Source organism: Loxodonta africana, chromosome 18 (genome assembly GCF_030014295.1).
Source record: "Loxodonta africana isolate mLoxAfr1 chromosome 18, mLoxAfr1.hap2, whole genome shotgun sequence".
In the NCBI taxonomy this organism is placed as follows: domain Eukaryota; kingdom Metazoa; phylum Chordata; class Mammalia; order Proboscidea; family Elephantidae; genus Loxodonta; species Loxodonta africana.
The window spans coordinates 35638756-36204850 of NC_087359.1; the positions used below are offsets into that span (position 1 = coordinate 35638756).

Consider the following 566095-nt stretch of genomic DNA (forward strand, 5'->3'; position numbering starts at 1 on the left):
AACTCATGGTGACCCCGTGTGTGTCAGAGTGGAGCTGTGCTCCTGAGGGTTTTCAATGGGTGATTTTTTGTAAGTAGATTGCCAGGCCTTTCTTCCAGATTCCCTCTCATATACCCTTAATACTCACTCATCCTCCTCTACAAAGACTTCCACTATGCTGGGCCGGGTTTCAGGGTAAGGTTGCCTGTCCAGGCATAGTTGGTGACCCACTGTGTATTTTTTTGGGAGAGGGAGGGCTTGGGCTAGAAAGCTGCAGGCAGCCAGGCCTAAGTAAGGATCTTAGGCCCCGTTCCTGCTTCCTCTCCCAGGGTAGGAGTCTTTCAGCCTCACAGTGGTGGGCTACCCCTTACCCCTTTCTGCATGTGCAGATTGATCAAGTGATAGGAGGGGAACCAGGGCTAGAAGCTGGACCTCTAGGGACAGGATCAAAAAGTTGCAAACTGACGGCACCTACTGGCAGCCATCGAGACTACAGAGGGGCAGAGACACAAGATTCTGGGATTCTCTCCATCCCATCTCATTAGGCACTGGGGTTCGTTTGCCCCATCTGCGTTGTGAAGGGCAAACAGAGCCAGGTTCCTCAAGTCCCTGGGCGAAGCCCAGCCTGTCCCTGATTCAGAAACCTGCCCCTAGCCCTCCGTACATCCTCCCCTGCATCATTACTGAACCCAGTTCTGCCACCAATTCATCGTGTGAACTTGGACACTACCCACTCAGAGCTTGAATATCCCTAATTATAAACTGGAGATAGATCATCCCCACCCAGCCTACCTCTTGAAGCTCTTGTGAGAATAAAATGGGACAAGGAAAGATGGCTCTGATTCTAAAGCCAGACTTGTCCCCTAGACAGTACACCTGGGAGGGGCAAAGGTGCTGGGACACCAAGGAAGGAGTGTAGGAGAAGCAGGAGGCTGGGCTGAAGCCAAGAGATATGACTGGGGCGAGTGCAGGTGAGTGTGGGAAGTCTGGAAGGATTTCTAGGTGAAGCAGGGGCCCACACCTCCACCCCAGCACCTCCCCCCATCCTCTGGTGTCCCTCACACCCTCCTCTCTTTGTCTGGGATAATTCCAGGGACGGAGGGTAACAACAGGAGGCCTTCAAGTCACCTCCCCACCATCCATGCAACACACATTGAACACCTACCACAGTAAAACCTGTGAAAGCCAGAACCTGTGTAAGGGGGAAACCTGTCAGAGAAGGAAAACTCAAATATTTTCCACTAATAGGGAGTGATAGAAAAGTGGTAAGACTGCACCCTGTCAAAGGCGGAAAACTTGTGAAACCCAGAAAAACAAGGCAGTCCTGTCAAGTTCCAGCTTTCACAGGTTTCACTGTATAACCCAGGCTTTGTGGTCTTTACCAGGGACATAAAGATGCCCTCAAGGAGCACACTGCCTAATGAGGGGAGACAGTATGTAACTAAAATAAGCCCAAGAAGTGTACAGGCTCCCTAAGACACGTTTCTTGGGGGCACTGTGGGGACCCAGAAGCACAGTAGTCAGTTCTACATCCAGGTCATGGAAAGCCTTCATTGAAGTGACCTTCAAGTTAACAGTCTTCTGTGCATCAACCTGACCTGGATTCTAATCCCAGCTCTGCCACTGGACTTACTGGAAAGCCTCAAACAAGTTACTTAAGCTCTCTGAGCTTCAGTTTCACCATCTGTAAAATGAGGGAGAGAGGAAAAGGGAATACATTGAATTGTAGAGCCCTTTCCAGCTCTGGCAGTCTGGAAATCTAGGACCTCTGGTGACCATCTGCATGGTCCAAAGCTCCATGCTGGCATGACTCCCTACCTTCCAGAGTCTGCCCTATTTCCAGGTTGATTGTCACCGACAGGTCTTCTCTCCCTCATTAACTGAAGCCTACACAGGAGACGAGCCAACTGAATGATATTGGTCTTTGTGAGAGCCCTGTCGCCATGCAGAGAGGTAACAAGGCTCACCCCAGGGCACACAGCTAGTAAGTAAGAATTGAGCCAAGACTTGTGCCAAATATATTTTCTGCCTGCTATGAACTTGGCCCCCTGTGCCATGCTGACTCTCCTGTCAGAGCCATCGCCAACTAGTCATGGGCTCAGGACTCAAGGAGGATGGGGGTGGGAGGAGAAGAAGGTGCCATCTCGGAGAATCTATCCAGAGGACTAGCAAAATAGAGCCACAGAGAGGACTTGGACTCTGAGCAAAGAGAGCCAGATATTGGGGTGGGGAGATTCTTTACCTCTTCTTACACCTGACACCTGTTGGGTCAAAGAGCAGGATGCCCCTTGGCCCGACAGATTAGGAACCCAGAATCAGAACAGAACTTTTGCTTTTCCCACCCTCCCTGGAGGGCCTCCAGGCCCTGCCTCCTGCTTCCCCAGCCCTGGGGAACAGAGTGCTCTCTACCCCTTAGGAAACCCAAAGAGACTACGCCAAGGGACCTCTGAACCGGAAGGACACCTAAAAGGGCTCTAGGCTTAGAGAAACTCCACAGAGGGGTCCTCAGACCCAATAAAATCCCAGAAAGAGAGGCTGGGATCCAGTGAAATCCCCAACAGCTACACCCACAGGGGCCTTTACTCCCCAGCTGCATGCCTTCCCTTTTCCCCATTAGCACTACCTGTTAAAACCAAACCCATTGCTGTCCAGTCAATTCCAACCAGTCATGCTTTCTACTTATCCCTAGGCCTCTCTTTCTAGCCTCATCATTCCCTTCCCAGAGCCAGGATCTCTGGTCTCTCACACCAGCCTTTATGCCCCATCCCCTCTCTCCTCCCCATCCCAGTCCACTTCACCCCAGCCTTCCTCTCCCCCCTCCCCAGGAGTACATCCTGGTCTTAGGGGTCTCCCAAGCTTGGTGGTGACCAACCCCTCCTCACCCAAGGAAAAGTAGGTAAATTACAGGAGAGGAAGGGGAAAGAGAGTGACTGTGTGTGCCTCCCTTTCCTCATCTATGAAATGGGGACTATAACCATACCTACCTCATAAGATTGTTGGGAGAAGCAGTATAGTGTGAGGGTTAAGAGATATACCTCATTTAAGAAATACATGCAAAAAACATAACAGGATATCACTACACACCACCAGATTGGTAAAAATTTTAAATACAATACCAAGGGTTGGGAAGCATGTGGAATAAGGAGGCTCTCATAGAATACTCGTAAGAAAACAAATTTGCACAACCACTTGGATGCAACCAACAATTCCACTCCTGGATATATACCCAACAGAAATATGTGTGTGCATGTATATATTCCAAAAGACATATACATAGCAGCATTATTTAAAATAGCCAAAAAAATTAGAATCCATAGCAGAATAGACAAATCTATATTTCTACCATGAAATATTACACAATGAAAAGGAGTGAATGATAGCTACACCCAGCAACATGGATGAATCACACAAACATAATGTTGAGCAAAATTTACTTACTGTATGTCCATTTACATAAAATTCAAAAGCGGGCAAAACTAATCTATAAATTTAGAAACAGGATAGAGCTTATCTTTGGGGAGAGGGTGGGGTTAGTGACTGGGAGGGGTCTTATTAGGTGTAAATTAGGTGTAGGTAGTGTTTATTATTTGATTGTTGTTGTTAGGTGCCATCAAGTCAGTTCCAAATCATAGTGACCCTATGTACAACAGAATGAAATACTGCCCAGTCCTGCACCGTCCTCGCAATCATTGTTATGCTTGAGCCCATGGTTGCAGCCACTGTGTTGATCCATCAGTTTGGCTACACAGATGTATTTACTATGTGAACATCCACTGAGCTAAACGTTTCTTATTTCTGCAGTTTTCTGCATGTGCATTGTATTTCGATTTAATTTTTTTTAAAGAGTGCTGGCTCTTGGGTCATCCTGCCTGGACTGGATTCCTGACTCTAGACTTAGGATTAGTTACCACGCCTCTCTGTGCCTCAGTGTCCTCGTCTTTCATATTAGGTGAATATTATATAGGGTGGTCATGATGATTACATAAATGAATCCCTGTAAAATGCTTAAAATGGTGCCTGCCACCCATTAAATGCCCAGTGAATATTAGTTACTAGCCACTACCAGCCAAATGAGCAAGAGTTAGAGTCCTGGAGCCAAAATGCCTGTACACAGGTCTGGCTTTGCCATTTACTAGTTCTGTGACTTTGGCTAGGTGGCATCTCCCTCTTATTCTCAAATGCCCTCAGTTGTAAAAGAGGGATAATACCAGCCTGGCCTGATAGAGCTATGCGAGAACCTGTTGAGGCAATGCATGTAATGCATTTAGCACAGTACCTGGCACAGATTAAAACTCAATATAGGTTAGCCATTATGACTACTGATTCCCAAGGTAATCCTATAAACCCATTTTATAGATGGGGCCCCAGGCAGTAAAAAGACTGGCTTAAGGTCACATGCAACTAAGTGTGATTCAAGCTCATTTATGGGACGTCAGAGCCTGTGTTCCCTCCATGCCCAGGCTTGGCTCTTCTACAGCCTTCAGCCAGCACCCCTACCCCACTTCCAGAGGTGCCACTGCCTTGGAAACTTTTCCCCAAACATAAACAGCATCTCTTCCTCCTGCCAGGCTGCCCTGCTATGGCTAAAGCCCTTGTCCTGCCAGCTCCAATCATCAGGGCTCTGTGTGCCCAGAGACTGTTGTGTGTTCCTTGCCTGCCCAGCTCTGATGCCAAACTGATAGTTCTGCTGGTCTCAGTCAGGGAACTGGGCATGGAATACCCAGTCCTACCCGGGCTCTCCCCACCAGCACACAAGTAAGCAGGGAAGGAGGTAAGGATCTAGAGCCCAAGGAGGTGCTACGGCCAAGGAAGCAGATGGATGCTGGGTAGACAATCAGCTCCCCCCATCCTACCCCTCTCTTTCTGGGTCCCACCTTAACTCCTCCCAAGGACCTTATCTGGGATTTCTTCCCATTCCAGAGCTGGGGGGGAAATGACAGGTCCACCACATTTGGAGGCATAACTGGATTTGTTATCTTATTCCCCAGTTTGTCTTGCTGCCACATTGCAGTCATCTGCAGAGACATCTTTCTGTGGGCCTCAGTTTTCCCATCTGTATAATGAGGTTGGATTTAGTAATCTAAGAACCACCCTATTCCCTTCTCTCTTCCATGTCCATCCCACTTTGCTTCCCAACCCACCTACTGCGTGTGCCTGCCTGAATGTCAGGTAAGTGCCAGTCTGGGTGAGAAATTCCCAGGGACTTTGGAATTCTCTGAGATGGCAGTGGGGGTGGGGTGGGGAAACAAAAGGAGACTGAAGAGCTGGAGTGAGAAGAAACCCTCTCATCCCCACTTCCATCTCTTCTATATGGCCTGTCTGCTCCAACAGAGAGCAATAAAGGAGAGGTCCCCTAAGCCAGAAGGTGAAAGGAGCTTGTGGGAAGCTCAGGGTACTGAAGCCTGATCTTCAGGGATCCCTGGCCTCCAAGCGCCACCCTGTGGACCAGATCAGTACCATCTTTGGAGGGAGCGGCAGTTGGTGTGTGGTAAGTAGGAATGGGTGACAGTGGTGAATGGTGAATAGGTGGGAGGAGGTGGGTAAATGGTGAGTGGAGCTGGATGGATTGGGTAGGTAGAGTGGGTAATGGATGGGTAGTGGGCAGATAACAGGTGGAAGCATTCTTTGAGTAAAAGGTAGATTGAGGGCTCTCTATGCCAGAGGTCTGGAGTGAAGATGGTGACAGGAATCTCAAACCATGAAACCACTTTCCTTCCGAGGCAGTTTGTATATTCATATCCAAGTACTGGGTATGATAGGACCTGTAACCCAATAGACAATAAATGATTCTATGGGTGGTTCAGTCTCTGCCCCACCCCCAGGTCCGTCTTAAATGTCCCTAAGTGATCTCAGGGCCATGGGCAGTTTTATGCACACGCACACACGCACACACACACTCTCTTTCTCTCTCTACCCCATTGGGATTCTTGAGCTTGGCCCCATTGCCTTCTCCTACAAGTGTCCCCCAACCCTAAATGTACACTCTAACCTCTGTGGTTCACCTCCACCCCTCTTCTCTCTCCTTCCAGGAAGATGGAATTGGACCTCCTGGTCACTCAGCTGCCCCGGGGTCTCCAGGACCCGGAGGACTTTGGCACTACCTGGCCATGAAGGGCTCTCAAGACAACCCTGGATACCCCGGGATTGAAAGGTTCCCAGGAACCCCAGAAACATCAGGCCTTCCTGGACTCCAGGGCTACCCTGTCCCTCCAAGGCTGCCAGGCCCAGGTGAGCTCTCAGGGATCCCTGGAATTCAGGAACCAGTGGGGCCTCCTGGGTCAGAGTCTCCTCCAGGACAATGAGGCCAGCCAAATCCACAGGGAAGAAGAGGCCTCCCACCCTGCCAGCCCTCTCCTCTGCCCTCCACTTCCCTATTTCGAGCCCTCCTGAGACCTCCCTCTACACTCTTTTTTAACTCTTTTTGGGGACCTCTCACTTATCATTGAGCTTTGTAGCCATCCTTTCTCTAGGTCACCCGTCGCCACAACTAGAAGGTGAGTTACTAAAAACCAAACCTGTTACCATCAAGTTGATTCCAACTCATAGTCATAGCCACCCAATAGGACAGAGTAGAACTGCCCCATAGGGTTTCCAAGGATTTGAACGGCCGACCTTTTGGTTAGCAGCTGTAGCACTTAACCACTATGCCACCAAGGTTACTAGACATTGACAGATGCACCTTTCCTTCCCTTTACTCCTTCAGTCTCTCCCTTCCTCCTTTTCTTTAGCCATGCCCCCTCATCCTTCCCTATGCCCTTCCCACAACAAACGCTGCTCACATGTAAGACACTATGTCCTACAACTCCCTGTGTGGTCTCAGACTGGTGCATAATAGATGCACAGTAATACTTGTTGGTTCACTGAGCCTCTATTCTACCCCACCTCACACCCCACCCTACCCCTGCTTGTGTCTCAGGCTTGCCTGGTGAGAGAGGCTTGGAGGGGCTTCCTGGAGCCCCCAGCCAAAATAAAAAGGTGATCTACACTGAGGTAGGTCTCTGTGAGGGCAGAAGAGGCCAGTGTCCGCAGGCCATTGCTCGCCTACTTTATGGCCATTCCTCCCTCTTTCTCTTCCACCTCCTTTTCCCCCCCCAAAACAACATCCCCAAATATGCCTTGCTAATCTCACCTCCCACTCTTGGCTTTGAGGAGGCAGTGTGAGTAGTACAACACCTAATATACCCAGAATTATGTGATCTTGAATGTGTCTCTTCTTATATGTCAGTGAATCCTATGAAAATGTCTTTCTTCTCTCTGGATAAATAATTCCAGATGCCTCCCCATACTCTCTTCTCTCTTCTGTTTGCTCAAGACTTAAGCCAGTGGCATACCCTGCCATTCTCCTCATTCCTTCACATGCTCCATCTCTTTCAAAGTGCTCTGACAGAAGGGGATACTCCGTTCTCTGCTTTCTGCTACCCCTAGTACCTCCAGTACCACCAAACCCACACGTTCTAGCTCCAGGTAGCTCCCAGGTGGCAGAAGTAGGAGGGTGTCTACAGAGGTACCCCATGACTGCCCTGTCTCTGCTTCCAGAGGATGGACTTAGCCTGGCTCCCATCTCTCTGCGGAGCTCAGATGAGACATGTCAATGTAAGAGTGCCTCACCCACCCTACCCCCACCTCACTCTCAGCTCCCATCCTGGACCCGGTTAGTCTTGGCCTCCCAGCCCACTAATGGCAGAAGATCTGAGATTGGGGAACTGAAAGAAAGAAAAGGTGTCGGGGAAGGTGCCCTCTTAGTATGTTCAGAGAAGGCCTGGTCTCCCTTGGGCTGTCTCTGACTTTGGGGCAATGAGGAAAAATGGGATGGAGAGCTCACCCCTCAGTCCCATTCCCACCCTCTTCCTTTGCAGGCTAGCTCCCTCCTCTGGCCCCCAGGAGTCTTAAGTAAAGGCTCTTCTGCCCCCTACCCCCACCATGGCCTCCTGGAACTGACTCCCCCTCCTTTTTTGCCTCTCAGGGCCAGCAGCTGACAGGTACCTGGAATTGCCTCTTTGTGGGCAATGCTTCCCAAGCCCACTCTTCCCAGACTTCTATCTCCTTCTTCAAATGCTGCTGCCAAATCCTGCAAGACCCTCTGCAGTAAGTTCTGGGAAGGAGACAGGGCTGGCAGAGAAACAGCTTGGGCCCAGAAAGAAGAAGAGGGACTGGGGGAGAAAGTGTCCAGAGCAAGACCATCCTGGGCTAGCAGGAGGGAGGAGGGTTATCCTAAGTGTTTCTCTATCTCATTTAGCCATCTGTACCTTTGATAATGACATGGGGAAACTGAGATTCAGGGAAAATTCTGACACAGGACTTTACTCCAAAGTCATTTTGGCTCCACAGTTCTGTTTCTGGGTTTCTGGAACTGAAACTCACACAGTCAGTATCAGATTAGGCTTCAGGGGAGACTTTAAACTGTACCCCAGAAAAAAGGGTAGAACTGTTGCCTCAGCCACAGATGGCATGAGCTACAATGTAGAGGCCAGGAGTGGCAGAGGCTAGACTGCCATCCTTGGGGAAGCACGGTAACTTCTCCCTCCTTATTCTCCTACATGACCGTCCACCCCCACCCTCTTGGGGCCTCTGTGTTCCAGGAGTCAGAAGGCAGCATGGCTGGTCTCTGACCGGCAGGGCCATCTTGAGTCCTAGAGAAACTGCAAAGAGTGGCACTCTGCCCCTGAGCCAGGGTCTGGCCAGCTTTCTGGGCAGAAGCTACTGGATGGGCTTCTCTACAACTGCTCTGAAATTCTGGTGGTCCCTGTGCAGCAAGGTTGTCTTCCCAGATCAACACAGAGCTGAAAGTAGAAACTCCTAGAAGTCAGGCAAAAACAACAACAAACCCATTGCCACCAAGTTGATTCCAATTCATAGGGACCCCAGAGGATAGAGTAGATCTGCCCCCCCATAGGGTTTCCAAGACTAAATCTTAGTGGAAGCAGAGTGCCACATCTTTCTCCTGTGGAGTGGCTGGTAGGCTTGAACCACCAACCTCTCAGTTAACAGCTGAGCACTCTAACCACTGTGCCTCCAGGGACCCATTAGAGGTCAGGAAAAAAAAATAGGATTAGAGGAACTCCACAGCTCCATTCCTCGGCTTTCTCAATCATCCTAGCCCTGTGGGCTACTTCTGGCTTTCTCAATCATCCTAGCCCTGTGGGCTACTTCTATCCTTCGCTTCCTAACACATTGCTCCCCACCCCCACCCCCACCCCCCGAAGTGCCCCTCCTCCTTGGGCTTTGCCAGCAGAGTAAACATTGGATGCTGGCTTTGTTTAACAATGGTCGGCCTCTGGTTTCTTTTACAATGAAAAAAAAAAGAATTAAATCCACAAATCGTCATGCCAGCCTAAGGATAATTCCTGCTTCTCATTTTGATGTTGTTAGTCTACTATTCTAAACGCCTCACATTTATCTCATGTAATCTTCACACAACTCTGAGGTAATATTATTCCCCTTTTTAGCAAAGGAAACTGAAGGACCGGCAAGCTTCCTCCATCATCACACGACTGGCAAATTGCAGATTATTACTAAGGGAGAAATAATCGGAAGGAGTTGGCTCAGATGTAATTAGTAATCATCCTAATTGTGCGGTATTTTTTTCTAACAACTTGTAAGGGCAAAAACAATGGGGGGGGTTCTTTTTTAACTCTGGATTGACGAAGAAAGTATAAATCCAAACATTTAATTTATAAGTCAGAATTCGTTATCAATTTGGCATTTCCTAGTCAAATTTGAACGCCAGCTCTGCACTGCAGAATTGAATTCTGAGGACAGCAAAAGTAACAAGTACTAGGGCATCCTACTGGCAGTCTAAGGAAAAGATTTCAGTTCCAGAACGACCCCTAAATTTAAAACATATCTCTGCGAGACTGGCGGTGATTTATTCCAATCTTCTTATTTATCGGTTGCAGTCCGGCGCTGCACTAGTGGGGGGCTTGAAGGCTGTCCTCTATTTTGCATGGCCTCTTTACAATCTTCTGTTAGGGAAACTAAAAGCCACAAGGATAGCACACTCGTTTCTTTGCAATTAAATTCCTAGGGGGAGGGGAGGTTGAGGCAGGCTCCAGAACTTGTTCGCTTAACCAAACCACTGGACTGCCTGTCCTGAAACCCCGCGCTTAGTTTCCTCAGGAAAATGGTGCTAAAATCCCTATTTCTCTCGCTAACAATCTCTGGACGGTTTTTAGATTTAGGGGCTCTGAATAGGTTAGTGATTCCCGGAAAATAAACAGCCTTCACGTTCTCCTTTCTTTTCGCTCTGAGCCGGAACCTCAAAAAACGCCTTCCACCTTCCACAGCTCGTCTCTACGGAGTTTCCCGCGCCGAGAGGAAAAAATGACTTCTCCTCATTGACCAGATTCCCTGTCTGTCTCTCCGATAACGACTTGGAGTGGTGCCTTTTTGAAACCCTCTAGTCCCGCCTCCCTTGTCTAATTGGTTCATTCGAACAGGCCCTCAAACAACTCCGCCGTTCATAGGTGAATATGAAAGACCAGTGACGATTGGTTGTTCTCGACAGAGCCGGAGAGAGAGAGTCAGGGACTGGCTTATCAGATTTGGGCGGGCTAAAGGAAGGTTCAAATGGGGCAAGGTGCGCTCTCCTAACCGACGCGGATCTGTGGAGAAGTGATTTGGTGGTTCCCGGTCGTCTCGTGGCTTCCGCCGGTTTAGTCGCTTCCAGGGTTCTCGAGCCCCTTCACGATCGTCACCATGGAGGTGTCACCACTGCAGGTACAGCTCGCGGAGGGGCCCGGTCGTGGAGCCTCAGCGCGGTTCGGGCATCTCTGGCGACCCGTGAGGGGTGAGGGCTTCTGGGCCGCGGTGCGGCCCCGCGGCGGGCGGAGAGCCCCGGCTCTCCATTAGAGCTCCCTGAAGGGTAGGGAGCCCATATTCCCTGTGGAGCCCCACTCCCTGGGCTCTGGGTGATGGTGAGTAGGGCGAGCCCCCTTTGTAGTGCTAGTATTGAAGTACTACCGGCTAAACGGGCTTCCGGGGGGAGTGTTGTGTTTTAGACTGCTTCTAGGGACCGCATTCGTTTCGGTCTGTGGTAGATCTGTACTCTAGTGGTCTGCGTGTGGCGTCAAGTAGCGCATCCATGCTTTCCTCTCTCCCCTCTGTGGAAAATGGGGTTGAATGTCGCTGATCTGGGAAGATGCTGAGGATGGCACGGGGTTCCCCATCCGAGGAGCCGGCAGACCCGACACGGTGGGAGGGGAACTCAGTAAATATTTGTGTAGCTGAACGAAGTGGGTGGATTTTAGTGATGACCTAAGGCAGTGTTCAAGGAAAATGTTTCCCTTCAGATGCACCTGGTGAGATAATACGTATGTTTATTGAAATTGACGCTGGCTGCAGTTAACTGTAATGGCCGTTTTGGTACAAAACTGAACTCCACCAATGCCTGCTAGAAGTTTGCAATTTGTTATAGTGGGTTTAAGTGTATCGTTATGATGGAGATTTTTTGTTCATAGTTTCTGATAAATCAATGATTAAAAATTCCTTTTCTCCCATTGTTTGAAATTGCTAGCCTGTGAATGAAAATATGCAAATCAACAAAATAAAGAAAAATGAAGATGCTAAGAAAAGACTGTCTATCGAAAGAATCTATCAAAAGAAAACGCAATTGGAACATATTTTGCTCCGCCCGGACACCTACATTGGTTCTGTGGAATTAGTGACCCAGGTAAAATCAAGCTAATGAAAAGCAGTTATTTAGTCGTTAAAATGTGTTCTTTCGCAGATTAACTTTCTATATCTCACGTAGTTTGTCACTGGAACTGGCCTTAGCGGTCATACATCTATTGTAGTGTTAATCCAGAAGGCTATGGTAATCATGATGGTAAAGCAGAATAAAGAATAAAAATAACTATATATTTTTTTGCCTTATTTCTAGCAAATGTGGGTTTACGATGAAGATATTGGCATTAACTACAGGGAAGTCACTTTTGTTCCTGGTTTATACAAAATCTTTGATGAGATTCTAGGTGAGTAAATTTTTTCACCTAAAGATTTATAAGTCAGATCTTTCACAGGTATCATTCCTATCAAACCCTTTGTTCCAGAGCTCCTGTGATTTTGAATAGTTGGCAAAAATGGGGCCGTCTCCTGGAGCCCAGGAAATTGAATTCTTTTCTAGAAACAGTACTGTGGACAAAAATTGCTAAATTAACACCTTGTTAATGCTACTCCTGTGCTATTTGGGAAATTTTTTCTACATGTTAAAGAATGTTTTCAAAAAATACTTTTCTTACAAATGTGTATTTTATTGTCTTTCAGTCAATGCTGCGGACAACAAGCAAAGGGACCCAAAAATGTCTTGTATCAGAGTCACAATTGACCCGTATGTCTTTTTGCTTAGTCTTTTGTTATATCAAATTGTTAGTGTTATTCCTAGTTGCATTTACTTTGGCTGCTAGTGAAGTTGGCTTTTTTTTTTTTTAATCAAAACTTTGCAAAAAAAATCAGAACATTAAAATGAACACCTACAGTACCCACCACCTAGATCCAACAGTTATTGACATTTTGTCATATTTACTCCATCTATATATATATATTTTTAATCATTTCAAAATAAATTGCAGATATCATGATACTTCAGCCCTAAATACTTTAGCAAGCATCTCCAGTAAATAATTTCTCTAAGTATTCTGAAGCCTAGAGTTTTAACTTTTCTTCATGATGCTATTCAAATAATGAACCAGCAGATGGTGGTAGAGAATAGGTATAAATGCTGGGTGTCCCTTAGTGGGTGGTCAGGGTACTTGTTTTACCTTTTTATTAGCCTGGTCACTTGTGAAGTAAACTACACCTTAGGCTCTTTTTGTAAGTGTTAATGATGAAGTACTTGGATACTCCCAGGAACCTGATGATTGTCTTTCAGAAAATGTTAATTGAGCTAGTTTTGGTCTCTTATAGGTAATATTATGTCTTATTTAAAATAAGAATCATAGTGTGTGCCAGTTATAACGAAAATATATCCTGTCTTCTGAGAGTTAACCTAAAATAATAGTAAGTCCAACTTTTCAGCATTTTATTGGTAAGAAGTCTCATTTATGATTGATAATGTTTTTCCCTTTTATATTTGTTTTGCACTGTGACTTTTTGGGTGTATGTCTTAGATATGTAGTGCTGCTATAATAGGAATACCACAAATGGATGGCTTTAACAAACAAATTTATTTTCTCACAGTTTAGGAGGTTAGAAGTCCCAATTCAGAGCACAGGCTCTAGGCATAGGCTTTCTCTCTGTCAGCTCTTGGGGAAGGTTCTTGTCCATTTAGCTTGTTTCCTGGTTCTTTGGAGCATCAATCTTCCACCATCTCTGCTTCTCTAGCTTGCTTGTTTGATCTCTTAATATCTCAAAAGAGATTGAGTCAAGTTACGTTATACTAATCCTGTCTCATTAACATACAAAGACAACCCATTCCCAGGTGGGATTATAACCACAGGCATAGAGGTTAGGATTTGAGGGGGACACAACACAGTTCAATCCATAACAGTGAGAACGCTAAAGGAACTAGAGTACAGGTGATCCTCTTAAAATAAGTAAAATAATATTGTTTCCAACTTTTGTCTTTTTTTTTTCCATTTGGAATAAATCATTTCCCTTTGTTTATGCTAACATTTAAAAATTTCATATTTTAAAACATTATCAGTGTCTGCCCAGATGTTAAAAATGTTAAGTTTTGTTTATCTTTCCTTTGGCATTGTAGCTACTCCTGAAGTGGCATGGTGGGAAAAGTAGTTTGTGCTGAGTTTCAGAAGGTGTATATGAAGAAGTCATAGGAAATTGACATTTGTGAATTGCCATATTTTAGAAATAATATCAATATTTAGATATAAAAATGCTGAGTATTAATTTAATGTTTATTTTACAATAAAAACTTTAATCTGTTTTCTTAGGGAAAACAATTTAATTAGTATATGGAATAATGGAAAAGGTATTCCTGTTGTTGAGCACAAGGTTGAGAAGATGTATGTCCCAGCTCTCATTTTTGGACAGCTCCTAACTTCTAGTAACTATGATGATGATGAAAAGAAAGTAACAGGTAGAGTATTGAGGAACATAAAGAACATATTAGTTGCTGGAAAAATAGATCTTTTAAATGATTATCTGTTTTATTTGCCCAGGTGGTCGAAATGGCTATGGAGCCAAATTGTGTAATATATTCAGTACCAAATTCACTGTAGAAACAGCCAGTAGAGAATACAAGAAAAAGTTCAAACAGGCAAGTAAATAAGTATCTTGTGCCTTGATTATGAATTTTACCACAGCAATTTATAATGGCATTAATGGTTTGACTTAATATAATTTATAAACTATTAAATAGTGGGAAAGTATTTGTGAAAATAACTATTGTTACTTTCTATGACTTGTAAATTTACATTTTTCTAGTTTGTGAGATGACTTAAGCTTTTCACCTTTCCTATTCTTAACTTCCTTAGACATGGATGGATAACATGGGGAAAGCTGGCGAGATGGAACTCAAGCCCTTTAGTGGAGAAGATTATACATGTATCACCTTCCAGCCTGATTTGTCTAAGTTTAAAATGCAAAGCTTGGACAAAGATATTGTTGCACTGATGGTTAGAAGAGCTTATGATATTGCTGGATCCACTAAAGATGTCAAAGTCTTTCTTAATGGAAATACACTGCCAGTGAGTATTCCCCTGAGTGTTAAGGGTAATGAGGGATTTTGCGATCATGGTCATCAAGTACAAAATTAATTTTGTCCTCTTATATGTTCTTCTTACCACTCAGTTTGTGTAACTGTTTAACTACCAAATATGTTCAGACATGTTCCTGAAAAGAGAATGGTATATACCATTTCCCTAATCATCTCATTTAAAACTTAATAAAGGAATGTCTTCTTCAAAGGAACACCTAAATAAACCCTTTTATGTCCTCCTTTGATAACTAATCAGTGAACACTATTTTACTAGTTTTGAAAAATCTTCATAATCTATTTTTGAGTCTTCTTTTTATAATTCTTTTTTTTTTTTTTTTTTTTAATATCATCACATTGAATTCCTGTACAGGTAAAAGGATTCCGTAGCTATGTGGACATGTATTTGAAGGATAAGGTAGATGAAACTGGCAACCCACTGAAAGTTATCTATGAACAAGTAAACCACAGGTGGGAAGTGTGTTTAACAATGAGTGAAAAAGGTTTTCAGCAAATTAGCTTCGTCAACAGCATTGCTACTTCCAAGGTAATTTTATTCTTGAGTTATTAATTATGATTTATCTTTTCAAATTTTTATTGATGTTAATATATGAAATGAACTCAGATATTTGGTTGTGTTGGTACAAGGGAAGCTAAGTTTGTTGTTTTGTTTTTTACTGTTCAAATATTATAATTTTGAGGATACTGAGCTTTACAATTTGGTATTTTTCTTCATCAGGGAGGCAGACATGTTGATTATGTAGCTGACCAGATAGTGACTAAACTTGTTGATGTTGTGAAGAAGAAGAACAAGGGTGGTGTTGCTGTAAAAGCGCATCAGGTATGATATTTTAGCACCGTTTTCTTTTTCTAAAGCCAAGAGAGAAGAGAAAAGCTATAAATAAAGCATGAATAAGTTTTTAGTAATTTAATATCAACTTTTACTGCAGGTGAAAAATCACATGTGGATTTTTGTGAATGCCTTAATTGAAAACCCAACCTTTGACTCTCAAACAAAGGAAAACATGACTTTACAGGTCAAGAGCTTTGGATCAACATGCCAATTAAGTGAAAAATTCATCAAAGCTGTGAGTACTTACAGGGAAATAAAAATAGAAGCACCTTACTTTATTTTCCATTGTCTTTCTCAGCTCTGCAGAAACAGATCCTACCACATTGCACTTCTCCAGTTCATCCTAATCTGAAACAGGAAGTAAAAAATACCTTTTACTCCACTAGTCTTACCAGAAGCTTAGTCACCGTTTATATATGTTTCCCAGTTATATTATATTCAGCTCAGAACACTCTGAACTCAGTTTGTGTAACTGTTTAACTACCAAATACCTTCACTTGAGTGGCCTGTGGTTGCTCTCAGTCAACACATCCAAAACTGAATTACCTCTGTACTTACTGAACCCTGTACAACAAACTCCCCAACAAACAGAACTATTTCCTGTCAGAGTAGGAGGAATCCCTGGGTGGTACAAACAGTTAACTTGTTCTGCTGCTAACCAAAAGTTGGCAGTTCAAGTCTAACCAGAGGCAACTCAGAAAAAAGGCCTGATGATCTACCTTGAAAAATCAGCCATTAAAAACCGTGTAAAACACAGTCCTCTGACATACATGTGGTTGCCATGAGTCTGAATCCACTCAATGGCATTTGGTTTTATCATTGTAAAAGCCACTAACCAACCAAATCTGGGAGCTTTCTGTTTATCCCCCTCTCCTCTCTAATACAACCAATAAGAGTCATTTCTTTTTTTTCCTCTCTAATACAACCAATAAGAGTCATTTCTTGGATACTTCAGTAACTTCCCACCATCGTCTTTTTTTTTTTTTTTTTTAATAACGTCCGACCATCGTCTTTTCTAGATTACTATTTGATGATAGGTTCTTAACCCTCATACATCTTCAGTCCTTTCTCTGCAATCCTCCTGTGCGATCTTTTTATGTTAAAACACATTTTTCTCTTCATTCTCTTACTTTTGAAACTTTTCAGTGACTTCCACCCTTAGAAAAAGTCAAAATTCCTTAATTTAGCCAACAAAATCCTGCCATAATCTAACTCCACCTGTATCTCCAACTTCATCTCATGACACATTTTTCTGTATTGTCTAAGCTTCGTTTCTACTGGCTTTCAGTTACTCAAATGCATAGTCTCTTCACTTCCTTAGAGCTTTTTCATATGCCAATCATTTTGCCTGAAATGCTTTTCACCTGGCTAACTACTTTAGCGCTTAAACCTTATTTCCTTAGGAAAACTTTTACTTTCCACCCCTCCCCCAACTGACTTGGTTCCAACATAACATTGGACTTTTTTTATATGTAACACACTTCTCACTTATTCATAACATTCATTATTTTGGGGAGGGGAACTCACTTATATTCTAGATTTCTGATCACACCCTTCTTCACTAACGTGAAATGTCTCATTTTCAGGCAACTGGCTGCGGTATTGTAGAAAGCATACTAAACTGGGTGAAGTTTAAGGCCCAAATCCAGTTAAACAAGAAGTGTTCAGCTGTAAAACATAACAGAATTAAGGGAATTCCCAAACTTGATGATGCCAATGATGCAGGTACACATTTAATAATGTTTCCAAAATTTAAATCTTGTAGTTCAGTTATTTGTTTTATTCATTTTGCTTGTTTTTTACTGTATAAATGTTTTTCTAGATTTCAAAAGTAGTATATTCATTGTAGAAAATTTGGAAATACAGAAAAGAATTAATATTGCCCACATTGTTGGTTTGCTATCCTTCAGTCTTTTCACCAGGTGTGTTTGAACATAAAACACCTGAAAAATTTTTTTTCAACCATCTCTGATATATTATTTTGAACTTTAGCCACATATCATGACTATTTTCCCTTGACATTTAATATTCAGCAAAATAATTTTGTTAATCAAATAATTCCCTGCTATTAACCAATTAACATTTCTAATTTTTGGCTTGGTGATTAGCTGTGTGTGTAAAACAAAGATGTCTGAATAGTGACCTATTACCTAACAAATACGTTAATAGTATATGATCAGACGAATGTTTAACAGCAATAAAAATATCAGAAATTAGTCTTAGAAATTAAGGTATTTTTTATTTATTATGAACTTTAGCTAAAACAGAAACCCTGGTGGCGTAGTGGTTAAGTGCTATGGCTGCTAACCAAAGGGTCAGCAGTTTGAATCCGCCAGGCGCTCCTTGGAAACTATGGGGGCAGTTCTACTCTGTCCTACAGGGTCGCCATGAGTCGGAATCGACTTGATGGCACTGGGTGTGGTTTTCTGGTTTAGCTAAAATATATATTTAATTATTAGCTCCATTTTCCTCCAAAGTAAACTTGTTATGAATTGTAAATTATTTGTGCCTTGTCACAAAGCTATTAACATGTCTCAGTTAGTATATTTGAAATTGAACCAAATGTGCTAATATTAATTTGTGGACTTTTATTTTAGGGGGCCGAAACTCCACTGATTGTACTCTTATCCTGACTGAGGGAGACTCAGCTAAAACTTTGGCTGTTTCAGGCCTTGGTGTGGTTGGGAGAGACAAGTATGGGGTTTTTCCTCTTAGAGGAAAAATACTCAATGTTCGAGAAGCTTCTCATAAACAGGTAGCATATAAAACTATCTTTAGGATCTATGTTTAGTTTATAATGTAGGACTTCATGCTTATATTTCATTCCCTCAAAAAGGGCATTTTGAAATATATACAGTTTTTTGTTGTTAATTTTAAGAAATCGGGTGCATTGTATCACATCTTAACAGACGTTCGTGGCTTACTAAAAAAAAAATAAAGCCTAGGCTAATGACAGAAAATACTGGAACGCAAGAAAATCCAAGCATTGTATACTCTTGTATTTCTTTGTTCTTTTGAAAATTATAATGAAAACATTATTTTTCTGGTATATTGCATCTCAGATAATGGAAAATGCCGAAATTAACAATATCATTAAGATTGTGGGTCTTCAGTACAAGAAAAGCTATGACGATGAAGATTCATTGAAGACTCTTCGTTATGGGAAGATAATGATTATGACAGATCAGGTCAGTTTTATTATTAGATATTTTAGATTTGATACTGAATTTAGATTTGATACTAAATTTGCATATCATCTATGTACAGGTTAAGTGAGTCTGAATATGAACAGCCTTTTTTTATCCTTGTAGAAATTTTTTGAGAAATACCAGTAGGTCAATCATAATCCCTTTAGTTTCTAAACAATTCTCTTGTGCTTTGGCTTTCCAAATATTTCTAGGACCAAGACGGTTCCCATATCAAAGGCTTGCTGATTAATTTTATCCATCACAACTGGCCTTCTCTTCTAAGACATCGTTTTCTGGAGGAATTTATCACCCCCATTGTAAAGGTATATTAATTTCTAAGATATCATAAGGGATATTTTAAGACTGTGCTCCTCAGACCTGGATATACATATGACCCCAGAAATGTGGGATGGTAGGAAGGGGATCCAGCAGTCTGGAAAGCTACAACGATGTATTCTTTACCACAGGTATCTAAAAATAAGCAAGAAATAGCATTCTATAGCCTTCCTGAATTTGAAGAATGGAAAAGTTCTACTCCAAATCATAAAAAATGGAAAGTCAAGTATTACAAAGGTTTGTAATGAAACTGATAAAGAACTTCTCATTGTTTTATACCTTTGTACAAGATTATATGGGGTAACTTGGTCTGTTGGTTTTGTAGGTTTGGGCACCAGCACATCAAAAGAAGCTAAAGAATACTTTGCAGATATGAAAAGACATCGGATTCAATTCAAATATTCTGGTCCTGAAGATGATGCTGCAATCAGCCTGGTGAGTTTTGAGTTGTATTTTGTATATACATTCTAATATTAGAAATCAGTGCTTTAGCTAGTCAATCGAAGCATTTAAATTTTTTCATAAGAGTGTTTTATATGATAGAATATGTCCAGTCAAGCATATCTCTGAAAAAGGGACCAGACATTTTAGAAAACTGAGGTTTTCTTGTAATTTGTTTATTTGTTTTCTTATAGAAGATATTTTGGAACTATCAGTACCTTTGTCATCTTTTTCATCTTATTTGTAGGCCTTTAGCAAAAAACAGATTGATGATCGAAAGGAGTGGTTAACTCATTTCATGGAGGATAGAAGACAACGGAAGTTGCTTGGCCTTCCAGAGGTAAAAGTTTTAAATATATCACACAAAATTTACTATTCTGTTATTTGACTGACCTTATAGGATCACCATTATAGCAAATTAATAGTTTACTATAGAAATGTTCTTATTTTATTCAGGCTGCCACAATAATGTATTGGGCCTGAAAAGATTACACAGGCAATGCACATTTTTTACTAGTTGTGCAACAATTAAATTTGCTGTATCTTTAAAATATATAAAATAGCTTCTACATAATTCTGTTTTTGAAGTACTTAAAATTATCACAGAAATTACAGTTCTTGAGAGGCTTGTTTGATTGTGTTAAGCATTTGTAAGACCAGTATCTTTTTTCTTTTAATACTTTATTTTTGTGGTTGTTGAGAATATACACGGCAAAAACATACAGCAATTCAAGTTTCTACATGTACAATTCAGTGACATTGATTACATTCTTCGAGTTGTGCAACCATTCTCACCCTCTTTTTCTGAGTTGTTCCTCCAGGACCAGTATCTTTTATTTTAAACTAGAGCCTGTGATATTCTTTGGTTCCTCAGGATTACTTGTATGGGCAGGCTACCACATATCTAACCTACAATGACTTCATAAACAAGGAACTTATCCTGTTCTCAAATTCTGACAATGAGAGATCTATCCCATCTATGGTGGATGGTGAGTTCCAATTTGTTAGTCTGTTTTTATCATAAGATAGAAACCAATGCTCAGAAATGGTTAAATTGAGAACTAATGTTTGCCATTCTTTGATCTTGAAGGTTTGAAACCAGGTCAGAGAAAGGTTTTGTTTACTTGTTTCAAACGGAATGACAAGCGAGAGGTGAAGGTTGCCCAGTTAGCTGGGTCAGTGGCTGAGATGTCCTCTTATCATCATGGTGAGGTAAACATATTATCCGTAACATTTCAAGAAAGCATTGTAGCAGAAACACCTGCAAAATTATTCTCCAAACACTTTTTGGAGAGTATGAGCCACTAGAGAACAATTTGGTAAAATCTATCAAACTGAAAAATGTGTATACCCTTTAACCTAGTTAATTTTATTTCTAGAAGTAATCTTAGAAGGACAGTTATGAGTATGTGAGGATCTGTGTTCAAAGATATTTAACAGTGTTTATTATAATTTTATGATATCAAAATTTAGATATCCAAAATGTCCATCAATTGGAAAATTGTTGTAATAAATTGTGACGTATCAGTGATGTACCTTAAGTAAATCTGTATATACTGACAGTAAAGAACGTCCATGGTCTATTGTCAAAAAGAAAAGAGGCACAATAAAACTTAAAACATCTAGGAGGATATCCTCCAAATTAACTTTGGTTATCCCTGAGGATTAAAGAGGGCAACTTTTACTTTATATATATTTGAATTATTTGACTTTACATGTTGTTGTTAGGGGCCGTAGAGTCGGTTCCAACTCATAGCGACCCTATGTACAACAGAACCAAAAACTGCCCAGCCCTGTGCCATCTGCACAATCTTTGCTATGTTTGAGCCCATTGTTGCAGCCACTGTGTCAGTCCGTCTCATTGAGGGCCTTCCTCTTTTTTGCTGACCCTCTACCAAGCATGATGTCCTTTTCCAGGAACTGATCCCTCCTGATAAGATGTCCAAAGTATGTGAGGCATAGTCTCTCCATCCTTGCTTCTAAGGAGCATTCTGGCTGTATTTCTTTCAAGACAGATTTGTTCGTTCCTTTGGCAGTCCATAGTGTAGTCAATATTGTATGTCATATATATTCAAAATATGATTTTACATAAAAATTTTTTTTGTAATTGAATTGCTTTTGTGCCGTCATTGTATAAGACAGTTTTAAACTAGATTGCTTAGTTTTTTAGAATTTTATAAGTTCTAGATTGGTTACTAACTTTAAATACAAGGATTGTCTTACTTGTTGCTGTAAATCAGACTATAGTGGGGATTCAATAAATATTCACCGAGCAAGTATCTGTTGAATGCCTAGCATGTACCAGATATATGCAGATAAATAAAATATGTTCCCTACCCTCAAAGTAATCAACATTTAGCGAGGGGACCAACACAAATATAGAATAAAGCGATACTTTCTGTAATATAAATGAGCAGTGCTGTAACACAAAAGTCATCAGTGTTGTAACACAAAGGAGGAAATTATTTCATTCTGCTGAGGGTGAGGAGAGGAAGGGAGACATTTGAGCTATTCCTTCAGGGATGAATAGGACTTGGAAGGCAAGAGCCTTCTGAACTTGGAGCTAGAGGTTTTAGGTTTAGGACTACTTCTGCTTGTTATGTATTAATCTGGGACAAGTCACTAAACATCTGAAACTCATAAAACCTTACAGAATTATAGTGAGGCTCATATGGATATGTATTATTAAAACTTACTTATTAAGGAATTTTTTTTTTTTTTTCCTCCAGATGTCACTAATGATGACCATTATTAATTTGGCTCAGAATTTTGTGGGCAGCAATAATCTGAACCTCTTGCAACCCATTGGTCAGTTTGGTACCAGGCTGCATGGTGGCAAGGATTCAGCTAGTCCTCGATACATCTTCACAATGCTCAGGTCAGTTTTGAAACAATATGAGAGTTAGTTGACCAAAAATATATAAATTCACTTACTCAGAAAATGTAACTTTGATGCAGATGCTTGAATCATTAATTTTGAAAAATTCATTCAAGTTTCATTGTGCTGGTCTTTGCAGTAGGTAGAAGCCCTGGTGGTGTAGTGGTTAAGAGCTACGGCTATTAACCAAAAGGTCAGCAGCTCAAATCCACCAGGCAATCCTTGGAAACCATATGGGCAGTTCTACCCTGTCCTTCAGGATCGCTATGAGTCGGAATCAACTCGACGGCGATGAGTTTGGGTTTTGTTTTGTTTTGTTTTTGCAGTAAGCAGAAAGTCAAAATCCTGTTTCAACCTGATAGCCATACCCTTTGTATCTCTTGATTCCTTGCCAGATAATAAAAGTTTTTACTTCCATTTCTTATATTTTTCTCCTCTTTCTTCATGTAGAACAGTGGTTCTCCAACAGGGTAGATTTTGCCCCCCAGGGGACATTTGGACATGTCTGGAGACATTATCATGACTAGGGAGGTCGGTGCTAAATAGCATCTAGTGGGCACAGGCCAGGGATGTTGCTAATCATTCTATAGTACATAGAAAAGCCCCTTACCACAAAGAATTATACAGCCCAAGATGTCTATAGTGCCAAGGTTGAGAAATCCTGAGGCTGAGTCTGAGTAAAAAAGAGCTTGATTCTCCTTAAATACCACAGTTGAAATCTGACTTCCTTTAAAAAGTCCATGGAAAGAAAGTACATTATTAATGGTCAATTTCCAGCTCTTAACCTTTTTCAACTTTGACCTCTAAGACACCAGACTTTATTGGTTCCCTTCCTTATTAGTCTTCTTTCCTGGGTTCTTCTCATCTTCCTAACCTCTAAGTGCTGTACTGCTCCAGGGCTCCTTCATCAGACCTCTTTTCACTATCCACACTTAACTTCCCAAATGATCTCCCATCCTTCTAATCCCATAGCTTTAAATCTCCAGTCGTGACCTTTCTCCTGAACTCCAAACTTGTAGGTCCAGCTCCCCTCCCAATATTTCCATCTTGGATGTCTAATAAGTATCTCAAGTCTTTCTGTTTCAGTAAATAGAACTCCATCCTTTTAATTGCTCATTATAAAAACTGGAGTTACCTTTGACTCCTTTTCTCCAAATTTGTATCTAATCCATCAGAAAGTTCTATAGGCTTTACATTGGAAAAATGTTCAGGATCTGACCATTCTCATATTTCTACCACCCTGTTCTAAGATTCATCTAGACTTTCGTAACAGTCTTTCATCCTTTCTTTATAACAGTAATTTTTTAAAATGTGTCACACTAGCTCAGAGCCTTCCAACTGCTTCCTTCAGAGTAAAATCTAAAACTTATTTTAGCTAGCCAGACCCTTTGTGATCTGCACCCCCACTTGCCGTATCTTTGGATTTCATCTCATAGCATCTCTGCTCCAGCCACACTGGCCTGTTATGGATACTTCTTTGTCAGAGGACTTAACTGGTTCTCTGCCTGTAACACTGTTTCTCCCGATACCCACATAGCTCATTCCCTCCGTTTCTTCTCTCAGCTCAAATGTTATTCTATCAGAAACTGCTTAGTTTTCCTTAGCATTCCTTCAATCTCTCTTACTTAGTTTCTTTTTCTTCTTAGCACTTTACCCTACCACTGACAAAATGTATATTCATTGTCTGTCTCCCTGTACTAGAATATGAGTTCCTTGAAGACTGAGACTTTGTTTTATTCATTGCTGTGTTCCCAGTGCCTGGCACATAGAAAGTTTCCAATAAATATTACTAAAAGCATATTAGTCACAAGTAAAGCTAAAGGTAATTTTCACGTACAGGTATGAGATAACACATGTCCTTTCCACTAAAGTTAAATGTTAAAGCCTGCCTTTTTATAAAATAACATATCTTTTATTGTTTTATTTAGCCCTTTGGCTCGGTTGTTATTTCCACCGAAAGATGATCACACATTAAAGTTCTTATATGATGACAACCAACGCGTTGAACCTGAATGGTACATTCCTATTATACCCATGGTCCTGATAAATGGTGCTGAAGGAATCGGTACCGGGTGGTCCTGCAAAATCCCCAACTTTGATGTTCGTGAAGTTGTGAATAACATCAGGCGACTAATGGATGGAGAAGAACCTTTGCCAATGGTAACTATTCTGAGTGCCTTAGGAGCCGTAGTTTCCCTTTGGTTTTCAAAGACGACACAAATAAGTTTATTTCATACTTAATAATGTTAGTTTTATTAATTAATGCTGTTGTGATTTCTGTCTTCAATATCATATTTTTTTAAATGTGAATTTAGCTTCCGAGTTACAAGAACTTCAAGGGTACTATTGAAGAACTGGCTTCTAATCAATATGTGATTAGTGGTGAAGTAGCTATTCTCAATTCCACAACCATTGAAATCTCAGAGCTTCCCATCAGAACTTGGACCCAGGTAAGTAATTTTGGGTTTCTTTTTTTGACTTTATGATGGTGGGAGGGGGACACTTTGTATACTACTACCCAGAAATTTGTATACTACTACTTATTCAATATTCAGGAGCCTATGTTTTAGAAACTTACAAAAGCGTTCTTTCTTTAGACATATAAAGAACAGGTTCTAGAGCCCATGTTGAATGGCACTGAGAAGACACCGCCTCTCATAACAGACTACAGGGAATACCATACAGATACCACTGTGAAGTTTGTCGTGAAGATGACTGAAGAAAAACTAGCAGAGGCAGAGAGAGCTGGATTACACAAAGTATTCAAGCTCCATACTAGTCTCACATGCAACTCTATGGTATGTCTCATAACGAGAGGGATATATGTGTTTCAATTTATATGAAAAATTAATATCAATTTAAAAAATTATATCTTAGGCTACTTTTATATCTTTAATGAATAAAGTCATTTCTCTAAAGCTCTTTTAATAGTGTTTAACCAATTTATCTATTCCTGGCTCTAACCATGTGTTCCTTTTCTAGGTGCTTTTTGACCATGTTGGCTGTTTAAAGAAATATGACACAGTGTTGGATATTCTAAGAGACTTCTTTGAACTCAGGCTTAAATATTACGGATTACGAAAAGAATGGCTTCTAGGAATGCTTGGTGCTGAATCTGCTAAACTGAACAATCAAGCTCGCTTTATTTTAGAGAAAATCGATGGCAAAATAATCATTGGTATGTTTTGGATTAATAACTGCCTCTGCTGAAACTGTGATCATGCCAAACTTCCTTTGACCATTTTTGGTGAGAGTCATGGTGGAAGGGCACAAAATCCATTTAGTTCAGCTAAGTACTTATACAAACATTCCTTTCATATACCTGATGAGGTATTTGTAGTTTGAGAGAGTGATAGCTTTTACTGGATTGATCATCTTGGGAAATCATGATTTAGTTGACATTTAGATAGAAAAGAACTGAAAGCTAGAAGAGGATCCTGTGTGAACTCAAGAGAAGTAGAAATAAGAAGTCTGATAGAAGTGGGGGAACAGGAAGGAAGATTATAAATGGCTATAAGTAAATTGTGTGCCCATGACTAAAAGAATCTAATGCCTTAACGGGGCTTTGGTTTTTTTGTTTTTGAGAAATTCTAGAGGCAACCAAGTCATGGTTTAAGTGATCAGGAAGAAAAGGGTTTTGACTGAAGCTGAGGTATAAGAAAACTTAAATGGCTCAACTCTGGATAGGACTAACTAGGAAATAGGAAAGCCAAACCAAAAACCCACAGCCCTCAAGTCGATTCTGACTCATAATGACCCTATAGGACAGAGTAGAACTACCCCATAGGATTTCCAAGGCTGTAAATCTTTACAGCAGCAGACTGCCACATCCTCCTCCCACGGAGTAGCTGGTGGGTTCAAATCACCAACCTTTAGGTTAGCAGCCAAGGGCTTTAACCACTGCGCCACCAGAGCTCCTTATAGGAAAGCCAGTTAACTTTAATGGGTTATGTCAATGGGTCCCAAAACAGGATAACACAAGCTACTGGTGATCACAGAAGAGTTTCGTGACAATACACAAAAATTTTCAAATATTATTAGTTACCGTTCATTTTCATGAATATTTTTTAAAAATTTTAAACTAGCACATCAAACCCTAATTTCATAGATACTGCTTAAGGCAAGGCTAAAATAAATAATGTTGGACATGATTCAAAAAAAGATAAATGTACTCAGTTGACTGGAATTTGGAAACACTAGGGACTATCTAGTCTTGAAGAATATGAAGGGACTAAAAGTGGGATCTGCATCAAGCTACTTGATAACGGTGGTACCCTGAAACACATTCCGTACGTAACTAGGACTATCAATGTCCCCCAGAAGTATAATGAACTGACTGCCATAGTAGACACTGAGAAGAGTTGCTGCAGAAAAAAAGGGAGTGTATCATGGAGGACCATGGTCAGGAGAAATCAGTTTTTGGGTGAGTGGCAATAAAGTTGTGCCTAACCAAGTGGTGAAACCAAAAAACTAGGGAGTATAATTGAGACAGATAGAGGTTTCTCTTAGAAATAAAGATTTTAATTATCGCCCTTGCAGTCTTGAGCTCACCACCTCACTTAAATGATTTGACTGCCCCCTTGTGGTGATTTACATTTGTCAGTGTTTTAGGAGGAAGACTTCTATGTACCAGGATATATAAAATTATTCAAGACAGAAAAATTTAATTTTCATTTTTAACAGTATGGTAAAACTATCCCTTTACTAAAATACGGCACAAAACCATTACCTCTGTTTACATTTTTTTAAATAGAAAATAAACCTAAGAAAGAATTAATTAAAGTTCTGATTCAGAGGGGATATGATTCGGATCCTGTGAAAGCCTGGAAAGAAGCACAGCAAAAGGTAATTTCTTGGTTAGCATTCTTCTCTATTGTTAAACACTGCATAACCTAGTGTCTATGTTTCACATTTTCTATTAAAGCGACAATTTAATTCCTCCTTTAGGTTCCAGAGGAAGAAGAAAATGAAGACAGTGACAATGAAAAGGAAACTGAAAAGAGTGACTCTGTGACAGATTCTGGACCAACTTTCAATTACCTTCTTGATATGCCCCTTTGGTATCTAACCAAGGAGAAGAAAGATGAACTGTGCAAACTAAGAAATGAAAAAGTGAGTTGTTGTGTAGCACATGGATTTTCATATTCTAATGAAAATGTAATCATTGTCTGCATGAGAAGGCTGTTTGTACATATAACTTAACTTTTAAATTTCTGATTATCTCATGAAGGAACAAGAGCTGGAAACATTAAAGAAAAAGAGTCCATCAGATTTGTGGAAAGAAGATTTGGCTGCTTTTATTGAAGAACTGGAGGTACACAGAGTTTTTCTTAATGAAATATTTATTCTAGCAATGTATCTCTCTTTGTCAGGAATCTCATAATTAGAAACATAGGAGGCATAAGGATGTGTGTTCCCAGATAACACATAAAAGAACAGATGATTAAATACTAGTTAGAATAAAGTAAATGATGCCAGGAAGCATATTACCCAGAAGTTTTTCGACAAGGAAAGGACAGGAATTGTTTTTGATTTTTGACAAAGGAAAGGACCCGTTGGAACTGAGAAGATAGTTTAAACATGGAGGAAAACCACCCCAGTTCCCCAGGTCAACTTAATAGGACAAAGGCGACTTCAGGACCAACCAGTCATACTTTCAGAAGATCCTTTGTTCCCTGCATTTCCCTAGCGGTGTTTGGTGCCCAACATTATTTTTACATAAGAAAAGGCATTTCACTTCACAAATTAAGCTAAAAGGCTTAAGATTCAAATTTATTTTATTACATTGAAGTGTGGATGTCCAACACATTGTAATCACTTGGTTGGATAACTATAGATTACTAATATCACATCCTTTCTTATAGGGTCGCTATGAGTCAGAATTGACTCAATGGCAATGGGTTTTTTGTTTTCTTGTATGAGTTTACAAAAAAAAAAAAGTATGTATTTTATCCTTAACCTGACTTCCCTTTTTTATTCTCACAAAAAGTAAGTGGTAGAATCAGGAGTAGAACCCAGTCTTCTTTCTCCACATTCCCCTTTTCAAAGTGTACCTTAATTATAGCTCCACAATTGGGATACTTAGTAATGGAACAGTTTATCACATATATATCTTAAAATATAACAAAATGGGTTTAACCGTTGCCTTCTAGGCTATCCCTTTAAAGCAATAATAGATGTTTTAATGCCTTTGTTACCTTATAAACTTGCTTTCTTATATCCCTTTTATAGACTGTTGAAGCCAAGGAAAAACAAGATGAACAAGTAGGATTTCCTGGGAAAGGGGGGAAAGGAAAAGGGAAAAAAGCACAAATGGCCGAAGTTTTGCCTTCTCCATCTGGCAAAAGAGTCATTCCCCGAGTAACTGTAGAGATGAAAGCAGAGGCAGAAAAGAAAATTAAAAGGAAAATTAAGGTAATATTCATGAGAACTTTATACATAAAATAATTCAAACATTATATTTCCACTTAAAATTGAACACTTTTTGGGCAGTTGACTTCTAAATGTTGTTGTTAGATGCTGTCAGTCAGTTCTGACTTGACAGCAGCTCTACGTACTACAGAACGAAACACTCCCTGGTCCTGCGTGATGCTCACTATTGTTGTTATGCTTGAGCCCATTGTTGCAGCCACGGTGTCAGTCCATCTCCTTAAGGGTCTTCCTTTTTTTCACTGACCCTGTACTTTACCAAGCATGATGTCCTTCTCCAGGGACTGATTCCTCCTGACAACATGTCCAAAGTATGTAAGACGTAGTCTCGCCATCCTTGCTTCCACGGAGCATTCTGGTTATACTTCTTCCAAGACAGATTTGTTTGTTCTTCTGGCAGTCCATGGTATACTCAATATTCTTCACCAACACCACAATTCAAAGGCATCAGTTCTAATTTGGTCTACCTTATTCATTATCCAGCTTTCACGTGCATATGATGCAATTGAAAATACCATGGGTTGGGTCAGGCACACCTTAGTCTTCAAGGTGACATCTTTGCTTTTCAACACTTTGAAGAGGTCTTTTGCAGCAGATTTGCCCAATGCAATGTGTCTTGATTTCATGACTGCTGTTCCATGGGTATTGATTGTGGATCCAAGTAAAATGAAATCCTTGACAAGTTCAATCTTTATCATGATGTTGCTTATTGGTCCAGTTACAAGGATTTTTGTTTTCTTTATGTTGAGATGTAATCCATACTGAAGGCTGTGGTCTTTGATCTTCATCAGTAAGTGCTCCAAGTCCTCTTCACCTTCACCAAGCAAGGTTGTGTCATCTGCATAATGCAGGTTGTTAATGAGTCTTCCTCCAGTCCTGATGCCCCATTCTTCTTCATATTAGTCCAGCTTCTCAGATTATTTGCTTAGCATACAGATTGAATAGGTATGGTGAAAGGATACGACCCTGACACATACCTTTCCTGACTTTAAACCATGCAGTACCCCCTTATTCTGTCCGAACAACTGCCTCTTCATCTATGTACTGGTTCCTCATGAGCACAATTAAGTGTTCTGGAATTCCCATTCTTTGCAATGTTATCTATAATTCGTTATGATCCACACAGTCGAATACCTTTGCATAGTAAATAAAACACAGGTAAACATCTTTCTGATATTCTCTGCATCTAAATAGCTAAGCACTAATCTGTATTCCTGCATTTTTTTTTTCTGATCAAAGACCTAAAATTTGTTTGTTTTTCACACAAACCAAGCATTTAAGTTGTAAATTGGTTTATAAATTTGTGTAAAAGATTTTTTTAGAGAGAATTAAGAGTCCTGGCGGCACAGTGGTTAAGCGCTATGGCTGCTAGCTAGCCAAAAGATCAGCAGTTTGAATCCACCAGCGGCTCCTTGGAAACTCTATGGGGCAGTTCCACTCTGTCCTATAGGGTTGCTATGAGTAGAAATTGACTTGAAGGCAACAGGTTTTTGTTTGTTTGTTTTGGGGGGGTGGGGGAAATCTATATATCCATAAATTATGTAAGGATATTCTTGACAAAATTAAGAGCTAAAATCTAAGTAAACTTATTATACTAAATAAATATACACGCACACACGTATACATACGTATGTATGTACACATTTGACTATATATATTAATGTCATTCCAAATAACATTTTGACAGAATTCGACCATTGTTTTCCTATCTTTTAGAGTGAAAATACTGAAGGAAGTCCTCAAGAGGACAGTGTGGAACCAGAGAGCCTAAAACAAAGATTAGAGAAGAAACAGAAAAGAGAACCAGGTAATTTAAAACACTGTAAGGAAAATGGTATAAAACTGAGACTAGATTGTTTGTTGCCTAGTACATTCCACACAGATAGATGTTCAGTAAGTTTTTATCGAGTCGAATTGAGTAGCATAAGGGAAGGCTATGTCTGAAGTATACTTGAGCCTCCCCAATGTCCTTGGGATTTGATTCATTTTAGGAGAAATCATCTTGTAATGAAATATTTTGTTAATTTGGTACACTGAATTCCTTAGGTGGAGTCTAGTAAAACACCAGTTTATTAGATTTCACTTTGTAGCCCATCCTGAGGTTCTAGTATATACAGCTTCTTGAGGGCAATGACCACAACTTAGCTGTGATTGTATTATCTGTAGAATTCAACACCATTCCTGGTATATAGTTAGCACTCAGTAAATAAAACAGAATTAACAATCGATTATGCCTTTATTGAGTACCTACTTAATTTTACTCGAGAGAAAGACCTGGTGATCACTTCCGAAAAATCATCCACTGAAAACCTCATGGAGTACAGTTCTACTCTGACACACATGGGGTTACCATGAGTTAGGAAAGACTTGATGATAACTGGCCATTTGTGTTATCTTTGGAGAAATGCCTATAGAACTGCCCCAAAGGGTTTCCAAGGCGCACCTGGTGGACTTGAACTTCCGACCTTTTGGTTAGCGGCCGTAGCTGTTAACCACTACGCCACAGGGTTTCCTTAGATTTAGTTAAACACCAAAACCAAATCCAGTGCCGTCAAGTCGATTCCGACTCATAGCGACACTATAGGACAGAGTAGAACTGCCCCATAGAGTTTCCAAGGAGCGCCCGGGAGATTCGAACTGGCAACCCTTTGGTTCGCAGCTGTAGCACTTAACTACTACACCACCAGGGTTTCCATAGATTTAGTTAGGAAATAAGAAATAGATGTACCAAACCAAACCCACTGCCATCCAGTTGATTCTGACTCATAGCGACCCTATAGGACAGAGTAGAACTACCCTATAGAATTTTCAAGGCTGTAAATCTAAGACTGCATCAGACCAATAAAGAGACCACCCTTGTGAGAGGGCCAAGATGAAAGAAATAAAAGAGCAAAAGATGGGTGTGAGAGACATTTGAGGAAAATAATTAATAAGACTTTGTGACTTTAAACTTCCTTACCCAGACACTGGAAAACCTGGTGGCATAGTGGTTAAGTGCTACGCTGCTAACCAAAAAGTCGGCAGTTCAAATCCCCCAGGCGCTCCTTGAAAACTCTATGGGGCAGTTCTACTCTGTCCTATAGGGTCACTTTGAGTCGGAATCAACTCTATGGCAGTGGGTTTGGTTTGGTTTGGTGACCCAGACACTAAATCTCCATCAAGGTTTAATCCTAGCCATTCGTTTTCTTTTGAACCGTCTCCTTTGCCTTGACTTAAGCAATAACTTTCAGTTGATATCCCTGCATCTATTCTTGCCCCTTTCTAATCTCTACACTGCAACCAGAGAACTTTTTAAAATCCAAATCTGATTTATACTGGATCCCTGCCAAAAAAAAAAAAAGTGCTTAACAAGGCCAGCCTTATTTATTTCATGCTCCTCTCCCCCTGACTTCTGCTTTCTAGCCATGATGGCCGTTCAGTTTTCTAAATGCGCTGTGTTCCCTCACAGGGCCTTTGTACATATTATTTCCTGCATCAGAGTGTTTCATCACTCACCTTCCTTCAACTAGTTAACTAACTCCTATTGAACCTTCAGATCTCAGTTCAAGCATCTCTTTCTTGAAGAAGTCTAATATACATAAGCACACACACACATTTATATATATACTACATAAATACCCATATTCAATAAATATTTGAATGGTGGATAGATGCTAGATGGAGAAAAGTGAATCTAAGGATATATATATATAAATGTCATTAATGCCTGTCTCCCCTCAAGGTACCAAGACAAAGAAACAAACTACCTTGCCATTTAAACCAGTCAAAAAAGGAAAGAAGAAAAATCCCTGGTCTGATTCAGATTCAGATATTAGTGATAATGAAAGTAACTTTGATCTCCCTCCACGAGAAACAGAGCCCCGGAGAGCAGGTAAGGAAGACTAATGAATATGCTAGTTATGCTGCAAGATTTGAACGGCCAGTATACTTAGGACCCTTAATCCCACAGCAGTAATCGTAATCTTAGAGTAGTAATTGTAGTAAAATTTTGGAAAATTAAAATATCTTCTAGGAGATTGAACAGAAGCTTAAATCTTCATGGAATGTTATATCAATCTGTGGATTAAATATTTCTCTTATTACCCTCTTTAATTCTTTGTATATGTGTGTTTTAACAGCAAAATCCAAATTCATAATTGATTTGGATTCAGAGGAAGATTTCTCAGATTTTGATGAAAAAACTCAAGATGAAGATTTTGTCCCATCAGATCCTAGTCCACCTAAAGCCAAAACTTCCCCAAAGTGAGTATCTTATCTAATATGGATTTTATTGTGATTATTTGGACACACTTAAAATGAACTATAAATAACAATAGAAATTTTTTTTTTTTTCTAGGCACACTAACAAAGAACTGAGGCCACAGAAAAGTGCCAAATCAGGTATGTATTTAAGTAAAAACAGTGAGATGTCTGCTTTACCAAGGCACTCAGAGAACCAACTGGGTTCTAATCCTGGCTGCATTATTTAACTTGTGACCTTGGTCAAGTCACAGCCTTTCTGGGGTTCATTTTAAAGTGGGAGGAAGGTAATATTAACTGCCCCTCATTGATACGAAGATCCTATAGATGTGAGTCTTATAAACTATATAAAACACTGCCAAAACAGGCAGGAACATTTTCAAATTCAAAATCTTTTCTAGATTTTTAACAATCTGGATGAAATTTTCTAGTATTTTTCCAAATACTCCCTTTAAAAGAAAATTCAGGTTCAAGTTGTAAGAGCATGTTTTAAATATTCCAGGAAAGTCAGAGTGGGTCTTTAAATAAGAATTCATAGGACAGACAAAGCAACAAGTAGATGTTCATGTTCTGTTTACATGTATTATTATTTTTCTTACCATTTGAAGCAGTGGACCTTGATGCTGATGATGCTAAGGACAATGTGCCACTTCCTTCAAGCTCTCCTACTGCTGATTTACCAGCCGAAACTGAAATTACGAACCCAATTTCTAAAAAAGGCGCGACAGTGAAGAAGACAGCAGCAAAAAGTAAGCCTAAATCCTTGAGATGGACTAATACTGGGATTAACTAGCTGCCCCTAATCAGTTTCAATTTTTCAGTCCCTCAAATTTATTAATGGTATTGAAATTAAACCTTTACAAATGGAAGCAATTCTTTTTAGATAATTATAATCAAAACTGGTGTTTAAAAGGTTTAAAAATGCCAGACATTGTCTAACTAGTTTATATGAAAGATAGGATTTATAAGCAGTTGTAAATGTTTAATCTAAAACATGTATCTGAGAAAAAATGACTGCTTAGGAATACTTTGATTCTCTGCTGTATTTTCAGCTGTACTGGATCATCTTTTCACGTCAGTATAAACAGTAGGTTGCTAAGAAACTTCACAGTGAGAAAAATTCATCTAAGGGTAGCCATGATGAATGCCTGTGTTGACTTGCAGGTCAGTCTTCCAACTCCACTGCAGGCACCAAAAAAAGGGCTGCACCAAAAGGAACCAAAAAGGACTCAGGCTTGAATTCTGACCTCTCTCCAAAAAAGCCTGGTCCTGCCAAATCCAAGAATCCCCGCAAAAGGAAGCCATCCACTTCTGATGATTCCGACTCTAATTTTGAGAAAATGATTTCTAAAGCGGTGACAAGCAAGGTGAGTATTTATCCTAGTCAGTCCTTTTGCTGTAGGTATTTTTAAACACATAACCAACATTTGCTCTTAATAATTTGTCACTTTTTAAAGAAAATTTAAATCTTATAACCCATTAGCTTTTAGTGTATGTAGTTTAGTTGTAACAGAGTTAAATATGCCATTTAATTATTTAGCAAATGGGGAAAAGTTGCTGTAGATTTATTTCTTACTTTTACTAGTACAAGGTAGAAAGCTCCTTGAATTGTACTCTGTTGATATATATATATTTTACATTATACATTTTACAAATTCCTTGGGCTTTTCTCTTTTAGAAATCCAAGGGAGAGAGTAATGACTTCCAGATGGATTTAGACTCAGCTGTGGCTCCTCGGGCAAAGTCTGTACGGGCTAAGAAACCTATAAGATACCTGGAAGAATCCGATGAAGATGATCTGTTTTAAAATGTGAGGTGACTAATCTTAAGTAATGATTTTATTGAGCCTAGGATTGGCTTAAAACTTATCCGAAGCTCTTATTTTCATCCCTTCTGAATTAGTTTGGAAGGTATTTTAATCCAGAACCATCAAAGTGAAGTGAGTAGAGCCCAAGTACCTTCTTAACATTTTATAATACTGTCATCTAAAGAATGACCATTCACTGGCATTGTTTTTTCTCTACTTTGTCTATGTTTTTAGATTTTTTTTTTTTTTTTTTTTTGTCTTTAAAATCTGAGTGATACTTGTGTGGTCACTTCAGCACAATGTAGTTTGGTTATTGACCATTAATTAAGCTAAGATTGAGCACAATCAATCCTATTTTATCTTAGTGTTATAATTTTTCAGCAGATAGAACTTTATAATTCCAGTACAACTACTCCCTGCTCAGCCTCTTCTGTGCTGAATTTTCATTCTGAGCAATGAGAAATTGCTCATATTCTTCATATCTTTTGAGTGTCATCGGAGAATGAAGAACACCCTAGCTCTGTCTATGTAACCTCTCAACACAGTCAACAGGATGAAGACAATTAGACCAGTTGTATAACTATCTCCAACTCTTGGCTTGTCCCCTCTGGCTGCCTCTGAGTCTAACTCTCCCAAGAAACAAATTCCTAGGGAGCGCAGATTACAGAAGAGTGGGGAGCAGCGTTCTCTCACAGATCTCACGTATTACATCCTTGCCATGCTCAGTGGTGGGCTGTTATATCCATGTTGTGAAATCTCTTTAATTTCAACTTGTGAACTTTATAAGATCTTTCCGTGTTGTTATGTGTGTTACTTCAGCAGTGTTACCAATGTTTTTGTAAATATTTACTATGTTTTTCTATTTAGCTTAATTCCAACAATTTTTTACTTAAATAAAATGTAAATGTTGCAGCCCTTTGATTGCCCTTTTTTTTTTTTCTGTACTACACACTTTCCCTACTCTAAAATATAGCTGTCTTCTCTTCCTTTTGAGAACTGTTCCAGTGGTATTCTGGTGGGCCTGACAGACCCTGGCCATGGTGATAGGTCTAAGAGAAGGGCACCGTGACCTTATTGAAGCCAATCAGGTTTTTCCTGGGATTTTGTGCACGGGTACTGGGAGAAATTCTTCATCCCAAAATGTTTACATACCAGTATTCTAAAACTTCATATAAGGGAATTTTACAATTGTTGTTGTTAGGTGCCATCGAGCTGGTCCAACTCAAAGCAACCCTATGTACGACAGAATGAAACACTGCATGGTCCTGTGCCATCTTCATGGGGGGGCTATATCTGAGCCCACTGTTGCAGCCACTGTGTCAAATCCATGTCATTGAAGGTGGTCCTCCTTTCTACTGACCCTCTACTTTACCAAGCATGATGTCCTTCTCCAAGGACTGGCCCCTCCTAATAATGCCCAAAGTACATAAGACAAGTCTCGCCATCCTCCCTTCTAAGGAGTATTCTGGCTGTACTTCTTCCAAAACAGATTTATTTGTTCATTCTTCTGGCGGTCCATAGTATATTCAATATTCTTCGCCAACACCATAATTCAAAGGCATCAATTCTTCTTCGGTCTTCCTTATTCATTGTCTAGCTTTCACATGGAAATGAAGGAATTGAAAATACCAGGCTTGGGTCAGGAGCACCTTAGTCCTCAAAGTGACATCTTTGCTTTTTAACACTTGAAAGGAAGGGGACTTTTGCAGCAGATTTGCCCAATGCAATACGTCATTTGGTTTCTTGACTGCTGTTTCCATGGAAATCCAAGTAAAATGAAATCCTTGACAACTTCAATCTTTTCTCCATTTATCACAATGTTGCCCACTGGTCCATCTGTGAGGATTTTTTGTTTTCTTTGTGTTGAGATGTAAACCATACTGAAGGTATGTCAAGTAGGTATCCTTTTGTGTCTGGCTTCTTTCATTCAGCAGAATATTTCTGAAATTCATCCATGTTGTTCTATGCATCAATAGTTCCTTATTTTTTTATTGCTGAATGTTATTCCATTGTATGGATTTGTTTATCCGTTCACCTGTTGATGGACATTTGGGTTGTTTCCAGTTTGGGCCTGTTATGAAAAAAGCTGCTATGAACATGAGAGTACAAGTCCTTACGGGCTTCTTCTCCCCCCATTTCTCTCCAGTAAATACCTAGGGGCAGAATTTTTGTGTCATACATTAAGTGTATGTTTAACTGTATAAGAAACTGCCAAACAGTTTTCCAAAGTGATTATATCATTTCAGTCTTACATTTTTTCCTCAGTATTTTCAGGAGTCAGATTTGTGTTTCTTTTGAATGAGACCAGAGCTTCACTGGCCTCAAGGTGGCCCCAGTACAGCCTGGTGAGCACAAATAGATATTCTAGTAGATGTTATTTTAGCAGGAGTAAAGGAAGCCTAATCCATAGGTGACCTTGTCTTCTGTCCCCAGTAACTTTCCAGGACCTGTCCCCAAGGCAGTCCTTTGGACCCAGGACTTACTGTTTTCAGGGAGGAAGTTACTGTGGTCTGCAGGTCAACTGATCTTGATCTAACCTGATCCCACTCCCTGAAAGATGCTGGAAGGGGAATAGGAAGTGGGGCATCAAATTTCAATTAGGGTAGCTAAGAAAATATCAAAGGAGATATTACTGTAAAGACTAAAAAACTTAGAGGGGCATGGGAAACAGAAAATACAAATGTCTTATTTATGTCACTAGTGTTAACATACTGGGTACAAACATGTAAGTTCCTGCATATGCACATCTGTGTGCAAGTGACAGAGCGGCCCTGCAGCCCAGCAGGCGGGTGGAAGGACCACGGTGAGGTGTCTGGGACACCTGGATGTGAACCGGGCCTCTCAGCCTAGCACCAGGCTTCAAGCATGGCCAAGAAAGGGACCGTGTGCCCACCAGCTCTGCACAGTGTCAGTGACACCCTCCTCACGGTGCTATCTAGGAAGGAGGATGGGCCTCAGAGATTGTACAGTCTCCTCCGCCGGGCCCTGTGGCAGCAGGGGCGGGGGACAGTGAAGAGTGACCGTGAGCTCTCCACCCCTCACCCCCCCCTACCCCACCACCTCCCTCTTTCCAGTCCCACAGCCAGACAGGAGGCTGATGGGGTTTTTCCAGGCTGGGCTGATGGCCTGACCCAGCGGGGGCCACAGGGACAGGGAGGGGACCGTTTCTGGGCAGTCAGGTGAGATGTGTGTCCCTGAGCCCCATGCTGGGGGCAGGGAGCAGCTCTGCCAGAAGCAGAACATCAGGGATGGGGAGGCAGCAGCGCCCCCACCCCACATCCTGTTTTCAGAATGTGGGACACCCGGCACATGCTCTTTTGTTTGGACTTTGTCCAGGGTAGCATCCCGCCACCCAGGCTCACTCCCAAGGGAACCCTGCATGAGACTGGGGAGGTGTCCTGGCACACCCAAGCGTGGTTAACCTAGAGTTTTCCAGGGTGGGCTGGGCTGCTGAGCCAGTGGAAATGAGGGGGTACATTTCCCATGCCTTCCGGAAAGCAGGTAGGGGGTCCTCAGCAGATGAAGAACCATGCAGCCCCCCCCCCCACTCCCACCCTTTCCACCCCACCTTCCATATCCCCTGTGGCTGAGAGGAAGTGTCACTGAGCAGACAAGGCTTGGTGTCCTTCCCCTCAGGGAGGGCAGGAATGGTCAACCTCCAGCATGGGCTCTGGAATTAGGCTGGGTGTGAGGCCGGGACTCGCTATTTACTGGGTATGTGACAGCGGACAAGTGATTTAGACCCTGAGCCTCAGTTTCCCCAACTGTGGGTCGTTGAGAGGATTAAATGAGCTAAAATTATGTGACGGATCCCCACACAGGGCCTGGCCCTGAGCAGGTGTACAGGTGAGGAAGGGAAACTGTGCAGGTTGGGCAGCCTCCTAGATAGGTGGAGGGGACAAACAACACTTCCCCACTTCAGAGTGTCCCCTCCCTGGCTGCTCAGATTGCCATCAGTCACCCTAAACCCCCCTCCATGGGACACCTGCCACCACCCAGGGCAGTGGGGGGTGACTCAACTCAGGGCCATGGAGCGTGGGGGAGCCTTTCTCTCTACATTTCACATTATAAAACAACATATTCATTATGGAACGAATGGAAATTAACAGAAAAGCAGAAAGAAAACAAAGCTTTCACTTAACTACCAAGGCTAGCCACTCTTGATAATGTTTTTCCATACAGAATTTTTTCTGGGAATGGGTGTTTTGGTTCTCCGAACCATGGTTGGGTGGGAAGGTCCCTGGGTGGCACAAACGGTTTGCGCTTGACTACTAATCTAAAGGTTGGTGGTTCAAACCCACCCAGTGCCACCTCAAAGCCCTGGCAATTTGCCTCCATAAAGATTACAGCAAAAAAAAAAAAAAAAAAAAAACACCTGTGGAGTAGTTCTACTCTGTGCAACACATGGGTTTGCCAGGAGTCAGAACTGACTCAATGGCAGTGGGTTTGATCTTTAGGTTCTAACATGGCTGGGACCTTACCATTAAGCCTTTGAGCTGGAATGAAACCTGAGGACCAGCTGGTCCAAACTCCTCAGTTGGCAAAGGAGGAGACAGAAGAGCTCAATGACTTGCTCACAGTCAAGCTAGTGGCAGAGCTGGAGCCAGAACCCATTAGATGTTGCTGCCTCTTAAAACAACAATGCCCCCAACACCAGCACCAAATCTCCCTCCAGCCCCGAGGACCATATTTAGAGAGAACAGTCAGTTAACAGGGGATCTAGGCTTCCCAGTTTGGGGGGAGTATGTTGGAGAAAGGCTTCCATGAACCCCCTAGTTCTCTCAGTAAAGAGTGTTGCTCTGGTTAACTCCATCTCCCCACTTCCAGATGGAGACAGCCATAGGATGGGGATGGGGGTGGGGTAGGTGAGCAATGGATGGGGGCTGGCAAAGGCCAGCAAGGGGTGTGGCCCTATATCTGTTCCCTAGGGTGGAGCTAGCCAGCAGGGTCACCCTGTCCCTTTAAGAGAAGGAGGAGAACTAGCCCCCTCTGTATCCTGTCCTGTCATCCATCCCAGCCAAATCCGAAAGGGAAAATGAAAGAGGGACCAGGAGAATCAGGTCCCAACCATCTCCCGAGTTCCAGCGCTCGACTCTGACATCCCAGCCACAATCACAGGGTGAGTGCAGCTCGAGGAGGGCCTGGGGACAGTAGGGGCCTGTGGGGACCTGTACATGGGAGGCACTTTAAGAGGATGTGAGAGACTGGAGGGACTCCAGAGAGGAGAGCCGGCTGAGCCCACATTCCCACCATGCTGCGCTGGGGTGGCTGGGACACCTAGGACAAAGAATTCTAACAGACTTACGGAATTCGGGGCTACACTTGTATCGGCTCGCCAATCCTGAGAGGAGTTCACTCACTGCAAGAAAAAGGGCAAGAGAAATGAGGGGTGGAGAAAAAAGGAGGTGGGGTACCATTGGGTCTGCTGGCCCGCATCTCTCCCAAGAGTAGGAAATGTGGGTGGAAGGCAGCACTCTTGTGCGTGGAACGTATCCTTGAGCACATGATGGTACCCTCTGTGTGTCTGCTTCCACAAATATGTCAGAGGCTCTGATTTTGGGGGTTCCTTTCAAAGACTCTGGAATCTAGGGGATCCTGGAGTCTAACCAAGCAGGCCCATGGGTGTCTGGCTAAAAAGCCAGGGTGGGGCTCCACGCCAGCACCCACCGACCCCAAGGAGACAGGAACTCATATTTTAAAGTCTACCATACTCAGTGCCTCCCCTCCCCGTGCTTTCCAAGGCATTAATTCATTTGCGCCCACAAAAACCCTGCTGAACCCAGGCCTACCTGACTTTCCGACTCACTCTGAAGTTACATATGCCTAACGGACCCCACCCCAATGGGCGTAGGAGGGGGTAGTCCCTGCTCTGTCACTGCCCCTAACTTCCTGGCCCTGCGTCCCCAGCGCCATGGGGGAGTGGGCGTTCCTGGGCTCGCTGCTGGACGCCGTGCAGCTGCAGTCGCCGCTCGTGGGCCGCCTGTGGCTGGTGGTCATGCTGATCTTCCGCATCCTGGTGCTGGCCACTGTGGGCGGCGCGGTGTTCGAGGACGAGCAGGAGGAGTTCGTGTGCAACACGCTTCAACCGGGCTGTCGCCAGACCTGCTACGACCGCGCCTTCCCAGTCTCCCACTACCGCTTCTGGCTCTTTCATATCCTGCTGCTTTCGGCGCCTCCCATCCTTTTCGTCATCTACTCTATGCACCAGGCCAGCAAGGAGTCAGGCCGGGCGGACGCGGGCGGCGGGGGCGCGGAGACCCGGCCGCCGTGCTCCCGCGGCAGCTCTGAGGGCCCATGCGCGCCCTGCGCCCTGCGCGCCCGCCGCGCGCGCCGCTGCTACCTGCTCAGCGTGGCGCTGCGCCTGCTGGCCGAGCTGGGCTTCCTGGCCGGCCAGACGCTGCTCTACGGCTTCCGCGTAGCCCCGCATTTCGCATGCGCCGGCCCCCCGTGCCCGCACATCGTGGACTGCTTCGTGAGCCGGCCCACCGAGAAGACCGTCTTCGTGGTCTTCTACTTCGCCGTGGGGCTGCTCTCGGCGCTGCTCAGCGTGGCCGAACTAGGCCACCTACTCTGGAAGGGCCGCCCGCACCGCCAGGACCCCGGGCGCGCGCGCCAAGCGGCCGAGCGCGACAACCGCTGCAACCGCGCGCACGAGGAGGCACATAAGCTGCTCCCGCCGCCGCCCCTGCCGCCGCCTCTAGCCCTGCCCTCCCGGCGGCCTACCCCGGACCCCTACGCCCCGCCCGCCTACGCGCACCGGGCGCCGATAGGCGACAGCCAGGGTGGCAGCGGCCGCAGCAAGGCGTCTCTGGCCACGGTCCGCCAGGACCTGGCCATCTAGCGGCAGGCACTGCGTCGGGAGGAAGGTGAGACCAGAAGCAGGGCGCCACCACCCCGGACCTCAGAGCAGAAACAAGATGTGACTTCCCAAGAACTGTTCGCAGGACCCTACCGGAGCAGGAGACACGTAGCGGGGATGGCCCATAAGGCAGCAACTGCACTTCCGTGGTGCTCCCAGCTGCACAACCCGTTCTCCGCTCCCCGTGTGAGCTAGGGGCAGAGAATGAACCAAGGCTGCTCCTTGGCGCGGTGATCCAAGTGGAAAAGGAGGCAGGAGGACCTGAGAGAGAATGGACAAGAGGAGGGTAGAGCGGAGTGGAAGGTGGAGGGCCCTGATTGTTTTACTGGGGACAAAAATAACTGTGAGACTAGCATTCTGGAGCCTCTCCGTGTTCAGGCTGAGGCGTGGCCTGTGTGCACGCATATTTACACACGTATACACTGTGCTGTGTGTGCATGTATACATATACACCGTGTGAGTTATGTGCCCACATGTACATCCTGTGTGAGTTCTGTGTGTGCACATGTACACATATATACCCTATGTGAGCTGTGTATGTGCGTGCATACGTATACTCCATGTGAGCTGTGTATGTGCACACATACATCCTGTGTGAGCTATGTGTGCACACACGCACCCTATGTGAGCTGAGTATGTGCGTGCATATGTATACCCCGTGTGGGCTGTGTGTGTATCTGCATGCCTACACCCTGTGTGAGCTGTGTGTATATGCATGCATTTGTATACCCATGTGAGGTGTGTGTGTGCACGCATACACCCTGTGTGAGCTGTGTGTTGTACATGTGCACTTGGACATCCCTGTGAGCTCTGTATGTGTGATCTGTGATATGCACTGTGTGGGTGGCCAGGATCCCATGCTAACAGCAGCGGAAATGACTCCCTCCTTACTGCCCAAACCCATTCCATCTGTGAGGGCATCTCAGGAAGGGCTCCCCTCCCATAGGAGCCCACACAGGAAGGGAGGGGGCGCCATCACCCCCCACCCCCAGGGGCAGGCCTCAGTCTGGCAGGGCTTGTAAGCACCATCCACACTCTCCACTTTGAGGCCTGGGAAGGGTAGCTGGGCCCCTCCCTTTCTATGGAGACGACTGGGGGTGGGCAGTGGGGTCAGAAGGCAGGATAGCCCAGTGTTAAACTCCTTTCTCTCTGCCATCTTTACCCTCCCTATCTGCTGCTATCTCCCTAGTCTATAAATGTGATTAAATTCCCTCCATCCTCAGAAGAAATCATCCCACAAAACAGAACATGCTCTTGGCCCTGCCTCAGCCTCCAGATGCCACCCCCTTTCCTCCCAGGCATCCAAAGCTGTCTACATGGCTCCCTCATGTCCCCTTTCTGTCTCTCCTCTGCCCCCTCATCTGTCTTCCTCCTTCACTGCCCCAGGGGAGGTCGCCCTTGAAAAACATCACCCTCCACCTAAATGGCAAATCCAGGGCAATTTCTCAGCCACCATCTGCCTGCACCTCTGGAGTTTCACCAGACCCCATTGACCACACGCTCTTTCTCTGCCGTGCCCCCACTCCATCCAATTTTCTCCTGCCTGCCTGGCCATTCCCCCTCTCACCTCCTTCCCCGGACTCCTCTTCCTCAGCTTCCCTACCTGTGCTCCCTCCACACAGCAGCCTGGGGGGGGGTCTTTCTAAATATGCCCCCTTCTTAAGCCCTCTGGGGCTCCCCTTCCCTCAGGGCAAGCCCATGAGTCACTTTACTCACGATGACCTTACCTTGTGTAGAAACAGAACAAAACATTACCTGGTCATGCACCATCTTCATGACCGTTAGTATGTTCGAGTCCATTGTTGTGGCTTTTGTGCCAGTCCATCTCATTGAGGGGTTCTCTCACTTTCACTAATCCTCTACCAAACACGATGTCCTTTTCTATCGATTGGTCTTTCCCGATGAAGAGCCCAAAGTAAAGAAGTCTTGCCATCCTTGCTTCTATGGAACATTCTGGTTGTAGAAGAAATACAAAGAATTAGCTGACCCAAAATGTCAGTGCTGAAAGTGAGAAGCTCTGCTTGACAGTGATGAATTGCTCAAGAGTGAGGGCAACCTCAAGCCCAGAGGTTCCCAACGGCGATGGCACCATTCCTAGGTGGCACTTGTAAATATGCCCCCTACTTAAGTCCTCTGGGGCTCCCCTGCCTTCAGGGTAACCCCATGAGCCTGCTCTGACTCATGTCCATCTTATGTGGAAATAGAACAAAACAATGGGGTCCTCATTGGCATTTAGTGGGCAGGGGCTAGGAATGCCAAGGTGTCCTCTCGAAATGAGGACTTGTCAGGAACAACTTTAGGATCTCCCACTGGACAGTCACATAGTGGAAAACCTCTTTATAGTCACCGAGCCCCAAACCTGACTCAGTGCTACACGTAAAACATTAAGGTTTAGGGTTTTTATTATACATTGTGTGTCCATTTTTATTTCAGCACCCACCTATACTTCTGCTCTTTCATTTTCTTGAACTTCTTGTACAGAATGGTTTCTGAACTTACCTCTTTTAAACCCAAATGTATTCATTAATAAAAATAGAGATAGGCCTATGACTACTCCATCATATCTGCCATGTGGTTGTGCCCAGGCATTTACATGTCAAAGTACTTCCCTTAATCTCTCCTTCATAATACAGTTATGATTGATAGCATACTGATTGTTGAGAACATGTGTGTAGGTAAAGGAGCCCTGGTGGCGTAGCAGTTAAACGCTCAGCTGCTAATCCACCAGCCACTCTGCTTCCTTAAAGATTACAGCCCTGTAATCACTACCTGTGGGGAGTTCTACTGTGCCCTATAGGATCGCTATGGGTTGGAATCGACTCCTCAGCAACGTTTTTGTTGTTGTTTTGGTACTAGAATTTCATTTCAGATTGGTAAAGAAGTTGTGAAAACCCTATGGAGCAGTTCTACTCTGTAACACACGGGGTTGCCAGGAGTCAGAATCAACTCACCCGCAACCAACAAAGGAAAATGTTAGAAAACAAAAATCTCTGTCCCTTATGGCTGGCTCCAACCTGGGCTAGATGAAGACATAAGCAAGGAGCTGTGGCCACCTGGTGGCTAAAATAGGAATGGCTGGCGACTGCTAACCTTGCCCGAACACAGCCTTCATGGCCTTCTCCCCAGATCCCACAGGTCTCAGTGCTTGACTCTTCACTGGCTTCAGGGATCCAGGAAAGAGGCCTGGACTGAGGTGGGAGCCCAGAGCACTGATCTGCCACTGACCTGCTGTGTGACCCTGGGCAAGGACACTGCCCTTTCTGGGCCTTCAGGTGTAGTGTGAGGAGCTAGGAAAAACTGGCCTCTGAGGGCCCTCTGGGCCTCCCAGACTCACTCCTCTTGACCAGCAGCCTTCGGATCCTTCTGCACCCTGCCCTCTGCTCTGCGCTGCCTGCCCACAGGATGGCTGTGTGTCAGGACAGTCCTTCTGGAGACAGAATAGATGGGTCACCTTCCGCTTCCATCCCAATCCCACGATATTGTTAGATTGCCACAAGCCCCTGGCCCCAGCCCCCGTGTCCCTGCCACTCCTGATGTGAAGGTCAAGTCTGGGGTCACTCCCAGAACTCCTCTGCCACAGAGTGACCCCAGACCCAACGTCAGGCTTCCCAAGGGTCAGGGGTTCTGAGGGTAGGGCCTGGCTCCCCGAGCCCAGACTGAGCTAGGCTCTCCTCTCCTGCCTCCAGACTGGGCTGTTTAGAACCCCAGACCAAGGATTTCCCAAAGGCAGACCTGCCTCCTCCCCCAGGATCTCCAAACTCCCCAGCCCAGGAAGGGCGGCCCAGAGGGCGCTTGAGGGTACATTTGCCAAATCCTCCATCCCAGTGCTCACAGCTGACTACAGTGGCCCAGAGCCCATTGGAAAGCCCCCGTCCCTAACCCCTGCCCAGACGCCGAGAGAAGGAGTGGAGGCAGCGAGGCTCTGAGGCGCGTGTAGAATAAATATAACTTTATCTAGATCTCAGTGGAAAGTCCAACAGTAACAGGTGCACCAGCGGGTTCCGGGGCGATGAGACTCCAACCCCAGGGTGAAGAGAGCAGGGCAGAGCCAGCTTCCCCAGCCCAGGGATACAGGGATAAGGGGAGGGGACCCCCTGTAGGCCCGTCCTGCGGGGCAAGGAGGGGGTACCGGTGTGGGGCAGGCAGTAGGGCTGGCCGGGGAGATGGAGGAACTCAGGCCAAATGTCTGTCAGCCCATCTGTGTGTGTGTGTGTGTGGTGTGTTTGTGTGTGTGTGTGTGGTGTGTTTGTGTGTATGTGTGTGTGTGGTGTGTGTGTGTGTGTGGTGTGTCTGTGTATGTGCTGTGTGTGCCGTGTGTGTGTGGTGTGTGTCTGGGGGCCTGTGTGGAGTGCTGGTGGCTGTGAGGCTGGGGCAGGGCAGCTCAGACCCCTGGACTGGCCGCTTCACAGTGGGGCTGGGAGCTTAGATGGTGTGGGCATCAATGGGGAGACAGCTCTGCCCAAGGAGACAGGGCTGAGAAACACTGTGTACTCCGAGGGGCCCCATGCTCTCTGACCCTGCCTGTCTCTCACTGAGGGCAGTGGCAGGTGTCAATGGCCAGGAGCCTCCTCCTTCTAAGGGCTTCCTGAAACTGTCCATAGCAGTGGTTAGGCAGAGGGAGGAGTGGGGGCTGGCCAAAGAAGGGGAGGGCAGGCCTCAGAAAGTTAGTACTTCACAGTTTGAAAGTGAAAACTGAGGAGAAAAAAAGCTGAGGAGGGTGAGGTGGCACAGGGATGTGGGGGGAGAGGGGGAGCCCCTTCTGAGCCACTCCCCTCCCCTAGGACCCACCCCCCCAGCTCGGGATCCAGCTCCCCCCAATACACAGCACAAATTCCTTCAGTATAAATGTGCTTAAAATGAAAATTCTTATTAAAAAAACCAAAACAAAAAAATTAAAAACAAAACCAGCGAGAATTAATACTTGGGGGTTGGTACGACAGGGTATGAACAGGGGGAAGCTCCCCACCTCTGGCCCACCCCCTCTGTCACCAACCAAGGCAGGGGGGAGAGGGTCCCCCAACTGGGGAGCAATGGCTTATGAGTTCTGAGGATGGGGGAGCCAGTTCCTGGCATTTGCTGGTGATGAAGATGTGGCGAGATGGGTAGAGGGGTGTCTTGAACACGAGGCCCCCAGGCGCCCCATCCCGAGGCCCAGGACAGGGGGTGCTCACTCAGTTCACTGCCTTGCCCCCTGAAGTCAGCCTAGGCAGCAGGAGCGGTCAGTCCATCGTGGCCCAGGCCTCTGTCTGAAGAGTTGCAGCCTCCCTCTCTCCAGCCCCCCAGGGGAAGGTCCCTGGTTCTGTCTGGGAGGACAGCGGGGGCAGGGCTGGCAGGGGGTGACATGGTTGGTAGAAAGGCAGAGAAAAGCCAGGGCAGGGGCACGAACTGTGTCCATGGGGCATAGGTGGTCATGGGGAGTGGGTGGCCGGGCTGCTTCTGTTTGAGCTAGGGCTGAGACTGGGGCTACAGCTGCCTGGCGGGGGGGCCAGGCCACCCCCGTCTCGGTCCCGCCCCCTGCCCCCCGGCTGTCCACTCAGAGTGTCCAGGCCCTCTGAGTTCTCCAGCATCTCCTGGATGAGAGGTGGCATGGAGCCTGGGATCTCCATCTTCAGCGTGATCACCCGCTCAGCCCCTGCAGGACAGGAGGGAACAGAGGTCAGTGCGCCCAGGCCCAGGGAGCTTGGTGCCAGCTGGGTTGCTGGAGGTGAGGGGATCAATAACAGCATCCACCATGCACAAACTCGGGGCTCGGTTCTCTGACATAGCCAGCTTCCTGAAGCCCCCAGGTCCCAGAAGCAGTGGGGCAAGGTGGTTACGAACATGGGCTTTGGGGTCAGACTGCCTGGGTTTGACACAGGGCCCTTCCTCTGTATCGTGTGCTACTAGCACCTCAAAACAACTCTGTAAACCCTATTGTTATCCTCACTCCTCAGGTGGGAAACTGAGGCTCAGAGCTGCCAAGTGACCTGCTCAAGGACATACACACACGTGATCCAGTTCCAGAGCCATGCCCTTAACCACTATGCTGGGGTGAGGCTGCCGCCTTGGAGCAGACAGGCAGGAAGTCCCCAGGGCAAGGCGGGGCACTGTCCTGTGCACAAAGGTGGAGTGTTGGCTCAGATGTTGGGGGGCATGGCCCTGGGCAAAAAAACTGGTTATTGGTCCAGGTTTGGGGTGCCTTGCCTTGGGCATGGACAGTGAGTACTAGGCCAAGTGTTAAGGGCACTTTTCCTTGGGCATAGACAATGGGCACTGGGCCAGGATTGGGGGCCTTGCCCTTGCCATGGACAGTGATGTATGGGCCAGGGTTGGGGGCCTTGCCCCAGGCACAGACGGTGGTGACTGGGCCAGGATTGGGGGCCTTGCCCCGGGCAGACGTATGGAGCATCATTCCAGGCACAGGACCCTCACCCTTAGCACTGATGCTTCGCAGGTCTGTGATCTTCATCAGCATCTTGGGGAACATGTGCGGGCGGCTGGGCCTCCGTTTCCGCACATAGACCTTCAGCGCCTCCAGCAGTGGCTCCTGCAGCATGTCCACTCTTTCTGGCTGCTCCAGGTCCTGCCGGTCTGAGGAAGCAGAGGCCCTCCTGAGCAGCTGCCCAGGCCAGCTGAGCCAGAACACAGCTGCGTTCCCAGCCTTGGCCACTAGGGGGGGTGCATGCCCAGGCCACAGACTGAGGACCACCAGCCAGCTTCTCTGCTGAGGCCTCCCTAAGCAGCTTCTCTGGGTCCCCACCACCCCCACCTACAGCAGTGAGGAGGACTGTGTGCTGCAAGTGGGAGTAGAGACCTAAAGGCACTAAACCATTGCCATCAAGTCAGGTCCTTAAACGTGAGTTGGGGATGAGAGGTGCCCACAGGTCTAACAGCCCAGTTGAAGTGGAGGAGACCCCTGCACACAAGTGGTTCCATCCTCAAGCTACGAGGAAGGACTCTCAGAGAGGTATCCCACTCCACATGTCCATACCCTGGAAACCAGTGCGATATGCAGAAATCCTGCCAACAATATGAATAACAGCTAACATTTACTGGGCCTTATCACCACCTTCAACTGCCCATCAACTTTACCAGGTAAGGCCCATCATTGCCCCCATTTTACAGAAACTGTGGTTCAGGGAAGTTCAGCAAGCTGCTCAAAGTCACACAGCGGGCCAGGATTTGAATCTAGGTGGTCTGACCTTCAAGCCCTCACTCTTAACCCATAGAGGGCGCACTCCCTAGGAATAAGGAGCCTGAGTTCAGGTTCCTATCACCACTCCCTTGCTGTGTGCCTGCCCCTGCCCCTCTGGGCCTCAGTTTTCCCTTCTAAGAGGGTCCTGACAGAGACCAAGGTGTGTTCCTTCCTGATCTTGTCCCTGGGAGAGGCTCCGGAGGGCCGCACCACCACCCCGGACCTGGCCTCCAGACCCAGGCCCCCTGCCCACCTCCACAGATGAGGCAAATGGCACTGAGCAGCCCAGTCTCGGCGTCATCCATCTCCAGGGGCAGCAGCTGGTTGGCAAAGGCGAAGACCAGGTCGGTGAGGGGGCCGAAACCAGCATTGTGCATCTGGGTCCGATTCAGGGTCAGCCCGTCTGAGAAGGTCATTGTGTCCTGCTCAGGTGTGTACCGCGTGCAGATCCGCAGGATCTGGGTGCAGAGGATGCAGAAGCTCAGGGACTCGAGCCCCACACACCCCGGCAGTGCCAGCACCTGCACTCCCCAGAAGACTACCTGGCAATGCTGTCGACAGGACTGTCTGCAATGATAGGAACGTTCTATGTCTGCACAGTCCAGTATGGTAGCCACTAGCCACATGCGGCTACCAGGCATTTGAAAGGTCACTAGCACACCTGAATAACTGAAATTTAGCTCGGTTTAATTGTGACTTAAATAGTTACACGTCGCTGGTGGCTACCATACTGAACAGCTCAGATCTAGATTATTCCACCTCCACACAGAGAATTTATTTTTTTTTAATATTTCCAAGAGGCAAGGACTACGGTAGACTTATATCCATAGTTCGCAAGACTGTGTACACAACAGGTACTCGATAAATGTGTATCGGCTTGAATTGAGTCGAGCCCTGATCCTGCCTCCCTGCACCTGGGGCATGGCAATGTTAGGCTGCCCTGCAGACAGCACACTGCACTTCCCACCCCACCACCCTCCCGACAGCCTCGCATTCAATGAGAGATGTCCCACAAGTAATGGCAGCCTCAGCAAACCCCAGGTTCCCCACCCCGGAGGTGGCCAAGACAAACCAGATGATAGCAGGGAAGAAACTTCTCCTTCCAGCCTTGGCTTTGACGGCCCCTCCCAACCCCCCATCCTGCTTCCACCCCAGTCTGCACTCCAGCATCCCCCCGCCCCCCCACCCCCGTTAAGTGCCCAGCAGTCCCTAAATCCAGCAGGGTCTCACGGCACCAGGCCCTCAGTTAGGGCGCCCTCTCACCTGCCCCCTCTAACAGCTCCTCCATGCCACTTCCTTCAGGACGTCCTCCCTGGGGCCCAGGTAGTTGGGGCTCCCTCCTCTATGGGGAGGGGACTGCCCTACTCCCCATCTCTAACCAGCATTTAGCACAGCTTTGCAAATCAAAGGTTTTCAAAAGAAGGGACCCCTGTCGTGTTCACCAGGGCCTCGCCAGAGAGGACCCTAGGTGAGTCTTTATTATTGACTAAACGGGTGGGTAAGGGAGTGGTTGGATGGAAGGGTCAATGGAAAGATGGGGTATGGATGGGCTGGGTGAATTTGGGTGCTAAGTGGTGAGTGGACAGGTAGATGGGTGAACATTTGGGTGAGAGGTAGGGTAGATGTTTGGGTAAATAGGCATTTGGGCAGGTCAATTCCGGATGGACATTTATAAGGGTGATTATCCAAGTAGGAGGTCATCCTCCAAGGGCATGGGGGCAATGCCCAGGCAGGCAGGGTGCAGACCCTCACCAGGATGTCCAGGCAGGCACCCTTGAGGAGGGTGATCTGGTCGGCAATGGTGAGGGTGGTGAAGCCGGGCAGTTGCTTGGCGAACTCCACAGTCTTAATGATGCACTTGGTGGAGAGTTCACTGAACTTGTCCCAGAGGTCAATGTCCAGAGAGACACGCTGTTCTGAGCTGTTGTTCTGGGGGAAGGGGGGAGGATGAGGGCCTTTTTCCTCCACGGCACTCCTTCTCAGCCTGGCTCCACCAGCCCCCCAGGCCTGCCCTCTGCCCGGCCTTCACTTCCTGAGAGCTCTTTGGGAGGAGACAGCAGGAGGAGGGAGGAGAGCAGCAAGGACACGGAGGACCAGGCAAAGGCAGGGAGAGGGGAAGCCTGGCAGGGGGGTTCTCCGTGAGGGGCCATCCTGGGCCCTGTGGCCCCTGGGTGTCCCCGCCCCACTGGGCCAGGGGGAGCCATACCGTAGTGTATTTGCCCAGCTGGCAGAGGGCGGGGAAGGTTTCCTGGTGCGCTTTGCGCACCTTCTCAATGAGCTCCCCCACCTCCGGCGTCAGCGTGTAGCTCTCAGAGCACTCGGGCTTGGGCACCTCCTTCTTCTTCTTGTTTCGGTCATTCCTCACAGCTGTGGAGGGCAGAAGCCAGGCTGGTTGAAGGGAGGTGCATGGTCCATCCCTGGGCCCGGGATCCATCCCCAGCCCGGAGCTCCTCCCACCAGACAAAGAGCTGTGGGCTGTTGGGGAGGTCCCACGGTGAGTGTACACACACACATACGCGCGCGCGCACACACACGTGCACAGGCAGCAAGGCGTCGTTTCCACTTCTGCCGCCCTAAACGCCTTCCCCTGGGGCCTCGTGCCCACAGCTGTGTCCACGTACACACGCCCCATGACCAGCCCACCGTCCTCCATGCAGCTACTCAAGCTCACACTGCAGGCGTACGTGTGTAAGGGGTTGAAAGCATGTGTGCGGAGCGCGTGTCTCCCACCTCCGTGCTTGGCCTCCCCTGCCCCCCCACTACACTCCCTTCTGCTTCCAGGAAAGACCTGCTCTGCCTCCGCTCCCTCAGTTCTCCAGGCAGCAGTCTCCCTGAGAGTTCCCGGGACCAGCTCTGAGAAGCTCCCCCAGGCAGGCCGGTGGGAAGTTGGGCTCCCCAGCCCGATGTGGGGGGCAAGCTAGAGAATCTCTTGGCCCATTAGCTGGGGAGCTGACAAATCACCCGGGGCGCTGAGCCGCACACACCACTCGGCTTTAAAGAAGCGATGGGGTCGTTACCAGCCGATTATCCCAGACACACTATCACTCACAGGGCCAGTGGTGGTGGTGGCTGCTGACGCGAGAGGAAGGCAGGGTGGGGGTGGGGGTGGGGGACCCAGGGAGGGGGCAGCGGGTTGAGGGGGGAGCTGGCATAATTTGGAGATCACTCATGTCGATTCTGCAAATTCAATAAAGTGCAGGGGAGAGAAGAGAGAGGGGAGAGGGAGAGTGGGGGGATAATTTGGGAAGAGAAAATTGCAGCTGTGACAAGACGTTTATCATTCGGAAGCTTTAATTCTATTGAAATGGCAGCTGCTCAGCTCCGGGGCACAGAGCAGCCAGGAGAGGGGAAAGAGGGCGGGAAACAGGGGCTTGTGGTGGGAGGGAGGGGGTCCCCCACCCTGGTCCTTCTGTGCTGAAAAGCTCAGAGAGCGGAAGGCAGCGGATGCAGGGGGAGGGTCCCAGGCCTCTGGGTCCCAGGTTATCGCCCACTCAGCAGTGGGCAGCCATACCCCCTGGGTTCAGGATGAAGGACTCCTCCAGCCTCCTGGAGGCGGACAGGATGCTACGGGTCCCCTCCATTCCTCCCCTCCATTCCTGTCCGGGGCTGCCTACACCTGACTTAGAACCATCTCCCCCCAAGTCCCCTCCCCACTTCACTCTCCCACTGCCCTCCCCACAAAGGGCTAGGGGGTCCAGCAGCCCCCTCCCCCATCCTCCATCCCCCAAGGCTCAGGCTCCATGGCAACGGCCACGCAGACAAGGAGGCGTCTGTCAGCGTCATTTATCTCTGACATCATCAATCACCGGTCACCACGGCAACACCCATGATTCAACACAAGAGGGTCTCACTGTCCAGCCCTTCCTCCCTCCCTCCATCGGGCCTCAGCTGAGCCCAAATTGGAAACCCCCATTCCTCAGGGATTAGGGAGGTACCAATGCTGTCTTCCAACTCCAGGTCCCAGGCTTAACCAGACAATGGTTTTTGGATTCCTGTGCCAGCTTCCACACACAAATACCAACCCAGCCCCCCATCAGAGTTCAGGCCCCCTCCTCCATAAGATTCAAGATCAGAAGGGACTCAGGTATGCCTGTGAGCCTGGCTCCAAAGCCAAGAAAGCTAGACACATAAATACATGTGAACGCACACAAACAGAAGTTAAATGGACCCTGTACGTAAGCACTGACCCACACACAGACCCACAGCCAGCCAGACACACATATAGGTCCTCACAGCTATTCACACACCTATGTGATTGCAGCCTTGCACACCAATGAGCATGCATATTCACATCCATACACATCCCACACCCCAGTGCCCTTGGCCTTGAGGAGCCCCTCAGGCCCCGCCCCGGGCATGGCTGGGCCCCTGCCCCGTGGCACTCACACTCCTTCGACATGCCCACTTCGAAGCATTTCTGCAGCCGGCAGTACTGGCAGCGGTTCCGGGTCACCTTGTTGATGATGCAGTTCTTGTCCCGGTGACATGTGTACACCATGTTCTTCTGGATGCTGCGGCGGAAGAAGCCCTGGGGACGGAGCAGAGGGAGTCAGGTCAGCCACACCCACACTGGGAGCAGTGCCCAGCCTCGGCCTGGGGGTAGAGGGCCAGGCCAGCTGCTGCCCTCAAGCCTTTGCCTGTCACCTAGCCAGGCACGCCAGACAAAGTGCAGAGTGTGGTTCACCTACAGGGAAAATCCCAGGACCTGCCTCAATACTGCAGGGTGGACAGGGGACTTCCCCCCACTCACACACACATTCCTGGCCTCCCCTCCTCTGGGGAAAAGAACCCCAGGGCTGCTCCTGAGTCAAGAAAAGGAAGAGAAGGAGCTAGATGGGACAGAGGCAGAGATCTGGAATCCACAACCCTGAGCTCAGAATGCAGGAAAAAAAATGCAGCAGGAAGAGGCCAAGGAGGGAGACATATGGGCTGGCCAGAGAGATGGAGACACACACACGTGCACATACATGCACCCAGACTCAGCAACCAAGCTACAAGACACACAGCTAACCAGACAGACCAATCGCAGAGATAGATCAGGCTCCACAGGGGCCCCACACAGAATAACCAGAGATAGGCTAAGGACAAACCTGAAACAACCAGACAGGACAGGCAGACACACACAGCCTGAGGCCTTGTGCTTTGCCCTTGAACACTGCCCCACACCTGAGGATAGCCACTCCAGGCTGGGTGGTGGCCCAGTACCTCCAGTTCCAAAGCTGTGTAGCTCCTGAGCCTCAGTCTCTGGGGGGAACAAGTACAGAGGCTCAGGCCCTGGGGAGAGAGGGACAAGCCAGGCCCAGAGCTGCTAGGAGGATGGTAGCCACATCTGTACCCTGGAGCCTAACATGGGAGCAGGGAAACCCAACCAGACACTGGGGAGCCCACAGCCTGGAGACCTGAAGGGGAAGCCAGGGTAGGGTGCCTGCTGCTAACTGTCTCCTGCCAGGCTGCCATGGCAAGGTTCGGGCAGGGCCGCCGGGGGCAAGCCTCCTGGGTCCCCAGCCAAGAGCCAAGTGGCAGCCAGCTCACCATGGCAACATGGGCAGCGGTGGCAGCAGTGGGTGTACGCCCTGCCAGCTGGAGGATGGAGGCAGAAAGAGGAGCTCAGACAGGGTCGGGGGGACCTCTGGTTTGGGGGACCCCCGCTCATCTATGAGGAGGGTCCTACTGTAGGCAGCCCTCCTTCGGAAAGCGTAGCAGCTTCAGGGACCACCCACCCACAACTTCATACTCCCAGAACATGACAGTGGGTACATCTCATTTATCTGAGGATTGTCCTTCCCAATGACCCCTGCACTTACCTTGCAGCCCTCACAGGCGCTGACCCCATAGTGGTAGCCGGAGGACTTGTCTTGACAGACAAAGCAAGGCTTGTAGATACGGGGAAGAGGGGGTGGTGAGGGAGGGCTGGGCACTATGTCTTCTGAACTGCTGCTCTGGGTCTCAACGGCTAGAGAGAGAAGAGAGGAGGAGGCAGTCAGAGACCCAGGTGGCCTTCCTGAACACCCTACCTGGCCTCAGGATCTTTCCCAGGCAGAGCTCCTATTATCCACTAGGCAAGGTAAGCATAGTGCTTACCTTGCTTACCAAATCATCTGTAGCAAACAATTTCACATTTTTTCATCACATTAAAGATTCTCCTTCTAGGCATGGCTGGCATCTGTCTCTCTCCCAACCCCACGCACCTTCCTACAGAATCAAGGCCTCTTTCTAAATTTACAGTCCCTCACAGGGGCAGACGACCCAGTCAACAAGGTAGCCACAGGCTTACTTGTGCTTACTTAGTAATTGTAGTGAACAATTTCACATGGGTTTCACCACATTCTTGATGTGAAATGAATTGTTCACTACAGATGATCTGTCTGGTACGTGAGGTAAGCATTGTGCTTACCTTGCTTACTGGATTATCTGCCCCTGCGGGCAGGGACACAGACTGAGGGAGAGCCAGGACTTCAAAGGAAGCAGGCTGCCCATGATGCCTCCAGCACCCTATCACTCCCATTCTACACTCCCAGGCCTTCAAAATCAGAAAGGTAAGATCCTAAATCTGATTTTAGCTGCGTGCACACCTTTGCACTTGGGCATGTGGGGCGGGAGTCAGCTGGGTATAAAGCCCAGTCCCCTAGGCGGCCAGGCCGGCTCTCCCCCAAGTTAGGAAGGAGTTAAGACTTGAAGAGGAGGGAGGGAAGAGGACACAAGCTGGGGGCAGAGGAAACTGGGGTCAACAGGATATTCAAAGCCGGCCACTCCCCCACCCCTCTGCTTCCGCTCCCCCCTCCACCCGCCCTGCCAGCAGCCACAGCCCCTCCTCCGCCCAAACAATCCCCCGGCCAGGGACCCAAGGCTAGGGTGTGCCAAGAAGAAAGGCATTATGTGCTGCCTCCCTGCCAGAGCTGGGGCAGGACAGGCGGGACTCCCGGAGATGGGCAGAGGGACCCCCTGGAGACAGGGAGAAGAGTCCCCATGGGTCCCTGCAGTCCATCATGCTGGGTGCTTCCAGTGTGGGGGAGGCAGTGTGACAAAGGGGATCTGTTCTCATCAATGGTCTGTCTGTCCAGCCTCAATACTACGTCCGGGTTACTATCCCCCTTCCCTCCTGTTATTCAGCACCAAGAGGGCAGCAATGAGGGGTGACCCAGCCAGCAGGGGCAGCTCCCACTTGCCAAACCCTCCCCAGTGCCTGGCTCCATGCCCATCGCCCCAGGCAGAACGAACAGTGGAACAGGGTTGGGCTGGGTGGTGGGGCTGTCTGTGCCCAAACCCTGGGCAGCAAGGATGGGGGCTGGGAGGGCTAGACTACACAGGATTTGAACTATGATCGACGCAATTAGACTCCCAAGGGGCCACCTGACAAAGTCCACCTGTCCGGGGCCAAGGATGGGAGAGAATGCCTCACTGAGTGGTATATTCCCATGCCTTCTCCCACATCCCCGATCCTACCCGGCCCCACCCCATCCACTAGCATACAAGGTTCTGGCATTCAAAGGTGCCCACAGTTCCTGGTCCAAGCACCTTACAGTGGTGGGTCATGTGGCCCCAAAGACCAGACACAGGGGAAGTGCCTGGACACTGGAAGTCTGCTGCATACTACCACCCTCGCTCCTTGCCTGCAGACACACCATGGTTGCCAGGCAGTGGACAACAGGGACCAGGCCAACAACCTTGGCAGGGTTTCCCAGGCTTAGTAGGACTGGGCACCACTTCCCTGGTGTCCAGCACTGCTGTGGCCCTATATCCTTTCCCCACCCAAAGACCAACCCGTAACCAAGGGACAGCCAATGCCCACATCCCTACCAGTCCAGCAGACTGACCGCCCAGCCCTTTTGCTCCTCACCCCGACACCAAACTGCCTGGCCTGGTCACCCCTTTGCTGTTCTCCATGAGGCCAGACAAGCAAATCAGACAGGCGGAGAGGCCAGAGAACAGCTGGTGTGAAGGGAGACTGGGGGGCCTGGGTGAGGCCAGGAGGCAGAGGGGTGAGTGACAAAGAAGCCCTTTGTTGTGCTAACTTTTTCCAAGACGTAAAAGTGGTAACAATAGACAATCCAGGCTGGTGCGGGGGGTATCAAGGACAAGGGGGTATGGGGGGGGGGGCCGTGGCCTAGAATCCTGGTCAGCATTCCAACAAGCAGAGGAGGAAGGCACTGACCTCGGCAGCCTGGGCCGCCCTTTGCCCTGGCCCCGGCCCCGCCCCCGAGGCCCGCCTCCAAAGTGGACCAGACTGGAGGGGGAGCAAGGACAGCAGGGGGCTTTGGGGTACAACGTGGGGTGGAGAGAGGGAAGGTGGGGCATGGGAAGACACAGAGGATCCTGGGATGAGGTGGAGAGGGCTCTAAGGCCAGGGAAGACCAGGCGGGAATTTGGAGCGAAGGCAAAGTCCACAGGGTGTTTATGAAGCTGAAAAAATGTGCTTTTTAAAATTGTTTTTTGGCAGGACAAGAGAAATGACCTGAGTGGGACGGGGGGGGGGGGGGCCTACAGTTTGGGCTGGGTGAGGCCTCATTTCAGCTCACCCCGCAGTAGATGGCCGCCTTGGAGGCTGTGACGTGCTGCACCCCCATTGCCAGCACATCGCCACCTGTCGCCCAGGTAACCCAGCTCTGAGGTTTGGCGCTCTGTCCTTTGAACCCAGGGCCTTGGCCCAGTCCCCACCTCCCCAGTAGGAGGGCCCAGGTGGAGGTCCGGACGCCTCACAGCCTCTCCAAGAGTCAGGACACAACCGTAATTCCCTGCACCTACAGGCCCGCCAGGGGGATGACGAATGGGGGAGGGACCGCCACGGCCTGGCCCCTCCCTCCCCCGCTAACCTCCCTCCCAGAGGCCCCAGCCCACAAATCTCTCCTCTTCCTGCGGGACGAAGGCTGGAGGAGCACCACACCTTCTCAGCTCAAAGTTCCAGCGCCCAGCGGAGGGGAGGGCAGGCAGCGGCCCAGGAAGCCAGACATCCCTCCCGCCAAAGTTGCCAGGGCGCCCCTCCCCCGCTCCCTCCCCCCGCAGCGGGCGGCGGCAGAGAGCGCTCGGCTTCCCCACGCCCCAGAACCGTTCGCAGGCTCGCACAGGGGCCGGTTTCCTGGAGGAGATCAGCAGGAAATCAGCCGGGCCCCCGGCCAGCGGCTCCCCTCCCAATCCAGCTGGCGCCCGCTCCCCTCGCAGCCCCTGGGGAAGGGTGGGGAGGGGGGCACAGCGAGAGGGTGGGGGTTGCTCTGGGCGTTGCGAAGACGGGCCCCTGGCCCAGCGGCCAGCGATAAGCATCTCTCCCCTCCCCCTACTACGGGCATCCACGTGCTTCACATTCTTGGACGTCTGGGAGTGGGGCGGAGGCGTGAGCGGCGGGATTGGTGGGGGGACGGAGGGGAAGCTACATCCTGTGCGCCCCCTGCCCTCCACTGCACCGAAATGGGGGCTCTGGGGAGGGAAACAAGGTCCCAGTGCCCTGCAGGACCCACGAAGTCTCCTCCCATGGCCAGCCTGCCCTCTCTTCCCACCTTTGGTGGTGGTGGCAGGAGGGAATGGAGAATTCTCCCTGAGGGGGCTGAGGGTGGCTACACTCGCTAGGACCCTCCCACACATTTACAAGACAGCGACATTAATCCCATGTACTGTAGACAGGGTCTGGTTGTCACCCCCCTGCACCCCCACCCCAGCCCAGTTTCTGCCTCCAGGCCATTCCTGGGCCTCAGAACAACCCCTACACCCCACCATTCCCAACCCACAGCCTAGGGGCTTGAAGTACACTGGCATCCCAACCAACACAGACACACATACACATGGGGCTGGGAACACCAGCCTCCAGTTCTAGCCCACCCCAGACCAGGTGTGGGGAACAGGTCTCCACTTCCCAGTGCCCACGGGTTAGGGGAAGCAGGGCTCACCAAACCCATTGCCTGCCCAACTCTCCAAGCTCCTTCTCCACACCAGTTCTGGACCCGGAGTAGCAGAGCTATCTTTTCCTGGGCTAAGGAAAGGCTAGGCACTGGAGCCCAAGGTCTCAGATCCCAGCTTCTCCCCAGTCTTCTAGAAAAAGCCACCAAAGTGGTAGAAGGAGTGACTCTAGCAGCCTGTCTCAATTATTAGCCCTGACGTGGAGGGGACCTTCCTCCAAAGCTGGGAGAATGGAAGAAGGAGCCTGGTCTCACACCTGTCATCTCTCCCTTTTCCCAAAGTCAACAGAAGCTCACACCTTCTCCTGAAGTTCACACCTTCTCCTACCTCCTCCTGCAGCTTCCCAGCCCCATTCTGACCCAGAGGCAAAGGTCAGGGGGCAGAACAATAGCAAAGGCCCGGCAGAGGTGGCTCCTAGGAAGGGCAGAGGTGGGGTGCCTCTCCACCTCAGTTCTCTCTTCCTGGAGGTACGCACTTTGCCCTTCAACCATTCTCCAATCTGCCAGGCCCCCCAGAGACTCACTTCACCCCTCCTCCCTGGCAGGCAGGTGGGAGGCAGCAGGGCCCAGAGGGTGGGAGAACCTCCCGGGAGAACAGAGCCCTGAGCAGGGTAGGGGGAAGAAACCTGAGCTATCCAACAATAACCCCCAAGCACCTGCTCACTCCCACCCAGGGTACACTGGCTCACAGCTGGGTATGAACAATCCAGGTGTGTAACCCCAGCCCTGAGAGCACCTGTGATGATGCTCAGAGTCCTTCCCTTCCAGAGGAGCATGAACCCAGATAAGGCAGCAGGCGAGCAAGGTGACCAGGCCACCAGGAGTCCTTAGCAGCATCCCTCTTAGGAAGTAACAGTCCAGTGACTGGCCCTATCCCTGACTGTAGAGAGGGTAACAAATGGAAACAGCAGGGTTGAGAATAGATGCATTCCTCAATTCCAGAGTAGCCCCAGACCCATAAAACGGAACTTCTCCCCAGAGAACAAACCAGACTAGGGGGAGGGGGGTTCTCCCCACCAGAGCAGCTTCTCACCACTCCTGGGACAGGAGTCTCAAAGATGACAACCAAGTGTCTAGGGCCAGGACAATCCCTAGATGGACCAGGTGCCCCTTCCCAAGGTGTAAGGACTGGTTAGGATGGCAGCCGGGTGTCTGATCAGGTTCCCCTTTCTGTCACACCCCACTGCCAGCAGCACTCCCCTGACACTCTACTGTCCAAAGAGCAGGGGCTGGGGGCAGCAGCTGCTGCACAGGAGGGGGCTCTCCCTCAGACCTTGGTAGGAGCAGAATCTGGGAAGGAGGCCCCTCCTCCTCAGAGCAGGCAAGCCCACAGACAGGACCTTCACCCCTCCCTCTAGGGTGGGAGAAAGGACCACTCAGCTTCAAAGCACTGGATTCTAAGCAAGAAAATATAAACTGGGGGAAAGGGGCTTCATTTTCCCTGAAAGAAGTGGGAGGAGAGAGGAACGAATGTCTCCTGAAAGAAAGAACCCCCAAAGTTCTTCAGACCTAACAAAACAGAAACAGCACCCAATGGTTGGTGGCTGGCGCGCCAATTGTCCAGCAAGGACATCTGAGTTTGAGCAAACGGGACTAAGGAGAAAGTCAAGGGTCGGAACAAGCCACCAACGTGCCCCAGGCTCGCATCCCTGGGTAGGAGTGAAGGCCCCGCCACCCATCCCATCAGCAGCTCCTACAATGAGAGAGGGGAGGCCGGTACGTACAGTGGTTTGAGCCATTCCAAAGCGGAGTCCGGAGCGGGGTGGAGTAGGGGCCCGGGGCGGGAAGCCCTTTCTCCGGGAGCAAACAGGCCCGGTTCTGGTTATAAAAATCCACCACTAGGAAGGGGTTAGCGGAAGGGGTGAGCTCCCCCACTTCCACACTCTCGTACATCTTCCCCCGCGAAGACAAGAGGTCCGGGCGGGGAAGTCCTGCACCGCCCTCTCACTCAGCCGTGGGCGCCATCCGTGGAAAGCCGCTGGGGGCGAGGGACACGTCCCCCCACCTCTACTGGTGGCCCAGGCAGGGAGCCGCCCCCTGCCCTTAAGTCCCCGAGTCTAAGTCCGCTGGCAGTTCCACTAGTCCCAGGTGAAAAGCGTGGAAGTTGTGCGTGCTGGGGGGAGGGTGTCCCTCGGCTCTCCCAGGGAATGCCTGGCGGAGGCCCGGGAACTCAGCGGCTTCACCTCGAGGGGCTCCCGTCTCAGTCTCCTGGTGTCCGAGGCAGAGTCCACCCGCTCCCCAAGTCCGCAGGCAGGGGGTGGGATTGGCGCAGGGCGGCGGGAGGGGGTCACCGAGCACTTCCTCCTCCCAGCCGGGGCTCCCGGGCTTCTCCGGGTGAGGATTCCGGGTGGGGGTGGGGACCCACGCGGCTCCGCCTCCACCGAGGCCCGGGGTAGCAGCAGGCACCTCGCTGGGTCCCCAGCAGTGCCCGCCGTGCCCCCTACCCCCAGCACAGCGAACCCCCTCCTCTTCAGGCCCCACCCCCTCCCCTCCACCCCGCCCGGTTCAGGCACCGCCCCTGGCTTAACCCTTCCCTAGCGGGTCTGGCTGCAGAGGGCAACACGCTGGGAACCAGGGAACGACAGGGAGAGGCGGGATGTGGACAGGAGAGGATTGGGAGCCTGGGAAGGGGAGGAGAAAAGAGGGGGAGGAAGGGGAGAAAGGCACAAGAGGAGGAGTAAGCAGAGTACAGACGAAGGCAGGGTACCAGAAGAGGAGTGGGCTGCGGGGCCGAGGCAAGGACAGACGTGGGAGGGGGTCTTCACCCACCCCCGTTCTGCCTCCCGGTCTCCCAGATGGTTTGGTCAATACCCTGCCAAACCAGGGGGGAGCAGGAGGAGGCGGTGGTGTCTCGGTGTCCGCCTCCTAACACACACCCCCACCTAGCCTGGGTCTCATTTGCCTAATATAATACGGCTGAACTCGCCTGGCGGTGCCTCACCTCCGGATGACCCACCCACCGCCGCCTGTGACAACACCCGCTCACCACCGGCTCACCAGCCTTGCCCCGGGGCTGGCCGGCCGGTCTCCTGCCCAGCCGGGCCTGGCCGGCTCCTCCATACACTGGGAGAGAGGACACGGGAGGGTAAGGGCTGCGGTGTGAGCGACCGAGTGTTAGCGCCAGGAACGAGGCATGTCGGGTGTCCGGGGTGTGACACTGCGTAGCCGGGGCGCTGTGTCGGAATGAGACACCCGGCTTGTGTCATTGTCTGTGACATCATGTGTGACTCCGGCTTCCCGCCCGCCAGAACCCTACAAGGCAGCGCGGGCGGGTGCTGTTGGCACACACACACATAGAGGGGGCTCTCCTCCCTAAGCTCTGCTCTGCATGCTTCCTCTGCCTAGAGTGTCTCCCAGCCCAGGAACCAGGATGGGGGCCCCCACCTCACAGTCCAGCCTTGGAGAGAGAAAAGGAGGGGGTTGGTGCCTTCCAGCTGACCACTTTCTCCCAGAAGCCCAAGGTTGCCTATTTCATTTGAATAAAAACCAAGGTTAGGTAGCTCCCTAGAAGGAGGGAATGACCCTAGAGGAGGGGGCATCCCATTACCCGCCTCTTACCCTGTTGCGAAGCTCCCTCCCTCTGAAAAAGAAAGGAATGGGAAATTACATGCTTCCCAAGGATGTTCTTCTAGTAGCCAGGTTCTTCATGTATGTTGTCATTTAATCCTTACAGGAACTCCAAGACATAAATGGGCATTACTCCTATTTGACAAATAAACTGAGATCTCCGCAAAGCTACGGGTGGGTGTTCCCAGGTCACACTACCAATGAAGAGCACAATGAATATCTGAACTTTCTGCTGCCAAAGCCCATGTTCCCACCATGCCAGGCCAACTGGATTGTATCTCAAGAAAAACTATTTTCTGAGCACCTCCTATGCGGATACCCTGGTGAGCAAAACAGTCCCTGACCTTGTATACCTTACAGAGCAACAGACATTAAGCAAATAATCACAAATTATATATACATACATGTATACATATATATATATATATATCTAAAACACACCAAACCCATTGCCATTGAGTCGATTCCAACTCATACTGTCCCTAAAGGACAGAGTAGAAGTGCCCCATAGGGTTTCCAAGGAGCGCCTGGTGGATGTGAACTGCCGACCTTTTGGTTAGCAGCCACAGCTCTTAACCACTACACCACCAGGACATATATACATATATGCACACACATATATATAAATGCAAACTGAGACAAGTGCTATTATGACATAAGCATAGTGTGCTTTAAAGGAAAATTAATGGAGGTACCTAATTTAGGTTGAAGGATCAGGGAAGACCTCAAAATAAAGCAGAAACCTAAAGAAGGAGTAGAAGTGAACCAGGCAGAGTAGGACAGAGTACCGTCTCAATAACAGTGTGTGCAAAGGTGCTGGGGTTACAGAAGTTGGTGAGTTAATTCAAGGGACTGACAAATGACCAGGGTGGCTGGAGCAGAGAATTCAAGAGAAAAAGGGATACAAGAACAGGTGGGCTTGTAAGGCCCCAATAAGGCTTTTGGATTTTATCTTAAATGCAATGGGAAGCCACAGAAAGGTTCCAAGGAGGGGAGAGGCAAGATCAGATTAATAGCCCCAAAAGATATTCCTAGCAGCTGTGGAAAGAATGGATTGTAGGAGGGCAACAGACAAGTTAGAAGCTACTGCAACAGGTCAGGCAACAGAAAATGGTGGCCTGGGCTAGGAAATTAGCAGTGGTGATGAACAGAGGAAGGTGGGGTCACGAGATCCTTTGAAGGTAGAATCAATGTGGGGATGGGAAAGGAGGTAGCAGAGAGGACGTTCTGGTGTATGGCTTATGCAACAGCAAAGTTCCTCCTGAGACCGCAAAAGAGAGAAGTCCACTGGGCTATTGGGACAGGTGGGTGTGGGACTCAGATATGAGGTCTGGAAGGCTGGGGCCTGGAGCAAGTATGCAAGCATTGGGAGTAGATGAGATTACCAAGGAATCACAGACCCTGGTATCTTTCCTCCCAAATGATATAGCTCCTGGGTACCAGTTATGCACCAGGCTCTGTGTTCAGAGCTACAAGGCACTAAGGGACCCGAGACCCTGTCCCTGCCATCAAAGAACTTATGATCAGGGACAGGCCTCCCAAGTGATAGCAATTCACAGTAGGAACAAGACGGGGTAGTGTAACTAGGTGGTAAATGAGTGTTATTTGAGAAAAAATAAGGACCCATAGGCATGCAAAGAAGGGGGAGACAGTGTGGCAAAAAAAGGGGGAAACATTTGCAAAGGTTTCTGGGAAGAGGCAGCATGCAAGATGTTCCTTAAAGGATGGAGAGTATTTCCAGAGCAGGACAGGAGGAGAACCTGGGGGTGTGGGGTGAGATGGCTGTTCTGGGCAAGAGCAAGGTCGTGCAGTGGGTCAGAGCAGAACGCCATGTCCTAGGGCAGTGGGGGAGGAGGGAAAAAGGCAGTTCTGGGGCCTGTTTCAGCCGCACCCCTCTCCAGGGCTTTGCGTTTATTAGGCCCTCAGCACATGTGGGCTGAGCTGAACTGGCCACCTTATGCCAGGCAGGGTTCCCTCCTGTCCCCAACCCTATCTGGAGGCCCAACAAACAGGAAGTCATGAGGCCCGGTGCCAGGCAGACATTGGGTCCCAGTACAGGGTGACTATCTCCCAGGACAATGCCTAGCTCCACCCCATCATCACTGCCCTTGCAAGATACTTGCAGCTCATCCAAGCCCTCGCCAGCAAGCGCTGGCCAGCAAGTGGGTCACAGTGGCCTCACAGCAACTGGCCCAGCCAGGAAGGGATTTAAAGAGGAGGAAACAGACTCAGAAAGAGGTAGGGCGACCTGCTGAAGGCCGAGCAGGAAGAGGTGTCCTTTAAGACTTCTGCCCAAGGGAGCTGTGGTCTATGGGCTAGCTGGGGTTTCCAGCAACCCAGAAATCAAAATGAAGTGGGAAGGGCCTCTATTTTTGACCTAGCCAGTACTGTGCCCACGTTCCTAGGAGGGGGAAGAGGAGGGAGCTGGAGGAGGGAAGCAGTCTGAGCCACCCCAAAATGATTTGGAGAAGAGAAGTACTTCCTCCTTCCTCAGATGTTACCCCCAAAGGGCAGTCAGGCCCTGCATGGGAGTAGCCTCAGGAGCATATGTCAATTGGTATGGGGTGGAGAGGGCGACAGGCTTCCTTTCCTTTGTCCCCTCCCCCAGCCCTTTCTGGGATCCTGCCCATGAGGGGGCCAGTGCATTATCAATGCTGGGAGATAAAAGGTGAGGGGCCCCATTTTCATTCAAAGCCCCAGATCATAGTCTTTTGGCTGATTCTGCATTTTGGACCCTATGAAAGCCTTTGCTAGGCAATACCCCCTCCCCCTGGGCTGTCCCTCCTATTGTCCAGGGAAAGAGTAGGGAGAGGGAGGGAGGATGCACAGGCAGCTGGCTTGGGAAAGGCCCCAGCCACCTTCCTCCAGGATGCTTTCCGTGACTGCAAAGGGGAGGAAGTGGCAGAGAAGGGGGACAAGGAGAAGGGGCACACCCAGAGATCCTGTGGCCATCCCCCAGTCCTAGGCACACAGAGCAAGTATGTGGACAGAAAAGTCTTGATCCACTCTTTTGGGGCTCTCATCACCAGGCTCCTCTATTGAGTGCTTCCAACTTCCCTGCCCCTACTCCCCAAATTGAAACAAAATAAGAATAACAACTGTGGCTTTTCCATTCTGTTCCTTCTGTGTCTGTCTGGAAGGAGTGTACCCACTGAGCTCTGCAGACTCCACAGGCTACAGCGGGCAGACTCCGGGCTGGGGACGGCTGCTAACAGACTGTATCTGCAGCTTCCAGGATAGGATGCGGATCTTCCTGGCCTCTAGTCTCCCTTTCCCTCCAGCCTCAGCATCTAAAACAGAGAAGAGGGAGTGTGGCCTGGGTCCTTCCCTGTGCCCCCTACTGGGGAAGACAGGGGTCAGACTGAAGAAGCAGGGTCTCTGCCATGGGGGAGGGGTGTCAACAATGGCACTGACCCCCCCCAAGGCTCTCCACACACAGGAGTGCCCCCACAAGCCCCTCCTGCAGCTATCAATCCCACAGACCCAGCTCTGCCCTCACTTAGCCTCTGCCAGCCCCGGTTTCCTCATGTGTAAATGGGAACCAAGCCCCACTCCCAGGACTGTAAGGATTAAGATTTGTACAACATATACAAAGTCCTCAGCACACAGTAGGTGCCCCACAGATGTAGGTATTCCTTCTCTCCAGTTCCCACCTAGAAAGGGCCTGAATTCCTTTTCACTACCACGTGGTAGGCGCTGCACCCCCACCATCACACACAAGGCTGCAGCTAAGGTCATTACGTCTATGTTCTTGCCTAATTCTCATCCTCTAAGGGAAGTTCTCGTAATATTCTTGTTAGGCTGACAAGGAAACATGCTAAGAAAGGTTACCAACACATAGCAAGCAGCAACGCCAGAACTCGAACCCAGAACCGGCACCAATATCTAAGCTCTTAACCACTAAGCCACACTGCGTACTCCAAGCCCCCTAGTCAGACCCCTTTGCCCCTGAATTCTGAGGGCAAGCAACAAACAAGGCAGGGCAGTTTTCCTTTCCAGCCTACAAGAGTGACTCATTAGGGGGAGAGTAAATGGGAGTATGTAGTAAGGTGTATATAAGCTTATATGTGACAGACTGACTTGATTTGTAAACTTTCACTTAAAGCACAATAAAAATTATTAAAAAAAAAAAAAAGGAAATAGAGACCCTCCCTCCTCAAACACACATATAACAATCCACATACCACTCCCCTTCATACTCTATGCCCTAAGCTACCCCACCCCAACCCCAACACACCAACAAGCTGAGATCCCCTCCCTGGTGCTTGACTTGATTCTTCCAAAACACGCTCAACTCTCTGACCCTCTCCACCCAATACACACAAGCCCATTAACCCCTTTCCCAACACACACCCAACCTTGACCCCTCACCCCTAAAGTACACATAATCCTGACACCCTCTCCCAAAGCACACAGAACCCTGACCCTTCCCACAATGCACATAGAATCTCAAACCTCCACAGTAATTGCCAGTCCTCGAGACTAGGTCCCAGCTAGGGGCTGGTTTGGGGGGCAGTCCTGCAGCATCTCTGGGGCCTCCTGCTCTAGCTCCCTGGGAGACTGGTAGCAGGACAAACACCCACCCCTCCCCACAGTGACCTGGAGAGGACTTCTGTTATCCCACAGGCCACTGGGTCTCTGAAGGGTATACCCAGAACACCAAAGGCCCAGCCCCCTCCCCACTGGGGGAAAGAAGGTGAGATGAAGGAGGAACCACCTCAGCGCCTTTGTTTGGTGGGGAGTAGGATAAAGAAGCCTCATCAGTGAGGTTCCCTACAAAAAGTTTGTTGAGGACCAGAGCATACTACTGTACTGCAGGAAGGAGGGGTCACCATTTCCTAGGAACTGCCTGACCCCCGCACCAGCCCCAGAAGACAGCTGGGGAGAGAAAGCTGTCTCCTTCTCCAGTGCTCCTGAATTTTTTATCTGCCATGCTCGGCTGCCCAGAGCTGAGGAGATCCAGTGGCCAGGCCCCGCCTAACCCTGCTGGAGAAGGAGGGAGCATCCTACCTCCCTCAGGCTCATGGCCACACCTCTGGTCCCAGAAAAGGGGAAGGTCACGGAGAAGCTGAGAAGCTGGGGATCTGGGTAGGGAGAGAAGTTGTTGTTGTTTACTAGGAAAGAGGGAGGAGCTGGGAAACCAACAGGCTGGTGGCTCACAGCAGGGGCAGGAAGGGGGTATTGCCCAACCTGGGTGGGGAGAGCCAGAAAAGGCTACACTTGCCCAAAATGTGGGCACCCCACCCCTGCCCCTACCCTGGGTGAGAAGGCTACCAGGGTGGGAAGTCATAGGGGTGGGGTGGAGACCCGGAAGCCCTGCCCACCCACCTCTAAGAAAGAGGAAGAAACTTGCAACATTCAGGGGAGAGCAAAGCATTCCCTAGTCTGACACAGAACCCAGCAAGGACAGGAGCCAAGCTCCAGCCACCCTCTCCGGGTGGGCAGTGAGTCTGGGAGCTCTGTTCATATCACCTGGGCAAAGGGCAAGATGCCCAAAAGCACCAGGTTGCAAGCCCCCGACTTCTTCCTCCAAAAAATTCCCACCTAGGCAGGTAGCAGATACTCCTCCAGCCCAGAATATAAATCCCAGTCCCTTCAGATGCAGCAAATAGTCCAAGATACCAGAAACCACAGACAGAATTGAGACTCCCAGTCTCCCACTTCAAACTCCTGTATAAGGTAGAAAAGAGAGGAAGGAAACATAAAATGAAGGTTTGAGATGGGGAAACCGAGGCCGCATCTCCTACCCCCCGGCCCCAGATCATAGAAGGGCTGGCAGCAGAAAGGAGAACAGACAGAGCCCCAACTCCTATCTGGCTGGTGGCGCCTGGCAGGGAGGGGGCTGCGGCGAAGCCAGGGGAGGCAATCCAGGAAGCAGTGGTGGCAGTGGGCAGATGGCCAGTGCGGGCAGTGAGGCGCCCTGCCAGGTCCTGCCCCAGGGACAAAGAGACTCCCTGGCTCCGGGGAGAGAGTGCTGCCCCTACACTGAGAAGGGGGCACTGACCCAGCCCAGCCGGGCATACAGGGCAGTGGTGCCAGGCAGCTGGCCAGCAGCAGTCGGTGCCCAGGGCAGGGCATTCAGTCCCTGCCGGCCAGGAGAGATGGGACACGTTTCCCAGGTCAGCATCTGACTGGCCAGCCAGCCGTCCATCGCCTGTTCTGCTGCTTCCACCCCCTCCTGCCCCAGGCCAGGCCCCAGCTCCCTCCTCCACCCTGGCCTGGCGCCCAGCTGGGCCCTGGGGGCCAGAGTTACTGTAAGCGGCCTGGCAGGCCCCAGGCCTGGACTTTGCCAGTTGGCCGTAGCCACCGCCACCTCCCACTACCTGGCTCGGCCAGCCAGGAAGGGGTACAGAGACCCCCACTCAGCCATAGGTGACCCTAGTGGCAGAGGGCGTTGGCAGGGAGAAAATACAGGCCCCTTCAAGCCCATGCATGCGTCCACGGCCAGAGTCCATGTCGGGCGCCCCTCCTGGGAGTTCACCCTGTCCACGAGGCTCACTCCGGTGGGCCCTCCCTCACACCCTCCCCACAAAGGGAAGCATATCTTAGCGTGGCCCGTGGGCTGCACTGGCAGGGGGAAAGGAGGGGCCCAGCCAGCAAGCCTCCCTCTGTCTACCCCTTCTTTCAAGTCCTTTTACTTGAAGTCCTTTCCCTCAGAGGCCCTGTGTGGGGGTGGGAGGTTGGTGGGGTGCCACTCGGCAGAGCTACCATTTCCACCCAATGTCAAGAGGTTTGTTTACTGGCCTCGGGCCTCTGTGTCTAGTCCTTGGAGCTATTTATAAGGCCCTCAATAGCAAAGCACAGAAGAAGGGCCCAAGGAGTACCGTGAGCCTGGAACAGCATGGTTTTCTCTCTCCCTCTGCCACCCAACATCAAACACAACTATCACCAAGCAGCCTACACATCCTGGGGCTTGCATCTGCAAGCCACCCAAATAATGGTCCCCTCACCTAGAGAGGACCTCAAAGCTCACTGTGCCCGTGGCAGAACAGAGGTGCTCAGAGCTCTGAGGCCCTGCAGCCCTCCACAGTCCCCTCCCACTAAGCCCCCCACCCTGCCCTGACTTACTGGCTGGAGATGGTGCGCTATAGCTGCTTACTGGAAGCTGGTGCTGGAGAGTGGTCAAGGCGCCTGGCGGAGAGAGGCCACCCAGCATTGGGGGAAAGAAGAAGGCGTAGGGGGGCACTGGGTATCCATTGAGGTGCCCGCCCCCAGGTGTCGGGCAGGAGCTGCTGTTGCTGGCCATGCCAAGCAGCCACAGTCAAAAGGGCAAGCACACAGTCTGGAGGGGGTTCTGGCAGGCTTCAGGCTGCCCCTCCTTGGGGCATGGGGCCCAGGCCCAGAGGGGGCTTGGGTGGTCAGCCCACCCCCCCTTTCTGCCCTGGCACTGCTGTCCAAGGCCAGCAAGTTAATCTCGGCCTCTTGGAGCCCCCACCCGAACTGGGGGCCAGGTGAGTTGGGGGATGTCCCAGGAGTTAGTTGGTCCTTTGGTCAAGCAGCTCTGTGGGCTGGCACTTTCCTGGGAGGGTCCAGAGCTGGCCTTCAGGGTGCCGAAAAGGCTGCCACTCCTAGATGGGCCCCAGCGAGGTGGCTGGGGGAGGCCATGTCCTGTGATGCTGCAGAAAGAGGAAAGACAGGTGAGTGGGCACTGAGGAGCGGGCACACAGGCATTCCCCGCGGAGCTCCCCAACCTGAGCGGCCGGAGATTTTCCCATGGCACCTGGCTGAGCAGACAGCTGGCACCATGCCTGGCCGGCAGAAACAGCCTGGGAGCAGGGCCCAGACACTGCTGGGGGTGGCAGGAGAGCACAGCCAGGCTGGGGAGATAGGGACAGAGCCCAGAGCTGCAGAGGGCCTCTCACTGTAATCCTGGGGGGAAAGGGCCCAAGGTGGCACCCCAGAGGATCCCCGCAGCAGAGGCCGGCAGCTGGCCCTCTTCCCCCAGGGAGGGTTACCTGAGGTCAAGATGCAGAGAATGTGTGCTGGGGGGAGGAGGGAGGGGAGGAAAAGTCGCTTCCCTAAAGCATTGGCACTTCTCAGAAAAATGACTCCTAAGCCAGTGGGCCCTCTTACACCACTTCCCCCCTCCCCAAATCCAAGTCCCAGCACCCCAGATGGGTCTGTCCCACAGGCTCTGGGAGGAGGTCTGCTGACAAACACGCAAATGGGGAAATGGAAACCAAGGACTCCTGGTATCACCCCAGTGCTTGACAGCTTGGCTGGGCCAGGGGTGGGCAGTGTGTCAGGAGGGCAGGGACTACCCAGGATGGAAGCCCCCTGCCCACAGGCAACGAAGGGAGGGGGGTTCCCAGAGTTCACCCACATTCTTCTGTCTGCAAAAAGCAACACCCCTGGAATAGGGGTGGGAGGAAGGCAAAAGATGAAAGGCCAGATGCCCCCCACCCCCACCCAGTGTATATACAGATCCACACCCTGTTTGAACAGCTGGGACCAGAGGATATGAACAGATAACACTATGGGGCAGAGGGAGATGGAGATGAACCCAGAGATTCCACGACACAGTAAGAGAGAGGCAGGCAGCAACAAAAGCAAAGAGAAAAATAAAGAGAACCACAAGACGATGCTTCAAGTCCATTTTGAATATTAAAACAAAAAAACCAGACTCATCGCTGTCGAGTCAATTCCGACTCACGGTGACCTTAAAGGACAGAGTTGAACTGCACCATAGGGTTTCAAAGGCATGGCTGGTGGATTTGAACTGCCGATCTTTTGATTAAGGGTCATGGCACTTAACCACTATGCCATCAGGGCTCCATTTTGAATATAAGAGGTTAGAAACACATAAATCCGTATGTGCATATGTATATATACATATATATAAAAAAAAGAGACAGACAAAAAGAAACATGGCCAATCCAAATCACAGTGAGATACTATTTCACACCCACTAGGATGGCTATAATCAAAAAAATAGGTAATAACAAGTGTTGACGAGGATGTGGAGAAATTGGAACCCTCATCCATTGCTGGTGGGAATGTAAAATAGTAGAGCTAGCTGTGTTGGAAAACAATTTGGCAGTCCCTCAAAATGTTAAACGCAGGGTTATCATGTGACCCAGCAATTCTACTCCTAGGTACATAGCTAAGAAATACGAAAGCAGAAGTCCACGCAAAAACATGTACACAAACACTGACAGCTGTATTATTCACAACAGCCAAAAAGAGGAAACAACCCAAATGCCCATCAACTAATGAATGGACCAACAACATGTCATATCTATACAATGGAATATTACTCACCGATAAAAAGGAATCAAGTACTGATACATAACACAACATGGGTGAACCCTGAAAGCATTATGCTAGTTAAAAACAGCCACATATTGTATAATTCCACTTACATGAAATGTTCAGAATGGCAAATCTATGGAGGCAGAAAGTAGATTAACGGTTGCCTAGGGTCGGGGAAGGAACCCCGGTGGTACAGTAGTTAAGCGCTCAACTGCTAACCGAAAGGTCAGTGGCTCAAACTCACCAGCCACTCCACGGGAGAAAGATGTGGCAGTCTGCTTCTGTAAAGATTTACATTCTTGGAAACCCTACATGGCAGTTCTACTCTGTCCTACAGGGTCACTAAGAGTCAGAATCAACTTGACCACAGGGGGTTAGTTAAGGCTTCGGGCACAACTGTTGAGGTACTGGGTTGCAAACCAAAAGATCAGCAGTGGGAACCCATCAATCAATGCTCAGCAGGAGAAAGACCTGGCTATCTTTTCCAGTAAAGATTACAGCCTAGAAAACCCTATGGGGCAGTTCTACTCTGTCCCATGGGGTCACTATGAGTTGGAATCTACACAGGCACACAAAAACAACAACAACAGGGTTGGGGGGTGGGGCTTAGGGAAATGGGAAGTGACTGTTAATGGCGGGGGCTCTTTTTAGGGTGATGAAATGTTCCACAAGTGATTTTGGTGAGGGTTGCACAACTCTGTGAATATACTAAAACCATGAAATTGTATACTTCAATTGAATGGATTCTATAATATGTGAATTACATCTCAATAAAGCTGTTTAAAAAGAAAAGAAACAAGGCCACAGACCCAAAATTAGGACTGCCTCCCTTTCCGACCCTCCCCCCACCTCCCAAGCTCAAGCCATACCAGGTTCCAGGCTCCAGGCTCAGACCTGGCGTCCAGGGGACATGCACATGACCAGCATTTGGCTGAGGACCAGACCTGGGATTGGGGAGTCCCTGCCAAGGGCACTGTGGAAAAGGCCAGGACTTCTGGGCCCAGCTGGGCAGGCCAGCCTGTTCTGGGCTGGGGGAGAGCAGGAGGGGGACAGGTACGTGGTGCTAGTGAGGGGACAACTGCCCCAGGAGTGAAATCTGGACCTCGTTAATACCCGTGATTTTTACTGTTACTAATTATGACCGCCTCGTCCCTGCGTGAGGTGCCCCTTCCCTCCCCAGGCCCCTGCCCGATTCCCTCTCAGGCTGAGGGCTGACGTCAGAGGAACAGGGGCCCCACCCACCCGACCAGCTGCCGCCCTGCCCCCCCCCCCACACACCCCTGTGGGGCCCCACACAACGGGAACTTGAGCTGGGGGAGCCAGGCAAGGGAAGGAGGGGTCGACAGCCAGACCTTCACACACAAATGCACACCACACACTTGCAGAAACTGTCACGTCCGGGTGGGCAAGAGCACGCTTGCGAGCCCCAGCCTGTGTGTGTGCAGGCACGCACGTGAGGAGAGGGAACCTGGAGATACCATCTCTCCACACCTGGGCTCCACCACACAATGAACACAGTTCAGGGCTACAGGCACGGGCCTGGGACACAGCCCCACACTGTGTCCCAAACAGCATATTCTCTGGCTCTCATGCAGCCAAGGTTCTCCCTGTGGGCCCAGCCCATGTCCAGTGCCTCCCCCAACACACACGGGGGCAATGTACACAGAGATGTGCCCCCCAAAAAACTGAGGTGGGTTCACAACTATGCATAGTGGACTTCCTCCCTAGAGGTGAGGCCCAGGAGGCAGCTGACCCCAAGCAAGGCCTTCTGAGCCAAGGCTGAGGCCTAGAAGGCCATTCACACCAGACCCCCAGCACCCTGACCCAGTTTTGAGAGGTTCAGTTTTTGGGAGGTCTCTCCAGAAAGGAGATAACCACAACCAACTTAGAATTAATACTTCAACTCTGCCCCTAAGGGGTTTGAAACTGGACCAAACTTTAAGCCCCCCGCCCACAGATATACTCCCTAGGGAGAGGCTGCAAGGCTCCCATAACCCCTATGAGAGGCTCCAGCACACCCAGCCCAGCTCAGCCTGCAAACTTTCCTGCAAAGTTACTCAGCTCCCCGGGGAGGGCCTTGAGCTGCGGAAGGGGATAAAGGTCACATGAATGGGCCAAGGGCCTGGCTGGCCAAGGAACAGGGATGGGCAGAGGTAGGGATAGTGGGGGCAGGGGCAAAAGAGCACAGGCCCTGACTTCCAAGGTTGCCTGGAGTCATAACCTCCGGGAAGACGCCTGGACCCAGGCCCCCTGCACCTAGGGGTGGAGAAGGCACCATTAGAGAATCAAAAGCAGCCCCAAAGAGAGGGAAAACAAACTACCCACATCCAACCTCCACCCTCTGCCACCACCTCCACTGCCCACAGATACCTTCCCTCAAGGGAGAAAAAACCACAAGCCCACACCTCCCAGATATACTGAGCCCAGCCTCCTTCCCCCCACACCTCCCAGATACACTGAGCCCAGCCTCCTTCCCTCGACACAGCAGAAAAGGGGGACAGGGCTTAGAGTATCTGCCATTAGCCACTCTCCCTGCCCACTGTGGTCTCCCTCACTCCTAAAAGGTGCCAGAATCCCTTCCTCGGTGGCAGGCATCCCCAGCTGCCCATTCATTCTATCCCTAGAGTCACATACCTAGAGAAAAAGGAGAGGGCTGGTTGAACCCAGAAGGTGGTAGAAAGACCCAGAGGTCTGAAAGATGAAATCTCAGCTCTGCCACTCCAGGTGACCTTAGACAAGTCACTTCACCTCTCTAGACACCTGTTTACTCGTCTGTGAACTGCCTACCTCAACAACAGGGTGTGCAATTAGAGAGAGAAATCCTGGAAAGCACCTAGCACAGAGCCTGGCACACCAGAGAGGCCCGGTAACTGGTGCCCTCCCCTCCCCTCCCCTCCCCTCCTACCCCACCTCTCACCAGCATCTCTCACCAGGGCCTCAGCGGCCTGTCTGCTTTCCTATCCCCCTCAGGAGACAGGCCCAACATCTGTTGACAGGGCTGGGAGGGAGAATCACCCTATTTTCCAGGGTCTGCTTCCCACCAGACTGAGGAGAGGGATGTGGGGAAAGGGATATTCGGGGTGTGGGTGGAGGCCTGACCACAACCTTTTCCCAAATTCCCTGGTTTCATTTCACAAACCAAAAAAGGGAAACTTCTGGATTTGAGGAGGGGAGGAAAGAAAGAGAAAGAGACCATTTCCTCCCCTACCCTCAGGAGAGAGGAACCAGGGGTCCCCAAGCCCAGCTGAGTCCAGCCTCCTTTCTTCAAGCATTCATTCTCTCTTCTCTGCTCCCCAACTCCACCCCCACCAGCAACGGCTCCCAAGGAACAGAAGAAGCCAGGCACTCCCAGAGGGGCTGAGAGAAGGAGACAAGAATTGGGGAGCTTAAAAAAGGGGGAGACAGGGGGTTTCCTAAGCATTCTAGACAGTCAATGAATCATATGCAAATGACACCCAGAGCTCAAGCTCAGCTGGGGGTGGGGGTTGGAGGGGGAGACTCCAGACCTGGCAGAGAAACAAAGACCTGCTCCCTCTGGACCCCCTACCCTGCCAGGAGCTGACAGGGCAGGGCAGGACAGGGCAAATTTCAAACTAGAACAGTAGGCTGGAGCTATTTATAAACTTTCCAGGAAAACACACTTACACACATACACAAAGCCACAGCCTCTCCCTTCCCCCATGTTCCTCAGATCTGTGTGTGTGGAGGTAACCACTACTCCCTTTTTTCTTTTTTCCAGGGGCCCCTCTGTCCAAGGCTCTCGCCCTCCCCAGCAAGCCCACAACCAGGCCATGGGGGTTACCTGTTTACCTTCCCTCACCAGGATATGGGCTGCAGAAGGCCAGGCAAGCCAGCCTCACTTTAAAACAGACCTGGCAGCCTTCCACCCCAGGAGGGCCTGAGAAGGATCACCTGGGAAGGGCGCTGGGACAGGCAGAGGGCACCTCTTCTCCACCAAGTCGTGGAACTACAGGCCTGGCTCAGTAGGGATTGTTTGAAAACCTGCCTCAAGTATATGCAGGCTCTGAGCATGTCCTCAGAGGGGAAGGGAAGGCTTAAGTCCAGCCTCTTGCCTCTGGGTGCTGCACCCAACCTATTGCCTCAAAACGCAGCATCCATCCACAAGAGTGGGTCAGATACCTCCTTAATTTGGACCCCACCCTGCCCAAGGTTCTGCTTCAGCTACACGGAGCTGCCTAACCTCCACGCACCACAATCTCAGCGTGACTGGATACGAGGCAGAAAAGACAGGTGGACAACCCAAGCCCAGGTTCTGGGAGGAGGAAGCGGAGGTCTCTACCATGTAGGGCAGTGCTCCCAATTCCTCCACCCCAAGGACCACATCCCAAAGAAAGACAAGTTCGCGACCTCAGAAGCCGTGAGTGGCCGAAGGGCCCACTCAGAACCAGAGCTGAAGTCTCCCACTCCATGTTCCTTCAGAGCAGAAAGTAGGTAAAAGGGCAGGGGGCAGCCCAGGCCTCAAGGAGAGAGACCAACCCACGGGAAAGGAAGAAAACAGGAAGAGGAAGAGATGATCCAGGCAAGGCCACCACCAGACCACAGGAGTGTGTGGACCATACAAAGGCAGCTCTGTCCTGGGTAGGGAACCAAAGGGGCACAGACAAAAGGGGACCCCCCCCCGTCTGGAAACCACCGCCCTCAAGCTCAGTCTGGCATGGGGCTTTCCCCACCCTCACCTTGGTAGCTGTCCCCCTCACCACTGCCTCCCCCCATGCAGGAAGCCCATCTCCATCGCAGGGAAACAAGGAAACACATCTAGAGGCTGGGGCAGGGGTTGGGGTGGGCGCTACAGCAATCCCTCAGTTCAGCCCCAACCCTGAGACTACCTCATTCTGACTCCTAGAGCAGAGAGTCAGCAGAACTCAGTGCTACCAGCCCCCTCCCAGCATCACTCCCTGGGGACTCAGGCTGTGGGGAAGCTGAGAATGACACCCCTGGCCCCCCCTTCAGGATATCCTTTTGGCTCTGACCCCAGACCAGGCCTGACTCAGACTATGCCCCACCCCATGCCCCTCCACCAGGCAACCCCCCCAGGAACTTCCTACTCCACACCCGTCCAGTCAGCTAGGGCTACAACTAGAGGGAATCTCTACTGCCTCCCTCCCCAAATGACAGGGAATCCCACAAGGGAGAAGAGAATGGGTCCCAGAGCTCACGGTCTGCCCCTTCAAGAACAGGGCCTGCAAGATCAGGGAGAGGCTGGCACAGGCTATGTGTGTAGGGGAGAGGACAAGGACAGTCTGCAGAGCCACCACCTGTCTACCCACCCAAAACACACGCAGCCACGGATACCGCCCAGCCATAGAAACACTCAGCGCCTCTCCTCCCAGCCATTGAAACTCCCTGGGAAAGGTAGTTTCCATTAGAACAACGAAGGGTGAAGCCTCCAAAATTGTACAAGTGGGTAGGCAAGGCAGAGGTTCCACAGAACGGGCCTCCTTACTCTGGAAAGGGCCCTGGCTGGAGGGAAGACGGTTTGCAAAATCAGTCAGACTCACACAGTCACAGCCACAGTCAAGCAGGGCCAGACGCGGTCACAGTCTCCCCAACACAGTCTGAGTAGGTGGCTGTGACTCCTTCCCACAGACAGAAGTCTGTGGGGGCCCTGGGGGATCTGGGGCATCAGAGACCACACACACTCAGCCTGAAACAGCCCCCTAGTCAGGTCCTCCAAGCCCCCCCCCCACTATGGGCCTTGTGGGGAGAGGCAGCTCCCTCCCCACAAGAACCAGGGGTAGTGCCCACAGTGGCCATCTCCATGGCAACCAACAACAAACAGCCAGGGAACCACAGTGGGACAGGAAGTGACAGCCACGTGACAGGAAGACTTTTTTTGGGGGGGATGAAGATTGTTAGCAGCCCCTGGGGAATCAGCTGTCCCCCAAGTTTTCCCCACTTGGAGCTGGAAGGAAGAGGGGCCTGGAAGGTGGACACCCCTCCACTGCAGTGTGCACTGATTGGGGTTGACAGGGCTCTCCTTCCCCCCCTGCCTGCCACTTACGGTTCCCCCCCCCTTGGCCCGCCTTCCCTCCACTTCCTGCCGTGACTGGAGATCAGAGAACTCCCCACCGCAGCTTCCCCTTCTCAAGTCTCGATTCCTGGGCTGAAGGTTTCACTTTGGGGCAAGGGACAGAGGGAGAGAGGACTGGGACCCGCGATAGGACCCAGGGGGCAGAGGCTCCAGGAGGAGGGGCCGGGAGGGAGCTACTCCAAGGTAGGTGTGTACACACAGGCATACGGCAAGTGGGTCATGGTGACACGCCGTATGTCTCTGTCGGGCACAGTGACACTCACGCAGGCTGCATGACCTCAGGAAACTCTGGGGGGAGGGGACGGAGAGCCAGAGGATCCCTCACCACCGCCAGGTCTCCAGCCTCTGGGGTTCACCACAGGCGTCTACAGGCTTCCAGGCAGCCAAAGTCCCAACTCTGCCCAGCCCTCTCCGCCTCTCCCCTGCCTTTTGTGCTAAGGAATCCCCCTCCCTGCTCCAAGGTGCCCGCCCAGACGAGGGCACCTTGGCTGGAGGTGGGGGGAATGGAACCTCCCTCCACCCCCCTCCCCTTCTCTGCAGATGTCCCAGACTATATTTAGCCCAAACCAGGCGGCCAGCCAGACTCAGACTCCCCACTGGCCTGGAGCTGAGCTCCCAGTTTTTATGCAATTAAAACATTAACAGAGAACCACCCCCATCTACACTCCCCCCTACACCCCCTAGTACTGCTAGGCCAGCAGAGCTCTGAGAACTTGAAGGAGGGCAGCCCCTCTCTGCAGCTAGTGGGGGTGGGAGGCGGTCATTGGCAATAGCACTAAACTCATCCCCTTGCCCATCTCCCAGGCCCTGCCCCCACAGGCAGGACAGGGGCATCACCCATGAGACCGGGTTGACACTTGGAGCGGGGAGGACAGGCTCTCCTTATTTAGGCCGGAAGGGAAAGGCATACGCAGTGGTAGTGGGAGGGGGAGTTGCCTAGCCGCAGAAATTCCACCTGTCATTCTGCAGCCCCCTCCTGGCCAGCTCCAGTTACAGGGCTGGGGGTTGGCAACAGGTGCGGGCCAGGCTGGCAGCAGCCTAATCCCCCACCCCCTCCCCAAGCTGACAGCAGTGCCTGGGGGTCGGACAGGGGCCCTGGATGGGATGTTGGGTAGGAGATGGAGGCATCGTTGCCTAGTGGGTAGGGGGCAGCCCACAGCCCTTCTGTCAGCCCCAGCTCCTGGCCCCCGTGATGGGATGTGTGTTGTGGGGTCTGGGGAAGCCAGGGAAAGCTTAGTTCCATAGCACTTATTGCCTTTCCCCATGATGCCAGGCAGGCGGGCTAGAGTGTGGGAGGTCTGTCTGCCTGCCTCTTCCTCCTCTTCCTCTCCAAATTCCAGGAACAGGCAGGGGAGGCTCCAGTTGCAGGGGAGAGAGAGCAAAGGCGGGCGGTCCCAGCTGGGAGGGGGTGTTGGATTGGGAGGCAAGATCCAGAGGCAGCAAGAAACACCCACACCCGAGCCAGACGGGGGACACACACACCGACGCTGACACATTCTCACACTGTAGGCCAGGTCCCTGCACGCAGCCCACCCTGCGGAGACACCCAGACACCCTCAGCCAATCCTGCCAACTCCCAGAACACTCCCCGGACACACACGGAGATCCAGGCCCTCCCTCTCATCCACCCGCAAGCCGTGTGGGCTCCAGACAGCCAGCGGACGGAGGGTGGAGAAGGGAACAGAGGGAGGAGAGAATGCGGGCGTCAGAGAGGATGTGCAGCCAAAGCCCTGGGAGTTTGGGGTATCAGTTGCCACACTCCTTTCCCAAAACCCAGTAAGTCAAGACAACTTTGGTCATCCTGCTAGGGACCCTGCCAACTTCCCACACTCCCAAAACCACCGCCACCAGAGAGGGGTGGGCATGCTGGGCAAGAAGAGATACCCTGTTCATTAGTCAAAGGGATGGTATTACCTTCCCCAGGTGCCCATCCCCCTAGATCCCAGGCAGTGCTCCCAAATAGACCCCGCAGAGCTTCACACACCCACCTCCAGCCCATGCCTCCCAGAGGACAGGAACTGGACATTGAGGCTTGTACTTTTAGGCAGACCCTACCCTTACATCATCACATACTGCTAGGGACCATCCCACCTAAGACCCTAGAGTCTGAGCAAGGAATGACATGAGGTGGGGCAGGAGTTCCAGAGACCAGAGCCAGCTTCCAAGACCAAATGATTTAGGGGAAAGGGAGCTTATTGTCTGGGATCTGGGTCAATGCCCCCCAAAACAAACCCGAAAGGCTGCTCAGACCATGGCCTCTCCCCCACACTAGACAGGGTGCAGGAACCACGTCATGGCACGTGTGAGTGACTGTGCCCAGCGGGCTGCCCACAGCTAGCTTCCTGCCAGGCTGCCACACAGTGAGGAGTAGGAGGGGGGCTAGAGAGCTGTCCCAGGATGGCAGCAGGGGCTTTGAGGGTCAGAGTGAAGGGACAGAGACTTAGGGGCTACTGCAGAAGGGGGACAGGATTAAGTCATTCCAAACCCAGAGTCTCCTTGGAACTGTCACCGCAACTTCATTTCTCTTGCTACCCCCACAAGTAACCACCTCATGCATACTCACTCACACCCTCAAAGTCCCTCCAAATCGAAAATCCTCAACTCCCAAGGGCTTAGAGTCTGACCCTCTCTCTCAGGACACAACAGGGCCCAGATTCCCAGGCAGTGCTGATGTCTGAGCTCCTCCGAATCCACCAACATCTTTCACAGCCACAAACTCCCTGACTCCAGAGCCACCCCCTTCCTCCTCCAGGAGCTCCAGATATTCTTTCTCTTGTTTCCACTCCCAGACTCATCCCCCGCCTCCCACAGGGGAAGCCCCAGGGCTCCAAGCCCACCCCCCACACTCCAACCTGGGGCTTCCCCTGCCCCACCTCCCATCAAGCACAAGGCCTTGGAGAAGAGTTTGACGCCTGAGCCCCAATTCCCTAACAAGACCTGGGGGTCCTGACTGCACCACCTCCCCAGACCAACCTTGCAGCCAGCGAATGAATGGGACAAGAAATATCTTTGAATCTACTAACCAAGAAGCTGGGGTGGGGGGTGGCGAAGAGCAGAAGCTGGGGTTAGGGGTGAACACGGTGGGTGAGGGGATAGGAGGGCAGCTGGGTGTTCTCAGGAACAATTCCCTCCAAGAATGTATACAGACACACAATTGCACACAGCCAACAGGCAGAAGCACTTCTGGTTACAGAGAAGAGAGCAGGTGCCAGGTGGAGACAGGGGCACCCCCTCCATGCCAGCACACTGGGAATCTTATCCAAGGCAGGATGGACTAGCAGAGAAATTTCTCCAAGGCTGGTACTTTGATTTCCACCCCCAACCTAGCACACTGGGGACCTGTCACCCTTCCCACAGAGCAGCATGACAGTAGGGCAGTGTCCAGAGAGGAGGGGAGGGACCTTCCTAGCTAATTTCACCGCACACCCCTGTATACATGCACACACATACACATCTGGCTAACAGCTTCCCCGCCTCGTGGGTGGCACCAGGTCCCCGACACCCTCAGCAAAGCAAGGACGGCCAATGTATTCCATCCGCCTCTGACCCCAAAAAGATTCTATAACGCCAAGATAGCACCAGGTCCAGAGACAACCCACCACCACACACACACACTGCACTAACTCCCGCACCCAATTCTGATAGCTCTTCTCTTTCCATAGGGGAAACCAGCTGAAGGGGCCCCGCCCCCTAGCCAGGTTTCCTCCGGTGAGGGTGGACCCCCCAGGCTGATTCTCTCTAAACCACAGGAAGGCTCAGATAACAGGAGAGAAAGAGGGAGGGGGCTAGTCCGTTGAGCATCCGATCTCTCCCCAAACAAGTTTGAAAGTCTTTTTGTTTTGCTTGTTTTTGAAGGAAAAAAAGAGCAAGAGTTCCTAGCGGTGGTTCTGCCACAGCTCGGGCACCAGGGACATTCACGGTAGACAACCCCAGACACCTCACCGCCACGCGCAAACACCGGCGCAGACAGACACACAGACGGGGCTCCCCCACCCTAGACACGGCGGCGGCGGGTTGGGAAGCCGAGGAAACCCGGGATTCCCGCGTTGGACTCCGCCTGGCACCGCGTCCCCGCCCGCAATTCCTATCATCAGGAGCAGGCCACGGGGCCCCCAATGCCAGCGGAAGCCCGGGGCTCCCCCAAATCCCTGGGGGAGGCTTTACCTTGCAGTGGGGGGCGCGCAATCCGTCTGAAGCGCCCGGCGGGCGCAGCGCCTGCCCTGACCCTGCGCCTTGGTGCTCTCAGCGTCAGGGGTGCGGGGTCCGTTGAGAAGAGCCGTCCGGGGGACCGCGGCTCAGGGGCACGGGGCGACGGCAGCGGCCATGGTGAGTCACGTGCTGAGGCTGAAACTTTACCCGGAGCCCCAGGCTGGGGGGCGGGCAGAGGGTACCGAGAAGGGAGGAGGCCTCCCCCTCGGGCCCGCCCTGCCCATTCACGGGCCAATCACCAATGCAAGGGCGGGGCCACAGAATCACGCCCCCCCCTTTCCTTAGTAGGCCCAGGGAAGGGGGGCTCTTAAAGGAGCGACGCCGTACCAGAAGCCAGGACCGTGGGAATCTGGAAGAACCCTCCCTCAGTCCCAGAAGTGGGGACTCAGAGAGGGGAGGGAATGAAGTTCTGCGGAAAAAATAAAAGGGGGCTTGGTGGAGAACTGCGATGTGTGGTATCCTACACTCCCTTCTCCCAACCACAAATACCCACACTCACAGGGGCATGGAGCGCACCGCCGTCCACCATACTCCTAAACCAGGGAAGAGAGGCGGGGGCGTAATATGGAAGTGGATCCAGTGGGTCCAGTGTTTCCCATATTTATAATCCTCCCCCAAGGACCAGCTGGAACTGAGAGCTATGTGACCTTGAAAAAGTCACTTCCCTTCTCTGCATTCTAATTTTCTCATGTGCAAATAATGAGCTTAAGAGTAGACCTCCCGCATGTACACCCACTCTTTCCCCCAAAAGTTCTCCAACTCGAGCGGCCAGGGGAACCTGGCCCAACCCAACCCTTCCCCTCCTCAAGTCGCCTTCTTCAAACGGGCAGCAGCTCTTTGGGTCTTCCAGTAGGGGGCGCCAAGAGGACACCTGGCTAGAGGGCTCAGACTGAAGCTGCTTCTGGCTAGAGAAGCCGGGAGAGCTGGGATTCACGTTCCTGCTGGACAGGGTCTGAACCAACCTCCATTTTCAGAGACCCCAGACCCCAACACAGTCACAAGCCTTCTCCCAGTCTACTGCTTCTTTTGGGAGGGTCTTTCCCCCACCTCTAGCAGTTCACTGGATGGAGGGAGGCAGAAGCAAAATCACTAGGGAACCCTCCCCCTACACCTTTCCCGGGCAGAGAAGTGACCACAAGTGGCCCCACAGGACTTCACATTGGAAGGGGAAGTGCCACGTTCCCAGGCCTCCGCCCCAGTGAAGACTCTCAGCCTGATCCAGCTGGCGGAGCTCTCAGATACCATCATCGGTCTGACCACCTCCACTTTACAGAGGAGGAAAGAGGCCTGAGCGGTAAGGGGTATGTATGCCCACGGTCGCACTGGTTGCAGGGCCAGATCTGGAACTGAGGTATCTATTGTCTTCCTCTTACTCTAGCCCCCTCCCCCCACCTTGTTATGGTAGAACAAGTCGGGGGAGACATCCCCCCATGGAGGGTCGGGGGAGCTAAGAAGGAGGCTTCACGCCGCTGTGCGGAGCGGGGGAAGGATGCCCCGGCAGCACGGGACAGCGCTTCCCCAGGCCCCTTCCCGCCCACTGAGCCGGCGCTGTCTCCTGCTCTCGTCTGGATTTCCGTCTGTTCGCGGTGCGAACAGCCCGCCCTGCCCCTCCCACCCTGTCCCGTCCAGATCCATCCGCAAACGTGCGCTCAGCGGGCAAGAATGCGCCAATGGCTCCCAGATGTGGACGCCGAGGCTTAACCCCTTCCCCCCCAGCCCTTGCCCCCCAATAGCCTCTCAGCTTGAACCCAGACAGCAGCAGGGGGCGCCGCCGGAGCGAGGGCTGAGCCTAGCAGGGGTTCACCCCCAGCCCCCACAGGCTCCTCCCCGGTCTAGATCCTACCAGTCCTACTTCCAGCTGAGACTAGATGGAAAGGATCGTGGACACAAAAATGCAAGTGTACGTACACAAAGCTACACTGCCTCTCACGTGGGGCAGCTAGGAGTACACACTCACAGACTTTCGTGCACACCTGCAAGCACAGGGTCAGGTACGCTCTTGCACACTTAGATTCAGGCACCCTTATGCAAATGCGCACTCTGGTCACCCATGTAGGCACCCCCACATGCATACCCAAGGCATGCAGGTATGCACAGTTATGAGGACATGGAACAAGCCCTTACAAGACAGGCGTTTGTGCACATACAAGGGCATGAAACAGAGTGGGGCGCACCGGGGGCAGACTGATGGACAGAATCCATGCACACACAAACTCACTCCCCACAGGGGGTCAGACACTCGTGCACACAAGACTGGCACCCATGTCCACAAGCAAACAATTCAGGGCAGGAGTGCTCCTTGTCCAAGGTCCAGTTCTACTCCAGCCTGACTTCAGGAGTCAGAAGAGGTCCCCAGGTTGGTGGGGGTTGGGGGGCAAGGAAGGGGATGGGCTGGAGTCTTCAACCTGCAGCAGCAGCTGAAGTCCAGCTGTGCTGGACCCCTAACAAGGTCCCTCCCTCCTCCCACCAGGGAACCTCTTGAGGAAGGGGAGAGTACCCAGAAGGCACCAGGAAAAGGGGGGAAGCCATAGGCCCAGGGGCTCATCACTCTTTAGGACAGGCACCCCTCCTTGGGGTCTACCCACTCCCCTCCTACACACAGAGGAGATGGGCTGAAGAGGGACCTGAGCAGCTGGCTTCCCAAGACAAGGATTCCCTGCAAACTACAGAGAGGCCAGCTAGGTACAGGGGCCAGTGACAGCCCCCAGTAGTCAAACAAGATTCAAAATAGCTTTAGACACCAAGGCGGGCCAATATTGGTAGCAAAATAAGGTTTCCTTCTGGCAGCCTGTGAATAACTCCTGAAGAATAAATAGAGTCCTGGGAGCCTGATCAGAGGCAGGGTGAGGGAGGCCTGCTGGAAACAGCCTCAACAAACTTTTTCCCTCCCTAGCCTCCCACAGCTCATCCCCAAAGGAGTTCCTCTCACAAGCACCTTCGTGGCCCCACCCCATTTGATTCTCACAGTCCTGAGGGGAATCTAGGGCAGGGTTCCTATTTCCATTGTGCAGATGAGGAAACAGGTTCAGAGAGCAAAGTGCCTTGCCCAAGGTCACACAGCTTGTCAGCGGGATAGTTGGGACTCACCCCCACAGCCCTCTCCACTCCCGGCACCCATTTATTCCAAATTGAACACATTTCCAGTCCACTTTGTAGCCCACTGCCTCTTCTTTTACCCCCTCAGTGGGACACATGGAAGAAACAACATCCTTGTCTGGCTCTGCAGGCTTTCGGGTGGGGCCAGGTTTATGGGTGGGACTAGGACAGCAGAGAGATTAGAGAAGCCACCGGGGGCTACACACATAATCCTTCCCAAAGCCTGGTGCCCACCTCCCCAGCAGGCATGGCCAAGTGACTCAGCTGCATCTGGGGGAGATGCCAGGGCAGTGACTCACCTACCGAGAAGAGCTGAGTCTGGCACCTTGCCAGCCCCAGGACAGAAGTGACTTAGTCACCATCACCGGGACTGTGATGCCCAGCAGGCACGGCCCAGGGATCCGGACAGGAGCAGGCTGTGCCCTCCAGAGTTACGGAGTTATCGGCGCCCCCTGGTGAAGATCAGGCCTCAGCATCCCGGAACAAGCCATAGCTGTGCCCACCTCCCACCATGCCAAGCCCTGCTCCAGTGCAGACAATTTTTGTGAGACCCCTGCCCCACCCCGCCCCCTTGCAGCCTGTCTGCCCCCTGCCCATCACTCTCCACCCACTCTCCCACCAGCCCCACCTCCTCCTGCCACCCAAGTTGTACCCAGGCTATGAGTCTCCTTTAACATGTCCTGGCAGCACCCCCTGCCCCCACAGCCCCTCTCACCCCCACATACATGCGCTTATGCACATTACGCCAGCCCAGCTTCTGCCAGCACCTGCTGAAGTACAGCAGGAGAGGAATGGGGAGGGTGGGGTGCAGGGATTGAGTTACCAGAGGCTGATGGGGTGGACTGTCACCCAATCCCTTCCCCAGCTAGTCCTCCTCCTGAGACCCAGTCTTCCTCACCCACCTGCCTCCCTCCCCACCTCTAGCTGGCAGCCTGCTGCCCTTTAAGCCCCCCTCCTCCCCCACTCCACTCAAGCTAGAAAATAAATGTTCAAGAGTATTTGTCATGCTAAGACCAGGCCAGTATATGAGCAAATGAGAGAGACAGACAAACAGAAAGAGCTCCTCTGCTCATTGATTGGGCTACAACTGCTAGGTGTGTATATTTGTGTGTATGTTGAGCCAGAAGCGGACTCAGTAACTCCCCAAGTCCCAGGAGAGCTGGCAGGGCCCAAGGGGAGTTGACAGGCTGCACAGCCTCGATCCATTTGCACTATTGATTTTTCACACACTGCAGCAGACCTGATGGGGGGGCATGATAAATCAGCCCCCCAGAGACACAGAAGCTGAGTAGAGTGGGGGAGGGGCTCCTGGCTACAATTTGTGGCCCACTGAGACGTGCTTGCTGGGGAAGGGGTGGGCAGCAGAGGAACAGGAGACGCTGAGTGGCAGGAGCGGGGTGGGAGGGGGTGCTGGATTAAGGCCTGTCTGGAACACCTCCTTCCAGCTGTCTCTGAAGCAGAGCTGATTTGAAAAACGGTGAGGGACAGATGCAGGATGCTGGCTACATAAGCAGGGCCCTGAACAACTCCAGTGGGCGCCACTGAAGTCATAGCCTAGAGAATGACACTCCTGCAGCTGTGCAACATGGTGGCCCTGGGGGCGAGGCTGAGGCAGGAGACAAAACACAGCCTGGATTCTGAAGGGACCACAGTTCTCCACTGAACTTTCTCTAGGACATTCACAGACTCTCCTCAAAACAGCGGCCCCACCTCTAGGCCTCAGAGGAGGGGTCACTTCTGATCTGTGATTTGAAGCCTGTGATAATCTCCTCACTCCAGCCCCACTCCCTTCGTTTGTTGGAGGGATTGGCAAACAACCTCCAGGGATTAGCAAACAAACTCCAGCGGTGCTCACCAAGGGCTCTGGTGAGTCTGGAGACTTGAATCCTAGTCCGCAGTCTGCCCCTAACCCATCCTGGAACTGTGGGCAAACCCCTGGCCCTCTTTGGGTCTCTAAAATGCTGGAGTTGGACCAGATGCCTCTTCTCTAAGGTGCCTCCAAGCCCCACAGCCTGTGAGCCTGTTGGAACCTGCCCAGCACCTCCATTCATACCAGTGGCCACAGGCCACCCAAACAAACCCCAGCCCTGACCTCCATCCAGCCTGGACACAGATGCTATCCACACTGTGAAGACTTAAAAAAAAAAAAAAAACAAGCTGGGGTTGACTGGAGACCCTGCACAAACAAGCAGAGATGGAAGCAGGCCAGACATGCCTGGCCGGAGGAAGGCACCACTAGGTATGGTGCCGGACAAGACAGGAAGACAGACAGTGCATGGGGACTGGGTTCAGGTCCCAACGTAACCAACAACTGGTTGGGTGTCCTAAGGGTAAGTCACATTTCTTCTTTAGGCCTCAATTCCCCCTCTAAGGAGAGAGGGTTGTCTAGGGAGCCTCTAAAGCCCCTTCCAGTTCTGAGTCCAGTTGGACTGAATCCTGGGAACCCAGTCCATCTACCTGAGTCAGGCCCTTTCCCGCAAGGTCCTGCCCCTGCCAGCAAGCCTCCTTGCTCCATCTGCTGCCCCTCTGGCCCTTCTTCACTTTGCGCCTGCCTGCTTCCCCTCACCTTGGCCAGCCCCTCTGCCTGCCCCGTGCTTTTCTGCACGTCCCTCCTGCCAGGGGACAGACCAACTAAAAATAGTCCCTGCAGCCTTTCTTGCCCACAGCTGCCCAAAGAGCAGGAAATGAGGGGGGCAGGGAGGCCCATGTCCTGCCCTCCCCCACAAACTCTCAGTTCAGAGCCATGTCCAGCACTCCAGCCTAGGGCTAGCGCCAACTTGGCCACCTCGGAGACATCCTACACCCCTTCCCTAGGGGGAGGCCTGCCCATGAGTGCCTGCAATCACAGAGCTGCCCCTACCCAGCAGGAGGAGGACTGAGGCAAGCAGACTACAGGGAAACCTTCCCAATTTCTGACAAATCAGTGCCAACCACATTGTGGGCGCTGAAAGGGCAGGCCTGGCTCCACCAGTTGGTCTTTTGAGGGCAGAGGGAATTGGCATGGGGAAATTTGTACTGGCTTCCTTCATCTTGACCCAGCTGGAGGGAAGACAAAATAGTGCCCCAGTCTCAATTATGTTATTCCCCTGCTCCCCAAAATGTGTGAGTGCAGACTCAGGGGTTTTGATAGCCATCCCCAGATACCATGGGAAAAAAGCTAAAAAGGACAGATCTTGGCTATCTACACATAAAAGATGGAAGCCTGGAGGTGAGACTGGGCCTCGTCTGCCAGGCTGGTCAGGGCTGCCAGCCCTTCCGCGCCAGCATCTGCTGCCCTCGAGCTGAGTCAGAAGCTGGGAGAGAAGAGCCGGGTGCTACAGTGCCAGGGGCTATGGTGCCCCCACCCCTATCCCACCTGGGATTCCTGATACCTCCCAGCCCTGGGAGGAGGCTCTCCCTGTACAGCAGGAAGGAAACTAGCTTAGTGACACGCTGGAGGCCTACAGGGGAGCCCAGCACCATGAGGCAGGTGGGAAACCCAGGAGTCCTGGCACCCAGCCTGGAGAGTGAATAAGAGAAATACCTCGGAGGGGAGAAAACAGCCCAGCACAAGGCAGACACATGCTGCCCCCAGCAGCTCCCAGATGGGACCCATAAGAAGGTGCTGGCCAAAGGGGCTGGGTGGGGAGGGAGAACACACTCTGAAGAAGAGAAGGGGCTGTGGAAATGGTGAGGGGGTGGGGCCAGTCGGGCTCTCACCTCCCTGTCCTCTCCTCCCTGAGTCAGAGACACTGCCATCAAGGCCATCCAGTGCTCTCCCCCTAATCTCCAGACCCCAGCCCATCCATCCCTGGGCTTCCTCTGGCACCCATTTCCAAGGGCCAAGTGAAGCCAAGGAGTCAGCAGGCCCAAGGTGGCATTCAGGAGGCCCAGGCAGTGCCAGGGGCAGCCCTCATACCATCCTTCCACTGGCTTCTCTCCCGCCTGCTCTCAGCCGCCACACATATCTCAGCTGTCGAATCCGATTAGGGCTCCTGCCCAGTGAGCCGGACAAGGAGGCCACTGGGCAGGGGAAAGACAGGGACAAGGACGCTGGGCAGGGATGGCAGAAGGAAAGTGAAGACAAGGCTCAGGGGAAAAGGTGTTGTGCCTCAGAGGAAAAGAAGGCTGGGAGAGACATCCGTCCTTCCTAGCCACAGGCTCTCTGGCAACAGCCACAACCTGTGTTAGAATTTTGCAGCCCCTGGGGCACCAATCCTGCCAGGCTCCTCTGTCTTGGAGATGGGCAAGGATGGGGAAGGAAACTGAAGGCGAAGATCTTGACCTATATTTAGGAAGAGGAGCCCATGCTAGAACTCCTCCAGCCATAACCAGCATGTGCACTAGGCTGAAGGATTTACATGATCTTGGGGGGTCTTATGGCAGTGTCCCTCTCAGGTAGGCAGAGTTTGCTACTCATAGCCATTTTTACAGATGAAGAAACCGAGGCTTGGTGGGGGGGGGACCATATACATGCACCTTGTTAAATGACCTAAGTTTCAAATTCAGGCCTCTAAATCCCAGAAATCTCTACTTTTCCTCTGGGGGTCAAGAGCAGAACCAAGTCTGAAGCCAGTCCTTTATCCACCCTTTCCTCCAAACCCAACCCTAGGGGTTCTGGGGAGCCATGGAGGAATACAGAGCACACCCCAGACAGTTACCAGATGGGGATATGCCACCCACCCCCACCTCACACTGAGAGCTGGAGGGATTCCCGCAAAGTGTGACCAGTCTCTTTGATCACTCCCCTCCCCAGTCTACTATCCCCAGAGGCAAGAGACACACTCACAGTTACTCAGAGAAGTCACACACCCCACCTGCAAACCCAACAAACCAGAACGAGATGCCCTAGATCTTCAGAGAGCAGGGTCTGTCAACCCACCACGGGGAAAAAAAAAAGAGGGGAAGGAAAATTAAGTCTCTGTAAACAGTAGGTGCCATCCAGGTTTCTCCCCAGCTCTGGGGTAACACCAGGAGCCTGAGGCTCTGAAAGCCAAGGAACCCAGGGAGCTGGCATGGGTGGGTGGCCTCCCCCATCTGGCCCACACCCCCTTTCCCAGCCATCTGGGCTGAGGCTGTTCTGGCCTGGGCCACACTCTGGGATCCTTCCCCCTCAGTGCATGCAGCCACCTCTATCCAAAGCTTATAGGTCTTACAATCACATGGTCTATCCCCACATACACAGACATAACCTGAGGTGGGTGGGGGGCTCCTTGCAATATGTGTTTAGTTGTTGGCAAGGATGGGTGCTCAAGGCTGAAAGAACTTTCCCTAGAGGAAAAGGCCACCAAAATGTCCATGATCTCCTCTACCCTCCAGAAAAGCTTTTGGCCACCCAAGTATGAGATGACCCTGGAAGGGGACATTAGTTCTCCTATAAGATGAGTAGGAGTGAGGGGGAAAGTCCCAAGCCCTTTGGGTTGGGGAACAGAGAGGAAGCAAGAAGCCCCCTGGGAGCCTCAGGTCTCTCTGCTGCTCCAGCCACTCTCTCCTACCCTAGCATTTGCCAGTTCTCCTGTGTAGGTAAGGTGGGGGAAGGGGTATCAGGCAATACTGCAAAGGAAGGTACAAGGGCGTGGGGCCTGGCAGACCTTCCCCCCACTTTCCAGTCTTAGCTAGAGAACACGGGACGCTCGGGGGAAATGTCGGAAGGGCGCTGGAGGGTGCAGGAGCTCTGAGCCTTCAGACACCCTACTGTTCCCAGGCTCCTACCTCCTAGGACTACACTGAGCCATGGGGGAGGAGGAACGGGGAAAGCCTGAACTGGCCAGAGGGAGACAGCAAGATCAGAAGCAGAGAGGCCCAGGTGAAGGGGGGCCAAGGGAAAATTGAGAAGGGGTGTGCGTGGTCCTACCTGCTCAGGTGTGTGCCGGCAGGGGGGCGATGGGTTCCCAGGAGAACCGGGGAAGCCCTTTCAGCTCGATTCAGGATTCCCCCCTGCTTCTGGGTTAGGCTGCTGCAAGAGGCACGGGTTCCCGTTGGGTCCTAAAGCCCGCTCTCCAAACACTTGGGCTCTCCATGCCTTCTACTAGCCCTGACTGGGTCAGCAAGTGCAGAGAGCTGAGGATTGATGGGGGAAATAATAACCCACTGGAAGAAAGATGGGGGTCTGAGTCACAGGCTGGGAATAGGAACACCCCCGTCTCAAATCCACAGCACATGGATGACTTAGCTGAGAATAGACTATCACAGGACAGAAGGAAATAGACATTCCTTCCTGGCTGCCCTAAACAGATAGATTTGGGCTTTGGTGCTGGAGATGGGGTTAAGAGCTCTTTCCTTACCACTCGTCTAAGCTGTTTAGCTATTGGGAATTTTAGAAAGGGGTTATGCTTCTTTGGAAATTGCTCACTTCTATTCTCTCCCTTACAGATCCAGACAGGCTTCCCGCCCCTCCCCATTATTCCTAATGACCTATGAAGCCACCCCAGGGGAAAACTTACCTGTCCAGCAATTAAAGGGGGCAGGATGCCCTGAGAGGGAACAGAACAGAGAATCCCTGAGGGAGCAGGAGAGCAGTGGGATGCAGACCTCAAATCTTCATAAAAAGACCAGACTTAATGGTCTGACTGAGGCTAGAAGGAATCTGGAGTTCTTGGTCCCCAGGCCTTCCGTTAGCCCAAGAAAGGACCCACTCCCAAAGCCAACTCTTCAGGCAGGGATTGGACTGGACTATAAAATAGAAAATGATACTGGTGAGGAGTGAGCTTCTTGGCTCAAGCAGACTCATGAGATGCTGTCTCATTAGGGGGAGAGCAACTAGGAGTATATAGCAAGGTGCATATAAATTTTTGTATGAGAGACTGACTTGATTTGTAAACTCTCACTTAAAGCACAATAATAAAAAAAATAAAGGGGGCAGGATGGCTGTTAGAAACAGGTAGAACTTTAAACCCTTATAGCTCTGTACCTTAGAGGTGTGTGTGTTGTGTGTTGGAGAGGGGGGAAGAAGAGGGATGTGTGCAAATATGCAAATATAAATGAGGGTATGATCAGGTGGGACTGGAGGAAAAGGGAGAAAAAAATAAAAGGACTTTGGGTTCCACCCATTACCAGAAATAGCAATCGTCAATGGAAGAACAGGATGCAGAACCTGAAGATCAATTAGTATCCCCACCAGCCCTTAATAGGGTCCTGAATCTTTACCAGAATGGACAAGGAAAAGAAAGGGAAGATTTCCCCCAGGTACCGCTTAGGGCAGGGGGGCTGCTTAACAATCAGATCGACTTCACAGTTACTGACCGAGTTTAGGATAGCCAACCTTCTCAGTAGCTCAAACGGGAGGAACGCAGGTTTGGCGGGCCAGGGCAAGATGGGTGTGAATCTGCAGAGAGCTTGACTGAGAACATTTTGCAAGGAGGGTTGCTATTTCTCCAGCAGCAGAGTGGGGGAAATGTCACGGGGTGAAGGGGTGAAGGGCCGGGGGAACTCAGGGACAGACTTGAGGGAAAGGAGAGCATGGCTGCTTCCTAGAAGAGGAGAGGGCAATAGCATTGGCTCTTTCTGTCCGCAGGAAGAACTGGGGAAAGGAGCTAGATAGCAAGGATGGAGGGCCCCAGGGTAGAGTCCATGGGGTGAGCTCAGGTCATGCCATTCACCCCAATGTGCCTCAGTTCTCTCCCAGCTGTTAAACAGGGCTCTTGGTTCTTCCTAGGAGGAGTTAATGAGTGTTTACAAAAGGGCTCAGAGATCCTCAGATCTCAGCTGGGCCACCACTACTGTTATAAAGCTCAATAAGGTTGAGTGCTATTTGGGGAGGGGAAGAGTAGGGGATGAGGGAAACAGCCGACTCTTACAAACTAAGGATAAAAACCAAGCTCCAGAGAAGCACAAGCCTCAGCTGCCAAAGGATATCCTTGTGCCCAGGGATGGAGGTCACACACCCCGTACCTCTAACCACCACCAAAGCCCGGCCTCCAGCTAGCTGTAAGCAGAGTCCAGACTAGCAGCTGGTCTTCATTAACTTCAGCTTTTTCACCCCCCACTGTGAACCCACAGCTTCTACAGGCCTAGGCTAGAGGGGGCTGCCCTAGCCCGACCTTGCAGCTGACTCTGGGGTTGGGGGGCACCAAAGGAAAGGCCAAGTTACCAGCTGAAAAGAAAGTTGGAGCAAGAGTCCCTTCTCCCATTGGGAGCAAGCAAGAAAGGAGTGTGGGGGTGAGAGGGTGGAGGTGGGGGAATTTAGGGCAAACAGCAGGCAGTGAAGTCAGCTGGATTGAGGCCCAGAAACCCCCACACCCTGGGGCCAAGTCTTACTCTGGCTTTGCTTTCAGCTTTAGTCTTGGCTAGGCCCCAAACTAGAAAAGGGCCTGGCTCCCCCTTTCCACCTCCCTACCCCCACCCTTATTAAATACACATTTTATCTCTCAGCATCTTCATTATCTTAACTGAAGGAGACAAGCAAAGGATGGCCGCAGCAGAGAGCGTCAGGAAAGGAAGGGCGGGAGCAGGGAGCAGGCGCACCCTTGTTATAAAGTGCTGATCTAGCTCTTTCAGGCAGTGTGGGAAACAGAGGAGAGATCAAAGGCAGTGAGGCTGAATCAGAACTCAATTAGAGCCTTTTTAAAGAGGAGCTTGCTCTCTCCTTTCGCCAGGCTTCAGACAGGCTTTACCCAGGCCCCTTGCACCCAATTAGCTTCTCCTGCCCATGCCTTGGGGCTGGGGTTGAAAATCAAGGGGAAGCCAGAGGGCATGCCTTTTCCCCCCTCAGAAAACACACCTCTTCTGAGAAAGACCCAGGCTGTTAGTAGCTTAAAAGAGAATGTGTTCAAGAGGGCACGTTATCTTTTCAGGAAGAGCTTGAGATCACAACTTGCCCCAACAGTTAAAAAGTGGGGCAGGAAAGTAGGTTTCCCCTAACCCCTTACCAACAAAAGGCACAGCTCCTGGCCAGTCTAGGGACACTAGGTAACATCCAGACAGGTACCCCTCTTCCCTGTCTGTTGGTATGACTCCCCCCATAACAAAGGCTTCCCTAGAGCAACATGGAAGTGGCCTGAAGCAAAATACTGCTACTTCAGAGGGAGCCATTGGAATGCATCTGTGAGGGCAATAAATGCCCCACAAGTGTGCCAAGACACATTTTGTAAGAGGGCACAGGGGCCTGCTCGGCACCTTAGTGCAAAAGCACCAGCAATATTTACCTCCAGATTAGAACTGTCCTCAAAACGGAGGGCAAGGCAGCATCGAAGCGGGTCCATTTACCTGTTCATTCAACAATTATTTGTTCAATACCTACCAGGTATGGCGCCTAAGAGGTCCCTGGGTGGCATAAGCAGTTTTAACCCATCCAGTGGCACTACAGAAGAAAGGCCTGTCAACCTGTTTCCATAAAGATTACTGCCAAGAGCTGTTCTGCGCTGGAACATGTAAGGTCATCTTGGGTCAGAACTGACTCCACAGTAACAGGTATGGGTTTTTGGTTTACTGAGCCTATGGATCACCTCTGTCTAATCCTCAACCAATCACGAGGATGGCATGAGACCAGGATTGCCATGTGTGGTGGGGCTGACTCAATGGCAGCTAACCACCACCAGGTACCAGGCACTAAGTGTTGGAGGCAGATACAAATGTGAATAAAACCTCAATTTTGATGCTCTCTTTTGGTCTCCCTGAGTTGTAGTACCAACATCTCTCAATAGATATTTCTAAAAATCCCTAGGTCACATCTTATTCCCACTTCTCAGTTCTTACTGGTGTATCTTAAAAGCGCACTTAATAAAGACAGGGAGCACTGGGGGGACAGAAGAGATGGCTCCGCCAACTTTTTTGATCTCTGGGGAGCTTGGACCTCACACTCTTGCCAGTTACGTAGCCACAGGGAAGTCTTTACTGAGCCAGCTCTGGGGCTGAAACCCACCCCAGCTTTCTTATGTCTGTGTTCTTTCCATGACAATACCCACCAATGCTCCAAGGAAGCTTAATCTGTTTCTTTGGGGAGAAAAAAAGAAACCAGGATATGGACACACAGCCCACCATCTTCAAGAGGAAGAATGTAGGTCAGCATCTTTGCCACTACTCCATGTGAAGAACCCTATGATCGTGGCAAATACTAGTCACCACAAGCCCATCCTATCCCGCTAAAAAATCCCACCACCTTCCTGTAGCTCTCAGCTTCAACGAGAAAAGCCAGCAAGGAAAGGACTTTCTTCCTCTCGAGCTGCTCCCTGGCTGTCTGAATTACACTTAAGACTTCACTGACGAACATACATCAGTTTTCCTCCCACAAGGGCAGCGGAAGCCAGGCAGGGACTCTAAGTCTGCTTCACGCATCATTGACAGAATCAACCCTGTTCCATTTGCTGAAGTCTTAAAAGCAGCAATGACCTAGAAATTGACAGTGGAGGGAGAACCGAAGGAAAGGAAACTAACAAACCAATACACAGAAAACCCTATTTCCAAATACCAGGGGGAAGGGAGAGAGAAGGCAGAGGGGAAAGAAATTTGGCCCCTTTGAATCCGCAAATAATGTGGTCTTGGCTGGAAGCCATGGAGGATACGTAGCAGCCCTGCTGCGAGTCAAGCCATGTTCCTGACTCAAGCCCTACAGTTAAGAGGAAGGCGCCAAGCCTCAAACACAACGAGGTGGGGAGGCTGCTCCTTCTTGGGCAGGATCCTACTGTGGACACAGAACAGACAGCAGCTGCCCACAGTGTGGAAACAAACTGTAAAGCAGTCACGTCTCCTAAGGCAGCAGCATCCAATAAAATGTAATTTAAATCAAGCCTCGCATCTGTTCTCAATCCCATTCAGTCTCTGCTTTCCCTCAGCCTTCGGACAATCTTTGCAATTATGCTTGTTAACCCTTATAGCCCCAGACACTTTCCAACCTTCTAGGTATGGCACTGTGTTCCCCACTTGCAAATGACCCTCAGAGGGGAGGAATGCTCTCATAAAGGGGTCCAAGAGTGGGAATGGCACTTAGACTTGGGTCTACAGATGACCCTCTGCTACACACATCAGTGGGTAGTGTTCATTTCAGAGGGTTCTCTGCTCACCCTTCTTCTATCCCATACCACCTGCTGTAACCCAGATCGCATTGCAGGGATACAGTGGGCAGGATGAATGAAACAGTGGCCGACAGATCATTTGTACACATATCAAGTTCCCAAACTCAAGTCCCTGTCAGAAAAGCAGGAGGCAGGTAGCAGAGGTGCTCAGGGAGAGGCAGACTTGGTCACTGGCTCTCAGACCATTCATCTCACACAAGGTTTGCATTCCAAGCATTTGATTAGGTTACAAATGTACAGCGACCTCCCATAGAAATCAAACTTCAGTACTTTTTCCCTCTTCTCTTAAAAGAAATATACCCCAGCCCCAAGCCTGTACTTCTAAGGCAGTCAGTGTTATAATGGTGCCCTCTGGTGTCTCCGTCACAAACTGCCATTGAATGCCACTGGAAACCAACCGAGAAAAGAGCCTGGAGTAACCATATGGATTAATTTATCTAATAAGACCAGAAAAATGTGTGGTTTAGACAAAACCCCAACCCCAAATGAAGGCATCTTGAAACAAGCAGCTTCATCTAGGGGCAGCTAAGGCTGTGAGACAGTTGGGAATTTTCACATTGTCTTCTGAAAGCTTGGGCTCTCTTAAAATGTGATTGCTTAGAAAGACAAAGAATGCAACTTGAAAAATAAATATATTCACAATCGAATGTTACATTCTCCTTAACCACCCCACAATCTTGGGAATGCCTAAGAAACTCAACGAGTCTTTAAAATGTCACAAGGTGATAGTATCTGCAATGTGAATACAGTATACTCCAAAAAGAAAGAAATTCTTTGACCAAAGTGTCCTCCAAATCTCCATGTGGACTTGCTTATTTTCCTGGGTCATCCTTTTACATTCTTCTTACTCTAACCCCAAAGTTCTTAACAAGATATACTGATGTTTGAGGAAACGAAGAGGTAAATACGTGTGTATTCTACTACATAAATCTGTATACTTGCAAACATATTGGTAGAAGACACATAAGTGGTAGAGGTAGCAAAAGTAATTAAAAAGGGTCTACTTGGTCATTTTTATGAGGAAAAATAAAAAGACCCAAAGATATGATTCTGTGCTAATATTCACAAACCTGTAAAGTTCATTGGTTTCAGGTAAAAAGGTCCTATTTGTTTTCAGATCTGAAAATAAAAAAATAAAATGAAGACTCCGTAGCTCTCTAAATGCCAGCTGGATAATTTGGATGGGGTATTAGAGTAAGAGAAGAATTTAAGGCAATCCAGTAGTTAAGATATTTCCAATTAAAGCTCTGTCTTTCAGAGCATGCTCTATTTCCTTTTCTTCAATCTTCAAAAACACCTGGAAAGAAGAGAAAAGGATTTCTCACCATGCAGAACTCACAAAAGCAAACCTGTTACTACACAAACTTCTACCACGTGAAACTTCTCTCACAAGAGGCACACAAGTTAAAACATTGCTTTATCTCATCAGAATAGTAAGCTATTTTGTCCTACAGAATAAAATTTCATGACAGAGAGACAAAAACCTCCTTGAAAAAAAATCTTCATTCACACCATACTCCCATCCTCATACACCTTAAACCCCACCTAATAAAAACCAAACTGTCTTATTTAATTGGGGTGATTTTTTAATCTTTACTTTAGCAAAGAATAAGCTCTCCAGAACAGGACAATTAAAAGCGCCACCATAAAGAAGCAGTTAGCTGTACCTTTGTGAAGCGGGTTTCCTTGTTTTTCTTTAATCCTAAAATGCCCCTGGCCTCTAAGAGCCCTGAAAGTGACAAACACTCTGACTGGTCCACAGCTGCCACCTGCTGTTTTCGACAGACGTTACTATAAGCTTCATATAACTGGGAGGAAATAAGGGAGAACAAATGTTGCTTAAAAGTCACATCTTACCTCGTTACTGTACCATCTTTTAAAAAATATGAGTCTGGGCTTGCAAAAAAATTATCTGAATGCCCTATTTCCCATTTTCAATATGATAAATTCTTGACCACAACCCAAGGGAAATAAAGTCAGCTACCTTTTTTATATAGGGACAGTATTTACTTTTTCTGTTAAAATCCATTTTTAATTATATCAGCTGGAGCCTAACAGGCCTTTTGGAAAATATCTGCTCTACAAAGCAGGTTCTCATCTCTACCCAGTTCCATCTGCTGAGGTTCCCAGCTTACCTTCCCCAGAGTGACCTCTTTGATTTTCAGCTGCCTGGTCAAGAGCAGCAAAGAGCAGACTAAGATCTTCTGCTGAAGAGGGAAGGAATCTTGTGCTCCTTCTTGGCCCAAAGTCATCCTGTTACCATCAACTTCTGAAATAACTTGGGATATGTGAGTAAGACCAACCCGCTTGGGAACCAGAGCCTCAGAGGATGACTTACCTATAAAGTAAATAAACTAAGCTTAATTAGATTTTTAAAAGTGTGTGTATATGTGTGTTCAGACAAATGATAACTACGTTTAGCCACAGGAAATTCAAGTGTAGTCATGTGGTGGCAAAGCAGGGGTTCTGACTCTCCAGAAGCCGAAAGATGAGAGGGAATACTGGCTGGTATGGATTGAATTGTGTTCCCCAAAAATTATACTTTAGTCCTAACCTTTGTACCTATAAATATGACCATGTTTGGAAATAGGGTTTTTTTTCTTTTGTTATGTTAGCAGGTACATGTTGGAATAGGGTGAGTCCTAACCCTAATCCCTTTTGAGTGATGTCTTATAAAGGAACACCACGGATTTTGGCAGCCACCAAAAACTAGGAGAGAGAACCACAGAAGGAATCGACACGACCAAGATTGTGATTTGGACTTTTAGTCTCCAGAACTATGAGAAAATACATTTCTGTTCTTTAAAGCCACCCATTTGTGGTATGTTTGTTATGGCAGCCCTAGGAAACCAAGGCAAACACTATCCTCAGAAAGATCCAAAATGATGTAGGGTGACTTGGAAAGTAGGGTTGTTCTTTTTCTGGTCCGAATAGTAAGCTATTTTGTTCTGTAGAATGTAATTTAATGTCAGAGAGACAAAATCCTCCTCAGAAAGAGTAAGGGCCAGACAGAAAACTACTGTATTATGCCTTGGGAGTTCCTGATGTCTCAAAGGTAAAGAACAGAACCTGGAAGCAAAGATGATGACAGTGCCTGGTAATTAATAGAAGAAAAAAAAAGTTAAAAAAATTACCCAATCCTTTGAGTCAAATGAGGGGCTAAATGTGGACTGTAAAGTCAATCCCACACCAGTCCTCCAGACGGCTTCCCCAGGCTTCCCCAAATGACCTTTGAGGTTTGGTTCACTTGCCCAAGCAGTTTTGCAGTAGAGCAACATTTGAGAGAATGTCATTGGATAGTTTAGCAGATAGCACCATCTCAAAAGCCGGAGGTTGGGAAACTGCCAAGAAGCTGCAGAGGACTATGGCCTCATTGTTTGGAGATGCCCAAATTGCAAGACAGAGGAGGGATTTGCCCTGTAACAACCTCTGCCTGAAGTTACTTCCTGAGACCATTTGCAGTTCCCCCACAACAATTTTCTACTTCATGACAACAAACAGGATTCTGCAGTAGAGAAACCAAAGATCACTGATCAAATAACAGAATCTTAAAGTTGAAAGAAATTTAGATGTCTATTCTTGCTCCCTACCAGACAGCCGAGTCCCCTCTAAAATAATCTCAACAAGTGGCCATCCAGCCAGCTTCAATGCTGGGGGACTCACCATGTTTCAAAGAAGCCCAGTGAGTTCTATTTATTAGAAAGTTTCTTCTTTTATTTAGTTAAAGTCAGGTCTCTACAGCTTTCTGGAACCATTAAATGCCAATTCCACACATATCAGAAGTCAAAAGATAGGAATTAGGTTAGTCTAGTAATTTATGCCAGAAACTTAAAACTTGTTTTATCCGTGTGTGTGCTCATGGAGGGGTCACTGACAAGCCTAAATGTTATTGGAACAGAAAAAAAGAATAATCTGAAAAGGTGAAGAGAAGGAAGAAACCAGTATCTAGTTAACACATTGGCATATATTGCCCACCATCAGCCTAAGCACTGTTTGGCTGCTTCTGAAATATTTATTAATTTGATTTTAACAAGTTGATGAAAAGAAGTTTTATGTAGAACTATAGTGCTAGAAACAAATTTAATAACTCCCAACCAGTGCAGGGGTAAAGGAAGAAACAACAAATCAGACCGTCCTGTTTTGAAAAATTAACGTTGGAAATTAAAAGCTGAGAAGATACGTGGTTCATGGCCATTTGACATCTGCCACAGCTAAGAGAGCAAGGCTGAGGGAAAGAAAAAATTGGTCATTAGTAATAGCCTCCAGTTTACTGCAGCAATATGATCTTTGTACTTCTACTCTCTTGGACTTGTTTAAAGGCTTGAGATATTCCAAGTTGAACTCACAATTCTTTCACCCAACTCTTTTTTTTTTTAACCAGAGCTTTACTTTCACTTGTATGGAGACCTATAGTGCACTCAACGTAAGCACAGAGCAAAGGTGATCTGACATTATTGTCTACAGTTTTCATTCCTAGAGTGTGGAAAGAAAACTTTCTCTGTCCCAACCATTTATGTAACACCCTAGGGAACTCATTTCCGGTAATGCACAGAATATATGGTACCAGCAGGCGAGACTGAAACAAGGTAGATGAAACTGACCAAAAACACAGACATAAAAACGGGTGGGTATGGATTTAACTATGCTCATTTCATCTTTCAGAACAGTTAAGCTTCCAATAATAAAGGAAGATAAAACTACTTACGTTCAGACAGTGGTTTGAGGATAGTCTGGCTTTTGACATCCGACTCTACGATTTCAATAGCTCGCCTATAAGAAAATAGTTCTGAAATTAATTTAGGCTGAGCCAAACCAAATACCACACCAAACCACCAAGCTCAAAACCAGGCACATTAATTAAAAAAACAATATGTTTTATCATTTAAAGCCCCCAAACAAAACTGGGTTGTGTCTCAGCTAAAGCGGACTTAATTGCCTTGGAATAATTCATGGACCAGGGAATTCAAGAAACTTCAACATTACATGGTTTCCTCTTATAGATGCGAAGTAGGTCACAACATACATGGAGCCAACAGTAACATTTTGGATGAGAAGAAATGTCATGCATAAGGGAGAGGAAATGCAGTGTGGGTGACGAAGAAGGAGCACAACCCCCATACATTAGGCCTAAGGGGGGAGTTCTTGGTTATATCTACACGCGATATATGTAGGCTAAACACCAGCCTACTTGATGATTGCTCACAGCTGTAGTCTTTACTCAAGTAGTTTGCCGACTAGGGTAGACTTTCAAATCCAGGATCATGCCATCTAGCAAAAGAAGAGCTTACTCTCCCACTGCTCTCTCCAAAGTGCTTTGCCCACAGGAAGCCATAAGCCAGACCTGGATCTTCTGCATGACAGTAGGAGGAGGTTGGACCAGTGGGCCAGCACAGCAAGTATCATTTTAATGGACCCAGTGTCCCTACTGGGAAGCAAGAAATTTCATCAGTCAGCACAGGAGGCTTTCCCCAGCAGGAGAGTCAGGGGGATGGGAGGAGAGAGCTGTCTGGAGTACAACTGTGAGGCCCACCAACTGGAGGGAAGGGGTGCTCACAAAAGCAAAGGAAGGGGGAAAAAGTCTAAAGGCAAAGATGGTTCAGGTCCATAAATAAACCTGCTTGAGACCGGCTAATGGAAAAGTAAACTGGAGTCTTTTTTTAATACAAATGTAATTAACCAATCTATAATCACCACAGGGAGTGCCAGCAACATCTCATTTGTTTCTCCCTCTGTAGGTAATGGACTGATAATGTTTCAGACATTAACACGGTGGAAATGCAGAGCTCCCCACTGAGAAACAAGTCCTCCTTTCGGAGCATAAAAAGTAGCAGAATGGAGCCTCTTAAGCCGTATTCACTTGAGTTACATGAGACAATTAACAGCATTTCTTTTTTTAATAAAAGCGACCCACAGTGCCATAACTCACCTGCAAACATCTAGGGCTTTGCGAACATCTCCCGACACAGCTGAGACTTTGCGAGCACAGAACTGAATTGCAGCATTATCCAGAACCTGATCTCCAGACACCTTCAGACAACACAGAAAAGATGACAGTCTACACTATAAGATTTTCCTTCTCTGGGATCTAGGTCCCAGTCATAAATATTTTCACGGTTAAGTCTAAAGCTTGATTGGCCACCCCGGATGGTCTGAGATGCCTTTCTGCTCATAAGTAAACGGAGATGTTTGAAGGAGATAGTTTTCTCACACATTTAAACATTTTGTAGTAATATGGCAGAAATGGAAATGGAAAAAAGCAATTAGACCTCAGAAGAAGGTTTTTATAGGCCCCTATTTTTAAGGGCTAAGGAGCCACTTGAGTGATTGCCTTAATTCCTATTTTATTTCAATACTGAGCTGTATAAATAGAGCCATATGTGGGAATTCATACAAGTGTTCTCACTATGGCCCATAGGAACTCAACTGGTAAAGCAATCAACACAAAATAACTTAGAACCATTGTTAGATTTTTCCCACCACAGGTGAGCCAAAGAACATATATTTTGGCACAATGGTTGACACTCACTTGGTTAAGTCGATCCTGCAAGATAGTGGCTATCTGATTTCTGGTATAAGGTGGGAAGTTCAACAGCTGTGGCTTACATTTTTCTCTAGCTTGAAGCCTAGGCAGAATTCTGTCTGTGAGATCCAAGGTATTAGCAATACCTGAGGAAGAAATAAATAACACTAATCATTGGTCAAATCATCCTAACAGGAAAACCAAACCCTGTGAAAGCTAAATTTCCAGTTATAATCCAGCATTTCAATTGTTTCCCACTTGGCCCCCAACAGTCATTAGTTAAGATGTACATAGTCATCGTAGAATGTTCAAGTTAGGTACAGAGTTGTTCACTGATAAGCTGACCCAAAACCAGAAAAACCAAACCCAGTGCCGTCGAGTCGATTCCGACTCATAGCGACCCTACAGGACAGGGTAGAACTGCCCCATAGAGTTTCCAAGGAGCGCCTGGCGGATTCGAACTATCGACCCTTGGGTTAACAGCTGTAGCACTTAACCACTACGCCACCAGGGTTTCCAAGCAGACCCAGACACCCCCAAAATCGATGGCCTCTGAAATGCAGTATAATGTCACTTCTATTCAGACTTAACAAAATTGATTTGCCTTGGATTAAAATTACTATTATTTTAGAGTAATTTTCTTATTTTGACAAGCAGAAAGCAGATTTTAGATAAAATAATAAATAATAAGTAAGCTAAAGAGAGATAACAGAGAAGACTTTAGAACCACATGTAACATGAACAACTGAGCACTAACCAATCAACACCAATCGAGAGTTGCTTAGCCATGGCCATTCAAACAGCGTGTACAATACATCCTGCCCTTTGCTGTCTAGCTGGTCCATCTCATCCAACACCAACACACTACATATAAAGAGAAACAATTAGTATCCGGGTTCATCTTCTTAAATTTCCAATTTTTCGGTTTGGGCTGACGTTAGATCACCACCTTAAAGCTGAGACTAGTTTAAGATCATCTGTCCTACTTCTATTCACTGATAAAATAACATGACAACCTCTATCACGAACAAGTAACTTCCATGTTATCTTCAAGCAATTAGTTTAAAGACATTTTTTCCAATTTATAACTAGAAGGTGTATTTTTCTTCTTTCCCTTTACGTTTATATAAGTGTCTCTCATATATCAAACAAACCAAATGTTCTTTATGAAAAAACTGATAATCCAGAAGACCAGAACGTGAGTTTCTGGGCAACAGACCTTGCAGATTTTCAAAGCACAACATGCAGCAGAGCAATACTTACACCATGGGGCCCTTCTCTGCAGTCATATGTTTTTCTAACTTCCTCATCATGTCCTTCCCAGCTGGCTTGGATCCTCCTTCCTGACAAATCTCCTGAGCAATAGCTGGGAATACAGCCTGAGCAGTCTTCAAAGACATGCAATTCAGCATGATAGTTTTAAAGCCTTTCAGTTCCTTCTAGAAAAATACAAACATGAAAGAGTTACTTTGGTTTCAGATAAAGATTTGATAGAACCTAGGGTGTCTTTGAGGAACTAACAGCATACAAGACCAGAAGCTCCACTTTCTTTTGGAAAGATAGAAACAATGAGAAACAAAAAAGGCCCTATTTTGGGAGGAAACTTCAATCCTCTAAATACTTCTTTCTTAACCCTCAACAACCACGTTTCATTTTAGCAAGAGCATCAAAATTCAGATCCTCAATGTACCTTGAGGTCTCGCAGAATTCGGCTTAAGCAGGCAGTTTTTCCAGTTCCAGGAGCACCAGACAGATAAAGACTTCCAGCTTTTTTTCCACAGATGTGCTCTCTTAGGAAATTCCTGATGACATCCATCTCCTTTTCCCTGGCAGGCAGCAGATCCGGGACAGCTGTATTCAGGACCAGCTTTGCTTGCTGGTAGCAAGTGCCTGTGCCAGACACGAAAGGACAGTTAGACACAGAAGAAGGTGACTAAGAAGACCCACTGGGTTGCATTTGGAGTCATCAGCCTTGGTTATAGGAATGCACTAACAGCTGCCATCTAAGAACAAACCTTCTTGCTTGAACAGTCTTATACATTCAGATTCTTTCTCCAATGGACATCTCTGCTCAGAATTTGTTGTAATCTCTTGAGCTTTTCGAATTGAGGAAACTGTTTTGTTTTGGTGAACGCTGTCCTTTTCTCTTTTGCTAGGAGACTTAATTGTCAGCTCATTGTCAAATACCAATTTGCGCCCCTTAGGCATACGTGAGCTAGGAGGACCATTCTCTTTCTTGCCTTGCTTTGGTGGAGAACAGGAAGGTAAATGGGGAGTGTTGCACAGGTTGTCAGCACCTGAAATATATTAAAATCAAAATGTGGTCATTCATAGCAGTGGATAGTAAAAGGACATTGCAAGGACCTCTGGATCCCCCAGAACCACCAAAAGAGAATGTTTTATCACTAGGAACAAATATTGGCCACCAGATGGCACCACTGAATTTTGCTACAGGAGAAACCAAATGAGTTTTACTGGGAAGAAATTCTAAGATTGTTCTAAGACAGTATTTCTCAACCTGGGCACCACTGGCATCTTGGAAGAGGGAATTCTTTGTGGGGGGTGGGGGGGCCTGTTTCCTGTGCACTGGAGGATGTTTAGCAGCATCCCTGGCTTCTACCCACTATGCCAGAAGCACCCGCTCAGTTGTGTGACAATCCCTCAGTTGTGACAAACAAAATGTTTCCAGATACAGCCAAATCACCCCTTCCCCATTAAAAACTGCTGTTCTAAAACAAGAAAGCATTGCCAAACACTGTTCTAAAATAAGAAAATAACTGAAAATATCAAGGGTGCCACCCACTTGTTTCCCTTAGTTTCACAAATATTGAGGCAAATTTCAAAATACTATTTAATTGCAAGGTCATTTAAAAGATTGTCAAAATTAAAGTACGGTATTAAGGAGAAGTTGAGAGCTACTAGCTCAAAAATTGTACCTATAAAACAGATAGCTTACCTAGACGTTTTCTGGGGCTGAGAGGCAGAATTTTTTTAGGAGAACGTGGTATAGCCTGGACGTGTGTCGGTTCTAGTTTGGTGTTATGACAGTTTTTAGCTTTGTCCAATGTCCGAGACAGCTTCTTTTTTGGAAAATTGATGGTAGCCTGTGACTGGGATCGGGTTCGAGGCATAATGGCAACACAGCTAAGTGTGAGTAGGAACAGGACAGGCAGTCAGTATGCAAAAGTGAAGGGAAAAGAACCTAACATGCAAATTCTTCAAACCGTTGTTCACTGGTGCTCATGACCAACACCCATTTCATGCGTAAATTAGGTTATAGCAATATTTTAGCATTCAGTTCTGCTTCACATCTAAATCGATACAATTATAGCTAACACTTAATGTCTACCTACTGAGTATAAGAGGCTGTTACAAGCATTTTGCAAATATTAACTCATTTAAATTTTACAACTGCCCTAGAGATGGATACTATTATAATCCCTATCTTACAGATGAGGAAACAGGCACAGAAGCCCAAAGTCACATAACTAAAAGTAGCAAATGGGGACATAACCCCAGGCATCCTGGCTTCAGAGTCCAAGTTCTCAACCCACTTGAGCGGTACTGCTTCTTACGCAATAAGAAGTTCATTTTGATTGATGTCTAGAGTACGTCTAATTCCCTCACTTCAGGCCGCGGGATATCTTTATCACCAGCTTAGTCTAGCAACCTTCCACATTTAGTCTCCCCCAGTTCTTCCCCTCGCCTCTGCACTCAGTCTTCACTCAACCCCCCACCCCGGAACATCTTCCTCCTACAGCAATCAGCTCCTTTACACCACGCCCAGCTGCCAGAACTCCTCCGAACCTGCACATTCCCCTGTCTGACCCCGACCTCAGACCTCCCCTGATCTCGGCTCTCCTCCTCTCATTACACTCCGGCCTCATGGGATCCCGCAACCCTCTCCCCAGCCCTTACCGCGCTCCGCCGCCTCCCAAACCCCAGGCCTTCCCGAGCACCTTTCTCCCCCGCAATCTTCTCCTTTCCACCTCACGGGGCTTCGTCGCCTCAGCGCAGGTTTTTTCTCACGTCTCACACAGACGGCCTCAGGGATTCTTCACCAGAAGCTCCTGCACTGATACCGGCAGCAGCAAAGCCCTTCCGCGCTCGCGCCAAATCTGCAGAGTTGCAGCATTCCCGCCTCCCGCCAAAGCCCGACCAGGCTTCTGATTGGCCGCCGCAAGAGCGCCACGGGCCTCGGCCACCGCCCCTTTCTCCGCGGCCCGTCCAACAGGAAGGCCCAGAGCCAATCAGAGACTCCCAGGTCTCGGCGCCACCGTGAGGCCACGCCTACTGGGTGGTGATGGCATCTACATCCGGGGCCTCCGCGGAAAGACGCGCCGTTGCGGCGAGGGCGGCTCTGGTTACGGCGGACTCGCCACGCCGCAAAGCCCACCGGGAGATGTAGTCCTTGCCACACGCAACTCTGAATTTCCGCGCTTTTTTTTTTTTTCTTTCTGTGCGATGTGTAGAGATGCGGTGACTCGTCTCCTTTCCTAACGTAACCATTTTAATTATCCTGATGCGCTACATTTTCAGAGAGCTGCTACATAATATCTAGCATTTATAGAGCGTTTCTGTGCCGGGCAGGATGCTAGACGCTTTATTTATCTCCCTAGTCTTCCAACCGGAAAGGCACAAAGCAAACGCGCAGAGGGTAATTAGAGGTCACAGCACTTGGTGCTGGCGTAGGACCGAGAATTCTTGCTACCCAAACCAATGTTTTTTGTAAAGCTGTACCCATACTTAAATTACACTGCATCACGGTATCTCACCGGTGCTTCAAAGGCAAGAAGTAGGGTCAGACCTCTATTTTGTTCAAGGTACACATTGTTATCATTAATTCCATTAATCCACACATTATGCGGAGTGGAGAGAATTTTATGGTCCTATAACTTAAAAAAAAATTTTTTTTTTTTTTAATGGCTAACCACTAGGGTTTCAGGGCCAGGACACACAGTTATAGAAAAACAGGCAAGCTGAGCTTTTAATGAAAAATATAAATTAGAGCAATAATTTACAGGCTGCCTTCCAATGCTAACACCTCATCTAAGCCTCAGGTTCCTTTAAAGGCCAAAACAATTCTAGGTGATGATAATCTTTCTCCCTCAATATCAAATGAAATAGAACCATAAAACAATAGGACAGCAACTATGACAACCAGCAGTTAATTAGTCTGTATATGAGATGAGCCGATATCGAGTGCTTTAAGTGTATGCCAGGGACTGGGATTTTACCTATATCACGTTAATCCTCTCTCACAACCACCCCAAGAAGTTAGTATTATTTCCATTTTACATATGAGGAAACTGAAGTAGAGGCAGTTGAGCAAACCTGCCCAAAGTCACACTAGTAAGTGGAAGAGCTGGATTTGAACCCAAGAGGTCAAACTCTTGACCACTTAATCACAGAGGGAAGATTAGACAATGTTCTAAAATGGTGTTCTAATTAGGAAGAGATGGTGAAGGGGCAGGCTTTTCTAGCAGCGGAAACAAGAGGAAAGCAGCCTGCCATGAATGCAAGAGTTACATACAATAGAAGCTGTAGACCAGTGGGCATTTCTGGTCTCTTTAATAGGGTAATAGAACCCAGGAAGCAACCTTCACTGCTTCTATTACTATAAACTGGACACCTAGAAAATTGTCCTTAAATAATCTGAAATGCTAAGGTGTGCCCAGCCAACTTTAAGAGATGGTAGTAGAGTACAACCTACCCCATTACAGTGGGACATAGGCAGCAAAGGAGCCTATGAGTACTTAATGTGCATGTTGGAGCCTATGAAAACAGACACCAGGAAATATAGCACTAAAGAAAATCCTACAAGAGTGAATGACCACTGTGGAAGCTGGTAGAATTACGGAATGTCAGGATCGAAAGGGCTCTAGGTTACCTACTTGAAGCTTGCCCTTTGTAATATGTCAGTACATCATGCACACACCACCACCACCGTTTCAAACTTCTGTGCCTTTGTGCATGCTGTTTCCTCTGTCCGGGATGCTGCTCCATCCTCCTTCCCTGGCTAACTTCCCTAAAACCTTTCAATAGCCTGCATAGGTTTCTTTAGGTAGCTATTTGCAAGTCTTCTAGACTATGAGCTCTTTGATGGCAGAGGTGTGCTCTACTCATCTTCATCTTGTGGATGCTTAGCACTGAGTAAGCATGCAGTAACTACTTGCTGAAAGAAGGAATGGAAATGACGCTCCTGCCAAGAGGGCATCCACCCTTTGCATGAATTTTTGTAGTTGGATAGCATATAGTCCTTTAAATCTCACATGCACACACTCCTAAGCCTATGAGCGAAGAATTAATTCAGTTATGTACAAAGCTAACTAGACTGGGCTCCAGTGATGTCAGAGGCAAAGCATTTTCCTATAGTTGTCCTCTGGGGCGGTCCAGACTCTGAGACATTTTAATTCTCTTACCTATGTTTGCAGAGCACTAGGAAGTCAAGGACAGGCAGCTTCCTTGTAATGAGCTGCAGTTTGTGGCTGAGCTGGGCAGGGAAATAAGAGGCACACTCACCATAAGGACCTATGCCTCAGTAATTAGTGAGCAAACGAGTGTCCTTATCACCTGCTAACTCACACAGTATCATGGAGGTGGAATCAAATCATACTGGAAAGATTTGTCTGGCATCCTTTTGTGTGAGTGTGTGCACGTGTCTACACACACATACACACAAATACCGTCCCAATAAAGCTTGGAGGGTTAGGAAGTTGAGGGTCATTACGCTCCATCTGAACACCATTTAAAGTCACAGGAGAACAATTAAATCAATAAATAGGTAGTTTATTAATCATATTAATAACAATGTTAGGTCAAATAATCAGAAATTCAGCCAATCCAGTAAGTATGGATGAAAATGAAAGGAGGGCTCTCTTCCCCTCCCTCCCCAACCCTCAAAGGTTTTTATTTCTAATTATGTGCATGATTCATACACACACCCATTATGAATCAGTATGGGAAATAAATTCAAGACCTTTGCTAGTGATGAAAGTGCAAGTTGAGCTCAGTGGTTACGATGTCAGCTGACCACAGCAAGCAGAGATAGCCTGGTTGAATTTTTACACCTAAAGTCAAAGTTCCAGAAAGCGAGCTAAGGGTTCAACTAAAAAGCAGTGAAGGGCAACAGTCAACACCCACATAAAAACAGACACACACGGTCTGTGTGCTCTGCCCCCATATCTTTTCTTCTGCTCTTCAGTCTAAGAACCTGTTACGCAACACAGGTAGGAAAAATCATAAAAAGGGCTCTCAGGAGAGGACACGGAGGGCCTCCTGGGTACCGGAAGTCAAGGGCAAAGGGGAGTTAGGTGGCAAAAAATAACATCCAATTCTATCAGAATCACCTGGTCAGCCTGGTTAACAACAACTATGATTTTCACAGTAGAGCAAAAGGGGAAGAGAAAAAACACTTGGGATGTTTCAGGTGCCTCTGCCCAAGTCAGTACATCTACTTTCTGGGGGCCTGGAGTGAAACCACTACACTAACCTGGATATAAGGCAACAGATTTTGTCCCCTCTCTCAGCCACCACTTGAGGCAGTATTCCAGACAAGAGTACACAGTTTTGTTTTAAGTAAGATTTAATTAAACTGCACGGCATTTAGAAGGAAGAAAAGTACCAAAGAATTCAACCTGAGACTAGATTATACCTCTTGGGGGGTGGGGGGAATTAAGGGAATCAGTGCTATTTGGAAGGAGCACTGTAATCTGAATATAACTCCAAAATAAATCATACAATAAATTATTTTTTAATTGATCCACGTACAGACACACACACACACTTCACACATGTCATTCTAGTCTTTTATTCAGTGTTGACTGTGACTTCCATGCTGGTCACCCTGGGAAAAGACAAAGGTTAGAAGAAATTAAGAAAAAAGTCTAGGCCCCTCGGCCACCATGGAATGAAATTTAAGACAAGAGAGGGAACCCACTAGGTTGTCAGAAACAGAAGCAGAAAGAAGAAAACAGCAGTTATTAAGGAAGATTTTAATTGCTTCAAAGAGGAAGAGAGGACGAAAGCACAGAACTCTAACACAAGTAAAGGCACAATGAACGTGGAGTTAAATGGAACCAAACTCTGCCTTTAGTTAAACAGCTTTTTTTTTTTAAATAGGTTTTTGAAGGTGATTGTTTTGTTTCATTTTGTTTTTAGGAGATGAGTCGTAAAGGCAGAGTTGTAATGGCCCTCCTCTCTCCCCTCCCATTCCCTAAAGGGTGGCTGGCAGAAAGCCAGCTTGACCACACAGCCAGGGACTGAGATTCAATAGGGAAAGAAAAACTTCGACTGGAATGTGAAGAATTAGATTTGCAGTTGACTGCAGGTCAGGCTTGCAGAAGGACACAGCTCAATGTAGTGCCATTAAAGAGCCTCAGATGTCCTATACTCCACCCCCTAGAGCTTTGCAGAAGGGCAGAACCCTGGAGTCATACTTCTCCCCCACTCCCATAAGCACTCAGCCTACAGATTATTTCAAGTGATCAGGAGAATACAAACACACCCCAACCCTGAGTTGCTCTGTAGCAAGTCTATTTACAATTTTTTTCTCACCTCTCCCTGGAGGTAAATCTGGGTTTCAAGTTGGGAGGCCGTGGGGTGAGAAGACTCCCCCAGTGCAATGGCCAGTGACTAGTCTCCTTGTCTTTGCTAGCTGGGAGGGCTGGGATGGAGCAGCCTCACATCCATCAGGTGGGGTAGCATTCTCACTCTGCGGACCCAGGCTATGGAAGCGACGGGGCTTTGTGCAGTAGCTGGAGAAAACCACACCTGGAATATCAAAGTGCTTTGGTCCAGGTTTGATGACCAGGGAGAGGGAAGAGTGACATTTAGCTCATTTAAAAACCTGGAGGCCACCACCCTGCTTACCAGACAGAGCAGTAAGAAACAACTATGAAGTTTTTCCCACTAGGGAAAAACACCACAAAACCCAACACAAGCACAAGGGCTTTTAACACAGCTTCCTGACGCTTACTTGGGCAATGTCTCTTCCTTTGGGAGGGGACAAGGGAGTTAATGGGACTGGGCAACAGCCTCAACATGAGACCACCCAATCTTCCACTGAAGAGACGACAGTCCCACAAGCAGATAAAAAGAGCAGTTTAAAAGGTGAGAAGTTTTAGTGCTCTTGCAGCCAGCCCACCTTAAACCTGTATTACAAGCTTTTTACAACATACAAAATAGATCACTAACTATGAGGATCACATTCCCAATCTTCAATAGTAAATATACATGATAATAAATCTGTTATTAACAGTGAGACCAAATAGTGTATAAGGCAAAAATATTTAAATAGGTACTGTGTCATCACCGTGCTCTGAAAAAGAAAACTCTTCTGACTAGATCTAGGCCCAGGCCCTTTTTCATGAGGCTGATACAACACAATCAATACCCATGTGACACAGTCCAAATGCTGAAGGATATGAGGGGCAGCAGGCAGAGGAGAGGACAATATCAGCCCCAACAAAAAGCTGGGGTTTGGCTTTTACTTGTGATACTTATCTTGATGCTTTGAGTATAGGGAAAAAAAGACACACTTTGATAACATTGTACAAAAGGCATCAATTCCCATTTCAAAAATAAATGGGAAGACTTCACAGTCAAAGTTCAGTAACTTGTCAGCATCTACCCTGGAACCCGGCTGCACTATCGACTCTTGTACTCTGTCCTTTTCCCCTCTACCTTTCCCTCTACTAGTGTCTCTCTCTCAGCTCCAGTTACTTTAGGATGCTGGGGATACTTCTAAGAGATAACTGCTAACAGATTTGAAAATAAGAATGATAAAGATGAATGATTAGAAAAAGTCTGGTGACTGACCTAATCATGGTTTGTCCCAAGAGTCAGTGTGGTCCAGGGGATGGAAAAGGACAGCAGACTCCATATAGATAACCCAACCAGGGCCCTCCTTCACCTAGCACTGGGAAGACTTGGATTTCACCTGGCAACATGCACAGATCCTTAGCCTGTGATCCAAAAGGCTGGGACGGTACCTAAGGAATTTAAACCTGTGCTATGGCCAGTGAAAATTTTTAACTAACTTTCCCCATCCATTTCAAGGAACAGTCACAAGGCAACAGCTGTAGCAAACCAAACCATCTGGTATGTGGAACCCAGGAGCCCCATCTTTCTGTTGGAGAAAGGGTAGTCCCCGTCTCATCGCTTAAGCTCTGTTCCTACCTAGATTGGAAACCTGTTTTCTCTTTGCTCTTTAACCAGGGTCTGGAAGATGAAGAAACACGTACTGCTGGCTGCCAAGGAATATCCATTAGACTGAGGCACATCTCACTAACATCTTTGTGCTTCCTGGCATGCAGGGATCCCTGACTACCCTCATTAAGCTTCTACTCCCTGCCTTACCCTTGTCTATTCTGCTGTGTGTTAACCCTTGTAGTCTTGGGAAGGTGAGGGTGGTGCAGGAAGGAACAGAAAAGCCTGCTCAGTCTGATGGGCTGTGAACTTCCAAACAAGCAGGTATAAGTTAAAAGTCTTTTGTGGCCCTGCAGAGACAGTCCCTTCCATGAGGTACTTCTTCGTCATGCTGGAGCACCCACCGGGGTTGAAGTTTTCTGGAAAGGACTGAAGGAGCCTCTGGCCTTCAGGACCAGTCAGAAAGGCTGAGGTGGGGTCAAGGTTAAGGTCAAGGCCAAGGCCTAGGCCCTATCTTCCAACTCCCAGCAGAGGTTTTTGAGGTTTGTGAGTTAGGAATGAATGATGTCCCCTCTGCCCCCACAAAAAAGGCAACTTTTCTGTTGAGGGGCTAGGAATTAGGGAGAGGAAAAACATCCCTCAGCCTCAGTACCCTGAGGAAATAGGGCAGGGAGTCCCAGAGGATTCAAATAGCTCCTGGTCCCTTTGCTGTAGAGGAACTGACTATTTCTAGAAGGATCCCCAGTTTATTTTACCCTCGCCTCTCTTTTTATTAGATGTTTAGTTCAATTGATTAGTATTTAGTGTTTATATCCAACTTATCCCTGGGAGGGGGGAGAGAACAGAACAAAAAACACCCCTAAAAATAAAGTAGAACCATTTCCTTGCCCTTTTTCCAAACCTGACCTTTAAAACAGATCACCTGTCTGCAAACTCCTTTCCTGTTTCACTGAAAATGCCCACCCCACCCCCCAGAAGTCTTGGCCATGTCAGCCTCCTAAATGATGAAATACAATATATCTGCCAAGCTTCCCCGACAGTGGGTAGGAGGAGGTAGGAGTACCATTCTCTACCCTGCCCCAACAATGAGTTAACTCATCACAACAAGGCACCTTTCCCCAAGAGGAAAGCAGGAGACATGGAAGCTTCTTCCTCATCTGGCTAGCAGGGCTGCTAGAGGAGGGATGAATGCAGGGTTTGAGACCCTACTGCCAAGATAGAGAGTCCGGTCACCAAGTCCAGAGACAAGATGCATAGATGGAGGTGAGCTGGGAGAACACTTGGAGTCTGGGGGTTGTTTGCACTGGAGAAACACATCAGGAGCTCTCATGCAGGTTTCAGGGGAATGAAAGGGACCATCTGAGAAGAAGAGAAGGTCCATCCTTTTCCTGAGGAACAGGATCAAGCCAGGCTTCACCTGAGAATGGGTGGCAGAGGTGGTGCTCCACGGGCAGCTGAAAAAAACCAAACACATGCACACAAATACACGAAGGTCACCCACCAGACCCTGAATAACCCAAAATTCTTGAAATAAGAGACAGACCCTTTAAGTTAGTCTTTACATTTGGGGAACTAGGTTTTGTTGTTGTTTTGTTTTAATAAAACAAAGGTAAGGAGAAGCAAATTTCATCCAAGAAAATGTACAAATTCGACATTCTGTGCAGTATGGAGGAGCATTCATTACTACTCGTCTCACCTCGATTTGTTTTGCTGGGATATATTCTCTGAAAGTGTTTATATTCTTCTGGAGCAGGAAAGTCTTCTACTGGATGGAAGGAATATTTTGACTCAAAATCATCTGAAAAAGAACAGACTGTTCATATCCCCGTTCCTCGTGCTCCCAGAGACCTCTGTATCATATAACTCCCACTTCCCAGCCTCCTGTGCATTCTGAAGTACTGCCAGGCCTGCCTCACCTCATAAACCACAGTCCCTGCGAACAGGGACCACATCACCCTACGTGCTGCACATGCTCAGAGGCTCTTCAAATTAAGGAGTGAACCCTTGGGCTGATTCTTAAAACCTTTCCACCAAAATTCAGGCACAAAACAGAAAAGAAGCGCAGCTGTTTGGACAGGAGCAGAAAAAAACAGTCCTGTGTTTCAATAACTGGGTCCTCTTAGAGACTGCCACCATGGGAAGCCAACTGAACTGAATCCACAAATTGGAAAAAAATAACCTAAAATAGGAGTACCTGTCTCCAGCTAATGAGACCTTTGGCCAGATAATTCCCTTTTGACCCAAGTTACCTTCATTTAGCTCTACAACACAGTTGGGATAGCCATCTGATGGCCTCCATCCCCACTTTCCATGGCCCCTCTAAAAGGCAGCTCAAATTTTCTGAGTGTGGCTCAATCAAATTCCAAGCGTTTCCACACTGAGGACATATCTTCAAAGCGTAACCCTAGACCACTGGAGTTAGCAAACTCAGTACAGGAACTAGGTGACTTAAATTGCTAGCTACTCACCCAGGAAAGATCGGACAGTGGTAATAGAATCTCTGTGGCCATTCCTCAGGGGTGGTGGAGGAGGAGGTGGCCCAGCTGGCGTCCTTGAGGGCGGAGGTGGGGGCTTTCCTCGGCTCATGGGCTCTGACCCATGCATTCGGTATGGTGGTGGAGGGGGAGGAGCATCCCTGGCACCATTTCGAATCATGGGTGGCGGGGGTGGAGGAGCTGCAATCAAAATCCAAAGTAGTTAGGCTTGAATGGGCAGATAGCGAGGGGTAGAGGGATTTGAGAGACATGGGGTAAAAGAGTACCCTGGTGCTTTGCCAAAGAACCAGGCTGTGAAAACCTCTGGGTGCCATTAAATATCATATTCACCCTCTCCTTCATCCCTATTTCTTTAACAGCATCACCAGTTTCCCAGATGCCAAGGTTCAGAATAAAAGTATGACTTTTTCATTCCTCACAACAAGTCTGTCAAGAACCCTACGAATTCTTGATGACTTTTTTTCCTGCTTTTTCATGCCTTCCTCCACAATTCTAATTCAGGGCTTTCTCATATTTAGTCTCGTCTACTGCAAAAGACTCCCAGATGTTTGCCCTCCGTTCAATCTCTAACCCTTCCATTCTGGACATCACCAACTCACTAATCTCCCTAAAATACTTGCTCAAATTTTTTCAAGGGCTTTGCATTTCCTACCTCATAAAGTCTCAAATCCCCTCTTCTGCATTTCCACTGCAGCCTGTGCACATCCCACCACTCTATTAGGATTAGTCATTAAATGTACCTCTCCCCCAGTGTACTTCATACTCCTTAAAGGCAGAGCAGTGTCATTCATCTGTGTTCCCAAGCACAACCAAACATACAGCCTGTGGTAGGTAATCAATGTTTGCTCAATAAACTGAATTACATGTAATTTTGCTCTTGTGACTTCCCTCTCAGTACTCTGAAATGCCATCCCTCACCCTATTACCAAATCGTACCTATCCTTCAAGGTTCAACTAAAGTTCCATCTTTTCAAGACTTTCCCAAACCAGCCCACTCTATTCTGATCCCCTCCTCCTTAGCTTCTCCACAGCATACAGAGACTCTGGCACTTAGTAGTACAGATTAAAATGAGTAATTTTCAAAATATACGTAGTAGGAAGCTAACCAATGTTCACCCTGGAAGTTTTTCTTCTCCAATGATACTCTCATCACTCAAGAAAAATTGGGATTGGCTCTTTTGGAATTACCAGACCCATAAATATCATTTCATGATAGTCGTATTTCATTTCTGAAGTTGCCTCACCGCCACCAAGAAAAATATTCATATAAATGTGTGTGTATATATACACACATACATACACTAGGTCTGACTCTGCTTTTTGGACATTTGCAAAAATCAAATCCACCCTTAAAAGACCAAAACTTGCCACCAAGTAGAATCAAGTGTGAAGAAACGGCAACATCAGTGGGTTAGGTATAAAGTGTCCCAATGACAATATCAATGGAATGGGTTCTGATATGTTTAAACGCTTTGCATTAAATAATAATAATAGCAGTTATGATTTACTGGCCATCAGTTATAGTCTAGGCACTGTGCTAGGCCTTTATATGCTTTAAATTTTTAAAAAATTCTTACAACCACCCCTGGAAAGTATGTGGTATCACCCCCACAAATGAGGAAACTGGGACTCTGACAGGTTATCTAAGGTCACAGACTAATAAAAACAGACCCAGCACACTCTTACTCTCTTCACTACCCCTACTACATTACGTTTCATAACTACCTCAAGTTGTATGTATCTTATCTCCCCAACTAGATTTACAACTCAGGGAGTCAGAAGTGTGTCTTTTGGTGCCGAGGCAGTGCCGAATACCCCTAAATAGTACACGGAAAGACTACTCAGCATAACAGGCAACATTGTTTTAGTAATAAAAGTATATTCATTATTCCTCCTGAATTACTGTCGGAATTTCAGTAGAGTGACTGTAGTTAAGTATGTAACATAGTAATGGAATGATATTCACATACAGGGAAGGGGCCTGGCACAGTAGGCCCAATAAATGTTAGTTTTCACTTCCCATAAGACAGACTCAGAATGTCAACTCTCCCTTATTCTTTTCAAGGTCTGTTTAAATACAAACAGGATCCATTAGGGGCAGTTACTAAAATCGCCTTAACATCTCCCACCGCATCTCTGAGCCTTGTTTTCATTCCGTATCTGCCCAAACCAAAGCTCTTTCAGGTCAGTTTCAAAATTTTTTCTGAGTATATCTACTCCTAGGACAAGGCCAAGGAGAGTAAGGTGGACTGTGTTAGGTAGGCTCAAAAGGACATCAGCTAGACGCTGGGCAGGTGGCAGTGATGAGAGCCAACCTGGGCTGGCAAAATAGAGCAAGGGCAAGAGTGACCTGTTCAGCTCCTTCAGCTCCTTTTCTTAAGGAGGGTCATCCCAACCAGGTTCTGCTATCTCCAATGAGTTTCTGAGCTCCTTGTCAGATCCAGTTTTAATACTGTTTCAAGTGACAGAGACCCAATGGACCTAAGAAACAACCAGTTCACAAATGAAGCCCTGGGGTGGGAAATAGCCTTTTTAAAATCCAAGATAACCCTGATTCTGAGGAAAGCATGATGGTATCAAGTCTTCTTAAAAAAAAAAAAAAAAAAATCCCTTTAAAAAGGGCCATTTTTTACTCTGCAAAGGGAAAATTCGGGAAAAAACTATGTACCAATATCCAAGTTTTTTTTTTTTTTTTGCCTACAATATTTTTTTAATTTAACCCATACAATAACACTTTGAGATGGGTATTTTTATCCCCATTTTACAGATATGAAATTGAAACCGTCAGAGTAAAAACTTAACTTTCAGAACCTGGACTTCTAACACTAGTAAACCAGTTGCTGTGTTGTCAGTTTTGACTCCAATACGCAGGTTTTTTGGTCTCTGAGAAGACTGGGAAGATGGACACCCTGTACCCTTTCAAATGTAAATAATTCACACAGAAGCAAATGTGTATTACATAATATTGTCATGATACGATTTAATTACAGAGATAAGTAAGTCCATGAACTACCTGGAAGCCCTTTGCCGGAAACCACTAACAATTTATCAGTACACTATAGTTTATAAGATTTCTACATCTACTTTTTGATTTTACAACCACCTCTGAAAGTACTATTAACACAATTGCACAAATAAGGAAACAAACTCAAAGAACCAGAGTGGCCTGCTCAAGGCCACACAACAAATACAGCCAATACTGAAAAGACCTCTGACTAAAATATCTCACTTTTTCCCAGTGTGTGACTCTTTAATTACTGCTCTGGTTACTGATACGGAAAGCAAAGTTGATGATGGCTAACAGACAGAAAAACAAGGCTCATAACTTCAAACTTTTCCTAAGAAACCACAGAAAAAGAACGAGAAGTGGGAAGCAAGAAGTCCACAGACATTTAAAGCTACTCAGCTCAGCCCACAGATATTGCATTTTTCTCTACTTTTATTTCTGAACATGGTAGGAAAAGACATGGGCTCTGCTCAGATAACAGGTCTTTTAAAAAATCCCTAAGTTAAGAGTTGAGTAGTCACATCGGCAGCAACGTCAAAAATATTTACTATCTGCCCTTTACAGATATGTAGACGGAAAACCCATTGCCAATGAGTCAATTCTGACTCATAGCGACCCTGTGTCGGGTTTCCAAGGCTGTAAGTCTTTAAATCTTTACGGAACCAGGCTGCCACATCTTTCTTCCGTGGAGGGGCTGATGGGCTGGAACCGCCAACCTTTGGTTAGCAGACAAGCACTTTAAGCACTGGGCCATCAAGGCTCCTACTTACAGATATATAATGTCATTCAAATGTGTTCCCTGGGTCAATCGATTCTCCTGAATTGTTTCTTTTCCCTGTGGGGAATAAATGTTTTCATGTGTGAAAATACCACCCTCATTCAAAACATTCTTTATAACTGTGTGAAAAACAAGGAATGGGATGTTCCCAAGCTGTTGCAATAATAAATTAACACAGATTAAGAAAGAAAAAAAAATTAAAACCTGAACTTTGCACAATTAAGGACCATTTTAGGACTATATCCTTAGGACTAGAGCTAGGGAGACAGGGGTCAGGAATGTATCAGGATACTTGTTTGACTACCCCATGTTAGACTGCCAGCTCCCGAAGGACAAATCTCTAAGTATCCAAGGAGCCCGGCTAAAAGGGCTTTTAAGGCTTCCTGATGACATAACTTCTTTACCATTGTTCTACACCTGCAGGGGCTGATTGTTTAAAAGCTCAAAAGCCATTTACAGAGGGTGTGGCTCAAAATCCAATGGTAACAAGAACGTCAAAACCAAACCAAACCAACTGCCATCCAGATTCTGACTCAGCGACCCTATAGTCCAGAGTCTTAGGGTTTTCAAGGCCGTAAATCTTTACTGAAGCAGACTACCACAGTTTTCTCCTGCTGAGCAGCTGGTGGGTTCAAGCAGCTGACCTTCTGTTTAGCAGCCAGGGCTTATGTAGATACAAGAATAAAAAGAAAAACCAAACCCAGTGCCACCGGCTCATAGCGACCCTAGAGGACAGAGTAGAACTGTCCCATAGAGTTTCCAAGGAGCGCCTGGCGGATTCGAACTGCTGACCGTTTGGTTAGCGGCCATAGCACTTTAACCACTACGCCACCAGGGTTTCCGACACAAGAATAAGGGAGCCAAAATTCCTGAGTCTAAGAAAGCCCCCGGGAGCTGTTTCACTCTCGAATTTCAGTCAATCTGTTTTTTTAGAAAGATTACACAACTTCTTTTACCTTTTCTAGGGTTCCTTGGAAGAAGCTCACATCCTTTAATTTCCTCCTTAACCAGTTTAGGTTCCAGAGCCCATTATAACAATCACTCCCCTTTCCCTCTCTCCCTTAATCCCACATGCCTAAAATACGCTGGCCCTGCCTGGTTAAATACAACTCTGCACCTACTCTGCACCTGCAAACGCACGGCTGAGTGCACACCATACTGGTTAATCTCACTGTAAACGTATGGCCCCTAATCTCAAGTGGGTTTTTTGTGCTGCTGGCAACCTGCCACATTTCCCTAGTCCAGCCACTCTCCCACAATCCCAGATGACCATTTCACCTCTTCTTTTCTCTCTTCATATCTCCTCGCCTCACCTCATTGCCAGCTGATGGTCTTTCTTTCTATTACACTGAGAAAATAGAACCAAATCAGAAGAAACTTTCCATAAGCTCCTACCACTACATCCACCTACACACTTGCTTCTCTGCCTGAATGTTCTGCCTTTCCTCCTGTTACCATGGAGGAACTATCTGTGTTCCCGTCTCAGGCCAATTCCTTACCTATAAATCAGATTCCATTCCCTCTTACCTACTCAAGAACATTACTCAGGCAATTTGTTTCTCCTCTCTCCTGAATCAATTTTTTTCCTATTAGATTATTCCATCAGTATACAAATTAATCTGTCTTACAAGAAGTATAGCCAGAATGCTCCTTGGAGGCAAGGATGGCAAGACTGCATCTTACATACTTTGGACATGTCAGGAGGGATCAGTCCCTGGAGAAGGACATCATGCTTGGCAGAGTACAGGGTCACCGGAAAAGAGGAAGACCCTCAATGAGGTGGATTGACACAGTGGCTGCAACAATGAGCTCAAACATAACAACGACTGTAAGGATGGCTCAGGACTGGGCAGTGTTTCGTTCTGCTGTGCATAGGGTCGCTATGAGTTGGAACCGACTCGTCGGCCCGTAACAACAACATACAAACAAGGGTGGGGAATGAGGAGAGAAGTGGAGGAGGGTGGTAGTAAGGGACCCTCGACCCCACATCCTCTTCCAGAACCACTCCATTATCTGTCTCCCTTCACAGTACAATGCAAGAGATTTCTACAGTGCCATCTCCAATTCCTCTCCTCCTACCCCTGCCTGAACCCACTCCAATTAAGCTTTCACCTTCACCCTCCACCGCTCCACTGAAATTACTCAAAAAGGTCCTGTGTTACTTGGAGACCCCAAAAATGACTCCCATGTTGCTAAGACCAATGTCAATTTTCAGTCTTCAACTTACATGACTTATCTGCAGCACTGGACACAGCTGATCACTCCATCTTCCCTGAAAGACTTTCATTAGCTTCTAGGACACTCTCGGTTTTCCTCCTCCATTCCTCACTGGAAGCTCCTTCTCAGTTTCCTAGGCTGCATACGCCTCATCTCTCTTACCTCTAACGTAGGTTCTCCCAGACCTCAGGCCTCTTCTCTGTCTATAAACACTCCCTAGGTGATCTCATCCAGCACACAGTAGTTTTCAATACCACTCAAATTTCTCTCTCTAGCCCAGACCTTTTCTCTGAACTTCAGAGTTTACTAGCCAACTGCTAATTCATTATCTCCTCTTTAATAGCTCAAACTTATCCAAAAATGAACACCTATCTTCCCCTCCAAACGTGCTGTGGTCTTACCCATTTGTCTGGTTTATTCCAACAGCATCCCAAGTGGTTTCCTTTTGCCTGCCTTGCCCTCCTGCAGTCTGTTCTCAACACAGGAGCTAGTGATCTTTTTAAAAGATAAATGAAATCATGCTGCTCCACCTCTCAAAACTCTCCAGTGGCTCCCTATCTCACAGAGTAAAAGCCAAACTCTTTACAAAGTCCTGCAATGTTCTCCCATGAAGGTCTAGCTTTCAGACCTCCATTGCTGCCACTGTTTCCTCACTCATTCTGTTCCTCCCACAATGGCCTCCTAGCTGTCCCTAGAATATGTCAAGATACTCCCGGCTCAAGGCCTTTGCATTTTTTATTCCCAGTGTCTGCAATAAGTATTCACTCAGATGAACTGCTTAGCTTACTCTAAATCACTTTAAGTCTCTGCTAATTTGTCACCGTATCAGTAAGGCTTTCTCTGACCCTACTCCCAACCCCAAATTAAAATAGCATTACCTCCCCACCTAGTATATCCTACTCCCTTTCTCTGCACTGTTTTTCTCTAAAGCATACTACATACAATTGATTTACATATTTAATTTATTTCTTTGTCCATGAGAACAGGAATTTTTTTGTCTTTTCTATTTACTGCTGTTTCCTGAATACCTATAACAGAGCCTGACACATAAAAAGGCATTCAATAAATAAACCTGTTGAATGAATTAATGACTTCTTATTCTTTTCCATCACTGAAGGGGAGCTCTGAGAAAGAGTGGAATGAAAAGATAAACTCAACTCTCAGTATAACCTGGGGGAAAAAAGTGCTTCCAGGCACTTACCTGCTCCTCGACTGGGAGGGTCTCGGGCTGGGGGAGGTGGCCTATTACTCTGTAGAGAGGGGGAGGCTGAGGTGGGTGGAGGTGGTGCTAGGCCTCTGACAGGACCTGGAGTCTTCCTATGCAAAGAATTGTGTCTCTGTGGCAGCTCTGGGGCTGACTCATTAGTGGGACTAGAAGGTCCATTGGGGACCCCAGGAGGCTGGCGGTAAGGCGGTGGCGGAGGAGCCAGAGACTGGCCACTTGGTCCTGTTCTGATATTCACAGGGGAAGGAGGTGGTTTGACAGGGGGTGGAGCAGGAGGTCCCTCTCGACCAGAGTGAAGCCTTTGTCCAGGTGTCGGCGGCAACGGTTTCTCTCTGTTGTAGGCTGGGGTTTTGCTGCTGTGGATAGGCAGAGGTGTAGGGGGCGCATTGGCACGCCGCCCTGGGGGTGGTGGAGGAGGGGCAGAGGAGCTGTGCTTCATGCCAGTACTGCTGGTGGTATTAGGCCGGGAGAGGTCTGGTAAAGAGGGTCTCTGCATCCTGGGCAGTTCTGGGAGTGAGGCTCGACTGCTGTCTGTATCATCTTGAGGGCGGGTGCTGGCTGTAGACACCGGAGGCCTTGGGGCAGCAGCTCGAGAGCTTGGGACTTGCAGGGCTGGTTTTCCAGCAAGGCTCTCTATAAATACACCAGATAGAACTGGGTCAACAGAGCTAGGTATATGTTGGTTAGTATGTCTATTTTACCTGTCCTCCTCAGTGCAATCTGCACGGCAGCAAGGGAAGCTCTTATATAGTTCTGGGTTTTAATCCAGTGGCAGGGTCAGGACCCATTAAAAAATATTACTTATATACTTTAAATACATTTTTATTTAATTCCTCAGCTTTTGCTACTTTATCACTTTATCACTCCTCCCCTGCTCCCACGCCTCCTTCCTCCCACTTCTACCTCACTGCTCAATCCCATTTGGCCCACTTGGAACCAATCAGAAATGAATGCATGTGTTTAGGGGATGCTGAGCTTCTGTGAAGGGCACCTTCAGCTTCCTCTCTCACCACATCCCCTTCCATTACAAGCGTGGGATAAAGTCTGCAGCCGGCAGTGGTGATGGCTGAACAACATGATGGACATAATTAATGCCACGGAATTGTGTATGTAAAAAAATGTTGAAATGGCAATATTTTGTTACATATATACTTACTACAATTAAAAAAAAAAAGATTTAAAGACCAAAAAGGGAGTGGGGGGAGAGAAATTAATGCACTTGGAAAATATCTTTAAGAAAGTACTTACCAGTACCTGAACTGTCCTTGGCTCCCACAGGTCTGAGCTTCGGCACGCCTCCTTGGAAGAGGCCTCCCTTAGGCTGCAGGGCAGCCGCTCCTGAGCCATAACCACCACTGCTTCCTTTAGGCTCTGGAAGGCATACCGTTAGGGTTTTCATTTCACATGCTCTGAAGCAGTGACTGAATCAATCCTGAGAGGAAACCCCTCCTCTATCTGGGCTTTAATTTGCAAACAAACCAATCTTGCTTTTTGCCTTTCCATTACAAAAAACTAAGCCTCTCTGTTCCACAGCTTTGTGTGGAGATGAAACTTCACTGTGATGAAAGAGAAAATACGAAAGGAACAAGGAGTCAATCCTCCCTTATTTAGGGCATAGGGATAACTGGAATGAAGAAATGTTCAGCAGAGTTCTCTAGGCTCTCCTTTCCAAGTCCCAGATGATAAGGGGGCTAATGGCTCAGGGCCCCAGGTGTGAGCAAACTCTGCAGAAGCCTATGGGAATGGACCCTTGTAGCGATTATAAAACCATCTTTAGCTTTAGCCAAGTGGATTCCAGGAATATGGGGGACTCCTTAGAGAACAGCCAAGGATGTGTCCCTAATAAGCATCTAGTTACAATAGGAGATGGAGTCTTAACCTTGAGAATGCTTCGTAAAGATCAAGAAGCAACTTCTAAGGTATTTAAATGAGCAGATGGGAAGAGAGCCAAAGGAAACCCCAGGACAAAACTCCCACTCAGGACCCAAGAACAACAGCAACCAGCCAAGTCTCCAAGTCAATCTTGGCATCCTGGTGGTTCAAGGCTAGGAAATGAAGCTTAGACTCACTCTCAAGGATGGGAGCACTCCGATCATTAATGTTTGTCACCTTCTTCAGCTTGGTCCCTTTGCAGATGTCCTGTAAGAGGGCACCTCGACCCCGCTGTTCATCTCTACTCAGCTTGGGCTGCACTGTGTTTGCCTGAAGGAAGAGGAAAATATAAGTTCCCTCCAAATACTCCCCTTCTATCACAAGCTTGAGATAAATGACCTCAGTCAAAGTGGGTTCCATAAGGATGCCATAACCTCCCCTAGCATTCTGCCTGTCTAACCTAATTATACAATTATTATTGATATCATTCTTCTTATTTCTTTTTCTCCTATTCTACCTTCTGTGAAGGGTATGGGTCTCCCTCCTATTCAGAAGCTTATGATGGGGGCCTACACTAATTCTTACTGAGTACCTATATGTTAGTCATAGTGTTAGATGCTTTATATGTATCATCATCATCGAGGCAAACATGTACTGAGCCCCTACTGTGTCTCAGGTATTGTGCTAAGCACATTACTTGCATTACCTCATTTAAATCAAGCCCCCAAGCCAGTCCTTCAAATCTCTTTCCTTTTCCTCATTCACCAAACTCTTTACTTCCTAAGTGTTTCTTGAATTCATCCTCCACTCTCCATCCTCACTGCTCCAGTCCAAACCCTCAATTTTCAACTGCAACACCCCATCTACTGTCCATACTGTTAAGAGTGACCTTTCTAATACAAATTCAGTCAGGTCACTCCTGCTGCTGCCGAAAATACTTCCACACCTTCCCATCATCACTAGGAAAAAAATTCAAACCCTCAGCCAACACCTTCAGTTTCATCTCTCCCCACATCCCCTTAAACAATGATCTATACCCCAGTCTAACTTCTCACAAATCAGCACCCTTCCACAGTCTGCATCCTCGACTTCTGAAGCCCTTCCTCCCTCTACTCTTTCTGGCTAAACTCTACTCATCCTTTAAGACTCAAGAATCACTTCCCTCCTAAGCACCTTCTTTGACTGCTTTTTTCTTTTATCAATATTTTCTTTTGTAATACAGTCAAGTAATACTTAAGCATAGAATAAAATTATCTGGATTTTCTAAATTGTGTACCTAGCTGAGTCCCTGATACGCAGTAAGTCTCTCTGATGAAATGAGTTCCTTCATGTGGCCTTTTGCTTTGGTTCTTTGGAAAAACAGCTTGAGTGATTTTTCCCCTAAACCCCAAGGAGTTACCTTTGCCCTCGTCTTCTATCCCTGAGGGTTTGTTACTTTTGTCCAGGTTGACTGGCATTTCTTAGGTAAGCTATAAACAACTTGTGGCTTGATACTTTTTGTCTGGTCCTGGGCTGCAGCCTGTCCTGTGATTGGTATGCACCTTGCAGGGACTGATTAATATATTATGTAAATGAAATGACTACAGACTATGCAAATGAAGTTACTAGAGCCTACTGTGCAAATGAAGTGTCTGTGGCCTACCGAAGGGATTGGTCAGTGGATTGGTCAGTTTGTGGCCCTGGTGGAAGACCCATGCCTTGAAACTGAAAAGGAGTTTGTGTATATATGCAACCAGCTCCACAGAGGTTTTTCAGACAAGTAGCAGGAAGCAACAGAAACAAGAAAAGGCAAAAAAGAAGCAGAGAAAAAGGAGGCAAAGAACCTCCTAAAAGAGCTGTAACACAGGCTGTTAACAACGAAGACAGTGACAGGCCCAGGAGCAGTCCAGCAGCAGAGTCTGTCATAACAGAGGGCAGAGCAAAGAGGAGCCTGTCCTGAGCGGGCTGAGAGAAGGCCTGTGTGGCCAAGAGCCTGAATTGGAAGAGCTGCCCTGCACTGAGAAAGGGAGACTTTGCCTACATGCCTCCTGATCCTGATCCTGAGTAGCACCCTGTTACTTCCTTAATAAACTACTTAACTTTATCTTCAGCTTCATGTCTCACCACATCCCCTGAAGCAATAATCTAAACTGTAAGTGTAGTCTGTGAGTTCTGTGTGGCCATTTTAACAAATTATCAAACCTAGAAGAAATGTAGAGAGTACAGTGTGAGGGATGGCCAGTACCAGAATGGGTAAAAAGGTTGGAGAGTGGAAGTATGCAGCCTCCACCTCATGCGAATCAGCTTTGGGCTGATCCTGGTCATTAGCCTCCCTGATGTTAGACAGTTTCTGACAGCATTTTACAGTCCCAATAAAAGGCTACTGAGTGAATGACTAAGACAGTATGACTCAGAGCAGTAACCCACACAGAGATTCGAGGAGACACTCTGGGTCATCGACACTATAACCAGAGAAGCTCTACCTTTATCTACTTCACTTACTAGGCTTCCACATAGAATTTCATCTACAAAGGGGGTTCAATCCTTAAACAAAATGTAAGTAAACCAGCAATTATGGAAAAAACACTTGACCAGAAGTTGGCAGACCTGAACTCTAGTCCTAGCTCTGAAAGAAATTAGCTAGGCAAGTCACTTTTCCTCTTTAGGGCATAATTTCACATCTGTTAAACACACACACATGCACACACCCCGGTTACTAATTCTCTAAAGCTACTTTTACTTCTAAAATTTTACAAAAATGAGGTAAAACACACCAGTTCCTTCTTTCTCATGTAACACCGGGTATCACAACCCAAATATGGTTAAAGTGGTTGCCTCCCTGGTTCAGAAGCCACACTGCTTTTTTCTCCCGTTATCAAACTTTTAAGTGTTCATACTAATATATTACATATTTCTTTCTTGATGAAGCTGTCAGATTTGATGGACTTGGCTTTAAAATGAACTAATTTGGAGTAGAAGAGGAGGAGATGAAATGGTTGCGAGAAATAACCACAGGAATCCCCATTCTTTTTCTCACGAATGCTGGAGAAATGACACACTGACCTTTACTGGGCAAGTATTTTTAGGGGGAAACACTAGTTCCTACCCAGATGCCACCTATCAATATCTACATTTAGAATGAATTAGGACAAGAAAATAAGACAAGCCATTATGGTCCAAGCAGGACCTCTCTGGCATCAGAACTAGCTGATGACTTTACCTGTTTATTCTCCATATTCTTATACCACATGTCTTTGAGAACACCAGGTCTTATACCAGGAAACGCTAAGTACCCATTAACACCAGGCCCAAAAACCTGGGATGTCTGAAAGTGAGGATTAAAGAGCAGGCTCAGAGTTAAGAATGTTATGGGCAAAAAAATCTAAAATTTCTAGCAAAGGAAGTTAAAAAAAAAAACAATATGTGAGGGTCATTGATCTACTGACTCAAACGTTTTAAGACAGCCTGGCAGAAGGACTACCTACCTGATTAAAAGTGGGAGGTGGAGGAGGACCAGGTAGGGGTGGAGGGGGAGGAGGAATTGGCATCCTTGCCCTGCACCCAGTTGGCACTGCTCTCTCTCCGCTTTAATTTGCAGCTTTAGGTCACTCATATACCTGCAAGTGAAACAGAAATTCATTAAGAACGACCTTAACACAGACACACTGAGTGCCCAGGAGAACTAGGGGGCTGGGTGTGACACCAGAAAGAGAGAGACTCAGCACCTCATCTTCTAGTTCCGTTATGATCATGGACAGTCCAGGGCTTGGCCAACTTTTTCTGTAGAAGTCCACGTAATAAATATTTTAGGTTTTGCAGGCCATACATGGTCTCTGTTGCATACTATTCATTGTTTTGTTTTTTACAACCCTTTAAAAGTGTAAGAACCATTTTTAGTTAGTGGGTCACAGATTACTGAATATACTGGGATAGTCACATTCCTGGAATCTGATCAAAATATAAATATCATGTGAGAATCAGGCACTTATCAGGGCTCAAAACATTTCACACTAAAAACTATACAGCTGTCCTTCCAGTAGAGTCTGTAAGTGATCCTCATTTTACCCTCCAGTGATCACCTCCCCTGATAATCTGTCCTAATGAAACCCCTTTTCCTGACCCTCCAAAAAAAAAAAACCGGAATCCAAATTAACCAGCCATCATGAGTACAACTTACTCACAGGTGACAAGAGAAGTTCAAGATAGAACAGTGAGCTTTACCAACCAATCCATGAAAGAACTGCTTCTGAGCAAGGGGATTAATAAGACTAGGACCCAGAGAAAAATTCACAGGCAGCACCTAGCACAGATGGGAGATGATCTGTCCCAAGCCAAGCCTAAAAGATCAAATCAGGAATGGCAACCCACTGAGTAAACCTGGTTCTAAACTCTTTACAGGGGTCAACAAACCATCTCTGTGAATAAAGGAATAACCACTTAAACACTTTTCTTGATGTCCTGAAAATGGCGAAGGGAACGGTAAATTTTCCAAAGGTTCTATAAAACCAGGAACCTTTGGAGGGGAGAAGAATCTGACAGAATCGTGACTGTGAAGGTCTTCAAAACCCACATCCTTTCCAGTGTAATACCACTATAGGCTTGCTGCCCAACACAACTAGTTCTTCCAACCACAAAGAACTGGATAGTGCTTTGGTGAGGTAATTTCCATGGGCAGTGGTGTCTGAACTCTCTTTAAGAAATGAGCAGCTGACTCCCCTCCAAAGGAAATACCTTCCTGTTTCTGGTTTCAAAGCTAAGTCTAGTCTTTCATTGCCAGGGATCTAACACACAAGGTTTTAAAAATTGATCAAAATAGTAAATCTTCATAAGCAGAACATCTATCACTGGGGGGCAAATTTAAAATAAAACATAAGAAAAAGATAAAAACTTTCTTCGAATTTTCTGGACTCACCTCAAAGCCCCCACAGCATTCTCAAAGAAATCAGGAATCAACAGGGAAAATAATAGTTGAAAATGCTGGTTCTGAATAGACTAACTCTAGCCACCTCTGTTCCTGCCTTTTCTGAGTATCCAGTTCTATCTACCTTTGGCCACTGCCATGGTTGAAATGGTCTTCTAGAATGACCTGGAAAAGAGATTCAGACAAGCCCCTAATTCTTTTTATAGCCACAGCTGATGCAACACAACCTACATGCTAAAAAATAAGTAATGACCTAAAGGAACAACCTCATGCCTGGCAGACAGCACCACTTATTAAGCAAAGCAGTAATTCTCTAGCAAGCCAAATCTTTTTCTTTTAAGCAACCCACTGGAAAAGACCACCAATATACTATGCAGTTAAAGATGGCTTCCTAACATAGGCTCAGTTCAAACTCCAAGAGACCCATCAAAGTAACATTACCTTCACCAAGTTACTTTAAGGTGAACTACTGGCAGTGGCTCTCAACCTTTCTTCTGCCTCTGTGAGGTATGCATGTACAACCTACTTCTATCAGTGACATTTATTACACTATATAATAATACACTAGAGTGGGGCATTAGCCTTCCCATTTTACCATGGGTTATTATCCTTCCCGTTTTTAAAGTCTAAGAGTGGGAATATGTGCATGCATACGAGAGAGACAGAGAGAGACTGACCTGAGGGGCAATTTGCCCAAGATCAGCCAGGAACAAACCGTGGAGGTGTATGACTCTGCCCTGGCCTTCCAGGCTGATTCCTTTCCACTTCACTAATCACCGCTGGGGGGGGGAAACCTCCCCTAAAAATTGGTGTGGTTAAGCAATTTTCTACTATTTTTTTACCAAATGAAAATTCAACCCACTTGATACGTCTCTTAGTGACAGGAAAAACAAACAAAAAAATCAGCCTCCTAAATATTCTCCAAGAGCAACCTAATTTATGTGAATTCAAATTAAAACAACTTTCCTTTCCCTGAAAAGCCCCAAAAGAAACTTTATTCAAACAAGTTTCAGACTTCCAGTACAGAGGGGATCTACTTTGAGAACACTTTCTAGTTAAAAACAAATGAACCAAGAACAGTTCATGATGTTTAATGGTTTGTTGTTGTTGGGTGCCAGGGAGTAAACTTCCACTCATAGCGACCCCATGTGACAGAAGAGAACTTTCCCAACGGGTTTTCTGAAATCTTTACCAGAACAGATTTCCAGGTCTTTCTCCCAGGGAGCTGCAGGGTGGTTTCAAACTGTCAACCTTTCGGCTAGCAGCCAAGTGCTCAGCCCTTGTGCCACCTGGGATCCTTAAAGTTTAATGGTCAATAAATTTCAGTGACCAACTATTTTTATTCAAAGGTCAAATTCAGGCCTTCTGGAATCACTGTCTATTGCAACTGTAAGAATTCAATATTCCTGAGGTTAAACTTAAGATTAAATTTAAAAAGAAAAAAAGATTCTCTACAGAATTTTTAAGTCTTTCTTTTCTGATCTATGAAATTATAAATATGAACCACCATTCGTGCTCTTCAGAGTCCTTGATTTTCGGAAATATTTTGAGACTGCCTCTAGTTCAGCAATTCGGCAATTCTCATTCCCTTCCTTAAGCCCTTCCATCTTAAAAACCAACATAATAAGCTTTTTATATTCTCAGACTCAGTTCCTTTGAAATAAACTGTGCATTATTTCAAATCTTCAGGATGCCAAATGGATCACAGAATTCGAAGCTAAGTCTTCATAAGACACAAGCAATGCACCTTTTAAAAAGTCCTTTCTTCTACGCATCAAAAGACAAACCCTATTTTTTTATTCAATTTCCTAATGTTTCACTCCAAATATTTCTATATTTTTCAGGCAGGGGATTTTCTTAAGTAGAATGACACCAACTATTGCCTTTTATATTTGATAAATGAAGAATCCAATTTAGCTGTTGCTTTTTTCATATATTTAAAATTATCTGAGAGATATCCCTAGTTATGGCTACAACTTTGGGCCTTTATTCAACTGGTGTTCTGGGGCTATAGAACTCAGGTTTCAACTGCAAGTTATTTTAAAAAGAAAAAAATCAATAAAAATTCTAACTCTTAGTGCCATCTTCCACTTTCATGCTAAGAGACCTCAGGTAACAGTACTTTCCTTTGATCTCAGTTTTGATTACAGAGTAAATTACAGCTTTTGTATCAAAGTACCCAACAAAATCCCACAGGGAAAAAAACTAACCTGAAAAAAGTAGGGTGCTTCCCTCAGCAAAGTCTAAAGGGCCTGAATTCAGGATGTCAACAAAAAAGTTCTCTCTTCTTTCGTAGACACGTTCAACTCTTTTAATATCCTATTAAATCTCCTTCCAACACAGAGAAACAGAGAGACAGGTAAAACAGACATTTAAGGAAACTTTCTGAAAGACTGGAGCCCTGGTGGCACACTATTTAAGCATCTGGCTGCTAACCAAAAGGTCAGCAGTTCGAATCTACCAGCTGCTCCTTGGAAACCCTAGGGGGCAGTTCTACTCTGTTCCACAGGGTCACCACGAGTCGGAATTGACTTGATGGTAATGGGTTTGGGTTTTTTTTTGTTTTCTGAAAGACCAGCAACTCTGGTGGTGCAGTGGTTAAAGCACTCAGCTGCCAGCCAAAAGGTCGGCTCGACCACACCAGCAGCTCTGCGGGAAAAAGATGTAGCAGTCTATTTCCATAAAGATTTACAGCCTTGGAAACTCTACGAGGCGGTTCTCTGTCCTATAGGGCTGCTATGAGTCAAAATCAACTGGACAGCAGTGGGTTTGGTTTTGGGTCCGAATGACCACAATAGCTCTGTCTACTGTCTTCGGAAACCTAAAAAGAAGACAGTTATGTCTTCAAAAAAAAGTTCCAGCTGTTCTCTTAATGGAATTCTCATCCCATAGTTCACATCAAATGAAATCTCTCTGTAAGTGTCAGAGATGGAGCATAATATTTGGCAGAAAGAGAAAGTCATTTGCTATAGGACAAAGAAAGTCACATAATGGAGAATGCGGGTTTTGTCTGGTGTATTTCAATCCCAGTCAGAAGGGATGACAGCTTTGCCTGATGTGGCTTCAATAACCCAGTTAGGTGGGATGGTGAGACTTTTCAAGCATGGATATTCAAAACCCATGGATGAATCAACTGTTTACAACCCTTCAATACTACAATTAGCCCCAGAAACATTCACGTCAAACTAGAAATCCAAAATGACCAAGTCCACTTTGTATATTTCTCAACCAGGTCTCTAGTCAAACAGAATTAATATCAAGAAACCAAGCATAATTGCAACAAACGAAAATAAGTAAAAACTTAAGGAGTAGATTTTTATAAAAATTAGATTCTACATTCAATAGCAATTGATATGTTCTGATAAACATTTAACTACTGGCTCAAATAACCCTAATGGTGGGCCCATTAGAACCAGTTTTGACATCACCCTGGAATAAGAAACTTTGGAGTTAACATGTCATGTATCTATGTCCATTTTACCCAATGAGCTCTTAAGTACATACAGCACCTTATCTTTTTATAATTTTCTCATATTATTTTACAGCATAGAATAGGTGCTCAATAATCACTTGCCGAATTGAACAAAAGTAAATTTAAGAACAGCACTGTCTGAAAGAGCAAGTAAATGTGAGTGGAGAAAAAAAGCAGCAAAGGATGGATCAATGGACCAGAAACAAAAAAGAAGAATGGGAATATCTATGGAACGAGGAAAGGAAGAAACGTGAGGCTATGCACATAGTTCAGTGTTCCAAAATTTCTTAACTTGCTAAATTCATTCATTCATGAATTCATCCATCATTCACTAAATATTTATTGAGCACCCACCACTCAGTCCAGTCAATATTTATTAAGCACGCACTATGTGCCAAGAAAGTACCTGGGTTGTGCAAATGGTTTATGCTCAATGACTAACCTACAGTTGGCAATTCGAACCCACCAGTGACGCTGTGGAAGAGAGGCCTGGCAATGTGATTCCATAAAGATTACAGCCAAGAAAACCCTATGGAGTACAGTTCTACTCTGTAACACATGAGTCACCATGAGTCAGAATCAATAGGTTAATGGGTTTATGTGCCAAGACACTGCTCTAGAACAATGGTTCTCAGACAGGGGTGATTCTGTCCCCCAGGAGACATTTGACAACATCGAGAGACATTTTTTACTGTCACAACTTGGAGATGCTACTGGCATCTAGTGGATAGAAACCAGAGATGCTATTAAACATCCTAAAATGCACAGGACAGCCCCCCCGACAAAAAAGAATTATCCAATCCAAAATGTCAATAACATTGAAGTTCAGAAACCCTGCTCTAGAAGATGGACAAGCTTCTACAGTCTTAGGACTTACATTCTAGTGGAAGAAATAAACAAGGAAACAAATATAACTTCAGTATCTCAGTTAATGATAAATGGAAAAAAAATACAGAATCATAAAGGGAGACTCCAGGAGAGGGGTAGAATGTTCCTTTATAGAGGGTGTGGGAGAAGGGGAATGGCAAGCTCTCCAAAGAATTCTCTCCATGAGTAGAGCAACCCGTATGAACATCTGGGGGAAGGAGCACTCCAGACAGAAATAATTGCAAGGGAAAACCCTCTGAGGTGGGAATGAGCTTGATGTGTTAGCTAACTAGTAAGGCAGCCAGGGTGGCTACACAGAGTGAGGAAAAGAGTGGCAGGAGATAAAATCTGAGGCCTTGAAGGCCATCCTCCAAATCCAAAAGTAGTATCCTCCACCCAATATACTTGTAAGACCAAAGAAGACTAAAGGCACCAGCTCGTCACACCCAAAGTAAACCACAAGTTTAGTCAGTTTATCCTGTAATCCCACAGACTGTACTTGATCTCTCGGCTTAAGCGCAGCTAGAGACCTAAGAATTAATTGGAAGTCTTCCAAGGTTAAAAGTCACTTGATGGCAATGTGCCTGCCTGTCCACCTGCCCTTCGACTCTGCTCCTGAAAAGCAATACAGTATGGGAGGTAACAGCTCCTTACCATAGTGGCATAACAGCATCCAGTCCCTTGGCCGAAGAATCCCAATGTGGGAGAAGGGCCAAGAGCTGCTGCAAAGCCTTCACGTGCCACTCTAGGAAACCAACAAACTGTAGGAGGCAAACAGGTTCCTGTAATTTGGTAGAAACTGATGTCAACACAGACTAAGAGCACACCTCCATGTGTACTAGGAGACTATAGTAGGGGCTTTAAACTGAAGCATGTCTGGTTTCTCTAAAATACCAACAAAAAGGCTAGAATAACTTTTATGTTAACGCATACCTTACCACCACCACACCAAAAAAGCCCTTCTACGGTACGAAAAAAATCTACAGCCCTCTCCTGTCAACAGGCAAAGTGCTACCTCCTCCTTGAAACTCAATCCAGTCAAACTCCTGGTGAGACAGATTTCTATCACGTGTAGAGATGAGATTAATTAAAATTTCAAGGTTACGTGATGGAGGGAAAAAAATCATTTTTCCAACTGCAGGTATTTTTCATCACAAAAATTCAAACTATGCAGTAAATCTGACTGATTCGACAAGCAATAAAAAAATCACATACCTACTATGAATATTTAAACTGAAAATCTTAGGACTTATAAATTAAAACTGGATATTCTATTCTTTACATCAATGACTTTTCACTGTTACAAGCAGTACACAACCCAGGAAAAGAAAAGGAAGGAAGCAGAAGAAAGATAAAACACTGTATGATGAAATCCTGTCAAATATAATTTCTCTAGTAAAAACGTGAAGATGAATCCCAATAATGCAGCTTTTCCCTCTAATATGACGCTTCCCTCTTATCCTAGATTATTTTTTTAAAACCCTACAGGATGTAAACTTAAAAGTCTACTTATTCAAAACTGAATGCTTCGAAGGTCAGCAAAGCAGGGGCAGGGGTTTGGGGACCATGGTTTCAGGGGACATCTAAGTCAATTGGCAAAATAAAATCTATTAAGAAAACTTTCTGCATTCCACTTTGAAGAGTGGCATCTGGGGTCTTAAATGTTAGCAAGCGGCCATCTAAGATGCATCAATGAGTCTTAACCCACCTGGATCAAAGAAGAATGAAGAACACCAAGGACACAAGGCAATTACGAGCCCAAGAGACAGAATGCGCTACATGAACCAGAGACTACATCATCCAGAGACCAGAAGAACTAGATAGTGCCCAGCCACAACTGATGACTGCCCTGACAGGGAACACAATAGAGAACCCCTGAGGGAGCAGAAGAACAGTGGGATGCAGACCCCAAATTCTCATAAAAAGACCAGACTTAATGGTCTGACTGAGACTAGAAGGACCCCAGCCGTCATGGTCCCCAAACTGTCTGTTGGCCCAGGACAGGAACCAGTCCCGAAGCCAACTCATCAGACATGGACTGGACTGGACAATGGGTTGGAGAGAGATGCTGATGAGGAGTGAGCTACTTGCATCAGGTAGACTCTTGAGACTGTGTTGGCATCTCCTGTCTGGAGGGGAGATGAGAGGGTAGAGGGGGTTAGAAGTTGGCAAACTGGTCAAGCAAAGAGAGACTGGAAGGAGGGAGCGGGCTGTCTCATTGGCGGGAGAGTAATTGGGAGTATGTAGTAAGGTGTATATAAGTTTTTATGTGAAAGACTGCCTTGATTTGTAAACTTTCACTTAAAGCACAATAAAAATTATTAAAAAAAAAAAGTCTACTTATTCATATACTACTTTATGTGGTAAAATTAGGTATCAGAGCTTATTCCCAGACGCAGGGCAACCGAGAGCCAAGTCCTCTCATCTAAAATGATGACAAATCAATGAGATGTCTACCCTGTGTTCAATTAAATAACCACAGCCACAAGGAATGGCTTCATAAAAAGGATGACTGGAGATAACTAATGTAAGAGCAACTGTAAATTAAATGTCTAAAAATCATCCAAAACAGAGATAAACATCCCCAGCACCCATCCTACCCTCAAGGCAAAGCAAGAAGAAAACCCTCTGATTGTCTCAAGAATCAGTGGGACAATAACTCCTCTGATTTAGCGCTGTTTTTATGACTTCATTCCCCAAAGCTGTTTCAGTGGAACTTGTAAAAATGTATCAGTTATTTCTATAGAGCTGCTCCTCCTCTTCTAAAGCAAATAAGTGCGATATCAAAGCCAACCTGGCTTCCTCAGGCTATATTTTAGCTAATAACAGCCACCAGGTTTCCACAAACTGAGAACTAGAGACTACCCTTGGCTTCTGCAACCTTGCTAAGATAGGTACTGTTTGGCTCCTGACCTCCAAACAATTCACAGCAACCAAGGAGCAGGTGCAAACATCTCACGTCCAGATGCTTGACAGACTGGCAGGAAAAGATACAGCAGTTTTTCCTCTCTAGGTCTAGGGATCTAGAACACAAAAAGAAGAGAATGTGACCCTTCATATCGCAAAGAAAAAGGCTGTCAAAGCCAGAAATAAACTTCAAATCACGGTGCTTAAACATCTCCAAAAAAGATGCTGCATAAATTCAAGGCAGATGATTAGTACATCTGTTTTCAAAGCCTGAGTCAGTTTTCCATTTCACCAAAAAACATTAACAGATTCCTGGATTTAGACAGTGAAATGATGCAGAGAGCTCAATGTTCATAACTAATATTTCCTCCCCACCCACACATATCCGAGAAACCAGTGGGTTTAGAGATGTTGGCTAAAAAATGGAGTCACACAAGGCCACACAACCAGTATTTAATACTAGTCTCAGATAAAGAGGCAGAAAAATAAGTGTCCAAATCAGATGAAGGGCACACATCCTAATTTAGAAATCCAGACCAATGCTAGACAGACTAAAACAGAGTCTGAATACAAAAGCAGTATCAGGGGAAGCCTAAGAAGTTTGCCTTTGAAACTTAAAATGGCAATAAGTGATTTAGAAGAATTTTCCAAAACAGGCTTTCCCAAACTTGCCTGAAAATAAGATGCATATCTACAGCATTTGTTTAAACAACAAACATTCCTGTGCAAACCTACTAAAATCAGAAAAAATTCAGGAGATCAATCTGGTAATCTGTATATTCAACAAGTGCTTTAAGTGACTCTTGGTATTAGTGAAATTTGGAAAACATTGTTCTAAAGGAGTTATTAGTAATCAGCTGCACAGATGCTATGGTGTCTGAATGGATATCAGCAAGAAGCTGATAAGTACATTTGTTAAATGTGACAGATTGGACACATGCATTTATCAATATACCCTTATAAAACACCCTTAAAATTACAGCAAAGGGATTTTTTTTAAGGCATAAACCTAAAAAAGCAAACAAAGAAAATGAGAAAGGCGACAATAGGAGAGAGAGAGAGGTCCACAAAATTTTGGAAGCTGGAAAGCAGATGTACTGGTGATAAATGCCTGCAACAGAAAGAAGCCAAGAAGCAAGCCGCCATTTTCACCACAGAATCTCAGAAAAGGCTCAGAAATTGGAGGCACCTGGTACCTCTATAAAAAGGGGGTGTGGGGGGTAGAACAGTAAGATTGGTTGAAAGTCTATGTAAGAAACAGAATCCTCCATCCCCTCCTTCCCCTCCCCATGGGGCCAGGAAGAAGATTGGAACAGATGAACCAGAGGGTCTCTATCAAGGGACCAGGCACAAATAAGGGTAGGCGTGTTATATTGAAAATAGAGGAATAAAGGTGAAAGTCTAACTACTCAACAGCGAGATCTCTCCCCACCTGCCCAGCTCTCTTTTCCCACCTGGTTCCAAAAACATCTGCTGCCAGACTTATACTCTCTAAGCAGGAGAATGAAGGAGTCCTCTGAGGAAAATGACCAGGCTGCCAATTTACCCTAAAGTGGTTCCCACCACTTGATGAGCCAGGATCCTACACTCAGAGCTTTTCAGTGCCTCATTCTTAAAAATGAACAGATGGACATTTCAGGAAAACCTCTAACATGAAAGACAGGAACCAAAACAAACAAAAAAGAATTCCTGTCACTATGCAGACATATTTATATATAAAATTCAAAGAAAAATAAAAAGGGCTCTTGAAAATTAAAAAATTGACAGCAGAAATGAAAAATACAAGAGTTGGAAGAAAAAGCTAAAGAAATCTCCCAAAAAACTGAACGAAGGAAAAGGTGAAAAATTGGTGAGAAAAGTAAAAAAAAATTAGACATCAGCCTAGGAGTTTCATCATCTAGAAAACAGGGGTTCCAGAAAGGAAGAAGAGAGATAATTATCAAAGAGGTAATATATTATAAAAGAAATACAAGAAAATTTCCCAGGACAGATAAATACAAGCTTCCAGACTCAAACGGCTCACTAAACGCCCACCGTAATGAATTTTAAAACATCCACACCAATGCACAGTATTTTTCTATTTTCTAATACTAGGGATAAAGGCAAAGTCCTAAAAGCTTCCAGAGAAAAAGCAGATCCCATACAAAGAATCCAGAGTCAGAATAGCATCAAATATCGCAATACTACTCAAAAGTCAGAACACCACAGAGCAATAGCTTAAAATTTCCACAGAAATATTATTTCCAACATAGAATTTTATACCCAGCCAAATTATTAACAAGTGTGAGGGTAAAAAGAGAAATTTCAGACATGCAAGACCTCAAAACCAGGCACCCCTCACCCCACAGACCCTTTTTCATAAAGCCTCTGGAAAAACTCCTCCACTAATGTGTTTGAATATATCTAAAGGAGATTTACACTTCTGTTAGTTTAGGGTTGAATTAGTGATTTAAGCCAAAAAAAAAGAATAATTATACAGACAGCAAACAAAGAATTGTACAAGGAAGGAAAAGTATTCATAGTACACATAGTCATTATATTGGGTGCTGAATGTTTTTTTCTTCCTCTTTTAGTAAACATTTACCTCTACTGCCTTCTAGACTCTTTTGTATAACTCAGGGGCTGAGGGCTTGGGAACTACATTCCCCAGAATCCCTTGCTAGTGGAGTCATAGTTTAGATTCCGCCAAAATGAGTCATTCACTCAAGAGCAGGAAGGTGGAAGACAGGCATTTGCCATTATTGCTTCTCCAGTACCAATGAACAGGTATGTGCCCTTGGACAGAAGGCAGATATGTGGTTTGCAGCAGTTTCCAACGTTCTCCTGCAAATCAACTCCTTTTGTATTTAAGGTAGCTAAAATTATTGACAGCTGTTTCTTTAATTCCTTGCAAGGCGGCTTTCCCTGACCTATGCTCCCCCTAGCCTACCAACATCTAAACCCTTGTATTAAATTTCTTCCTGCTTGAAATACCCAGAACGGTTTGTTTTCTTGATTGAGCCCTCACAAATATTATTTTTAAAAATATTATATTGGTTGAATCAAAATTGTGATGGATCTAAAATAAGGAAAAAAGCAGGAAGTGCTGAGGGTGGGAAGCAGAATGAGAAACCAAAAACATCATCTTCTAGAGTAGATATTCAACAGATAATATCTAAGAATTGAAAAATCAAGGAACAACAACATAAGCATACTGTTTAGAAATCTGGAGATAATTTACATCAGAAAAAAACCACTAAGAGTATTAATAAGTGGTTTTCTCTGAGAACAAAAAAAGAAACAAAGCTTTTATGTTTTTTGGTCTTAAATCTCATAGTATTGTTTGACTCCTTAAACTATGTACACTTACTATTTTGATAAAAATAAAGATTTAATTACTTTCTTAAAAAATTCCAATACTAACAATGTATATGCAAAATCAAGGTTCAGACTGATCAAAATTTCAAAAATAAGGTCAATATTAGATACATTATTAGACAGTTAAGGAGAGCAAAAATCTCAAATTTAAAAAATTAAAAAGCCACTACACTTGTGTGGGGTAAAGGACCTAACTTTAAGAAGGGTGGACTATGTCTCTGGCTCCAGAGAAATAACCCTTATAGTCACTGGGGTGCCTTGGTCTGGGATGTCCAGGCCATACCTGAGAATTTGTGTCGGCAAGTAGGGAATGGCCACACCAGAAAAGACTCAACTGGGAGGCCAATATCAACTAGCCTCAAGAGGCATGATTTAGCCTATCATGCAGAACTGACCATAAAAGCCCTGGACACTAAGGCTCGGAGAGATTCCTGGTTAACCAGAACTTCTGTTCTTGGGAGGGTGGTGCATCTCTTGGGACATGGAAGCTCTGCATTGGGAACTCTCCTAGACCTTGCCCAGTTGTCTCTTCATTTGTATCCTTTTGGGTTATAATAAATCTGTAGTCGTAAGTGTATTATATTCTCTGCAAGTTCTGTGAGCTATTCCAGTTAGTTATCGAACCCAAAGGGACAGTGGGAGCCTGTAAGTCATAAAGTAAAATGACTTATATGTCGTGTTAAGACATATAACTCCTAAGCTTGTAGCTGGCATCCTGAAGGGATAGTGGGAAACCAGCTCCAAACTGGTGGCTAATACGTAGAAGGTTGGGATGTGGTGTAGACTCCCCAAATTGGCAGCTGCTATCTGCCTATTTGGCAGTGTGAAGGATGGCGTCTCTTTAACTTGTGAGCTCTGACCTAGTTTCAATGGCTAGGGTCAGAGAAAGAGTGCGGCAGGGGTGGCTGGCAACAAGGATGGAGGAGCAGAAATGTGAGAACTGGATCAATCTTCATATTTTAGGTACTGGGTTCATGCTTATCCTTTAAGGATCGGGGATCAGCAGTTTGATTCTAGAAACTGTGTCTCAGATTCAACTCTAATGGAAGTCACTGACTAATGTGACCTGAATCTCTCCCACAGCCTGTGTGCAACCACAAAGTTTACGACCCCAGAGCTTACTCTATCACAGGCCAAACACGTGAGGAACTTCCAGGCCACTTTAAGAAGTCATGACCGAAAGTAAAAGCAAAGAACAAATAGAGGGATAAATCTTAAAATCAATTACCTTAGTCCTTTTTCTAGGTCTTATTTTCAATTTAACGCAACTAACTGAAAAACAAAAACAACGAACATCTGTTGCCAAAACATCTTTGGAAGTTCCAAGAACCTATTAATTAGGCTAAAAATGCTATCACAAGGCAGACTGAAATATAGTCACTGATTGCCAAAAACAGCTCTTTCTTCTCACTCTAGGCTAGCCGTATCTTGTATTACTAGCCCTCAACCTCCATGTGCCATTCTTCATTTGCACACCCCAAATACGAAAGTATAAAAACATATATACAGAACAGTCAGAAGTAAGGAAAACCCAGTGATGACAGTCTCCATTAAGAAGGGACCTGAAAGAAAACTTAAGGAGATGCTCCATAAAACGCTGATCCAGATTTCACAGGGACAGAAGTGTCATGCTTCATTTCAAAGATAATATATTAAGTCCCAACTTGCCACAGGTGATCTAATAACAAAGCTGTGACTTTCGCTGTTGAGGAGTCTCCTCTCTCACTCCAATACCCTTAAGCTATCAACAATACAGATGCTCATTGCTGAAATGCTGGAAAAATTTGCACATTTTCATTACTTGATCACTAGTGAGGGGCTGCTAAAACAAGAGTCTACTTAAAGTTATGAAAACAGAGCAAGCTGAACCAATTACACAAGAAAGGTACTAAATCAAACAGGGCCATCTGGGCTTGTGATTTCCTAACAAAAGTCAATATACTTGAAGATAAAAATGCTTTCATATATTTGGAGTTATAATGCCCCTTGGGCTTATGATTCATTTGCATGTCCAACAAGACTTATATGTTAAGACATATAACCTAAAATGATGGATTTGACAGAATACTATAGTCGCCAGTCCACGATAAGAACGTCTGTGATCTCTTCCCAGCCCCATGAGGAGTACAAAAATGTCAGTACTTCCTAGAACTAAATATGACTTCCGTTTCCTAAAGAGCAAGTCTGGCAAATTAAGAATCTCATCATCCCCCACAATCTAAGAATTGTTCCCCAATAATTATTAATCTGTAAACCAATTTTCAAGATCCTAAATTTTTTTTTATTGAACTTTAGATCAAGGTTTACAGAATAAATTAGTTTCTCATTAAACAGTTAGTACACATTGTTTTATGACACTGGTTAACAACCCGACAACATGTCAACACTCTCTCTTCTCAACCTTGGGTCCCCTATTACCAACTTTCCTGTCCCCTCCTGTCTTCTAGTCCTTGCCCCAGCGCCGTGCCCCTTTAGTCTCATTTTGTTTTATGGGCCCGTCCAATCTTTGGCTAAAGAGTGAATCTCAGAAGTGACTTCATTACTGGGCTGAAAGGGTATCCTGGGGCCATATTCCCAGGGTTTCTCCAGTCTCTGTCAGGCCAGCAAGTCCGGTCTTTACAAGATCCTAACATTTTAAGACCTAATCTAACCTCACAATTTCAAGAACCTACGTCAAGAATAAGGAGCTCTGGTGGCGCAATGGTTAAGCGTTCAGCTGCTAACCTAAAGGTCAGTCGTTTGACCACACCAGCAGCCCTGCGGGAGAAAAGACCAGTCGATCTGTTGCTGTAAAGATAATAGTCTAGGATACCCTATGGGGCAGTTCTACTCCGTCAAATAAGGTTGCTATGAATCAGAGCTGACTCAATGGAACACAACAACACTAATCAAAAAGAGGCTTTATCCAGGAAAATTCTTTAAAAATACATGTTCTACTGTACAACCACCAAACCTCCTCATGATATTGATGGTTTCTGCATCAACACTAGTAAACTAATACTTATGAGAAGAACTGACAGAAAAAAAAATATCCATTGTAAAGGTTGAATTCAAAATTCACTATTTATCCACTTTTTAGGAGAGCCCACATCTCTCAAGCCTTGCCTCCTACCTCTCTGTTTCTCACTCCCTAAGCTCTGGCGCAGTGGTTAAGCGTTCGGCCGCTGATCAAAAGGGCAACAGTTTGAATCCACCAGCTGCTCCTTGGAAACACTAGGAGGTAGTTCTGCTCTGTCCTTTACGGTCGCTATGCGTTGGAATTGACTCAATGGCAATGGGTTTAAGCTCCTACCAAGAAGCCCTGGTGGTACAATGGTTGAGCACTCGGCTGCTAACCAAAAGGTTGGTGGTTCGAACCCACCAGCAGCTCCACAGGAAAAAAGACAGTGAAATTGACTCAACAGCACATAACAAGTTCCAACCACAGTGGAATTTCTTTCAATTCCTAAAATACCCAGGTTCCTTCCTCCCTAAGGACCTTCACCTATGCCATTTCTTCCGCCTAGAAAAGTCTTATCTCTTCCCACTCATCCTTTAGCTTTCAGCCTTAAAAGTTACTTTCTCCTTTTTTTCCGGCTGGAACCATGGAGGGTGTCGAAGAGAAGAAAAAGAAGGTTCCTGATGTGCCAGAAACCCTTAAGAAAAAGCGAAGGAATTTCGCAGAACTAAAGATCAAGAGCCTGAGAAAGAAGTTTGCCCAAAAGATGCTTCGAAAGGCAAGGAGGAAGCTTATCTATGAAAAAACTAAGCACTATCACAAGGAATATAGGCAGATGTACAGGACTGAAATTCGAATGGCTAGGATGGCAAGAAAAACTGGCAACTTCTATGTACCTGTGGAACCCAAGTTGGCACTTGTTACCAGGATCAGAGGTATCAATGGTGTGAGCCCAAAGGTTCGAAAGGTGTTGCAGCCAGATCTTCAATGGCACCTTTGTTAAGCTCAACAAGGCTTCAATCAACATGCTGAGAATTGTGGAACCATATATTGCGTGGGGATAACCAAACCTGAAGTCAGTGAATGAACTGATCTATAAGCGTGGTTATGGCAAGATCAATAAGAAGCGAATTGCCCTGACAGATAACACTTTGATTGCGTGATCTCTTGGTAAATATGGCATCATCTGCATGGAGGATCTGATTCATGAGATCTATACTGTTGGGAAACGCTTCAAAGAAGCAAACAACTTCCTGTGGCCCTTCAAATTATCTTCTCCACGACGTGGAATGAAGAAAAAGACCACCCATTTTGTAGAAGGTGGAGATGCTGGCAACAGGGAAGACCAGATCAACAGGCTTATTAGAAGGATGAACTAAGGTGTCTACCGTGATTATTTTTGTAATCTGGTCAGTTAATAAAACTGTAACTGCTTTCAAATTGAAAAAAAAAAAAAGTTACTTCCTTAGGGACCTTTCCTGACTGTCCTCCCTCCCAATCAACCCGGGTTAGGCTTTCCATTAGTTGTCCCCACAGCATTTATAAGCAACAATAATTAATTACTTGCTTAACAGTCTTTCCCACTGGACCATAATTTCCATGAGGACAAGCACTGAGTCAGTTTTGTTCACTGCTGTATCTCCAGCACCTAACACAATGCTTTGCACATAAATGAGTAACAAGGGTCAAAAAGCTATCAGCTTCAGCAATTCTAAGAATTTATCCTGCAGATACGGTTGCATATCCAGAGGGTCAAATATACATGGTTATTCACTGGAGCATAGTTTGTAACTGCAAAAGACTGGAAACAGTTTAAATGTCCATCAGTACTGGGCCAGTAAATACAATGCCAAATCTCTTTATCACTGATAGAAAATGACTGTCAAAAGATATTAAATAAAAAAAAAAAAAAGATGTAAATAGTACAAACAGTGTGATACAATTATTTTTTTTTAAAAAGCAAGAAATGTATATATTTGCTTTATATGTACATGGTATCTCTGGAAAGAATCTTAAGACTCTTAAACTGATAACATTAGTTGCCTCTAGGAAGATGAACTGGGTAAATGAGTAGACAAAGGTAGACGGTAAACTAATCACTATATACCCTTTTTTACCTTTTGAATTGTGAACCATATGTATGATCTATTCAAAAAAGAAAACTTGCCAAAAATGTTCCTATCCTTATTTCTAAGACAGTGGTAAAAACAGTTTAAATACTTCATACCTGGATTTCAGACAACAAACATCTGGTCTACTGGCTGAGCATTGGGAAGGCAAAAGTGGAAAGAAGGAAAATTCACTTATCCACAAATCTCAGATATCTTGCTCATACTAAATTGTATCCCTTTAGAATAAAATTCCATTTTTTAAAACTAATTGTCTCATTCTGAATAAATATGGAGAATGTTTTCAGTCAAAGGGGATTGTTGGATTTAGTCTTTTTTTTATAAGCAGAGAAAGTAGGTCGGAAAATTTGCACTGAGAAATATAAATACTGACTAAAAACACAGGAATTACATTCGTTACAAAAAAAACCCTTGCCGTTGAGTCGATTATTCCAACTCATAGTGACCCTACAGGACACAGTAGAACCGCCCTATAGGGTTTCTAAGGAGCAGCTGGTGGATTCAAACCTTTTGGTTAGGAGCCGAATGATTAAGCAATGCGCCACCAGGGCTCCTACACTCATTAAGGGACTTCAAATTCTAGATGGACCTTAACATGAATCCATGAAGTTCAAGAAAATAAAAAAAATTTTTTAAACCAATTTTAAGAATGAGGAAGAAACCTGCACATATTCCTTAAATATACAGATGTGCCAAGCATTTAAGATGTTCTTCAGGAAAGAAAAAGCTGTGACTGGGTTGAAACAATTCCAATAATCATATTTCCTACCATAATCAAAGCCCTGTAACCACAATCAAAACCTCTGAGATCTAAACTTGCTCGTTTCTCGAACATGCATGTCAGGAACAGAATACTTTAGAATAATGATGGCAAGAGAAAGCTGAATCTAGGGCCATCAATAAGAGGCTTCATTTTGGGAGTAACGCCAATGTCACAAGGGTCATGGTCATCAACTGCAGGAAATGATCTTCATAATCCATCCCCAAACCTATGGGAGACAGTTATCTTCAGCTAAATTATCCCCTGAAAAACAAAATGTATTTACTAAGTAAAATCTTAAGCGATCTAAGACTGACATGTTGTTAGCTGCCAACAACTCATGGTGATTCCATATACAAAACAGGACCGTTGTGATCCATAGGGTTTTCACTGGTTGATTTCCAGAAGTAGATCACCAGGTCTTTATTCCTAGTCTTTCTTATTCTGCAAGCTCCCCAAAACCCACTCAGCATTGTGGCAACACGCAAGCCTCCACTGACAGATGAGTGGTAGCTACACTCAAAGTACACTGGCCAGGAATGGAACCCAGGTCTCCCACACGGAAGGCGAGAATTCTACCACCGAGCCACCACTGCCCTCTAAGACTGACATAACCAAAAAAATCAAACTCAGTGCCGTCGAGTTGATTCCGACTCAGAGCGACCCTATACGACAGAGCAGAACTGCCCCATAGAGTTTCCAAGGAGCGCCTGGTGGATTCGAACTGCCAACCCTTTGGTTAGCAGCCGCAGCACTTAACCAGTACACCACCAGGGTTTCCAAGACTGACATAGACATTAGCAAATGTATCACCTTTTTTCCTAGTAACATTGCTTTCCCCCATAAAGTTCTATTCAACATTTTTTAATATCCCTTTATAGATTACATTAAGAACTCCTCATAAGTTTAGTCTATGGCTCCACAGGCTCAAGGTTTGAGAGTGAAACTGGGGGGAAATATTGCCGCAAATACTAAGTCTCTCTTCCTCAATGCCCTGGACATTCAAACTGTGCAGTCAAAGACACTGATTACCAGATGATTAAGAAACAAACTCTGAATTTAGAAGAACTATAAAGAATTGCAAGAACATTCAGTAAAGAGTACTGCCTCTATTTCCTTGCAGAACACCTCATTTTGACACAGAACGCCCCACCTACTCTAATCAGGGGAACATCCCTCAAGAGACAGTTAACTGCAACCCTGCCAACTTCTGCTCGGGAGTTGTGTGAAGCATAGTAGCAACAACAGCCTACTTCAAGAAGATTAACAGTCACACTCAAGAAGAAAAGAAGTTATTTGGCAAAGGGATGCATGTTGCCAAAATGTTAGTCACAGCTTCAAGGGCCCAGTTGTATGTCTCCGCAACTATTCTTTGCTTTGACAAGAGTCCATTCCCTGGCCCAGGAAACTCAGCTCAGCTTCTGTCACGCTCTCCATTTGGAGCAGTCAAGGATTCTTTCATTTGGTGGTGTCAAACTGTGACACAGACAAGATGTCCACCAGAGACTAAAAAAGTGGGGAAAAAATGTGTAATTTGCTATTTTCCACTTAGAAGTGGTTCAATGGAAAAACGTGAGAAGGTAGGAAAAATAGAAAAACATTATGTTAAATAAGCAGGCTATACCAAAAGCTTGCCCAGAGCTCTGAGCCTCCATAACTTATCTCAAAGCCCTCTTAATTACAATTTGAAAAGATACACTGTAGGGTGAAATGACAGTATAATATCTAGCAGATTTTTACTCCAAATAAATATGTATACTTTATTGTCTACAGCTCATCCTGGGGTTGGTATAAAGACTATGGTTTGCTGAAGCAGCCTGAACCAGCAGTCCATGAATTTCAGAATTACTTTAGATCAACAGGAAAACAGACTCAAGTACACCAGGTCACTCTCATCATCAGACAGCCCAAAGAGTCAAGAAAGAACAAGTGACAATTTTCTCCTCATTAGGAACAAGGACTTCTCTCTTCCATTCTTCAATGCCATTAATAAAATCTGAGAACCCTATTGTTCACAATACCTTCCACCCTCCCCTGCATTTCACCTTTGCCCTGACATCACATAACTAATCAGTAGCAACTAGAATAAACACTACTCTGTATCAAGGGAGGCAAAACTAGAATCTGCCCCCTCTTAAGCAAATCCACATCAAACTGCAGAAATGCCAACACTTCCAGGAACACATCTTCTAAGCTAAACAAGTTCACCTATAGGCAAAGTTTTTAGAGCTTTATACCCAAAGAAATAAAACTAGAACAGTCAGGATTTCAAAGGAGTAACAACCCCACTGGTCCCACCAACAGGCAGCTATGCCAAAGTGATTGGACCAAAGCAAAAAGCTCAACTGTCTAAAATACTATTTATCCTTGATCTCTCATAGACTCATGAAGAAATTCAGTGTTCGTCAGGAGTAAAATACTGTGGCAACTAGAAAATAAAACACTGCATTCTCCCACAGTCCCCACCAACCGACCTCATTCATGCCAACTCTAAACTCCCTATCTCCATTTTGATGGCAGCCAACACAATGCAACACAATAATATAAAATTTTGACTGATAAAAGTTAACATTAAGAAAGGAGAATTTAAAAACCAACTCTTCCCAGGCACATAAAAATGCAGCGTATGCTGAGGAAGAAACTGAGGATATGTCTCCTAAATATCAGTATCTCAACTTTGTGTTTGGAAATCACTTTTTTTTGCAACCACTTTAAAGATTCTCACTTGGTTAACAGAATCTTTTAGAGGCAGGGAGGGAAGAGACCTATATTTCAAAGGGGGAGAAAAAACGAGGCACTTAATGATTTGCCAAAGAGTTACTCAGTAAATCAGGAGGTAGGCTAGGACAGTCCTTATTCCCTGGGATCCTCTTCTGATTTGTAAAGGAGTTAAAAAAAAAAAAAAAAAAAGTCTCCAAAAACATTCAGTAAGTCGTTCAGAAACCAAAACTGTGAGACAAAAATTACAGCAAGAAAAGAGGGGGATGGGCCCTGGGGGAGGCCAAAGCAGTAAGATCATTCAAATCCCCTTAAAATTATGAATTCCTGCACATATCAGCTTCTTCCGGGTCCTTACCCCAATGTTATTCTTTAAGAATGTTTCTTCCTGATGAGCAGCCCAACCACACACACTGCCCACATTCAACACTTTCAGATTTTCCATCTTCCCTCACTTCACTTGTCACTTCCCCTCACTCCAACATGAACCCTTAATTTTAGATGCTCCCGTGCGCATCTCAACAGCTCTCCATCCAACCTTTAACTCAATTCTGATTCTTTCTCAACGAACGCTCTTAAGAGTCCCTCTAGCGTAAGCAGTTTCCCGAGTCATCCTCCCAACCACAGGTTTTCACCCGGCTCAATCCCCGAAAAGTCACAACTGGCCTCCTCACCCAGAGCATCCTGCTAATTACCTGTTCCCAACAGGTCCTCCCTCCCCGTCTCCCTTTTAGCGCACGGTTACCTCGTTCCGCACCCTGAGTTCCCGTCTTACTCGCCTTACTCAACCCTTCAGGATCCCTTATTTCCTGTCTCTCAGCAGCCTTCCTCTTCATTTTCAGTCTGCGCTCGCCCCACACCAATTCCGGACCACTCCTCCCTACTTAGATTCCACACGCCCCCTCTCCTCCGGGTTCTTCAGACCCAGCCCCAAGCCCCTTCCCTCAGGCCCCGCCCCCAGGCCCCTATCCCCTTCAGGCCCCTCCTCCAACGCGCCCCTCTCTCCTCAAGCCCCGCCCCAATCCCCACTCCCCAGCTCTTCCTAGCCCTTAGGTCCGCAGGTCACCGCAGCGACGGACCCAGTCGCCCCGGCCTCTTCCTAACCTGGCCGCAGTTGCTCCGAGAGCGAATCCTCCACCACCTCCGCTCCGGCTTGGTCCCGTCCCACTCGCCCCCCGGCAAGCTCCCTTTCTAGCCGCCGCCGCCCCTTTTCCAACCCGGAAATGGATCTGCTCCCACCGTCCCCAGCGTCCGCGAACAAAATGGAGGCGGGGGAAAAAAGGAGGAGGGGAGCAGGGAGCGAAGAGAGGCTACACGCATGCGCTTCTGGAAGGCCCGCCCCTGTCGGCTCACGTAAAGGCGGAAGCGGTCTGTTCGGCCCCCATCTTGAGAAGGTCACAGAAATTCCGTTTGCTAACTGAAGGGAGGATTTCCAGCTTTAGCTGCAATTGGAATCACCATCACCTGGAAAACTAACCAAACACTGATGCCTAGTTCCACCCCCGGAGATTCTGATTTGTTGTTCTGGGCTGTGGGTTAGGCATTGGAACATTTAAAATTCTGCAGGTAATTGTAACGTGTTGCAAAGGTGGAGAACCACTGAGCTAGAGTCTTTCATGAGTATACATTTTATACGTCTTTATTCCACCGCACTCCTCCACACCTCCTCCCTAATCCCGAGGTAACGAAGAACCTGTCTCAGCCAACCTTGTAAGGGCCCAATAGTTAAACTCCGGTTGTCATGGCAACAGGGGCAGGTCCTGCTAACAGGTCATCGTTTACGTCATCTTAACCACCTAACCCAAGGGTTCCGCGGCGTTCAGGAATGGGGGGTGATGTTGCATGGGTCAGGGGAGGAGTGCTACGCCCTCCCTGGCAGGGCTGCTGTTGACTGAGAATCTCCCCCTAGACCACCCAGTGCAACCACCCTCATTGTCTTATATCCTCAAAATGCTCTTCTTTGGGTCTCTCCATCATCCTTCCTAGCACCAAATCCGAAGTAAGAGGACAAGATTGGGATTTAGGTCCCACTGCTTGCTAGCTGTGTGGCCTTGGGCTTTAGCTACCCTAACTGTAACACGGAGGTAATAGTGCCTACCCCGTCTCCCTCATAGTATTGTTGGAAGCCTCCAATCAGATAATGAATAGGGAAGCACAAGTGATAAACCGTCAGTTATTATTTTTGTTTTCCTTGTGTTCTGCCACTACCCACTAGTTGTTGTTGTTGTTGTTGTTAGGTGCCGTTGAGTCAGTTCTGACTCATAGCGAGCCTGTGCACAACAGAACTACCCACTTAGTCAAGTAAATGTCACAACCTTCATTGCATTCATTGAGTATCTGCTGTGGGTCAGACACTGTCCTAGGCACCAAGAGATGCCTACTGGGGTGACTAAGACAGAGCCTCTGCCTCCAGGAACTCACTGTGTGGTAGGCAGACTGACATGTAAACAGCTAGCAGAGATACAAGTCAGCATGTGATTAGTGCCATGGGGACATACATGCTGTGGGGCATCAGACAATGGAGTGATTAATTCTTGCTAAAGAATGGGATAAGATTTCATAAATGGTTTTGAACTTGACCTTAAAGGATGAGTAGAATTTTATTACTAATCAGAGAAGACAGGGAGCACATTGCAGGCATAGGAATCAGTGGGGGCAAAGGTAAAGATTTTCAGGTATGTAGTTTTTTAGTCTTACATTCCTAAAGGTGTTGTGATTAGGCCAGAGAGATGGTAGATCTAAACTCCTTACCAGAGCCTCCTAGCTCTTCAGCCTCCTCTCCTCCCTGTCCCCTCCTCACTCACTACACACTATGCACACCTGCTTTCTAACACTGCAATGTACCAAGCGGTTCCTACCTCAGGACCTATATACTGGCTATTCTTTGCCCCATCCTCATTTTTTGAGGCCTCACTCAAATGTCCCTTCCTCAGAGGGCATTCCCTGCCCACCATAGAAGATATAGGGAGGTAGTCAGATGCTTGCACTCATGCTTAGAATTATGAAGACTGCAACAGGTACAAATGCAGATCGATCCAGCAGTGTTGTGGTGGGCATTGTTGGCATTGGTGTTGTGATTTTCCAAAATGCTGAACAACTCTTGGTAAAGTTCTAAACAATACAAAACAATTTACAAAGTGGTCACATTCCTGGAAAAGACAGGTTATATGCAAATTACATGCACAAAATATTTTGTGTTTGTAGTTTCCTTTTTTGGTTATATGACAAGCCAGATACTTGGAAGACCTTCCCCCTAAAAACAACTAAGAATCCTGGATAAGACATTTAAAAAATCTTAAATACATTGACAAGCTGCTAAAAAGGTAAGCAATTTTCAAGGCAAAACAAAGTAATTGAAGGCAGAGAGTAAGTGGAACACTGAAGCAGGCTTTTGCTCTGAGGGCACTTGCCTAACTAGGTGAACCTGAGCTTTTGTCAGTGTCTCATGGAAAAAGGAAACACCGTAGAATCTCTTCAACAGCCCCCTCCTCCCTTGGGTGTAGGGTTAATGGAGATAGAGTCTAGGCTAAGGTAATTATAAATAGACTTTTTCGCATAGAATATTGAGCAGGACATTCAAAAGTCTTGTGGAACCCAGGATAATTCTTGGTTGCATGGAACCATCCCTTGCATTGCGTTCTCTAGCATCTTTGACCCTTGCCCACCAAATGCAAGTAGCACATCCTAATCATTGTAATAAACAAAAAGAGCTCCACAAATTTCCAAAGTGCCACTGTGGAGAACCACTGTCCCTTGCCACACTATCAAGTTGACAACGGCAAATTGTAAAGGACTTTATTGTCTATTGAAAAGCTTAGAGTTTATCTTGTCTGTGAGAAGAAATTGTTGAAAGGCTTAAGCAGAGAAATGCCACAACTCACTTTGCATTCTAGAAAGATCTCTCTGATTGCAGCCTGGGAGACAGTTTAGATGAGACAAGGTTGGAAAGATGAAACCAGTTGGAAAGCTGGTGTAGCAGTCCAGGTGAGAGATGACAGGTGCCTGAACTGAGTGGCAGCTGGTCACTGGCGGAACACAAAGGCTTCAGAGGCAGGGCTACCTGGAGTCTCAGTTCTCTGTGCTGCTGAAAACGGTGAGACCTTGAGCAAGTTATTCAACTTCCACTGGCCTCAAGATCCCCATCTGCAAAATTTAGATAAGATTAAATGGAACGCATCACAAGTGTTTACACACATGGAAAGTACTCACTAATATTAGCTGTGATCATTATTAGGGTGTCAGCAGTGGGGATGGAGAGAAGTAATTCTAGACATATTTAAGGGGTGGAACGTGGGGACTGAAAAGAAGGAGAAGCCAAAGATTATCCCTAAGTTTCTATCTTAAACTCTAGTGTGGAGATGAGGCTAACGCTTAGCTGGAGAGTGTCAAAGAAGAAAAGGAGGGGCTGGACTGGTTAAGGAGCCTGAGGAGCCTGGTGGGACATCCAAGAAGTGAGGTCCAGTATTCCATGGTATGTTTGAGTCTAGAGATTTGGAAATCACAACCTATGGTAGTCTCCAAAGATGGCCCCTAACAAACCAGGGCTCCTGGTCTTCATTAATTTGGCTGGCCTGTGACTCCATTTAACCTATGGAAAGAAACAGAAATGATGCTGTACCAGGTCCAGACCTAGGCCTTAAGAAAACCCGGAACCTTCCATTTGTGTTTTTGGGACCCCTAGGCTCCCATGGATTGACACAGTGGCTGCAACAATGAGCTCAAGCATAACAACGATTGTAAGGATGGCTCAGGACTGGGCAGTGTTTCGTTCTGTTGTGCATGGGGTCGCTATGAGTCAGAACCGACTTGACGGCACCTAACAACAACAACAACAGGCTCCCATGAGGAGCCCTGGTGGCGCAGTGGTTAAGCATTCAACTGCTAAACAAAGGTCAGCAGTTCAAATCCACCAGCCACTCTTGGAAGGAAAAATGTGGCAGTCTGCTTCCGTAAAGATGACAGCCTTGGAAACCCCAAGGGGCAGTCCTACTCTGTCCTGTAGGGTTGCTATGAGCCAGAATTGATGTGACGGCAATGGGTTCGGGTAGGCTCCCATGTAAGAAATTGGCTACTCTGCTGCAGAGACCACCTGGAGGGAGAGGCTTTGAGACTACATGGAGAGAGAGAGAGCCACCTGTCCCAGCGTTTCTGCTGTTCCCACCAGACCACCAGACATATGAGGGAGCCATCCTGAACACTTCAACTTCCCCTCCTCTTACCTGCGGCCACATAAGAGACCCCAAGTGAGATCAGCAAAACTGTCCAGCTCAGTCCCAGTCAACTCGGAGAATCTTGAGAAATTATGAAATGGTTGTTGTTTTAAGTTACTGAGTTTAAAGTTACTTATACAGCAATAGGTTCCAAAACAGAAGTATAAGGATAAAATCAAAGGCAAGATTTATAAAGAAACGTGAAGAAGGTTTAGGGTCAAGCCCAATGAATGCCACATGCAAGGACCAGGCTGAGGGAGGAGGCCAGCAAGGGAGACTGAGAAGGAGAGGGCAGAGGGAAACCCCGGGGTCATAGTGTCCTGAAAGCAGTGATGAGTGAGGAAGGAAAAATGGTCAGAAATATCAAACGCTAGCGAGAACAACAGTAAGATAAGTGTCCCTTAGATTTGGTAACATGGGAGTCATTGGCGACCTTGACAAGAACAGTTTCAGGAAGCCATGAAGGCAGAAGCAAGATTGCACTGGGTTGAAGAATGAAGGGAAATACAGAAAAGCAAAACCAAACAAACTAGAGTTGTACGTATTGACCTGGCTGGATCTCACAAGTATAATGCTGAAGAGGGAAAAATTGCTGAAGAGCACATCCGGCAAGATAGTATTTATATAAAGTTTAAAATATGCAAATATAAAGAATTCTTGTTCATGACGACCTTATGTCTAACAGAATGAAACGTTGCCTGCCAGGTTGCAATGACTTAATACCAAAAAAAAAAAAAGAAAGTAAACTACCTCATTAATATAAAAAAAAAATTTTTTTTATATGTAGAAATGATAATCCTTTGCATATTGAGTTAAATAAAATATATCATTAAAATTAACCTGTTTCTTTTTACTTTTTTAATGTGACTAGAAAATCTTTAAATTGCGTTTGTAGCCACATATTTGTATTAGATAGTACTGCTCTGGACAACTTACAACTTACACTACATAAAACCACACCCAAACCCACTGCCATTGAGTAGATTCCAACTCATAGTGACCCCACAGGGCTTCCAAGGCCGTAAACCTCTACTGAAGCAGTTTGGCACATCTTTCTCTGGATGGGGGGCTGCTGATGGTTTTGAGCAGCCAATCTTTCGGTTAGCAGTCAATCCTTTAACCACTTGACCACCAGGGCTCTTTTTTACACAATATATAGAGGGGATGAAAGTGGAAGTTAAGCGACATCGTGGGGAAACAACCAGACAAATCAAGAATTTAGGACATTTTAAAAACGTGAACTTCAAAAAGTCAATGTCATGGAAAAAAAAAAAGGAGAGCTATTCTAGATTTAAGGAGACTAAAGGGATATAACAACCAGATGCAATGCATGAACCTTAATTGGGTCAGCATTTATAAAAAAAAGTTTTTAAAAAGATTTTTAAAACAACTTGGGAAATCCAAATAGAGACTGAATATTAGATGATATGGAATTATTATTGATTTTCTTAGGTATGATAATGATGTGGTGGACATGTAGGAGAATGTCCTTCTTAGGAGATTTCTGCTAAGGAACTTGGGAGTGAAGTGATAATATTTGTAACTTATTTTCAAACAGCTCAGAAAAAAAGAAAATGTGTGCGTGTAGAGAGAGAGAAGCAAATTTAGCAAAATGTTAATTATGGAATCTAGGAAGGCTGAAGAGCTTTTATTGAGTTATCTTCCAGCTTTTCTATGTTTGAAATTTTCCATGACACAAAGTTGGGGAAACAAGACAAAATGAAGAAGGAATTAATGGGAGATGAGGAAGTGGAGACAACCCTTTCAAGAAGTTTGGCCATAAACAAAAATGAGAAGGAGACAGTAGCTAGAATAGGCATGTAGGATCAATTTTTTTTTTTTTTAACAGAGATTTGAGAGAATTTAAGTGTTAATATTTGCTCACATGGCACAACACAAAATGAGAAGCAGCAGCTGCAAACATCCAGTAGTAATCGAAACGTGGAATATATGAAGTATGAATCAAGGAAAATTGGAAGTCATCAAAAATGAAATGGAACACTTGAAGATCGATATCTTAGGCATTAAAACTCATCGCCGTTGAGTTGATTCTGATTCATAGTGACCCTATAGCATTAAAAAAAATGAGTTGAAATGGACTGGTATTGGCCGTTTAGAATCGGACAATGATATGGTCTACTATAATGGGAATGACAAATTGGAGAGGAGTGACGCCGAATTCATTGTCAAAAAGAACATTTCAAGATCAATCCTGAAGTACAACGCTGTCAGTGATAGGATAATATCCATATGCCTACAAGGAAGACCAGTTAATACAACTATTATTCCAATTTATGCACCAACCACTAATGCCAACAACATAAACCGAGACTATACATGGCACCTCGCCCATACACAAGGAACTCACCCAATGGAATACACAGGAATCAAATCTGCTACATCTGTGGAAAGAGACGATGGAAAAGCACAGTATCATCAGTCAGAGCAAGGCCAGAGGCCAACTGTGGAACAGATCATCAATTGCTCCTTTGCAAGTTCAAGTTGAAGGTGAAGAAAATTAAAAGAAGCCCACAAGAGCCAAAGTACAACCTTGAGTATATCCCACCTGAATTTAGAGGTCATCTCAAGAATAGATTTGACACGTTGAACATTAATGACCGAAGACTAGACTAGTTGTAGAATGAACATCAAGGACATCATCCATGAAGAAAGAGGAAGGTCATTAAAAAGACAGGAAAAAAAGAATGCAAACCAAAATGGTTGTTAGAACAGACTCTGAAACTTGCTCTTGAATATAGAGTAGCCAAAGTGAATGGAAGAAATTATGAAGTAAAAAAGCAGAATAGAAGATTTCGAAGGGTGGCCCAAGAAGACAAAATAAATATTATAATGAAATGTGCAAAGAACTGGAGTTAGAAAACCAAAAGGGAAAAACAAGCTCAGCATTTCTCAAGCTGAAAGAACTGAAGAAAAAATTTGAGCCTTGAGTTCCAATATTGAAGGGTTTTATGGCCAAAATATTGAACAACCCAGGAAGCACCAAAAGAAAGTGGAAGGAATATACAGAATCACTGTACCAAAAAGAACTGATGGACATTCAACCATTTCAGGAGGTAGCATATGATCAAGAACTGAAGGTACTGAAGGAACAAGTCCAAGCTGCACTGAAGAAAAAAAGACATTGGTGAAAAACAAGGCTCCAGAAATTGATGGAGTATCAATTGAGATTTTTCAACAAATGGATGCAATGCTGGAAGCGCTTATTCATCCATGCTAAGAAACTTGGAAGACAGCTGCCTGGTCAACCGCCTGGAAGAGACCCAATACATACCCACTCCAAAGAAAGGTGATCCAACAGAATGCAGAAATTATCAAACAATATCATTAATACCGCATGCAAGTAAAATCTTGATAAAGACAATTAAAAAACGGTTACGGCAGTACATTGACAGGGAACTGCCAGAAATTCAAGCCAGATTCAGAAGAGGATGTGGAACAAGGGATATCATTGCTGATGTCAGATAGATCTTGGCTGAAAGCAGAGAATACCAGAAAGATGCTTACATGTGTTTTATCAACTATGCAAAGGCATTCCACTGTGTGGATCATAACAGATTATGGATAACATTTCAAAGACCAGGCATTCCAGAACACTTAATTGTGCTCATGAGGAACCTGTACATTGACCAAAAGGCACTTGTTCGAACAGACTAAGAGGATGCTAAACAAAAAAAAACCAAACCCAGTGCCGTCGAGTTGATTCTGACTCATAGAGACCCTATAAGACAGAGTAGAACTGCCCCATAGAGTTTCCAAGGAGCACCTGGCGGATTTGAACTGCCAACACTTTCATTAGCAGCCGTAGCGCTTAACCACTATGCCACCAGGGCTGCGTGGTTTAAAGTCAGGAAAAGTGTGCATCAGGGTTTATATCCTTTCACCGTACTTAGTCTGTATGCTGAGCAAATAATCCAGGAAGCTTGACTATACGAATAAGAATGGGGCATCAGGATTGGAGGAAAACTCATTAACAACCTGCATTATGCAGATGACACAGTCTTGCTTGCTGAAAGTGAAGAGGACTTGAAGCATTTTAGTAATGAAGATCAAAGACCACAGCCTTCAGCATGGAATTACACCTCAACATAAGGAAAACAAAAGTCCTCACAATTGGACCGATAAGCAACATCGTGATAAAAGGAGAAAATATTGAAGTTGTCAAGGATTTCATTTTTCTTGGATCCACAGTCAACACCCATGGAAACAGTAGTCAAGAAATCAAATGAGCTTTCATTGGTCGAGTCAGCGGCAAAACACCACTTTAAAGTATTAAAAAGCAAAGATGTCACTTTGAGGGCTAAAGTGCACCTGACCCAAGCCATGGTATTTTCAATCACCACATATGCTTATGAAAGCTGGACAATGAATAAGGAAGACCAAAGAAGAATTGATGCATTTGAATTATGGTTTTGGGGAAGAATATTGAATATATCAGGGACTGCCAGAAGAAGGAGCAAATCTGTCTCGGAAGAAATACAGCCAGAATTCTCCTTAGAAGCAAGGATGGTGAGACTTTGTTTCATGTACTTTGAACATGTTATCAGGAGGGGCCAGTCCCTGGAGAAGGACATGTCTGGTAAGGTAGAGGGTCAGTGAAAAAGAGGAAGATCCTCAGTGAAATGGATTGACACAGTAGCTGCAAGAACAGGCTCGAACATAGCAATGATTGTGAGGATGGCATAGTACTCGGCCGCGTTTCATTCTGTTATACATAAAGTCACTATGAGTCGGAACCAATTCAATGGCACTTAACAACAGCAACAAATACTAAATGCGAAAGAACCAGTGGAGGAAAAGACTGAAGATACAAGTTATTGGGGTCAAATACCCAGTTCATGCTTGGGAATAAATTCTCTTAGTGTCCAAAGGGCTTCAAGGCTTCCCCAAGAAATGCTGTACCCCCTCTCCCTGTCCTCCAGCGACTTCCTCCTGTGCCCTTAGGTGGGCCTCCTTCCACCTGATCCCTAAATACAGTAAGAAAGTAATCCCGGTGGTGACACCTAGTGGTTTAAATGAACACCGCCCAAATTCTTCACTCTTGTCTCTACACACACACACCCCCTAGAGGGCATTTTATTACGCTGGTGTTCAGACCTCTCCAAATTATTTTCACCCTTTTGTTCATTGCTGAGACATCCCTGGAGATGTAATGATACTAAGTGAGCTCCTCTTCTCTCCCACACAGTCCACTGAGCCTTTTTACCACCTCTTGTGTCCCTCAGCCACTCTCCCCACAGGGAACAGAACAGCCCAACACAGCAAGGTAGGAAGAAGGGACCAGCAAAGATATTCCCCAAGCCCTAGTCAGGTGATCACTGCAGTCCGGTGAGCCCAAAGTGGATGTTTCTCAGCTATTCAAACTCTTGGGTCTGTAGAAGTTAAATTGTGTGCTCTGGAGTCAGAATGTAGTTGTTAGCCGCTGTGGTCCCATGCACTGGCGGCAACCCTGTGCACAGCAGAACAAAAGGCTGCCTGGTCCTGCAATATCCCCTTGATCAGTGGCAGATTGGACCATTGTGATCATAGGGTTTTCAGTGACTGATTTTTAGAAGTAGATCGCCAAATCTTTCTTCCTAGTCCGTCTTTGTCTGGAAGCCCCGCCGAAACCTGTTCGACATCATAGCAACTATGTTAGAATAATTGGGTTCAAATCCTGGTGCTGCTGCTTGCTAGCTGATACCTAGGGTTAGGAAATTGCCTTCTCTGTGCCTTTGCTAAGAAATCTCTTGAAACCTAATTCCTCATCTGGAAAGTGGAGTTGATAGAACCAACCTCATGAGTTTGTTGGGTAGATTAAATGAGAGAATGCACTTAAAGCCAAGCATAGTACGTGACAAAGTATACCCTCACAGATTCAACTGTTAACATCACCCCGAAAGATAGCGAACAACTAATGGGTCTGATGGGTCTGAAGGTCGCTGAGATGGGGATAATGAGAGTAATTCATTCCAGTTCCTCCGCCCTCCTGGGAGCAGGGTGGAGACAAGGACCAGCTCCCCAGCAATCCTGCTGGAGAGTGTACAGTCCTTGAGGGTGTAACCAGCACTCTTTGAGGAGGGCAAAACCTGTCCAGCCTCACATTCCTGGCTCCCCTGGTGACCAGTCCAATAGGGCTGAGCAAGGCCCAATTCCCGAGTACCTCATTGTATATGCACCACTCTCACCCTGAACTTGTCACTGCCCTACTTTGGCCTATCCCTGCTTCAAGGCCTGGGCCATCTCTTCCAAGAAGTTTTCTTTTATTCTTCCTCCCTACCCCCCAGTCCCCAGCCCAGAAGTGAATCTCTTTGGCTTAACACCTAGAGCGCTTATCATCTTGCATCTTGTCCCACTCCTATGGCTCCTATTTCAACCAGTACAATTTATTTATTCAACAAATATATATTGAGAGTCTTCTCTGTGCCAAGTACTGGAGAGTGAACAAGACAGATTCATGGGGCTAACATTCAGGTCGCGGGGGGGGGAACACTAAGCAAATACAAAAATATATATATACTGTCAGGTAGTGATGAGTGCTTTGAAGAAAACAAAGGGGCTAATAGAATAGGGAGTGAGGGGCGGGGTGGGCTCTCTTCATTAGGATGGTCGGGGAAGGCTCAGGGAACAGCAAAGGTTAACCCCTGAGACAAGCATGAGTGATCGAGTGGAGAGTGAGTTTGGAAAGGGAAGATTTTGATTTTTAACCTAAGTGTTATTGAAAACAGGGAGTATTATGATCTAAATTGTTTTAATTGAGGTATAACATACCTACAAAAAAAAAAACCAAACCCAGTGCCGTCGAGTCGATTCCGACTCATAGCGACCCTATAGGACAGAGTAGAACTGCCCCATAGAGTTTCCAAGGAGCACCTGGCGGATTCAAACTGCCGACCTTTTGGTTAGCAGCTGTAGCACTTAACCACTATGCCACTTTCCAACATACCTACAGTAAACTGTAAATCTTACATGAATAACTCAATGAACGTACACACACATTCTCACACTTGTGCAACCACAACCCAGATCAAGAGATACAGCATTTCCATCACCCCTAAGGGCTCCTTCATACTCCTTGCCAGTCAATACTTTCTCCCACCCCATTGAGTAACCATTGTTTTGATCTCTATCCCCATAGATTATTTGTGCCTGTTCCTCAGCTTCACTTATATGGAAGCATACAGTATGTATGTAGTCTTTTGTGTCTGGCTTCTTTCACTCAATATTATGTCTGTGAGATTCATTCATGCAGGTAGGAGTAGTTTGTTCTTTTTTATTGCAAGGCAATGTTCCATTGTATGTTGTTGTGTCCCGTTTAGTTGATTGCAACTCATAGCGACTGTCTTAGGCTGGGTTCTCTAAAGAAGCAAAACCAGTAAAGCGTATAAATATCTACATAAAGAGATTTATACCAAGGAAATGGCTCACAAGGTTGTAGAGGCTGGAAGTTCCCAAATCCGTAGGTAAGGCTAGAGGCTTCTCCTGATTCACGTAGACACAGGGGCTGATGAACCCAAGATCAGCAGGTCAGACAGCAGAGCTCTTGCTCACACGCTGCAAAGATGAAGATCAACGAATCCCAAGATCAGCAGACAAGACCACAGGTAAGCTGCTAGCTCAAGTCACAAGAACTGGAGGTCAGATGGACTGGAGCCAGCTGCAGGATCTAAAGTGAGCAAAAGCCTGTGAGCCTGGCCAGAGAGTCCACTTATATCTGATGCAGGCCACACTCCGAAGAAAACTTCCTTTCAACTGACTGGCTACTCACAGCAGATCCCGTCGTGGAGGTGATCACATTATATCAGTTCTCTTCACGGAAGTGATCACATCATCATATGACTGCCAAACTACATCATAACTGCCAAACCACTGAGAATCATAGCCCAGCCAAGTTGACATACAAACATAACCATCCCAGCAACCCTCTAAGACAGAGTAAAATTGCCCCATAGGGTTTCCTAGGCTATAATCTTTACAGGAGCAGATCACCAGGTCTTTTCTTCCACAGAGTGACTGGAGTGTTTGAACCACCAACCATTCAGTTATCAGCTGAGCGCTTAACCATTGTGCAACCAGGGCTTCTCTCCATTGTATGAATATACCACAATTTGTCCATTTACTTGTTGAAGGATACTTGTTTTTTTCCCCCAATTTCTTTATCCTGAATAAAGCTGCTAGATCATTATTATACATGTCTTTTGGCAGACATAATCACTGGTTTCTCCTGGATATATAACTAGAAATGGAAATGCTAAGTCACAGGTTAGGTGTATGGAAATGCTAAGTCACAGGTTAGGTGTATATTTAGCTTCAGCAATACTGCCAAAGAGTTTTCCAAAGTGGTTGTACCAATTTATACGCCCACCGGGAATGTAAAAAAAATCTAGTTCTTCACATCTTCACTAACATTTGGTATTGCCAGTCTTTTCAATTTTAGTCATACACAGTCTGATTTAAGTTTTTAAAAGAGCACTCTGCGGTGTGCAGAACCAGCTGGTGGGAGTTAGGAATGGGTCAGAGAAAGGAAGCCTGGAGACAAGGTGAGAGGCTAGTGTGGTTGTCCAGGAAAGGTATGAAGGTGGCTTGGGCTAGGGTGGTACTAGAGGAGTCACAGAGAAGTGAACCAATTCAGGATATGTTCTGGAATTGTAGCTGACAGAACTTGCTGCTGACATGAACGAGGGGTAAGAGAAAGGAGCTTCAAGGTTTTTTTGCCTTAAAAGATTTGGGTGGATGAGAGGACCATTTTCTAAGTTGGGGAAAGTTCAGGGAGGAACAGATGTGAAATGGGGGAAGATCAAGGTCTCAAGTGTAGCTGTAAGAGTACCAGATTTTTATGCAAATAACGCACCCCTTCTACGTTTGTTTGCCAACCACGCCCTTCCACCTGCCCCCCCCCGAAGGTATTTTCCGTAAGCCTGCTATGCTGATTTTTTTTTACAACAACGTGTAAAAAAAAAAAAAAGGCATGTGATGGTTAAGGTTGTGTGTCGACTTGACTAGATCATGATCCTCAGTGGTTTGGCAGTTATGTAATGACGTACTTATCCTCCATTTTGTGGTATAATTTAATCACCTCCATGATGCGATCGGATGTGATCAGTCAATCAGGTATAAAGGAGTTTCCTTGGAGGTGTGGCCTGCCATCCAATACATATGGACATTCTGGCAAATCTCACTGGATTTTGCTTGCTCTGGATCCTGCATTTGGACCTCAGGTTCTTGGGACTTGAGCCAGGGGTCTGTCATGTTGCCTGCCAATCTGGGGGTTCGTTGGCCCAGCAGCCTGCTGTCTGACCTGCCAATCTTGGGTTCGTCAACCCCTGCAGCTACGTGAGTCAGGAGAAGCCTCCAGCCTGACGCCTCACCCATGGACTTGGGACTTGCCAGCCTCTACAGTTGCATGAGCCATTTCCTTGAAATAAATCTCTCTATACGTATGTATACATGTATATACGTGTATGTGTGTGTGTATACATATATGTCCTCACTGACTGTACCTTCCGGGCAAAGGGCACAGTTGGCAAACAAATGTAGAAGGCATGCCTTATTTGCATAAAAACACAGTACAGAATTTTACTGGAGCTTCGACTATCATTAGAGCCTATCAGTAGGTTCTATATGGTCCCATAACTTAGTATATTGATAAATTTTGGTTCTGAGAGAGAACTCCTCAGTGGACAGTGGCCTGTCGGGAGTGGACAGGCCTGTGTTGCAATACCTGGGTTGATCACACTGTGGACCTTACGTTGTGAAACTGCTCAGAGCCTCCATTTTCTTCCTTAACTAACCAGTTGCCGTTAAGTCGATTCCCACTCATGGTGACTCCATGTGTGTGAAGGTAGAACTGTGCTCCACAGGGTTTTCAGTTGCTGGTTTTTGGGAAGTAGATCAACAGGCCTTTCTTCTGAGGCACCACTGGGTACACTCCAACCTCCAACCTTTCAGTTCGTAGCTGAGCACATTAACCACTTGCACCACCCAGGGACTCCTTTTCTACCTTAAAGAGTCAGAATTAAGTAAGATCACCTATGTATGCCACCTGGAACATGTAAGAACAAAAACATTCACTCTTCCAAGTTCCAGGCACTCTGTGAAATGACTCAATACAGTTGACGCTTTTTCCTCTCAGCCACATTTGTTCTCTCTAGCCTATAAGGAACTAAGAATGAGAGGGCTGGGGCTGGAGCTTCTAGACAGAAGGAAGCAAGCGTTGATTCATAGATTTTTATTCAGCTTTTTCACCACCCAGAGGGTTCTGCAATGACAACCGAGCCTGTTCAGTACACATGTTCACTCTGTTAAAGCGTGTGGGGCACGGGGGGGGGGGGGGCAGGGCGGGAGGGCCCCCGGGAGGCATCAGGGCAGGCGGCAAGGCTTGGGGGGCGGTCGAGCGGGGGCCCGGGGGTTCCTTGGGCTAGGAGGGTTTGTAGTGCGGGTAGGGCTGGGTGTGAGATGGTGAGAGATTACTTTGAGGGATCAGGGGGAAGGACAGCTTGGGGCTGCAGGGGGAAGAGGGTGCATCAGCATTTGCAGGAGCAGGAGAGGAGCTAGGGTCCTGTTTGTAAAGGATGGTGGAGGTGGGATACAGTGCTTATGTGTGTGTGTGTGTGTGTGTGTAGGGGGGTGTCCATAGACATTTTGTGCGGCAGGAACAAGACAGACCGCTGTATAAAAGGGTTGATAGGACTGTACAACATAACCTATGATACAAAGTTTACATATAATACAGGCTCTTTCCCTCTGAGTTTTAAAAAATAAATTTATACTTCCAGAGCTTTTGGTAAAAAATATATACACCCTCAGAGCAGAAGCAGCAGCTGCCTTTGCTGTGGCTGCTGCCTCTACAAAAGGGAAAGAGGTGGTGCCAGTTAGGAGGGTGAGGCTGTGCCAGGAAACCTCACCCAGTAGCTGCCAGGAACCCCTGTGCCCCTCAGGCTTGGAGGCCTGTGATGGCAGAGGGAGGTGGGACAGAGAGGGAGTAAAGGCATCACCCCAGAGTCCAGTCTCACCTTTACAGTCTCTGCTGCCCCCTCCCTACTTTGGGGGGCTGCCTGCCCCAGGTACACAGACCTACCCTCCCCCAGCTCTGATGGGAAGGAGAAAGAGGGAGTCAGGACAGGGAGAGGGACAGGGACATGTTGTGGGTGTCAGACATAAGGGCCAGAAGCAGGATGACAATTCCCTTCTTAGCAGTGTGAGACACCCCCCAAAAAACAGGAGTGTGTGCAGCAGTCGCCCCAACTCCTGATACTGCCACACCCTACCCCACTGCAAGGGACAGGGAGGGTCCTGTAGGCAGCTTAGGCCTGTGTTTCCCTGAGCATCTTTGCCCCTCGCTGGAGCCCACCCAGGGACCTTCGGAAAGGCTGGGGTGGGGGGCTCGCAAGAGCTAACGGGTAACCCCTCCTGCCTGCTACTGCTCTCTGCCCTTGGGGGCAGCTTCGCCCACAAGCCTGGGCGTGCAGGGTGGCACAGGGAGCTGAGCAGGGAGGGGAAGGGGGAAGCACCCCGCACTGTCCCAGGGGCAGAATAGACAGGGTAGCACCAAACAAAAGACCTCTACAGTACACACCACACCTTCCCTCCATCCCCAGGTGCACTCCTGTTCCTTACAAAAGGGCACACGTGCGCGCACACACGCACACGCACACAGACACAAGGGCAATATAATATTCCAAGGAGGGACATCCAGGGGTCATAGCCCTGACCAGAGAGAAGCAGACAGGTGGTAGAGAGGAAGGCTGCCAATCCCTCCTACAATTCTGCTCTTCAAGACAGGAAGGTGGGCAGCTTTCCTTCCTGCTTGGGAAGGGGAGGTTTGAAACTCCATCTCCGGAACAGAAGTCGATGGGAGGAGACAGAGGAAGGAGCTTTCTGCCCCCTTTCCCTGGCAAGGGCTAGAACCCGAGTGTGGTTTTGACTTGAAGGAGCAAGGGGGAGAGAGCTTCAGCAGAATGAATAGGCTTATGAGTCTGAGTGAGGCTAAGTCTGTCCAACTCTTTCCCACGGGGTGAGAAGGCTGCTCCAGGGAAAAGATGGCAGATGTAGGTTTGAACAGTGTGCAAAGTGCTTAGTGCCAGGTGCCCACGGACCTGGTAGGGGGCTGACCAGCACCTCCATTCTCACTGGCTATTGGCCTCCAGCTTGTAAGAGAGCTCGAAGAGGAGGTTCTGGTTGTCGATGACCTGGAACTGGCGCACGTAGGCCTTGGTCTGCAGGTGATGAGGGGATGCCTCCATATCCAGGCCTGGGTGTGTAAGGAGGGAGAGGTGGTCAGGTTCCCAGCCTCCCTTCTTCCTTTACACACACACAATGAGTAGAGGAGACAGGTGTGGACTGGGAGAGAGAGGTGTTGGGCAGGATATCTCTGGGGAGGCGAAGGAGAGAGTAGAGAACTGACGAACTTCAGGACGTGGATATTTGAGCAGGAAGTTCTCCCCTGAACCCTCCCTCCGTCAAAGCTCTTCCTGCAGTGCTCTCAGAATCCTGGGTACTCACAAAGTGGCCGGCTCCGGTATTTGCGGATTGTCCTCACTTTTTCAGCCACTGAATGCTGAGAGATGACAAGGAATGAGCCCTGAAAAGGGCACAGAAAGATGCCCCCCCTCTGAGCTCCCCTTCTCCATCCCCCAGTTCTGTTGGTTTTACTCCCTCCAGTCTCCAACTCTGGAGAGTCTCTGAAGGACCAAAAGAGGGGGTGTGTCAGAATGCGAGGTGGGGGGGTGAAGTTGCCCCCCAGCTGCCTGTCAGCTTTGCCACCAGTGGGTGGGTTGCCACAGTGACGCCACCAGGGAGACAGTCAGGAGTCTGTTAGGCAAGCTGGACATCATGGAGGAAGGCTGCTATCTTTAGGGAGGTCCCAGGAAAGAGGGGGAGGATGCCAGATCCCCACTCACAGGACCAGGGATTGGCAGTGCCACTCACCAGCTTTTCAATGTTCACCAAGCCATCAACAAGGGTCTTACTGCCCTCATGCAGGAATGTCAGGTCTAGAGGACAGGGAGAGAATCAAAGGAAAAGACAAAAGCGGAGGTCCAAAGGGCCACTGCACCTGAGGACCCTTCCCTTCCCCCAGAGCCCACTCAGTCGGGGGGCTCCTCTCCAGGTGGGCACCCAGAGCTGCACTGGAGAAGGGATTGAGGGTCAGAACTGGGGGTTAGGAAATGGGTCAGGGTTTGGCACATGGGATTAAGAAGAACGTGCGTAGAAGAGTCACAACTTGGGAGGGAAGACTTCTCACCTTTGAGAATTAGAGGCACGAAGGGAATCACAGGGGGCTTCATTTTGGAGATCACTTCTCGGTAGCTTTTGTGGTTCCTGCAGGGGTCCTAGCATTCCGCAGAAGTAGGGTAACGGGACAGCTAGACCCAGTGCACCCCAAAGATATGGCCACTCCCTCCCTCATCCCTCTGCTCTGGAAACACCCCCAACAGAGGCGGTATGTAGGGGTGTTTAGCTGGGGGCATGGGGAAAAGGGCTTGATTGCACCCCCTCTACTCCAGGGAAAACAGGGTAACAATCCTCCCATTCTTCTCCTCTCAGTATAGTGGGGAAGGGTCCAGGGTTCCAGGTACTAAAAGCCTTGAAAGAGAAGCTTGAGAAAAAGGGTTTATGGGAACAGAGGGTCTCTGGGGTGTAAAGTCCAGAAAAAGATAAAAGAGCCAAACCTACTCACCGTCAGGTTCTCAAATTTACGGTACAAGTTCTTGAATTTCCCTGGCAGCTTCTGCAGAGTTTGAAGGCAGGAGAAGGAGTATCAGAAAGGAGCTCCTTAGGTTTCACCCTGACTCCTGACTAATCCCTCCGGAGGCAGAAAGGGCCTGAGTGTGTTGCAGGGGGCTGGGAAGCTAGTGGGTAGGGAAGTAGGGTCAGGCCTTGGCTTGGCTGGTGGATCTTGAAACACCCTAGGGAGCTTCAGTATTCTGGGGGAAGTGAGGCCTCTCCTTATGCATGTGCCATACCCAAGAGAGCCCCACTGAGCGCTGGCTGAAATCAGCCAAAGTGCTCTAGCCAAGCCTGCAACCTGGTCAAGGGCTCCCTGCCCCCATTCCCGGATGTATGCTTTATACAAATCTGCACAAAGACAAGGTCCAGTAGCCAAGCTGCGTGCCCTGGGGATGTATCTGCCAGAATAGGGCGCCTCATTCCAACTGGCACAAAGGCTTCCTATAGGCCTACAACAGGTCCCAGGAGGCCACAATGGGGTAAAGCCCAGGATGTCAAGACTGAAGAGGGAGGCTAAGATCCCCAAGGTGGGATGGCTGGGCCAGCACAGGTGGAAGAGAGGGAAGGAGGGGGGTCTCATCACCTCCCAGGTGAGCCGCAGGCGGCTGACCGCGGCGTTGTCCAGCCCCATGACCACCGCGTAGAAGGACAGCAGGTCCTGGTTCTGTTTGCAGCTGTAGGGGCGGAAGGCGTGGTCAGGTGCGGCTCCGGGGCCGGCACCCCGCCTGCGCGCTCTGGTCCCCGCAGCCGGCCACACTCACATGGCCGCGATCTTGATGAACTTCTTGAGCAGCTGCGCGCGCTTGCCCGGGGACTCGCAGAGCAGCACTTCGGTGGCCACCCAGTGCGTGACCTCGCTGCAGCGCTGCAGGAGCAGCTCCAGGTTGGCCGTCTCTCGGCGGCCGCGCTCCCCGTGGAACACGTAATCCACAAACTCCAGCTGCGCCCACGGTGGCGGAGGGGCCGCCAGGGCGGCGGGTATGTGGGTGGGAACATGGCAGAGCGAGGCGGTGAGGAGGGAAAGGCAGGAGAGTGGGGGCGAAAGGGGTGGAAAATAGAAAAACAAGGACAGGACAGGATGCAACAGAGATGGGAAAAAAATCCAACATTAATAATACACACTACCATGTATTGAACGCTGACTGGGTGCCAGGCGCTTCGCTAAAGGCTTTATGGCTGATTTGTCCTCAAGACAACCGTCTGGTACACATTGTTATTGCTTTATTTCTTTAATAGCGAATATTTATTAAATATGAACCATGGGTCAGGTACTGTGCTAGACAGTGCTTGAGTCTTAAACCACTCTGCTCTAGGGTTTCTCTCTTTACCGTTTTACAGCTGAGGGGACAAGGTCTTAAAGAGAGGGTATGGCCAGATGATGCCCAAGGGTATGCTGCCAGTGAGTGACTGCTGGTGAGCATTCACAGAGCCTTCTAACCAGGCACTGTTGTTGTCCTGAGGTGCCCTTGAGTCAATTTTCAAGTCATAGTAACTCCCATGAGACAGAGTGAAACTGCTCCATAGAGTTTCCTGTAACCTTTACCTGAGCAGATCACTAGGTCTTTCTTCCACAGAGCCACTGGGTGGGTTTGAGCCACCAACCTTTCAGTTACCAGCCAAGCGCTTAACCATTGCACCACCAGGGCTCCTGCCAGGTACATTCTAATGGAAATTTTGCTTCCAAAGAGCACATTTCTCCCCCAGACCCCATCTCAGCACCAGCATCAGCCCCCACCTCATGCACACATCGGAACAGCTCCCAGTGGAAGGCAGTAAGGTGATTGGCAACATCCTCAGGCTCCACTCGGTGGATCTCTGTGTCACCAGGGGAGACCTGGATCTCCTCAGGGAGGGGCACCTGGTGGCAGGCAAGGGCACAGGAGCTGGGCTCCAGGTGGCTGGTGGAGTAAGGGACTGCCCGCAGCCACCCTCAGCCCTAGCTCGCAGCCTGGCCTTGTGAAGGCTTTCTCACCAGGGCCTCATAGCTGTCTCGGGTACAGGCAAACAGGTGGCTGTTGATGCCCAGCGTGGTGAACACACAGTCCTCAGTCGGCTGCAGGAGGACCTTCTCTGCGAGAGGACGAGCTGCTCAGCCCCACCCCCAGCCACCCGTACTGGTCCCCTCCACACACCCCCAGCCACTGTTGCCACCCCATCCAGAAACTCCTAACTCCAGACTGACACATTCAAGGCTAATGGGATTTCTTTTCTTTTTCTATCTTCCCTTTTACCCCCAAAGTTCTTTCACAGTTCATCTCTCATTCTCTCATCCCTGTGGCACAGGACGGGCAGGAATTTGTTCTCCCATCTTAGGGATGGAAAAAATAAGGCTGAAGCTACATCACTGGCTTTCTGCCTTCCCACAGCCACCACCCTAGAGATTAGAGGCCCACCCTGTGTCTTTAGCCTCAAAAACGTAGCATCCTTAGATGCCTAGGGAGGTTAAAGGGCCAGGACACAATCCCAAGGTGAGTGGGAGGCAGTGGCCAGATTAGAACCTGGGTGTCCTGAATCCACACTTCTCAAGCTTTAAAGTGCACAGGAATCACCTGGAGATCTTGTTAAAATGCAGAGAAGGACTCAGCAGGTCTGGGATTGGGTCTGAGATACCGCATTTTTAACAAGTTCCCAGGTGATGCCTATGCTGCTGGTCCCAGGACCATACTTTGAGTAGCAGGAGCCTAGAATTCAGTCTTCACCCTTGCCCCACAGCACTGGGGCTTGTGTCTCCTCTCCTGGCCCCTGCCCAGCTCTTCCTCTCACCTCCCGAGGAGGCCACAGCTACCAAAATGAGGGAATCCTCCCGCCCTGCTGGTTCCTCGGAGTACTGCAGTTTCTCTGTCACGGAGCCCAGGATGTCCTGCACAGATGCTGAGAGGCGGCTGCGTATGGTCACGTAAGAGTGGTCAGGCATGTAGACCCGGCAGAAGACTGGACAGAGACAGGGAGGGAGCTGTTCACCAGAGGGCAGAATGACAGCACTGTCATGGTTCCCTCCAGAGCACTTCTGCTCCCCACCTGAACCCACCTCCAACCCCAAATTGTTTGGCCTCTGAAGAAGGTGCTGTGTGAGGAGCTGGTTCTACTCTACAGGCAGACTCTACTGAGGGCACCCAAGACCCAGATGCCCCACAGGGGCCCCCTGAGCCACTCAGGAACCCTGCCCCATTTAATGTCCACACTCACTCTCATCGGAGCCCCGAAAGGCCACTCGGGTTTGCAGACAGGAGTCTATTCGGCGGAAGTGGCGGAAGAGTGGCTTCACTTGCTTGCTGGGTGGCTGACTCTCCTCTGGGATCCTGGCATGGACATAGCTGGGCATCAGCAAGCTTTGCCAGGTACATGCATCGTCCAGCAGGGACATCAGAATAGGGTCAGAGATACACTAGCATCAAGTTCAGAAGGGGGTGAAGGGGATCAGAAGAGAGGACAGTGTCCAACATGGGACAACTATCCAAGTGACCCAAATCAAATGCCACCTCTTCCACGAATTCTTCTTTGATCTACCCCACCCACCAGGGAAGGTCCCTTTCTTACATGAATTCCTGTAGGACATTGGAAAAATATTTGTTTATGTTCATGCTTTATCTCTTCTACAAGACTGAGAGCTCTTGAGGGCTGGGATTGGTTCTTACTGATTTTTTTTAATCCCCCAGGGCCTAGCATACTGCTTGGCACGTGGTAGTAGGTCAACAGATATTTGCTGAATTTTGTCAACAAGAACTTGACAGTCTGGGAGGGAGACGGATGTGCATCCAGCTACTTCTAACACCAGACAGGATGTGTTAGGTGATATAACAAAGGTACAAGGAGAGCTGTGTTGGCAAGGGGGAGGGAGAAAGCTATTCTGAAGAGGAGGACTGGGAAGCTTTCATTGGAAAAATGGCATTTGACCTGAGCCTTGAAAGACAACAGGAAGAGAAGAGGGTAGGAGGAAGGCATTCTGGTGTGGACAATATAAAGGACAGCAGGCAGCTGGAAAAGCACAAGAGTTCAGAGAATTATGAGGGTACAGGGACTGTCATGGTTGGAGGGAGATGTGGGAGATAACATGGACAGGATCATCAGAAAGGGAAGGGCATTGAATGCTATGCTAGGACATTACAACTTTGTCTTGTAGAAGGAGGAGCCATGGATGTTTTTGGAACAGGAGTGCAATCTTGTTATTTTGTAAGTTTGAAAGATCTCTCTGGTATCAGTGTTGAGAAGACAGAGGAAGACATAGGACCAGAAGCTGAAGCCTTAGATAGGAGGCTGTGGCAAGAATTCAGGTGAGAGATCAGGAAACCTATAGGAGAGTTGTGGCTATGGAGATGGAGAAGGGAAAAATTGAAAGGGCTGGATGGATGGATGGACTGATGGACGGACGGACTGGCTCACATTGGCTTATGAGAGCTTACTGTTAAATTTTTTGGAATTTTGCCAACTGGTTATTAAACACGGTAATTTAAAAATGTTGTTATTGTGTGCTGAGTTTGTTCCAACTCACAGTGACCCTATAGAACTGCCCTATAGGATTTCCTAGGCTGAAATTTTTACAGGGGCAGATCACAATATAAGATTTTCAAGGCTGTGACCTTTCAGAATCAGATCACCATGCCTATCTTCAGAGGCGTTTCTGGGTGGGTTCGAACTGCCAGCCTTTCAACTAGTAGTTGATTGCTTAACTGTTTGTGCCACCCAGGGGCTCTCTCTCTCTTTGTGTATACATACATACATATATATATATACACACACACCCTGGTGGCGTAGTGGTTAAGTGCTACGGCTGCTAACCAAAAGGTCAGCAGTTCAGATCCACCAGGCACCCCTTGGAAACTCAATGGGGCAGTTCTACTCTGTCCTATAGGGTCGCTATGAGTCAGAATCAACTAGATGGCAATGGTTTTTTTTTTTTAATATACATACATAAAACATATATAGATAGTTATTTTATGTATATTTATATACAGTAGAACCTGCGAATGTCAGATCTGTGTAAGGCAGAAATCCGTCAGAGGAGGAAAACTCAAATATTTTCCACTAAAACCAGTGACAGGAAAGTGGTAAGACTTCACCCTGTCAAAGGCAAAAAACTTACGAAACCTGGAAAAACAAGGCAGTCTTGTTGAGTTCTGGCTGTAATAGGTTTCACTGTATATATAAATTATAGTTAAATAAATTATTACGAAGGTAATTGGTTTCCTCAGTATTTTGCTACATTTTACTACCAACTATGTTCTTGAAGTTATTTGTGTGGTAGAAATACTATCAAATGGCTTGCTATTGTACATCTCTTCCTAATTCTATATTCGGTGATGTCACATTGGTAGCTTGAAATCAGACGTGATGAGAAAATTTACACCATGGGAATTGGCAAAAGCTACAAATCAGGGCTCTTTTTCCTGAAGAGCAGGTTGTTAAACATTTACCACCATTGGATTGACAAACAGATGGACAGGAGAATGACTGGAGACAGTGCCTGTGCTACCCTCCAGTAAGAGAAAGGGGCTGAAATAAAACATATTAGAGCCAAAAGGCCTGAGGCAGCCCCTGTAATAGGGGAGACTTTGCTTCCTGTCCCCACCCCCAACCACTCCCCCTCACTTTAGCTCCACTGTCTCCACAAGCTGGTGCAACCGCAGAGTATCCTCTCGGAGGTCCTGGTAAAGGGACTCATCCTTCATAATCAGCAGGTACAGATCCTGGGGACCAGGAGAGAGAAGGCAAAGGTAGGGGTCTCATCCAAAGAACCACTCTCTGCAAGGCTTGGGCAGGGCTGCCATGCCTTCAAGCACAAAAGATCCAATATAAATTAAGGCCCACTGGCATCTTCTCCTTCCAGGTTCCTAGCTTGAGGAGCATGGCTCCATCAAAAGGGCCCCTTCCAGAGCCAATAGCCTGTTTGTCCACCTTCCCTTCCCCCAGGCCCACCTTGATGATGCGGCCAGCCCCCTCTTCCTCCTGCAGCAGCCCCTGGTAGGTGTCCAAGAAATGGAGGAGCATGGCTAGACAGGCCTGCTTCCGGCCCAGCCCCTCAGGGCCCTCCATGCCCCCTGCCCGAACAAAGCTGACCCCTAAGTTAAGGAAAAACCCTAGGCAGGTTGACCAGAGGAAGCTGGGAAGGGAAATGGAAGGCCATTTGCTTTCAAATAATCTCTAGGTTTAGAGCCAGAGAGAAAAGAGGTCCAGAGGTCCGTGGAGCCAAGACCCCTTCATGCCCCACCCAGTCTAGGTTTTTGCTCAGGGTAGGTAGGGACCTAGATCCCACCTGTTAGAATTTCACTTGAGGATACCCTGTTCCGACCCAACCAAAGTCTGGCCAGCCCAGGGCCCGGAGTTCCTATTGGGCTGATAAAGGCCAGTGGTGCTTACCCCAGTCCTGACCATACCTCAGCGTAAGGCTGATATTTCTAAGAGAGCTGAGGATATACCCGACTCAGTGGCCAGACGGTTTTACAATTAGGTCCTAAAATAACTCAGTGAGAGGCCCTCTGCTTACATGAGACCCTATGAATAGCCCAGCCAGTGGCTTGTCTCTAGTAGACCCTACTAAAGCACAGCCATGACCTAATGTTTACATCGGACCCTGTAATAACTCACTGGGTAACCAGATATTTAGAGCAATCACTCAGTAGGGAGAGAGGCACTCTTAATAGAATAATAACACCTTCCATTTGCATAGGGCTCTGCAGTTTCCAAAGCACACCCACATCTGCTATCATATTGATCTTCATAACAGCCCCATAGGTAGGCAGGGCAGGTGCTATTTACCCGCATTTTACAGAATAGGAAACTGAGGACCCAGAATGTTAGATTCTCTGTAAAAGGTCACAATGCTGGTGAGTAGAAAAACTGGGACTGAGACCCAGGTATGTTTCCTAGGGGAAGGCCTAGGCTCTGACATCACACGGAGCGGGTGGCTCCCTCTCGTCCTCCCCTTTTGCAAGCTTCACAAAAGGATATTACTGGTGTAGCTCCTGCAGAAATTTCTCCGTGGGGAGGAAGAGAGAATGAGTGAGAACGATGTCATCCAGCAGGATATCTGTGGAAATCAATGGTCACCACTGAGGTCTGGAGGGCACTTTCAGGACCAGACTGGAAACCCACCAACCCCTCTCTTGCCTCTGAGGGCAAATTCTCTTTAGTCAGGCTGAAGCCCCAGCCACCTGCCCCATCATGCACTGCATACACGCACATGCGCACACCCATGTGCACACACACACACAGACACACACGTGAAGGCTCTGGGCAGCCGCTGCGGGGGTGGAGTTGGCAGCTGCCAAGGCAGCTGGAGGGAAGAGGGGAGCCCTTTGATGGCCATGACCACTTCTCTTCAGTGTGTGGGAAGCTGGTCAGATAATACACCGATACACCAAGTTTGAGACCTGTGCAAAATAAGAGGAAGCCCACAGAAGGGTCTCTAGACAGAGAACTTCCAGACACAGAGGGTGTATATGTGTGTGTGTCTCAGGATCCCTCCGCCCTTCCCCACTCCCTGCTTAACAGCTTTGAGTTCCAGCTAGGCAGGTAACAACCAGCCCCAGTAAAAGGGAGAGGGAGCAACTGCCATCTCTTTGATCCCAAGCTTTAAATAGAAACTCTCTTGTCCTCTGGGTGCCAGAGATGTAAGGGTTAATAATGGGAGCATGGAGGGGAGTGGCTCTTCTAACCCCCCCCCCACCTTTTCCCTTCACACCCCATCTGGGCCTGGCCCAGCCAGTCAGCCAGGTACAAGGTCGCCCTGACTTGCAGCCAGCCCTGGGGTGGGGCAGGGCTGCCTGGCACACACCGACAGGCAGGGTACAGGGAAGGAGCCAGGTGTCCTCACTGGAACAGGTTAGGGCCAGGTCCCCAGGCACTTCCCCAGGACAAAACCAAGTCTTCTGATGGTTCTTAGATCGCTATCCCCTGGCTTCCAATTTTAGCCATGAAGGTGGTGGAGAAGAACCAATACAAGATCATCTACTGCAACTATTTCACTTCAAAAATGAGAAACTGAGGCTCGGAGCTGGGAGGGACTTGCCTGGAGCTGAAATAAGAACCCAGGCTCCCAGTACTTTGCTTTTTTCCCAATACGCCTGAGGCAAACAGAGTGTCAACAGAGCCTAGTGGTCAGGTGGGACTGCTGAGAAGTTCAAGAGGCTTCTGCTAGATTTGTGGTATCTTCTGTAAGGCCGCACACCCTGAGAGGAAACCAAGATGGCTGGAAAACATTGGTTATACTGGGAAATATCAGAGTGGTGGGTTATGCTGATACTGGTTTACTCTGGGACTGGTTTGAGGTCTCCCACACCAGTTACTCTAGGGATCGATTCTGCTGGGCCAGATGATATGGGTGACTATCAACTCAGTAGTCTTACCCCTGGGGACACTGAGGATAGCCTGTGGCATCAGGTCACTGTGGAAGTGGAAAGACATTCTCTCCCTTTTCCTCTCTGCCCAACTACCTTGCCATGCTCTTAAAATGAGGCAGTCCCCAGCCCTGAACCTCAGCTCCAGGGATGGGGTCTAGGAATCGGGATGCCTGATATCCTTCCTAGACCCTTTCTCTCACAGGGGAGCTAGGCCAGAGGAGAGGTAGAGGAACATGGGGCAGAGTGGGGGAGAGCTGATATGGGGGCTATAGTTTGGCATCTGTCTCTTCCAAGGCAGGCTCTGGTCCAAAGCACAGCCTCCCCAGGGAATGTGTCATAGAGAAACAGTGTGTGGTGTAGGCGGGAAGTTATGGTTAGGAGTGCTGTGTGTGTGTCTGATATTTTTCTAATTAAATCCAAAAGGTGTCAGCTCCCGAGGGCAACTGCAGCCTGAGCCAAAGGAAGGGACCCAGGTCTCGAGAAAAATCTAGGGGAGTGAAACCCCACTCCACACACCTAGGTTAGGGCTCCCTACAGAGGGCTGAGAGTAAAGTGTGACACCCCCCAACCAACCTTTAGGCCCTCAACCAGGGCCTCCGAACCCTCAGACCTCCTAGATTTAGTGAAATACCTACAGCTAAAGATGCTTAAGGAGCTCCGGTGGTGCAGTGGTTACGAGCTCCGCTGCTAACTGAAAGGTTTGTGGTTCGAACCCACTAGCCACTCCACCAAGGAAAGATGTGGCAGCCTGCTTCCTTAAAGATTACAGCCCTGTATGGGGCAGCTCTACTCTGTCCTATAGGGTTGCTATGAGTGGAATTGACTCAACAGCAATGGGTTTTTTGGTTTTTTTTTTAAAGACCTTTACGTTCTCTACCTCAGTTTCCTCAAAAGCCCCTTAGTAGGGGTGCTGGTGGGGAGTGGTAAAATAGCATCATCGTTTAGGGAATAAGCCTCTCAGGGTGTGGTTATTATTTTTTAAAGAGGCCATGTGTTGAGGCCTGACACTGGAAGGGTGGGAGTTGGAGAGGCTCAGATCCCCCAGATGCTGCAGGGCCCTGATGCCTGCCCAGCCACCTCTCCCCCTACAAACACCTTCTGAGTCCATCCCACAGGCAGACCTCCACCCTGCTTCCTCAAGCTGCTAAGGACAATGCACCCCTTTGCCCAAGACCAAAAGGTACTTTGGGCCCTGTGTTTTTCTGACACCACCCCATGGAGTGGGCCAGCCTTGTGCTCTGGTGCTTCTAGACAGAATCAGGGACCCCTGTAAGGTCTTCCAAGGCTTTGGGCACCTCTGGAGGGTGGCACAGGCTGCTCTGAGCAGCTTCCATCTTAGTGTGTCAGGCCGTAATTTGGGGCCGCAGGAGGGAACCCATGGAGGTCTGTGGATAAAATAAATGTCCAGCAGAAAGGGATGGTGGCTTAAGGAGAAAGGGATGGTGGCTTAAGGAGAAAGGGATGGTGGCTTAAGGAGAAAGGAAGAGGTTCAGCTTCTTCTCCAGCCAAGGGTGAGGCTGCTACAGGGAGGAAGGTGAGCACTAAGCTTCTCTTCTGAAGGAGAGCCTCTGCCTACCCGGTTCAGCTAACCACTCAAGCCCCAACTGAGGCTGCAACACAGGGCCACCCCCACCATCCAAGGGCAAGGAAGAGGAACCAAGCTGCAATTCCCCGGCTCGGGGATAGATGAGCCAGCTGACTCCCTACCTGAGGCGGCGCTGTCCCTGGTGGCCCCTCCGGTCAGCCGCTCCAGAACCCGGATCAAAAGATGTTCTGGTCGCTCGGGGGCACCCAGGGGGGCCCAGGGAGGGGAAGTCAGGGGCTCTCCGGGGGACAGCTCGTCTGAGGAGTACGAGGAAGGGGAGCGCAGGGGTCCTCCTCCCCCGAGCGGCCCGGGACCAGACACCTCCTCCAGTTGCAGCCAGCAGGGCCCCCCGCTGCCCGGCTCCTCGGTTACCCCCGCCGGCTCGCCCCCTTCCTCCTCAGGGGGCGGCTCCAGGCCCGGCTCGGCGGGGGGCTCTCGGAGGAAAGCTGGGAGCAGTAGCCGAGACACGCTCTGACGCCGCTGCAGCGGTCGCGGTCCCCCAGCTGGCCCGCCGCCCCCGCCTGGTCCCCCACCCCCTCCGGGTCCACCGTAGCTCCCCGGACCCCCGCCGGGACCTCCTGTCACCGTTCGCCCCGCCAGCTGCGACGTCTGTTTCTTCAAAAATTTCTCCAGCGGCTTCATGCCCCCCCCGCCCCCCTCCTCAGGGCCGCCGGGCGACCCAGGTGTCCCAGGCGCGGGCGGGGGGGGGCGGGGACACGATGCTCAAAGCCGGAGGGGCAGAGCGGAGGGCCGTGCCAGGCGCCGGACTGGGGGCCAGAGGTGCCCGAGGCTCGCTGGCCCGAGTCCAGTGGCCAGTGGCCGGGGGAGGTGCCAGAGGGAAGGAGTGTCCGCTCTCAGTAGCCCCCCATGCCAGCTGCAGCCGGCACGCGGCCCGAAGGGTGGCAGGCTGCGGGGCCAATGGCCCCGGCTCTGAGCTCCTGGGCCAGGCTGCGGCGGCCGAGGCAGCGGGCGTCGCGCAGGGCTGCGAGGACGCGACGGCGGCGGCTGTGCTCCAGGTCTGGGGAAGGTGGCAGAACTGAGACCTCGCCCCCTTCCCCCGGCCCCGCCCAGACCCCGCCCCCGCCCTCCCTGGCTCCGCCCCCCAGGCTGTGAGAGGCCTGAGCTTGAGCGCTGGAGCTGACCGTGAAGGCAACAGTCAGGGGCCGAATGGGATTGGGTTCGGAGCAGACAGAGATGAAGTGCAAAGGTGAGGTAGTGATTTATCAGTGGAGAGGGCTTCCTGCCTCAGGGTTTTACCGGGACTCTTAGTATCATCTCTAGGAGCCAGAGCAGGTCTGTGGCCTATACTCCTTGATGCTCCTACCTGTACCCAGGTGAGACCTATGGGTGCTGATTGGGTGTCCCTCACTTTCAAATCCGAGAGTGTGCAATGTTGCCACACTGACAGGAATACGTGGCCTTTATCTTCCTTCTGCAAGAAGGGTTGGGAAGGCCTCCAGGGTGGATTGGCATTGACACTGGGGGTGGTGCCCATCTGCCCTCTCTGGTAGGGCACAATAGGTGGTGCAGGCCTGACCTGTCAGAGGCAGGTACTGGCAGGCAGGCAGGAGCCAGGCAGAGAGCAGCAGGTTGTGGCAGGTATAACTGGGGTGAGGAGATACTAGGAGATAGTAGTCTTAGGAGCACAAGGGCACCTCTACCCAGCTGGCAGCAGGAAGAACCAACACCGTGGAGATGGGTGATAAGCCCCTCAACTGCCAATCAATATCACCCGGCATAGTACCAGAGAGCCCAGAGCTTACATAGCCATGGAGTAGTAAAAGTAGTACAAATTTCCACTTCAAACGGTCCTTATTCTTGATGCCTACATCAAGAACATTCTGTCCCCAAGGGTACACTGCCTCCAGAAGGAGGAGGATATAGACACACTCGGTGTGAGCACATTCAGGTTATGATTACAAGGTGGGGGAGTGGCACCAGGTTCCGGATGGGTTGAGGTTCCTTGGACAATGCCCCACCCCTGTTTACTGTGCACCGACCTGGCAAGGGCAAGAATGCTAAAGACTGGGAGTGGTGGTAGAACTGAATAGGGTGTGTACTACACATGTGTCACTGTGTGTGCATATTTGGTCCCATATATGTTAGAATGTGTTCACAGAAATAGAGCTTTGCACACCCATGTCTGTGGCTTTAGAGAAGGAACATTAAAAAGAGAGAGCACAATTTTGGCTAAGAAGCTAGACTGCAGGTCTGAGTATTGGACACCCTAGCACCCCCAGGTCAAAAGGGGAACTGGTTGGATGGCTTGCAGCACCCCAGGTAGTGTTTTATGAACCGAATGGAGAGGGGAGGGCTCCTCTCCCAGCACATGCCACAGTTACCAGATTAAGCCCGTTGCCTTGGTAACCTCCTCTCTGGGCAGGATTTGGGATTGTCGGTTAGGAAGGGTGAAGAACTGGGGAGGAGTATGAAGGGTGTGGGGCGTGGAAACAAAATGGGCAGAGACCTGGAAACTGGAAATGTGGGCAACAGGACTCCAGCACCCCTCCAATTACTCAAGAGCATCAGGCTGAGACTAAGTTCAAGACCTTGAACCAGGGAGGAAAGCCAGCCCCAGTCCTGGTCCTCCTCGAGCAGCAGTGGTCCTCATCCTGATACACAATGGAGTCACCGGGTACGTTTCAAAAAATAGATGCCCTGGCCACACCCCACAACAATAAAATCACATCTCTAAGGTGGGACCAAGGCATATGATATTTTTTAAAAGTAGCCCAGGTTATTCTAACAGCCATGGTTTAGGATCACTGCCCTAGGGACAACCCAACCCATCTGGGCTGCAGATGCTGGAGACAACTTTGGAGTCCGCACTATTCTGAGTACCAAGATAGCAGGCTTGTGTGCTGACCCTGAGGGGAAAGAGGGTTGGCAGAGCATCAGCACTGAATCATGGAAGAAATAAAGAGAAAGAAGTTGGTGTGAATAACTGTGAAAAGATGGGGGCAAAAAGCTTTAACGGAGAGCTCAGCCCATGGGCTTCTAGATTAGGCAACTGCAAGGTTCCTTAAGGCAGATCTGTTACTGCCTCTTACACTCCCCTCCTTTCTGCCCATCGGGAGGCCGGCTGGGAGGGCAGAGAACCTAGGGGCTTTGCTGAGCTTGAGTTTCTTCTTGCTGAGCTGGTTACCAGGGCAACGAGAGAGCAATGGGATCTAACTGCAGGGCTGAGGAAAGAAGAGGTAGGGGTGAAGGGAAAGCATCTCTTATACTCTCACCCCCAAGGCTGACTGCTATTGTTTGCATGACCCCAGGAAGCAGGCCCATAGTTACCCATCACCCTTTGGGGGAGGAGAGGGGTAGCAGTCTGACAAGATTTAAAGAGATGGAATTAGAGATGGGGTCAGGAGAGATATGGTCCTCTAGTTCTAACAGTAGCAGGGGTGTGGGGGAGTTTCATCCATCATTTTAAAATGCACAGGATGCCTCTGCCCTCAGTGTGAGAATCCCTGGGACCTAAAAACAGATGCTGCCAGCTCCACTTTAAACTCAACTGCTCTTCTACATCAGTGGATAGCCCCTGTAGTAACCTCCACCCCATCCAGGGCCTGGAGGATGAAAGTCAACTCAAAGCTGGGCACTAATCACCCTGTGTGCACTGGGGCCAAGTGGCCTAGGTAAATGGCAGCACAAACCATGCTGGTGGCTTTCCCATTTCCCCTACCCTTTTTTTCTAGGAGTAAGATTGACAGGAACCTCTCCCTTAGATTGCGGCTCTTGATACTTCAATGCCAGACACCTTTACTTTTCAAGCAGAAAGATGGCTATCTGTGCCTCTCTCTCACCCAGGACCTGGTACAGTTGTGTTGACATTTGGTGGTGCATTACCCTGGCAAACTTACCTGCTGAACACATGAGGCATAAAGGGACACCAGACATTGAGTGAGCAGCATCTCACTAGTTTTTGTGCCCCCAATACTTTGTCTGAGGGGCTCCATGACATCCTGGTGTCTATTTGGTAATGTGGCTAGGGAAGATAACTGGTGGGGAGTACATACACACTTAAAGCTTCACAGGGGTTCCTCACCTCTCTGGGCTTCCATTTCAGAAGTCTGAGCTGGCTCAAGCTGTAACTCTGGGGTGGGGGGATGATTAATAAGTCCCCACCCTTCCCTTCCATCAAGACCCATGCAAAACACTGAGAAGGGAGTCAAGTTTAGTCTAAATTTTATTTCCAAGTCACAATGCTGATCACAAATGTGCATCCTTTAAAACAGTAACAACAACAACAGCAAAACAACCCCCTCCCCCCCAGAAAAAAAAAAAAACACACTGGAGAAATCCTTGCAACTAAACACAGGGGACTGAGAGAGGTAACTGTCACAGTGTCTTAAGGTCTGGGAATCTGGGCATGCTGCCCACAGGCTTGAGGAGACATCTTCAGGTTTAAGGCAAAGGGAACAGCCTACAAAAGGCACGACCACCAATTACCCCCAGAACAATCTTAAGTTTTTTTTTCTCTTTGGGGGTTACAGCTTGAGTGCCTCTCTCCCTCCACACCCCACACCTGTGACTCAGACTGGTTAGGCCAGCTGCCCAAGAGAAGGAACAGATAAACAGAGAGTGACATTACTGGGGAAGAGACACAGATCCCACCTTCTCCTTCAGGTTCTGTAACAGGACGGGAACGGCAGCCAAGTTAACCCAGTAGACACATGTGCTACAGTATGGGAACCTCTTCCGCGGAGCCACGGATAGGGAAGGAAGGGGAAAAGCCCTTGCTCAGAGGGTGACTGGGTTCCTTAGGCCTTAAGCCCAGGTATGGTACCTACTTCTGTTTGCAAGGACAGGAGTAGCATCTGAGGGGAAATAAGGTATTATCATCTAAAACACTTGCAGCAGGAAAGACGTGGAGAAAAGCAATTGCAAAGCAGAAGGTAGAGAGCTTTCTGGATACTACGTGCCTCTAGAGAGATGCATTGGTCCACAGCAACTGAAAAGGAGTAGTAGTAGGAGGGATGGAAAGAGGAGAAGCAGGGCCCTCTATTTCCACTTACCTCAAAGACTGAGCCCTGAGGAATGTGTGAATACAAACCCCTAATATACAAAAGGCTCTTCGCTCCATCCTCCCTTTCTCACAAAAGCACCTGGTTTACCATCTCTCCCCACAGCAGAGACTGTGTCCTCGGTAGAGGACTGAACACCACCAGAGCACAAGGACTGATGGAAGCTCAGAAAGGAGGGCTCTTACCCACCCACTTTAAATTTTTTCCACAATGTGACACTCTGCAGACAGCTATGCTTCCATAAGGTTAGAGAAGTTAAGTGAATCCAAGTATGGAGGAAAATAATAAAAGCCAACCAAAACTGAAAGGCCAGTCCTTTGAGGACCTGGTGGGGGAGGGCTGGCTGGCACAGTCTCAGTTATCTGGGATGTAGAGAAGGGCCAAAAAGGGAACCCAGAGGAGCCAGCAAACCAGCAGAATGAATTTGTTTCACTCAAAGACAAGAGAGCAAAAAGCAGAGAGAAAAAGAAAACACTAAAATAATATTAACTTAAGAACAGCTAGCCAGGCTTTACAAATGAACATTCTTACAAAACAAAACTGAAAGGAGCTTTCCTGGGAGCAGAAAACATGTGAATTTCCTGGGAGAAAGTAAAGAAGAGCAAAAGATGCGGGCTTCTAGATCTAGACTCAGAAGCCTAGGCTGTCTGGATCTCTCCTCCCCTAAGCTCAGCCAATCCAAGTGAAGAGTAGAGGTGGGAGGGGGTCTTCTTGCTACTCCCTCTTTTCAGCAGAGCCTGGCATCAGAGGAAGGCAGGGGTCCTCCTCCTTTAGCCGCTCGCTGATGGGAGCCACCCTGTATCTTTGAAGTCCTCTTGGTCATAGACAACCAGCTGTATTTCTCTTCTCTGCTGAGCTCTTAGCTCTGTAGTTCTGAGAGGGGTGAGGAAAAAGGATGAACCACCGAAGTGTTAGTGGACCTTTTGGCATTTACAAGCTGTTTTGAGAAAGCCACAATTTCCAGAGAATTTGTCTTAAAGCAATGTCCTTAAAAAAAAAATCCATAGACTTTCTCTTTGATCTTCAGAATCAGTCTGCTTTAACACCTTAAATTCAGACATCCCCTTTCCTTATTAAGTTAGACTACTTCCTGTATTTTTTCCTCGCAGTTTCCCAAATGAAATTCTGCCAAGTTAACAACGGTTTCTACTTTAACCCTGCCCAATGCATAAATAAAACAAAGAATCTAGCAAATTTTGGGACTCCTTTAAGCCTCCCCTGAGCCATCCCATGATTACAACTTAAATCATCAATTAGGTGATTCTGTTTACTTGTTAAGCAAGTTAAGGAGGAGTATTAATGTTACAAAACACATAGTAAGTTATGTACTTACTTTTATATGATGTTAGATTTAAAATATTCACAAACTCAAATTAACTGGAACCCCTGCTTACAACCTGAAATAATAAAGTTGGAATATATCATCAGGTCATACAGAAAAGACGGTTTTCCATAGAAATACACCCAGAAGAGGAAAGAAATTCTCTAGGAAAAGGAAAGCCCACTGATGTAGGATGTGCCTTGAGTATGGCAAGGGGCTCTCATACCTCAGGGGGTGGGGGCTTGATGGTGACTGGCTGGGGAGTCCTTCGGGGTGGGGAAGGCTTTGGCTGCACCTGCTGCTGGGCGGGGTTATAGTAGGTCACGCCTCCATATACCTGTGATGGGGCCTGGGACCCCACAAGCCAGAAGAAAAATGAGGAATTAACTTGTCCAAACTATGATGAACAGGAAACATTATTTAGTTGTAAAAAGAATAGTATTAGGGAATACTTCATTTTAAGATCTCTAAGCTGCCCCCTTTTAAAATAAAACGACTATTCCTTTCTGCCTTAATATGGCATGCTGATTCCTACTTCTAAGTACTGCCCAGCTTTCTCTAATTCCTACCATCAACTGACAAATAGAAGTGGCTGAGCTCAGTGGTGACACTCCAAATAACAGGGGTTAGCCTGTTGGGAGTTAATCAGGACAGAGGTAGGGCAGGCAAGGAGGAAAATACAGCTTCTTTATGCAGCTGAATAAATAGATGAACAAAACACTTGAATAAAATATCATTAAAGAAACTGAAGTGAATAAACAGATGATGAGCATTACACAAGCTGCATTTCCAGCTCCTGACCACCAAGAGGCGTCCTGGTGCCACATGCAAATCAATGGCACTAAAATGTTCTCCCAAATTCCTTTAGCATTCTCTCTATACCCTATGTTCCTGTATTATTTAAGGAATATTTTTTTTTTATGTACCTAGAAAGATCTGCTCATTAGCCATCTCACCTGTGTATTTGGATATAGATGAGGTGGTGGTGGGGGAGGCAGTGCCCCTGGAGCATAAGGGTAACTGGGATTACCAAAGTTCATGACGCCTGGAGCAGAAAAGTAAGTAGGAGCAAGCAATTGCTGCGGTGGTGGCTGTCCTGGAGACATGGACACTGGTGGGGGATAGAGGCCCGGATTGGGCAGAGGTGCAGGTGTCTGGTGAGGATGTAAACCTGGACAAGGGGAAGAACACAAAATTTGAAATAGAAGATAACAGCATTTCCATGGGATGGTCTGGCTGGACTGCTCAAACAGGCTCAGGATGGAACTCCTGAGGATCGACCCAAGAGGAGTTTCTGTCGCCCAAGAAGCCAGTCTCTCAGGCGAGCAGCACAGAGCTCAGGTGGATGGGGTTTATAAAGCTCCCAACACACATCCTCACATACTAGAAGCATACAAGCAGTGGGGCAAAACCTACCTGGGTGGGGAAGGTGCATTTCTGGCTGCACAATCATGCCCTGAGGAGGCAGTGAGGCAGGGCTGTCACCATGGGTATAGATTGGTCCTTGGAACTGCACTGTAAGACATCACATTGGGACTCTCAGAAACTCTCACTCTTCAAATCACACAGACAAGTCTCCTTTAAAAGGGTCCCCCCAAACCCTTTAAATTTTTCACGTGAAGAAAACTGCAACCAGACAATGTTTGGTAACCACTGAGAAGTCTGAAGGGAAATTACACTTACATGGATCATAGTAATGACCCTCCATGATACTGATATGCACAGGGGGTGCAGGGGGTTCTGGCACAGGTCTTTGCCGCTGCGATGAATAACGTTTGGCCCGACCACCTTGGACACCCTGAGGTAAAGATAAAGGTCTTCAGATGCTGCAAAAACACTTAAGCTTGGTACATGGCAGATTTTAATAAGTATTTGTAAAGTGAACTGAAAAATTCAACAGAAGGCAAAATTTGTTAACTTGAACCTAAACCCTCTATATTTCTGAGATCCAAATTAAAAGATGGGTAATCAATAGGAAAATTGACTTCGAGGTCTTATCTTGGTTAAAGAATGAATATGCTGTGACACGCAGCCCCTTCCCTGTCTCCCCCTTTCCCTTCTGTACCATTTCTTCCATCCGGTTAAACTGAGGTGGTGGTCCTGCACCCATATGGAGGTGGTTGGGCATACCTGTAATACACCAAAAAGTCACTGGTGAAGAGGAAACAGACATGAGTGCGACACAAAGCTGCCATCCAGAAAATGACAGGCTGTAAGAATCCAACATGGGAAATGGCTTTCTCCTTTTAAACTACCAAAATACCTTTTAAACTATGTCTGCTTCCTGTCAACACCAATATTTGGATATTTGCCCCCACAGCCCACCACCTTAACACAGCAATAAAGTCCTTGACCAGCCACACTGAAAAAGAAAATGACTCCAATGAGAAAACCCATATTCAAATTTCTCCCACCAAATATGTCACTGTATAGAATCCCTGGGAGGTTGTAACTGGCACATTGTAGTATCAAACACAGTGAAAAACTCTCAGCCCCAGGGTTTCTAAGCAACAATTAGGCTGGGGAGTGATGGATCTGTAAATCTATCTGATCACATCCTGTTTACAGAGATCTGGGCTGGGAAGTTTGGGGAGAGAGTCCCATCTGATAAAAAATGATTTAGGATAAAAAGGAATGTTCTAGAGACTGTCTTCCTGTGGTATATCAATAAGAGGTGCACTCCATCATCCAGCGATCAACTCCAGGTCTAGTTTTGGCTGCACTGGTTTTTGTTCAAAAATCACTCCTACCAGAGAACGATGCTGAAACTCCCAGTCTTTAAGAGAACCAAGTCTCTAAAGCTATGCTGTCCAATGTGACAGCCACAAGACACATATGGATTTTAATTAAACATTCAGTTCCTTAGTCACTGTGGCCACATTTCAAATGTTCACAGGTCATTTGCACACTCCCATCATTCCAGAAAGCTCTACTGGGCAACGCTGCTCTAGAAGAGTAAGAAAATTAGAGAAGTCTTCTTTCAAAAAGATTAGAAAAGATCCTGACCCACATTCAAATAAGTTTTTGCCCTCAAACATTTAACCTTTAGCTCAACTAATAAGAACACTATCACCTTCTGCTTTTTCTACAGAGTGATAAAAGATTCTGTACTCAGCTCAATACTGCTGACTGATCAGTTAATAGTAGGAGCAAAGTAGTGGGACAGTCTTGGGTAGCAAGTCAAACTGTCTAAGGACTTTGGATGAATATACGTATGAATAGCTCTCCTCACAGTTAATAAAAAGGCAGATGTTTCTCAGATACCCCATCCCAGAGAGAAACAAGGCCCATGCCCCTAAACCTAATGAAACAGTGGGAAGAAGGGTAGCTACCTACCCCGAAGTTCCCGAGGCTGCAGGAATGAAGACTGCCCTGGAGTCCAATTCTGTTCTGTGATACTTAGTTGTGCCACATCTTGCTCAAGTCCACCTGTAGTAGAATCCACTGGCGCCTCCCAGTTTCCAGTCTTAGCAGGTGGAGGAGGAGTAGTTTCTGGGATAGGAGGTGCCGGGGTCAGCCCCTCAGGCGGAGGGGGCAACTCTTCCGCAATCTTGACTGCATCTCCAGCTTTAGTTCTGGTTCTTCTTGCCCGGGAATAGGATTTCTTCTCAATGGGCCTGTCAGGGGCCGGTGGTGCAACGTCAGGAGCAGGAGCTGGTGTCTCTGAGGCTGCCTCTTCCTTCTCAAGACTGCCATGCACTTGAGCATCTGTTTCTGGGGACGGATCCCTCACAGGAGTCTGCTCTAGCCGCCGCGATCGGTAACTAGTCTCATGCTTTGTAGTCTCACCAGACCTGCCACCATGTGGCCCACCAGCCTCCGTAGGCCTAAAACCAGCACGACCTTCCTTGAAGCCCCCAGAGCGAGAGTAATTCCTGGGTGTAGACATACGGCCAGTACCTGCAGCGTTCCTATTAATAAATGTCCTTGGTGACAGGGCGCCCCCAGGACCCTGGTGGCGATGGGACTTGTTTGGCCGCTCACCAATCCAGTTTGGATCTCTTTGTGGAGGACTCCCAAATCTAAAAAAGGGGGATGAAGAAAGTCTTAATAAAATAACAAAAGGGGCCACCAGAGATATAAACTGAGGGCTAGGGAGGACTTTCCATATCCCTTACCCATTCAATTATTGGCTGGAACGGAGTGAGAAAAGCAGGGGAGTTCTTCCTAAAAATATCTACAAGCTAGGCTCCGAAATTTCTTTACCTGGGTTTCCGAATTCTTCGGGGTTTGATGTCATCAGGATTGTGAGCTGAGCGAATGTCATAGCCATAAAGAGCAATGAGCTCCTGTCGGGACTTCGGAGCCTGTTCATCCTCCCGGAACTTGTCATGCTCCCAGCGACCCTCATCCTTCCAAAGCTTTCGCTGACGTCCTTTGGGTCTGGACAAAATCAAGGACAAAAGGTTGGCAGAAGCTGCCAAGAAGAGATATTCATGAACCAAACAGGGCCAGGGAGAGAGACATGAGAACCTTGTGTAGTCTCCTCAACTTCTCAGATTATACAAAATTGGCCCCCCAAAGCAAGAGTGAATCCTAACATCTCCAGGCCTGCTAGGCTCTTATGCAACAGGAATGAAACATTTGGCATCTCCTATATAGGGGTCGCTATGAATCGGAATCGACTCGATGGCACTGGGTTTGTTTTTTTTTTTTTTATAAGGTATCCTATGCAAGTACCTCATATCTCAGAGGCTCTGAGCTTCAGATTAAGGAAGGCAGTTGAAGTATGACGATTTTAAGAGCGCAGGTTCTGGACACATACAGCTAGGATATGGATCCCAGCTCCTCACCAAGAATTACCAAATAATTTAAGCTTCGCTTTCTCCTCATCTGTACAAGAGATAATCATAAGACTGACCTCAAAATGTTCTGAGTAGTAAATGAGGTAATACAAGTAAAGCACTTAGCATAGTGCCCGGCATACAGTAAGTAGTAAATACCTCCTAGAAATTAGTAGCAGCAGCAAGTGGCTGTTACCTGACTTCCTCCTCCTGAGTTTGCCCTCGAAGATCATGCTCAAAGAAAAGCCCTTTCCGGGGTATGTATGCTGGATTCTTCCGATCCTCGTCATCATCCAAATGCTTAGGGCCCTTCTTAGCCAGTTTGTTCTCCACAGGCTCTGTGCTCTCCTGAAGAAGATAGAAAGGGCTCCTAACTCCACCCAAGACTGAGAGCCTCAATTACAGCTCTAAGGCAGGGGGCTTCAGTGGGTACCAACCTGTCCATCCCCGCTCTGCCTCTCTCCAGTGACAGTGCCTTTGGCATCAGGCTTTTCTTCTCCCTTCTCCTCTTTTGCTGAAGAATTAGCAGCATCATTGGCTTCTGATTTCAGCTCTACTTTGGAGTTTTCGTCTTCACTATATTCCCCTTCTTCACCCTGAAAAAAGTTTCCATGCCAGCTATGAAGGGGATATCTGAATGATACATTTTAACTTTCCATTCTTTAGGCAAATACTTTCTGACAAACTTTTACTACAACCCAGACATTAAAAGCAAGCATATACTATTCTTTTACTCAAATTTTTAGAAGGGGCATGCTTTAAAAAAAAAAAAAAAAAAAAAGCACATTTAAAAAATACATACACACACACACACACAAATTCACCACTCATCTATCAGTCTGTCATACTGTGGTGGCCTGCATGTTGCTGTGATGCTAGACGCTATGCCACAGCTATTTCAATACCAGCAGGGTCACCCACAGTGAACAAGTTCCACCGGAGCTTCCAGGCTAAGACAGATTAGGGAGAAGTACCTGGCGGCCTACTTCTGAAAAAACTGGCCAGTGAAAATCTTATGAATAGCAATGAACTTTGTCTGATATAATGTAGGAAGATTAGTTCCTCAGGTTGGAAGGCACTCAAAAAAAACACTACTGGAGAAGAGCTGCCTCCTCAAAATAGAGACGACCTTAATGACAGGGATGGAATAACGCTTTTGGGACATTCATTTGCTGATGTGGCGTAGCTCAAAATATGAAGCTACGAACAGCCATTAATAATCGGAATGTGAAATGTACCAAGTATGAATCTAGGACAACTGAATGTGGTCAAAGATCAACTAGAATGCATAAAAATATTCTAGGCATTAACGAGCTGAAATGGACTGGTACTGGCCATTTTGAATTGGACTATCGTACGGTCTACAATAACAAGAATGACATAGTGAAGGGGAATGGTGTCACATTCCTCAAAAAGAATGTTTCAAGACCTATCCTGTGATAGAATAACATCTATATGCCTACAAGGAAAACCAGTTAATATGACTATTACTTAAATTTACACACCAACCACTAATGTCAAAGATGAACCAACTGAAGATTTTTACCAACTTCTGCAGTCTGAAATTGATCAAACATACAATCAAGATGCATTGATAAATTACTGGTGATTGGAATGTGAAAGCTGGAAACAAAGGAGGCTTGGAAGTTGGAAAATATGGCCTTGGTGATAGAAGCAACACGGGAGATCACATGATGGAATTCTGCAAGACTTAATTCACTCCAATTACCTTCTTTCAACAATATAAACGATGACAATACACCTGGGCCTCGCCAGATTGAACACACAGGAATCAAACTGACTACATCTGTGGAAAGAGACAATGAAAAAGCTCAATATTATCAGTAAGAACAAGACCAGAGGCCAACTGTGGAACAGATCATCAATTGCTCATATGCAAGTTGAAGTTGAAGCTGAAGAAAATTAGAACAAGTTCACAAGAGCCAATGTACGATCTTCAGTATATCCCACCTAAACTTAGAAACCATCTCAAGAACACATTTGATGCACTGAACACTAATGACCCAAGACCAGATGAGTTGTAGGATGCCGTCAAGGACATTTCTTCATAGAAAGCAAAAAGTTGTTAAGAAGACGAGAAAGAAAAGACCATGATGGATGTCAGAAAAGCCTCTGAAACATGTTCTTGAACGTAAAACAGCCAAAATGAATGGAAGAAATGATGAAGTAAAAGAGCTGGACCGGTTTCAAAGGGCAGCTCAAGGCACAAAGTATTATAATGAAATGTGCAAAGACCCAGAATTAGAAATGCAAAGGGGAAGAACAAGCTCAGAATTTCTCAAGCTGAAAGGACTGAAGAAAAAACTGAAGCCTTGAGTTGCAATACTGAAGGACTCTATGGGCAAAAAATTGAACAGTACAGGAAAACATCAAAAAATGGCAGGAATACAGACAGTCACTGTACCAAAAAGAACTGGTTGATGCTCAACCATTTCAGGAGGTAGCATGATAGAGAGCCAATGATATTGAAGGAAAAAGTCCCAGCTACATTGAAGGCACTGGCAAAAAACAAGGCTCAAGGAGCTCACAATACCAATTGAGATGTTTCAGCAAATGCATGCAGTGCTGGAGGTGCTCACTCATCTATGCCAAGAAATTTGGAAGATAGCTACCTGGCCAACTGACTGGAAGAGATCCACATTTGTGCCCATTACAAAGAAAGGTGACCCAACAGAATGAAGAAATTATCAAACAATATCATTAAGATCACACGCAAGCAAAATTTTGCTGAAGATAATTCAAAAAGCAGTAGCAGCAGCACACTGACAGGCAACTGCTAGAAACTGAAGCCAGATTCAGAAGAGGGTATGGAACAAGGGATGATATCATTGTTGCTGTCAGATGGATCTTGGCTGAAAGTAGAGAATACCAGAAAGATGTTTACCTGTGTCTTATTGACTATGCAAAGGCATTCGACTATGTGGACCACAACAAATTATGAATAACATTTTGAAGAATGGGAATTCCAGAACACTTAATTGTGCTCATGAGAAACCTTACATAGACCAAGCGACAGTTGTTCGAACAGAACAAGGGGATACTGTGTGGCTCAAGATCAGGAAATGTGTGCGTCAGGGTTGTGTCCTTTCACCATACTTTGTATGTTGAGCAAATAATCCGAAAAGCCTGACTGTAAGAAAAAGAAAGGGGCATCAGGATTGGAGGAAGAATCATCAACGATCTGCAATACGCAGATGATACAACAACCTTGCTTGCTGTAAAGTGAAGAGGATGTGAAGCACTTAGATGAAGACTAAAGACTACAGCCGTGAGTATGGATTACACCTCAACACAAAGAAAACAAAAATCCTCATAATTGGACCAATAAGCAATATCACGATAAACAGAGATAATATTGAAGTTGTCCAGGATTTCATTTTACGTGGATCCACAATCGATGCCCATAGAAGTAGCAGTCAAGAGACCAAACAACGTATTGCACTGGGCAAGTCTGCTGCAGAAGACCACTTTAAAATATTAAAAAGCAAAGATGACACCTTGAGGACTAAAGTGCGCCTGACCCCAGTCATGGTATTTTGAATTGCCTCATATGCATACGAAAGCTAGACAATGAATAAGGAAGAGCAAAGAATAACTGACGCATTTGAATTATGGTGCTGGTAAAGAAGCAAGGATGACGAGACTTCATCTCATGTACTTTGGACATGTTAAGAGGATCAATCAGTCCCTGGAGAAGAAGGATGTCGTGCTTGGTAAAGTAGAGGGTCAGCAAAAAAGAGGAAGCCCCTCAATGAGATGGATTGAGACAGTGGCTGCAACAATGGCCCAAGTACGATTGTGAGGATGGCACAGGACCAGGCAATGTTTCATTCTGTTGTACACGGGGTCACTATGAGTTGGAATTGACTCAATGGCACCTAACAATAACAACAAGGCTCATGACAAGGAGACTGGCTTTAGAATAGGGTTATTCTCAGTTCCTTGTCCTCTCAGTGTCTGGACCTAAGAAGGCCAAGCTATAGGCTAGAAAAATAGGCTTAGAGACCCTCAAAGACACAAAGAAATGAGTTCAAGGGAAGGTGATCTAGTCCACATGACTGCCTTAATTATGTCAGGGTGCAAACATACCTCTGCCGCCTGGTAAGTGAATGTACACTGGTCTCTTATTCTCCTCCTGGGACATTTGCCCAAACCAGACTGCCCTCTCATAACTCCATACCCAGGATGGCCCCAGGAATCTGGTCAAAGAGTTAACATGAGATTCCTGATTAAATGAGCTCTCAAATTCTGTACCTATCCTTTCAAAGGCCCTTCCAGTGTTCTTCGAATTGAACTGAGACTGCCTGATTGGCCCAGAAAAGGCAACTTACTCTTTTTTCCCATCCTTCCTTGATCAGCATGTGGGTGTTTTGGCTTCTAGGTGTTTGGGTTAGGATTCCCAGAAAGTTGATACTGGCAGGAAACCCACAGAATTGAGGAAGATTCCTTGAGTACACCCGTACTACAGAAGCAAGCCTTTAACCACAGCTCTTTAACCACCAAGTACCCTTGATTCTTCCCATTTCCCTCAATTACATGAAGTTTTTCCTTCTTCCTGAGATGGTGGTGGATGGGTAGGTAATCATTCAGTTCTTTCCTTGATCCTATGTTTCCTGCAAGTTTTGGAGCAGGAATTGCCGGAATCTTGCTTTGTGTATGTACGCGACCTTAATTCACTACCCCTCATCCAATACATTGACTGAACTCAAATATCTTAAAAGAGTACAACCATGATTAACGAGGGAACTTTATGTTCCCCACCCCCTGCTTCTAGTTTATGGGTGCAATGTCAAACGAGGCAATCTTTTATTTCAAATGAGGAACTAATTCTGTTTCCAGGGCAGGACAGAAAGATACAAATAGCATAGTGCTGAGGAGACTCCGAACTAGAGCCAAGCCTGGTTTAACCGAACCCCAGATGCCACCCCAGGGATCACAATGCTTTAGCTCAGAGTTGTCATCACAACACTTTTGCCACACAGAGGGGGGCAGGAGCTGGTTGAATGGACACGGGAAATACAGGGTCAAGAGAACGCGTATGCTATCACATCGTAGGGAGAGTAACTAGGGTCATGTAACAACGTATAAAGTTTTTGTATGAGAAACTGATTTTAATTGTAAACTTTCACTTAAAGTACAATCAAAAAAAAAAAGGAAACACTTTGCCACAGGAAACAAACTCCCTACATCAATCAGTAAACTCTCTTCCCAACTCTGAAGCATACCTCTCCTCTAAGAAACTGCTTTCTTTGCAGAATTCTCACGTGGAGGTTTTTGCTCATTCTCCTACTCCGCACATACTTCAGAATAAGAGATGTTTTCCTCCTAAAAGTCTCTTCCAGACCTAACTCTTCCAGCCCCTGCTCTTCTGAGGCTCCTATCAACTGGCTATACCTCTATGTCTCTGCCTGGGCCAACCCGTCACTGAAGGCTTTAGCATTGAGCTTATCTCCACTTCAGTCATGCATTTTCATGCCCACACTCTGCACTACAGTCCTTCCTGGGACTTTTTTTTTTTTTAAGTAACCTGCTCCACTCTTAAAATCTTAAACACCCTGGTCCTTCATCAAGGAGCCCTAGTGGCACAACTGTTAAGTGCTCAGCTGTTAACCAAAAGGATGGCAGTTTGAATCTATCCAGCAGCTTTGCGGGAGAAAGACCTGACAATCTGCTTCCATAAAGATTACAGTGAATAAAACCCTACGGGGCAGTTCTACTCTGTCACACGGGATTGTTATGAGTTGAAAATCAACTCGACAGCACTTAACGATGGCAGTCCTTGATCAAAACTGCCTATCATTCCAGTTCTCGCTCAGTTGTTCCTCTTACCCTCTCTGTCTTCAACTTCTTAAGACATTCACTCCTTTGACCTCTCTGCCTTCTTCCTATCAATCGGCTCTCCCTCACCTTCACTTTCTACACTACTAGTGTAGACTCCATAGCCCATCATTGCAATCACTACTAGTGACACCCTCAATTCCCTTGCCACCCTCACATGCCTGGTCCTGCATCAACTCAAATGTCTGCTTTCTCTAAGTCTCAAATCAGGCTACTGACCATCACTGAGGGGGGTAACCACGACAACAACAAAATTCACACAACTTCACACCAGTGCCTCCTCCAACTTCAACAGCCTGGCAATCCTTCAAAAGTTTCCCTAGGTAGTTTCTGTTCCATTCACCTCAACTATTCAAACGTCCTCTAATCTCGCAATTCCTACCCACTCCTCCCAATTCCCCTTCTTGCCTTTCCATTTCACAAAGAAATCAAAACAAAAAACACCAGCTTCCTTCCCAAACCTTTCCTCCTCTCTATAATTATAATAGAAGATGTTTTCCTTCAACTTTGTCTGCTTCCTATTTCTGCTCAAGTAGTCAATCAAGGATGTCAATACACTTACTATCTATTGCTTGCCTTTTTTTCCCCTTTTCTATTTCTTCCTTCTCATCAATCTTTTATCATACTCAAGACTCTCCCAACTTTAAACCACCACCAAATTGCCTCTTTACTTCATACCCTTCTCTCCAGCTATCATTTCTCTAGCCTCCCCTTCATAGGAAGTTTCTTTTAAAGGTATTCTTGGAGGATTCTGGGAAAATGGCAGCAGCATAGTTTTTGAATCTCTCCAAATCCCAATATGAAAAGACAGAGCTTCTAAGTAGCAAAACAAAAACCTTTGGACAACATTTATAACAGAACTAGGTTACAAGGTACCCCATCAGGCCCCAAAATGCAAGCAGATAAGAACAAAGCACCAACAGCTACAAAGTCTACATAGAACTGGTACTGGTGCAGGAAAAAGCAGAGAGAAGCAAACAGACCTGAAAAGAGGAGAGCCCTGAAATAATATTCACTGGAAAGTACAGAAGACAAAACTGAGAACAGCAGCTCCAACTAAGAACGTTCTTGTTGTCTCCAATAGCATGTGAGTGCAAGGGAGCTGTGGTTGGAATGTCTGAAGGGGCTAGAGCAGTCTACCCCTTTGAATTCTAACTGACCTGGCTGCCAGGGCTCTCTTCCAGGACAGGGACCCAGACTAAATAGAAACTGCTGAGAAGAAAGTCAAATTGAGCAGAAGAGGGAGAATGAAAAATAAAGAAAAGAGAAGCTACAGAAAAAGTTGGGGAAAGGAACAAAAGCAGGAAATCTCAGCAAGCAAGCCACCACATTGTTGAACGCTTCAGGGAAACAACACAAGAGGGAGTACTATAAAGTTAGAAAAAAACAACTGTGAACCACATTTCCTTCTAAAAGATCAGGAAAACTAACTTTACATAAAAAATAAGTAACAAAAAATCATAAGAGGTCAAATACCACACAAACTTATTGTAAGTGGAAAAAAAAAAAAAACAGGATAACATTGCTACATACAATAATAGTATGCCAGAAAAACATACACATCATATTAAAACTGCAACTTCTATCTCAAAATGAACTAAATGACATTAAGAAAACAATGTAAGGCATGGAAAAATTCTAATTCAATCAGAATTAGAAAAACTCAGAAATGAAATGACAGAACCCAGGAGAAAATTAATACGAAACATCATTTCAGACACTAGGCCCAAACTAGAAGGTACACAAGAGTGAAAAGATGTAATAATGGCTTATGAAAAGTGAAAAAAATAAAAAATAAATGAAGAAACAGATAAAAAAATGAAAGAGAAAGAATTAAGTACTAAAGACAGGCATTTTGATAACAAGAGTTCCATGCCATTCGTAAAAGCACACCACCTACCTGAGAGTACTGTTCCAAAACAACGAACGCCAAGACAAATTCTAACATAATCACTGGACTTAAAAAAAAAAAAAAATCCTTTGGACATCTAGACAAAAACAGCATGTGGTGTGTAAGGGAAAGAAAATTAGATGACCACCAGTCAGTTTTGTTCAATATAAAATCTTTGGCTCATACAATCTTTCCATGAGTCTGGAAATACCAATTTGCAAGAAATACAAAGGACAGAAGAGCATGTTGAATTGTTCCATGAATGTGCAATCATCAAAATCTTGTCAACAGATCAATTGTAAAGAAAAGGGATGGAAGATGAACATGTAAATTAAGAAACTTAAAAGACAGATCAAATTTTAAAAATGGACAAGACTAAACCGCAATATTTAGATACACACAGTTGATAGCTAAAAAGAAATTCAAATAAAGGACTACTATGATTGCTATGAAAGTTGGGATATCAAATCTCTTTCTCTAATCTAGACCAATGCTGTCCAATAGAACTTCTGGAATGGTAAAAAGGTTCTTTATCTGTGCTGTCCAATACAGTAGCCACTAGTCACAGGTAGCTACCAAGCACCTGCAATGTGGCTAGGGCAACTGAGGAACTGAAGTTTTATTTAAACAGCCATATGTGGCTGTGGCTACCATATTGGACAGGGCTGATTTAGACCCCTCTCCTAAATTTCAGATGATATATACTAGATGTCTCTACTCAAAAGCCCCACAGATTCCTTAATCTCAAAATATCTAAAACTTAATCCACCACCTTCCTTCCTGAAAACTCCTCCTCCTTTTCTCAGTAACAGCATTCATCAACCCAGGCATCCCTTGGACTCCTTCTTAATCAGGTTCCAATTCAATCAATCAAGAGGCAATTCAATCAATCAAGAGATTCTACTAATACCACTTACATACCTGTTACACCTGCCTACATCTTACCAGTCCTACTTCCATACCCTTCTTTAGAGTACCATCATTACATTCATCAGACTATCCTAACAACCTCCTAATAGCTCTCCCTGCCTCCAGTCTTGCCTCTTCCACAATTCATTCTCCACACTTAATCCTTTAGTGGCCTTTCTTTGCCATTAGGATAACAACCAAACTCCTTTACACACAGAATGGTGAGCTGCTATAAATTCACAATCACGAAATCTCACTGAACATGTCATACTGCCTGGCACTCTTTCCAATGTGCCCATTCTCTGGTAAACATTCCCGATCTCCAAATCCCTTATCTCCCCTTTTACTCTCTGCAGATAACATCAACACCTACTTCAGAGAAAATAAAAGCCATCTTATCAATCAGCCAACCCTTTCAATTCCATAGCCTAAAACACTTTCAATTCTGTTCACTTCTATCTTCCCTGCCACCACTCTAATCATGCCACACTCACTGCCTGCCTAGACCTCCACAATAGCTTTCTTACTAGCTTTTTTAGCTCCAATCGTGCTCCCCTTGGATCAATTCTCCTCATTGGAGGCAAAATAACTGCTATAAAATAATAACTCTCTGATTTTACTGTGCGTAGCATCAACTTGGGATTTTGTTAAAATATAAATGCTAGTCACTTCCCCCACCCCTCCAGATTTTATTTCAGTGGGGTTCAGATTTTCTAATGTAGGTGTTCCCTGGATCTAACAAACACTGCTATAAATTTAAGTCTAACCGTATCACACTCTTGTTCACAACCTTTTTATAGCTTTTCACTTCCTTAGAATAAAATCTAAATACTTCTTACCGTGGCTTACAATGGACTTGAAGATTTGCCTCAGATTCACTCTTACTATCTTCCTTCCTTGCTCTCTTACCTTCCACTCGTACTAAACAATTCACATCCTCCAACTCCCTGTGAGGCCATCCCTTCTAGTGCTCCTTACCAGAAAGTGCTCCCTCTGCTTAGAAACAATCTGCCTGGCCTAATTCCTACTCAATCTCAGTTCTGTTTAACATCCCATCCTTTAAGTGTTTCCAAACACCCTAAACCAGGCTGCCCTTGCCAAGCGCTCCCAAAGCACCCTATACTTTTTATATTACGGTACTTATCAACACTACCGTGTAATTGTTTTTTTCAAATCTGTTTTTATTTTAGGCTGCGGTAAACATATATACATATGTAACATTTGCCATTTCAACATTTTCTACATATACAATTTAGTGACATTAATCACATTCATCGTATCGTCCAACCATCATCACTATCCATTTCCAAAACTGTCCCCATCACCCTTAGCATAAGCTCAGTGTGCCCTAGGCAATGACTTCCTCTTTCCTCCTCTCTCTCACCCTGGAATTACTTTCTGTTTTCCCCCTCTGAACCAGAATGTAAACTCCATGAGGGCAGACCCACATTGACTTTTATCTGGCACTGAGCAGATACTTATTAAAGAGAAACAAGTTAGACCCTTTACAACGTGGCCTCTGCTCACCAATTCACCTTTATTTCTGGAACTCATTTTGTCCCAATAATGCCCCAGCCACACCAAACTACTTTCAGTTTCCAAATGCTCATCTTCTCTCCTGCCTTTGGGCTTTCTCACCTGTTATTCTCTCTGCCTGGAACATGTTTTGCAGAGCTAACTCCAACTTATTCTTCAGGTCTTAGTCTTTCCTGACTGCCTAAGATAGGTTTAGTATCCACCATAACACTCTACTTAACTCTAACCCAGGCGCTGTCACCAACTACTACGATTGCTTGAATATTTGCCTGACTTCCCTAAAAAGTCAGAAAGTCCAGGCTCTGACCTCCCAGCTGAGAATTTCCATTCCCACCCCAGATATACTGAAATCAGAATTTACATTTTAACAACATCCCCAGGTGATTCTTACATACAAATAAGAATCTGTTATTTATACATGCAGATTTTATTAAAATGTAGATTCTGATTCAGTATATGTGGGGTGGAAAAGCAAGTTCTCAGCAGGTGGTCAAACCAGACTAAACTAGTTCAAAGCCCTGGTCAGAAAATCCCTAACGACAGAAATTTTGTTGTAGTGCTCACTGCTGTACCTCCAGAAAAAAAAAAAAAAAAAAAACCTCCAGGGCTTAACAAAAAATCTAAGATGTAGTAACCCAAAACCAAAAAACCCACTGCTGTCGTCGAGTCGATTCCAACTCATAGCGACCCTATAGTAACAGTTCTATAAAATTTATCAGAGAATCTCTGATCCACTATACAATTCTCCCTGTACGTTACCTATCACCAAAATCCGACACTTAGGAATCTACTCAAGAATCCCAGAGAACAGCCACTCTGATGGCACCCCTAGTCAATCAAAACAGGCAAGCTCACAAAAGCCTGCCTTCAGGAAACTGACTTTCACCCAAAGATAGACAGCAAAAACCCCATCTATAAACTGAGATGCTTTTGGGACAAACCACTAAGCAATCCTGCCCTAAGTCTTTACATAAGCTTGAAAAAAAAAAATGCAACCGGCTGGCTTTTCTACCTAGGCAGCATGAAGTGAACTACCAAACACCTCATGAAGGGCGTTAGAACGTTCTCTCTTATTCCGAACTTCAGTTTCTTTAAATAGGGAGAAAAACCAACTACTAACAGGGTAACAAACATGGCTTGAAAGGCTAGCTCCAAGTTACCCTCATTCTAACCAAACAAGGCCTTCTCTAACAGTTTTCCAAAAGCATAAATGAAAAACACACAAAAGGAGCAAGAAGCAGATCATGGTACTTTTGCACCCCCGGTGTGTATATAATACATTTTCCCACCTACACAATAGGAAAAAAAAAGTATTACACTCACTTCTGAGTCTTCTGCACTTTCATAATCCGAGAGAACAGCTGAAAGAAAAAAGAAATATATGAAGAAAAAGATACAACAAAATTATAATAATTACATTTCTTGACTGCCTGTTGTGTGTAAGGCTAAAACTCTCATTTAACTCTGACATCAACCTTTGAGGTGGATAAAATTTTACAGATAAGGGAACAAGCTCAGAGAGATTGGATTTTTCAAGACAGTACTGCTAAAACCGATGCTCTTAACCACTACATTACAAAAGAACCACTTTGCAGCACCCTGCCCCAAATCCATAATTCTGAGGAGATGTCAGCTGTTGGAAATAGGTAAATTGAGTTTATGTGCTAAAAGCTCTTCTCATGGTGGGGTAAAAGATGCTACTCACCATCACCCTCGATGCCATCTTCACTCTCCTGAAGGAAAAAAGATATGGGTTAGTTCTGGATTTTCAGAGTAGGGACGCCAAAAAACAAACATAGGTGGGAAGCTGAAAACTCGAAACATGATGGCCGAAGAAACAGACGGGGGAAAGTGCATTTTTAACAAGCAGCATGCGAGGGAGGTCTGTTCTCTTCACCTCCAGCCCCAATTTGTGAATCAACATCCGCTTTCCATCCGCCCCGTCTTCACCCTCCTGCCAGAAACCCTCATCCTTCATCCTCGCCCCTTCCCTCGGGCCCGGCCGCAAACCCGCAATGGAGTAACTCTCCTCTTTAACACAACACGCCCCAGCATCTGCCATCAACTCTCAGCTTCCCGTCACCTCCACCCCGGCCGCCCCCAGCCCCGGCCGCCCCGGCCCCCGGGCGCCCCGCCGGCGCTCACTCACACACTCCGACTCCCCGGCGCTCTTGACCCCCCCGCTCTCCACCCGCCGCAGATAGAGGCCCCCGGCTCGGCCGCCGCGCTGGGAAGGAAAAGAGCCGCTGCCTCCGCCTTCAGCGCTACCGCTGCAGCTCCCGCCGCCCCGCGCCGGGGAGCCGCCACTGTCTGAGCCCGAAGCGCCAGACTCCTCGTCTTCCGTGTCCTGCGAAGCGCGCTGTCGCCGCCGGTCCGCCATCTTACGGAAAACCGCCGCCGCAGCCGCCGGCCAGCTCCTTACGCACCGCGCCCGTCGCAGGGAGAGCTGGGAGACTCGAGATGAAGTCCCGGCATGCTTCACGGGCGGCCTTTGCTACTCCGCTTCCCAGTGGGCGGGGCTAGGGCTGGTGCCCACGCCCTGCGGCACGTTTGCGGGCGAGTAGGATTACGTCCGACAGTGGCGTGCGGGGGGCGTGGCGCGGTCCCCTACTTTTCAGGGCTGGCCCCTGGCAAGGGGAGCTGGACGCGGACGGCTTTCCCCAGTTCCTCGCCCGGCCATCTTGGGCTTTCCTAATGGAAGACGTCAACCTGTCACAGCCTCACTGCAGCGCTGGGGCGATTACCATGGTTTTCAATTTCCATTTCTCTCCTTTCTACCTACATTTAAAGCAGGCCATTTTACTGCATCCGTTTGCTTGGTAAAATCCCAAATCAAGGTAAACCTCTAAAGCCGTTGTGCTGCGTCAGATTTGCCACACCAACCCGTTTTAAGCTTAAGAGCTGTTTGCAGTGAAACTGGAGGACTTAACTACTGCAGCACTTTTCCTCTTCCTGTGTCTTCCCACCCCAGCCATCACCTCTCCCAAGATGCAGGATGGTATGATGCTAGTCTTAAGATTCTACAACCGATTTTAAGAGAAGCATTAGAACTGCCATAGGTTCAAAATCCTAGCTGACATTTCTTTCTTTCTTAAGGGTTACCAGACTGGTAGATGAAGGGAATGCTTTCATTTTGGCAAAGTATTTGTCAGCAATAGTACTTTTTCTTTTGACCATTTAAAAAAAAAAAAAAACCCAAACCCATTGCCACGAGTCAATTCCAGAGTAGAACTGTCCCATAGCGTTTCTAAGGAGTGGCTGGTAGATTGGAACTGCCAACCTTTTGGTTAGCAGCCTATCTCTTAACCACTGTGCCACCATGACTCTTTGGACAGTAAGGACATGCAAATTGTGTGATCTGAGTTACCACTGTACGAGTGTGCATGCACATTAATATATGTATCAGAGAAAGGACACGGACACGGTGGCAAAGCACAGGATTCTGTCCTGAGTACTATTTTTACAAATGTTATGATTGACAATCTCCCTGATGTGAATCAAATATATAGACAATTTGAACCTGGAAGGCATTATGAATGTCTTCAGAGAGAATCAGGATACAAACATCTCAAAGGGCTAGGCCAGTGGCCAAAAGTGACAACTTGTAAATCCAGCTCCAAAAACCACCTGCCTGAGTTCAAAATGGAGGATGTATGATTTAATGTGTTTTAAAACAAACCTAGACGTTGTTATTGATCACGACGTAAATGAGACTGCCAAGTGTAGTGTCTAAATAAGGAAAGTGATAGTCTGCCACTCTGCCCTTCAGTTGTTTGGTCTGCGTCCAATTTTTAAATGGACATGGCCAAAATGTTCACTCACTCAGCAGGAACTGAAAAATTCAAAATCCTTTCTTTTGAGAACAATTAGAGACTATGAGGAAAAGGAGGGATTGGTCTTTTTTCTTTTTTATCTCCTGGAAGGTAAAGCAAGAACCAGTTGGTTTGAGGGAAGAGTCTTCTAACATTTAGAAAACAACATACGGGAAAAAACAAGGTGTTGAAAACAGAAGCTGGACTTCATTTGTCGGAATGTTGTCAAGGGGAAATCATATATCAGAAGTCAGACTAGATGACCTCCAAGGTCTTTCCAACTAGGATAACTCAGTCATAGACACTAAGCATCTTACATGTCTCCTGTTTTTAAAGTTTCTAATTATGTGTCAAGAGGAACACAGAACAGATGAAACACAACCACTGTTCTTGTAAAAATGGAAGTGAATACCTTATATGAAAGGGAAAATAATGTTTTTCTATTTTATTGTGAAAATGGATTTATTTTTCTAATCTTTTAAAACATACAAGCAGAATTGTTTAATGCTTCCCAATAAATCTAATAAAGTGAAACAAGAATTCAAAAAATTAACAGCCACAATAGTTTATTTACAATTGAACTCTTTATAAGATATTTACAGGACACCCAATTTTACACATCAGAAATGGTATCAAAAGTATGAATTACAACACAGACAACAATATGAAATGGGCATAAAACAAAGCTGAAGTGGACAGACAAGCAACTTCTCTTTTTAATTTATTAACACTAGCTTAAACTTGGTTAAAGAAAGATAAACAAAGAACTATGTTTTAGGAGAACTGCAGGGCTTTCAGTTGAAGACTGAATTTCACAGTGTTGTATCCCATGTAGGGAAAAATAAGACTAATTTTCCCCCCACACTCCAACAACACACTGTAATTTTGCTTTTGGAACTTTGCTAACCCACTCTCCAACCTCCTTCTCGACAAACCTCAACATACTCAAATCAAAGGAGCATTGATCTAAAAGAGGGGACAATAAAATAAGAGGTCCTCAGGGAGAGGGAGAACCAAGGAAACAGAACCCACTTAAGTTTGGCCAGATAGCACCTCATGGATTCCTCTCAAGTCTAGCTCAAGTTCAGAATCTGGGGAGTCCCCTGGGCAGGGTATAAACATAAAGATTAAATTTGCTAACCTGTATCCAAACTTACTAATCCAACAAATGCTGAAAATCAAGAAGAAACTGAGAGGGATCAAGAATAAAGTAGAGACACTGATTGGTATTTTTTTCTTTTCGGGCACACTGTGAAGGAATATAACATAGGTCAGAGCAGGAAAGCTAAATAGCTTGCCACATTAAAACGATGGAGAACAAAGAAAATCTGGCCCAATTTTTCAAGAAATTCCTTCCTCTCCTTAAGGTGTGAGATGAGAGCCCCTAGTGGATTAAGTCCTATTTCTCTCTACATACTTGCTGCAATGATGTTCACAGCAGGTTCCCTTGTGGAGAGCCCACTCTCCTAAGCAGATGGAGTTACAAATGAACACAAACACACAAAAAAAGGAGAAATAAGAGCAGCAAGATCATCCAAGACTACATGTGCTGCCGGAATAATTCCTTTAAAAGTCAATCTCAGGGAGCACAGATCTCACAAAAAGCTTTAGCAGTGGGAGGCCCCTGAGGAACTTTTGTTCTCTTCCCACAATGGTATCCCATTCTCTCATGCTCCACTGATGGGCCGGCCACACACCCTACATACCTTGGCTTCTCCTCTAAAAGTGCTAATGGTTTGGGGACATATTCTCTTCAAGGATAAAAGCCCCTACCTTCTAGGAGATTAGACCCCTACTTGTTTTCACACCATAGTCCTGAAGACTAATGAAAGGCAATTCCTATATATTTAAGACCAGAGGTCTTGGCTCTATTTTCCTTCCAGATAGTTACAGAGATTTTACACTGAGACCAAAGTGGCCTGGGGGTGCTGTCCTAAATTTTTTTTTTAACAAAACGGGGGGAAAAAAAGAACCAAGATGGTACACACACAAATGTATTTTTACAAAGTGAATGGAGAAGCTCATTAGGTACATCTGTTTGTTTCAAGATGTAGACATTTGCCAGCCAAATGAAGCACATATTTCCACACCCCCCACCCTCCCTAAACCTCTACCCCAGCACCGAGAGCTCAGCAAAAAAGGATAAAGCCCAACAAGGAATACTTGAGAAGTGATGCAACATAAGGACATCTAAACAGGTTCTGGCATGCCATCCCCAAATGCCAACTGACTTTTGTTTAGAACTATAACTTGTCTGAAACTGACCATCCTCATTAACTTTTCCAAAGATGTTTTTTGAGGGGTGTGGAAAGAAACTCAGTTACCCATAAACTAAGAAAATAATATCTAAATCTCTCTCCCCACATGGCTCCATCGCAAAATAGTTTTAAGAGAACGACTGTCTTTCCAGACATTTATCTATCAACTCTCCAGTCTCTTTTCTACTCTGTGAGGATGACTTGCTTCATCACTTCACTTGTTATTCCTCATCTGGTGCTTAAGCTCATGGTGAGGTTTTTTTGTTTTGTTTTAGGGTAAAAACCACTATACCCAAACTATAGGGAAGGGTATACCAGGGCGAGAAGAGTGCCATGCAGGCACAGCTTTAAAAGCAAGGCTTGCTTCCTCTTCCACAAGTTTAAAGAAGAGAGTACTCTGCCATAGGCAAATGCATAGCAGCAAACCCCTGACACTTTCGAATCTGCCGTTCTATAGATTTAGCTTGAGAGCTCATTCCCCCAAAAAGGGAAAAGAAACCTTAATCACTCTCTGTAATTCACAATTAGCCCAATGAAAGAGTTTTTGTAAAATCAGAGTGATGAAAACAAAACCAGAATCAAGGGAGTACGGAAAGGTATCAGCAAATGATAACATACATGAGGACACAGGTCACGTATACAGGTCTCTGCCACTCTCTGGGAATGGCATGCTACAACTATCCGAAGACAGAGGGCTCTTGCCAGCACAGCTATTTCCTACACGTCCGGTGAGGTGTTTGCTTCTTCTGGATCTCCAACCTGCATCGACTACGCTCATCCAACCAGGGCAGCTCAAAATTCCTGGCAAAAAAAGGATGGGGAATCAGCTTCCAAGACTAAAAGGGATTCAGCGTGGACATGACAGTAACTTCAAAAAGATCACTATGAAAAAAAAAAAAAAAAAGATCACTATGCCCTTACTACTCCTAGCCCTGACTCTAGGGTCCCAAGTTCGAAGTGACTTTCCTGCCTTAAAGCTTGAGTAACAATGTGCCATTGAAGTGATTGAATAATTTATTTCTAACTCAAGAAGCAATACTACTAATTCGTGGTTAGGAATCTTATCACTGCAAAAACTAGTTGCCCAGGGTGGCCTCGCTTCTGTAAAAGAACCATGACTGCTACCAAAGATATTCCTAAATCACCTGTTCCGCCTTATATCTAGGCTTTCATAAAGTCTAAAAGGGAGGTACAGGCTACCTGAGATGGGAAGGGGAGGGATTTTATACTTACTGTGGAGTTAATTTTGGTAATGGTCGTCCAAATGCTACAACAGGCAAGAAGGGGGTAATCATCAAACTTTCAACTATGGAAGAAAGTCAAATGGGACCTTGTCAGTGCCATGGATGGAGAAGTTCTAGCAACTATATCTGCTCCAAAATACAATTAATTCAGTCACTCAAAGCATTCTGTAACCTGGAGCCTTGCACCCTTTTTCTTCTTTGAAAACCCAGCTTTTAAGAAGACAGACAGTTAGAACTCACCATCATCTGGCTCAGGGAAAAATGAGGTAACCTCAGGCTCAGATTCCTGAATTCCTTTCTTTTTATACATTCTGAGCTGCAGTCGCTGTAAAATTCTTTGTTCCCTGATCCTCTGAATATCCCATCTGGGAAAATAAGCCACACAAAACAAAACAAACAAATCCAACATTACTTAAGACCTGACCTATAAAAGCAACTCACATACTGCAGATGCTAGGAAGACCTTGCTGATTCCCCTAGATAGGGCAGAGAAAACTGACTGCCTGGTTAGGGAAGAGCTGTTTAGGTCTAACAGTTCAGATCATGTGTTGGTGTTCCACAGAGAGTGGAACTGAGGAAGGGCATATACAAAGAAACAGAGCCAAATATGTTGACTTACGAGTACCACTTCAAGCTAAGATACTCAACCAGTTGGGAAGCCAGTAATTTAAGAGTGTTAAGAGCCTGAGGACTCTTCACAGTGTGGAAGTGAGAGGTCATTGTCCCAAGGCTCACTTGTTTCTGGGATGGACATCTCTGGCCTACCTTTTCCTTCTCTTCTCATCCAGCTCCAGTTTTGCATGCCGCTTCGAAAACACACTGTCATCCAGGTTCTGCATAAAGGATGGCAGATGATAAGCTATTTTACCACCATGTCATACATGTATATACTAACTCATTTCTAGCTTCCAGGAAGGTAAAATGTTTCACCTTCAGGCCTCACCTGAGTTGAGTTCTAAGGACATTATGTGAACCTCCTGGTGACAGAATCAACAAAACACATATTCTCTTCTCCACACCCACCCTATTAAAAAATCTGCACATCTCAAAACCATTTCCATAGCTTTCCAAGGTATCAAACCAAAACAACCGTGGAAGCTGCCTTAAATCCTCGCCCTCCATACTTTGTGAAAGTCTAATTTTACAATGAATACCAACCTTTTAAGATTCAAACCAGCTTGTAATACGTAATTTTGTTGCTGAGTGGTACATACTAACTTTTCTACTTAACATGAACTCTACTTCTGTTTCAAATATTATCTAGCTATAGATTTTTTAATAAATCACTTAGCCACTCTGGACCTCACTTTTCTCACCTATAAAAAGAAGGAGTTGGACTAAATAATGTCTCAAGTTCCCTTCTGACCACAAAAGTCTACATAATCCATCCATACAGTTACTGTGACATTTCAAGTTACCCCTCCACGTTCTATTTGGTCTCTTACTCTCATCCACTGACGGCTCTTGGTACCTACCTCCAAAAGGTCTGAAGGATTTGGGTCCCTTAGAGGCTCTACTGAATGGTCCCTCCAAGAAGGAACTGGAAAGAAAAAAACAAGAAAGGGAGAAGAGGTGGAACCCCCTTAAATCCAAGGTCACATAACCCTTCTACTATTCCCTAGGAAAAGAGGTCTCTCCCACAAAGTCACCAAGTGATAGAAGTCCATTTTATGGCCTCACCTCAAGCCATATTCAGTGTTCCTGCTCTGGTATAAAAGACCCTAAAATACCATTGCAGTCTGCCAGACTCAGGATCACAAAAACCCCTAAACCAATACCTGACAATTCATATAATAGATGCTATTGCAGTTCCTGAAAAACAACTGAAATTTGTTGTCATTGTGAAGTCTACAGTAATGTAATCACACACCAAGGAACCTCACTCTCCCACATTCAACTGATGAGGAATACAACTCCCAACCGTCCACCATCCCACCAACCTCCACCCCAAGCCCAGCCAGCACAATTCCTATTCTACTCACCAGCCAAGACTGAAGTTTCTCCTGCAACACTTGATGGCATCAGACACCCTAAATAATGCAGGAAAGAAGAATCATCTCAGTGTAAAAAGAAAAAAAGCCCATACCCAAATTGGAGGAAAGGATCATTACTGAAGTTCTCACTAGGAAGCCATTTTGCTTTTGAGTTGTTCTTTTGAGAATTTCTCTCTGGGGGAGGGGAAGAGGGAACAACAGACAAAAGAAAAGAAAATAAGCCCACCACTTTTTTTTTTACACTGAGACGACTTCTTTTCTTCATTATTTAGGGTGGTTTCCCTGCAACAGTTGATGGCCAAGGATATCAAACCTTAAACTCAGAACATGGCAGGTGAGTAAAAGTTGACCCTATTTTTCAAATAAAAATCAGTGTTCTCAAAACTTACATATGTAGTCTTCATAAACAGCTCCCTCCTCCCTCCAAACAAACTACCTTGCTGGTCCAGCCTGAACAACATGCACAAAGACTTTGGCTTCCTTAGAATAAGCCATTGAGACTTCCTCTTGAGATAGGGATGTCAAGAGTAACGATTCACACGTTTATTCACAACTCAGGCTTCTCAAAGGGGTGCGATCCCCCCAATCGGACTCCTTTTACTGCTATACACACAATCTGAGGTGTCTGGAATTTTCTGTACTAGGGCAGATAAGATTTTCAAAAATAGCCAGTCACACAGAACAGCTCCGGACCAAGCCATTTCCCAATCCCGGATGGGAAGTTGCTTCACGGTTCCTCTCAAGTTGTTACACAGCATTGCCATGGCAGCAAGAAGGTTAACCATTAAGGATGAACCTGTTCAACTGACTGAACCAACAAAAAAATCAAACCTAGATCAGGATCCTGGTCTATCTCAGGTACTCAAGTGTGAGGTCTAGTGAATTTTAAATCATTAAGAAGAATAATCTATCTTCCCCCACTTGATTTTGTAACCAGAACAGCCAAACAAAGTCTGGAGAATGCTCTTTGTCTTATTGGAATGGATTCCCATCCCCATCCCGGCTAGGACAAGACACAGGGTAGAAACTCAGGGCTGCAGCTCTATCCAAAAAGGCTTCCCCCACCATTACCCTGGAGCACCCACAGTGACTGTCACAGACTAACATTACATGATTGAAGGCACATTCCAGTTACTGGTTGATGTAGGAGATAAGGGAATCATCTCTGTGTGGAAGCCATAAAGAAAAAAAGGGAATGAAGATCAAGTCCCACATCCCACACCCTCCCCAAGCAGCTCAGATATCCCAAGATAGTCCTTATTGTTTGAAAAATAGTTTGTAGACCATTTTATTTAAATATATGAACAACCAATGGGCTACTGCAATCCAAGTAAACTCTTCACATTTTAGAACCTTTGTGAAGTATATAGTAAGATAAAGTAAGACTGTTGGTCTTTGGCAGATTCCTCCTGCCCCCCAGACCGGGACATAGAGATACAGATAAACGTTTATATAGTTAAAGAGTGGAGGCCCAGGTGAAATTCCCCACCCCAACCTGGCTCCCCAACCCAAAAATTACCATTGGCCCCTGAGAACACCCAAAGACCACCCTCCCAGGTTTCACACAATATCAATTGCAGGAACAGTCGTGCACGGCAAAGTGTAAGTTCTATGCATTTCACGGCACAGAAAACCCTTCTTTCAGAGGGCATGCAAGTTGCCGGAGATTACACCCCCAAGTCTGGTGCTCTTGTGATGAGCAACTTACTGGCAAACACATCTCCCAGTGTTGTAAGCAGGCAAATACATTGAGCACATTTTGCTGTAATTCCATCTATTTGCAATGCCTGCACAGTGTCTGTCTCTGGCTGTTAACTTACTCATTCTTGACAGAACTCTGCTTTATTGATTGCACTTTTAAAAAAATGCCAAAGGCATTTTCAAACTTGTTAGCTTGACCGCCACCACTAGGGTATAAGAGCAAGTGTTCTCTATGCCTTACTTGCTACAGTCTCCTCCTTCTTTGGAGAGGATTCCCGTAATGGTAACGGTGATGGGGGAGGCTGGTGCCAACGACACAAATACATTTCTGTGGTGGAAAGGTACGGCAAATCTTCTATCTCACTTGAGAAGGCTTTCTCCTTGGGATGGCCACTGGGTCCCTTCTGGAGAGTGGAGAGTCTTGGTGGGGTGTCCACTGAAGACCGGGGCTTTTCTGGAGTTTCTTGGCTCCTCAATTCACGTTTACAAACAGTTTCAGATAAGGAACCACAGGGCTCCTCTTTAATGGGAGAGTGCTTAGGTGTTTTTGTTTTGACTTTGGAAAATTCAGGAGCCAGCTTTTTAACAGGAGTCTTTCTTTCTGTACTTCCGAATGGGGATTTCCTATTGAATAGGGAAGAAAAGGTTTTAAAATTTATTTACTGTTGGATAAAATCTGATTTCATTTTGGGACAAGAGAATTAGATTGTTCTCTTGTCCCAAAATGACCAGTATTTAGGTACCTAAACATCTGATGCTCATTTGGCAGACTAAGTGGGAACAGCCCCATGCTTAACAGTATACACAACAGGCCCTAATTAAATATTTGCTGAACACATGAGCTTCCATGCTTAAAAACATCTATTGATGTCCTATTACCTACCAGATCTAAAAAGACTCCTGTTTTATTCGATTTTGTTTAACCAACACTAGGTACCCCTACTCTGTGGTCTATTTCCTTCATTCCTGTCAACCAGTGACCAATCTCTTTATTTCCCCCATGTTAATTACAACCTCTATGTCTTTTTTTCTAGCTGTCTGCTGACTCCCTTTCTCCCTCCTTCCGCTTCCCCACGAGCTATCCCTAGGATGCCATATCCTTTCCTCTTTACCAGTCTAAACTCTATACTTCTTTTTCAAGATCCATCTCCTCTTTAAAGTTTTTTTTTTACTATTCTAATTCAGAGTATGCTTTAATATCCCTGAATCTTACAAAACTTAGCTTATATCACTGTTGTTTATCTACATATTTTACTGTTTTTAAGTTCTGTGTCTTCAAAATTTATGCCCCTCTTTACAGCTAGACTAATCTCTTGAGTCCAAAGCCAGTTATCTTTTACTTTTTTATATCTATTAATGCCTAACATAATGGAGGAATTTAACATTTCCTAACTTGAAGTGAAGTGCTATAGTTTTCTTTAACAAAATCAGCTGTCACATTTGTTGCCCATTCTCTTTATGATGTATTCTACATTCTGTAATTACCGCTGTGACGAAAAAGTTCCTAGCAAACTTTTACAGCCTAAGCAAGAACGTTTCAAGATACTTTCTCAGCATGGGAGACCCCTCATAAGTCAGGATATGGTTGCTATAAAACTAATTCATAAATCCCAATCCACTATTCTCAGTCACTGGTAACAAGCGTCCTCATCATGTCCAGAGAATGTAACGAAGTTATCAGCACACCTTTTGTGTCCCTTTCCACTCCGCCCACATGAGAAAGGCTTGGGAGGCAGAGCCTGGGATGTCTCCGAAAGCTCCGGCTGGCACTCCAGTTTAATTTTCTCTGATAGCTCCGTTTCCTCTCTCTCTTCAGTTTCATAGCCCTGAAACAACTTGTGCCTTTCTTTCTCGTTATCCTTCTTTACCAGCTGCATCCGCCTTTCCATACGTTCAATCCGAGCAAGGAGCTAGAAGACAAAGTGGCAAAATGTAGACTTAAAGCACACACAACCAAATTAAATACAGGTACTTAGGAATCAGTAGTCTTTCCCTGGACCCTATCAATTCAGCTTATTTTTTAAGAAGCAGACATTAATCTTAATGATGTTTCTTAAAAGCAATAGAGAAGACAAGGTACACTGATTAATTTTACAGGTTAAATTAGATGGAGAGGGGTATGGGGGAATTTGTAGTTCATTCTTCAGAAAGATCCTCTCTACAGTGAGGGGCCACAGCACGTCTTTTAATGGCATGGTCTCTGGTTCTGCTAACCATGTGACTCCAAGTCAATTTGGGAGTTTTAGAATTAACCTTACATCATTTTAGGATGTCCTAAGGTTCTCCAAATCCTAGCCTCTCTACTTCACTCCAAAACTCAATACACAAGGGCAAGGTCCAAACGTTACATTGAGAAGGAATTAAAAGCTCCTTGCAGTGCCACTAGGAATTGCAGTGTTATTTGAAAGGGGTGGGATGGAGGTTCTTAAAACAATGAAGGCTCCACTTGGAGGAATTAGGAGAGAAACCAGTACTCATAAATCCACCAAAGATCATGAAACACACATTTTGCTTTGCATTTGAGGTAACAGAAAAATTAACCTATTTATCCAAATATTAAGACCAAAGACTTATAACTAAATTTAAGGGAGGACTACATAATCAAACAGAAAACGTAAATCTATTCTTTTCAAAACTTGCTATTAAAATGTTCTGAGAAAAGGTGTCAACTGTTCTACTTATACCCTGTAATAAGAAGAGTTTATCATAGTTACACAGTAATATTCATGATACCTTCATCATATCTACTTAACTACATATATTTTAGTCGAGGGCAAACAACAAATGGAGTAAGAGAAATCACCTTGAGCAACACTAAGACTGCAGTACACAACAGAAGCAGTGAATGCCAAGTTCAGACTGACACTCTATCCTTAACTCACCCCACTTCTCCTGCCTTGGAAAGCCTGCAAAGGGGCCTTCACTTCAGGAACAGAGCAAACACCTCCACAATCTGCAGAGAGCCCCCTCTGTCAGCCATAACTCTCATTTCATCTCCCTATATTGGCTTTGATTCATACCCTTCACATTACTTAACCACGGTTTGTGGGTGACATTTCCTTGATTTCTTCCCCTTCACCAGTCCTTCTCTTCCAGCCTCCCCCACCCCCATACAAGGATATGATGTGTTGTAATTACAGTACCATCACACCCCCAGACTGCAGTACAGTAGCTGAGCAGTGCCACCTCCATGTTGAGTAACTTCCACAAATCAACACCATGAGATGTTTTAATGAGACCTGCCTCAGCTCCCATTTCACCTTGCAGACTGCATTCTCCAATAAAACAGCCGCTGCCTGATGCGATTCATTTGGAAAGAAAACAAAATGAATAGCTCTCTGCTCCCTTGCTTAGCCCTTGGCGCACACGAAGCCAGAGAGAAAAAGGGAGAGAGAAAGAGACTGACTGCTGCGGCTTGAACACAACAATTGTAGAAACCATGTTTATTTTTAGGCGGCTGTAAGGTATGCGGGGGTGTTACCAAGCTAGCACTATAACACCCCACCACCCCAGCTTTCCTAATATCTGAAAGAATACATTTTAACGTGGAGGTGCCCTTAACTACTGCTGCACTAAAAACAAGCCTACATAGCCATGCTTCTCAGAAGTATAAAGAAATAATGACTTCCCTAAGACCTTAAGGTTCTAAAATAGGGAATTTTTCTTTTTTTGGTCTATTTAGTACATTCGATAAGTTTACTTTCCCCTGATGCCTTAAAATCTTCCAAACACCAAGCCAGCACTCATGCTTATACAAGGGACCCGATCAGTGTGCTCATGTTTTTATAACCCAGATTCCTATTAAGAACTGTCTGAAATCAAAGGCAGTGATTCTCTAATATCATTTAGAAATCCCAAAATAAGATTCCACTGTAAACCACTACTCCTCCTCTGCCCATTAAAAGGCCTACTCCTCCCCTCCTATCCAAAGATGCTGCAGCAGTACTTAGAGCAACAGCTGCTATGTCCCTGTTCTCCACAACGCATTTCTAACAGGACAGCTCCTCCATTTAACCCCTTACATAAAGCCACCACCTATGCACCCCACCCTTTCATTTTTAACCCTTCACAAATTAGGCCCAAACATCTTTCCCACAAATCGGCGGCTGTCATTTTAAATTAACCCTTTGGCACCTGAAACCTCCCCTCCCCTCCACTAGGAGGTTGCCCTTTAAGCCTTCCCTCCAACCCAGCGTGTCTGAGAGCTTGGCTTCCAAGGACCAAGGGCTCAGCACCTAAGATACTCCTTTGCTGGTAGCCAACCTCCTTTACCCCTAACCAAGGGGTACCTTAACCTCCTACGGGCCCCCTCCCCCGAGCATGCGCACAACTCTCCCCTCGTCCCGAACGCAGGTTAACCCCTCCCGTACCGTGTCTCTCTCAGACTTCAGCTCCTCGATTTCCTTTTCCTTGGCCTGCAGCTGCTGCTGCTGCTGTTCGATGAGGTCCAATTGCAGCAAAAGGATCTGTTTGAGGCAGGCGGCCTGACTGGAGGCTCCCGAGCCGCCGCCACCACCGAGAGGGCTCTTCCTCATACTCTTCCATCTGCCCTCGCTTGCCGCCAGGGTCCCGGCGGTGGCGGTGGGCGCGAGGGGTGGCGGCCCGGGCAGAGGTAGTGGTGGGGGTCCCGCCGGGTCCGAGGCGGTGGCAGCTGGGGGAGTCGCCCCACCCTTGTCCCCAGCCCAGGGCGTAGGCTCTTTGGCCGCCGCCACGAGAGAGCCCGTCTGAATGGGCAGCACCGCCTGATACTTGGGCCGGGGGCTGCAGCCAGCTCCGGCGGCCGCTGGCTCCCCCCCAATGCCGGCTTGTTTGGTGGCCGGGGGCGGGCAGGGTAAGGGCACCGAGCCGCCCCAGCTCTCTTCCTGCTGCCCGGGGGCCGCCCCAGCCGGGAGTAACAAGCCCCGGCCCTTGCCGCCGCAGCCGGCCGGGGACGGCGCGGGGCTCCCGCCCTGGGAGGAGGCCAGCGGGGGCCCCGGCTCCTTGAGCTTACGGTGCCGGGGGAGGAAGTGGGCTTCGGCCGCCCCGGGCTCGTCCTCCGGCCCGCCCAGCGCCGCAGCCCGCTCGTAGTCCAGTCGCTGCTCAGGGTTGCCGCCGGCAGGGGCCGCGGCCGCCTTGAACACTGCGGATCTCATGGTCAGAGTGGTCCGGAGCAGCGCCAGGGACGGAGACGGAGGAGGGGGTGGGGAAGGGGCGAGGTGCGGGGGGTCGAGGACGGAGGAGGGGGAGGGGAGTTTGGCGGGCTCGCCTCAGCAGCGCTGCAGGCCTCGGCTAGCGCGGCTCCTCCGGGGCCCGGGCGCCATCCCGCCGGCGTGCGGAGAAGTGGAGGCCGCGGCTGAGGCCCTCCGCCGGCCCATGGGGGCCTCGCCGCCGCCGCCGCCGCCTTCGCCTCAGAGGCAGGAGCTCGCACCCAGCCGCCCCCGAGCTCATCCCCAGAGCTCGCTTCGGCCCCCCCTGGCCCGGCCGGGCCCGCCTCGTCTCCCCACCCCACACCCCCCTTCCCCGCCCCGGCCCCCCGCCCCGGAGCTCGCCTCAGCCGCCCCGAGCCTCCATTTTCCCCCCCTCCTCCTCAGGAGGGGGTGGGGGGGATGGGTCCGCCCAAAGCCCTCCTATTCCGCGAGGGGGGGGTCTGTCACCTCCCCCGGGGGGTCTCCGTAGCTCGGGGTCCCCCTCCCCCACAGTCACCCCCGGCGCCTCAGCGTTTCCCTTTAAAAAAACGGAGCCGCTCGTAGCCGCCACCGCCGCAGCCGCCGCCGACCGGAGGGCGCATGCGCCGGGAGAGAAGCGGGCGGGAGCGAACCGGGAGCCGAGAGGAGGGAGGCGGGCCGCGCTATTGTGAAAGGGGCCGCCGCCGCCGCCTCGAGGGGGGCGGGGAGGGGGCCCGCAGGGGCCCCGGGGATTAGTGGCGAGGACCGGGAGCCGACGGAGGAGCTGGGTGAAGGTGGGCTACCGAGGGAGGAGCGAGCTGGGAAAGGATCGGGGAGGGGAGAAAAGGCGAGGTAGATGGAGAATGCGGAGGCTCCCCGGGAAAACGAAGCGAGAGAGAATGATGGAGTTAAGAGGGAGAAAGGAGCTTCGTAAGGCAGATGCGCCCTTCGTGGAAGTGTACTCAGCGCTCCACGTACGCGGCCTGCTCTGGGCGGCCCCTTACCCCGGCACCTTGGCAACAGGCCGTGCCCACGCGGGGCGGGGGGCGGGGAGGAGGGCGCGCGGTTCCCGCAGCCGCTTCTGTCTGCTGGACCAGAGTCAAGATTCAGCCCCCTTGTTTGAGCCTGTGTGTGGGTGTTTCATGGGAGTAGAATTCTAACCCCTTCACCCCCTACCCACCCCAGCAGTCCACACTAGCATGGGAGAGAATGAACTTCTTTGTCTCTAAGGGAGTCCCGACTGGAAACGGAGGGACCTCTGGATCCCAGAGGGAAGACAATTCATGATGTCTGCTGCCGTACAAGTTCAGTTCCCTGGGATGAATGAAATATTACCAACAGTTCTTTCCCAAAGACCATCTCCCCAACCTTCTTTAGCCACTCCTAGCATCTTCTGGAGGCTCATTTGAGGGAAAGGACATAAATCTCTGAAGAGATTTATATCTTTACCAGGTGTGGGAATACTTGACAGTATTCTATGTTGAGCACTTCTTCCTCTCTCCATTTTCTGTGTGTGTGTTCCTTTTCAAGCAATTTTAGCCAACAAGTCATTTTGCTCACAGAATTCCTTGTGGAAAAACTTTTAAATTTATTGTTTTTCTTTTGACTTTTTTTTTTTTTATGTATATAGAGATGAGAAGACTAACATTCTTTGGCCTAATTTGAAAATCTCTAATTAAAATTGTGTTTCCACCTTGTGGGCCCAAAGCATGAAGCACTAGAAATTATAAGCAAATGGGTGTGAATGTGTTAAGAAGTCAAGAAAGCCCCAGCCCTCTTCCACCAGACAGACATGCAAGACCTCATGATAGACATGCAAGGGAAGTATTAGGCTTAGGGATACCAAGGAATGTAGAGAGGAAAGCATGTAAAATATGGTGATCTCTTCCAATGTCACCATTTTCAATACCATCTGTATACTGACAACTCCCAAGTTTATATTTGTTTCTTGAACTCATCCTCTAAAATCATATATCCAACTGAAAAGTAGACAAAGTCACGTGGATGATGTCTAATAGACATTTCACACTTATACCAAAATCATGCTTCTGGTTTCCCCTCACCAAAATCCTGCTTTTCTGACAGCATTCCTCTCTTTCTCACTCCATATCCAGTCATCCAATCCTGTTGCCCTTCAAATATATATCCAGAATCCTGCACCTCAACACCTTCAAATCTTCCTCCTTTGTCTAAGCCATCACTTTAGTGTGGCTTTTTAATCTCACTTTTTTATTCCAGTAACAGTGTAACTGGTCTCTCAGTTTCAGCTTTTGCATTCTCCCACAGCAAATCCTGACAAAACATAATTAAGATCATGTTCTTTCTCTGCTCAAAACCTGCCCATGGCTTCCCGTCTCACCTGGAGCAAAGTCATAATGACATACCTAGCTCCCTGGTACTACTCTCTTACTTTGGCTCCTACTGGTCTCCTCCTTACTCACTCCACTGCTATCATACTGGCCTCCTTACTGTCCCGCAGACACCCAGCGTTATGTCTGCTCAGGTTTTCTCACTTGCTGTTCCCTCCATGTGGGTCACTCTTCCTTCAGATATCCACATGGCTTCCTCCCTCACTTCCTTTAGCTCTTTACTGTCACCTTCTCTTAGACTTCTGGCCACCCTATGTAAACTCACAACCCCCTCCGAACTCCCTCTCCCCTTCCCTGCTTTATTTTTCTTCATAGTACTTATTACCATCTAACATGTAATTTGCCTCGTTCATTGTCTCCCTCTACTAGAATGTAGCTTCATGGGGACAGGAATTTTGTCTGTCGTCTTCACTGCTCTATCCTCAGCACCTAGAACTGTAGCTGACACAAAGCAGGCAGTTAATATTTATTGGATGAGTAAACAAGTTCTTAGGTATATTAAGAGGAGGCATCTACTCTTGAACTTTAGCTTTGTGATAATGGCAGTCATATAACATTGCTGTGGTTGTTAGCTGCCATCGAGTCAGCCCCTGACTCATGTATCCCATGCACAATGGAACAAAATGCTGCTCTGTCCCGTACCATTCCCCTGATCGGTTGTGATCCACAGGGTTTTCTTTGGCTGGTTTTTGGAAGTATACCACCAGGCCTTTCTTCCTAGTCCTTCTTAGTCTGGGAGTTCCACTGAAACTTGTTCAGCATCGTAGCAACATACAGCTTTCACTGACAGATAGGTGGTGGCTGCGCATGAGGTGCATTGGCTGGGAATCAATCCCAGGAAGATGAGAATTTATTAATGTAGTATAAAAAATAGTGAAACCTAGAAAAGAATAAAGTTGTCTAGGAGCATGGATAAGGTAGAACATACTATTTAGAGGGAATTAAGGAGGAAGTGACAAGATGGGTCTTCAAAGTTGAGATCACAGGAGGGCATTTCAAGTAGAAGTAAGAACATTACAAAGGAGTGGAATAAAAAGAAGTATTGGCGGAAATGGGAGAAGTTGACTGGAGTGTAGGGTGGATAATGGAGAACATAGGCATAAGGCAGGTAAAGTGACTTGGGGCCAGGTAATGAAGGTCTTTGAAGGGCCAATTAAAGAATACGTAACATAAGCCAAAAAAAACCCATTGCCGTCACGTCGATTCCGACTCCAGAGTAGAACTGCCCCATAGGGTTTCCAAGGAGTGCCTGGTGGATTTGAACTGCCAACCTTTTAATTAGCAGCCGTAGCTCTTAACCACTATACCACCAAGGTTTCCCAAGACCCTCAACAAGGTGGATTGACACAGTGGCTACAACGAGCTGAAGCATGACAACAATTTTAAGGATGGCGCAGGACCAGGCGGTGTTTCGTTCGATTGTGTGTAGGGTTGCTATGAGTTGGAACTGACTCGATGGCACCTAACAACAACAACATAAGCCATAGTGAACTGGTGAAGGACTTCCAGCAAAGAGTGGAATAACCAGATTTGTATTTTTGAAGGCTAACTCAGTATTGGTGTCTCTGCACCTAAGGCCGAGGCCAAACTGAAAGCTGTTAGTCCAGGTGTCAGATGATGAGTGGTTAATCTAAGGTACTAATGGCCTGGAGATATAGACGAAATGACAAGTAGGAGAGTCGGTGGTTAAGAACAAAGGCTAAAGCAACAATCACAGTTCCACCGCTTATTGGCTCCACGTTATTTAACCTCTCTACCTCAATTTGCTCATCTGTAAAATGATAACTATAATAATAATAATATAATATTATTATATTATAATAATAACCATAGTACTTATTACTTCATACAATAGTACTTAACAAAAGTTAGTTAATATAATACTCAAGTTTTTTTTATTACTATAACTTAAATAACTTAATATAAAAAAAAAACTTCCTATAGTAAGTTATTATTATAATAGTACTTAATTTAATAGTACTTGCTGTAATAATCCTTCCCAGGGTTATTGTGAGAATTAACTAAGATAATCCATGTAAAGTGAAGGCTTGGTAATGTAGTTATCTCATTAATTGGCACAATTTGTTGGTCAATAGACAATGGGGAGTGAAGGAGCAGGAATTTGTGGTCAAGATTTTTTTTAAAGCTGGACAGATACCAATTCTGTGAACGGATCGTATATGTTTTCTTCCTTTCTACACCAAATGTGGTCCCAGACCAGCATCAGCATCACCTGGGAACATGTTAGAAATGCAAATTATCAGGCCCCACCCTAGACCTAATGAATCAGAAACTTTGGAGTGGAGCTTAACAATCTGTTTTAAACAAGCCCTACTGGAAACCCTGGTGGCATAGTGGTTAAGTGCTACGGCTGCTAGCCACAAGATCGGCAGTTCAAGTCCACCAGGTGCTCCTTAGAAACTCTATGGGGCAGTTCTACTCTGTCCTATAGGGTCACTATGAGTCGGAATTGACTCGACGGCGGTGGGTTTTGGTTTTGGTACAGGTAATTTTGGAGTCCCTGGGTGGTACGAAGAGTTAATGAGCTAGGCTGCTAACTGGAAGGCTGGAGGTTGAAGTTTATCCAGAGGAGCCTTGGAAGAAAGGCCTGGCTATCTACTTCCGTAAACCGTGTGGTGCATAGTTCTACTCATGGGGTCACCATAAGCCAATCCACTCAATGGCAACTGACTGTGGCAGGTAATTCTAATGCACCTCAAGTTTGATAAATACTGTTCTGAAGTCCGGACCATGGGTTGGCTGACCAGTTCTTAAAGGTCCAGATAGTAAATATTGGAGGCTTCGAAGGGCCATAGCGTCTCTGTTGCATTACTCATCTCTGCCATTGTAGCACAAATACAATACGTAAACAAATTGAGCGTAGATGTGTTCCAATAAAACTTTATTTATGGATGCTGAAATTTGAATTTCATACCAATTTTATGTGCCATGGAATATTTTAATTTTTTCAACTATTTGTTGTTGTTAGGTGCCGTCGAGTTGGTTCCAACTCATAGCGACCCTGTGCGCAACGGAATGAAACACTGCCTGGTCCTGCGCCATCCTTAAAATCGTTGTTATGCTTGAGCTCATTGTTGCAGCCACTGTGTCAATCCATCTCGTTGAGGGTCTTCCTCTTTTCCACTGACCCTGTATTCTGCCAAGCATGATGTCCTTCTCCAGGGACTGATCCCTCCTGACAACATGTCCAAAGTATGTAAGACGCAGTCTCGCCATCCTTGCTTCTAAGGAGCATTCTGGTTGTACTTCTTCCAAGACAGATTTGTTCGTTCTTTTGGCAGTTCATGGTATATTCAATATTCTTCGCCAACACCACAATTCAAAGGCGTCAACTCTGCTTCAGTCTTCCTTATTCATTGTCCAGCTTTCACATGCATATGATGCGACTGAAAATACCATGGCTTGGGTCAGGCGCACCTTAGTCTTGAGGGTGACATCTTTGCTCTTCAACACTTTGAAGAGGTCCTTTGCAGCAGATTTGCCCAGTGCAATGTGTCTTTTGATTTCTTGACTGCTGCTTCCATGGCTGTTGATTGTGGATCCAAGTAAAATGAAATCCTTGACAACTTCAATCTTTTCTCCGTTTATCATGATGTTGCTCATTGGTCCAGTTGTGAGGATTTTTGTTTTCTCTATGTTGAGGTGTAATCCATACTGAAGGCTGTGGTCTTTGATCTTCATTAGTAAGTGCTTCAAGTCCTCTTCACTTTCAGCAAGAAAGGTTGTGTCATCTGCATAACACAGGTTGTTAATGAGTCTTCCTCCAATCCTGATGCCCCGTTCTTTTTCATATAGTCAACTATTTACAAACGTAAAAACCATTCTTTGCTTCAGGACATACGAAAATAGGCAGTGGGCTGGATTTGGCCCTCAGGCTGTGGTTTGCCGACCCCTAATCTAGAGATCCTGGTGGTGCAGTGGTTTGAATCCACCAGCTGCTCCTTGGAAACCCTATGGGGCAGTTCTACTCTGTCTTATAGGGTCAGTATGAGTCAGAATTGATTCAACGGCAATGGGTTTAATCTAGAGACCAACAGTCCAAACAAGTCGGTCCACAATGAAGTGAAAACAAGGTACTATATAGTACACATGTAAATCAAAGTAGGGTGGCTGAGAACTGTTATTTATTCTGAGATGACATGCTTCCGATTTTGTGTTAAAATGTACTGTCTTTTGTAAAATGATGGTGATAGGAAATAGCAATTTGTGGTGGTTTTTTTTTTTTTTAATGTCTTTACTTGGCAAAAGAAAAAGTTGGCAATCTTACATCAGTCTCCTACAGTTTTTTCTAGAAACTTCACAGCTCTGAAATCCAAAGTCTAGGATTTCACTACTCCTGACTAAGTAAATATGCTTTTCTCCCCCCAAAGCCAAGGCTGGAATTTTTGGCTTAGAGGTTTGATCCTTTTTATCTCAATTCCCAGGGTGAGCTGGATAAACCACCAGAGATCTGAAACCTGGGAAGAGAAGCTCTTCTAGGAAGGGAAGGGAATTCTTGCTTACAAATCATTCAGTTTTAAGCTGTGGTGATCCCTGGACTAAGATGTACAAGGAAGTGAGATCTCAAAGAGTAAAGGCCAAGAAAGAGAAGGTGGAGCTGCTATCTGGGAGGGAACCTAGGAAAACCGTGTTTAGACCCATAAATCAAGTCCTTAAACCACTCTCTGCCTATATTATCCTTAATGGGCTAATGACAAATCCTTTTGCTCTCTGGCTAAGGGTATGGATGGGGTTAAAACCAACACTCCCCCCACCCCACCCCTTCACAAGGCTTATAGAATGGTGGGATTCCATTTCTCTGACCTACATTCTTTGAAGGGAATGCCTTGTAGGGTGGTGGAAAGAGTATGCAGCAAGTCCTTTTGCCAGTCTGGGTCTTGGTTTCCCCAGACCAAAGTTAAAGTAGCTCATCTTTAAGTTTCCTTCCAGCTTTAAAATTGTGTGAACCTGTGTTTTCCTGCTAACAGTGGGGCAAAAATAAAAGAGACTTGTTTTGGCTTCTCTCCAGGGAGGGAGGATTCATCTGGGCGGTTTCCTGAGACTCTTGGAAAAGTAAATAAAGACTGGGGTTGCGTGACTGGCATCGGCCCAGCCCCACATGGCACAGAAATGAAACCATGGGTGGAGAGGCCACCTTTTCCTTCTCCGGGAGGATGAAGGATGGGAAGCCAGCATGGAGCCACAGAGGCTGCGGGCTCCAAAGCCCGACCCGGGCTCAGAGCACTTTCTGGCAGAAACCCTGCCGTGCGTTCCAGGCCTCCGCACCAGGATGCTCGTGAGCCGCTCCTTTTTCCCCTCTTCAGGGGCCTCTCCGAGGGTGGGACACACCCTCCCTGCTGCCTTTCTCGTTTTTTAAATACAATTACTACTAGAATTCGTGTCTTTTTCTCCCTTTGCCAGCCCCGCCAAAACTTTCAGCGGGCTCCACCCACCCCAGGTGCACCTCCCTTCCCTGTCCCAGTAACCCCTGCGAGAACCCCACCTCCAACACGTGACCAATTGTTGTGTTTCCTTCTTGGCGCCCCCTTTTAGCTTGCACCGACTAACGACTGAACAAAAGTGCCCCCTTCAGGGTGAATGTGGAGCAGCAGTCTGGGGAGGAGAGGAAAATTGATGAAGGGCTGGAGTGCAGTGGTTATCTCTGCGTTTTAAAATGAATTCAGATCTACATAGCTCCGTAGTTAAGGATTACACAAAGAGACAAATTCAAGGGAAGAGTTATCCTCAAAGGAAACTACTTTGGGGATGGAATTGGGTAAAGTTTCAATTCCTAGTTGCAAAGTTGGTTACCTCTAACTCCACATCCCCTAGAGTCAACGATGGTGTTGGCAGAACTCTGTGAGATCCTCTGATACCAGACAAGAGCCTAGATGGGCTTAATTATGCTCTGGGTGGGGAAACAAGGTCTGTCTCCCGGGGTGAGTGTTCTGCTTCTTGCCTCCTCCACCACATCTTCTTCCCCAACAACAATGAAAGCAGTTCTCTATGGGCTCGGACTCCGCAAGCTAACATAACTTATTTCCAAAACGGGAGTCTCCCTCTCTCCCAGCAGGGGGAACATTTTTCCTGAATGGGAAGAGGGCCAGGAGATCATGCTGGGGGAAGGAGAGTGGGCAGGACAGCAAAAATTAGACCAGTGGGAACGTTTGGTGGACAGAATGGGGAACTAAGAAAATCTAGAAAATAGGTTAAGTGAAGCCAAACAGAAGGAAAAAAACCTGACCCATGCTTTTTCCATTTTCCACCTCACTCCTTTCCCCTCTATGCAATGTGGAGTTAGAGGTTGAGTAGGGAATTGGGGTAATGGAAGATACGAAGTTGAAGGCTGACTGGGGAAAGAGTCATACACAGGGCAATGCTAAGGGTGGGTCAAGTAGTGTGTGGGTCGAAGGTAAATTTAAAATCAGGAGACATGCATTGTACACCTGTGAGAAGTTGAATTGTCAAAAGTCGTATGATAGACATATTTACAACAATGACCAAAAAAAAAAAAAGAGTAGCTGTTGAGGTTGCTTATGTACAACCAAACACCTCATGGGATTTGGTTCCTTGGTTTGGAGGTTTAGAGCCATGGTTTCATGGACCATCCCAGTTAATTGGTCTGATACAGTGTTTAGTGCTTCTCTTCTACCTCCTAGTTTGTTTCGTACTGTCTGGTGTCTTAAAATGGCTATTTAAGGTGCAAAAATTGGTCACTGTTCACCTGGAGCAACATAGGGAGAAGAAGGAAAGTTGGGAAATGGAATGTGTGGCTTACTGCCTCCATAAACAACTTCCCCCTTTGCCATGAGACTAGAAGAACTGGATGGTGCCCAGCTACCGTTACTGAACATTTTGACCAAAAATTCTATAGAGAAATCTTGGTCAAAAGGGGGAAAATACATAACAAATTTCAAATTTTCATGGACTCCAGAATTTCTGGAACTGTGGAGGCTGGATGAACCCCAAAGCTATTGCCCTGAGATAATCTTTAACCTTAAATCAGAAATATTCCCTGAAGTCTTCTTAAAAATCAAACAGCAGTTTGGCTTTGTCTGCCTTGAGCATCGTGCTCTTTTAAGATCTATCTATATGGAATCAAATTGAAAACAGCAACTCAGAAGATTAGATAGGAACCTTAGGAGGCAGTGAGTTTATGTTAATGGGGGAGGAACAACCATGAAAAGGCTGGTGAGAAATGGTTGCACAACGCAAAGAATGTAATCAATGTCGCTGAATTGTACATATAGAATTTGTTGAATTAGTGTATGTTCTGCTATGTAAATTCCCAACAAAAATAACAATAAATTATTTTTAACAAATCAGGAGCCATGCAGAATTATCACAGGGCTATTTATCCCTCCAAGGTCATAAAACCGAAATCAAACTAAACCCGTTGCCACCGAGTGGATTCCAACTCACAGCAACCCTACAGGACAGAGTAGAACTGCCCCATAAGGTTTCCAAGGTTGTAAATATATATATATATTTTTTGGTTGTAAATCTTTATGGAAGCAGATTGCCACATCTTTCTCTCAAAGAGCAGCTGCTGGGTTCAAACCGCTGACCTTTTTGGTTAGCAGCTGAGTGCTTTAACCAGTACACCACCAGGGCTCCTTCCAAGGTCCTAGCAGTCATAAATAGTAAATGGCTCAAGAGCTAGATACCTTGGGGCCCAAGGAAGGGGATCTCCTTCTAGCCAAGAAGTACTACCCAGGGGGAAGTTAGGAGCACTGTGTGGGAGGGAGTGGGATGAGTCCTGGGCATCCATTTTCAGGGGAAACAGCCCAAAAGTGATAAAGCTAGAACGCTGAGGACTCTGACTGGGACACTTGCTCTCCTATAACTCAGCATCTGTCAGTGCTCCCATTACCAGGTGCTATTTCCAGAGTCCCTCTTGATGGCAACGGCTTTGTTTTTTTTTTTTTGGGCCTAGCAGGAAGAAAAAGGAGGGGTGGAGGTGAAGAGGGAGAGGGAGACCCAAAAGGCTCCTCCCCCAGGCCAGCTGCAGTTCCAGCTTTTAGCCACTCAGAGGCACTCGAGTTCAACCACAGCCCCAGAGTTAAGGAGGGAAGAAAAAGAGGGTGCCTCCAGAAGAGGACACTTTGGGAGGCCAGGGGTGACCCTGAGCAGAGAGGTGACCCAGGCATCATCTTCTCTGGGGCTGCAGACCCTTTGCATAGCTGTTGGGAAGGCATCCAGGCTCAATCTTTCTCTCTAAATGGGACTTAGGGCTCTGGGAACCAGCTCCCCACCTCTAACCCTCACCCCCTTGTCTGTGATCATTTCCTCTTCTGTGGATTTCCTCCCCCTCCTTCATTCCCTTGGTGAAAACACCGCCACCATCCCCCACCCTGTCAGAGTCCTGAGGAATGTTCTCCCTCTGGCTGGGCGCCAGGCTTTGGACTTCCTGGGCTTTGGGGTGGGGCTTGGCCAAGGGGAAGCCCTTTGGACGGATAGCCACCCAGTTCTGCATGGCCTACCCACTCCTCTCTCCTTTGTCTCTCTCCTAAGCAAAAAACTCATCTATCACTCTGTCACCACCGCCTCACTTCCTCCTCCCACAATCGGATTTCCTTGCCAGGGCAAAACATCCACAATCTGGAGGGGGTAGGCATCCTAAACATTGTGGTTTATAGTGGGAGAAAGGGCAAGCACCCCCTTCAGACCCTGTCTTCTCCACTCCAGAAGGCCCGCAGCTGGAAGGAAGGTTTCAGCTGCCAGGGTCCCAGGGTAAGGTGTTTTCTAAATAGTAACTTGGCTTTGGGGCTCCTGAGACTGGATTCTGCTCAGAACTGAGAGCTTGAATCTAAAGAAGTTTATGGACCTCTTACACCATTTCTGACCTCTACTCAGCTGCTGCTATTCCCTTGAAATAAATCAGCTGAAATCTGAACTCACTGAGCCATACCAAAGCCAATGAAATCTTTCCAGCTAACTGCAGCAGATGGAGGTGGGTTCAGCAAGAATGGAGAGCAGGCAGAACTCAGTCCTAAATCTAGTATACAGAGGCCAGGCCTATCAGGGACTTCTGGTTCCTATCTAAGGGGTCACTGCTCAGAAATGTTTTTGCATTTGAGGGAGGATATTACCTATTGAAGAAAGATATTGTCTACAAAAGGCCTTCAAATGATGAAGTAAGAGCTCAGTCCTGTGGTGTTCATCTGCCTCACGGTCCCCTCAATGCCACTTTTGCAGTCTGTCTGCCTGACGTCATCATCCGTAGCCCTGTGCCAGATTCCGAAGTTCCTATCTTGAAACCTCAGCCCCCACACCCAGGGCCTAGGGGAAAGCCAATATAGGTCACTGCAGCTGAGCCCTGCAGGGCTGTTTGCTCCTTGAGCCCAGTGCCTTTCAGGCACAAAAAGGAAACCTTGCAGAGAAGCAAGAGAAAGGACTCCATGAGAATCAGAGGCGAGCATACTTCTCAAAATATGAATCAAGGAAAGGCTAGGAGTCAACTGGCCAGACTTGAGCTTGGCAAAGACAGTAACAGGAGCTCTGGGATGAGGAGGAGGGAAGACCAGAGGAGAGGGGCTGGGGCTGGCTCCTATCCCTCCTGCTCCCCTACCTTATGCCCACACCCCCACCCCCTCCCCATGTTCCACCTTTGCTCTGTTTGCCTATGTAAGGGAACCCTGTGGATCTGGTGTCCATCTCCCATTGTCTAATCATCTTCCAGGTTCAGATTTCCGTCTCAGGAACCTTTGTGATTTGCCTTAGAGACCCTCTGCTTCCTCTGGCCACAGTTTCTGGGTCTGAGGAAGCTAGATTTGGCCAGGGTTGTCCCCATCCTCCCCCATGGAAAGACTTTTCCTGCTTGTTATCTGTAAAACTTACTTTGCTCAGGGTACTTCCAACCCTTTGGGATCTCATTCCTCTTTTTGGCTCTGCCTACCCCTGCGTGTGAGACCCCGAGGAATGTGTGTTGCTCATATTATTTTAGTAATACATGGGGAGTCAAGGGCCTGGCTGTAATTAGTTTGGGGTCCCCATGGCCAGCAAGAGTAGACAAGGGACCAATTTCTACCTCTAGTTCCAAAATAATTTAAACCACAAGCAACAGTTTTAACGGGAGCTTCAGGATAGGAAGAAAAGTAGGTAAAATGGAGGAAAAAAAAAAAAGGGATAAACAATTACAATCCTAGCCTTCTCTTTCCCCCTTTCTTCTCTCAGTACCTTCCTCTCCCTTGGAGATCTCAGCTACTTATCCTCCCACTACTGCTGTGCCACTGCCCTCATTTCCAGAATCCTTTCACACAGTAGGCACTCAATACATGCTTTTTATGCTGAGTCAAACTGAACCTGGTAATGCTGTCTGGCTAAACCTTTGAGATGAAGAAACACAAACACTACCCCAGATCCTGAGCTAGATTCTCCTAAGAGACTGATAGCTAGGGAGCAAAGACTTACAGCACACCTCCTCAGACTTAAGCGTGCCTAGAAAGCCCATTGCTGTATGGAGAAAGTAGGACTGCCAAGGAATAGGGTTCCCAAGGGGTGGTTGGTGGATTAGAACTGCTGACCTTTTGGTTAGCAGCCAAGCTCTTAACCACTGCACCACCAGGGTCCAGCATACCTGGAGGGCTTATTAAAATGCAGATTGTTGGCTCTGCCCCTCTAGTTTGTCATTCTTTCTGCCTGGTCTGGGACCTGATAATTTGCATTTCTAACAGATTCCCGGGAGATGTTGCAGCTGGTGATTCCTTAGCCACATTTTGAGAACCATTGTCTTAGAGAACCCCTCACCCTCACCCTAATGCTCATCGTGAGGACCTGGTTGGTGCCACCTTTATATATTTTGTTACTGTTGTTGTCTTGTGCCGAGTCAATTTTGACTCATATTCACCCCATGTGACAGAGTAGAACTGCCCCATTAGGTCTTCTAGGCTGTAATCCCTGGAGAAGGACATCATATTTGGTAGAAAGTCAGCAAAAAAGAGGAAGACCCTCAACAAAACTGACACAGTGGCTCAAGCATAGCAATAATCGTGAGGATGGCCAAGGACCAGGCAATGTTTTGTTCTGTTGTTCATAGGGTTGCTGTAAATCAGAATTGACTTGATGGCACCTAACAACAACCACAACAATCTTTAAGGAAGCCGATTGTCAAGTCTTTCTCGCAAGGAGTTGCTGGGTGGGTGCAAACTGCCAACTTTTCGTTACATCCAAGTGCTTAACCGTTGCACCACAAGGGCTCCTTTTATGCAGTTTAGGAGAAAGAAACAGCTGAGTATTGTGCCCCTTGACTTCTGCTCAGCCGTCCACCCCAATGTGTACAGGGGTCTCTAAGCCGGGTGAGGGAGCTAAGATAGGACAAGCATATAAATCGGTCTCAGACTGATTATCCATTTGATGTCTTTTTAAAGTCCGGTTTTGGTTGACTCCATCCTTATTAAAAGTCACTTCCCAAAAACATGTTTTGCAGCAGCATCAGAGCACTAGGAATTTCCTGTGGCGAGGCAGCGCCAGTGACGGGGAGGGGAAAAGGCAATGCTGAGCGAGCGCCTTCCCTTGGCTCGGGGAGGGCCACGTGCCCCACCCCCTCGCTCGCACATGTCTCTGCCGCCACCGCCGCGGCAGCCGGGCTGTTTATGAGCGAGTTGTTGTGGTAGAAATGGAGCAGGCTGCACATGCCCGCGCCATGTGACCCCAGCAGCCCGCGTGAGCCGCGAGCGGGCACAAACACACAGGGCCAGTCCTCCACCGGCCACGGAGACACAGGAGGAAAGATGGAGAAGGAGTGAAAGGACACTGGGCTCCCTCTCCTTGTCTTCTGCCTCTTTATCCTGCTTCCAGGCTCCTTTTTGTCTCTCCTCCTGAGCCACCAGTAGGGCAAACGCCCAGGAAAGAAACATGGTTTCCCAAGGCATATTCTCCTCCCAGGCACCTAGAGCCTTAAACCCCGAACAAGAAAGGGTATTCGGAATCCAAGGGCACAGAACGGCCCGTCTCAACCCTCGGGGTGATGCCAGTCCCAGAACCAAGACTTGGTTTCCCTATAACCTGAGCTCCCCGAATCAGGCGGCTGGGACCCCTCTTTCTAGGAAGGCGGATACCACATACAGATACAGCAAGCGCCCATTGCAGGGTTTGCACAACTGGAGTTAAGGGATTTGCCAGTTGGGGGCATAAAGCAAGGGTTCTTTCTGCAGTAATGATCTGTGGGGTTAATGCACAGGAAGGGAGCAGTCCCTCTGCTAATTGGGGAAAAGGAAGAGTTGATGGGTGGTGTCTTCTGGGCTGGGGAGATCTGGAAGGGCTTCACACTAACCCCTGTCCAGCTGGAGAGCAAACGTGGGTGGGAAACACAAGTTTAGCCTCCATCCTTTATTGAAGCATCCCCTCCCACCCACCTGGCCTTCCCAGCCCCCTGGATTCTTCGCTTGGCACTCCCCCGCAGGCCCCCACTTCCAGTCCTTTGCTCCGGTCCCCTGCCCGCGACCCCATTTCTGAGCGGCGACGGCATTTGCTGGGATGTGAGACTGTGCTGCAGTCAGGCGGACAGTAGGTTAGCAGGAACAAGCAAACGAAATGAGCACGACCCACATTTCCTCATCACACCAAAACTTTGCAGATCCTGCATTGCAGAGCTAGCGCTTTTTTTTTTTTTTAATCTCCGCTGGGCCTTACACACGTCTGCATTTTTGCAACAAGCACAGATTTTTTTTTCCCAGGGTACATTACAAACTGCGCATTCTAATGAGCCAAAGCTCCTTCCTGCAGCATTGAAAATCTTTTTTGGCAAATTGCTTCCCCCCCTCCCCAATTTGGAAGAAGGGGAGGGATCCCAAATTTGTGAAGTTGCATCCTTTTTCTCTCCTTCCCCTGCCTGCCTCCCCCAAGATACTGCGGTCTTTCCAGCCCAGCTAACAGCTGCAGACCAGGGGAGAGCAGTGGGAGGAGGGGAAAATGAGCCTCCTTCCTTCTTTCCATGCAGGCTGAGTTCGCTGGGCAGGGGATTGCTTTTTTCTTAGGCTGTCCATTGCACCACTTTTTCTCTCCTCACCTCAGCCAGTATTTATATAAGCTACTTTTTTTTACCCAGAAGCTACACATGGCCCCTAACACCCAACCAGGCAGCTGCTTCTTTGAGGTCCATCCTGCTCATAAGGACTGTCATGAGCCTTTGGCCTCCCCAGGCAGCTTCATGGAGTTCTGCAGAGGCCCAAAGACTCGAGAGACACTGGATAGGGAGAGAGTTTGAGTTAGAGGTTGGGGTAAGGAGTGGAGATGGAGGAGTCACATAGGCACTCCTCCTTCCCCTTCTACACAGGAATTCCCCTGCATCTCAGTCCCACAGATGCTTAGGGACAGCCCCTGGGCAGATGCAGGGGCCTGGAAGATGACGCCACCAGTGGGCTCCAGCAGCAGCATGGCAAAGGTTGGACAGAATGGCTTTGGCATAGCAAGTCCTGGCTACCACCCCCCCAACCCAGAAGGAAGGACCTTATGCCAGCAAGAGGGCAATCTGGGACTTAATTTTCAAGGACATGGCAAGGACATCCACAAGGATCCTGTGACTTAGGTGGGGTCTTATGCTCTGAGAGCGGGGAGCCTGCCTTTGGTTTCCACAAAGCATCTGCTGAAGAAGCATTGGCTCAGGAGGGTGGCATTAGGGAGGGCTGGTTTTAGAGGTATACATTGCTTGAACAGGTAAATGGGGCATCAAAATGTTGTATCCTTAGGGCCTTTTACACAACTTACGTCTGTCCTTGGTGATCTTCCATACATTCTTTCAACCAGTCTGTTCTTAATACATTCCCTGGAAGGAAGCACCAAGGCCATGGGACCTGACAGGGTGGGAGGTAGAGTCTTTAAAGGGCTCTTTAAAGGGTTCTGACCTACCCCTCTCCTGTCATTACCAGCTGCAGACCCCAAAGTCAGGGGGTTGGGTAGAAGAGAGTTCAGATGCCTGCTTCAGTTACTTACCTCTGGAGTGGTCTATGTGAAGTTGTTTGTTCTTTTTTTTTGTGCACTATTATGGCCCTCTTTTACCTTTACAACCAGAAGAAGGGAATATAGGCAGAAGAGAGGGAAGAGTTCAAGAGAAGAGGAAACGTACTTGGAGCTACAAGAGAGGCTCTGGGAGGCCAAGGTACTAGTACTTGTTGGGGCAGAAGCAAGGGGTGCTTCATGCTTCTGTACTTAGTGAAGTACCTTGCTTCCAAGCACCATTGCTGGATAAGCCAGTGAAAGCCAGGATGAGCTTGCTGTTCAGTCATCCCTGGAGTAATCATTCTCTCCAGGAATGACAGTGTTGCTATGTGGAAAGAGTTTTATCCTCAGGCCCAATGTTGAGTCCCCAGCAGTGCCATTTTCAATGTGACATTAATAGTAATATTTCCAAGGAATGGCTTGGAGGGAGCTTTAGCCTCTCTAATAATCTCCATCAGCTCCACCATTCTTTGATGTGACATCTTCTTAATCTTTAGTAATATAACTTCAAGACAAGTTGCCTCTCTATGGCATTCTGGACAAGTTAATAAATCTAAGTCTCAGTTTCCCCATCTCTAAAATAGGAATGAGACCTACAGCATAGGGTTGTTGTGGATACTACATGAGATAATGTGCGTAAAGTACTTAGTACAGTGTTTGGCAGAGAATCGATACTTAATATGTATTTATTTTCTTTTCTTGGAAAAAGGAGCAGTATCACAAATACAGATTGAAGCAAAACACATCCTGGATCATGGCTCACCCTCTCTTCATCTCTCCCAAAGAACAAGTTAGCCTTGACTTTGTCCCTTCTATGGTATGTTCTTGAAATTCTCCCCAAGACATCAAGGTTTTGGGTGGGGTCAATAGGGAAAAGCTAGCATAGGAAAAGCATCTAAGAGGTCAGGGAATGAGTCTCTCCTAGGCACACGGCTGGTTCCCTGATTCTGGGGTGTCCCCAGGGTTTCTGTCCCAGGTTTGCATCACCTGGACAGGGAGGGTTTTACCCAGAGCAATTGTTCACTTGGTGAGAAAGGAGGGGGATGGGAAGGCACCTACTAAAGCCTGACCTGGTTTTCAGCAAGGACCAACCCTCGGTCAGTCAGTCAAGCAGTCTGCCCAAAATTTAGGCAACCTAGGGTTTGTCCAGGGTGTTGCCCTGTTACCCAGAACAACCTGCTGGCAAGGGGAATAGATCTTGAATTGAACACACATACACATGCTCGCTCACACTGCTTACACTTATACACTCACACATGCAGTCTCACACACATTCACAATCATACCATCACACACACATACTCTGACTAGAGCTTAGAGCTCTCAATCCCTTTCCTTCCTCTATTCTACCTCTGCTGTCCTTCTCAGCCTTAAAGAAATCCAAGGGTATTAAAGACATATTTGAAAAAGAAGAAAAAAAAAAAAGACCATGCACACACAAAGGATTCAATCATGCACGTAAGTGGTGAAGCCAATCCCCAGAATTCCAGCCTCTAAGGAATCCCAGTAGAATTGGATATAACAGGGAGCCAGGGCTGTGCCTTGATGGGCCATGTCTGGGATATGCATCCATTCCATGCGGATCTAATCTGAGCATTGTTATTAAGCTCAGTTTGGCTATGGGAGGAATGCTTCGTGTGTGTGTGTGTGTGTGTGTGTGTGTGTGTGTGCGTGCATGAAGAAGTGAACTGTAATGTCCAGCTGGCAGGGGAGGGGGAGTTGTGTTGAGATGCACCCGTTGTCTTAAGGTGAAGACTGAGGTCAACGAAAGGCCAAGGCTAGATTCTACTCCAGGGTCCTCAACGGCCAGACAACTCAGCCCTTTCTCCCTCCCTTTGCGGCTCTGGGTCCCATAGTCTCTGCCCTCCCAGCAGCTATTGGAGGAGAGAGCAGTAGGGTGGACAGACTAGAAATTTCTAGAGCCAAAACAGGGCCCTACTTCTTCATTCTTCTGTATCCCTCTCACCGGTTGTGGAAGACCCCACAGTTACTTCTTTGTCAAGGAGAAAAGGAGGAGTCCTATATAAGAAGTGCAGAGGAAGGAGAGAATAGAGGTGACACCCTCCTTTGCCTCCTCCCTTCCAGCCTCAGCCTTTACACTGCACATACTGCAAAACAACTCAGCTTCTTGCCAAGAGTAGAGTTATACTGAATTTCAGCTCTCAGCTGCCTTTGCTCCCTCCTCCCTCTCACTGGCTGTAAAACTCAGGGAGGGAATCTTGATCCCTGGCCTTTCCCATATGTGCCTATAAGGATAAACACCAAAAAAGTGAAACAGGGGGTTGGCAGGACCACCAGAGCAGGGAACAGAACTATGGAACTTGGAGAAGATCCAGGCCAACGAAAGGGAGCATGCCAATGGTGGTGCTGGGGCTGGTGGGGAGCTGGTGGTCATGCCAGAGGTCCTGTTTTTGAGTCCAACCCTGGCAGACACCCGGGCTCTGGCCCTTGCTCTGATATAAAACGTCAGGAAGGGCATAGAAAGCAGGCAGCTCAGGACTTGCAGCTCAACTCTCAGCTTTCCCTCAGAGCCCAGCAGGAGGAGGAAGAGGGGGTGGAGGCTGAGCTCAGAACCAAGTTTTCCTGAAAAGCCTCTTCCCCAGCTTGTCCTAGCCCCTCCCAGTCCCTCCCTCGCTCTGCTGCAGCTTCCCAGCTGTGGGCCAAAGGGCTAAAACAGTCGAGGGAAGAACCCACCACCCTCTCTTCCCTGCTTTTCTTGGGGGCAGGGGAACAAAGCTAAAACCCAGTTCATTCTAGAGAGCCCATGTTCTGGTCAGAGTCAGAGGGTCAGTGGCCAAGCCACCTTCCCTTCAGTCAACCTTGCAGTCCTCTCAGAAGCACTTTCCACTACCCTGCTTCCTTCTTTCTTGGTGTACCCTTCCTTTTCTCTACCTCTTTGTTGGTGTTTCCCAGGCATCCATCAATACTGCCCCAGGGGCTGCCTATAAGCCCTCAGAAAAGGGCTCCCAACGTGAAGACAACCCTCCCTTGAAGAACTGGAGCTAAGGAGGGATGGCTTTGGCTCACATGGTTGCTTAAAGAGGTGGCTCTCATCTCTGCCCACAATCCAAGCCCTCTAACATTATAGGTCGCTACCTGAGATCTGTTTTCATCGATGGGCAATTGCTACTTTGAAGGTAGATGCTGACAATTTCTAATCCTTTATTCAGTGTTTCACTTGCTAGTCTGCCCATCTCCCTGATGTTCAGGGTGGGCAGATGAAACTAGCAATAGATGTCTGACCTTGGACAGGTCACTTATTGTTAGCCTTATTTTCCTCATCAGTAAAGACAGGTAGTGTTAAGATGACCTTCATGTTCAGTTCTGAGTCATTACCTTGTGTGGGATCCACAAGCTACCTTCAAACACTGTGGGGGTGGGGGAGTGTCACTCTACCCCTAGACCCCTGCCTCACCTTTGGCCCTATTACTTTAGGACCTCAAAGCACTTTCACCATACAGTTCCCCTCCCTTGTTCTTTTTATTTCCCAGACAAAGGGAAATGACTCACCACAAAGTCACCTCAGATGGGTGGGGTGGGGTCATACAAGCAAACAGGGAGTCCCTAGGGACATCCCCACCCCATGGAAACTCCTTTCCCTAGGGGTGTTCTTCTTAAGGGGAATAGAAGTGAAAAGGGGTCACATTTCCTTTCCTTCTCATGACTTGGCCCTGGAGCCAAAGGCAGCTTTAAGCTCCTAACTCCGGGAATCTCCCTTCCCTGCTTGTTGTCTCTTCGCGTGTCACCAATAACCTTAGGCCGAGGTCAGCTCTGCAATCACGTGAAGCCCTCACGTTTGCAAGGTTTGCAGAAAGGGCCTGTTAGCTTTGATCTCCCGGGGAGCAGCCAAACTTGCCAGTCACTCCCCAGGAATTCACATGCCCCTGCCATACAGGCTTTCCAAACACGCCACGCTGACTCTTCAACGCACCCCACCCTATTTTCAGCTCCTCGGTCCCAGCAAGAGTTTTTGCAAGGCAGAAAGGAAGAAATAACACGCAGGCTACCCGCTTTGCCAGCGGACTACAAATCCCGACAGCCTTGGTGTTGCGCAGGCGCATTCAGCTCAACGTGCCTGCTGCTGGAAAAGTGTGTCACTGGGGCACGAGGCGCTCCCTGGGATCACATGGTACCTGCTCCAGTGCCGCGTGCGGCCCGGGAACCCTAGGCTGCTGGCGCCTGCGCAGAGCCCTCTGTCCCAGGGAAAGAGGCTCGGGCAAAAGGCGCCTGAGATTGGCAGAGTGAAATATTGCTGCTGAGGGAACGTACCAGGGCACACGTCTCGCCTCTTGGCGGCTGGGTGTCCCTTTTCTCTCCATCACCTACTTACTTCCTGGCTGCAGTCTTTCTCCCTCTGGGACTTTTGCACCGACAGCTCCAGATTCACTACCCTGCAGCGTTGCGGGGCCGTCAGGCAGTGGCACTCCGCGCACTGCAGAGACCCTCCCCTCCCTGCTACCTTCTAGTGAGAACTATTGCAGGCTGATTTCCCTCACACTCTGTCTCTCTGCTCTTCCCATGCTAAGCAGACCTACGTTGTCTCAGCGTCCTCCCCTTCTGCAGGGCTGCAGTCCGGTCACCCCAAGACCTTGCTGCAGGGTGCTCCGGATTCTGGTCGCAAGCTGCGGGGTCCACTCCCCGCCGTCACCAGTGCCCGTGGGGCGACAGCGGTAATCGCAGCCTGCAGTTTACATCAAGGTCCAGTTTGAATGACCGCTCTCAGCCGGTGAAGACATGACGACCCTGGACTCCAACAACAACACAGGTACTGAGATTCCCTTACTGTCATCCTTTTTCTGTCACTGTCTCCCACCTTATAACAATAAGAACTTTCTAAGAGACTGGGACTTGCTTGGTTCGGGGGTTTGCCAGCGTGCTGAGGGCCCGTAGGGTGAGATTTCCAGCGTAGGCTGTTCGGGCTGAGAATGCGCCCGGTGGCGCCCCCACTTCAGAGTCCCAAAGCTCCTTTGAGCTTGAAGGACCCGATTCCCGAAGAGGAGGACGTGGAGAGCGGGTACGTGCTGTGAGATGAACAGTTTAGGGGGACTGGGAGGTTTGGAGCAGTGTCCCGAAACGCTCCCATCTGTCCACTCCCTTCGGTTGTGGCTTGCCTGACCTCGGAAAGTCTCTCTCCTCTCTTCCCCTTCCCCTCGTTCCTGCAAGCTCGAGGAAATCTGAGAAGCAGTGGGGCGATCGGAACTCTGGGCAGGAGGGGTAGCAGGCCTAATCTCACTGGGGACTCCTCAGTGACAGTAGGAGCGGCACTTGAGGAGTCCAGAGAGTGGTGCGCTGCCCGGGGTAGGGCACCTACGGCGACCGAGCGGCCGGGAGGGCTCACATGGCCGCGGAGCCGGGCCCACGTGAGGCGTTTGTTTTCATTCAGCAGAAACCGTGGCCGCCACCCCATTGGTCGTTGCTTCCCGGCCTCGTTACATAATGAGCTCCGCCCCCCCGGTCGCCCGGGCAACGCGTGTTCCTTTCTCTCCTCCCTTCGGTTGTCCCAGCCCAGCTAGCATTCTGAGGCCAGCCCACCACCCCGGTGCCGAGGAGGGGCGGGACGGGGGCAGGGCTCCTCCCGACTGACGAGAAGCGGAGGGGGCGGGGCCTCGAGTTCCGGGGTTCCTCGTTGGGGAGCCACGTGCGAGAGGCACACGTGGAGCCGGGACGTGAGGCCGGCTGAGGGCCTGGCTCCAGCCCCGCCCCGCCCTCCTGAGATCTGGGTGAAGCTGGGCTGACTCACCCATCGCCCCCGCCTGCCTCCTTTTCCTGTCCGCTTGCCCGCCTCCCTCCCATCACCGAGGGAGAGTAAGATGGGGCCGTTCCTGACCTCTCCTGGCCTCATGTTTACGCTCCGCATAGAGGCTTCACACTTAGCCACCCTTCCTCTCAACCCCTTTCCTCTTTGTTGTGTTTGCACCTACTTCACTGTCTGTATTGCCATTAGACGCAGCTTTCCTATATTCCAAATTCTTCTTCTTCTCCTAGCGTCTCTTTCCTTAGTCCTACAAACACTGCCTTCCCCCCACCCCCACCAGACAAGCAGCAGTTTGCCTTCTGAGGATCTCCCCAAAGGGACTACATCCCAGAATCATAGCTAAAAACGTTTTTAGATCTCTTTGAGCTTTTTTTTCTCCCCTACCAGAAGGAAAACTGACACCCTGCGAAGGGAGTTGACTTCCTTTAGGTCACACAGCAAGTTGGTGGTGATAGATCTACATTTAGAACTAGCCTCTTTTGAGCATGCCCTTCACTTCCAGGTTCTAAGTCTCTTTGGATGAAGGTTTGACTCCCTTTTTGGGGATGAGTGAACTAGGTCAAGTTCATTTATCACCAAATAAATATCCCATCTCCTCACCCCAGCCCTGAAACTGTAGGAGCATGTGTGTTGTGCAACTATTTTACAGGCTTCACCCTGACCAACCTTGAGCTATTTTAGGACCATCCCTGCCCAGCTTAGTGTGTGTCAGTGGGTGAGCAAGACATGTGCCTCTGTAGACACGGTGGCATGGTGTGTGTCAGCTCACACGTGTCTTGGGATCCTCTCTTCTTTTACCCCGCCCAGGGCAGGCCAACCTAGGTGCTTGGCAAAGGTGTGGCAGGCAGGTCACCTTTTTCTCCTGCTAATACCATGGGAACACAGCCACCTGGTTAGGAATGTAACAGAGGGCCAAAGTCCTTGAATGTCCAGAGGGCCAAGGTCATTGTTACCAGGCTGGATAGTTTGTACTTCATTTCTACCTCTGCAACTTATATTGTTAAGTCCTTCCTGGATTCAGAGGTATAGTCCACTCTGACCCATTCTCTTGGAGACCCAGGGGGTACCAGGTGGGCAGCTTCATTCCCTTTAGTACCTTAGGAGAGGATGTCTCTCAGCTGGAGGGGATGTGACTGGATTTCCATCCCTCTTGTAAGACTTCGACTTTCCTCACTTTCAGCTGTCCCTCCCCTCCCACTATGGCCTCATCTCTGGAGTGGTCTTGGTGTTAAAATTGGCAGCTGTTTTTCAGAGCAGTGCGAATAGTGCTTAGCTGCTCCTGCCACCCGTGCTCTGCCCCTGACAACTAAGTCATGAGCTGCTGTGGATATTCCAGGGCAGAGGGGCACATGTGTGAAATACCCACAGGGGTCGTGCCTCCAGAGGTGCCTCACACCCAAGGCAGAAGCTAAATATGCACTACAAAGGGTAACAGGTGTTGGTTGGGCATGCCACGTTTAGTACGAGTTGGGAAGTTGTTTATTGTGGCTCTTTTGGGGACACCAAGATTAGGCATTTCACATGGTTAACTTCTGAGTGCCCAGCAGTATTTTGGGAAGACGGGGGGATGAGCAGGGTGGTGCCCTAGGACCAAAGACATAACGGCTGACACCCCCTATGCATGTGTTCTCCTGCCAGGTGGCGTCATCACCTATATTGGCTCCAGTGGCTCCTCCCCAAGCCGCACCAGCCCTGAATCTCTCTACAGTGACAGCTCCAATGGCAGTTTCCAGTCCCTGACCCAAGGCTGCCCCACCTACTTCCCACCATCGCCCACTGGCTCCCTCACCCAGGACCCAGCTCGCTCCTTTGGGAATATTCCACCTAGCCTGAGTGATGACTCTCCTTCTTCTTCCTCATCATCCTCGTGCTCCTCCTCCTTCTATAATGGGAGCCCGCCGGGAGGTCTACAAGTGGCCATGGAGGACAGCAGCCGAGTGTCTCCCAGCAAGAGCACCAGTAACATCACCAGTGAGTAGATGTCCAGATGATTCAAGGAAAGGGAAGGCAACCAGGGCTAGGTTGGGAGTTGGTTTTCATGTCACACAGTTGGTCCCAGGGCCTACCCTGGCCTCAGGGACCCCTCCTAGAGTTGCACCAGCCCCTGTCCAATTCAGCCTGGTCATTCGCAGCTTTTCCCTCCCAGGATCTCCAGCCTAGAATGTTTCCATGTTTCTGGCCACTCAGGTAGCACTCTTCAGGTCACCCTCTGCCCTTCTCTTTCCATAGAGCTGAATGGCATGGTGTTACTGTGTAAGGTGTGTGGGGACGTCGCCTCAGGCTTCCACTACGGTGTGCATGCCTGTGAGGGCTGCAAGGTGAGGCGGGTTGGGGTTGAGGGCAGGAGCAGGTGACCCCTTCCCCAGAACACACAGGCCTGACCTAGAGGGAGATGCTCACTAGCTGCCCCGCCCTCCAGGGCTTTTTCCGTCGAAGCATCCAGCAGAACATCCAGTACAAAAAGTGCCTGAAAAATGAGAACTGCTCCATCGTCCGCATCAATCGCAACCGCTGTCAACAGTGTCGCTTCAAGAAGTGTCTCTCCGTGGGCATGTCTCGAGATGGTGAGGCAGCACCATGGTTCTGCAAGAATCCCCACGCCCTCTCCCTCCATCCACAGTTTCTGAATTAATTCCACCTTTAAAAAAAGGCCCAAAGAGAGACACATTACACTGAGTCTCAGTTGTGTGTGGGGGTGCCCATATTTCATTCTTTTGGGTAAACATATACTCCTTTCCCATTGGTTCCTCTGGCCACTCCTACCTCAGCCCCTCCCTGGAAAACCCCCTCAGTGAGCGTGGCCTTGCTGGCTTTAGTTTTGATGAGAAACTTCAGGCTGTCCCAGGGTCTTACCCTTTCAGGAGAAAGGAAGGAAGAGAGAAGCTTGTGGGTGTGTTTGGGAACTTCCTGACACTGTTCTTATCCTGTTACAGCTGTGCGTTTTGGGCGCATCCCCAAAAGGGAGAAGCAGCGAATGCTGGCCGAGATGCAGAGTGCCATGAACCTGGCCAACAACCAGTTGAGCAGCCAATGCCCACTGGAGACCTCGCCCACCCAGCATCCCACCCCAGGCCCCATGGGCCCCTCACCACCCCCAGCTCCGACCCCCTCACCCTTGGTGGGCTTCTCCCAGTTCCCACAACAGCTGACACCTCCCCGATCCCCAAGCCCTGAGCCCACAGTAGAGGATGTGATATCCCAGGTGGCCCGGGCCCACAGAGAGATCTTCACTTATGCCCATGACAAGCTGGGCACCACACCTGGCAACTTCAATGCCAACCATGCATCAGGCAGCCCTCCAGCCACAACCCCACATCGGTGGGAAAGTCAGGGCTGCCCACCTGTCCCCAATGACAACAACGCTGTGGCTGCTCAGCGTCACAACGAAGCCCTGAATAGTCTACGCCAGGCCCCCTCTTCCTACCCACCCTCCTGGGCCTCTGGCCCTGCCCACCACAGCTGTCACCAGCCCAACAGCAACGGGCACCGTCTCTGTCCTACCCATATGTACTCAACCTCAGAGGGAGAGGCATCTGCCAACAGTCCTCGGCAGGGAAACTCCAAGAACGTTCTGCTGGTGAGGATGCTGGGGGTGAGGTGGGCAGGGGACCTGGAAAAATGGCCTTAGCATAGGGCACCTGGGTGTGGCTAGAGGCTAAGTGTGGGGATATCCTTGTCCCATGGGAGGATGCCCTGCCCTGCAGTCAGGGCTGTGCCTGGGAATCCCTGATCTCCACCTGGCACCAGGCTGCTACTTTACCTGAAAGATCCATCCTCCAGGGCCCCAGTCCCTAGCCCAGACAGAATCTGGGGCCCAGCCTTGCTGGCCAAGTCCATCTTAGTGAGTCTTCTCGACACTCCCCTTCCAAAACCCCTCTCCTTCTCCAGGCATGTCCCATGAACATGTACCCACATGGACGCAGTGGGCGAACTGTTCAGGAGATCTGGGAGGATTTCTCCATGAGCTTCACGCCCGCTGTGCGGGAGGTGGTAGAGTTTGCCAAGCATATCCCTGGCTTCTGTGACCTTTCTCAGCATGACCAGGTCACCCTGCTTAAGGCTGGCACCTTTGAGGTGAGTAACCCTTTGTGCTCCCTACTCTTGATCTTGGGAAGGATCCAGCAGAAAGGCTGTCTGGAGGAGGAGGGACTCTGAAAGGCTTTGGAACCCCCCAGTATCTTTGTGCTTAGACTGACTAATGAAAGAAGAGGAAGCATCTTTCCACTCCTACCTCTAGGTGGCTGGGACTTCTGTTAGCTGCTCTAATCACACACACACACACACACACACACACACAAAAACACGTTGCCATCAAGTCATAGCCACCCTATATTACAACACGTTACGTTAAAATAACACTTTAGAGTGCGTTGCTACTTCTAGATACGAACAGGCTCACTTTGGTGAAGTACCTTGCCAAAGGTCACAGAAGTAGTGACAAAATTGAGACTCAGAATCATGTCTATTGGACTCCAAGACCAGTAGAATATTCCCCATCCTTCCACATAACCCCCCAATTGCCCACCCGGAAACTGCCCCCATTCTCTACTGAGAAATCTAAGGCAGCACCACGAAACCCTTCCAAAACCTTTGGAGGTGATTTGGCAAGTACGCCTCCCATCCCACCCAGGCTGACTGTGCCCACCCTTCAGGTGCTGATGGTGCGCTTTGCATCGCTGTTCAACGTGAAGGACCAGACGGTGATGTTCTTGAGCCGCACCACCTACAGCCTGCAGGAGCTCAGCGCCATGGGCATGGGAGACCTGCTCAATGCCATGTTTGACTTCAGCGAGAAGCTCAACTCCCTGGCGCTTACCGAGGAGGAGCTGGGACTCTTCACAGCCGTGGTGCTTGTCTCTGCAGGTAGGTCAAACTCTCACCTGACCCGGGGGAGGAGGCGGACGCAGTTCAATTCAACACACCTTTTATGGAGTAACCTACTCTATGCCAGGCCCTGCACTGGGCACTGGGGATACAGACATGATTAAGACACAGTCTAGCTTGGGAGACAGACTCATGCCCAACTAATTATAAAACAGTGAGATAAGTGTCACAGTAGAAGCATGAACCAAGGGCTTTGGGAGCACAGACAACTATTTCTGCCTGGGGGAGCTGGGAAAGGTGACACTTGAGTGGGGCTTCAAAGGACAAGTAATATGTTGCCAGGTAGAGAAAGGGGCAGGGGCATCCCAGGCAGAGGGAACTACAGAGCCAAAAAAGCAAGGGAGCTTGGACATGTTGGGCCTGTTCAGGGAAGGAGAGTGGACTTGGGGAGTGGGAGGTGACCAGCCCTGCTGAGCCATGCTCCCAGCAATCAGGCGCCTGCCGCTCTCCGGACAGAGGCCTGGGAGAAGGAGTCGGGCTCCTTCCTTCTCCTTCCCCATGGGCCCGCTGAGGGGCTTCAGGGAGAGGCTGCATTGCCGGCCAGATCCTCGCAGACCTCCGCTTCCTCGTCAGAGGAGCTCGAGGAGGAGTCTGCCTCACTGCTGTCGTCTTCCCCACAGACCGCTCGGGCATGGAGAATTCCGCTTCTGTGGAGCAGCTCCAGGAGACGCTGCTGCGGGCTCTTCGGGCTCTGGTGCTGAAGAACCGGCCCTTGGAGACTTCCCGCTTCACCAAGCTGCTGCTCAAGCTGCCGGACCTGCGGACCCTGAACAACATGCATTCCGAGAAGCTGCTGTCCTTCCGGGTGGACGCCCAGTGACCCGCCCGGCCGGCCTTCTGCCGCTGCCCCCTTGTACAGAATCGAACTCTGCACTTCTCTCTCCTTTACGAGACGAAAAGGAAAAGCAAACCAGAATCTTATTTATATTGTTATAAAATATTCCAAGATGAGCCTCTGGCCCCCTGAGCCTTCTTGTAAATACCTGCCTCCCTCCCCCACCCCTGAACTTCCCCCTCCTCCCCTATTTAAACCACTCTCTCTCTTTCCCCCTCACCCTTCCTCTCCAGCCCCCTGACTTGTTCTGTTCCTGTCTCAAATCCAATAGTTCACAGCTGAGCTGGCTTCTGTGGTTGTGTGCTCGTTTGGGGGCGGGGGGCAGCACTACTGCCAAGGCTGGGGGAACCCTCTCCATCTGGTCAGTTTGGGGGGTGGGTACTCTGCCAGCAGATGGGAGGGTCCAGGGAAGCATCACGCAAGTCTAAGGGGGGTGCTCGAGGGGGTTATTTTCATCATATATTTATTACATAAATATATAGTAAAATAGACGAGCAACAATTACCATAAAAATATCTTTCTTTAAAATCCTGACCCAAAACACAACGGGGTGAAAAATCGCACATAACAGACATACTGATTGTCAACGTGGGGCAGGAGTAGGAGGCCCCCCAAGTCACCCCTACCGGTCCCACCCCTCCCTGGGGAAGGGACCTACCACCTCCTTCCCTGTTCTGGCCACAACTCCCCTCCCCTACCTCAGCACCAGCTTCTCATACATTCAGTAGCGCCTCTGGGCAGTGTCCTCCTCCCCCCACCCAGGAGTTCCCAGGGGCAGGAAGTCCTGTCCCCCTTATGGACGGTGTCTGTCTCACACGCCCTGCCCTCTCCCAGCCCTAGAGACCCGCCACCAGGGGAAGGGGTAGGGGGCTCCTCCTCCCCCACCCTCCCCAAGTCTGAGCAGAGAGGAGGCTGGATGAGGTATGTGTGTTATGAGTGATGGGAGGGGGAATACTGAGATGGAGAGGCAGGTGGAGGGGGCGGGGTAGTGGTCATGGCTCTGACACCCCCTTGTCCTGGCCTGGACCCCTCATCCTATTCCCAGTGGCCCCTCGTCCCAATACTGCACCTGCTGCCCCATCCTGTCTGCCCTAGCGCCCCGGGCCAATACTGGGGGAGGCTTGCTAAGCACCCATGTCAAGGCCATCCCCCTCATTAGCACCAATGGCCCCCAGGAGAGGGCCCTGTCCCCCACTTCCACAGCAGGGATTGGGACAGCTGCCTCTCTAGAGCTCCTGAGTCTCCCTTGCTCCTCCCCCACCACGTGCACTCACTCACACACGCAGAGAAACACACACATACACCCCGCATCACCAAGAGTGATGGGGGAGGGTCAGGGGTGGAGTGGGGGATCACAGCTCATATGATGGGGGAGGGAGTGATGGGGAAGGGGTTCCCAAACACCTATCAGAGACCAAGCCTCTTCAAGGGCTTTTTCCCACCATGCCCATGGCTGAGAATGGGATGGAAGGGTGGGGGTGGGGATGATGGGATGAGGGAGACAACAGACAGGTCAGGAGTTCCACTGGGCCCCCAGGGGTGGGAGGAAGGTACATAAGGGCTTGCCCATGGGACTGGAGTAATAAAGGGATCAGTACCCCAAGAGAGAGGAGAGAGACAAAGACAGCGGGCAGCACACCGGGCCCAAGACGGGCGGGGCAGTCATATGCACAGGTGACACTGGATGCTCCTCCAGGCCCTCCACCCTGCGGGAACACCTGAACGGTGGGGGAGGGCGACTGCCCAGATGGGCAGCATAGCTTTACCTTCCCTTGCATGCGTGTGTGCATGTATGTGTGCATGTTGGGGGGGGGCTGTGGCAGGCTGAGGGTCAGAGTGGGATGGCAGGTTCCCCACCGTTTAAGACATTTTTGCCCCAATAGTGCAAAGCGCAGGAAGCCCTGGCACCCCTCCCCCCACCCCCCTGCCCCATTCCCCATGGCTTCCGGGGGCATCTATGTCCACCCATCCATCCCTGCCGACATGCAGCCGTGAGCCCAGGGCCCTCTGGTCTGCTCTGGCCCTCCCCACCTCCCCACCTTGGAAGGGCCACCTCCACCCTCCCTCTCTCCCCTTAGGAGTGGGCTATAGCCAAAGGGAGGAGGAGGAGGGCAGCTCACCCAAGTACAGACCAACAGAGCACTCCTCACCAGGAGGGTGGGAGGTGGCTCAAGCCAAAGTCCCTGAATTAGAGAAAAGAAGAGGGAAAGGGGTCCCTGGGGCAGAGGGGCGGCTGGCCTAAAGAGCTGCAAAGAAATGAGGAGCACCAGCTCCCCCTCCCCCAGGGCCCCAACTAAGTGCCATTTATCTAAGCACCCCCATTCTGGTGCCTGCCCGCCCAGGGTCTGGTTAGTGCATTGCATGAACGTGGGGAAGAGCAGGGCGGAGGTGTCAAGAGAGAGCCCAGAAGACAGATGGAAATAGGGTCTTAAAGGGGTGCGGGCTCTGGGAGAAGCTCACGCACACCCCCGCCCCATGCAGCAGCATCTCGATTATAGCTAATACTGCAGGTTGTGAGGAGGGCAGGGAGCTTGAGCCACAGTCTTTCCCGTGTGGGTGCCAAGGTGGAAGGGGTGGGAGGACAGAGGGAGGCCTCCGGGGCTGGGCACTTGAAAGGGGAGCTGTGCGAGTGGCAGGGCAGGCTGGTGAGGGGCCAGCTGGCATCCAGCATGAGAGGTAGATGGAACTCAGCGGGCACAAGTGGCAGAGAGCATAGGGAGTACTGGGCTGGGGCAGGGGTGCCAAAGGGGCACAGAGGGAGGGGGCAGGGCAAGGGGTATGGGGTGGCCAGGACCCTGTTGTGTTAACTCACAGCTCTGATCGGCAGCCCTACCACTGGGGATCTGGTGTGGGGGGGGCATATCCCTCTGATCTGGGGGAAGAAAGGGCAGCTCTCAAAGTGCATGGGGGTGGGAAGGGGGGTCCTCCCCTCTGGCCAGCCACGGTTAATAACTTAATATCATCTCTCTCTCTATCTCTCGCTCTTTTTGTCTTTTTCTGTCTAGTTTTTCTTCATTTATCTTCTTTTCCCCTTGCTTGGTTTCCAAAGTGCAGTTAGAATGACTATAATTTTTAACCTCCAGAGGAGGAGCCAAGCCAAGCCTTTCTTTGCACCCAGGCATCTGGGAAAGTAGAGAGGCCCACAGCCTGAAGGGGGAACCTAGGCCAAGAAACTGGAGAGGGGCTCTCTCTTGTGTGTGGGTGGTGGTGAGTTGAGGGCATCTTCCCCCATCTCACCTTCCTCCTTCCCCTAAGGTCAAGATGGCTTGTCACCTCTTAGTTCTCCCTTCCTTCCTCTACCTTATTAGAGGACGGGGTCCTAGGAACTGCAGGACCCGGTCTCCCCCAGCCCCCAGACTGTCCTTTTCAAAGCAGGTTCATTTGTTTGCCCTGTCCCAGGGCTGGAGGGTCTGAGGAGGGACCTGGGCAGTGTGGGGGGTGTGTGTGGGAGCTGAATCTATCCGAGGATGAGAGGAAGGAGAGAAGAGGTGTGGGGGGTCTCCCTCAGCCCCCAGCTCGGCCCCTTCTCTCCAGGCTCCTCCCCACCAGCTCCGCACACCCTCTGGCCGCCTGAGGCTTTAGACTTCCTGATCCTCAAAGACCTCGAGGAAGAGTGGGGGGAAGAGTTCGGTGGGGCACTCGACTTTCATGTGGAGGAAGCGGCTGGCGTGGCAGGCCCCGATCATGCGGAGGTCAGTCACCTTCATCAGCAGCTTGGGCCAGAAGTGCGGAATGTTGTGTTTGCGGTGGTTGACGTAGTGCTCGAATGCCAGCAGGTACGCCTCCTGACTCTTCTCGATCTTGTCCACACACAGCAGGCCCGAGCGGTCTGTGGGGAAGGAAGGGTGTGAGGGGGGAGTGGCCGAGGGACTGGGAAACCAGGGGGTGAGACATGGGAATGGGGAGTGAGGCTTCGAGAGGGGAGACAGGCGGAGAAGCCAAAGAGGGTGAGGGGAGAACAATCCACCAAGGGGTATACATGGGAGCAGGCACAGGGGAGGATCAGAGACAAGCTCAGGGACTAAAGCTCAAGAGGGAGATTGAGGGGCCTGAGGGCATAGAGGCTATATAGGGAGGACAAAGAGACAGAGACGCGGACCTGGGAAGAGAGAAAACTGGGAGACAGAGGAGGACTAGGGGGCAGAGAGGAACAAGAGTGGTCAGAGAGGTGGGGGGGAATGGGGGCAGAAGATGATGATGGTCAGAGAGGGGAGACTGGGGGACAAGAGGTGTCATTGAGAGACAGAGAGGAGTATATGCCAGAAGGTGGATGGGAGAAAGTAGGGGATGGGGACAAGGTGGGGATGTGGGTGACAAAGAGGAGGATGGGGGTGACAAAGAGGGGGACGGGGAATAGAGAGAAAGAACAGAGGCAAAAGGTCTAGGGAACGGAGAGGCAGAATTGGAAGATAAGAGATGAGCCTGGGGAGCAAAGGGGAGAATGGCTGGCAAGCAGGGGATGGGCGGACAGAGGTGGGCCTGGATGACAGAGGAGTTTGGGGAACAGAGAGGTGGCCACGGGGAGAGCAGAGAGATGGGATTAGAGGACACAGAGGTGGGTTTGGGGGACAGAGAAACTGAGGAGCAGAGAGAGACTGCAATGTTAAGAAAGGAAGAGAGCAACAGGCCCAGGATGCAGCCAAGCTCTAGGTCCTTGGAAGCTTCTGAGCCCTCCCAGACAATCAGCAGGTACCTGTTGACATTAGCAGCACAGCCTGCAGCAGAGCCACTTCCGTGTCATCCAGGTTAAAGGCAGAGAGTGACTTGCCCAGTTCAAAGATGGCGTCGGACACTACGCCCAGGCCGCCATTCTTGAGCTGCTCCCGCTTGACAGCCATCTCCCCACTCAGCGTCAGGGTGTCGCTCTCAGGGTCATAGCGGACAGCTGCCCGCAGGGACATGATCTCCATGCAGCACCCCTTCAGGAGGATGATCTGGTCTTCGCAAGGCAGCTGCGGAGTGGCAGGGCCACAGGAATGCTCAGCACCTTCCCATACCCCTGGGCCTCCTCTTTGGGGGCTCTCGGGAGCTGCAAGGCTAGCCAGACAACCACTGGCTTCAGCCAGTAACAGGCATTCTGAGTACCTAACCTTGTGTTGGGCCAAGTACATGCACAATTTCACTTAAAACTCAGAGTAATGCCTATGAGTTATAGCCCATCGTTATCCCCACTGAGCAGAAGAGGACACCAAGGTCTTGGGGGTCACACAGCCAGGAGGACAGCCTGTCTCCAGAGTTGTTAATTGCTGTCAAGTCAATTCCAACTCATGGCTACCCATGTGTGCAGAGTAGAACTGCTCCAAAGGGTTTTCAAGGCTTTTGACCTTTTGGAAGCAGATCACCAGGCCTGTCTTCCACGGTACCCCTAGGTGGGTTAGAACCACCAACCTTTTGGCTAGTAGCCGAGTGCTTAACTATTTGTGCCGTCTAAGGGGCTTGTCTCCAGACTTAGTGCTCTTTAAAATGAGGAGAACTTTGAGGCTAGAGTTGTGACAGCTATACAGGTTTAGGGGGAAAGTCGGACATTTGAAACCAGCTTGTTCCTTAGGAATTAGCTGGCCCAATGTGTTTGTGTGTGTGTGTGTGTGTGTGTGTGTTAGGGTATGTGTTAACCTACAGGAATTTCCCCGTCTCGAGAACCTCCAGTGAGCATCTGCTGGGACTGGGTTGGCTAAGGAGCAGCCCCAGATTTCCCTCCACATTTCTTCTCCCACCTGGTACTCACCTCGGAGAACATGGGCAGTTTTTTGGCAAAGTCTACCACACGGGTGATGGCCGGGGTGATGATCTTGGTAAACTCGCTAAAGGCCTCTAGGTCCACCTTGTCTCCATCAGGCATTGAGACGATGGGTGACTGGCCAATGTCATCCGGCTAGGAGAGATGGAGGTTAGCGGGGGCTGCAGACCCCTTCCAGTCTTTCACTGAGGCTCCCTGCCCACCAGGGGGAGCTCCAAGGCAGCTTGGGGAAGTGGGAATGCTGGTATCCAGGGACTGTGGTGCCCCAGCCCTAAGACTTTTCCTTAGCCTGCCTTTTTAGAAGAGGATTTACCAGAGCAGTTCCAAGTCAGCTAATAATAATGATGACAACAGTACTAGCAGTAGCAATAATTAGAATAACAATGGTAATAGCAACTGTACTTATTGCATGTATAATATATGGCTCAGTATTAGGCTAAATGTTCTACATATATTATCTCATTTAATCCTCACCACAACCCTATAAGGAAGATATAATTATCACCATTTCACAGATGAGGAAATTGATGCATAGTGCAATAATAAGCCCAGGGTCACACAACTAGTCAACAGCAGAACCAAGATTTGAGCCCAGGCAGTCTGACTCCCAACTGTTACGTTCACATCTGCTTGGTATCAGAGCTCATGCTTTTAGTGCATGTTCCACCTTCTGGCACACTCCACCAGAAACCAGGCACCAACTTTCTGCCCTCCCTCACCATGTACAAACCAACTTCCTGTCTCTTTCCGAGCTGACCATGCCCTTGGCACTTGGTTTTGCCAGGGCCTAATACAATGCCTGGTACCCCGTAGGTGCTCCAAAATACTGTTACATGACTGTGTCCTCACCTTCTCCTCCCAGTCACTGTGGGCAGGAAAAGGAGGAAATGCCGCCCCTGCTCACTGGAAATTCTATGAGGAAGGCAAAGCTCTGTCCTCATGGAGCTTCCAATTGGATAGGAAAGGCAGGACCCAGTTAGCAACGACACATATACAGGTATACCAAATCAACTCTGCCAAGGTATGGAGAATATCAACTTTGGATTAAACTAAGAAGGCTTCCTGGAAGAGGCAAGATTCTGAGCCAGGGCTCACCACCCTCTCTCTGGCCCTTGGCTGCTACCCCTTCCTCCATGCTCCTTTTCCCCTTACCAGGAATTTCCGCCTCTGCTTCCAATGGCTGCCCTGGGCATTGGTGCTTCGATGGGCCTCCGTTGCAACGTGGATCAGGTCCCACTCTTCGGGAGTGGGCTCTGGTCGCTGCTGCAGTGATCGGATCATCTCTTCCTTCCTCCGCCGCTCCCGGTTCTGCTCGATTAGCTTGCGCTTGGCCACCCGCTTCGAGTCATCTAGAACCACTGTCAATGGAGACACGATGCCCTCTGCGTGGCACTCCTCACCCAGGACCTCATTTTTCTCCTCGTCACAATCCTCTCAGAAACTACGCTTCTTGGTATGCAGGGTGGGGAGACTCAGGGCCAGACAGGTTAAGTGACTTCCCCAAATCACCTAGCCGTTGGGTGGCACAACCTGGATCATGACTAATCACTGGGCCATACTTTGACCCACAATTTGGGCTGGTTCTGAAGAAAGGACCCCTGAATGTTATCCTTTGGTCTAACAGGTTATGGCAACAGTAGCCATACATACCTGCCAGGAACACTAAATGGATGGGTGACAGCTGACAGTTATTGAGTTACTAGAAAGCCCTGCCACCTACTCCCTAGCTCCAGAAGTAGGGTGTCCTCCCTGGAAGTCAGGAACACTGTGCTGAGTAGGGTGCTCAGGAATTCTTTCTATCCAACAACTGCTTCTCTAAGGTGCTAAGTGGTGAAAGGCAGGTGGGCACTGGGGCCCATGCTCAGGTCTCATAGAGAAATCCTCCTTCCTCTTCCCCAGGGTGAGGGCAGCAGGGTCCAAGACTCTGGACACTCTACCATCAGCTGGCCTGGACTAGAACTCTGCCCTATGGGCCCTAAGGGTACCCTGGAAGGGAGCTGCCATCCCTCACCCACCCCAACCCCCAGGCACCTGCCCCAACTCCCTCCCCCCAAGCCCCTTACAGTCCATGGCCATGCCCACAGCGATGCACTTCTTGAAGCGGCACAGCTGGCACTGATTGCGGGTGATCTTGTCAATGACACAGCAGCTGTCATACTTGCAGGAGTAGGTGGGATGCAGGTTCTTCTGGATTGTGCGGCGAAAGAAGCCCTGGAGCAGGGGAAGACGAGCATGTTGTGATCCTAACCTCCCCTTCCTGAATCAACCATACAGTTCACAGGGGATGGCAGGGGGCGAGATTAGTGAGGGGACCTGGGGTCCTCTTGACACAGCTAGCCCAGGATCACTGGGCTCTGCCAGGGCAAGGGACCTTAGAAACGAGTGCCCTCGCCCCAAGCACCTGGGCAGTGGTGATGGCAGGGCCAAGAATGATGACTGCAGTAGGGAGACTCGGATCTGGGGATAGTGTGTGGTGCCATGAGGTCTGAAGGAATAGGAGCTTAGGAAGTCCAATTAATACTTTACTTTCCAACTTGCTAAATGACCCTAAAAACAACAGTGACCACAAAATCATTTTCCTGTATGTTGTCAGTTTCCCATGTAGGCGGAATTCGTGAAATAGGGAGACCAAAAAAATTAAGAAAAGACATTTCGGTACATGCTCTAGTAGCTTTAAAAGAAAAATTTCACCAATTATATATACCAGGTTTAGCCCTTTCTTCAAAGGAAAACCCTCAAGAACCAAGATGGTAGTAGTAATGCAAATAGCCAATATTTACTGAATGCTTACTATGTGCCAAGCACTGTAAGCATTTTTATGTGACATGCCATTTAACTATGACGTAGAACTCTTATTGTTCCATTTATAGGCTGGAGACTTAGTGGTGCAGTGCTTAAGCTTGGCTGCTAACTGAAAGGTCAGTGGTTCAAACCCACCAGCCACTCCATGGGAGAAAGATATGGCAGTCTGCTTCCATAAAGATTACAGCTTTGGAAACCCTATGTGGTAGAGTTCTACTCTTTCCTATAGGGCACTATGAGTTAGAATCTATTTGAATTGACTGAACAGCGATGGGCTTGGTTTTTGGTTTCATAGGCTAAGAAACTGAAGCTTAGAGAGATAAAGCAACTTGCCCAATGTCACATGACTAATGGGCAGAAGAGCGAGAGCTGGGCCTCAGATATGGAACAGCAAGGTCTGAGCTCTCAGATTCTGAGATGCACTAAAATCACTTAAGGCAATTACCAAAAATGCAGACTTCTAGGCCCCACTCCAGACCTGCTAAATCAGACTCTCTAGGAGTAGGGCCAAGGCATCTGTCTTTTCAAGATGTTCCCTGGGGATTTAATATCCTTGAGCATGAGGACCCTTGCTCTACACTACACTGCTTGTATTGGTTCCAGGGACACAGCCATGGGACAGTAAATCCTGGTGGTCTTGGTGTAGTTGACACTGAATAATTCTGTTTCCTGGAAGGGCCCACCTTTTCAGGAGGTGGTGATCTGGGAAAAGCCATGCAGGCTGAAATTACCAACAGAAAATCTAATTATGCCACCCCAAGTCTATGACCTTGTCCCCTCTACACAGGGAGAACCTGCCATCCTCTTATCTGTGCCCCCACCATGACCCCCAGCAGAGGCTCTCACCTCTTTGGGTATATCAGAAGCAACTGGGGAGCCCATTACAAGGCAGATTCCTGGGCACCACGACAAGAGGCTCTGATTACAGTTGGGATGGGGCCTGGGAATCTGCATTTTATCTAGCATTGTAGGCAGTCCATGAGCCTCATTTTGAAAAACACTGATATTTGTTTCCAGTCTGTCTCTCTCTGACTTGAGGACAGGATATACTCTCCATCCTCACATTTAATACAAGGCCAGGAGCACTGAACGGTTGGGCAATAGTTGGCATTTATTGGGGTGTTTCTTACACGCCTGGCACTGTTTTAAACACTTTATGTGAACTATCCTATTTCATTCTTAACACCTCTATGAGGTAGGCAGAATGATTATTCCAATTTTATAGGTGAAGAAACTGAGGCTCAGAGAGGTTAAGCAAATTACCTATGAGTGGCAGAGCAGGGATTATGTATGAATGAACAAACAAAAGAATGAATGAATGAATGAGTGCAAAAAGAGAAATGATGGTATTACAGGCGGGCTTGAGGTTACATGTTTATAGAGCTTTTCTATCATGCCAGGTACTGAGGGCCTCAAAGGGAGTGAGATAGGGGCTCAGGCGGTAGGGGAGGGGAGGAGCCGGCTGGTCCATACCTTGCAGCCCTCACAAGTGATGCAGCGGTAGTGATAACCGGTTGCCTTGTCCCCACACACGACACACTGCTCGTCTTTGTCCAGGTAACTAGGGATATACCCTGGGAGGGAGGGAGGGAGGGAGGCAAGCAGGCATGGCTTGGGGTCCCAGCAGATAGGTTCCTGTACTTTCCCCATCCCCCATCTTTTCCTTTCTGGCCATGCCCTCACCCAGCCTCCCTGAAGGGTTGTCTGCAAGGAGAATCCTGGGAACACATCACAGGTCATCATATCTATTCCCTGGCTGACATGAGTTGGAATCAACTTGATGGCAACTGATTTTTTTGTTTTGTTTTTTTAATGAATATGAAGAATCCCAGTCCTTCTGGCTGCCCACTCTGGGCTTTTGCTGCCTGGCTTTCCAAGGGGTAGGGGATGGGGGGGTGGGAGGCAGAAGCAAATATCAGCACTTCTCTCAGGAGAATGCAGTCCCATGGCTCTTCTCTCCAGGCCCTGATTCTGCTGAGGGACTCAGCATGGGGGTTATGGGAGAAGGGAAGAGGCCCTTCCTGACCTAATTCATCCTCAAAGCCTGGTTCATGCGCCACATCAGCCCTCCTACCCCTGGACAAGTCTATCCCAAGCCCTCTGAGAGGATCCCCCCACAGAAGCTGCTGGTGCGTGTCAGACCCCAGGAGAGGCCAGCGCTGGCTGGGGAGCAGGGAGGAAGGGCACACTCAACCAAGCTCACCTGACATGCTGGTTTTCAGGGAACATTGGCCGTTCTTTCTTTTTCGCTTTCCATCTGGTGACCTGGCACTGGATGGGGACAAAGTGGGTGGAATCACAGAGTAGTCCTTGGGAAACCCCTTTCTCATCTGAGAGGCTTATACAACCCCCCAGGCCCAACTCCCTCCATCTGTATCCTCATTCTACCCCCACCCTCAGGTCAGCTGACAAAGCTAAGAAAGGTCCTGCTATCTGGACACTGCAGGGGACAGAGATAAGGGGCTTGGCTGGGGCACAAGCATGTTCTAGGGCCCCAACACACACACACACACACACACACACACACACTGCAGAACATTAAGCACTCTGCTGTATAATCTAAAGGACATCCACATACTTCAACCTTCAGTACATGACACAGACGCTGGAGGTGTCCCCAGGACATGCTTAAAGCTACGTAAGCTTTAGAACATGCACACACACATACATGCAACACAACACAAGCACATACAAATAACTATGCAGCCTTCAGTATAAATCCAAGTATGATAAATAGGCACCAGGATCTATCTACATCTATGCAATTTCTAGGGCATTCTCAAATGAGTTATATGACTTCTAGGGTATAGTCATGTGATACACAACCTTCTGGACAGGCACCTAACAATACCACCCCCTCTCTCCCACTGTGAACATGTTGTTTGACAGTGATTGAAAACATACAGTGCCTAGCTCCCAGCACCTAGAACCAAGAATGAAAGACCAGGAAAGTCCTTCCAGAATCACGCTGTCCATGGCTTCCATTTAACAGAGCAGCAAACCAAAGTCCCACTTGGGCCTGGTGACACCGCATGCTAGAGACAGAGCCAGGACAAGGACCCTGAGCTCCTGCGCTCCAAGTATTAGCAACCCTCCTCCACTGCACATATATGTCACCCTGGTGCTCCATATACATGTTACATAACCCCCCCCAACAGGTTACATAAGCCCTTCTACATGCATGCACGGATTGTATAACCTCCCACACCCACCCTGGCATGTAGCATAGTCAGGGCTCCTCCTCCTGGAGCCCAAAACAGCTCCCAACACACTGACACAGTGACCTTGGCCAGGGTCACAATCACAGACAGCCCTGTGCTCCCCACCCCCTGGGGATTACCCCTGTCTGGTTCTGACAAGGCTGGAGGGTCAGGATCTCCTTCTGGTCTACTGGGTGGGGGTATGTGCGGGAGGAACTCCGGGCCACCTAGGCTCCAGTAGAGCTGGCCTCTTCAGAGATTACCTACCTGGAAGCCTTTGGGTGCAGTCCCAGGGACAGCCACAAGGTGGCGCAGAGACATGGGGGAGGGGACAAAGACGAGAGGGAGGCGGGGGAGGGAGGGGCTGCAACCCTAGGGGGACCGGGAAAGGGCATTCCCGCCTTTCTCCAACCCTTTGGGACAGACTCTCTCAGACCTACAGATGCCTGGGCAGGGAGGTGCAGGAACTACAAGTCGGAGCCGCACTAGGACAGGCCAGATCTTCCTTCTCAGAGTCTCGCCTAGGGTGAGGTTTTGGGGTAGGGGTTCCCTGGGGGGCCCACCAAACTGCAAGCCCCACCCACTTCCTCCACCCCTCCAGGGACCCAGTCTTGGGCCCCAGGGCTTTGCCTGGCCAGGCCTCAGGCCTCCTGGCTCAGGATCTGGTCTCCTAGGCAACAGCCACACTGCTCCCCAGAGCACCCCTCCTCCATCCTCTCTCCGGCCATAGGCACAAGCTGTACCCAGCTTCTGGGGCACTATGCCAACTGGGACAGAACTCTGTGCCACTTGGTGCTGATGGCAGAGACCCTCTGGGCTCCTCAAGGACAATGCAGAGCACAGGTAACCCATCCCTACTTGTGTGTGCTGGGCAGATGCCTCCCCATGTGTGGGGTAAACCTTCACGTGTGGGGTAGTGTGGGGTAAACCTTCACAGTTGGCCTGCGCTTTCCTTCCTGGGAGGAGCTTCATGGTAGCACCCGCCCTTCCCCATAAACAAGGAATAGTTTGTGGGGCTCCCAATAGGTTCCAATACAAACGCGAGCTGTGACCAATAGTAACTGGTGCATGTGCCCTGAAATGTCATGCTACATGCACCAGGGCCTGTGGACAACACACTTGTGGTCAGATGGTGAATGGGCTGGTAGGGGGAGGAGGAAGGTGGCAAGGCCTTTTGGATACCTCATGCTCAGGTGAGGGCAGCAGTAGCAGAGGAGACACTGGGGGGCATTTGAGACTGTCCAGCATGGTCAAGGGTAGAGCCATATGCTTGCTGCCTGAATACTCTGCTCCATATCATAGGCGTATGATATGGGCATCTCTGAACCCAGGTGCCTACTTCCCTGCCACATCTAAACGTGACCTCATCTCCTGGGGAAAAGGTAGGTAGGCAGCAGGCTTGCTGGCCTCAAGCCCGTTCCCAAGAGGTGCTTAAAAGGCCTGAGCTCAGTTCTTGTCAGGGAGGCCTTATGCCCAGCCAAGTGACCATGCCCACTGCCTGGGCCTATTACCTGTTCTCCTCTGGGTCTGACCCACACTCCAGCTTGCTTGGCTTCTGTTCCATTCACTTCAATTCCATCCAGGATGCACTCCAGCACGCCAAGAGACTGGGGTGGGCACACAGGCCCCCCCGGCACACCCACAGGCCACCCACCCCCCACCACCCAAGCCCTAGGGCACAGCACCCATGGTGCCTGCCTCAGCACTTGGCCTTCACACCATGCCCTGCGCCCCAAGGGGGGCGGGCAGTGAGAGGGGCCAGGGAGTGGCAGGTGGGAGGGCTAGGGGGTGAGCTGGATTTGTAGGGGTGTCCTGGGCTGGGGTTTGGGGAGTAGGCTCAGTGTCTTGTCCTGTCCTGAAGTCCCTGCAGAGAAAAGAAAGAGAAAGGGTAAGAAGGTTCCATGGTGGGGGGGATTCCTCTGGTGGTAGCAATTTGGGTTCTTGAGGTCCACAACAGGATGATGAAGCGCGTGGTGGGCAGGCACAGGTAACCTAGTTATGCTTCCCCAGGGAAGGAACAGGGTAATCTCTTAGATTAGCCAACAAGATTGTAGACTTATATCCTAAACTCCGGAGATGGAGAGGGATGGAGGAAAGGAATGAGGTAATTTGTGTACCGTGTACCACATCTCAATCCTCACATTCTATCAAGTGCCAGGCCCTTAATAAGTATCTATAAACGTCAGCTACTATTACCACCCCTCTAGCTGTTTCCCTAAAACTCATCAGTATTATAGGGGCAAAAGGGGATCAGGGATGAGCAGTTTTCAGCCTAGGCCCTGGGAGAACCAGTAAAGGAAGGGTGGGGTATGAGGACTACGTTCAGGGACCACAGATGCCCATCTTAGTGTCTCAAGGAGAGAGATACTAACAGTGGTGGGGAGCTGACCACACCTGCTGCTGATCAAGTTATGACTCCTCAACCCTGGCCCCCCAGGGACCCCACGGCTTCCCATACAAGGTCCTAGGTCACACTTCCCAGTCTGAGGACCAGACTTCCCAGTCAGTTTAGCTGAGCTGCCACCTACCAGGATGGTGAGGGGAAGGGGAAAGGGAACACGCATTGACTGAGCAGATAATACGTGCCCTCTGAAGTGGGCATCAGAACTTTCCTGATGAGGAAACTGAGTATCAGAAAACTTGATCATTTACTTAAGTTCACATAGCTATAAGCAGGTGGCTCAAGGATTAAACTTAGTGGCCTGGCTCTAATGCTAGCTTTGTTCCACTACCTGGAGTCCAGGGCAGTGCTAGTCTGGGCCCACTATTCCATCTACACAGCACCTCTCAACCCAGGCTGCAGATCTGGGGCTTACTGTGTGTGTACACACAGGCAGGTGTGGGTGTAGGACGGGGACAAAGGGTGCAACTCCCCACACACAACCTCTATCATGTGGCCACTGCACCAGAGATCTCACCCCTGGGCCCCCCCCCCAACCCGACCCCCAGGAACTGATAAGGAGCCAGGGTGGGAGGAGAAGGGAGATAAGTCAGGATACTAGGCAGGGCAGGACAACAGGACAGGGCCTCTGCATCCAGGCAAGCCTCCGTGTGGGGAGGAGTGCAGAAGGAGGGCCCATTCTGCCTCTGATACCCCCCCAGGCCAGAACTGGGCACTGGGGGCTGGATAGGAGACTGGGGGAGGGGGGCAAGCGGGGAGCCTTAGCCCAGGGAGCCGTCAAGAAAGTAGGTCAAGTTTTTCTTGGCTTGTGGAGAAATTCCTGTTATAAATTTATAATGGCGTAGCCAGCCCTGAGGGGTGGAGGGGGGTGGGGATGCCCAGGGGCTGGGCACTGGGGCCTGCTGTTCTCAGCCAGCACAGTGAGGGGCAGGGGGCTTGGTAGTCATGGGGGCTGGGCTGGACAAGAGAAGGCTATTTTCTCTCTGTCGCCTAGTCCCACTTCTATCCCTGCCTATCCAGGCCTCATTCGCTGCACAGTCTGTCTCCCTCTGAATGTGTCTCTCTCTCTGGGTCTGGGTGTCTCCCTGTCTCCCCCCAGGCTGTGCCTCGGTGCTTGGCACACCCTGGCTGCGGTGCTGCCCCCGCCTGTCTCCTGCCCGCCTGGCATGCTGCCACCACTTGTTTACAGAAGCTGGAAAAATCCACTCGCCAGCTGGAGGCCCAAGCACCCCTGGGGAGGGGAGGAGGCAGACACAGGAGTGGGCATGTAGAGAGGGGCAGCCCTGGGGAGTAGGCCCTGGGGGCAGGCACAGAGGGCCAGGGTGTGTGGGAATGGGCACCAGTAACTGTGGGCCAGGGAGGGAACCCCAGCAGCAGCCACATGGCCTGGGCAGCTCCTGCCCCCAGGCCGTAGCTCTGGACCCCCGCTCCCTGCCATCCTAGGCAAACCTGGGGCAGCGCCAACCTAAGCCACCATGTTTATTTTCCCTTCCCCCTCCCTAGCCCAGCCTGAACTCCAAATGTGTCTGGGTACTGCCGAGGGCTTGCACGTGCCCGCTGTGGGGAGGAGCAGGCTCTCTCGCCCCACCTCTGAGCTGAGCTGAATTGGGCCCTGGTGCCAGTCTGGTGCAGCCAAGGGTATGGTTAGCTCCTGGCAGTGGGTAGGGGAGCAAGGTGCTGCCCTCACTGCCTAGGGCACCCTTGCCTGGCACCTAGCAAGAAGCTGGAGCCCTTGGGGAACTCCCTGTCATCTCTTCAGGGACATACCTAGGCCTCTGAGGTGACACAGAGCTGAGGCAGAAGGCCCAATAGGCAGGGAGACACAAACCACATAAGCCTGTGTTAGCTGTGGGCAGAAAAAGGTCAGCTGGGATGGGGGCTGGGGCAGGGATACCCACCCTGAAGGGCAGCCTCTTTCCCCCGCTTCAGGAGTCCTGCTTAACTTCACAAGCTCCTTCCTGGCAATCCCCTTCTGAGGCAGGGACTCAGCCCTAGAGAGGTGAAAGAGGTGGGGCTACAGAGCTCTGAGTCTAGGCTGGACAGCCGGACAGCAAGACCCACCTGTCTGCTGGCCTGGCCACCCACTCCCTCTTTGTCAGATAAGAGCGGCCGGGTGGCGGTGTGGGCAAGGTGCCCAAGGAGGGGGAAGCATTTCATTAAGCTTAAGTGCTTCTGCGATGGGGGGACAGGGACAAGAGGCCAATGCGGCATCCACTGGCACCAGGCCAGGTTCCCACTGCTGGTCTGTCCTGATCCACAGTCCTGAGAACCCAAGGGACACCCCGTAAGGATTTCTGGGTTGTCAGAGGGGAATCTCTGCCTCCCAGATCTAGCCCTGAATTCTATACAATTCTGCTCTCCTGGGCCTCTGCTCCTGGCTTCAGGCCCACCTGTCTAGGGCCCCTGAACTTTGTCCTTAATGTTCTGAAGAATGCCCAGCCCTCCTCCTTGCCAGCCACACAGACAGAGACATACCACACAGAGGGCAGAGAAAAGGGGACAGAGGAGCAGAGGGGTAGAGGGGACAATGGACAAAGAGGGGAAGAAGGATGGGGAGAGGGAAGAACAAAGAGAAAGAAAAGAGATGGGGCAGGGATGTGGGGGTAGGGGGTTGAGCCAGGGATGATGACAATGTAAACGGAAAGGAAGAAGGGGGAGCCATGAGATGGGGGATATGACGGGGGGTGGGGTGAGGTAGAGAGGAGGACAGATAAAGAGGGGGACAAATGAAGGAGGGGGAGACAAAAAGAGAAAGGTAACAAAGAACTATGGGTGGGGGGGTGCTTCATGCCCTGCCTAAGTCCCACCCATGGAGACTGGGGGGAGGGAAGACTAGGAATGGTTTCCACGGTGACAGCTGGTTCTTGGTGGCCTGGCATGTGGGCTATTAATAGTGCTGTGGGTAGGTTCACACCTCCCTCTCCCCTTCCCCTCTGCTTGCTGCTAGGGTGGGGGGAGATCCCTTTGCCCCCACGCACTCCCACTCCTCTGGCATTGATGCCCTGACTCTACACCATAGCAGCCAAGAAGGGAAATGGTAAGGGGCCTGGGTGGCCATTATGGCCCAGACACATACGGGCATGCTCAGGCAAACATAGGCATCTGTGTGCAGACACTAGTGCCAATGTGGGTTCCCACGGGCAGCCCAAACACCAACAGCCCCTGAGAAGATGTGGGCTGGTGGAGGCTACAGCAGCAACACATGGCCCCCATTGAGGGCTGAGGGGCAGATGCATCTCTAGGGCTGGGACCTCTGTCTCCTTCCCAGACACATACCCACCCCCCATTCTATTCTCAGGTAAGAATTGAGCAGGGCTGCCCCACCCAATTGTTATCTTCGTGCCAAGAAAGAGAGGAGTGAAGGCGGGAAGAAGGTACTATTTGGCAGGTGTGAGATGGCAGAGGAGTACACACAGACGCTGAGCACCAGCTTGGCAGCCATGGAGGGAAGGAGGAGAGGGGAGGGGAGGTAAGGAAGAGAGGGAGAGAGGCAGTACTCCTTGATGGGCTCTCTCTGGGCCCCCATGAGACCAGATTCTGGAGGTTAAGGGCAGTGACCTAGGTGTCTGGTCTCCTAGCTACTTGGGGCCTTGGCAGCTAGAGAATGGGGGATGGGGTGGGGGAGATGGCCTAAGGGGTAGATTGGCTACTTAAACAAAGGATCCTCTTCCCCCCAAAAAGAGAATATAACAGGAAACTCCCCCCTGCAGGTCAAAGAAAGACATAAACAGCAGCCTTGACTTGGGCCAGATGCCCAGTATTAACATCAAAGACCATGCTTCCCACCCCTCCACCCCAGCCCCACCCACCTGCTGCTCTCCTCTCCCTCCTCCTTCACCTCAGGCCAGCTCTGCTGAGGCATCAAGGTGGGTTCCCAGGTCTAGAGGTCATCTCCCTAGACATGTCTACCCCCTCCCCACCCCCTGCCCCCTCCGCCCCATGCCTACAAATGGATGGTTGTGGCCATACCTATTCACAAAAGCTCAGTCCCTTCCCTGTTAGCCCAAAGACCTTTATGCCTCCTACCCCAACACCCCTCAGGAATGGCGGCAGGAAATCCCAGTAGCCAAGAGTCAGAGTCAGGAGCACCCCAAGCTGGGCAAGGCACATTCCCCCACCCTCCCCCCAGCAGCCAGCGGGTAATTGGAGCTGGGAGCTGGGGCAGCTGAAAGCTGGAGGCATGAATGTCATGGGGCCAAGGCGCTCCCTGCAGATGGCATCATGGGCACAGGGCTTGGGGTCCTCCCTCCCCACTCCCCTCTTCAGAGGTAACAGAGAGGAGTTGCCTGCAAGCCCTAGGGAACAAGGCCCAGGAGGGGAAAGAATGGTGGAGGGGAATGGGAAGGCAGGGATGTTCTCCCAGGCACCCCAGGGAGGTGGAGCCCCCGCCCAAGCAGAACTGGCAGAGGCAGAGAGAGACGGAGAGGGTGGAGGGAGGGAGGTGGAAGGGGGAGAGGGGGGGAGCGAGAGAGGGAGACATTGAGAGAGAGGAAGAGAGGGAGGGGGAAGGGGAGAGAGGGAGGGAGATACTGAGAGGAAGAGAAGGGGAGAAGGAGAGGGAGAGGGAGGGTGGGTGTGTGTGTGCGCGCGCGCGAGTGTGTGTGTGTGAGAGAGAGAAAGAGAGGGCGAGAGAGCGCTCGCGCGTGCGAGCAAACGAATGCAGCTGAGTCTCCGGCACACACATGGACACGTGCAGACACAGGCACACTCACCCCGCATGCGCAGAGCCACTTGGCTCCGGGTACCCGTTCCAGCAGCTCTTCAGAGTCCTTCCCAGCCCACACATGCACAAAAACACTCACACATGGATGCCCGCACAACACACCCACTCACTGATGTGTACAAAAATGCCGACAGCCACCAAAGCCTCGGGGCCCCCGTGCACCTCCCCCGCCCGCATGCCTGGGTAAAAGAGAAAATGAAACAGGGAGCAAGGCTCTGGGAGACAGAGCTCATCTCTTCAAGAAAGGAGGAGGAGGAGGAGGAGGAAAAAGAGATGGACCACAAAGAAGAGGAGGAGGAGACTGGGTCTAGATCTCATCATGCTACTCTGCCACAGCTGGGGGGTGGTGTGGCTGTGTCTTTGGCACTAACCTTTAACCCCCAACTCCAGGTCCCCAGACTGATTGCCCCGCCCCCAAAGCAGGGGAGAGGATAGCATTTCTTGGGCCTCAATCAGTTCCATCTCACTCCCCAGGTCTACCCCAGAAAACTTCTGACCCTTCCTCTGAGAGAGCTCCCCTTTCACAGCACCTCAGTCTCTGCACCACGGAATAAAGGCAGGCAGCACCAATGTGGGGACCACATGTACCCACCACACACCAGGCCCAGATGACTCAGCAAGAGCCTGAGAACTGTCTCTCTGGAGTGTGTCCCACCCTGGAGTGTGCAGGCCCTGGGAGAAGAGAGCAGAATCCATGGGCATTGTTTACCATGCCAGCATGCAACATTTATTGAGCACAGGTGTGGTGAAGGCCCTTATCTCACCTTATGTTATTTAACCTTCACTCTGAGTGAGGTAGTCCCTGAGTGGTGCAAATGGATACCAGGCTTAGCTGCAAAACCAAAGGTTGGAGGTTCGAGTTCACCCAGAGGTGCCTTGGAAGAAAGGCCTGGTGATCTACTTCCAAAAAATCAGCCATTGAAAACCCTTTGGAGCACAGTTCTACTCTGACACACATGGGGTTGCCCTAAGTCAGAGTTGACTTGAAGGTAACTGGTTTGGTTTTACTGGTTTTCTTAGTGAGGTAGGGATCACTGTCTCCAAAGGATGAAACCCCGAAGCCCAAAGTCATACCACTGGTGCATGCCAAAAACCCATCCCCCAACTCCGGGCTCTTTCCACCATGGTCACGTTTACCTCCCTCCCCAAGAGGCACAGAAGCTTCCCCAAGCACCTTTGGAGCTAAGAGGACTAAAGTTGAAATTAGACCCCCACTCAGAAGAGCTCCCTAACTCTCCTCTGGGCATCTCCATTGCCCTTGCTTCACCTTGAAGGGGCCCAGTGCTGCTGAGTTGATTCTAACTCATAGAAGGGGAGGAGTTGATAAAAGGGATTTAAGGAGAGGGGCTCCTCATGGATCCTTATCATCAGGCTCCCAGAAGGAAAGCAGCAACCTACAACAGACCCTGCATCCCAAGGTGCTGAACCCACCAGGCTGGTCCTTACTCAATACCTCAGTTTCTCTCTGCCACACTTTTCACACTAATGCCCCCTCCGTGCAGAGGAGGGGAATCTGGAGTCCGTCAGCCAGGGTTGGGTCCTGGTTGAGCAACGAATGGTAGGTGGCTGGGATGCTGGATCCCCAGGAGAGAAGAAGGGGGCCAGAGAGAGAAAAGGCCCTGCCTCGTCCTTGAGACAGTGCAGTACTCTATGCTCAAGCAGGGAGAGGGGAGGGAGAGGGGCCTGCTTCCCCAGTTGCTTAGTTCTCTCCCCTATCCTCACTGCCTCAGACTAGTCCCAAAAAGATGCAGTGATGCCCACACAGTCACACAAGTGCCCCTAGCTAGTGAGATGCATCCCAGGCTGAGATGTCAGCAGCTCCTTTTAAGAAGCAGCTAAACGGTGAGGGGCAGAAGAGGTGGCAGTCCAGAGGGGCGGCCTTGGGCAGCTGCTCTTTTCTACACACTGGCTCCAGGCTGCAAAAACTGGTGCGTACGGACAGGACAGGCAACATGAAGGATGAGGAGGCTGGAGATTGGGGATCCACTGCCACTCCCTACCCCATTCCTGTGATGTCTAGGAGATCCAGTTCTCCATATAGCATATCCAAGAAATCCAGGGACCCCAGGCCCACAGGCTTCTTTCCTCATCAATGCTTATTATGTATCAGACACTTTTGTGGCCATTTTGTATATTCTAAGTCCTTTAACCCTTAAAAAAGCCAAATAAAGTACATATTATCATTCTCAATTTATAGATAAGGGAAGAGAGAGGTTAAGCCTCTTACCCAAGGTTATACAACCAGCAAGTGGCAGAGCTAAGATTCAAACCCAGGCAGTCTAGCACCCAAAAGAATCCCAGCTCTCAACCATTATACCACATTACCTGCTAGAGGAACAATACCTTGTTCTTTCATCCAGCTATGTGCTCCTTGTGGCCAAGCCTCAATTTCCCCTTCTGGCACATGGATTCCTCATAATATAATCACTACCAGTGCCTCCTCATCCAAGTGGGTCAGGGCTAGAGGGGAGCATGGCCAGACATGCTTGGTGCCCCCTGGGCTCTGGGCCTCCTGCCCCAGTGTCCCCTGCTCAAATTCCCTCTCTGGAAATTGCCCTTCTTGCCCCCTCTGGGCTGGTGCCTGCACTCATGGATGAGTGGACCTCACTCAGCCCTGCACATGGTCTGGGCAGCTGTATCCTCAGAACCAGGCCCCGAGCCTGGGCAAAGAGGACACAGCTGTTGGGCATCTTTGAGGTGGGTCTCAGCTGCCAGGGGTGTGGAGAAAGGCCATTGTGAGTCTTGCCATGGACCCAGCTCAGCCAGGTCGTGCCAACTCCCACCACTGCCCATGGGGGTCATTATTTTCTAGCTTGGGTCAGTGTAGGTGAGGCTCCCTACTGGCTTGTTTGGGACCTAGCTAGCTGCAGGCTACAAACCAAGGGCTTCCACAGAGCTGGTGTCCCCTGGCTGAGCCCCCCAGCTGAGGGGTCAGCATGGGCAGCAGCTGACCTCCCTCCTTCCCATTCCCAGCCCCCCCAAACTGGCCAGCCACAGCTGTAGCATTAAGGAAGCGCAGGATGTCCTGAGCAGCCAGCTGAGCCCCCCACCCCCCACCCCAACCTCTACTTGACCCCAGAGGCAGGGCAGGCGGGGCGCAGGGGCGGAGTTTGAGTATTAACAACTGGAAAAGTATGAAGAACATCACCGCCAGTTCCCAGCTCTGAGAGAGGAGGCTGTGGCAGAAACAGAGACAAGGATGGGGTAGTGACAGGGTGAGAGAGTGTTCCAGACTGGCAGAGAAAGACAGAGAGAGAGGGAGAATCAGGCGCAGCAAGACTGAGCAACAGAAAGAGAGACAGAGTTACAAATTCCAAGTCAAAAATACACATCACTCACCCAGACACTCAACAGCATACGGCCTCCTAAGGAAAGCTTCCAAGTTTGGACAGAAGGGCCGAGGTGGGAAAAGGGGCCCAACTCATGGTGGGAGGCAGGAACTCAGCTGGGGGCTAGGGTGCGTCCCCAGGAAAGGCCCAGGCATATAATCCACAGCAGGGGCAGCTAGATCCCCCAGTTTGCTTTTAGGGTGGGGATGAGGACCACTCCCTAGGAGCCAGCTCTCCCCAAGACACCCCCTCCCCCAGCACTCAGGACAATCCCAGCTGCTAGAAGTCACTGGGCACTGCTTCAGACCCAAGACTGGGCCCTCTGGAACCTCCCTGCCCCTACTCTCTTTGCTCTTGTTTCTCAGTCCCTCCAAAAAAAAAAAAAAAGAGTCCATTCCCTTAAAACTCAGTGGCTGATCCTAGAGGAAGAAGGAAAGAAGACATAGAAGGAAGTTTCAGGAGAAAAAAGCCTGTGATTTTGTGGGTATCCAGGTGTGTGTCTGACTGCATGGGCTGCAGTGTGTGCATCTGGGGTTGTCTGGACACGACTGTCAGGGTGGACCTGAGACTGTGTGGGCCTGGGCTTGTGAATTGGGTCTGCACCTGAGCCGGTGGGACTGTGCAAATGAGTGCACCTGTGTCTGCAGTTCCCACAGTCAATTAACACATATTTACAGGACTTCTTGTGCTAGGCTCTGGGTGGTAACCAGAGCTGTTGAAGTGATTCCCCCAGGTCTCAAGGAGCTAGGAGGGTGGTAGGAGACAATCAATAGAGACTGAAGACGTGTTATCCTGAATGCCTGCCTCCTTGTACCATGATGCAAGAAAGTCTTTTCACAAAGGTGAATTTAATTTTCTTAGGAGCAGGAGTTTTGCTGTATACAGAACCCCAGAGCCACACAGTAAGAATCCAGGAAAATACTTGTTGCTAAGTTGTGTACATGTGTTGATGTGTAACTGCATTTCTGTGACAGCGGCTGTCACGGCGGGAGATGATGTCTGTGTGACTGGGGTTATGTGAGCACATGTGTGCCTGTGAGTGACGGGGTCTTTTGTAATTGTGCAGCTGTGTGCAACGCTCTGTGTGCATGCATGCTTGTGACAGTGACTCCTCCTTGCCCCTGAGTGTGACAGTATCTCTGTGTTACCCTGTGTGTGGGTATGTTCATGGGTCGCTCTCCCTGCTCTTGGTCTCCCGTGGGTGTGTCCTACCCCTCTGAGCTCCACAGTGCAGCGGCAGCCTGCCCCTTCTCTTGTCCCCGTGTGGGTGTGTCCAGCAGCTCCTGTCCTTGAATCTGCCTGGGTGTCCCTGGGTGTGCATGTGGCTATCTGTGTGGGCATATTTCTGTGTCTGCATGTCACATTCGCTGCCCCCCTCATCTAGGACAACAGCCCCCTTCATCCCCTCCCCCTCCAGCCAGCATTGGCTTTTCTTCTGTGCCCCCACCCCACCCCTGAAGCAGGTGGCTCTCTCCATTGTCCCTATCATCTGCCCCCCCGCGCAGGCCTCTTCTTCCACATGGACAAGGGAGGCTCCAGACAGAGAAGGGGCATCAGAGACCCATTGCAAGGAGCAGAAAGCAAGGAGGGAGAATACACACAAGTCCTTTGCTCCCTCTCTTCCCCAGCCATCCCAACCTGCCACGCTTCTAATCTCCTAGGGACCCTCGACCACAAACCCCCCACACACACTTTCCCCCCCAGTCGCGTTTTTGCAATTAGGAGTGTTGCAACCAGAGAACCATGCTCAATTGGAGAGGCGGGTGGAGTGGGAGGGGGAACTTCCCTCTCCCCGCGCCCGTGCAAGGCCACCCCCCGCCCCCCCGCCGCACTCCCACTGCCCTCCGCAGCCGGAGGCAGCTTTGCAATGGCCACTCGGCCTCGGAGGCTAGGGGTGGGGGCTGGGGGGGGCAGGCCTCCGGCGCACCGTAAACAAACAGCGGCGCGGCGGGCGGGGGAGCTCCGGCCGGCCAGCAGCCCGGCCCGACCCGGGAATGCGCAGCAGACTGGCCGGACAGAGGCCGGGCGGGCCCTAGAGGGGGAGGCCCGGACGCCATCTCCACCGGCGAACCCCGGGGCCCACCGACCTCCCAGCAACACCTCCATTCCCCAGGGCGTAAGTTGCAAGCGCCCGGGCTATGACAGGGTCACTGGGGCGCCGGGAAAGGCGGTGGCTGGCAACCGGATCCCCTGGGCGCCCCCAGACCGCCTAGGAGCTAGCCTTAGAGCCCCGCAGCTTTGCATAATCAATCGCGATACATTTGCATATTAATGCCCCCTCGCTCCCTCCCCCTTACCTCGGCGTGGCGCGCTGGACCGGGCTGGGCAGCGACCAGGAGGTCTCAGCGCCCCGAGCCGGGGGCGTCCATGGGGGGCCAGTGGGGCCCGGCCGCCCGCCTCCTGCGCCCGGGTGTGAGTGCGAGTGAGCGCGGGGGGGGGCGGGGGGCGAGTGTGGCGGCCCCGCGGCTCCTCCAGCAGAGGCGGCGGCCGCTCTGGCTCCTCCCTCCCCCGCCCCGCTCCGGCTGGGGCTCGGGCTCGGCGCGCCCGGCCGGCTCGCGGCTGCTCCCTGCAGGCCGCCGCGCCGCCGCGGGCCCCCGCCTCCCGCCCCCCGCCGCGCCCCGGGACCCCCGCCAGCGCCCGGCCGCCCCTCGGCCGCCTCGGCCCCCGCCCTCTCAGATGCGCCCTCCCTGCTCAGGCGGCTCCTGCAGGAGTGGTACTTGCTGACAGATTTTGGAAAAGATGTCTTTTAAAAAATAGCCTTTGCTTGGGCAGTTCGGGGTTTTCGGTTTGCACCATGGGGGCGGGGGGGCCTGGGAGAGAGTGCCAACGGGCCTCCTGCACCTCCTAAATAGGGGGGAAAAGCCTAAATACCAAACGCCTGGAGGTTTCGAGTTCATTTCAGAGTTCGGGTCCCTTCTCTGCCGGTACCTCACTGTGTGACCTTGAGCAAATCACCACCGCTCTCAGGGCTCAGCTTTTTCAACCTCAAATGAGAGGGTTGGGCAGGTGACCCCTGAGGTTCTTTTAACTTCAGTCATCCTTTTAGGGGTTATCAGCTCATTCCCCATTACCTCCCTCCCCTCTCATTTCTAACGTTACTGATCAGCAGCCTCCCCTTTGAAATGTCACCCTTTTCTAAAATACGCTCTTTATATCTCACTGTCACCAGCCTTTTCCCCAACAATCTGACCCCGCTGCTCGGGGAGGGGCCAAACTTGCCATACCCCCTCAACTCCCAGTTTGACAGGGATGGTATTTTCTCCCATGTTTGCCCCCACTAAAACCCAAAGGTACCAGGGCCATTCTAAGGAGGAGGGTGGACTGTATAAAAACGGACCCCCTTTCCCAAAAGGGAGGTCTCCATTGTGCTAACCCCACCCCCCATGCACACACACATACACACCTGCATTCATGGACATAAAACCATCCCAGTGACGCCAGAGCCCCTTTCATCTCAGGATCTCCCAGCACCAGGCAGAGCTCTAATTACCCTAGCACCCACTCCCCACCCCACCCCCCCGCCCCACCAGTTCCCCTGCTGTCATTAGCCCAGTTTTACCAGCGGGGGCCACAGCCTTCCCACATCTCCTAGGGTGGGGCTCCATCTTCACAGCCTGCTCTTGTGGAGGTGTGTGTGTGTGTGTGTGTCAGGAGGAGCCTTTGTGTTCATAGCCCAGTTTGTACTGGGCAGAATCACTTTCTGAGTGTGGGATTCTAACTGGCTCTGGTGGGGTTCTGTTGCTCAGCAAGTCAGGCTGCCCTTAATCATCTTAGTCTCAGCCACCTGCATCCTCAGCTCTGTCAGAGCCACTTCTCTTACAAGGGGGACTGGGGTTCACAATTCATGGGGGAGAGGAAGGTGCCTTTCTCAGGGCCCCTGGGGCCATGGCAACGAGAAAGGCGGCTGGGGTGGCAGCCATGGGGTGCAGAGTGGATGGCAGTGATGAGGGCTGTGCAATGCATGACAGGAGCCTGCAGTGTGCATGCAGTGGCAGCTGTGGTATGCAGAGTCAACACGGAGTGAGTGAACATACAGGTTCAGTCTGGGCTCACAGTGGACACATGACAGCTGCAGTGTGGGGATGGAGGCTGCAGCGTGCAGTGTGCAGTGCGAGGTGCACTGAGGGTGGCTGTCTGCCAGTCACTGCCACCTCAGTGATCAGCTTTGGCTGAAATCCTGGAGAATAAGTCTGCAATGAGCAGCACTCAGGGTGTGTGTCCCACCCACTATGGAAATCGCCCCGTAAGACTGGGCTGCCTGAGGATTTGGCCCATGAGATACACTGGTAGTCTGCAGTGAGCCTGGCAGAACCAGGAGGGGATAGACAGGCCCAGAGTAATCTAGATTGGGGCAGGGGTGATGAGGCCCAGAGGGAGAATGAGGCACCTTGAACTCAAAGAGAAGAGTTTCCCCTTTCCATCTTCTTATCTCTCTCCCTCTCTTGGTTCCCAATATGAGCTGGTGACGGACCTGGGCAAGGGCAAAGTGAAGGGCATACTGGCTCCAAAGCAGCAGACATCTTGCCAGGTGCCAGGATCTAGCTCAGGCCTGGCCTTACAGCCCTTGCCCCTGTTTTGGGCCATCCCTCTTCCCACCCCACTTACCCTATCCACCCCTGTTTCTTGAAGCTTCCAGCTCTTCTTGGATTCAGTTCATCCCTGGCTTCCATTCCTCCTGGCTACAAAACCCCCACCTGGGCTGTGTTGGCACTGTCCCCTTCCATCCCCCCACCTCTGCTTCATATCAAGCCCTGAGTCTGTAGGGAGAGAGGGAGGGTGGGTCACAAGTGAGGATGGATAAGGACCCTCCAAGGGGATTTGTCTGGCAGCCTGCTCTCTCTTAGATTTCCGTTGCCAAGGAGGCAGCAGGAACAGCCTGTTCTCTGGCTCCCATCGGAAAAGCCATGCTCAGCCCCTCCCTCTCTCTTTCTCCTTCCTTCCCTCCCCCCTTTCTCCCAGACTGTTGCTAGGAAGCACCCTAAGATTTCTGGAGGGTTCCGTTCCTAGGGACCAGAGACTCCAGATATCTTTCTGAACAGCTTCCTCCAAAAACCTAGCAGCCATGATCTTACACAGCATCCTCTACCCCTGTCAAGAAGCCTCGCACACCCCCAAGCAGTTTTTTTGGGAGCAAGCCTTTGCCAGCCTGCCTTGGAACCAGCTCTGTGGTCCCAGCCTTGGTGATTCTTGTCCCTCATATCAACCTCTTAGGCTCTGGGTGATATCAGCAAGTGATAAGGTATACAGTGGAGATACCCCTTGGCTCTGTAGACACAGCCCCACTTATTGGGGTACACTGGAAAGACAGCAGAAGAAACTGAAACACTACCGTAGAACCTAAACCCCAGGTGTCTCTTCCCCTTAGAGATCTCCCAGTCAAGAAGAGACAGGGAAAATGGAGGAAAGAAAAGCTGGGGGGGAGGCAGGGAGGAGGAGCAGACTGTGGGAAGTTAACGAGTAATTACTCTGAAAAGAGTAAGCCAAAAACCAAACCTCCCCCCCCATTCCCATCTAGTCAATTCCAACTCATCGTGACCCCATAGGACAGAGTAGAACTGCCCCACAGGACCTGAGGAGCAGCTGATGGATTTGAACTGCTGACCTTTTGGTTACAGCGAAGCTCTTAGAAAAGAGGAAAGTGGCCACTCAATTCCCTTCTATCAATCTCCTTTGTCCCGTCAGGTGACTGGTTATGGGTGGCAAAAGAGGGGGCTAGGGAAGGGACTCAGGCCTGGCTGAGCCTTGCTTTTGGTAACTGAGGTAAAAAGTGGAAAAAGAAGCTGACACCTTCCCCAGACTGTATTTTATTTGACACACATTATTTTGACCATTTAATGTGTCAGGTATTGGATCCCTCAGATTTTCCCAGCTTCTGGTTTCACTTTCCCTTACAGCATCCTCATCACTGCCTTTACCAAAAAAGAAAGGAGCTGAGGGGCAGACTGCTTTACCATCCAAGCCTGGGGCTGACCATCCTGCGTCCTTCCCACAGCAGGTGAATGGGAGGGTCTGTGTCGAGGCAGGCAGGGTATACAGTATGTAAGGCAGAGTGGCTCTCAGGCCCTAGTGTAAAGGAAATAGCAGGCAGGCCTCCTTTCCCTGCCACTGTCCAGGGCTCAGGATCACAGTACTTTTCTTCCACTCTAGCACTTCTCTTCTGTTCCTAAAGGCATCCTCCAGGGTGTCAGAAAGGAAGCTATTCCAAAGGTTGGTTCAAATTCTGCTTTTCATTGTTCAGCCAGTCTCTTTCTGGACCTCTTGTGGGGGCAATGAGAAGACAGAGACTGGGAACAGTGGGGGACCCATGAGCTGTCCCTGAGGTGTGGTCACCTGTAGGCCTCTCCCCCATCATCTCCTCTCCCAGACAGAAAGCAGGGATTTTGATTTGGGAACTGGAGGGGGAAGGGAACTGGTTTGGAGCCAGCTGTGTATGAGTGTGTGGGATGGACATTCTTTCTTTCCCCATCCACCTGCTGCCAATTAAGTCCCCATAGTGGAGGGACCCAGGCAAGCTTCCAAAGAAAGATCTCCCAGTTAGGAGAGGGTAATGACTCAGTTTCCCTATGGAAATGAAAGAAGTTGAAACCCTCTGTGTCTTGTATGCTTGCCAAGTATTTCAGTCTTTCTGGGCTTTTAGATTTGGACTCTTGCCACTTTTCCTTATACACCTTCTTAGCCTAGGTAAGAAGTGTACCCTTCCCTTTGGGTACCCAAAACTCTGTTCCTCACAACCTCTTTACCCACCCCAATCACCCACTCTGGCCTAGTTCCTTTTTTAGCCACTGCTTCAAATGTTGCCATGTCACTGCCTGACTGGCTTCCATCTGCCTGTCTTCTCCAGCCAGACCCCTTCCCCAGCCAATCTAGCCAAAGGATGAAGAGATTGGGGCTCAGAGCTAGGAAAGCAGACAGGGGAGCTCAGCCCCTATCTGTGCTGAATCAGAAGAAATAGATAGAAAAGCAAGTGGAGTAAATAGGTGGGATTTTTGGGCAGGACTGAGGGGAGAATTTCCTTGTATACCCTAAGGGGATATCAGCATCTCTTCTCTCACCCTCTGGATGATTATCAAGGAGTCTAGTCCTTGTGGAATCTAGTCAGAGAGCTGAAGAGGGTCCCTAGGAAGATATTGGGGAGGTGGTGTAGAGAAAGACTGGCTTCTGATATTTACAGACTAGAGAGCCAGAAGGGCAAAGCAGAGAAAGTGAAAATGACTCTTGCCCAGAGCTACCAAAACCCATTACCATCAAGTCAATTCCAACTCATAGAGACAGAACAGAACTGCCCCATAGGGTTTCCAAGGCTGTAAATCTTTATGGGAAGCAGAATCTTGGGGAGCAGCTGGTGGGTTTGAACTGCCAATCTTTCAGTTAGCAGCCAAGCACTTAACCACTGAGCCATCAGGGCTCCTTTGCCCAGAGCTAAGCCATTACATACACATAGAAGCTTAGTCCTTGGGAAAACCTTTCTAAGCCTAGAGAAAAGGTTGCTAGTGAGAGATGGGGGAACAGGGAAGGCAGATGGCCAGACTACACAAGCCATCTCCCTATTGCTATAAAGTGGGGAGGAGGCACCCTTAGAAGTATTCCAGTCTTTCTGCCAGAGAGGGATGGTTTGTGCCTAGGATATCACTATCCTCAGGGCCCAAATATTCCACTCTCCCATGTGGACCAACACCCACTATCTCAGTCAGGAGCAATCACAAAGTTGACAGCTTCTCTTTGAGGGGGCCAGTTTGGGCCATGAGGAATGGAAAAGGAGCTGCAAGGTCCAGGAATAGCTCAAAGTGGGGGGCCCTAGGCTGCTGTAACAGGAGAGGAATGAGAGGAGGGAATTGCACAAAGGTAGAGGGAGGCGCCTAGGAGAGGAAGGGAGGCCAGACATGTAAGAGACTGAAAAGAAACAGGGGTTATGCCAGTCTCAAGTGTGAGTGTATGTGGCTGGGGGGAGTTTGGAGGTTAAGTATGAGGGGTCTGGGTTCTCCCTCCTTCCTGCTTTGGAAGCTTTGGCTACAGATATTCGGCAGCTGTTTTATATAAACACTATTCCCCAGTGGTGTCACTTGGGCAGGCACAAAGATTGTAGATTGAAGGGGGATGTGGGTGGGTGTATGCGGAGGGAGAAAGGCCATAGATGCACTCTCCCTGTCAGAACAGGAGTCTTTGTCTTCCATTTTAGACTATGCTACAGATATTATTTTATTTATAGATACCCAGGATCCTGTATTCTCTGCCCAAAGGGCCAGAAGCTTGCTTCCAGAGCGTGAATGGGCTCCTCCCCCAGATTTATTCTCCTGAGGACTGTTTTTACCACTCAAAGGGTGGCCAAATGATGATTGTTGGGGAATATGGATGGATCTTTGACATGTAGGCTCCTCAGGGCATGAAACGGGAGCAGGGAAGAAGGGTGGCACACCTTTGGCTCAGGGGTTCCATGCTTATTCTTGTCCCTGGTTGTAAATATTAGGGACGGACCTGTCCATAGGATAGAACAGAGATGAGGAATGTTTACAGGGAGGCTCAGACATTAGGGTCAAAGTGGGTATCATTTGCTTTTGGGCTTCTCACTGGGCAGGGAAAGGACTAATGCCAGAAGGCCTGGACATAATTATCTACAATATGGTTCTTTTGGATAAATGAGATATCAACATTAAAAAATAATAATAAAACTTTATTTTAGAATAGTTTTAGATTTACAGAAAAATTGCAAGAATAGAATAGAGGGTTCCCATATAATGCACACCCAGTTCCCCATTATTAATATCTTAAAATAGTATGATACATTTGTCACAATTAATGAATTAATATTGACCCATTATTATTAACTAAAGTCTACACTTTACTGACATTTCCTTAGTTTTTATCTATTGTCCTTTTTCTCTTCCAGGGTCGTATCCATGATATCACCTGACATTTAGTCGTCATGTCTCTTTAGGCCCTCTTAGCTGTGACAGTTTCTCAGACCTCCCTTGTTTTTGATAACCTGAACTTCAGCTTCTTCCTCACTGGCCTCATTATTCTTCGCCTGTATTCAAGCAGAGTGCAGGGCCTGGAGATTCTGGTAGGGCTCACAGATTTGGGGGATGAAATGGTAAATGTGTGTGGAACTGGCCAAACCTCAGTGTTGCTTCAGTGGAATGAGAACCGTGGCAGCCGTAGGGGCTTCAAACCAAAAAAACCCACTCCTGTCGAGTCGATTCTGACTCATGGCGACCCTATAGGACAGAGTAGAACTGCCCCATAGGGTTTCCAAGGCTGTAATCTTTACAGAAGTAGACTGCCACGTCTTTCTTCTGCCCCAGGGGCTTAGGAGAACAAAAATAAACAAATAAGCCAGGAAAGAGAAAGAATGTACTGCTGATCCTGACACCCTGGCTGTGCCTATTAACTAGGGGGTAATGAAAGGGTGTCCGAATATGATTTAAACGCCGGTCGACAGTGACATCATTGGGGGACGCCTGACTGGAGCGGCCTTTCGAAAGCGTCCCCCCACCCCAAACCGTCCCCCCAGCGCCCGTCTCTGTGATGCCTAGTTTTCAGATGTCCTTCTTAAAGAAGAGAAACAACGGGGGCCGACTAGATTAATCTTTTAGCTTCCTCTGTATGAGTCGGAATCGACTAGAGGCAAACGGTTTGGGTACACCAGACGAATGAATTCCCGGTCCTAGGAACTACAATTCCCAGAAGACATCGTGGAGGGGCCTGTCTCTTAGTGCACTCCTATTGGTTTATGTTTGCTACTTTCAGCCAATAGAAAGCGATCTCTTTGACAAGTGCTAAAATGGCGATGTCTAGGCTCTAGAGTTAAATTGTCCGGTAGGCTTAAATTTGGGAAGGTGGTGGATGAAAAAGAGATAGAGAATTACGGTTTCAGGGCTGGGGAAGGTGGGAGAAATGGGGGGGAAAATCTAGACTTGGGCTGGTAGTGGCTGAGGGATGTAGCCGGAGCTAAAGGCGTAATTGGGCGGCCGGAACTGGCTTAAACCCTTGCTGCCCTGTCTTTAGTTCTCGTATTGACGGCACTGGGTTTTTTTGGGTATTAGCCTTCTTGACACCTTCTTCTTAGTGCCCCAGTCCGAGGAAGTTTGGCTCTGGAGGGAAGAGACTGACAGGATCCCAAACTTGGCCCCTTACTTTTTTCTTTCTGGTTTCTCTGCCTCCCTTAGGTCTTTACGTATTTTCTCCATTCCATTTAACTCTGGCTTTTCCTGCCCGTTTCCTCAGAACCTCGTCTCCCCTCCTGTAGCTGGATTTTTCCCTTCACAAAGCTGGCCGCTACCAGCCCCGCCTCCTCAGATTGAAATCATGAAGGTAGTGAACCTAAAGCAAGCCATTTTGCAAGCCTGGAAAGAGCGATGGAGTGACTACCAATGGGCAATCAATATGAAGAAATTCTTTCCCAAAGGAGCCACCTGGGACATTCTCAACCTGGCAGGTCTGAAGTGAAATGAGAAGGAAGGAAGGGAGGGATAAACCTAGAAAAATGATAACCACTCAGTCTCTGTTATTTTCTTTGCAGAAGCACTGCTGGAGCAGGCGATGATTGGACCTTCCCCCAACCCTCTCATCCTATCCTACCTGAAGTACGCCATTAGTTCCCAGGTAAACTGCCCCACCTACTCCACAGAGTGAGGGATTTGGAAGTAAAAGACTTAGAGTGCAATTGTCAGATCACACTTGCTAGGTGATTTTTTTTTTTTTGAACAGATTACTTCTCTGAGCTTCAGTTTTCTCAGAAAAATAGTAACACTTCACTAGTTGTTGTAGAGTCCCTGAGTGGCACAAAGGGTTTCACGCTTGACTACTAAATGAAAAGTAGACAGTTCGAACCCACCCAGAGACATCTTAGAAAACAGGCTTGGCAATCTGCTTCTGAAAGGTTACAGCTTTGAAAACCCTATGGAGCACAGTTCTCCCCTGATACATGAGTTGGAATCAACTCGACAGCAACTGACAACAAGTTGTTATGAATATTACATTCACTTACTCTCTCAATCAAATTTACCAGTGCTTGTATGTTCTGGACAGTGTGGTAGGCCCTGGGGATATAGCTGTGAAAAGACCTGATCCCAGCTGATCCCCATGGGTAATGTTGTTTGCTGCCATCAAGTTGGCCCCCAACTCAAAATGACCCCATACACAACAGAACGAAACAGTGCCTGGTTCTGTGCCATCCCCATGATGGGTAGCCGAATAAACTGTGAAAAAAACGTAGGGTTTTCATTGGCTTATTTTTGGAAGTACCACCAGGCCTTTCTTCCTAGTCTGTTTTAGTCTGGAAGCTTTGCTGAAACCTGTTCAGCATCATGTCGTTGTTGCTAGGGTCTGTCGAGTTGGTTCCGACTTAAAACAACCCTGTGTACAACAGAACAAAACGCTTCCTGGTCCTGCGCCATCCTCACAATTGTTGCTATGTTTGAGTCCATTATTGCAGCCACTGTGTCAACCCATCTCATTGCATAGCAGCATGTAGGCCTCCAGTGATAGATGGGTGGTTGCTGCTCACGAGGTGCATTGACACCTGGACACCTGGAGTCTAATCTGGGTCTGCAGCATGGAAGGGGAGAATTTCACCAGCGAACCACCAAGGCCTCTAGGCTCTATAGATGAAATGATGTTTAAAGCAAGACCTGAATATTGAGTAGGAGTTACCCAGGCAGATTGATGAGAGAGAAAAGCGTACGCACAGTCTGGGAGGCAAAAATCGCGTGATGTTTAGGGACTGAAAATTGTTTGGTATGGCTAGAGCAGTGGTCCCCAGCCTTTTTGATCTCATACCCTTTTACACTCTTAAGAATCATTGAGACCTCACGGATTTTTGTTTATGTGTATTATATCTGTCCATGTTGACCATTTGAAAAATTAAAATAGAAATTTGAAAAAATATTTACAAACTCATTTAAAAGTAACAAGAATACCCAAATGGACAGGAGGAGAGAGAGTAGAGGGAAGAACTGTGCTGTCTCATTGGAGGGAGAGCAATTAGGAGTGTATGGCAAGGTGTATGTAAATTTTTGTATGAGAGACTGATCTGATTTGTTAACTTTCACTTAAAGCACAATAAAAATTAATTAAAAAAAAAGTAACAAGAATAAACCCATTACATGTTAATATAAATAACATTTTAGTGAAAGTAACCATGTTTTCCAAAATAAAAAAATGTTAGTAAAGAAAGTAACATTGTTTTATATTTTTACAAACTTCTCTAATGTCTGGCTTAATAGAGGACAGCTGGATTCTTCTGCTTCTGCATTCAGTTGTTATGATATGGTCTTTACGCTGAATTACATGAAGGAAATCTGGTATACATCAGATGCTTGGTTTGAAAAGGGTGCAGTATTTTAATAAGCTTTTCAGATAACTGAATATTCTTTGATACTACACTAAAACTGGGCAGGTGCTGTGAACCTGTATCAATGAACTTGTTATACTCTGTTACATTAAAATCCATTGGTCTTTCTCTTGTACTTGGAATGGATCTTTTATTCATGGGTGGTTTTATAACATGAATTTGTCCTATTACCAAGTTGTGCAGGTGTCCCATTTATTTGCACTGTATCATCACACGTCATGGAGCCCCTGGGAAGCTCCACTGTACAATTGTGACAGAATGAGTGTGAAAAAGGCAAATGATTTCTTAGTAGTATTTTTAAAATAGTTTTGACCTGTTGGATCCTTGGAAAGGATCTTGGGCTCCCCTGAGGATACCTGGCACATACCTCGAGAACTGCTGGGCTAAGCACATCAAGTTGAAGGAAGAGACTGGTTTAGAGGGAGAGAGAGAGAGAGTTTAGGTCATAAAGGATCTTCTGTACCTGAGGAGTTTGGACTTTGTCCTAGGGCAGTAGGTAATTATTTAAAGGGTTTTAAGTGGAGGAATAGTGTGACAGAATTCGTTCTGTTTTTAAAAAATTAACATAAAATAAAATGCACAGATCTTAAGTTCAGTTATATAAGTTTTAACAATTATATGTAACCATGCCACCAACATCCAAAATAAAATGCAGAACATTTCCATTCTCCCAGAAAGTTCCCTTGTCCCCCTTTCCAGTCCATCCCCCTCTCCCACAACCACTAAATGATTTCTATCCCCATAGATTAGTGTTGTATATATATTGGATTTCATAGAACTAGAATCATATAGTATATACTCTGTATACCCTGTCTTCTTTTGCTTAACAAATATTTTCGAGATTCATCTATGTTGTTGGCATCTATCAGTAGTTTATTCTTATTGCTGAATAGTATTTCACAGTAGACACGTAGTTCTTGTGTTTCCTTTTTCTTCTTGGCATTATGTCTGCTTCCTATGTTAGTGTGTACCGATCTACCTTATCCTTTTCAATGGCTGCATAATGTTCCATATGTACTGTAATTTAATAGTTTCCCTTGTGATAGGCATTTAGGTTGTTTCTAATTTTTTTACTGTCATAAGCCAAACCTTATACCCACCTCTGTTCAAATCTGTGACTATTTCTTTAAGATAGATACTTAGAATTGCTGGTTTGAAGAGTACCAAAAACAAAAACAGCAACAAAAAACCCTGTTGCCATCGAGTCTATCCTGACTCATAGTGACCCTATAGGACGGAGTAGAACCACCCCATAGGGTTTCCAGGGAGCAGCTGGTAGATTCAAACTACCAGCCTTTTAGTTATCAGCTGAGCTCTTAACCACTGCACCACCAGGGTTCCTTGAAGAGTATACACATATTAAATTGTAGTAGATCCTGGTAATTGCCCTTCATAGTGTTTGACAGTATTTCAAACACTGAATAGAATCTTTGCATTTTTTCCAGAGAAGCAAAAAATTATATCTCATTTTAATATGCATTTCCACAATTGTGATAATTGAACATATTTTTTCAATTCGTTTTCCATATATCTTCTGTAAATTACTTATGTATATCATTTGCTCCCATTTCTATTGTTTGCTCATTTTCTTATTGATTTCTTCATAATAGCTTTATTGAGATATAATTCACATACCATACAATTCATTTAAAGTGTACAGTTAACTTGTTTTAGTTGTGCAACCATGACCACAATCAATTTTTGAACATTTTCATCATCCCAAAAAGAATTCTTCCTGATTTTTAAGGTCTTTTAATATAATCTATCTTGTAATCCTTATCTGTTACATATGTTTAAATTTCATTCCTATTATGTGTTTTTTTTGACTTTGTGATTTTTTTCTTAGCGTGCAGAAATTTTGGATGTTTTTGTTGTCAGATTTATCCTTTTTTTTTTTTTCCTTTACAGCTTTTATCTTGCTTAAAGACTTTCCTGTTCCAAGGGTCTAAATATATTCTCTGTTTTCTGTTAACACTTCAGTCTTATTTTTTATATTTATTTTATTTAATCCATCTAGAATTTGTTGTGGTATGAAGAATGGATCCAAATTTATTTATTTATTTTTCTAACAGATAGACAATTGGCCCAACTGCCTTTATTGTATAAGCCATTCTTTATCATATGCTACATTCTCTATAGAAAAGAGTCTTTTTGTTGACTCTCTTGTATGTTTCATTGATCTATTTGTCTTTTCTTGTACCAGTAACTCACTGTTTTGATTACTATAGCTTTATGACATGTTTTAGAAAATTTTTTTTTATTTTGGTGTTGTGTTGAGAATATACGCAGCAAAGCCTACACCAATTCAACAGTTTCTACATATATAATTCGATGACAGTGATTGCATTCCCCAAGTTATGGAACCATTCTTACCCTCCTTTTCTGAGTTGTTCCTGTCCTACTAACATAAACTCGCTGCCTCCTAAGGTTCCTATCTATTCTTTTGAGTTGCTGTTGTCAATTTGATCCCATATAAACAAACAAACAAAAAAAAAACTGTTGCCGTCGAGTTGATTCTGACTCATAGCGACTCTATAGGACAGAGTAGAAACTGCCCTATAGAGTTTCCAAGGAGTGCCTGGTGTATTCAAACTACTGACCTTTTGGTTAACAGCTGTAGCATTTAAGCACTTTGCCACCAGGGTTTCTACTACAGATAGCCCTTAAAAGAGCATAATGCTCAAAGCCGACATTTTTTACTAATTAAGCTAAACTATTGTTCAGTTTTAAGAAGACTTCAGGGGATATTTTTGGATTAAAGTTTAAAGATTATTTCAGGACAGTAGTTTTGGGGCTTCATACAGCCTCCATGGCTCCAGAAAGTCTGGAGTCCCGGAAAATTTGAATTTTTGTTCTGTATTTTCCCCCTTTTGACCAGGATTCTTCTTTAAAATCTTTGATCAAAATGTTCAGTCGTGATAGCTGAGCACCATCCAGTTTTGGTCTCAGGGCAAAGGAAGCAGTTGTTCATGGAGGCAATTAACCACACATTCCATTTCCTCCTCTTATTCCTGACTCTTTCTCCCTCTGTTGCTCCAGGCAAATAGAGACGAATTGTTGTGTCTTGGATGACCACTTGCAAGCTTTTAAGACCCCAGGAACCGTGTAATGAACTAGGAGGTAGAATGGAAGCACAAAACACATTATTAGGCCAACTAACTGGGATATACCATTTATAGTATGTTTTGATACCTAGTTGGGCAGGTATTCCCTTAGTTGTTTTATTTTTCAGAAATTTCTTGGCTGCTTTCAGCCAGTTCCTCTTCTAGACAGATTTTAGAATCAACTTGTTAAGTTCCTTTAAAAATCCTATTTATTTTGGTAGCGATTTCGTTGAGTTTGTAGATTAATTTGGGAAATTTATAGATTAATTTTAGGGTGTCACTCATTGTAGTTTGAAGAATGAGTTGGAGGGAGGTACGACTGAAGGCAGAGAGGGGATTTAGTGTAGGGGTTGGTGTACTTTTTTAGTGAAGGACCGGATAGTAAATATTTTTTACTTTGTGGGCCATGTAGTCTCTTTCGTAACTACTCAACTCTGTTACTGTAGTGTGAAAGCAACTATAGACAATATATGAACAAATGGGCATGGCTGTGTACCAGTAAAACTTTATTGACAAAAACAAATGATGGGTTGAATTTGGCCTGCAAGCTGTAGTTTTCTAACCCCTGATTTAGGTAGTTCAGGTGAGAGGTGATATTGGCATAAACTTGGAAAGTGGCAGCAGGAAAAACAAAAGATGAATTCAGGAATAATTTAGGAGGTGGCATTGAGAGGATTTAGTGATAAAGGAAGTGAGGGGAAAAAAAGAAGGTTTTTGATTTGGACAGTGGATGCCTGATGGGATCGAAGTGGAAATAGAATAGGACTGTAGGATCAGAATGTGGGTGAGGAGTGGAGATGACATGTTTGATTTTGGCCTTGTTGGATGTGAGGTGCCTGAGTGGGCTGTCAGAGGGAAGATACTCCGTAGGCAGTTGAACATATGTATCTGGAGCTCAGGAGGAGAGGTCTAGACTGGAGATAATGATTTAGGAGTCATCAGCCTCAGATGGTAATTGGAACTATGGACGTGGAGGAAATTGCCTGGAGAGAGTGGAGAATAAGCAAAGAAGTGACCTAAGCCAAATTCCTGAGGAACCAATCACATTTATGAAACACATTATAGGAAAAGAATTCCTCTTAGGAATCTGAAAAGAAGGGGCTGGAGAGGAGAAGGAAAAAAAAAGAAAAAAAATGAAAGGAATGGAGGAGCCCAGGAAAGAGAGGATTGAAGAATGAGGGAATGTTTTCGTGGTTTCAGATGCTGCTGAGAGGTGAGGTAAGATCAGAACTGAGAAATAGCTGCTGAGTGTAACAGCAAGAGTTTGTTGATGACCTTAATGAGCTGATTCATGGGGTGCTGAGGACAGAAGTGGTTGGAGTGGCTTGAAGAGCAGAAGGAAAGGTGGGGAGGTGGAGACATGAGTGAGGAGAAGGCTCATGACTATGAAGAGAGGAGGGAGAGGGTGATGGTTAAGTGGAAATATGGGGTTTGAGGGAAGTTCTTTTAAAAATAGAAGAATCTTGAGATGTATAAACACAGATGGGAAAAGCATGAGGGAAAAGAGGCTGAAAAACAGTGAGAAAGAAATAAATACATATGCGAAAGACCTTTGTGAACTATAAAGTGCCATGCCAAATTAGTAACTTATTGTTTCCACAGGGTTAAGAGGCTGTGCACATAGAGGGCACTTAGGAGGAGCTGGCGGTGTTGGACGTGAAGAGGAACAGAGGATTAGGGAGCAGCTGCAGCGTCACTCTGTCACCGACACTGGGTCTGGGCTAGGCACATGTGCTGTGGGCCACACAGATGGTTTAGCTCTGGGGACTTGTGGTGCTTTAGAGCTTGTACATTGATAGAAATATTAAGACTGGAACAGGTTAAATTCTGCTGTGAAAGAAAGCTCACCATGTGGAAAGTACTTTTAGGTCCCTGGAGTAGCAATGCTTTATTGATATGGTTAGCAAAAATGAACAGAATTCTGAATGTGAAGACCAGAAATTCATTTGAACTGATGGAATCCCTCAGAATATACCGACTTTGGGGTTTCCATTCTGGTAGTTTGGAGTCCTGGTGACACAGTGGTTAAAGTGCTCGGCTGCCAACCACAAGGTAGCTGGTTCAAACCCACTAGCTGCTCTATGGGAGAAAGTTGTGGCTATCTGCTCCCATAAAGATTTACAGCCTTGGAAATCCTCTGGGGCAGTTTTCTTCTGTCCTCTAGGGTTACTATGAGTCAGAATCCACTCAATGGCAGTGAGTTTGGTCTTTATTCTGGTAGTTTGGGGTCAGTTTCTAGTGGGAACATCTAGCTCCCCCTACAGGTTGGTATCCAACAAGGGTCAGTTCTTTGCCAAGCTCTTTACTATGGGGACATCAGTTATAAATAAACAAACACTCCCCTGGAACATTATGGTCCTCCTGCCCAGGCAGGCTCCCAGCTCTCTGATGACTGTCAGACACTAGCTACGGCTTCCCAGTATGTCCCACTGATAGTGGTGCTAAACACTAATTGTGTATTTAAGACTGTCTGTTTTGCTCCTGTTCATCCAAGAATACTAGTTAAAGATGTCTGAACAGAGCGCAGTCTGTTCACTTGATGAAGAAATACCTGAAGGAATTGTTATGCATGTAAAATTTGCCGTGCTAAGGTCGTTGTGGCTGGCTTAGCTTTCTTAAAGCTTTGGGGATTGCCACTCCTCTAGCGGAGACCGCCCAGGAGGCAGGTGGTGATCCTGACAGTTTCTGTCATTGTATTCCATTTTTCTATTTTGGTGTATTTTGCCTCTGATTTTGAGTATGCCATTGTAACTATTTTATATAGTATTATTCACATTTTATCAGCATGCTATAATTATTTTTTTTTTAATATGACAACTTAAAAGATTTTCTATAAGGTTTAATTTCATTCAAGGGCAACTTATTTCTTCTTTTGAAGTAAATCTTCAGTCTTTATGATGGTGATGAATAGGTTTTACTAACAGAAATTTTCTTCAAGGTAAAATTTTTCAGAATGCATCTAGTTAATAGACTTCATCAATTTAAAGCAATAAAAACTTACTGAGAACCTGCTTTGTGCCAGGCCTTGGGTCAAGTGCTAGAGAAACATAAATTCAATACCGTTTCTGTCTACAGAGAGCTCACCATTTAGGTAGAATCTCCTGAAACATATTTTGGAAATACCGGTTAAGTGAGATTCCTTGTCCAGATAAGTTGAAAAGTATTGCTTGCTTTATCTCTAGTCATCTTAGAGATTTTCATTGTATGTAAGTAAATTATGGCTCTGAAAAGTCCTGTGATAAAGAAGCCTCTGTGGTGCAAATAGTTAACATGCTTGGCTGCTAACCAGAGGTTGGAAGTTCAAGGTCCACCTAGAGGCACTGGGAAGGAAGCCTGGTGGCCTGATTCTGAAAAATCAGCTATTGAAAACCCTATGGAGCACACACGGGGTCACCATGAGTCGGAATCAGCTTGATGGCAATTGGTTTTGGTCTATATGTTTAATTTAGTGTTTCTCAAGTTCATTTCACACAGAAGCTGTGTGTATGTTAAATCTCTTGACATCCTACGGAAACTTGGAACAGTACTCTCTGATAGAACTTTCTACAGTGATAGAAATGCTCTGTACCTGTGCTGTCCAATTCGGTAGCCATTAGCCACATGTGGCTTTTGGGCACTTGAAATGTGGGTAGTGTGACCAAGGAACTGAATTTTTAATTTTATTTCATTTTGATTAAATTAAAGCAACCATGTGTGGTTAGTGACTTCCCTATTGGACAGTGCAGCTTTGAAAGATACTTTGGGAAATAAAAGAATCCCTGTCCTCAAGGAGCTCCTAATTTAGCGGCGTGACAGGCACTGTTGTATGTGATGAATGTAACGATAGGTATAAGGGGGGATTACTTGGAGCACAGAGGGAGAATTTCAACTTTGGGTAGGAGGCTTGGGTGGGAATTGATCAAGGAAGGTGTCCTGGAGGAGATAAAATAAGCACTAGGGAATGAGTTAAGAGTTTGTGTAATGAAATTTACTGCATTGAAATAGTCACTGCAGGAAATGTTTGTTTCTAGTTCTTATCTAAATGAAAACCACTCTTCGGAAAGTTTGATGGAAGAGGGACTGGGGACGATGCATAGTGCTCCTGCCTCTCTTGATGAGTTGAGGAGGCCCCTCTGAGGGGTTGAGCTTACAGAAGAGCTACAGCAACTTTAAGCCTCAATGTTGGCTCCTCTTACTATGGGTACTGTTTGAACACTACTTAAGCCAGTACTTTGTCTTTCTTCCTTCCCTCCAGATGGTGTCCTACTCCTCTGTCCTCACAGCTATCAGTAAGGTATGACCATAGACACTCATGGGCTAGGTGTGGGGAGGCCCTGATGGACAAGGCCCTCTCCTCCCTGACTGCTGTGGTCATGTGACCTCTGGCTGGTGTTATTGACCTTCCATTGGCGGGAGGGAGATCCTGGGAAGTGGGGGCTGGCAATTAGAAGCCAATTTCAATGTCAAAAGGATGCTGAGTCTGAAACCTGGAGGAAGGATGAACAGGAATCCTGAACTGTACCATCTACCCATGTGCGAGACTCAGCAGGTTGACTGGGACATTCTGTAGCATCTCTATTGTTCTTTCCACAGTTTGATGACTTTTCCCGGGACCTTTGTGTCCAGGCATTGCTGGACATCATGGACATGTTTTGTGACCGACTGAGGTAACAGTGGCAGGGGAGGGGGGGCGGTGGCGGTGAGGAGGCTCACAACCATCCAGCATTGTCTTAGTGCAGAGAAGGAGCTTCTAGCGTGTAGACGAGACCAATTCTGTGGATTCTCACATTTCCTCTTCCCACCTGCCCAGCCCCATTCTTTTCTGCTGATTCCCTTAGGACAAAATGCCTCTTCTCCATTTGAAGTAGCCCATTTGAAATCTTGTCTAGTGGAAGCAGGCTGAACTGGGTCTTCCCCAGGGTTTTGCTAGTTTCCTAACTCCATTCCCTAGCAGAAGAGTGCCAGGGACTCTGGGGGATCTAGACGTGGGTCAGATTTCAGCTGGTGGAGCAGAGACGATTTTGCATCCTTTCCTGGTAGCTGTCATGGCAAAGCCGAGGAGTGCATCGGGCTGTGCCGAGCCCTTCTCAGCGCCCTCCACTGGCTGCTGCGCTGCACTGCAGCCTCTGCAGAGCGGTTCCGGGAGGGGCTGGAGGCTGGCACCCTAGCCGCCGGGGAGAAGCAGCTGGCCATGTGCCTGCAGCGCCTAGAGAAGACCCTCAGCAGCACCAAGAACCGGGCCCTGCTCCACATTGCCAAACTCGAGGAGGCCTGTATGTCCCCTGAGCCCCCTGACCCCCACCTGCCACTGTTCCCATAGCTGGTTCTTTAATTGAGAGGGGAGAGGCAGGATGCCATCCCACTTCTTTCCAGGAGGATCTGAAATCATCCCACTTCCTTTTTTTTCTCCCCATAAGCATTGCATACATCCCAGGGACTTGGGCAGGGTGGCACCCGAGCCAATCAACCAACAGGTATTTACTGAGCATTGTTGTATGCCCAGCACTGTGCCAGGTGCTGGGGGCGGGGGGAGGGGGGCTACCAAAGAAGCATGTGGCAGGGTCCCTGCCCTCAACAAGCATACCTGCTAGTTGGGGAGCAAGACAGTATATAATATACATGGGAAAAATGAGAGGACAAGACAAGCACATAGGCCCTCCTTGTGTTTGTCTCCATATCACTCATCCTTTGAAAGCACATGACTTTTTTTTTGAGTGTTACCTGAAACATCCCTTTAAACACCCTAACTGTCTGCTGTCAGGCCTGGTGTACCATACACCTCTTTACTAAAGTTCAGGTGTTAAATACTGCAACTCTCCAGAGCCTGAGAATAGACAGATCACCTGGTGGGAGGGAAGACCCTGGTATTTCTGGACACAGCACCCTAAAGCCACAGTCTTGCTCCAGTAACTAGAATGCTGGAACAGGTCACACTCAGGTCTTCAGGACCTGGTTGGAGAACTTGTTACGAGATTATTAGATTCATTACTTCTCAAAACATGTTTGATTGCCCGTAAAGTCCAGAAAGATGGTCACTATGGTAAAATGTGTTATGTTGGCAGTTCCTTGATAAATGTTTATTGGCAGCAAAATGAATGCTTAATTTTAAAGGATCTCAGGTCTTTTTGTTTTTTCCTGTGCTACATGAAGGTTAATGGGCTAGTTGGTGCCATTATTCATCATTTGACTCTCTGGAATTGTAACTAGGAAAAAATAACTTATAATTAACTGCTAAGTAATGTGGTACAGACCAAGAGTACAGGCATTTAGGGGAGAGAACAGAGGTTTAGATCAGTTGAGTAAGTTGTTAAAGGAGCTGAGGCTTGACCAGAGACTTGAAGAAAGGTGGGATTTTGAGAGGTGAAAGTAGGAAAGGCATTTCAGAAGGGGTAAGCAGCAAGAGCAAAGGCCCAGACGAGGGAGCAGGCGAACCAGGCAGGCCATTTAGTAACCCAGCTTGACTAAAGTGGAGAATGAGGGCAACTTGCAAGGTTGGCTTTTTGGATTGGCCTATTTCTGAAGTGGTTTATGGACACCCTCCCTATTGAAGCTGCTGGATCCTCTCACCTTCCTCTGGCTCTCTCTTCCACTATTTACCTCAGGTCTTACCCTGTCTTTAAAGTCGGCTGGGTGCGTCCCCTTGAAGTCAGGCTTTTGGGAATAGTTTCTAGGGGTTTTAGCCATGAGTGCTCACTCACCTTCTAGAAAAAGTGCATGCTGCCCCTCAGGCCCCTGGCTTTCATGTCATCCTCAAGGGAAGCCTCTGTGTGTGGTTTCGTGGGCCCAGAGGGTGCCAAAGTTGAGGAGTTTGGGGCCAGTCTCTACTGCTCTTCTGTTTCCCGTCATGTTTCTGCATTTCCTTTTCCCCGCCAGCCTCATGGACTGCCATTGAGCATTCACTCTTGAAGCTTGGGGAGATCCTGGCCAACCTCAGCAACCCCCAGCTCCGGAGCCAGGCTGAGCAGTGTGGCGCACTCATTAGGAGGTACCCGGCGCCCAGGGTGCACTGTGGTGAAGGGAGAGAGAAAGCAAACACCAGAGTGTGTGTGGGAAGATGTGGCCCCAGGCGCCGTCGTCCCCTCTGCTCTCACATCCTCTCCAACTCTCCCTGGTCCCTGAACATGCCGCTGTGTTTCTGTTCCCTTCAGCATTCCCACAATGCTTTCTGTGCACTCAGAGCAGCTGCACAAGACTGGCTTCCCCACAGTCCATGCCGTGGTCCTGCTCGAGGGCACCATGAACCTGACAGGCGAGACTCAGCCCCTGGTGGAGCAGCTGATGATGGTGAAACGCATGCAGGTGAGAGGCTGTGTGGTGGGAGGGTACAGAGTAGCTTTTCTCTCCTTAAGATGGGCTGCCCATTTAGGGGCAAGGGGGGGATTCTTCTGATCCTTCTTGGGAACACAGAGTTTCTCCTGATTCTTGTGGAAAGGTGGTCCCAGTCCTGCCTGGTGGTGTCATTTCACCGTTATGTCTTTCGTTCTCAGTGTTAGAGTTGGGGACATGACTGTGCTGTGATATATCTGACTCAGTCTGATTCCAAGGGCCTTCACAAGGAGGAAGGGCTTATGGGCCGCCCTCTTACCCTCACCTGTGGATCTTCCCACAGCACATCCCCACCCCACTCTTTGTCCTGGAGATCTGGAAAGCTTGCTTTGTGGGGCTCATCGAGTCCCCTGAGGGTACAGAAGAGCTCAAGTGGACAGCCTTCACCTTTCTCAAGGTACCTGGGAGTGGGGGAGCAGCAGAGAGCGAGTTCAGAAATGCTTCTAAGGGAAAGCAGCAACACCCTGGGCCTCTGTCCTGTGCTTCTCCCCGCTGGCGTTGTGCCCAGCCTGCCAGGTCCCCCCAGCACGAGTTCCCATCGATTATTTTCTCTGAAAGTCCCATGGCTATATTTAGCCCACTTGGCAGGACTGTTGTTTCTGACCACGGAGGTGCTGTTTAACTCCGTCATCAGCCAGCTCAGTGCAGGGCAGGAAAGAGAGGCAGTCAGGGAAAGTGGGCCCCAGTCCTCCTTGAAGTGGGGTTCCACTTTTGCTTGTGGCATTTCCTGGCAGGCCAGTAGAAATCAGTGGCCTGTGTCCTGTAGGCTGAGGGGTGTCAGCCACTTGGGTACCCATACTTTTCTGATTCAGCTCTAAGAGTTGTTTCCTTCCCTAGCAGGAGTATTCCTGTGTCTCTGCCCGCAGTAGGGGAGAGGAGGGGTTGCTTCAATTCTAGATGAAAGGGGGAAGAAATTGATCTTCCTGTTTGTCTCCCTACCTCACCCCCCAGATTCCACAGGTTTTGGTGAAGCTGAAGAAGTACTCTCATGGGGACAAGGTGAGTTGAAGAAATGAGATGGGCTGGTGTGGGACTAGGGGAGACCATTTTCACCCTGGAGGAACAAGGCCAAGGGAAGGGTTATTTAGACCCCAGCCAGGCAGCAGTGTGTTCTTTTGCCCAGGACGAGCCTGGAAGTATGTGTATCCCTGAGCATCTGTGTGCATCCACACACTTGCACCCAGTTTCCAGACAGAATGCAGCCGGACCTCTCAGGCGATTTCTTCAGAATGCAAGGTTGAGCCTGAGATGACCAGGGCCAGGGTGGCCACGGAGGGGAGCAGTGATGCCTCATTGCTTCTCCCCACCCATCTGTTGGCCAGTGGTGGGCATGGCCTGATTATGGCCCTGTGTACTCACAAAGGTGTCCTGTGAGCCTGCAGTGCAGGGTGTGGGGAGAGTTAAGTACCCGGAAGCCAGATGGAAGGTTCTGACTCTTTGTAGGACTTCACCGAGGATGTCAATTGTGCTTTTGAGTTCCTGTTGAAGCTCACACCCTTGCTGGACAAAGCTGATCAGCGCTGCAAGTATGAACTCCCTTGCTCACCTCTGCTCTACTGGAAGGTGCTCTGGGCTCTTCTCCTGTTCTTCTGTGCCTTATAAAGCCTCAGGGAACTCTGTGTCCCCATCCACTCCCCTTGGCAGGGGCGAGTGGCAGCAGCCCCGTAGTTGCGAGTACCCGGAGCCCGTCTACCTTCCCTCAGGCACTCAAGGGTTCCCTCATCTGAAGGAGGGTGGATACAGGGCAGGACCCATTGCTCCCATACCTCAAAAATCCCGCTGTGTATCCCATTCCCTCTTTTTTCCCTCATAGCTGTGACTGTACAGACTTCCTACTCCAAGAATGTAGCAAGCAGGGGCTTCTGTCTGAAGCTAGTATGACCAACCTTGTGGCTAAGCGGTAAGTATAAGCGCACATGGGCTGCCCCAGGGACCCCTTGGCCTCCCTGTCTTGTATCCAGACTGGGCTGCTGGGTGCCTTTTCTGCTCCTTTGGAGAGATTGGGTTGCAAGGACTGGGACCATGTCCAGAGTTACAGGGAACAGGAGGGAAAAGAAGACATTGATTTCTTCATACCAGAGTTTTATATTTTTTCTTATTTCTTAACTTATACCTTCTTTGTGATCAAAGTAAAAATCCTAATTCTTCCTTTAATCTTAAATAAACTTTCAAAATATATATAATGACTAATGAGGAATTGAAGCTATTGCAACTGTACCACAACCGAAGATTCTCAAATACTTCCCTCCTTTTTCTGTGCTTTTGTTTTTGGGCTTCAGCTAGGGAGTGCCTCACAAATGCTTCCCACCTTTTTCTGTGCCTTTGCTTCTGGGCTTGAACTAGGGAGCGTGTCAAGAATTTCTCCCTCTTCCTCTTCCTTCCCTTGACCAACTGGTTACGGCTACAGCACAGCAGACCGGGAGCATGCACCCCAGCTGAAATCAGCAGAAAATGCCAATATCCAGCCCAATCCTGGCCTGATCCTCCGTGCAGAGCCCACTGTCACCAACATCCTCAAGGTGAGTGTGCCCATTGCTTGTCACCAGGGTCAGCTTTCTCCACTTTCCAGCATTCCTTCCACTTCCAGGTAAACAGAGGCCAGACCTCTCTCATCTGCCTTCTATGCATAGTTGCTTTGGAGGTAGAGAAAGGGGAAAGAAATGGGAAGCTACCAAGGAAAATTAGCATCGTTGGGCATCACTTACATACCAGGCATTGTGGTAGGTGCTTTCACTTAACGTCATCTCCTGTGGAAACAATAGAGCATTATAGTGGTGACTTCTCCCACTCAACTCCACCACTTTCATCCCAGTTTAGCTGACAGGAATGGATCAGAGAGCAAGGACAGATTTTAGGAATTGCTTTTCCAGATTGGAATCAGAAAGATGTAGATGAACTTTGGGTCATGGTGTATCCCATTTACTGGAAACCTGCAGAGAGTGAAAATATGGCTAGGCTGTATCCGGGGGATCTTTAGTGTTCTTCAGGACTTGATTTCCTGTCCTGTCCCCAGACGATGGATGCCGACCACTCCAAGTCCCCAGAGGGACTTCTGGGGGTCCTTGGCCACATGCTATCTGGGAAGAGTCTGGACTTGCTGCTGGCTGCTGCTGCTGCCACTGGGAAGCTGAAATCCTTTGCCCGGAAATTCATCCAGTAAGGAAGGCCAAGCCCCTGAACAGGGTAGGGGAGGATGTCTGCATGGAGGAGGTAGCAGGGTAGGGTGAGGCGCTTGGGTCTGGATCTCCCCCCAGAGATGCATAGGCCAAGGCAGAGCATCCCAGCTGGAGACCTTGGAGGAAGTTCTCTGACTTGAAGTGCTCATTTCCTTTCAGCTGAGGGTGAAGTGGAGGTGCCCAATAAGGTGACAAGGTGTTGAACAGGAGCATGGAGGAATTCCGTGTATGCCCAGTTACTAATAAGGAGCTTGCAAACTGTGTGGACTTTTTTGGTTGACCTGGAATTTGATGTATAGAACCTTGTTCTATTCAGCAAGCCATTCTCTAGGCCTTGAAAAATTTTAAAAATACATAGAAGTAGTTCTTTTTTCTGTACAACTTTTTTCTGTACAACTGGTGTTCATTTCGTGTTCATCCTGTAGTTCATTTCATGTTCATCCTGTAGTTCAGACTCTAGTGACTGCCTCTCTAGAGAGTGGGTGGCCCCAGCCTTCAGCTGTTGCTTATCTTTTGCCCTGGTTGATGTGACTTGTTTCCATTCCTTCCACAGCTTGAATGAATTCACGACCCATGGCAATGAAGAAAGCAGTAAGTCAACCCTGTGCACCCCCAGGCCCAGTTGGAACTGCAGGTGGCGGGTGAAGGGAGAGAACAGGGGGCGGAAGAAGATGCCTTTGCTCATAATGGGGAGGACATGTTGTTTCCTCCCCTGAGCGATGCCTGAATGAAGCTTTTGGGGAGCCTTGAAAGAAGTTGATGCTGGGAAAAGGATTCATCAAAAACCATCCATTTATCTCTGTCCCCCGCACTTTATGATTTGGTTGGGTACTGGGAGAAAGGAGGTACTAGAAGTTTTTTTATTCTAAGGAAGGAATGATGTTTCAATTGAGTCTCAAGAAAAGGATCCTGAGCCTTAGAGCTTTGAAAGAGCCACTTGGTCCCTGACCTTCCTTGAGACAAATTCTGGTACCTTCTCAACCCAGACAAGGGCTTTGGGCCCCGCCATAGCTGAGGAGTCAGTCTTCTTATCCTTCCCACAGCCAAACCAGCCTCAGTTCGTGCCTTACTCTTTGACATCTCCTTCCTCATGCTGTGCCACGTGGCCCAGACCTATGGCTCAGAGGTGAGAGGAGAGCAGGTAGCATTAGGGGGTGCTGAGTGGGTAGGAATAAAGGGGAAGGAAACAATCAATAACTCTCCCCCACCTCATCCCCCCACCCTCCACTAGTCCCCCAAGCCAGTGAGTTCTGCTGGCCTCAAATCAGGTGTCCACCCTGGGCAAAGTAAATGGGTGCCCCTTGGTCCTATCCAGAATCCTTCAGTGCACATTCACATCGACCACTAGATGGCAGCATAGCCCCTGTCTTTCTCCTTTACACCCAGTTGTCCCCATTTCTTCAGTCTGGGAAGGGAGTGGCAGCGTGGCAGGAAACTGAGGTGTAGTTCGAGGCCCAGCCCTGGCAGGTGCTGAGCCCAACCCACTCGGCTGGTGCCTCTCCCTGTCCCTTTTCCCAGGTGATTCTGTCCGAGTCCAGCACAGGAGCAGAAGTGCCATTCTTTGAGACCTGGATGCAGACCTGCATGCCTGAGGAGGGCAAGATCCTGAACCCTGACCACCCCTGTTTCCGGCCAGATTCCACCAAAGTGGAGTCCCTGGTGGCCCTGCTCAACAATTCCTCAGAGATGAAGCTGGTGTCAGTGGCCCGGGAACCTAATCCAGGGGTGGTGGTAGGGCAAGGGCCAAGACTATCTCCTCTGAGCCCATCCTCTGCTCCACTGTGGTGACTTTTTCTCCCACCCTCTTCCTAACTTGTAGGCAGATGAAGTGGCACGAAGCCTGCCTCAGCATCTCAGCAGCCATCTTGGAAATCCTCAATGCCTGGGAGAATGGGGTATTGGCCTTCGAGTCCATCCAGGTAGTCCATTGTCTCAGTACCACCTTTCCACCTTTGCTCATCCCTGAGACACAGAGGTAGTCTTTGATAGTTTATGATATTTTGTAAGAACAAGAAGATCCTTCATCCAGGAAGCTCATGTTTTGGTATTGAGCCTCTCTATAATCCTAGTCTTAGCCATTCTCTCCGGAAAATCAAAGTTTTGATGGAGAGGGTTGTGGAATGTGGCCTAGGACTCCACTTGCTGGACTTAGCTGCCCACAGAGGCAGAGGCCAGGGAGACTGAATGCCAGAGAAGGAGAGATAGTAGCCCCAGTCACCCTTTTCCCCTTCCCCTAGAAAATCACAGACAATATCAAGGGAAAGGTATGCAGTCTGGCAGTGTGTGCCGTGGCTTGGCTTGTGGCCCACGTCCGGATGCTGGGGCTGGATGAGCGTGAAAAGTCACTGCAGATGATCCGCCAGCTGGCAGGGCCACTGTATAGTGAGAACACCCTGCAGTTCTACAATGAGAGGTCAGTGACCCATTCTCTCCCTCTTCGAACCCTGTAGCTCTGCCATGGGAAGTCAGTAACTGCTGTAACCAGTATCCCCCTCTTCTCTTACCTTCCCCAACGCGCCACTTGCTTGCCCCCTGGCTCCCTCACTCCCTCGCTGTCTTACTCACATGTTCACTCACTGACTCAGCAAACATTTAGTGTGCGTCTTGGTGCCAGGAGTGTTTGTAGTCCTGCACTGCTGTGTGCCAGAAATACAGACCCCAAACAACTATGGTTCCTGCCATCAGAGAGCTCAAGTTCTGGAGAACTAGCTCACCAGAAGACCAAAGTGATTATCTTAGTTTTATCACTGTCTGGAAGCTATGAGCCCATCTGTAGATTTTATGGGCCTTGGATCTCCCCCTCCTGCAAGCTGTCGTTTGTGACAGTTTCTTGTCTCAGCTCTGCAGGGGCTCAGAGGACCTCCCTGGTGACCTAAGCTTTGTTGAGTTTGTTGGTGTTTTGAGTAACTATTCCCAAGGAGCTGTAGAGGACGTCTTATAAGGGAGAAGTTGAAATGTTTAGCTGGAATGAGGTTGGGAAGGTCTGTAGAATCACATCTCTCATTTTCCCCTTGCCCCCTCCGTTTTTCCTTCCTCTCCTCCCTCCCCGCACAAGTGTACTTAGAATGACATAATCCATTCTAAACACCCTAATTCCTGCCTGGGTGACAAATAGTGGGAAATTCATGGCTCCATCATACAGGTAGACGAAGTAGTTCAGAAAGTCATAGCAACTTCCCTAGAGCTACCCAGCGTTCCAGGTCTGTATCATAGCTGGAAACTCTTTTCCTGTGAAAGTTCCTGGATATACACATTCCCCAGCTACCAAAGGCCGGGAAGACTCCTGCGGGGCAGCCTTGGGCCCCCTCTCCTGGAAGTGACAGTTAATTTTGGGAAGAGGCCAGGTCTGGACAGGGACCCCCCCCCCCGCCCCCAGCACTCCCCCCAGGGGGAAGTGATTGTATTTATTTATGCTAGAGGGTTGGCAGGGGCCCAGGAGTGGGGTTAGGGGAAGGAAAAGGAGAGAAAGACAGTACAAATATACTGCTGGAATGACCTGGGGGAGGAAGTCCATCCCCCTTTTGATGGCCCTGGTGCCCAGCAGGTAAGAGCCTAGCCAAGAGCAGGAGATAGGGTCAGGTTGGCTAAGGGTTTGTAACTTCCTCTTGTCCGCTCCCCGTCACTGAAAGGGGTTAATTCCCCAGGAATGCTTCCGTAACCCTAGTTGAGAGAAATGTCTTGCCTGGCTGTCTCCTGCCCCTCCCCATCCTGGCACAGTGTCGCCTGAACCTCAGGTGCTTTCCTCCCTTAGGGTGGTAATCATGAGCTCTATCCTGGAGCACATGTGTGCTGACGTTCTACAGCAGACGGCCACACAGATCAAGTTCCCGTCCACGGGCATGGACACCATGCCCTACTGGAACCTACTGCCCCCCAAGCGACCCATCAAGGAGGTGCTGACGGACATCTTTGCCAAGGTGCTAGAGAAGGGGTGGGTGGACAGCCGCTCCATCCACATCTTTGACACTCTGCTGCACATGGGTGGCGTCTACTGGTTCTGCAACAACCTAATTAAGGTACTTGGGGTGGGATGAGTGTGGGCCAGGTAGTGTGGGGAAGCAGGTGTCCTCAGATTCAGGGAGATATCTGAGAAAATAACCGATGGACCAAACCTGGTCTTATCCTCTCCCTCCTCATCACCCCACCTGCTTAGCCAGGCTTCTCTTGAGAGGCTGCTATAAGCTGGGTGGCCTGCTAAAAGCTGAGAGAGGATATCATGGAAAACCAAGGTGGGGCCTCACTCAGGGAGCTCCTGGGCTCCGAGGGGCTCCCCTCCTCGGGTGCTCCAGCCAAAGGCTCTAGGGAGTGAAGATGGATCATCAACCCATGCTGCTTCCCTGATGGGCGGGGAGGGGTCGTGGTGGGTGGCAGGGATGGGGTGGAGTGGTAGGTTGTCCAGGCCCCAAGCTCAGGGCCCAGCTCCCAGCCGCTCCCTTCCCTGCCTGTCCAGGAGCTGTTGAAGGAGACCCGAAAGGAGCACACACTGCGGGCGGTGGAGCTGCTCTACTCCATCTTCTGTCTGGACATGCAGCAGGTGACCCTGGTCCTGCTGGGCCACATCCTGCCTGGCCTGCTCACCGACTCTTCCAAGTGGCACAGCCTCATGGACCCCCCAGGCACTGCTCTTGCCAAGTAGGGGCCACTTCAGAGCCTGCTCTGCACTAACACCCTAGGAACTCCTGTCCCCCGTCCCGTACAGTCAGGCATCCGTTGCGTGGTTTCACTCCCGAGAAGCTGGGTGTGATCAGTATGGACACAGAAGCCCTCTCTAACCGTACTCATTTCTTGGGAATGTCTTCCAGGCTAGCTGTGTGGTGTGCCCTGAGTTCCTACTCCTCCCACAAGGGGCAGGCATCCTCCCGCCAAAAGAAGAGACACCGTGAAGACATCGAGGTAGGGGACCCTGCTGCTCACATATTTGTGTGTTTATTCATCAAACATTTGCTGAACATTTGCTGGTAAGAGCTGCCTTCCCAGGCAGAGGAAATGAGACATGGTCCTTGTCCCTGGGGCAACGGTATTAGAACTCGGGTGGTCAAGGGGCAAGTCCAAGAAAGGGCCCCAGACTCCCATCTCTGCGTGGGGGTCCTGGAAGAGGGGAGCACGTTACTCTTTGCCATTGCTGTGGAGGGGCAAGGACAGGGGACTGAGACGGGAGGGAAGGTGACCCCTGCAAGTGCTGCTGATGGGTGTGGGGAGTGACTCTTCCCTACCCAAGTCTAATCTCCAGTCCTGTTCCCTGGTGGCAGGGGATATGGAGCTCAGGGTGGGTCTGAGTGGCTCTCGTGTCCTCCAGGATTATATCAGCCTCTTCCCCCTGGATGACATGCAGCCGTCTAAGCTGATGCGACTGCTGAGCTCCAATGAGGAGGATGCCAACATCCTCTCAAGTCCAAGTGAGTGTGTAGCAGGGCCTGGATTGACTTGTTCGCTTCCTGGGAACTTGCTCCTCCCTAGGAAAGCTGCTGTGCTGTCTTCCCAGCTGCCAGCATCTTTGCTAACTGGTCAGAGTGGGTGTGGCAGGGGTTTGCCCCATTCTGTCCTAAAAGAGGGTGTTCTGTTTCCTACCCCTGGACAAATGGTTGCTCTGTATCTTTCATGAAGGGTTGAAGCTCCTCTGCTCAGACCCTAGAAAAGGAGCCTCTACTCCCCCCAAACCCCACATACTGTTGTCCCTCCCCTACCCCTTCCTTACTAAGCCACATGGTTGAGAGAATGACAAGCCACCCAGGCAAGTTCACTGCCTCGGGTTCACTGCCTCAGGAACAGTCTGTGCCACTGACTCACCAGCTCTGACCTTCCTTCCTCGACACATGCCCGAAGGCCTGGACCAGGCCCGGGCCAGGACTTGGGGCTACTCCCCACTCTTCCTGCCTGAAGAACACCCCTCCCCAGCCCTGGACTTCCCTAGACATCATTACCTTCGCACTTTCCTCTCCTCCCAGCCCAGACTTCCTGCGGGAGCCTTCTCTTTCTGCCAGCGCCTCCTTCTGTGGTATTTACTTTTACTCGTTTCTAGAGATTTCTCCTAAGCCTAGAAGTTTCTCAGAGGCCTTTTAGAACTAGGGGACCAACTATGTGCTTGAGCAGAGGAAAGATGCTGGGCTTGCCACCTATGAACGCTGCGACCTTTAGCTAGTTGCTTCGCATTTCTGAGTCCTAGTTTCTTCGTTTGTAAAATGGTGAGGAATGAGCATTTTAATCCATGTCAGGCCCCTAGATGGGCACATGGTGGTGCTCACCACATATTAGTTCTTTTCTCGTCTTCTCTGTGCATCTCTCTGTACTCAAGCCCCTCCTTTTTTTGTGGTAAATATAGCAGAACATTTGCCATTTCAACATTTTTTACATATGCAGTTTGGGGACATAATTACATTCATCGTATTGTGCAAGCATCACTGCTGTGCGTTTGCATCACCCTCAGCAGAACCCTCTGACCCTTGATCTAAGGGTCTGCTCTGGGATCTCCACATGCCCACCAGATTGGTGGAGGGCTGTCGGCGGGGGCTTCCCCTGGGCAGGTCAGTTTGGAGTGTGGTTGGCCGTTTCCTCAGTGCCCCCTCTGCTGATTCCACAGCTGACCGGTCCATGAGTAGCTCCCTCTCGGCCTCCCAGCTCCACAAAGTCAACATGAGAGACCCTCTGAACCGGGTCCTGGGTAAGTCCCACACCACTCTGGAACCTGGGGGCCAAGCTGAGAGGAGCCCCACCCCTGCTAGAGGGAGGTGGGAGACCTCATCAGCCGGAAGGGAGTCTTCCTGGTGCCCCTTGGCCTCCCTTGACCCACTTCACCCATTTCCCCTAGTTGCTAGCATTGTCTCCCCAAGGCTTCCCACTTAGGCCCCCTTCCTATTCTCCCCCCATTTTCCCTTTACACTTCCTCTTATACCCCCATTTTTGGCATTCTTATCATTTTTTCCTTCGCCCATTTCACACCCACCTTCTCCCAGAGTCTGCCTTCCTCACAAATCCTTCTCGTGGAATTCTTATCTTGCTCTCCCCCTCCTGCACAGCCAATCTGTTCCTGCTCATTTCCTCCATCCTGGGGTCGCGGAGCGCAGGCCCCCACACGCAGTTTGTGCAGTGGTTCATGGAGGAGTGTGTGGACTGCCTGGAGCAGGGCAGCCGGGGCAGCATCCTGCAGTTCATGCCCTTTACCACGGTGAGCACCTCACCTGCGGCCGGGCAGCCTGCCTCTGGATCAGATGGCTCAGCACCTCTTAGCCAAGTTTGGGGGTTCAGGGTCAACCATAAGAATAGGGAGGGGTCTTCCTTCCCTCCTGGGACCTTACACCCACCATGAGGTGGCCCCAGTGAGCCGCTGTCTGTCTGTCTGTGGCAGGTATCGGAACTGGTGAAGGTGTCAGCCATGTCCAGCCCCAAGGTTGTTCTGGCCATCACGGACCTCAGCCTGCCCCTGGGCCGCCAGGTGGCTGCCAAAGCCATCGCTGCCCTCTGAGGGCCTTGGAGCTGCCACAGGAGGTTGCTGGGAGGGTCCCCAGCCCCACACATCTCCAAAGGGAACAATGAGGAAAGATGAGACATCATTGCTCATATCCACATGACATAAGAGCCCTTCGTGGTTTCCAGATCTTTTTTCTGCTTCTCTGACTTCTGACCTCTAAGACATCTCCCAGTTTCTTTCATAACTTCCTTTCCCCTCTGCGAGTGCCTGGGAGCGTGAGTAGTCATCCTCTGTAGGTGCCTGCTCACATCCCAAGAGTAGACTTGCCTTGGAGGAGCTTTATAGATGCACAGTATGTGTACGTATATAGATATATATATATGTATTTATGTAAGGGGGTGTTCACCCCTGTCTGCTCACTTGTAAATAAAGACCTTCATGGATCCCTTTGTGGCTGAGTGCCGTCAGGGCCTGTGCTGACTAGGGGTGGGGACCAGTGTCGTCTGGGAATCCCTGTCCTGCTGCCTGGGGAGAAACTCGGTCCTGTGGTTGAGAAGGAGGAGACGTACAAGAGGGCTGAGCTCAGGTTTCTGTGTTCCCTCAGCTCGGGGAAGGGCTTGGGGGGTGAGAGCAGCCACCCTGTCCCCCAACCCCCCAAAGTCAGACTTGTCCTCAGAAGGGAGAGGCTTTGGCTAAAGGCCTCACCGATGGTGGGGTAGGGTGTCCTGTTCTTTTGTCATTCCCAACCCAGGCCAGCCCCACCGAGAGGCTGACTTGCCCAGAGTCTGGTCTGTCCCCTCAGGAGAAGGCCTGGGGTGTTGGGTTGAGGGACAGGAACTCTGTTTAACCTTTCCTTGCCTGTTCCACACATCTCCCGATTTTTTCAGGACAGACAGAGATGAAGGACCCTGAGCTTGATGCTGGGGGTTCGTGGTCCTGCTCAGCCAGACCCTGCTTTCTAAGGAACTGTGTAGGGAAGGGCAGTGAGGTGACTGAGGAGCTGAACATGGTGGAACAGGTACTGCTTGGCCATCTTGACCTCCCCACATCTAGTGGGGCCACAAGGGCCCAAACAGGAGTCTTTGGGCGCAGAATGTGAAGAACCTGACCTGGCACCTGTGGTGGGAACCATGTCTCCTCCATGTCTGCCCACCCTCCTCAGGTGTGAGCTTGGGCCGCCTCATTCCATGAGCCTGAGCCCAGCAGGAAAGTGACAAGCGGTGATGAGCTCAGTCCCCCAGGTCAGAGGCAGAGCTTGATGAGGGAGAGGAGTGCAGGGCTTGAAATTTGAGTTCTGAGCCGAGTTGGAGGTGGATGGGCTAGTGTTTCTGGAAGGCAGTAAATGGATGAGCCCTGTGCTTCACCCCAGTCTGAAGGCCATAGGGTGGAGCCAGCTCTCTCTCCTCTCCGTGGCCGGATGATCGACCTGTCCTCTGTCTTCCACACTGGGCTGTGGCTTCATGAGGGCAGGGACCATGTCTGCTTTGGTCACTGCTGGTTCCCTACACTTAGCCCAGTGTTTGCACAGAGTAAGTACTCGAAGAAATAAATGCGAAAGATGGACTGTCCCTGCACCTCCTCTTCCCCTCCCTCCAGCCGCTCCCGCCACTCACCACACCCTTAACCCCTGGCGAGGCACCAGCTGGACTAAGAAGGAGGAAGACATTTTTTAGAGACAAACACTTTATTATCCTGAAGCTTGGCTGCAGTGAGAAAGTGAGGGCAGAGGTAGAGGGTAAACAGCTGAGATTCCCTTTCAGCCTGTCTTGTGTCACGCCCCCACCCCCATCATTTCCCTCCCACAGTCCCAATCCCGGTCTAGGAGGGCAAATACATGACCATCTGCCCGGCGGTAAAAAGGAGTCTGAGTCCTGACCCTGCTGGGGCATGGGCCGGTGTTGTGTGCCTGTCATGCTCCTCTCATGTCTTTATAGGGCATCCCGAAAAGTGTGAGAAATGCCAGTGATGCCTGAGCTCCTTGCTGGGAGTCAAAAGACCCCCCCTACCCAAAACTCTTGAAAAGCTAGAGTCCCCAGCCAAGTCATGGAACCCCAGGGCCAAACCTCCCAGCTCTGGCATCTGCTTGTCCAGGCCTTGGTGCCTGTGCGGGAGAGGAACAGAAGGAAAGTAGGACAAGGGGACCTGGTCGTGCACGAGGCAAGTGGAGGCCAGAGTGTGAGTTACAGGGACCCAGTTGGGGAACACTGCTGTTTAAATATTAAACAGGGATGTCTTGTCTCCCACGTGGGAGACCTCCTGGTGCTCCCGAGGGCTCCAAGGTGGGTGCCCTCGGGGCAGGGGGTTCACGGTGGCTCTTCCCAGTGCCCACCACAGAGCCAGGCACTGGAGCCGTTGCAGAGATAAAATACTTGGTATTTACCTATCTACCTCCCAGTTCAGGGGACCAGAGAACAGGGAGATAGAGGGAAAGGCCCAGAAGCCTGGGGCTCTTTCTCACTCTTCCTTCTTTAAATATTAGGTTTAAATAAAGATAAATATTAAATAGAGATAAATACACTGCATGGGGAGGGGTTTGCTCAGGGCTGGGCAAGGTAGCGCAGGACCCGGTATGCCTGCTCCAGGAAGCTCTGCAGGTTGGAGGCAACCAGGACACCTCCTGCCCGGCGCTGGAAGGCAGAGGTGAAGGTCGGCATCGGGCCCTGGGTGGGCTTCCCTGTGGGGGCCACACCCATGTCTTCCATCTGTGGAGGAAAAGATGAGGTCAGTCAGTAATCAGGCCTGCTGAGTGGATGTTACTACAAACGAAATGCTCAGAGAGCTTTCACGTGGTTAACGGTAGAATCAGGACTTGAACCCAGGTCTCCTGTTTCAAGGTCCAGTGATCTGCCCCCTATAGTCAACTGGAAGGAGTGGAGGTGGGCCGGCAAAGCAAGGGTCCTGGGGTGGAGTGCTGGTCCCAATATACAGGCCCTGAAAAATGCTCCCATCTTAACCCTAGGGAACAGCCAAGACCCAGGCATGCACTCCCTGCCCTGTGAGGCCTGGCTCCATCAAGTCCCCTTGTCTTTCCCAGCTTTGCAGCAGAGCAGGCTCACCTGCTGCCAGATGTTGATGGCAAAGTCAGCAACATCCAGGTGCAGCAGGTCCAAGGTGGAAGCAACTTCAGGGGAAGTCCCAGCCAGGGCCTGCAGGAGGCCCTGGTAGAGGACGAGGCCACTGTGGAGTTGGTGCAGGCAGTCCACCTGGAGGGACACAATATGAGGGTTAGGGGGTGGCTGGCTGGCTGGGAGGCGGGCCCCCAGCTTGGAGCCTGGGGATCTGGAGAGCCCAGGCACAGGGGGTGTGGGTTCCCCCTCCTTCCTCCCCTCCAGACAGACACTCACCACTTCCAGGGCCTGGCTGGAGCAGCTGCTCAGGGGAGCCTGGGTAATGCCCAGAGAGTGCCCGAGCAGCACCAGCTCCTCAGGGTGGCACAGCTTGTAGGTAGCACACTGGGGGTGGGGAGATGCAGAGTGAGGGGCCAGTGCCAGGGTGGCTGGCTCCCCTTGATCCTCCTCACCTCTCTGTGGTCTCCCCTGCACTCCATATCCTGCCAGGCTTCTCAGCCCCACCCCACCCTCTCCCCTACTGCTGATGCTCCGGTCCTGGGCCCTCGGCCCTTCTGATCCGCTGCCTCTACTCCCACCCCAGCGCCATTCCCAGAGGTTCTGCTCCCCAGGCTTCTTCCCAGTGGGCTCCGGATTTTCTTCCATTTCCCGCATGTATGGCTGCTCTCCTGTCCCTCCCTGACACCTCTCTTCTGCTGTCTTCCCATATCTCCCTCCCCTCATGGCCCTTATCCCTTCCGTCTCTCTGCAGCTCTCCCCACTGCCTCTTCTCAGGGCATCTGCGTGTTCGCCGCCTTCCCCACTCACCAGCCTCTCCTGCAACACCGCTCCATCGGCCCGGATCTTTCTCACTTGCTCTAAGCACTGAAGCAGGAAGCTTGGGGGCAGGGAGCTGGCAGGGCCCAGGGGGGTGGCTTCTTGCACTGTCCAGAGTGCAGAGTGCCAGACCAGCAGCAGCAGGGCTGGGAACAGACATGGGCTCAGGGCACAGGCTCATCCTCTCCCACCATGCCCCTCTCTGGCGACACCGAGTGGCCCTAACCCCCATTCCCAGAACCAGAGGGTTCCCCAGGCCTCTCTGACACTGCCTCCCTCCTGTGCCTCTGGCGGCAGGCAGCTCTCCCATCAGGCAGGACACTCACCCATCAGCTTCATGGGGCTCTGGGCGGCAGGCTCAGCCGTGGGTCTGGGTGGGTCTAGGCTGCAGGTTCTGGGCTCTGCCAGAGGCCAGCTCACGAGGGCCTTTATACAGAACCCCATCAAGGCCTGGGAGGAAATTACCTGGTGCTGCGACTAAGGCTTAGTAATAACTTCCCAGGATTTATGCAAATTTGACGTCCAGGACAACGCAGGGGGGCTGGTTCAAAAAGTTGTTTGGGAAAGTTTTGTGAAATTGTGGAATCTCTGGTTCCTCTTTGACGTCTGGTCCCCCTCAAACCCTCTCCCCCCCACCACTCCGCCCCACCCAGGCCTGAAGTGCCCCAGGATATTTGAACAGAACAGCTGGACAAAAGCTGAGCTCTGGGTAGGGTAAAAGCGATGGAGGCTGGAGTCAGGTCAGGCTGATCAGGGAGGAGGCTGGCCTGGCCTCAGGACTGTCCTTCCCCACCCACTCCCTCCTCCAGCCCTGGGCTGGGGCAGCTCCTGTGCCCTTCTCTCTTGGGATTCTCAAGCCACCTATTTCCCAAACCTCCTCCAGGAGGCTGCCTTCCTGGTCCCCTTCCTGAGGGGCCAGGAACCTGAGGTAGAGACACTGGAGTCTCACCTTCTGCCCCACTCAACTTTGATAGGCACCACCCCAAGTTCCAGGCTGTCCAGAGCTGATTAGCTGGGAACTCCCCAGTCCCCCCCTGTGACTCATTCCTTTAAGCCCCCGGAATCCTGGCAGAGGCCAGAGGAAACCGGATGTCTCTCCCAAATGAAGCAAGACCCTTAGTGGCTCTTGGCTCACCTGCCTTGCCTTTCCACCTCCTTCTGAACTACCCCTTCTCCGCTGCCCGGTGACTGCAGAGTCCCCAGTGCTTTGAAATGGGGGGACTGGCTTCCCTGGCCAGGTTCACTGTCCCAGGGAGGAAACTGCCAGCCGGAGTGTGTGTGCTGCCCTGAGGTGGAGAAGGGCTAGGGGGGAGAAGGGGGCAATTCCCCGTCTTAGAATCCTAGGGGTATGGAATATCAGCACTGGGAGGGACCTCCACGTCTCTTCCAACCCTGTGAACTGGGCCTGGGGGGAGTGCCTTGCCCAAGGTCACTGGTGGCAGAGTCAGGGCTAGAAACCAGGCCTTCTGCCAGGGTCCAGTCTGGGACATTCTGACCAACCACACCCGAAGCTGTCACTTTCCCAGTTTACCTTCTAGTGTTCCAAGGAACAGAGACATCCCTGGATGAAGAGATGGCCTGTTGGTCAGGGACCATCTCTGGGGCTGGAGTGCCCCCTGGTGGCCATAGCTGGTAGGGACTTCATCAGCTGATTGGTTGCCCTACTGCCACCTGGTCCCCCTGCAACACGGGCCAGTACATACAGCGCTGACTTCACCTCAGGCTAGGCGATTTGCCACCACACAGAGTACAGCTCTGTGCCTAGCATCTCAGGGGTAGAGAGGCAGGTGTAGCAACTGTGGAGGGCAGGAGAGTCACAATTTTAAACATGTCCACATTCCCTCCCCAACAGGTATCAAGTACTTAGCATGCACCATACTTTGTGCTAAGCACTTCTTATGCATTATCTAATTCCTCCCTTTCAACAAGCCTCTGAGGTAGGTACTTGGAGTCATTTCCCTTTTTACAGAAATCCAATGTGACTGCAGAGAGGTTAAGTAACTCACCAAAGTGTTGGAACCAAGGCCGGCCCTTTGCCAAAGTCTTAATCAATGTATGGCCTTCCTCACACATGCAGGCCAGCTCTGGACTCAAACTTTTGTCTTCACTGACAGTCCAATTGTGGTGAATTTTTGCTTCAGAAAATGTTAATTCTAGCAAGGGGACCAGAATGGTGAAAGTACTCAAAGTCATGATTTGAAGAAAACAGGCTCTTCTGCCTGAGGAGAGAGGGAGGGGTTGCTGTGTGGTCTCAGAGGTAGAATGGGGACAGGGAGTGAAAGCCACTGCCAGCCAGTTTTCAGCTCAACAGAAGGAAAGAGTTTTTTCTCAGAAGTGTTGGAAGGTGGAGTGGGCTGCTTCCAGAGGGAGTGAGCTTCCCATTCCAGGAAATGTTCCAGCATCCATCCAACAGGGAGAAGATCCGCATGTTGGCTGGCACATTTTGAGCACCTCTGATGTGTCAGGCGCCTTCCATTACATGCTCTCATTTCATCTTTTCAACCAACTTGTAGCATGTATATATCATTCCCACTCACAGACGAGGGAAGGCCTCAGAGAAGCAAAGGGCCTTTTCAAGATCATAGAGCTAGTCAGTGGCAGAGCCAGGCAGAGTTTGCAGTCAGGTCAGCTTCCCAAGTCCCTGCTGTTCCCATCACTACTTCCTGTACAGATAGCTGTAAGTCACACATAAGGGGTCAATCCAGACTTCAGCCTCCCTCCCCTTGCCTGGGGAGAATAAGGACCAAATGGAGAACAAGGGGCTTATTACCACCCATGACACACAGGAACTGAGCAAGTCCGGAAGCTCAGAGGCCAAAATGATCTCCTGGCAGTGGGCCCGATTCCAGGGACTCCTGTTACTCATCCTTACAACTTCCTAAAGGCTTTCTCAGGTTTTTCTTAATGGTCGGAACTGGCAGGCAACTTCCCCTCATACTTCCTGTTTTCACCTGGCACTGGGCTTGGAGCATTATCTAACTGCATTAAAGATCTGGAGTAACTCTCATTTGTTGATGGGGGGAAGCCGAGATTGTAAAACCTCTTTGGAGAGCAACTTAGTAGTATCTAGTTGTAAAAATGGCGTAGGGGCAGTGTCTGACCTCCTCTAACTTCATAAAGGGGAGGGAGGACTAAGATCAACAGCCCAAGGCTGACTCCTATGAGGTGGTGGTCAAACACGCCTCGTCTCCACCACCTTTACCGATTCTGACACCAACTGTCCCTCCCACGGCACTCTCTACTTCTCTGCTAAGTTCGATAATTCATTCCATTGGCCAACAGAACTCACAGAAAATACTCACAATTAAGGGGTTTATTAGGGAAGTAACAGGCTATATAATTCAGGTTCAGGAACACTAAGGATACAGCTCTTCCATCAGGACGGCCTGTTCCCGGCCGTGCTGCAAGCATGCCTCTCTTTGGCCCCTCAGCCTCTGCCCTTTTCAGGCAAGTGTTACAAAGCTCTTTTAGCTCTGCCAATAAGTGCCCAGAGGCACCCTACTCTGCCAGTAATGCTTGGCCCAAAGGTGCTCAGCTTACTTGCTCCCTGGGCAGGGAAGCCCACTGCACGTCTCCTGCCAGTCTTTCCTGCTTCCGTTTCTCTGCCACCACTTCTCGCTTTCTTTAGTGTTACAGCTCGCTCGCTCTCTCTGGGTCTCCCGGTTCCAGGAGCTTCTCAGTGCAGGGATCCTTGGTCCAAAGGAGGCGTTCTGTTCTTGGCCTCTCTTTCCTGCCTCTGGAATGGCTCATTTCAAGCCCAGTGGGATGGCAAAACTGAGCAATCCCCTTACAGACCAAATCAAACCCGTTGACATGGCATCAATTCCAAATCACAGCTGCCCTGTAGGACAGAGTAGAACTGCCCCAGAGGGTTTCCAAGCGGCTGGTGAATTTGAACTGCTTTGGTTTAGTAGCTGTAATTCTTAGTCACTGTGCCACCAGGGCTCCTATTTGTACAGTCCACCCAATCACTTGTGTGAGAGTTATAAGACCACGGCGAGAAAGGCCACACAAAAGTGATCCATTGCACCACACTACTCAAGATGGAAATGGGTGTACCCTACAGCCAAGTCATTCTACTTCTCCTGTGCCTTACAGTAGGGATCAACAGACTTGACCTGCTGGCCAAATCTGGCCTGCTTCCTGTTTTTGTATGCCCAGAGTTAAGAATGATTTTGACATTTTTAAGTGGCTGGGGAAAAAAATCAATAAAAGAATATTTCATGACACATACAAATAATATGAAATTCAAGTTCCAGTGTTTGTGAGTAATTCATTTACGTATTGTCTACGAATGTTTTTGTGCTACAAAGGCAGAGCTGAGTAGTTGCACCAGAGGCCACATGGCCCATAAACCTATTTATTATTTGGCCCCTTGAGAAAAAGTTTGCAAACTATGTACATAGTACATCCATACAAGGAGACACATAGACAGATGCTCTTTGCAGCATTGTTTCTAACGGTGAGCAAATGGAAGCACATTTTAAAGGCCCATCAATAGAGGAAAGGCTAAATAAATTATGGTACATTCATACCACATAGCCCTCCCCAGCACCCCAGAATGAAGAGTCCACAAAGAAAGGGGCTTTATTCTATTCTTTTGTATCCCCAGTGCCTAGAATAGTGCTGGGCACACGTATTAGCATAATTAGACCTCACAAAAAATACTGAGTGGAAAAGAGCAAATTACATCCATGTGCTACACAAAAACCAAAAACTCAATACTATATATTGTAGTAAAATATTAAAGTGGCTGCTTCTAGGGCGGGGAAAGGGCCTGGGAGGGGAACAGGTAGGTTTCCAACTTATCTTTAACATTTTATTTCTTCTTTGATTAAAAAACTTGACACAGTAATAAAGTGTTAACATTTACTAAACTTGGGTGGAGAATATATAGGTTTTATGTTTTTTTTTTTTCTTTTCTGTAGTTTTTAAAAAAATATATTTTATTGAGTTTTAGGTTAAAGTTTACACAGGAAGTTAGATTCTCATTTGACAATTTCCATGCAAATTTTTCAGTGACATGAGTTACATTTATCACAATCTGTTAACATTTTTTTTTTTTTTTTACTATTTTCTACATGTACAACTTGGTAACATTGACTACATTCTTTGAGTTGTGCAACCACTTTTACCCTTTTTTTCTGAGTTGTTCCTCTCTCATTGTCTTAGTCATCTAGTGCTGCTGTAACAGAAATACCACAAGTGTAATGGCTTCAAAAAAGAGAAATTTATTCTCTCACAGCCTAGGAGGCTAGAAGTCTAAATTCAGGGTGCCAGCTCCAGGGTAGGGCTTTCGCTCTCTGTCGGTTCTGCGGGAAGGCCCTTGTCATCAATCTTCCCTGGTCAAGGTGCTTCTCAGCACACAAACCCCAGGTCCAAAGGACATGCTGTTCTCTAGCTCTTGTTTCTTGGTGGTATGAGGTCCACCTGCCTCTCTGCTCACTTCTCTTTTATGTCTCTAGATTGACCCAAGACACAACTTAATCTTGTAGATTGAGTCCTGTCTCATTAACATAACTGCCTCTAATTCTGCCTCATTAATATCATGGAGGCAGGATTTACAATACATAGGAAAATCACATCAAATGACAAAATGGTGGACAATCACATAATATTGGGAATCATGGCCTAGACACACATTTGTGGAGGACCCAATTCAATTCATAACACTCATTTACATAAACTCATTGCCCCCTAAAATTCCTATCTAATCTTTCCAGTTGCTGTTATCAATCTGATCTCCTACAGATAGTTCTTAAAAGCACGTAATGCTTAAGGCAGACCTTTTTACTACTTAAGGTAAGCTATTACTTGGTTTTAAGAAGACTTCAGGGGATATTTTTGGATTAAGGTTTAAAAATAATCTCAGGGTAATAGTTTCAGGGGTTCATCTGCCCTCCATGGCTCCAGTAAGTCTAGAGCCCATGAGAATGTAAGATTCTGTTCTGCATTTTCCCCTTTTCATCAGGGTTCTTCTATGGACTCTTTGGTCAAAATGTTCAGTAATGGTAGCCGGGCACCATCCAGTTCTTCTGGTCTCATGGCAAAGGAGACAATTAGCCGTACATTCCATATCCTCCTCCTATTCCTGGCTGCCCTTCTTCCTATGTTGCTCCAGGTGAATAGAGACCATTTGTGCCTTGAATGGCTACTTATAAATTTTTAAGACTCCAGGTACTACGCAACTAGGAGGTAGAACAGAAGCACTAAACATGTTATTAGGCTAATTAACTGGGATGTCCCATGAAACCATAACTCTAAATTTTTTAAATTAAAACAAACAAACTGGAGGGCAGGGAATACAGAGTACTACCCAAGCATGATAATGACACTAAGCTTTTCCAGGGATTAAAAATTCAAGCCAATGGGGATGAATTACAAGAAGCTTCGAGACAGTGAGCAGACAGATAAATGGCCCATAGATTCAATGGAGGCAAGAACCGGGAAATGATGGCAAATGATTCCAACTCTAACAGGGTGATAAACTCTCACCAATCCACTACCAACCAAGAAAGGGTATGAGTGGTGGTTACCAGGGTAGGAGAGGGGAAAGGAGGATTCAATGCTTAGGGGACACTGAGCTTCTGTTAGGGTAACGGTAAAATTTGAGACTAGGTTAAGGGTGATGGTTGAACATGATCAACATAATTAATGTCAATGAACTGTACATGTGAAAATTGTTGAAACGGCAAATGTTTTGTTATATATCTAAAATGAAAAAGAAAAAAGGATCTGAGGCTTGGCATCAATAGGAAGAGTAATAATTACAAACTGAAATGTCAAGCACGTTAGGAAGAACCTCGGGCAGCTGTACCTGCCCTGCTGTGTACAGGTCTCTTTGTCACACTCACAACATCACTTTTAGAAATCATGTAAAATGGTCAAGGGCCAGGAGGACAGCTATATGGAGACCAAAAACAAAGAAACAACAACAAAAAAACCCCAAACCACCAGATAACAAAACCACGGACAGGTTGGAAGAAAGCAGTGCAGACTGACAGATCATGAGCTGAACTTGGTGTCAGCTCAGCTTGGGTTCACTTCCCGGCTCTGCCATGGAGACTCATTTAACCAACCTAAGCCTGTCCTCACGCCCTAATACAGACACCCAGGAGATGCTCAATATTAGTCCCCCACCCCTTCCTTCCTGAAAGGGACTTGTAAAGAACTTCTATTAGTTTGGTCTGTAAAGTCAAAGGATAAGATGGGGGAAGGATCAGAATCCTTAAAATAATAAAGAGTTTGGAGTCTACAGTAAAAATATCTTCCACAAAGACTGAGGGGTGGATTTGGGGAAAATAAGAGGAAGTGCTGTTTCATAAAGCCAACTTTAACAGTTCCATTAGGCCAAGAGATGGCAGCTCCAGGGGACTAGGTGATGACAAATCATTGTGACCAAGGCTGGGTCAGGGTCAGGAACCAAAGCAATGCCTGTTCAAAACACACATTTAATGGGAACTAGGAACACTGGAAGATGAAAACCTGATGAGCACACTGGTCCCTTCCCAACATACAAGACTACTGAACCCACACAATGTGCCAGGTACTGGGCAATGGCCGGGAGGATATGGAGAAGTTCCAGGAATGCCCCATGCTTTTTAATAGCTTACAAACCAGTTGGGAAGATACAGCCTTCACACCAACTACCTCCTAAGAGGCTTTATTTCCCTAAGAAACCAGGGAGATAAACCACTGTAAGCCAGGGGACCCTGGAGGCGTAGGTGAGCTGAGCCTGGAAGGATGTGTAAAATTCAGTGAGGACAGGGAGAGCAAGGCAGGAACAGGGAATGGAAGTAAGGCAGAGGCAGAAAACTATCAAGTATTTTCCAGATCACAGAGAACTTAGCAGGAACAAAGAGAACACACACAGCAATGTCCCAGGTGCCAGCCAAAGAACACATGAATAATTCAAAGGACCCAAAACAGTAAGCTCATTAGTGACTGAGGGAGACTTTGAGACATGGGCAGGCACATCTTCCTGCCACATGTAGCTCGATTAAATGGCCCGGGCCAAAGGGGAGGCCCGTCTCGCCGACCCCACCAACTCTGCTCCCAGTGAGGAGCGCAACCCTTGTCCCCTGAGGCCCAATTAGGTGAAACCCTGTTCCCAACTTGCTGACAGCCTCATTAGTGACCCTTCTTTTTCCTCTGTGTACCTCACCAGACCCAAAGACTTGGCTTTTTCTAAATCTTGAGCCTACAGAAGTCTCTAGATTCCTAATTTTAAAGCCAGGAGGTCACTGAGTCTAATCTTTTATCTTACTGATGTGGGAAAGGAGCATGAGAGGTTTGGTGATTTGCCCACTATTTGACAGCCAGATAGATACAGAAGGAGTGAACCCAGGCCTTTTGATCTCAGCTCAGGGTCTCTTCACCGAACCCTCGGCCTCCTCTGGGCCCTCAGATCACACTTTGGGACTAGGACTCCAAGACCAGGAAAAAAACCTGGTCCTGTCAATACTCAAGTTTTGAGGGTGAAATGGAATAACTAACTGATGCGTAAAGAACTTTGAAGAACTTTTTATTGTTCAAAAACCATAACTGAAGCTTCAAAAAACATACAACCCAACACATGTCCCAGTTCCAGTCCCCCACTCCCTAGAGGAAAGTGCAGGGCTGTTCCCTCCTATCCTGCTGCCCACACCACTAGCCAGGACCCTGCCCTGGGAGGCCATCTGCCATCCGCCCGCCCGTCGGGCACTAAATCACCGGCTGGGGAGAGGCCCTGGGTGAGGTGGCAGTGGCTGGCTCTCTGGGCCCCTCACCCCTTGCACAGATGCAGTCTGTGAGCTGTTGTGTGGAAAAGGGGGCTGGCTCCCTGGGCAGGGGACCCCCCAAGGGGGAAATGTAAAGAGCCAGCCCCCACTCACCCTACCCCTCCCCAGCCCCCCAGCTCAAGGAAAGCTATCGTCGTCATCTTCAGCCATCTCCTTGGCAAACTCCAGATCTTGCTGCTCTCGTTCCCGCCGCTCCTGGGAAAGGAGGTGGGTGAGGCCGGGTTGCTGAGGACGAGTTAGGCTTGCTCTCACCACCTCACCAGCCCGGCCACCCCAAGGCTTTAAGCTGCTCCCAGCCCTTCTGGACACTTCCCCTTGTTCCTTTCTGCAGGCACATGCGATCTTGCAGTCTTACCCTAAACAGAAGGAAGCTTACCTCTGCAGATTCCAAGTCCTTGTTGTACGATTTGGGAGGAAATCTCATGGCCTGAAGCACAGGAGAAAAAGGGGCAAGATGAAGGTGGAAAAGCAGCAGAGGCTGCTTTAACGTACATTTATTGTGTCCTTTCTGTGTACCATACACCAAGATAAATAAGATAGGCTGCAGCTGGTTTAGCAGTGCTTGGAAGCTCAGCACAGAAACAAATTGTTACAAAAAAAAAAAAAGGTAAGTGAGAGAAGGAAAGTTTGGAGCAATACCTGTCTAGCCTTCTCAATTAGAGGGTATGTGGGGGTTGGGGGTAAGGAGGAAAAAGAAGAATGGACTCCTCGTAGGAAAGGAAGACGTGGTAGTGGGAAGTAAGGCTGGAGACAAACGAAGGGGCCAGATCACAAAGGACCTTGCAATGCCATGCTGGGCTTTTAAGCAAGAAAGTAATATCCCAGGTTTCCTCTGGTGAAAGAGACCCAGAAAAAACAGTGGCCAAACAGTAACAACACCTAACTCAGTGCCTGATGCACAATAAGGGCTTAATAACCTTTTCTGGAACTAGACACCAGCCCTACATTTTATACAATTTAGACTTCTCTAAGTGCCTTAATGGAGCCCTGGTGGTGCAGTGGTTAAGAGCGTAGCTACTAACTAAAACGTTGGCAGTTCGAATGCACCAGCTGCTCCCTGGGAATCCTAGGGGGCAGTTCTACTCTGTCCTACAGCGTTGCTGTAAGTCAGAACTGACTTGATGGCAACAGCTTTGGTTTTGGGTAAGTGCCTTAATACGAGTCCCTGGTGGTGCAAATAGTTAACTGCCAGGCTATTAACTGAAAACTCGGTGGTTCAAATCTACCCAGAGGTGCCTCGGAAGTAAGACCTGGCGATCTGCTTCCAAAAGGTCACAGCTTTGAAAACCCCATGGAGCAGTTCTATTCTACAAACATGGGGTCGCCAGGAGTTGAAATTGATGGCAACTAACAACAAGTGTCTTAGTACAGTGATTTTGTTTAATCCTATCAATCCTCTCTGAAGCAGGTTAAGGTAGCTAACACCTCACTGTCAGCTTCACAGATGGAGAAAAAGAGGCTCAGAGACATTAAATGACTCACTCCTAACCCCTGACTAGTCCGCCCTGCCTACCAGACCCCTTTAAAGCAACAGAAGTGGTTATGCCCCCACAAGCAACTGGCTGTGGGACCACCGAAGTCATGTTGTACCTCTGGGCCCCACCCTACCATTCTGGGACTTTATAGAGATGGGGTGGGAAAAGGGTCGCTCAAGTCAATCTTCCTCTGAGGAGTCAACGGATACGCAGGGAGGGGCGTGTCGCTGCCAGGTTCTCCTCTGCAGCCCCGGGCTCTCACCTTGACCGACATGTTGTGGATATCGAGGCAGAAAGAGATGCGCTGGTGGAACGCTAGCTGGGGCTCTCGGGTGGAGTAGATGTCAATCATCTCCTTGGACTGGACGTAGCCCTTCTCGTGGTTGATGCTGGCCTCAATGACACCATCCCGGATGGCCTACAGGCCCCAAAGGGTGGAAAAGTCACCAGAAAGCCCATCTTCTAGGTCCTGGGACATCTTCTCCCATCCCCTTCCTCTGTCCTCTCTACACCCTCGTACATTCACACACACACTCACTGTCTCTTGCAACTTCCTGGCTTCACTGCAAAAACACTGGCACCCCCTGAGAAGATATTGCCACTGCTCTGCCTACTCCCCTCCTGGGCCTCTCTCCCTCTCCTCCCCACAACGGGAAAAGGCAGGAAGGTGAAAACCTGGGCCACGCTGGTTTTTGAACCAGCCCCACCTTGGCAACAATGAACTCTGCATCCTCTGGGCTATCCAGCTGCAGCTTCTGGGCGATGTCGGCCAGAGAAATTCGCGAATAGGAGAGGCTGATCATACGTACACCTGGGAGAGGAAGGAGCAGCAGACAGCGTGGGCACAGACCCTTCACCTGTCCATGTACAGCCACCAGGTTGTCCCTGTTCCCTGGAGAAGTCCAGCCCGGCCCTGCTCTTCTAATGGCCCCCCGCACCCTGGTGCGCACCTGTCTTAATCACGTTGTGCCGCAATCGGATTATGAGGGTGTAGGTCCCATCTGCTTGAAACTTCTCTCCAAACTGATCCAGGACTTGGTTGAACTTGGCTAGGTTTCCAGTCCTGACAGCTGTAGAGGGCAGAGGAGCAGATGAGATGATGCAAAGGGACACATGCAGCAAAGGGGCCACAGTGGTAGGGAGTGTGGATGGCTCTGGCAGGGGACCAGCCTTACCTTGGGTCAGAAGGAAGTAGGGCATGAGCGAGCGCTTGAGGGAGGGTTGACGGAACTGCAGCCGGTCTGGGATCTCCCCCAGTAACAGCTCCACCACAATAAGAAGCTTGTGCACCTGGAAAGAATGTCACATGAGAACACAGTGGGCAGGGAGCCCCACCGGGTGGAAGGAGAGAATGAGATGGGGCTTCAATTTAGTCAGACAAGTGGAAGTGCGGAAACGTGGTAGAGTGATTAGGCCACAACAGTGGGAAAAAAAAACCCAAGCTAGTGCTAGGCATGAAATTAAATCTCTGCCTTGGCGCCAGGTACTGGGAGCCTCTGACCCTTTGGCCACACCCAGCCTTAAGCTTAACACATCACTCAGAAATAGGCCAGATGGGTAGTTTTTATGGCTCAGAAACAGGTGAGGGAACAGGGCCCAGAGACTCAAGGGATGGAATGTGGCAGCCAGCATCGCTGGCTAGGGAGGTAGATTGCTGCTGGAGGACAGGAGATAAACAATATGCAGGACTTAGTAACTCCACAGAGGCTGAAGCACACGAAGGGCCTGGGCAAACCTCAGCCAGTAACCAGAGGTATGTGGCTAGAAAACTGGGCCTTTCCACTTCAGGAAGCTGCAAGTCTTTCTGAATAGTGCCTACTGTGGATGCGGCACTGTGCAAGGGAAAAAAAGGGTACAGGTGACAATGTCCTTCAATCAAGGAACTTTTTACCAAGCAGGAGGAACCGGAACACAAGATAGCTAATCGTAAGATAGCAGTGTGGTGAGAGAGACTGTTGTTAGTGCCACTGAATCGATTCCGACTCATGGCGACCCCACGTGCGCAGATAGAACTGCTCCATGGCAGAAAAAGGAGGGAGGACATTTTAGTCAAGGGAACAGACTGAAAAAGAGGCAGGAAGATGTGGGAACATTTAATGAAGAAGGACAGACCAGTCAAACAGATGGCATATGGAGGCCTATTAGGGGAGATTTGGTTGGGACCAGAGCCTGGGGACATACCGTTTTGAATACCAGGCTGAGTATTTCAGTTTTGGGACAGAACACTTGAGGTCTAATCTCTACTCACTAGTTAGAAAATGCTGCGCATCTGAGTCCTTGGTTTCCTCATCCCTAAAATGGGTATAATAACAATAATAATACCTAGACTGTGTATGTCACAAGACTGTTCTGAAGACTTTTGAAAAGTGTAAAGCAACAAACAGAAATTAGTTATTGGGCTACTCTACTGGGTAGGCAACGGGGAGCAATGGAAGTTTCCTGGGCCAGGGAGGACAGGCCTGGAGCTCTGCTTAGTCAGGCAGCTGTGTGTAAGCTCGGCTGGTGAGGGGAAGACAACCAGTCAGAAGACTGATGTCCAGAAATGTTAGTGGCGCCAGTGAGGGCACTGGCAATATGAGAATAGACAAATACAAACACATGGAAACAAATCAACAGAGGATTCAGTGCTTGGGTAAGAGAAGTCCAAGATGATCCCAAGGCTCCTCTCTGGTAACTAGGAGGATGAAGTATTAATGAAGCTAAGGAGAGCAGCAGGAAGGACTGGTGAGGGGTGGAGGAGAGGGGTTCATTTGGGACACGCTGACTTTGAGGACTCAGAGGGCATCCTATAGAGATGGCAGTGGGCAGATGGATCTGTAGGTCTGGTGTCCAGGAGAGGGTCAGGGTTAGTAGGGTACTTTGGTGAAACATCATGGAGGTGAGGGTTGAAGCTATGAAAGCAGATAAAGAGAGAATGTGGACTGAAAAAACAGTTGAAGACAGAAACTTGGGGGGAAGCCTACAAGTAAGGGATGTGCAGAAACACAAGAGTGTTCAGCTAATGAAACCAGGAGTGTTCTCAGGAAGGCAGTATTGTTGACAACTGAGCTCTGGAAGCTAAGGGCAGAGACCTGCAAGGAGGGAGCTGTCACTAGCGTCAAGAGCAGGGAAGCAGAGTGAGGACAGAAACCAAGAGCCTGGGGCAAGGCTTCAGTGGCTGGGGCAGAATTCAGGCTGTTAGGGGTTAAGGGGAGGGCAGTGAGGAAATGGAGAGAGTTGGAGATGCAAAGGAGGAGATGGAGCAGTTGCCTGAGAAGGGAAGAAGCAGGGCTGAGAAAACTCTCAGCCCAGAGACTTATGCAAATCGGTGATGGGCCAAAGCCTTGGAAGAGTTAGGAGGGAATGGGACAAAGAGCACAGGCAGAGAAGCCAGCCTTAAGTAAAAATGGGAACAGGAAGAATGGGTGGAGAGACATCAAATTTAACAGAGAGAAGGCAGCTGCAATAATGGATACTGGGTGGCCTTAATCTGCCCCTGAAGTAGATGAGCTAGAGCCTCAAAACTCAGAGCACGGACCCTGGGCCAGCATCACCTGTGAGTCTGTTAGGAATAGCAACTTTCAGAATCAGAACTCGCATTTCAACAAGACCCCTGGTGATTCACAAGCCCACTGAAGTTTGAACGTGTTAAGCTGGAGAAGTGGGTAGGGGGAGACTAAAGGCAGAGGGAAACAGCATCCTGTTTTACGAGAGGGCTGGCTGCAGGACTGCTGGGCCCCCTCTGGCCCTCTCCCAAACATGCCTTCACCCCTGCCCTCTACCTCCCACAGGGCTCCCTTGCCAACAGTCCACTGGCCAAAGACCTCCCTCTAGCTTCCTCTCTGCTCCTTCCCGTCATGTGGCTCCACAACAGAAAACTTTAAAAGCTTATTCATCCACAGAAAATCTGGTTTGAAAACACGGCTTGACTCCACAGAGCCTCTTCCCTGGTATACGATATACTCTATGTTAACTATCTGGAGTTTCATGGTCTCTACTCATCTTTCAAAGCCCAGTCCACATAGAATTTCTTTCTTTAAGATTTCTTTAATTACTGGACCAAAAACAAAGCTGCCTTTCTCTGAACTTCTGAGCAGAAATAAACGAAATCTCCCACTACACTGACCTAGTCATTGCACGTATTCATCCTGTGTCCAACCAAGGGCAAAAGGGTCGGGGCCTTTGTATTAAAGTGGGAGCAGAGATTTACAGTTGGGAGAGTTGGGTCCAAGTTCTGGCTGACAGGCTCTCTGACTTTACAAAAGCTCTCAAGCCTTTTCGGGTCAAAGTTCTTTATAAAATTGGGACCAACAATCCTAATCACAAAGTGATGTTTTAAGGCTCAAGTGATGTGATCTGTACGACAAGGTCTTTGTCAAGCTGGAAGAGCTATACACATTTCACTCTGTTGGTAACGACTAAAGCTCTTCAAGGGAAGACACTTTATCTTATCCTTCTTTTCTATTCCTCACAGTGCCTAATACCAAGGTCAGCACTCGAAAAATATACCTAATGACCGGCAGCTCTTAGGTGCCACGGTTTATCCCCACCTGAGCCAGTCTGCCTTACGGAGACTTTTTGGGCTCCCTGGCCACACATGACACCACTCCCAAATGGGCACATGAGGGACCAGGTTTAGGAGCACAATCCAGGCCCACAACTGGAATGACTGGAAGGTGTGCTGGGAAATCATAGATATCCTAAACCTATCTACCAAGGAGAAGATTGAACATAAACTGCCAGAGGTCTGGGTAGTGCCTGCCTAATGTTGCCCACAAGTAGATGTCTGATGAACCTTTGGGATAATGAAGATGAAGGATGCCTTCTCTGGCCCCTTGTGTAGGCCAACAGAACTGAAGTGGTGTCAGACAAGTAAGACAGAGGTAGGCATGAGGATGACTGCTACTCACCGTCTGCTTGAAGCCGACAGCTGTGTGCTGAGGGGCCTTGCGGAGGGCATTGGTCATTGTTCTCCTAGCCTCTGAGTACTCCAGCTGGATGGCTTTGATTCGCCCTGGGTGTGGATGAGAGGAGAGTGGGCCAAAAGAATGGCATCAAGCCCCCATTCCAAAGCAGAGTGCCAAACAGTACTCTTATGCACCACCTGCTAGAAAATTTCACCAAGTGAGCCCGAGGCCCTTCTGACTCATGGGAGGGCCCCTCTGCTCACCTGTGTAGTAGAGGTACCTTGCCCACTCATTGTTGTTGGCCTGCTCGGGGAACACGGACTTGGACACCAGCTTCTCAGCCTGGTCATACAAGCTGTAGTGTAAGTAGTTACGTAGCAGGAGGTTCAGCAGGGTGGCCTGCCCGTCAGCGTCATGCCGAAGGGTGGCTGTTCGGAGTCGAGCATGCAGGAAGCTTCAAGATAAAAAGAAAAAAGATGTCAGAGGCCTCAAGTCACAACTCTTCAAACCACCTTTGAATTCTCCAGGATCTCTCAATTCCTGAAAAAGAGATACATGCTGCTTTTCTGTTTATTCACTGAACATTTAACTATTGAGTGCCTACTGAGTGAGGCACTATTCTAGGGGCACAAAAAGGACAAAAACCCGGCCCTCAGGGAGCTTATATTTTAGCACGGCAGACAGACAATAATCATGATAAACAGTGTATTCTGGAGCATGACAGAAGGCGGTAGGAGGTATGAAGAGATTAGGGTAAGCGCGGCCTGGTCAGAGTAGGACCCACTGAAAAGGTCAACAATTAAGCAAAGACTTAAAGGAAGCAGGGAGGAGTCAGCCAGGGGGAGAGCAGTCAGAGACGAAGTCAGGAGGCAGTAACAGAGCCAGATCAGGTCAGGCTTATAAGCTACCATGAGGATAGCTGGCTTTTTCTTGAAGGAAATGGAGCACTACTACAGGTTATGAACAGTGGAATGACATGTTTTCCAGCTTGTCCCTCCACCTTAACTCACAAATCAGCCTGCTCCTGATGTGAGGTGAAGGGAAGAGCCTGGGGGACAGTTCTTAGCAGCTAGAGGTAATCTCTCTCCCAAAGCTCTCACATCGCTCAGGGCACGTTAACCTCATTTCCCACTGGGTACCTTACATCTATCAGCTTATCTCTTTCTGCAAGTCCACAGTGCTCTGGTAGTGACTGACCAAGTCTTTGACCCCAAGGGCTGCAAGTGAGACTCCTGGCCACCTGTACCTGCGTACCACGTCCAGCTTGTCCAGGAACTCATAGACCCGGGCGTGGTAATAGTAACACTTTGCAGCCACAAGGTCTAGGGCCCGGCGATTCTGAGTACTGATTTTCTGCATCAGGTCATCAGAGATTTTCTGTGCCTGCGGAGGAGGCCAAAAGGAAATCAAGTAATAGTTCTTCAAAACGTTAAACAGAGTTATCATATGACCCAGCAATTCTACTCCTAGGGATACACCCCAGATAACTGAAAACAGGTTCAGAAAATACACTTGTACACAAATAATTGCATTAGCATTACTCAGATAACTAAAAAGTGCAAACAACCCAAATGGCCCTCAGCGAATGAATGAATGAACAAAATGTGGTTTATCCATACAATGACATATTTAGCCACAAAAAGGAATGAAGTACAGATACATGCTACAACATGTATACACACTACAACCTTAAAAACGTTACGCTAAGCGAAAGAAGCCAGGCACAAAAAGGCCACTGTTACATGATTCCACTTAAATAAAAATGTCTGGAACAGGCAAATCCATAGACAGAAAGTAGATTAGTGACTGCCAGGGGCTGAGGAGGGGGAGGAATGGGGAGTGACTGCTAATAGGTATGGGGTTTCTTTTTGGGGTGATGAAACGTTTTGGAATTAGACAGCGATAATGACTACACAACCTTGTGAATATATTAAAAGCCACTGAATTGTACACTTTAGAGGAGTGAATTTTATGGTGTGTGAATTATACTAACAAAAAAAAGAACATAAAACAGGGAACTGAGGAGTAGGGCCAGAATCTCAGCCTGGGACCAATCATTTCTTAAACACACTCCTGGGACAGTGGTAGAAATGTAATATTTAAAAAACCAAACCCATTACTGTGAATTCCAACTTATAGTGATCCTATAAGACAGAGTGGAACTGCCCCACAGGGTTTTCAAGGCTGTAAATCTCTACGGAAACAGGCTGTCACATCCTTCTCCCATGGAGTGGCTGGTAGGTTGGAATTACCAAGCTTTCGGTTAGCAGCCGAGTGCTTAACCACTGTAGCCACCAGGGCTCCTAACATCTGTCATTTTACTAAGATAATGTGAAGGCTTATTATGTACAGATTATTGCGCTAAGTATTTTTAAATACGTTGTTTCATTTTAATACTAACAAGGGTTCATAAGGCGGCCATTGTTATACCCATTTTATGTACAGCTAGGGGAAATTACTTTGCCTCAATTACAGCTGGGATGTGAACCCAGTCTTTCTACAAATTCCCTACTTTCCCCAAAAGAATCCATGCCACACTGGTAGCGTGCCACAGATGGGTACAGAATGACCACTGCCAGCCCCCTGCTTTCCCATGGTGGCCAGAGGAGGTGAGGGACCTCTCCGGATGCAGGGTTAAGTGTGTGCCCATGTTGGGGAAGGGTTCTCAACACCCCGTGATGATCTCTACTTCCTCGCCAGAGACGACTCCCCCGCACATCCCCCGCACTGCTCAGGGCACGCCGGCTGCTCGTGTCCTGCGTACCTCTTTGTAGCGCTTGCTGTTCATCAGGAAGATGACCACGAGCAGCTGCAGATAGGCTTCCACTTCAGGCAGCAGGGGTGCTGACGCAGCTTTTCCTGTTCGGGGACGGAACTGTAAATCGGCTTCTGTGTCCATGGGCTGCGAGAGGACATGAGTTGTTACCATGGAAAAGCTCAGTCAGATCAATCAACCAAGAATTTGTTGAGCACCTACTATGTATTTCAATAAATATTTACTGAATGGCTATTATGTGCCAAGATTTTACTAGATGCTGGGGATACAAAAATAAAGATGACACTGTCACTTTCCCAAGGGACACAAGGAGGCTGGCAATACAATAAAAACACTAACAGGTGACAGGAGCATAAACATGTCTCTACAGAATAAAATGGGGGCACAGGGGATGATATAAGGAATCCTCAAGGAGCCTACAATCGAAGTAGAGAGGGAAAGCCACCATACCTGTAACCACTGCAAATACCAGACAGGGTTTAATTAAGTGATGTAATTCCAGAGATGAACTCAAGATGACATAAAAAAATTTTTTTTTTTTTTTTTTGTGGAAACAAAGGAAATTTGGGGAAAAGTGAAATATATGCAGTACTTATTTTCAGATCTAATCACAGAAACTGGAAGAAATTTGTTATAGGTGGCTTCAAAAATGATCACGTTTGGTGTTTTTAAAAAAGTAAAGGAAAAAAAAAATTCAGGGTGGGAATTGGGGAGGATATATTTTCCTTCTTTCCCAAACAATAAACTCTTCATCATTCTGCCCCAAAGGATTTTCTGAGTTCCCACACCTATGGAACAGATTATAAGTATACAGGATTTTAAGAAGATGAAGGTGGCTGGAAGGGTTTGAGAAGGGGCAGGACCTAGACTGTACCATCAAGGATGAGGGGAGTTTTATAGCCAGGAAGATTAAGGAGAGGTCTCTCCTGGCATGGAGACCACCAACACCACCACCACCCAACTAACTTCATCAGCACTCACTACGTGCTGGTGCTGTTCCTAGCGTTTTATATACACTCTCCTCCCCCAAATCTCTTTTTCTCCCCATTTTAACAGTGAAGAGTATGAGTCACAGGGAGATTAAGTCACTTGGCAAAGGCCCACAGGTACTAACCGGAAGAGCTGGGATTCAAATTCAACTCTACCTCCAAAACCTGTGTTCTTAACCACTGTTCTATACTTGCTCTGCAGGAAAGCTGCAGAGACAAAAAGGTGGTGGCATCTTCTCTAGGGCAATGGAGATGCCACCTGACAGAAGGAGAGGGTGCATGTTGGGGGTAGTGTGGTAGGGGATGGTTTGGCTGGAAGGGGCTTGCTTACAGCTCCTTTCCCTGGCTGGGAAGAACACTAGGTTCCCCTGGGTGGTAGTGGTGGGCAAATGAGTATTGAAATGGACTTTCCTCTTCATGTTACAGCAAGCAGTAAGACAGGTCTAGGAGACAGGAAACAACAACTGTATCCTGGGGGTTTGAGGCCAAGCCCACAGCCTTAAGCTGGCCTGATCCACTCACCTCTTCTAGGAAGGATAACAAGAAGTCTCGAGTGGCATTATTTGAGGTGAAGAAGCCGTGCACAGCCTTGTACAGAACATAGTGGTTGAGGCGGCGTGACGTGGAAGGCAACATCCGTAGGGCTCTCAGCACAAATCGTGGCTCCTTTCCTGAAACAGCCTTCTCAAGCTGTTTTACATGCTCCTTGATGTCTGTGGATGACCAGAGGAGAAAAAAATACCACTACCTCCCACTCCTATCCCCCCGACTGCCAAGTACCTCTTCCCATCACAGGATTAGGCAATACTTATCGGTTCCATATATTGATTTTTACATCCAAGAGACAAGGAAAAATAAAATGGGGTGGGGTACAGGGTAGAGGGTAAAGAAAGAAGAGGACGAAAGGAAAAATGATGAGAAGGAAAACAAAAGAAACACATGGGGATTTATCAGATTCCTAAATAGGAAAGACTTTATAAACTTAAAGGAAGAAATCACTCACTCATTCACACACACTCACAGACACACACACACACACACACACCCCTGATGAATTTTACTCCTTACTAGGGAAAAAAAAAAAAAAAAAACCCGCTTCTGGATAACTGTGTAAACAAAAGAAAAATATCTACAAAAAATGTGACCAGACTAATACCCTACATAAAGAATATATTTATTCTACAGATACATATTCTGTGTAAATCTGTATTTTATATTCTCTACAAAAAAAAAAAAAAAAACAAACCCAGTGCCGTCGAGTCAATTCCGACTCATAGCACCCTAGAGAACAGAGTAGAACCGCCCCATAGAGTTTCCAAGGAGCGCCTGGCGGATTCAAACTGCCTTCCTTTTGGTTGGCAGCCATAGCACTTAACCACTATGCCACCAGGGTTTCCATTCTCTATAAAGGGCTTGTATAAATGGTTAAAAGAAACTCTATTACCACAATTTCAAAATAAAAATGGATACAAACAGACGATATACAAAAGAGGAAAGACAAATAGCTAAGAGATATAAAAAATTAACCTCACTAGTACTTGAATAATTGCAAATGGAAGCATTTTCAACTACCAAATTAGCAATATTTAAAAAATGGCAAGATACAGAGTACAGTGAAAATGACATTTCTGCTGGTGTAATGTAAATCAAGAGAGTTTTTCTGGATAAAATCTATCAAAAACTTAAAAAATGTTCACCCTTTTGACTTAGGTATATAAAGTCTGGGGATCTATACCATACAAATAATCATGAAAGTAGATGAAGAACCTGGGCACAAAGATGATTGTTGCAAAGCTATCTATAACTGGAAACAATATAAATGTCCAACACTAAGAGGAACACAAACAATTGGTAGCTTCTTAGTTATCTTACGAGCAGTTAGCACAGAGTGTCTGGGCCACATCAATAATATAATAATAGCAGCTAAAATCTACTGAAAGCTTACTATGTGTTCAGCATGTGCCAGACACAGTTCTAAGCAGTCTATATACCAAACCAACAAAGTAACTACTATTATTCTCACTCATACAGATTAAAAAACAAATCCACAGCCTGTACTCTTAAGAAAATGAACTGTTTGTAAGAAACGAATATATATATCCAATACATGTTATATGCGTATATATACATACACACAATACACCCAGTAGGTGACACTGAGTGGCACCTCTGCCGCTGGCTATTGTTATTTTAGGTAAAAAGTGTCTTTACTAGATACTGATCCTGCTTAAGTGTACAGAAGTCAGTCAACACTACCATATCCTCGAAAGCATGGCCCAGGAGCATAACTTTGCTTATCTCCGTATTTTTGAGTTAGCTCCTCATCGGGTTAAGTAGAGAGGAAACGGCACCTTGGAGAAAAGAAATGGGAAGACTGGTATATAGGAGTTTAGGTCAAAGGTATTAGGAACTCAAAGATGACACCTAAAAAGTTGAAAGTGGGTGTGTTCAAATCCTTGAGAAACAGTGGCAGTAAGAGCTTGAAGAGAGAGGAAAAGAGCAATGGGACCGTTTCAGCGCTTCAATTAGACAAAAGAACTAAGTTGCTAGGTAAAAATGGTTCTTTTAGAGACTTTGGTAACGGTAACTAAGACAACAGAAACGTTTTGTACACTCTTAAAACTCAGTTGAAACTCCTGTGTCGTCCCAGCCCCTTTTCCACACACGTAAATACAAACATTGGTTTCTAAAGGGATCAATCAAATACTGGTGTCACTAGAATCAGTCCGTGGGATGTAAGTGGCAGGTCAGAGAGGAGGATGTGGCAGAGGGGGGCCCCAGACCCAGTGAGATCCAATTCTAGACGCAACTTCAAGTGGGGCTGTTAGGGGAAGAGTCCCGCGCCTGGAGAGAAGGTTGTGTCATTGAGACTGGGGTCAGGGGCGTCAGGGTAGTGGGAACGGGCATTTGGGGGGTGATACTAAAGAACCGGGAGTGGTGGAGGCTGCGTTGGTGTCCTAGGGAGAGGCCGGATTCCGGGGGCGCTGTCACCCGTGATCGTGGCAAGTCCCTGGTCCGGGCTTCCGTACCCTCCAAGGTGACGGTGTCCAGCTCTCTCTGGGAGTGCTCAGCCGCCGCCTTGCCGTCGGTCTCCGCCGCAGGCCCGCCACCTGCTGTTGCCTCCTCTTTCATCTCCACATCCTGGGGGGCCGGCAGCAGTGGCGGTTCTTGTTCCCCTCCGCCGGGCGGCGGCTTCGTCTTATCCGCTCCGCGGCGCCGCGCCGAGCCCTCCTGCTTCATGGCGCCCGGGGTCGCGGCCTAGTCCGGGGACCGAGGCCGGGGCCTCGCGTGAACCCTCGCACCGGGGACCAGTAACCGGGCCGGGCCTGCACGAGCGCGGGCTCGCGTCGGGCCGCACGATGACGGAGCAGCTGCAAACCCCTTCCCGCCGCTGAGCCTTCTGGGAAGTGCCAGGCCTGGTGGGCCGATGGCTGAGTCAACAAAGGGGAAAGGAATCAAGAGCCGAGGTGCAGGATGAAGGCGGATCTTCGAGGAAAGAGCGGGGAGGAGCCTGTATAGGTTGCGGGGCTTTCTTTGGCGCGCTCGTCACGTGCTTTATTTTCCTCTCGAGTGCATTCCTGCGGATGTCCACCAGAGGTCCCCCAAGGCTACACCACCCGGACTCTAAGAGGTGCACAACCTGCTTGGAGTGGGTAGGACCTATCCGAGCGCAGGACGTGATGACGTCAGAGTTGCCGGCCCGGTTCCTAGACAAAGTTGCTCCTTCGCCCGGGTCGCCTTCAGCATTCACGAGGTTTGTCCCCCACGGCCGCTGGGTGTAACCGGCGCGAGGAAGGAGAAGGAAGGCTCTGAAGTAGGAGCTAGGCAATTGGTCTTAGAATAAAATGGAACAGAGAGTAGGAAGACCCCTCTGGGATCCGAGTTTCCTTCTCAGATTTTAGTTTAGTGCTGAAAATGAGACAGTGCAGATAGGAAGAGGGTGCATTTGTGTCGAATCAGTCCAGTTTAATAAAAGATCGGGATCTACTCTGTACGGTCCGCGGCTGACCACGTGGGGGATGAAAACTCAGCTTAAGAGTTTAGTGTTCGAGGGAATCTGACAGTGTGGATAACTGGAAGCTCAGCCCGGGGTTGTGGTGTATTCTGAGGGTAGGGGGTGGGTGCCCCTATTGGACAGGCTTTAGGGAGTCCGTTGGGGGACCTTTATGCATTTATGCACCGAGACAGACATTCGTGGGGAAATGGGAAACAGAATAATGGTGTACCTAAGGAGAGCCTGAGAATCCCCAAGAGGAAGGAAAATGGACCAAAACCGTTTTCACTTATTTTTTCAAAGGAGCCCTTAGTTATTCTGCAGGGTAGGTGATGTCAGGAAGAAGCTAAACGTCCCAATTTAAGATACAAAAAACTTTCTCCCTATCTTGGAACTCCTCTCTTCCATAAATGGAAGTCCCGAACGTTTAGACCTGGGACAGACTCCTATTAAGACAATCTAGACCTGCTATAAGGTCCTAGAGGGCAGAAGATATGTTTGAACCTTTGTATCCTCCTTTTCATTCTATTGCAACAAATAGTTCCTTGCACTAAACAGCTACTAAAAAAACAGCTACTACTAAGTGGAAAAACGTGTGCTTCAGTTTTAAGGAACATGCTTTGCCCAATTGCCTCTAGCTGTCCCCCTCCCCCGAGGCTGGGAGATGGTTGACAGGACCTTTGAATCATCCCTGGAATAAACTCGTTAAAGCTGCTTCTTCATAACACTGTATCTTAACTGAAGGTGGGTGAAAGTGGTAAAGGAAGAAAATGAGTGAACTTTGTTGTTCATCATTATAAACAAAAAAGTTACCCTTCCAGATTGTTAGGATGTTAGCTCACCTCTCTATTAAAGTTTACATCACAAGGGAAAAGCAATCAAGTCAGCAGATAACAACCCTGTATGTTCATGAGCAATCTAGTGAGGCCTTGGAAGATGCCCCAGAATGGGGGAGGATGGCTTAACACAAAGCAATTGGCAGTTGGTCATGGATTCTTGGTGAGTGAGAGAACTAGCCTGGGCAAGGGATGGCTAAGAAGAGGGAAGAGTCTGGCTCCAGGGGCCAAAAGCCTTGGAGAAATTTTTCCATCCATAAAACTACTTGAAAAGAGATTGGGGAAAGATGTTAAAACCCAGCTTTAGGCAGAAGAGGATGATATGAATCCAGTAGTTTTAGGAGACTGCAGTATATGCATTAGCAGGTCCCTATGCCAAGGCTACCCACAACCCTTCCTCCTACAACCACCCTGAATCGAGGGCAGATGACAGACAGGTAAAGTAAGAAGACAATGTCATAATTGATTTCTAAAGTTTAAGGTCTTATTCTTGGGCTCAACTTTTTTTTTTTTTTTTTAAGACCTATCTGCATTTTCTCTTAATTGTAAAACAAACTTGAAAGTTGTCTTATTCTTGTTTGGGGCTTGTGCCATGTATTTCTTGGTCTTTCCCTTTCCTAAAACTTCAGTTCAGGCCCAGAGGCTCCTCTTCGAAGACAAGTTCTTTGATGATCTTCTCACTTTAGAATTTAGAGTATGGATTCTACACTCTCATAGTTCTTCTAGCATTTTCCAGGTGGCCTGAGGACAGCATAGTAGTATTCATGTACACAGGATCTTTGTATAGTATCATAATGCCTATTTTTTTCCTTTATGTTAGATTCTTTAAAGGAAAACACCAAAGACATTCAAAGTGACATAGTATTTTCCATTAATTCTGGTAAAACTTGGTTTTTGGAAGTACAAGTGGGAGAAGTTGAGGAAGGAAATTAATTTATCTTTCTGGGGTTGTTCTTGTTAGAGAACCTCTAGAGGATTTAAGTATCAGCAGATGATCAGGAGGACTTGCAGAGCTGGAGGTATATGTGGTTGGGCAGGTGGAAATTGGTTATCTTAGGTGATCAGCTAGGGTTTCCATCATCCTCAGCCTGGTGGTTCTGAAACACCGTTGGGTGTTAAAGACACAGTGCACTGAGGTATGGAAGGCGCTTGGGAAGCAGGAAACAGGAGGCGAAGCAAGTTAGGAGCCTTTGGTCAGCAGCTGCAGGAGGGAGAGGCCAGCGTAAAGGGCACAGAGGTGTGGGAGGGTGTCTGGGTCCCAGGTATACTGGGGGGCAGATCTCTGCACTTCCAGGCCACTCAGACCTACTAGGGCCTCGGTGAGGGTCAGTTCCTCTTCCCCAAGGGAGGAGAGCAGATCAGGTTGCAGGGGGAAGACACCCTCTTTATCCTGCAGGAAATTCTGTTCCATTGTGCTCTCCACCTGCAAGGAACCAGACCAGCATGAAAAGAAAGAACTGGAAACCTCTCTTTCTTTCTCCCAACTCATAAAAACCACAAAGAGGACTACATTCTCCCCTTATTATTATTATAACTCCTTACATTTGTAAATGTTCTGCAGCTCTTCCTACATCTGGGCCTTTTAACAGCCCTGCGCAGTAGGTAGCACGGTTATTTTTAGTCCCATTTTATAGAGGAGTACATTGAAACAGATTCAGAGATTTTAAAACCTTTGCTCAATAGTCAAGTAATATTGAGCAAACTAAAACTAACTACTGGTTTTAGTTTGCTCAATATTACTTGGCTAGGAATAAGCAAAGCCAAGTCAGATGTTTCTGTCTCGCAAGATCCAGCTGAAAAACCAAGATCATTGCCCCAAAATTCACTCTTGTAAAAGTAACAGAAAAAGAAGAAAGATGAGGACAAATGAGAAGTCGGCATGAGCTGCTGGGATAGGACAGGATCCTCTAGGACTGTGCTGTCATTAGGCTAAATCTGTATCTTTTCCATTGCCTTCCTCCCAAACTCTCCTGGGCATCTGCCATTTTCTCTCACCAGCTTTAGCTGCACGGGCAGGATCTTTTTCTCCATGGATTTTACCAGTAGCTTCTGTTGGGCTTCACTTAGTTCTGGAGAAAACAAAACAAAAAAACCCAAATCAGAGAAAGGGATGTGTGTGTTGCTGGTATAGAGAGGACAACAGATTTCAAATAGGTTTGCTCCTAGAATTTCATCATTCACCCATTCATTCATGGTTAAATGTCTACACTGCTGGGTGTTAAGGTAAAAATAATACTCCTTTCACTTAAGGAACTTGCAGTCTAGTGGGGAAGACAGTAACTTGTAATTACAATTCAGGGTGTTAAGGGAGCCCATAGCTGAAGGATCTTGGCGTTCAAGGGCACTCTTCCTAGTGGAATACACATCTGAGCTTACACCTGAAGGCAAGGGAGTTTTTCTAGATTCAGGAATGTTTCATGGAGAGGGAAGAAGAGAAAATGGCAGCAAGATCAGATATATTACCCTCTGAAATTAAAGCTGACAGGTAGCAATATAGAAGTGATAATCTTAGCTATATAAAGAAGTATTAGTTATGTGGGTTATTTCTCAGTCTTTACTAGGAAAATTAGGTTGTCTTCTCAAACCATCCAAGGTTTAAAAATGTAGATGTAAACTACTTAACTGTGGTATAATTTGCTTGGCATATATGCATTCATGTATTCATTTGGGAAATATTCTGATCCCTGAAAGTTATGTAAATGAAGACATTGTTCTCCACTTACCTGTTAGGGCTCCAAGGAAATAGAGGACAGCTCCCATAGCCTCCTTTGATAGCTGGACATCTTTTGGGAGTGCCTCCAGGGTCACTTCATGTCCCTTGTCTAGAGCCCCTTCAAGCTGTGGGAAAATGTGGGTGACTATTAAAGATAGCACAGGTAAAGGGCCCCATGTGGTGCCTGGCATGTAGTAAGCCATTAACATGTGTTAACTCTCTCCCATTTCCCTTTCAAGGTAACAAGTCTTGAAAGGTATTAGACCCATGGGTTCCTTGGTCCCTGAATCTTAGACTCTGGAAAGGAAAGGTTCTAGTCCCTTTCCAACAGAGGGCCCTTCTGGCATGCTGCCTACCTGTCATTCATGTTGGAGCATGTGCCAGGGAAATCTGCATTGTTGAATTTTCTCCAGGGGACAAAGGGAACAGTAGTGACCTGGCAGCCTGAGGGGTACTTGGCCAGCATTGGGGATGGCATCTACTATTGATTTCCTGGGCCACTGGCTACCTTCTGTCACCATCAGATCCCACCCCACTGGCTGTGATACCCATGCACACCTCTACCAAAAACCTCCTTCTCCCATGTCTCCCATCCTTCCTCAAAGGCCTCACCGTGAGCTCAAGATCTTGGAGCTCCTTTTTATTCCCTAGAAGTTTGCTGAGGGAGCTGAGCAGAGAGCTTTGCCCTACTTGGCTCAGCTTCTTTACTTCTTGGGTCTCTCTTTGAACCTCTTCTTTTAGTGCCTTGAAGTCCTCGTGTGCCTCCCCTATGGAAAAGTAAATGTGGCAAACAAACAACCCTCCATCTGGCACCCTCCCTGTTCAGTAAGCATTTTCCCTGTAGGCCTCCTTCATTTAGCCCTCAGTTTTTTTTTAGGTCCCTGTGCTCTGCTCCCAGCTTGAGCCTGCTTTGCCTTCTTTCCTTACCAAGGAATGCGGTTATGAAGTTATCCGCCAGCCCTGATAGAGGTGTTGGGGGGAAGGTTTGGGGTGAGGAGGTGGGCCAGAATCCACAGTATCATCTAACCCAACAGTTAATTCTCCCTGGAATCCCAGGCCCCATCCTGTATCAGTAGACAGCTGACTCCCTTTTCTCTAAGACTTCACCCGAAAGTTGAGAAGGAAGGTATATTTGCATTCCCCATGAGTTAAATGACAAAGAAGAATGAGTCAAGACCACACAGTAGGACTGCTTCAAGGGCAGTGGGTCTGTATCCATGGGCGTGAGTGGATTTGGGGATAGCCTGAACCTCTAGGGGCCTGGCATTGTAGGAATATGTCTAGCCTGCTTTGGAGAGAGTGGCTCCCTGGAAGTGGCTCCACTTCTAGGACCTGGAACTCAGCACTGGTCTTCCTCTCTTTCCACCCCAATACTTATCCCACTGCCTTCATGCCAAAGCCTTGGGAAAAAAACCACAAAATTCCTTACCAACATCAGATGCTTGGATATCTGATGGAAAAAGAAAAAAAAAAAAAAACCTGATTAAGAATGAAGTCCTTTGGAATATTAGCCATAACCAGGGGATGAGACACTAAGGAGGGTTAGGAAATATGTCCTGTGTGTCTCCTGGGACATTCCAACCAGTCATCTTAAAGATATTCTTGTTCCATTCCTGGGAGGCAAGAATGGGTCAGCAGAAAAAGGTAATGCAATGTGCAAGGAGTTATGTGGGTTGAGTTGCATCCCAGTGACTCAGTAGCTCTGCCGTGGTTGCTGGGTAGCATAGTTGCAGGTATAACAGGTTATAGCTATGAAGGTCCTTGAGGACAGAGGTCTAGCTTACGTGGACATCTTATCCAAAGACTTTCTCCTTCCATTGCTTTTTCCTAAGCTATTGGAATTTCTGCCACGTTTCAGGGACATGCTCTGCCATGTTCTCTGTCAGTCCCAGGGAGAAGGGAAGAAAAAGATTGGGGTTATTAAATTCCGAGTCAAGAAAGCTGCAGTGGAATGAAAAGAAACACTTATGGACGAACTTCTCTTCTGGTTTTCCTGGAAACAGGGACAATGCACGCATGTCAGCCTAAAGCCGAATTCTGCCTTTTATCTAGAACAGTTGTCAAGGCAGTTCTATCAGTGATTATTATAAACACACATGGAGATTATGTTAGCTCATCTACCCCCACAATTTGGGAACACACACTGTCTCCAAGTCTTATTTCTGCTTCTAAGTGTGCCTTCTGGTTTCTGTCTTTCTATTTCTCTGTGTCTCTTGGGCAGAATTTATATGCCTCTTTCTGTCTTCCCTAAAGTTGAGGACAGATATTTTTAGGGACTTGGAAGAGAAAACTAGGGGCTCTTTGGAGGATAATAGTATATAATATTAGAGGGAGAAAGCTCAGCTGCTAACCAAAAAGTTGGCAGTTCAAATCCACCAGCTGCTACATGGAAATTCTATGGGGGCGATCTACTATGTCCTGTAGGGTTGCTATGAGTTGGAATTATCTCGATGGCAACAGATTTTGTTTATTAGAGGCTGGAGGGTTTAAGTGGATAAAGCAGGGCTTCTAACCAGTTAATTCTGACTCAACCTCCTGCTGAGAATTTGAATTCCTTCCCCTAGATATACTGAATCAGAATCTATGGTTTAATAGGATCCCCAGGTGATTCTTATACATACCCACCCCCCCAAAAAATATTGTTGTTAAGTCCATTCTGACTTATAGTGACCCTATAGGACAGAGTAGAACTGCCACATAGGGTTTGCAAGAAGTGGCTGGTGGATTTGAACTGCCATCCTTTTGGTTAGCAGCCATAGCTCTTAACCACTTGTTAAACTGTGGATTCTGATTCAGTATAGCTGTGTATTCAGTATAGTATTTCTGAATCAGAATCTGTAGATTCTGATTCAGAAATGAAAATTCTCAGCAGGAGGTCGAATCAGAATGAACTGATTCCAAACCCTGGGATAAAGTCAGGGGTAGGGCAGAGAGTGTGGGAAGCAGTAGGTAATTTCACTTACCCCCAGGAGGGAAGGTTTGCATGTTATCATTGCAGATGTGTGGAATATCTGTAAAAAGAGAGGGGAAAGTAGAAGGATTCTTATAGCTGCCCCACCTTTCCTTCTGTAGATCCAAGCCCACAGGGCTAGTAAGGGCTAGGACCCTGCCCCACAGTTGCCTCCCCTAGCACCCTGCTCTACCTCCACTGCTGGAAGTAATCTGTTTTTCCTCTGCAAATAGTCTCCTATGACAATACATTCTACCTTGCATTATGCTAATAGTGTCTCTGTTTCCTCCATTGGCTGTAGATTCTTGAGAGTAAAGGCTATGCTTGTTCATCTTTGTACTCCCACCCCCAGTACAGAGGAGATGCTCAGAACCCAGAAGTTCCATCAGCTCTCTCTCCAGAGCAGCCCCTGTAGTTCTTTTCCTGGTAGGTGGACCACAATACACTCCTTCACTTATTCCCTGACTTCTCCATGGGAGGGGGCCAAGCTGTCTTGGTATTGTGAGGGTAATTCTTATCTTCAGGGGAGAAGATGCCAGTCTTGCTCACCCCACTCATCTTTGCCTCTGACCATCAGTTGTCTCACTCGGAAAGCCAGGATGCAGCCCTTGGGGATGGTGACAGCTTCCTTGTGGTTTACGGATCCCTAGAATTAGACAGTGAGAATTTGTGAATCTGCAGATATCCTAAGTATGAGATGCTGGGAGCATGGGTGGGGGAGCAGGTAGAGGGCCAGGCCTGAGAGCCTGTAGGGAGATCAGAAGTTGGGAACCCTTCAGTGGTGTTCCTGATCATCTTTCCACATGAGCCAGATTCTCTAGAATAGGCTTCAAAGCCCTTACACTCATTTCCACTGAAAATGCCCCCCCAATGACTTGTATCCTCTTCCTGGTTCTGCCACTTGATGGGAACTGGGCAGACCTGCTCCTGCACCTGCCTTGTGCATTACCCTGTCCCATTTTAGGGCTTCCATTCAGGTCCTGGTTCCTTCTTCCTTTTTGTCATCTTCCCAGGCTCTCCTCTTTCAGGAAGCGTTCCATGACTAACCCCCACCCCAGCTCCAGCTCATCCCATAACTATTTATACAAATAGATATAGGAATGTATAGCATTACTTAAGGAGCCCTGGTGGTGCAACAGTTAAGCACTTGATTGCTGACTGAAATCTTGGTGGTTTGAATGTACCCAGCTGCTCCATGGGAAAAAGATTATCGCTTAGAAAACCCCATGGGGCAGTTCTACTCTGTCACATGGAGTTGCTCGGAGTTGAAAATCGGCTCTACGGCATATAACGACATAAAAACCAAAAACCAAACCCATTGCTGTTGACTCAATTCCGACTCAAATCAACCCCATAGGACAGAGCAACTGCTCCATAGGGTTTCCAGGGAGCAGCTGGTGGATTTGAACTGCCAACATTTGGTTAGCAGCTGAGCTCTTAACCACATAACATTACTTATTTACCTTCAATTTTCCAAGCTTGTGTTCCCTGGGCTTTAACCTACATGTCTCCTCCATGAGACTGAGAACCTCCTGAGAACAAGGAGGTCTCCCCTTTAGACTGGGAACACCATGAAGGAAAAACCATGACTGAGTTTCCCCTTCCCTGGTATTTTCCTGTGTCATCTGGCACAGGGATCTGCCCATATTAGGTATCATTGGCTAGAGACGGGGAGTGTGTCTGGCCAACTGGGGCCTGAATTTTGAGGAGCAGGGAAAAGGATTGGGTCCTTTTCAGTATCCTGGATGGGCACTGGTCAGGAAAAGTGAACCTAGCTTCTGAGGAATGGCTGAAGGTGAATGTGCGTGAGTGTGAGAGTGTGTATGTGTGTGTGTTTGAACCAAACCTGTAGCCCCAACGGGGCAAAGAACGGAAGGGAGAAGCACCCCTCCGCCTTGCCGGCTCTCTCCAGAGTGACCTCCTGCATGGTCTCCACAACCTCCATCACCACGTACAGGTTCTCTCCTCGATCTCGCATCTCCTTCAGGAACGGGTGGTCTTCTGCCAGCTTCCTGTGGCAGGGGAAACATAAGGGAACTGTTCAGAGCTTCTCCCTGAACTGGGCCATGCCCGTCTCTGTTTTCTTTCATTCCTAGGAGTTAGACTTTGTGATGTCAGGGAAAAAGTGAGACTCTGGGGTAAGATTAGATTGTGCTTAGAAACCCAGATCTACCACCTAGCAGCAGAGCAGCTTCTCTGAGTCTTAGTTGCCTCATCTATAAAATGAGGATAATGACACCTACCTCCAGGGTTGTTGAGAGATAAAATTGTAAGCAGCTGGCATAGCACCTGGCCTGGAACAGGGCCTAGTGTTTGCTTCCTTCTCCCCTTTTCCCCAACCCCAGGTAGCTTCCACCTCCCCTCCCACCCAGTTCTTAGGCCTGTTCACCTCTTCTGGGGTCTTTTCTCTCCATCTCTTATCTCTCTTGCTCCTAATACTAGGTCCTCCTCTCCACTTGCTCCTCTTGTTTGCTTGCAAATATGAACATGTTCCTGATCCTGAAAATATACTTTCTTTGGTTTTGCTACTCCCTCAGATAACCGTTCTACTTCTTTCCTTTATTTCATTGGGAAATTTCTCAAAAGATATGCCTATACTCACTGTCTTTACTTCCTCACTGCCCACTCCTAAATTCTTTATAATCTGGCTTCTATTTCCGCTAATCAACTTTAATCACAACGACCACCAAACTCAAAGACTTTCTCTGACTCTTCCCTGAAGACAGCGGGCTCTGCTGTCCAAACCTTCCGTGTGGCTCTGTCTTCTCTTTGCTTCCAATCACACTGCATCACCCTGGTTCTACCTCTGTCTTCCCAGGTTCTAAATCCTATTTGCTCTGTTTTCATCCCATTTTCCTGTTCTTCGGTTCCCTAAAATTTTACTATCTATAAGATTCTGTTCTTATTCGTTTGCTCTCTGAACTCCCTTTGACAGTCCCCACTCCCCATTCCTATAGTTTTAATCTTTATACCGCTGACCTTGGCTTCTCGCCTGGTCTCCAGGCCATGTGTCCAACGACCTGTTGAACAAGCTGATGTTTCCATGGCGCCACAAACTGAAAACAGCCAAAGGGAACTCGTAGTCTTTCTCCTCAAATACACTTCTAGCCTCTGTCTTCCCGTTTCTGTTAATGGTACCACTTGAGTAAAATCTGAGTCATCTTTGACAAAACCCTCTCCCTCACCCTGCAATCAGCTGCCAAGTCCAGTGCCTTCTATCTCCCACAGGCCTTGCATCCATTCTCCCCTCTTCATTCCCACTGTTTGTCCCTAGCTTAGGTCCTCATGACATCTCCGATGGACAGTGGCACACTGTCTTTCCTGGTCTGCCTGCTTCAAACCGCTATTCCTCTGCCTTTACCTGGCACACCTCCTCCATCTGGCCAGGTTAATCATGACACACACCAGAACATTGACAGGGTCTCCCTGGTGCCTACAGAATAGTTCAGCGTCCTTGTCCTGGCATCCGGGTTCTCCATGATCTGGGTCTAACCTACATCTTCTACTTGTTCCAGTCATATCTTTTCTGCACCTGCCAAACTAGTTATTCATGGTCTCTTATAGGTTTCAAGATTTCTCACCAATATGCCTTTGTAATGCCCTTCTCCCAGCCCCACATGTCCAATTTCTACTCATCTTTCAAGGCCTAGATCATAGGCCACCTCCTCTGTGAAATCATCCCTGATTTTCCCAGCTAGAAATCCACCTGACCCACCACAAAACTTGGCTGAACCTCTCCTATGGCACTTACTACTTCTTGCCTTGGATTATTGCTACTGATAATAGGATTTCCTCCCCCCACCACTTCCAGATTGCAGAGTTCTTGGGCAAAGAAGTTCTAGGTGTACCCCAGCACCTAGTAGGATGCTTTGAAGTCAGTAAATCAGAAAAAAAAAAAAAAAACATTGCCATCGAGTCGATTCCGACTCGTAGCAACCCTATAGGACAGGGTAGAACTACCCCATAGAGTTTCCAAGGAGTGCCTGGTGGATTTGAACTGCCAACCCTTTGGTTAGCAGCCATAGCACTTAACCACTGTGCCACCAGGGTTTCCTTGTAGTCAGTAAAAAACCAAAAAAAAAAAAAAAAAAAAAAACTCAGTGCCATCAAGTCAATTCTGACTCATAGCGACCCTATAGGACAGAGTAAAATTGCCCCATGGAGTTTCCAAGGAGTGCCTGGCGGATTCGAACTGCCAACCCTTTGGTTAGCAGCCATAGCCCTTAACCACTACACCACCAGGGTTTCAGTAAGGGATACATAAATATTTAATGGCTGAATTCCAAGCACCCTGGCCCTCCTTACTAGCTCCCTGGTCCTCACCTCTTTTCAACTACAACTTAACTACTTAAAAGTCTGTTATCCTGTCAAGCCAAACCTCTGAGGGACCTAGCATCAAGATCACACCTGCCACACCCCTTGTGCTGCTCAGGCCAGCATTCCCAAGTGCATGCCTGGTATGTGTATCTGGGCCAGGCAGGAGGCTTCATTTATGGAAGCTTTTTTGTTTCAGTGGGGAACAATTAAGATCTCTTCCCTTTCTAGTTTCTTTCATAGAGTCTTAGAGTTGGAAGGAAGCTCAGAGATTATCATCGAACCTCATCATTTTTCAGGAAAGCAAACTGAGGTCCTGAGAGGAGAAGTCACTTTTCCAAGGTCACATAGCAAGATTGTGTGAATGCACTCAGACTTGTGTGTGTGTGGTAGTGAGGAGGTGGTACTGGAGATTGAGGAGGGATGGAGAAGAGTGGTTAGGAAATGGCCAGAAGAGTCATCTTCCAAGAGTTCCCCTGTGATGGTCACATGGGTGAAGCTCAGTGTGAGGGCCCTGCTGCACCCTTTCCGTGCACTGCCCCATCCCATCCTGGGTGTTCCCCCCAGCCCTGCCAACTCTCACCTCTCCTCTTGCAAGCTCTCCAGGGCCTTGGGTGCCACACTGAGTGTCTGAACCTCCAGGGTGCTGTTCTGGGAGAGCCCTGCAGTACCTGTCACCTTTACCGTCTTTGGCATATCCACCTTTCCCTCCACTCGGGCGCCCAGCATATTCTTAAAGCCAAAGTTCCCACTATCTGTTGGCTCTGCAGGAGAGAGAAGACAAAAGGGGCTGGGCTGAGGGGCATCCCTCTCCCCACTGCCACCGCCTCAGCTCCTAATGAGAACTTTGGGCTAGATGACATCTACCCATGTCTGGGCAGAAGGAGGCTGGGTGCCTGGCCCCCATCCCTCAGTACCCAACCCCATGCTGAGGCTGACCTGCAGGTGAGCTGCCGGGCTCAAGCACGTCCAGAAGGGTGTAGTCAGTGTGGACATAGCGGGCACCCCAGAAAAGCGTGCCCTTCCTTTTCCTCAGCACCAGGCAGAAGGGATGGAAGCGCTTGAAGTCAATGAGGCTATCAAGGGGTATAAGGTCCCCTCGAGGGTTTAGCTGTCTGGCCAGGGCCCGGGTAACATTTTCAAACACGGTCATTGTCTCTGCAGGGGAGAGAAGAGAGTGTCAAGGTGGCTGCCATGGACACCAGGGCCTAGTAAGACCCCTGGCAGAGGGGCAGCCTGACTCAGGGCAGGAGGAGAGGGGGAAGCTCTTAAAGATGCCTGGATTCATGGAATGTCAGAGCTGAAAGAAACCAAAGAAGTTCTCGTTTTATGATGAGGCAACTAGGGCTTGAAAGATGAAACACCTTGTCTGAAGTCCCACAGTTGGCTTGAGAGCCCAGACACCCCCTTTCTTTGTCGAGGGCACCTTTTTCACTCCACACTCATTTTCTTCACAGACGCGAGCACAATTGGAGAGTTTCGTTAGCAATGGAAGTAAAGCTTCTCACACAGCTGGACAAACCTTGTCTTCCACAGAGAACAGACCTGGGGACTCAAGGGAAGGAGAGCAGCCCCCACTGTGCCAAAGGATTGGGGAGGTAGATGCTGTTCACCTGCCTTAGTGGCCCTTCCCTTGGGTCGGGTACTCAGCAGTGGCCTGCACCCTGGACTTCTCTTGTGCCTTGTGTAGGCTTATAGGTGTGAATACATCCACCTCCCCCCAGCGACTGCCCAGTGGATCCTGGCACTTCTGTGTGCCTTGCCTTTGCACACACCACTCCCTCTGCCTGGAATACTCCCTCCCAATGTGAAGAATCCCTTTTAACCCTTTAAGACTCAATTTGGGGTCACTTCCCCTGTGGCCCCTTCCCTTACTCCTTCAGGCAGTTAATGATTCCGCCCTGTGTTCCCAAAGCACTTTGTACATCCCCTTCTGAAACACCTGCAACTTGATGTTGTTATGATCTGTTCACCAGACTCTCTCGCCTACTCGACTGTGACCTCCCAGAATGCAGGAAATAGGTCTTAGTCATCTCTGCAGCATCAGCACCAAGCACAGTGCCTGGCACAGAGTTGGAGCTTGGGGCAAATGCATGTGGAAAGAATGAGTGAACAAACGAATGAATGAATGTGGCACTGGAAGACAAACTGGGGTGAGAACATCCTGGAGAATGCTGGGCCTGCAAGAGCCCAAGGTTCACTGTCTTGGGTCTTTGTCTTTGAGGCTCCAGTCCAGGTACTCTGGCTCAGTGGCCAGACAGCACAGCTGGATTATCACCATGGGTTGAAGAGTTTACATGAGCTGTCTGGTAACTGCCTCACTTCACCTGTGGTACCTCACAAAGGCAGGGAAGCAGGAGGCACATGCAGAGCCAGCTGGGCCATTCTGCCAACCACAGGAGCTCCAATAAGCTTTTTTCACCTCTCATTCCTGGGAGAGCCGTTCCTGGGAGGGCCAGAATGGGATGGACAGAGAGCCCTGGGACCAGCCAGGTGCGCATGGGAAGGGCTTGGGTAGTCTCCTTACCAGCAAAGTGCTCATAGGGACGCCTCTCCCTTCCCTTCTCCAAGGCCTATCAGGATATCTACCCTATTGGTCTCCTGGGAAGCCAGGCCCTTCTTGTCCCACCCATCTCCACCACGTTCCTGGAATGCCTCCTGCCTCCTCTGTTGTCATCAAGTTCTTACCAGGGAGTGATGCTGGGTCCTGTCCGGCAGCTGGGTCTGGGGTGCACAGGCCAAGACAGTCAGGTGAGGGTCCAGGGCTCACTCAGTCTGTAGGTTGAGTGGCTGTACCTAGTCAGGACAGGCTGCTTTATGCCTCAGTGAAGGCAGGGAGGTAGCTTCCAGGGACCCCGCCTGCCCCAGTGACACCACTCCCCTCCAGCTCTGCATCCGGGAGAACAGCATCAACCTGTTCCACCTATGCCCTGCCCCCAGCCCTGGGCCCTGGCCTCCTACAGGGCTGAGGGGGTGGGTGGGGAGCTGCCAGGCAGGTGCCAGCGTGGGAGGGGGCCAGGGCCGAGAGAGAAGTGGCAACCAAAGATTGGTGATGGCTGAGATGGGGGAAGGCACCTTTGGGAGGGGGTGCACAAAATGGCAATGGGAAGGATGTAATTGTGTGTATTTGTGCATATGTGTGTATGATGAGGGAAGGCATCTCTGTTCTGTTATCAACATAGCCATCAGGAAGAATCTAGGGTTCATGATGAGGTCTTGTGGGTGTGATTAAAGGGATAAGAAATCCTGTGCATCCACATATTCCCACAGAGAGCAGAGCAGCTGGAAAGTTGTCCTCCATCTTTGTTTTTCAATCTGTAAATCACTACCTCACTCCATTGGTTTTCCCTACATACACATTATCTATGGCACTGTTAGACAGATACGTCTGTGTAGTCAGAGATGGAGATACTCCAAGGGTTTTCTGTTGTTCAGTGTTCAGTGCCTCTACTCCTGATGGAATATTGTATAGCACATACACACATACACAGAGGCAGAACCAGAACCAGTTGCCATCAAGTTGACTCAAACTCATGGTGACCCCATGTGTGTCAGAGTAGAGCTATGCTCCATAGGGTCTTTAATGGCTGATTTTTTGGAAGTAGATTGCCAGGCCTTTCCTCCAAGGTGCCTCTGGGTGGACTCAAACATCCAACCTTTTGGTTAGCAACTGATCATGTTAACCGTCTGCACCACCCAGGGACTTAAGGCATCATGAAATCCTTGGAAAAGCCCAGGATGCATGTCTGCAATGGGAACTCAGATGTCTCACCACAGGTCACTCAGGTCCTGCTCTCATCTTAGGTCCCTGCCTAGAGGACTTTTAAAAGGGGCTCTTTAGATTATCTAGATCAGGTCTCTAGATGACAAATCAAGACATTTACAAGCAAAGCTCTTGACATGTTGGGATATGTGGGTTATGACCTGATTGTAACTGGGGGCCTGCTCTCACCTGAGGCTCTCAGCCTCATGACTCATCCAAAAGAAACACAAACCAACCTCAAAAACCATGAAGGTGATCTTTCCTGGGGGTTTTACTATACTTAACAAAACTCCTTAGAAACTTCATTACCCACCTTTGTCCCCAAAGTTCCATGCATTATAGCAGCTGCTCCCAAGTCTCTCTTCTCTGACTTAAATACAAAACAAAACAAAACAAAACAAAAACAAAGAAAACCTTGCCCCTGCTGAATCTCTGGTCTTTTTGTTCACCTCCCTCCCCATCTGCCCCATGCCCTTATTATATGACGATTCACTTCTTTCTTCAGTTTGACAGCCCTTAACTACTACCTTCATCAAACAGCCCTCCTCCTTAGAAGGGGCAGAGGGGAATCTGGGATAGAATTTAAAACGTGCTGGAAGATATTTAAGTTAGACTAACATGTAAAAACTCTTTAGGTAAATTTAAAGCAACAATATTGAAAGAGGAGGCTGGGGGGCGTATGGTGCTGATGCAGGGAATGAAGAAGCGCTTTCAGGCAGGTGGCAGGGCTTTGCTCTCTATCGCCCTCTGGTGGTCACTCAGTGTTAGGTCATGGACGATAATCACGAACTGCAGACCAAGTTTGTGATCTGTGTGTCGTTGATAGGAGACGGGGGCCAGGGAAGGGAATTGAGTTAGGTGAAGAAGCCCCAGCCAGCTGTTCTCTGGGAACCTTAACGTCTCTCTGACCCACAGAGTCCACACACAGAGATTGAGATGAGAAATTATTTTCTTACCCATTTTCCTTTTTTATTATTGTTTTTCCCCTTGGGAAGGGGTCAAAGAGGAAAGAGAGAGGGGTAGGCTACTGTAATTCAGAAGGGCAGAAGGCACTGACCCTGGCAAGAATGGGAAGAAGTTGGCAGAAGGGTACTCTGGGAGTTATAAGGGCAGGGAGAAGGTTTAGGAAGCAGGGACACAGATACAAAGCCTGCTTTGTAGGGTGTGGGATGGCTGGAGCATTTAGGGGGAGTGACCCCTCGCACAGACATATGCCTAGCCCTTCTCTGAGTAAAAGGAAGTGGAATGGTTAGGGATGAACACAGACTGGAATGGGGGCATGACAGTCTGGTGGAGAGGTAGGAAGAACACTCCCCAAGAGTGTTTTGTTTTATATCTCACTAGGGAGGTTGAAAGTTTTGGGGTACAGACTCCAGATTGTGGCCATACTTCAATAAATCCCCTTTTCTGAATGGAATAAGACCCCAGACTCCTTTCTGGTCCCCTAAAAAATGTTGAGGTTTCTCCCCAAATTCCTTTGTCAGCTTTGGAACCCAAGACATTCCCAAACTCCTGGTTGAGCAAACGTTGATGTTCAGCTCGGACTGCATCAAACTCAGCATCAGAGTTCAGTGTGGCAGCCCTCATTGCCCCCAGCCCTCCATTGCCCATCTCCCTACCCATCAGGCTGGTGTGAGCAAGAAGGCTACTGTCAGCCCCCAGCCCAAGCCCAGAGAAGCCTCTTCTGTCAGCTGAGGCTGGGACCCGCAGGCCAGATCCTCCTAACACTCCAATTCTTCCTGAGTCCCTGCTGATGTGGCTGGAGCAGGCCTTGGAGCTTCTGCCCACTTCATGGCTGATGGAAGGGAAGCTCTCCTCCTTGGCTGTGACTGCCAAGCCCTCTCCATGGGACAGAGTCTCCAGATCCTTGTTACCAGAGGCTGGGCTCCAGATGGAGCCTTTCAAGCTGCCTCCAAGGGGAGCTTGGAGCCGAAGCTGCTCTCCATTTTCACCACCTCCCCTAGGCCCATCCTCAAGCCCCACTCTGCTTTCCCTAGTCCAGGTCGGGTCAGAGCTGGGGATCCATGGTGGACAAAGTGGCTGGATAGCCAGGTGTTGTCGGTCAGCACCCGAAAGATGGAGAGGGAAGCATAGAGGGCACAGAGCAGCAGCAGGGCACTGGGTTCCCAGGTGCAGAGGGGTCCATCTCCTTGTATGTCGAGGTGGCAGAGTCCCATCAGGGCCTGGGTCACCTTTGGGTCCTCACCTCAGAAGCCCCCACTAACAGTTCGCAGTGAAGATAGAAAGGCCCTGCCTCCTCTCGGAGAAAGTTCTGGTCCAGGATGGTCTCCATCTGCACAACAGAGCATAAACATCACAGGATGCTTTGCATTTGGGGAGCCACCAACTTCAGAGGTGGTCTGCAGTAGAATTTAAATCTCAGCCCCTGTCCCCATCCTGGAACCCCTTTGCCTGTTAATGCTAGAGTCCAGCAGAAATAGACACCTGAGTTCTGTTGAGAGCCCTACCAGGATTCTGGTGAAGTCCCTCAGCTCTCCTGGCCTCAGAGTGCTCATCCAGGAAGCAAGGGGTTGAGCTAGGTGGGCTCCAGGATCCCTTCTAGTGCTCACATTCACCCCCATGTCCAGCCTGCACACCCTGGACTTCTCACCAGCTTCATCTGTTGGGGCAGGATCCCTTTCTCCACAGACATGGCCAGCAGCTGCTGTTGCTCCTTGCTCAGCTCTGCAGAGGACAGAGAAGTGGAGAGGGAAGAGACAGAGGTATGCCCTCTCTCCCTCTGGGGGGCAGGAGACTGCAAGGGGGTCTGGGAGCTGGGGCTAACTTGGGAGGGCAGATCCACTCATTCTTCCCCAGGAGAAGATGAGAGGAGAGTCCAGGAGGGGTGTGTTCCACTTTCTTTAGGGAAAATGGACAGGTTAGGTGGGCTTGCAAGGGGCCCTGGTGATGCAAACAGTTAAGCACTTGGCTAACCAAAAGGTCAGTGGTTTGAACCCACTAACAGCTCTGCGGGAGGAAAGACCTGGCTATCTGCTCCCATAAAGATTGTTGTTGTTGTTAGGTGCTATTGTGTTGGTTTTGACTCATAGTGATCCTATGTATAACAGAATGAAACACTGCCTGGTCCTGCACCACCCTCACAATCATTGCTATGTTTGAGCCCATTGTTACAGCCTAGGAAATCCTATGGGGCAGTTCTACTCTGTCCTTACAGAGTCGGTATGAGTCGGAATCAATTCAATGGCAAACAAGAACAGCAGGTGGGGTAGCACCTCTTGCCTGTTCCTTGGAGCGGGGGACAGCAGGGTTGGGCCCTGCTTCACTGCCTGTAGCTTGGTACAAGGATTGGCGTCATGGGTGTTCCACCTGTGCAGTACTTGGTTCAACGTTCTGTTGTCACCGTCTTGAATAATAATTCTTCATTTTTGCAGGTCCTGCTTGGTACCACTAAGCCTAACCCAGTAGGCCTGTCACATCAGGGCCTACACACCCCCTCCCTTGCGGAGTCCCCAGCAGATAGATGATGTTCCCAGCCAGTATGGCGTTGAGCTTGCCAGAAGACTCCTGCAGCCGAGGACTGTGTCTCCGGGGCCTCCCCAGAACTCCCAGAGCCACTGGCTCATCAAGAGCCAGGGCCCCATCCACCTGGCAGTGAGCTAGGACTTGATCAGCTGGATCTTCCTCTAGTCAGAGAGACAGGTAGCTCCCTGAGGAATGGGGGCCAGGTCTTCTCATTTTGAGGATTCCCTCAGGGTTGGGGCTCAGGGTCTCTTCCTCAGCCTTGAAAGAGCTTCCCTTGGGTGGACATGCTAGCTGAAGTCTCCGGGGTGTGAGAGGCCCGTTCCAGCCACCCAGCCGACACTTGGCCCCCAGCAGCCCGCAGCTCTGCCTGTAGCCACGCCTCCGGCCGACTCAAGCCCCGCCCCCAGCCGTTTTAAACCACGCTCACGTCTCCTCCCGCAATCCTTCCGACACCATCCAGCTCCGCCCCGAACGCCGCGCCGCGCACGCGTCCAGCCCTCACCACTTCAGCCCCGCCCGCGATTTCCCCAACTCCGCCCCCGTCGTCTCCGTCCCTCCCCCAGCCAACTTTAGCCCCGCCCCAGCCTCCGCAATCCTACCGTCGCCGCTCCAGCCCAGCCCCTGACTCGCTTAGCACCCCGCCCCCGGCCGTCCCAGCCCCGCCGTCACCGCGCCCTTCAACTCCCGCCGCGCCGGCGCCTGGCCCGGCAGCGCCAGTACTTCCCTCAGCAGGGCGCTCTGCTGCTGCAGGGTCAGGCTCTTGTTCGCCGGCTGCTGCTCTTCCACTTCGGCCTGCAGCACCCGAAACCCCGTGTGCTCCCGTGGGGCTGGCTCAGGCCTGGAAGGCGCTTTGGGTACAGGACAGTGGTGACCCGGACTCTACCTCTCTAAACCCGCTTAGGTGTTTTCCCCTCGCAGTTCCACCTTGTGCCAGAGTTCTCCCACTCTCAGCCAGGGTTCCCTTTCCTTTCATTGTCTCCCGTCTCTCCCCACCACCCTCCACCCCCTCACCCTCGCCTTTGACCGCCTCTCTTTCCCCAGGGCACCCTCAGTTTCAATACCTCCATCAGCCTGCCTCTGGGTGCCTTCTCGGCCTTTCTCCTCAAGCAGCTGGTCATTGGGGAAAACAGCCAGGTGGAATGTGAAAGAGAGGAGGGGAGGCAGAAGTCCCAGGGTCCCCACATCTAAAAGGTGCCCACACCTAACAGGTCCCCCACCCCCATACTCAGAGGCCCCCTTCTCAGACTTGGCGTCCTGTCCCCTCTCTCAAGGGAAAAATGACAAGGCCAGGGTTTGGTGTGGGGTTGGGGGGAAGCAGACAAGGGACCTCAGGGGAGCTGAATTCCTTACATGGAGACATTGAGGACCCTGCAGAGGGGAAAAGAGACACATGTAGTCACCATGGGTGACTGCAATAGCAGATGGAGAGAAGAGCAAGGGCAGAGAGCCACAAGGGTTGAGGTGTTGCCCTGCACCATCCTGAAGCCCTGAGTGGGTTTAGTCCCAGCCTGCCTAGAACAACATGGTGGAGGATGGGCAAGGGTTTATGTGCTTCCAGGACCCAAGAAACCTGTGACTGGGATCCCAGTCATCACCAGGGCCTGCCAAAGTCTGAAGGATCCCTCTGCATCTCTCCCACTGTTGCCCCCAAGCTCTAGTCTTGGGTTCCTGACTTGACCAGTTCCTTTCCTTAGCTGGGAAAGGGGGTCTTTGTGTCTCCTTAACTTTTTAACATTTTGTCCACTCTTCTCCAGCCCCCATCACATTATGGGGTGGGGAAGGGGAGAATAGTCCCTCAGATTCTCTCAACTTTGAGGGGGAATATTTCCAGCTTCTTGTCCTTGAATGGAGGGATGTCTATGGGGGTAGAAATGGGACATTGGTCTTCTGACTCTTTTTTACTTTCCCTGCCCCCCCTCACCCCACACACATTGTGTGGCCTTGGGAACAGGGGAGGAGTCGGTGGGAGGTGCAGGCTTTAGGGAGTGATACAAAAAGGTAGAGTGGAGGTGGGGAGGGGCCTGAGGGTTCCGAGGCCACTGGCTGGTTTTAGAGATAGGACCTAAATAGTAATGGCAAATTGCAACCTCCCCAATTTCAGCTTGTATGCAAAGGACTGGAACTGAGATGTGGGGACCCTGGGACCCCTGCCTCCCGTCCTCTCCCTCACATTCCACCCCAATGACCAGCCACTTGAGGCAAAGGGCCAAGATGGCACCCAGAGACAGGTTGATGGCAGTGTTGAAACTGAGAGTGCCCTGGGGAAAGAAGGCGATCAAAGGAGAGGGTGAGGGGGTCAAGGGTGGTGAGGAGAGATGGAAGGTAATGAAAGGGAGGGGAACTCTGTCTGAGAGTGGGAGAACTCTGCAGAGGGTGGAACTGTGAAGGGAAAACACCAGCAGGGAGTCGGGAAATGGACAGATTTGCCAATAAGTAAGTGGCTGGTGATCTTGGGTAAGTCACTGAACTTTTCTGAGATACAGTTTCCTAAACACTATGAAATAGGGAATACAATAGGAATTTAGGCTACTTCACAGGATTCCTGTGAGATGATAGATGGAGAAGTCCTTTGGGGCTTTGAGAAGTGAGGAGTGGGGGGCAAATGTGTGCATGGATGGGGGTGGGGTAGAGGAAACATCTTGGAGATTGCCAGCCTTGAGCCCCACAGCAGTGAGGAGGGTGGTGAAGATGCCCCCTCCAGCCTTGCCACCGTTCTCCAGTGTAGCTTCCTTCAGGGTTTCCACAGCCTCAGTTGCCACGTACAGATTTTCCCCACCCTCTGGCAGCTTCTGTAGTAACAATGGTTCTGGCTTCTTCAGCTACCTGTGGTGGTGGGCTCAGATGCTCTGAGTGGGTAGAACCCTTTTCCCATCCATGTCAGACCCCCCTCAGCTGGGTCCCTCTTCCTCTTTGCCCCTCTCTCATCTCTGTCTCTCTCTGTGTGCGTGTCTTAGAGGGACAGGGCCCCATGGATTCTAGTCCTTGTTCTTCCCTGTCTGTGTCACCTTGGGCAACTCACTGCCCCTGTCTGGACCCTCTTGTAAAATGAAGATCTTTGTCAATTCTGACAGTCTATGCTGCTCTGGGGGTAGTGACATGCCCCTTGTGTGAGCGCCTTTCACCTGGAGCCCTCAACCTGCCTCCCACCCCCCACTGCAGCTCACCTCTTCTTTAGATTTTCCAGATCATTCATAATGCAGAGCTTCTCTATGTCCAGGGAGTTTTGACATTTGCCCCTAACTGTGACAAATATTCACTGGGAGCCCTATGGCTGCGGTCTTCGCCCCTGCTGTTACTCCTCCATCACTGCAGCCTTGAATTGTGACCTTAGAGTCTTTTCTTGGCTCTACAGGACAGAGACCCCCTCATGCTTGTTCCCACACACCCCTTGCAGGAGACCTTCCCTGAAGGACTCTGCATGATAAATTGCCCTTGACCCAAAAGTGAATGTGAATTGAGAGCTGACCTCAGACATTAATATTAGTGTGGGGACTTAACTTTTTTCTAACGTTCTAAAAGAAGATGGTAATTGTTGTATATGCAGAAATGAGTATTGTGACTGGGAGAAGAGAAACTGAATTCCGAAGCCTGAAGGAGATGCGTGCGTGGTGGCGGTGGGGAACATAAAAACGGACAAAGGACAAGGGTGGAAAAGAACGGTGACGTGCTGACCCCAAGTGATGGAGGCTCCAGAGCCATCTTCAATATCTAAGGGCTGTCATGCCCAAGAGAGACTGGCCTTGCTCTGCGTGACTCCTGGGGAGGTCTTAATCAGTGGGAAGAAGGACAAGGGGGTAGGCAAGATATAGTGAGGTTTTTCCAACAGTCACTCTGCATTATTTACCTCTGCCCTGATGGGGCAGGAGAAAGGTGTGACAGTCCGCTCCTGTAAATGTTACAGCCTAGGACTCCCTCTGGGGCAGTTCTACTCTGTCCTACAGGATTGCTAGGAATCAGAATCAACTTGACAGTGGCTTTTGCATTTGGGCCCTGATAGGGGAAACTCTTTGTTAAATGTGTCACCTGCTCCCAGTGTCAGTGAGTGGATGCTGTAAAACTGGACCTTTTTACAGGTAACTCAAAGCCAATGTGATTAATATTCCCTATATTGCCGATTCCCATAGGGACTTTTGAGGTAGGGAGGGCCATTTGTCCACACAAGACCATTGAGGATGCACTAAACGGCCCTACTGAGGTGCTTTTGAGATCTTATAAATACTTTTAATAATGTCTCTCCCCACCATCAGGCCATTGTTTCTCACTGCTGCTATTGTAACTGTCTGTAATATACCTTTTACAGTTTTTTCACTTCAAAGATACTGCTTTGAACCCACCATACAGCTAGAAGCCATAGTTCCAAGACTATTATAACTATGTGTAAAATAAGAATAAATGGGTTCTCAGTGAGTGCTCCTGTGAGCAAAGTACGTGAACCTTAGTCAACGTTGGATTTAGATGCCCCTCCTGGGCTTGCGTGGCTCCTGTGTGCAATTATGTCACCCTGGGTTGTTGTCATTGATACACTATCCTATCAGGTCCTTAAGGGTGGGCACCATGACTTACTCATCCTTGTATCTGCAATGCCTGGCATTTGTAGGAACTCAATAAATGTTTGTCTAATGAATGGGTAGAAAAAATGGCATCTATTTTGGCAGCTCAGAGGCCCTATTTTGTCTGTTTTCTGCCTTTCTGATTTGGGACGACCTTCCTTATAAGCAGGCGAGATTGCTGATGGCTGAGTCTCAGAGAAATGAGGGGAAACTTCCTAGATTGAATTCTCTTCAGTCCAACAAGAGCGACACAATCCCTGCCCTTGGAATAAGCCGACTGAACTGCATCGGGTTTTGATGCTGACGTCCCTTCCCTCTGTAGGAGAGTTCAGTGTTGTGCTTGAGTCACCTGTGGGGAACCCAAGACAAGAAAGGGTGGGGTTATGCCCCATCCATTGCTCTTCCACTCCCTCTCTCAGCTCTAGTGTATGCAGTTTGCTCTCTATTTATTTTTTTAGTAGATAATGAAGAGCCTTGGTAGTGCAGTGGTTAAGAGGTTGGCTCCTAAACAAAAGGTCGGCAGTTCGAAATAACCAACCACTCCTTGGAAACCTATGGGGCAGTTCTACTCTGTCCTGTAGGGTTGCTGTAAGTTGGAATCGACTCAACGGCAGTGGGCAGTGGGTTAGTAAATAATAAGGCTTTGTAGGTGCTTAAATCGCTGTGTCTAGGGGATGTCTTGGTCTCATCGGGCTGGGAGCTCCCCAAAGAGAAAGGTTCCTATTTCTTTCATTAGCCTAGGAGCTCGCTGAGATCTAGGTTCGCATCTCGGCCCTCACACTGGAGGCTCCTTGATTGTAGTGTCTGCTTTTTCTATCGCCCTGGCCTCTGCTCCACTTGGCAAAAAGAAGCTGATGGTGGAAGGGCTGAGGGGCCTCTCTGCCCCCACTCCCACCCACAATCTGCTGGCTGCAGGATGCTGGCTGTGAATGACAAGCTGGGCTTACCCCAGGCCTCCCGGGTACTTGGGATGTGTGCCTGCCTCTTGCCTCAACTAGACCAGGCATCTGGCCTGACCCTCTTGGTACCTGGCAGTTTTGTTACTGGCTCCAGCGCACCCTGGAGGGAGAAGTCAGTCTTGATGTACTGCGTCCCCCAGAAAAGCGTACCTTTCTCTTCCTCTGTACTAGGCAGAAGGGCTGAAAGTGGGCAGCATCGATGAGGCTGTTCAGCAGGATGAAGTCCCCAACAGGATCCAACTGCCTCACCAGGGCCCGGGTGGTGTTTTGGAAAACAGGTCCCATGATCCCTGACCTCTGGTCCCTGGCAGAGCTGAGGAGGGGGTTGAAGCCAATGTGCCACTCTGTTCCCGCCTGCCCAGTGGGCAAGCAAAACCCAGAGGTCAGGGTGCTGAGGGGTTGTTCAGGTTCAGTGACTGTTCCAGGTTAGGAGGAGTCTGGGGTGGGGGGTCCAGCTCAGTGTTAGCCAAACTGTAGCTACAACTTCGAACACCCTCTTCCCACCAAGTTCTGACTCAGGGACTCCAGCTGGCTGGGGTGAGGGGGTCTCTTCCCAGGCAGGGGAGTCAGTGAAGCATCTCCTTCCACCTCCCCTCACCTCCCATCTTTGCCCCATTCATCCTCCCAGTCCCTTGCATCCTGTCCTAGCTATAGATGGGAGAGGAGCCTGAACGAGGAAGGCCATGGTGATGATTGGTGGAATGCTCGTTATCCAGGGCTCAGGTCCCCTGGCTTCAGAACCCCTCCCATCTGAACTACAGCCAAAGCCGACCTGCCTGGATCCTTTCCCACTCTCAGCTCACCTCTGAGAACTGGGCTGGGTGTCAGGATAGGGGAAGTGGCTCTCTGCAGACTTTCAGAAGTGGCCTCTGATGCCTGGATGATAGAGTCGAATGAGGCTCCAGGAATGGTCATCAGTGACAGAGACAGGTGCCCTGCCTATCTGCCACCCTCCCACCCTCACAGGTCTACACAATCTATTTCCCAGACCCCAGTGAGAAGTGTCCCAACCTGATTCCAGTAGATGGTGGGTGCACAGAATGGGACAGACCCTGAAAGGGGCAGGGGAGGGACTGATGGTGGCTTTGATAGGGATAGGGCCAGGATTCCAAGGCCCAGGCCAGGGTGTTGCTGGGACTCAAAGCTGCAACCTGGAACTTCCCACACCCTAGTTTTTTTTTTTCCCATCCCTGAGCATCCCTGGAGGTGGGAGACCCATGTCCCTTGAGAAAAGGGGATTGGGCTCAGGTTTTTCTGAGGTGGGTCAAGATGGGGCTTCCTGGATGATATAAGGGAGCTCACACTTGAAGTGGTGGGGGGAGGGGAGCCTCAGGGATGAGACAGGGGTCCAGTGGAAGTGTAGGGGGGCCTGGGAAGAAAACAAGAAGGCAGGATAGGGCAGAAAGACCAGGGGAGACAATGAATTCCTCTCTGTCACTCCTTGGGTGGCCACCCACAAATCTCTGCCCCCGGCTGGGTGAAACCCTGGTTCAATGATTCTTATCTTCAGTTGCTACTGGGGCTCCCATAAGATTCCCAGAAGCAGCTGTCTTCTATGGAAGCCCACACTGGCAAATCATCCTGCATCGAGGCAGGGGATATGGTGTTGACCTCTTTGGGTCCCTTGAGAAATCTATTTGGGAATAGGAATATCTCATATAACCTTCTCCTTCAGCCAATTTAGTCTCTCCCCTGCCCCCCAGGAATTCTTGTATTAACTTTGAGTGCATCCGGTTTCTTCCTACACCCTGTTCAGACTCCTGCCGAGAGAAAGGGCAGATTGCCCAGAGGGTAGCGGCTCCCTTCTCTCTGTGCCTCCTACGACCCTCTCTCCTGTCCTTGCAGGTCCTAGAGAGGCTGCCTGGACCAGCAGGCTGGAGACCAAGGGCCTGATGACTGATGCCTTGATGCTGCCCTCCCTCCCTCCTCCCTGTGTGTCTTTCCACCAGAACCCCACTATTCCCCAATCTTCCTGTTCCATCATCTTTAATTCGTAGGCCCTGGTTTCCCTAGCAGATAGAGTCTAGTGTCAGGAGCTTAGAGGCAAAAGGAGAAAAAGGAATCTGACATTCAATCCAGCAGGAGCACCCCCACCCAGGGGTGATGGAGGAGATGGTGGTAGAGAGCTCAATGCCCCTCCCACTCCTTCTTGCTGCCAGCCTACACAAGTTCAATAAAATGAACAATAAGGAAGAGATAGAGGAGCTCATAAAAGTGACTTTATTGAATTGTTTAGTGATGTTCTGGGGACAGGACACCCTCTAGCCCCCCACCCCCAGTCACCTATTCCCAGATCAGTCATAGAGGAGACAGAGCACTTTGCCTCCAAGGGATGGGGGTTCAAGAATCCCTTCAATATATAAAGAAGACAGAGATGGGGAGTCTCCAGAAAAGGAAGCAGGGGACCCTGAACCAGGGGGTCCCCATTAAAGGGTACAGGGAGAGGGGCCTGGGGGGCAAGAGAGATGAGCAAGAAGGAAGTGTGGTGGTTCTCAGTAGAGGCAACAGGGTGGGGGAGAAGAAAGGAGACACCCACAGGGCCGCACCTCAACTTTCTGACAGCACCACCATCCTCTCACCACTATTGGCTTCTCTATTCCAGCCCAGAGGTAGGTCCTGCCACTGCCCAAACATTCCAGATTATTTTACATCTTCCTTGCCTTTGCACGTGACCTTCCATCTAGCATCCCTCCCCTTTTTCTGCCCAAAGCCCCCTTCATTCTTTGTCAGTTAAAACGTCAATAGTGTGAGGCCTTTGAGGTTACCCTAAGCCAGGTAGAGGCCCCCTCCTTAGTGCTCCCACAGCTACCTGCTCCTTCTTCCTGGTTGGCACACATACCACCTACTGCCATTCTCTGTTCTGTTGTTCCCCCAGGACTGTGGACTCAGGAGCTTTGGGTTTTCTGAGTCCAGCACAATCTAGGCACAGATTAGGTGATCAAAGATGGAGCTGATTGAGCAAGAGATCAGTTGTTTAGGGGAGACAGAATGAAGGGTGGGGTGGGATGGAGTTTGGAGGTGGGGTGAGACTACAGAGGTGGCAGAGAGGGTCAGAGGAAAGGAGAGGGCATGGGGTGGGAATGTGGGATGCAGGGCTAGGAGGCGTGCTCCCTGGCCTTCAGACAACTGTGCTAAGAGTGGAGGAGTCCTCGGAGCGCACGGGCATCACTGGAACCCGCTTGAGGGAGCGCCGGGCCTCATCTCGGTTCTGCCACATGTAGTGAATAAGATAGGCCACCACGAGCACCAGCCAGCCTCCCATGGTGACCAGCAGGGCCACATCAGTGCTCCGCTGGGCCCCACCTCGTCCTCTCCCACACAGCTCTTCCCCCCCTGCCAGTGGCAGGAACTCCTGCCCCACAAGATCTGGTCGGGCTCCCGCACCACATACAATGCCCGTCCCAGAGCCTGGTGCCAGCCTCACTCTCCTGAGCACCTCCTGGAGGGCGCAGTCACAGTGCCAAGGGTTGGCGGATAGGTTCACTTGGATCTGCAGCCCCATGAAGGCCTCCACAGGCACCGAGGCCAGCTGGTTGGCAGAGAGATCAAGGTGGCGCAGAGTGCCTGCCAGGCCCTGGAAAGCAGCCCTTGAGAGGTGGGCAAGGGCATTATGTGACAGATCCAGCTCCTCCAGGACAGGCAGGTGCTGGAAGGCACCAGCTGGCACCGAGGCCAGCCGGTTGGCATCCAGGTAGAGTTTGCGGGTGTCATTGGGGATGCCAACGGGTACAGCACTCAGGCCTGCCTGGCTGCAGCGGAATGTCTCCTCACCAGCTTCCTCTGCCACGTAGCAGCCCTGGGGAAGTGTCCGGGGGCTGGGCACGGCACCTCCCATGCCTATCATCAGCAGGAGGGACAGCAGGTAGCTGGCTGGTGGGAGCATGGCCACAGCTTGGCATAGTCCTGGGGTGGAGTAGGATCTGGGGAAGAAAAGGCCCCATAGAGAAGGATTGAGTAAAGAGAATCCTATCCCCTACTGTAGGTCTGCCTTCCTGAGACCCTTCTCTGGGGTCTCTTTGGGCTGGGGTCCCTTCTTCAAGTGTTCTCTCAGGCCTGAGTGCCTTTCTTAGTTCCCTTTTTGGCCTAGGGTTTCTCAGTAGGGCCCTGTAGATAAAAGTATCTCCTGGGCTTGGTACCCTACTGGGGCCTTTTTGATTCTAGGGGATTTTTCTACGAAGATTGTTGACCAAGGCCCTCTTGGCCATTCTCGGTCTGGGAGTTTTTAAGTTTCTGCCTCACTCATGTATTGATGTCCCTCACTGGAATAAAATCTTCCCCCAGCCTACCTGGGTAATTGCCAGGTGGGCCCAGATAGCCACTAGTGTGAAGGAGACAAGAAGGACAGCAATAGGACTTTAGGGTGTCCAGTTAGGCTAGGTGACTAGACAAGTTGTACTTTAGGCCCCACCTTCTGTGCCTATCATCCTCTTTTCCTGGAGCACCTATCCCTCTGCCTGCCCCAGCACTGTTCTCCCTACCCCGCTTTTCCTCCCTCATCCTCTCCCTCCTCCTGCCAGCCTCTCACCCCTGTTGGTGGGAGAGCCTTCTCCTGTGCTTCCTTCTCCCGGGAAGTAGCCTCCCTGATGCTCAGCTCTGGAGACCCGCTTCCTCCTCCAGAAGCCCTGCTCGCTCGTAGCTGCTGGAAGTTGGGGGCTGGGGCTCAAGAGTGTTGAGTTTCCTGGCATGTGACTCTGGGCCCCAGGTGTCAGATACCTGAGCCATGGCCTGACCAGGAGATGCCAAAAGAGGGCAGATCCTGGACCCTGATGAATTCTCTGCTGTGGGGAGACCAGGCTCAATTTATTTCCTCTCAAGACCCTGACATATCATCTCCCCAGCTGGGAGCTGAGACTCTGACTCCCCAGAACCTCTCTCCCTTGCCTGGCTGAGCAGAAGGATCCCTACTGGGCAGGCCTAGGGGACAGAACTTGGTTAGACCCCATCCTACATCCATTGCCTCCAGCAACCTGTCTCCCCCGACTCCATCACTCCCCCATTCTCCTCTGCCCTTCCACTGTGCCCTGTGGCACCTTCTTCAATGGTGAGCAAACTACCCTCAGCCTTTTCCTTGGAAAATGTGTCTCTAAAGGAACTCATCTCCTCTCTTCATGGGGTACCCAGCCCTCTTGCCTGCCAGGGGGCGCTGTGGTTCAACTTTTGTTTGTTCTCTGGCCTGTTGGTAGAGGATCCCCTCTAGGAATGGAAAGAAACCCCGGTGGTGTAGTGGGGGCTTTTCAAGGTGCCTGATGTCTGAGTTTTCCCACTGCCTTTATGTTCTGGGTTGGAACTGGCTCAGGCTTGCTCAGTTTTCTAGGTGCCCAAGGTGGCACTTTTAACTCTCCCACACACCTGGGTGCTAAGAGGAGCTTGGACAACTTATTCCCCAGGGCTTGCTGATCCTACCATGCCACCCCATTACCCAGCCCTCCCCTAATGCTCACCGGGTAGCGGGAAGGAAGGATTTGAAGGTGAACTTTGTGTGTGACTTTGGGCATGTCAGCAAACCCCTCTGTGTTCTCGCAAGTGAGAATGGTGATGCAGGGTTGGAGGGTTGAGTGGATGTGAAGCCACTTTGTGAAGGGCTGAGGACAAAGTCCAGTTGTTATGATTACCGTCTTCCAGAACATGCTTTGACCTTCCTCCAAGATTTCAGCACCAGGTCAGGTTTTTCCTCTCCACCACATCTCCTGTGCTCTATAGGGGTGGGGTGACAAGAGATCGCCTTCGCTAATACCCATGTGGATGACCCATCCATTACCTTGTCTTATCCTCTCTAGCTCCCTTGACTTTTAGCCCCAGCCACCGGCTGCCTTGGCCACCATGTAACTCAGCCTCCCGTTGTACCCCACTGTCCTACCTGTACCAGTTTGGTGCTAGAACTTAGAGCCTCACAGGATGACAGAGCTGGAATAGATCTTTGAGACTATCTTGTCCAACCCCCTTAGATTGCACATAGGTAAACTGAGGCCTAGAGAGGAATGTGACCAGAGTTACATTGTGAGTCAGTGGCCCAACTGAGACCAGAGGCCATTTCCTGACTCCTAACCACCCCCTATCGCCTTTCGGCCCCTCTCCTTCCTCCATGCCTCCCTTGCCAGTTCCCTGTATTCCTTGCCTTTTGACCCTTCATGACACCCACAGTATTGCATCAAACCCTGCTTTACTTCCAGGTCAGAGAGGTGGAAGAGAACAGGAGACTGGGATGTCAGAGAGACCAAGGAGGACGTTCACAAGGGAGCCTGAAGTCATATGTTCTGAAGACATTTCTGAGAAAGAAAATGTTGCTGGATTTTGTAAGATTTTGGGTGGCCAGGACTGGACACATAATTTGTAGGGCCCAGTGCAAAATGAAAATGTTGGGCCACTTGCTCAAAAACTGTGAAGTATTTCAAGATGGTGACAGCAGAGCGTTAAGCTAAATGCAGGGCCCTTCTGGGTACAGGGCCCTGTGTGACTGCACAGGACAGTACCTGTGATGCAGCCCTGTGGGTGACCTTTGAACAAGCAGTTTCAGGAGCGTGATGGAGGCCAGACCAGATGGTAGGATACCGAATAATGTCACCTCTGGGGGTGTACAAACCACTGACTCATTCTTGTGACGTCAACAAGGACATTTCTCAGACTCACATGTGTCCAAAGAATCAGATAAGATATGTTTTCTACATTTGAGCAGGATAAGTAAAAAAAAAATTTTTTTTAATTGATTAATTTTTAAAAAAAATTTTTATTGTGCTTTAAGTGAAAGTTTACAAATCAAGTCAGTCTCTCATACGAAAGTTTACATACACCTTGCTATATACTCCTAGTTGCTCTCCCTCTAATAAGACAGTACATTCTTTCCCTCCACTCTCTATTTCTATGTACATTCGGCTGCCTTCTGACCCCCTCTGTCCTTTCATCTCTCCCCCAGACAGGAGTCTCATGTGTCTACTTGATCCAAGAAGCTCACTCTTCACCAGTATCATTTTCTATCCCATAGTCCTGTCCAATCCCTGTCTGAAGAGTTGGCTTTGGGAATGGTTCCTGTCTTGGGCTAACAGAGGGCCTGGGGACTATGACCCCGGGCTTGTTCTAGTCTAAGTCAGATCATTAAGTCTGGTCTTTTTACGAGAATTTGAGGTCTGCATCCCACTGCTCTACTGCTCCCTCAGGGGTTCTCTGTTGTGTTCCCTGTCAGGGGTTATTAATTTATTTTTGTTGTTGTTGGAAATATACACAGCAGAACATACATAATTCAACAATTTCTTCCTGTTCAATTCAGTGACATTGATTACATTAAGTTGTGCAATCATTCTCACTCTCCTTTTTGGAGTTGTTCCTCCCCCATTAACATAAACTCACTGACACCTAGGTTTCCTATCTAATCTTATCGGTTGCTATTGTCGGTTTGATCCCATATAGATAGTTCTTAAAAGAACATAATGATCAAGGCAGACATTCTTTACTAGCTAAGGTAAATTACTGTTTGGTTTAAAGAACGCTTCAGGGGATATTTTTGGTTTAAGGTTTAAAGATTATCTCAGGGGAATAGTTTCCGTGATTTGTCGAACCTCAGTGGCTCCAGAAAGTGGATTTGATGAGAATTTGAAACTCTGTTCTGCATTTTCTCTCCCTTTTGATCAGGGTTCTTCTGTAGAATCTTTGATCAAAACATTCAGTAATGGCAGCCAGGCCCGATCCTGTAGTGCAGGAGAAGCAAATTTTTTTTCTTTGGGTTTCTTATTAGTTAGGCCCGACACCTTGTGGCTCAATACTCAGGTGTCCATTTCAGGGTTGTGGCTAAAGGTGGTATAGAAAGCACGTGGGCCTTGACTCCTCCCACTGCCCTTCTCTCACACTGGACAGGGGGTTTAGCCACGGCACAAGAGTTGAGCCTGGCTGTTGATGGAGAGAGTTAACTTCTTCTCAGGTGAGGGCAGCTACCAGAAACGAGTGGGGGTAGCATATCCAGCACAGCAGGTGTGGGAGAAGCAGGCATTCTGTCCACACAGGAGAGTCTGCCCGGAGCTGTGGATTGTGTTTACCTGAGGGTGGCTAAGTGCAGTGCTCAGTAAAGAAGTGAAAACTATGGGGGAAAGAAGGAACGACAATCAGGACAGTACACAGTGCAGGGTGGAGGTGGGGGTTGACAGAAATTGGAGAGGAGATTCTTCTCTGCCATTCATTCATTCATTCAGTGAGGAGTTCCTGCAAGCCCTATGTTCCAAGTAGTGTGTTAGCTGAAGAAGGTACATATTCTGTTCTTAAGGTGCTGGGTCTATAGCAATGGTTCTGAAAACCCAACCTGCTCATTAGACTAACTTGAAGGGCTTTAAAAAATTATTTATGCTTGAGTTTCACCTTGACAATTAAATCTCTGTGGATGGGGTGTAGGCACTGATATTTTTAAAAAGGTCCCCAGGTATTCCGATGTGCAGGCTGAACTGAGGACCATTAGTCTACAGGGAGACATAGACACAAAGACACAATGCTTTAATGTGATGTCTGCCATAACAGACGTGTATGCAAGACGTGTGTGAAGCACAAAGAGAATAATTGTGATAGAGTCAGCTAGCTGTCTGCTTCGTATCCACTCCCTGTCTCCTCCCTTGATAACCAGTTGTCATTGAGTCATTTCTGACTCATGACCCACCCCATGTGTGTCAGAGTAGAACCGTGCCCCGTAGAGTTTTCAACGTCTGATTTTCAGAAGTAGATCTTCAGGGCTTTCTTCTGAGGTACATCTGGGTGGACTGGAATCTCCCAGCAGAGCGAGTTAACGGTTTACACCACCCAGGAACTCCTCCTGGCATTTAACTCCATCTTGTGGAAAGGCCAAATGGTATATACACCTCGTGGTCATCCTCAGATGTACTTTCTCATTTGTTCAACATCCACCTCCTGAGCACCCACTGTGTATCAGGGCCTCAGGCAACACGGATGCAAAGAAAAGTAAAACATTCTGGCACCTGCACAATACTTACAGCCACCTGATAGCCTAGGAGTGGCTGTAGCTGTGCTGTTTGCAGGAGTCGGAGATGCCCAGAGGAAGAATCTATGGACTCTGCCTGGACAGTTTGGGAAGGATTCACAGAGAAGGTGACAGTTGAACTAGGGATAAATAAGAGTCTACCAGATGGAAGAGGGTAGGAAGAAAAGCGTTATAGGCCGAGACAAAAGCAAGAAAGAGCAACATGTGTTCTGAGAATGCTGAGGATCTCAGTGTGGCTGTAGTCTGGGCTGTGTGGTTCACTTACATACTTCTGCTAACATTTACTGAGAATCCACTATGTGCAGGAAATACAAATATGAGTAAGACATGGGCAAGCAGCCTAGTGGGGGAAGCAGATATTTAACAGAAAACTTAAATATAGCACCTACAGCACAGTGATAGAAGTCTTTACTGTGACCCTGTGAGAACAGGATAGAGGGGTGGCCAGGAATGGCTTTTGGGAGAAATGTCACTTCCCAGCTGTGTGACTTTGGGCAAAATATTTGAACTCTCTGTGCTTTGGTTTTCTCATTTGTAAAATGGGAATAATGAAAATACCTACTTCACAGGGCTATTTTGAAGACCAACAGAGTCTATACATGTAAAACTCTTTGCCCAGTGCCTGGAACACAGCAAACGCCTAATGACCATAAAAAAAAAAAAAACCATAGCTGTGATTATTACTGAAAGAGGAGCTGGCCTTAGGCAGGGGAAGAAGGGGATCTAGGATGGTGTTCACCCAGAATTTCTAGACAGGAGGGCTACAAGGGTGCTAGGGGATTTTGTCTTGAAGCCATGTCAACATAACAAGGGTACTGTTTTTATATCCATTGCCTTTAAAAAAAAAAATTTATTGTGTTTTCGGTGAAGGTTTACTCAGCAATTTAGGTTCCCATTCAACAATTTCTACACAAATTTTTCAGTGACATCCTTCACAATGCGTGAACATTCTCATTATCTCTGTTCTGGTTGTTCTGTTTCCATTTAGTTTCTCATCTTTGTTTTAAAGTAATTGTTGACTGTTTGGTCTCATATAGATAATTTTTTAAAAAAGGAGTGCAGTACTCACAAGTGATATTCTTTATTTTGTGAGCAAATCTGTTACTTAGTTAAAAGGTGACCTCAGGGGCTAGCTTTGGTTCAAGGTTTAAAGAGTATCTCGGGGCAATAGTCTCGGGAGGTCCTCCAGTCTCAACTGGTCCAGTAAGTCTGGATTTTTTAAGAATTTGAGGTTCTGTTCCACAATTTTCTCCCATTCTACCAGAACCCATCTATTGTGGCCCTGATCAGAGCAATCCATAGTCGTAGCCAGGAACCATCTAGTTGTTCTGGCCTCAGGGTAGATGAGGCCATGGTTCTTGTAGGCTGTTAATCCTGTAGACTAGTTTTTCTTTGAGTCTTTGGCTTCCTTCTTTCTCTTTTGCTCCAGGGAAGTAGAGACCCATAGCTGTATCTTAGATCGTCGCTCACAAGCTTTTTTTTTTTTAATAATTTTTATTGTACTTTAAGTGAACGTTTACAAATCAAGTCAGTTTCTCACACAAAAACTTATATACCCCTTGCTTGCTACATTCTCCCAATTACTCTCCCGTTAGTGAGACAGCCTGCTCTCTCCCTCCACTCTCTCTTTTCGTGTCCATTTTGCCAGCTTCTAACCCCCTCCACCCTCTCATCTCCCCTCCAGGCAGGAGATGCCAACATAGTCTCAAGTGTCCACCTGATCCAAGAAGCTCACTCCTCACCAGCATCCCTCTCCAACCCATTGTCCAGTCCAATCCATGTCTGAAGAGTTGGCTTTGGGAATGGTTCCTGTCCTGGGCCAACAGAAGGTTTGGGGGCCATGACCACCGGGGTCCTTCCAGTCTCAGTCAGACCATTAAGTCTAGTCTTTTTATGAGAATTTGGGGTCTGCATCCCACTGCTCTCCTGCTCCCTCAGCGGTTCTCTGTTGTGTTCCCTGTCAGGGCAGTCATCCGTTGTAGCCGGGCACCATCTAGTTCTTCTGGTCTCAGGATGATGTAGTCTCTGGTTCATGAGCTCACAAGCTTTTAAGACCCCAGACACTACTCACCAAACTAGGATGTACAACATAAACTTTATGATCTATTTTGAAAATGGTTGTGGTGGCATCAGATCTCCTCTAACTTCATGAGGGGGACAAGAGAGAATCAAGATCAGCACACAGCTGATTCCTATGAAGTGGAGGTCAAACACACCTCCACCGTCCAACCTTTTTTACTAGTTCCCATACAGCACTACCACATCACTCTCTACTTCTCTGCTGGGTTCGATAATTTGTTGCAATGGCCACACAGAACTCACAGACCATACTGATAGTTATGGGGTTTATTATGGAAGTAACAGGTTACAACTCGTGATCAGGATCAGGGAGCATGTAGGGAAAGTCTCCTTTCTTCAGTGCAGGACTGAGCTCTCAGCTCCTCACAGCTGTGCTGGGCTCCTCTCGGCTCCCTGAGGTCAGGCTTCCTCTTTCGGCCCTTGGCCTGGCCTTTGCCCTGCTCACGCAAGTGTTACAAAGCTCTTTAGCTCTGCCAACATGTGCCCAAGGCTCCCCATTCCTCCAGCAAGGTCTTGCGTAGAACTTTTTTTTTTTTTTAATTGTGCTTTAGGTGAAAGTTTACAGAGCATATTAGTTTCTCACAAAACAACACACGAATTGTTTTGTGACATTGGTTCTTGTGTACATCTCAGTGACATTGTTTATCTTTGTCAAAAGTGCTCAGCTTTCTCACTGCATGGGTCAGCACGCCCCCTGTAGTCACCTCGCTGAGAAGCCCACTGCAGCCATCTCGCATTGGTCTCCTGGTTCTATAGCTACTGTTTATCTGCTGCTGGATTGTGCTGTGTTTGCTGATGCTTCTTGCCATCTCTGGTGTTATAGCTCTGTCTGTCTCCTGAGTCTAGGAGATTCTCAGTGCAGGGACCCCGGGTCTAAAAGGCACACTCCACTTCCGGCTTTTCTTCTTGGTGGTAGTGAGTCCCACACCTCCCTCTGGGATTAGCTCTTTTAAAGCCTAATGGGATGGCAAAACTGATCAATCCCCCTTCATGGTCTCACCCCTAAAAGGGTTACATGCACCTTATTTGGATTATTAACAAGCTGTCCAATCCCCTTGGTGGGCCACAAGCACCTTATTTGCGTAGTCCCACCCAATCATTTTGTGGGAGTCACAAGACCATACATGGCTAGAAGGCCAAATTAAGTAATTCACTGTGCTGCATCCATATTATGCTAATTAACCAAGTTGTTCCACGAGACTATGATCCTAAGCCTTTAGGCTCTGAAAACCAATCCTGAAAGGCATTTGGTTATGTCTAAGAGGTATCTGTAACTGTGCCCCCATGTGCTTTATCATATATATATGCATATATATACATATGCACATATACATAAATATACATGTACATATGCATACACACACATATATATACACTCACATATATATACGTATATACATATATGCCTACATACATGCATATACATACTGTTGTCCCTCCATGGGGGATTGGTTCCAGGACCAATAATATTTGCACATAACCTATGCACATCTTCCTGTATACTTTAAAATCATCTCTAGATTACTTATAATACCTAATACAATGTAAATTCTATATAAATAGTTGTACTGGACTGCTTAGGGACTAGTGACAAGAAAAAAAATCCTTTTTTTTTTGAATACTTTTGACCCACGATTGTTGAATCTGTGGATGCGGAGCCCACGGATATTGAGGATCGACTGTATATACCTGCACATATATTTTTTGGTTGGTGCTGTTGTGCAAAAGTATTTATGTCATAAAAACCAAAAACCAAACCCGCTGCCGTCGAGTCGGTTCTGACTCATAGTGACCCTATAGGACAGAGTAGAACTGCCCCATAGACTTTCCAAGGAGCACCCGGTGCATTCAAACTGACGACCTTTCAGTTAGCAGCTATAGCGCTTAACCACTACACCACCAGGGTTTCCATAGCAATTACCAAAAGGTCTTTTTTTTTCCTGCAGATTTTTAAAATTATTTTTTATTGTGCTTTAGGTGAAAGTTTACGGAGCAAATTAGTTCCTCACTAAACAAAACGCAAATTGTTTTGTGACATTGGTTCTTGCGTACATCTTAGTGACACTGTTTACCTTCGCCAAGCTGTGCACACTTCGCCCTCATTCCGTGTTACCTCCACTGCCCTTTTGATCTGTACCATTTGCAGTTTTTAAAACTATATTTATTCATGGGAGAAAATCGCAATGGTTTGTATCAAGCGATATGCAGATTGAGGACTTCCTAAAGTACAGCCCTGTCCTTGGCTCCCAGAGGGAGGTTCTGGTTCCCAGGCCTTGGCTCTGGCCCCAGAGGCCCTGGCGGGCTCAGCCCTTTTGCTCCGCAGCCCAAAATAGCCAACCACAGGGCCGGGCAGAGTAAGGCCTGACCCAGCGCCGACCTGTGACGTTGCCAGTCCCTGACCACCACTCCCCTTGTTTCTCACCCGCTCGTTGGCTCTCAGCTTGTCTGCTCAGCACCCGCCCCCCACGTGCCCTGGGTGCTCCCCCAAACAAAAACAAAAACACGACTGACGATGAAATAAACAGGTCTTTCCTGTGGTTACAGCTTCTCTGGGTGAGACGGCTCTACTTCAGGAAGCAGGGGGCGACGTTGGGGCGAGGGGGGAGTAGTAGGGGTGGAGGAGTGGCATTCTGTCCCTCAGAAGTCAAGGGGAGGGGCTCTACTTCTCGATGCTCCGCCTCCCCCGCCACTGCCATCGTCTGGGAATGCGCTTTGTTCACTATCTTGCCCAGTGTTTGCTATCTCAGGCCACACGAGTGTTATCTGTTGCAAGCAGAGGCGACACCGCCCTGCCAAGTGGAAACACCCCAAAGACAGACTACCTCAGCAGACTACCTCAGTCGACTGCAGACCTGGAACTCCCAGAAGGCAGGGAGGGGCTGTGAAGGTGGCTCACTCTGTTTCCAAAACACATTTCATAAAAAATTTAAAAGTAATAATATCACATTACACAAAGTTTGAAACTAGAGGATGAAAAAGATCACCCCTAATCCCGCCTCCAAACGCAAGCTGTTTTTATTTTGTTGATGCTCAAATATCTGTGGAATGAATTAATAAAAGGCAACAAGGTGTATAGAGCACTTACTACGTGCCAGGAATTGTTTTACCTGTTTCACATTAATTGATCCATTATCCTGGTCATCGCATCTCCACTTAGAAATGAGGTAACTGAAGCACAGAGAGGTTCAGTGACTTGTCTAAGGTCACACAGCTGGTAGCTGGAGTTGCTGAGAGTTGAACCCTGGCATTCTGGGGCAAGGATCTTAGCAGGGCTGCTCTATTTTGTCTTATGTTAATTGTTAATACACACGCAAAAATACAAAAACTTTTAAATATTTAAAAACGATTTAAAACATAAAAAAGAAGAGAAAATAATATAGCAGCTTCAAGTCCCCATCACCCAGCTATTCATCTTGAACTGTGCCAGGCCCATTCGTGGCTGAAAGATGTTTGGTGAAGAGGTGATAATTATGAGGGCAGAATTAACTTCAATAATTATCCCTTCACAGCCCATCTAATTTCTTCTATTTCCCCACACCCCAGCCCAGATTATTATTATTATTTTGGCATTTATTTGTTCATTTATTGAGTGACTTTTAAAAAATTTTTATTGTGCTTTAAGTGAAAGTTTACAAACCAAGTCAGTCGCTCATACAAACACTTATATACACCTTGCTATATACTCCTTGGAAACCCTGGTGGCATAGTGGTTAAGTGCTATGGCTGCTAACCAAAGGGTCGGCAGTTCGAATCTGCCAGGTGCTCCTTGGAAACTCTGTGGGGCAGTTCTACCCTGTCCTATAGGGTCACTATGAGTCGGAATCGACTCAACTGCACTGGGTTGGGTTATATACTCCTAGTTGCTCTCCCTGTAATGAGACAGCACATTCCTGCGCTCCACTCTCCATTTGGCCAATTTCTGACCCCCTCTGCCTTCTCATCTCTTCTCCAGACGGGAGCTGCCCACATAGTCTCACGTGTCTATTTGATCCAAGAAGCTCACTCTTCACCAGTATCATTTTCTATCCCATAGTCCAGTCCAATCCCTGTCTGAAGAGTTGTTTTTCAGAATGGTTCCTGTCTTGGGCTAACAGAATGTCTGGGGACAATGATCTCTGGGGTCCTTCTAGTCTCAGTCAGACCATTAAGTCTGATCTTTTTACAAGACTTTGAGGTCTGCATCCCACTGCTCTCCTGCTCCCTCAGGGGTTCTCTGTTGTGTTCCCTGTCAGGGCAGTCACCAGTTGTAGCCAGGCACCATCTAGTTCTTCTGGTCTCAGGCTGATGTAGTCTCTGTTTTATGTGGCTCTTTTTGTCTCTTGCCTAGCCCAGATTATTTTGAAGAAAATCCAGTTATCACATAATTTCATCCACAAATATTTCAGTATACATTTCTAAAAGATAAGGTTTTTAAAAAAAAAAAATAAATAAAACAACTAAAAACCATTACCATAATACTTCCTAGACACAACCAAACACCTCATGGGATTGGTCAACTGGGTTTGAGGGTTTAGGACTACAGTCTCGTGGGGCAACTCAGTCAATTGGTGTAGTCCGTAAGGACAATGTTCTACATCCTAGTTCGGTGAGTATCGTCTGGGATCTGAAAAGCTTGTAAATTGCCATTTAAGATACAACAATTGGTCTCTACTCACCTGGAGCTAAAGAGAAAAAAGGAAACCAAAGACTCGAAGAAGAAACTAGTCTACAGAACTAACAGTCTACATGAAAAATGATATTACCTACTTTGACACCAGAAGAACTAGACGGTGCCCACCTACCACTACCTACTGCTCTGACTTGGAACTCAATAGATTGTCCTGGATAGAAGGGGAGAAAAATGTAGAACAAGACTCAAATTCCTAAAAAAAAAGGCCAGGCTTGCTGGACTGGTAGAGACTAGGTGAACTGAAGACTAGCGTCCTGAGATACTCTTTAAAGTTTAAACTCAAACCATTCCCGAGGTCACCTTTCAGCTAAATGACAGATTGGCCCATAAAATAAATAATATCACCTATTAGTACTGTGCTCCTCAAAATAATCGTCTAGATAAACCAAATGGTTAACATGTACCCTAGACCAAAGATGAGAAGGCTGGGAGGGAGAGGGAGCTAGATTAATGGAAGCAGAACAACCAAAATGGAAATAACAGAGATGCCGATATATTGTGAAAAATGTAACCAATGTCACTGAACGATACATGTGTTGTTGTCGTTAGGTGCTGTTGAGTTGGTTCTGGCTCACAGCCCCTATGTACAACAGAACGAAACACTGCCTGGTCCTGCATCATTATCACAATCATCGTTATGCCTGAGCCCATTGTTGCAGCCACTGTGTCAGTCCACCTTGTTGGGGATCTTCCTGTTTTTCGCTGGCCCTCTACTTTACCAAGCATGATGCCCTTCTCCAGGGACTGATCCCTCTTGATAACATGTCCAAAGTGCGTGAGATGTAGTCTTGTCATCCTTGCTTCTAAGGCAAGTTTGGTTGTACTTCTTCCAAGACAGATTTGTTGGTTCTTCTGGCAGTCCATGGTATATTCAGTACTCTTTGTCAACACGACAATTCAAAGGCATCAATTCTTCTTTGGCCTTCCTTATTCATGGTCCAGCTTTCTCATGAATATGAGGCGACTGAAAACACCAAGGCTTGGGTCAGGCGCACCTTAGTCTTCAAGGTGACATCTTTGCTTTTCAACACTTTAAAGAGGTCTTTTGTGGCAGATTTGCCTAATGCAATGCGTCCTTGGATTTCTTGACTGCTGCTTCCATGGGTGTCGATTGTGGATCCAAGTAAAATGAAATCTTTGACAACTTCAATCTTTTCTCCATTTATCATGATGTTGCTTATTGATCCAGTTGTGAGGATTTTTATTGTCTTTATGTTGAGGCATTATCCATAATGAAGGCTGTGGTCTCTGATCTTTATCAGTAAGTGGCTCAAGTCCTCTTCACTTTCAGCAAGAAAGGTTGTGTCATCTGCATATCACAGGTTGTTAATGAGTCTTCCTCCAATCTTGATGCCCAGTTCTTCTTCATATAGTCCAGCTTCTCCGGTTATTTTTTCAGCATACAGATTGAATATGCATGGTGAAAGGGAACAACCCTGACGCATACCCTTCCTGACTTTAAACCACTCAGTATCCCCGTTTCCTTTGAATGACTGACTCTTGATCTATGCACAGGTTCCTCATGAGCCCAATTAAGTGTTCTGGACTTCTCGTTCTTCAAAATGTTATCCATAATTTGTTATAATCCACACGTCAAATGACTTTGCATAGTCTATAAAACACAGGTAAACATCTTTCTGGTATTCTCTGCTTTCAGCCAGGATCCATCTGTTATCAGCAATGATATTCCTGGTTCCATGTCCTCTTCTGAATTTGGTTTGAATTTCTGGCAGTTCCCTGTTGATATACTGCTGCAGCCGCTTTTGAATATTCTTCAGCAAAATTGTACTTACATGTGATATTAATGATATTGTTTGATAATTTCTGGTTGGGTGAGTGTTTTTGAGAATATGCATATATACGGATCTCTTCTAGTCGGTTGGCCAGGTAGCTGTCTTCCAAATTTCTTGGCATAGACAAATGAGCACTTCCAGTGCTGTATTTGTTTGTTGAAACATCTCAACTGATATTCCGTCAATTTCTGGAGCCTTGTTTATTACCAATGCCTTCAGTGCAGCTTGGACTTCTTCCATGAGTAGCATAGGTTCCTGATCATATGCTACCTCCTGAAATGGTTGAACATCGACCAATTCTTTTTGGTAAGTGACTCTGTGTATTCCTTCCATCTTCTTTTAATGCTTCCTGCATCATTTAGTATTTTCCCTGTAGAATCCATTGCAACTTGAGGCTTAAATTTTTTCTTCAGTTCTTTCAGTTTGAGAAATGCCAAGCTCATTCTTCCCTTTTGGCTTTCTACCTCTAGGTCTTTGCACATGTCATTATAATACTTTGTCTTCTCAAGCTGCCCTTTGAAATCTTCTCTTCAGCTCTTTTACTTCATCATTTCTTCCTTTTGCTTTAGCTACTCAAGGTTCAAGAACAAGTTTCTGAGTCTCTTCTGACATCCATTTTGGTCTTTTCTTTCTTTCCTGTCTTTTTAATGACCTCTTGTTTTCTTCATGTATGGTGTCCTTGATGTCATTCCACAACTTGTCTTGTCTTTGGTCATTAGTGTTCAAGGCATTAAATCTTTTCTTGAGATGGTCTCTAAATCCAGGTGGAATATGCTCAAGGTCATACTTTGGCTCCCCTGGACTTACTCTAATTTTCTTTAGTTTCAACTTAACAATAGGTATAGAAATTACTGAATGACAACCTAATTTCCTGTGTAAACTTCCACTAAAAACAATAAAATATAAAAATAAAAACCATTACCATGATACCACATCATGCCTTAACATTTCTAAAATTCCTTAATATTATCAAATGTCTAGTCAATATTCAAGTTGCCCCAATAATTTAATAAAATCTTTTTTTGAAGTTGGTTTGGTTGAATCAAGATCCAAATAAGGCAGCACTTGGTACTTAATTTCTTTTTTAATCCATAAATTTCTTCCCCTCCATTTTTTCTTCCAGTGTATTTGTGAAGGAAATTGGCTGTTTGTCCTAGTTTCCTTGGTTATGGATTTTGCTGACTGCACCCCTGGGACATGTTCATACTTTTTGTATACTGATCTTTCCTGTAACCTAGCAAACATTTTCTCATACTGCTACATAGTTTTCACAACCATTTACTAAGATACTATTTCATCCAGTGGATACAGGATAATTTTTTTCCTGGTCATTTATGTTGTTTTTGGGCTTCCACTACTATAAATAATGCAGGAATGAAAGTTCTCAAACATTGCAGCTTGTCCTGCACATGGATGATTTCCTTAGAATAGGCTACCAGAAGTGTAATCATGGCTCCAAGGCAAGAGTGCTTTTCGGCCTCTTGGCATGTATTGCCAATTGTTGCCAAGGGGTTGCACATCCCCCTAGTGCTGTATAAGAGTGCTATCACTCATTCTGAACAGTGCCCAGGCTCCTCATGCATGAAAGATGTTTGGTGAACATGTGGTCATTATGAGGACAGAGAGCTGGAGAAGGAGAAAGATGATGACAGGGACTCAAGCTAAATAAAGCAGAAAGTGATACACAGTTTACCACAAACCTAGAGTGAGTCAGAGCTCTGTTCATTCCGGTCTTAGTTATCTCGTGCTGCTGTAACAGAAATACAAGTGCATGGCTTTATCAAACAGAAGTTTATTCTCTCACAGTTTAGGAGGCTAAAAGTCTGAATTCAGGGTGCAGGCTCTAGGTGAAAGCTTTCTCTCTCTGTTGGTTCTGGAGGAAGGTCCTTGTCTCTTCTGAGCTTCTGCTCCTGGGCGATCTTCATGTGGTTTGGCATCTCCCTTCCCCATCTCTGTTTGTCTAATCTGCTCTTTTTATGTCTTGTAAGAGAATGACTCAAGACACACCCTACACTAATCTGGTCTCATTAACAACAACAAAAAAAATCATTCCCAAATGGGATTATAACTACAAGCATAGAGGTTAGGATTTATAACACATAATTTTGGGGGACACAATTCAATCCATAACAATTCCCTCTGTGGAAAAAATGCGATAACAGGAGTTTTTAATAGGACATGGCATGTCTGACATTATTTCTGTTAGGCTATGTTAGTCAGAACCTTGAGACATGGACCCAGTCTGAATTATTGAACTTGCGAGAAACTGGCAAGGATCCAGAGAGCTCAATCAACTAGATGGAGGATGGAAGAATCCCAGAGAAAGGTCAAGTGAGTCAAGTGGGCTCACTTGGGAAATAAAAAGACATCCTTTTTGTCTCAGTGCTGGGGAGGTTTCTGTGAAAAGGACAACACAGTTGTTTCCTTATGTCTGCAGAAGGCTGAGTACAAGGAGAGGGGCCTCCACAAAGCAGGGCAAACTTCTGTAGGACATAAGGCAGAATTTTTTCAGACTGTAGGGGGATTATCTAGATTTTGGAATGGATGCTCTTGGGCAATTGGTCCTGGAAATACTTGAGCAACTGCCTGTTCTGCTGTGGGTGGTTCAGACACTCACTTGCCTGATGCCCACTAGGTGCCTCCAGGGGTCCCATAACTGTTTCCTGGCAACCCCCTGGAGGGGGATGGGTAAGGTTTGAGGGAAGTGCTCCCCTGCCCTGAGCCAATGCTGTCTTTCCTGTCCTCTCAAACTCCTTTCAGGGTGAGTTTGCAGTCAGTTTTTAGGTCCCTGGGCGGCACAAGCAGTCTGTACTAACCTAAAGTTTAGAGGTTGGTGGTTTGAACCCATCCAGCATTACTGACCAAGAAAGGCCTGGAGATCTGCTTCTGTAGAGATTACAGCCAAGAACTGCTTAGCAGTTCTACCCTGTAACACATAGGGTCACCGTGAGTCAGAATACACTCAATAAAAAAATTTTGTTTTGCAGCCAGTCAGGTTTATCATGCCATGATGTCATTAATTCCACAATTCCAGCCCAAACATAGAGAACCTGGGTGGACGAGTGGAAACTACCCAAACAAGACCCTTTGGTGATATGCAGAGTGGAAGTTAGCCAGGAGACTTCAAAAGCCATTTAGTTTAGTTTCCTACAGAAATAGTTTACTATAATGCAACAGGTGCTTTACCTATATTCTTTTGAATTTTCACAACTCTGAGGTAGGATTTCACAGGTGTGCAACTGGAGATTAAGACAAATGAAGGAATTTGCACAGGGTTACACTGCTGCTAAGAGTTCCTACACTATGACTACCTTTAGATCTGCCCTCACCTTTAGAGGATGGAGACTGCGAAAACTGCCGGCCAGAGAGGTGGAATCTCCCACCCAAAACCACGCACGCTGATTTGGGACTGGTACTGACTCCTAACTCTTCATCAAGGAATCCTTCCATGACACGTGGCCTCTTCTGAGGTCTGATGGGAGGAGGCCGAGGATTTGGCCTAGGCCAAGCGTAACTGAGAAGGAGCTAGCCAAAAGGCTCTGGACAAACGCAAACGCTGCCCACAGGCTGCGTTCTCGCCCTTCCAGACCCTTAAACCAGCCAAAGTTGCAAAAGACCTGCTCCCAGGAGGGTCCCGCTGGGCAAAATGTCGGGTTAGTCCGCTTTCTGGAGGAGCCAATCTGGGACCAAGGCGGAGGCGGCGACGTGTAGTGGAAAAACCCTGCATTTGGGGCCAGATCCCTGGGTTCTGTTCCAGGCTGGGACCCCATAGGGACCTAGGGTAAGTTACTTAAAACTCCGAGTTTCCTCATCTGCAAAACAGGGGCGATTGTAAGCAGCACTTAAAGGGAGTGGATACAGAAACAGGAATTGTTACGAGCCAAAGTAATACCACCAGATCTTAGTATTGCGTCCCGTTGAGACTTCCTGCAGAGAGGCAGTAAACAGGCTGGGAGAGAGCATGGCAAGAAACTACAACTCCCAGGAGGCGCCAGGAGGCTCGGCGCGAAGCGGTGACGTCACAGGGGCGGGCACGGGGCGCTGATTCGGCTGGAGCTGCCAGCGGGGTGGCTGCTGCTGCGGGTTGTTACAGCTGCTAGAGCAGCAGCGGCCCCCGCCCCCGCTCCTGTCCCGGGGCACTACTCCCGGGCCCCCGACCTCCGGCCCCGCAGGGTAAGTACGAACAGAGGCCTTCTGGTGGGGAAGCCGGGAGGCCCTCAGGACTAGAAGCGGGGCGGGAGAGAGGGGGCCGCTGGGGAAGGGACCCCGGCTGGAGGGGACCCGGACAAAGTGAGTGGGTGTGGAGGGGGTGCATCAGCCGAGGGGGGGTGCCCAAAGAGGGAAGTGGGGGCGGGAGGACAGGGTTGGGGCGCCGAAGAGGGGCGCCCCAGCTGAGGGTAGGGGGCGGGGAGAGGCTCGGCTTCGGGGGTAAAGGTTTGGCTGCCTCCAGGGCTAGGTGAACGCGTGGAGATGGGGGTGGGGCCCCGAACGCGTCCTCTTCCGAGTGCGAGGTCCCAGGCTGGGAAGCGGAGCGGGAGGCTCCCCTGCGGACCGGAGATCCCACTCTGAAAGCCCCAACAATAGTGAGGACTCCGCCTCCTCGCTCCTCCCTCTCTCCCGTCTAGTGGGGGATTGCCTCGGTGCTGTCAGTCTTTTCATTCCCATCGCCCTTCTGTATCCCAAGGCTGGCCGGAGCTGAGAGGTGAGAAGCTGTGACCCTGCGGGTTAGGGGGTGTGCAGAACGTAAATGGCATTGTGGGGTGCTTCCAGGGACTCCCCAGTTGGGGTCCAGGGTGCAGGCCTGGATGTTTTGTGCCGCTTACCCAGAAGGCAAAAGATTTGCCATTTAAAGGTCTACCCTCACCTGGGGGAGGGAATGGGAAGGTCTCACCTGGTGGCTGCCCTGAGGCACACTCTAGCCTTGGCTTGGGTGTCTTGACAGACTGGCAGAGCCGGGATATTCTTGTGTGGAGTTGGGGGGGGGGGCGGGGCGGGGCGGGAGGGGAAGAGTGGGAAAGAGCTACCAGCAAGAAAGTGGTTAACAGAACGGAGTTGCTGCAGGCTCTTGTTTGAAGCAGGTTATGAAACCACATTAGGGGCTGGTGCAAGCAGCCACCTGCCAGCTACAGTGGCAGGACTTTTCAGCCTCAGCTGTTGTAGACTTGTTTTACCTCTGCCAGCCTCTTCTCCCTGTCTCCTTCTGGGGGAGAGGTCAATTGGTTATATTACTCATGGAAACAATAGGTCTCACACAAAAGTCTCAGTAGTGCTTCCTGGCTGCCAGTCTTTTTCTTAGTTTTTCAATCTCTTCTGCCTCTTTTTGGGGGTCTCTTGGGATTTTCAGCTCTCAGGGCACTTGGTGTTCAGGCTTCAGGAAGAAGCTTCTCGGGGCGGCAGCTAGGACCTGGGGCCTAGCTCCTTCCTAGACCCATCAGGCTGGGCAGGATGTTCTGTGACAGCCAGAAACGGGCATAGGGTCTTGTGGTCTGGGATTAAGCAAGGCTCTCGGCACTCCTGGAGAAGACACTAGGGAGGGTTAGAAATTTTTTCTATACTCACACCCCTGTAGGTCTGGGTTAGGGAAAGGAGGGCAGCAGTTTCCGATCAGACTTGGGAAACTCATCCCCTCCCTTTATTAATAACTTCTGCTGAACCCTCACTTCCCAGGCAGACAGCCTCTCACCACCAACCCCCCTCCCCCGGTGGAAGCTTTTGCATAGTAGGTATCCCAGGGGCTGTGTTAGGGTAACTGAAATCCCAAGGCCTTGGGAAGGTAAACAGCTCTGATTTTCTAGTTCCTTGGGTTTCTGTTAGGCCCAATTATCCAGCCTAATGGGCTGAGCCGATGGGCCCCAGAAGCATCACATCTTCCAGGATGCACCCCAGGCTAACCCACTATGTTTGTATGTTGAGAAGGTGTGTTGTGGGCCACATTTCCCTTGGGGTCTTTAAGCTTGGAACTGTCTGAGAAAAGGAAACTTGCTCCCATTATTCTGAAAGTAGGGAACTGACCCTTGGGAATTCTAGTTCCTGTGTAGGCCCAACTGGGATCCTGGCCAGAGATAAATAGCAACTGAATCTGAGGGGCTGGCTGCAGTGGGGTGAGGGAGGTGGCCTCTGGGCACTCCCAGGATTCCCTCATTTGGAACCTCTTTCTGAAGCCCCAGGAAAGATGGGGCTGTTACCATGGTGATGACCTTAGGGTCTTCATCAGACAGGGCCCTCCCTCATCTAGGAGGGGATGAGGCTAAGCAAAGGCACCATCTGTTCCCACTTCCAGCTGGCCACAAGGCCCTTGGGGATCTGGGGATAGCAACGCTCTGGAGAAGGGACTGCTCATTCCCCTCCTTACCTCTACCACTTCCCTCTACCCACGCTGGGTTGCTGCCACCATTGTTTCCTAGGCATCAATGGCAGCCCTCTTGGTTCCTCCAGCTCCAGGGCTTCTACCATTGGAACTGTGCAGGGGAAGGCATGGTGTTAATTTACACCTGGAAACAGGTGCTGGGAAAAGGAGACTGAGGTGACGGTGGGAGGGGCAGAGAAGAAAATCGGCAGGAGGGAGGCATGGTTTTGTGTCCTAGGTGTAAGTCTGGGAGGGGTGTGTTGATGTGGGTTCCAGCCGCCCCCTGGAGCTGTAGATGTTGGCCGCGTTGCCTCGCCTTGCCTTTCCTGTGGTGGGGAAAAGGGCTCTTCCGCTCTCGTGGCTGGGCAGCAGAGTGGGTGGCATCACGAGGGCTAGTCTGAGTGGCTGCCAAATGGATAAAACATCTGGATTCCTTGTATTGTGTCACCAAGTTAGAGCCTCCAGGTCTGGGCAAAGGTTGTCCCTAGTCTGTTGCTTTCTCATTTGTTCCCTCTCTCCCTCTTTTTATGTCATTGTCTGGGTGAGGGTAGGGTGAGACCCAGGGTTGGAGAATTAGGGGAAGTGGGTAGAAGCAGTGGCTGAAAAAGGTTTCTTCTACTGCAGCCTGTGCCCGCATGCCCACCTTTTATTCCCTCTTATGGGAAGGACTTGTGGGTAGGAGAGGACCCAGATCAGGCTCTCAGGGGTTGTGCCGAGTGAGAGTTCTTTTGGGACAGTCTCTGCCCTGCCCCCAGGCTTCGTGGAGGTGGGCCCTCATAGGAATGCTGTGGTGGATAGATTTGGGGCTGGGCATTGATTTCTTTGCTCTGGGGCTGGATGCCTCTCGATGACCTATCGTACCAGACTCGTACCAGACGTCCTGGTGCCTGCAGGGGTATTGTCCTGACAAGTGAGGCAGCCTGATGTTTATCCCAACCCAGAGGTGAGAAATGAATAGAGAAAATCCACATGGACTTTCTCCTGCCTCCTTGCTTGAGAATCAAAACAGTGGAACTGAGTGGAGTTCTTGGGGAGAGAGGAGCCTGCCTCCCTGCAGGATTTAGAGGGTGAGGGGTCAGGAAAAGCGGCGTGACCTGTCCCCCCCTGTGCTGCTTGTTTGCAGAACAGTGTCCGAGAGGGGCAGCAGGATGAACGTGGGCACAGCGCACAGCGAGGTGAACCCCAACACGCGGGTAATGAACAGCCGTGGCATCTGGCTGTCCTACGTGCTGGCCATCGGGCTTCTCCATGTGGTGCTGCTCAGCATCCCTTTTGTGAGCGTCCCTGTTGTCTGGACCCTCACCAACCTCATCCACAACATGGTGAGGGCCTGTCTGCTGCCCACCCTGGCCATGTGGCTGCTCTTTGGCAGGGCTGAGGGGTAGGAGCCTGCCAGACACAGGTCAGATGTCAGGGTGATATACTGACAACATCTGTCACCAGAGCCTAGACCCAGCTCTCATCTCTGACCCATTCCCTTTGCTGAATTCCAGCCCTGTGCACCCTGATAAAAAGAGTACAGTCTGCAGCTTTGTCTACCTCTCCAGGGTGGGGTGGCTTGTGGGCCAGGAAGGTGGGCCATTGAGAGCTGAACCAAGAGCCCCAAAGAGTCCCCAGGACCTAGGAGTCCTGATGTTTAGCCCGGTTCAGACATGCCCCTTTCCCAAGTCAGAATCTCAAACAATCTTCCATTCTTGCTCCTCTCTGCCGCCTTAACTACCTGCTTGCACCCTTTCAGTAGGCAAGCAAGGACCTAGTCCTTTCCCATCTTGCCAAGAGTACCCCCCCTCCCAGCTGGCACAGGGAGGGCACACATGGGCTGGAGGGAGCAGGCATTGCTGGGTCCATTCTGTGACTAGCTCTTCCCCTTCTGTGTTCTCATGCCAGGCCTTCCCTCTCACCCAGTGGGTCCTGTTAAGTCTTCTGCCAGGTCCCCATCTGCTCCATCCTGACCTCCAGCCCACATTTCCCTGCCCAGCAGAGGGAGGCTCCAGGCTCCAGGGGTGGAGGAGCTGAGCTGGAGGGCCTTTCCCTTTCTAACAAAGGCCCTTCCCTCAGGGCATGTACATCTTCCTGCACACGGTGAAGGGGACACCGTTCGAGACCCCGGACCAGGGCAAGGCGAGGTTGCTGACCCACTGGGAGCAGATGGACTATGGGGTCCAGTTCACGGCCTCTCGGAAGTTCTTGACCATCACACCTATTGTGCTGTGAGTGTTTTGGGTAGAGGGGGCCACGAGCAGGCAGGACAAGGCCTGGAGGGCCGTGGTGCCCAGCCAGCTCAGGCCCTGGGGTGGAATGAGCAGGGGAGGGGAAGTTGGAGTATCCCTGGATCTTACACTGGGCTCACTCAGGCCTGGGCCTCCCTGGCCCTGCCTTCTCTTAAGTTGGCTTCCCTCCTGCTGGTGAGATGGTCCCACAGGCCTAAAGTGAGGGTCTTGGTGGAAGGCGCCTCTTTCATCTGGGAGATCTCACTACCCTACTTCTCGTCTGGAGGCCTCTCTCATAATTCCTTGGCTGCTCTGTTCTGCCTCTGCTCACCCAGGGAGTGAGGGAAGAACGGGTCCTCCAAAGTCTTACACCTCTCCCCAACCTTCCCACCCAGGTACTTCCTCACCAGCTTCTACACCAAGTACGACCAGATCCATTTCGTCCTCAACACTGTGTCCTTGATGAGCGTGCTCATCCCCAAGCTTCCCCAGCTCCACGGAGTCCGGATTTTTGGAATCAATAAGTACTGAAGGTGCAGCACCCTCCCCCCCCGGCCTAGGATGGCAGGGGTAGGGTAGAAGGCCTGTACTGCAATGCTGAAGACAGAAGGAGCCTCTGGACACTGCCAGAGACGGGGGCTGAGCCTCTGGGCCCTAGATTCCCCCTTGCTTCCCGTAGTAGCCAACTTGGAGTAGCTTGTAGTGGGGTTGGGATGGGCCCCCCCAGGCCTTCGACCCCCTCTGATTTTTTTTGTCTTTTCCTTTTACCTTTTGAGTAGAGACTCCATGGGTGGTCACAGAATGGGCTGGGCTCCCAGGCTGAACATGTGAGGTTGGGGCAGGAGACTAGGGAAACCCCATGCTCACTTGCTCACCCTCAGAAGGCTAAAGCACTTTAACCCCTGTGAGGGGAGCAGAAGGGACGGTACAACTTCTAGATCCTTTCACTTTAATTCTTAAGTCTTTAAGATGACAGTATGCTTGTAAATACCAGAGCAGGCATGTGCTGACGCCTCATCCCTCTGGGCAAGAACTGTCTAATTCAAGTCTCATGCTTTTGGCAGTTCCCCTGCAACCCACTCTGGGTACTGGGTGGGGCTGGGGAGGGTGAGGAGAGGGCTGATGGGGCGGGGTGTGGATTCCCTGGTATCAGAGGTGCGGAGCCAGGGCCAATACCAACCCAAAGAGATCCAAACCCACAGCTGTCTCCCTTCTCTATTTCCACTGCCATTGTATAGGTGAATTACTCTTCCAAGCCTACTCCTCTCCCTGCCCACATCCCAAAGGATGAGGGTGGATCTAGCTCTGTCCCGGCCCTCCTCCCTGCCAATCAATCTCTGCTGCTGTGTGTTTGGAACTCTTGGGTTGGCCGGAGGGGATGGAGATAGACGAAGAGTCCCGAGTCGCAGTTCTCACAAGTCCAGTTTGACACTGCCTTCTGCAGTGATGTGAGGGGTGTGGAGAAGCTGGGACAGAAATGATGGGTCCTGGGGCCCCTCACGCAGATGGCACTGCAGCAGGGCCCCTCTTGTGTGGCATGCACACGTCGGGGTGTGAAGCCACTCCCACCCTGGCTGGTGGGCTGCTTAAGCAGGGCAGTGGAAGGAACAAAGAGTGGCCTGCAGGTGCTGTCCTCTCAGCCTGTGAGGTAAAGAGAAGTGGGTCCGGAGCCTGAGCACAGGCCTGGAGAGGAGCCTTCGACTCCTCTCCCCAGTCCGATGGGGTCTCTGTTACTTTTGAAAAGCTGTGGGTGCCTGTGTCTTCTCAGTGGGGCCTGAGGGAGCAGAGGAGGTCACTGGCCCTGTTTTCTGCCTCCTAGCCCCCCAGTCCCCAGCCCATGTATCATAGGCAACTTTCACCTCGAAATCTTTCTAAGCAAAGTGTGAATGAATAGGATTTTTACTCCCTTTGTACAGTATTCTGAGAGACGCAAATAAAGGGCAATGTGTTCCTGTTTCCCCCTTGCCTGGCCTCTGCTTCCTGGAGGGCCCTGGGTGGGAGGCAGGGGTGTTGGCAGCAGTTCCTGCTAAGGGCAGGGGTGGGGGCATCAGGTGGGAGGGACTCAGACTGTGGGTCTTTCTTCCAGTAAGCAAGGTATACATGGACTTTAACGATATGGTGAAAAAGCAGATGAAATGTTGCACTACAGATCAGTAATTAAGCACAATTAAGCCCCTGCATTCCTTGCTTACTATCAGCCGGTGCATACCATGCTTACTGGTTAGTCTGCCTCTGTCCCCAGGATTTATTGATGCTCACAAAGGATCAGGGACGGGAGGAGCCCTGTAGTAAAGGAACACTTATCTCCCCAGGGTGTAGGCCTTGGGTGTGCTGCATCTGCAGTATCATTCTGCTACTTCTGGGACAGGTACAAAGTCTTGGGTGGAAGTGGGAGCTGCCCCACGGCAGCCTGGGCTCCTCTCTGGCCCTGGCCCAGCATCACTATGTCCTTGGAATGGGTTTCAGGAAGAGTGGAGGTTTTGCCCAAGTCCAGGGTCCCAGAGTATAGCCCTCAGCGCACTGGGAGGAGAAGTGCAGCCACCTGAGCTCAGTCTTGGGGCTAGGTGCTATAGGACCTTCCACAGACCTGCAGGAGTGCAGCCAGGGTGAGGGGCTGGTCCACAACGATCTGAGTTCAAATCCCAGCTCTACCACTTCCTAGCTGTGTGACCTTGTCAACTTATTTTACTTCTCTGAGCTTCAGTTTCCCCCTATGTAGCACGAAGATGATAGTTCCAATTAGGGCTGTTGTGAGGATTAGCACACTGCTTGCATGTGTTGTTGTCATTGGCTGCCTTCGAGTTGACCCCTGATTCATGGCAACCCCATGCACAACGGGATTGAATCGTTGTGATCCGTGGGGTTTGAACCACCACTATCCCCTTACTTGTTAACCATAATATTGTACAATCCTTACTGCCACCTCCATTATCATTATCACTATCATCTCCTTAAATGTTATTTGACAACTGAGGGAGGCAGAGGCCAGAAGACAGACTAGGCTGACCCCGTGTGGTTATCTCAGGAGTGAGGGATGGGGCCAGAGGCTTCTCCCTGGAGAAGGAGGTGGGTGAAGTGGATAGGTCCCATCAGATGAGGAAGGTCAGCAGCATCCTGAGAGGGTCCATGGGAATGTGGGGGTACGGGGGTGGGAAGGAGGCTGAGTTCTCCCTACTGGCCCAGCCTGTTTACTATGGCTGTTAGTTGCCGTCGTTCGTTCTCTGAGCCTTCAACCTTCCCCACCTTAGTGTGGCATTTGGGTAGCTAGTTTCAGCTAGGTTACTTTCCTAACAGAAGGAGCCCTGGTGGCACAATTGTTAGGTGCTTGGCTGCTAACCAACAGGTTGGTGGTTTGAACCTACCTGGTGGCTCCATAGGAGAAAGACCCGGTGATCTGCCCTAGTAAAGATTCCAAACCAAAACCAAACCTGTTGCCATCAAGTTGGTTCCGACTCATAGCGGCCCCCTAGAAAACCCTATGGGGCAATTGTACTCTGTCACGTGGAGTCACTATGAATCAAAAATTGACAGTACCTAACAACAACAGCACTTTTCTAATATTCCTTGCACAGCCACAGCCTTTGCCTGCTGGTACTTGGTTGATATCCACCTGTACTCCATTTTTCTATTCCAAAATCACTGAATTTCATGGCCCTGTATGCCTCGTTTTATACCATTCTCTGGCCCAGACTCACCTAGAATGTGTCAGCCTCTCCTGGTCGTTCCCTGGGTAAAAGGGGAAAGAAGGGACTCTGATCTCTGGCCTCATCTATCTCCGACCCAGCCATCATTCAGCTTATCTAAAGGCCTGGGAGGTGGGGCACCTAGCCCCACCCAGGCTTCCACTAAGTGCTCAACCTGGAGAACTTTGGATTTCCTTATTATAGCTTCCCGAGGCACAGTGGCCAGGAATCGTGCAGAGATCTGACGGAGGGGGATTCTCACAACCTCCACTTTTGGTGAGTGGCTGAGGGGAGGCCAGGGAGCCCAGGGAGGAGGTGAGTAGGCCCTGAGATGGGCCTGTGGGCCATGGACACTGCCTTTTCAGACACCCAGAAGAATTTCCGGTTTGGGAGTGAGTTGAGAGTCAGCCACCATGATTGGGGGCAGGGACACAGAAGTGACCAGTGGGGGGACAGGTGCCTGGGCCAGGCAGGGGGGATTTAGAGGAAGGTAGCCAGAGGTAGGGTGGGGAAGTGGAGCCCAGGAGGATTATGAGGTGAGGCCCAGCACCAGGAGGGAAGCAAAGGAGCCTGAAGTAGGGGAATAAGCTTTTAAGAGGGAGGAGTTGCAGTTGTCGGTAGAAGGGGAGGAGAGCAAGAATGTTTTGGAGATGTGAGAGCCACTGTGGTGGGGACAAAGAACTGCTGCAGAATAAAAACAGAAAAGGACTGGCAGGGTTAGATTGTTTGGGCTGTAGGCCTGTGGTGGGTCAGGTAGGGGTAGGGAAGATAGAGAGGTCCAGGGGCCCGGAGTAGACCAGGAGAGGGGGAAGGAGAGAATGAGGGGAGATGTTCCTGGTGGCGCTTTGGGATTCATTTTATCTTACCAAGGGCAAGGGGACCCTTCAGAAGGTGACCAGAAACTGAGGAGAAAGAACCTATGGAGGCTACCCAGTGTGCTCAGTTCCAAGCTACTTTTGTACTCTGTCCTTTTTGTTTTGCTTCCTTCTGAGGTTAATTTATCACCATCTCTTCGGGTAGGGTAGAACCCATCCAACTGCCTTGGAGAATACAGCTGGGGTAGGGCAGAGGGTAGGGGCCTGGCAATCAGAGGCAAGGGGAAATAACCAGGTGGGTTGGCAATAGGAGGCCTGGCAGCCATGTCCCTCATCTCTTCCTGGTTCCTTCTTTCATGCACATTGCTGAGGGTCTGGCAGGGGGGTGGTGGGCCTTCCCACCCCTCAGGCCCCACTAAGCAAGGGAGTAACTGCTATAGGAAATGCAGAAAATGGGCCTTATTCTCCCTGCTTGGGGTGATCGCCACAATCTTTTCTCCAGATGGGTTTCATGAGGGTCAGAGGAGAGTGGAATTTGTGATGGCTACCCTTCCTTGGAAACCCTGGTGGCATAGTGGTTAAGTGCTACGGCTGCTAACCAAAGCGTCAGCAGTTCGAATCTACTAGGTGCTCCTTGGAAACTCTGTGGGGCAGTTCTGCTCTGTCCCATAGGGTCGCTAAGAGTCGGAATCGACGGCACTGGGTCTGGTCTGGCCTGGACCCTTCCTTAGTATGTTTTGACCGCCTCATCTTCTGGAAGCAGGAAAGGTGAATCATCTCAGGTCCTGATTTTCCTGGGACCTTTGGCTCTTCCTTGACCGCAGGCAGTCAAAAGTGGAAGATTTAAAAATCCTGAGTCCATATCACTCCCCCAATTGAAATTCACTTCCTTTGCCCAGTTGATCCAGGCACAATGCCCAGCATATTTGAGGAAATCACAAAAACTGTGGTCCGAGAGCTGGACTCTGGAGGGAATACGATTGCTGTCAGAAGTGCCATTGATGCTGACAGATTCCACTGCTTTTATCTGGTGAGAGAAAAGCAAAGTTTCTTTGGATCCCGGTACTGCAAGACAGACCTCACCCTGAAGGACATTCTGGAGAGTGAAAATGGTGAAAGGCCGATTGATGAGGTGGATTCTGTGTCCCCAGGTCAGTATGAGGTGGGTGCAAGATGGCCAGCCAGGAGGCCTGGCCCACTCCTGCTGCACCCCATTTTCAACTCCCTATTGCCATCAACCTAGTGGGCCCATGTTGACTGGCCATCAGTCAGTCAATAAAGAAGCTGTGGGATTTGCATGGTCATGTCGGCACCTCGGTTTAAGAAATGTACAGCAGAGCTATATGGGGAGAAAGGAACAGGGGATGTAGAGATTTATGTTGGAAATGATTCCTAAATATTCTTCCTTTTCCATTGTTCCCTTTGTAAATAATTTATTTAAAAAATTTTTTTATTGTGCTTTAAGTGAAAGTTTACAAATCAAATCAGCCTTTCGTACAAAAACTTAATATACACTTTGCTATTTTATATACTCCTAGTTGCTCTCCCCCTAATGAGACAGCACACTCTTTCACTCCACCCTCTATTTTCATGTCCATTCAGATAGCTTCTGTCCCCCTCTGCCTTCTCATCTCCCCTCCAGGCAGGAAATGATGCCCACATAGCCTTTTGTGTCTACTTGGTCCAAGAAGCTCATTCCTCACCAGTATCGTTTCCTATCCCATGGTCCAGTCCAATCCCTGTCTGAAGAGTTGGCTTTGGGAATGGTTCCTGTCTTGGGCTAACAGGTCTGGGGACCATGAACCCTGGGGTCCTTCCAGTCTCAGACCATTAAGTCTGGCCTTTTTACGAGAATTTGAGGTCTGCGTCCCACTGCTCTCCTGCTCCCTCAGGGGTTCTCTGTTGTGTTCCCTGTCAGGGCAGTCATCAGTTGTAGCCAGGCACCATCTAGTTCTTCTGGTCTCAGGCTGATGTAGTCTCTGGTTTATGTGGCCTTTTCTGTCTCTTGGGCTCATAATTACCTTGTGTCTTTGGTGTTCTTCATTCTCCTTTTGCTCCCGGTGAGTTGAGACCAATTGATGCATCTTAGATGGCTGCTTGTTAGCGTTTAAGACCCTAGATGCCACTCTCCAAAGTGGGATGCAGAATATTTTCTTAATAGATTTTAAATAATTTACTTTTAAAGTAGCTGAGCTCTTCTCACACTCCTATATGTTCATCATTTAAATGAGGAAATAAATGGAGGCAGTTTGCTTAGTGGTTAAGAAAGGATACTGGTTTAGAGCTGGAGGCACCAGGTTCAAAGTCTGGCTTTGTCACTTACCGGTTGGGTGACCTTTGGGCAAATGTCTTTATCTAAGTCTCGGTTTTCTTATCTATCAATTTTAGAAGATTATTTTAAGAATCAAATGAGGTGGAAACCATGTATCTGATAAGAATCTAATAATCAAAATATAATATGAAACTTTGACAACTTAACAATAAAAAGATAAATAATTATAAAATGGGCAAAGGATTTGAATAGACATTTCACTGAAAAAGATATTTAATTGGCCACCAAACACATGAAAAGATGCTCAGCAGTCATTAACCATTAAGAGATACAAATCAAAACCACAACTAGACACTATTTCACTCCCACTAGGAAGGCTAAGATAAAAAAAAAAAAAAAAAAACTGAAAATAAATTTTGGTGAGGATGTGGGGAAATTGGAATCCTTACCCATTGCTGGTGGGAATGCAAAATGATACAGCTGTTATGGAAAACAGTATGGCGGTTCCTCAGAAAACTACAAATAGACTACCATATGACCTAGCAATTCCACTCCTAGGTATATACCCAAAAGAATTGAAAGCAGAGACTCAGACACTTGTACACCAATGTTCGTTGCAGCACTACTCACGATAACCAAAAGGTAGAAACAACTTAAATGTGCATCAGCAGATGACTGGGTAAACGAAATGTGGTACATACATACAATGGAGTACTACTCAGCCTGCAGGAGAGATGAAGTCTTGATACATGCTACAATATGGATAGAGCTGGAAGACATGCTGAGTGAGATAAGTCCATCACAAAAGGACAAAAATTGTATGACCTCACTTATATAAAAAGACAGAAAAGGTAAATGCATAGAGGACAAAGTTTATTAGTGGTTACCAGGGGTGGGGAGAATGGGGGGTTAACGATAATGAAAATATCACATTGATTAGGGGTAGAGCCGATTATTGTAATTGCTGTCACTAAGTAGTACACCTGTAAAGAGTTGCATTGGCAAAAGTTGTGTGATAGATATGATTACAGCAAAGACAAAAAAAAGAAGTAGCTGCTGAGGCTGCTTATGTGTAACAAAAAACCTCATGGGATTTGGTTTCTTGGTTTGGAGGTTTAAGGTTATGGTTACATGGGACATCCCAGTTAATTGGCCTAATAACTTGTTGAGTGTTTCTGTTTTACCTCCTAGTTCCTTGCGTAGTGCCAGGGGTCTTAAAAGTTTGAAAGCGGCCATCCAGGCTACAGCAATTGGTCTTTATTCGCCTGGAGCAACAGAGAAAGGAGTATTAGAAATAAAAGGGAGGATATAGAATGTGTGGCTAAATGCCTCCATGAACAACTGCCGCCTTTGCCAGGAGGCCAGAAGAACTGGATGGTGCCTAGCTAGCATCACTGAACATTTTGATCAAAGATTCTACAGAAGAATCCTGATCAAAAGGGAGAAAATGCAGACCAGAATTTCAAATTCTCATGGACTTCCTGGAGCCATGAAGGTTGGATGAACCCCTGAAACTATTGCCCTGAGATAATCTTTAAACCTTAAACCAAAAATATCCCCTGAAGTCTTCTTTAAACCAAACAATAGTTTAGCTTAACTAGTAAAAAATGTCTGTTTTGAGCATTAAGCTCTTTTAAGAACTATCTGTATGGGATCAAATTGAAAATAATAACTTGAAAGATTAGATAGAAACCTTAGGGGGCAGTGAATTTATGTTAATGGGGGATGAAAAACTCAGAAAAGAAGGGTGAGAACGGTTGCACAACTCAAAGAATGTAATCAATGTCACTAAATGGCACACATAAAAACTATTGAATTGGTGTATGTTTTGCTGGGTGTATTCTCAACAACAACAACAAAATAAATAATAATCAAAAATAATCAAATGAAGTAAATTGCATAAATCATTTAGCACAGTGCCTGGAATGGAAGGAACACTCTATAAAAGTTAGATCCCATCGTTCTGGTGGTGGTGGCTATTATAATTATCTCTTCATATTCCCTGGAGATTATGACCAAAAGGGAAGTTGCTGGTAATAAGAAGTCCCTATGGGCTTGAAGGGACTTATAGAGAAGTCAATTATTCCATCTCCCTGCCTCTAAGCTCAGCTATTCCTGGGGCTCCATCTTGGATTTCAAAAGCTCCAGGGAAAGTGTCCTTGAACCCTCACTTGGAGACCTATTTCAGTGTCACACTGCCTCATGGTGAGTTTTACAGTTCAGACCTCTTTGCTACAGCCCAATTCTTATTTGGTTCATACCAACAGGTGGAAGAGTTCAGACAATACCTTTGAACAATTCTGAAACATCTAACCATGGGTGCGACCAAGTGGTATGGTGTGTACGGTGCCCAGACTATTTGGGGGATAGATATCATAAACATTTAGTTGTCATGTCTCTTTAATCTTTCCACAAGTGGAGTTTAATTAAGCAAGCAAGGGGCTTTAGGAGATATTTTAGGTTAGCATTTTTCAGAGATTCTCCGCCAATTCTCTGAAAAGCAAGTTGCCAAGAGCCAATTTACTAGAAGCCAGTTCTCAAAAAATCAGTTTGCCAAATGGCTAATTCACTGAAAACAGAAAAATAAACTAAGACTAGGAGGTTTTGCCATGTTACTCCCCAGGGGCAGAGGCAAAGTGTAACTCCAGAAAAAAATTTGACTAAGTCGGTTAACTTCCTTTGAAGAAAAGCCCATCTGTTTGCATTAAAAAAAAAAAAAAAATCAGAGGCTAAGGTGAAACTAAACTTTAAAAGAACCCTTTAACAATGAACTGAGTTAGTAATTTGTATTGATTTCAGTAGCTTGGCCTGCTGTTCCCTTTTCAAATGTATTATTTTTTAATTCTATGGTGCTGATGGTGTGAATAAAGGGAAAATAGGGTTTTTTTATTTGTTTGTATTACTTAAAGTCTCTATTCGGAAATACTGGTAGCATAGTGGTTAAGAGCTACAGCTGCTAACCAAAAGGTTGGCATTTAGAATCCACCAGGTGCTCCTTGGAAACCGTATGGGGCAGTTCTACTCTGTCCTATAGGGTCCCTATGAGTCAGAATTGACTCGATGGCAACGGGTTTGGTTTTTTTTTAATGCTTTATTCAGCCCTGGTGGTGCACTGGTTAAGAGCTCAGCTGCTAACCAAAAGGTCAGCAGCCATCAGGCACTCCTTGGAAACCCTATGGGGCGGGGGCAGTTCTACTCTGTTCTATAGGATTGCTCTGAGTCGGAATCACCTCAACGACAGCAGGTTTGGTTTGGGTTTGCAAGCTTTATTCAGGTTTCACGTCCTTATTCTGTTCCAAAATCCCATTCAGGATAGATACCATATACATTTAGTTGTCATGTCTCTTTAGGCTCCTCTTGGCTGTGACAGTTTCTTAGGCTTTTCTTGTTTTTGATGACCTTGACGGTTTTAAGGAGTACTGGCCAGGTATTTCGTAGAATGTCTATCAATTGCGATTTGTCTGATGTTTTCCTCATGATTTTACTGAGGTTATGGGTTTTTGGGAGGACGAACACAGAGGCAAACTGCCATTCCATTATATCATATCAAGGCTATATGCCATCAACATGACTTATCACTGTTGATGCTGACCTGGGTCATAATTGAGGGAGTAACTTCTCAGGCCAAGTTACTCTTTTTCTCTCTTTCTATACTGTACTCATTGTATGCATAGGTTTATGTTTTTCTTTCCTTTCTGATAAGATACAAGCAGATGTTTGCACTGCCTAAGAAATGAATGGGGTACTGAGACATTCATATCCCATGTACAGGGATGATTTCAGGTACCATTTCCAGTTCTAAAAGGTGTTTTTCTCTGGAAACCTAGCCCTGCCCCAATACCCCAGCAAAAGGAGCCCTCCCTCCTCTGTGCATCCCCACACACCTTCCACTAACTCTGGGTCAGCAGCTGACTCTGAATCCAGCCTTTTATTAGCACCTGCTCAATCAGGGCAGAGTCCATGCAGATGGGTGACTTTCCAGGGTTGCCTCACTTTACACCTACACAGTTCATGCAAACACCAGAGATTGAACTCCACGAAATTTTTATTTCCTGATTGGCAGGGGCTTCTAATTCTTTTGCTTTCCTTTTCCTTGTGTCATTTCAGCCTCTCAAATAGTTATGGAAGACTTAATTCCTGCCCAGATGTTTAGAGCACTTAGGATGTGTGCCAGACACTTTGTTAAGTGCTTAACTGCGTTATTTTAGTTCCCCCAAACACACTGGAAGTATTATTATTCTTCTATAGATAAGGAAACTGAGATTCAGAAAGGTTAAGTGACTTATCCGTGGTCACTACGTAAGAAGAGGGCAGAGCAGGCTCAAACCCAGGATTGTGTGACACCCCCCTTCCATGATGACTCCTGGTGAGAAAGAATGGCATTTCTTGGAGAGCCACAGCTGGAGGGCTCCCTTGAGGAGGAACGGAGATTGTAAGGGGAGCCCAGAATGGGGCTGCTCCAGAAAGGGTTTTCCTGGGAGAGATCTTTCAGGTCAGGCCCAGTGTGACCTTTACCCTTCTCTTCCCAGGTCAAAAGGCTGAGTTCCGAATTTCAGATGATGTGGACTCAAAGGGAGAGTTTTCAGTGAAATTACCCAAAACAATAACAAGTAGAGGGATGGCTGGGTGGTCCCAGGGAACCCAGGGGCAGGAAATCAAGATATTGGTGAACCGGATACCCCAGCAATATCTGGATTCCCTTGTGGACAGGTGAGGCTGGAGGTGAGTAGCAGTGGGGAATGAGGGAGGGGAGAAGGGAAGAAAGGAGAGAGAAGTCCATCTTGAGTGCCAAAGGCATTTGAAGGAGTGCATCTGTGGTTGGTGCAACATCTCCCTCTCAGTCCCAGCACTCGCCCTAACCCCCTCCTTTACTCAAGTACACCTTTCTCTTCGGCAACTTTAGGATGCCTCCTCATTCTTCCAGGATCCACCTCCAGAAAACCTTCCTCCGATGCCCCCAGTTCACTCACATCCCTGCTACCCTCCAGGATGACTAATTACTCTGGTTTGGACCCAAACCTGCTGTTTCTAGAGGCCACTTTCCTCTGCTCTCCTCTACCGAGTTGCCTAAGCCTGTACTTTGTGCTTGTTTCACTTTGCCTTGTGAGCAAACCTGTGGTTTCCATGTTCCTTTCCCCCACTGGACTGGGAGCAACTTGGGATCAGGGACTGGCTTTATTAACCTCTCTGTAGTGATCCTCACGCACAGTAGCTACTCAGTGAAAGAGATTTGTAATCCCTTGTACAATATTTCTTGCACAAAAAGTGCCACCAGCCCACCCACCAGGGAAATGCTTTTTCCATCGGGGGACGCATCCCAATCAAATGCTACAGAGGTTCTGATAGCTGCAGGGCGTGGTGCTTCCAATTTAAGGGGACACCCTCAGCCTCCCCCCTCAGCAATAGCTTTGTTGTTGTTGATGGTGGTGGTGTTTTCCTCCCTGCTGAGATTGTTGGAGAGCGCGAGTAGCTCAGGGGAAAGTACCCAATGCTTCTCCTGTGCTGGCCCACCCTGAGTAGGGTGGGTAGCTTTTGTTTTCTTTTTTAATTAAAAACTGAAAGGCTTGCAGTGAAATTTTATGAGTCCTTTGAACTGTCCCTCTCCATTCATAGTTTTGCTGGGGAAGGAACTTCCAAGTTTTTCTATGGAAGCTCAGTTTTTTTCTAGAATGTCTGTTGGTTCTAAGGTGAGGCTAAGTGTGTGTGCATGTATATATGCACACATATATGTATACACGTATATGGAGTCCTGGTGGCACAGAGGATAAGGGCTATGGCTGCTAACCAAAAGGTTGGCAGTTCGAATCCACCAGCAGCTCCTTGGAAACCCTATGGGGCAATTCTACTCTGTCCTATAGGGTTGCTGTTTGAGTCGGAATTGACTCAACTCCAGTGGGCACACACGTACACATATAGTGGGTTGGGGGTACTGAATACGTAGGAGAAGGTCATCAAGGAAGCTTGGAGCCCTGGTGGTGCAGTGTCTAAGTGCTAGGCTGCTAACCAAAAGGTCTGTGGTTCAAACCCACCAGCTGCTTAGCAGGGAGAAAGATGTGGCAGTCTGCTTTGGTAAAGATTAGAACTTGGAAACCCTACGGGGCAGTGGTTATGTGTTACTGGGAGGTAGGGCCCCTGAGATCTTGAACTCTCTCTCACCTCTCCACTCCCCTCCAGGAAGCTGAAGAAGAAACTACCCCGTATTTTTGAATTAGTTCAAGCAAGGGGAGAACACCTGTATCTGGTAACGGAAGCTCTGGTGACGGTAAATGAGGAAACCCTGAGACGTGAGCGGCAGTTTGAATTTAATAGCTGGATGGATTGGAACATCTTCGGTTTTGCGTACAAGGTTAGGATTCTGGGAGGCAAAGATGGAGGGAGAGCCAGCCTTGGCCCACCTGCTGCAGGTCAGGGCATGACGGCTCAGACTCCAGGCTCTGCAGCTGTTCCCTCAGACCTCCCTGAGCAGCCTCGTCCTATCCTTGGCCCTCTTCTTCTCTTCTTGCCCTAAAAATGGGTATGTGGCCTCATTAATCAAGTCCCTCCCCCTGTAACTCTCTAGTGATGCCTGCTTTTTGTTTTCTTCATACCACTTCCCACTGTTTACAATTACACAGGTGTTTTTGTTTGTTCATTGTCTGCCTCCTTTCTAGGAGACGGGAGGGCAGGCCCACAAACATTTGTTGAATGAGCAGTGGAGTCAGACAATTTTGGAATCAGATGTGGGTTCAAATCTCAGCTCTGGCACTGTTTTTAGCTGTGGGAAAAGACCGACTGCTTGCCCTCTCTGAGCCTTCCTTCTAACGTCTGTACAATGGGGATAAAAATACCTACCTCACAGGATTGTCTGGGAGGGCAGACAAGATAACCATGTAAAGCACCTAGGGATCTATTAATGTGAGCTCCTTTCTCCTAGCATCAAACGTCAGTGACCATCCCCTCCCAGCGAGTCCTGGGATACCGAATAATGCGGCTCCCCTTCCCCAACCCAGAGAAGAGGAGTAAGCAAGGCCTGGTGGGGGGACGATGGTGGAGAGGGACACTGAATACACGAGCACGTGGCGGTTGACTCAGCCGGGCTCCACGCGCTAGGCTGGGACCAGATGACCTTGGAGGTGGGGAGGGTCCCAGGGAGGAAGGAGGGTCCAGGCCTGGGAAGCAGGACTTGGGCTTCTTGCCCTGACTCCTCTGACCCAGGATTTGTCCCACTATGACACCAGTTCCTCCCTAGAAGGTAAGGATTCAGTCTCTACAATATGTTTCTTTTTTTAATTTGGTGGCAGCAAGGTGTGGGGGTTGGGGGAGGGCCTGAAAAGAGGGAAGTTACAGAGAGATAACTGGTCTTTCTTTCTTTTTTTTTTGCGATGGCTTAGATATTTGTTTCTCTGACGAAACAAAATCCTTCCCTGAAGGTGAGCGAGCTGCTGGGCCTCCTGTTCATCCTTCCAGAATGGGCAAGGATGCTACTTTTAGAATGAGGATGGCAAATGGTCTGAAATCATAGAGGTGTTAGGGCTGAGAATATGGTAGTAGGCACCGAGGGTGGGAACCATGGTAAGGGCAGGAGGAAAGTCTGCCTATTGGAGAAGCAGGCTGCATTATATGGTGGCCCCGGAGCTCCCAAGCCCCTCTCTGGACAACTTGGACTTGACTTGTGCTGGACATTGTGCTGTGTCTTGGGCTCACAGCCCTCACCAGAGGATTATTGATGGAGGAAGCATAACTGAATTACCTGGCCAGTTCTCACCCAGCAGCATTGGCATAGGCAGAATCCTATGTTGCCTGTCTCTGAGGATGTAGGAAGTGGTCTGCAAATGCAGTGCTCTGCCATATACATGCAATGATGAGGATACAGGCTCCCTGGCATGGGCAGTGGGCCATCAGAGTCCAGGAATGACCTCTGGGAAAAGAATGCCCACAGGGAGCTCGTGGTGACTTGGAGATTTCTGAGATTCTTCTCTTTGCAGAAAGAGATGGTGGTCCGTCCCACATAGGTAAGGATGGGAGCCAGCTGTGTTAAATGTGTTAAGGGCAGCTGAGCTCCAGGCTCAAGGACTACAGCTCAGGTAGGATCGGCCAAGTGGGAATAGGTGGGCAGGGCCCATAGCAGGTTTTAATTTTAGTCTGAAGGCTGCATCTGTCTCCTCCAAACAGTAGTTCTCAAACTTGGTTGTACATTGAAATCACCTTGGGAACTTTAAAAATATTGATGTCCGAGTCCCACATAGATTTACTTGAGGTGTAACGTAGGCATTAAAGAGCGTTAATAAACTCTCCCAGGTGATTCTCATGCACGATCAAGGTTGAGAACCATTGTTCTAACTCTTCTCCTAAATCCTCACTACCCCTGTGTGGTCTGAGGAATGCACTTTGAATGGCAAGGACTAAATAACTAAATCTTGATTTCCTGGAGGTGAAGAAGAGTTTGGGGTTGAGAATAGACCAGGGGTGAACTGGGGTCAGCAGGAAGCAATGATAGTGGGTTCCTGGGAGGAAAGATGGTTCATTTTAACAGGAAAAGACTAGAAGAAGGGAAGACATTGAGAGGTGGTCTCCAGAAGAAAGGTGGACAAAGGATGGGGTCTAGCAGGACCTTGAGCCTTTTGGGCTGAGTGGGTCAGGTCCTTAATTGTTGCCTCTACAGGGAGGTCCTTGAGTTTGGAAGATTTCAGGAACATGAAGGAGAAGGTGCAGGACTTGAGGCGTAGCCTCCAGGATCTGACCAAGCAGGAGCGAACAGATGTGCTAAGCTGCTTCTCTAAGTTCCAAGGCAATGATGGTCATCTGCAGGATCTAGAGGAAAGAGTAAGGGCCCAAAGAAAGAATTGGGGCAGACAGTGGGAGGAGCCAGTGGGGAGGCAATTGGCACCATTGAGTACAATTGACTACAGTGGAATTGGTGCTCATTTCCCTCATCTCCTTGCCCCAGGTGTCTGAGGTCCTGGTCTCCGGTGAGCTGCAGATGGAGAACCCAGCAGGTCCTCTCATAAGCAGCCTTTTTAATGCTGCTGGGATCTTGGTAGAGGCACGTGCAGACGCCATTCAGGCCCTCCTGGATGCCTTGATGGGTGAGGAGGGATCTGGCTATATGGTAGGGTGGAGGAAATGCTGACAGAGGAGTCTGTGGGGAATTAAACCTTGGAAGGGGGTATACAATACCCTTTACACTTTGTGAGGGATAGGCCTTCATATTTCAGAGACAAGCAGTCTTTCCCAGGTCAGGCATTGAGGGCTGCCTCCACTTCTCCTTGGCACAGTCTATGACCTTCTACTAAGGTTAAGAGGCAACAAGAGTCTCAGCGGGAGCCCATTTGGAATAACTCCCATCTAGGACTCCCAGGGTCTCTTTGGAACCTCCTTCTGATGCCTGTCCTGGGCCTGATCAGATACTGGACATCTCTCCCACCATGTGCTTCTCCTGTCTGCCAACCATCCTCTTCTTTGCCCACAGAGTTGTCAGAAGAGTATCAGCAGTTTGTGTTTGAGGCCCTGGAGAAGGGAATGCTGCCCCAGTTGGTGGAAGAGGTGAGACAGCCTGGGATGAGGGTAAGGGTCATTGTGGAAGTGGATACCTATGCTCTCAAGGGACTCAGAAGTCCCAGGGCATAGTCTTTTCTACTCAAGAGTTCTTTTCCAGCGAACGTTCATGCAGCTGTTTTATGGCAATTCTCTGGACACACGGTTGCCAGAAAAATTTGGGATGGACTTTTTAGACTCTCTTGCTTGTCTATGGGCAAGAGAGGGGTGGAAAATTATTAGTCCCAGAATGGCAGTTGATACCATCTTGAGTGCCAACACTGATGGATTAGCAGTGCCTGCCACTATGTTGAGAGAGTATGAGGCTCTCCAAGCTCTGCAGGAAAAAGTGCCATGATTGACTACTATGTCTGCCGTGGGCTCAGAATTAAGGAGTATTGCCAAGCAGTTGCCACTTCTGGTATATATCCTTGTTCCCAGCTTTAACAGTCTGGTGGGTTTCCTTCTAGGTGGAGAGTACGCTGGAGAAGAAATGGGATGAGCGATACAGCAATCCCCATGACATGGACTCTGACTCTGAGGCACAGTCCCTCTATGCCCTCTATGTTGCCCTGTCCATCCTGCTGCAGCTGTGTGAGAAGCCTACCTCTGCCTCCTCCTAACTACATAAGCCCTTTAGCCATGTCCCACTAGTCTCTGGGTTTGCTCACTCCCCAGTCCAGCCTCACCACCACCACCACCCTGTCACCAGCATGATCTCTTTAAAACAAGAATCTTGCCATCTTTTGATGCATCCCATTCCCTACATGATAATGTCCAAAATCAGCCTGGATTTTATGCGTGGACTTCTGATTAAAAGTGGCAGATTGATCATATGAATTTCCTCTCCCTTAAAATGACAGTAAAGCAATTAAAAAAAAAAAGGTATAAACCTACAAGGATAAAAAGAATGAGGCAGCAGATAAGAGATTTCAACACATCTTTCAAAGCTAGAAAGCAATTAAAGGCGGTGTGGGGCTAAGCGGTGGGGAAAAGTGAGGGAGGAGACTGCTGGTTTACGTCATAAGCCTTTTAATTCTATTTGATTTTTTAAAAAAAGGAAATGTAATTAAAAGTAAGAAATGTATGCTTGTTAGAAAGCATTTCAAACATTTCTCAAAATTAAAGCAGAAGGTAAAAGTACTGTGACTTACCCTTCTCCCTCAGTATTACCACTGTTAACACTGTGAGGTAAGTTAACATTTTTCCTCTTTTTAAGAAAACTAAGCTAGGATAAAGTAACATAAAATGGTTTTGTATCTTCTGAACTAGGGTTTTCTTTTCTTTTTTTAATTTTTATTGTGCTTTAAGTAGCACAATAAAAATAAGTGAAAGTTTACAAATCAAGTCAGTCTCTCATACAAAACCTTATATACACCTTGCTACATACTCCTAGTTGCTCTCCCCCAATGAGACAGCACACTTCTCTCCACCCTGTGTTTCCGTGTTAGGGTTTTCTTTTAAAAAATATTCCATGCAACAGGAACTCTGATATAGTATTGTTGAAGTGTATATTGATCAACCACTTTGGAAAACTGACTGACCGAATCTACTAAATCTAAACATATGCCTATGATCCAGCAACTCTATTGTTAGGTATATATCCAAGAAAAATGAGTGCATGTATTCACCAAAAGTCATGCATGTAAAAATGTAACAGGAGCTTTAATCTTAACAGCCCCAAACTGAAACTATTCAACTGTCCAATAACATTAAGATAAATACACACATTGTGGTATATTCATGCACCAATATACAACACAACAATAAAAGGGCATAAATTACTGCTACACACAACAATGGATGACTCTTAAGACATAATGCTGGGCCAATGAAGCAGACACGAAAGAACGTGTTAATGTTTGGGTCCTTTGAGAAGCAGATGCCAAGATGAGATTAGATGTACAGAGACTTATTGGGGGAAAGGTGTGTGAAAAATAAAGCAGGAGTAGGGGCAGATTATCCAATAGGCAATGTAAGCATAGTGCTTACCTTGCTTACTAGATCATTTGTAGTGAACAATTTTACATTTTTTCACAGGAAAGATTCTGCTTCTAGGTATGGCTCCATCTGTCTCTCTCCCAACCGTACAACACCTTCCTACAGAATCCAAGACTCTTTTCAAATTTACAATCCCTGACAGGGACAGATTACCCAGTAAACAAGGTAAGCATGGGCTTACTTGTGCTTACTTACTAATCCGAAGTGCACAACTTCACATTTTCACCACAAATTGTTCACTACAGATGAGTAAGTAAACACAAGTAAGCCCGTGCTTACCTTGCTTATTGGGTAATCTGCCCCTGAGCAGTGGGTATCAGTAGGCAGGGAGAACCTTCAAACCAGGATGCAGGTGTGAAGCCTGTGAAAGAAAGAAGGGAAGCATGGAGTACGAAGAGCCGCAGACTGCAGTGCAATTCTAAGCAAGTCTCAGCCAAGCTGATAGGGGAGACTCCAAGCAAAGATTGTCTACTGGAGGAGTACCCATCAGGCGGGTATGGCCAGGCTCTATTATCCTCTGCCACGCTCAGCCTTTGGTTGGGAGAAAGCCTGGGGAAGCTTGGTCTTGGGAAGTAAGATTTAAAGGGGTGGCAGCTGGAGGTTCTCAGTCAACTATGCTCCTTGCAGCAGGTTCTCTTAAAGAAGATCTGAGCAGTGCCCTTGATGGCTATCACGATACTGCATGAAGCCATGTAGATGAAGTTCAAGAACAAGCAAAACTATGCAACGATGGTAGAATTAAAAAATAGTGGTTATCTTAATGGGGACAGTATCAGTTGGGAAGGGGCATGAGGGAATCTTCTGGGATGTTGGAAATGTTCTATACCTTGTTGTAGGTGGTGGTTACAGGGTATTCATATATATATGTGTGTGCGTGTATATATACACACACATACACGTGTGTAAATATTCATTGAGCTAACACTTAAGATCAGTGTATATATCAGTATATCATACCTCAATCGAAAAGTTTTTAAAAAGTACACACTGTATGGTTTCATGTAAACAAAATGAAAAAGAGGCAAAAGGAAAGGATAGTGGCAGAACCCAGAATAGTGGTTAATCAGTGGAGGCAGTATTGCCTGGGGAGGGGCAAGATATAGTCTTCCGGGGTACTGGAAATATTTTATATCTTGATCTGGGAAGTGATTACATGGATATTTACATGTGTAAAAAGGCATTGAACTGTACACTTAAGATCAATGCACTTTATTTTTACCTAAAAAATTTTAATTTAAAACCATAACATACGCATGAAAACATATTTGAACAATACAGAAGAATATTTAAAAAAAAGTAAAAGTCTCCTCTCAAACTTCTCCACCCCATAACCTAGTCCCGCTTTCCTGAGACAGCCAGATTAACACTGTTTAATAATTTTTCTGCTTGTTATTATAAGAAAAAATGATAGTCTTATATCTGGTTATCAATTTTTTAACTTTAGGTATTATCTGTTGACTCTGCAACATGAAAGATGAATACTGAGTTCAAAGTGGAAAGAGTGTTATAAGAGAACAATTCAGGGTAATATGAAAGTGTTTAATAAAAGGTTAACAGGAAAAAAGAATAGATGAATAAACTATTTACTTAAAAAATAAAAAGGGTAACGGGGTGGTGCCCTCTTACCTCTGCCACCACCCTCTCCTCTCTTCCTTAAACTCTGACTCCAGCTGCACCAAACTATTTGTATTCTATATGAACATGCCATGTACTTTTACAACTACATGCCTTTATACAGGCGGCACTCTCCCTCTGTCTGGATTACCTTCCCCCACCTTAACCATCCTTTAAGCTGTAGCTCAAATATCCTTTTGTTAGTGGGCATCCCAGTTCCCAAAGGATTTGGTTACTTCTTCCTCTGTATGGCCCAAAGCATGGTGAATATGTTGCTATCATGGCATTCATCATACTGTACTGAAATTATTTACATATGTGTCTGTTCCACGAATCTGAAAGCTACTGGAGGACAAGGTCTGTCTTAGTTATCCAGTGCTGCTATAACGGAAGTACCACAAATGGATGGCTTCGACAAACACAATTTTATTCTCTCACAGTCTAGTAGGCTAGAAGTTCAAATTCAGGATGTCAGCTGCACAGAAGGCTTTCTCTTTCTGTTGGCTCTGGAGGAAAGTCCTTGTCATCAATCTTTCCTGGTCAAGGAGCTTCTCAGTGCAGGGACCCTGGGTCCACAGGACATGCTGTTCTCCTGGCTCTTGTTTCTTGGTGGTATGAGGTCCTCCTGCCTCTGCTTGCTTCTCCCTTTTATATCTCAAAAGAGATTGGCTTAAGACACAATCTAATCTTGTAGATTGAGTCCCACCTCATTAACATAACTGCCACTAATCCCATCTCATTAACACTGTAGAGATAGGATTTATAACACATAGGAAAATCACATCAGATGACAAAATGGTAGACAATCACACAATACTGGGAATCATGGCTTAACCACACTGATACACATTTTTTGGGGACACAATTCAATCCATAACAGGGCCTGTCTTTTCTCTGCCAGGGCTCAATAAAAAAACTGTTTGTTCAAAAGGGCCTTTGAGTTTGCAGAAGTTTGTTTTCATAGTGACTACAAAATGCCACTTGTTTACTTTTATTCCATATTGTTTCTAAGGCTTACAAAATTTAAATAAACTATAGGAATTGTATAATTATTTGAAATTTTAAAAAAGTATGATATAGGTGGATTTTTAAAATTTTTTTATTGAACTTTAGATGAAGGTTTACAGAACAAACTAGTTTCTCATCAAACAGTACACACCTTATTGACACTGGTTAACAACCCCACGACATGTCAATACTCTCCCTTCTCAGCGCTGGGTTCCTTATTACCAGCTTCCTGTTCCCTCCTGCCTTCCAGTCCCTGTCCCAGGACTGGTGTGCCCCGTTAGTCTTGTTTTGTTCCACGGGCATGTTCAATCTTTGGCTGAAGGGTGAACCTCAGGAGTAGCCTCATTACTGAGCTGAAAGGGTATCCGGGGGCCATACTCTCAGGGTTTTTCCAGTCTCTGTCAGGCCAGTAAGTCTGGTCTTCCTTTTTGAGTTAGAATTTTGTTCTACATTTTTCTCCAGCTCCTTCCAGGACCCTCAATTGTGATCCTTGTCAGAGCAGTCAGTGGTGGTAGCTGGGCACCATCTAGTTGTACTGGACTCAGTCTGGTGGAGGCCGTGCTAGATGTGATCCATTAGTCCTTCAGACTAATCTTTCCTTGTGTCTTTAGTTTTCTTCATTTTTCCTTGCTCCTGAAGGGGTGAGACCAGTGGAGTATCCTAGATAGCCGCTCACAGGCTTATTAAGACCCCAGATGCTACTCTATAGGTGGCTATTAAGTCAAAAGAAAAAGGTTACTAGAGGGTATGTACAGGATGCTAAAAAAAAAAAAGTGATTATAAACTGATAATATTTTAGTGACATTGGGACATAGATAAACTGATAATATTTTAGTGACATTGGGACATAGATAGACAAATAGAGAAATGGAATGGAAGAGAGTGCTTAGAAATTGATCCCCAAGAAGCCAGCACAACTTGTACAAGGCAAGGTCATGGAAGCTCCATAGACACATGCAAACTCCCTTAGGGACCGAATTACCAGGCTGAGGGCTGTGCGGACCATGGTCTTGGGGAACATCTAGCTCAATTGGCATAACATAGTTTATAAAGAAAATGTTCTACATTCTACTTTGTTGAGTAGTGTCTGGGGTCTTAAAAGCTTGTGAGCAGCCATCTAAGATACTCTGCCGGTCTCACCCAGTCGGGAGCAAGGGTGAATGAAGAAAATTAAGGACACAAGGGAAAGACTAGTCTGAAGGACTAATGGACCACAACTACCACAAACTCCACCAGACTGAGTCCAGTACAACTAGATGGTGCCTGGCTACTACCACTGACTGCTCTGACAGGGATCACAATAGAGGATCCTGGACAGAGCTGGAGAAAAATGTAGAACAAAAATCTAACTCACAAAAAAAGACCAGATTAATGGCCTAAAAGAGACTGAAGAAACCCTGACACTTTTTTACCTCAGTAATAAAGTCCCTCCTGAGGTTCACTCTTCAGCCAAAGGCTAGACAGGCCCATAAAACAAAAGGAGACTAAAGGGGCACACCAGCCCTGGGGCAAGGACTAGAAGGCAGGAGGGGACAGGAAAGCTGGTAACAGGGAACCCCGCATTTGGCTGGATCACCTTTCTTGGGAATTGGCATGAATATGGATCTCTTCTAGTCAGTTGGCCAGGTAGCTGTCTTCCAAATTTCTTGGCATAGATGAGTAAGCACTTCCAGCGCTGCATCTGCTTGTTGGTACATCTCAATTGGTATTCCGTCCATTCCCGGAGCCTTGTTTTTTGCCAATGCCTTCAGTGCAGCTTGGACTTCTTCCTCTAGTGTACCGTTGGTTCCTGATCATATGTTACCTCCTGAAGTGGTTGAATGTCGACCAATTCTTTTTGTTATAGTGACTCTGTGTATTCCTTCTAACTTCCTTTGATGTTTCCTGCATCGTTTAATATTTTCCTTGTAAAATCCTTCAGTATTGCAACTAGAGGCTTGAATTTTTTCTTCAGCTCATTCAGCTTGAGAAATGCTGCATGTGTTCTTCTCGTTTGGTTTTCTATCTCCAGGTCTTTGCACGTCATCATAATCATTTACTTTGTCTTCTTGCGCTGCCCTTTGAAATCTTTTCTTCGGTTCTTTTTCTTCAACATTTTTTCCTTTTGCTTTAGCTACTCAATGTTCAAGAGCAAGTTTCAGAGTCTCTTCTGACATCCATTTAGGTCTTTTTTTCTCTCCTGTCTTTTTAGTGACCTCTTGCTTTCTTCATGTATGATGTCCTCGATGTCATGCCACAACTCATCTGGTCTTTGGTCATTAGCGTTCAATGCGTCAAGTCTACTCTTCAGGTGGTCTCTAAATTCAGGCGGGATATACTCAAGGTTGTACTTTGGCTCTCGTGGATTTGTTCTTATTTTCTTCAGTTTCAGCTTGAACTTGCATGTGAGTAATTGATTGTTTGATCCACAGTCAGCCCCTGGCCTTATTCTGACTGATGCTATTGAGCTTTTCCATCGTCTCTTTCCACAGATGTAGTTGATTTGGTTTCTGTGTATTCCATCTGGTAAGGTCCATGTGTATTGCCACCATTTATGTTGGTGAAAAAAGGTATTTCCAATGAAGAAGTCGTTGGTCTTGCAAACTTAAATCATGGGATCTCCAGCATTGTTTCTATCACCAAGGCCATACTTTCCAACTACTGGTCCTTCTTTTTTGTTTCCAACTTTCACGTTCCAATCACCAGTAATTATCAGTGCATCCTGATTGCATGTTCCATCAATTTCAGACTGCCTTTTGGCCTTAGTAGTTGGTGCATAAATTTAAGTAATAGTCATATTAACTGGTCTTCCTTTTAGGCATATGGATATTATCCTGTCACTGACAGTGTTGTACTTCAGATTAGATCTTGAAATGTTCCCCCATGCAACTATTAGTTTGTTGTACTGTAGAGACTTGTGTGTTACTGTGATGCTGGAAGCTATGCCACCAGTATTCGAATACCATCAGGGTCACCCATGGTGGACAGGTTTCAGCTGAGCTTCCAGACTAAGACAGACTAGGAAGAAGGGCCTGCAGTCTACTTCTGAAAAGAATTAGCCAGTGAAAACCTTATGAATAGCAGCAGAACATTGTCCGATATAGTGCCAGAAGATGAACTCCTCAGGTTGGAAGGCACTCAAAATACGACTGGGGAAGACCTGCCTCCTCAAAGTAGAGTCTACCTTAATGACGTGGATGGAGTCAAGCTTTCGGGGCCTTCATTTGCTGATGTGGCACAAATCAAAATGACAAGAAACAGCTACAAATATCCATTAATTATTGGAACCTGGAATGTATGAAGTATGAATGCATGCAAATTGGAAATCGTCAAAAATGAAATGGAATGCATAAAGATCAATATTCTAGGCATTAGTGAGCTGAAATGGACTGGTATTGGTCATTTCGAACTGACAATCATATGGTTTACTCTGTCGGGAACGACAACTTGAAGAGGAATGGTGTTGCATTCATCGTCAAAAAGAACATTTCAAAGATATCATAGGAAGGTAAAATGACAAACCACAGAGTGGGAGAACATATTTAAAACATATAATTTACAAATGACTACTACCTAGAATGTATAAGGAGTTCATACAAATCAATAAAAAGATGAGCGAATAGAAAAATAGACAAAAGATTTGAACAGTACTTTCCAAACAGGAAAATTCGAATGGTTAACAAACATGAAATGATGCTGAACCTCGTCAGTAATTAGGGAAATGCCAATTAAAACTACCGTGAGATACTACTACTCATCAGATTGACAAAAGTTTAAAAGTCTGATAGAAGTCTGAAGCAATGGGAGCTTTCATATGAAAGATGGAAAGGTAAATTAGTACAACCACTTTGGATAACAGTTTGGCATTAAAAATGTAATATTTACTTACCCTAAGAACCAGAAATTCTACTTCTAGGTAGAAATGATAGAGAAACTTGTACACATGTGCATCAGATGGGATGCACTTCTAAGACTTTTCCTTAGTAGAATGTTGTAACGGCCAAAAATTGGAATTAACTTGAATGTTCACCAACAATAGAATGCATAAACAAACTATGATATATCCATACAATAGAATAATATACAATGGAAATAAATGAACTAAAGCTATATGAGATTAATTTTTTTAAGAATCAAGACAAAAAAGAACACGTTCGATATGACTCTTTCCACATAAGGTTCAAAAAAATACAGAAAACCATATTGTTTAGGAATCCATGCTTTGGTGGTAAAACTCCAAAGAAAAGCGAGGAAATAAATACTAAGAAATCAGCCTCTTCGGAGGAGGGATGATATGATCAGGGAGAGGCACATGGGAAAGGGGTGGGTCTCTAGGATGCTTGCAGTATTTTATTTCTCAACCTGGGTAGTGGGTAGCTCAGATATTCATTTTCCAATTATTTGTTAAGCTATACTTGTAAGTTTAGTGCACTTTTTATTATATTTCACAATAAAAGAGGTTAAAAAAAACAGTGATATTTACTTTTCTATTTGAAACTTTTTGTAATTTTCTTGTAGCAGTGTGAGCCTTTCCCCCATCTGCCTTCTGAAATCTTTCTTCAAGTCTACCGCCTAGATCTCCAAGGGGCAGAAGGGCCTAAAAATGTTCCTTGGTTACAGTGGTACCTATCAAACAGTGAGTGCTGTACTTGTCTGTCTCAGATACTAGTCTGTACCTTCCCTGGAGCCAGAGGCCTTGAGAACACTAGGATAGTAACTCCTAATCCATTGCCATTGAGTCAATTCAGCTCATAGCAACCCTACAGGACAGAACATAACTGCCCCACAGGGTTCCCAAGGCTGTAAATCTTTGTGCAGGCAGTCTGCCACATCTTTCCCGTGGAGTGCTGGTGGGTTTGAACCACTGATTTTTTGGTTGGCAGCCGAGCGCTTAACCACTGAGCAACCAGGGCTCAAAAAATAGTACCTATATTAAATAAGGACACCCTGGTGGCGTAGTGGAAACCCTTGTGGCATAGTGATGAAGTGCTACCACTGCTAACCAAAAGGTCGGCAGTTTGAATCCACCAGGCGCTCCTTGGAAACTCTATGGGGCAGTTCAGCTACGTCCTATAGGGTTGCTATGAGTTGGAATCAACTCAATGGCAATTGGTTTTGTCTTTTTTTTTTTTTTTAATATATTAAATAAGGGAGCCAAAACTTGTTGGTTGAATGAATGTATACAAATTATGGTGAAAGCTGTGGATTTCCTGGCTGTGTGGAATCCCTTCCTATGTATCATAGATCCCACAAGATAATACAATGCCTTAAAATTGTTTGTATTTTATGGTTTATAAAGTTTTTTTCATATAAGTTATATGATTATATAAAGTTACATTGTAAGAGAGGTGAAGCTAGCATTATTTTTTCCACAGCAGGGATGAGAAAGCCTTTGCTAAGGATATACTAGAAAATAATGGAGTAGGACTAAAATTGGAAAGCCAGGGTCCTTCCAGTGTAGACAGCAGATGTCTTCCTCACTTGCTTTCTGTCATTCAGGGGAGCCATGCATCGAACGATGCTTTAACAAGCCCTGGATATTAAGCTTAGAGCTGGACCATAAGAAAAGGGAGGCACACTACCACACCTCCAGCCTCAATTTAGTCTTTCTTCTGAATTTAAAACTTTGATTGACTGCTTATCAAGTGAGCCACACTCCAGGAAACTTCTCCAGGAATGAGGGAGGGTCCAGGAGCCTAAATTAGAGCTGTTCAGTCAAAGCTGTGTAACCTACATCTGCAGGAAAAGGGCTTCAACCTCATTTGAACTCAGGTGTGCTTCCTCTTCTCTGTGCTGTACACAACCTATTCTATGGTTGGTGGCTAAACCCACATTTTTCTCTTTTTTGCTTCCTGTTTTCTTCTTTGTCTTCCAAACACCTTCACTGCTCTTTACTTCCAGATTCTGATGCCAGATATCAGTGCATTTCCTGGGATGATCCTAAGTGATAGCATAGGATTTGTTTATCCAAACTCCACCTCATTACTAAGCAGTCTTCATAATAAAAACTGTCACTCTGAAAGTGTACTTTGGTGCCAATCACATTTCTGCAGCCTCGGGGGCCTTCAGGCCTTCAAAATTCACTACTGTGCCACAGCTGTCTGAAGTTAAATTACTTCCTGAAAGCTGCAATTCTCTTACTTGGTGAGAAATACAAGAGTTCTTTCTTTGACTACTTAAATTTCAACTCTAAGGAATGGGTTACTGAGAAACAATAGGTCTGTGAGACCCAGAAAATAATTTCCACTCTAGACCACTAACAACTGCACAACCTGGCAGTACTTTGCCCCATTACTGTAACTTAAAAAATATCTTTTGAGATCAAGTTTTGCTTGTGATTGTCAAGCTTTGTTTCCACTCACGGGGTTAAAGGTAATCATAGTAATCTGTCAGTTTATCTATGCTCTTCCTTCTGAGGGACTAAAGAAGCTTATGAAACATAAAAGGAGGAAGAAGGCAAGAATGGCCCAAGACACATTTTTTAGATGCATGTGGGGTAAAGGAAGCTTGCCAAGACTAAGCACAGTTAAGATGAAAATATGGCAGGAATCTAAAGAGTAAAAGGAAACTGGAGGATGAAAAACAAAATATAAAAGGAGAAAGGTGAAAGCTTGGGTAAGAAAAGAAATTCACAATCAAACTCTAGCAGAGCCCACATTCTGTGGGATTTTCTAAGGAGAGTGGAAGAAGTCAAAGCAGACTAGACATAACATCAGAAAGGAGTAGGGGGCAATCTTGTACTCAGTGCCCTCACTAGTTCACCCTTTGATTTACATTGCTAGTTTTCCCTCTTTGGGGCTGGTTAAAATTTGTATTTTGTTATATCTTATTTGTCTAATAGGCACTTTCCCATTAAAACTACTTTGTTTACAGAGCCCAGAAATAATTATTACCTGTTAAGATAAAACTTACTAGGAAAGACAGCATAGTGTAGTAATTAAGAGCCTAGATTCTAGAGACTTCCAGTGCCAACTCTACCAATTACTAGCTGTGTGACTTTGGGCAAATTAACAATTGTGTTTCTTTTTCTACATCTATAAAATGGGAATAATAATAGTATCTACCTCCTATGATGGATATGAGGACTACTGAATTAATACATCAAAAAACACTTAGAACAGTGGCTGGCACATAGTATCAGCTATTATTTGGGGGCACATGCTGCTTTTCCCCTTGAATTTCCTAGGTATGTCTCTCTCTAGGATGATTCTGGTTGTAATTTTACCTTCAAGAGGGGATGTTTAGTCCTTGAGGGAACAGAAATTCCCCATTAGAATTCTATCATTAAAATGTTTATGCTGTTTCTCACTTTTGTAAAATTCTGCTGTTTCAAAATGAGACATGCTATGTGTCATAGTCATCTAGTGCTGTTATAACAAAAATACCACAAGTGGATGGCTTTAACAAAGAGAAATTTATTCTCTCATAGTCTAGTAGGTTACAAGTCTAAATTCAGGGTGTCAGGTCCAAAAGACAGCTTTGTCTCTCTGCTGACTCTGGAGGAAGATTCCTTGTCATCAACCTTCCCTGAATGGAGAAGCTTCTCAGGTACAGGGACCCCTGGTCCAAAGGATGCGCTCTGCTCCCAGTGTTGCTTTCTTGGTGGTATGAGGTCCCCACTCTCTGCTTGCTTCCCTTTCATCTCTCCAGAGTTAAAAGGTGGTGCAGTCCACACCCCAGGGAAACTCCTTTAATACTGGATCAGGAATGTGACCTGGTAAGGGTGTTACAATCTTACCCTAATCCTCTTTAACATAAAATTACAATCACAAAATGGAGGACAACCACAGAATACTGGGAACCATGGCCTAACCAAGGTAATATACACATTTTTGGGGGGACATAATTCAATCCATGGCACTATGTGTGTCAAAGAGAATTGTGTGTTAATCTACCTCAGGATAACCTTATATTCATTAACCAGCGCACCTAATTTTTTTTATGCTGATGGAATAAAACTGTCCAAACAACAGACAGAAATTCATCCTCAATGGCAAAGACACATATTTTGCATGTGGATTTGATTTTTCTGCTCGTGATTTTGCCAACACTATCACTCGCGGACTTGTAGACTGCCTTATCCACCAACATGGCTTTCATGCAGCATTGTGTCTGATCAAGGAACTCATTTGATAGCAAAGGAAGTGAAGCAATGGGAATCATAACCATGGAATTAAATGGTCTTATCACATACCCCCTCACCCAGAAACAACTGGCTTAAGTGAAAGGTGGAATGGCTTCCTAAAATCCTCAGTTATAGTGTCAGTTTGGAGACCACACTCTAAAAAGATGGGGTTCTGTTTTACAGGATGCAGTATATTCTTCGCATCAGAGACATATATGTGATGCTGTCTCCCTCACAGCCAGGACTGTCCAGGAATCAAAGGGTGGAAAGGGAATGGATCCTCTCACTATTTTACGTAATAACCCACTTGCAGAATTTTTATTTTATTTTTTTAATTGTACTTTATTATTTTTTTAATTTTTATTGTGCTTTAAGTGAAAGTATACAAATCAAGTCAGACTCTCATACAAAAATTTACAAACACCTTGCTATGTACTCCTAATTGCTCTCCCCCTAATGAGACAGCACACTCCTTCCCTCCACTCTCTTTTTTTGGGTCCATTCGGCCAGCTCCTGACCCCGTCTACTCTCTCATCTCCCCTTCAGACAGGAGATGTCAACATAGTCTCATGAGTCTACTTGATTCAAGCTCACTCTTCACCAGTATCGTCTATCCCACAGTCCAGTCTAATCCCTGTCTGAAGAGTTGGCTTTGGGAATGGTTCCTGTTTTGTTTGGGCTAACAGAAGGTCTGGGGACCATGACCTCTGGGGTCATTCTAGTCTCAGTCAGACCACTAAGTCTGGTTTTTTTTATGAGAATTTGGAGTCTGCATCCCACTGCTCTCCTACTCCCTCAGGTGTTCTTTGTTGTGTTCCCTGTCAGGACAGTCATTGGTTGTAGTCGGGCATCATCTAGTTCTTCTGGTCTCAGGCTAATGTAGTCTCTGGTTTATGCGGCCCTTTCTGCCTCTTGGGCTCATAATTACCTTGTGTCTTTGGTGTTCTTCATTCTCCTTTGCTCCCGGTGGGTTGAGACCAATTGATGCATCTTAGATGGTGGCTAACTTACAGAATTTCTGCTTCCTATCCTGGCAACTTTGAGTTCTGCTGGTTTGGAGATCTTTGTCTCCAAGGGGAGATACATCCAGCAAGGGATACAACAATGACCTTCCCTAAAATTGAAGATGAAATTGCCACCTGGACATTTTGGGCTCCATATGCCATTGGACTAATAAGCCAAAAAAACTGTGGAGAGTGTGAATCAATGTATCAGGGGCAAATATTCTCAAAGTTCAAAATAACAACAAGAAGAGGGTAGCCAAAAGTCTACTTCTAAATGCAGACTCAATTTAATTACTTCCATTATTACACCTATTCTATGCATAACAATGTGTGGGATTCAAAGGCAGTATGAGGATGTTCCTGCTCATAAGGAGTTTATTATCTAATGGGGAAAGGAGGCAAAAAAGGATACAGAAGATAGAAAAGGCATTAAATTTAGATTCACTGCTGGAAAAGATACTGTTGTTGCTGTTTGTAGTCAGTCGCCATCGAGATGATTCCAATTCATGGCGACCTCATGTATGCAGTGTAGAACTACTCCATAGGGTTTTCAAGGCCGTTGACCTTTTGGAAGCAGATCACGAGGCCTGTTTCCAAAGGCGCTGCTGGGCGTGTTCGAATAGCTAACCTTTCAGCTAGTTGTCGAGCGCTTAACCATTTGCACGGGGGATTCAGAAGAGATGTTGTTGTTGTTGTTAGGTGCCATTGAGTTGGTTCCCACTCATAGTGACCCCACGCGCAACAGAACAAAACACTGCCCTGTCCCGCACCATCTTCATAATCGTTGTCATGCCTGAGCCCACTGTTGCAGCCACTGTGTCAATCCATCTCATTGAGGGTCTTCCTCTTTTTCGATAACTCTCTACTTTACCAAGAATGATGTCGTTCTCCAGGGACTGATCTCTCCTGATGACATGTCCAAAGTATGTTCTTCGGTCTTCCTTATTCATCATCCAGCTTTCGCAAGCATATGAGGCAACTGAAAACACCTTGGCTTAGGTAAGGTGCACCTTGGTCTTCAAGGTGACATCTTTGTTTTTCAACCCTTTAAAGAGGTCTTTTGTGGCAGATTTGCCCAATACAACACGTCTTTTGATTTCTTGGCTGCTGTTTTCGTGGGTGTTGACTGTGGATTCAAGTAAAATGAAATCCTGGACAACTTCAATTTCTTCTCTGTTTATCACTATGCTGCTTATCGGTCCAGTTGTGAGGATTTTTGTTTTCTTTATGTGCGGTGTAATCCATACTGAAGGTTGTAGTCTTTGATCTTCATCAGAAGGTGCTTCAAGTCCTCTTCTTCCAGCAAGCAAGGTTGTGTCATCTGTATAATGCAGGTTGTTAACGATTCTTCCTCCAATCCTGATGCCCCGTTCTTCTTCATATAGTCCAGCTTCTCAGATTATTTGCTCAGCATACAGATTGAATACGTATGGTGAAAGGATACAACCCTGACACACAAATCACGCCTTTCCTGACTTAAAGCTATGCAGTATCCCCTTGTTCTGTTCGAGTGACTGCCTCTTGATCTGTGTACATATTACAGATCCCTTAATTTTACAAATCAGGAAAAAAAGTTCAAAAATTTAAATGATAACAAAAGTGTGATTAGGTACTAAAATTAGTGGGGGTGAGGGACATGGGAATAAATTTAAAGAAGTGATTCATGTAGGTGGAAGTGGAAAGCTTTTAAAGTAGAATCAAATGCTCTGAAGAAGTGGAGTTAAGAGGAAAGGGTATTCTACGTATGAGGAATGAGCCTGGTCTGTCTAGAAGAGAGCAAGATTCATCTGATAGAGTAAGGGGTTCAAACTGAGAAAAGATTCTTAGAACTGGAAGAGATCTTGGAAACTTAGTCCAATCTGTCACCCAGTGTAGAAATGCCAGGAGTCAAGGCTGAAAAGGTTCACTGAAACCAAACCATAGAAGGCCTTGAATGCCAATTTTAGAGTTTCACTCTTTATTCTAGTTTTTCTCAACTTTTTTTTAATCTCTACCCCCCCCCCCCACTTTTAGGAGTCTTTTTAGACTTTTGCCCCCCAATAGCTTCCATCCCCATTAAATTTTAATACCACAGATATAATGTATATCAGTTTATGTATTGTGGCTCTTTGGAGAACCACAAACCATTGTAATAGTTAAGACCCACTCCCCTGAACCAGTTTTCATCTCCTTGGGGGAAATATCACTTCAAATGAGAATACATGCTTTATTCTATAAGCAATGGGTAGCTGCTACGATGTTTATGGAGCCTAGGTCTCTTCCTTGTTTGGCTCCCTTTTCCCTTCTTACTTCCCTTCCCTCCTGTCTTCTAAGCCTCTACTTTCAACAGCTGTAATAGATACAACTGAATTGTATTTTCTAATATTCCCTTTCTTACCTAAACACACACATACACACACAGAGAATTCAAAAATCAGAAAGAAGGAAAAACAGATACTTAAAAAATAAGTAAAAGAGAAAAAATAAAAACAAAGCCCCAAATTTATCCCAAAACAAATGTTGCTTTTTTTTTTTTTCCTAATCTCAGGCCTGAGGGGCTCAATGAATCTGGACAGAAGACTCTCCCATCCCACATTATTAGTTTTGATTATAGTATAGACATTGGTTTTGTATCAGAAAGGATGAATAATTGTTTTTTTAAGATGCTTTCATGGTTCAGCAGCCATACCGAAGGTAACTTGTAGAAATCTTTGCAAAGATATTACATCAGTAAATGGAATGAAGTATAAAAAAGATGTTTCCTGAAAAAATCTATCCACAGCAAGACCATAGGTTAATTACATTAGGACAACTATTAGCATTATTCTAATGCCTACAATTAACAATAAATGCTTATGAAAGATGCTCAAAAACATACAAATTCAAAAGTTAGATACAATTCTTTTACAAAGGTGTTGCAGTTTTACATGAAGATACAAATACACACATATGAATTTGAGATTTTTGCATTAAAATACTGGTAGTTTATAAGGAAAAACACAAAATATTCACTCTTTGACAAGAAACTGTAATGGTGGATACATGTCATTGTGCATTTGTTAAAGCCCAAAGCACTAGAACACACAAAGAATGAATCTTAATATAAACTATAGTTAATAATAATATATTGATATTGGTTCATTCCTTGTAACAAGTGTACCACACTAATGCAAGATGTAATAATGGGGAAAATTGCGTGTGTGTGCAGGAGGAATGAGAGTGTAGGATTGGGGTAGGTATATGGAACTCTATGTACTATTTGCTCAGTTATTCTGTAAATCTAAAAACTACTAAAAAATAAATTCTATTTAATTATTAAAAAAAAAAACAAAACCTAAAAACAAAATGACCAAAACAAATAACTTTCTTTGGTTCTAATTACAAAGGTAATATACATTACATAAGAGTGATTTCAAGCAAATTAATATATGGAAAGCATAAAGTTTTTATTATATTTTGCTACTCTTCTTGACCTTAATATAGTCTTAAGTATAGAGCAATAGTTAGATTCTGTTTGTTAACAACAAAACGTATCTCATTAAAAATCATTCACTAATACTTACACTTTCCTTTGTACACTGGAGATATTGGACTAAATGCCCTCTTAGAAATGCCACATCAACTATTTTTTAAAGTTTCTAAAATGTATGTTTTCCATTGTTTTGGTCTTACTGGTCTTACTGAATGAAGCTATCTATGATGCTTCTATGATGCTTTGGGATATGAAGAAATCATCTTCTATCTTCCACTTCCACAAGCAAGTAACAGGGCTTTCACCTCTACTCTTCATAGTGTTTTTTGTCTGAAGTTTACGGGCAAGATTTAGCTCCATAGAAATGGATGGAAACGCAGGTCTGACAAGTAACATCAACATCAGGACTAAAAGTCCCAGGACTACAAACCACTGTAGAGGAAAACACATGGAGGAGGTTATAATAATTCCAGTTAGAGGTGTTTTATATCAATGGTATAAATCTGTCTTCAATATCTCTTCACTTCTATATCTACATTATACTGAGTCATGTTTAGCCAACTAAACTGTGGGCGGTTATCTGTGAGTTTCAAACTTTGTAGTCTGATGATCTTAAAAACAGAGGAAAAAGTTAAAATCCTCTTTTTTTCTTTAGGTCAGCATTATACAGTATCTTCTGAGTACCCCATTTATGAGTTTCTATTTCATTCTGTTTTCCAGGTAAGATCACTCTGTTTTTTTTCACAGAATAGTAGCTTAAGTCAGAACACTATAGAAACGTTTTGTAATACAGTTAGCACATTGGGAAGAATTAATATAAATTAAGATAATTATATACAGAAATGCGGGCTTTGATTTTTTGTAAGAGAATCACTGTAAAGATTCAATTTAATTATCCTAAGTGAATTACTCAACTATTCTTCTGAATATATCATTTAAACATTTAGATATTTATATTTTATAATTACCGCAGCAGCTAGCGCAATTACTGTGCATAGCTTCATTTTTTCCAAAACCTGGACGACAGCTATCCATACGTACTACTTGAAAACTGTGGTCTATAAAATGCATAGCTGGTAGGGTTTTATTAAGGTCATGGTAGAAAATATATGCTTGGCTCCGAAAAAATTCTTCTATCCGATCTCTTGCCTAAGATTTAAAAATACCAGAGAGATGTATAATCACTAAAACATGAACCAAATTTCTCTTTCTGGATCAGGGGCAATGAAATGCACTATAAGCATGCCATGCTTTACACAACACTCCTGAAGAGTTGTGTATTAATACTAAAATTAGCCTAGTTTTGACTATATCAATTATTGGCAATTCACATGCACACTGGTTAAGAAAAACTAAACTGAAATTAAAAAAAAAAAAAAAAACTTGCCTTGAGTTATTTACAACGTGCCTATTTCTTTTTATTTCATATGTAGATAACTAGGAGCTCATTATTTCTAAACACATATGATTGTCAAGAAAAAAGAGCCAAGGAAAATAGAAACCTAGACTTTTCTCTAATCAGCATTTCAAACTAGTTATGTAAATTGTTTTATTTTTTTGATTATAGAGTTTAACAACTGACATTAACTGAGAGCTACCCACGAGCCGTACACAGCATTAACGGTATGGGCTCAGGAGCTAGCCCAGGAGAGAAGGGGTCTTCCAGACTATGGCCTCCGCCTCTGAGGGTGGTGGAGGAGAGAACGACTGCTATGACCAGTACACATTTGGAAGAACCGATTCTGGAGGACCCTTAGGTTTAACCTAGGATGACATGATTGAAAGGATGTTCTTCAAGCTGTGGTCCAACCGCCATCTGGGGAACAAAGACTGAGTATTCATCCTTTGGTCATAAATACAATAGATACTATTTTAACCTGCGAGAGTTATATAATATCCCAGATTATTCTTCCAAAATAACACATCTTGAAATAGCCATGAATCCCACAAACTCAGTTTAAAAGGCTGAAAGCAAAAACCAACAATGCTTTATATTTAAGTTTTTTTTTCTTAAAGAACAATTTAAATCTACTTGGTTAGAAATATCTTGTTATTGATCAATATTCACAACTTGGGGGAACAGATTTTTTAAGGTTTTTAATATAAAAAATTCAAAATCCCTTTATTGACTATTCAAATAGTTTCCCCTTACACTGAAATTCTTACCTGGAGGATATTATGATTAGTGTTATCTTCACAGTCAACAGACTGGTTGCATGCAGCTTTCCACCCCGGAGCAAAAGGATTAACTGGAGAGGAAAAAAAAAATGACAGGTTGACAAAGAGATTCTAAAATGTTCTAAACATTTCAATAAAGTTGTAAACTCTGAATTCAGTGTGCATGTGCGCAGGCATTTATCTAATCCTAGTAATGAAGTAAGGTGCACGACTGAAATAATTTATACATTATGATTTTACTCCATCTGGGGGCTAATGAAGTAACTACAATGCTTTAAAGTAAATAGAAATAACTTTTTAGGTTTCTCCCTTTTACTAAGTTCTCAAAAACAAAACTTAAAATTCTGTAAGAAATTATAATGAACTATTTTTTATTACATAGTGAAAAACTATATTCTAGAAAATGATGTTGACTTCTAAGAGACAAGCAACATTATATTTGAAGGTAAACAATTAGTGTTAATTTTTAAAACCATAACCAGGCTAAGACCAACAATACATTTTAGTGCTTAACAAACATTTAAGACCTACTACTTAAAAGATATCTCATATTAATGTGGTAATTAATTTTGTAATCTATAATGGTTTAAGACTAAGCTACTCATAAAGTTAAAGAAATATTTTAAAATACTTCTACCTTGAAAGGCTATGAAAAGCTCATGTATGAGGCCATGTTTTGGAATTTTAACAAGATGGCATTTATATGATGGTTCTATGACGTGGGACGTCAAATCCGAAATTAAATTATCCAAGATTTTCTTCAGCACTCTAAAAAGTAGATCATTATATCTTCCTACGCAAGACTTTGTGGTAAAACGTACGGCCATCTGATATGAATAATCAGGCTCCCGATAGGCTTAAAAAAAAAAAAGAGAGATGAGAATAAAAACAATTGCGCCTAGTATAACTTCTACCAACTTTCAAATAACATATAATATTAAATCTCATCATAGAAACTTACCTAATAAAATGCTTTATCAGATTATCTTTACAAAAATACATAGAACTAGTAACTGTAATAAAAAATATTATTTTCATCTGATACATTACCTATTCAGTACAAGAGGAGATATGGTTTCTATAGGTTGGCTTTATAGGTAAAAGTTAACAGTGTCAAAAAAAAAAAAAGATGCACGGGTGTTAATTTGCAGAAAGTGTCATTGCTGTCAGCAAGTCCAGTGAAAAAGATCATTAATTTGCTTTTATAGAATTAAACATGGCCTATTAAACATTGACTCACTGCCATTGAGTCAATTCTGACTTATAGCGACTCCACAGGGTTTCCAAGGCTGTAAATCTCTACGGAAGCAGACTGCCACATGTTTTTCCCAAGGAGCTGCTTGTGGTTACCAACTGCCAATCTTTCATTTAGCAGCAGAGTGCTTTAACCACCGTGCCACCAGGGCTCCTTTGATGTTTAATTAAAAAAAAAAAAAAACCTGTTGCCAAGTCAATTTCAACTCATAGTAGCACAGTGTTTAAAGCAATTGATTGTTAACCTAAAGGTTAGCAATTCGAAACCACCAGTGGCTCTGTAGGAGAAAGATGGGGCTGTCTGTTTCTGTAAGAACTACAGTCTTGGAAACTCTATAGGGCAGTTTTATTCTGTCCTATGGGGTTGTCATGAATTGGAATTGACTGGATGGCAGTGGGTTTGGTTTGGTTTTTTTTAATTAAACATTGGAGCTCTGGTGGTGCAGTGGTTAAGTGCGTGGCAGCTAACTGAAAGGTCATCAGTTCAGATCCACCAGCTGCTCCTTGGGAGAAAGATTTCCCAGGCTGCTTCTGTAAAGGTTACAGCCTTGGAAACTCTATGGGGCATTCTACTCTGTCCTGTAAGGTCGCTATGAGTCAGACAGCAATGGGTTTGGTTTTGGCTTTTGGTACTATAATATGAGCTGTGGTGGCACAGTGGTTAAGAGCCATGGCTGCTACAAAAGGTCAGTAGTTCAAATCCACCAGCCACTCATTGGAAATCCTATGGGGCAGTTCTACTCTGACCTATACAGTCGCTATGAGTCGGAATCGACTTGACGGCAACGGGTTTCATTTTTTTTTTTTTAATCTTGATGCCAAGGAGCCCTGGTGATGCAGTGGTTAAGCATTCAGTTACTAACCAAAAGGTTGGTGGTTCAAACTCACTAACCGCTAGCCGCTCCATGGGAGAAAGATGTGGCAACATGCGTCCACAAAGATTTACAGCCTTGGAAACCCTATGGGGCAGTTCTGCTGTCCTACAGTGTCACTATGAGTCGGAATTGACTTGACAGTAATGGCTTTGGTTTTGGTTTTTCATCTTATTGTCAGTTTAAGAGTTTACCTGGTCAAATACACCCAAAATACTCCAAGAGTCATAATGATTTTATATAACAGACTCATTTTCACTAAATGAAGAAACTATACATTTAATTCTGATCCAAACTAAATGTACTAATTAAAATGTGCTTATATTCTTACCAAACATTATAAATTCATATCTCTTCTTTATTGTCTTTTCCTCTTGAGTTTCTGCTTTGACAGATTTATAAGAAAAAGTACATGTGTAAGGTCCAGACAAAGGCTCCAGAAAATCTTTCACCATCAGCTTTCCTGTGTTAGTTATATTTATTCGATTGTTTCCTAAACAGATATTGTAAACAGCTTGGTAATTTAATATATAACAATTCAAGTATTATCTAGTAAACATGTAGTTACAATGTAATACAAAAATAAAAATAAATTAATGGACTATTTTAACTTCAAGAATCCAACAAAATTTTAATTCTGTCATATTACTATATGGAAAACCACATGAGATAAGTACACTTTTGAAATATATATCGGTTTTCTTTAATTCATTTCTTGGCATCTAGTCTTGACTGTTTATGCTAGTAATTCAGGAGATGCGATTACACTGCCTGGTAGTGCTATACAATTTCTTCATAATAAGACAGAAATTAATTAATAATGCTTATATTCCAAGATACTCTTCTAGCATCATGAAAATTACGTATTAGATATCTCATCTCCTATTACAGGTGCTACAAGAATAAATTATAGGTTTTTATAAAAACTTTGAACAACTTTGGGAAGCAGGTAAAAATGACCATGTCTGTTTTTGCTGAAGAGAAAATTAAAGCCCAGATCAAGATGTAACATGATTTGTCTAAGCATGGAGCAAGTGAAACTCAGCTAAAATTAGTTTTCAATTTGTTCCTTCTAATAAGCTAAAGCACTTTATTTAAAAAATTTCACATCATTAAAAATGAAGATATAAAAAATCAAATAATTTACCTGTTAATTTATTTTCATTAGGTCCAATCCATACATAGGTGGGGTCCACTGTTTCTTTTTTAGCACTTTCAGGATCCATACAGACAAGGATTGGACTGTTTTGATGTAATTTTACATATATTTTCACTGTGACAAAATAAATAATGTGTAAGTACACTACATAACAAAATTAAGAAATACACTTCCTACCATTTTTTTTTTCCCCCAGAGATGCTCTGGTTCTTTGGATTTCACTACTTTAAAAATCAGCTATATGTCATTTAGAATGATAATCTAAAGTAATTTTTGCTTCTCATAGCAAGTTTTAAAAACTCTGGACTGCTAAAGAACCATGCTACTTTTCTTTTTGCTGAAATTATAGTTTTAATTTTGTTTATAAAAATGTACATGATACATTTAGAAGTTCACTTTAACGTACAGATTCAGAACTCACTGGAATCATAATTTTTTCAAGGATTAGTGGAGTCAATTTAAAGTTGGTAAGAAAAAGACATGGACTTGTTGGTAAAAACTATTTTAAAGATGACCATTGTCATCCCCATGGGGACCTTAACTATAAATTTCCTGTCTAAAACAATAATTAAGTCTATGTGGGGGCATACTAGAAGACTGTAACCATCTTCTGCAATAACCTATTCTGTTTCAGATTTGGTGGAAACAACAATAGTACGCTTGGAATCAATGCAGTCCCACAAGATACTAATTTTCAAGCCTACTGAATGCCAGAATGAGCATGTAAAGACACCGTCCTACGATCTAGTGGAGGAATCAAATATGGAGGGATCTCAATCACGACAAATGCTATGAACTGGCTCGGTTACCTAGGAGCACAGCTGAGTGACTAATTTTCCGTGTGGAGTGTGGGAAAGTTTCACTTGAGTGATGAACGACATTTGAGGGAAGCCTTAAAAGATAAAGAGTTCTTCCAGTTAATAAGCGGAGGGGCAACGCTGTTCCAGAGGGACTTCCAGCCCTGGGAATCTCTCCTCTGAACTTGGCCTCACACTTTGCAAAGCAGCAAAGAAACCTGGAAGTAAGGTGGCATCAGAGAAAGATCTGGAATGAACTCGAGCTCCTTACGAGCTGTGCGGTTTTAGGCAAGGTGATACACCTAAGGCGGAGGGTCGCCGAGAGGATGACACGAGGCAACCTTCATGAACGGCCGAGGACAGAGTAGGTGTTCAGAAAATGTTCGCTCCCTCTCCCTCGGCGGGAAGAACCTTAGCAGGTCCATGGCACCCTGGGCTCTTCCAATAGGCTCTGCGTGTGAAGAGGTCCTTATTACCTGGGTGTCCTGGCGTGCCATAAATGAAGCCTTTCTTATTGTGTAAGGCAGAACGCTGCCATCCAACTGCGGAGGAAAGAAACCACTGACTTTTTAGGTAGAAGAGGAGCCAGGGTTCAGAATGGGGCAGGTCGGGGCGAAGCGGAGGAGGCAGGACCGGGAACAGCGGGAAGAGGGGAGAGGCCTGGGGGCCGGGCGGGAGGAGCCCCACCTCCTGTGAGGTACCAGAGCACCGCGAAGAGTAGGGCCCACGCTCGCATCCTGGCTCAGGGGCTGGCGTCCCGGGAGGCGTCGAGGGGTGGGCGCCTTCCTCCCTCAGCCCGGGCCCAGCACCTCCCCATCTCTCCACCACAGAGCTGAGCAAACTGCCGGGACCAGCTCCCCTACCCGCCCGTCGCTACCGCGGGAGCAGACGCGCTGGAGAGCGCATGCGTGCTACGAGGGCTCGCGCTCAGCGGCGGCGCGCGCGAGGGCGAGGTCGCCCGCGGGTCAGGGGAGGCTCACGCGCGGGGGCGGGGCTCGGACAGGACTGCCCCGCCCCCTTGCGTCCACGCTGCTGCCGTCGTAGGGCGCTTCGCGCCTCGGGTCTGGCGCCATTTTCCTGTGCTCTCGGCGTTTAGGTCTGTGAGTGGGTTTTTAGTTCTCTGAGGGACAAAAACATTAAACTCATCGAAGGCTTCGCGTTTCAGGGACTGCTTTAGTGTAAGGGACAGAGGGAACCACAAGAGGAACACCGTGAGTTCCAAGTACGGCGGGGCAGGGGATGCAATTACATTAGGCTTGAGGAGGGAAGAAGCTTGTGAGAATTTCCTCCTCACATGAAGCAGTGTTCTGCGTGGGAATTTTCATATGCCCCTCGTCTCATGAACTGTCTGAAACTGTGCCCGATACTTTTCAAACTCTCACACCCAATTTTTACCTAACAACTCTTCTACCGATAAAACCAAGACCTTGAAGAACCGCTAGCGCTCTAGCAAGGCGCCTCCGGGTCTTCCTACTCTAGAGGAACGTGTAATCTTCATTTTCAAGTTCGAGTAGGAGACAATGTTGAGAGACTCCCATGCAAAGATATCTAGGGTTGTGAAGTAAGCTTGCTTTAAAAGAAGGGCTCGAATGAAAGGCAAGACCCCAGGATCTGCTTTTCCTGTGCAGATGGAAGATTAGAGAGCTTCAAAAGAGAGATCCTGTCCCTGTCTTTAGTGATTGCTTCTTGGCTACTAGTTCGGTGGCCTGAAACTCCCAGTGAACTGTCTAGTTCTTAGCAAAGGGACACCCTCAGTCGTGGTTTTGAGTAGAATGGTAAGTAGACAGCCTACGGTTCAAACAGGGCTAAGCCAGAATGATTATTTTGGGTGAGATCAAGCGTTTTCAGTTTTATTTCCTTTGAGCCAAGTCAGTACTTGGACTATCTGAGATAGTCCAGGAGCAGCCTTTGTCAGTGATTTCGTTTTTAGTCATTGTTAATTTTATCTATCTGGCATAAGCATTGAAATGTGATTCAGTGAGTCAGATCCATCCATCGTGGGTTACCGTGTCTAGATTCATGGTTTAGTTTCAACTGTTTTCTTCTTAAGGTGATGATAATGAAGACAAATTTAGGCAATATTCTGCATTCTCTAAAAGCTTGTCATTCCAGTTTTACCCAAAGTACATTCTAAGTTCACAGTATGTTTCATTAGCTTCCTAGTTATTCTAAGAAATTGATCCTTGTAAAGCCTGTGTGGTAAACTTCCAATCCTATGAGACCTGACCAAATGAGTAGTAGTTGTCTGTTGAAAGTAGATAATCCTGTTACCCATCCAGTTTTTTAAAATTTTATTTTAGAACACTGTTAGATATACAGAAAAATGTAGAGTACGGAGTTCCCATATACCCCACACCCAGTTTTCCCTATTACTGATACATTAGTATGGTGCATTTCTCACATTAATGAACCAATATTGACACATTATTAATAACTAAAGTACATACTTTATTCAGATTTCCTTAGTTTTTACCTAATGTCCTTTTTTTCTGCTCTATAATCCCACCCAGGACACCACATTACATTTAGTCATCATGTCTGCTGGCTCCTCTTGACCGTGAGTTTGTCAGAGTTTTCTTGCATTTGATGATCTCGCCAATTTTGAGTAGTACTGGTCAGGTATTCTGTAGAATGCCTCTCTATTGAAGTTTGTGTGATTTTTCATCATGATTAGACTGGGAGGAAGACCACAGAGGGAAAGTGCCATTCACATCAAGGGCACATACTATCAACATGACATCACTGTTAATATTGACATTGATCACCTGGCTGAGATAGTATTTGTCAGGTTTCTCCACTGTAAAGTTACTCTTTTTTCCCCCTTTTCATGCTGTACTCTTTGGAAGGAAGTCACTATGTGCAGCCCACACTTAAGGAGTGGGGAGTTACTCTACCTCCTTGAGGGTGGAGTAGCTACATAAATTATTTAACCTATCTACTTTTTTATCTTCTCATGCATCACTCTCTGGAGCTTGAAATACTCTATACCAAATGAGGTATTTAAAGAGTAGTAACACTTTCCACTGGTGGGCAGTGATTAAAAGCTCAGCTGCTAACCAAAAGGTCGACAGTTCAAATCCACCAGCCACTTCTTGGAAACCCTATGGGGCAGTTCTTCGCTGTCCTATGAGGACACTATGAGTTGGAATCAACTCGATGTCAGTGGTTTTTTAAAACTCATTCCACTGTCATTTAAGTATATTAAAAAAATTCTAATGGAAAATAAAAGCTCTTTACAACTTTTCAATAATCACATAACTATTCATCCTCACATCATCCCTGTGAAATTTTACAGTTCCTCTTCTGTTACTTTTGATGTGCTATTTTTGCTCTTAGAAACTAACAAACAACAAATTTCCCCTTTCTGTACTAAAATTAGACCTAATGTTTAGAGTATTTCTCCGAAATTGATATTATCCTGTAGAACTCCAACCCAAACAAGCTATGAAGATGTTAACTGTGTTGCTATGATGTTAAAACAAAGCCAGTGCAAGCTATTCACTCATTTAAAAAACTGTGTGTTGACGTCCTGTACCAAGGCGTTATTTAAAATAAGCTAAAATTCATCAATTACAACATGCACTGGTAAGTGTTGCTTTCTTCTGATATGATCTGCAGATGAAAAAAACCCCATCCTTAATTCTCGGATATATTTGCATAATCTAACAATATTTTCTAACAAGGTAGCAATGGCCTTTTTGAGAATTGTCCTATATTGTCCGCTTTAACACTGGGTATCTTTATCACCTGAGCAATGTCCTTTAGACCTGGGTGTGAAGAAAAGTTCTGCTTTTGAAAAACTGTTAGTGGTCACTTCCCCTTTGTCCTCTGTGCAGTCAAATGTGTGCTTTACCTCTATAAAATAGAGAGGATGTTGGAAAAAGATGCTGTCTGGTACATCTCTGTATACTAAGATCTTTGAGTTATTTTTATTATCTTACCATTGCCTTCCCCCTCCCCACCCCAGCTCTGCTTTCTTTACTTACTTTTCTGATCCAGCATATGTATTTTTGTAAGCTGTCTCTGATCTTATTTGGAAGAAGGCAGGGTAGTAGAAAATAAACACACATAAATAGAATGAGTAGTATTCTGTACGTAGTGGTGAACAAACCAAGCAGTTCCCAGAAGGGAAAACAAAAGTGAGCCAATTGCTTCCTGAAATGAAGAGGTTGAGTTGATAAAAGCGCCAGAATCGTTTTGAAATATCTTAGAGCTTTCTGAAAACTTGGACAAAAACTTTTATCATGTAAAATGAAAAACAGTGGAAGAAAAAAACCAAAAAACAAATAATACTCAGAATGAAGTGAGTTCTCATTGATTGTGTTCATGGCTGTTATGCCCAAATCTGGACAAAGATTAAAAATTCCAGATCTTGCTTGATTAAACACAAGCCTCTTGGAACTTAAGCTTGCAAAAAAGCGACCCAGACCCCCGCCCTCCACGTGTGATAATATTACTCTCTTCCATTATCCATCTAAAATAGACATCTGAGACAGTTTACTGATGCGCCATTTCCATTCTATCGGGGTTCTCGGGTTTGACAATCAAAAGGGGGCTGGAGGCGCGGAACCTCAGCTCCGCGGTGAGCGTCCTTTAAAGCTGCCGCCAGCCAGCGCCGCTCTAACCCCGTGCACCGGCCGGTCGTCTGCTCCTGCCCGGCTCAATCTGCGCCGACGCGGCTGCCGGATCCCGGGGACTCCCCGCGCCGGGAATCTCCCGCCAGCTGCGCGCGGCGTCCCTGCGACGGCAGGAGCACGTGGAGCGGCCCGGGAGACAGAGCGGTAGCTGCAGCCCAGCCCAGCCCGGCGGCGACATGGAAGGTGAGCCTCCAGCCCGCTTCTTTTCAAAGGGGTCTTTGAAAAGCTCGACCAGTGCACCGAGCAGAGAGAGAGAGTTCCTTCTGAATCAATCTCGGTTTTGCTTCTATTTATTTCTTTTGTCAAAAGTAAATATGAGGTATTTGAGAGGGCAGAGCTTGTCGGTTCTCACACAGCTCTCATTTGCACCCCCCCATCGCCACCCTAACTTTGGAAAGTGGTAACTTCTCCACAATTTTATCTCTTAGGGGTTGTTAGACATGAGGGGGTCAACCTTAACTCTGCAGTGGAAAAGCGCTCATGGGGAGTCTCTGAAATGGCAGCAAACCTGGGGTGGAAGAACGAATTCTTTTGGATGCTCATTTTCAGGCCTCAGTGTCCATTAGAATTAGGCTAATCTGAGTTACTTGTTTTGAATGAAAGGTGACTGCTCTTTTTTTCCGAAAGGTAAATAGGGAAAGGTAAATTTTCAAGTGGTTAGCTCTTGCAGTTCCCTTGGAACTCGATCTTCTAATGATCTTTTTTTACCCGAGGGAAAAGTCGGGGTCACATTAAGAGTTTTATTTGAATTAATTTTGAAAGTCATAAAACCATCGTTGCTTCTCTTAAAATTTTCAGTACGTATTTCCTTGGGTTAACTAAAATTTCACACTGGTGGTGTAAACTCGTCAATAGTCTTTTCATCAAATGTGTCTGAAACCTTGAAAATGGCAGATGCATCTCAAGTTGGGGGAGGTGGTGATATTTAGAAAATCAGAATTTGTGTGAAAAATATTCTATTGATAAGTGAGATACTAATACCTAATCAACTAATTAATGTTAATTTTGATTAAAACATACGGATGAATATCATGAATATTTTCTTTCATCGTAATTGAAGGATCACTTATTTGCCAATGAACCTTGATCTTTGGTAGCTTTAGTTCTAGAGTATATGGATTTTAAAAAAATATGATTAGATATTCAGGGACACATAATAAATACAGTAAGGCTTTTGTTTCACGGTATAATTGAGTGCAGTATTATACTCCTAAATCCACACTTTGTACATGGGTATGCGTACAAATATTTTTACCACCTTGGCCTCTATAAACATTTTTTTTCTGTAAAATGCCAAGTGATAAGCCAGTGAACTGTACGTATTCGTTAAATAGAAGTTTTAAATGACCATTATTGATTAACGCTTCAAGCGTTTTCTCACATGAAAAACTATGCTTTTCATTTTTAAAAATAATCAGGGTGTAAGAAATAACTCTAAAAAATTTATGCTTTGAACATTTTATGAAGTAAAACGTGAAGCATTCATTGGCCAAGTAAAGAGAAAAAAAAGATTGCTGTATACTATGAAAGATATAATTTTTAAAAGGCATCTCATACTTTATTACAAATGAATTGATGAATTTGTTTTTGTGAGGCTGTGAATCAATACTCCAACATTATCTTTTCCTAATTTTAACTATATCACTTCTCAAGACTAATGTACAGGATCATGTGAATTCATGGAAATTGGAGTGTTTCTCTGTAAATGTTAACACTACCAAATTCATTTATTTAATATGAAATATTAACTAAATAACATAATTTAGGATACTAATCTAATAGCGAGCCCTGGTGCTGCAGTGGTTAAAGCATTCAGCTGCTAATCAAAAGGTCGATGGTTTGAACCCACTAGCCTGCTCTGGGGGAGAAAGATGTGGCAACCTGCTTCCATAAAGATTTACAGCCTTGGAGACCCTATGAAACAGTTCTACTCTGTCCTATAGGGTCGCTATGAGTTGGAGTCGACTCGATGGCAGTGGGTTTTTTAATCTCATAGAAACTTTTAGACAAACCTGGATGAAGACTCCCTGAAGAAGAAAGAAATGAAAATTTCTGCAGAATTTAATTCAGAATGTACTGACTTTATAAATGGAAAGAAATAGAATGTGGATTATACTGTGATCAGTTGTGAGTTTTGATGACTAAATTAGATTCATAGATCCATAGAGGTAGATGGTATATAGTATGTTTAATGCAAAAATTCCAGTTCAGCTATTCTAATGTTAGGTCCTCGAGGACAGAGTATTTTATGTAGTAAAATATCTAGTTCATTATAGCTGCACAGAATTGATTGATCTGGCTCATGTCTTTGATATTTAAAGTATTTTTTTATTGATATTTTGGTCTCAATCTAGAATAAGTAGAGATTTGGCCTGTAGTGTACCTCTCTTTGCAATGCAAGAAAATACATTTATTTTCTGCCTAATTTGTGGGTCAAGTTAATATGTTACAGTTTATTGTGAAATGTGATTATGTAGTCAGTCATTCCTTAAACATATAAAGTCATTTGTTTTCATTCATTCATCTTTTTATTCATCAACAAACATTTATTGAGACTTTTATGTGTGAAGTTGTCAGATGAAATAGGCTTTTGAAGTAGAAATCTTGTCATGTAAGAGTGAAGAGTTAATGCATATGATGCAGAAGCTATAACTTTTTTCTTTTCACACAATTTGTAACCCTAAATATTTTCTATCCAAAGACTCATGTATTGCCAAATTTTATTATTTGTGCTGCAATAATATCTCTCTTCTCTGGTATAGTTGGGAAATAAGGTGGTTGACAAATATGAATTTCATAGGTAATGGCAGGTTTCTCAGTTAATGTAAGACCTTTTTATTTGAACAGTATTGAGCAGAGATCATTCTAAGTGTATTTATTCTATAGCCCCTGCTTTATGAACAGGGAATACAAGAGGCAACATTATTTTCATGACCCTGGGTCACTATTCTGACCATCAGGTAATAAATTCTATAAGATATTCTCACAGGGGCCTTTGAACTGTGTAGAGCCCCTGTACTAAATATTCCCAGATTATTTTGCAAGCTTTGTCTCCTTCTTGTCAGCTTCTGCATCTCACTACATGGATTCTTTGGTAGCCATTTTTCATTTTTAGGTCCCTTACTGTGCTCTGGATGGCTGAGATTAACAGAGATGGAGCTTCCAGATGGTAGAGTTTACTTGCCCTCCATTATCAGTACATGGAGGATGAAATGATAAAGGAGTTCTAAGAAAAACCCCTGAAAGGCCATGGGGTCCTGGTAGAACATAATTTTAAAACATTCCTTTTGTGTTTCCTATAATCCAGCATGCTATTTCACACATCCATAAATTTGCTAAAGTTTCACTCAGTTCTTTACCTGGTTATGCCTACTTGCCTTTTAAGACTGTGCTCAGTCATCATCACCATGAAGGCTCTGCAAATGACCTTCTCCTGGTGGCCTCCCCCTTGTGCCTTCTGGCCATTGCCCCTACCCAGTCCCTTACCTCCCTCCACCTAGGCTAAAACGCTCTCCTCTCTATGTGTACTCTACCACATTGTATTGAAATTATTTATTGATTTAGTTGTTTATCTTCCCCACTAGTCTGTAAACTTTTTGAGGGCAGAGACTGTCTTATTTTTGTATCCTTAGTGCCAGGAACAGTTCCTCGTTCATAGAATGCCCTCTGAGTTTGTCGCATTCAATTAAGAAAACAGTGCTAAAAAGTCATTATCATTATGCTTCTTGTGATGCATTTTATTTAAATAATTTCTATGGGTAGGAGATTGGTGCTAGCAATTCTTTGATAGAACTCAGTAATTTTTTAAAAAGTACTTAAGTGGTGTAACTGAAAAAGAAATCTTACAGAACAAAAATGTTATTGGATTTTTTGGCTAGACTGTCAAAGTAAAATCTTATCTATTAACATCAGTTAATAGATACTAGTCCATTAAAATATGAATCAAATTATGAGCAGAAATTTGCCTTCCCAATCAGGATGATATAGATGGTGTCATAAAACTAGCATAAACTTTTTAATACATCATTATAAACTTTTCATACACATAAATGTGTATATTTATAATTATTTAGGACTGAAACATTATTGGTAGATCTTTTATCAGATATCCAATATTAATTGGCTTCTGGCTCAAACTGTATTTCTAGACCGTGTATAAGAATTAAGTGATTAATACAGAAACCTGTCTGTAGTAAGTGCTTAATAAATATTTTTGTGCTAAGGATTATTATTGTGAAAAGAAACCTAAACATCACAAGGACATACAGTGCATTCTCCTATCTCAGAAAAAAAAAAAAAAAAACCAAACCTGTTGCTGTTGAATCGATTCTGACTCATGGGGATCCCACATGTTACAGAGTAGAACTGTTCCATAGGATTTTCTTGGCTGCAGTCTTAACGGAAATAGATGGTCAGGCCTTTCTTCCACAGGACCACTGGGAGGTTCAAACTGCCGACCTTTAGGTTAATAGTTAAGTGCGAACCATTTGTGCCACCTAAACCCAAAACCAAACCCATTGCTGTCGAGTCAGTTCTGACTCATAGCAACCCTATAGGATAGAGTAGATAGGGTTTCCAAGGCTGTAAATATTTTTGAAAGTAGACTGCCACATCTTTCTCCCACAGAGCAGCTGGTGGGTTTGAACCACCAACCTTTCGGTTAACAATTGAGCACTTTAACCACCATGCCACCAGGGCTATTTTTTCTATCTAGCCTTTCGCTTTGCTGCTAAAAAAAGGTGGGCGGTTGACCCTACTAGCAGCTCCTCAGATTTCAGTCTAGGAAACCCTATGGGGAAAGTCTGCTCTGTGGACTGTGAGTTCACATCGACTTGATGGGACAGAACAATAAAATAAAAAAAAAAATTTTTTTTTTTTTTACTTGATGGGACAGAACAATAAAAATTGCCTTTATTAAATACAACTTTCCATTAACTGGTACATTTATAATAGAAATCATAAGGATGACCCTAAGGCTTTTTGAGGAGTCCCTGGGTGTTGCAAAGGGTTAAACCCTTGACTACTAGCTGAAGGGCAGGTGGTTCGAACCCACCCAGAGGCGCCTCACAATACAGGCTTATCGATCTATTTCTAGAATGTCACAGCCTTGAAAACCCTATGGGGCAGCTCTACTCTGCATACATGGGGTCATCATGAGTCAGAAATGACTTGATAGCAACTAATAACAACAAAGGCATTTTGAATCATTAAAAAAAAGATAAAATTATGAAAAAGTAATTACAGTATAATTTAATTTTTATTACTATGTAATCTATCAAAATATTTTAATCCCCAGTGATCATAAACGAGATAATTTCCTCAGCCATACTTTAAGTTTTTACAGTCCAAAGTGGTGTATAAACCAGAAAACCAAACCTGTTGCTGTCAAGTCGATTCCGACTCTTAGCAACCCTATAGGACAGTAGAACTGCCCCATAGGGTTTCCAAGGAGCGAGCGGCTGCTGGATTTGAACTGCTGACCATTTGGTTAGCAGCCAAATTCTTTAACCACTGCACCACCAGAACTCCAAAGTGATGTAGGTAAATAAAAAGATGGAGTTGATATTATATTGGATACGTGCCCAATCTAGGAGGCATTAAAAAGCTAAGTATTTAATAGTGTATATGAAGCAGAATAAAGTGTATTTATGGAGTAATACTTTTTTACTCATTGTCAATAATTAAAAGCAGCTTTGTTGTTAAGATGATTCCAGCTCATGGAGATATGTGTGTCAGAATAGAATTGTGCTCCATAGGGGTTTTGTTTTTTTCATAGAGTTTTCAGTGGCTGATTTTTTGGGGAGTAGATCACCAGGCTTTTCTTCCAAGGCACCTCTGGGTGGACTGGAACTTCTAACCTTTTGGTTAGCTGCCAAGGGCATGTAACTGTTTGCACTACTCAGGGACTCCAAAATCAGCCTACCTCCTGACTTTTTATATCAGTGAATTGGCAGCATGTCACAAATTCGTATTTATTCATGGGTGTTCTTAGAGATGAAATTTTTCTTATTGTAGCTATGGAGTCTGTGTGTTTCTTTTGAAATTTTGGCCAAGAAGAACTTCAAGACTGAACGTTTAACATCTCCAAAATACATTAAATGTACACTTAAGACCTCAGGCTATTTGTGGGTTTGTAAAGGAAGCATTTTAAAAAAAGAGAAATAGAAAACATTTCAGTAATATCAGTAATGAAACAGTACGAGAGTATAATTACCAAGGATTAGTTAACTAGATTTCTTGCGTGTCTTGATCATTAGTACACTTACTACCCTTTCTAAATGGTCAGGTTCCAAAGTGTAGGGACCTTTTTTATCATTGATGATAGTGTTCAGCCTAGTCTTCAGCACATAGTAGGACCACAGTCATATTTAGCGAGTAAATTAATGAATGAATTGCCTGTGTGTTTGATCATTTGGCTATTATGGTAAAGAGAGGAAGGAAAATAGTGACATTGAAACTGGTTGATTTTGCTGGTTGTCAAAAGTGCTGTTAAAGGTTTGGTAGAAGAAACTGGAGTGTTGGCTAAAATGAGGTTTTTGAATTATGAGTAATGGTATGGATGGATACTACTATCTTTTTTTAACCTAAAATTAACTCTGCTCTGGGCAATATAATATAGCACTTTCTAACTTATAATTAAAAAAAAATTTTTTTTGCTACATTTCTTATTTCAGTGAAGCGCTGAAGTTTCCATAATAAACCATTCTTTCACAACAAATATTTTGATTCTTAAAGTTCTTTTTCATAGCAATAGCAGTTGATTTCCAAAGTGATGTTTGTTTCAAAGACTATTAACTGTTACCAGAATATTTGTCACATCAGAACAATTTCCTGTGATAGTAGTCGTATAGACTCTATGAATGGAAAAAAATTACTCTCACCGACCTCTAAACATTCTTTATAGTTGTAGAGTTACATAATAGCTGATGTACAATATTGCTCCAGTCCAAAAACAAAGTAACTCATTTTTATAATATTTAACAACTTATCATTTGTGTCATCATCTACCTTTATCTCTGTAGTTAAGAAATCACTTCACCCCAACTTACAGTACTCATTAATAGTTGATTATATGTTTATATACAGTGTAGACAGCTTCCACAGATGTGAGTCAGAGGCTCATTTTATTTAAATTTCATTCAAATTTCACATGAATCAAAAACTGAATTGTAATGTATTGAAGATCATCGGTGTGTAAATTTATGCTATGACTTCAAAATAAAACTTTTTTTGGCCAACTCTGAAAATATTAAAAATTTTTAAATGTGACTGGAGTAACAAAACTTTTATAAGTAGTCTAATTTGAGGAGGGAGGTATACTCTACGATAGGACAAATAATGATTAAACAAGTTGACATTAAGAATTCATATACTTACAGATCAGAAAGCTACTACTCTGTACAATGATACCTAGTGATTATATGATGACCTCGAGGTATTCCATTGCCAGTCTTACAGTTCAACAACAAATAGTATGCAACACCAAAAGTGAGACAATTTTTTTTTTTAGCAACGGAACACCCTTTTATACTAAAATTTTATGTAGGACAGATACAAGTGTGGTGTTTTGGTTGAGAGAGTCAAGGATGCAAGAGCCTATGGCTTGGCCTACCTAGCTGTTGGCACTTTTCTTCTCCCTGCCACAATACCTGTGGCAGCTCTCTGGAACCCTGGAGTTCTATGAAACACATTTTGAAAACTATTGATTCAGACTGGCAGATGTTTTCTCCACTGTTAATCCTGTGTCTGGAGTCCCTGAGAGGGTCCTACAGGTAATGCACTCAACTGCTAGCCAAAAGGATGAAGGTTCAAGTCTAGTGCAGAGGTACCTTGGAAGAAAGGCCTGGTGATCCACTTCTGGGGAAAAAAAGACCCAGCCATTGAAAACCCTGTGGAGCATATTTATATCCTGACACACATTGGTCTGAATTGACTCAATGGCAATTGTTATTTTAAATACAGAAAATAATGGTAAGGGCAAGGTGGGTGAGCCTCTCTTCTTAAGAAGAGGTTTAGCTAGGGAGAAATTTGGTTATCCTCAGCACATAGATATTTAAAGGCATGACAATGAATGGAATCACCTAGAGAGAGAGAAGGGGGCTCAGGATTGTGCCTTGAGGAATACCTCATTTAGCAGTCAGTTAGAGGGGAAGGAGTCAGCGAAAGAGAGAGTGGCCAGTGAGACAGGAGGAAAACCAGCAGTGTGGTATAACGGAATTCAAAAGAGGACAGTGTTTCATGAAGGAGTGGGTGGTCAGCTGTGCTCAGTGTGGCTAAGAAATCAAGTAAGATGACGAAAGTGTGTGTTGGCTTTGGCAACATAAAATTTGTTGTTGACTTTAACAAAAGTGGTTTCTGTGGAGTGGTGGGGATAGAAATGAAATCGAAGTGGTTAAAGCGGAAGTGGGAATAGAAGTAGAAATATTGATGCTAACAATTTTTTTTTCCAGAAGTTTAGCTATGAAATGAAGCAGAAAAATAAGAGGGGCTGTTGCTGAACGGAGATGTAGATCAAGAGAGGTTTTTTATTTGTTTTTGTTTTATGTTTTCCAAAAATGAGTGACACATGTTATTTGTTGCTTAAGTTTATTGAAAAAAACAAGGACCAAAATTGAGACAGATCTTAAAATCTCAATTCTCAGAAAAATTTGATTGGGGAATTAGCTATCACCAAAAAAATCTTCTTTTGTAGTTGGTACATGACGTGTAAATCGATTTCCTCCTCTTAAGAATTTTTTAGCTAACTGGAGCCCATTCAGTGGATGATTGGTAGAGATATAATCTACAAAGACTCTAGAGAAGAATTATGAAAAACCCTTGAAATTCAAACTTTTTTCAAAAGTGGGAAGAGACTGTGAAAATTGCATTTTGAAGGTTTAGAATTTTAGATATTTTGGAATATTTTGAGTATTCAGTACATTTTTTAAAAATTAAGGAATAACAGTAACACCTGTCATGTGTATAGCTTGATTAATTTTTACCTATATTCACAGCTTCCAGATCAAGACATTGAACATTTCCATCACCCAGAAAGCTCCCTTGTACCCATTTCTAGTTAATACTTCCCTTCACCCCAAGCTAAACACTATTCTGATTTCTGTCATCATAGATTAATTTTCTTGTGCTTGAACTTTATATAAATGGAATCATACAGTGTGCGCTTTTTTGTGTCTGGCTTCTTTTGTTCAGCAATATTTTTGAGATCCATTTTATTCATGTTGATACATTTACTGGTAGTTCACACTTTATTATCATATAATAGAAACATACTGTTGTTATTGTGCCGTCTAGTTGGTTCCAACACATAGGAACCCTACGTACAACAGAAGGAAACACTGCCTCGTCCCACGCCATCCTTACAGTCATTGCCATGTTTGAACCCATTTTTGCAGCCACTGTGTCAGTCTATCTCATTGAGGGTCTTCCTCTTTTTCGCTGACCATCTGCCAAGCATGATGTTCTTCTCCAGGGACTGGTCCCTCCTGATAACATGTCCAAAGTATATGAGATGAAGTGTCACCATCCTGGCTTCTAAGGAGCATCCTGGCTATACTTCTTCCAAAGACAGATCTGTTTGTTATTCTGGCAGACTATGGTATGTTCAGCATTCTTTGCCGACACGGTAATTCAAGTGCATCAATTCTTCTTCATTCTTCCTTATACATTGTCCAGCTTTCGCATGCATCTGAGGTGATTGAAAATATCATGGCTTGGGTCAGGCACACCTTATACACGTACTACAATTTGTTTATTCTTTCTACTGTTGGTGGACATTTGTTTCCGGTGTTTGTCTATATTATGAACATTCTTGTACATGTCTTTTCGTGAACATATATACTCATTTCTCTTGCATATATATACATATATGTCTAGAGCTGGCATTTCTGGGTTATATGGTAGGTGTGTGTTTAACTTTGACACATACTGCCAAACAGATTTCCAAAGTGGTTGGACCAGTTTACCCTCCCATTAGCAATGTGTGAGAGGTCTAGTTGTTCACATCTTGTCAACACTTAGTATTGTCAGGCTTTTTAATCGTAGCCATTCTGGTGGGTGAGTAATGGCATTTTATTGTGTTTTTAATTTGCATTTTCCTGATGAGCAGTGATGTTGAGTACCTTTTCATATGTTTATTGACCATTTGGATATCCTCTTTACTGAAGTACTTATTTATGTCCACTGTTCTTTTTTTTTTTTTTAATTGGGCTGCTTTTTTTCTTATTGATCTTATAGACATTCTTTTTTTACTTTGGAAATGTGTACTTTGCTGGTTGTGTATTGCAGATATTTTCTCATAGTCTGTAACTTGGTTGTTTATTTTCTTAATCAGTTTGATTAATAACCCATTGACAAGGAGTTTTCAAGGCTGTAATCTTACGGAAGTACACTGCCACATCTTTCTTCCGCTGAGTGGCTGATTGTTCAACCTGTCACCCTTTTGGTTAGTAGCTAAGCACTTAACCACTGTGCTATCAGGGCTCCTTAATTTGATTAATAGAATTTTTAATTTTTATGAAGTCTAATGTATCAGTTTTTTTTTTTCTTTTTCTTTTTATGGTTAGTGTTCTTTGGGTACTGTTTAAGAAATCTTTGCCTACTCCAAGATCATGAAAATATTTTGCTTTGTTTTCTTCTAGAAGTTTGATTGTTTTAACTTTCACATTTAATGGCCCACTTCAAAAAAAGAAAAAAAAGTTTTTTTTCTTTTTTTTTAAATTAATTTGATTCTGTTCTTGATCCCAGTTATTTTATAACAAAAACTAGGCGTTTTCCACTTATAAAACTGATTTCTTATTTTGAAGATGTTGAAACCAATCATTTTAGATAAGCTTTTTTTTTTTTTTTTTTTAATTGCAATGGCATGAAATGACTATTCATCCTTTTCTGTTCATGTATTCGTTTTGTGGCATGTGATATCCAAGTTAAAATGGAAATATATTTTTCTGCAAAAGGTAACTGACCTTTCAAGGAAAATAACACTAGATGTTGAATTTGTTGTTTTAACTGCAATTGTCAGCAATTTGCCTGTGCTCCACAATCTGTAATTTCCTGACTAGACATTAGGGTAAAAAGATGGAATACTTTATAAAGAAGAGTAGGGTAGCAAGAATTGGAATGGTAGTGTAGGCTGTATTTGATCTGGTTTCCTTAGACAAGTAGTCTTGATATTTCTTAACCTTTATCTTCGTCCAAGGAAGTAAGGAAGGAAATACTTTCATGATTGGAGGGATTACTCTTATTTTAAGACATGCTCTTTGTTTTTATATCTCATTTTCCCTCAACCAACAGTAAAAAAAAAAAAAAAAAACCTTTCCCATCAAGTCAATTCCAACTCATAGAGACTGTCTTAGTCACCTAGTGCTGCTATAACAGAAATACCACAAATGGATGGCTTTAACAAAGAGAAATTTATTTTCTCACAGTCTAGTAGGCTGGAAATCCAAATTTCAGGGCGTCAGCTCCAGCGGAAGGCTTTCTTTCTCTGTTGGCTCCAGAGGAAGATCCTTGTCATCATCTTCCCCTTGGACTAGGACCTTCTCTGAGCAGGAACCCTGGGTCCAAAGGACCGACTCTGTTCCCAGCACTGTTTTCTTGGTGGTACGAGATCCCCAACTCTCTGCTTGCTTCCCTTTCCTTTTATCTCTTGTAAGATAAAAGGTGGTGCAGGCCACACTCCAGGGAAACTCTCTTTACATTGGATCAGGGAAGTGACCTTAGTAAGGGCGTTTCTACCCTACCCTAATCCTCATTAACATAAAATTATAGCCACAAAATGGAGGACAACCACAGAATACTGGGAACCATGGCCTAACCAAGCTGACACATATTTTTGGAGGACACGATTTAACCCATGACAGCGACCCTATAGGACAGAGTAGAACTGCCCCACAGGGTTTCCAAGGAGCGCCTGGTGGATTTGAACTGCCGACCTTTAGGCTAGCAGCCAAATTCTTAGCCACTGCGCCATCAGGGTTTCCAATCAACAATGATACACAGAGTTAAATACTTGAGGTGCTTGAAATTGAGTCTAAAATCTCTTCTAGTTCTGGCTTTTTAGGATCTATAATCTATATAGGAAAGAACTTAAAAACATGATTTAAATTTTCTGAAACAAAGATGGAACTCAAGAAGTGAATCCTGCTTCTCTTTTTGATGTTAACAGTGACATTGTGCACTTGGGCAATTACTTGACTTAATTATTTTTTTTGTCGTTCTTTGTGTCTTGGATGTTGTCTGTAAAATGAGGAGAATAAGAAATGTCACTGCACTGTTCATTCTCCAGAAATGCTGTGAGAAAAAATGAAATCTCATTGGACTACTGGGCTAAGTACTCGATGCCACATTTTTGGAGGACCCCAAGTGTACAAAACTGGATTTAGAAGAAAGCTGTCATCATGATTAGGGAATTGAGTGGTAGCATCTAAGTAGTAACTTATCCTGTGTGTTCCCAGAATGCCAAACTAGGACCTGAAGTGGTCATTTCAGGAAATTTAAGTTCAGTCACATTTAAGGAAGTGTACTTTTTAACCACTAGAGTTTTTCTGAAATGGAAAGGAATAATTTCTGTATTTTTGGAAGTACCATATTTTTTCCCGTGAACAATGTGCCCGTATACATAATGGGCATACACATATAATGTGCATAGGGCACCTAGGAAAATAATGCACAAGGGGATTGCACAGTTGAGAGAAAACATATAGTGCACACATTATTTGTGTAAAAATATCTAAGCAGAGGCTGTATAACCCATCTAGGGGACTATTAGAGGACATTCAGGCATCAGGTGACAGGGAAAGGAGAAGTAAGCTAGTCAAGCTATCCCCATTCTAGTTCTAATATATTAATTTCATTGGTTACAGGAATCACTTTTCATTATATAACACAACTGATCTTTCATTATACAGAATTACAGGAATGATTATATGTGGTAGTGATAAGAACTGGTAAAGGACCTTTCAGAAATGGCAGCTAACATTTCTCTACCAGCTTTATAGTCCCAAGTGTTAACGTTGCTATGCTGAAAACATTTTAGGAGTCAGTGCCTCAGTTTCCAAAGCTTTTAGTTAAAAGCGAAAGTGGATGTTTTAGATAAGATAAACTATTAAAAAAGACAGAGAAAGAGAGGCGTAAGGAGTGGGGAAGTCAGTTTACTGTTATGAAGATAAAAAGGAATATTCAGAGACACCTTTTTTTTGCAGCTGGTAATTTAGTACAAGATTCTATTCTGAGATTTGATATATTGCTCCCTTTTGGGGTCCACACACTTCCTACTGGGAAAACAGACCTGTGAGTAGAAATCTGATCTCTGACACTGAGAGCAGAATTTTGTATGCTGGTATTCTTAATTGAATGATAATTATTTAATAGTAACAGAAATAAAGACAAGTTTATAATCATTTGAGTTATAAACATGGTTACAAATTTTGTTGCTAATGTAAATATTTGGTTTTGTCAGTAGATAATGTATATTAGAGCTAATAGATGAAACATTCAACATGTGAACTTTGGTGAAATCTCAATTAGCCAGACTCCTGCCATTTGCATGTTTTAATTTTGTTTGTAATCTGCCCCATTCATTTTGTAGCACATGAAATGCTAAAATCTTTGGGGAAAACCCAGGTATCTTACCAAAAATTCTAACTAGTAAACTATTTTATTTGGCATTTTTGTTGTGAAAAGAATCTGAGGGGATAAAAACAAATATGAATTTCTCTCTCAGCATGTGATGACTGCTGGTTTTCAGTACTGTTAGAAAACAATTTGAGATGGCTAGTACAGCTTTGAGTTTGTAGAATGCTGTGGGAAGCTACAAAAGAAATAACTTTTTAACTGTTTTGTCAGTAGACCAATATACTTGTCAGCTGCCTGAGTAATAGAATAGTTATGGCTTTTACGAGATTTGTTATACAAGAGGTAAGGTGTTCATGAAAAACACTAATGATTTAATTAAGCTTTAAAACATATCAGGAGATGGGTTATTTAGTTGTGGAAAGGACAGGAGAGCAAATGATATGAAAGAGTATTAGCTAAGGGTTTCTGCTAGAGTGCCACTTTGGCTTTTACGTGAGATAAGAAAATGCTTTTATCTAATTGTACCATTGTGCTAAATGTATATTTGTAAACATTCATATAAATAGGTTAATTAAAAACTGAAACATTTTTGCTACACTTAAGAATACATAACAAGTTTCTTTTGGTCTTTAGTTGAGAGTTCTTTGACCTACTACCTTTGAGTAAGCTTCATGTTCTTATAAAGGTCTTTAAATTACAGGGGGAAAAAAAAGCTTGGATCTGTTTTGTACTTGTGTTTTAAGTATTTTTCAGAACCTAAGAACATCTTTGTAGCCTGATTATAGATTGTTTTAATGTCTCCTTTGAGTTATGAATGCTAGGGTAGTCAAAATCTTTTTTTCTTAGAAACTGTACTCTTACTTCTGGTGTTATTTACAATCCACAAAGGCCACTTGAAAAAATGTTGTTGAAAGCTATTTAAATGTCATTGTCAGAGGGTTTAAAAGGTTCAGAGAGTCAGGACCGTTTGCCTTTAGGTCACCAAATCAAAAGCCATCTTTATAATAACCAAAAGATGTTTCCATGTGAAGGTTGTTCATGTAAAGCCTTTGAGCTGGTTTTCTTTCTTTCTTTCTTTTTTTTTTTTTTTCCTGTTAAGACTCCCTTTAGTATACAGTTAAAGTTTCACAGGTAGCTTAAAACTTTTTTTTTTTTTAATTCAAGCCTACAGAAAATTGCAATACAGTATAAAATATAATTTTTTCCTGGAAATTTTAATAATAAGTTGCTGACATAATACCCCATCACCTTTGAATATTTTAGTGTGTATTTCCTACCTTCTGCATAACCATAGGACAACCGTCAAAACCGGGAAATTACATTCGATACATTACTATCATTTAATCCTCAGATCCCATTCAACTTTCTCCAATTGTTTCTGTAATCTCCTTTAATGTGGGACGATTCATTTCAGAATCACACGTTGCATTTTGTTGTGTGTCTTTACTCCTCTTCAATCTGGAACAATTCCCCGGTCTTACATGACCTTCACATTTTGAGGATTATAAACCAGTTACTATCCCTCAATTAGAGTTTATTTCCTCATGATTAGATTCATGTTATGCATATTTGGCAAGAATATCACAGAAATGGTGCTGTGTTCCTTTCATTATCAGGTGGCACATAATTTTCATTTGTCCCATTACTGACGATGATCCTTTTGATCACTTAAAGTGATGTCTACCAAAGCTGTATAGTTAACTCTTTTCACCTTTATAATTAATAAGTAGTTTGGGGGAGGCATTTTGAAATTAAATACCCTAGTTGTTATCAGACTTTCAGTTTATTTACTATTAATATCAGTACAGACTCATGAATACTACCATTCTGTATTTTGATGCTCAACTGTCCCAGATTTGGCCAGTGGAAACGCCTTCAAGATGACTTCTGTATCCTTTTAACATGTCCTCCTCATTCTGTAAGCACTTCCTTGTTTTCCAGCACAGTGCAGTGTTCCAGGCTCATCTTGTAGTTTACCTTCCCAAACCCTGAAATCAGCTATTTCTGTAAGGAGCCTGATTCCTTTAAGTGAAGAATGGTATTTAGAAGCCAGTATCTGGGTGCTAGGAGTGTTTATTGCTGTTGTAGTGTCACTGCTCACAGGTGCTCTCAGTGGACAGAACTGGGATGTTCTGACACTTTGCCCCCTCCAACCCACTCCAGTTCAGACACTCTGTCCTGAACCACTCCCATGCATAGAAGCTCTCCTCACTCCATGTGGGCCCTCACAATCCATATTGCCAGCTCCTAATTCTTCCATGTAGGTGTCCTCCTTACTTTACTTAGGCTTTGAAACACCGCACCAGGCCATCCGCCATGCATAGATGTTCTCACTATGCTCCATTTCTTTCTCCTCATGCTAGGCTGCTCCTTAGAGTAGATGTACTCTTCATCTCTCTCAGACTCCAACACTCCAAGTCAGGCCACCCCCCTGCCTGAGTGCCCTCCTTATCCTGATTGGGCTCTAACTTCCCATCCTGGGCTGCCCTTTACCTCATTCAGACTGGCCATCCCAGATGAACACGCTCTTCATGCTTCTTGATCTCCAGCACCTCACTCTGGGCTGCCCCCATTCCTTGCACAGACATTTCTCTCATCCTCCTTGGACATTGACATGCTGGGCTGCCTCTTTGCTTATTTTTAAACTATGTGTATTTTTCCTGCCCTCATGCTTTACATTAGCATCTGATGGCTGACATGTTAACGTTTTTTAGTTAGGATAGAATATAATACAGTGACTGTATTTTTCAAGCCAAAAATGGAATATGACCTGATTACAGTATACCAAACCAAAAAACTAAACCCATTGCCATCGAGTCGATTCTGACTCATAGTGACCCTATACAACAGAGTAGAACTGCCCCATAGGGTTCCAAGGAACGGCCAGTAGATATGAACAACTGATCTTTTGGTTAGCAGCCAAACTCTTTAACCACTTTTCCACTTGATCTCCTACAGTATAAACTATTTGAAATCAGTACTATCCTGGACAGCTTCAGGTATATGATCACCATTAAGATAAAGAACAAAGGAGTTTTGATTTCTAGTAGTGGAAGATTACCTTCTATTGAACCAACTCTCTCAAAGATAACAGTTATAAGGAACTTGGACCTTCTGGTTATGTAAAGGGCTTTGTGGAAAATCTACAGTTAAGATTATAATTAATGGTGAAATATTGAACATTTTCCCCCTAAGATTGGAAACAAGACAGGGATACCCACTCTCACCACTTATATTCAGTTGTATAAGAAGTTCCGGCAGTGCAATAAAGCAAGAAAAGAAATGAAAGGCATTAAGATTGGAAAGGAAGAAGTAAAACTGTCTCTGTTCTGAGAAGACATGATTATTTACCTTGAAAATCCTGAGGAATCCATCAGCAATTACTAAAACTAATAATTTAGTAAGTTCCCAGTATACAGGTCAGTATGTAAAAAATCAATTATATTTTTATAGGCTAGCTGCAAACAGAAGACAAACATTTTTAAAATTCCATTTATAGTAATATCATAAAACAAAATATTTATGAATAAATTTAACAAAAGGCATGCGAGACCTCTACATGAAAACTGTAAAACATTGCTGAGAAAAGTCAAAGAAGACCTAAATGAATGGAGAGAGATGTCATATGTATGGATTGAAAGACTGAAATTGTTAGGACTCACTTTTTTGGTATTTGATGCAGTCCCAATCATTATCTCTTCATTTTTTTTTTTTTTTTGTATAAATAAGCTGATTCTAAAATTTATGTGGGAGTACAAAGGACCTAGAATAGCCAAAGCAATATTGAAAAAGAAATAAAAAGTTGGAGGGCTTATGCTACGTGACTTCAAGACTTTACTGCAAAGTATCAGGACATTATGGTACTGACGTAATGATAGGCATTATATCATTGGAACAGAATAGAGAGCCCCAAAACAGACCAGTACTTTTAGTCATTTGATTTTTGACAAAAGCACCAAAGCAGTCCGGTGGAGAAAGGACAGTCTTGTCAACAAATGATTATGGAACAACAGGCTGTTCATATGGAAAAAAAAAAAAACCCTCAACTTCTACTTCACTCTTAAACAACATTAATTCAAGATGAATTATAGACAGAAGCATAAAAGTTAAAACTATAAAGCTGCTAGAAGAAACCGTAGGAAATATCTTCACAACTTGGGAATGACAAAGTTTTTTTAAACAAGAAACAAAGCAATATCCACTTAAAAATTGATAGATTTCATCAAAATTTAAAACCACTTCTTTTCAAAAGATGATGTTAAGAAAATAAATAAGCAGACCACAGACTGGGAGAAAATATTACCGAAATGTATATCTGACAAAGAATTGGTAATGTTAGTATATAAAGAACTCCTATAAAATAATAAAAAGACAAACCAGTTTTAAAAATGGGCAAAAGACTTGAACAGGCACTTCACAATGAAAAGTACATGAATAAGCACCTGAGAAGATGCTCAGTATTAGTAGTTCTTCACTGTTGTTCATTCCTATAGAGTGGGTTCTGATTCATGGTGACCCATATGTTAACAGAGTAGAACTGCTCCATAGGGCTTTCTTGGCTGTAATCTTATCAGAAGTAGATCTCAAGGCCTATCTTCTGTGCTACCACTGGGTGGGTTTGAACAGCCAACCTTTAGGTTAGCAATTGAGCACAAACTGTTTGTGCCACCTTGGTTTTTCATAGAAACACAAAATAAAACCAGAATGAGATACCAATACACATCCACCAGAATGGTTCTAATTAAAAAATCTGACACCACCGAATATTGACAAGGATGTGAAGCAACTGGGAGAACTCTCACACGGTTTTGATGGTACAACCACTTTTGAAGAAGAACTGGCATTTTCTATTGAAATGTATCTCTGTTTTGTAACCTGGCAATTCTATACCTAGAGATACGAAAGCATATGGTCACAGAAAGACTTGTCCAAGACTGATCATACCCCTGACTGATCATGAGAAAAGCATCAAACAAATGCCAACTGAGGGACATTCTATAAAATATCTGACCAGTACTCTGAGAAACTGTCAAGGTCATCAAAACAAGGAAAGTCTGAGAAACTGTCACAGCCAAGAGGAGCCTAAGGAAATATGACAACTAAATGTAATGTGGTATCCTTGTGGGATCCTAGATGGATTCCTGGATGGGATCCTAGAGCAGAAAAAAAGACATTAGGTAAAAAATGAAGGAAATCTGAATATAATACAGACTTTAGTTAATAATAATGCATCAGTATTGGTTAATTGTAACAAAGGTACCATACTAATGTAAGATGTTAATAATAGGGGAAGCTGGGTGTGAGATATATGGGAACTCTCTGTACTATCTTCACAATTTTTCTGTTAATCTAAAACTATTCTAAAATAGAAAGTTTATTATTTTATAATAAAGAATGATCATAGCAGCTTTATTCACGATGGCCAAAACTTGAAACCGTCTGAGTGTCCATCAGCAGGAGAATGGATAAACAAACTGGTATATACACACAGTGGAATACTACTTTGCAATAAAACAGAATCAACTACTGCTATATACCATAGCATAGATGTAGCTCAGAAACATTATACTGAGTGAAAGGAAATGGAAGCAAAAGAATTTATACCCTATCTCTGTATGATTCCATTTTTATGAAGTTGTAGAATAAGCTAAACTATGGTGAAAAAAATGAAAACAAGGAATTTTTGTGGGGATTGACTAGGAAGAGGCATGAAGGAACTTTTCTGGGATGATGGTTTTTTTTTTTTGTACTTTACGTGAAGGTTTACAGAACAAACTAGTTTTTCATTAAACAGTTAGTACACGTATTGTTTTATGACATTGGTTAACAACCCCATAGTGTGTCAACACTCTCCCTTCTTTTCTCGACCTTGGATTCCGTATTACCTCGACCTTGGATTCCGTATTACCAGCTTTCCTGTCCCTTCTTGCCTTCTAGTCCTTGCGCCTGGGCTGGTGTGCCCCTTTAGCTTCATCTTTGTTTTATGTGCCTGTCTAATCTTAGGCTATAGGGTGAACCTTGAGAGTGACTTCATTACTGAGCTAAAAGGGTGTCTGGGGGCCATACTCTCAGGCTTTCTCCAGTCCCTGTCAGGTCGGTAAGTCTGGTCTTTTTTTGTGAGTTGGAATTTTGTTCTACATTTTTCTCCAGCTCTGTCTGGGACCCTCTATTGTGATCCCTGCCAGAGCAGTCACTGGTGGTAGCCGGACACCATCTGGATGTTGTACTGGAATCAGCCTGGTGGAGGCCGTGGTAAATGTGCTCCATTAGTCCTTTGGGCTTATCTTTCCCATGTATCTTTAGTTTTCTTCATTCTCCCTTGTTCCTGAAGGAGTGAGACCAGTGGAGTGTCTTAGATGACCGCTCACAATGTTCTGTACCTTCATAGGGGTTTTCATTACACAGGGATATGCCTTATGTTAAACTCATTGGAAAAAAAAGCATATTAATTGAATGGTACATTTAAGAGCTGTGCAATTTCCCTGTGTATAAATTTTACCCAAGAGAAAACCAACCTGTAAACAAATACTAAAGTTAATGCTATATATGCTGAAGTGTTAAGGGTGAAGTGTACTGATAACTGCAACTGATTTTGAAATACTTTGAAAAAGTAAGATGGGTTAATGGATGGATGGAGTGATGAATAGATATGTGGTAAAGGAAAAATAGCAAAATGTTAATTGTAGAACCTAGTTGGTGAGTATGTGGGTATTTGCTGCACAATTCTTTTAACTTTATGTTTAAAAATGTTCATGATTAAATACTGGTGGTAAAAAAAAAAAAGAATAAAAGAGCCCTGAAATTCTTGCAGGACCCATTTTTTGCTCATTGTTCTTGATATAAATAGGTATCTGTGATATTTCTCTAGGCAGAAAGCTCTTACAATAACATTGCTATGTAGATAATTCCTTTCATTTTCCTAGAGGTACTTCTAGGGAACATATAGACAAAGAATAATCCTGCTCTGAAGAGGAATTTTGTTAAAGTTTTCAAAATGGTATCCTTATTAAATTTGGAATGCTTAAATTGGAAGAAATTTGCCTTAAGTAGTTAATATTTTAACCCCTTTCTTTTCAGATCTACAACCAAATGTGGAACTGAAAAATACTCAGGAGCAGTCAGTGCCCACAGGTAGTGCCACGTCTTTCTTAGCTTATAAACAAGGTATATTTCTGAAATATACCTTGACAGAATATACCAAAGAAAGAGGAATGTTCTTATTTTGATTGCAAAGAAAATGCTATGAGAATATGTTGAAGAAAAACAAAAACAAATGTGATTGTCTCTGCCTGATTAAAAAATAACTCATCAGCTTGGATCATATAAGGTCTTTGGCATCATAGAGCCAAACCAGACCCCACCTAATTATGGTCATTATTTAAAAATTTAAAGAAACTTTTTACAACTGATTGATTTACATACAGTTTTTATTGGATAATATATTAGCTTGGATTTGAAAGACTTTTTTTTTACTCTAGAACAGTGGTCAGCAAACTTTTTCTGTAAAGGGCCAAATAGTAAATATTTTAGACTCGTAGTCAACACATGGGCTCTTTTGCATAGTCATCTTTGTATTTGTGTGTGTGTATGTCTTAAACCAAAAAGCCCATTGCTGTCTCATCGATTCTGACTCTAGTGACCCTATAGGAGAGAGTAGAACTGCGCCATAGGGTTTCCAAGGAGCGGCCGGTGGATTCAGACTGCCTACCTTTTGGTTAGCAGCTGAGTTCTTAACCACTGCACCAAGCACTCTGTCTTAAACTACAACTATTTATTATATCTTACAAGTCTGTGTGTCAGTTGGATGCCTCTGTTGATCTGGCCCGGATTGGCTGGGCTTGCTCATGTGTCTGTTGTCAGGGGGCAGGTTGGCTAGGACAGCAAGGGTGTTCGAACCATGTGCTGTTACTGTCCAGCAGGCCAGCCAAGGCATGTTCACATGGTGGCAGCAAGTTTCCAAGAAAGAACTTGGAAATGTGCAGGCCTCTTGGGACCACAGCTCAGAATTGGCACAACATTTCTACTGTTGGTCAAAGCAAATCCCAAGACCAGCCCAAATTCAAAGGGAGAGATTTTTAACAAGTTACTGTTTCCTTACATATGCTTTTATTATGCCTGCACTCTTTCTTGTGAACCCCAGTAGCACTTTGTATTTCCCTTGGTCCCTTTCTGAGTCTGCCTTGCATTGTGGTTGTGTACTTGTTTTTACCCACATCTACAGTTTATAAGCTACTTGAGGACAAGATTATGATTTATTCTTTTTTTTTTTAATTAACTTTTATTGAGCTTCAAGTGAACGTTTACAAATCAAGTCAGTCTGTCACATATAAGTTAATATACATCTTACTCCTTACTCCCACTTGCTCTCCCCCTGAAGAGTCGGCCCTTCCAATCTCTCCTTTCATGAAAACTTTGGCAGCCTCCAACTCTCTCTATCCTCCCATCCCCGCTCCAGACAGGAGATGCCAACACAGTCTCAAGTGTCCACCTAATATTATTAGCTCACTCTTCATCAGCATCTCTCTCCCACCCACTGTCCAGTCCCTTTCATGCCTGATGAATTGTCTTCGGGGATGGTTCCCGTCCTGTGCCAACAGAAGGTTTGGGGACCATGCCCTCCGGGATTCCTCTAGTCACATCCAGACCATTAAGTATGGTCTTTTTATGAGAATTTGGGGTCTGCATCCCACTTATCTCCTGCTCCCTCAGGGGTTCTCTATTGTGCTCGCTGTCAGGGCAGTCATCGATTGTGGTCCGGCACCAACTAGTTCTTCTGTTCTCAGGATAATGTAGGTCTCTGCTTCATGTGGCCCTCTCTGTCTCTTGGGCTCTTAGTTGTTGTGTGACCTTGGTGTTCTTCATTCTCCTTTGCTCCAGGTGGGTTGAGACCAGTTGATACATCTTAGATGGCCGCTTGTTAGCTTTTAAGACCCCAGACGCCACATTTCAAAGTGGGATGCAGAATGTTTTCATAATAGAATTATTTTGCCAATTGACTTAGAAGTCCCCTTAAACCATGGTTCCCAAACCCCTGCCCTTGCTCCGCTGACCTTTGAAATATTCAGTTTATCCCGGAAGCTTCTTTGCTTTTGGTCCAGTCCAGTCCAGTTGAGCTGACCTTCCATGTATTGAGTGTTGTCCTTCCCTTCACCTAAAGCAGTTCTTTTCAGCTAATTAATCAGTAAAAAAAACCTCTCCCTCCCTCCCTCCCTCCCCTCCTCGTAACCACAAAAGTATGTGTTCTTCTCAGTTTATACTATTTCTCAAGATCTTATAATAGTGGTCTTATACAATATTTGTCCTTTTGCCTCTGACTGATTTCGCTCAGCATAATGCCTTCCAGGTTCCTCCATGTTATGAAATGTTTCACAGATTCGTCACTGTTCTTTATCAATGCGTAGTATTCCATTGTGTGAATATACCACAATTTATTTACCGATTTATCCGTAGATGGACACCTTGGTTGCTTCCAGCTTTTTACTATTGTAAACGGAGCTGCAATAAACATGGGTGTGCATATATCTGTTTGTGTGAAGGCTCTTGTTTCTCTAGGGTATATTCCGAGGAGTGGGATTTCTGGTTTGTATGGTAGTTCTATTTCTAACTGTTTAAGATAACGCCAGATAGATTTCCAAAGTGGTTGTGCCATTTTACATTCCCACCAGCAGTGTATAAGAGTTCCAATCTCTCCGCAGCCTCTCCAACATTTATTATTTTTTGTTTTTTGGATTAATGCCAGCCTTGTTGGAGTAAGATGGAATCTCATCGTAGTTTTAATCTGCATTTCTCTAATGGCTAATGATCGAGAGCATTTTCTCATGTATCTGTTAGCTGCCTGAATATATTCTTTAGTGAAGTGTGTGTTCATATCCTTTGCCCACTTCTTGATTGGGTTGTCTTTTTGTGGTTGAGTTTTGACAGAATCATGCAGATTTTAGAGATCAGGCACTGGTCGGAGATGTCATAGCTAAAAATTCTTTCCCAGTCTGTAGGTGGTCTTTTTACTCTTTTGGTGAAGTCTTTAGATGAGCATAGGTGTTTGATTTTTAGGAGCTCCCAGTTATCGGGTTTCTCTTCATCATTTTTGGTAATGTTTTGTATTCTGTTTATGCCTTGTATTAGGGCTCCTAGGGTTGTCCCTATTTTTTATTCCATGATCTTTATCGTTTTAGTCTTTATGTTTAGGTCTTTGATCCACTTGGAGTTAGTTTTTATGCATGGCGTGAGGTATGGATCCTATTTCATTTTTTTGCAAATGGATATCCAGTTATGCTAGCACCATTTGTTAAAAAGACTATCTTTTCCCCAATTAACTGACACTGGGCTTTTGTCAAATATCAGGTGCTCATACGTGGATGGATTTATATTTGGATTCTCAATTCTGTTCCATTGGTCTATGTGCTTGTTGTTGTACCAGTACCAGGCTGTTTTGACTACTGTGACTGTATAATAGGTTCTGAAATCAGGTATAGTGAGGCCTCCCACTTTCTTCTTCTTTTTCAGTAATGCTTTGCTTATCCGAGGCTTCTTTCCCTTCCATATGAAATTGGTGATTTGTTTCTCTATCACCATAAAAAATGACATTGGAATTTGGATCGGAAGTGCATTGTATGTATAGATGGCTTTTGGTGGAATAGACATTTTTACTATGTTAAGTCTTCCTATCCATGAGCAAGGTATGTTTTCCACTTAAGTCCTTTTGAATTTCTTGTAGTAGAGCTTTGTAGTTTTCTTTGTATAGGTCTTTTACATCCTTGGTAAGATTTATTCCTAAGTATTTTATCTTCTTGGGGGCTACTGTGAATGGTATTGATTTGGTTATTTCCTCTTCGATGTTCTTTTTGTTGCTGTAGAGGAATCCAAGTGATTTTTGTATGTTTATTTTATAACCTGAGACTCGGCCAAACTCTTCTATTAGTTTCAGTAGTTTTCTGGAGGATTCCTTAGGGTTTTCTGTGTATAAGATCATGTCATCTGCAAATAGAGATAATTTTACTTCCTCCTTGCCAATCCGGATGCCTTTTATTTCTTTGTCTAGCCTAATTTGCCCTGGCTAGGACTTCTAGCACGATGTTGAATAAGAGCGGTGATAAAGGGCATCCTTGTCTGGTTCCCATTCTCAAGGGAAGTGCTTTCAGGTTCTCTCCATTTAGAGTGATGTTGGCTGTTGGCTTTGCATAGATGCCCTTTATTATGTTGAGGAATTTTCCTTCAATTCCTATTTTGGTGAGAGTTTTTATCATAAGTGGGAGTTGGACTTTGTCAAATGCCTTTTCTGCATCAATTGATAAGATCATGTGTTTTTTGTCTTTTGTTTTATTTATGTGGTGGATTACATTAATGGTTTTTCTGATACGATTTATTCTTACGTGAAGCCTTGTCACCATTTAATAAGTGTTCGGAGGAATAAAGGAACTTGGTGGCCAATGTCTTTTCCACAGAAACACATTTGAAGTATGAGAACCAGGGGAAAATAGGATTTGGTATTTGGTATTCAGGCTTCTCAGGAAAGCATCTTTTCCAAATTGGATTATGCCAGTATTTTCAGGCTCAGTACTTCTATCACTACACATTAATACTTCTTAGTCGGAAACAACAATAGCATCCTATTGAACATTGTGAAAAAAGTACCGGAGGAGTAAATTTCAGTACAGAAACATTTTAACTCAGGTAAAAGAAATATTAAAGGAAATCATTTCTACTAGAAAGGTGTATGAACCTGGGCATATTTCCAAACCTCAAGAGTTTGCACATAATATTCCACTTCAGATATATGTGAAAGAGATACTGCCTATCCTATAGGGTTATGTGAAGCTGAAAATTGAATGAGAATCTAATTGATACCTGTTTATAAAAATCCTTTAAAGTTGACTGCATGGTTAAAGCTCTTTTTGTGTTTTAGAAGATCCAGCGATTTTGAATGACTACAGTTTAACCAAACCTCATGAAATAGAAAATGTGGACAGTGCAGAAGGCCCGGCTAATGAAGATGAAGATACAGGAGGTGAGCTACAGTGTACAGAAAAAACACCAATAGTTAGAGATATGGTAAAGACTTACTTGGAGAGAAACCAGAACTCACCAAGGAAAATACATTTGTGGATTTAGTTGAGTGTGATTCAGTTTTGTTCATTTTACAAATAATTGCATATAACTGTTACAGGATATTGGCAAATTTTTAAGGTACCTCTTCAGTGTTCAAGCTTATATTTATTTTTAAAAATAATGTTCGTTTTACTTTTTTCCATTATAAAAGTAATATAATACATGTTCATTATAAAAAGTTCAGAAACTTCATTGAAGTAGAAATAAAGAAGAAAAACTTACCTCTATCCTACCATACAAAGATAGTCTGTTAACATAGAATATTTACTTCTGGGCTTTTTTGTGAATTCATACATAATTTTGAGCACTGTATTTGTGTTAACTTTGCACACATTTTCTTTTAATCTTGATGTTGATAAATGCAATCGCTATTGCTTTATAAATGTCACTCAGCTCTCATCTTAAATGTTACTCCTTCAGAGGCTTTCCCTGACCACCCAGTCACTCTATTTTAACACAGTATACTATTCTGGGTTGATATCTGGTTGCTCTGTCCTGTGTTCTAGTCTTGGGTTTTTATCTGATGTTATTGATTTTCTAACCAGAGGACTCCCTTTAGTATTTCTTGTAGTTTTAGTTTCGTTTTTGCAAATTCCCTAAACTTCTGTTTATCTGGAAATGTCCTAATTTTGCCTTCATATTTGAGAGACACTTTTGCTGGATATATGATTCTTGGCTGGCAATTTTTTTTCCTTCAAGGCTTTATATATGTTATCCCAACAAAGTACCCTATTCTGATTCTCTGCGTGGCACTTTGGAGTTTGTCTGCTTATTGTCTCTCCCTCGGCCCTTCGTAAGTCAGGATCTTGGTCTGTCTTTTTCACTGCTAGGTGTTTGCAGCACCTAGAATAGTGCCTGGCCCCTAGTAGGTGTGTAATAAATATTTGTTAACTGAATGACTAAATGAAAGACCTAGGTTAATTATATATATGTGTGTGTCTTTTTCTTTAGGGTGAAATTCATATAACATAAAATTAAACATTTTAAAGTGAACAGTTCAGTGGCATTTAGTGCATTCAGAGTGTTTTGCAACTACCACCTCTGTCTAGTTCCAAGACATTTTCATCATTCCAAAAGGAAACTTCATACCCATTAAACATTTGGTCCCCGTTTTCCCACCCCCACTGCTGCTAGCAATCACCAGTCTGCTTTCTTTCTCTATGGATTGACTTTTTCTGGATATTTCATATAAATGGGTATTTTGTATAAATGTCACACAATAAATGACAATTTTTCGTCTGGCTTCTCTCATTCAGTATAATGTTTTCAGGGTTTATCCAAGTTGTAGCATTTATCAGTACTTCATTCCCTTTTATGGCCAAATAATATTCCATTGTATGTATATAACCACAATTTGTTTATGCATTCATCTGTGGATGGACATTCGAGTTGTTTCCGCCTTTTAGCTGTTGTGAATAATGCTATATGTGTTTCTTAAAGGAAGAAAAGAAAATAATTTCTCAGAATCTTTTTCTTCTGCCTTAAATTTCTGAAGGGACATTTAAAGAGACCAAGAAATAGAGTTCTGTATCTAAAACTTCTGATTCAAATCACAGCTTCAACTAACATTCCAGCTCTGCCGAGCTATACGTTAATTTGTGCCAGTTCTTAACCACAGAGACTGAAAAATGCTGCCTGGCACAGGATGTGGTCATTTATGCTGAGGAAAGGCATATGGTGTTCTGCCATCTTCATGCAACTTCTTGAAGGTGACATCCATGGAGCTGCACTCAAAATGAGGCAAATGGTAACTGTGCCTGTGGCTTGCAGTTTTCTGAGTTAGGGTTTCTCAGTTCTGGTAGATCATCCCTGTACAACTTTGGTCTGGAAATTTGTAATTTGCTGTTAGAATTTGCTCTGGATTCAGAAGTAGCCTATGATGTTTATGATTTCAGATAGTTGGAAAGAAGGAAAAAACAGACTAAACACCCAGACACAAGCAAGAAACCAGATCATTTTCATTCATCTATAGGAATTTAAAACAAATATTGTAAAAACCCAGGGTAGTGCCGCACTTCTCTAGGAACCCGTACAACAGATTATAGGCCTTCAACCACTCCATCTGTGCATCTTGACCCTGCTCTGGAAGTGTTACACAAGGAGAAAAGTGGGAGATTACATCTCTGTGGTCCATTCAGCTTAGTTCATCTTTAATTGTTATGGTTGTCTATGCCGTTCTATTACCTTACCTCCAGGTAGGTATCAGTGGATTCATGGGATATCTGTGTATAGAAATTATTTGTCCCAGCTTCTAGGGAACTATGAATGTCATGCAGTTCTTGGTAGAGACTAGAAGGTAAGATCAACCATTCCAAATAATTTGGGAAAGAGAGAAGAAATGATTATTTCCTCTAAGCCTGACTTAAAAAAAAAAAAAAATGAGTAGGTTCATTTTGGTTTTGTAAGATTATTCCATTATTTCATGATTAACTTCCAGACTGATTATTTTATTATTAAATAGTTGGTACTTAATCTGGATCATATTCCTTGGAAAAGGTGGTTACCAGGCTACCCCTGCTTTTTCAAAAAAATAAAATGTGATAATTGTTCTTAGCCGCCATTGAGTTGGCCTCCAGCTCATGGCAGTCCCATGTATAATGGGATTAAGCCATTATGATCCATAGGGATTTCATTGGCTGATTTTCAGAAGTAGATCACCAGGCATTTCTTCCTAGTCCATCAGAGTCTAGAAGCTCTGCTGAAACCTGTTCAGCATTACAGCAACACGAAAGCCTCCACTGACAGATAAACGGTGGCTGTACATGAGGTGCATTGACTGGGAATTGAACCCAGGTGTCTGGCATGGAAGGCAAGAATTCTGCCACTTCCATTAAAAATAATGGAATTGAAAAATAGCATTGCTTGATAGTAGATGTATGTACTGCATAAGAAGATAACTTCTGCCATATGCAGTGTGGGGAAACATTAGGACTAGAGAGAAGATTATACTTTTAAAAGTGATAGAGGAAATTTAGCTATAATATACTAACAATTACCAAAAACTTGGAGCATGCTTTAGAAACTCCTATCCTGTTCAAGTTTAATGGAAGCATTCATTTTTTTTTTTTTCGCGATTTTTTAAAAATTATTTATTTGTTGGGCGGTAAGTGAAAGTTTACAAATCAACTGAGTCTGTCATACAAAAAGTTATACACACCTTGCTATGTACGCCTAGCTGCTCTGCTAATGAGACAGCACGTTCTTCTCCACCCTTATTCCCTGTGTCTGTTCAACCAGGATCTGTCTCCCTCTTCCTTCTCATCTCACCTCCAGACAGGAGTTGCCCACATAGTCTCATGTGTCTACTTGAGCCAAGAAGCTCACTCCTCACCAGCATCATTATCTGTCTTACAGTCCAGTCCAGTCCAGTCCCTGTCTGAAGAGTTGGCTTCGGGAATGGTTCCAGTCTTGGGCTAACAAAGGGTCCAGGGACCATGACCTCCACAGCCCCTCTAGTCTCGGTTAGACCATTAAGTCTGGTCTTTTTACAAGAATCTGGGATCTGCGTCCCACTGTTCCCCTGTTGCATCAGGGATCTCTGCTGTGTTCCCTGTCAGGGCAGTGATTGGTGGTAGCTGGGCACCATCTAGTTATTCCAGTCTCAGGCTGATGGAGCCTCTGGTTTATGTGGCCCTTTCTGTCTCTTGGGCTCATCTTTACCATATGTCTTTGGTGTTCTTCGTTCTGCTTTGCTCCAGTGGGTTGAGACCAATTGATGCATCTTAGATGGCCACTTTCTAGTGTTTAAGACCCCAGACACCTCTCACCAAAGTGGGATGCAGACCATTTTCTTAATACATTTTATTATGCCAGTTGACCTAGATGTCCCCCGAAACCATGGTCCCGAAACCCCTGTTTGTGCTACTCTGGCCTTTGAAGCGTTCAGTTGTGTTCAGGAAATGGAAGCATTCTTTTAATACCCTCTGAAAAGTTTTAGAAATTGAGACCTGTCTTAGAATGCTTTAAATTTAGAATCATTGTGATCATGTTTAATTACTTAGTTTTTGCTACGAAAGTTTTTTTTTTTAATTGTGCTTTGGTTGAAAGTTTACAGAGTAAATTAGTTTCTCATTAAACAATTAATACACAATTTTTTTGTGATATTGGTTGCCACCACTCTCCCCTTCTTGAGCTCGGGTTCCCCATTTCCATTTGTCTAGTTTTCCTGTCCCTTCCTACCTTCTCATATTTGCTTTTGGGCTGATGTGTCCAATTTAGTCTCATGTACATGGTTGAACTACATGTGTTATTGTTTGTGTCATAGGCTTGTCTAATCTTTGGCTCAAGGGCAAACTTCAGGAGTGACTTCAGAACTAAGTTAAAAGGGTGTCTGGAGGCCATACCCTTGGGGTTTCTCCAGTCTTTGTCAGACCAGTAAGTCTGGTCTTTTTTTGTGAGTTTGAATTTTGTTCTTCATTTTTCTCTTGCTCCTTCTGGGACCCTCCTTTGTGATCCCTGTCAGAGCAGTTGGTGGTGGTAGCCAGGCACCATCTAGTTATTCTGGACTCAGTCTGGTGAGGGCTGTGGTAGTTATGGTCCATTAGTCTTTTGGACTTATCTTTCTCTTGTGTCTTTGGTTTTCTTCGTTCTCCTTTGCTCCAGACAGGGTGGGACCAGTAGATGTATTTTAGATGGCAGCTCACAAGCTTTTAAGACCCCAGATGCTACTCACCAAAATAGGATGCAAAACATTTTCTTTATAAATTGTATTACATCAGTTGAGCTAGATGTCCCCCGAGACCATGGTTAATTTATGTATTTTAAAAAACAAAGCATCATGTATATTTTTATAGGCTTCCTTGTTGTTGTTAGTTGTCGTCGAGTTGGCTCCGACTCATAGAGACCTTATGTATAACAAAACAAAATGTTGCCTGGTCCTATGCCATCTTCACAATAGTACTTGCTATGTTTGAGCCCATAGTCGCAGCCACTGTGTCAATCCATCTCATTGACAGTCTCCATTTTTTTCACTGACCCTCTATTTTCCCAAGCATGATATCTTTCTCCAGCAATTGGTCCCTCCTGATGACATGTCCAAAGTAAGTGAGAGGGTCTTGCCATCCTCACTTCTGAAGAGCGTTCTGGCTGTACTTCCTCCAAGACAGATCTGTGTATTCTTCTGGCAGTCCACGGTATATTTAGTATTCTTTGCCAACACCACAGTTTGAATACATCAGTAATCTTCATTATTCCTTTTTCATTGTCCAGCTTTTGTGTGCATATGACATGGTTGAAAATACCATAACTTGGGTACCTTAGTGTACCTTAGTCGTCAAAATGACATCTTTGTTTTTTAACACTGTAAAGACATCTTTTGCAGTAGATTTGCCCAAATTGTTTTATCAAAAATTTCAGGTCCTAATAGAAAAACTTGGTTTTTTCCCATGTGCTGTTATGGAAAAAGGCAGATTAGTTTTTAGGAGGTAGGGGGAAGCCTTTACCAATTAGAGTTGTTATTTGAACAACAATGTAAAAATATTTGGAAAAAAACTTTCAAAAGATATTACATCAAACATGAGTTCACTTGTTCCCCTCTCCACAGATGTTCTAATTTTTACAGTATATTCCCAGGAGCTTAGTGCAGGTGTTGGCAAACTTTTTCTGTAGGGCCAGATAGTAAATATCTTAGACTCTGTGGGCCATAGAGTCTCTATTGCAACTACTCATCTCTGCTGTTGTGGTACAGAAGCAGCCATAGAAGGTACATAAACCAGGGTGGCTGTGTTCCAATAGAACTTTATTTACAAAAACAGATGGTAGGTTGGATTTGGCCCGCCGGCCATAGTTTGCTGACTCCTGGCCTAGTAGATGCATTTATTGTATGATGGTTTAAGAAAGCTTTTGCTCTTTGAAAGGAACAGAGTTTATATAACGATTTCAAAAGGGCATCACTGGGGGGTCTAACACTAAATATGAAAAACAGTTATAAAAATATATAATATGAACAGCCGTTTACCACATACGCAGACACATACACACACATAGTTGGGTCTTAGTTATCTAGTGCTGCCGTAATGGAAAATGCCACAAATGGGTGGCTTTAACAAATAGAAATTTATTTTCTCACAGTTTAGGAAGCTAGAAAGGAGCCCTTGTGGCGCAGTGGTTAAAGCACTTGACTGCTAACTGAAAGGTCAGCGGTTTGAAACCACCAGCAGCTCTGCAGGAGAAAGCTATGGCAGTCTGCTTCCGTAGAGACTTACAGCCTTGGAAACCAGGGGTCGCTATGAGTCAGAATCAACTCGAGGGTAGTGGGCTGTGGGGAGCAGGCTAGAAGCCTGAATTCAGGGTGCTGGCTCCAGGGGAAGGCTTTCTCTTTCTGTTGGCTCTGAAGGAAGGTCCTTATCTCTTCAGTTTCTGCTTTCTGGTTCGTTGGAGATCTCTGTGTGTCTTGGCATCTATCTTACCCATCTCTCCTCTGCCCACTTGTTTGATCTCTTTTATATCTCAAAAGAGATCTATTCAAGATACACCTTACCCTAACCCTGCCTCGTTAACATTACAAAGACAACCCATTCTCAAATGGGATTATAACTGCAGGCATAGAAGTTAGGATTTACAACACATATTTTGGGGGGAACATAATTCAATCTGTAACAGCTGGTATAGCTCTGTACTGCTACAACTTACATAGATTAATTAGACAAGAATAAGAATTTGTAGATTAAATGTTGTGTTACCACTTCATTGGTCCCCCCATTATTCCTGATAATTTAAATCCAGTAGATTAATACGCTGGAGATACTTGAATCGACTCAAGTTTATTTCCTCCATGGAGCCCTCTTGCGCCATTACAGCTCTCATTCCTCTTGTTCTACATCCCAGTATAGTCCTAGAGCTGAACTTTTGGAGGTTATTCGATTGATACTTATTTAAGCACCTAATTATGTATCTAAAGTTTGATGTGTGACAAGCTCTCACTCCCAATTAAATTTTATACTTTTTGGGAAAAAAAGCCCTAGTAGCCAACATTTGCATCTTTCTAAAAATACTTACCTATGAAGTGGTATAATCCACTTAGATTAAAAAGCATAAGAAATGAAGAGGTTCAGAGTTCCTTTTCCCACCTGGTCGTTCACTCATATGAACAATTATTATTTCTCTTTTTTTTAGTGGTGACCATCTGCAACTGCTGTCAGACTAATCTTGAGCAGTAACAAATAACCTGAGAATCCCCAAGTCTTCATTTTTTGTTAAGCAGCTGATTGCTGAGAGTATCATAGGCACTTTACTGTATACAAAGGTTGTTGGGACCTTCCTATTGGATCTAAAATGTCAGTGAGATACTGTGAAGTCAAAAGCAGAAATTAAAACAATATCATAACATCTCATGAAAAAGAATGTCCCTATTGCTTGTTATCTGGCCTGTGTTCAGAGGAATAGAGTAAAATAAGTCTCTGGATATTAGAGCTACAGGTAACATGTGTACAGCATTAGTGTACGAAGAGATATAAGTAGGTAGAGATGAGACATAAGATGGCGGAATATCATCCAGTAAGCCCCAGTAGGGAGGATTAACCCTCACAGCTTTTTGCCTCAGCCCTTTTTTGGGTTTTTTTTTTTTGTTCTTTCTCTGAAATTGGATCCCCGTCTTGCCATTTCCCACTTAGAAAATGGAAGAAAAGATTCTGCCATGAGCACGTATGTTATGAGCTTGCAGAAGTTGTGATTTTACGTGCATATGCCGGTGGCATTATTTTTCCTCTTTGAGTAATTAAGGAATATAAAGTTTGGCTACTAATCCCCTGCATTTAACATTCTGCTGACCCCCAGTTTTAGCAGCCTATAGCTGCTACCTCTTTCTGCTTACACTAGCCATTTGTTCTTGAGCTTCTGTCAAAGCAAAAGTACACAATATACGTTGGGTCCCCATCAACATCAGCTGTTTTACCTTGCATAAGTTGTACATTTACCCTTTATTTTCTGACTGTTCACAATTGGATATCAAATATACCTGACACCCATTGTGAAGTAGATTTATTTTTAATTAGCTGTACAACAGTGATTAATCACTGGATTTATTTCATTATTTCAGTCCTGTATGAGCTATGGGCCTTGTCTGATTCCATGAGAAATGTTGAATATAATAGTTTTTTGAAATGCCTTAAATTTTCTCTGTTGGAGCCCTGGTGGCACAGTGATTAAGAACTTGGCTGCTAACCAAAAGATCAGCAGTTTGAATCCACCAGCCACTCCTTGGAAACCCTTTGGGGCAGTTCTACTCTGTCGTATGGGGTCACTATGAGTTGGAATCGACGGCAACGGGTTTGGTTTTAGTTTTTAGTGTGGCACAGACATTTAAGCTAAAGATAAGAGCTTTACTTAGAAAATTTACTGAAAAAATAATTCTTCCCTTCTTGGGAGAGATAACGCTAGTCATCAGTAGCTTTCCACGTCAAAGTCTCAATCCCTTTTGAGGCATACAACTTTTTTATGCTTATGAGAAGTACAGGCTGCTTTGATACTTCTGAAAGAGGGAGGAAAAAACAAGCCACATTTGTGGTTTATGGATGCTAATTACTACTACATTTAGATGTGTGAAGGTGGGGTTTATGGCTGGAACGAGCTGGGAGAGACCGTGTCAGCCTCGCCTAGGCGCTGACTGAGGTTCCAGCGGTTCTGCTCAGCACACGCAAATATATGCTTCAAAAGGAAGTGCCTTTTTTTCTTTTTTATCAAAATATTACATCTCTCAAGCCCAGACCAAGACCTGTCGCTCATGGGATGCAGGGGTTATCTTACAAAATCAGCAATGCTTTGCTGCAGTTCACTCGGGGGATTTCTGTAAGTGCTCACAATGGGCAGAGAGGCTTTACAGCTTCAACTGTGTCAAATAGGTAAATTTTGTTGATGATAAAACCAAGACGCCTTTCCTTGAATCTTCTTAACAAAAAAGCATTTCTGGATTTTTTTTTTTTTTTTTGAACCAAGTCGTGTAGCACAATGAACTAAAAGGAACTTACAGGAAGGTATTCGGCATCTGCAAAAGTGGAGTGGACAGTTATAATGATTGATAGAAAAATGGTCTGTCCAGTGTCCTTAGTGGATCCTTCTTTTTTTTGCTTTCCTTGTCTGTGGCACAATATGCTGGTGCCTCATTGGAGTGGAAGTAAAATGAGTGTAAAATGTAGATTCCAATCTGGTTGTCTTAACAGTTCTCATGAAACACCCATATGTACGCATTAACTCTCATAGCATCTGCTCTTGCCAAGTGAGTTCAGCTGCTCAAACCAAGTTTGGAACCAGGCATCCAGCCCCTGGTCATTGTGTGCGGTGGTGAAGTTTGGTAACCACATGAAGGCATCCTGCTGAAGGATAAGAGAGGAGTCCCAGTGGTGTGCTGGAGCCAATTCATTGCCTCTTGTTAAATTTTCAGAAATTCTTTGTGCTGTTGGTAGCTTGAAATCGGGCATGGTATGAATATTTATACCACTGAAATCAGCAAATTCTACAAGTAAGCCCATCCCTCCACAGTTATTAAACACTTACCAGCACACTACTGGACTGAGGGCTGTCCTTGCTCACTAGGCCATTTTTTTTTTTTTTTTTTTTTGCAGTTCAGAAGGGACAATTTTTTTTAGATTTTTTTAGAGAATCATGTTGGAGATGAGAGTGCGTGAGATCTCTTCAACATAGTACGTAGGATCCAAAATTTTACCTTATGTAATATGAGGGTCACATTATTGTAAAGTCAATGAAATACAGTATTTTTTCACTTCGTAGATATTGTTACAAAAAGCATGAAGTGACAACAGTGAAGTTTATACTGGACACAGTTGACCATAACGTTAAACTGTAAAAGTCCCAAATGATTATGAGGCATTTATTTCCTACCCACTACCATAACAAGAACTTCAGCTCTATCCTGTTTGAGAATGGGGAAGGGGCAGACCACTGGAGGCAATCACCAATCCTGTCATGTCCAAACTTGCACATTGTGTTTACTGTAAGTTTCCCCAAAGAGATGGTGACAAGGCAAGGGAAGAACCTTTTTTAGATGTTATTATTCTTTTATGCCAAATGTCTGGGCATTTCATAAGTGCTCAATATTTATCCATTTTTCCTTCTGCCTTTTCATCTAACCATCCATTCCCCCAGTCATCCCCTGCATTGTTCACGGATGCTCACTAAAGAATTGTTGGTTGAGTAAAGTGAAGAAGGGCATGTGAGTACACTTGGGCAATGGGGTCTTTTGTGGCAGTGTTCCCTAAACTGTTTAGACTGGGGCCTGGGAGGACTTCCCAGGGATTATATGGGTGTGGATCATTTTAAGAAAATTAATTTCCAGGTTCTCAACTTTAGCATGTTCTCTCTCCTAAAACTGATCTGTCCTAGAGGCTCCTGAAGTTGAGATTCTTCTTTCCCACTTCTCTTTTCACAATCATCCTTCTCTACTTTATAAAAGAAATGCACTCATCCCAACTCTTACTTCTTTGCTCTAAAGTATAGATACTTCCAGGATGCCAGCCAAAGAGTCAATTAGTTGATTCCTTTAATCAGACTTTCAGAAATGTATCCCTCTCCATCCATCTCATTAGGAGGTACATTCCCAATAGAGTTTACCTTTTATATTTAGTAATTATTGGTCAAGATTTACAATATATCTATTTTTTAATCAACTGTATGCTAATATTTGTAATGATGACTCAGTCCAGAAGAAATTTTTTGACACATCACACTTGATAGTAACATTTTTTAATTCTTAAACGTATACAAATAAAAACCCAAACTCATTGCCGTCGAGTAGATTCCTGCTCATAGTGACCCTATATTCTTTTTTTTTTCATCAAGTCTGTTCCGACTCATAGCGACCATACAGGACAGAGTAGAACTGTCCCATAGGATTTCCAAGGCTTTTTTTTTATTGTGCTTTACGTGAAAGTTTACAGCTCAAGTTAGTTTCTCATACAAAAATTTATACACACATTGTTACGTGACCCGAGTTGCTATGCCTGTAATATGTCAGCACACTCCTCCTTTCCATCCCAGATTTCCCATGTCCATTCAACCAGCTCCTGTCTCTTTCTGCCTTCTTATCTCACTTCCAGGCAGGAGCTGGCCATTTAGTCTCATGTATCTGCTTGAACTGAGAAGCAGACTCTTCACGAGTATTACTTTATGTCTTATAACTATATTCTTATGTATACATATTTTTGTTGTTTTGCAGAGAAATACAGTAGAATGAACAATAGAAGACTCAACCATAAAAGAGTAGCATATCAGGATAACAACATTTGGGGAACGTGAATGGAAATAGGAGTTCAAGGAGAAAATTTTTGATATAAAAAATATATTTTAAAATTTATGATGGAGTAAATAAAATCACTAGTATTTATATTCCATTAGATACATTTGAAAGTGTGTGATAGCAGTTTAAAACATTATTTACAGTAAACAAAAAATGCTTTTGTTTTAAAATTTTTAGACTTAGGATGAAATATTGCCGATATCAATTTAGCATCTACTTAATGCACACTATCTTTTTTTTATGTATCAGAAGGAGACATAGTTTTTCAAGATTCTTTTAAGGGCACTTGAGCAAAAAGTTTGAAGACCACCAGCCTCTGTCATATAAAGTATGCAACGTATAGACCAGAGCCACCTTCAGTTTAAGCCTGCACCTATTTAAAGGCATACACAGAGATGGAAACCCTCGTGGTGTAGTGATTAAATGGTACAGCTGCTCACCAAAAGGTTGGCAGTTCGAATCCACCAGGCACTCCTTGGAAACTGTATGGGGCGGTTCTACTCTCTCCTATAGGTCCGCTATGAGTCGGAATTGACTCGAAGGCAGTGGGCTTAACACGGAGATTCTTACCAGACTTTCAGAGTTTGATAAACCTTTTTTGTGAAACTTTGTGTTTGTGAGCATATGTGCATTTTTCTCTGCAAAGAGTCTGTAGCGTTCATACAGTTGACAAAGAGGTCCACAACCTAAAAAAGATGTGTAGGCCCTGGTCTAAACATATAAGCATTAAGGCTTTTTGACTTTGCTGTTTTTGTAATAGTTTCGTATGTAATGGTCTGTGGAATTGTTGCTTCCAACATGAACAGTTTTGGCTCAGTTCTGCTTGTATGTATAGATAATACATACTGACTTTGGAAAATCATGGAATAAATACAATCCCCCTTTGTTCGTTACCACCCTGAACCTTGGCCTCAGGCAGTCTTTTAATTTGATCTTCTTGCTGATTCAGAGACCTTTTCCTTTCTCTCCACTTTGATGGCAGAAGTTGCTGGTGCTTCAACCATAGAAAAACGCTGGATGGAAATTTTGAAAACAGTTGAAAAAAGAGCAGACACCATCTGCCCCTGACACACCATCTACCCTTGACAGCTCTGTTACGTGGCTCATTCCAGCACCTGACTAGTAGTCCAGCAATAGGTTGGCGGAGAACTCAGGCTTCAAATTCAGAAAATTACGCTTGGAAGTGACTGTCAACACAGGACTTTTAATGTTTTAGATTTTAAAGTGTCACACACACACAGCAGATGAATGAAGGTGTCAGAGCTGGGACTAAAGGCAGACCCTGGTAATCCCACCCTTGGTGTATAACCTTCAGACACCAATAAACAGGATTATCTGGGTTTAACATGTGGCCTTTCTCATTCTGACTGGTAGGTCCAGATGGTTTCTCATTCAGCTGTCTGGTTTAACCGACTGCAATTTTGGATCTAGATTTGAGGTTGCAGGAATGACGGTCTGGAAAACTATGTTCTGCAGTGGATGATGCTCTCTAAACAGTAACATATGGAGACCCAAGGTTTAATAATTAAAAATAATTTGTGACCTTACCAGGGTGTTAATTCTGTCAACTGAATAAGTAAAAATGGGATCCTGATAGATATTTCGCTGTATTAGTCAGTCTGGTGGCATTAAAGACATTGACAAGATTTGTTAGAACCAGCCTTTTCTGCACCTGTGTCTGCAGAAGTAGAAATCCCAGCCATGCCTTTGTTCTCCTTTGTTACTCCTCAAGGAAGATCATAGCAGCCATGGAGAAAATGGGAAAGGCTCTTCATTAATTAACTTCTCTTAAGTCAGCCTAGGCTCATGGCTATATTTCCCATCTACCAAAATTTGGGCACAATTAATGCACCTTTATTAACTCCCGGCGCTGCCTTGAGCTCTAAACTATTTCTGGCATTTATATACGACTGTTCCTTAAAAAAAAAAAAAAAAAAAATTTTTTTTACTCAGCATCAATTATGTAGCTTGATTTTCCTGTCCTAACCCAAACTCTATGGGGCAGTTCTACTCTGTCCTGTAGGGTCGCTATAGGGTCACTATGAGTCAGAATCAACTCCACGGCACTGGGTTTAGTTTTTTTTTGTTTTGTTTTGCCCTTCAGTTTGTGCTAGTTCTCCCTCTGAGACTACAAAGAAGAGAGAATTCTTTCTTTCTTTTTTTGTATGTGGGAGTATTAAACTCACACATCCATGAGTGAGCCCTCAGAGGGCTTCCCTGTGTGCATTTACTATACCATTGCTGCCCCGTAGGCCAGGGACAGTACTTATTAATAATAATGGTCTCATAGCATTTGATTGGGTTAGCATAGCAAAGCATGTGAAATTATTAGAAGAGTTGAGGTATTAACAGAGTAGAAAGTGAGACAGTATAGTTCATAAAAGCACGAACTATGGCAAAGATAGTACAATTAGAAAACATGGGTCTTTATGAATTTTAGCACAATTAAAAAAAAAATTTTAGAAGGAGACCAGAAATCAGTAGTTATTTAGGTATTTGTCTGAAATTGACAATAAAATAACTGAGTATAGGAGATGTCCTTTCAGGCCACCTCCTTTACTGTTGATCATTTTAGCCACCTTTCCTACTGCCAAATGTAGTAGCAGATGCACCTTGTGTTTTTAAATTATTTATTTATTTTTATTGTGCTTTAAGTGAAAGTTTACAAATCAAGTCAGTCTCTCACACAAAACTTACATACACCTTGCTACATACTCCCAATTGCTCTCCCCCTAATGAGACAGCCCACTCCCTCCACTCTCTCTAAATTAGCTGTTCTTAGTAATTTCATGGAAGAGGGCATGAAGTCAGTTGCATATGAACAAAAGGAATTAAAGGTACTCTTATGATGATTTTTTTGTCTTCTGGGATTAATGGTAATCTAAAAGCTAAATTTATCACGATGCCGTTTCTAGTAGTTGGTGAATGGGTAGTGAAACTCTTCCCTCTTGAGACAGAATCAGTATCAGGGTAGCTAGTTATTAGGGTTTTTTAATCCTTATAGATTTTAACAATTCTTAGAGTGGTATTATTTTCATGCCATTAAATATTCAATTCAGTGATTTTTAGCAAATTTATGCAATTGTGCAACTGCTAACATGTTTTACAACATTTCCATCACCTCAAAAAGATACTTTGCAGTCTTAGGGAAAGTCCTAGCCAAGCCCAAGCCCATTGCCTTCCAGTCGATTCCGACTCGTAGCAACCCCACAGGACAGAGTAGAACTGCCCCATAGAGTTTCTAAGGAGCGCCTGGTGGATTTGAACAGCCGACCTTTTGGTTAGCAGCGGTAGCTCTTAACCACTAGGGTTTCCAGCAACCACTAATCTGATTTCTGTCTATAGATTTGCTTTTTCTCGACTTTTCATATAAATGGAATAATATGTAGCCTTTTGCTTCTGGTTTCTTTACTTAGGAAAATGTTTTTAAGGTTCATCTGTGTTGTTCTATTTATCAGTAGTTTGTTCCTTTTTATTTCTGAATAGTATTCCATTGTATTGATATATTACTTTTGTTTATCAATTCACTAAGATGATGGGCATTTGTATTGTTTCTGTTTTGGGCTCTCAGGAGTAATGCTGCTATAAACATTTATGTACAAATCTTTGTGTGGACACACGTTTTCATTTTTGTAGGAGTGGAATTGCTGGATTGTACGGCAAATCAACATTAACTTTCTAACTATATTAATTATCTATTGCTGCATAATAAATTATCCCAAACCTTTTATTGTTGTTCTGTGCCATTGAGTTGATTTGGACTCAGCGACCCTATAGGACAGAGTAGGTTGCCCCATAGTGTTTCTAAGGATCTCAAACCTTAGTGGCTTAAAAACAGCACAAATTTATTATCTTAGGATTATGGGCCCAGTTTATCTGGGTCTTCTGCTTCAGGGTCCCTCACAAGGCTGCAATCAAGGTATTGGCCTAGGCTATGGTCTCATTTAAAGGCTTGACAAGGGAAGGATCAGGTTTCAAACTCATTCATGAGGTTGTTGTCGGAATTCAGTTCGTTGAGGGTTGTTGAACAGAGGTCCTCATTTCCTCACTGGAAACTGACCAGAAACCACCTTCAGTTACATACTATCTGGGCCTCTTTAGCTTGCTTTATCAGAAAAGCACGCAAGAATCACCAGAGAGTGAGTTCAAACAAGTTGGAAGTCAGTCTTTTCATAACCTAATCACAGAAGTGATTTCCCATCGCTTTTGCCATGTTCTATTTTTTTTTTATTAATTAGAAGCAAGTCACATAGGTCCAGCCTACACTCAAGGGGAAGACATTATACAAGGTATGAATACTAGGAGGGAGGGATCATTGGGAGCCACTTTAGAAGGCTGCCTACCACACTGCCAAACTGTTTTCCAAAGTGGCTGCGCCATTTTACGTTTCCACCAGCAATGTACGAGGGTTCCATTTTCTCTGAGACCTCACCAACATTCATTACTGTCTTTTTGATTATAGCCATTCTAGTGGTGTGAAGTGGTATCTCCTTGTGGTTTTAATTTGTATTTCTCTAATGACTAATAGAAGCCCTGGTAGCACAGTGGTTAAGAGTCAGCAGTTCAAATCTACCAACCGTTCCTTAGAAACCCTATTGGGCAGTTTTACTCTATTCTGTAGGGTCACTATGAGTCGGAATCAACTCAACCGCAGTGGGTTATGACTAATAGTGTTGAGCATCTTTTCATTTGCTTATTGGCCATTTGTACAACTTCTTTGGTGAAATGGCAGTTCAAATGTTTTACCTGTTTTTTTAATTGGGGTATTGCCTTATTATTGAGTTATAAGTTATTTTCATTTATGAATCATGCTTTTTCTTCTCACATCTAAGAAATCTTTACCTAAGCCAAGGTCATGAAGATGTTCCCCTGTTTTGTCCTGAGTTTTACAGTTTTAACTCTTACGTTTAGGTTTACAATCTATTTTGAGTTAATTTTTGTGACTGGTGTGAGGTAAGGATCTAAATTTAATCTTTTGATATGTGGCTATTCAGTTGTCCCAGCACCATTTGTTGAAAAGACTGTCTTTTCCGCCACTGAATTGTCTTGGCGCCTTTGTCAAAATAACTGACCATAAATACAAGGTTTTGTTTCTGGACTATCAATTTTATTTTAATGATCCGTATGTCTTTCCTTATGCCAGTACCACATTGTGTTGATTATCATCGTTTTGTGGTAAGTTTTGAAATTGGAAAATTCTTTACATATTCTGGACACAAGTCCTTTATCAGATATATAATTTACAAATACTTTCTTACAGTCTTTGCCTTGTCTTTTCATTCGTGGTGTCTTCTGAGGCACAAATGTTTTAAATCTTGATGAAGTATACTTTATCATTATTTTTATTTATGGATTATGCTTCTGGTGTCATATGTAAGTAATCTTTGCCTAAGCCAAGGTCATAGAGATATTAGGTTGACCACTATGCTAGGCCTTTATATGCATCATTTTGCTTAATTTCATTACTATAACAATCCTCTTATAGTAATGCAGACATTATCATCAATGCAGAAACGAAAAAACTTAGAGAAGTGACTTGTTGAGATCACACAGCTAGTTAGTACAGTTTGAATCTAGGTTATGTCTTAGTCCAAAGCCCATGCTCTTTATCAGAACTTTTTTTTTTTTTAAGGCATTCATGTCTATTTTCAGTGGGCAAAAAACTAACAGTAAAATACCGTATAGTTCTTTCCCTGTAATTATCAATACCCATTCTGATGCCTTTTTTTTTTTTTTTGGCTTGTAAGAACAGAAATTCATTTATGTTTTTAAATTTTGTTTTGTACTTTAGATGAAGGTTTACAGAACAAACTAGTTTCTCGTTAAACAGTCAATACACACATTGTTCTATGACATTGGTTAACAATCCCACGACATGTCAACACTCTCCATTTTCAACCTTGGATTCCCTATTATCAGCTTTCCTGTTCCCTTCTGCCTCCTAATCCTTGCCCCTGGGCTGGTGTGCCCCTTTAGTCTCATTTTGTTTTATGGGCCTGTCCAGTCTTTGGCTGAAGGATGAACCTCAGGAGTGACTTCATTACTGAGCTGAAAGGGTGTCTGGGGGCCATACTCTCAGGGTTTCTACAGTCTCTGTCAGACAAGCCAGTCTGATCGTTCTTTTTGAGTTAGAATTTTGTTCTACATTTTTCTCCAGCTCTGTCTGGAACCTTCTATTGTGATCCCTGTCAGAGCAGTTGGTGGTGGTAGCCAGGCACCATCTAGTTGTACTGGACTCAGTTTGGTGGAGGCTGTGGTAGATGTGGTCCATTAGTACTCTGGACTAATCTTTTCCTTGTATCTTTAGTTTTGTTCATTCTTCCTTGCTCCCGAAGGAGTGAGACCAGTGCAGCATCCTAGATGGCCGCTCACAGGCTTTTAAGACTCCAGACGCTGCTCACCAGAGTAGAATGTAGAACATTTCCTTCATGAACTATGTTATGGCAATTGAGCTAGAAGTTCCCTGAGACCGTGGTCCCTACAGCCCTCAGCCCAGCCATTCAGTCCCTCAGGGAGTTTGGATGTGTCTATGGGGCTTCCATGACCTTGCCTTGTACAAGTTGTGCTGGCTTCCCCATCATTGTGTACTGTCTTAGCCTTTACCACCACTCTGATGCTATTTGAATGGTGTTGGTAGAAACCTTTCTCTCCATTTATGATCATTAGAAGTTGCCTTTTGAAATAGCAGTGGTGTGTACTCATGTGTTAGCTAGATTCCATCCTAGTTTTATTCTGCCAGTCAATATTCACTTCACAGTTTCTGACGGAGCTAGGATACCTCTTTGCTTGTAGCCATGAAGTGTGTTACTGGGCAGCTGTTAAGCTGCCAGGGATGAGCATGTTTGGGTAAAAAGATAGCTTATTCCATTGTGTGCTTTTAACATCGTGCATTCACCTAGGAAAAGTCAGTGCTGTGTTTCTTCATATTTCTCAGGGCTCTAATTCCATTGTTGTACATATTTTATCTTAATTCATTTAATGTTAAAAAGAGCAAGAGTCTTCTCATTCTTAATTCTTATACTCATTTCCTTTTCCTCCAAGAATGTTTTAAACCCTTTGAATCTGGTTGATACACTTTAAGTTAGAAATACAGTTTATTGTTTTCCTCTGCGCTGGCGCAGTGTGCTAGCCTGAGACAAAATTGCAACCTGTGTGATTTTACAAATCAAGTCAGTCTCTCACACAAAAACTTATATACACCTTGCCACGTACTTCCAATTGCTCTCCCCCTAATGAGACAACTCACTCCCTCCCTCCACTCTCTTTTTTGTGTCCATTTCACCAGCTTCTAACCCCCTCTACCCTCTCATCTCCCCTCCAGGCAGGAGATGCCAACATAGTCTCAAGTGTCCACCTGATCCAAGAAGCTCACTCCTCACCAGCATCCCTCTCCAACCCATTGTCCAGTCCAATCCCTGTCTGAAGAGTTGGCTTTGGGAATGGTTCCTGTCCTGGGCCAGCAGAAGGTCTCGGGGCCATGACCACCGGGGTCCTTCCAGTCTTGGTCAGACCATTAAGATTGATCTTTTTACAGGAATTTGGGGTCTGCATCCCACTGCTCTCCTGCTCCCTCAGGGGTTCTCTGTTGTGTTCCCTGTCAGGACAGTCATCGTTTGTAGCCGGGCACGATCTACCTCTTCTGGTCTCTGACTGATGTAGTCTCTGGTTTATGTGGCACTTTCTGTCTCTTCAGCTCGTAATTGCCTTGTGTCCTTGGTGTTCTTCATTCTACTTTGATCCAGGTGGGTTGAAACCAATTGATGCATCTTAGATGGCCGCTTGCTAACATTTAAGACCCCAGACGCCTCTTTCCAAGGTGGGATGCAGAATGTTTTCTTAATAGATTTTATTATGCCCATTGTCTTAGATGTCCCCTGAAACCATGGTCCCCAAACCCCCCGCCTCTGCTGTTCTGGCCTTCAAAGCATTCATTTTATTTTGGAAACTTCTTTGCTTTTCGTTTACTCCAGTTGTGTGGACCTCACCTGTATGGTGTGTTGTCTTTCTTGTCACCTAAACAACCTGTGTAATTTTTAAAAAATTTTTATTGTGTTTTAAGTGAAAGTTTACAAATCAAGCCAGTCTCTCACACAAAAACCCATATACACCTTGCTATACACTCCCAATTACTCTCCCCCTAATGAGACAGCCCGCTCTCTCCCTCCACTCTGTCTTTTCCTGTCCGTTTTGCCAGCTTCTAACCCCCTCCACCCTCTCATCTCCCCTCCAGGCAGGAGATGCCAACATAGTCTCAAGTGTCCACCTGATCCAAGAAGCTCACTCCTCACCAGCATCCCTCTCCAACCCATTGTCCAGTCCAATCCATGTCTGAAGAGTTGGCTTTGGGAATGGTTCCTGTCCTGGGCCAGCAGAAGGTCTGGGGGCCATGACCACCGGGGTCCTTCTAGTCTCAGTCAGACCATTAAGTCTGGTCTTACAAGAATTTGGGGTCTGCATCCCACTGCTGTCCTGCTCCCTCAGGAGTTCTCTGTTGTGTTCCCTGTCAGGGCAGTCATCGGTTTTAGCCAGGCACCATCTAGTTCTTCTGGTCTCAGGATGATGTAGCCTCTGGTTCCTGTGGCCCTTTCTGTCTCTTGGGCTCGTAATTGCCTTGTGTCCTTGGTGTTCTTCATTCTGCTTTGATCCAGGTGGGCTGAGACCAATTGATCCATCTTAGATGGCTGCTTGCTAGCATTTAAGACCCCAGATGCCACTCTTCAAAGTGGGAAGCAGGATGTTTTCTTAATAGATTTTATTATGCCCATTGACTTAGATGTCCCGTGAAACCATGGTCTCCAGACCCCGGCCCCTGCTACACTGGCCTTGGAAGCATTCAGTTTATTCTGGAAACTTCTTTGCTTTTGGTTTAGTCCAATTGTGCTGACCTCCCCTGTATTGTGTGCTGTCTTTCCCTTCACCTAAAGTAGTTCTTACCTACTATCTAATTAGTGAATGCCCCCCCACCCTCCCTGCCTCCCTCCCTCCCCCCTCTCGTAACCACAAAAGAATGTTTTCTCCTCAGTTCAAACTGTTTCTCAAGTTCTTATAATAGTGGTCTTATACAATATTTGTCCTTTTGCAACTGACTAATTTCACTCAGCATAATGCCTTCCAGGTTCCTCCATGTTATGAAATGTTTCACAGATTCCTCACTGTTCTTTATCGATGTGTAGTATTCCATTGTGTAAATATACCATAATTTATTTATCCATTCATCCATTGATGGGCACCTTGGTTGCTTCCATCTTTTTGCTATTGTAAACAGTGCTGCAATAAACAGGGGTGTGCATGTATCTGTTTGTGTAAAAGCCCTTGTTTCTCTAAGATATATTCCAAGGAGTGGGATTGCCAGATCGTATGGTAGTTCTATTTCTAGCTTTTTAAGGAAGTGCCAAATCGATTTGCAAAGTGGTTATACCATTTCACATTCCCACCAGCAGTGCAGAAGTGTTCCAATCTCTCCACAGCCTCTCCAACATTTTTTATTTTGTGTTTTTTGGATTAATGCCAGCCTTATTGGAGTGAGATGAAATCTCATTGTAGTTTTGGTCTTCGTTGCTCTAATGGCTAATGATTGTGAACATTTCCTCATCTATCTGTTAGCTACCTGAATGTCTTCTTTAGTGAAGTGTCTATTCATATCTCTTGCCCGTTTTTTAATTGGGTTATTTGTCTTTTTGCAGTTGAGTTTTTGCAGTATCATGTAGATTTTAGAGATCAGGCGCTGATCAGAAATGTCATAACTAAAAACTGTTTCCCAGTCTGTAGGTAGTCTTTTTTTACCCTTTTGGTGAAGTCTTTGTATGAGCATAGGTGTTTGATTTTTAGGAGCTCCCAGTTATCTAGTTTTTCTTCTGCATTCTTTGTAATGTTTTCTATACGGTTTATGCCATGTTTTAGGGCTCCTAACGTTGTCCCTATTTTTTCTTCCATGGTCTTTATCATTTTAGATTTTATATTTATTATTATGTTTTTGATCCATTTTGAGTTAGTTTTTGTGCATGGAGTGAGGTATGGGTCTTGTTTCATTTTTTGTGCAGATGGATATCCAGTTATGCCAGCACCATTTGTTAAAAAGATTGTCTTTTCCCCATTTAACTGTTTTGGGGCCTTTGTCAAATATCAGCTGCTCATATGTGGATAGATTTATGTCTGGATTCTCAATTCTGTTCCATTGGTCCATGTATCTGTTGTTGTACCAGTACGAGGCTGTTTTGACTACTGTGGCCTGTGTAATTTTTAACCCTAATTTTGGAGTTCAAGCTAAGAGTAGAGTGCTTGTGTATTTCTGCCTTCCTTTTCTCCTTTTTTTTGACTTTCTTCCGTTTATTTGGTAAGTAGTCACTCAACTGTGTATCAAGCATAGTGCAAAATGTTGAGAGTACAAGCAGAATAATAAATATACAGACATTGATATCAAACTGCCACCATATGGGAGGAAAACAGGGAATACTATAGGAGGAGTAGATTTAAAAAGAAAGACCAAAGGAGAGAGGTAATGAGCTAGTTTGCATCTTGTTGAGTGTGAAATGACTATTAAGAAATCTAGGAAATGATTGGAAGTGTCTGTCTGGGCCTCAGCAGGAAAGTCTCAGCTGAAGATACAGATTTAAGTTATCAGCAACAAAAAGTTGGATGTATGTAAAGTGAAAAGACAAAAGGTTCAAGAAACAGACCCTTGGAGATTATTCATACCTAGAAGATGGAGAAAAGGGAGAAAACAGAAGAAATAAAGAAATAAGTGAGATAGGACAGAACCAGGAAAGAATAGATGCTAAGGGAAAAGGTTCAAGAAGCAGGAATGGCCAGTTGCATCCTTTCCCAAAGTGGTGGGTAGGAGGGACAGAAGCCAGACTGGATTGGGCAAAGAAGTTAAGTGGAGAACTGTTTATCACTGTGGGCCTTGGACCTGTCACTAATGTATCATGAGGAGAAACTCTGTATACTATGGGTCAGCTTCAGAATGTTGTAGACAAATTAGGGAGTGCTATGGCAAATTACTGCTTCCTCATTTCCCTGCCTCATCTGGTTATTATCACTAAATTGGCTTGGGCCGCTCAAGGAGTTTGTTTACTCACTTGTTCATTCATTCATTCAATATCTGTGGTAACTGGGACCTCTAACAGCTTCTGGAGACACAAATATTAATAAAATCTGGCCCTTGCCTTGAAGATACTCCTATTTTCTATGGGAAATAAACATGTTAACTGTCATGTGACACAAAACATACTATATGCACCAAGTGACCCTACAGGACAGAGACTCTATAGGACAGACTAGAACTGCTACATAAGGTTTCCAAGGCTGTAATATTTATAGAACCAGACTGCCACATCTTTCTCCTGCAGAGTGGCTGGTGGGCTCAACCACTGGCCTTTCAGTTAGCAGCTTAACCATTGTGCCACCAGGCCTCCTTAAGAACTATTCATGCCATGGAAGTAGAAGACATTCCTTCCCTTACATGTGGTTCTGGGTTTGGTATTATGACAGTCAGAATGTCTTTAGCCAATTTAATTGTATTTGGATGACAATTTTTAAATTTTTTCAAGAATTGTATTTTAAGATATTAAAATTTTTTTTATTAAATTCTATTAAAAAAGATAGAGTACATATTCTATGCAAGGGGATTATGAATGAATAGAAAGTTTTTCTTTTGGATTTAGAAGTGAAATTTTTACTGAGTACATACTTCAGTATGTTTCTGAACATCTAAACATCCAAAACGTCAGCCTCTTTAAGTGTATTCTCATTCATTATTCTTTAGTGGATGGCAGTTATTTCTCAGAAATATAAACACAAAATAATATACTACATAAATAAAAATAATCAACAGAAAAACTAAATAGTTACAATGGACAGAAATGAAACAATACTTTGTATTTGTATCAAAAAAATGTATACTGTTTTATAATTTAAAAAGAACTTCACATGACCTGTCTGTCCTTCAGTCCTCATAGCAACTCTAGTTAAAGAATTGCACCTGGCCCCTTTACAGCTGAGGAGCTTAACCCAACTGAGTTGGGTTACTTAACGGCTGATGTGTAGTGTATTTCTGTTGTTAAAAGTAATCTTTTCTTGTTCTAATGGAGAAACAATGAATTGCACTGAAATTATTAAACAAAGTTATTTTTATTACTATGCCAATGAATGATCTATTTGATAGTCAGATAATAAGATAAAGATTAGTGTCATTAGTAAAATTGAGGGTAGTTTCTTTGCAACTGTAATTTTCTTCATGTTTTTATGCCAATGCTCTTAAATACGAAGTGGCTTGATTTACTAATTACCAGTTTAGATTCTTTAAGGACAATTTTAAAAGTCTGATAAGAATATGTTTTAGTGGGAACTTAAGCAAACTGAATGTTATTAAAATCTGCTATCTCTTGTATCACTGATGTTAAGATACAAATATATTTTTTAGTGATCTTATTCACCTTTTCCAGGTTTCTCCCCTAATCTTAAGATAGGTGTTTTAAAATTGTAATTTTAAATCATTTTGAATTTTAAAAAGAAGAGAAAAAAAGAAAACATAATGAATCCTATAAATCAGTGACCAAAAATTTAGTTTGTATTGAAGCTTTCTAATTTTACTCCTTTAGCAGATACTAAAACTTCTCCTTATTCTTTAGTTCTCAAAATAACATTGATTTTTCTCCTTCACTTTATACATAAAAGCATAAATTAGAAAATGACCCGTGGTTTTAATGTTCTTGTTCCAAATACAAAGAGACCATTGTAGGAAAGGAGTACAGCCATTAATTTTATAAGGAAAACTGTCCTAGTTAGTCTGTTTGTGCTTTATTGGGTGATAGCAACAAACTCTGTAGGCTAAATGCCTACAATACATATATCTCCTATTTTGCTCTTTGGTGCTTCAAGCTTCTAAATCCTATTAACAGCTGTCAAAACCTTGTAAACTGTTTAGATGCTTTCCCAATTTGTTTAATTGGATAGTTAGAAAATGGCATGCTAGAAAAGCCCCCCCCCACCCCTTTCCTTTAGCCTGGCTGAACATCTGTAGCATCAGGACCTCATTATCTCTGAATTGGCATAGCAAATCAGTAGCATCATTAAAATGCCACATTAAGATGATTAAGCTTCTTTGTTATCCAGTTGACTTTTGCGTGTGCTGAGGATTTCAGGGTTCTGACCCCCGATCCTTGTAAAACACTTGAACAACATCCCCCTTCTGTGCCTTCCCTGCTTAACAGCCTCTGTCCTGGTTTTGTCCCTTCTCTGAATATCTCTGGCAAACTTGAGGCTAATTACTTCAAACTTTGTCCTTCAAGCTGGATTCTGCAATCTCGTAGTTGAGGGTGGAAATTGAGACTCTCCTTTTTACACTGGAAAATTCTTAGTAACAGCATGCCATCCAAGACACCCAAGTTGCCTGTTCTGTTTGCCATCTTTGATAGGTTCTTCTCTCCAACCGTGCATTTTATGTGCCTGTAAAAACAAACTGAGGCACAGTTGGCTGAGACTGCTATTGCCCCTGAAGGATTTAGATGTTGGATCCTTTCCAGGGCCCATTGTTTTTGCAGTGTCTCAGGTGAAACCAAAAATGTCTACTCTGGAGTGCAAGCCTTTCATGTGATAACCATCACCCCAGGAAATGAAACCATGTGCATCAGCCCCAATGAGCCAAGCCTTTGTTCTCTTCAGCCTACAAAATTCTCTCTGGGGGGTGTGTATGTTAGTGAGTGTCGTCTTCCTAAGAGGCCTCCAGAACATAGACAAAGATGGGAGCAATTGTACCCCAGAGCAGCTCCTTTAGAGAGAACTTCCGTGTAATCTATTTTCTATGGGTTAGATTCAATTTAGGCATCTTTTTCCCCCACTCTGGGAATGTATAACAATTACCTTTATCAGCAATTTGTGGTTTGGAATATTCTTTTCTCCACAAGAATATTCTTTTCTCATTTCAATTATAACAGATTTACTAAGGAAGCCTTTAAAATTTTTTATTAGGAAATATACATACAAAAAGACAAATATAATTGTATGTATAATTTAAAAAATAAAGAAACAAGTATCCATGGACCCACCATCTGACTTAAGAAATAAAAATATTGCTAAAGCCTGTGAAGACTCTTGATAGTCTTTTTTTTTTTTTTACGTTTTAACTCAATCTTTTTCTTATATAATTTTTATTGTGTATTGTGCTTTAAGTGAAAGTTTACAAATCAAGTCAGTCTCTTACACAAAAACCCATATACACCTTGCTACACACTCCCAATTACTCTCCCCCTAATGAGACAGCCCGCTCTCTCCCTCCACTCTGTCTTTTCCTGTCCGTTTTGCCAGCTTCTAACCCCCTCCACCCTCTCATCTCCCCTCCAGGCAGGAGATGCCAACATAGTCTCAAGTGTCCACCTGATCCAAGAAGCTCACTCCTCACCAGCATCCCTCTCCAACCCATTGTCCAGTCCAATCCATGTCTGAAGAGTTGGCTTTGGGAATGGTTCCTGTCCTGGGCCAGCAGAAGGTCTCGGGGCCATGACCACCGGGGTCCTTCTAGTCTCAGTCAGACCATTAAGTCTGGTCTTACGAGAATTTGGGGTCTGCATCCCACTGTTCTTCTGCTCCCTCAGGGGCTGATAGTCTTTTAAGAGTCAATCTAAGTTGTGCCCCTGAGAAACCTGGTACATATTCTCAGAAGATTGGAACTTATAAAACCAAAATAGGGGATTATCCACATTAAAAAGGCTCATTTGCTTAAAAAAGACTTCAGGATACTGTGAGACAGTTCCTCAAGTATATTCGAGTGTTTGTTACCAGATCTTTACAATTTTCTGCCTTTATTAAGTAGTTCAGGTGTTGCCAGTCACTGGCAACTGAAAATCAACCAAAAATGAAGGGAAACATCTCTGAATGTATAGTGTAAATCAATAGGACAATATTACTGATTTTACATGTAACATTTTGTGAACATATTGGCCATATAAATGTAAACCTATAGGGATTAATTACAGTAATGCTAAATATAAAGCAGAATGAGACAGGTGTATAAGAGCACAGACAGGAGAAATTTTTTTCAGTTGAAAGTATCAAGGAAGGTTGCATGGGCAAAGTGGCATTTAAACTGCATCTGGAAGTCTGAATATAATTTGATGTGAAGGAAGGGCATTTTAGATGTGAGAAAGAGACTTGGAGAACTATGACAAGTCAGATTGCTGCTGTGCTTCTCAGACTTTAATATGCATAGGAATCCTTGAGGATCTTGTTAAAATGCAAATTATGACCCTATAGGTCTGGGGTGAGGCCTGAGAGTCTGCATTTCTTTTTTTTAAATTATGATTAGGTGAAAGTTTACATAGCAAATTAGTTTCTTACTAAACAGTTAATACACAGATTATTTTGTGACATTGGTTGCCAACCCCACAATGTGTCAACATTTTCCCCTTCTCCACCCCAGGTTTCCTATTTTCATTCATATAGTTTTCCTGTCCCTTCCTGCTTTTGGGCTGGTGTTCCCATTAGTCTCGTATACGTGATTGAACTATGAAGCATGTCCCTCGTGTGTTATTGTTAGCCCTATAGACCTGTCTGATCTTTGGCTGAAGGGTGAACTTCAGTACTGAGTTAAAAGGGTGTTCAGAGGCCATACTCTTGGGGTTTCTCCAGTCTCTGTCAGACCAACAAGCCTGGTCTTTTGTGTGTGTGTGTGTGTGAATTTGAATTTCATTCTACATTTTTCTCCTGCTCTGTCCAGGACCCTCTACTGTGATTCTTGCCAGAGCAGTCGGCGGTAGTAACCAGGCACCATCTAGTTGTTCTGGGCTCAGTCTGGTGGAGATTGTGGTAGTTGTAGTCCATTAGTCCTTTGGATTAATCATTCCCTTCTGTCTCTGGTCTTATTCATTCTCTTTTGCTCTAGCCAGACTGGGACCAGTTGAAGTATCTTAGATGGCCGCTCGAAGGCTTTTAAGACCAGTTGTATGTAGAACATTTTCTTTATAGACTGTTACAGCAGTTGAGGTAGATGTCCCCCGAGACCATGGTCCCCAGCCCTCAGCCTAGTAGCTTGGTCTCTCAGGGCATTGGATGTGAAGCCTCTATGACTTTGCCCTGGTCGAGTTGTGCTGACTTCCCCCATATTGTGTACTGTCTTACCCTTTACCCAAGTTACCACTTATCTACTATTTAGTTAGTGTTTTTCCCTCCCTAGCCCTCTCCTCCCTCGTAACCATCAAAGATTGTTTCTTTCTGTGTAGAAACATTTTCATGTGTTTTTATAATAGTGGTCTCATACAGTATTTGTCTTTTTGTGATTGACTTTTTTCACTCAACATAATGCCCTCCAGATTCATCCATGTTGTTAGATGTTTCTCAGATTCTTCATTGTTCTTTATTGTTGCGTAGCGTTCAGTTGTGCATATGTAGCATAGTTTGTTTATCCATTCATCTGCTGATGGGCATTTAGGTTGTTTTCATCTTTTTGCTATTGTGAATAATGCTTCAGTGAACATGGGTGTGCATATATCTACTCATGTGATGGCTAGCTTTTCTCTAGGATATATTCCTAGGAGTGGGATTGGTGGATCACATGGTATTTCTATTTCTAGCTTTTTAAGGAAACACCATATTGTTTTCCAAAATGGTCATACCATTTTGCATTCCCATCAGCAGTGCATAAGAGTTCCAATCTCCCCGCAACCTCTCCAACATTTGTTATTTTTTGATTCATGCCAGTAATGTTGGGGTGAGATGGTATCTCATTGTAAATTTGATTTGCATTTCTGTAATGGCCAGTGATTGTGAGCATTTCCTCATATGTCTGTTAGCTCTCCGAATGTCTTTGGTGAAGTGTCTATTCATATCCTTTGCTCATTTTTTAATCGGATTATTTGCCTTTTTATTGTAGAAGTGTTGGATTTTCCTATAGATTGTAGAGATTAGACCTTTATCGAATATGTCATAGCCAAAAATTTTTTCCCAGCATGTAGGTTCTCTTTTTACTCTTCTGGTGAAGCGCGCTCTGTCTTCTTATGGGTGCATTTAAGCCATTTACATTCAGTGTGATTATTGATAGGTGTGAGTTTATCGATGTCATTTTGTAGTGCTTTTTTTGTGGTACTGACGTTTTCTTTGTTCCTCTTGCTTTCCTGTGCTAAGTCCCTTTTGTTTGTGAAATTTCTTTTCATTATTGTAGATTTTGTGTTTACTGAGACTTTGTTTTCCTTCTTTATTTTAATGAGTAGTTTTGCTAACTTTCTTTGTGGTTACCTTGAAATTTACCCTTTTCTTCCTAAAATTCAACCAGTCTCTTATTACTTGATATCACCTTGAGTTCCTCTACATTTGAAAGTTCTGTATCTATATCATGTATTCCTCCTTTTGTTATTCTGACATTGTCATCATTTACAGATTGACATGTCTAGTTCCCTGTTTTGAATCTTTTAGTTTTGTTTTATCCTTGAGAGTTCATTACCTAGGTCAATATTGGCTGATACTGATCTGTGTCCTAGATTCAGGTTGTTGTCTGATGTTGTTGGTTCTCTAACTGAAGGGCTCCCTTGAATAATAATTGTAAGTTTGGTTTGATTTTTACAGGTTCCCGTAATTTCTGTTTATCTGGAAATATCCTCATTTCACCACTATATTTGAGAGTTTTGCAGAATGTATTATTCTTGGTTGGCAGTTTTTTTCTTTCACGGTTTTATAGGTATCCTTCCATTACCTTCTTGCCTGCATGGTTTCTGTCGAGTAATTAGAGCTTAGTCTTATTGCCTCCCCTTTGTGTGTGACTTTTCATTTTTCTCAACCTACTTTCAGGATTCTTTCTTTGTCTTTGGTTTTAGCAATTGTGTTTATGATATGTCTTGGCAACTTTTCTTTTGAGGCCTGTCCTATGCGGGGTTCATTGAGCTTCTTGGATGGTCATCTTTTCATCTTTCATGATGTTAGGAAAATTTTCTATCAGCAAATCTTCAGTGATCCTCTCTGTGTTTTCCATTTTCTCCCCCTGTTCTGGAACTCTGATCATGCACAGATTTTTGCACTTGATTGTATCCTGCATAGTTCTTAGGCTTTCTTCATTCTTTTCTCTGGTTTTTCTACAAAGTAGCATCCATGGATTTGTCTTCAATTTCGCTGATTCTATCTTCCATTGTTTCAAATTTGCTCCGAAAACCTTCTGTTGTGTTGTCCATTTCTGAAATTTTGTTGTTTATCTTTTGGGTTTCCAATTGCTCTTTTTATATGATTTCTAATTGTTTATCTATTTTGACGTTTTGTTCTTGTATTATTTTCTGGAATTCTCCTATTGTGCTATTTGTGTTTTCCTTGATTTTTGCTATGTTTTGGTTGGTTTTCCATGATTTTATCTGCATCTTCCTTGATCTCTTTCCTAATCACTTAGAGAGCCCTGAATATTAGACTTTCAATTCCCTATCAGGTAGTTTGAGTGCCTTTTCTTCTGCTGGAAGGTCAACTGGTGCTTTATTCTGGCTCCTTACTGGAGCCATCTTGTCCTGTCTTTTTTTATGTTTTGATATTGTCTGCTGTCTCTGAGACATTCAGGTATTTTTTCTTTACTTACTGATTGTAGGTTTGTTTTGTACTGCCCCCCCCCTTTTTTTTTTTTGGTTATGACTGGGTAGGTGGGCCACATGTACTTTGCTGCTTGCTTCTCAGTGGGCACAATAGTTCTCACCACCGTGTCCTGGTGTGCAGGGCCAGCTGCTTAGCTATGGTGCAGCAGGGTAGGTCCAGCAAGAAGGGAAGAGGTGGAGGTGGGTCATTTGTCTGCAGCATGAACTGGGCTGGGGGTTGGAATGGGGCTGCTGCAGTCTGTGGAGGGAGTCCCAAGCCTGTGGGACAGGGCCTGGGGTCCAGGCCAGCTCTCTTTGGGGCCGTGGCAGGCAGCAGGACGGGTCTGGAGCTGGCAGGAAGGGGCCTGGAGTCTGGGCCAGGTCCCCTGCGTGCTGGGGCAGCTGATGGGAGGGGTCCGGAAATGTTGGGAAGGGGCCTGGGGTCTAAAGAGTCTGCATTTCTACCAAGTTCCCAGAGAATGCTGGTACTGCCTGTCTGAGGACCTTGCTTTGAGTAGCAAGGTTCTAGTTTAGAAAGAAAGATGATTCACGGTGACCTAGTGAGAAATGAGAAGTCCCTGGGTGGTGCAAATGGTTAAGCACTCAACTACTAGCTGCAAGGTTGTTGGTTCAAACTCACACAGGCACCACAAAAGACAGGTCTGGGAATTTGCTTGCAAAAGGTCAGAGCCTTGAAAACCTTATGGAGCAGTTCTACTGTGCACACATGGGGTTTCCATGAGAGGGTTCAATGACAACTAACAACAGCAGTGAGAATGAGGTGATCGGGTAGTCTCCATGCAGGTTCTGGACAGCCCTTGAATGCCTTGCTAAGGAATTTTGACTTTATTCTGGAAGCAAAATGAAATCATTGAAAGTTTCTGAATAAGGGCTTTGGTGCTATAGGATGATTAATCTAGCAGTAGGATATAGTATAAAACAGAGGTCATATACACTGCGGGCCAGGTAAAAGGCTAATGCAATGGTATATTAATGCACTATGTAGGGTAATGTACCAGATTATAAAGCAGCAGTTCTCAAACCCCGTTGGGTATAAGATTTACATGAAGAACCTATTTTTTTAAAAAGTGTATGTCCAGTCCCTGTCTCAGATTAGTAGATCTGTGGCAGGACCCAAAAAACTTCTATTTTAAAACCATACACTTTCTGATCTTGCAGATGCAGGTTAAACTGTTATAGGGGATGCAGAGTTAAAACAAAAAACCTGTGTAGCTCTGCCTTCAGCTAGCTTACAAGTCAGTAGGGGAGATAAGGTGAGTTTATAAGTAACTCAGAAAAAGAAGAGACAGGCTATTTCCCAGCTGGGGAGATCAGGGAAGGAGTAGTGGGGGAGGGGGTGATGGCATATTAGTTTGGCCTTAAAAGATGTAATAGGATTCAGACCTGTGGCAATGTTGTGGGAAGACTTTTTAGGTAGTGAAAATAATGTTAACAAAAACACAGAATACTTAGAAGAAGCGAAAATCAACATTACAAAGATCGGTTGGAGCCAGATCATGGAAGTCTTTTTAAATTCTTGTTTCTGAGTTTGGACGTTATCTGTAGGCATTGGAAAATGTTAAAGAATTTTGACAGGGCCATGATATGACCAGAGTAGCTTAGGAAGATAAACCTGGTGGTAGTGGACAGGATGAGCTGGAAAGGAGACAGAATGGACGCAGGGAGGACAATGTGGAGGCTACCGCAGTGGATCATAGGAAGAGTACTGAGGGTCTGCAAACTAAGATAATGGACGTGTAAAATGGTGTAGCGGGAAAACAGATTGGAGAGGAGGTGCAAAGACAGAACCAAAGGGTGATTGAATGTGGGATACAAGCAAGAGGAAGGAAAGATGACTGTAAGGATTCTAGCCTGAGTAACTAGGAAGATTACTGGGAATCTTTGGAAGGAGGACTGTGGAAATAGAGGACTGGAGGAGAGAGATTACACCTGGAAATACATATTTGGGAATTATTCATATAAGATGCTAGTTGGGGGTTTAGAAGAAATTAAAAAAGAGTCAAGGACATATTTAGGAGGCAGCAAAGGGAAGAAAAGGATCTAGAAAGAAGCTATCAGAAAGGTAAGGAAAAGAGGTACAGTTTCACTCAAGAAACAAGAGTATAAATGAATCAAGGATGGTCAGTATCATCAACCACTACAGTGAAGTTGGGGAGAATGGCATACAAAATGGCATTGGGCTTAGGAATCAGGAGATTACTGGTGATCTTCAGGAAAGCAGATTAAGTGAATTATGAGACAAAAGGCAGATTACAGGGAATTTGGAGCCAGTTTTGAGGATGTAGAGACCGAGCATAGATTACCTTTGTAGTAAGTCTGTCTAGGAGGGAATGTTGAAAGAAGATAAGGTTAGGTGAAATATAGTGAGACTATCAACTAAATTGCAAAGGGGGTGAAAAAGAGGAGTTGGCATTCAGAGATCCTCGTAGATTCAGTAGGTCTTGGAGACTGAATCGATGTGTGAAGATTGAAAGAGAAAGGATTTCACAGTTTCAAGACTTGGAGACTGAAAGAAGGAAGATGCCATTTGTAAATATAAAGAATTCATAAATTATAAACAAGTTTGGGTTCAAAGATGATAAGTTTGGCAATAGACATGTTTATTAATGTTTTCTAGGATACTAAGTAAAATGCTCCCCTTTTCTCTGCTCCAAAAAATCTTCCTCCCAAAACATGGAATGAATCTCTTCATGAAGACAGACTACTGTCTTTCCTGGTTGTTTTTGGCGGACCATATTTGGAGGCTAGGTACTAAACCTAATAATCTCTTGGGAATCTAACTCATATCATTTATTCCAGTATTCAATTGTTTACCCTCACATAGCCCTTCCCCAAAACCATAAGGAATTGCTGATCCTCAGTAACTATGCAGGGAGATCATTGAGATCTTTTATCCAAAACTGGCAAGACTCCAGTGGCAAACCAATGTACCAGGAACTCTTTTGATCCAGTGACTCCAAGGGAACTCATGTCTTCCCTAGTGCCCTGTCCACATGATCCTTATAGTTTCCCTTAGAACCCTGGGTTTCAGATACTGTCTTCCTTGCTCTACAGCTTCCAGAGGAACTAAAGCCAGGATGTGATCTTGAGCCAGGTTAGTGTAGTACTGAGTTCTAGGTCAGTCCCACTAAAGGCAAAATCCTGAAGGAAGGAGCAGCTGTCCTATGTCTTCTGTTTTCAGAAAGAGTCAACACATTGAGCTTAGTGTTTTTAATGTTCACTGACTATAGAGTGACTGAAGCCTGTTCATATTAACATTTTCTAGCCAAAATGAAAAGGATCCTTTTCTGTTGGCCTGTTCTATCTGTTGTTTTTGGTTTTCAGTAGCTGAAGTTTTCCGTTGAGGTTCTTTTAAACGCCTACATGCAAACTGAAGAGCACTCAAGCTTTGGTGGGATATCACCCACAGCTGGAGAGATGGAGGAAGGGAGAGGGTACAAGTGTCAGGTGCATCCTTCTTTAAAAAAAAAAAATTAAGAAAACAAAAACCACTTAAGCAAACAAATCCCATCTGAAAACCTGCAAAGACCTGCCCACAGAAAGCAGAGAATGAACCTCTTTCCATGTAGGAAATCGATATCAATGCATATATAACCCAAACACATAGAATTGGCACGTTTGAAGCATATTGAACTTATTCTTCATCCCTACATCTCTGCTATTCAAAGAGTAAAAGGTTATAAACCATGAACTGTGTTGAGAAGCAGTGGAACGGTGTTGCAGCAGTGGCTTCTCTGTTGGTGGTTATGCTCCTGTCTTGCTCTATTAAGCAAAAACAGTTAATATAGATGAAAGGTAACCTTGATAGAAGTGAAAATTGAAACTTGGGTTGAAGATAGCAAGCCAGGCACAGCTGCAGTTGTACTTCCTCCTGTGTGGCAACAGGAGCAGCACTTTCTGACGTTTTTTTGAAGGGATGTAGTTTTTTAAAACATCCTCCCTTCAGTGTTTTGGGTTTTAACGTCTACACCATTGGCGAGAGGGTGTGGAATATAGTTAACAAGAAGCCGCTTTGACTTTATATGTCTAGTGTGTGAGATCATATTCAAATAATTGACAGTTTAGGGTTATGTTCAGCATTCAGTCACACATCTGCCATTCACTGGCTATGTGACCTTGGATAAACCGCCTAAAACATTTCTGCTCCTGAATTTTCTTATCTGAAAAAAAAAAAAAAAAGAGGGTTAAATTAAATGATCTCTGAATTCCCCTCCAGCCCTAAAATTCCATTGCTTTATTATTCCTCACAGGAGAGGTACACTTTCCAATTTCTAAGAACCAATGTTTGAAAAAGTAAGCATTTTATGCAGTACATTGTATACAGGTAGTCCCCAACTTGTGACGTATTCAAGTCACAATCACACTTATGACCGTCCTTTTTGTTTGTTTTTTTACATTTTATGGTTAGTAATATGTAATTTGCAGTGTGTAATTTACTGATGTTATCATTCTCATGCCAAACCCCAAAGACAAATAAAGATCAGGTTTACAAAGATACTGATAATAAAGGCAATAGTAATGGAAAAAAATGCGATATTCAATTTATGTCAGAGCTGACTTGTGACGGAGACGTTGGAATGGAACCCCGTTGTAAATTGAGGACTACCTTATATGAAAAGTCCCTTACAAATGTTTATCATTATTACATTGGGCAAATTTTTAGGTTTTGTTAGTGCTAGTACTTAAATTTACCTTCTTCATTTCTTGTGTACTTCAGCTTCAGAGTGTTGCAGCTCTTTTTAATATAGTATCTGGTCAACCAACTCACTTGGGCTCCTATCCAGTTCTACAATGCTAGGGTCTTGAGTTTAGTTCCTGAGTGGTACAGTTAAGTGCTCAACTGAAAAGTTAGTGGTTCACATTTACCTAGAGGCACCTGGCGATCTGCTTCCAAAAGGTCATAGCCTTGAAACCCCTATGGAGAGAAGTACTACTCTGCACACATGGGGTCGCCATAAGTCAGAAGCAACTTGAGGGCAGCTGGTTTGAGTTTTTTGTTTTAGCTTGGGTATAGGTGGAACCCTGGTGGTGTAGTGGTTAAGAGCTCGGCTGCTAACCAAAAGGACAGTAGGTAGAATCCGCCAGATGCTTCTTGGAAACCCTCCGGAGTAGTTCTACTCTGTCCTGTAGGATCACTGTGAGTCAGAATCGGCTTTTTTTGTTTGTTTGTTTATCTTTCTCAACAGTATTTCACTAGCACTGATGGTTTCCTCTACAGTCAGTGTGTCTTTATCAAATCCAAGAGAGACAGGGAGATAAGACATACTTTAGCAGTTCATATATATGGAAGGGGAAGAGGCAGAGTGTGGCTTTATATCAGAAAAACCATATGAACTATTCAACTCTCAATCTTAGTGGCCTAAATTAGGTGCGTTTGAAGGATTAAACAGTATTTATTTTCTTCTTTAAACCTAAGAGCACATCACCCTGCATTTTAACTACAGCCACCAAAAAAGGTACTAGATCTGAGAACCTATCTTCTCTCTCAGTCCTGGAAAAGGGTTGCTCAAAATACGTCGTCTTTCATGATCACTTTGAGCAGTTATAGCTAAGAATCTATTACCTCTAATCTTCTGGATGGCCTAAAACACTGTCATCTGTTTTTCTGTATTGTGAGTATGTGTGTTTTCCTCTGACTGTGATTCAACTAATGAGTGATCATCCTAATGGTACTTTCTCATTGTGTAGATGTACAGTGTTATGCTAGCTTCATTTGGTATTTAATTGTCAGTTGTATGTCTCTGCTCTTTGAGCTGCTTTAATAGTTCCAAAAACAATCATTGTTCATTTTTTTGCATTTTCTTCCCTGCAGATGATTCAATGAAAGTGAAAGATGAATACAGTGAAAGGGATGAGAATGTTTTAAAGCCAGAGCCCATGGGAAATGCGGAAGAGCCTGAACTTCCTTACAGCTATTCAAGAGAATACAATGAATATGAAAACATTAAGTTGGAGAGACATGTTGTCTCATATGATAGTAGTAGGCCAGCCAGTGGAAAAATGAACTGCGATGTTTGTGGATTATCCTGTATTAGCTTCAATGTCTTAATGGTTCATAAGCGGAGCCATACTGGTAAATAGTCTCCTTTTTCCATTCTTCCGAAAACTGTCCTAATGCTGCCATGTGAGAAATGAAGTGGTGAAATTGGGGGCTTTTGATTACTTCCATTGATTTTTGCTATAATTGAGATGACACTGCTCCTTTTCTGCCTTTCTGTTTATTCAGTGGTTTTTATTTCTGCGTCACCATGCATTTGGCAGACATATTGCAAATGTTATGAATAAAAAAGACTGTAGAGAGCATAGTGTTCTAGGTCAGCCAAATAGCTTTTCTTCAGTTAATACGTAGGAGTTGAATTATGTGGTTTGCTTCTTAGGCATCTTTCATATACCTTTGCATAACATTTTTAATAAAAGTGGGTCTCTACTGTATTGAGTTCAAATTTGGTAGGTGAAAGGATACAGTTTTTGTTACCAGTTTTAAAGAACTTACCTTCAGAAAATGAACAAGCAGGTTATAGAAATACATACAAGTACAACAGTCCCACTGAGCCAAACAGATTCCATCTAACGTCTAACATGAAGGCTTGAAAAAGAAACATTTCTCACTGTCAGTGTCTTTTAGGACTTGAGTTTGTGGATCTTTTTTCAGACAGATATTACATTCAAAACGAATGCTAAATAATATAAAAATTTACATCTAAAAGTACTTCTAGAGTTACTGTGTTTCTTTGCTCTGATTCATGACCAGATAATACCTAAAATAGCCTTACTAGAATGGGTGCTTTTTCTCTTCTAGAGGGAAGATTCCATAAGTAAGTCTTTTGTCTACCTTGAAATACAGCTCTCAACTGCTCCCAATATGAACAAATTCTAAAAAATGAGCTTTGGTTATGGGCATCTAATCTGTGCATACACTCCTCCACTTGCCTGGTGACCAGAAGTCTCCTTTGTGTCCTTTTTAAAGGTGAACGCCCATTCCAGTGTAATCAGTGTGGGGCATCTTTTACTCAGAAAGGTAACCTCCTCCGCCACATTAAACTGCACACAGGGGAAAAACCTTTTAAGTGTCACCTCTGCAACTACGCATGCCAGAGAAGAGATGCACTCACGGGTCATCTTAGGACACATTCTGGTAAGTGAGAGAAATGAGCTCTCCATGTCTAGTAAATGCATGTCCCTTGAGCCCATTGTGGAAGCTGGAAAGAGTTAAGCATGAAGGTTTTAATCTGTCATTCTTGTTCTGAAGGGTTACAACAGCAGAGACCTCTAGGGCTAATTATACTTCCATTAAGGCATTAATTGCTCTCCGTCTGGCTCGTTGGGGATGATCATCTCCTTACCATCCTTGCTCCCCTGGAGAACAACACAGACAGGAAGAGCTGGCCCTGTAAAAATGCCTTTATAATTTTTGCAAAGAATTTATAGCCACCAGTATTTTTTTACAGTAATCTTTATTAAAAGGTCATTTTCCTAAACAATAAAACTCCTCATTCAAAAGACTGGCAAATAAATGATGTGCAGTTTGTAGTGGATGAAAATTCTGTAAGCCGGGCCCAAGTCATTGTTTAAGGGTTACTTTTCGGTCATTCTGGGCTAAATTTCTCAAGCCTAACTTTCCTCTTGATTGACCTTTTATTTTTAGCTTCTGGAAGAAAAATTCATAAAAAGCTATGTGTTCTGTTTGATGTTTTCACTCTATTTATTTTGACCAAACAAGATAATAAATGTTTCTTTTTCAACATTTAGAACTTCCCTCCTAGAAAAATAAGACTGAATTTACATTCAAATTTGGGACCTCGTGTTCTTGATGTTATCTGAGAAAATTTTAATTCTAAAAAAAAAAAAAGGCTTTCTTTTAATGTCAGTGTACGTATAATGCTTTAACTAAAACCTAGCCCCAGACTCAGTAACTGGTATTCAGAGACTAAGGAATTAAACAAGTCAGCCCCAACATAATCCACCGTGATAGATCATAAAACCCACAGGGAGAGTTCAAAGTAATGAGTTAAGGCTGAGTTTGGTCCAAAAAATTATAATAGCTCCCTTCCATTGCCTTTTTCAAGTAAGATTCAATAGTTGTCATTTTTAAGAGAGAGTCTAGAAGACTCCAATTTATACAGAAACTTAAAATTTTTTTCCCTAGCAAACCTGCATTTAAGGATCTTTTAGTGCATTAAACCCCGAAGTCTGTTTTAAGAAGAGCAAGTAGATTAGAAAATAAAAACCTCAGTCCCCAAAACTCTGACAAGGTCATAGGGTATATTTTATCAACAGATCAGGAAGGCGAGCCCTGCGCAGCTGAAATGAAGCAGAGAGTTGAAGTGGTTACTTACATATTTGGAGCAATATATTACTTGGAGGAGTTGAGATGATAAAGGTTGCCTGAATGGTATGGATGAACTTTTGAAGAAATTTTTGCTTTATCTTAGAAATGAAGACGAAATCATTGTTACAATTTATTCTTATTTCTGTTATTCAAACAATAAACTCAACCAAAACAATAGCCTTAATTAATTAGCTCAATTTTTATTTTTTAGTCCAGACTTTGCTGTAGCCATTTGTAAGGATGAGCTAGGTTTATCCAAGTATGTCAATGCTCTTAAAAGTCCATCAATTTCTAGCTGAATGGCTACGTTCCCACCAACTGCAGCTTCTCTTACAGCCAGATGGATGCCCCAAAATAAGAAGACCCTCCTTATTTCATTCTTATACCACACAAACCACTTGAAGAATAAAAAATCCCAAGACACCAAACCCACTGCCATCAAGTCCATCTCGACTTATAGCGATCCCATAGGGTTTCCAAGGCTGTAAATCTTTATGGAAACAGACTGCTACATCTTTCTCCCATGGAGCAGCTGGTAGGTTTGAACTACTGACCTTTCAGTTAGCAACTGAGTGCTTAACCACTATGCCAGTAGGCCTTTTTTTTTTTTCCCCCAAAGAAACAAGATTTGTTCTGGAGTGAAACCCTATACTAAATGATAATGACTAAATCCACATCCTTTCATCTAGTATAGGAAGCTATCTTTTAGAAGAATACTCTGCCTGATAATCAGTTGTAGACCATACCCTTATTTCAGCTTACTCAATTTAAAAGTAATGTAGATTCAAAAGTATCTAAGTACTCTGGCTTCTCACAGCAGTCTTATTCCTAGAGGTCAGTTTTCACAGAGCCTCAGTCTGCCACTTGTGTAATCCTGGAGGGTTACTGAGTACCCCTGTGTTCTCCTTGTAGTTGAGAAACCCTACAAATGTGAGTTTTGTGGAAGGAGTTACAAGCAGAGGAGTTCCCTTGAGGAGCACAAAGAGCGCTGCCGTACGTTTCTTCAGAGCACTGAGCTGGGAGAGTCTGGTGAGTTCATGCAGCACTCAATCCACACACATTTAGTAAGCATCTACCATTTGCTAGGTACTGTTGTAGGTGGTGGATACAATAATAAATAAAAAGACAAAAACCCTATTCTCATGGAATTTATATTTTAATGGGGGAAGACAAATTATAAACAAAGTAAATTATGTGTTATATTAGAAGGGGTACGTGCTGTGGAGAAAAATGAAACAGGTACTGGGGGTGAAGGTGTGTCAGAAAAGGCCTCAGTGAGAAGGTGACATTTCAGCTGACTTAATCGAAGGAGATGAAGAATGAGTCCTGCACATAACTAAGGAACAGCAAGTGTAAAGGCCCTGGGGCTTGAGTCTGAAGACATTTAAATAGTCCTGTGTGGCTGAAGCAGTGTGAATAATAGGAGATGAGGCCAGAGAGGAAAGGGGAAACCAGATCCTATCAGGACTTACAGGGCATTGTAAAAACTTGGGCTTTTACTTTAAGGGAAATGAGAACACTCTGGAGGGTTTTAAACACAGAGGTGACACAATTGGACTTCCCATTTGAAAAAAATTGCTCTAGTTGCTGTTTTGGGGTAAGGTTGTAAATTAAGGAGTCCAGTTAGGAGGCCATTACAGTAATTCAAGCAATAGAAAATAGTGTCTTGGAGTAGGTGGTAGTGGTAAAGACGATGAGCAGTGTTCTATACATATTTTAAAGGTAGAGCCAATCGGAGTTCCTGGCAGATTGATGTGGGATGTGACTTGAAGAACAGAGTTGCCATTAACTTAAATGGCAAAGACCAAGAGTGGAACAGATTGCAAGGAGACTAGGGCAGAGTTGATTTTAAAACTGCAAGAATTTTCTTTTCACAGGGTCCAAAAATCATATCCTTATCTACTCATATGATTTATTGTGATGCTTATATTTGGCCCTGAGGATTCCATAGTCAGTGTTTTGAATTAGATGCCTAGTGGCATTGGTTGAAACACAAGATGCCTTTATATATCTCAGTTGTGGTTTTATTTCTTTTTTATTCTTTAGTTGAAGCAGTCTGCAACTTTTTTGTGTGGCATCTCTGCAGTAGTGCTTTGTGTTGTTCATTTGACCAGCAGCCTGGCTCTGCAGCTTGGGGTGTCTGACATTTTTATTTGGTTACTTGAACCAGTTGCTTATTTAGAATAGGTAGAAAATCTTTGTGGGATTTTGGTGTTAGCCAGTAGTATTTGCAGTTGAAAAGTTTGATCATTCTCAAACAGAAAGATTACAAAAGTATGACAGAAATAATACGAAACTCTGGAAAAATGGAGTGGAAATCATGAGTAGTTAAACTGTACCAGTATTGAGTGAGAGGAAACTTTTGTTCTAGATAAGCCTATTTTTTTTTTTTTTGATAGTGTTAGGAGCTGGCCAACTGAATTCAGTTGGTTTGCCACTGCTTCTGCTTTTCATCCTGATGGCATCTTTGGTTTTATCAAGGAGTTGATTTCCTCTTTATTTCTAAAGAGAAATGTTTACTCCCTTTCAAAAAAAAAACCACCTAAAACTGGGTTGTGACATGCTTAAGGTTACATAATTAAGCAGTACTTCCCCAGGCACAGAGGTAACCCGTTGCTGTGGAGTCGATGCCTACTAACAGCGATCCTATAGGACAGAGTAGGACTGCCCCGTAGGGTTCCCAGGGAGCAGCTGGTGGATTCCAACTGCCAACGTTTTGGTTAGCATCCAAGCTCTTAACCACTGCACCACCAGGCACAGAAGTAGGCATCTTTGTTTCCAGTTCCATAATTCAGACAATAGGCAAAGCTCTTCCTATGAGAAATTCCCAAGCTATGAAAGTCTATTATATTCCAAATAGAATCATTAATGTTTAATCTAACCCTACCTCCTCATTTTATAGATGAGGAAATTGAGACTCATCAAAGTTCTTTGACTTACTTAAAATCTACTAGAACTTTACTTTTTATGATTAGCTATATTTTTAATTTATGAAGATATAATTCACATTCCATAAAATCCACCTTTTAAAGGTATATAATTTAGTAATTTTTAGTATAGTCACAAAGTTGTACAACTGTCACCACTACCTAATTTAGGAATATTTTCATCACCCCAAAAAGAAACTCTGTTCCTATTAGCAGTCACTCCTCATTTACCCCTCCCCCAACCTCTGACAGCCACTAATCTACTTTGTGTTTCTATGGATTTACCTATTCTGGACATTTCACGTAAATGGAATTGTACCCTTTGATTTGGCTTCTTTAACTTAGAGTGATGTTTTCAAGGTTCATCCATGTCGTACCATGTATCAGTGCTTCATTCCTTTTTATGGCTGAATAATATTATATTGTGTGTGTGTCACATTTTGTTTATCCAGTCATCGGTTTATGGACAATTGGATTGTTTCTACTTTTTGGCTTGATTAACTATATTTTTTAAAGGTTACCTATTATCTGGTTAACAGAAGAGATATAGTAACACATATGTGTGTATTTTGATTCTTCTGGAAGTAGGAAAAAATCAGTAAACTACACTCTGAATATTAAGGTGAAAATTATTGATTTATCACTGCCTTCTCACCTCAGGAATTTGAAATTAGGAAAATTATCAAAAGAAATATTTCAGCTATCTTCAGGCGATTGAGGAAATGCTGAAATACAGAGGTTGAATGCATTTGCATTTCATAGGGTGGTTTGATGGATATGTGCAATATACTCTAAGTCTCAGCAAAAAAATAAAGGGTTAACTAAGTCAGCAAGTTTTTATAATTTTTTTTGGAAGCAAATGTGTTATAACAGTTTCAGCTTACAAAACATGTAAATTCACAGCTCAATCAAGTATAAATACTGTGTGTCAGCCAATATATTACTCTTGTCTTTTATATTTTAAATAGTTCTCATGATTTTTCCTTAAATCCAAAATGAAAACGGTGTTTAATCCAGTACAAACCAATCCTTTAATTTTTACCACTGCCTCCTATATGGTTTCCATTTCTGTTTCCTTCTAAAACCAGGACCCCCAGTCTGGACATAGTGTTTCATCCTGAGCCTGGCCAATATAGCGTCACCAGTGGTACATCTTATCCCTTCATCGTTAACTTAAATTGTTGGTGCTCCACTGCTACTGTGGATGCAGCATTCATTCAAGGGCTTATTGTAAATTGAAGTGCAGCCTTGTGTGAGAGCCAGGCCTCGGGACAAACATCCACCCATCAGGAAGCAGACCTTTCTGGAAGTAGAATGGATGGAATGGCCTTGGAGTGGCAGTAAGTCTGCCAAAGAATGCAGGTGTTAGGTGATAGAACTTCTGACCTTGCTGGTCGTTTTCTTTTTTTCAGATAGCATTTGTTGAGAACCTTATGTGCCAAGCTCTGTGTCAGAACTGTTTATAAAGATGTGTAAAGGTTAAGCCGCTATCCTTGAAGAACTCACAAGCCAACAAGGGAATGGGCACCTGATCTATTGATGTACTACAGAGGTGTAGTAGAGACACATATGATATTGCTACTTTAGTCCATATTTCTACCACCAGACATCATGAGTAACATCATCAAGATATTCCAGTTCTACGGTAGAGAACAGAGAATTCCCTTAGACTATCGCCCTGAGACACTCTTTAAAGCCAGAAGTCAGCCTGTCCCCTGAGGTTACCTTTTAGTGAAATAGCAGAATGGTACACAAAATAAAGGATATTACCTTTAAGATTGGTGCCCTACTTAAAAACCATCAGTATGAGACCAAAAGGTCAACAATTACTCAAAAGCAAAGATGAGAAGATAAGGGGGCAGGAAACTAGAGTTGGAAAGGGAGCAAACTGAACACAAAGAGAATCTTGACACATTGTCATAAATGTAACTAATGTCACTGAACAATTTATGTGAAAATTGTCAAATGGGACCTAATTTGCTGTTACACATTTTCACCAAAAACTCAATAAAATGTTATTTAAAATTGAAAAAACTTATTCCAATTCTGCCATCCTAATGGAATATATATGTAAAGAAGAAAGAATATAGATCATGGACTTCATTTTCTCATTAATTTGACCCTTATCCTAGAAGGGACCAACAGCTGGTACAGAGATTCATTTAGCTTCATTTAACACAAATTATGAATACATGGAACAGGACATATTTTTGTGTGACAGTGAGTTCTAGAAATAACAAGATTTTAAAAGTAATTGAATAATTATATGTAGTTATGAATCTAGGAGTCAGTCCCGTTAATCTTCATTCTCATTGTTTCAGTTGAGCGAATGTGAACATGAGGATTTCAGAATAAACTTACATTTTTGCTACTGTAGCAGACCAAAAAAAGTTCAAATATTTTTAAAAGTCTGTTTTCCCAACTGACTATTCTTTTTTAAAAATTGATACTATCTCATAGGGAGTATTCATTCTACTTGCTTAAAAAGGCAACAGTTTTATGAAACTTTTTGTTAGAGCCTGCCTCAGTCTTTGATAGCAATCTCTTGTTAGACAATTCTTATTGCACAATAACACCCCTTTGTTCCACTCTCCATTAGCTACTGACTGACCACACCATAGAAGGGACAGGAAGTAATGGCTCTTATTTGAGCTCCATTTAACACTTCAAGATCTAATGAAGAAAAAGTAATGTTGAGAACTTACACTACCAAATAATAAGATATACTATGTAGTTTTGTAAATTAAAATGGTGTAGTATTAAGGGAAGACACTGAGAGATGCACAAGAATAAAAGGCAACCAAGGTAAATACTATAATGCACACAGTCCTGCAACAACAGTAATAGCAGTAATTTATGAGTAGACACATGGGTAGATATGTATGCTGAATAGGTGTGGGAGGGCATATGAGAGTACACCCACATGCATATATAGGGGTTTGGCTGTGGATATTTCTACATACATATTCGTATGTGCTGCATAAGTATTCAGATAAATAATGGAGCACACAGAGGGCACAGTCATGGAAACAACCTAGACATAACCAAACACCTCTAAGGATAGTTACTAGGTCAATCGGCGTAACATAGGAAACATTCTACATCCTACTTTGGTAAGTAGCGTCTGGGGTCTAAAAAGCTTTCAAGCAGCCATTTAAGGTACAATTACTGGTCTCTTCCTGTCTGCAGCAAAAGAGAGTAAGAAAACCAAAGACTCAATGAAACAATTAGCCAAAGGACTAATGGACCACAGGAACTACAGCCTTCACCATCCTGAGACCAGAAGAACTAGATGGTGCCCCACTACCACCACCAACCTCTCTGACCAGGGTCACAATAGAAGGCCCCAGTTAGAGTGGGGGGAAAAAAATAAACAAAATACATATTCATAAAAAAGACCAGATTTACTGGTCTGAGAAAGACTAGAGTAACCCCTGAGACTTACAGCCCGTAGACACCCTTCTAACTTGGAACTGAAGCCATTCCCAAAGATTACCTTTCAGCCAAATAATAGGCTTGTAAATAACAATAACACACATGAGGAAAGTGCTCCTTAGAATAATCATCTACATGGCAGGAAGGGGCAGGAAAACTGGAGGAATGGAAGTGGGGAACTCAGGGTGGTAATGGGGAGAGTGCTGACACATTGCGGGGAGTGCAACCAATGTCATGGAACAACTACTGAATGGGAAACTATTTTGCTCCGTAAACATTCACCTAAAGCACAAATAAATAGACTATGGTAACAATAAAAAAAAATAAAGTTATTTAACAGCTTTAAAAAATGGTGTGGTATTGGTAAGGGAATATAGCTCTAGATCAACAGAAGAGAATAAAATGAGAGGAATAAATAGAAATTACCCATAAATACGTGAATTTAAGGAGCCCTGGTGGTACAGTGGTTAAGAGCTCGGCCGCTAACCAAAAGGTCGGTTTTTCTAGCCTACCAGCTCCTTCACAGGAGAAAGACATGGCAGTCTGCTTCCGTAAAGGTTTACAGCCTTGGAAACGCATGGAGCAGTTCTGCTCTGCCCTGTAGGATCACTATGAGTTGGAATCGACTCAAAGGGCAACGGGTTTTTTTTTTTAATGTGAATTTAATACATAAAACTAATTAGACATTTTAAATCCGTGGAAAAAGGGCAGAATATATGCAACACATGGCTTTGGGGAAATTGTGTCTGTACATTGAAAGAAAATCAGATCCCTGTGTCATCCCATATGCAAAAATAAATTCCCAGGCAATTCAAGAGCTAGACACACAAAAAAAATTCCAAATATAATGGAAGAGAAATAAGAGATATTGCTTTTATAATCTTGTGATTAGGAATATTTTTTCAAGCAAGAATATAATGCTATATATATTCTCAAAAAAAAAAAGCTCTAATGAAAGATTTTGAACAAAAACAACCCAATAAAATTACATAGTTAAAACAGCAATCACTTTGAAATAGAAATTGCATCATGGAAACAGTTAACTCAAAATCAGACAATAAACTATTAAGGCTTGTGCAGGAAATAAAGGTAGTAATCTATTCTGTAATTGTGACTTCCTATTTTTTTTTAACATGTCTTTAAAATCACGTTGCTATTGAAAATTGGTATATCTATTTTATAGCAGGCAACTGACATAAGAAAAATTGACCCAGAATTACAGTCCTATTCCTTCTATGGTCCTGTGCTCACTCATGAACCTAGTGTGCAAATTGTTCCTTGCCATCATCCCATATTCCCCACACCCACTCTTTGCAACATTAAACCGCCAAACACCACCCAGGAACGGATTTCCTTTTTCGTCATTTAAACCCATTATCTTGTTCCCTTACTATCTTGCCAAACTGGTTTCCCTCCACTTATATTTCTGAGACATGATGTGACAAGATAACAAGTCTAGACTGTTTGTATAAATAGACAATTAAGTCCTAAAGTTGAAGCAGAAGACCAAAAATCAGTAGTCCTCGTTTTGTTTTTTGTTTTTTTTTAATTTTCAGTGTACTGCCCAAATTCCTCTGTAATCCCAAAGAGATTGTCTAACTCCAGAGCATTTTGTTGTGTTTTAAAGGGTTCTCATTAATGGTATAGCACAGTAGGTGTCCAACAATTGTGAAACAAAAGACTAGTAAATAGAGAAAGGAAATGAGAGTGTACCATATTCAATAGAAATTTTAACCTTTGTCCAATTAACCAATTAGAAAACACAATTATAGACACATCCAAACTCCCTGAGGGACCGAATTACTGGGCTGAGGGTTGGGGCCCATGGTCTTGGGGGACATCTAGCTCAATTGGGATAACTTAGTTTATAAAGAAAATGTTCTGCATCCTGCTTTGGTGAGTGGCGTATGGTTTTAAAAGTTTGTGAGCAGCCATCTAAGATACTCCACTGGTCCCACCACTTCTGGAGCAAGGAAGAATCAAGAAAACCAAAGACTCAAGGGAAAGATTAGTCCAAATAAGTTATGGGCCACAAGTACCACAGCCTCCACCAGACTGAGTCCAGCACAACTAGATGGTGCCTGGCTACCACCACTGACTGCTCTGACAGAGATCACAATAGAGGGTCTCAGAGCTGGAGAAAAATGTAGACCAAAATTCTAACTCAGAAAAAAAAAAAAAACTTACCGGTCTGACCGAAACTGGAGAAACTCCAAGAGTATGGCCCCTGGACACCTTTTTAACTCAGTACTAAAGTCACTCTGAGGTTCACTCTTCCACTAAAGATTAGACATGCACATAAAACAAAATGAGACTAAATGGGCACACCAGCCCAGGGGCAAGCACGAGAAGGCAAGAGGGGACAGGAGAGCTAGTAACCCAAGGTCAAGAAGGGGAAGAGTGTTATGTCATGGGGTTGGCAACCAGTGTGAGAAAACAATATGTGTATTAATTGTTCAATGAGAAACTAATTTGTTCTGTAAACCTTCATCTAAAATACAATAAAAAAGAAAAACACAGTTAACTCAGTAAAGTTGTACTTAATCTCTAGAACGTATTCGTTTGTATAATGAGGGTTGGGACCTTGGAGTTGATATTTTGAGTGATTTTTGATGGTCCAGGGAGAGGGTGTGGGTGAATGCAAGTCCTACTTTCTGAAGATTTCTTTCATTCTAACCAGACATATGGAAATGAGAAAGTCTCCACCCATGCCTCAAATTATCTGTCCATCCGTAAACATTCTGGAGTTTTATTTTTTTAAATATCAGGAATATGGTCACTGATTTACAGAGTGAGATGTGTCTGGAAGTGACTTTTAAGACAAGCTGGGTGGGTAACCAAGGATAAAAGGTGATGTTATCTCAGAGGTTGACATTTAGTGGCATGCCCTAATTACATTATTTAGGTCAATGCATTCAGCTTCAGCATCCTCCCAAATGGAGAGGATATTGATTATGTGTCTTCAGGAGGCTACTTGTTGTAATTGGTAGTGACTTCAGTAAATGTAGACAGTGACTTCTGAGAGACAAATGGGAAAACTAGACTGGCATCATGATGCTTGGGCTAAGTCCTGGGACTGAATGGACATACCTCCGGGTAACAATTGAGCCATTTGAGGAGTGACTGCAAGAGACTAGTAAGAATAGTGGTAAAACACATATAAAAAGTAAAAATTCCCAAAACACTGTTTTTCATTCTCATTTCACTATAAATCTTTTTTATAATAAAAAAGAGGAGGGTTAGGCCTACCTGAATTTCATCCTCTCAAAATTGGTTGAACCAGAACAAATGTTTCCTAGTCAAAGAACAAATTTAGCAAGCAGCTTTTCCCATGCTTCTAAGAAAAAACCTCTTTATAAAAGCCTCAGGAACCTATTTTAAATCCCAAGCCTTTGTCTCTCACCTCTATGTTCTTAGGGCTCTGAGTAGTGCCACATCTGGTGGTGGTTTGTGTAAAAGGAAATAATATATATAATAGTTTCCTGTTTGGTTGTTTAAACCTATCCCTGGGCTGGACAGAATTTGACCCACTTCAAATAGCAGTGTCCTGTCACCATAATTTATAGCTGTTGGTCAACAAAAGTCACAGTACTTTATCATTAACCCAAAAGTTGCCCAGCCCCCTTATGCAGCCCCTTAATTGTTCTCATTTACACAGATAGTATTATTAATAGCTTAAATACTGGAGACTGATTTCTTTCTTCAGGGGAAAAAAAAAACCAAACCTGTTGACATGTCAAGTTGATTGCAACTCATAGCAACCCTTTAGGACAGACTAGAACTGCCCCATAGGGTTTCCAAGAAGCGGCTGGTAGATTCGAACTGTCAGCATTTTGGTTAGCAGCCAAGCTCTTAACCACTGTGCCACCAGGGCTCATTTCTTTAGAGCATAGAATTATTTTTGACAAGAATCTCACTAAGCCTAGAAAATATGGTAATTTTCACCATCCTGTTTCCCTCTTATTCATTTTTAAGGCCTGATTTCATTTTATTCCTGAACATAAACAGCTGAGCTTTATAATTTATTGTTTGATGACTAGCATAGTGATTAAAAAATTCGCAATAACAAAGTGAAAAATATTTAATACTTTGCATTAAATACTTTTCTAAACTGGTATTCGTTCTCTCACTCTGGCCACAGTTTGTAGTCTCGCCTTGGAAGTGTTTCCCAATCTTGCATTTACTGCAGGGATGGTCAGCTTTCTTCTCTGTGGGCATCTCCATTTGCGGTAAAAGTCTGAGAGACTATGGAATTTGTAACATTATTTCTGTATAGTAGAACCCCTTCAGGTAGCAAACACAACATATTCTTCAAATACAGAATAAATTTTGACAAGTCCCAAATCTGTATTTATATTTGGGGAAAAAAAATCATTCTGCAATCATCACTTGTTTTTGTCCCTGGGTGATGCAAACAGTTAATCTGCTTGGCTGCTAACAGAAAGGCTGGCAGTTCGAGTCCACTCAGAGGTGCCTCAGAAGGAAGGCTTGGCAATATACTTCCCAGAAATTAGCCATTGAAAACCTTATGGAACACAGTTCTACTCTGACATACATGGGGTTGCCATGAGTTAGAGTCCACTCAACAGCAACTGGTTTTGGTTTTTACTCTGGTCTCTTAAATTTACTTTAATTACTTCTTCCATGGGCAGATTAGAAATGTATGAATACTTGATTTCAGTTTGTTGTTGTTGTGTGCCGTCAAGTCAATTCCAACTCATAGTGACTCAGTGTGACAGAGTCAAACCATCCCATAGGGTCTCCTAGGTTGTAATCTTTACTGGAGCAGATCACCAGGTTTTTTCTCCGATGGAGTGTGAGTTTGAACTGCTGACCTATCAGTTAGCAGGCATGCACTTAACCATCGTGCCACCAGGACTTCTGAAATGATTATGATACAGCAGAGAGAAATTATAGCATCACAATATGTTTGATTCGGTTTGTTGTTGTATGCCTTCCCGTTGAGGTTTGTCCAGCCTATTGCTGTCAAGTTGATTCCGACTCATAGCGACCCTGTAGGGCAGAGTAGAACTGTCCCATAGGTTTCCCAGGCTGTAATCTTTTTGAAAGCAGACTGCCACATTTTCTCTCGTGGGGTGGCTGATGGGTTCAAGCAGCCAACCTTTCAGTTAGCAGTCGAGCACTTAACCACTGTACCACCAGGGCTCCTTCCATATGGGTGCCACAGAGTTTAAATCATTTATTATCTGACCCTTTACAGAAAAAAGTTTCCTGAAATCTAGGGTAGTACCATGTGTTAAAGTTTAAAGCCTCAGATTTGAGCAGCTAGAATCTCTTTAGACTTTAGACATAAACTCTTGTTGGGTACTGCCTGCTGTCCCAAGGTAAGTTATACTATGTTTATCCCAACATACTATTTTAGTTGATTGTTATGTGGGCACTCTTTGTATATATTCTTCTAGTGGTTCTCAGTTCTGGCTGCATTTTAAAAATCATCTGAGGAGGCTTGAATATACTGTTGACCAGTCCCCTAAACCAGAGATCCTAATTTAATTGGTCTAAAGTGGGGCCTGGGCATAGGTATCTCTTAGATGCTCTCCAGGTCATTCTGATATTCATCCAGATCTGAGAACCACAAGCCTACACCATTCAGAGGTCTGTTCACGTGTTGACAATGAGCCCCTAGGCAGTTTTTATTCACATTTTTCATTACAGATACAATAGAGCTGCATTATACTGATTGTTCTTTAATTTCAAGACAGAAGTGTTACTCAGGGAAATATTAGCTGAGACAATTTTGAAATGTGAAGAGCATATGAAACAGATAATGCAGAGCCCAGAGAAATAGTATTTAAAAGATAGACACTGAGAGGAGCACGCTGGAAATCAGAAAACACTGAGAATTTCAGTACACAAATCACTGAGTAGATTTCTTGCTATCTGGGTAAGTGTATCTGTTTTCAACAGTGCTATTAACATAAACAGAGCAATAAATCTAGGGCACCATGCCTTTTTTCAGAGTTGTTAAGAAGAATTATATCAGTCTGCAGGTGTCACACGCAGAGTTACTCAGAATCAGAAAGAAGGCTGATCAGGGGTTAGAAGATCCCCATCTATCTATCTTTTTGCAACCAACCACGTCCAGGCTGTTTATTTAATACTTCCTCTTGCTAATGAAGGTACTGGTTGGGGATGGGTCGGGCTTTCCCATCTCAGCATAAGACTACAAGATTTGAATGTGCCCTTGTGCCGGCTTCACTGACCACAGTAGGTACCCCAAGGAAGACTCTGAGCAGTAATAACAGGTAACAACAGCAGAGTGTGGATCAGACCGCTGATGCTTTTCCTTATTTCCTTTTCTTTCTATTTACCGTGTTCTTTTCCTTCTTCTTTTTACATTTTTCCGAACCAGCAAGTGTGGAGGCAAGACACATCAAAGCAGAGATGGGAACTGAAAGAGCTCTCGTTCTGGACAGATTAGCAAGCAATGTGGCAAAACGAAAAAGCTCAATGCCTCAGAAGTTCATTGGTAAGAATACAAACCTTTTTCCTGCTGCTCTTAGCAGATAGGTTGAATGAGATAACACAGGACAGGCCCTTCCTAGCTTAATCTATGTTTAAATAAGGTAATTGGCTTTCCATTGTCTGCTTTTGTTCTTCATGGTTCATTTTGATAACTAGAGCAAATAGAATAAAAGATATTAACTAAAAAATCTTAACTACAGATGATGGGAGTATTTTGTGTCCAATTTCCTAAATGGAGTTGGTGCTAAAAATGCTGCATCTTCCTCTTTATTCTGAATGATATCTGTTGCATGAGAGCATTGCGTGCAATTTACACCAGTAAGATTTTGGAGAGAGCATTTTTGTAATCTTTTGTAATTATATTTTACAAGTTGATTCTGTTGGCAGGCTCAAACTTTTTTCATGGTTTATAATGTATTGCCATGTATTGTTTAGTTTGAGAATTGGCTTTAAGGGAAAGTGGTTGGGAAAACAGATTTAAATAACAAGGTTTGAGTTAGTCATTTGTCTTACTGGAGTTACTTTTTATGCCACTGGTTTTCACATTGTCAAAAGATACAGCAGAATGAGATGGCTAAGAAATAATTATGTTCATTAAAGTGTTAGGATTGCTGAATGGCAGAGATATTTTTCTAAACTTTTCCAGATGTTTACATAAATGTGATCATGGTAATTGAAATAGATTTGTATATTTGAAGTAGGCAGCTGAATTGAATGCATCACTTTTGCTACAAATGGATAGTTGGTCAGTGATACTGAACAAAAATCGTTATCAAACAAAAATAGAACTCCCTCCACACCACTAATATTTTAGAAACCCATCAGTCTCTTTTTCCAAAGCTGCTTGCTGCTGTTTTTCACTTCAGCCCTTTTTTGTTTATTCTTTTCAGTAACTTTTACAGGTATTAAGTGCTTGCTCGGTTTTTACATCTGACTAAATTTTATTCTAGTCTAGATAATTTTGTACATGCAGACATTCTCTGTGAATCACAGAAGTAGATTGAAAGAGCCCATATATATTTTGGGATTACCTAATTAATGTAGTATTTATTTCTGCTTCTTTATTTTTATGAGTTGAAAAGTTTTTGTATACTTTTAGTCACTTTTAAGAATAAATGTGTCAGACTGAGGTTGGTGCATTTCAGTTTAGACACATTCCCTCCTCCTTCCCCTCTTCTCTCCCCTCAGTGAGACATGTCAGGGGGCCAGGTAGTGACAGAGTTCAGGTACAGTGGACCGATTGTGATTCCAAGAAGCTGTCTTAAAACATTGCCCCTCTATCTTTCGAGCTTTGCTTATGTGATGAGGTTGTGACTAGAGTACAAAAGAAAGCTTGGATCGTTATTCTGTGCTGCAAGTATGTTTTAATTTGGGGAAAGTTTTGACTCTAGAAATGGCTGAAGCAGATTAGGAACATGGGGAGAGATGGGTAAGGAAAAAAGAAAGAAGTAGAGTTATGGTCTGTGCATTTTAGTCTAAGAGAACTACAGATAAGAGAAGGTACCTAGTTCTTACAGCTGCCTTAAACCTATAGTTGAGTTGAAGCCCTATTCAATATAATAAAAGTCACTTTGGTATTTTCCTGGGTTTAAAACAACGTTTCATGTGGCCAAACCCATGCCATTTTGCCTCTTGCCGCAGGGCCTCGGGGATCTGTTCTGTTTGTTTGTTATCATTTCTACCAGAGAGTCTTCGCTCCTCCATTTCCAGACTCATGAGAGATGCTGATTTTGTAGGTACTGATTTCTCTCATCAACCATCATGTTCTCTCTGTGCTGGAATCAGGAACCCCGGTAGAGTTAGTTCATAATTTGAGCTGAGATAGCAACCTCAGGGCTTCATGGCTCAGAATAACTGGGGGAAATTTTTTTGGTAAATTGTGGTATCATGCAGTAGAAAAAGTGCTGGACTGAAAGAGCCCTGGATCAGAAGTCAGAAGACCCAGGTTCCGATTCTAGCTCAGTCATTTCTTTACTGTGTGTGCTTAGACAAATCACGTAACCTTTCTGGGCCTCTATTGACTCATCTGTGAAATGAGGAGACTGGATAGGTGATGAAGTGATCTGGAAGGTCCCTTCCAGCGCTAACATTCTGCGAGTCTGTGAGATGAATAAGAAATCTAAGGCAGCAATCGCGGCTACCACTTTGTGTTTCTAAAGTCCGTGTGTAGAACTTAAGGTAACTTTTTTCTCAGAGTTGTATAGATATTGTTTATTATTATATATGGCTTATTATAAACCATATTATGTGTTTTAAAGTTTTTTTTTTTTTTTGAGGAAGATGTTAACCCTGAGAATCTGTAATACAGTTGTATTTGCTCAACATTCATAAATTTTGCTTAGGCTGGCACTACATCCAAATGGTCGTAGAGCTTCTATGATATAGGTGATATTCTTGTTCATAGGCCATGTTCTAATCTTCTAGTGGTAACTTATATCCTGCATCTATGTTTTTGGGGAGGGGGAACATTTAATAAAAGAAACTGCTGGAATCATTTAACTGACTCAACCTTTGTGATAGGAAATAGTAATATCAAGGGGGGTGGGAAAGGGAAAGTTATCTGTGACACTATCCAGGGTATGAGATGAAGTGATATAAAGATTTAGGGCTAATGTTTTCCCTCTTCTCCTGTGTTTAAAATCCTCTCTAAGACACCAGTTTCTGAACAGATTCAGCTGCCAGGGAAATGGCAATGGGTGAGGTGTGAAGGAAGAATGAGTCATTCCCTTTAATCCTTTGCTGACAGTTGTGCACAGCACTCAGACCAACCCTGGCTTCCCTGACCTCTTGAACTGTGAGAGTAAAGGGAAATTATACCATCAGGTCAGCTTGTTACTTTCCTGGCAGGCTAGAGGTATTACCAAAAGGAGCATTTTTCTCCATTAGAGATGAACTGAGGAAGGGGGATTGGATTAAGTCTGAATGCATTTAGAAACACAGAGCATGCCTCTGTTGAAGAGGAAGAGTAAAATTAAATTGCCCAAGTAGGAGAAAAGTAGAACAAATTTTTGTCTAATTCTCCATGAAATGTGCTGTCACTTTCTGTAAAATAAGAAATAAACGGACACACCATCCATCAAATCAGCATCTTTACATCATCAAAATACTTCTTAGCTGTTCTTTTCAGACAAGAAGACTTGATTTTTGGCATCTTAACCCTTTTAGGGGTTTTCCTTTCTCTGAATCTTGTCCTCCTAGTATAAACATATTTGACTATATGTCTAACTAGGCCATCTTCAAACAGTTGACTCAAGATGGAGCCCAGATTTCTCTCCTGGAAGGAGGAGAAAAATGACTGTATCTGTGTATTTCTATTTCCTGATTTTCATTATTTTCCCAAAAACAGATGTGTTGTTCAGACCAAAGTAGCTATTATAGCATCTCCTTATTTTCTTGTGTATTACTTTATTAAAGGAAGTTTTCATGTTGAAAAGAACATGAAAAAAGATCTCACTCACTCGTGGTAAACATGTTAGTGAGGTTTTGACACTTCAGCAAACACCATCAGTTCTCCCTGTGAAGTAACTAATGAGAAATCATCTGCTTTGGTTAACAGAGTGACAGGAAGCAGTTTTTAATACTTGTTTCTAAGAGCAAAAATTATTTTCTCCCACCCCTTCCCAAAGACCACAAGTCCATAATCCTCTAAGCATTACAGTCGTAGCATTTTAGAGCTTGAAGGGCTATTAGAGACCATATAGCAAAGATCTTTTACCAAAGAGGGAAGGAGGACCAGAGAGATGAAGAGACATAGCAGGATGTGACAGAGCCAGACCAGAATGTGCGTCCATAAGGTGTTGCAATCTAGGCCTTCCTTCCCCAGGAGGCATCTAGAGCCGTGCATGTTATGGTGCCACACACGGGCTTTGACAGGGAAGAGTCTGGTCATTGGGAACTAGTGGAAGAACGCCCCCTGAAGAAAGGCAGTCATTCTCCTGCAAGGATATGTTTCCTTGAGAAACGAATTGTCTTCTGGTAACTCCTCAGGACAGATAACATCCACATGGCTCTTCGCAGTGTCTCACAGAGGACAAAGGCTTCTGCAGCAACAAAATATGATCTCCAGCTCAGTTTCCCTCACCACTGCCCCGACAGCTCTCTCTCTCTTCTCTCCCTTCCTTCCTGCTTCTTGTTCTGTGGCTACCCTCTGTTTTCCTCCTAGTGGAAGACGTGTTAGTGATTTTAGTCTCATTTAGAATAAGATCAGAGCCATGATGATCATCAGATACTCCGTTTACCCTATTATCCTGACTTCTTTTTTGTTTGCTTGTTTTGTGTGTGGACTTGCAATAAGAGTACTTCGTAATACATGGGAGAAGTAGAGTGAATGTAGTGACAAAAGCACTTAAGTGACTTGAAGGAACTTAAAGAAAACCCCAACAAGGTGCCTGTAATATTGGAATTGTGTTATTTTTCTATAGCTCTAATCACCCCCTCCCCCAACACCCCGCTTCAGAAACCTTTCATTGGCTCCCCATTGAGATAAAATCCAGACCAGTCAGTCAGGCTTTCCAAGCCTCCCACAATCTGTCTCCAACTTAGCTTTTTAATTTCATCGTTTCAGTGAACTAATCCTTTACTTCGGCCACAGTGAACTACTTATCCCACCCCTATGTAATTGGTCTTTTTGTTTTCTGTCTGGAATACCCTCCTTCACATCCTCTGTTAAAGGTCTTTTAAGGACACATTGTTTACATCCCCATACGCTGAATTCTCTCTCTGTTCTGTTCTCCCTCTGCACTCAAGTTTAATAGTCTGCTTTTTGTTATGTCTATGACTGTCACTACTACCAACACCACTACAACCTCTCAGAATACAAGGAGACTTTAAAGAAAAGAATAGAGGAACATTTCTCCCAGGTTAGGTGTGTCATATTTAAGAAGTGGTCCATAATTTTCTCTCCATTCTCTTGGCTACTCTATGCTTTGTTCCGTCATGTAGCACTTAAGGACACTAATTGGTAATAAAATTGTGTAAATGCTGCATCTCACCTATTGAATTGCAAACTTATGTTTGTATTCCTCAAAACATCTGACATGGTGCTATGCAAATTGTAATAATAATAATAGATCTACTACTTCGTGACTGCTTACTTATACCAGGCACTCTGTTAGACACTTTATAAACATCACAATAACTCTCTGCATCATACTCCTTGAATGCATGTGCTGGTCCATGTGGAACAAAGCACAGTTGCTGCCGCTAAGCCTCTTTTTCCTCTGCTCATGGGAGTCACCCCAGCTGAGAATGTGAAGCCACCTCAGTGGTGGGGCTGTGCAGCCATGGGCAAGGCAGCAGCAGGGAAACAGCAGTTAAGCTCAAAAATTTACTGAGATATATGGGCCTTTGGATTGCTTCCTTGTTCTCTGTTTACCAGCTGGGTGACCTTGGAAAGTTGATCAGCCTGTTTGTGCCTTAGGTTCTTCATCTAAGAGATGATACTTCTCACCTTTTAGGACTGATGTGATGATAAAACGAGATAATATATGAAGTAGCTGGGACAGCCCTGGACATACAGTAGGAGCTCAGTACAAAGTAGCTGTCAGTAGTAGTGTTACTACACAGACAGTGGTAAAAAAAAAAAAAAAAAAAATTTTTTTTTTTTTTTTTTTTTTTGGTAGGTACTGTGAAATATAATGACCAGAAGGGAACAGGGTGGTGGATCCTGTCTCCCAACTCTTAAGGCAGAGATCTGAATCCACATACTCAGCTAAGGTCCCTTCTAGCTCTGGTCTGTGATTCTATATTTCCAGTTTGGCGGTTAGAAGCGAACAACCATATGCCCTCACCATGTGGCAGCCATTCAGGTCAGGGGGTTGGCCAGTTTAGAATTACCAAAGTGTAGATACTAGAGATTGACACTTTTAAAAAGAATCATAGGTAGGGAATACCAACCAGGCAGTCTTGGTTTCTAAACTTAGGACTTGCTGTTGCCATTTGTATTTTCATTGGAAGAAACCTTCTAATTCAGCCTGCAGCTGGTATCGTGAATCATTCAAAGATGTGGTGCGATTTTGACTAGAAGCTGGACTAGAGGCTCTGTGCAAGTTTGGAAGCAGTTACACTCTTGTGGTTTGACTAACCTTTTTTATGAGTGTGTTACTAAAGAAACGTGAGCTCTTGGCTTTTCAATTACTGTAGCTTACCCCTGCTGAGTTTCATACACATTGAGTCATCGTGTCTACAGGTGACTGATAATCATCTGTACCGCTCAAGTTACCGTAACTCGGAGATGAGGGGATCTGATGATTGCAGGTTGTGTGCACGTGAAGCTCTAAGGCTCTCCCATCTTCTTAACAATGAACAGTATTCTGCGCTAACCACAGAACTCTTGTCACCTATTTCCACTCATCCAGGGGTTTATCTTCCTCTTAATGTTTTGTCTCTGACAACTTCAGCATTCAGCTGTTTTCTGACATGTGCTGCAGGTGGTAAAGACTGTGAAACTGTAGGCCTAGTTAAGTAAAGCAAGCTCTTGGGAGAAAGGGTAAAAGCAGTTTGTGATTGCCTGCCCTACCCCAGATACTTTCTGGACCATCTCCATTAGGTGAGAAGATAAAAACGGGTCCTAGGTATCTGGGGAGTTGAGTACAGCTGGTCACATTTGAAAACTATCAATAACCTTGAAAAGACCAAGACACCAAAGTTCATCATTTCTTGGGCCTTTTCAGAGGAATGAGTGTTTGTGATGTTAGCTGATTTTTAGGTTCTCAGTCTCATTTTTCCAGACAGTCTTGATCAAAGATGTCTCCAATCTAGAAGTTGAATAAGAACCATTGGTTACTTTGGCAAAGGTCTACTTTTCTGTTGCTTACTGTTGAGTTGCCAAAGCAGGGTGTTTCTCTTTGCATATTTTTCCTCTCCCCCAGGTATTTATCTGGAAACTATCACCATGGCCTTAAGGTAGTAGGGATGCAGGGGGTGCTGGTCTCTGTGGCTCCAATTTCTGTCAGTTCTGTTCCATTTTACTCATTGCTGTTACATTAATATCCTGAAAATAACGTTTGACCACAAGTCTCTTTTGCTCAAGGCCATGTTTGTTCAAATCCACACCCTATGGTTGGTCATTCAGAATGCCCATTATTCGGTCCTACCATATTTATCTTTTTTCAATGTTTCCCAAAATGTGGGATGCAGACTGCCAGGAGGCACACAGGACATTAAAAAAAACGTGGTTCACATAGTAAGAAAATTATTTTTTTAAAGTCCTTTTTCAGTCTTACTGATTATACCAAGGAGAAAGGTTAAGACTTAATTTGATGCTAGTTGCTTCTAACACTAATTTCACACTTGCTAATCTCTGTTATTAACAAGGAAGATGGGGATCTTAGTCTAAAAGTTTTCTACTCATGGTAGTATCTGATCAGAATTTAATAAATTACTCTGTTGTCTTTATTTTTCATAATTACCTTCTATTTATGGCAAGTGATTCTGGTTTCTGTGTTGATGATATAAAGTTTCCTTAAATTTTTTTTTTTTTTAATCTTAGCCAGAAAAAAAAAGTGAGCTGATTTAAACAACAACAAAATACCCCTGACATTTACTAAGTGCTTTCTATGTGCCAGGCACAATTCTCAGTGCTTTCCAATGATCCCTCAAGGTAGATAGGATTTTTATCCCCATTTTATATGAGGACTTGGTGGCAATGGACAGATTAAGTAACTTGCCCAAGGTCACTCCTTTAGTAACTGGTAGAGCTAGCATCAAACCCAGCCTGATTCTGGAGCTCATGCTCTCGACCCCAATTCCCTGGCATGTGGATATGTTAGAATGTGAAGAAGTGGGTAAGTGAAGTTTTAGAAATACTTTATTTCACGCTCCTTGATATAACCTTAGCCAGACTCTCTTACTCTTCCCTGCTCATGTTCTGTGTATTTCCACCTCTCTGCTTTCATTCATGCTCCTCTCTAAATCTTACTGTTGTTAGATGCTGTCGAGTCAGCCCCCAACTTAGGGCAACCCCACGCACAACGAAATGAAACATTGCCAGTCTTGCACCATCCCCTTGATTGGTTGCAGATCAGACTGTTATAAACCATAGGGTTTTCATTGGCTGATTTTCAGAAGTTGATAGTCAGACCTTTCTTCCTAGTCCATGTTAGTCTGGAAGCTCTGCTGAAACCTGTTCGCCGTCATAGCAAAATGCAGGCCTCCACTGACAGATGGGTGGTGTCTGCGCATGAGGTACATTGGCTAGAAACTGAACACAGGTCTCCAATGTGGAAGACGAAATTCTACCACTGAATCACCACTGCCTCTCCCTCTCTCATTAGAATGTCTAAAATCTAAATCCTAACCAGTTCATCAAGACCAGCTCATCAGTTCATCTAGATTTTCCCAAAATGCTTTCGCTTCCTCAACTACTCTTTTTTTTTTAATTGAACTCTAGATGAAGGTTTATAGAACAAACTAGTTTTCTCATCAAACAGTACACACATTGTTGTATGACATTGGTGAACAACCCCACAACACGTCAACACTCTCCTTCTCAACCCTGGATTCCCTATTACCGAGCTTTCCTGTTCCTTCCTGGCTTCCAGTCCCTGCCCCAGGGCTGGTGCGCCCCTTTAGTCTTGTTTTGTTCCATGGGCCTGTTCCATTTTTCACTGAAGGGTGAACCTCAGAAGTGACCTCATTACTGAGCTGAAAAAGTGTCCGGGGGCCAAACTCTCAGGGTTTCTCCAGTCTCTGTCAAGCCAGCAAGTCTAATCTTTCTTTATGAGCTAGAATTTTGTTCTGCATTTTTCTCTAGCTCTGTCTGGGACCTCAACTACTCTTGAATTTCTTTGCATTCCCTTACACTTAAATATACAGTTTGTTCCAAACTGTCTTGCTCTTTTGTATATGTTGCCTTATAATTCTTTTTACAAAAGACATGTTACTCTGCTTAAATGCTTCAACTGTGAAATTTAAAATAAAAGCAAAGGCTTTCATATAGCAAAGCAGCCCATTCACAACTTTTAGCATATAATTTTTCTCCAATTGTATATATGCAGGTCTTATTTCTCTCCCACTAGGTTGGAGAAACCTCAAAAATAGGAACGAGTTATTCTTGTTTTCTTGTATATTTGTTTGTTTTCATTAATGAGCCCTTTACTGTATGGCAGCAACAAATTTTGGAACTACAACCTGCCTAGAAAGGCGTAGAAGAGGATGTGGTTCAGCAAATATCTCTAGAATCCAAGGTGAAGGGAATAAAAAAGCGTCAGGAATAACTTTAGCATCACTTGATACATCTTCCATGCTTTCTCTTCTCTCCACCAGCCACTCACCACGGAGCTCATCTGTCATCACTGCAGACCCGTTCCTGCCTTTCCTGTGGCCAGAGAGCCTCTGTTTTCTAACACACAACACCTACACACCCAGAAGGTGGCTAAACTATTTTCAGCATTTCTCAGCAGTTTGACATAAGAAGTAGGAGAGGGTGACCACAAATAAATTTTTGTCAGTCAGTGAAGTGTGAGGTGGGCCTAATGGCCAATCTCACACCTGTATGATCACATACATAGCGATGACATATTTTTTAAGCAAAAGAGGAGTAATACATGATGAAAGGGACAAAGATCATCATCTCTCATCGAGAGACCTTTTCTAAAACTTTCTGCATTTGAAGCTCTTTTACTGAAATCTCTGTTAGTCTGGTGACTGGTGTGTTTTGCAAGTGGTAAGTTGGAGTTTTGGGGTTATTTTCTCTACCTCTAGCTATTTAAAAACCTGCTGAGGCCAGTCACTGAGAATCCCCACTTTTGTAGCACTTCCGTCCCTCTGGCTATCTAGTATAAAAAATAAAAAATAGCAAGCAGAAAATAAGAGGTTGGAAGCTGACTGTGTTTTAAGAGTTCACGAACGATGTGTGAGGCATTAATGCTCCTGTACGCAGTGGAAGTTCCCTTATCCCTTTAAACCCCTCCTTACTATGCCTTTGCTTCTTTTTCTCCTCATTTCTCTAGGGTTCCCCTCTGGTATGTGCAATGGACACACTGTACTTTGTGGTCCCAACCTAATGCCTGTTGGCTTAATTTATTTTGTATAAATGTGTTGCTACCAGCCAGCATCTCCTGAGACTTCAGCACCATATGGAACTGCTTGGGATAAGTGTTCTTGAAAAGGCAAAATATCCTTCTTTGCTTTTTTTTTTTTCCTTCTTCACTTTTTGAAAACTCTGGGAAGTAATTTTTTAAAGTCTCTGCCTTTGTAACCCTTTCTTTCACCTGTTCTAGGTGAGAAGCGCCATTGCTTTGACGTCAACTATAATTCCAGCTATATGTATGAGAAGGAGAGTGAGATAATACAGAGCCGAATGATGGACCAAGCCATCAATAACGCCATCAGCTATCTTGGCGCTGAAGCCCTGCGCCCCTTAGTCCAGACACCACCTGCTCCCACCTCAGAGATGGTTCCAGTTATCAGCAGCATGTATCCCATTGCCCTCACCCGTGCTGAGATGCCAAACGGTGCCCCCCAGGACCTGGAGAAGAAGAACATCCACCTGTCAGAGAAGAACATGCCTTCTGAGAGAGGTCTGTCCCCCAACAACAGTGGCCACGACTCCACGGACACTGACAGCAACCATGAAGAACGCCAAAATCACATTTACCAGCAAAATCACATGGTCCTTCCTCGGGCTCGCAATGGGATGCCACTCTTGAAGGAGGTCCCCCGCTCTTATGAACTCCTCAAGCCCCCACCCATCTGCCCAAGAGACTCCATCAAAGTGATCAACAAAGAAGGGGAGGTGATGGATGTGTATCGGTGTGACCACTGTCGCGTCCTGTTTCTGGATTATGTGATGTTCACTATTCACATGGGTTGCCATGGCTTCCGCGACCCTTTTGAGTGTAATATGTGTGGGTATCGAAGCCATGATCGGTATGAGTTCTCATCTCACATAGCCAGAGGAGAACACAGAGCCATGCTGAAGTGAACATCATCCTAGAGAATGCTCCTGAGTATTCAACATCATTTTTAAGAACTGATACCTGCTACATAACAATCACTGTCAGAACTAACTCAGTTCCAAACTCCTTTCCATACCATTTTTAGGATCTAAAGGGTCAGTTTCACAAGGGCAGCCAGAGAAACGCTGTCTTCATTCAGAAATTGTTTGCAAGTCAATCATGTTATTACTTTTGTGAAACCTTTGTTTTCCCGTCAGAGACTTGAATCTTATGATATTTAAAAGCCATTGAAGTATTTGGTCATTACCTCTTGCAGCAATAGAAAGGCCAGGCATCCACTGAAGTTTGTTGCCAGTCAGAACAGTCCTCCAGTTATACTGCATGAGACATTCTTTCTCAGATACATCCGTCATATGTGGAAAAGCCTTTTGGTCAAATGCCCAAATCCACAGAGACAAAAAGCTGACCAGCTGACCTTGCTGGGAAGCCTTGCCCTTCTGCACTTAACACAAATCTGAAGGGTTGTGATATAATCTCCCCATCCCAAATTATAGTCTAAGGAAAAGAACAATCACAAAATAAGTGTCTGTTACTGGTAGCTGAAGACCCTATCCTTCAAGCCTCAGATCCATTCGCTGTCAATGCACAGGTAAAAGAACAAGTCATCTGATGATACTTATACTTCCACCCTTTACCCTCCCATCTCCAATTAAAGGCTGCTTTGGGTTAAACCAAATGTCTGTAGGAGAAGTTTTATACCAGAAGAGCCAGTGGTCTTAAATATAGACTGTCATTGAAACTAGAAAGTTGTTCACTGTGGGTGACAGCATCCACTTCCTTTGATCAAGATTGACAGAGTAGGGGCCTGAGGGGGGAAACGGTTTAGCCATTCCAACTGGAGAAGAAAAAACAAGCTGCCTAAAAGGACCTGGTCTCCTTCATGGAGTGCTGGCATACAGAGCCAAAGCAAACTTGCCAATGACTTTTTTCAAATAATTCAAAGGGTGTGGTTTAGTCTCCCCCTCCCCATAGGGGAGGAATTGGGGGTAGATGCCATGAGTGTTGTTAGATCATAACTGAGCTTCATGATGGGGTGAGGGGACACCTCTGCTGAAGGTTCTCCTTGATCAGACAATTTTCCCCCCATTTTAAATGAAGCTGCTGTATTCTAAGAAGATTCTCGAAAGTCTGATCTTGGGTCTGCAGATGTATCGATCATCTTTACCGTTAGTAATAATGAGGGACATGCTATCTACGAGAAATGCTGTGATAATCGTAAAATTAGCAGCAGGCGGGGGGGAGGGGGCGTCACAAAAACTGTTAATTCCATATTTGCCACTAATTAGCTCTGTGACTTTGGGTGAATCTCTTAACTCTGAAAAATAAGTTTCCTCAACCATAAAATAAGAGTTGGATTTAGATGATTGCTAAGATCTCTTCCAGCTTTAAATTAATGTGATCATGCAGTAAGCACAAGTTATTTTTTAAACCTTTTAATTTATGGGTATTAAGCAGAAGAGTGTATGACTATATGTTTCACATTGCTTTAGTGTGAAAATGGTAGTGCGTTTGATTTTTCCTTTAACCATTGAGTTGTGAATATGAAGAGAATGGTGGGGAGGAACAAAAAACAGGAAGGTATTTTCAGCTTGCCCCAAAGTGTACATACAGACTGGCACCTGCAGCTGCTTGCCAAAGCCTTTTTTTTTTTTTTTTTTCCTTCTTAAGAACTTTTATTCCAAACCGACTACGGTCAAGTCGATCCCACCTCATAGTGACCCTATAGGACAGAGTAGAACTGCCCCATAGAGTTCCAAGGCTCTAAATCTTTACAGAAGCAGACTGCTACTATCTTTCTCCCATGGAACGGCTGGTGGGTTCGAACTGCCAACCTTTTGGTTAGCAGCCTGGTCCTTTGACCACTGTGCCACCAGGGGTCAGAACTTGTGTTAGGGAAAATAAATTCTGTTCCAGGAACAACTTCATGGAACCAATTTACAAATTAGAGTCAGCTTTGTGAATATTTCTACCAGAGCCAAGAAACCCAAATTCCCAGTAGTTTAGTGCTTTATGTATCTGCCTTGATATTTCTAAAGGGCTTATGCATTAGGCTCACACTCAACTCGTTTATGTGCTGCCAGTAATTAAAACATTCCACCTCAGCCTGCACAAATGGCTTATCCTTCTTTGAAGCATGGTGTCTGTCTCAGGGAAAAAGGTTTTATGAGATACCATGGCAACAGTCCCAACATGTTTGAGATTTCACCTAAAGGCCTAGATGTATTTTGGTGCATAGTCTTCAGCGTATCACTGTATTTCCGTAATACTAGATCCCAAGATATGCCAGATTGCTTATACCCATTGTGAAAGAGGAGCTGCTTATTATATTCTTGAAATATCATACATCCTGCTGACTCTTTGAGAGTCAAGAGAAAGAGAATTTGGAAGCAGGGATTAGTAGGAGAGAAAGCTTGGGGAAGGGAGTATTTCTCCTAGATTAGTAGAAAACTTTGGTGAAGAAACCAACCTCTGCATCTCAAAATGGTAAACCCAAGGCCCATCCCACCAACCTGGGGACACTTTTTGTAGCTATAACCCTCCTTTTTCCTGTGACTAATGGAGTTGCTAAGTGGTTTCCGTTCTTCTGAGGTCAGTTTTCTGAGTGGGGCGACCATTCACAAAGGCTGCCCTGTCATTGTAGCATTCTGAGCTTAGATTGGGACACAAACATTCCAAAGAAAGTTTCTATATGGAACTCCATGTTCTCAAGTCTTAAAATTGAGCCAGGATGGTATGCAGTGGCTTCCACCACACAGGCAAACACTTCTTCTGTACTTACTCTTTGTACTAATTAATAGCCACTCTCCTCCCCACTCTTGCTGGGACTGGGAAGAGGATCCTAGGAAGATGGCTACAGAGAAGAGTGGATTCAGGGCTAGCATCTGACCCTGTTGGGCAGTGAAGTCCTGTAGCAGCTTCAGGTAGCACATTGACTTTCTCAGTCCCTCTGAACACAGAGCTCTGTAGGTCGTCTTCTTTCTCATCAGCCCTCTTGTTAGCTAGCCCTCCCACCACACACCCAGGAGGCCAAAATCTGAGGAACAGTCAAACCCACTGGAACATCCCTTGCAGCCAAGGTAACAGAATGGGGATGAGGGTGGAAAAGGAAGAAAATCAGCTCACCAAATGTTCCCCTGTCACTTTTTGGATCGTTGCACATTTACTTCCTACTGGCAGAGAACTAAATAAAAGTGTCTCCCCATGGCCCTCTGCCACTATCACCAGAAAAAAAGAGAAACAACAAAAGATAACTAATAAATTCACCAGTCTTTAGATTTAAGTCATTCTTCCAAAAAGACGTTTGCTTTGGTAGAGATAAGCTAGCTAATCTGATGTTTTGTTACCCAGTCAGAGCAGTTATTGACTCAGCTTCTTTCTCAGTGACAAAATTTCTCACCTTTTAAATGTGGTGCTTACCATTTTGCTAGGTCCATACTTAGACTAGCCCAGATATAAAAATGACCTCAGATTGCTTTTGCAAAGAGAAATTTCTAAAAACAAAATTTTTACTCATTTGTAACACCGTGTTAACAAATTTCATGAGCATAGAGTTTTACAAATAACATCACTATTCTTATGCTCTCCTGTTTTTTGTTGTTGTTGTTGTTTTTTTTTTTTTTTTTTTGTCCCCTGAAGAATGTGAGGTTTAGAATGTTTTAAGGGAAAAAGCAGTATTTGTGATATACATCCCAGGGCAGACGATAAGACTGTAATGGAAATGTTTCTTTAAAGTTCTAACTTTAAAGTGTACCCCACTGAGAGGAGGTATGTTGGCCTCTAGGGGAAGTTTAGAAACTCCAGACCACTCCAGATTTGTAAAAGAGCCTGAACTTCTCTGAGGATTCAGACTCAGAACGAGGACTTGCGAGCTCAAGAGGAAAGAAAGGAGAGGGGTGAAAATTTAGTCCTGGAAAATAGCATCAGAAGCAGAAGAATTAGATATACAGTGATACCTTTTAGAGAATTGGAAGCTATTTTTTGTGGTAAAAGTATAGTTCAGAAGATTTCTATGGGCAGGCTTCAGAAAACTAGAACAATTTGGGATTTAAGTGACTGTAAAGAGGACAATGTTGACCTGAACCCAAAGGCTAGATCCGGGCCATCCTAGGAAAAGGACTGTGTTCTCTAAGACTGAAGGACTGAATAGTTCTGAGGATGATAAGTGAACCAGGGTTGGGGACTCCTGACTGTGGACGTAGCAGAACCTAGAAGAGACCTGTGGGCTATAAACTTGTGTGAGCTCATAAAGTTACACAAGATGTACCTCGGACTTACCCAAGCTGTATATATAGTTTGCACCCTGCAATGACATCAGTACGATAAACAGGTTTTTGCACTTTGAAGCAGTTAGATGCAAGTTTTCTCTATTTCGATAGTGGATTATCTTACACATTTATTGATTGAGTTGCTTCTTGAAATGTTAATGTTAGGATTAAAAATGTAAGGATATAACAATACCTACCTCCCAAGGATGTTGTGAGGTTTTTTATGTAATTTTGTCTACAAGATAATGTCACTTTGGGCAGTGTATTATATTGGATGATTGCAGATATTCCACTATGTGTACTGTGTCTAGATTTAAAGACATGAAAAATACTCAAAGACCATACTAGGACCATAATTGTAAGTCAGTTGTTATTGGAGGCAACTGATCTCTACCGCACAATTGCCTTCACATTGTTTTAATACATAAGGGTAGAGAATGTGGTGAATCTTGGAACTAGTGTAAGTTAACCCCACGCTACAGACACTTCATGGCATCGCACTTCAGTAAAGTAGAAAAGCTTTGCTCCCTCACCTTCTCATGAGCCTTCAACCATTAGTTCCCCCAAGCAAGTTTCCTCACATGGTCCTCACCATCTATCTCTCCACCAGCCCCACTCCAGAAAGCCTGGAGAACAGCCCCACAGTGCCACCCACATTTTCCTTTCCAATCCTTTACCACACATCTGTGGGGGCTACTTCATATTCCAAATATAAGTGCAGCTTTGCTTCTTCCTCTCCTGAAAAGACTGAGGGCAAATATTTTAACATGTTAGGAAAATGGGGCAGCTGTAAAAATGACTGATCCCATTTCCAGTGACTCATTTACACAAGGACTTTTCCAGGTTAGCAGACAAGGCTTTTTTCGGTGGGCCTGCTTCTGTGGGTTCACAGAAACCAAATTACTGTGGGTTGCAAAGAATGAGCAGGTCATTTGAAAAGCAGACATCCCTTCACCCAGACTGTGGTTTTGCATGTTCAGGCTCTCCGTCTGTGAGCTTCGGTGAGGGATCATTTTGGCTACTGGAAAAACCAAAGCTTATTTTTAATTTCTGGCTGCCAGAGCCGAGCCGCCACAAGTGTAGTCTGTGGATGACCCTCGGCTGCAGAATGGTGGGGGAGGCATTGAGAATGGAAAGGGGTTTGTGGCTCAGGATGGCTTTCCCACCAGGAGTGAGGGAGGGAGCCCTTGCAAAGGGTTTTGACAGTCTGTCCTCACACTCCCTCCTATCTGGGTTCTCAGAAATGTCTTCCCTACCTGCAGTGAACTTCTCTCTTGACTCTGGAATTTTACCTGAAGTCCAACAATGTGGAGCACCGCCAGGTGCCCCACTCCTCTGTAAAGACTTTAAAAAAAAGACCGCTTGTGAAATGCAGCAATGCTCACCCTTGCCAGAACCATAAAAGCATCAAAAGCAACCCTGCTGATAGTTTTCAAGATTTTGGTTTTTTTTAATAGAATTTGATTTTTACAGTGAAAAATAAAAAAAATACTGGTGTGCTTAAAATCAGTCATTGTTCATGCCTGTCATTTGTAGTTGCTGCTGTCAGAGAATGGGAGGGTTTCATTCTGCCCCTAGGAATATTGTCTTAATTTAGCCTCTCTGGCTATTTCATAAAGTCCAAGTATCAAGATAAATGGAATTGTCACCTAAATAAAGCATCTCACCTGACACCTTGCTGAGTTTGCCACTGGTATGCTACTGCTGACCCCCAGCCCCTAGAATGGGATTCTGGTTCCACTGGTCCTCAGTACACTAAGGGATTGGGGGCTTGAACTTAGCAGGATCCACGCACTAAGCACAGCATCTCCAGTCCAAGCCACAGCTTCATCCTCCCTTCCTCCCAGCAGAGATTTCCTGGAAGCCAGGCAAGTCTTGACTTGTTCATCCACATCGGGGAAACTCAAGTTGGCAGAACGTTTAAATACAATTTTTAGATAATTGGAGGCCCAAACCTAGGGTGTTGGGGGAAACTCCTAAGAACGTGGCATTACCGATTGGGCAGCTTTCTCCTTGTTCTGATATCTTGTGTTCTCTCTTTGAAAATGTCAGAAAACAGGTTTTAAGAGGTGGTCTGGCTTTCTGCTCAGCTACATCCAAAGCACCTCACCTTCCCTTGCCTTTCCCCTCTTCTGTTGAAGAGGCAGGAGGATGTTTCTGAACTTCAAGCATTAGCAAATGTGGGGCCAGGTTTGGTGGCAGCTTTTGCTGGCTCCTCATCCCCCTCCCTTCACTGCTACCCAAGCTGCTCTGAGGATCTCCAGCAAGTTTTCAGTCTCAACACAAAGGACAGGGAGAGAGGAAGGGTATGGGGGTCTGACTTTGTATTTTGACATTAAATGCATTTAAAAATGGCCTTTTGGTAGTTGGTTTTCAGCCTTGGATAGAGTGGCATGTGGCCTTCCCTGTCCCATTCCCTTCCCAAAGCAGAAGCTGCTCACAAAGGAGATAAGGAGACACTTGTCCCCTTTGCCAGTAAGCAATGGGGAGAGCCTCTGTGGATGACTTGTGCTGGGGTTAGGGCTGAATGGGCTTCCTTCCATCCTGAGGATAGTTTCTTTTCCCAATTCTTGGGAATTAATTTGATGCTTTAGAGTGTGGTGGGCCTGGCAATGGAGGCCACCCACACCTGCACCCTCTTCCTCCCTTCCCCCATCACTCAACACACCAGATCCTTCACAAAGGCCTAAACCTCCACCTGCAGGCAACTGCCACCCAAGCGCAGGCATGAGGAAAAGGACCTAGCTCCCTTCCCTCTTCTCCCATTCCCTAGAATTAAGATTCTGAAGAAGAGCAGAGGTGGGAGCCCTAAGAAGGCTGAGAACACTGGCCAGAGGGAGTGCTAGCACATAGGCCCAGGCCACAAGTTCTGGCTGCAGAGCATTCCTGGCTCAGACAGTTGTTTGCATAAAAGCCAAAAGCCACTGCACCTGGTGTGAGAAGGCCCCCTGGGGAGGTACTCCCTGGCTTGGGGGAGAGGGGGGAAGGAAGGTGTCATGGAAAGTCCCTGAAGGACACGGGGTGTTGAATTCACTGCGGTTTTGTTTTAACTCTGTCTTGACCTGTGAAGTAGGCAGCTGCCTCCCTTCCCCCAAAATAACAGACCTTCCCCCATAATAACATGCACAGACCCTAGGAAAGCACGCTACAGTGGAAAGAATGGAGGTTAGAAGGCCTGTGGGTGATGTAAACTGCCCCCCTTCCCTAGGAGTGAGGGGGCAGGAAGCCCCAGAACAGTCTTTTCCCATCACCTCACCTCCCCCCTCAACCCTCTGGCCCCCTGGCCCAGAAGAGCTGCCTAGTCAAATAAACCACAGCCCTGGGGGCGGCGATGGGAACTAGGGGGGCAGATGTCGCCTCCTCCCCTAGGCTTGTCCTTCCACCAGCTCAATCCCCATCCCACCCCCACTGGAATTACATTCTCAGCACCTCCACCTTCTTCTCACACGCAGACTTTAGCTGCCCCTCCCAGACTCCGGGAGGGGGTGTGTGTGTGTATGTGTATGTGTGTGTGTGTGTGGTGTGTGTTTGGACAAAATGGATGGACAGAGCCAGTGAATCCAGGCCAGCTCCGAAGTCTGAATGAGCAAGAGACAGCCTGATGGAGACTCCAGCTGAGTACTTGGAGTTCTGGGGTCCAATCCCAGCCCTGCCGCTCTCTGGGTAACAGTGGGCACTTTGCTTTCCTCTCTGGGCCTTACTTAATTTTCCCTGGCGTCAAGGATCTCTAAAGTTCCTTCCAGCTGGGACTGTAAGCCTGGTCCAAACCCCATTGCTCCAGCCCTTTCGTCTAACTTCAGAAACAGGAATGTGGGGAAGGGGCGCTGGAGCTTGGGTGATGGTGGCTAACGATTTTTCCAAGTGGCCATTTTTTTTAACCATTCTATCTCGGTCCAGTACTGGTCCACAAAGGTGGGGAGGCAGGGAGGTGACAGATTCCTGTCCCCTCACCTGTGGAATTGTGGGAGGCTTTGAATATGGGCCCTGAGGCTGGGTCTGAACTCTCTGCCCTCTCAGGTTCTCCTCATAATTCTGCGTAGACCCAGACACCAGATTCCCGGCTTGGGGTGCCAGGGAGAGGACGGCAAAGGCCGGGCGGGAGTGTGGGTGGGGGAAGGGGTGCGGTGTGAGGTGGGAGTTGAGGGGGGTGTGAGGGGAGGGGCAGCTGCACTTCTGAGAAACAGCTCGGCGTCTCAGCAGCCCGCAGCCTAACCCCCTGCCTGCGGCTTCACAGCTCGCTCCTCCTGCCGCCCACGCCGCTCGGGGCCTCTCCGGGGGTCGGCAGCCCCAGCGGAGGCGGCTGCTGCTGAGGAGGAGCGGCAGCTCCGGGGGACAGCGGAGCGGAACCGATGCGGAGGGGAGGTGGAAAATGGAGGAAGGTGTGGGTCGTGTGACACCCTAGGAGTAAAGACCATCGCGCACTCGGGGTCCCGGGCGCTGGACCTCGGCTTGCCCACGTGTCCCTACCCTCCAGGTACTCTCCCTTTACACCCGCAGCGGGATCCAGAAGTGAAACTGGCCGGGGTCACAACCCAGCGCCGTCGCTCCGCCTCGCCCCGCCCTTCCGGGCATTGCAAGCTTGCAGGATCCCCCAGCGCTCAGGCGACTACAGGGGAGGAAGCTGGGGGAGGGAAAGGGGAAGTGCCCCGCGGGGCAGTCTCCGGAGCGCGGCCTCCTCGCCTCGGGGGTGCCCGCTCGTAACCACCAGTGGGAACCTCGAGACGCGCAGGCCTCAGTACCCGGAGCTGAGCGAGCGGCGCCGGCACTTCCCACGGCGGCCGCTGGGTGTCACTGCAGCCGCGCGGCTGAGCCGGCTCGGCGCCGTTGGGAGGCCGGGACGCGAGAAGCGGAGCCCGCTGGCCGCCCCTCGCAGGGCCTGCCTGGCCCGCGCACCTTGAGGCCCCGCGCAGCTTGAATGCGGCGCTCAGACCTCACGCCACCCGCCTAGTCTCTGGAGGCTCCTGCGCATCCCACCCACACACGACGAAGAACTCGCCCGGCAGCGGAGCACGTGGACTCATTGGGCCTTGGGACCGACGGCGCCGCGGGACCGGGTTCAAGGTGCGCCAGGCCAGGACGCGCGCCCCCTGGCGAAGCGGGCGGGCCTTCCCGCAGCAGAGGCGCGAGGAGCGTGCCCCGACCAACCAGAGGTAGCTCTGTGGACCCGGCGCTTGCCAGCTCCTCCTACGCGTAGGCCGGTTTTTCGGATGGCGGCAGGGTGGACGGCCGGCGCACAGTCACCTTCCGCACGTGCGGTGGAGGCATAGCGATGCGGAGGTGGGTCCCCAGGTACAACCTCACTTCTACTGCAGCCTCGTCTGGCGGCTCGTGGGTCACACCCTACTCACCTAGCCCTCTACTCACCTAGCCCCCTACTCACCTAGCCCCCTACTCACCTAGCCCCCTACTCACCTAGCCCCCTCGGAGCTTGTCGCCTACATGTGTGGGCTGGGGTGGCTCAGCTTGGTGAGGAGGGAACCTGAAGGTAGGAAACCTGTATCTGGGGCTGATGGGTGTAAGAGAGCTGGCCAGGGTGGGCAAGGCTGGGTAGAAAGGAATCCCACAGGCCATGAAAATGGGGGCACTGCCCTGTAGGAATGCCCACCTCTGCCACATCCTGGAGGATCTGACTTGGGACGCAGGGGGTGGGCAGGTAGATGCTGGCGAATGTGTCTGTCAGTCACTGGGTCCGTGCCAATGCAGGCGGCCCATTCAGTCCCGCATCCAGCGTCCCTTCCAGCTCCAAGGACCCAGGCCCAACTCCACCATCAAGACCCTAGGGGGATCAACTCTGGTGGCTTTAAGAGGTGATTTCAGCCTCCCAGACTCCGTCAGTCCTACAAAAGCACCTCAAGATAAACCTGGTAGAGCACAGATCTACTCAGCAGCCCAGGTAATAAATACTGCCACCTCTCAACAGCTCCCCCTATATGGGGATCCTGGGAGCCCCTGGGGACCAGCCTTAGCCCCCAGGATTCCCCACTCTCTGTGGCTCTGAACTCCAATCTGTGGCATTCAGCTCCCCAGGATTCAATTCTCTCTTGTCTCCTCTCCCAACCCCTGCCCCAGCTGGAGGCTCAGGGTCCTCTGTCCTAAACTGCTGCCCAGCTCCCCTCCCAAACCCAGAAGCTGAGGTTCTGCCAGCAGCACAGGCCAAGAAAGTGGGTTGTGCCACAGACCTCTGACCACTATGCAAGCTGGATCAACCCCTGCCTTCTCTGGGCCCCTTTTCTGTCTGGTAGGCCAGTCTAGTGTTTCAGTAGTGGAAATCTTCCCAAATGCACCATAAGACCAAAACCCCATGTATAAAGTGGTTATTTCCCCCCACCCCTATCCCTCCTGGCCCCAGGTCCCTCCTAGGACCCTTGGACTCCAAGAAGGAGTTAGAAAACTGCTTATGTGGACAGTTCAGAAGAAAGGATCCTTCCAGTGGCCTTGAGCTCCCCTGCCTTCCTCCCTCTCTCCCTCCTTCCCAGGGTGCCTGGCACTTGGGCATGAAGGGAGGAACCAGGCAGGGCTCACTGACTCATTGTTGACCCCTCCGACTAGCACCAGGAGCCCCTCCACCCTTGAACTTGGATGTCATTGAACAGGATGCCTGGGGAGGAGGGAGATTGGTAACTGGCTGGAACTTTGGTGGGTTCCTCTAGAATCATGTCTCACCCCCATTCCCAGGGTCCAGAAAGTTGGTACCAGCCCTCCCTACCTTCCACCCTTGAGCAGGCAAGGAGGCCAACCCTGCAGCCATACCTTCTGAAGAGCCCCTACCCTGAAGGCCCATGGTGTTGCCAAGGACTGTGAGGTGCCCTGGTGCCAGGCCTTGGGGCTGGGCTGCAGTGCCCACACCAGCCATACTAGCCCTGAAAGTTGGTGTCTATGACATGTAGCAGGCTGTGTAGGGCAAGGTTCCCATGCCTGGGCCACAGTCAGAGGCCTTAGGGAGCCTCCACCCTTCAGGTGCCTGGAACTTCCTTGACGTCACCCTTTCAGTGCCTGGACCCTCCTCAGTGTGAGGAGATTATGGGGAATTCCCATTTTTTCAAAATCTTTTTTTTTTTTCCCTGAAATTTTCCTTAATAAATATGTGTATATTAAAAAAAAAAAAAACCTGTTGCCATTGATTTGATTCCAACTCATAGTGACCCTATAGGACAGAGTAGAACTACCCCATAGGGTTTCCAAGGAACAGCTGGTGGATTTGAACTGCTGACCTTTTGGTTAGCAGCTGAGTTCTTAACCACTGCACCACCAGGGCTCCAATAAACATGTATCGTTTTTTATAATCAAACCCAGTACTGTTGAAAACACGATACCTGAGGCCCCAGCCCCTACCTTCTCTGCAATGCACCTGCCTCTCTGCCACCCAGATATCCTCTTAACCACAAGCCACCACTATCCAGCAGTGCAGCTATCCTTGACAGTCCCTTCTGGTGTCCGGCCTCTGTGAATAATGCTACAGTTCCTTTGGATGTGGAGCAGCAGCCTTCTCCCTCATCCTCTGAGCTGGGGAATCTTTAGGCTAACTCTGAGGGCTCCTTTATCCCCAAATTTTCAGTTCTTCGCTGCTTCCTCTCCTCCAAGAAGCCAGAGATCTCAGCCAATCATCAAGAATGACCACACAGTCCCCCGAGAGGCTCCCAGGCACTGGCCAATGGAGTCATCATCACAGATCCACATCCAGCTCAGAGCCAAACCAGCCACCACCTCTAAGGGCCCCCAGTGTCCCAGGCCCCTCACAGTGGCCGGTACTGAGAACGGAGAAGGCAGGGAATAAAGGGCAGGGCAGAGAATGGCTGCATTCCACCACCAGCAAACTAGGCTGTCTGACCTCTTTTCCTAACTCCCCTTGTGACCTCAGGTAAGTCACTCTTTCTTTTTGAGCCCCATCTCTAAAATGGGAACAGTACCTGTAACAGACATTCCAATTAGCTGATTGACATAAAAGGGCTTTGATCCCTGCCTGGTGCTTAGGCTGTGAGGATACACTGGGTCCCGTTCTTGTGCAGCCTAAACTCCTGGATATGCTTAAGAGACAACTCATTCTGACCCCTTAACTCCCACCGCAGCCTGGAACCTGGGCACCTATACCTAGAAGTGGCCTTGGTCGTCCGTGGCCAACCACACAACCAGCACTAGCCAGCTCAGTGCCTGTGGGCAGCCAGTAATGAGGACAGTTACAGAAACCATGGCAGGCACCAGGTTGCACTGGTCCTGCTGAGAAGCAGCAAAATCTGCACACCTCCCTAGCCTGGGCTGCGGTAAGTTCTTCAGGGTAAACTGTCAGGCAAAGGGCTGGTGGTGGCCTCCCTGCCCATCTCTGTCTGCCATGCTTGGCATCAAGCTCCCCAGCCTGGGATTAGCTGGGGCCGAGAGGTGCCCCAGTCACAAGTGGCTGTAGGGGCTGCCATGTCTGGCCCAGGAGCTGGTTGTGGTGACTAGACGTTTTCGAGGTCACATCAGAAAAACCCTCTCAGCCAAAGACTAAGGCTGCAGAAAAGGGAGGGGTCTTTCAGGGGAGGACCTCACCTACAGGTCACTGTGGCTGTCACTGAACCTTAGGAATTCTACCTGGATATCTGCCAGGCAGGGGTAGCAGAACATACCCAGACCTGGGACTCAGACCTGGGCTTAAATCCTGGCTCTCCCTCCAGCATGTGATTTGAAGTAAGTTTCTGCATTGAGCCATGGATTTCCTCACCTACAAAAAGGGATCCCACCACCTCGTGCTCAACCACTCTCAAAAGATTTGGGGAGAGGCTTTCCATTAAAAAAAATTTATAGGATTTTCAAGCATATGCAAAAGTAGAAGAATTTTATTTTAAAAACAAAGCTGGGACATCATGTCATTTCACCTACAAAGACAGTGTATCCTAAAAGAACTTTCTAACAAAACAACCACAATACCATTATCACACCTTAAAAAGTGAAATCATTCTTTTGTGTCATCAAATATCTAACCAGTGTTCCAATTTCCCAGTTGCTTATTGTATTAGTTCCCTGTTGTTCTTAGGTGCCATCAAGTTGATTCTGACTCATAGTGACTCCGCGTACAACAGAATGAAACGCTGCCTGGTCCCGGGCCATATCCACAGTCGTTGCTATGCTTGAGCCTTTTATTGCAGCAGCTGTGTCAGTCCATCTCGTTGAGGGTCTTTCTCTTTTTCGCCGACCCTCTCTACCAAGCATGATGTCCTTCTCCAGGGACTGGCCCCTCTTGATACCTTGTCCAAAATAAGTGAGACGAAGTCTCACCATCCTCGCTTCTAAGGAGCATTCTGGCTGTACTTCTTCCAAGACAGATACATTTGTTCTTTGGGCCGTCCATGGTATATTCGATATTCTTCGGCAACACCATTAGTTCCCTAGGGCTGCCACAAAGTGCCACAAACTGGTGATTTAAAACAATAGAAATTTATTCTGTCCCAGTTCTGGAGGCCAGAAGTCCAAATTTAGGGTGTCAGCAGAGCCATGTTGTTTTGCCGGGACTCAGAACTGTACACTCAAGAGGGTGGATCTTACTGTGTTAAGTTGTATCTGAGCTTACTATATGAAAAAGGAATGAATTTATAGATCAATGGGAAAAGGCTTGAGAATCCAAAGATAAACCTCTACATTTCTAGTCAATTGATTTTCACAAAGGTGCCAAGACAATTCAGTAAAGGATAGTCTTTTCGACAAATGGTGCTGGGACAGTTGAATATCCACACATCAAAAGATGAATTTAGATCCTTATTTCACACCAAACACAAAAACTACCTCAAACTAGATCACAGACCTAATGTCAGAACTAAAACTATAAAACTTTTAGAAGAAATTTGGGAGGAAAAATCTTCACGGTCTTGGCTTAGGCAATAATTTCTTAGATACCAAAAGCACAAGTGACAAAAGAAAAACTGATAAAATTTAATTTGATTAATTTTTACCAAATTTTTTAAAAATTTTCATTGCAAACAATAACATCAAGAAAGTGAAAAGACAACCTAATAGAAGGGGGAGAAAATATTTACAAATCATATATCTGATAAAGGACTTATATCTAGAATATATAAAAACTCTTACAAGTCAATAGTAAAAATAACCAATTTTAAAAAATGGATCAATGACCTGAATAAACATTTCTCCAAAGATGTACAAATGGCTAATAAGCACATGAGAAGATGTACAATATATGTTTCAGCATGTTTCCTCATGTTTGGTGATTGACTGCTTGCCGTTGACTTGATTCACTCATGTTGTTGCTGTTGTTGTTAGGTGCTGTCGATTCAGTCCTGACTCATAGTGACCCTATGTACAACAGAACAAAACACTGCCTGGTCCTGCACCATCCTCACAATCATTTTTATGCTTGAGCCCATTGTTGCAGCCACTGTGTCAATCCATCTTATAGAGGGTCTTCCTGTTTTTTGCTGACCCTTTACCAAGCATGATGTCCTTCTCCAAGGACTGGTCCCTCCTGATAACATGTCCAAAGTATGTGAGATGAAGTCTCGCCATCCTCGCCTCTATAATGAGCTCTACTCTGTCCTATATTCTGACTCATAGAGACCCTATAGGACAGAGCATAACTGCCCCATAGGGTTCCCAAGGCTGTAGTCTTTACCAGAGCAGGCTGCCACATCTTTCACCTGCAGAGCAGCTGATGGGCTTAAACCATGGACCTTTCAATTAGCAGCCAAGCACTTAACCACTGCACCAGCAGGGCTCCTAACGGGTACAGGGTTTCTTTATTAAGGACAAAAATGTTCTGAAGTTAGATTGTGGTGATTGTTCCACAATCAGTGAATATACTAAAAACAATTTAGTAGACTTTAAGTGGATGAATTGTATGGTATGTGAATTATATCTCAATAAAACTGTTAAAAAAAAAAAATTCCCCGTTAGCATTTTACCTAATGGTTTTAGCAGCCATTGAAGAGCCATCATTTCATTAGTGGTTACAAAATGATATTCTAATTTTATCATTTTTACGGCATTTGTTAGCTGGAATTCTTCTATAATGAAAAACCTTCCCTCAGAAATAATTTGGTTACTAAGAAGAAGTTAAGACAAGGCAGGAAAAATGCTTGATTTTTCTCTTTATTTAGCAATTTTTAGATAAGTTGGTTCCCTAGCATTTTCCAAAAGTGACCAATGAGTTTTTCTGTGTGTTATAATGAATGAACTCATGGATTTTCATGTGTGTGGTGCTTTAATCCACTGGAGTTATTATTTTTATTTGTTTACATTGTCTCATTTTTAGTTGTCCCATCTTTAATCAGTCAGAGTCATTCAACTTGTCTCCTGACTCTTTTTGGCATGACCCTAGTAGTCTTTGATAGTTTCCTTGCTTTCTAGTATAACAGGATGTTCCAGGATCATTGTACATTTCTTGCCCAGACCTGGAATCAGCCATTAATCCACAATCTTAGTTCCTTACAGTGGGGAACGGTATTTAGAGATCACAGTCTGGGCACTAGGGGAGTTCATTGCTATTGGGTGGTCATTCTCTCACACTGAAAATCTTGGTTCCTAGTTTTATTTCCTTTTTTAATAAGAAAATGAATGTGAACAGGATATGATGGGTGAAATGCTATACTAATATAAGGACTTATTACTCCACCAGTTAGTCCAGGACTTGCTGAAGACAAGGGTGTTGTCTAACTCATCTCCAACTCCAGGCTCTGTCAGTTACTTCTCTGGCTTTACACAAGGAAATCTCACCTGCATGATAGTCCTTTGTCCATTAATTTATTTAACAAGAAATTATTGGATGCCCACTATATACTAGGCTCCATACTGGGTGCTGAAAACTCTCTGGTAACTAAGACCACCCTTGCCCTCAAAAAACATCCAAGTTGGCCAGAACATGGTCTTGATCCATCTCACACATTCACCAAGGCCTCAACTTGTGTCCACCTCTCCTGACCCTCTTCTCTATTCCAGCTAGTCAGTTTTTGCCAGACGGAACTCTTAGGTATATCAAAAAATAATCTTTATTGTCATTAGTATAAAACAGAGCAGATCGACTGGCCTCCCAGTCTGTACAAAGTGTAGGGCATAGGACCACCTGGGCTGCCCCATTTCTCCCATAATGCCCGGTCTCAGAGCATTGCCCCAGGATCTCCATGAAGGGGAGAGGGCCACCCCAATCACCTTTCCTTAAGGAGAGAGGTTAAGGGTGGACTGGGTAGGAGGTACTTTCTGCCTAAGGGACGGGAAGGAACAGAGGAGAAAACTGGAGTGGGGGATGCTCCAATTATTCATGATCCTGTCCTCACCTTTTGACCCCTCTGAGCCCACTTTATAAGTGGATGGGATGGTAAGCAGCCTGAAGCTGGGCTGAGATGCACGCCTGTTGGCATGGTGTTCAGAGGGCCACACGGATACAGCAGTGGCGCAGCAAGCACGGCAGGATGCCACGGTTCAGCTGGTGGAACTCTACGAGCTGCAGCAGGTCAGTGAAGCGGGTCTGGCCATCATCCATGCTGAAGTAAAGACGGCCCTCCTCCTCACTCTGGGGTATGGCCATGGAGGGGGGTGGAAGGTCAGGTAGGTGTATGAGGCTTAGGGAGTTCCCTCCTGGGCCAGGGCAGAGGTCTCCATTTCTTGTGCAAGGAGAGGGCAGGAGACCTCAGACATACTGGGGGCGAGGGGAGGAGGGGCCTGATGAGGAAGGCAGATTGCTGGGAGGTCTGTGTCTCTACTGCAAGAATCTGGGGATTTGGGGAAGGAGGGGATTACTCACTGGCAGGATGAGATAATGCTTGACTTTCTGCAGGTGGCACAAAGAGAGAACAAAGCCCTGTGGGTTCCGCTGACTCTCCCGGACCAGGAATAAGCTGCCCGGAAACAGGGCAATATTACCCAAGGGCACATGGCTGTCACCTTGACACAGGGTCTTTCTTACCCTGGACTTGTTGCCCCACCCAGTGCTGCCCCTTACCCGTCCACCAGGCCCTGCTGCCTGATGAGCCGTTGGCTCTCCTCACGGGAAATGCGTCCATGGAACCAGGGTTGGGTGCGGTGGATGGCTAGGGTAGGGGAAGCCAGATGGACAGTCACTCCTAAGGAGGGGATTCCCATTCTCTGCCCCCCAGGAATGCTCAAAGAAGCCAGGGCAGCCTCCAACCCTGGGTGCTCTGGCCCTCACCCACCTGCACTGAGGCTCGAGCCTGAGCTTGGGGTGGGCAGACTGAGGCGGTGGTTAGTCTTCTTCTGCAGATGTGGGGGACAGAGGAAAGTCAGGGTGTGGCTGAGGGTGTTACGCAGCACCTCTGGACTGTAGAGCCCCTTTCCCCAGGTGAGGGGCCTCTCTTTACCCACCTCTCCCTCCTTCCCACTCCAGGAAAACCCATATGGAGAGAAGGCCCCAGCACAGGTAGGCAGATAAGTGTAGCCCCTCACCCTCCAGGCCTGGGCCTCCTCCAGGGCTGCACTCAGAGCTTCCCGGGGGTTCTCGATGACACGCCCGGCATGGCCGGAGAAGTCCATGGCCACCAGGGTGTTATCCGAGACACTCCTCTGGAGATGGAGAGGGCAGGGGTCAGAGGGCTTTCCCTGGGACAGGGCTCAGGTGCCCATCCCAGGCTAATGCCTCCTATGCACACTCACCAAGGGTGGGGAACCCAAACAGGATGGGCGCAGGTGGCGAGACTGTGCCTGCTGATAATTTTTATACAGCTGCATTCCATACTAGGGGTAGGGAGAAAAAGAGGGCCTGGGGTCAGGTAGGTCCTGGGTGGTCGGTTGTGATAACCCCCCCAGACCAGGACTCCATCCTTGGAGCAGAAGCTCTCAGAGGGCAAGGCTGTGATGCTCCCCTCATTCTGGAGACTTCCTGAGGGCAGAACTACAACTCCTCCCTCATGCCAGGGAGCCCAAGGGCATGGCCAGCCCCCTCATGCCACTCCCAGAGCCTCACCTTGAAGAGGCGAAAGGCAGCCAGCCAGCAGGTACGGCTCTGCTCATCCTCACTGCAGAAGATACGGAGCCCCTTGTGGCCATTTCGAAGCTTGTTGGGCTAGGGGGAGAGGAAAGTGGCTGGTCCCATAGCTTCCGTTAAGATCAGATGTCTGTCCCTGTCTCCATGGGGCAGGGCAGGACCCAAGGAGACTCCAGCAGGGCCAAGGCGCAGGGAGAGAGTCCGGGTGTCCCAGAATGGAGCTCAGAAGCCCAGGTAGGATCCTGAGGACTGAGCACCTCCTATTCCCTCCCAGGCCAGGGTTGGGACCCTAGGCATGAGGCCAAGTCAGGACTTCACCTTGACACAGAAGCCAAAGTCGGTGGGCATCCCATAGAGCTTGCGGCCCTGGGTCACCACGTACACGTTGGACTCATTCACATCTGCCACGTACTGCAGGTGCCTTGGATCCTGAGAGCACAAGTGAGCAGGACTTGGTACAGGCAGGCCCTATTATCCCCTTAAGCCAGGTGGAAGGAGCTCCGGTGGCGCAGTGGTTAAGTGGTCAAATGTTAATCAAAAGGTTAGCTGTTGGAACCCCCCAGCAACTCCGTGGGAGAAACATGTGACAGTCTGCTTCCGTAAAGCTTTGGAAACCCAATGCGGCAGTTCTACCCTGTCCTATAGGGTCATTATGAGTCAGAATCAACTCTACAGCAACGGGTTTGGTTTTTGGTCTTTAAGCCAGGTGGGGAGCTTCCAGCCCAGAGAGGGGCTGGGTAGTGCCTGAGGTCACACAGCAAACAGAGATAAAGCCAGGACTTGAACTGCCTTTCCCACTGCTACCTCCTGGGGCAGGTAAACTAGGCAGGGAGGGGTGGAGCCATAAACTGGAGGCAGCTTGGAGGCAGGGAGGAGAAGCTGAGGGTCTTAGGGTCCAGGGGAGAGGTCCAGGAGCCAATAGGAAAGGGGGTATCCTAGGACAGGGAAGGGGTACCCCAAGGGCAGGGGCTGGGGCTAGCACCCTCAACACCTCACCTTGGAGGTACCCTTCGTGGAGTAATAGAGGCCAGAGCGCCGCAGGAAGCAGAAGAAGCGTTTCCAAAGTTTTCGTCCAGACCCCCGCAGTTGCAGGAAGCCCTGGATCTCAGGGAAGCTGCCCGAGTTCAGGAAGTTCTGAAGTAAGAGGAGAGTGGGGTGGAGAGTGAGAAGCTGACACACCCCAGGCCTTCACAGGACCCTCCTTTAGGATAAAAGGTGCTCTGCGTGGATTTATCATGCCCATTTAACAGATGAAGAAACTGATGCTCAGGAAGGGAAAGTGACTTGTCCACAGCCACATGGGACTGCTGGGCTCTTTCCAACACATGGAGGGGGGAACAAGGCTTAAGGGTAAGGAAGTGCTGGGTAACCCTGGGGGACCATGAACATGAGGTGAAATAGGGGGCTTCCCTCACCTGGATGAGGTCTTCATGGGATATGCCCGTGTTTGCATCGAGACAGCTGGAGACCATCTTTTCTGGGAACAGGGAGTGCTGGGGGCAGGAAGGGGTCAGGGGTCAGGGGTCAGGGATCGAGAGTCCAGGTTGGGGCTCAGGGTTTCTCCGCACCCGGACTCCCGTTACCATACTCACTGGGGAGTTCTTGAAGAGTTCGTATTTAGCGAAGTTTTTCCGGAAGACGAAGCGGCTGTCTCCGCCAACGGGCCAGGCAGCCTGCACCTCCACCACAGACTCATGGTCCTCCAAGCCCCGCTCTGAGGTCAAGGGCAAAAAGCAGGGGTCAGTGAAGACCAGCCAGCACACCCCCACACACCAGCTGGGAGGCAGGGCCTCATGGCCCAGGCAGTTCCATGCACCCCAACTCACCCAGTGCTAGATGGGGGTGGCACTCTACCAGCCCCCAGTTCTCATCACTGAGGGCGTGAGCTCGCTGCACCAGCATTTCACACACGTGGCGAGCCGTGGCCCCCGCCGCCACCTCCACAGACCTGCAGGCCTCATCTTCACTGTACACCTTTACCACCTGCACCCCAGGGATTGCAGGGACTTGGGGGAGGGCAAAGAGTGGTTCTTTCCCTTCCCCTGCCTGCTGTATCCTTAGAGGGACCAAGATCCTCCCCGACCAAAGTGATCCTATATCCACCCTAGAGACCACCCCCCCATCCCAGCCTTTTCCCCTTTCCCAGGAAAACTCACGTGGGGGCGGCTGGCATCTCGGGGGAGCAATCCCCTTGCACTGGAGGTGCCCCCAAGAATGGGGCTTTGTGAAGAAGGACTGCAGAGCTCGGGGAAAGGGTTGGGGATAGAGGGCAGAGAGGTTGTCTGCAGCTCCTCCTCTCGGAATTTCCTGTGGTGAGGGGAGAGGGCAGAGGCCAGGAGAGGTATTGACTGCCAGCCTCTGTGTATTCTCTGGGCTGACCTCCCCCACAGCCCCATTGCCACATTGTACCTGCTGGCTGGGATAGACAGGGGCTGGGACCTCTTCACCTCCCCAGAAAGAGGGGCACTGGGGGGTGGGGGAGTCCCGGGAGGGGTCCCAGGGATTGCGCACAAGTCTTCTGGGGAGCTGCTGAGATGTGGTGGAGACAGATCCAGCTCCATGACATCTGAGGGAGAAGAGGTGGCTGAATGCAGTGCTCGGTGCCCTTGTCCTGGGGAGAGTGGCCAAGAGGACCAGACCTCCTGTCCTTGCACAACTGTTAAGCTTCCCTCAGAGTTTACACAGCCCCTTATTGCTCCTCCTCTCCGTGGATATTGCCAGGAGCATTTGGGAAAGGATGGAATGAGCCCCACTTTACAAAAGGGGTCACTGAGTCCCTGAAAAGGAAGCATTTTGCACACATGATCACAGAGGAGTCAGGCCATGAAAACTGGTGTTTGGACTTCAAGTCCAGTGCTCTTCCTTTAGCCCCAAGTTGCCCAAGGGAAGAGCTAAGAGGGCACCACCACAAGCCTGACAGCAGCAACGCAGACTCCAGACCCCACAGACTCTGGGGCTCAGGCTCTCGCTGTCAGCGCAAAGGGCCATTGCTTGGCCTCCAGACGTAGGCCACTCACTCAGCTGGGCTCTGCCCCAGGTGTTTCCAGTGCTTCTGTTGCCAGACCTGGTTGTCAGAACCTGTTGTGGCAAGGCCTGCCCAAGTGATGAGTGATCCACAGAAGGGGAGATGGGGGTGGGGAAGGGCAGAACAGGAGCCAGGAGGGCAGGAGGGAGGGCAGGAGGGTGAGCCTCAGGGCCTTTGCCCCAGCAGCCCCCAAATCTGGTGTGCCCTCTAGGGCACCTCCTCCTTTCTTCAAGCCCCAGTGCCAGGGCCACCTCCTCTGAGTAGCCTTCCTGGATTTTCCACATTCAGACTAAATGGCTGTCTTTCAGCGTTATGCTTCAGCCTCTGCATCTATTACTGTGCACCTGTCTTATCCACCCACTGGTCTGAGGGCACCCTGACACCCCCAGGCAGGGCCAGAGCCCATGTCTTATCACCCATAGGTGCTGCACAGGCCCCCAGGATGAGTCAGAATAGAACAGGTGGGCAAAGATGCCCACTGGGTTAGAGGCTCCTGCTCCGCAGGAACCAAGCAGGCCCCCTTGGCTGGGCTGAGGTAGGCGGGGCGGGGGGCGGGCGCAAGAGGGGGAACCTGATCCCAACTCCCTGCTTGCTCTCCGGACACTGGGCCAGGCCAGTTCTACAAGGCTGCCTGGGGTACCCTGGATTGACACCAGGAATGGGGCAGCACCTGACCCTAAAGTGAGGGCAGGAGGGGATTTGGGGAACAGGTGAGACAGGGTGGGGCAGGGACAGCAGTGCCTGGGGCTCTCCATTCAACCTTGACTCATGTGCAAACTTCCTGGCTTAGGAGAAACACAAACAACCCTGCCTCCACCACCACCCCCCAACCTACCTGTAGCCTGGGAGGGATGGGGGAGGCACAGAGAAGGGAACAGGATGGGGAGGAGGAGGAGGATGCAGAGCCTGAGGCTGTTCCGACATCATCTCCTCCTCCCCACTCTTGGCCTATACCCTAGTCCTTCAGTCCAGGTAGGACTTGCAGTTGCCACCCTTAGTCCGGTAGCCACCACCCAGCCCAGAAGCCCCCATCCCAAAGAGAAAGGGAAGACCCGACCTGGATTGAAAGGCCCATCTGGAGTGGGGCCGCTCTCCATCCACCCAAAGCAGTGCTCAGTGCTCCCTACTCTGTCTCTGGGGCTGTCATCCTGCTGCTGCCACCCACCCCTGGCACCCAGGACTCAGCCAGCCCAGGGGACTCATCTGTGAAACCCCTGGGGGATGAGGCTCCTCCTAACACACTCTCACACCTCTCTGGGTATCCTCCCCAAAGGATACGACAGGGGCAGGAGCAGAAAGTCAAAATACCCAAGAGGACAGATGACTCTAGACAGGCAGACAGGGCAAAAGGCCCCAGAGAGAGGACCAGGAAGGGGGCCCAGGGTCCTGAGGGGCAGTGCAAGACACACCTACCCTCAAACATAAACATCTATACTTTAAAGACAGATTAAGTGCTTGGCTACTAGGTTGGTGGTTTGAACCCACACAGAGGCATCTCAGAAGACAAGTCTGGGGATCTGCTTCCAAAAGGTCATAGACTTGAAAACTCTTTGGAGCAGTTCTACCCTGCGCACATGGGGTTGCCATGAGTCGGAAATCAACTCAACTGCAACTATCAACAACACTTAAACACCAAACACAATGTGTGCCCCCCAACCTCTGACAGCCAGGAGCCTGGTGACTCATTCAAGGAGGGCTAGGGAGAGGGGCTGCTGGTCTGTCCTCTCCTTGAAGTCAGAGACCAACAGTGGGATGGGGCAGGACCCAGGAATCCCTGAGTGTGTTTAGAAGGGGAAAGGGGATCTGAATCAGATTAGAGTCTGGAGTCAGAGGGCGGGGAGAGGCCACTCTAGATCAGGCTGCCTTCAGACTCTCCGAAGGCGAGAGAGAGGAGTGGGTCTGGACCAAAAAGTTGAGGGGGGAGGAGTAAGGGGCCCCAGCTGTGAGACGTACGCAGCCCGCCCCCCTCCCCAAGAGCTCTGGGGCTTTCAAACCGGCGCCCTGGGAGAGTTTACAACCCCCAAAATCTATTGTCCACTCAACAATGCAACGCCATGCCGCGGCTCTCCCAACAGCCTCTCCTGCCCCAGCAGCTCCAGCTCCACCCTCCCTCCCGCCCTCCTTACCTCCTTGTTTACTTCCTGTGTCTTGCCCCACCTGGCTGGCCCCAAGGGCGGTGGCAGGGCCCAGTGTTTAAGGCCGACAGAAAACAAGGCCACCTACGGTATTTCCCAGGGTTGAGCAGGGACTAGAGGGTCAGACCCCGGGCTGGGGGCGTGGAGGAGGCGGGAGGGCCCCTATCCCTCTCAGTGCCCCGCCCCTATCAGGATTTGTAGTAGGGGGAAGGGTTAACCGGGAGCTCTTCGTGTGCAGGGCCCAGGTGAGGAGGCGGGAAACCCCTAGGTGACCCGGAGTTGGGGGGAGGGCCCAGGGCCATGAGGCCCCGCCCAGTCCCTCACTCAAGAAAGAAAACGCCCAATGGGAGAAGGTGGGGGGCAGGGGGGCAGCTCTTTTAAAGTTTAATTTGGGAAGAATTCTCGAGCATCCGAGTGTGTGGGGTTAATCATTACAGGCGGCTTGCCCTCACGGAGGCCCCCCCACAGCAGGATACAGGGGAGAAGGGAGAGCAGAGTCCAGGACAGGACAGCCAAAAGGGGGCATTCCTGGGGGGCAGGAAGGTTTGGAGGCAGGTGCATTCTCTGTGCCCAGCGTGCAAGGGAGACCCAGGCCCTGGACCTCGAGTCGCTCCCCAGCCTCAGCGAACAGGACCACCTGCCCCGACACACTCTCCCCAGGTTCCATTGCACTGCAGACCCCCCCACCCCGCCGCCATCGTCCGGCCCTCCAGCCTTCCTAGTCCACTTCATTTTGAAGCCAGGAGGGACCCCATGGCGGCACCGCCACACCCCCATCCTTCCCTTCGAGGGCAGGAGCCTGTGTTCTGGAGCAGGACCTCAGGTCTGGGTCCAGGTGCCACAGTCGGGAGAGCTCAGCTCCAGCTATTTAGAGAGTCCCTTTCCTTTACTGCCCTCCAAATGGGAGGGGGGCCGGTGGAGACATGTCCTGGGTAGACGCTCAGGAAAGCCCAAAAAAACAAAACCAAACCCATTGCCGTCCAGTCGATTCCGACTCATAGCGACCCTCTAGGACAAAGCAGAACTGCCCCCACAGGGTTTCCAAGGAGCGACTGGTGCATTCGAACTGCCGACCAGTGCTCCCTAGAGAAGTCCAAACTGGGGTAAAATCAGGCTGATCGAGGGAGTGAGGTCAGGGCATCTCCCCTCCTAGCGCTCCTTCTGGGTGTGTGGGGAGGGGCTTGTTTCAGCGGGAAAAGCAGTGTCTCCTGGAGAAGACAATTCGAGATCTTTCTTCCCAATAGGTGGTTGGCTCAGAGGGTGCGGGTGGGGGGAGGGCAGAGGAGGAACTCGGGATTGGGGAGGACAGGAAATGGGAATAGGGGAGGATTGATGGCGGATGGTGAGGAGGGGGCGGGATGGAAGCCTGGGGGAAGAAAGTGAAAGGACGCGCCAAAGTATCACAGCAGGAGGCAGCGTCTCCACACTGACCCTGGTCCCCGGACCTGCCCGCGCTCCTGGTCTCCAAGATGAGGTGCCCGAGTTGGTCCTTACCTGGCCTAGACGTCGGAACACCTGGCTGGCCACTGACTTAGGGAGGGAGACTCCAGTCTCTTAACTACCTGACCACCACCCCCACCCCCGCATTGCTCCCGCCCCTGGCCTGACATCACCGAGGGGGGAAGCGGAGGGGGAGAGCCAGGCGGCCGCCTGTCCGTCCACCCGGGCAGCCAGCCAGTTCCTGGCCCAGAGACAGGCACAGCCTGGGGCCCTGCGGCTGCTGGGGGTGGGAGCAAGTTGTCGTCTGGGAGCGATCTCGGTCCCCTCACCTGGAGGAGCCCCAGCAGGAGTAGCAGGATACCGGGTCCAAAGTCTGGCTCTAAGAACTCCGGACACCTGGCTTTGATTTCAAATCCACTCCGGGTTCTCTACAGGTGCTGGCAAGGTGTCCTGACTTTGGACGCAGAAGTCTGGGGGAGTCCAATGTGTACAGACTCCAGACCCAAGGAAGCTAAAATTATCCTGGGCAGGTGGGGGCGGGGCCTGGGGGCGGGGCCCGGGAGGAGGAAGCAAAGGAGAAGGGGCGGAGACTCTCGGACACTACGCGGCCTGGGATTGTTTGTGTCTTTCCTAGCCTGGCAGCAGGTGCCAGGGGAGGGTGCAGGTGTCCGGGGAGAGGCGGGAAAGGCAGTCGAACAGAACCGCCCCAAGAACGAAGATCAAGAGCCCAGACTACTGGGAGGGAGGGGCTGGGGCTGGAAGGTAAGGGGAAATGGCCCGGCCCACTCTTCCCCCACGCCCCCCAACCCAAAAACCTTCCCCGTTAATTGGCCAAGCAAAGGGGTCTGTCCGGCGCTCCTGGTCCCACCCCTAGGGGCAAAGGGCACAGCAAACGGGGAAGCCAACCAGTGAGGTGTTCGAAACTGGCCTGCCCGTTGACCCCCGGCCAGTCTGGCCACACAGACTGCGCTGAGAGCCTCCAGGGTATATCCTCCCTTCTGAGCAAAGTCCAGGGTCTCAGTTTTTCCCTTCTGAAATCTAAGAAGTTAGGCTGGGTTGCACGGTAGGAGGCGCCACTGTACCTGTGGAAAGCTCTGGCCCGAGTGCCAGCGGGACTCCCCATAGAGCGATCACTTAGCTCTCACATTCAGCCCTAGGCAACAGGGACAGAGAATAGGGAGGAGGTGGTGCGGGCAGCGAGATCAACGGCAATTGCCGCTTCTCAGCCTGATGGGGGTGACAGTTGGGTAAACTGTCCTTGGGGTGATAAGAGTTTCACCCTGGGGGAACACTGAGGAGTGGCTCCAGCCTCAACTTTGTCCAAACTAGGTTTTCCTTGAAGAACTAATATGAGTGGACCAAGTAAAGAGGTGGTGGAAGAGGACAAGGTCATCTGGGCCATGAAGCAGCTTGGGTAAAGGCAGAGTGGACAATTCAGTCATTCATCCCATCATGCATTCAACTAATATTTGTTTAGTGTCTACTATATGCCAGCCCTATGCTATGTGCTGGGACAGTGTTGAGTGACAAAAGGCAGGCCCTGCCCTTATCCTCAGGCAGCCCAGTCAGGGAGAATCACACAAATAAATAAATAAAATTAAAATGGCGGGTGACAACTGTGTTGGGAGAATGACTAACACAGGGAGTCAGGGAAGACTTCCCCTTGGAAGTGACAGCCCAAGGGGAAGCTAGGGGGAGCAGGGGAGGGAGGAGGCACCTTCCAGGATGAAGGAACAAGTGCCACAGCCTTGGAAGCAGGGGGCAGAGGACAAGGGAGAGAGACTAAACCACACAAGGCCAGGCATGTGTAGAGAAGGTAAGAAAGGCAAGTGCTTTGGATGACCTCAGCTGCCGTTTCTCAAAGCATGGCCTGTGACCACTTGCCACCAAATCTCGCTAGGCTTGTGTAAAATATCAGATCCCTGGGCCCCTCCCCACCTACTGAATTTACTGAGTCTCTGGGACTGAGACCCAGGAATGTCTGGTATTGACAAGCCCTCAGGTGGCTGTTCTGCAAACCAGGTTTGAGAGCCATCCATCCTGTCTATCCAGACTGGCGGAAGCAGTGGGCAGAGGCCAAGCCCTGCAGGGTCTATCTGGGCTTAAGTGGAGACAAAGGAGAACAGCAGATTTCCATTTTGGAAGGATCATTCTGGATGTTGAAGAAGGGCTGAAGAGGGAAGCTAAACTCAGAGGGTTGAGTGCTGTAGGATTCCATTTATATGGCTCGCTGGAGAGGGCATATCTGTGGTCAGGGAAGGGGCAGACGGCTGATGCTAGAGTGGCACAGGGAACTGCGTTCTGTATCTTAGTTGTGGTGGTGGATTCACAACTGTGTGTGTTTATCAGGACTCACAGAACTGTACACTCAAAAGGGTGAATTTTACTGTGTTAAACTGTATCCGCATTTACTCAATAAAAAAATAAAAGAATAGATTTCTAGATCAATGGAACAGAATCAAGCGTCCAAACACAAACCCTCACATTTATGGTCAGTTGATTTTCACAAAGGCGCCAAGACAATTCAGTGGAGGAAAGCATAGTCTCTTAAGCAAATGGCGCTGGGACAATTGAATATCCAAATGCCAAAAGATGAATTTAGATCCTTACCTCACACTAAGCCCAAAAATTAACTCAAAATAGATCATAGACTTAAATTTAAGAGCTATAATTATAAAAACTTCTAGAAGAAACCGTGGGAGAAAATCTTCATAACTTTGGGTTAGGCAGAGATCTTAGCTATAACACCAAAGGCACAAGTGACAAAAGAAAAAAAAAAAAAAGATAAATTGGATTTCAGCAAAATTTTAAAATTGTTCATATCAGAAGTGTAACACCACTAAGAAAATGAAAAACAAAACAAGGTACAGACTAGGAGAAAATATTTGCCAATCATATACCTGCTAGGGGGTTTTGTTTCCAGAATATATATACACATATATATATATTTAAAAAAAGAAAAAAAAAAAACGGCTACAACTCAACAACAAAAAGACAAACAACCTCATAAAAAAATGGGCAAAGGACTTGAACAGATATTTCACCAAAGATACGCAAATAGCCAAAAGCACATGAAAAGATGCTCAGTGCCATTAGTCACTAGAGAAGTATGAGTATTAAAACCACAATGAAATACCACTTCACACCCACTATGATAGCCGTAATTAAAAAAACAAACAAAACAACAAGTGTTGGTGAGGGTGTGGAGAAATTAGAACCCTCATCCATTGCTGATGGGATTGTAAAATGGTGCAGCCGTTGTGGAAAACAGTGTGGCGGTTCCTCAAAAGACCAAAAGACATGTTGTTGTTCTGTGCTGTCCAACTCAACCTATAGGGCAGAGTTGAATTGCCCCATAGAGTTTCCTAGGTAGGCTGTAATCTTTTTTTTTTTTTTTTCAGTTTTTATTGTACTTTAAGTGAAAGTTTACAAACCAAGTTAGTCTCTCCTACAAAAATTTGTATATACCTTGCTATATATTCCTAGTTGCTCTCCCCCTAATAAGACAGCATATTCCTTCTTTTCACCCTCTATTTCCTTGTCCATTCAGCCAGCTTTCTTTTCCCCTCTGCCTTCTTATCTCCCCTCCAGACAGGAGCTGCCCATGTAGTCTCATGTGTCTACTTGAGCCAAGAAGCTCACTCCTCACCAGTATCATTTTCTATCCTATAGTCCAGTCCAATCCCTGTCTGAAGAGTTGGGTTTGGGAATGGTTCCTGTCTTGGGCTAACAGAAGGTCTAGGGACCATGACCTCCAAGGTCCTTCTAGTCTCAGTCAGACCATTAAGTCTGGTCTTTTTACGAGAATTTGAGTCAACATCCCACTGCTCTCCTGCTGCCTCAGGGGTTCTCTGTTATGTTCCCTGTCAGGGCAGTCACTGGTTGTAGCTGGGCACCTTCTACTTCTTCTGGCCTCAAGCTGATGTAGTCTCTGGTTTATGTGGCACTTTCTGTCTCTTGGGCTCTTAATTACCTTGTGTCTTTGGTGTTCTTCATTCTCCTTTGCTCCAGTTGGGTTGAGATCAATTGATGCATCTTAGATGGCTGCTTGCTATCGTTTAAGACCCCAGACACCCCTCTCCAAAGTGGGATGCAGGATGTTTTCTTAATAGATTTTATTATGCCAATTGACCTAGATGTCCCAAACCCCCTAGGTAGGCTGTAATCTTTACAGGAGCAAGGTGGCTGGTGGGTTCGAACTGCTGGCCTTTTGGTTAGCAGCTGAGTGCTTAAATTGTGCCGGTAGGGCTCCTTAGAATTACCATATAACCGAGTAATTTCACTGCTAGATATATACTCAAAAGACTTGAAAGCAGGAACCCAAACATACTTACACCAGTGTTCATTGCAGCACTATTCACAATAGCCAAAGGGTGGAAACAAGCCAAGTGTCCATCAACAGATGAATGGATAAACAAAATGTGGTATGTCCACACAATGGAATGTAACTCAGCCATAAAAAGAAATGAAGTTCTGACATATGCTACAGATAGATGAACCTTGAAAACATTATGCTGAGTGAAATAAGTCAGACACAAAAGAACAAATATTGTATAAGCCCACTTATACGAGTTACCTAGAATAGGCAAATGCATAGAGATCAAAGTTTGTTAGTGGTTATCAGGGGCAGGTGAAAGGGAGAAAGGAGGAGTTATTAGTTAAGGAATTCTGAGTTTCTGTTAAAGATGAGGAAAAAATTGCAAACAGCAGTGAAAGTTGCACAACATAGTGAACATAATTAATTTAATGTCACTGAATTATACACATAAAATGGTTGAAAAGCAAATGTTTTGTTATATACATTTTACCATACATACAAAAAGACAACCCTATTAAAAATGAGCAAAAGACTTGAATAGACACTTCTCCAAAGATATAGGACTGACTAATAAACACATGAAAAGGTGCTTGACATCAATTACCTTTGGGGACATACAAATCAAACCACAATGATGAGATACCACTTCATACACGCTGGGATGGCTATAATAAAAAATGAGGATGTGGAGAAATTAGAATCTTCACACACTGCTGATGGAAATATAAAATGGTACAGCCACTTTGAAAATGTTTGGCAGGTTCTTAAAAAGTTAAACTTGCTGCAACCAGATACCAGTACCTACGCCAATCACCCCTGCCCCTCTAAGACTGTAGGACAGAGTCTGTACCACACACTTGATGATCAGCTACCTGGACACCTGAGCTGAATTCATACAAGAAAAGTGAATGGACTCCTAGACTGACACACCTGATAACAGCTCTAGCCATCTGGTGACAGGATGTCAGAGCTTCAAAGGTGAAAATAATCAAGCTAGCTCACTCAAGCAAACCATTTGAGCATATCAAAACAAAACAAAGCAAGAAGCTAGGATACAGTAAGCAAACATAAAATAAACTAATAGAATAACTTACAGATGGCTTGGAGACAACAGTCAACATCAAGTCACGTAAAGAAACAGACCACGATCACCTCAGCAAGCTCTCAAAACAAAGAATCAACAGAACTTCTGGATGAAAGAATTACCAGATGCAGAATTCAAAAGATTAATATACAGAATTATTCAAGACCTCAGGAACAAAATTAGGAAGGAGATCAGGCAAAATGCAGAACAAGCCAAGGAACACACAGATAAAGTATTGAAGAAATTAAAAAGGTTATTAAGTACATAACGGAAAATTTAATAAAAGGCAAGAATCCATAGAGAGACAGCAATCAGAAACTCAGAAGATTAACAATAAAATTACAGAATTAGACAACTCAGTAGAAAGTCGGAGGAGCAGAATTGAGCAAGTGGAAGGCAGAATTGGTGAGCTTGAAGATAAAGCACTTTGCACCAATATATTTGAAGAAAAATCAGATGAAAGAATTTTAAAAAATGAAGAAACCTTAAGAATCATGCAGGACTTTATCAAGAGAAATAACCTACAAGTGATTGGAGTACCAGAACAGGGAGGGACAACAGAAAATACAGAGAGAATTGTTGAAGATTTGTTGGCAGAAAACTTCCCCGATACCATGAAAGATGAGATGACATCTATCCAAGATGCTCATCGAACTCCACATAAAGTAGACTATAAAAGAAAGTCACCAAGACATATTATAATCAAACTTGCCAAAACCAAAGATAAAGAGAGACTTTTAAGAGCAGCCAGGGATAAACGAAAAGTCACCTACCAAGGAGAGTCAATAAGAATAAGCTTGGACTACTTGGCAGAAACCATGCAGGCAACATGGCAATGGGATGACTTATACAAAGCATTGAAGGAAAAAAAATTGCCAACCAAGAATCATATATCCAGCAAAACTGTCTCTCAAATATGAAGGTGAAATTAGGGCATTTCCAGATAAACAGAAGTTTAGGGAATTCATAAAAACCAAACCAAAACTATAAGAAATAATAAAGGGAGTTGTTTGGTTAGAAGATCAATAACATGAGGTACCAACCCAAGACTAGAACACTGGACAGAGGAATCAGATGTCAACCCAGACAGGGAAATCACAAAAATAAATCAAGATTAAAAAAAAAAAAAAAAAACACAACAGGGAAACAGCGACGTTATTACACAAAAGAAGACAACATTAAAACAATAAAGAGGGACTAAGAAATGTAGTCATAGATCTTTCATATGGAGAGGAAGACAAGGCGATATAAAGAAATTAAGGTTAGGTTTAAACTTATAAAAATAGGGGTAAATGTTAAGGTAACCACAAAGCAGACTAATTATTCTACTCATCAAAATAAAATACAAGAAAAAAAAAGTTAAACTTACCACCCATACCAAAACCAAATCCGTTGCCGTCAAGTCAATTCTGACTCATAGCAACCCTATAGGACAGGGTAGAACTGCCCCAGAGGGCTTCCAAGGAGTGGCTGGTGGATTCAAACTGTGACCTTTTGGTTAACAGCCATAGCTCTTAACCACTGCACCACCAGGGCTCCAGACTTACCACAGAACCCAGCAATTGCACAACTAGGAATCTTCTCAAGAGAAATGAAACATACGTCCATACCAAAACATGTACACTAATGTTCATAGCAATATTACTCGAAATAGCCACAAACTGAAAACCCAAATGTCCATCAACTGGTGAATGGATAAACAAAAGGGGATATACCTTACAGTGGAATACTGTTTAGCAATAAAAAAGACCAAACTACTAATACATGCTGTTGTTGTTATTAGGTGCCATCAAGTTGATTTTCTTCTCATAGTGACCCCATGTGACAGAGCATAACTGCCCCATAGGGTTTCCCAGGCTACAATCTTTATTGGAGCAGATCGCGGGGTCTTTCTCCCACAGAACCACCAGCTGTGTTCAAACTGCCAGCCTTTCCATTGGGCCGCCGGGTCTCCTTCCTGATACGTGCAATAGCATGAATAAACCTCAAAAACATTATGGTGAATGAAAGAAGCCAGAAGCACAAGACCACTGTATTGTATGATTCCATTTATATGAAATGTCCAGAAAAGACAAATTTAAAGAGACAGAAATCGGATCAGTGGTTGCCTGGGGCTGAAGTTGGGAGTGTGGATTGACTGCCAGCAGGCAAGAGGGAACTTTTCATGTTGAAGGAAATATTTTAAAACTGGATTGTAGTGACGGTTGCACAACTCTATAAATCATCGAATTGTTAAAAAAAAAAAAAAACTTTGAAGGGATGCCAGAGCGGAAAGACGTGCTAGGATACCGTGGTGGTGCTCCAGGGAGGGATGAGGCAGCGAGGGCTTAGGCAGCCTCCGTGTTTAGAGCTACAAAATGGGAATAATGATGCCGGCCCTGTAGTGAGAGGCTGGGATGAGACTGGATGTGTAGGAGCTGGGTGACTAATGGGAGCACAGAGCCTGAGGGACAGGCGCCCCAAAGACAAAAGTATGCATGGAAAGGCAGTCACCGCCCGAGATTGGAAAAACCAAAACTCCGACTCATAGTCACCTTACAGGACAGAGTGGAACTGCCCCATAGGGTTTCCGAGGAACGGCTTGTGGATTTGAACTGCCAACCTTTTGGTTGGCAGCAAAACGCTTGACCACTGTACCACTGGGGCCCGTGGGTTGGAACAGGCACAGTTTAAAGCTTCAGAAGTAAGCAGTACCTGGAGTGATTGTAAAACGCCATTAGCATGTGTGCGGGAAATACCAACTCTCATATACCCAGGTCCTGGAGCCCTGGTAGCGCAGTGGTTAAGAACTACGCTGCTAACCAAAATGTCAACAGCTCAAATCCGCCACCCGCTCCTTGGAAACCCTGTGGGGCAGTTCTACTCTGTCCTGTAGGGTCTCTATGAGTCGGAATTGACTAGAGAGCAACAAATTCGGGTTTTTTGTTTTTGTTTTTAATATCCTCAGGCCCCGGTGCCGCTTGCCCCACCACTGTCCTTTCCTTTTGTAAACTGGAAAGTGTTTTGTTGTCTAAAATACTTCATTAAATTAAATAAGGCCGTAAAGTTCGGGAGACACCAGGTGCGGGGCAAACCCGGTGCCCTGACAACCCCGCCGAGGGAAAGCGGTCTGCAGCGGGCCCGGCCCGAGCCCTGGAGGCGAACTCACGAGCTAGGAGACTCTGTCAAAACTTAGCGGCGGCGGCGGCGGGCGGCAGGAGCGCCCAGGCGCAGCGCGCAGCCCCGCCCCCCGTCACGTGCCCGCGGCGTCGCGTCACACCCGGAAGCAGCGGACCCGGAGGAGCCGGCCGCAATGAACGGGGAACCGGGGCCGATATCCTTAGCGCCCCCTCCCGGGGAGGTCGAACCTGGCAGTGGGGTCCGCATCGTGGTGGAGTACTGGTGAGCGTTCCCGGCTGGTGGGAGACCTGGGCCAGATGAGGGTGAATCTACTGGAGGCCTTTCCCCCGAAATGCCAGCCAACCCCAGATCCCTTCTCCCCAGTGAACCCTGCGGCTTCGAGGCGACGTACCTGGAGCTGGCGAGTGCCGTGAAGGAGCAGTATCCTGGCATCGAGATTGAGTCGCGCCTGGGGGGTACAGGTGAGACCTGCAAAACACTTGCTGAGTCAGTCTGTTCTAAATGCCAGCTCTACCATTTTCTAGCTTTGATATTGGCAATTTCATATAAAATGTCCAACCAACGTTAGTCCCCTTCCATAGGTGAGGGGTCACAGATGAGGCCTGTAGGGAAAAATCCATGAGGCTGAAAGAAGTGTAGGTGTGGAGGGGAGGGAGCCCAGTGGGTGATGAAGCTAAGTTTAAAGGAGGGACACAGGTGTGATCTCCCTTAGCCCTTTGGTTTGGCCCAGGCTTGGGGAGTGGATTAAGGAACTACAAATGATTTGCTGATGGAGTGGATCGGGTTCATGAAGGAGCATGTGTGAAGTCTAAGGGATAGGAGGGCCTCCCCTGACCTCTGCCTCTGCTTTCAGTATACCATTCACTCATCCATTTGTTTAATACCAGGGGCCTTTGAGATCGAGATCAATGGACAGCTGGTGTTTTCCAAGCTGGAGAATGGAGGCTTTCCTTATGAGAAAGATGTGAGTACTCGCAGTGTTGGGAGGACCCTGCCCCTACATTGTATCACCCCATTCCACATCTCTTGCTTTCTAGCTCATTGAGGCCATCCGAAGAGCCAGTAATGGAGAACCTCTAGAAAAGATCACCAACAGCCGTCCTCCCTGTGTCATCCTGTAACTGCACGCCATCCTGGGTTCCTACTGTTCTGGGGTCCAAGTCTTGGTCTCCCCTTTGGTCCTGATTGGGGCTCCCCATCTGCCACTTTTCCATCACTGAGCTCCTGGTAGCTAAAAGACCTTGGCCTCCACTTTGCACCTTGGAGGCCCAAGGGGGAATAGAAGCTCCTGTGGTCTTGGGGATGAGAGAGAGACCCTCCCCACGGACATTTCCACAGACACCTTATACGCCCTTCTCAGGATCAGTGCCCACACAAGTTCAGTCCCCGCCCCAGCTTGGCAATGCTTCTCAGATGCTACTGTCATTCTAATTTATTCTCCTCAAGCCTGGGCAGTGTCAGCTGTTGGCAATAAAGTGACACTACAAACAGTTGTGCCAACTAGTGTGTTTTTATGTCCAATCCAGGAGTGTGGGGGGCAGCTTTTGTATCATCTGGCTGTGGTGGCCGAGTGGGCCTTTTCTGGATAGTTCCTTCTTGTTTAACGAGCTCCTCTCTTATAGCCAAAGCAAGGAAAATAAGTCACACAGTAGACCCTGCCCCTTCTGTCCCCCACCCCACCCGCAAGTCTTCTTACCCAGAGGGAGAAAGTTATCCCATTCTGGTGGGTGGCTTTAGGAATTAGTTTGTTCTAAACAGGAATGATCTGGTTATCAACGGGCTCTCAGAACCCCTAACTCCCCAGATCACCCCTTCCCCAAAAGCCAGGGAACTTGAAGTTAGGCTCCTCAGTGGGGCTTTCTGAAGATTGACAGCCTGCCACCTCCTTCCCCAGGACAGGATGAGATGAGTCTAAGTTAGGAGACTAGCAGTAAGGGATAGCACAGAGCCACTCCCAGGCAGAGGCTGGCCTCAACTGTTTTCCAAAATATATTTGCAAACGGGAGAAGGTGGGTGTGGAGAAAGGGGACATCCCTTCCCCCAACCCCAGGGGCCCCATTCCATACAACACCCCCTCTCCCCCCGTGTCCTTATTTCATCTTTAAAAAAAAAAAAGGTAACAACAAAAAAGCACTCTGTACAAGAACTGGATTCTGGACACAGTTGCCCCTTCTTCCAGGGGAGCAAAGATGAGTCTCAGGGACATTGTCTCTGAAAGTCGCTCTTGTTCTTAGTTAGAAACTCCCTTTTCTCATCCGCTTGAGGCCTCTTCCCCTACTAGGCCTAGCTTCCAAAGTCCTTCCAGACCAGGGATCTGGAAGAGGGTTAGGCTGGGCTGCTGCCTCAGGTGTGGGGGCTGGCTGTGGCATCCGTTGGCCCCTAGGGTCTGGTGGGGCAGGGCTCCAAAAAAACCAGTCAAGGCTCCTCAGCCTCCCCTCTTCTTCCAGCCAGGCCAGGCCAGGCCAGGCCCCTCTCAGCCACCTGGGGTTGAAGGGTCCTGAGGACAAGTTCTTAGCATGGGCAGGCTCCTCTGGACACGGTCAGAGGGTCCTCTTCTGCCTCATCCTGATGTGGGCCCAAAGTCAGGCCTTCCCCACTCCCTGAAGGTACAGCAGGGCATCAGCCAACTTGGCCTTTTGGCTCACACTGGCATGTCCAGGCCCAGGTACTCAGGGTTCTCTGCTGTAGGGGTCTCTTCAAAGGTGCTGGGTGGAGAGCCCCGCTCAGATGGGTCCTGGTCCCAGTAATAGAGGTTGTCAAAGGCTGGGCTGAAGGCAGGGGGAGGATGGGGCAGAGGGGCAGCCCCTCCTCGGGGTGCCAAGTACTCAGGGTTCTCCACTGCACTCCCAAAGGCAAAAACGTCTTTGACAACCCCATTCTTTCTAGGGGAGAGTGTCTTGGGCCTTTCCAGAGTGGCCCCAGCAGGGCAGGAAGGAGGCAGAGGGACCTCTAGGGGCGAGGGGGGCTGTGGCCGAACCTCTGGCTGATTCACGTATTCTGAAAGGGCAAGAGAAGGGGCATTGTTAGGGAAAGGAACCAAGGTGTCCCTGCCACTACCTCTGCCCCCACAGTGGATGCTGGGCTGAGGTATGGAAGGCCAAACTCCCCCACCTCCCAATCTCAGCTTGGGCCTGGGCTCCATACCGGGCTGGGGGCTGCAGGTGAGGGGGGCAACGTAGCCATCAGTTTCAGGTGAGAGAGATACTGTGGGGTCCTCGCTGTACCGTTGTAGAGGGCTGGGGTCATGCGGGGAGAGGCTCTGCAGCCCCTTGGCTGCCCCCATTGCCAGGTCACCGTCAAACACATCGGAGCCAGCCCCTTCTGAGGGTGCCAGTGGTGACCTGGGGGGCTCCTCCTCGGAGGGCTCCAGCCCCAGGGTCAGCTCACCACCGCCACTCTGAGGACAAGAGAGAGCCATGATGGCCGTCATTCATGGATCTGGGATAGGGATGCCATGGGAGGTGACAGGGTCCCGGGAGCCTTTGGGTTTAACAGTCACAGTGAAGATAATGAGGTCACAGGGGTGGCCACAGGGGTTGGAAGGCAGTAGGAATCCTCAGGGGAAATGGGGTCTCCATAAAAAGTGATGCGGTCAAGGGACATCGGAGAAAGGGACCCAAGTCCACAGAGGTGGGTGAGGAAACCAGACACCCACCACTGTGCGACCAAGGGTACTGACCCTGGTGGAGGAACTGCGGTGCCTGCGGTGGGCTGTGCCCCCAGTGCCTGGGGCAGGGTCTGGGCAGAAGAAACCCTGCTGGGGCACCAGGTACTCCTCAGCATCCACCAGGTCCCCCATGTCATCATCCTCCAGCAGCGAGCGGTAGAAGGTGCTGTCCAAGGGGCTGGATGGGCCCATGTCCTCATTCTGTGGGGCAAGGAGGCAGAGGGTGGCGGCATCTGCCCAGCCCAGCACATAGTCTCCCAAGGAGGGCTCAGGGAGGTACGGTGAGTCGGGCAAGGGCAGGGCTTGGAGGCCTGGAACCCAGGAGTCATCTCCTTTCCTACCCTTTGAGGGAGGGTGCTCTTCATCATAGGTAAGGATGGGGTGGAAAGGCCCATACCTGGATAACTACAAAGCGCTGGGGGTCCCTGGCCATGCGGGAGAATTCGGCCACCAACTCCCGGAACCGTGGACGACACTCAGAGTCAATCATCCAACCTGGGGCAGGAGGGAGCTCAGTATCTCAGTCCCAGATCCAGCCTGTGTGTTGTCCCTCCTCGCCCTCCCTGTTAAGCCTGGCCTGGACAGCCCGGCTACCAGGACCAGAGTCTGGGGTCCTGGGCCAGAGCCTTGGGCATCTCTACTTGTTTCCTCTTTATTTATTTTGCATGTAAGTTTCTCCTTAGGACTTTTACTTTGAAAGACTAGACCCTTTTGAAATCAGTCGCTGTGAAGTTGATTTCCTCTCATGATGACCCCCCCAGCCCCCCAACCCCCCCTCCTCCCCGTGTGTCAGAGTGGAACTGTGCTTCATAGGGTTTTCAGTGGCTGATTTTTCAGAAGTAAGTCACCAGACTTTTCTTCCAAGGTGCCTCTGGGTGGATTCAAACCTCCAACTTTTTGGTTAGCGTGTAAACCCTTTATATTGCCCAGGGACTCCAGACCCTTTTCAGGCTCCTTTAAATATACCAGTATCTGGGTCCACGTACATCCAGCTCTTGGCCCCCTCCCCCCATGGCCCTTGTGGGCCTTCCACCCCAAGACCTTCTAGTCCCTCCTCCACACAGCTGGCACAGCCCAGCCACGCACATTTGACCATGATCATGTAGACATCAATGGTGCAGATGGGAGGCTGGGGTAGCCGTTCACCCTTCTCCAGCAGGTCAGGGATCTCCCGCGCTGGGATCCCATCATAAGGTTTGGCCCCAAAAGTCATCAGCTCCCACACAGTCACACCTGGGGCAGAGATGAAAGTGAGGGGTGGGCAGGGCAGAGGAAGATTTAGTGGACTAAGCCCAAGGCTCTGCCCAGAAGCCTGGCACCACAGGGAGTGAGAGTGCAAGGCCAGGGGGCAGGATCCACCCAGTCTCCCCTCACATCCTGGGTTGTGCACAGACCCAGGCAGGGTGGGGCACAGGTAGAGAATTGTGCTTGGCTTTAAGCAGGGCAGCCTCTTCCTTCCCTATTCCAGCTCTCATCCTTCTACAAGAACCCCCCAGGGCCATGGCTCTTCTTCCACCCCTCCTGTTCTTCCCTTGCCACACACCGTAGCTCCACACGTCACTCTGGTGGGTGAACCGTCTGCGGAGAATGGACTCTAACGCCATCCACTTGATAGGCACCTGGGGGAATAGAGGAAGCCCCTGAACTGGGTGTGGTGCAAGATGGCCATTCTCAGGGTCCTCCCAGGGGGCAGACCTTGGTCCACCCTGCCTCATTCTGCTCCCTCCTCTAACCTTGCCCCCATCTGCATGGTACTCAGTCTCATCGATGTCCAGCAGCCGCGCCAGCCCGAAGTCTGTAATCTTCACATGGTTGGGGCTCTTAACCAGCACGTTCCGGGCAGCCAGGTCCCTGTGCACAAGCCGCACATCCTCCAGGTAGCTCATCCCCTAGGATCACAGGTATGGCTGTGGACCTTCTGGTAGTGCCACACCCTGGCCAAACTCTCCCACGGCAACTCCCCACCCTAGCCCTCCCTGTGTGGAGATAGGAACTTGCTCCCAAGGGCACCTGCAGAGCCCGGGCTCCTAAAGTACATACCTTGGCAATCTGCACACACCAGTTCAGCAGGTCCTGGGAGCCCAGGCGTCCACGGTGTTCACGGACATGGTCTAGGAGGCAGCCATAGGGCATGAGCTGTGTCACCAGCTGCACTGTGGATGTCAGACAGATGCCCAGGAGGCGAGACACATATGGGGAGCCCACACCAGCCATCACGTATGCCTCCTGGGGGCGAGAGTACACACTGAGATGGGATGGAAGACCACAAAGTCCATCCACCACACCCCTCCTAGGGGTGAGGCACAACCCAGGATCCTCAACCCATCCCACTCCATCCACCACAAACCAGAACCATGGTTCACAGACTGGGGAGGTTAAGAATCAAGGTTTGGTAATCACAAAGTGTCTCCCCAAACCCCAGAGGCCACATGAGCAGCCAGGGAGTTTCCCTGTACAGCTGGCTAGAGAGGGTGGAAGGGCTTACGTCCAAGATCTCTTTGTTGGCTTTAGGAGATGTGTTTTCCCTCAACACTTTGATGGCCACTGGGATTTTCACATTCTCCCCATCAGGGATCCAGATTCCCTGGGCAGAAGAAGGAGGATGTGAGGGAAGAGGGCTGGTCAGATGGAACCTGCAGTCCCGGAGGCATTGCTCAGAACACCCTTCCCTCCCAGAGACAACCTATTTAGTCCCCCGTTCCCCCTATTCCTGCTTCTGTATCTGCCCCCTCCTAAATAGCGCCATCCCCAGATTTGGGCAGTAGCCCCCTACCCCTAATTAACTACCTTGGCCCCATCCCTCCCCTTGTCCCATCCTTTGGAGCCACCCAGGCCAGGTCCTGGCCCCACTCCCGACCTTGTAGACTGTGCCAAAAGCTCCAGATCCAAGCACTTTCACCTTCCTCAGCTCCGTCTCTTTTAGAATCCGCATCTGAGCCTGGTTGGGCAGCGCTCCGCTGGGCGTCAGCGGCTCCACCAGCTGGGGTGAGGGGGTGGTGGTCAGTGCCAGGCTGGGCCGCAGTCCCAGAGTCCGGCTGGGAGGCCCTTGGGCCACCTCACCTCCGTTTCCTGCAGCAGCCTCCGCATCGTGTACTTCCGGATCTTCTGCCGCCACCGCTTGATTACGATGCCCAGGACCAGCCCCACGACCATGAACAGCAGGATTCCCACCACAGTGGTGATGATGGTCACGTGGCTGGGGGCGAGCGGTTAGGTCAGGGATTGGGAGCCTAGTCTGGGGCAGGAGGGATGAAGGGATCCCCTGGAGGGACATGAAGGTCACCAGCTTTCAGAAAAGGAAGTGAGAAAGGTAGCCTACAGGTTCTGACCCTTTCTCCCTACTCTAAAACCTACCTTGGTTCCCCATTGCCTCCAGAATAAAGTACAAACGCCTTGCCTGGCATTCAAAGCTCTCTCTATCCACACCTCCAAAGTCTCTATGCTCTTGGCCTGACTCTAGCCAAGTGTTCTCAAACCTCATGACATGAAAATCACCAGGGAGTTTGTTAATATGATTCTGGAGCCCCACCCCCAGAGACTCTGAATGTGGTAACGGGTTGGGCCCAGGAATGTGCTGTGCACCCAGTGATTCTAACGTTGTGGCCAAATTTTTCACCCACAGGCCATGATTTTCCACACCTCCCAGCCTTTGCACATGCTATTCCTTCTGTCTGGAACACCATTTCTCATCTTTCAAGGCCCTGCTCATCCTGGGATACATGGACGTCCCCGGTGTTGACCCTGCATCCTTGTCATCCTTGTTTCCCCCCTTGCTTAGCACACGGCCTGGCACATAGCAAACCTCTGATGAGTGCTTGTTTCATGAACAGATAATTACCTAGAACACACTCCAATCTATTTTTCTCTCCAAAGCCCTTTTCACGGCTCCCCACTGCCCTGTCAATCAAATCCAGCTCTGTGGCCTGGATGGCATGACCCAAGCCCTCCAGATCTGGCCTGAACCTGACTTAACTGTCACTCCCTTCTCTATGCTTACTCAACGGTCCAGTGGGCAAGCACACTAGATTTTCATGACCCCTCCTTAATACCTTTCTTTCCTCCACCTGGCTAGTTTTCCACTGGAACATAAATAAAATACTCTGCCCCTTTCAAGGCCTGGCTCAAATGGCACCTCCTCCCTGAAGCCCCCCGCCATCCCGTAAACAATTCATCGCTCCCTGCTCAGTGTTGCAGTGGCATTCTTCTCTCAATCCACCGCGAGTTCTAGGTTGTTGAACTTTGCCTGTGTCCCTCGAGAGAAATCAATCTTACTCCAGAGTGGGGAGGTACTGGGCATCTTAGCCGACTCTTCCTGTTCCCCACCCGCTCCCAACATTCTGAGCAGGCCTTTGGTCCACTTGGTGAAGTGGATTGAAAAGAGGATCAATGGTGGAAGACTGGGCTGGGAAGGGACAGGTGTCAGATCAGCAGATGCCCTCCCTGCGGCAGTGACCACCCAGGGCCAGTGGGGGAGGTGAGGGGTGACATGAGGCTTGTCCTGGGGATCAGGCCCACCTGGCTCTCTGCTCAGCGGGGCAGCCCTTCTCATCCAGGTCCGCACAGCTGCAGGAGAGAGAGTCCTGTCAACAACTCTGGGAACCACCCTCCTGGACTCACTCCAACCTCACAACCACCATGGAGGTGGGTGGGGCTGGGTTATTATTCCCATTTGACAAAGGCAGAAACTGGGCTCAGGGTCACCAGTGCCCACAAGGGAACGCCTTCTCCAGCCTGGGAACACGCATCCCCTGCTCCCTAGCAACCCTCCACCCTACCCCCGTGGAGGGGAGTGAGAGAGGAGACACCCAGAAGAGAAGCATCAACTCCGAAAGCTCAGCTATTCCCTCTGCAAAAGGGTCCCAAGGGAAACTGACTCAATTTCTCCAGGACAGGCTGGCAATACCCACCAAATTACATAATGCTTATAACCCAGCAGTTTCACCTCTCAGTATATACCCTAAAAATGCCAGCACCTGCACACTAGGGGGCATGTACAAGGATGCTCACTTGGGCATGGAACGCTACTGCACTAGACTGTATTTATATATAAAAAAATGGAAACAAGCTCACTCAACTAGGGACACGGTTAAGGGACACGGTTAAAATAAATTGAGTAGTTTCAAAAAAGGAGGTAAATCTGTGAGCTCACAAGGAAGGACCTCCAAGCTGAGTGGGGAAAAAAGCAAAGTGCAGAAAATATATAGAGTATGATCCTGTTTACATAAAAAAAAATACACACACACACACGAACTGATTATATTTCAGAGTGAACTATATGAAATTGCTGTTTTTTGACCATTTTGACCTACCAACAGCAATTTTATAGAACTCAACCTAATACAGATGTAATATATGTAAATGCATAGAAAAAAAACGAATCTGGTGGTTTTTGCCAGGAAAGGGGAGGGACTAGGTTGGGCGGGAGAGTAGAGCAAAAGAACACATTTATCACGTTTATATTTTTATATGGCTGGGAAGGTTTATAACAGGGGTATATTGTGAAATTCATGTGTAATTAAAAATAACTAAATGAGAAAAATAAAAAGAATAAGGTAGAACACCATGTTAGGGCATGGAAAAACACTGGGAGACTCTGTTAAAGGGAAAAAAGCAATTTGCAAACAATATGTATGGTCTATGATCCCATTTGGATAAAATGATATGTAATGACAATATATGTTAAAATGTACATAGATAAGAACAACTGACAGAAAAATATTCCAAAATATTAACAGTGGGAATAGAACTGCTAGCAACATTAATTTATATTTATAGCCCTGGTGGCGCAGTGGTTAAGCATTCAGCTGCTAACCAAAAGGTCAGCAGTTCGAATCCGCGGGCCTCTCCCTGGAAACTCTATGGGGCAGTTCTACTCTGTCCTATAGGGTCACTGTGTGTCCGAATTCACTCAACAGCAATGGGTAGTGGTAATGGGTATGTTATATGATTTTGTAATTGGTCATTTACATTTTTTTAACAGCATGTTAATACTTTTGTGATCAGGAAAAAAAAATGAAAAATTAAGAGTTGCAGGATAAACAAAAGTAGAGCTGTCCCCCTTTTAGAATAAGAACTGCGCAGAGGCGCCTGACCCAAAAGCCCCCCACCCCTACAGAAAACGCCTTCAGACTCACGAGTGGGTGCAGTTAATGGGGCATGGCTGGCATGTGCCCTCCTCATCTGGGAACTTCCAGATGGGCATGAAGGAGAGGTCAGGTTTCACACCGCTGGGACAACGAGCCACACAGAAGGGAGCGTCCTTATAGTGAGCACAGGCCACACACTGATCAGCCTCCTGGGTGGGGAGGAAGGGTTTGTGGGGAGCTGACACTGACACCCCCAGGGTAGCAGGATCCCCTTAGTGCTTCTCCTGGCCACTCAGCAGCACGTTTCACCCTGCTCCTGGGACAGACCCAGACCCACTGTGTATCCACCACTCCTACTAACCACCTAGTCTCCATGGCCCCTCCTGAGCTGCTCTCCTTCCTATAAAACCTGGATCACAGGCAGAGGGGCTTCAGAGGAAGAACTGGAGGCTCAGAGGAGGGAGTGCAGTACGTTAGGTGTGACAGTGAGTAATAACAATACCTAATCTTCAGTCTTTCCAGGGCTCAAAGGCTGGGCCAGCTCCTATTTTTTTCAGTTCTTACCATGCCGAAATGATAATATGAATTGTAATATTCATTTTACAGATGAGAAAACAGGTTGGAAGCAGGGCCTAGATTTGAATCTAGGAGGTATGGTGCCTGAGCCCACAGGCCTAATCACCCACCACCTTAGCACAGCCAGGGCCAAGAACCAAGCCTCCTTGGAACCCTTTCAGAGTCTAAAGGACTCCAGGGTGCATCAACACCCCAGCCTCCCTCTCCTCCACCCTCCTGCTTTCCAGGTCTGAGCTGGGCACTCTCTCCAGGATGTTATCAGACTGAGCACACCCCACAGCTTCTCGTCAACCTGCCACATGCCTGGCAATCCCATTACCCCTGTGCTTGCCCACCTTTCTTCCCTTCAGCTGGCCCTGGGCCCACCAGTGCCTCACCAATCCGAAGCAGGTCTCGGAACCATTCTGGGGCTGGCACTCAGGGTGGCATGGCAGACAGTGTCTGTCCTTCACATACTCCCGGGGGAGCCTGGGAGAGGGGATGGGTGTGAGGGATCTGGGAGGAACCCCAGGGCACCCCTCCAGCCGCCCACTCCTCTGCCCCACATACCCCTGCAGTACTCGGCATTCCTCCACACACTCCTGGCCCCGCAGGTACTGGCTGCAGTTAACGCACTGGGTGGGCCCAGGACCCCAGCAGTGCCCGTGGGCACACAGCCGGTAGCAGGCCAGGTCCTTGCCCTCTGTGGTAAGGAGGAAGGGGCCAGAGGGTCACTTAAGGGAGATCCCAGGGCCCAGTGAACCAGGGAGGGGACTGTGGGCGTGTCTCTGGGCTGGAGGGGTGGGGAAAGGTGCTAGGCAATGCTGGGATAAGAAGAGTTCTGAGATTCCAGAAACAGAGAGGGAAGGGAAGAGGGGGATGCCAAGGCAGTGTGGCAGGGCCCAGCTGGAAGCCATGCCAAGAGGCCAAGCTAGCCAGAGCTGAATCAAGAATGGTACAGCACGGGTGGGCAGTCTGTACAAGTCCCAGAAAGCTGCTGCGAGGGGCCCTTGTGGCTCCCGGCTCCCTGTCTTACCGCACTCATCATCTGGCCGGTTGGCACTGTGCAGCAGGGCCTGGTGAGGATTCCGGAAGAGCTGGTCCCAGGGCACCGTGTGTATGAAGCAGAGACGGGCATTGCGGTGGATGAGGGCCAGCCCGCTGCTCAGTTCCCGTAGTGAGCGAAGTCCCAGCCAGCCGATACCCAGGCCTTGAAGGGCCAGCGAGTAGGCGCCGCTGTGGGAGGAGGGGTGCTCAGCTGCAGGGTGGCCACCTTACCACTTCCCCTTCCCGGCTGTCAAGGGCTGTTCTCACCTTCCTCCTGCGCTGAGAACACTCCACAAACTCCCACGGAAAGGTGCCCCGGGGGACCAGACCTTTCCCACCCGTGCCCACAGCTTCCCATAAGCCGTCCCCCCCGCCCTGCCATAGACCCTCTCTCCCCTCATGCCCTCATGCTCACTCGTGCAGGACTCGTCCCCGGATGACTCGCAGGTTCTGGAAGACACTGAGGTCAGGCAGGTTGTCTGGCCACGCTGAGATGTACAGGTAACCTACAGGCACAGGGTGAGGCTGGGTACATAGGGGGACAGGGCAAGGACCCCCAGGCCCACCCCAGGGCAGCCTAGTGAGGGACAGAACACAGAGGCAGAGCCCACCTGTGATCTCCTCCAGAGTCTCAAACACTCTGAGCTGCTCCGGCTGTAGGGGGGCAGTGCTGGAGGCTGGGTCCCTAGGAGAAGTAGGAGTCAGCAGGGCCAGGAAGGGGTGGGGATGACCCCCAGAGCTGGCCCTCCACCTCCCTGCCATTAATGCCTTCCCTTAAACTTTTGCCCATCAAGCCCGGCTGCTCCCATCCTGAACTTCAAAGCCTAGGCCCTAGTTTGGCAGGGTCTATCAAAACAATATTTATATCCTTTGATCCAGAAACCCCTCTTCTAGGAATGTGGCCTAGAGAGACGCTGGCCCCTGTTCCAAGAAGCACGTCCAAGACAAAATTGTAAGAGTGAAAGCCGAAAATGACCTAAACACCTACCAGTAAATAAAGGAGCTGTTAAATAAAACCCTGATCTATCCAGGCTATAGAATAAAAATGAACATTTAGAAATACTTGGTATATGCCAAACACTGTTCTAAGAACTTTACAAATATCAACTCATTCAAACTTTATAACCCCTTATGAAGTCGGGACTATTATTGCCCCCATTTTACAGATGAGGAAACTGAGGCTCTATGAGGACAGTGAGGCATCTTTCAAACCCTGGCAGACTGGCTCCCAAGCCTGGGATCTTAGCTGCTACCATTTGTTGCCACCTGCTCCATAGCTATTGAAAAGAATGAGGCAGCTGAACACGGACCGTCATGACGAACTCACCAAAGCAAGGTGCCAACAATCCTCACAACAGGGTCCAATTCGCAGAAATCACCTCCCCCAACAAAACCGTAAAAATGACCCATGTGCCTGTGTATGCATAAATGCTCTAGAAGGACACACAAACCACTGACAATAGTTCCCTCTGGGAAGGGGAAGGGAGGTGAAAGAGGTGTTGAAGGGGAATTTTCTTTTTTTAATCTATGTTTTAATTGAAGTATAATTTACATACAATAAAATGCAGATGTGTATAGCTTGATGAGTTTTGACAAATGCATTCACCCATGTATCCGCCACCCCAACCAATATCTAGAACACTTCCACCGCCCCAGAAATTTCCCTTGTGTCCCTTTCCAGTCCCCCCACCCTGGGGCAACCACTGTTCTGATTTCTGTCACCCTAGAGTAGTTTTGCCTGTTCTAGTGCCTCATCTACATGAAATCAGACAGTTTGTACTATCTTGCCTCTGGCTTTTTTCACTCAACATATCTTTTATTATTATTATTATTGTGCTTTAAGTGAAAGTTTACAAATCAAGTCAGTCTCTCACACAAAAACTTATATACCCCTTGCTTGCTACATTCTCCCAATTACTCTCCCGTTAATGAGACAGCCTGCTCTCTCCCTCCGCTCTCTTTTCGTGTCCTTTTCGCCAGCTTCTGACCCCCTCCACCCTCTCATCTCCCCTCCAGGCAGGAGATGCCAACATAGTCTCAAGTGTCCACCTGATCCAAGAAGCTCACTTCTCACCAGCATCCCTCTCCAACCCATTGTCCAGTCCAATCCATGTCTGAAGAGTTGGCTTCGGGAATGGTTCCTGTCCTGGGCCAACAGAAGGTCTGGGGGCCATGACCACTGGGGTCCTTCTAGTCTCAGTCAGAGCATTAAGTCTGGTCTTATGAGAATTTGGGGTCTGCATCCCCCTGCTCTTCTGCTCCCTCAGGGGTTCTCTGCACTCAACATATTTTTGAGGTTCATTCATGTTGGTGTGTGTATGAATAGTTCATTTATTTTTATTGCTGAGTAGAATTTCATTGTCTGAATATACCACCATTTGTTTATTTATTCACCTATTGATGGACATCTTGTTTCCAGTTTTGAGCTGCTATGAATAAAGCTGCTGAGAATTCATGGGGAATTTTACTTTACCTGGATGGTTTAACCCCTTTACAAGTGGATGACATGTCATTTACCAAAAAAAGCTCCCTCAAGTTCCTGTTCCCCTTGGTTCCCACCTGACTCCTTTGCATTGGTGGCCTCCTACCATTCCCCAGCTCTATGTCTGCCTCAGGCCACCGTACCCACCCTTAACCCCCATGTGTTCTTACCCCTCAAAGCTCTCGGGCAGAAATGCCAGGCTCCCAAAGATCTTCTTGCAGCCGGCAAACTCCTGGATATTGGCACTGGTGACCGCCCTCACCTCCCGCAAGTGTTCCCTGCCCAGGCCATAGCACACTGTGTGGAAGGGGGGGGGCATGGTGAAGGGACCATCTCAGGCCTCACACAGGTACTGATCACATGGGGCGTCAGAAACGCAAATTCCTGAGTCCTTTCTGAAGTCCGCTCCTGGGGCCCCAGACTCCCTCCCCACACAAGCAGGAGATATGGGGGAACTTGTATGACTGACCTGGGGAAGGTCAGAGGCAGAGGCAGTGAGAGAAAAGGACTGTGTCCCAGGAGGGTGCAAGGAAGGGTAGGACAGAGTGGCAAGTAGATACCTCGGGCACAGGGCTTGCTGCATTTCTCACACTTCTGGGTCCCATCCTCAGCTGTCACCTCTTGGTTGTTCAGGGGACAGACCAGGGTGCAGGAGCCCACATCCGTAGACAGGTAGTTGTCTGAGGAAATGAGGAGAGGTTTGCGACCTAGTCCTCCATGCCCCGCCATGGGCAGTGTCACCATGCCCAGGTACAATAAGACTAAGATCAAAATACTCAAATGCTCTTACTACGTGCCAGGCACTAGTCCAAGCCCTTGACATTCATTCACTCCTCACAACAAGCCTATGTGATAAGCACTGCTGGAATCCCATTTTGCAGAAAGGGAAACCAAAACCCAGAGTTAAGTAACTGATTTAAGGTCATAGTAGTAGTAAATGGTTGAGCCAGGATTCAAACCCAGACAATTAGGTTCTCTCAACTACCATGGGGAGGTTACAGTCAGAACCTGAGGGCCCACCTCTGTCTCCCAGGAGAAGAGGAAGCAGGTTCCCCAGGTCCAAACCCAGTCCCAGGGGACCCCGGAACTCACAGGGACAGGTGACCACACAGCTGGCACCAAAGGTGTAACGGCCCTCAGGGTTGATTTCGGACTCAAAGGTGTCCGTGTTGTAGACGACCAGGGGTGGGCAGTGCAGTTCGCAGATGCCGCTGTGGTTGAAGTGGAGGCAGGCCTGGGAGGGCAGGCAGCTGGTGGTCACTGGGCTGTTGCTCCCTGGTGTGCCAGGGACTACGGGGCAGTACCAGGTGAGGTGCCCCTCCCCATGTACCTCTTGGGGAGATGGGGCCCAGTGGGCACAGGACAGAGAGGCACATACCAGGCAGTCAGAGTGCTTGGGGCCTGTGCAGCCGGCAGCACACTGCTCGTGGCAGCAGTCAGTGGGCAGCGGGCCCTTGCAGCGGGCACAGCCACTGGCACAGACAGTGCGGGTCACTGTTGGGCAAAGGGTAGGATGAGGGCTGGGTGGCAGCCTAGGCACCAGACCCTCAGCAGCATCACCTTTGAAGATTCCCTGACCCAGGGAAGACACCCCAGGCATGGTATCCCACACCACCCCAGCCCCCCAGATTCTGTGCCTCGATAAGACTCACAGCTCTGACAGTCCTCAGAACTTTCTCCCCAGCAGTGGGGGACTTTACACGCTGAAGAACAGGGTTTGCCTGGGGAGAGAAACCAGAGAGACAGTGAGAGAGAGGGAAGGGTTACCATGGAGAGAGACACAAACAGCAACAGAGACCAAATGCAAGAGGCAGAACACAAAAGTGAGGCAGCGACCCAGACAGAAAAAGATAGACTCCAAAAACAGACACAGTCGAGAAGCTGAGGGCAGAGGACTGTGGAGATGAAGAGACAGAGAGAGAGAGATATGGCAGGAGGGATGGAGAGCAGGCAATCGGTGGGGTCAGTGGCTGGTGGTTGGTAAGCCAGGAATTTGGGATCGGGTGGGTTGTCAGAGAGGAGGCTGCAGGTCGGGGTGGGCCTTACAGGGCCGTGAGTGGTTGGCATCTACCAGCTCCAGGGACAGCCAGTTGTTCTTGTGGAAGATGTCTTTCCATAAAATCGTCTCCTGGTAGCAAAGCTGGGGGTTTCGCTGGATCATGACACCTCCCTTCAGGATCTCTATGGGATGGGCAATAATCAGAGGACCCTTTCACCATCTGTCTTCTTTTTGTCCTCCCCCAGGGCCCTCTTACCTCTCAAGAGAGGAGCAGGCCTCTTATACAACCCCCCAGTTCCCAAGGGAGCAGAGAAGGGCTCCCCCGAGTACATGCAGAGGTTTTCCCTGACATTAACTTCAGCATTTTCTAGCCCTACCAATAGCACACCCCACACACATTCACAATTTTACAGATGAACAAACTGAGGCCCAGGGAGGAGTGAGTGTCCATGTCAGGGTCCAGATGTCCATGTCACTCTCTTCTTTCCTCTCACCTCTCCCCTGTGCACACTGCTTAGCCATTAAAGAGATTCTAGGGTCTGAAACCCAGCTTCACTATTATCTGCAAGACCTTGAGCAAGTCACTTATCCTTTGCAAGTCTCAGTTTTTTCATCTGTAAAATGAGAATAATACTGATCTTTCCTTGCGGGATTAAAGCAAGACTGAAATGGGATCATGCATGCAAAGTGGATGGTACCCAGAGCTTTGGGACACTGTCAGCTCCAGGGCTACCATGGATAGTTACACAGATTGTTCACTACACACATGTGCTCAGCCAAGTGGGGGCAAAAACAGAGCTCATATTCTAATTATCAAGCTGAGACTTCCTGGGAGGAAGGGGAGCCTTTTTCTAACTTGTATAAGAGCACCTTCCCCAGCTGCGCCTGCATCCACTCAGAGGGAGTGCCATTTATAGTTCATACAAAGGAACCCCATAGCTAGCAATGGCGCTGGTCAGCTCTCAACACCCAGACCCAGGAGAGAGTTTCAATGATGATCACGACCACCTGTGAGGCTTCGCAGCTGCAGCTCCTGCAACCCTCCAGGGACAGCGCCTGTGGCAGGAGTGGCATGGTCCAATGGGTCTCTGTTGTCCAGCACGGCCAGAGCAAATTTGTCCTGGAAGAGCTGGGTGCCTCGCACAATTCGCAGCCTGTGCAGAGGGACCTGCCTCACTTGGTTGTGGGCGACGAGCACGTAGCCCTGCACCTCCTGGATATCCTGGGAGAGGACAGGGTGGGGCAGGGGGTGAGGCAGGTTTGGGCCTCAGAACTCAACCACCCCCCAAGGCCTCCTCATTGCTTGAGCAAGGCCCCCAGCCACCCTGAGCAGTCCTGCTCCCTCATGCATAAAATGGAGATCAAGCACCTCTACCCTGCCTCACCACATTTTTGTATGATCAAGGAAGATAATGGTGGAAGAAACACTTTGTAAACTTTAGCAAGTGCCCTGCCCCCTTTGCATCAGAGTTTCTTCATCCGTAAAAGGAAAGGCCTAGACGAGATGATGGTTGGGGTTTAACAAACCAAGCAACATGCACATGGCCCCACTCCAGGGCCCCATGAACATAACCCAGCAGGTTGGTTTCCACTCTGCCCTGCTCATAACCGTTCACATACATTCCCATTTGATCTTCACAATGGCCCCTCCAGGCCAAGGCAAAGGCAAAGTGAAACCCAGTGAAGCTAAGGGCCTGGACCACATTCACACAGCTTCTCAGTTGCAGAACTGGACCTGGAACACATACATCTCCCACCGGCTCTTTCCACAAATCCAAGTGGGAGAGAGATGATGGCTGGAGGAGTTGAACAGTAGGGGAAGTGATCATGTTGGCAACAGAGCAAAAATTTAGCAAAGGAACACATGCATTCCACCAAAAGAGGTCCATGGCCAGCCACATTATAGAGAGAGAGTCAAATGATCTCGCAGCAGAATGGATGGAAGTTAGACATCAGAAAGGACTCCCCAGTTGAGGAACCATAAGAGAGGAGATATGGGGAAGAGGCACCCTATTCTACCCGCCACCTGTAAGCAGAGGGCTCAGCCCAGCTGGAGGAAGGGGACTAGCTGGGTTGTCCATAGGCCTCACCTGCAGGAAGGAGAGGCTGGCATTGGCAGGCAGGTAGGTGAGCTCCAGGTTACCCTGCACCACCTGACAGCCCTGGTAGAGGTGGCGAAGCATGTCCAGGTGGGTCTCGGGGCTGGCCGGGAGCCGCAGCTTCATGTCTGTGCCAGTGCACACTGGCAGGAGGGAGGAGACAGGTCAGAGGGCCGTGTCACCCACACTCACTCCCGACCCCTAGTCGTGCAATCTCAGACAGGGAGAAAGCACAGCTGAAGGATCCCTGCTCCCACGTCCCTTGCACCTGCAGGGTTACCAGCGGAAGAAGGTTTGGGCGTTTAGGAAGGGAAGTTAGGGGATCAGCTCTTTCTGTCTGGTCCCATCCCAAGAGCATCCGAGGGGTCCCGGTTGTGCCAGCCCTATGGAGCCTGCCCACCCAATTCAGGGCGTTGGCTGGCAAAGAAAGCCTCCCTTTGTCCCAAAGGCCACAACTCAGGGCCAAGGGGTAAAAATCCCCCAAGAGAGGAGATGAATCATGAATCCTTTGGATACCCCCTGTCCCCCTCCCAAGCAAACAAACTCAGGGCATTCTCCCCACCTCATTCCAACACCACCCACGTGCCAACCTCCTGCCAAGGGATACCCAGGCTCCCCATTGCCACCCAGAAAGTGGGAAAGGAGGGCCAGCTGGAATCATAGCTGGGGGCACGGGGGCACCCAAAGGCCTGGTCACTGCAGGGACCTCTGGAATTCCCCCAGGCAGAGAAAAGGAGTATTAGGCCCCAGGCTCAGATCCCAGGCCAGGGTGATGCCTGTTGTGAAGTCTTCTACTCTGGCACCCACACCTTGCCACCTCTTCAGGGCAAGACTCCAGAACCAGCTGGCACAACTGATGCCACGAAACTCCTGCCACAAGGGCACTACGTCAGCCCTGTATACCTGCCCCAGTGCCAACCATCAGCCAAGGGGCATCAAGGTAAACTGTCATACCTGGTCCACCTGGCCCCAGCCTGGTGTCCCTGGGACCAGAAGTAGCCACTGAGATCATAGATACTAGAGGGGGTAAACTAAGCTCCTGATGAGGTGGGCGCTCTGGGCAGCAGTTGGCACCATGCCTGCCAGCAGGGGGGAAATTAAACTGTCCCGTCGAACCCGTTTTTCTGCTCTGTCGAGAAGATGAATCACCTGATGCGCCTTGCCCAGGAGAGGGAGGGGAAAGGGCACCCTTGTTACACAGGCCCACAGGTGTCTGAGCTACCCGGAATTCCTGTCAGTCCCCTCTGACAGGCTACACTACATGCATAGTGGGGAGGGCATAGTGGCTGGCTTCGAAGTCTGACGCCAGGGCCCCTGCTTTCCCATCAACTTGGAGCCTAAGGTCAAATCCTACGGGGTAATAACAGATGCTCCCTGGTTCTGAGAGCTAGGCTTGTGCCCAAGAGCTGGTAACCTCCCTTTAACACCCAGAGTGGTCTCTATTCCCAGCCCACTGGACAGAAAGGGAAGGAAGCAAAGAGGGAGGAAGGGGAAAACCCAGAAATAGAACTCAAGGGCCCATCTCCCAGACTGAGAAGAGAGAGACGGCCAGGCCTCCCCCTCCATGCCTCACCCCCTGACACGGCCTCCTTCCTCAGCCCCTCCCCCTAAACTCCCAAGAGAAACAGGAGCCCAGGGTGGCAGGCCAGGCCCAAAATAACACCCTGCTGCCAAGACCTCCCCCAGCCTCAGCAGTTTCAGCTGCTTCACAAGCACAGCTGTTTCCAGGCCTAGACCCCAGGCCCCGGCCAAAGCCTCAGGGACACAGACCTACAGGGACCTCTGGGGCAAGGATGTATCCACCCCCTGCGGCCCTCTGCTGCCTCCAAGGGACATCAGCTGTGGCAGCCAGGCAATAGGAAAACAACAATGGGAATTGGGAGCAGCACATTAAATGAGAGCCTACCATGTACCCCTCATAACATCCTCCAGAAGCTGGGGCTGCAAAGAAGGAAACTAAGGCTGGCAGAGGTTAGATTTTCCCAAGGTCACAAGCTTGTGCACTAGAGGCAGGATTTGAACTTGAGTCTGCCTGACTTTAAATCCCACATTCTTTCCACTAGGCCTAACTGCACACACACAAATACACTCCACGCCCCATCCAACATAAATACACGCCAACTCTCCTGGTGCCACCGATAAACATTACAGGGCTCTAGGCAGGGCTGCTGGGCTGGGCTGGTCAGGAGGATCAGAAACCTAGTAGCCCTGCCCTAGTAGTGAGTTTGTTTACCTGATTTGTGGCCGATTTGCATATGATTTAAGACTCTTAAAGTGTCCGCAGACAGGTGATAAAATTGGTACTCTGAGTCCTATTTCCAGGGAGCTGCGGGCTAGCTGGCTAATACCACCACCAACTTCACATGAAGCCAAGAAGGCTTTACTGACACCTCCCTACCCTTCCCTCCCAACATGGTCCCCCAGCTCCCTTCCCACTCCCCCATCTCCACACCTATTGCGCCTCACCAGTTCTCAACACAGCCCCCATATTCACCTGCCCATTCATTTTCTTTGGGGGTAAAAGGTCCTAATCCACACAGGGAAGCTCTTTATATCCAGGATACCTGCCCCTCAGGAGCTCCAGCCTCCAATTCTCCAGGACAAAGACAGTAAGGCAGGACTAGTGCAGAGCCAAGGCAGGACACACAGTGATAAAAGGGATAAAGTGTTAGATGAATGAATGAATGAATCCCAGTCAAGAATCTCCAGGTCAAACCAGTTTGAGGTTATGGTATTCCAGTCAAGAGTCTCCAAGTCAACCAGGTTGAGGTTATGGTATCCATCGTTCTGCTGAGGGGCTGGTCAAGGTCCCTCATGTCCCTCCAGCTACACTTTGGTGGTCAGGGTTTATCCCAACCCTGGATGGATTCTCTCCTCCCTTCCAGCCTCCAGCCCCAGCTGCTTCTCTTGCTCACCAACATGGAAGACAATACTTCCTTTGGTTTCCAGGAACACTACCAGGACACCTATCTGTGACCTGGGACCAGAGCCCGCTCTAAGTCTCACCAGGGACTGAGTTGTCACACATGGTGTACATCAGACCTGAGCTCAGGATCTTTAGACCAAACCCTAGCTCTGCTGCTCACTGTGTGTCATGGATGGAATTATGTCCCCCCAAAAATGTGTGTATCAACTTGGTTAGGTCACGATCCCAAGTACTATATGGTTGTCCTCCATTTTATGATTTCGATTTTATGTTGAGAGGATTAGGGTGGCATTGTAACACCACTGTCACTCAGGTCACCTCCCTGATCCAAGGTAAAGGGAGTTTCCCTGAGGTGTGGCCTGCACCACCTTTTATCTCTCAAGAGATAAAAGGAAAGGGAAGCAAGCAGAGTTGGGAACTTCATACCACCAAAAAAGCAGCACCAGGAGCAGAGTGCGTCCTTTGGACACGGGGTCCCTGCGCCTGAGAAGCTTCTTGACCAGGGGAAGATTGAGGACTAGGACCTTCCTCCAGAGCTGACAGAGAGAAAGCCTTCCCCTGGAGATGATGCCCTGAATTTGGACTCGTAATCTTCTGGACTGTGAGAAAATAAATTTCTCTTTGTTAAAGCCATCCACTTGTGGTATCTCTGTTATAGCAGCACTAGTTAACCAAGATAACCTGTGACCTTGGGCAAGTCCCTGGACCTCTGGATCCTTCATCCCAGCCCCTCCAGGCAGAAGCTACACCAGATTCATCTCTATGCCTGGCATTCGGTGAATATGTACTGGCCTGAACTTGGCTTAAGAAGAGGATCATAAAAACAATAACAACTCTGACTCTCCTCAGAGGAGCTAAATGAGAGTTAAATGAAATAATGAACCAAAAAGCAGTCTGTTAACAGGACAAGGCTTTGTAACAGAACTGGGGCAATATAAACACAAATTAAAATAAGTCTCCGACTCCCCTCAGCTCTCTTCCCAGGGGTGGGGAGGACAGGTGGCCTAGCCAGAGATGGAGGTATCATCCCAGAGGGGCTTCTCAACGGCTGAGAGAGGAGAAGGGGATCTCTTTCCAGGTCATTCCAGACCCCAGGGGCAGGCACAGCTATACTGGGCCCTACATCAGCCCTCCAACCCCATTTCTGCACTGGTCCCTCATGCTTCCACTCCATGTCTCCCTCTGCCCATAGCCATGCGTGTCCCAGTGGCCTCTGCTCCCATCCTGCCCTCAGTTCCCTGCCATGCTGGGAGGGCCCGAGAGGAAGGCAGGCATGAGCTAGACAGGGAGGGAGAGGACTCTCAGGCCAGGAGGGTCCCCACTGGGTTGGAGAAGACAGCTCTACTTTCTATAACCTAGTTAAATGAATGGAAAAGTCATTCACCTAAAAATCTGAGTAGTGTTTCTATCCCTTCTGGGCACATGTTTGCCCCTAAACTGGGGCTTTGCTCAACCCATTCCTGTTGAATGGAATTAAGACTTTAACTAACTCTTGAGGTCTCCTTAGAGGAGTCAAAATGCCTTGGACATTACTGGCTAGCTGGGGAGTCTTGGATAAGTCGCTTCACTTCTCTAAACTTCAGTTTTCTCACCAGTGCACCTACTTCACGGGATTGTTGCAAAGATTAAATGAAACTGTGCGTAAGAACTCGGAACGTAGGAAGTTGAGGCAAGAGACATTAATACAGCAGAAATATGGGAAATCTCAAACCAAGAGAACATGACTTTGGAATGTAGAATTTGTTCTCTTTTTACACGTGAGCCTATCTTTTCCATTTTTTTCCCCTTGAATATTAAAATAAGGTTATTTTTCCTAAATCCTCAAGTATAGTAAAAGGAGAAAGCTATTGGGAGAATCATACTGGGAGTAAATATGAGCTCTGCATGATAAAAAGAACGTGTTTGCTGCAATTTACAAAACGTTGACCTCTAAGAAAGGGTCTCAGTAAAATCCTGACCCTCTGGGTCTTCCCCCACATCCCCCTCCCCCCACATTCCTGCCCCTGCCCTGAGCCCTGAGATATAACAGGAGTGTTGGAGGCAGCTGGGTGGTGTGCTGTTTTAACCACTCCCTGCACAACACACCCAGCATCTCTCTCTGTACCCAGCAATGCAGGATGAGGGCTGAGGAAGCCCTGGTGAACAGCGGTCCCACCACCCTTCACAACCCAGCTCTGAAGCAGCCCAGTCCCTCCTGCGTGACAGCCCAGCCTAGCCTCACCCTTCTCATCAGAGCACCAGGGGCAAGGACGCCCGCCTAGGAAACAGGGAGGGGAAGGATTGGCTCCCTAGGAAAGGGGAGCCTCCTTCCTCAGAGAGAAGGCGTGGGGCCACCTCCGCTGTTTACGGCCGATCTGGCCCGGCACCTTGAGTTCCTTCAGAGGGCAGAGTTCAGCCAAGTGCCCAAGTCAGCAGGGAGATTGCTGTTTGGCAACACAAAGCCCAGACACACACCAGACCACACAACTCAACAACACCCTGCCAGACACGCAGCCTCAGACACGCACGCTGACACTCTCAGCACAGCAGTACGCTGACCCTCTGGCAACGCTCAGGCACTATGACACCACCACCCCTTGGCTCCGTGGCCTATGGGGACCACCCACTACTTTCGGAACACTCATTTGGTTTTCCCCACAACTCCGGCAAGCAGGGTGCAGTGTTCCCCTTGTTCAAGGCAGATTAATACGGTGATTTCACATGTGTAGTTAGAGATGGGACTGCCTGGGGTCCAACCTGAGCCCGCCATCACTGGTTGTTACTTAAACCTCATTAATGCCAGGTCTTCACCTGGAAAATAGTAATACTAGTGGGACTTCCCTTATAGGGTCCTGAGGATTAAAGGAAGGAATGAATGCATGGAAAATGCCATACCTAGTGCTTAGCACCCAGTATGCGTCCAGTATACCTTGACTTTCAGCATTATTGCCTACAGAGGGAGATAGATGCCCCTCTCAGGACACACACTGCCCCCATCTCCCTTTCCCACACAGCATGAAGGAAAAGGCAGCTCCACAGCCCAGCCTTCTGCATTCCCCAACCTGGCCCCATTTCTTACCACCGGGTCCAGACTGTTCTGGAAACCCTTCCTTGAAACTCTCCTCCTTTATGCCCCAGAACCCGAAGCCCGCCACCACCACTCCACCATCCCCTGTGTTCTTCGAGAGTCATAAAACACCCAGTCCCCAAGCTGGCCCTAAAGAAACTTGTTCAAAACAACCCTCTCGCCCTCCCCACAAGCCCAGACCCCAGTATGAGGCAACTCCGCAGCCAGACCCGCCGCCCTCTCCTCCCGGCTCTGGCTGAACAGGTTGCTGTCCCCACCTCCCCCCTCCACACACCGACCCTGCCTGGAGCTGGAGTAACCAAATCCTAGTTACTGAAGGGGGCGGAGAGGGACAGGGCGGAGGGGACCCCCCAAAGGAATCCAGTCCAGTCCAGTCTGGGGGCGGAGGCTGCCAACTGGAAAAGCTTTGAGAAAGCTTGAGAGGGCTCAAGAGGGGGGAAACACACATGCTCTTCACCGCGCAATCTGCCCTTTCATGGAAACTTTCTAAATAATTTCCGAGAACTTTTGACAAGTTCTCGGAGCCAGTCTCTTGAATGGAACTTCTAGAGCTGCTTCGGTAACTGCCCCCTGGCCCATCTTCTTTTGCCCCCTCCCTGCCCGAGTGCCCAGCTGCTCGGAGCGGCCGACTGTCCCCAAGCTCGGGTCCGGAGAGCTCGCGGGCCCTTCTGCCCCGCCCGCCGGTCCCCGCTTTCTGCGGCTACCCAGGCTGCAGGGTCTCCGTCGCTGTTCCATGCCCTCCCCACCCCAGACCTACCTTGGGTGCCCGCAGCTCCGGGGGGCAGGAGGGCGAAGAGGAGCCCCCAGCGGCACCAGGCCGCCAGTTTCATGGTGTTCACTGTGGCTCCGGCCCCATGGCTCCGGCTGGACCAGGCTGCGAGGGTGCCGGGCGCGGCGAGGCGAAGGGTGGGCGCTGGGCGCCGGGCTGGCACCCTGGGAGGGGCGGGCGGCGGCCTTGGGGTGCTTCTCGTCCCTCCTGCTACGATCGAGGGGAGTTTCAGCTCCACAACTTCATTCTGTACTTCCTCAAGGCAGCCGTTCTCCTCCTCCTCCTCCTCGTCCTCCTGTGATTGGGAGCAAGCGCGCTCGCAGCTCGCCCCCCCACCCCCTCCGACTGCATTCCAGCAAGTCTCGGGGAGTGGCCCGGCTTCACTTTCTCCCTCTCTCCGCGCAGGCCTGTGAGCGTCTCTCCCAGGGCTGGGACGCCTGGGTTCCCTGTAGCAGTTCTCAAACGCTTCCTTGGAGAACCCCTAAAAGCAGTGACTCTCCCCGCTCGGCGAGTCTGGGGCAACTTCTTTAGGGGCCGCCTGCCATCCTTAACACTTTTAAGTCGCCCGTTTTATCTTAAACATTCCTGACGAGTTTGCGCCCTACACATCACAGGGCTGTTTGTTTTAATATCAAATAATGGTTTTCCCACTACATCCTCAAGTAAAATTGACAGTCAAGGAGGGGAGTGTGTTGTATTTAACTTGTGGCTTCCGGGACTCCCTGGGATACCTTTTCAAATCTTTTGGGTATCTTCCCCAGCCTGAAAAGCATGGTCCTAAGGGGGTCCACCAATGGGGGTGGGGGAGAGACGTTCAAATTGGTGGGACCACCTCCCCATCCTTGGAAGAACATCCCTTTTGTTTCTTTATGGGGGCATCCAGCACCTAATTCATTCAAGGTTTCTTCTCTGCCCCTTGCAGTTTACTATTTCATTCATTTCCGTCTCCCCACCCTGCATTCCACCAGGAGCCCCTGACCCTGTTCCTCAGGCCCTGTGGTGTGGGGGTGGGGTGGGGATGAGGATAGAAGGAAGGCATGTTTTTGCTGGAAATTCCAACAGAAGAATGCACAGGACACACTTATACTAACAAATTATTCGTTGTTTACCTGAATTAAAAATTTAACTGGGTATCCTTATTTTTATTTGCTAAATCTGACAAATCTAATTGGAATGCCCCAGCCAAGAGCAAAGCCTGTGCTGGTCAAGAGAGGGTCAGAGGCACCTACCGGGGGTAGAGAATGAAAGACAGTAGCATTTCTTAAACTGCTCCCATGTGCCAGGCACTGTTATAAGCAGACACTTCTACAGGAGGAGGTGGAGGTAGGGGGTGGTGACAGCATCAGGGGCTCTGGAATCAGAAATGACCTGAGTTCAAATCTCTCCACTCTGCCACATATCAGCTATGTGATCTTGGGCAAGAGACTGAGTCTATCTGGGTCTCAGTCTTCTCATCTGTGAAATAGGGTCTGTAATAGCATCTGGCATGTTGTGCTAGTGGTTAAATGAAATAATGTTCCTGAAGCACTTAGCACCATACTTGGCACACAGTAATTGCTCAATAAATAGTCCCAACTGTGGTTATACTGGAGCCCTGGTGGCACAGTAAGAACTCAGGCTGCTAACTAAGAGGTCGGAAGTTCAAAACCACCAGCCACTCCTTGGAAACCCTATGGGGCAGTTCTAATTTGTCCTATAGGGAAGCTATGAGTCAGAATCAACTGGACAGCAACGGGTTTTGGTAGTTATACTGGGGCAGATACAGGTTTTGTGGGGGCCTGAAGCTTATAAGTTTTGGGACACCCTCTTTAAGAAAGGGAATACCATACCAGTTGCCACAGAGTTGTTTCTAACTCATAG

At 46.6% G+C, this 566095-nt stretch overlaps 22 protein-coding genes, 1 non-coding gene and 1 pseudogene across 54 annotated transcripts; 10 read left to right on the forward strand and 14 right to left on the reverse strand.

Annotated features, from left to right (window-relative positions):
* Positions 1-10250: 10250 nt before the first annotated feature.
* On the forward strand, positions 10251-35747 carry TOP2A (DNA topoisomerase II alpha). Its single transcript, XM_010594426.3, has 35 exons — positions 10251-10695; positions 11492-11647; positions 11858-11948; positions 12241-12304; positions 13866-14011; positions 14094-14191; positions 14409-14621; positions 15003-15176; positions 15369-15470; positions 15580-15717; positions 17069-17207; positions 18080-18237; positions 18545-18670; positions 18883-18993; positions 19138-19243; positions 19332-19441; positions 19695-19787; positions 20322-20436; positions 20538-20659; positions 22177-22325; positions 24254-24485; positions 24641-24775; positions 24923-25123; positions 25308-25503; positions 27079-27170; positions 27273-27437; positions 27556-27639; positions 28557-28739; positions 30471-30561; positions 32476-32625; positions 32873-32996; positions 33091-33134; positions 33602-33742; positions 34158-34360; positions 34672-35747. The coding sequence occupies exons 1-35, from the start codon at positions 10675-10677 to the stop codon at positions 34798-34800; spliced, it is 4602 nt and encodes a 1533-aa protein (XP_010592728.1). The 5' UTR covers positions 10251-10674; the 3' UTR covers positions 34801-35747.
* Positions 35028-81867, reverse strand: RARA (retinoic acid receptor alpha). Of its 6 annotated transcripts, none has more exons than XM_003414710.4 (10): positions 81753-81867; positions 69353-69900; positions 54638-54786; positions 53220-53361; positions 51040-51200; positions 50586-50762; positions 49087-49291; positions 48071-48229; positions 41753-47291; positions 35028-40159 (listed from the first exon to the last, which is right to left on the reverse strand). In XM_003414710.4, the coding sequence occupies exons 2-9, from the start codon at positions 69528-69530 to the stop codon at positions 47068-47070; spliced, it is 1395 nt and encodes a 464-aa protein (XP_003414758.1). In that variant the 5' UTR covers positions 69531-69900; positions 81753-81867; the 3' UTR covers positions 35028-40159; positions 41753-47067. The 6 variants fall into 6 exon arrangements, with proteins under 6 accessions (XP_003414758.1, XP_064127174.1, XP_064127176.1 ...); XM_064271104.1 differs by having other exon boundaries at positions 51040-51221; XM_064271106.1 differs by lacking the exon at positions 81753-81867 and adding an exon at positions 70240-72708 and having other exon boundaries at positions 51040-51221.
* On the forward strand, positions 40712-42304 carry GJD3 (gap junction protein delta 3). The gene has a single exon (XM_064271109.1). The coding sequence runs from the start codon at positions 40712-40714 to the stop codon at positions 41639-41641; it is 930 nt and encodes a 309-aa protein (XP_064127179.1). The 3' UTR covers positions 41642-42304.
* Positions 81868-94096: 12229 nt separating the features above from the next.
* On the reverse strand, positions 94097-106645 carry CDC6 (cell division cycle 6). The gene is made up of 12 exons (XM_003414709.4): positions 106361-106645; positions 105358-105545; positions 104417-104698; positions 104092-104291; positions 103665-103840; positions 103159-103265; positions 102408-102547; positions 101808-101908; positions 100587-100651; positions 98017-98219; positions 97549-97689; positions 94097-97178 (listed from the first exon to the last, which is right to left on the reverse strand). The coding sequence occupies exons 2-12, from the start codon at positions 105530-105532 to the stop codon at positions 97089-97091; spliced, it is 1680 nt and encodes a 559-aa protein (XP_003414757.2). The 5' UTR covers positions 105533-105545; positions 106361-106645; the 3' UTR covers positions 94097-97088.
* Positions 106646-110195: 3550 nt separating this feature from the next.
* Positions 110196-149456, reverse strand: WIPF2 (WAS/WASL interacting protein family member 2). Of its 5 annotated transcripts, none has more exons than XM_023553670.2 (9): positions 149297-149456; positions 131255-131375; positions 127609-127740; positions 124342-124474; positions 123521-123643; positions 122249-122905; positions 115019-115225; positions 114247-114348; positions 110196-114004 (listed from the first exon to the last, which is right to left on the reverse strand). In XM_023553670.2, exons 3-9 carry the CDS (start codon positions 127669-127671, stop codon positions 113964-113966), a joined length of 1326 nt encoding a protein of 441 aa, XP_023409438.2. In that variant the 5' UTR covers positions 127672-127740; positions 131255-131375; positions 149297-149456; the 3' UTR covers positions 110196-113963. The 5 variants fall into 5 exon arrangements, with proteins under 5 accessions (XP_023409438.2, XP_010592725.2, XP_010592724.2 ...); XM_010594423.3 differs by lacking the exon at positions 131255-131375 and adding an exon at positions 136297-136406; XM_010594422.3 differs by lacking the exon at positions 131255-131375 and having other exon boundaries at positions 149297-149455.
* LOC100665903 (large ribosomal subunit protein uL30-like) lies at positions 143207-144057 on the forward strand (annotated as a pseudogene).
* A 15958-nt stretch (positions 149457-165414) lies between the features above and the next one.
* RAPGEFL1 (Rap guanine nucleotide exchange factor like 1) lies at positions 165415-181218 on the reverse strand. Of its 2 annotated transcripts, none has more exons than XM_064271111.1 (15): positions 178455-181218; positions 174073-174151; positions 173041-173176; positions 172714-172811; positions 170314-170426; positions 169891-170058; positions 169100-169197; positions 168863-168985; positions 167889-168067; positions 167711-167801; positions 167078-167128; positions 166643-166730; positions 166327-166391; positions 165901-165955; positions 165415-165649 (listed from the first exon to the last, which is right to left on the reverse strand). In XM_064271111.1, exons 1-15 carry the CDS (start codon positions 178519-178521, stop codon positions 165525-165527), a joined length of 1536 nt encoding a protein of 511 aa, XP_064127181.1. In that variant the 5' UTR covers positions 178522-181218; the 3' UTR covers positions 165415-165524. The 2 variants fall into 2 exon arrangements, with proteins under 2 accessions (XP_064127181.1, XP_023409437.2); XM_023553669.2 differs by lacking the exon at positions 178455-181218 and adding an exon at positions 177171-177690.
* Positions 181214-200766, reverse strand: CASC3 (CASC3 exon junction complex subunit). Its single transcript, XM_003414706.4, has 14 exons — positions 200519-200766; positions 200075-200102; positions 199693-199730; positions 188612-188770; positions 188371-188522; positions 187597-187773; positions 186727-187412; positions 185456-185520; positions 185074-185188; positions 184807-184905; positions 184347-184561; positions 183617-183739; positions 183403-183466; positions 181214-182942 (listed from the first exon to the last, which is right to left on the reverse strand). The coding sequence occupies exons 1-13, from the start codon at positions 200747-200749 to the stop codon at positions 183443-183445; spliced, it is 2112 nt and encodes a 703-aa protein (XP_003414754.2). The 5' UTR covers positions 200750-200766; the 3' UTR covers positions 181214-182942; positions 183403-183442.
* A 1955-nt stretch (positions 200767-202721) lies between these two features.
* Positions 202722-214690, reverse strand: MSL1 (MSL complex subunit 1). Of its 2 annotated transcripts, XM_003414705.4 has the most exons (9): positions 213749-214688; positions 211065-211288; positions 209620-210002; positions 207666-207713; positions 207159-207223; positions 206449-206516; positions 205924-206048; positions 205673-205745; positions 202722-205240 (listed from the first exon to the last, which is right to left on the reverse strand). In XM_003414705.4, exons 1-9 carry the CDS (start codon positions 214508-214510, stop codon positions 205150-205152), a joined length of 1839 nt encoding a protein of 612 aa, XP_003414753.2. In that variant the 5' UTR covers positions 214511-214688; the 3' UTR covers positions 202722-205149. The 2 variants fall into 2 exon arrangements, with proteins under 2 accessions (XP_003414753.2, XP_023409436.1); XM_023553668.2 differs by lacking the exon at positions 207666-207713 and having other exon boundaries at positions 213749-214690.
* Positions 214691-229526: 14836 nt separating this feature from the next.
* Positions 229527-242419, forward strand: NR1D1 (nuclear receptor subfamily 1 group D member 1). Its single transcript, XM_010594420.3, has 8 exons — positions 229527-235594; positions 238223-238555; positions 238814-238902; positions 239004-239148; positions 239518-240161; positions 240473-240658; positions 241237-241447; positions 242089-242419. The coding sequence occupies exons 1-8, from the start codon at positions 235564-235566 to the stop codon at positions 242286-242288; spliced, it is 1839 nt and encodes a 612-aa protein (XP_010592722.3). The 5' UTR covers positions 229527-235563; the 3' UTR covers positions 242289-242419.
* A 330-nt stretch (positions 242420-242749) lies between these two features.
* Positions 242750-266923, reverse strand: THRA (thyroid hormone receptor alpha). The gene is made up of 9 exons (XM_064271118.1): positions 266793-266923; positions 255554-255906; positions 253046-253113; positions 252316-252416; positions 250104-250251; positions 249193-249398; positions 248029-248175; positions 246997-247255; positions 242750-246132 (listed from the first exon to the last, which is right to left on the reverse strand). Exons 2-9 carry the CDS (start codon positions 255604-255606, stop codon positions 245882-245884), a joined length of 1233 nt encoding a protein of 410 aa, XP_064127188.1. The 5' UTR covers positions 255607-255906; positions 266793-266923; the 3' UTR covers positions 242750-245881.
* Positions 266595-298277, forward strand: MED24 (mediator complex subunit 24). Of its 5 annotated transcripts, none has more exons than XM_064271112.1 (27): positions 266595-266611; positions 274717-274927; positions 275012-275094; positions 284183-284221; positions 284521-284594; positions 284968-285200; positions 285345-285401; positions 286801-286912; positions 287076-287226; positions 287537-287650; positions 288205-288252; positions 288697-288779; positions 289067-289153; positions 289661-289772; positions 290267-290409; positions 290983-291020; positions 291473-291555; positions 291948-292126; positions 292249-292348; positions 292667-292842; positions 294181-294445; positions 294880-295061; positions 295232-295322; positions 295726-295825; positions 297007-297087; positions 297443-297591; positions 297772-298277. In XM_064271112.1, exons 2-27 carry the CDS (start codon positions 274798-274800, stop codon positions 297886-297888), a joined length of 3027 nt encoding a protein of 1008 aa, XP_064127182.1. In that variant the 5' UTR covers positions 266595-266611; positions 274717-274797; the 3' UTR covers positions 297889-298277. The 5 variants fall into 5 exon arrangements, with proteins under 5 accessions (XP_064127182.1, XP_010592716.1, XP_010592718.1 ...); XM_010594414.3 differs by lacking the exon at positions 266595-266611 and adding an exon at positions 274239-274308; XM_010594416.3 differs by lacking the exon at positions 266595-266611 and adding an exon at positions 274240-274308 and having other exon boundaries at positions 274739-274927.
* On the forward strand, positions 291290-291393 carry LOC111751821 (small nucleolar RNA SNORD124). Its single transcript, XR_002786902.1, has one exon. It is a non-coding gene; the product is annotated as a small nucleolar RNA SNORD124 (small nucleolar RNA).
* On the reverse strand, positions 298258-310111 carry CSF3 (colony stimulating factor 3). Of its 7 annotated transcripts, none has more exons than XM_023553666.2 (5): positions 303725-310111; positions 301710-301864; positions 301179-301286; positions 300891-301037; positions 298258-300536 (listed from the first exon to the last, which is right to left on the reverse strand). In XM_023553666.2, exons 1-5 carry the CDS (start codon positions 303909-303911, stop codon positions 300372-300374), a joined length of 762 nt encoding a protein of 253 aa, XP_023409434.2. In that variant the 5' UTR covers positions 303912-310111; the 3' UTR covers positions 298258-300371. The 7 variants fall into 7 exon arrangements, with proteins under 7 accessions (XP_023409434.2, XP_064127187.1, XP_023409433.2 ...); XM_064271117.1 differs by lacking the exon at positions 303725-310111 and adding an exon at positions 302045-302340; XM_023553665.2 differs by having other exon boundaries at positions 300891-301286.
* A 115-nt stretch (positions 310112-310226) lies between these two features.
* Positions 310227-323956, reverse strand: PSMD3 (proteasome 26S subunit, non-ATPase 3). The gene is made up of 12 exons (XM_003414701.4): positions 323654-323956; positions 321147-321337; positions 319624-319761; positions 318106-318242; positions 317123-317313; positions 316863-316966; positions 313149-313263; positions 312924-313043; positions 312681-312784; positions 312236-312391; positions 310875-310925; positions 310227-310693 (listed from the first exon to the last, which is right to left on the reverse strand). Exons 1-12 carry the CDS (start codon positions 323862-323864, stop codon positions 310616-310618), a joined length of 1596 nt encoding a protein of 531 aa, XP_003414749.1. The 5' UTR covers positions 323865-323956; the 3' UTR covers positions 310227-310615.
* Positions 323957-326013: 2057 nt separating this feature from the next.
* GSDMA (gasdermin A) lies at positions 326014-338293 on the reverse strand. The gene is made up of 11 exons (XM_064270320.1): positions 338120-338293; positions 336371-336589; positions 336015-336195; positions 332964-333129; positions 331649-331763; positions 331131-331178; positions 329597-329617; positions 328780-328934; positions 328178-328292; positions 327450-327523; positions 326014-326877 (listed from the first exon to the last, which is right to left on the reverse strand). Exons 2-11 carry the CDS (start codon positions 336582-336584, stop codon positions 326635-326637), a joined length of 1332 nt encoding a protein of 443 aa, XP_064126390.1. The 5' UTR covers positions 336585-336589; positions 338120-338293; the 3' UTR covers positions 326014-326634.
* A 13011-nt stretch (positions 338294-351304) lies between these two features.
* LRRC3C (leucine rich repeat containing 3C) lies at positions 351305-352908 on the reverse strand. Its single transcript, XM_064270321.1, has 2 exons — positions 352788-352908; positions 351305-352152 (listed from the first exon to the last, which is right to left on the reverse strand). Exons 1-2 carry the CDS (start codon positions 352906-352908, stop codon positions 351305-351307), a joined length of 969 nt encoding a protein of 322 aa, XP_064126391.1.
* Positions 352909-369762: 16854 nt separating this feature from the next.
* ORMDL3 (ORMDL sphingolipid biosynthesis regulator 3) lies at positions 369763-376210 on the forward strand. Of its 2 annotated transcripts, XM_064271120.1 has the most exons (5): positions 369764-369871; positions 370283-370400; positions 373168-373366; positions 374103-374254; positions 374650-376210. In XM_064271120.1, exons 3-5 carry the CDS (start codon positions 373193-373195, stop codon positions 374783-374785), a joined length of 462 nt encoding a protein of 153 aa, XP_064127190.1. In that variant the 5' UTR covers positions 369764-369871; positions 370283-370400; positions 373168-373192; the 3' UTR covers positions 374786-376210. The 2 variants fall into 2 exon arrangements, with proteins under 2 accessions (XP_064127189.1, XP_064127190.1); XM_064271119.1 differs by lacking the exon at positions 370283-370400 and having other exon boundaries at positions 369763-369871.
* Positions 376211-376267: 57 nt separating this feature from the next.
* GSDMB (gasdermin B) lies at positions 376268-394313 on the forward strand. Its single transcript, XM_064271121.1, has 6 exons — positions 376268-379903; positions 385554-385734; positions 387199-387370; positions 389951-390089; positions 390473-390546; positions 391008-394313. The coding sequence occupies exons 1-6, from the start codon at positions 379666-379668 to the stop codon at positions 391158-391160; spliced, it is 957 nt and encodes a 318-aa protein (XP_064127191.1). The 5' UTR covers positions 376268-379665; the 3' UTR covers positions 391161-394313.
* Positions 394314-402367: 8054 nt separating this feature from the next.
* ZPBP2 (zona pellucida binding protein 2) lies at positions 402368-414573 on the reverse strand. 2 transcript variants are annotated; one of them, XM_023553660.2, is made up of 7 exons: positions 413992-414573; positions 413171-413296; positions 412355-412516; positions 410535-410753; positions 409886-409968; positions 408688-408868; positions 402368-408151 (listed from the first exon to the last, which is right to left on the reverse strand). In XM_023553660.2, the coding sequence occupies exons 2-7, from the start codon at positions 413247-413249 to the stop codon at positions 408057-408059; spliced, it is 819 nt and encodes a 272-aa protein (XP_023409428.1). In that variant the 5' UTR covers positions 413250-413296; positions 413992-414573; the 3' UTR covers positions 402368-408056. The 2 variants fall into 2 exon arrangements, with proteins under 2 accessions (XP_023409428.1, XP_064127192.1); XM_064271122.1 differs by having other exon boundaries at positions 414456-414546.
* Positions 414574-418618: 4045 nt separating this feature from the next.
* Positions 418619-509497, forward strand: IKZF3 (IKAROS family zinc finger 3). 5 transcript variants are annotated; one of them, XM_010594402.3, is made up of 8 exons: positions 418619-418799; positions 439266-439319; positions 444091-444192; positions 479908-480168; positions 481063-481230; positions 483337-483453; positions 495160-495276; positions 505493-509497. In XM_010594402.3, the coding sequence occupies exons 1-8, from the start codon at positions 418793-418795 to the stop codon at positions 506194-506196; spliced, it is 1530 nt and encodes a 509-aa protein (XP_010592704.1). In that variant the 5' UTR covers positions 418619-418792; the 3' UTR covers positions 506197-509497. The 5 variants fall into 5 exon arrangements, with proteins under 5 accessions (XP_010592704.1, XP_023409426.1, XP_064127196.1 ...); XM_023553658.2 differs by having other exon boundaries at positions 418675-418799; positions 444094-444192; XM_064271126.1 differs by lacking the exon at positions 481063-481230 and having other exon boundaries at positions 418675-418799.
* Positions 509498-520509: 11012 nt separating this feature from the next.
* Positions 520510-531511, reverse strand: GRB7 (growth factor receptor bound protein 7). 4 transcript variants are annotated; one of them, XM_064271124.1, is made up of 15 exons: positions 531346-531511; positions 526826-526982; positions 526573-526723; positions 526243-526399; positions 526009-526130; positions 525832-525909; positions 525413-525550; positions 524735-524845; positions 524396-524494; positions 524086-524166; positions 523879-523995; positions 523629-523689; positions 523418-523505; positions 523220-523313; positions 520510-522988 (listed from the first exon to the last, which is right to left on the reverse strand). In XM_064271124.1, exons 2-15 carry the CDS (start codon positions 526975-526977, stop codon positions 522842-522844), a joined length of 1596 nt encoding a protein of 531 aa, XP_064127194.1. In that variant the 5' UTR covers positions 526978-526982; positions 531346-531511; the 3' UTR covers positions 520510-522841. The 4 variants fall into 4 exon arrangements, with proteins under 4 accessions (XP_064127194.1, XP_064127195.1, XP_023409424.2 ...); XM_064271125.1 differs by lacking the exon at positions 531346-531511 and adding an exon at positions 531071-531116; XM_023553656.2 differs by lacking the exon at positions 531346-531511 and having other exon boundaries at positions 526826-529512.
* An 8159-nt stretch (positions 531512-539670) lies between these two features.
* Positions 539671-541028, forward strand: MIEN1 (migration and invasion enhancer 1). Its single transcript, XM_003414698.4, has 4 exons — positions 539671-539799; positions 539902-539999; positions 540426-540502; positions 540576-541028. Exons 1-4 carry the CDS (start codon positions 539711-539713, stop codon positions 540657-540659), a joined length of 348 nt encoding a protein of 115 aa, XP_003414746.1. The 5' UTR covers positions 539671-539710; the 3' UTR covers positions 540660-541028.
* Positions 541029-541030: 2 nt separating this feature from the next.
* ERBB2 (erb-b2 receptor tyrosine kinase 2) lies at positions 541031-564618 on the reverse strand. Of its 2 annotated transcripts, none has more exons than XM_064271127.1 (27): positions 564224-564618; positions 557465-557616; positions 556383-556596; positions 555422-555556; positions 555028-555096; positions 554754-554869; positions 554468-554609; positions 553936-554055; positions 553546-553672; positions 551505-551578; positions 551309-551399; positions 550883-551082; positions 550417-550549; positions 550203-550335; positions 549340-549500; positions 547721-547768; positions 546266-546401; positions 546063-546185; positions 545691-545789; positions 545246-545431; positions 544939-545094; positions 544749-544824; positions 544292-544438; positions 543603-543700; positions 543218-543406; positions 542683-542935; positions 541031-542535 (listed from the first exon to the last, which is right to left on the reverse strand). In XM_064271127.1, exons 1-27 carry the CDS (start codon positions 564294-564296, stop codon positions 542180-542182), a joined length of 3807 nt encoding a protein of 1268 aa, XP_064127197.1. In that variant the 5' UTR covers positions 564297-564618; the 3' UTR covers positions 541031-542179. The 2 variants fall into 2 exon arrangements, with proteins under 2 accessions (XP_064127197.1, XP_003414745.1); XM_003414697.4 differs by having other exon boundaries at positions 550245-550335; positions 564224-564616.
* Between the last annotated feature and the right edge of the window lie 1477 nt (positions 564619-566095).

Coding starts and splice junctions, on each gene's coding strand:
- GJD3 (XM_064271109.1), top strand. CDS start 40,712: ATGGGGGAGTGGGCGTTCCTGGGCTCGCTGCTGGACGCCGTGCAGCTG.
- PSMD3 (XM_003414701.4), bottom strand. CDS start 323,864: ATGAAGCAGGAGGGCTCGGCGCGGCGCCGCGGAGCGGATAAGACGAAG. Junction 319,762..321,146: donor TGTTATCCTTCCTAGAAGAG/GTGAGTGGATCA, acceptor GTCCTCTCGCAG/CCCATGGACACAGAAGCCGA. Junction 310,926..312,235: donor TCCACAACATGTCGGTCAAG/GTGAGAGCCCGG, acceptor CCTGTGCTTCAG/GCCATGAGATTTCCTCCCAA.
- LRRC3C (XM_064270321.1), bottom strand. CDS start 352,908: ATGGCTCAGGTATCTGACACCTGGGGCCCAGAGTCACATGCCAGGAAA. Junction 352,153..352,787: donor GCTTCTGGAGGAGGAAGCGG/GTCTCCAGAGCT, acceptor AGTAGGGGATAG/GATTCTCTTTACTCAATCCT.
- NR1D1 (XM_010594420.3), top strand. CDS start 235,564: ATGACGACCCTGGACTCCAACAACAACACAG. Junction 238,903..239,003: donor ATGCCTGTGAGGGCTGCAAG/GTGAGGCGGGTT, acceptor CCCGCCCTCCAG/GGCTTTTTCCGTCGAAGCAT. Junction 240,659..241,236: donor TTAAGGCTGGCACCTTTGAG/GTGAGTAACCCT, acceptor CCCACCCTTCAG/GTGCTGATGGTGCGCTTTGC.
- RARA (XM_064271104.1), bottom strand. CDS start 69,530: ATGGCCAGCAACAGCAGCTCCTGCCCGACACCTGGGGGCGGGCACCTC. Junction 50,763..51,039: donor AGCTGGGCAAATACACTACG/GTATGGCTCCCC, acceptor CCCTTCCCCCAG/AACAACAGCTCAGAACAGCG. Junction 48,230..49,086: donor CATTTGCCTCATCTGTGGAG/GTGGGCAGGGGG, acceptor CTGCTTCCTCAG/ACCGGCAGGACCTGGAGCAG.
- WIPF2 (XM_023553670.2), bottom strand. CDS start 127,671: ATGCCAATTCCTCCTCCCCCTCCACCCCTACCTGGTCCTCCTCCACCT. Junction 122,906..123,520: donor CAAGGACAGTTCAGGTACTG/GTAAGTACTTTC, acceptor GTGTATTTATAG/AGAGCCTTGCTGGAAAACCA. Junction 114,005..114,246: donor TCCCAGCAAAACAAATCGAG/GTGAGACGAGTA, acceptor GGTTTTTTTCAG/CTGCCCGTGGAGCACCACCT.
- RAPGEFL1 (XM_023553669.2), bottom strand. CDS start 177,690: ATGAAGCCGCTGGAGAAATTTTTGAAGAAACAGACGTCGCAGCTGGCG. Junction 166,731..167,077: donor GTAAATTTGAGAACCTGACG/GTGAGTAGGTTT, acceptor GCGGAATGCTAG/GACCCCTGCAGGAACCACAA. Junction 166,392..166,642: donor CGTGCCTCTAATTCTCAAAG/GTGAGAAGTCTT, acceptor CCTGTCCTCTAG/ACCTGACATTCCTGCATGAG.
- IKZF3 (XM_010594402.3), top strand. Junction 444,193..479,907: donor TGAAGATGAAGATACAGGAG/GTGAGCTACAGT, acceptor TCTTCCCTGCAG/ATGATTCAATGAAAGTGAAA. Junction 483,454..495,159: donor CACTGAGCTGGGAGAGTCTG/GTGAGTTCATGC, acceptor TTTCCGAACCAG/CAAGTGTGGAGGCAAGACAC.
- GSDMA (XM_064270320.1), bottom strand. CDS start 336,584: ATGACCGTGTTTGAAAATGTTACCCGGGCCCTGGCCAGACAGCTAAAC. Junction 336,196..336,370: donor GCCCGGCAGCTCACCTGCAG/GTCAGCCTCAGC, acceptor TCTCTCCTGCAG/AGCCAACAGATAGTGGGAAC. Junction 328,293..328,779: donor TCCAAGATCTTGAGCTCACG/GTGAGGCCTTTG, acceptor ATTTTCCCACAG/CTTGAAGGGGCTCTAGACAA.
- TOP2A (XM_010594426.3), top strand. CDS start 10,675: ATGGAGGTGTCACCACTGCAG. Junction 11,949..12,240: donor AATCTTTGATGAGATTCTAG/GTGAGTAAATTT, acceptor ATTGTCTTTCAG/TCAATGCTGCGGACAACAAG. Junction 18,994..19,137: donor TTATCACCCCCATTGTAAAG/GTATATTAATTT, acceptor TCTTTACCACAG/GTATCTAAAAATAAGCAAGA.
- ORMDL3 (XM_064271119.1), top strand. CDS start 373,193: ATGAACGTGGGCACAGCGCACAGCGAGGTGAACCCCAACACGCGGGTA. Junction 373,367..374,102: donor CCAACCTCATCCACAACATG/GTGAGGGCCTGT, acceptor CCCTTCCCTCAG/GGCATGTACATCTTCCTGCA. Junction 374,255..374,649: donor ACCATCACACCTATTGTGCT/GTGAGTGTTTTG, acceptor CTTCCCACCCAG/GTACTTCCTCACCAGCTTCT.
- CDC6 (XM_003414709.4), bottom strand. CDS start 105,532: ATGCCTCGAACCCGATCCCAGTCACAGGCTACCATCAATTTTCCAAAA. Junction 104,292..104,416: donor AAGACTGTTCAAGCAAGAAG/GTTTGTTCTTAG, acceptor TGTCTGGCACAG/GCACTTGCTACCAGCAAGCA. Junction 103,841..104,091: donor GAATTCTGCGAGACCTCAAG/GTACATTGAGGA, acceptor GTATTTTTCTAG/AAGGAACTGAAAGGCTTTAA.
- MSL1 (XM_003414705.4), bottom strand. CDS start 214,510: ATGAGATCCGCAGTGTTCAAGGCGGCCGCGGCCCCTGCCGGCGGCAAC. Junction 211,289..213,748: donor TGAAGTCTGAGAGAGACACG/GTACGGGAGGGG, acceptor TTTGTCTTCTAG/CTCCTTGCTCGGATTGAACG. Junction 206,517..207,158: donor ATCCTTCAGACCTTTTGGAG/GTAGGTACCAAG, acceptor TCCTTTATGCAG/AACCTGGATGACAGTGTGTT.
- ZPBP2 (XM_023553660.2), bottom strand. CDS start 413,249: ATGGATCCTGAAAGTGCTAAAAAAGAAACAGTGGACCCCACCTATGTA. Junction 408,869..409,885: donor CTAATCATAATATCCTCCAG/GTAAGAATTTCA, acceptor TTTAAATCTTAG/GCAAGAGATCGGATAGAAGA. Junction 408,152..408,687: donor TAATTGCGCTAGCTGCTGCG/GTAATTATAAAA, acceptor TTTCCTCTACAG/TGGTTTGTAGTCCTGGGACT.
- CASC3 (XM_003414706.4), bottom strand. CDS start 200,749: ATGGCGGACCGGCGGCGACAGCGCGCTTCGCAGGACACGGAAGACGAG. Junction 185,521..186,726: donor GCAGCCTCGGGAACTTCGGG/GTAGGTAGCTAC, acceptor GGTGTATTACAG/GTATGCCCAACCACCTCCAT. Junction 184,562..184,806: donor AATGCACCTTCCCCACCCAG/GTAGGTTTTGCC, acceptor CCCCTTGTCCAG/GTTTACATCCTCACCAGACA.
- MIEN1 (XM_003414698.4), top strand. CDS start 539,711: ATGAACGGGGAACCGGGGCCGATATCCTTAGCGCCCCCTCCCGGGGAG. Junction 539,800..539,901: donor CGCATCGTGGTGGAGTACTG/GTGAGCGTTCCC, acceptor CCTTCTCCCCAG/TGAACCCTGCGGCTTCGAGG. Junction 540,503..540,575: donor GCTTTCCTTATGAGAAAGAT/GTGAGTACTCGC, acceptor CTTGCTTTCTAG/CTCATTGAGGCCATCCGAAG.
- GSDMB (XM_064271121.1), top strand. CDS start 379,666: ATGCCCAGCATATTTGAGGAAATCACAAAAACTGTGGTCCGAGAGCTG. Junction 385,735..387,198: donor CTGGATTCCCTTGTGGACAG/GTGAGGCTGGAG, acceptor ACTCCCCTCCAG/GAAGCTGAAGAAGAAACTAC. Junction 390,547..391,007: donor TGCCCCAGTTGGTGGAAGAG/GTGAGACAGCCT, acceptor GTTTCCTTCTAG/GTGGAGAGTACGCTGGAGAA.
- CSF3 (XM_023553661.2), bottom strand. CDS start 303,911: ATGACTTTGAGTACTTTCACCATTCTGGTCCCCTTGCTAGAATTAACA. Junction 301,865..303,724: donor GCCTTGGTTCCAACACTTTG/GTGAGTTACTTA, acceptor GTCTGTTCCCAG/CCCTGCTGCTGCTGGTCTGG. Junction 300,537..300,890: donor CCATCAACATCTGGCAGCAG/GTGAGCCTGCTC, acceptor TTTCCTCCACAG/ATGGAAGACATGGGTGTGGC.
- ERBB2 (XM_064271127.1), bottom strand. CDS start 564,296: ATGAAACTGGCGGCCTGGTGCCGCTGGGGGCTCCTCTTCGCCCTCCTG. Junction 544,825..544,938: donor ACCATGCAGATGGGGGCAAG/GTTAGAGGAGGG, acceptor CTATTCCCCCAG/GTGCCTATCAAGTGGATGGC. Junction 543,407..543,602: donor AGCGCTTTGTAGTTATCCAG/GTATGGGCCTTT, acceptor CTTGCCCCACAG/AATGAGGACATGGGCCCATC.
- GRB7 (XM_023553656.2), bottom strand. CDS start 527,208: ATGCTTCCTTTTCAGGGACTCAGTGACCCCTTTTGTAAAGTGGGGCTC. Junction 525,910..526,008: donor AACTCTTCAAGAACTCCCCA/GTGAGTATGGTA, acceptor TCCTGCCCCCAG/CACTCCCTGTTCCCAGAAAA. Junction 523,996..524,085: donor GTTTGGGTTCCCCACCCTTG/GTGAGTGTGCAT, acceptor CTCCATCTCCAG/AGGAGTGTCTCGGATAACAC.
- MED24 (XM_064271112.1), top strand. CDS start 274,798: ATGAAGGTAGTGAACCTAAAGCAAGCCATTTTGCAAGCCTGGAAAGAG. Junction 274,928..275,011: donor GGACATTCTCAACCTGGCAG/GTCTGAAGTGAA, acceptor TTTTCTTTGCAG/AAGCACTGCTGGAGCAGGCG. Junction 295,323..295,725: donor GACACCGTGAAGACATCGAG/GTAGGGGACCCT, acceptor CGTGTCCTCCAG/GATTATATCAGCCTCTTCCC.
- THRA (XM_064271118.1), bottom strand. CDS start 255,606: ATGGAACAGAAGCCAAGCAAGCTGGAGTGTGGGTCAGACCCAGAGGAG. Junction 252,417..253,045: donor CCTGAAAACCAGCATGTCAG/GTGAGCTTGGTT, acceptor CCTCCCTCCCAG/GGTATATCCCTAGTTACCTG. Junction 249,399..250,103: donor TGTGGGCATGGCCATGGACT/GTAAGGGGCTTG, acceptor CTCCATTGACAG/TGGTTCTAGATGACTCGAAG.